The sequence below is a fragment of the Ursus americanus genome, chromosome 1, assembly GCF_024610735.1.
Source record: "Ursus americanus isolate L20-20 chromosome 1, mUrsAme1.1.p, whole genome shotgun sequence".
Lineage (NCBI taxonomy): Eukaryota > Metazoa > Chordata > Mammalia > Carnivora > Ursidae > Ursus > Ursus americanus.
Window position 1 is genome coordinate 70,779,369 of NC_142127.1, and position 485,437 is coordinate 71,264,805.

General features: G+C 39.7%; 3 protein-coding genes and 1 pseudogene across 4 annotated transcripts; 1 reads left to right on the top strand and 3 right to left on the bottom strand.

Annotated features, from left to right (window-relative positions):
* Positions 1 to 3,180: 3,180 nt before the first annotated feature.
* Positions 3,181 to 5,304, bottom strand: C1H2orf66 (chromosome 1 C2orf66 homolog). The gene is made up of 2 exons (XM_045806148.1): positions 5,185 to 5,304; positions 3,181 to 3,360 (listed from the first exon to the last, which is right to left on the bottom strand). The coding sequence occupies exons 1-2, from the start codon at positions 5,302 to 5,304 to the stop codon at positions 3,181 to 3,183; spliced, it is 300 nt and encodes a 99-aa protein (XP_045662104.1).
* A 19,669-nt stretch (positions 5,305 to 24,973) lies between these two features.
* PGAP1 (post-GPI attachment to proteins inositol deacylase 1) lies at positions 24,974 to 98,270 on the bottom strand. The gene is made up of 27 exons (XM_045806379.2): positions 98,050 to 98,270; positions 91,566 to 91,719; positions 84,925 to 85,100; positions 76,039 to 76,210; positions 72,736 to 72,893; positions 70,040 to 70,092; positions 69,137 to 69,203; positions 65,695 to 65,800; positions 64,976 to 65,031; positions 63,351 to 63,434; positions 59,585 to 59,631; positions 58,927 to 58,978; positions 55,307 to 55,384; positions 51,925 to 52,000; positions 49,943 to 50,016; positions 49,785 to 49,836; positions 49,238 to 49,304; positions 48,725 to 48,833; positions 47,031 to 47,069; positions 41,592 to 41,685; positions 39,747 to 39,837; positions 38,901 to 39,098; positions 37,547 to 37,682; positions 36,231 to 36,281; positions 35,032 to 35,219; positions 33,676 to 33,780; positions 24,974 to 32,645 (listed from the first exon to the last, which is right to left on the bottom strand). Exons 1-27 carry the CDS (start codon positions 98,194 to 98,196, stop codon positions 32,507 to 32,509), a joined length of 2,769 nt encoding a protein of 922 aa, XP_045662335.1. The 5' UTR covers positions 98,197 to 98,270; the 3' UTR covers positions 24,974 to 32,506.
* Positions 98,271 to 115,227: 16,957 nt separating this feature from the next.
* LOC123798317 (large ribosomal subunit protein uL23 pseudogene) lies at positions 115,228 to 115,694 on the top strand (annotated as a pseudogene).
* A 30,547-nt stretch (positions 115,695 to 146,241) lies between these two features.
* Positions 146,242 to 455,808, bottom strand: ANKRD44 (ankyrin repeat domain 44). Of its 2 annotated transcripts, none has more exons than XM_045806381.2 (28): positions 455,582 to 455,808; positions 345,119 to 345,202; positions 304,416 to 304,494; positions 290,999 to 291,069; positions 278,087 to 278,287; positions 277,677 to 277,764; positions 275,152 to 275,294; positions 267,920 to 268,132; positions 252,062 to 252,140; positions 244,563 to 244,677; positions 235,852 to 235,934; positions 234,658 to 234,721; positions 232,425 to 232,493; positions 230,315 to 230,455; positions 228,596 to 228,676; positions 225,988 to 226,099; positions 182,040 to 182,111; positions 173,070 to 173,271; positions 168,999 to 169,086; positions 167,850 to 167,967; positions 166,198 to 166,414; positions 164,806 to 164,893; positions 157,918 to 158,001; positions 156,877 to 157,022; positions 156,344 to 156,426; positions 153,911 to 153,993; positions 152,877 to 152,968; positions 146,242 to 150,525 (listed from the first exon to the last, which is right to left on the bottom strand). In XM_045806381.2, the coding sequence occupies exons 1-28, from the start codon at positions 455,606 to 455,608 to the stop codon at positions 150,278 to 150,280; spliced, it is 3,171 nt and encodes a 1,056-aa protein (XP_045662337.1). In that variant the 5' UTR covers positions 455,609 to 455,808; the 3' UTR covers positions 146,242 to 150,277. The 2 variants fall into 2 exon arrangements, with proteins under 2 accessions (XP_045662337.1, XP_045662338.1); XM_045806382.2 differs by having other exon boundaries at positions 146,242 to 149,198; positions 455,582 to 455,748.
* Positions 455,809 to 485,437: the final 29,629 nt, after the last annotated feature.

Sequence of the window (485,437 nt, forward strand, 5' to 3'; positions counted from 1 at the left end):
CCAGCGTTGGGCTCCCTGCTCAACGGGAGTTTGCTTCTCCCTCTCCCTGTGACTCTCCCCCTTGCTGGTGCATGCTGTCCCTCTCTCTCCCTCAAATGAATAAATAAAGTCTTAAAAAAAAAAACCAGAACAAATGAAACCAGATGCAGAAATCTATTTTTGCATAAATATTTTATTATTGATATTGAGTATCAATGATCCACAAAAAAGCCACAGAAGACTATTGTGGAATGTACAGACTAACATTACTAGGACACCGATGTTTGCATTCTAGTACAATGTTCTTTTTGTAGGAATCACAGAGAAAATGATGCAGCTCTCCATAATGATATAGGAACAGTAGCTATTCCAAATGAAAATATGAGAATCGAATAATTCAGCCTGAGCTGGTGGGGAGAGGAGAAGATTGGTCATAAAAGAAGGAAATTCCACCCATTTCTACTCTCCCTTCTAAAGGGCGTGTCTGGAGAAAAACCAGAGCTGGAGTGTGGCTAGGATATCTCATGTAGCACAATGTCCACGTCTGAATGTAGTGGCAGGGAATATCTCCTAGAGACCTTAACAACTCCTAGAATCCAAGTGGTTTTTTTCTTTCCATTTAGACTTAATTGTGGGTATTTATCACTTCTTCTCCCTTGGTATGAAACTGTGAGGTTTCTCAATAACATATGCTGAAAGTGGGAATGCATCTGCTTTTCAAGAAAAAGACAATGTTAACCCAAATCTCTATTACATATAATAAACTATAGTAAAAATGAGCACAGTCTCTTTCAAATAAAAACATTAATTAAAGGTAATTAGCATCAAGTTTTAAAGGGAAGCTTAAAAGAAATGTAATTTACAAGATCACCATCTCTTCTGACTCTGCGATGTTCGTGTCACTCTTACAAATAGGGGCAGTGCTCTAACAGTGTTTATGGTTTATAGAGTGGAAAAAAGACTCCAAAACTATGCACATAAGTTGCATATGTCCCAAAGGTCAATCTATATATATATATGTAAATCTGGAAATGTAGAATAAAATCATTGTAAATTGACAAGTAGGTAGAGGGGGGGAAAGCTTTAGCCATGCCCATGACTGAATTTTTCTAATGAGAAGCTTCATCTGTAGTTTTAAAATAGCCAGACACCTGAAAGAACAAGAAAATGTTATCATAAAGTAGAAAGTGAAGACTATGCAGGCAACACAACGACCCTTTATCTTTTTTTTAAAGATTTATTTATTTGAGAGAGAGAAAGAGAGTGCAGGGAGAGGGGCAAAGGAAGAGGGAGAGGAAGTCTTAAGCAGACTCTTTGCTGAGTGGAGAGCCCGACGTGGGGCTTGATTCCATGATGCTGAGATCACGACCTGAGCAGCTGCTCAACCGACTAAGCCCCCCAGGCGCCCCTGTTTTTCTTTTTGAATTAGAGATGTTAGGAAAGGAGTGCATGTAATTATGAAATATTCTCCAGATAGAAGCTTAGCTTCTCTCATAAAGTTGAACAACTCCTATTACATTACAATACTACCAGCTGAGTGCTTTCTCTGTTTCCTGCCCTTAAACATTACTGCATTATATGCTCATGTGATGTTATTTATTTGATATTTTCTCTGATACTTTCTGTGAGTTTGAGATCAGTTCTGCAATTTATAAATGAAGAAGCCAAGGCTTACAACCAACTTGTATGCAATTCTGTCTCATAACGAAGCGGGTACTGTGGTATTAACAACTATTCTGTTTTAGTGTCTAATAGCCTAGGGCCTAAGTGTGAAAAATAGTCAAGGGACCCTTCATTAACATCTTTCTATTTATTCTGTTTTATTTCTCATTGTAGGAGCTGTTAAGTGCATATGCCACATGGTGAATTGCATCTTCCTGTTAGAATAACAATCATTATTTTAAAAAATCATCCCATTTAAAAAGGAACTGATAATCAAAACCCTTTCATACGCACAGTAAAGTGTAACAGTGGTATACTTCCTCCCAATTTCATCCCTAGCTTGTGGAAGAGTGGGAGTAGATTTTATTATTTTTTAAATTTTTAAAATATTTATTTATTTGAGAGAGAGAGCAAGAAAGCACAAGCAGGGGGAACAGTAGGGGGAGAGGGAGAGATGCAGGTGCCCTGCTGAGCAGGGAGACCAATGCAGGACTCGATCCCAGCACCCTGGGATCATGACCTGAACCGAAGGTAGACGCTTCACCAGCTGAGCCACCCAGGTGCCCCTGGGAATAGATTTTAATTATGATTCAGTTCCCTTTATTATTCAGCCAAACAAAAAGCTAATAGACTAGAATCACTATGTATTTTCTTGGAATGCACCATACCTGTTTTTTTTTTTAATGGTAAATATTTATTTGATAGGCATGCTAAGGTAATAAGAACAATAAAACTCAAATCTTAAACATAAATAAATTTGTTTTTTTTTCCTATGAGGAAAATGCTATCTTTAATAGTATTTTACTTTTTTTTTTTTTGCTCCGGGTGAGGAAGTTCAAGTTCAAATATATGTTTATTACTTTTTTCCCAGTAGAACCATTTTTTAAAACTTTTCTTTCTATTAAGTTCCAACTGCATTATTTGATATTTCTCTTTACGTGTGATTTTCCACATAACTTAGCTATATGACCTGGTATGAAAAAAAGATAGGTAAAAGTGTGTAGTATTCCACTGTATTTACTGATCCTATTAAGAGTGATAATTTTAGGGCACCAGTTTGGCTCAGTTGGTAGAGCAGGTAACTCTTAACATTAGGATTGAGTTCAAGCCCCATGTTGAGCATAGAGATTCCTTTAAAGAAAAAAAGAGTGATAATTCTTTTAATATATCTCTTCCCAGAAAACTATGCTTCAAAAATCATAAGCTATCATTTCTTTTTTTTTTCTTAAGTCCCCATGTGGGGCTTGAACTCATGACCCTGAGATCAAGACCTGAGCTGAGATCATGAGTCAGACACCTAATCAACTGAGTCACCAGGGTGCCCCAACTATTATTTCTTTTTAAAACCAGACCATGAAATACATGAACCAAATCCAAATATTAATAGTGATGGGTATTATCAGAAGTGAGCACATATTTCTATGAGAAAATAAAATCATTTTTCAAATAAATACTTTCGAAATCTCTTTATGACTGAGCTGTATAACTGGACAGATCCTGGGAATAAAGGGGTATCTTACCTGTGTTCAGAGGAAACATTCAGCCTTTGAGGTAATTAGAAAAGGAGTTTTTCTGCTCTTCATAATCTGCAAATGCAGAAGCAAGAAGTTCTGATTGGAAAGAGAGAGGTCTAGGATTCTCATTCATGAAGAAAGTGTTCGGAAACCTTCCAAGATCAAGACCTCTTCCCTTAAAATATGCCTGAAGGGTTCTGAAAAACTGAAGAGAGAAAGAAAGTGTTCAATGCCATATGTAAATTAAACATCAAAAATACTCAAACACGGATATTTTCCCCCTCTCTTTTTTCCTGTGAATTGACTTGAGGGCTAATCTAGGAGACAGGATGTGGAAAACCCAGAAATAGTTTTCACTACTTCTCCTCCTTCCCCTCTGATGTGGGAATCAAAGGCAGAAGAAAAATTATTAAATTTCCTTACTACTTACAACCCATTAACAAGTCCTTGAAACAGGCAGAGTGACATTCCTCTAGGGACTTAGCTGCCTCAATGTTGATACTTTGCTAAGGGCAAAAGGCAATTTTAGCCCAACCCCCAGGATTCTGTAAATCTACTTTAACATATAAAAATTTCTTTGGAAACTTCCTTTATCTCAACCCCCCAAGATTCATGTTGGCAATCATCCCCCTAGCATTTGACCACCGATATACATCTAAAGGGTCTCATGACTCAGGTTTTATTAGACAGTAATAAATGACCTTTTCCCAACAATAGCTAGCCCCCTCAAGATCCTGGAAGGCTTGCTTCTAAAATTCCTTAGAGATTTACCCTACCCCTACCCGCCTCTCACCTTGAAAGTATATAATGGGGTACTCCTCATGACCCTGGTGCGGCTTTTCTCCCCATGGGTCCTGTTCCTGTGCTTTAAGAAAATCACCTTTTTGCACCAAAGACATCTCAAGAATTCTTGGCTGTTGGCTTCGAACCCTAACGTTCTTTCCTACATCACCCTCCACTGTCCTAAATTTACCTGCCTTCTTTTTGACATTTCAACCCTACACAAGATAATTCAACATTCTTGGTGGAGATTGAGAGAGAAATATCAATTATTTAACAGCATCACGGTCAGAGGGTTTGTTATAAACCACCTCTGAACCACTTAGGTGAGAGATTAAATTGAATTTCACAGTGATCAGAGCTCCTTGCCTCCTCTCTGACTGAAGGTGAGCTCCCAGGCATTGTTTTCTACACCTTACATGTGCATTTTTCAGCTTTCCTTCAGGAAATGGATACACAGAAGCTTGAAAGGGCTACTTAGTTGTTTTAACCGTATATTGTTATATTTCACGTTAGTTTCCTTATGGAAACTTATTTTGAAACAGTAATGTCAGCATGTTTATTGTATTTGGCATATTTTTAAAAGAGAATTTTTGCTGATGTTTTGAATTCTATTTCCTAGATAACATTATATTGAAAATAATGCCTGGGGTAGGGGGGCGCCTGGCTGGTTCAGTCAGTGGAAGGTGCAACTCTTGGTCTTGGGGTTGTGGGTTTGAGCCCCATGTTGGATGTCGAGATTACTTAAAAATAAATCTTAAAAAAGAGAAAGAAAGAAAGAAAGAAAGAAAGAAAGAAAGAAAGAGAGAAAATAATGCCTGATAAATTGATAAGGTCAATTTTCAGTTTTTGCAATTGAGCTTTGCATGTGCTGGTCATATGAGAATCTGTTTTATCATCAGTTCAATCTGAACAAAAATCAATTCCCTGCTATGCTCTTGATTTTGTATATTTATGAGAAATCTAGGCTATAAAGTCAATGTGTATGTAAGATCATTTACAAATGTAATGTATGTGTATAAAATCATCTCTAAATATAAATTTGTTTCTCCTTACAGAAACAGATGTAAATTGGCCAGAAGAACAGTAGGATCCCAGCCACTAGGCTAGCAAAGCCCTTGACCAGTCATGTTAAGGAATCTTCTTGGCACTTGGCAGCCTCCTCTCCACCTGCTCCACTAGCCCAGGGGAGTGTGCACAGGTCCAGAGAGAAGCCTGTAGCCCAGCATATCCCAGTGTATGCGCTTACCAGATCTCGGTTTCTGGGGTTGTTGAGTGACTTCCAGTTATCTTTGTTTCTCAGCGTGGCTCCATGCACAAGCCCAAATAGCACCAGGGCAACACACAGCAGCAGGAATGCTTTCGGCATGGTGGGATGAAACTGAGTAGAAGGAAGGATGGGGAGATGTCGATGGTTAGAGAGAGAAGAGAGAAAGAAAGAAAAGAAAAAGGAGGAAGGAGACAGAGAAGGTGAAAGTGGGGAAGGGAGGAGAGAAGGGAGGGCAAAAGTGGAAAAGAGAGGAAGTATTTTTAAAGAGAGACAAGCTGGAAGAAATAGTATATTGGTTCCCTTAAATTTTGCAGCCCTCTTTTTTTTCCACATTCATTTGCAAATGAAAACCCCCCAAATCCAGTTGATTACCTCAAAGGAGTCCATGATGATGAGAACATTATACAGTGATAAGCAAAGCAATTATGAATACCACCTAGAAAGTCCGAGGATGCCTTTTCATCTTTGAAAAAATGCACTTTGTTGTCACCAAAGAAAGCACAATTCTTAAGCAAAAAACCTTGAATTACTTAAGTGTTAAGAGAGCAGTCTTGATAAATGAAAAAGGACAATGAGGAGGAGGAGGTGGAGGAAAAGAAAGAAAAGAAAAAATATACCCCAAACTGAGAAATATACTGTACATACACGTCTGAGACAGACACACAACACACCAGCATAAGCATAGATTGTCTCCCACCCCAATGTGTGAAGTGGAAATGAAACACACAGGAAGGGCTAATAAAGCTTACCTGGAGTTGGGCTTTGGCTGGCCCTCCTTGGCTACCCTGTTTACAATCTGCAGGGCAATTCATGGTTACTTATAACCAGTGGACCGGCTGGAGGTGGGAGTCAATGACGTGAGCAGGGGGAGTCAAAAAATAATGATTCCATTTTCATGCATGGTACCAAAGACCCTTGAGAATCACGTCTTCAAGCTTCCTCGGGGGTGATAGTGAACTTATTTGTCTTATAAATACAGCAGCCGCTCGCTCCTCTAACCTTTGAACATTTTATGTGGTTTTTATGAAGCACATAAGGAAGGCACTTCTACACAGCAAAGTGGCTTTTTACTTTTTCACTCTTAAGAGAAGGGTATACACAGCAGCTGGCAATATGATGATGATTACCCACCTAATAGAACGCTCCTTTGGAGATATCAGCTTTTCAAATTAACATCATTTTTTTGAACAGGAAATTCTATTGCAAGAGATAAAATTGTTCTTTGTGACCTACACCTTATATTTCTTCTGAGAATCTCAAAAAGCTTTACAGGTTTTAAATAGCATTATGGTTTATCATAAAAACCCCTTCAAAATAGAGCAAAAAGATAGCATGTGTTTCTTGGAAAAAAGAAAAGTTGCTATAGCTATCGCATCTCCTTGCTGCATAAATGCCATCCAAAGAAAATGGTACTGTGGGGAAATGGGACTTGAGTTGTGAAGCTGCTTTGGTGGCAATAATTCAGAACAATTCAGGACAAGGACTTTGTGAGAAGGCTAGTAATCTGGACTAGAAATTAGCATACCTGGCTATGGTCTGTCTTGCCATATTGACCCTCGGCAAGTCACTATGACCTTCACTTGTTCATTCTTTTCTTCATTCATGCAGCAAACATTTTTTTAAAAGATTTATTTATTTATTAGAGCGAGAGAGTGTGAGGGTGGGGAGGGGGGAGGGGCAGAGAGAGAGGGAGAGAGAATCTCAAGCAGACTCCCCACTGAGCTGAGCGCAGAGCCTGAGGGGAGGCTTAACCTCAAGACCCTGAGATGATACATGGCCTGAGCTGAAATCAAGAGTTGGACGCTTAACCGAATAAGCCACCCAGGCTCCCCCATGCAACAAACTTATTGAGTGCCTACTATGTGCCATGCACTGCTTTGAGGATAAAATGGTAGGAATAATAGGTTCTGCCTTCATTAAACTAATAGATTAACGGGCAAGACAGAGATCAATCAAATCATTATACAACAAAATGTATAAATACAAATGATGAGAATATCTAAGAAGAGAAGCTGGTTGCTGTGAGCATGTAGAAGAGGGGGGTTGATTAGTCTCAGGAGTCAGGGAAGGCGTCTATGAAGAAGTGACCTTACCTCTGGTGGGTGAGTAGGAGTTACCTAGGCAACCTGGGGAGACAGAGGGCAAGAGTTTCAAACAAGGTTGACAACTGTGCTAAACTCTTTGGCTGAAAACAATATGGCACACTGGAACAACTGAAGATAAATTAGTATGCCAAGAAGAGCAAGGGAGTCTGCTGTGAGATGGGGCTGGAGAGGTAGTCAGATTATGATCTTTCCTCTGCAAGCAATGCTGATTGAAGGGTTTTAAGTATCCAAACAGCTTGATCAGACTTGCAGTTTTAAAAGATTTTTCTGGTTGCAGTAAGGACAGATTGAGCTAGAAAAGAGGGATGTAGGAGACCAGTTAGGTGCCTACTACAGTAATCCAGGCAGGAAGATGGTAAATTGAATTAGGATGGTAACACAGATGTAGAGATGTGGGTGGGTCTGAGAGGTATTTACAATGTATTGGCAACAGACTAAATGCTATGGAAGGCAGAGCTCAGGGGAAAAGAATTTCAAGGACAATCCCTAGGTGTTGGGTTTATGCATCTGAGTAGATGACAGGGCCATTTGCTGAGATTTCAAACATAGAGGGACAAAGAGCATGAGTTCCATTCTGGACATGTTGTGTTTGAAGAGTCTTTAAGATCTTCAAGAGGTGGAGAGGACACTGTTGGATATAGTTTCTGGAGCTCAGAGGGGAGGTCTGGGGCGGGGGGAGATGTAAATATGGGAGTTGTTATCATGGAAGTGGATGAGATTACCTCAGCAAAGATTAGAAAATGAGAAGAAAAGGTGGCCTAGGACTTGAGCTTTGAGAAGTTTTTACATGTAACAGCGAAATGCAGGAATCTGCCCTGAGGAGACCCTGGAGGTAAGGCAGAAACCAGGACAGCATTGAAGCGAGAGAAGAAAATGTTTCAAGAAGGGACAAATTGGGTAAAATGAGGACTGAAAAGGATCAATGGAGCGTCAGTGCTGTTTTGGTAGATGCAAGTGGAAGATTAGAAGTGAGTACATGAAGAGGAGAAATAGTACATCAAGCTCTTGAGAAGTTTAGCTGTGATCTAGAGGGGAAAAAAGTAACTGGAGAGGGAAGTGGACTGGAGGGAAGGGAAGGTGTTGTCATTGTTTCCAGGGTGAGAGACTTGAATTTGTCAGTGGCTAGGTGAGGGAATGAATGCCCTGGAATTTCATTATGTCATCTCTCCTTAAAATTCCTGGAGTTTGAAGTTAAAGCACCTAATGATACCAAAGCAAGAAATTGTTAATGAGATTACAGCAAAGTTACTACATTATAAACTCCTTAGACAGTGCTCACCCTTATATTCCCAGTGCTGAGCACACTGAGTCGAACACATAGATGATACACTTTCTACATTGGGAAAGATGGAGTAAATTAGAAGAGACTTTCACAGCCATTTATCTGTGAATATTTTCTAACTTTATCCCCATTTATATAAAAACACAGCTCATTTCCCCCCCACTTAAGAGCTCCCCATTTAAGAAATATTTATAGGCACACCTCAGAGATATTGTGGGTTAGGTTCCAGGCAACCACAATAAAGTGAATACCACAAAAAAAGAGTCAAATGAATTTTTCGGTTTTCCAGTGCATATAAAAGTTATGGTTACACTATACTACAGTATATTAAGTGTGGACGATCATTATGTCTAGAAAAACAACGTACATACCTTAATTTAGCTAACCTTATCCCTGAGCTTTCAGCAAATCATCTTTTTTTTTTTTAAGATTTTATTTATTTATTTGACAGAGAGAGAGACAGCCAGCGAGAGAGGGAACACAAGCAGGGGGAGTGGGAGAGGAAGAAGCAGGCTCATAGTGGAGGAGCCTGACGTGGGGCTCGATCCTGTAACGCCGGGATCACGCCCTGAGCCAAAGGCAGACGCTTAACCGCTGTGCCACCCAGGCGCCCCTGAATCATCATCTTTTTGCTGGTGGAAGGTCTTGCCCTGATGCTGATGGCTACTGACTGAGGAGAGTGGAGTTACTGAAGGTTGGGGTGGCGGTGGCAGTTTCTTAAAATAAGATAAAAGTGAAGTTTATCATATCAATTGACTCTTCCTCTCACGAACGATTTCTCTAAGCATGCGACACTGTATGATAGCATTTTGCCCCCTTCTCAAGTTTTGTCATGAGATCGCAGCAACTCAGTCCCATCTTCAGGCTCCACTGCTAATTCTGGTTCTCTTGCTATTTCCACCACATCTGCAGTAATTTCCCCCCTGAAGTTTTGAACCCCTTAAGGTCATCCATGAGAGTTGGAATCAGCTTCTTCCAAACTCCTGTGAATGTTGATATTTTGACCTCTTCCCATGAATCACGAATGTTCTTAACAGCATCTAGGATGGTGAATCCTTTCCAGAACATTTTCCATTTATTTTGCCCAGATCCATCAGAGGAATCACTATCTATGGCAGCTATAGCCTTACGAAATGTATTTTCTTGACCCATGGGCTGCAGAATGGATGTTGTGTCAGTAGGTATGAAAACAACATTAATCTCATTGTACATCTCCATCAGAGCTCTTGGGAGACCACGTACATTGCCAAGGAGCTGTAATATTTTGAAAGGAATCTTTTTTTCTGAGCAGGTCTCAACAGTGGGCTTAAAATATTCAGTAAGCCATGTTGTAAACAGATGTGCTGTCATCAGGCTTCGTTGTTCCATTTATAGAGCACAGGCAGAGTAGATTTAGCATAATTTTTAAAGGCCCTGGGATTTTCAGAATGGCCAATGAGCATTGGCTTCCATTTAAAGTCACCAGCTGCATTAGTCCCTAACAGGAGAGTCAGCCTGTCCTTTGAAACTTTGAAGCTGTTATCTAGTTATGAAAGTTTCAGATGGCATCTGCTTCCTATGGAAGGCTGTTTTGTCTATGTTGAAAATCTGTTGTTTAGCATAGCACCTTCATTAATTATCTTTGCTGGATTTTCTGGACAATTTGCAGTTTCTACATCAGCTGTTGCTGCTTTACCTTGCACTTAAATTTTTTTTTTTATTTATTTACTTGAGAGAGAGAGTGTGTGAGAGAGTGTGCAGGAGCTGGGGAAGGGGGATCAGAGGGAGAGGGACAAGCAGACTCCACAGTGACCTTGGAGCCAGATGTGGGGCTCGATCCCACGACCCTGAGATCATGACCAGAGCCGAAATCAAGAGTCAGACACTTACCGACTACATCACCTTTACCTTGCACTTTTAAGTATTAGAGATGGCTTCTTCCCTAAAACTTCATGAAATAACCTCTACTAGCTTCAAATTTCTTATTCAGCTTCCTCAGCCTTCATAGAACTGAAGAGAGTTAGGGCCTTGCTCTGGGTTAGGCTTTGGCTTAAGGGAGTGTTGTGGCTGGTTTGATCTTCTATCCAGACCACTAAAAGTTTCTCCACATCAGTTATAAGGCTATTTTGCTTTCTTATCATTTGTGTGTTCACTGGATAATAGTTTTAATTTCCTTCAGGAACTTTTCCTTCGCCTTCACAATGTGGCTAACTGGCACAGGAAACCTAGCTTTTGGCCTATCTCAGCTTTCGACATGCCTTCTTCACTAAGCTTAATCATTTTTAGCTTTTGATTTCTTTTCTTTCTTTTTCTTTCTTTCTTTCTTGAGAGATGGAGCAAGAGTGAGAGTGGGTAAAAAGAGGGGAGAGAGAGAATCTTAAGCAGGCTCCAAGTCCAGTGCAGAGCCTGATACAGAGCCCGATATGGGGCTTGATCTCACAACTCTTAGATCATGACCTGAGCTAAAATCAAGAGTAGGTCACCTGACTGAGCCACCCAGCCTTTTGATTTAAAGTGAGAGACATGCAACTCTTTCTTTCACTGAGCACTTAGAGGCCATTGTAGGTAATTAATTTCAATATAGTTGTGTCTCGGAATAGGGAGGCCTAAGGAAAAGGAGAGAGACAGGACAACAGCCAGTTGGTGGAGCAGTCAGAACACCTACGACATTGACTGAGTTTTCTGTCTTATGTGGGTGTGGTTCATGGTGCCCCGAAACAATTACACAGTAACATCAAAGGTCACTGATCACAGATCACCATAAAAATATAGTAATGATGAAAAAGTTTTGAAATATTGTGAAAATTACCAAAATGTGACTCAGAGACATGAAGTGAATAAATGTGTTGGGAAAATGGTGCCAATAGACTTGTTGCCCCACACCTTTAATTTCTAAAAAACGAAGTATCTGCTAAGTGCAATAAAGTGACGTACAGTAAAACAAAGTATGCCTGTTTCTCCAAAGAGCCATGGACTAACGGTAACACACATATTACCATCTTGTTCACTAAGACGGCAGTTCCCTGTTAAAAGTAATTACATATTTAAATAAAACAAGTGTTTTAAATTCTTTTAATTAATTAATTATTTATTTATTTTATTTATTTATTTTTTTAAAGATTTTATTTATTTATTTGACAGAGATAGAGACAGCCAGCGAGAGAGGGAACACAAGCAGGGGGAGCGGGAGAGGAAGAAGCAGGCTCATAGCGGAAGAGCCTGATGTGGGGCTCGATCCCATAACGCCGGGATCACGCCCTGAGCCGAAGGCAGGCGCTTAACCGCTGTGCCACCCAGGCGCCCCTATTTATTAATTTTAAATCTCTGTTTTGAAGAGCTGAATATATTGTTGATAAAGCAATGATGACATTTTCTTCAGAATGTATCAGCACAGCACGAATTAGTAAGTATTTTGCAAGTATTTGGTTAACGAATTCAACTGGGAGAAGAAGAAGAAAAAAAAAACCAGATAGTTTAGATTCCCAAACCATTAGTTTCAGGTTTAAATGATCCTGTTTGGGCTCTTCATTAAACAAAGCATTTGTTAAAGTAGCAGTCGGGATATTCTAGGCAAAAAGACTCTTTCACACTCCTGAATGAAGGTCTTTGCTGACATTCCTCAATTAGAAATTGAGAAGAAAATAGAGTACTCAACACAGGGCTACATACATAAAAGAAACCCAATAAACGTGCTAGTTGAATTATAAACTTAATTAGATAATAAATTCAGCGTGATGATAACAGTGAGGAAAGGATGCTAAATGAAGAGGTATTGTGAGAGGCAGAGAGAGGTTTTAAGACGATCTCTGTCAGACTATACACCCTTTTCAAGTCCTTCCTGTCTCTATTAGGCAGAAAAAGACAGAGCTGATGATAGCTATTTAGCTGTATCGTGAACAGGGACAAGAATTTAATCTCCTTTTTCTTTTTCCCTGCTCTGAATGAGGGAAAGGGAAAATTATTGTCTATTGACTGCTTCCTCAGTAACAACGAGAACTTCAAAACCAGTGGAAAGATGGCTCATATGATTAACAGAGTAAGCCAGGTAGCTTTCTGCTCATGGCAATCATGACTGCGGGCAGATTTCAGGTTGAAGATAGAATAAAGAGAAGAGGGAAGAAGAGGCATAGGCCTCTTGCCAGGCACAGAACAGAAGCCAAGAGCCATGGATCAGGGGACTTACAGTGACCATGATGCATGGGAGAGTAGAGGGTCACTCCTTGCGTCCTGGGGCCACATAGAGTTTCCGGATCCTGTGAAAACTTGGAGAGGTGCGGGAAGGCCCAGAAACCACTGAAACTGGATTCCTTTCCTCTCCCATTCAGATGGGGGCAACGAAACTAGTTAAAAAAAAAAAATCCATGACATTCTCGAACACCTCCACAATATGGTTTACCCTTTGTCACTTTTGGCAATACTGATTCCGCATAAAGTATCTCTGATTCTATGGAGTTGACCCTCAGAATTCTCTGGTCATTCACCATGCAGAAATCTCCTTAATTCTTTGCTGTCCTCTGTTTTGTTTTGAATGTTTTTAAAACGTTGAAGGGGTATATTAAAGAAGAAAAAAAGATCTTCCTCAGTTTAAAACATTTTACAGCTGTTTATACTGCTTAAGGGCCAGAGTATGAGCCAATTCTAGAAGCCTGAATCTATAAAGGAAGGAGGACAGAGGCCAAGTGGGCTGACCATCTTTCCTGAAGAGCATTTGTTCTCACTACCTGGCCTCAGGGCTTCCTTTCATCAGGTGTTCTTGGTCACCAGCTGGGGCCTCAGCAGCAGCCTTCCTTTCTCCAAGGGTCCCCCCTCTGGCCATCTTCCTCCTTACCACTAGCCTTCCTGAGAAACCAATGCTAGTCACACAGGGCCAGGCAGCACATACTTTTCAATACTGCCCTAAGTTCAAGCTTTTTCTCCTACAACTAAGATGAAGGAGGGGAGGCAAGGTAAAAATCATGATAATGATGCTTGATCTGAAGCCAGCTTGGAGAAACAGCAAGAAAACAGATCTCTCGGTCCACACAGTGACTGAGATAGAAGCCACACTCTCTCAACACGGATTTGAGAACCAGGTTCCCAGTTCCCTGTCATCCCAGGCCATCCCGGTATCCCCAAAGTCATAATAAAGGAGTAAAGGATTTTTCCTAATATATGGCAAGCTAAACAATTCCTTAGGGCTTTGCAAACAGCTTCTCTGTAGTCAGTCTGCTTTTGTAGCAGAGAGTCTGAGGTGGTTGGCAACACCTTTAGCTTTGCAACTGACCCTGGAGCAGAGGCAACAGAAAAATAAGGTCACACTGATGAAGAAAACCTTACAAGATCACGTCTACCTCTAGTGGCTTCTTGATGCCCATAAGAAAAAGTCTAGGCTCTTGAGCATGACACAAAGGCCCTCAATATAACCGGATCCTACCATTCCAGCCATTTGACCTCCCCAGTGAACATTGCCCATATTTCTACTTAGGTGCCTTTGCATTTGGTTGTTGCTTCTGCCTGGAATGCCTTCTCTAACCCTTGTGAGCCCTGTCCTTCAGGGCTCCCCTCAAATGTCACTTTTCAGAAAAAGAAACCATTTAGTCACTTCAATAGCTCTTACCTTGTCGAATTAGAATGAGTCCATTTGCTTCCACATGTCTTGTTGTTCCCAAGGTGAGCTCCTTGAGCACCATGCCCTTTTCAGTACTGCTTCTTTGGGCTTTCTTTTCTTTTCTTTTCTTTTCTTTCTTTCTTTCTTTCTTTCTTTCTTTCTTTCTTTCTTTTTTTTTTTTTAATCACTGGCATAATGCCTGGTATACAGTAGGCAAGCATATCACAAATATTTATGGAATTAATAATTCTTTAGGTAAAAGTTGAGCTTAGATTCTCATAATGCCCTTTTGAAATTTGAGCCTTGTTACATTACTATTTTATATTGTTAATCTAAAGATTTACATCCTGTTGGGGCACCTGGGAGGCTCAGTTGGTTAAGTGTCTGCCATTTGGCTCAGGTCATGATCCCGGGGTCCTGGGATTAAGCCCTGCATTGGGCTCCCTGTTGAGCGGGGGTCTGCTTCTCCCTCTCCCCCTGCCCCTGCCCCTGCTTTGCTCTCTCTCTCGCTCACTCTCTCTCAAATAAATAAAATCTTTAAAAAGATTTACATCCTGTCATATTTTAATAAAAAGAGAAGAGATAACTATAGGTGGCCAATAAAGATGTTGATTTGACTTGAATATTCAATGGACCAGTAAAGTGTAAATTACTATTCGCTCTAGCTGTTGCAAAAAGAAAAAGAAAAAGGAAATGGGCAGAGTGTGGCACTTTTATGACCACACACACCATTCTATTTAAGTTGTTCTGGAGTTCAGACCACAATCCAAGGAATGTGGGCAGCCGCCAGAAGCTCAAAGAAGAAAGGAACAGACTCTTCCCTAGAGTCTCCAGAGGAAGCGCAGTCTTGTCCACACATTGATTTTGGTTCAGTGATACTGATTTCCAAACTTCATGCCTCTAGAGCTGTGAGAGAAAAAATTTTGCTGTTTTAAGCCACCCACTTCTTGGCAATTTGTTGCAGAAGCCACAGGAAACGAACCTAAGAGGTGTTGAAATGTCAGCCCAATCATGAAGCAGGAAGCCCCAGAACTCTCTGTAACTGCTCTAGCTTCTACTGAATGTAATGAACCACAGACAGACCAAGAAGTGGGCTCCAAATTCTCTATTCCCTTTTGAGAAAGGGGGAGCTTCTTGTCATCCAATCCACAATACAAAATGGATTTGGGTTGAAAGGTCTATTAAGAACCTGAGGTTTTGTGTGAATAAAACTATACTTTAAAATGTTTTTTATTTTTTGATACAAAAGGGATGAAAAAAGTTTCCACTTTGGACTATTAAATTAGATAAGACCCTAATCCATGAGTCACATAATTTTGTAATGGACCACATATTTTAGTCCATTAATAAAATTATGTAAGTATCTGGAAGAAACGCCATTCTTAAAATATTACCTAAATTTCCAGGCATATATTTCATATGATAAAGGGAGTAGTTTCAGAGAAGGGAAAAATTGAGGATAATTCAGACAGGCATTTCTTTGGATGTTTTTGGGCATAATGGGCAAATGATTTTCTTTCTTGGTGTTATTCATCAATTGCGAGCTCTGAAATAGAACCAGTGAGCTTTTATTCTATCAAAAAAAAAAAAATCAACAAACTCCCCTCCCCCAAACAAAATCAAAACAGCTCCCCCAAAACAATGCTTAGTTCTTAGTATTCCAGAAGCTCTTTAGTACTCTAGATGCAGAAAATGTTATCCTATTATTTTAAACAAAATTGAATAGCAGACCTTTACCTTCATCCTTCAAAAGTACATTTGGTAAGTCTGGCCCTGGGAGAATCCACAAGAAATCCTGTCAGCAGAGATTTCACCTTAATCCTCCAACAATAATGTGCTCCCAAGTGGCAGAGGGGACATTTTAAGTTTCTGCTAAAAATATTACCTGCTGACCTTTAAAAAAATTCCACTTATAAAAATTGGGTTATTGAGGTTCCCTGATTGAGTTATAAAAGTATTTTACATATTCTGAAAACAAACCCATTGTCAAAAGTATGTTTCTGACATACTGGTTTGCCTGTATATTTTCTTAATGATGTCTTTGGATGAGCATTAATTGTAATGAAGTATAATTTACCAAATTTTAAATCATGGTGCTAAGCACCTTTGCTTACCATCATATCACAAAATATTCTCTTATATTTTCTTCTAGAAGATTTACAGTTTAGTTTTTATGTTAAGATTTATGATTCATCTCAGATTAGTTTTGTGTTTGATGTGAGGAAGGGTCCAGGTTTATTTTTCCCCCATGTGACTGTCCATTTATTCCAGTGCTATATGTTGAGAAGACTCCCCCCCCCATTGGAGTGTTTTGACACCTTTGTCAAAATCAATTGGCAATAAAAATGTTTCTTTTTGAACACTCTGTTCTATTCCATTGATGTACATATTTATCCTTTTGCCAGTGCCAAACTGCCTTGATTAGTGTAACTTTACACTAAGTCTTGAAATCCAGTAGTGTGAGGCTTTTTCAAAATTGTTTGTTTTTCCATGTAAATTTTAGAATCAGTTTGTAGATTAAAAACAACAACAACCCCAAACCCAAAAAATAGCCCGCTGGGATTTTGATTGAGATTGCATTTAATCTACAGATCATTTTGGAGAAAAAAATGATACCTTAAAAATAGCGAGTCTTCCCATCAATGAAAATTATATTTCTCTTTATATTAGGGCTTTAAAATTTTCTCTAAAGCAGCATTGTGTAGCTGTTGGTGTAGAGGTCTTTTACATATTTTAATTTATTCCTATTTATCTTATTTTTGTGATATATAAATGGCATTTTATAAAAATTATTTTATAATTGGTATTTAAAAAATTTTTTTTAAAGATTTTACTTTTTAAAGTACTCTCTACACCCAATGTGGGGCTTGAACTCACAACCCCAAGATCAAGAGTTGCGTGCTCTGCTGACTGAACCAGCCAGGCACCCCTGATGCTTTCAGAAATTTTTTTTGTATATTGACCTTGTATTCTGTGACCTTGCTATATTAAATTATTAGTCCTAGTAGTTGATTTGTACATTGCTGAGGACTTCTTATATATTTCTGGATTTGATTTGGTAGTATTATTTTTTTTAAAGATTTTATTTATTTGACAGAGAGAGAGACAGCCAGCGAGAGAGGGAACATAGGCAGGGGAATTGGGAGAGGAAGAAGCAGGCTCCCAGAGGAGGAACCTGATGTGGGGCTCGATCACAGGACTCTGGGATCACGCCCTGAGCCGAAGGCAGACGCTTAACGACTAAGCCACCCAGACACCCCTGATTTGGTAGTATTATGTTAAGAACTGTAACATCTATGTTAACAGGAATGCTGATCAGTAATTTCTTTGTCATGCTTTGGTATCAGGATATGATTGCCTCATAAAATGACTTGAAAAGTGGCCCCTTCTCTTTCATTTTCTGAAACAGCTGAACAACATTGGTGTTATTCAAAGTTCAATAGAATTGAAAGTTCAATATAATTTACCATTGAAATAATCTAGTCCTAGAGTTTTCTTTGTGGGAAGTTTTCATTTTTTTAGTCAGGTTTATTAATATGTAACTTAAATATCATTTTTAGTGAACAGTTCCATGAATTTTAACAAACGTTTATGGTTATGTAACCACCATCACAATTGAGATTTAGAACATTTCCATCTCTTCCCAAAATTCCCTCAAGCCCCTTTGGAGTGAGTCCCACTATAACCACTCATCTGTTTTCTGTTTCTACAGTTTTCCTTTTACTGACTGTCATAAAAGTGGAATCATACAGTATGGGATCTTTTACTTAGCATAATGTGTTTGAGATTCATCAACATTATTTCATGTGTCAGCTGTTTACTTACTCTTTTTTTTTGGCAAATAATATTCCATTTTAATGGACGTGCCACAATTTTTCTACCATGCACCAGTTGACAGATACCTTGGTTGCTCCCAGTCTGAGGAAATTATAACAAAGCTGCTATAAATATCTGCATACAGATCTTCACATGGACATGGATTTTCATTTCTTTTGAGCAAATAGATAGGAATGGTATTGCTGGTTCATATGGTAAATGCATGTTTAACTTTATAAGAAATCACCAAATTGGGGTGCCTGGGTGGCTCAGATGGTTAACTGTCTGCCTTCAGCTCAGGTCGAGCTGGGATTGAGCTCCACGTCAGACGCAATGCTCAGTGGGGAGCCTGCTTCTCCCTCTCCCTCTGCCTCTCCCCCCCACTCATGCTCTCTCTCTCAAATGAATAAAATATTAATAAATATATTAATAATATTATAATATTAATATAATAACTACATTACAATACTAATTATATTTATATATAATATATATTTATATTATATATATTTATATTACTATAATAAATAAAATTAATATAATATTTTAAAAAAGAAATTGCCAAATTGTTTTTCCAAAGTGGCATAACATTTTGCATTCCCACCAGCAATGTATAAGAATTCCAGTTGTTTCAAATCTTCACTAGCACTTGGTATTATCAGTTTTTGAAACTTTGTATTTTAGTTATTGTGATTATAACTTGCATTTTTCCCATGACTGTGTTGAGCATCTTTTCATATGCTTACTTTGCTATCCATATATCTTTCCTATGAAGTCTGCTTAAGTATTTTGCTAAGTTTAAATTGGTTTGTTTTCTTATTGTTGCATTTTGAGAGTTCTTTATGTATTTTGGATACAAGTTCTTTATCAGGGTATGTGTTTTTTTTTCTCACTTGTGAATTGTCTTTTCATTTCCTTAACATGGTATTTTGAGGAACAGAAATTATTATTGGGGCACCTGGGTAGCTCAGTCAGTTAAGTGTCTGCCTTCAGCTCAGGTCGTGATCCCAAAGTCCTGGGATTGAGCCCCATGTCAGTGCTCCCTGCTCAGTGGAGAGCCTGCTTCTCCCTCTTCCTCTGCCGCTCCCCCTGCTCGTGCACTCTCTGTCAAATAAATAAATAAAATCTTTTAAAAAAAGAAATAATAATTATTATTTTTATTTTTAGAGAGGAGAAAGGGGGGGTAGGGACAGAGAGGGGAGAGACAGAATCTTGAGCACATGTGGCTTGATCTCACAACCCTGAAATCATGACCTGAGCCAAAATCAAGAGAAGGACGCTTAACTGATCGAGCCACTGACTGGCAGCATCTTAAATTTTAATCGTGTTAATGATATCCTTCACATCATGGGAGTCAGGCAAGGTCCCATGTCAAATCTAACACAAAAAGAAGCTTGCCTACCACATCTAATTAGTTGCTAAGCCTTAAAAAAAGTCCACCACTTCAGGGTCATCTTCACATAGGTACCCTCCTTTCTGGCTCCCACCCTAGTTTAGACCACTATTCCTAGCATTCTAAATTTTAAACTTTTTAAAATATATATATTTTTATTAAGTAATCTCTACACCCAACTTAGGGCTTGAACTCACAACCCTAATATCAAGAGCGCGTGCCCTACCAACTGAGCCAGCCAGGTGCCCCACTAACATTCCAAATTTTATAGCAGCTTCATAAATGATCTCCCTCTCCTTGTCTCATCTACTTCCCTTTTATCCTGCACATATTACTATTAATCTTTTTTTTTTTTCTAAACAAAGATCTTTATAAACTTCAGTATTAGAAGAGCTCCTCAATGCTGGCTCTGCCAGTTTCTTTCATGCCTACCCTACCCAAGTGAGCACAACAATGTCATGACATTTAAGTTGCCCTACTCAATTCATCTGGTCATTAAATGTTCCTAAGAGTAATGCCAGGAGGGAGGGAGGCATTATTTCTGTACCCCATTAAGGCTATTGACACAACAATGCTTCATGAATATTTTCATGTTTCTGCATGATTTGTTTTCCTGAGCAAAGTAAAATAACATGCTATAATGTCTCCTTTTCCCAGAAACATGTATTCTTCAGTGCTCTATTTCCTCTTGCCTCCTATTAGTGGAGACACATCTTTACATTTTATGGGTAAATAAGACCTGGAGCCATCTGTTTACATTCCAAAGAATTATAAAACATTTGGGAGTAAAGGCTTCTCTCCCTCTCTCAGGAAGTGAAGAGGGCAGCATGTAGCTTATATAAACTCCCGGATTCATAATTTCAGGGCTCCTCTCCCATGGTTCAAAACAAAACAAAAAAACCCTTTTGCACATGCAGGGTGAACCTGGCTCTCCTCACACTGCCCTGATGGAGAACAAGCAGGGGGAGTGGGAGAGGAAGAAGCAGGTTCATAGTGGAGGAGCCTGATGTAGGGCTTGATCCCATAACGCCGGGATCACGCCCTGAGCCGAAGGCAGACGCGTAACCGCTGTGCCACCCAGGCACCCCTAAAAATACTTCTCATAAGAAACTACTACTTAGAACAAAAAGTTGAAAATAATACTAGTAATGTGAGCACAAACCAACAAAAGAAAATATCAATGCTAACACTTCTACCCTCTTAACAGGCTCATTAGGAATTAAACACAATAATTAAATAAGATTTGACAAGAAGTTACTCCTTTCTATGAAAGACACCAAATACTCAAGGCAATCTTGAAAAAGAAGAACAAAGCTGGAGTTACCATGCACCTGGATTTCAAACTATACTATAAAGCTATAGTAATCAAAATAGTATGGCACTGGCACAAAAACAAACACATAGATTAATAGAGCAGAATAGAGAGCCCAGAAATAAACCCATATTTATATGGTCAGTTAATCTATGACAAAGAGGGACAGGATATGCAATGGGGAAAATTATACAGCTACACGCAAAAGAATGAAACTGGACCATTTTCTTGCATGATATACAAAAATAAGCTGAAATGAATTGAAAACTTAAGACCTGAAAACCATAAAATTCCTAGAAGAAAACAGAGGCAGTAAGCTCTTTGACGTCAGTCTTAAAAATATTTTCTTGGATCTGTCTCCTCAGGCAAGGACCACAAAAGCAAAAATAAACAAATGGAACTACATCAAACTGAAAAGCTTTTGCACAGTGAAGTAAACTATCAACAAAATGAAAAGGCAAACTACTGAACAGAAAGAGATACTTGCAAATGATATAGTCATTCAATAAGAAGTTAACGTCCAAAATACTCAAAAACTTCATACAATTCAGTGTCAAAAAAAACCAAACAATCCATGGGGCGTCTGGGTAGCTCAGTCAGTTGAGCGTCTGACTCTTGGTTTCAGCTCAGGTCATGATTTCAGGGTCCTAAGATTGAGCCCTGCATCGGGCTCTATGATCAGGGGGGAATCTGCTTCTCTCCCCCCCCTCTGCCCTCTCCCTGCTTGTGTATTTCTCTCGGTCTCTAAAATAAATAAATAAGTCTTTAAAAAAAAATCCAACTAAAAAATAGGCAGAGGACTTGAATAGACATTTTCCCAAAGAAGATATACAGATTGCCAACAGGTACATGAGAAGATGGTCAACATTACTAACCATCAGGAAAATGCAAATTAAAACCACAGTGAGATATCACCTCACACCTGTCGGAACGGTTATTATCAAAAAGACAAGAAATAACAAGTGTTGGTAAGGATGTGGAGTAAAGGGAACCCTTGTGCTCTCTTGGTGGGAATGTAAATTGGTTCAACCATTATGTAAAGACAGTATGGAGGTTCTTTAAAAAACTAAAACTACCATATGATCCAGCAATTCTACTTCCAGATATTCAAAGAAAACAAAGACACAAATTCGAAAAGATATATGCACTCCTATGTTCATTACAGTATTATTCACAATAGCCAGGATATGGAAGCAGCCTAAATGTCTGATAGATGAATGGATAAAGGAGATGTGATAACCACACGCATGGAGCCTGTTTTGTGCAGCCTGTATTAGTATGAACATCCTTAAAGAACTGATACTGAAGGATAAGCTGGTATACATATATGAATATTCAAATGACCAAATAGCTCTACAAAACCAGATGCAATCATTTAGATAGTATACTATCATTTAAGCACACTTAGAAAGTTTATAAAACTTAACTCTTATTCTGAATATAGTCAAGAGAAGCAAATTAACTAGAAGCATTTCTAAAAGCTCAATTTGATTTTATAGAATTTTCCTTTAGTCTCAATACTCTTTACCCATACCCCATATAAAATTGTTATCTATTAAGTACAAGAAAATGTTCCTATTTATTTGATTATCTATTTTTCCTTAATCTCAGAGTCATAAGTTTAAGCTTCACGTTGGGTTCCATGCTGGGCATGGAGCCTGTTTTTAAAAAAGTAAAAATAAAAAACCATCTCTAAACTAATCAAAGTCTCTCTCACACACAAATTGTGTGTGTGTGCATGTGTGTGTGTGTGTGTGTGTGTATGCATGTGAAGTAACCCAGGGATGGGAGACTGCTCTCTTCTCTTTTAAAATTCAATCAGGGGCACCTGGGTGGCTCAATCGGTTAGTATTGGACTCGGTTTTGGCTCAGGTCAGGTCATGATCTAATGGGCCGTGAGATAAAGCTCAGTGTTGGGGCTCCATGCTCAGCAGGGAATCTGCTTGAAGATTCTCTCCCTCTGCCCCTCCCCCACTCATCCTGCAGGTGCTCTCGCTCTTGTAAATACACACATTTTTTAAAAAATATTCAATCAGGGTGCCTGGGTGGCTCAGTCAGTTAAGCATCCAACTCTTGAGTTCAGCTCAGGTCATGATCTCAGGGTCGTGAGATCAAGCCCCAAGTCCGGCTCTGTGCTCAACAGGGAGTCTGCTTGAAATTCTCTCTCCCTTTCCATCTAAAGTAAATAGCACAGGCATGAATGCTCTAAAATAAATTTTTTTCCCGATTTTTTTATTTATTTGTCTGAGAGAGAGAGAGAGAGAGAGAGTGAGGACAAGCAGGGGAGCTGCAGGCAGAAGAAGAAGCAGGCTCTCCACTGAGCAAGGAGCCTGATATGGGACTGATCCCAGGACCCTGGAATCATGACCTGAACCAAAGGCAGATGCTTAAACAACTGAGTCACCCAGGCGTCCCTCTAAAATAAATCTTAAAAAAAAAGTTCATTCAAATAACTGAGGGGCTTTACTTTCATTGAAACATTTTGTATTTATCAGCTCCTTCAATTAGAACTATGAAAAATATTACTTAAGTATAACAATTATGAAAAAGGCTTTAGTTCTGTGATACCCATGAAAGGTAGACTTCTAAAATGGCTGGAAGATTCTCACCCACTAGTGTACTCACCTTGTATCAAATTTGTATGACTGGAACATGATTATCTTATCTTATGTGGCAAATGGGATTCTGCAGATGTAATTAAAGTTGGCCTCTAGTTAATCAAAAGGGAGGCATCTCTTTCTGCCCATGGGTTTTGTCCCCATGTTTTAATTAAATGACCTTTTTTTGCACCAAAACAAAAACCAAACAACCCACAAAAAAACAAAACAAAACACACACACACCAAAAAAACACAAAAGGGAAATTACCTCAGTGGATCTGAGCTACTCACATGAGCCCTCTAAATCTGGGTCTTAAAAAAAAAGAATAAAAAAAAAATTCTGGGCCTGTCAGAGAAGAAATTTAAGATTCAAAATGTGAAAGTAATTCTGTTGAAGGAGCAGACTGCCATTTTGTGGAAGGCCACATAACAGGAGACTGGAGAGCTCAGAAAACAGTCCCATCAACAGTCAGCAAAAAAAGAGGAACGTTAGTCCCTAACGACCTGAATGTCTAGGATAGGACAGTACTCCCCGCTGATACCTTGATTTTAGAAATGTGCTTCTGAGCAGAAAACCCGGTTGGTCTATGCTCAGACTTCCAACCTACAAAACTGTGAGCAAATAAACAGGTGTTGTTTAAAGCTGTTAAATTTTTAATTTGCTATGCAGCAATTATATATATAAAATGGGAAGGGAGTGAATATGAAGTGGGAATTGAAAAAAGGAAGAAAAACTAGTGGGAATGATCTATGAAGCTTTCATTTTGTATACTGCAGTGGCCTCCATATTGGGGTGTTTTCAGGATAATCTTTTAAGTATCCAACAAAACTACTAAAATTCTAGCTGTATATTTCTCATTTTTAAAAATTTACTTCTGGGGTATATTCAGTAATAACATATACAATGTTAATACATGTAGATGATCTGTAAATGTTGCTATACTTAGAGATGCTGATTAAAATAGTTTAGAGGGACACTTGTCCCTCAAAAGATGTCCTGCCCCACTTTTACTCCTTTTACACATTCTAAATGAAGTCTAGTACTAAATTCTCCTCAAAAGATGTCCTGCCCCACTTTTACTCCTTTTACACATTCTAAATGAAGTCTAGATCTATACTAAATTCTCAAATTATGCAGTGTCTCTTTTGGCATCATGCAATCCTAAGGTCTTTCTGGATGCTTCTAAGGGCGCTAGCAAATTAATTTTATTGACTAAAGCAAAGTTTGAGAATTACTATTTGAGGCATTTGTCAAAACAGAATCCCATGTTTCTTCCCTACTGATCAAATTTAGTAGTTCTAGGGTGACCTGGATATCTGTTTACAAACTGTTTAAATTCTTCTCATTTTCATGTAATTTGAGAAACTGGGCACCTAAGAATATATACCAAGTTAGCATAAGAAAAGCGGGAAACATGATCTTTGGGAGAGACCTGTATTTGGGAAAGATAACTACAATTCCTTAAAAACAGAACCATGAGATGTCCATACATACGCTACAAAATACCAAGTTGGGAAATACTAGAGTTTATCTTGCTTCCAATATTTACACGAGATGTGTCATTTTATTATGTGCTATGCTTAGTAGGCATTCAAGTTTTTGAAATCCAGATGTGCTGTAAAGAAGTAATTTTGAAGGATTTTTTCCTGAGATGGTATTGTGAAATGGTAAGCAAGCAATCTCTGCACCACATGTTCTTGTTCACCAAATTTATTGTTGAACATTCAGAACACCAGATTACAACAGATCAAAAAGAAAGCACCAAAAATCGCTACACATTAATACCTGAGCAAAGACTGAAGGCAAATATTCATCTTTGAAACCCCACACCAAAACGCTGAAACCAATAAAAACATACACAACACTCTAGAGTATAATAGCACTTTCTGTGAATCACAACCAGTTAAACGTAATAATGTTACTTATATAAAAAATTCACACAAAATCACACATGTGTATTTCATACACTATATATTATACAAAGTACTGGAGAAAAATCATGCATATTTAAATGGAAAAATCTGCAAGGTGACAATCATTTTTCAGTATATGCTACAGGACAAGCTCCCTTGCACTAAGTATTGTTACTATGCACTGCATTTTCTGGATCTGAACAAAAATATCAATTTGCAAATAAAGGATTACTGAGTTTATTTCAGCATAATACATAGTTTGTCCTTTATAAACTTTTAACTATGAAAATGTGTGCAGGTTGACAGCATGTATTTTATTACATTTCCTTGCCTAAACTATTTCCATCTCAATTTTCACATGTTTTAAGGAAAGACATGTTTTCTTTCTACTTATTTTTAGAGAAACCAAGATTTTTGTCTTTGGGGGAAGGTAGTGGAGGTGAAATGGGAAGAAGAAATATGTTGGGTTTATGTTCAAAACTGAAAAATATACAACAAATTCTGAGTACACAGAGATGTGGGCACCTTTAGCAGAGACCATGATGTCCTATGAATTGAATAATTTGTCTTAAAAGAAATTATATTATTTTTAACTAAGCACAGTAAAAATACAAGTCTTTACATAAAAAAAAAAAAACCAATAACAACTGAAACCAGTTCTCTGCTATCTTAAAAATAATTATTGGGAAGGAAACAGAGAAAAGGGGGATAATAATGTTTAAAAATCTGAGTTTAATTACTGAAAAATCATTATTGGGTAAACTAACTTTGATATTCAAATATGAGCCTCAATAATCTGAGGAAAAATAAGTATAGGTCTTAGGGAAGAATTCATGTCTTTGACAGATTTATTAAAAGACAAAAAATGATATTTGAAGATTTTTCCATGTGTAAATAAGTGTAAAACAGAAGTGCCACCAACTTTTCCTAAAATATATTTTCAGAAACTTTAGCCAAACTTACTTTTCTACATCTACGAAGTAGAAGTCAATTTTAACTCAAAATGAGAACTCTGGAAATTAAGGGAAGTCTCTAGAGCAAAAAAAGAAATACTGGTCAACTTTAAAAATGTTACTTCATCAACCTCAGAGAAAAAAACTGGGGGCCAATTTGAGAAGACCACCCATATTAAAATATACAGTTATAAAACTGCAGGGCATTCCTTCATTTTAAGGCACAGTCTGTTTTATCCTAACAACTATTATAAATTCAAGGTCACAGTGATCATATGCATTCAATTTTGGTCTGGTTTCTCATGGGTATGTTGCTACATTTAGTCATAAGTTTAAGAAACTAATACAATCACTTCAAAATAATATATTTAAAGTCATTTTTACATTTTAAAAAATGTAAGTACACAATACAATTTCCTAAATCACATACACTAAAAATTGGGAGATATTTTTTCCCCTCTATAGTGGAGGAAGAGGTTATTTCTACCAACATTTCAACAAATACATATTTGATTATGTAGACAACATGGTTATATTAAAATACAGGTACCTCCTATGTAGGATAAAATTATTTAACACAAAGGAAAAACTCATTCCAAAAAACAATGTTAACTGACTTTTTAGGTCTTGTACATTATCTTTTCACTAATTTCCAGTCACTACTAGTTAACTGGATGGACTGTCACTAAATCAAGGCCAAACAGTTTAATATTTGGTTTTCTCTTGCCTCTTTATTTGCAAGGCTACTTTTGCAAACTGCATCAACTTTACTAGACAGAGAAACAATAAGTGACATTAACTGATGGGGAAAACTATATGAAGGACTGAAATTCCCTTTGAGAATTTCTATAAGGGTGAAATTAAAGAATTTCAATCAGATAAATGTGAGTCTATCATTTTTCTACTTCTCTATCATGAGTATACACCCATCAATGTTAACACTTCAGCATTAACACCATTGTTTATATTTTCTGTTAAAATATGCATTTTAAAATGTTTATTTCATTGTACTGTTAGGATCTAGTAGATATTTTTCCCCTTTGAAACATGTGATTTATAAAGGGACTGAATGGAAATACATAGAAAACAAAACAAATTCCATAGTAAACGAGAGACACCTGTACTAAAAATAATCTGTACAACAAAATTTAAAGTTTTACACAACAGAATGAATCTGTGATGAAAGATTACTTCAATTAACAAAAGATCATTATTGAGTAAATTAAGTTTTAAACTCAATAAAATCAGAGAACATTATTCCATAATTCAGATAAAATAGAATATACTATGGTATATTATATATATTCAAAGAAAAATTTGGGTATGGAATTTAAGTTTTGATGATTTATATATTTAATACTAAGCCCCAGATGAAAAATACTGAAAATATTTCTTACTTTAATCTCAATATGTTAAGAAAAATTCATTGGCACAAATATCTGGAGGTATTTTACAGTTTCATTTAGCTTTGGTGGCAAAGTGTGTTTTGCTAACCATATGAATACAGTTATAGTTTTCAATGCAGAGGTTTATGCTAAAAAAATTTAAATGTGTTTTTTTTCCCTGTAAAAGGGATGTAAAAAGTCCAATATGAAACAAGTGCAACATGAAATACAAAATATACCTATAATTTCGGCTTATGAACAGTTAACAGTTCTATGCTTTGTCTATAAATCTTTTACTAATAACATTACTTGAATACAAATACTAAAAACAAAAATAACATTAAAAAATAGTATATGAACTTTACAAAACTGGCTACTTTTTAGCCTTCCTAAATTAAGATTAAAATTCAAATATGCAAACAAATTTACACTAACCAAAATACAATAACAAATACAGTTTTTTACAAGTATTCAAAGTTACAATGTACAGAATCGGTACAGAATAATTTTGATTCATATATATCAAGTCCTATACAAAGTCATCAGAAATTGACTGGTTACTTGACATTTCAAACCATAGTCATTTTTGGCAGCATAACATGCCAAACACTTTTAGAAAGTCCTGTACTTGACTTAAAATTTTCAACCACAGACAATGTAATCAAGATGTAGCTTAGAATATCATTTAACTTTTGAAAGACATATATTATTGATTCAGGTGTACTGTTACATTTAAACTATTAATGAAATAAATTAGTCTATTCTATTTCCAAACTTTATTCTGTTCTTAAAACTGCTAATATACAAAATTCAGTCTTCTATATTCATAATATAATTTATCACAAAAATGCGAATTCTTAACCATTTACAGTACACATATTCAGATTGGGATTACTGACCTGACTTTTCTTTCCTATCATCCTTATTAAAAGTAAAGAACACAAGTAGCCTCACAGACTTCCTATTTCCTCAGGCTGTTGAAACTTATTGTGAAAGAATGCATGTGTATTATACATAAATAAAAGCTCATCACAGACATTGAAATGCTGTCCTTCGTTCAAAAAGAGATAAAATTTTAGCTCCTAATCATCTATTTCGTAAAAGTATCTTCTATATTTACCTTGTGTGGCAAGGAAGCTTTCTGTCTTTTCTTTTCTTTCCTTTTTTTTTTTTTTTTTTTAAGATTTTATTTTTGAGTAATCTCCACACCCAATGTGGGGCTTGAACTCACAACTCCAAGATCAAGAGTCACATGCTCCACCAACTGAGCCAGCCAGGTGCCCCACATAATACAAAGATACTTTTAATACTTCCTGGGAGTGCGTCATGTTCTCCAAATTGACTCCCCCCTGAAAAACCTCACAAGGTATCTAGTTTCCTATGATAGGTACACTGAGAAAACAAAAAGTGATGATGAAAAAATAACAGATGCCTAGTCATATAAAACATATTTAAAAAAAATTTCCCAACTGATTTTAATAATAGTTTACTAAATTTGTAAGTGCAGCACTGTAAAGATTTATACTAAACCTCCTAATAAAGAAGACATTACACTAATTTAGACCTAATGCCTAAAATGAAAATACATGTCAGTTAACTATCTGGTGATTCAGGAATCAAGTCCTAGTTTATCCCATAATCTTTGTGTTTCTTCCATTTTCCCTCCTTTTTTTCCCCTGGCCACTACGTGTAAGAGGAGCTACTAAGCAGTGAGGTAAAATAAATATACTATGCTATGAATGACAAGGCTGAAGCATTAGGAGAAGTGTAGCACTAGATAATGAACAAATCATATAATTTGCTTCATTTAAGTATGTGTGTGTGGTGGAAACGTGTACCGTCTGCACGAGTGATAGGATAATCAACAACAAACATTTACTAGGCCTAGTATAGTTCTTTATTTTTCTTTACTGTATAATCATGTAGATACCACAGTGTAGTTCAATCAAGAAAAGGTATTCCATTAGACACATGTGAACTTATCTGACCAAAATATGAAAAAAAATTAAAGATTAATCAATACATGATCAATATATACTGAAGAAACTCAAAATCAATGTGAACCAGGCAAGAATGGCTTTTTGAGACCACTATTTTAAATATTTTCATTGTGGTGACAACCAAGAAAGAGTTAGTAGAACCTGTTTAATTTCTGGCATGAAAAAGTTCCAGAAAAAAGAGGTTAATGTTTTCTACCATATTATCAGTTCCAAATTATACTAATAACTCCATCTGAGGTTTTAGAAACACTAAAAGTACTCAGTATTTTTTCTGTTTGATCTATATGTTTGGTTTAGTTATAGGGTCCAAGAGTAATTTTTGTAATTTTGATCTATATGTTTGATCTAGTTATAGGGTCCAAGAGTAACTTTTGTAACACAAAACTTATAAATTCAAATTCTAAATAAAAATGTTATAGCACTCAAGCTCAGAAGTTTCCTGAATTGAATAATCTGTAACTGCCAATAAACAATTTCATTTTTAGTAACATTTCTAATAAAGCTGTACTGTTTTACCAGCTAATAATATAAGTTGTAAGCATGGTAGAAACAACGTATAATTTAAAGATTTGTTCCCCAAGTGACAGAAACATCAATTTCCCTTATCTTCAGACAGAGCCCACTTATCTCTGTTAGTTATTTGGGCTTAACATGCATCAGGATTTGATAAACGCCCTGTCAAAGTGTGTGTGTGTGTGCGTGTGTGTGTGTGTGTGTGTGCGTGTGTGTGTCTGTGTGTGTAATGGCTAAAGACCCAACCTACTGTTGTTTATAAAAATGTTTAATTAGAATCCTTTTTATAGCCCTAAAATGAAATATTCTGTTGGAATAAATAAGACTTTAGCACTTGATAACTACACTCACATGAAAATTGTTTAGTGAGAATTAGTGTGCCTCGTCTGCTGTTTAAAAAGTTAATCTCCTACTCACAAATGAGAAATTTAACCTTCTTACATTTTATTCATGAGCAGTACTGACTGAACAAGGAGACTTTAGATCATATAATGACTCAATGACTGTGGCTGTCAACTGAAGATACAAATTTAATGAATTTTCTAAAGTTCTTTCTGTATATAAACATAAGTTTAAATTCAGAAATAAATGACACATTTAACCTGTAATGTAAAAATATGATAATATCAGAGAAAAAAATAAAGATACAAATGTATATAAAACTTATTTATGAATATATGAATAGATAAACATAAGCAGATATGTCCTTATTTAAATATACACGTGGTATGCCATGGGACAAGTGTATAATAAACTCTCTTTCCTTTCAGATACTGAACAAGCATTTTGTATTTTATCCTTGTGCTACCTCTCTCAAATGAGAGCCTGAAATGTCAGCCATGTCTACTATGAGGTTATGCTTCCCTTTAACGATCTCCATAAGTGAAATATAAATACTGAACAATAGGCATGAGGTTGGGAGAGACAAATGGAATCATACAAACTTATAACCCTCACAGAAGATACTGAGATCCTCTTCAACTGATGCCAAAACAGCAAGGACCTGAGGAATAACTGAGAAGTGAAGTGAGGTAACCCTCCACAGGCAGTAACAGCTGAGAGGTTGAAATGGAATCCAGATGCAATTGCTGACAAAATGAATTTGGTACTCTAGGACATTCCTAGGTACTAACAAGGACAAAAGTTCACAAGTATTACTGGGATTTAAGGGCTTACATGAACGGTTTTGGGTATATGGAACATACACATCTAAAGGAAGGGCTCCATGAGCCAAGTATACTTCAGCCTGAGTTTATTCTATCTTAAGGCAAAGATACCTAGCTCCATTACCTACTCTTCTGTAGCTAAAAGTGAGCTGAAGTCTGAAATGAAATAGAAGTATTACTCTTTTCTGTCAAACCAAGGTAATCACTTTGGCAAATTAAGATGCCATTGTTAAAACTAGTGGCTAAAACCTCCAATTTATTTAAATATACTGTTTATACTTATGGTATTAATGGGTAACGATTATTCCATTAATAGCATAATTTTACATATCAAATGTAGTACACTACTTGATCATGCTGACATTTTTTTCTACAGTAGACAAAAACTGTGCAAACCTAGAGTTTTTGCTGACCACTGGAATTTAGTTATTTTAAAAATCCATCATGATCTGAGGCACTTTTGGCAACCATGGGGTCAATGAATTAAATAAAATGGTATATATTGAACAACTGTACTTCTCCAACACCAGTAAGTAAATATCTGGGACAATTTTCTTTAAATTTAACAAGAGATTTAATAGTCTCCTGATATTCACCAAGAATAAAAATAAGATCTGTATTTGAAAAGTAGTGAGAAAATTTTGAGTTTTGAGTTTAAATTATGTTCAATTTTCCATTGGTTACCAAGAAAACATGTCTCCTTAAAATTAAAAGTTGTATTTTCATAGATGTAAAACAAAAGATCCGCCTTGTTCACTGTGGCTGCCAAAAACTGACCAAAGACTCTTTGAGATTATTTAATTTTTGAGAAACCAAACAGTTGTGAATTTCATTGATCTTTTTCTTTTTCATTCATCTTTTAAGACTGATTTCTCAATATGCATGCTGTAGCAAATACAAAGTAACTGACTTTTCAGAAGAAAGTTTGATGAAATGAGCAGAATGCTTGAGTTGAGATTACAAGCAATGCTACATTTACTGAGTATTTAGAAGATCTCCAGTATGGCCAATCTTAGCGGAACAGCTGATATGCAGAAGTCCTCAAAAACAGTGGCCACCAGACCCTTTTACTAATTTTTCAAAAATGACTAGTACATAGATGCCATACCACAAAACAAAACCATGCTTCAACTACTTTTCTCAAGCATTATAAAACTAATTTCTTATTTTCAATATTGTAAAAATAGACTGGTCTTCTCCAAAGGATCTCGCTGTCCACATTGACGAATCTGTGCATTCCCTCTTATTACTGACCCTAAAATGTATAAATTATTTTTATCATTCCTTAAATCCAGTCTTACATAAAGTTGCATAATGCATGGAGTAAAAGAGGAATGAAAACGAAGCATGGAACCCTGTATAAATGTGCTGACCCAAAAGCAATTACACCAACAGCCAGAGGAAGTGGAAATTGTGAAGTAATCTTCAACAATTTACTGTAAAGAAACAAAGAAATATACATTACTAAACTACACTGTAGGAAAACCAGAATATGCTGATCTTTTATACAGTTTTGAGAAACTGTTCTAAATGATGTTAGATGAAGTAATTTTTCATATAATGAATTTAACTGTCCCCAATTTTTAAAAACATCAATACAAGCCACATTTTAGCTAGAGAAAAATATTTCTATTAAGTAAATAACCAGTTTTGTTTAGTCAGAAATATCTTAACTTTACTTGTAATAGCAAAAAAGAAACTTATCCAAATAAAAAAGGAACCCTTAATTCCTAACAGGAACAATATTAAGACACTAAATCTTTCAAAAGAAAAATACTATCAGAAAAGACTATTACCTTTTTACTCAGAAAACAGAGAAACTGAGGATAAGAGGGGTTAAGAAATTTATCTAAGGACATAGAGGTATTAAATGGCCGAGCCAAGATTTAAACCTCAGGTCGGCTTCCATTCTAGAGTATCTGTAAACATCTGCCAAAATCAACTGAAAACAGTCTCCTAGAGCAAACAACCAAATCAATCAATGAAAAGTCAAATATTATTATAGAGAACTTTAAACATATATATAAGTGAACTAACAGTGTAATGAACTTCATGTACCCATCACCCAACTTCAAAAGGAATCAAGTCATGGCCAATCTTACTTCATCTATAATCCTATCCACATCACTCCTTCTGTACTTTTTGGAAACAAATCTTATTAGACATCATATCTTTTAAGAGCTAAATTAAAAAAAAAACATTATTATATCCTAATAAGTAAAACTCGTAATTAAGAAAACAAATAAAATATACTTACATATAAATGATACCTGCATACAAACCATAATTACTGTACGATGACAGCTTTAGCTTTAGGAATATATTTCAAAATATTTAGACATAATATTTAGTCAAATATTTAGATATAGCTAAAATATTGAGACATAAAGAACATATTTCAGACATAAAGGAAAGTGATTAAGACTAGGAAAAGATGTGAGAAAAAGAAAGATTAAACTATTATACCTGGATTTTATTGAAACAGTATGAGTATTTCCAAGAATTGCCATAGTTGGAATAAGGATAAATGCCAAAGGTTTACACGGATCAGGATTAAGTTTAAAGTAATACCTATATCAAAGAGAAAAAAAACCCCATAAATCAACAAAGCACACCCAATCATTTTAAATAATCAGAATCAAATAAATTAATTTCAAAATAGTCCATAGATATGATGAGAGCTCTAAACAGCTCATGAAATCTTTGATAAATAATTTTTGTTATATTATCTTTACACCTAAGGTTTTATATGGAGAATTATGTTCAGAAACTACTAAAGGAAGTGAAAATATCCAATATAGAAGCGCTTCCTTTTAATAAGTATATGCCTGAAAGCTCATATAGAAATGTTTTCATAAAACAAACTATTTAAAATATATTAAGTCTGCTCTAGGAAAAAAAAAAGATGAAGAAAATGAGGCTGATATAAAGCAATTGTCCCTATTTTTAAAAATCCAAGTTCTCATCTCTGGCATTTATGGTGAGGCATCTCTAGCCTTTCAGAATCATATATTCATGATCCTCAAATAATTTCTCCCCAAACCTGTGAACAAAAATCTGGATCTTGACTAAAATGAGGGACAAAGGAAGTATATTAACATCTCATAATCTGTTGATCTAATTTAATCAAACTTACTTGGCTTTTCAAAAAAAATACCTCCAGTATTTAGATAATTTGAAATTTTTATATTATTTCTGAAAACAATTATTGATAGGGGATCAATTATTATTTGGATGAGGTGGCCTATTTTTTTTTTTAATATTTAACAGTAACTAAATATTCTAGAAATTATCTTAGAGGGCATTTCCACACTCTGTTTAAACTAGAACAATTATCACGTGGCAAAGAAAAAATGGTTTTCAATAGTAAAACAGCTGGTCATTTATTTTAGTTCAATGTTTGATAATTAGAAAACTATACTTTTTTTTCCCTTATTTCTAATCTTTTTAAATGTAAGCATTTTCTTCCTTCCAAATTTAAGAAAACATAAAGTTGATCATGAATTGAAAAATACTTAAAGCAGTAGCATCATGAATACCTAAGTCAACAAAATAAAGCACATTTTCACATAATATCTAGACTCACAGAAGGTTAAAGGTAAAATAAATAAAATACACTTCCCTCTTTTGGGCAGATTTTGAGGAAGTTTATATTCTCATAGTAAGGGAAAAAATGTCAATGTATTAAAAATAAATTTCAGGTGATACATAGCTTCCTACTCTTGAAGAAGTTTTATGGATCATTAGGAATCTGGTAAGTCTCTACCTACAGATATTTAATGTTTGAAGCACAAAAGTTATAATTATATAAATAAAACACACCTGAGATTCTTTAACCAATAAATTAAAGACGGCATGCTGAGTAATACAATCCATGTTAATAAGTTAATCACAGTACTGTGCATGCGAAGACTATCTTCAGCATCACTGGCAGATAAACGAAGATGGTGTACTGTAGAGTCTTTATGGTGATTTGATTTTTTTTCACTTCTTCTAGAGTGTTTAGGATTCTTTAAAGCAATAAAATAAAAATACTAACATTAAAATTTGACTTTATTATTTTACTCAGAATCATACTCCATTATTTAATAGCTAAATAACCACATCTTTCTATTGCCAAATTGATATAAAATATTGAAACTACCTTGCTCAATGTAATTTAAAGCAGTTATTAGTTATAAAATTTTTATTCCTTGACTTGCTATTTCCATTGCTGAGACTATATCCTCTAAGTAATTACTTAAAATTTAAAAGATAATTTATAACAATAAAAATGACATAAGCACTGATAAAGATCAAATTAAAATTAGACAGGGGTGTCTGGGTGGCTTAGTCAGTTAAGTGTTCAACTATTTATTTTGGCTCAGGTCATGATCTCTGGTTGTGAAATCAAGCCCTGCATTGGGGGCTTGAGATTCTCTCTCCCTCTCTGGTCTGCACCTCCCTGTTACTCTCCACCCCTCCATGTGCATACTCTCTAACAATAAAATAAAATTAAAATAAAATAAAATAAAATAAAATAAAATAAAATAAAATAATAAAATAAAATATAAAATAAAATAAATAAAATAAAATATAAAAAATAAAATAAAATAAAATAACATAAGTTATTTTAAACATAAAACATAAACATAACAAATAAAATAAGACAATCTAAGTCTATTAGGTTCACTTTTCTTTTTTTTTTTTTTTTAATATTTTATTTATTTATTTGACAGAGAGAAAGACAGCTAGTGAGAGAGGGAAGGAACACAAGCAGGGGCAGTGGGAGAGGAAGAAGCAGGCTCATAGCGGAGGAGCCTGACGTGGGTCTCCATCCCAGAACGCTGGGATCACGCCCTGAGCCGAAGGCAGACGCTTAACGACTGCGCCACCCAGGTGCCCCTAGGTTCACTTTTCTTAAAGTTACTTAAATTCATGACACCTTTTTTAAACACTGTAAAATCCTAACTTAAAAAAATTTTTTCATTTCCATATTCTTTTATATTAAAGTGATGTAGAGTTTCAAAAATAAAACTTACCACAGTCTGGCTATTTTTGTAAGTTGTTAGGCTGGCTTGCAGATGAACAATCTAGAAAAAAAGAAAAAACTATTTAATTTCACTTTTATTTTGAAACAAAAAAAACCCACTTTTATTACAACTGAGAAACACTGTAATCTGAAATTTAAGGAAATCTAAATAACTAAAAGTACATTTAAACATTTATAAATATTCTTTCACAAAAGGTAAATAGTAACTACACATGCTTGCTATTATGGATTAAAAAACAGAAACAAAATAATACAAACTTCCAGACTATGATGGGGTCTAGGATATATTGCTATACCTTCTATATTCTGAGAATCTATGTTTGAATAATTCTTTGCTCTAGCAACTTAGTGTCCCGTAAAATATTTGATTATCTTCAGTACAGTATAAAGAATGTAACATGTCTTACCTATTCTCAATTTTTGAAAATCTGAACTCAATTATATATGGTAGTGAAATGTTTACAAGAACCTCAGAAAATCTGTAGGTTTAATTTGTTAGGTTTGCTTAAGCTAAGTATTTGAGAAAGTTTTACTTATTGAGTCAATTATTTGAAATATCCAATTTAAAAAGCTAAAAATATATTTATAAATCAAAGTAGTAAACAGATTTTTCTGATGGACATAAATTTCCCTTGGAAAATTGAAAATAATCTATAATGTGCATATATTAGTGTTAAAAGCAGATGTAAATAAACCTTTGTTTAAAAAAGAAAAAAATGATTATCCATTCTGGTATCAACTGTCTCTACCTAAGTTTAAGGTGGAGAGTATCCCGTTGTATAACCTAGATTTTCCTGCAAAGCTATCAGCCTTCTTGGAAGTGTTCTTTACTTCCTCAGTAAAATTATCAGCCTAATTATTTTTGTCTTCTGATTCTCCAGCAACATCTGTAACATTTTACATTATGTCAGCACAATTGATAGTTTGATCCCACTGACATAACTTTTTGTCTATTACCCATGTTCAAAGGGAGGTGTGAATAAAAACTGCTCTAGTAAAATGTTTTTTAAAAAGTTAACATTACTTGCAAGAGCAAGAAGCATTGTGAAACAGATTATATATTCTCCCCATCTTTTAATTTTTTTAAAAAATAAACTAACTGAACTCAAATTAGTAATTTTAGCTCTATAGTTTAACCATGTATTTTAAATAACTAAGATGTTAAAAAAAAAGCCTTCTACACTTAAACCTTAAATAACAGGTTACTGCAGCTATAATTAAAATTTTTGTTAAAAACACCTGCAGGAAATTCTATGTCTACCTGAAACAAAGCCCAGCCATTCTGACTTCAGCAATGTGACATACCTTAAACACATAATAAAGATAAGTAAGCAGTATGGCAAATGCTCCACAAGTTGTCCAACTAACGAGGATCAAAACAATTGTCAAAAAGGGCAAATCTACTGATATCATCTTGATATCTTTAGGAAGTTCAGAGGGCCTGGACAAAACAAGAATAAAGCTTTTAAAAGTATATTATCAGTTATTTACATAGTCACATTTAAAAAGAAAACAATACATTAAAAAAAAAGGAAGAAAACAATACAGTACTGTGCCAGGCCGTCCTGCTTATTAATATGCAAGTACCATAAGGTAAGCAGTAAAATATTTTTTCATAAATGCAAGGGATGACATATATTTGTATATTCTGTAATACACTGGGATAGCTCCTCTTCCATTTAGATACACTATGGCTGATATTTGCACACAGAAAAAATGTTGCTAAAAATAATCATTAATTATAGGCCCTGTGCCATATATTTCCAATCTTGATAGGAGGAAAAACAGTTTTCTATTTCTTAAAGTCTCGAGATCACTCAGACTTATGATGCTATTAGTGTCAGAAGCACCTCAGAAAGGTGAAGGAAAAAGCATCACACCATAATCCCCTCTGTGACAGTAAATCACATAACATGTCTGGTGAGGAGCAGAGGCAATAGAAACAAGGTCAGTGGTTTACCAGAAAAAGCCTACCAGTAACTTTAAACTTTGTCTTTTGGTCCAAAATAAAACTCTAGGCAATGTTTTTGGAATTTTTATGCATTTCATCTAATCTGATCTTAAGTATCTTCATTGGAATTCTCCTGCTCTCAGGTTTGACTGAAAGTCAACATATAAAAGCATTGCCAGAGAAACACTTCCTCCTTCAAAAGATTTACAATCATAAAAATTAAAAATACTTCTGTAATCTGTCACTTTTTAAAGTAATGTCTACTCCCAGTGCTGGGCTCGAACTCATGACCCTGAGTTCAATAGTCTCATGCTCTACCGACTGAGACAGTAAGGCAACCCTCTGTCAAACTTTTTTGATTAACTCTTGGCATTAAATTCAAATTCAAATGTAGCATTTAACTTGCAATAAATTATCTTTTTTTAAATAAAAGTTTTTATTTATTTCAGTAATCTCTACACCAATGTGGGGCTCAAACTCATGATCCCTGAGATCAAGAGTTGCACGCTCTTCTGACTGAGCCAGCCAGGTGCTCCTAAATGATTATCTTTAACAAAGACAAAACTTTGAACACTAACCCATATTTTTCTAGTTATACATCTTTCCTTAGAAATTAGAGTTTAGTGAAAGCCAATTAATTTTGAAGTTCCCTATCAAAATATAGTTTTTTCTTTAAGAACAGTAAGAAAGCTTTCAGTCATTCTTTACCTTTTCAAAGCTAGCCACAATGAAGAAAGGAGTCTCACAGATGTAGAAGAAAGTAGGCCACCCCAGTAGGCAGTACATGTTCCAAACAGAAAAAGAATCAAGGATACAAGGGGGAAACACATACTCTGACTAGTTAAAAGGATGGCATCTAATTCTGGTAACATTAACACATCCCATAATTCCTTAAACCAGTTATATCTGTGGATAAAAGAAAACATACAATAAAAGCAAAAAAAAAAAAATCAACAACTGACATTCAAGGATTTAATATCTGAGGTGTCTGACCATTCACTAGAGTCCCCAAAGTTCCATGATAACTCAATTCGTAATTATACCGAAAAACAAATTTCAATATCTTGTAGAGAACAAGTCATTTATCTTCCAAGTGAGGCTACTGATGAGTCCTGAGTCTTAAAGCAGTTCCATCGCTCTCTATTGATCCTTGCAATAAATAAGGCATCTTTTTTTTTTTTAAGTTAGAAAACCAACAGCTAGTTGTAACCGTTTCACCAATACCCTATAACAGTTTGCGCTCATGAATCTGGGATACTCAAAGATTATGGACCATATGCATCCCTTTGCAAATGTTAGAAGTTTGGTGTATTTACAGACTAAGTTTCTATAATTGATACATATATATATAATTTCTATAATTACTTTTGAAATGGTTATAGCATTAAAGTAAATGTTGATACACCTATTAGACCTCTGCCTAAGAGAAAAGTCCCATTTAATAAAACAAGACAATTGCCATATTTGTATAAATATTTATATTTCATTATGGGGCCAAACATGTTTCATATATGTAAAATAATTAAAATCATTATCACAGATAATAAAACTTACCCCAACAGAAACTTAATCATAATTACAAAAGGATCAACTTTGTATGGCTTGGCTTCTTTATCCAACATAATAGCATATTCTAAGCAATGACCTGGTGATTAAAAAAAATTATGTGTAGTAAAGAATTCATAGTAACTATGAGTCATATCATATACTGACTGCATTGTAAGAGCAACATATTTCATGTCAGAGAAAGCAAGGGTCATTATTATCATAAAGACTCTCTTCACAGATTAAAAATTACTGTAATTTAATAGATCTTACATAAGAGTACACAAATCACTTGTGAAACAACTTCAGGAAGCCAAAGCTGGGGTTTCACCATTTGTATTTTCACAAAGCTCCAAAGGTGATTTTTTAAAAAAACAACCTCACTGAGATATAATTCTCATACCACACAATTCATTCAAAGTATACACAATTCAGTGGTTTTAAGTATATTCACAATTATGCCTTCATCACCACAATCAATCTCAGAACATTGTCATTACTCCCAAAACAAACTTTGTTCCCCTTAACTGTCACGTGCAATGTCTCCCTATTCCCAGGCAACAACTAATCTACTTTCTGTTTCTACAGACTGGCCTATTCCAAACATTTTCTATAAACGAAATCATATAATATACAGTCCTTTGTGACTGGCTCCTTTCATTTGGCATGTTTCCAAGATTCATCCATGTTGTAGCATGTATCAGCATATTTTATTTATCTGTTTATCAGCTGATGGATACCTAGGTTGTTTCTGCTTTTTGGATATTATGAATAGTGCTTCTGTGAACATGTGTGCACAAGTTCAGTATGGGGGTATGTTTACATTTTTCTTGGATATCTGCCAGACTACTTTCCAAAGCATCTATACATACCATTTTACATTCCCAACAGCAGTATATGAAGGTTAAAATGAATACTAAAAGCAGATTTGAAATTGTAAGTCATGGAAAGGAAGTGAGTAGCTGCAGAAGCATTTGGCAAGATGGAACGGCAGAAGATATTTTCGGACTACTTTTATATATTTTGATCCACTGTCTTTTCCTATTTCTTGTCTCTCTTGATTACAACCCAAGCCCAACAAGTGTGTGTGAGGGCTTTATGAAGCAGGATCCTGGGAAACTATTTTCATTGCTATACTCTAGGGAAGGTTTTGTCCAATGCAGTGTATATTCTGTATTTGCCTCTCCAGATCCATTCTCCACCCTTACTTTGTTCTGAATTCTGAGAGGCTGACTTAGATGCAATGAATGATAGGCACTGATAAGAGGAAATAAGGTTAATGTATGTATTCGCTCCACCACCACCACCTTTCCACCCGGCTGAGCCACAGGCTGACAGTGGCTGCAGCTGTAGTAATGCTGCCCTCTACTATAGCTCTCTAGGCTTGCTCACTCCCTTGCCCTAGTACTGAGAAGCATCAGATGGCCCTACTGCTAATCTGGCACTTAATCATTTCTTGTTGGTTTCCCTTAACTCTATGCATATCTTTGAAGTAGTTCCTCCATTAAAATAAACTCTCAATTATTCCATTCAGTGTGCCAGGACCTAACTGATACAGTGGATACAGCCCAAACATTACACTGAATGCCTACTATGTGCTTGACACTATGTTAGGTACCAGGAATGGAATGGGGAACAAGATCACCATCAGGGAGACCCTACCTCTTAGGATATCCTTAGAGTAGAGGGGAAAAAACTTCAGGCACAAAAGTTTACAATGGAAAAGCCAAGCAGGAAACTTCTTGGGGATCTCCTAAAACCAGAGAATCTGAAACGCCTATGAACTTGAGAGAGTAATGAAGCACTGAGGAGGGAAGGGACGAAGAGAAAGAGAAGGAATAGAAACATTCTTACCTGTTGAGAAAAGAGAGTATAACTGTCCTCCATAAGCAAGAAGGATACTAGATGTAACATAAGCAGGAAGAGCTCCACCATGAAATCTAACTACCTAGAAAACAGGCAAATCAAAGGGCAACTTCTGAATATTCATGTTAATGAAATAAATGTACTTTCACATGAAATAAAAATGTCTTTCTTCACTTTATATCTTTCCTGACATGGCCATAGAGGTACTTCCAGTAATGGGTATCAAAACTCTAAGTAAAATAAAGATAAAGAATATACAATACATTAGAAACACGTAATCAAAATTTTTCATAAAGGCGCAACAAAAAAAATATACAATCGAGTAGCATATACTACAAACTTTTTTTACAAGGCACATTTACTGAGCATTTAATATGGTCCAGGCATGATATTAAACATTGTATATGAATTATCTCACGCTCTCCTCCCAAATATCCTTTGAGGTAATTCTTACCCCTATTTTACAGATGAAGAAATTCAGCCACAGGGAGCCCCAACTAACTTTCACAATTAAAAATCTAATAGACAGTAGGGGAGCCTGGGTGGCTCAGTTGGTTAAGCATCCAACTCTCGATTTTGACTCAGGTCATAATCTCTGGGTGGTACAATCAAGCCCCGTGTCAGGCTCTGCACTTGGCACGGAGTCTGCTTGAGATTCTCTCTTTCCCTTTCCCTTTGCCCCTTGCACATGTGCATACTCTCTAAAATAAATAAATAAAATCTTAAGAAAAAAAGTTAATAGACAAGCAGGTTACTTGTTAACTTTTACTGTCCTCATCAGTAAAATGGGGGCAATAACAGTACTTACCTTATAGATGGTTTTAAAGTTTAAGGATGTTCACTTGTGTAAAGCATTTAGAGTATTAACTCAAACATGATAAGCTATCAAAAAATACTAGCTGCTATTATAGACATGCATCGTTTTATTGTTTTGCTTCATTGCACTTTGCAGATAATTAAATATCTTACAAATTGAAGGTATGTGGCAACTGGCATTGGGCAAGTCTATTAGTGCCACTTTTCCAACGGCATTTGCTCACTTTGTGTCACATTTTGAGAATTCTCCCAATATTTCAAACGTTTTCATTATTGTATTTGCTATGATGATCTATGATGACTGATTATGACTCACAGAAAGCTCAAATAATGGTTAGCATTTTTTAGCAATGACGTTCTAAAAATTAAGGTATGCATTGTTTTTTTAGACATAATACCATTGCACACTTAAGAGACTACAGTATAGTGTAAACATAACTTTTATATGTACTTTTATATCATTTGACTTGCTTTACTACAATATTTGCTTTATTGTGGTGGTCTGAAACTAAACTCACAATTCCAAGGTATAACTGTGTCAATATTTCTTAAACAGGGCTAAGTTGTGTTTTTATGTAAATGGAACTAAAGTTAAAAAATTATTCATAGATGACTATGAAAATATAAATTTACTCCATCTTTCCCAATTTAGAAAAAGTATCATCTAGGGGCGCCTGGGTGGCACAGCGGTTAAGCGTCTGCCTTTGGCTCAGGGCGTGATCCCGGCGTTATGGGATCGAGCCCCACATCGGGCTCCTCTGCTATGAGCCTGCTTCTTCCTCTCCCACTCCCCCTGCTTGTGTTCCCTCTCTCGCTGGCTGTCTCTATCTCTGTCGAATAAATAAATAAAATCTTAAAAAAAAAAAAAAAAAAAAAGAAAAAGTATCATCTATTATTGGGCTCAATGTGCTCAGCACTGGGAATATAAGGGTGAGCACTGTCTAAGGAGTTTATAATGTAGTAACTTTGCTGTAATCTCATTAACAATTTCATACTTTGGTATCATTAGGTGCTTTAACTTCAAACTCCAGTTTTAAGGAGAGATGACATAATGAAATTCCAGGGCATTCATTTACTCACCTAGCCACTGACAAACAAATTCAAGTCTCTCACCCTGAAAACAATGACAACACCTTCCCTTCCCTCCACTCCACTTCCCTCTCTAGTTACCACTTTTTCCCCCTCTCTCTCAGAGCTAAACTCAAGGGCTGTACTATTTCTCCTCTTCTTGTACTTACTTCTAATCTTTCACTTGCATCTACCAAAACAGTACCAATGCTCTATGGACCCTTTTCCCAAGGTATGCCACTATTAAGCTTTTAAGTCCTTCACTGTCTTTGGAATCTTGTGGAATGGGATTTAACCCAGAGCCTAAATTTATAACCTTTATGTTATAGTGCCTTAAGTCATTCTATCAGCTGATCCAATTTCTTTTTTTAAAATTTATTTATTTGGGGGGGAGGGGCAGAGGAAGAGGGAGAGGAATCCCAAGCAGGGTTTGATCCCAAGACTCTGAGATCATAACCTGAGTCAAAACCAAGAGTCAGATGCTCAACTGACTGCGCAACCCAGGCACTTCTCAGCTGATCCAATTTGTATAAAAATGTATAACAAAAAGGTGTTAAACTCTTCCTTTAATGTTAAAATTTTAACAAAGGTTTATTTTGCTCTGTAATCAACTTTTAATGTTAAAATTTTAAAAGGAAATTTACTTTAAAACATGTTCTACATTCCACAGAATTTTTAAGAAAACATATAGACTCTCCTGGCAATCTGATTAAAGCAATGGAAATACATACTTACACAAAATGGTGTGTAAAATTTCAAGTCCAAAATCTCCCTGAAGCTCCTTCACTGATTTCTGGGTTAAAACTGATTAGAAAGACTCAAACTTATAGCCCATACTCATGGTTTAAAATTACAGTTTTGAGTGGAGGGAGAGGAGTTGAGTGAAAGGGAAATAGTCATTTTTCTACCTATTACTACATGATACTCAATGCCTGCTAATGACATGGTAGAAAATATAGCATACTTTAGTTATCAAGAGTACAGAAAGAGGGGCGCCTGGGTGCTGGCTCAGCTGGTTAAGCATCTGACTGATTTCAGCTCATGTCATGATCTCTTAGGTCGTGGGGTTGAGCCTGAGGTGAAGTCCCCATGGGGCTCTGCGCTCAGCGGTAGTCTGCTTGAGCTCTCTCCTATGCGTGTGTGTGTGCACGCACTCGCACTCTCTCTCAAATAAATAAATCTTAAAAAAAAAAAAAGTACAGAAGTTAAGTTAAGCAGCATGGCAGGCTTAGAGTCAGACTCCTGGATTTAGACTACAGATCTGCCTCTCCCCAGCTAGCTCTGTGTCCTTGGGCAAGTTACTCTCTACCATTCCTTCTCCCTGTGCCTTTATCTATAAAATGGAGATAAACAGCACTTATCTCACAGGAAGTTTAAGGCTTAAATGTGTTCAGTTATATAAAGCATTTGGAATAGTAACTGGCACAGGTAGGTGATCAGAAAATATTAGCTGTTATTATTAACCTTTAATGCTCTTCTTCACTGTCTTTGGAGATCTTCTAAGAGTTCCTATACAGTGTTCTGAACATGACAGTTCCTTGTAATGACTGTCATTGTTATGAGTATTAAGTATTCTACTGGGCCACAGATACAGCTTGTATAACATAGAACTAAATCAACAATCATAAACTGGCCACTACGGAACATACTCAAATTGTAGACATGCTTGATTTGGTTTAGTATTTGGCACAGTATTTCTTTATTTTTCAAATTAGATGCCAACATTAAAAAATTTAAACATTTTTATCTAAAAATCTAGACTTCCAGTTTCTCTTAAAATCTAAAGATCTGGCAATATTAGACTTCATTTCTACATAGAAAGAATTTACTAGTTTATATTATTCTCTTGAGAAAGTAACTTCTGGTTTATTCTTTGCCCTCTTCCATTAGAGTAGACTAAAGAATATGTAAATATTCTTTTCTTTTCTTTTTCTGAAAAAAAAAAAAAAAGAAAAAAAGAAAAACTAATTTGATGGAAAATTATCTAACCAAAGGTTAAAGATTCTCCGAAGTGGTTTCTCTTTATTCCTCTTCTCAGTCTTCTTTGACTGAATCATCAACATTAAAAATATGTATTATTTTTAAAAGATGAGTAATATATACAACTTCAATTCATTCTCCTGTTCTCAAGCTAAATTTTTAAACAAACATGAAGGAAGAGCATCATTTCTTTTCAGCAATTGGGAAGGACTTAATTACCACAAATTCTTTGAAATTTAAGGAAGTACCCACCTTTAATCCTATAACACCTACATATCTTGTTTTTTAGATAAATTTCCATGCCTAAACAAGAATATTAGTATGGCCTGCTTTGGTGGACATATAATTACGCTTGGCTATCAAGTATCAAGCTAACTTGACTTTTTTTGTCACTGATCTGAATTATGAGCCCCAGGGATGATACGGGTAAGTCATATCTTATATCTTCAGCCCATACCACTGTGTACAGTAACATGCCTTTTGGACATACTAAAAATACAAAGCATCAATTCTTCCCCTATATTCCAAGACATAATTTTTCTTTTTTTTTCACCTACCCCCTTGCAATTTTTCTTTAAAAAGGCCCTTAACAAGCTAGAGAATTTACTGTAACTACCCATGGTGCTACTTTTCCAATTTATACCAACATTTAATCTTCTCTTTCTAATGTAGCACATTTTACACATGAACTTAGAATTTCTTATGTTCACAAATTTAATAATAATCACAATCTAGTTCTCACCAGGTTGTTGTGAGAATCAAGTGAGATAATGCATATAAAACATTTCTGATTTAATTTTGATTTGTGCATTTTGTAATTACAAAATTAAAGGAATTTTAAAAATTCTGCTATGCAATGCCACAACAAAAATTTTAAATTAGTATAGTATAGAATTTTAAAACTAGTATATAATTTTTCTGACTAATCAATATTATTATTTATGCCCAGGTTATACAATTATGCAAATTATAATGATTTTGAGTAATACTTTAGTATTTCTACTACTTGATAAATTATTTTTGTAACACTATTTGCTTATGAACTACAGAAAGATACTCCCCAAAAGCATTTAAAGTATTTCAACTTCTTTATTTTTAATATAATTTACTTTATATTTTTACAAACTAAGCACATACAATATAAAAAGTTATTTGAAAATGTTCGTTTATATGACAGAGCCTACAAATTTTACTGGACTATGAATTATAGCATAGTATGAGCAACATGAAATCTTAATATGACATTCATTTAGCCAAAAATACTAACTTAAGAATCAGGAATCAGCTCTCATTTCTAGGAATGAAAGTATCACCTTAAAGCCAGGCATGGCCAACTATGATTTGTCTGCCAAGAATGGTTTTTGGATTTTATTAAAGTGGGAAAAAGAAGGAAAAGGAGAAAGTTGAAAAAGAAAGAAAAGCTGCAGCAGTAGCAGCAGCAAAAGACCATATGTGGTTTGTTAAAATATTTTATTAGCTGGCCCTTTCCAGAAAAAAGTTTGCAACTCTTGCTTTATAGTATCTATTCACAAGGCAACCAATAATCAATCAGGAATCACTTACCTGTCCAAGTATTTGTGAAAAGGAAGTCTTAACTGTCACCTAGTTTAAAATAATCATTAAAAAAAAAAAGGTTATTTCTCCTAAAGCCTTCTAGTTTACATTTTACTAAACAGAGCACTTCTGCAACATCTCTAAGCATAATCATTAATTTTTTAACAATGATCAACCTAAACGCATTTGTGGTCCTATAAGAATCCTCTGAACCACAAATTTTAATTTGTATTAAGTGTAGTTTTATTGTTCAGTATATTTTCCTGGATTCTAATTCTTTGACAACTGGATGAATGCTATGGTACATGTGGTAACCATTTACTAACTAGAATATTTGATTAACCAGAATATGTTAGTACCAGGTCACACAAGCTAAAGGAATTGATTGAATGACTGAGTTCAGAAGCAATACATATGTTTGCTGAACAATTAAAGGCAAATAAGCCTACTATATAACTAGTATCTTAAAATCTCAAACCTACAACTGTATAGCACTAAGTAGAGTTAAGCTAATGCACTTCTGAGTAAATTTCATAAAAACAAGTTTCAAAGGATATAAGACCAGGAACAAACAGAGCATATTTGGTAAAATTTAAGCCAAAACAACAGTTTAAAAAGAAATTTATCTTTAATTATCTTTAATATAAATACATCTTTTTTGATATTAGTAAGTCTAGGAAAAGGAAATACATATTTCATACAGAAATTATAAAATGACTATTCAAAATACTTTTTAAAAAACAGAAAGTACTTATAAAAACATGGACATTTTCGAGAGTGTGCATATTTGGAGCCAAGTTGTTAATGCAATTCTTGCTATCATTATTAGAAATATGAAGGCACATGTTAAAAACCATTTCAGCCCTACAAAGTCCTTCAGTGTTAGAAACAGAAAGCAAGATATCAAAGCATTAATAAATACAATGAAATCCAAAATAACTTATAATTTAGGTCCAACTAAAACTTGTTGCTAACGAACAGTCTGACCTACCAATTTTAGTCCACCCCAAGAAAGTTAGTTCTAATGAAGAATCCAAATATTTAAGGTTTTTAAAGGAATTGAATAGAAAGAAGGTATTTCACATAAATCAGAAACTGCCATTAAAATGTATAATCTCTTAAATTTGGAATCCTTAGAACCTGGGATGTTCTGATACAGAGGGGCTCTTGTAGTTCATGAATCCATAAGAATAAATGTTACCCAAGTCTATTTCCCTTCTCTTGGAACAGAGTTGTACTGTGATTGTAAAACAAACACAGCAGGCATACTACACTGCACATATTAATGACTAACAGAGATTTAAAAAGCTAGTGAAAAGGAAAGAAGATTCTTACGCTTATCCAGTGGAGCTGGAAACCAATATACATCATGTCAATTATTGCAATAAAGCCACGTCAGCTCATTGCATGATATTCTTCAATTTATAGAGAATTTTGGACTTTGGGCTTCCAAACTTAGAAGGTTAATCTATAGTCTCAATTTTATTTTCTATTACTTATTAAGATGTATACTTTCAATGGTCCTGCTGAGGAAATAATGATGTGGTACTAACAAGCAAAATGGAGAATATTTAAAGCATCATAAATGTCTATTTCATATATTTATTGGCCTCCACATTGCCATATATCTAAGCCTAATATAAAAATATATTTCCTGTTTATTCTATAACTAAATCTTAAAAATTAAGCAAACTGCAACTTACTTCATACTGACAGTCTGAAGATGTATACATTTTTAATAATGCTACATGGCTGTCATTTTCTGGTTGAGCAATATGGAGTTTCAGAGAAATTTCTGTGGAAGACGGTACCCTGAAAAGATAACTTAAATATTAATTCTCGAATACAAAATGTTGTTAAATAACGAATGCTAAGTCAATCCTCGCACAATACAATGAAATAATGGAGAGGAAGACAGACGCCAGAGACATATTATAGGTGGACACTTTTCCAATTGCATCACAGTTGCTGGAGGACAGTCTAGGAAGGGTTGATGCTCCAAGCAAGCAATGTTTAAGTTCTAGATCATTTAGGTAAGAATACACATTATCTTATAATATTATCTTATGAGCACAGTGCTACCTAAAAGATAGTTACATTTTATTAAGAGGTACTTAAATAGTTTCATTAAAATTTCACTATGATTTAAATAAACTAAATAGAATATATTTATTCAAAATGACCAAAGTTTAAGATAAATTTTTTCATATACTTACTGTGCAATAGTTAGTGAATCTTCGTAAGACCAAGGAATATGAAGTTTATAGATACTAGTTATTTCTTCTGTGGAAACATAAAGGCAATATGTGTTATTAACGTTACGTGACACTAAATGTTACATAATCTACTATAATACCTAACTAACTACACAATTACCCATTTCATAAAAAATAACCAGTAAGGGTAAGATCACATTAAAAATTAGAGAATTATTAAATAATAATGTTTAATTAGACTTACAAGAGATATTAGAGCACATGGAAAGTATTAAGAAATTGGTAAAACAGCTAAATCTGAATTACTACTATAATGAGATAAAAAATATAGAGAGTATTTTTTAAATGTGGATAAACTGATAACAGTTGAAGATGCTTAGTGTTAAGAAAGGGTCTATGTTAAATATCTTGGAAATACAGACAGCTTTTCTATTATCATATATTTAATTTTGATTCACATAAAATAAATAAGTATTATAGAAAATTCAAGTGAAGACCTATTGATTCTTCAAATGACAATACTATTCTTCTCAGAAAATACACTTACCTTTGACTCCTGAGCACTTGCTTACTACGTTGATTTTAAAAGCCTGGTATATCTAGTAAGAGTTTGACCACAAAAACAAACAAACAAGAAAACAAAAGTTTATTTGTTTGCTTAACTAAACAGTAAAATCAAATCCTTGTTATAATCATGATAATTACCTGTCCAAAGTTTAGAAGTTCTATATTATAAAACAGCCCACTTGTATTTAATATCACTTTCCTTGAAGACAGTCCTGTTGAATTGAAAGTACTGTATTACTTAGAATACCAAATGGTTTTTTAAGAATTACTAATTGCTTAACAATGTTTAACTAATGCTAATACATTTTAATATTAAAAAAGAATTTATAGGTTTTCATTTCTGGTATGGAAGAGTGAACTCCTAAAAATCCTATCCTCTTTCAATAAACTCTGGACAACATTTATAATGTATGTATTTTAAAAAGTCAAGTACATATTTTCAATTTCAAATAGGTATGCTTTCTTGGTAGATCTTTCACTTTATAAGTCTGCTATCTTTAATGAGATGGGTGATTCAGACATGTCATTTCTGTTTTGTTCTGAGTATCTTTCTTACCACCCCGCCCCCCAAAAAGTGGGGGAGGGATAAAAATCTAAAAGTTTCTGCTCTCAAGTAACAGATTCTTTTCACAAACAGAATATTAAAAAATACATATTTTAATGATAGGCCATGTCAAAAGGTCAAGGAGCCAACCTAAAATGAGCTCCCAATATCCAAAGCTGGAACAACTTAAGAAAAAAAGTGTAATGATATTGAATTATAATCCAATGAATAAAATAAATATCCATGAGTCATACTGACATAAATAAAAATTAAGTAAATAAATGGAGAAGGGACAACTTTCCTTTCACAAGAATTCCAATAAATATAGAATACCAGTAATAATTGCCTCAGACTAGAGGAACCAATGGATGATAACATTAGTGGGTTATTTTGAAGATAAAAGGATACTTAAACATTCTCAAAGTAGCTCTCCTAACACATTTATTAAATAGAAAAAGGAAACAAATAAATTTACAGTGGAAAAACCTAGAAGACACTACCTTAACCAAGTAATCAAGTTCACACTGGTAGTAATTAGACATAGTGATATCATGTGTCCAACCACAGGATACAATGAGAAGTACGCATAATTCTGGCAATATTCTTGCTAAAAATGTACAACATTAATCAAATCATAAGAAAGCATAAGACATATCCAGTATTTGATATTCTACAAAATAACTGACAAGTACTTTCCAAAGATGCCAAAGTTATGAAAGACAAGGAAAAACCGAGGAACTATCAATGATTAGAGGAGATGAACAGGACATGACAACTGAATGCAATGTGGGAACCCAGGGAACACTGGTGGAAAAACTGATGAAAACCAAATAAAGCCTGTAATTTACTTAATAGTGTTGTATGAATACTAATTTCTTAGTTTTGACAACTGCATTGTTTATGTTAAGGTGAGTGAAGGATATAGAAGCCTGTGCTCTTTCTGTAACTGTTCTCAGTGCTCAAAAATATTTCAAAATAAAATGTAAAGGCATATTTAGTTACATGTATTTTACCACAATAAAAAAATGGGAAAAATATTTAGAGAAATCTTGAAACTTCCATGGGGCAGACAGCAATTTATACCTTATAATAAACATTTTATTGAAAGGGCCAACATGTAGTATAAATTCATGGAAGAACACACACACACACACACACACAATTACTTGCAAATGTATATGACCAGGGAGAAAGTTAAAGTTCACTTCTCAGAAAGTGACGTCTGGCCCAGTATTAAATAATGATTAAACCACTGGACTACATTATATGGTTATTCAAAGAACTATACTTGAAATACACAATTTTTAATGTTATAGGCTTTTCATTATTGCAACTGACTGGCAAAATAAATAAGCACTCTATTAAAAATAAAAGCAATTCTTGGGATTCCTGGGTGGCTCTGTCAATTGACTGTCCGTCTGTTCATCTCAGCTCAGGTCTTAATTTCTGGGTCCTGAGTTCAAGCCCTGTTCTGGGCTCTGCACTTGGTGTGGAGCTTACTTTAAAATAAAAGAAAAGAAAGGAAAAAAAAAAAAAGAAAAGGAATTCTTAAGACTTCCAAAATCAAAGCACTTACCAAAGGAAAAAAGATGAGTTACAGGAAGCTGAATGGATCTTGTCTCTTTTTTAAAGAATTCACAATCTACAACAAACTAAAATATAAAACATTGATTTTTAGGAAAAAATAGAATAACATTTATAGTAAAATATCTTCACTTGATGTCTGAGTGGAAAATAAAAGTCTATAAATAAACTTGAGCCTTGCAGAAGTTATTACCTATCATATTCTAACTCTGGCTATACTTAGATGGCAATTACTCAAAGAGAGATGCTAAGCTAAGAAAATTTGGTGAAAGGGCTTAACCTAATAGACAAATTACTGGAGGATCATTTGTACAACAGCTGATGAACAGTCCAGTTTCCTTCCAGCTACTTTTAGGTGTTTGTAGAAGAGGAACGTTAAAGGATGGATCAAAGCATTAAGAATCAAAGTTAACTCAAGATTAGAGATTTAGATTAAAAATTTCTCGATACTTTGAGTCAAAAAGAAATACAATTTTGTTACATTTACTTTTAAAAATCCCATATTAATTATGTATCTCCAACACTCTAATTAGACTACAAAAGACTTGGAGATGGACATACTGCCATTCATCTACAGATGGCTAAATTTATTTGTATACAATTATTTCAAGCTGAACAGTGATTCGATTAAATGGAAAAAAAGGTTTACTATGTATGAAGCAAGAAAAAGAAATGCTATCTCAAAAAAAGTAAAACTAAAATGTGACATCTGTATAATTACAATGTTTTGTAACGACATTTCGTATGTAATAACATTTCTACAATGACATAAGAACTTTGCCCTAAGCTGTCTGCAATAAGAATGGTTTCATTAAAATAATCTCCACAAAGAAACCAAATTACTTTGATCTAAAGGATCTGAAGAACAAATTAATCTGATGCCTAATTGTAGCTAGCAAGTAGTTTGCTGTCTACAGGAAGCAGAAAGCCAGTGAGGTCTATCCTAGGCTTTTCTAAGAAGTACACCTTGGACTGTACTTGAAGCAATGTTATTTTGTTTGCCTCTTGGGTGGATCTTTTGTTTCTGAAAGTTAAAAATAGATGTGGGAAAATGCTATCTGACTACAGTACACATGTTAGGAATAAAAGGAAAAACTTGTTAAGAGGCTTTGCTTTTCCCCCCCTTCTTTACTTATAAGGCCAACTATACCATCAGACATTTTCCTTATAGAAAACAACTGTTACAAGGTTAGAACAATCATCTACTGAACAAGATTATTCATCATATTTTTACAAAGCACTTTTGGGTGAGACATTGCCTGAGACAGAATCAATTTTAAATCAGTTCGTACAGGTATTTAAAATAATACAATTTTTATTATTGCTTTAAAAATTTGGCTATTCCCTTTATGAAATAAACCCATACCCAAGAAAAGAATTCAAGGGCCTCTTTCTAATGGAATTATTTTGTTTTCTGGCATCAAAAAATGCATGTAATTCCACATTGGCATTTTGAAAACTATATTATCAGTTGACTGCAAAAAATTTTCAAGCTATTTAAATATATATATTCTGATGATGGGTTATAACAGATATGTAGAAATTATAAAAGGCCTAAATTAACATCCTTATGAGACTGGGTATGCAACAGAAGAGTCAGCAAGTGTTACTTTCCAAAGAGCATTAAGACATATTAAATATTCATTAGGCTGCTAAGGCTGGTTACTTGTGAAAGGCTCATTAATTTCTTGGAATAACCAGCCAGGGCCTTTCAAGTTTGGGAAAGATGTTTAAATTCATTCAAAACCAACTTACCTGACAGAAAAACCCCTAAAGAGAGCTTTTAGAATTGAAGATGTTGAATTACCTCTCACCTGAGCTAAGCAAAACAAAACAATGAATTCATTATAAGGTACTTGTGAGACTCAGTCTTTGAGTTAACTCCCAACTACATCCCCTTTTTTGTCTTTCAAATTTTCCTAATGATTTTGGCCTCAAATCTCAACAATTTTCTCATTAAAGAACTATTTTCTTGAGCATATATATGGTAGTGAGTTGCTAAAGGATAAGGATGCAAAGTAGGATAAAATCTATCTGATCTTACTCCCAAAGAATTCACGATATGGTGATGGTAATAGAGAGATAAACAAATAAATTATAATTCAGCATAATTTCTCAAAGAAGTTATAAACAAAGCGTCACAGAAGAAAGAAGTTATCTGGACGAGTCATGAAAAGGAGACTAGGAACACTTAGGATGGATACTGAAGGATAAGCTTATTGGGTGAAATGGGGAAGGGAAGCAGAGGGTCTTTTACCTCTATCTTCTTGCTTCCTCCTCCCCCAACTTCTTCAAAAATCATCATCCTTTTATTTCTACTCCCACTTCCCTAGTTCGAGCCCTCATAACCCCTTATGCAGCAGCTCGTCTGTTTCTAATCCATGCACACCATAAACAGATTCATCTTCCAAAATGGCTCTGATCCCATTTCTAGTACAGTGAAAATCTTTCAGCTGCCTACTAACTCCTGAATTCTATGAAGTCCTGAATTTTCCAATCAAGGTCCTCTAGAGTTTGGCCACAAACTACTTTCCCAGACTTTTCTTCCACTACTATCCTACCCATGGTGGCCATCTTTTCAAAATTACTACTTACGTATTCACTGTTTCCAAACACATCTCACACTTTCACACTTCCATGTTTGGATCTCATCGTTTCTTTGTCCCAGCAGTGCTGTTCATTTTAACTTTCTGCAATGATGTTACTATTGAGCATCTGGAATATGGCTAGTATAACCAAGGAACTGAATTTTTATTAGTTTTAATTGTTTTTAATTTAAATAGCCACCTGTGCCATACTGGACAGCACAGTTCTACAATGTTCATGCTACCCATAAAAACATTAACTATCCTTTAAGAAAATTTTATATATCACCTCATAATAAAGCCTTTCCTCATTCCATCATCAGAGATATCTCCCCTTCTTATACCTTTCATTTATTTGCTATATTCTGATTTGTATTATATTTTTGGGTACCTCTTCTATTCTCACTCTTCCCTCTGTTTCCAAATATTTCTCTCCCCCTATCCAACAGTATGTAGCTTTCTGAGAATTGGATTCATGTCTTCCTCATTTGTGTGCCTCCTATAATTCCTGGCACAGAGTCTTCCACATAAAAGGGTACCAATAATGAATAGATTTTGAAAGACTAATACATAAAGTACGTTCCCACTTTGAACACAGAGACTTGGGTTAATTCTGCTTAGTTCAAGTTAGAGTAGGTGATCCTAACGATTTAATAGTCTTAGGTGGATCACCAAACTGGCCATTGTTTTAGATAAGCACTATGCAGAAGAATTCATCAAAAAATAACTTAAATATTTAGCATGAGTATCCACTAAACATTCTCATAACAACCTTAATCCATTTGTTACCTTACTTCCATGAATAGATGGTACATATACAACAAGATGAGACAAAGATGGATAGTCTTGAAGTCTTAACATCAGAGACTAAAAAAAAAAAAAAAAACAAACAAACCAAACATAAAAAGCTGATTTTCTTTTTGAGGGTATACAGAACTTAAAACATGTTAAAAGAAATTATAAACACTTATTTCTTACTTAATTGGTTATAAAAAACTGATTCCAAACTTTACATCCAGTACCTCATAAAACACCCATGTTTACATTTTCAGGTCAATAATCCTGAACTCAAATTCCAAATATTTTGTAAATATGAACTGCCAAAAATATTACTTGAACTGTACCCCTTCATGTAAAACAAATGACATTTAATACTAAATGTAATTATTTTACATAATTATTTCCAGATTTGGTATCTTTTATAATTTGTCCATTTGTTTTTTATAACATTACAATACGATTTCTACATTTATTTTGGTAGCTAGCATATGACAAGAGCATTCAATAGCTGATAAATGAATGAATGCTAAAAATAATGGAAGAGTTGCAACTTAATCTCAAATGATTCTGATGTAGCCAAGAAGTAAAGAGTCTCTGCCTAATGATATATAGGAATATCATCCTCTGGAACTTATTCAGTAAATGACATGAAGACACAATAAGATGAATAATGCGCCTTATCACATGAACATCTATTTTCAAAATTAAGACCAGATCCTACAGCCTATATTTTGAGGAATAAATAGATAAGAGACTGGTCTACTTAATGAAAATCTACAGCACCAAATACAGTTTTTAAATCCAGGTTTTTTTCTGGAAGTATATGTGGTAACAATTCGTATGTATTAAGAAATTTCTGCAGACAGTTAACTTTCTCCAATTTTCTTCAGAAGCACTTATGTGGGCAAGTTGAACAGAGGCTCTGAAGCTGAAGAACTGTGAATAAGTGGCTCTCTAACAACCTGACCAGATTCACCTGTGAGTGTGTTTTTTAACCTCCTAGGCTTCACCTCAACTTACTTGCCAAAGTCTCAGCAATGGACTTAATCCATTCTAATGTAAATTAAAAGGCCTTAAAAGGGCCTCACAAACCATATTGACATACAATTGAGACCAACCAAACAGATGGTAGACAGTATGAAAGTTAATTAGAAAGAATCATGGTTATTCTGTGTGGCTATCCTTTGCTACTTATTCTCAAGAATAATTTTTTTCTCAAGAATTTTTTTTTTTTTTTGGGATCAGAATACTTCAAAAGGTAACAGTGTCAAAAAAAATTTCCTTATAAAGTTCCTATATAGTTATACTGTCAGTAGGAACTTGACAATATAATCATATTCATGAAATCGTTAGGTTGACAGGTAAGATTAATATGAAGTTGGGAAATTTTTCAGTGTTTTAAGGGTAAAATGCCCTTAATGGTGAAACAACACACACAGGAAATCAAACACCAGGGTTTGATGTGCAGAGCAAAGCTATGGTGCTAAAGTATGATTAAGGCAAAATGGCAACAAGGTAGTTTTCTCATACAAGTTAGTTATCTTTAGAAAGTTAGTTTTTTGTTTGTTTTGAACAATACATCCATTTTGGCTTACCAAATTCTTGGCCTGCTGTGCTTTTTGTTTTTAGAAACTTCTTCATTGTACCCATGACAGAAAAATTCCATATGACTGGTATTTAAAAACTGAATTTACAGGTGCTTTGCTGGAGTCTTCTATTTATTAACAGTTTAGTTAGCAGCAATGCTAAAAGTGATATGATTCTCATCTGACATTACTTATTGTTAAGATGATATAAATAGGAATAAAATTCATGAAATCTTTTCACTTTAATCTTTTATTTCTTTTCAACTTGATGGCAAATTGACTTTGTGTCCTTTTTAGAAGTGGCTAACATATAATTTTGATTTTCATTACAATGGAGAAGTTTATTTATGTTTAATAATTATAATCCTCTTCAACTGAGAACACCTAAAGTTGCAGAATACTGCAATCCTTATCTTCTAAACCTCTTTCTCCCATTTTCCCTCTCTAAATTTCAGTAGGCTTTTAATGCTATCTGGCAATCTCTTTCAGCATTCAACTATAAAAAGCAAGCAGCAGACTGGGGTGCCTGGGTGGCTCAGTCAGTTGAACGTCCAACTTTTGCTTTTGGCTCAGGTCATGAACTGAACATACGACTGTTGGTTTTGGCTCAGGTCATGATTGCAGGGTTGTGAGATCGAGCCCTGTATCAGGCTCCCACTCAGTGGGGAACCTACTTGAGACTCTCTCTCTGAAATAAATAAATCTTGAAAAAAAATAGCTTGTTCTCCTGCTCTTCTGCCCGCTGTTTCTTAAATTTAGAAGAAACAACACAGGGTCTAGAACTAGACGAATACATTGTTGAATCTTCGAGATTAAAAATATATATAAGGATTTTATTATTTTAAAAGTAACTTTTTAAAAATAGGAGCAAAGTAACATTCTTTCAGGATTTTAATCACTTATTTCTTCCTAACTCTTAAATTACAGGTTAGATAGGATATACTATCAAAATTGGAAATTCAAGGAAAGGTTTATGAATGATTATCATTAAGTATATCCTACTACTTTTGTTTGTTTTGCTCCTGCCTAAAAGGCTAGGATAGAACCAGTAAGAGACATTAAAAATGTTCATATGAGTCTATTCATTTTCCTACAATATTTAACTCTTGAATACAACACCATAGGAATGAATATACACAAAATAAGGATGACTGAGGTGACAGAAAAAAATAACTGCAACTGTTCCAAAGTCAAGTGTGAAGTAACTTGCAATTATTCATTCTATCATCATTCCTCTCTATTGGTATAGTACAGAGTTGACTATACAGATAAATAACAAATAACTGAACTGGACTGGGAGATGATTGGGACCGACGAGATGGCTTCACTTTCAAGTTTATGAGGCTAGTATTCATTATGAAAAAATACTTGAAGACTGAAAATTGTTATTCCTGGTATAAGATTATGAGTTATAATAAACACAATTTAGAAATTAGAAGAGGTATTTTCATCAAGTTTTAGAACTGTTTTATTCTTCTCAACAATATTAACCTTTTGTAAAAAGACTTGCTGACCTATCAGAGTTATTTAAGGAAATCACAAACAATTATTAAATAAATTCCATGGAGTACTACATAAAGTAGAGTTACCCAAGTGCTTGACCACAAAGTGATACTGAAGTAGATCTGGAAAATTACTTTGCATCTCTGAGATGCTCACTTTCCTACTGTAGGTCCTCTCCCAAAAACTCAAACTACTACTCAGCTTCCATTTTAAGATACACCATCCCAAACATAGCCTCAAATTAACTTTTAAAAATTTATCCAGCTCTTGGTATGATGCTATAATATATAGATTTAATTTTATTTAGAGGATTGTTAACTTACAGTTTTAATCTCTGCAAATTAAAAAAAAACATTGCATGTTATTCTCCATTAAAATGTATTTCCAGGGAAAATATTTCTAAACTGTATATTAGCAAATCTCAAGTTCATTTAATACTTAGATGAATTAATAAAAGACCATATTCTAAAATGCCTATAGACTGAAGAAATTTTTAGTATTTTTTCACCTGGATATTAAAATTTTAAAGTCATAATTTACCTTAATTGTTGGCAGTAGTTCAGCTTTCCATGATAAATCAATCCCCTGCCGGCTTTGAAATGAATATGAAAATATAATTAAAGGACAAATATATTAAAATATAATAAATTATAAATAAGCTTCAGAGGAAAAAGAAGCCAGTTACAGATCTATCAGAGAAAGTTCTAATGAAACAAGTCCAGTAAGTCTAATCCAATATACTCTTATCCATACACTCCTGTGGGTACAAAAAAATTGTATTTCCTAGCAACCATTTCAATGTTTGCAAATACTGCTGATATGTTAATTTCCTTTATTTTTCATTTTAAAATCAATACTACAATGTAATGTAGCAGCACAATACGCTTAAGAATGTATGAAGCTATTCTAAAAAGTTTGATGTGAGAGTGCCTGGGTGGCTCAGTCAGTTAAGCATATGAGTCTTGATTTTGGCTCAGGTCATGATCTCCGGGTCATGGGATCGAGCTTCACATCAGGTTCCACGCACAGCAAGGAGTCTGCTTGAGATTCTCTCCCTCTCCTTCTCTCTTTGCCCCTCCCCACTACCCCTGGCTCCCTCTTTCTCTCTCTAAAATAAATAAATCTTTAATAAGTATGATTTATATTATTTATATTGAGAAAAATGAACCATTGAGGCCCTTAGGTTCAAAAAACTTACCACATAGAAGTGCTGTTTATGCAGCCAAAAATCCAACTATTTGTATCCTGTTGATTAATAACACAAAGCACACTAAATATTATAGAATATAATTACATAAAATAGGCAGCTTAACATTTTACTATTATATGATAGGGTTAGTAGGCATGATAGAAACATAAAATAGCAACCTGTTATTTAGAAACATTTCCAAGCTGTTCTCAAAAGTCATATAGGTCAAGGGAAGGTAAAGAAGTCTAATATCAATATAGATAGCAAGTAACCTAGAGCACCAAGAGAAAGAGTGACGTCTCCACAGCATACTGCGTAAGCAATTTTAATTTCTGAACGAACGCTTTCAGAGTTCAGCAATGTCCATGCTTTAATTAGGTAGTTACATAATAAGTAACTACATTTTAAGTAAATATAGAAGAATGAATACTTAGAGGTCAACTTTTATACAAACAGAAAAAAAAATCTAGAGCGAAGTAATTAAAAATAGCAATTAATCTAAGTATAGCTTGTTAGTTTATCATTTGAGTTCTCATTTGATTATCAGGCAAAACTTCTGAGAATGTGTTTGGATTGAAGCACAATTGCAAGGGCTCAAGACAAAAGCTAGTTTTACTTTATCAGGGTACCACTGGAATGCCACAGAGATGGTAGGGATATTTTAACAATATTATGTATTTATCTCCAGTCATTTAGGAGCAGTATAACCAAAGACCTTCACTGCAACTTTTAAGGAAGTAGTAAAAGCGATGTTCCAAGATCTGATGATCCAACTACTAAAATCCTCCACCAATTTATAAGAGGGTAAGAAACACTGCTCAGATAGCTACATAAAAATTTCCTTAATAAACAGAGAAAATAATAAAAAAGAAATCAATCCTTTCATCCAACTAATATTTATAAAGTCTATTCTAGGGCCATGTAATTATGCTAAGCTTTCAAGGAAAAAATGATGAATGAGGCAGACATGGTCTTTGTCCTCATGGAGCTTAAATACAATTTGAAGACATTTTCCAAGAATACAGAAAAGAAAGCTGAAAGGAAACAAACAAAAATAATGTAGAATATGTCTGCTCTTTACTGCTGGCAAAATACTTATGTGACTTCTGTATCAGTTAACTGTGTTTCCAGAATAACATGACATTATAAAGCAAGGCAAAAGAAAAGATCTGCATAGCTTAGACAAGGAAAATCTACTGAGCTCTCAAGATTCACCCTACTTTTGTAATGGGTTTTTGCAGCTATTAAGGGAAGCTATTTTCAAAGATAGGCCTTAATATGAAAGTTGCCAATATTTTATACTACTTACACTTCTGTGTATAGGGAATTCTGACTTATTCATGAATAAACTGAAAAAATATTATTCAAGCCCACCCTAAAACACCACGTTGATATAATCTATAAGGTGTCAAAGGAACAATTTCAGGTCATCTAGCAAGCATCCCTAACTAATTATAAAAACTGTATTGAAAATCTTAGAAAAAGTCACTGAAGAATTGCGAACTAATTCCTAAAGTAAAAATAATAACAATAATTCCTAAAGTATACAGAAAAGAAAACGCTACTTGATCATGAAATTTATATAATAGATCTAAAGAGAAACCTATGTAGAGTAAAAAATGATGCTCTCAATGGCTGATAAAATTGTTAGGAACTGATTAGGAACTCTATATAGGATAGACCATGGTAATACCACCTGAGTCTACTGATAAGTCTTCATTTAGGTCACTAAAGTGGGACAACCAGATACTGTATATCTTCTGGTTAAGTACACAGTTCTACTTATAAAATATTCTTGCCGCAAAAAATTAATGGTAATTAATTTAATTAAAAATTAATCAAGATTCTAAATCTAACAACCAGTTTACAGAAAACATAAGGGAAATACATGTTAAGAGACACCACAAGAGGGGCATGTAGGTGGCTTAGTTGGTTAAGTATCTGCCTCTGGCTCAGGTCCTGAACCTGGGGTCCTGGGATAGAGTGCCCGTCAGGCCCCCTGCTCAGTGGGGAGCCTGCTTCTCCCTCTCCCTCTGCTCCTCCCCACCCCCATGCTCTCTCTTTCTCTCTGTCTCTCTCTCGCACATGCTCTAATAAATAAATCTTAAAAAAAACAAAAACAAAAACATGAGAATAGTCACCTAAACCTAGAATGTGGGAAATTCTGTAGAACATATAATCCAGTTGCTTGAACAAATAAACAGATGGGGGGAGGGAAGAGGGGGGGCCATTATAAAAGAAACTTAGGATCCATGAATCAAATATAACATGTATACTTTTTGGATTCTGATTCAAATAAACCAACTTAGAATTTGAATAAAGGCAACTGAACATTGATTGGATATCACATGATATTAAGGAATTAATAATTAATTTTGTTGGATGAAATAATGATATTATAGTTAAAATGCACAATTCTTATCTGCTAGAAAACATACTGAAGTATTTAAGGATGAAATGATAAAATGCCTAGGATTTGCTTTAAAAATGCTTCAGTCAAAAAAAAATGAAAAAGGGATAAATAAAAATGGCAGTGTTGATAACTGTTAAAGCTATATGATAATTATGTGAGATTTCATTATTATATTCTACTTTTATATGATCAAAAACTTCTATAATACAAATTGAAAAGCTTTTAAAAATTTACCTAACTTTATGCTAATTAATACCCATGGACCTTAATTACAGAAAAGGGATCCTCCAATAAGCCAAATGGAGAATTTGAACTTTGGCAAGGATTTTTCTCACTATAATACTGACATTCTGATTTGGAATTTAGTATTAAGTGAGTTTGAATATTTTAAGCCAGCAGTGTAGAGCCAGATTCTCTTGAGATAAACTGCCCAACCAGATTTTAAGCTGAGAGATGCTAGTCTCTGTGAGAGATGCAAAACTCTGGTCAGACCACTAAAATTAGTATTCATTAGCACCTAGCCCACAATGCCTGCCTATCATTTCTGAAGACTTTACTATATATCGAATGGCAGTATCTACCAACTAAGTGACATATTAGATTTCAGTTCTAAATACAAATAACCTAACAAAACGGAGAAGAGGAAAGAAATTATGAAAAATGCAAATATAAAGTGAAGAAGCTTGAGAAATGCAGGAAAAAAAAAATCCAAAAAGAGGGAAAAGAACCCAAATTGGGAAACAAGTTCCTGAAAGTAAGAAATAAGTGACAAATTATTAAATTATTAAATACTCCAACTATAACAAAGGCACACTATAGCATGTAACACATTTTTTGACAATGCCTGATAGTAGGTATTCATTAAAAAGAAATATGTAAAATCATCACTTTGGTAACTCTGAGTCTAGATAATATTGTAACAAAAAGTTACTATTTTAGAGAATGTTTGGCATAAAAAGCCCTGCAAATTTAGTATAGAAACCAACGGAAAAACAGTATTTACTTCATAAAATTCCTATAGAATAGCTTTGTTTAAATATATCTGTTCTTAAAAGTACTAACAATTTTAGAATTAAAGGATATTCGAACTAAATTCCTTCATCCTAAACACAGTGTAAACAAGGTAAAAAAAAACAGGGTGAAAGACCTGAACTAGAGCCAAAAGTATAATTTAATAGTAAATTATCAGTTATAGAAACATTTTGACTAATACTTTTCAATCAAAACTCTGTGTCAGACAAATATTTTTCAACTTATTAGATTTAATAGTTCATAGCTAAAGAAGAGACTTATTAGATATTAGTTGAATTTTAAAAATAAAGTAGACTTTTAGATTTATATAAAATGTACCAATTATCTTACCAGCATGGTGCTCTGACAATAGACATGAGTGTAGATTTTTCTATGATTTGCAAGAGGAAATGTAAAATACATCTTATCAGATTCCTAAAAAAAAAAAAGAGGGAAAACATAATAAAACAATTAAGAGAGTGGATAATTTCATCATTTAAATATCCAGATAAAGCAAAAATTATCCTAATTTTATCATTCTTGGTGTTGTTAAGAACCAATATTCTAGGAGTGGGAAGAAGATACAGATGTTAAGTCAGGGATATCAGGTACCCTACAGTCCCAAATATGTCTTAGAAACAGCATTATAAATGCATGTTTTTTGTTTGGGTTTGAGTTTTGGTCTAATGATCAACATAAAATACATTCCTTAGCTCTGTCCACTGAAAAGGCCTAGAAATGCTAACCCCCTAGCCATAAACACCTCTAGTGCCCAAATTATGCTTTTTAGACACCATTTCCCAAATAACAGGAAGAGTTTCTTAGAGAAAAAGCTGATTCAAGGTCTGCAGCAGGAAATGTACAAAATGAGCTCAAGCATCTTCTCATACTAGGTAGTAAAGAAACTATCAAAGAAAGACAACTGAAGAGTAGCTTTACCAAAAAGATTCAGGAGCCTAACTTGAAATGACTTCCACTGGTCAAAGACAGAAGAATTTTAATATTTTAGATAGAAATACAAATATGTTTAAAAGACGAGTTCATAATAATACTAGAAGAAAAATCCCCCAAAACCCCTTAGGATCACTGATGGAGGAGGTCCATGAGTCAACTCGCTATTTCTGAAAACCAGTAAATATAAGATCCAAAGATCTAAAGCAACTATAATTTTCTCCTTTTCTGATATGTTCCACTTTTGATAAATTTAGTAGATAAGAAATTTCCCAATACAGTGTTCCAGTTAATAAAGAAAAAAATAATTGAGTTATTTTTGCATCCCCCTAAATGAATTAATGACTCTAGGCATGCTTCAACAGCTGCTAACATCACAAACAGATAGTCTAGCCAAAACAAAAACTGAATCTGATCAACAACTGCATCTGATCCAAGTACTAAGTTACAGGAAAAGAGTAGATTAAGGAATATACTATATGGCACTGAAGGACTGCAATCAGCAAAATCAAGACTGTATGAAACTATAGGACAAATGACTTGTTTTTTCAACAAATAAGCTACAAGGAAAGAAAAGGGGTAGAGGAAGTATGAGAGATCAAAAGAGGAATAAGAGACATATCAACAAATATATGGACATTATTTGTATTCTCATTTAAATTGAGAAAGAAACAAAAAATTTAAGCTATGATAAAACAGGAAAATTGAATACTAACTAGATATTATTAAGGAATTATCATTAAATTGTTTTAATATGGGAAAATATACATAGTTATCTTTTTAAAAGCGTCTTTAACTTTTGTTTATTTTTATTTTATTTTTTTAAAGTAGGCTCTATGCCCAGTGTGGAGCCCAGTGCAGGGCTTGAACTCACAACCCCAAAATCAAAACCCGAGTTGAGATCAAAAGTCAGACGCTCAACCAACTGAGTTACCCAGGTGCCCCAAGAGTCTTTAACTTTTAAAGATAAATACCAAAATGCTTTTGAAAAAAAGTAAAAAAAAATCCATTGATGGTATACTTACATTGTAAGCCACATAGGTCCATTTGGACACTTTCACTGGAACCCACATAGATGTCCCTAAAGTACAGGAAATTAATTTGTTTGGCTTGCTTTTTAAATATGAAACCATTCCTTTTACTTAATGTTCACGAAATACTTCTCAATTACAACAGGATTTGAAAAAGAAGTGGTTTCCTGAACAATGGCTATTTAAAATAAGAAATCTAGTAAGATGCTATCTGTGCTCATCACCAACTAGCATTCGTATCAAGTAAAATATTTTAAATTTATTTGGTATCTTTACTCTAAAGAAGTATCAATAAAAAAGAAATGAATTATTTTATTTTCCAAACTGAGTATAACAGGTATTATATTAACAGCAAATGATATACTGTTAAACCAAAAGAAGACTGAAAAATGACTGATACTGAAAACTGAAGTAAAAAATAATTATAGTATTTGACGTGACTGTCAGGAAATAGACATTTAACTCTATCTTTAAAACTTTGTACTTCTCATGCTATTTTCAGAACAAAATTTTTATCAGCAACATCTTATAAACTGTTTTTCTCCTTTTTCCCTTCCTTAATCAAGAACATCATAAGAAACCATCACAGAGAAATTAATAAAACATAATAGGATTATAGTAGCTAAGTACCATAGTTTCAAAGACTTCGCTAATAACAAATTTACCTAAAAATAGAACTCAATTTAAAATAAAAACATGTTATTACCACCAACCTGTTAAGTCAGAAATTATTGCTGGATTTTCCTCAAAGTGTTTTGCTGGGTGTCTTATAAAGTGGTGATTCAAAACTGACAATTTCTTCTTGGGATTTTGAGTTATCTAGAAAGAATAATGATACATTTCATATCCTTTTATATCCATTGTGATAGTTCAATGAAACTTTGCATCAAGTAATAATGATAAGAGCCAACAGTTACTCTGGGCCAGGCACTGCTCTGAGTACTTAACATGTTATTAACCCATTTAAGCATCACAAGAGCTCTAGGAGATAATCATCCTTTCATCTGTATTTTTACTAAGAAACTAAAGAACAGAGAAATTAAGGAACTTGCCAAAGATCATACTCCTATTTACAGTCTGGGCCAGGATTCAAACTCAGGCAGTCTGGCTCCAGAGCCCATGCTTTTAATTATTATTCAACTAGTGCCTCTCAAGTAACAGTTAAGAATAAAACATACAAAGGTGTATAGAGTCAGATGAGAACTTAAGAGATCCTCCAGTCTAGTGATTCCAACACACTACTTTCCAAACTCAGACCAGTACCAATCCCACAACAAAGAATTCGCTGGTCGTTAGAGAAAATATGAATTGCCAACTGCCCTTCCTTGGAAACTACTTTGCTTTACCCTGTCTTACTTACTTGCATTGTGTCTAAACATCCTTTCTTTCATGAAATGAAAATGAGAGCAGACAATAGGATTTTTTGTTGTCTGTTTTAAAATACCCTAGCACAATAAATGTCTGCAACTTTATATCAGTTCCTCCCTTAAAGAAAAAAAAAGGACTTGGGTCTAAAATCCATTCAGAATCTACCACTATTCAACTCTCTAGTTTAAGCACTGAGGCCCTGACAGGTAAGTGATTTTCTCAACAACATAATGAGAGAATGACAAAGAAATGACAGTGAGGACCCAGGTCTAGTAAATCTTTTCAATTCCTTAGGAAGTCACCCAAAATTTGCTTGAACATTTATTTCTAACTTGCTATTGTGGAAGATAATACATTCCAGTTTTAACAATTCTTATGAGGAGAATGCCCTGCCATATTTAGAGCAAATACCTGACTCCCTGTTACTTTGATACATTAAGTTAGGGGCCAGCCCTTTAAGAAACTGAAGACTGTTACATCCTCCATCCAATAAAACATTTCTTTACAGTTTAAACAACTTCAAAAACATTCACTGTTTTTCATAGAACTGTTTCAAACCCTTTATCACCCTGACTGCCTTCCCTGGATAAACTCAAATTTGTTAATGTCCTCCTTATAATACAACATACGAAACAGAATATAGTTCCTTAGATATCGTGTAACTATAGTAGAAGGCAGCGGAAATTTTATCTTCATTGATGCAAACTCAATACTTCAATCAACTCAATCTGATATAAAACTATTTTTGACTTTTTTTTTTAAAAGCAGTCACATCTGTTCACAATCAATTAAAAGTCATAGGCCTTTCTGCCAAAAATTTTAGTTAACTCAGGACTCTCCCATCCTTACTCACTCTCTAGGGAATCCATCCACTCATAAGTTTCTCAGCTACGTCTTTTATGCTGATAACCATCAGAAATTATTCTCTAATTCTGATTCCTCTGTACCACATATTTGGGACTAATTATGCTTTGAGTTATAGTTTCCCTGTATACATGTTCGCTTCTCTTCCTAATATCTTCTTGAGGGATAGCAATCACATACTAACTTTTTATTGTCTAATATTTAGTCCAATTATATTAGTGAGTTTGTGAAACAGAACTCAGTTTCATATTTTGATTCTTAGCAATATTAGTTACCAAAATTTCTCATTTGTCCCTTAAAATGTGTCTATAAATTACTTATCTATCCAGAATTATAATTTATTACACACTAGTATTACAAATTTTCTCATCTCAGGATTTAATGGAAAACAAGATTTATTAAAATTAGCTTTATGTAGTGTGTCAACTATACCTCAATAAAGAAAATTAGCTTTCTGTACAATTTTTAAAGAATATACCTGTCTGTGATACTACTGTTCTTCATGGGTTGAAATGGGGTTTTTTCCTAAGCCTACCAAATGTCATTCCAAATACAAACTGGTCTTACAATTTTAATTGGTTCTACTCTTGTATCTAGTTGCACTCTCTCAAACTGACTAAAAAACATTTGCCATAGTTAAGACTCACAATTAAAACAAGGTTGAAAAACTGAAAAACGTTTGCATTCCATGACCAATTCATTAACTCTATAAAGCTGATTTACTTTAATAAATATACTAACTTAAAAATGGCATCTTGTGGCGTAAAGTGTGGTAAAACACAATTTGGATCTCTCTCTCTTTTTTGGGGGGTCTCTCTTTTATCTTATTCTTCAGTAGAGAGGTAAGTATCTATGATTCTAATAGTAGTTCTGCAGATTTCTGAAGGGTTAAGGAAAAAACATAAACACTAACCCACTTCCAAGAGTGAAAAGCCTTATAAGAGGCTTTTCTAAGTTCTAAGACAAAATAAGGAAAGCATTACCTAGAGATCTCTTGAGAAAGAGGCCACATATACTAGTCTCTCAAAGAATTGGGGCCTTCAAGAGAAAGAATCAAAAAATATCTAAGCTAAACACTTTGTCATAATGAAGAAAATTACCTAATACACAAGGAACTTTTTCTCCAAAAGGAGAAGCTACAGCCACAGTTCTCAAAACATGTTTCTATCAAACAGTGAAGGACTACAAGATGACCTGAGGTTAAAAAAAAAAAAAAGGGTACTTAAGATGAAAAATAGCAATCTGTTCCCAATTCACAGAAAAAAATGTAAGTTCATGGATAAAATGCCCTGAATTTTGCTGAAACCCTTGGTGCTCACTACTATATATCTGCTGGCAGACATGAAAGAAAGAGTAATATGATGTTCTATAAATGGCACTAGAATTTCCAGGTGTCCTGCTAATTGAATAACTTGGAAAATCACTAGTTTGTAGAGTTTGTAAGTGAAATCTCATTACAAAAAAACATTCAACTACTAAAAGTACATAATTTAAGTTTCTGGCAAGCTCGCGTTAGTCAATGAATGAAGACATTTCGATCCTACCAGAAAGATAAAGATGCTTTAAGCAAAAATGTCTATTAAGTTACATCATGAAGTTTACAACATATTACTAAAAAAAGAATAAAATAGCTTGTAGTATTTTCCTTAAGTTAAAAAAAATTAAAAGGATATATATCGAATTTTAAACAAGGGGAAGAATTGGGGGAAGATTAAAGCATCTTTTCACTTTTTCATTTTCATTGCATTCTATTAATTGTGATCAAAGTATTATCAGATAAAAATATATTTCTATTTTGAAACTAATTCCAGTTGATATAACATGTCTTCTACTTTCATGAAAGTAAAAAAAGTATAAAATCCATCCCTGCCATAACAAAAGCTTTTACTTTACTGAAGTAATTTTTAGCTTAAAAATACATACTTGTTTAGTATCAGCATCAATAAGATCAAAGAATGCTCGAATTGTAGTCAACTGCAATTGTTTACACCTAAAGAATAAAATGTTACAAATGAAACTTTATTTAAAATAACACTTTTGATATAAACATGCACAATTCTATTACTTAATGGAATATGTGAGTTTTCTTTACTGCTCTAAACTCTAAAAGTATTTAAGGAATCATTATTATTATTAATCATATATCTTAAAGTTGAAACATATAAAAATAAAGCAAATTAAATCTTCCTGGACGTTTAACAATGGAACTATCAGGGTCCTTCTGTTCTAAGTCTCCTTGTCCACCCCAGCTATAGACAACTGTCTGCCCCATCTTTATATGCCTAAACTTGTGCTTCTTGCAACCACTGACTGCATAGCTAGAGGAAAGTGAAAAAAGAATCTTTAAGCCAAAACATATAGCAATAAGATACAAGGTCTATGTATTTCTTGACCCTTATTTAATCTTATTAAGGGTAAATCTAACTCCTACTTGGTTTTTCATATGCTGTTCTACAATATTTAATGCTATATTAATCAAGTCCCTGAGTTCGGTGACTGGCCAAGAACTCAGAAGGTCCTATCACAAGTACCTTTGATTCTGCCTAACTATGACAAACTCTAAAATTTTGATATTTGACTCTAGCTTCATTTGAGACTCATGCTAGTGGTTCTTCAAGAGATGATTTTATAAGTTATCAAGGGAACCTTGGTCAAACTGAGACAAAAACCAAGGTTAGAGTTCTAAGCCCTTAAGTCAATCTTTCTCCCAAATCTTTATTCATTTATGGATAAAGTGCTAACAAAGCTAACAAACCAATCAATGCACTGATAAGAAAAGAGGACCACCACAAACCACCAAAATAAGCCTATTATATATTAACTTACCATACAATGGAAAGGTGGTCTGTTGAGACCCAGGTCTTAGGCACTGCAGAACTCTAAAAGGACAAGAAAAACAAAATCCAACTTAAGAAAAGCACATTTGTTATTCTCCCAAAGGTTTGAAATTCTCATAAGCTAATATTTAGAAACATGTAACTTTAGTTTCACTATTTTATGATACATAGACATATTTAAATGATGCATTCTTAGAAAGGTGATCCAAAAATATTAAGGTAGTTCCTGCAGAAAATCAGTATCATTACTGCTTAGTCAAGCTTAAATTACCCTTTGAAAATTATTAAAGCATCTACAGATTCCTTACTGAAGTTTAATATCTAACTCTTTATTACTCTTTTAAGAGGATGAGTTTATGATTCTTTAAATAAATCACAATTATTTAAATAATTTTAGTTTACCCTTTGATAAATTTTAAGATGTTACTTCTACAATCTGGTGCCCCTGAGAAACACCCAGCCTTAGGGATCTTTTTCAAAATAAATATGCCTGATCACAATTCCAAAGCTATCAAATCAGACTCTCTCTCTTTTTTTTTTTTTTTTTTAAGAGAGGGACAGAGAGAATCTTAAACAGGCCCCAACCTCAGCACAGAGTCCAATGCAGGGCTGAATCTCATGACCCTGAGATCATGACATGAGCCAAAATCAAGAGTAAGATGCTTGATCCACCCAGGTGCCCTCAAATCAGACTCTTACAAGTATGGTCCAGGGTTACTGATTTTGAAAAAATCCCTAGATTAGGATATAAACTACTAGTTAGAGACATAACAGCAAAGGCTCCTAAAAAATGTAAGTGTTTGAAGAAGGCTTCCTAACAACGGCACAGCACCCTGCAAGAACTAGAGACTCCTTTTCATACCAGGTAATGACTTTCCTGTGAATAGCATCTTACATACAACAGGAAATGTTAAGTAAACCTGATATTATTTTTCACAGCGTCTCTCTTTGCATTCAAGAAAGGGTTGCTTACTGTGAGCCTGGGTCCCTTAATGGGACTCCTTCAAAAACTACCCACCAATTTAAATACATACCTAGGGCAGGTATAGGAGCAAAATGTTTAAGTGCCATTATCTGTATGAGTATATATTACAGCAGTTCTGCCTACTTTACTAATACTAATACAACTGAGGTCTCTAACTTGATTTTTCTAGTCCGAATGTAACTAAATGTCAATTAATTATTCTTGAGAATCATCAAAAAATTTTTACTTCTTAATACTTTCTTAAAGTAAACATATGTAAATATATGAAAGGCAATAAGCTATTTGGGGGCTAAAATACTAAATAAAATTCAGACAATAACCAGCTTTGAGAAAATTCCATTAAGAGGTAAAATATTTTCATCAGAGATACAGAAATACAAGCTTCCTTGAAAGCAACAAATTATCAAATGGATTAGGAAAGAGGGACACAGACGTGTGTGCACAGGTTGAACACGCAGGCACGTGCGCACACGCACACGCACACGCACACACACACACACACACACACTTAAAGAAACCAAAGTTCTTTAAAAGATAAGCTGCAGGAAGGGGCATCAATATAGCAACAAGCTCCAGGCCAAGTCTAGAAATAATCACATCCAATTTTATATGACTAAAATATCTGTGTTTACTAAAGAATTGATCTTTAGTGTTTTGAGGACTTCCAACAAATATCTGCCCCAAATATTCAACATCAAATAAAATGATTCATACCAATAATGAGGTTTGAGAGATTTATCAATTTAGTTTCAAAGCTATTATGGTTATATCACAACTCCTCCAATAACAAGAAAATAGTGGGTAATAGCAGAATGGCTCAACAATTTTTGTTCTATGTGTGGCAAGCATTTAATAATACTTGTTTAATAAATGAATAGTAATCTAAGGTGGGGCAATAGATGAACTGAGCAAGGGAGTATTTAGGAAAAGAATAACCATGAAATAAAGCACTATCTCCTAAAAAGCAAAAGGAACTTCAGATTTTTTTTAGAAATTAAGTTATATTTAGAGATGATGTGCAGTATACACATGTATACATACTATAGGCAATATCTACATACTGTGTAGAGTTAAAAAGTTCAGATCTTAACTGAAGACTTCAAGGTTAAAAATATAAGAAATAATGTAAGACCTAAAAGGAAACACGAACTCACTTTACAGAGGCTATGTATCCCAGTTAAAGACCAAATACTTGATGTCCTAGCAGGGAAGAATAATTAGCAGATTAATCAATCAGGGTTTAGTTATACTATCAAAGCTAATTTTTAAATTTTAAAATTGGTAAACCTTTATTCAAGTTCAGAAATCAAGAGTTTGATATTCCATTTCTATTCTATATACCACTCAGATATAACAAGGGGCCCTTGGAGTTCAGTCCACACTTTCTTATAGTTAAAACTCTCATGAATGGGTAGGTACTTATTTTAAACAAGGAACAACTATTCATAAGAGTCACTTTCACAAATAAGTCATTTTCACAAAGTTTCTAAGATCCTTTTCACTTTCTGTGGACCCATGCCTCTGCCTTCCCAACATATTCATATTCATTCTTCCATAAAATCTCTTTCACACACGTGCACATACACACACAGTAGCACTACAACAACTCAGTAGTCATTTTCAAACAACTACATATTTCTCCTTTCATACCCTACTATATCCATTCTGTTAATATTTCAGTAGAATCTTAAAAAGATTACCACAACGGATAAGGTACTGGTATGATGGCTTAATTTTGGTAGAAAAGTCAGTCCTGAACGAACTTGGTAATCCCGGAATCCTCCAGCTACAGAAAGCGTGGTTAAATTTATGTGTCTAGCATTTAGAATCCAATAGTTGTTTACAGTCATATAAAAATCTGGTAGGAAATAAAGACACACATTAAAAATTAGTCATTCCCTGCAACAATATTAAATGGAATTTCTGTTTAAGCCATACTGAACTGTCTACAATGTTATTCACATTTCTCTATTCTGAGTAAAATCAACATCTTTACCGAGTCTGTTGTCCCATTAAATAAGACTACAAATACTAAGAGTTACTGAAGTTATCAATAAAGAAAAAATATATCCAAACTTGATTAGCTTTGACAAGTCCATACACAAACAGTTCTCTACATCCCACAGGATGCTGCTAGATCACGAGCCACACAGTGTAGCAAGTAGAAACCCCTAAAATTCTTCCAAAGATACACGTTCACTATGCTAAATAATTGTAGATCTTCCTAATCATGGCAGTGTGAGAGCTTAGCAGCTCTCTACTATGGCCAGCCACACCACACAAAGTACTATTTAAGTTCTTAAAATACAATTAGGACAACAATCACTTTAGTCTTGGGACTCAATGCTGTTGTGGAAAATCTTAAGATTAAGAAGATTCTACTCATTTAGAGTAATTAACAGGTAGCTCAATAAGAAGAATCTGTAATTTTTCTACTTCATCTATGGAAGATGAGAAAAAGAGTATCAAAGATTTGAGGAGAGGGCAGAGGAGTTCTCATTTCCTTTTCTGATTATCAAAACTTAATGTACTTTCATCCTGGCATTTGATCCCATTGAGGGCTTCAAACATTTTGGAACAGGAAACTCCTCCCACTGAAGATCTCAGCAGTATTTACTTAGAATGTGATTAAGGAGACCCAATCCTAACATCTGCAGGTCCTGAGACAAGAGTACCAATGGGGTACACATGGCCTTATGTCTAAATATTTAAAAGTAAAAATTCCAGCTAACGAACTGTTAAATCAAACATATTTTCTCTGCCTACCTTGACAAATATATCATTGAAATAACATGGAAGGCAAAGTTCAAATTACAAATTCCAGGATACCTCAGAGATGGACACTAGATTATGGCAGCACAGGAAGAGAAGATCTCTAACCCATCATTGAACTATCGTCTTTTCTTCCCATCCTAATTCCATCCTGCATTATAAGGATGCAGGATATCCAAGCTCTATGTGTACCTCATGCAGAGACATTCCTTAGCCACAACTCAACCTTACTTACAAACCTGCCCTCGGGACAGATTCAGGTAAGAAGCTCACACAGGCCATGGAAGAAAAGTCTGAAGTCCTGGTTACCTAGATCATCACCTGGAAGTAAAGGCACAGCCTGCAAGTGGGGAGGCTGCTTGGCCTATATACTCCTCACCTTGTGGAGAATGGCAGTGCCGGAGCAGAGCCCTCTACAGTGCGGAGCCCAGTGCACAGCTTCCTTCCCCCTATGTAAGGGCAGCATTTCCATCAAGTATAAACAGGGAATGTACTGCTGAAGGTCATATAGTTCTCCTAAAAACCTAAGATCTTCCACCCCTTGAACTTTTGTTTTTTTATTCTAATTCTGGCTTAATGAAATGTGAAATAAATACAGAATAAATAAGGGGGCGCCTGGGTAGCTCAGCCGTTAAGCATAAAGGCTCAGGTCATGATCCCAGAGTCCTGGGATCGAGCCCCACATCGGGCTCCCTGCTTGGTGGGAAGCCTGCTTCTCCCTCTCACACTCCCCTTGCTTGTGTTCCCTCTCTCACTGTCTCTTTCTCTGTCAAATAAATAAGTAAAAAATCTTAAAAAAAGAAAAAAAAGAGGCTTGCTAATTACTAGAAAGGCACCCGACCCTAAGAATTACTTTCAGCCCGAGCATTTTAGAGACAGACCATCACTACCCTTCAAAAACAATAAAATCAGACTCTTTTGAAAGCTCTTTTCTCAAAGAGTTCTTAACGATATATTCTGAGCAATTCTAATTTAACATACATGACTCATTCATATAAAATGTAATAAAAAAAAGTTCTTGATTATCATGACAAGTATTATGACTTGTCTATGCCTTTGATTTTTTTTCTAAACCTACAGGTCATTTGTAATTATTAGAATTAGTAAAGCAAATTTAAGCAACTTGACTAAAATTAAATTTTTACTGAAAAATTTCTACAGGCAAAGTTTTAAATGTAGTAAGGAAAAAAATTAAACTTCACTGTTGGTACTATTGTACCAGATATCCCAGCAAATAAACTACTCCTTGACAATGTTATGTAAAATGGGTGCTTTGGAGTCAATAAGGTATATTTCCCATTTTCATCAAAATTAAGATAATGCTAATTTTGATAGGTTAAGAAGTGGTGTAAATTTACTGATCGGGAAATAATTCTTTGTTTTCAAAGACCTTCTTCTATCATACAATATTTCAATGAACAGTGCAGGTAATACTTGACTTTCTTTAAAGATGCAAGTAATAATGGTACCTATCTCAAAAGACTGCTCTAAACATCAAGTGAAATAATAATACATCATGTAAAGTTTTTAATACAACACCCAAAATACAGTAGTAAATATTAGCAATTCTATCTCACCATAGAAAGTGTTAGCAGATCTATTTATTTTAAAACAAGGCATTTCTACCGCTTTACTTAAATATAAGCTTATTTTGAATAGATTACTGGAAGAGTTAACAAAACACAGAAGTTTAAACATACTTTAAGAGACAGAAAGTCATCCCAAGAGTAATTAAACTGATTCCCAAGTATGTAGGGATTATAAGACACACGTTCTCCATGGTAAGACGCTATGGACAGAGAAAACTAACAGCAGTTTCAGTTATTAGCCTAAGTTGAAAGTCACAAAGAAAGATGCTCAGAAATGGAGGTGTTAATTTGAAACTGAGCTGCTTCACACATGGTAAATCTGCAGCATATTCTTAAAGGAAGTAGATGCAAGGATCTGTTTAATCTTTTTTTTTTTTTTTTTTTTTTTTTAAAGATTTTATTTATTTAGTTGACAGAGATAGAGACAGCCAGCGAGAGAGGGAACACAAGCAGGGGGAGTGGGAGAGGAAGAAGCAGGCTCCCAGCAGAGGAGCCTGATGTGGGGCTCGATCCCAGAATGCCAGGATCACGCCCTGAGCCGAAGGCAGACGCTTAATGACTGCGCCACCCAGGCGCCCCAGGATCTGTTTAATCTTAAACAACAATGGGGAGGTCAGTTAGTGTTTATGTAATAGTACTTACCGGTTATGAAACGATCTAATGGCATCACAGGAGCAACATGAGGGGTGGCTTGTGTGATAAGAAGATTTATCAGATCTTGTTTAAAATTTTTCAATGTAAGCAATGCTCTTGCAACAAGGCCACCCATAGAATGACCAATTATTGCCACACTTTTTGGAGCAAATTCTTGACCCTATTAAAAAAAAAAAAGTCAACAGGCATAATGAAGTCTTGGTATCATAACAAAAATTCTAAACACTTCCCTCTATATAAGCAATTTTATAGGAAAAAGAAAATTTAACTATTTATATAACTCTGCATAAGATACAGAAATACATTTTCATTTACTTGTAATTAGTATATACATACTATTTTGTATTCTGCCAAATATTTTTAATAGCTACGCTTTGGTTTTCTAAACCCAAATCAGAACACTTGGTTTAGTATATCATGTCTTACCATTTGCTATATTGGATATTAGAGGTGTAATTATATTTGGTGTTTACCAGAATATTAGATTTTATAGGATATAAGTAAGATCATTTGAAATTGAAATCATCACAAAAACTCGGAACAATTACAGTTACCATAGCAATACAGTACCTCATCATATTGATATATCTTACCAAGTTACTTCTCTACTGTGCACCTGCATTTAGAAAGAAACCAGCATTCCATAACATTTATTCACTGACAATTACATATTCTTAAAATAAGCATTGCTTTTTAAAAAATCTTTTCTGTCTCCATGTAGTATCCTCAGTTCCACTACCAAACTTTTGCTTATTGTCCTCCACATTGATCCTTCATCTATGCTTTCTCTCCTGTTACTATGAATAAATTAGACCTTATGCAGAAAAGAGTTAACACAGTAAGCCTGAGACTGCTATCCTTATAATGGACTGCATATAATTTGGCTCAGGGCTGTAGTCTGGGACCTTAGATTCTGGGATACTCCCATCATTTCCTAAATGGTAAAAATAGCTCATTATGTTGAATCTGTTTTTGCAAACAATATGGTTTATGCTGAACACCTGCTGTCCTTCTGGTTGGGATTGTGATACATGCTAGGCACAGGGTGTCTATGTGACCTGCCCCCAATAAAAAATTTGGGCACTGAATTTCTCCTGAGCTTCTCTCATAGACAACACTTCACACATCACCATTCATTGCTATCAGAATTAAATGCATCTGGTGTGACTCCCCTGGAAGGACATTTAGAAGCTTGCACCTGGTTTCCTCTGGACTTCACCCATCTAGCTTTTCTTTTTTCTTTTTTAAAGATTTTATTTTTGAGTTATCTCTACACCCAATATGGAGCTTGAACTCACAACCTGAGATCAAGAGTCACATGCTCCACCAACCAAGTCAGCCAGGCACCCCGCCCCATGCACCTTTTCTTTGCTGATTTTGCTTTATAGCCTTTCACTGTAATAAATCATAACCATGAGTACAACTATATGCTGAGTCCTATGAGTCTCTCTGGACAATCATCAAGCCTGGGAATGGTCTTGGTGATTCCCAACACAGACCTGATTTTAGAAAAAGCCAAACTCTCCATGTGCTCTAAAACCCATCCCCTTTGGCCTTCTCAAGTATATCACTCCAGCAATTCTTCTTACTTTTTTCTTGCGTTGTTATTTCTCCCTCTACCAGATCATTCCTGCTAGTATATAAATATAATACCATTCTCACTTAAAAAAGAAACTCTACTCCCACTTTGTCCTTAGTGACCACATCTTTCTCTATATACCTATAGCATAACTCAACAAAAAAGCTGCATATACAGTACTTGCTGTCTCCAATTTCTCAACTTCCATACTCTTAAACTCATTCCAATCAGGCTTTCATCTCAACACTCCTTCGAAACTGTTATCAAGTCACCAATGGATCTAACTGCCAATTCTTAATCCTCATCTTATTTGAACTATCAGCAGGATTTGACATAGATTACTTCCTCCTCTTTGAAATTATTTATTTGGTTTCCTTAATTCTCCTGGTTCTCCTCTTACCTCACTGGCTGCTCCTTTTTAGTTTCTTGCTGTTTCCTTCTCATCTCTCCTCATCTCTTAATATGGGAATGACTCAAGCCTCAGTCCTTCGATCTCTTCTTTCATATCTTGACTCCATAATGATCACATCCAATCTCGTGGCTTTAAATATATCCATATCCTGTCAACCCTCATGTTATCATCTCCAGACTGGACCTCTTCTCTTAAACTCTTACCTTAAACTCCAACTGCATACCAACTACACCTGGGATGTCCAAAGTGCATCTCAAATCAAACCTGTCTAAAATAAAACTTTTTTTTTTTTTTTAAGTAGACTCCACACCCAACGTGGGGCTTGAATTCATAACCCTGAGATCTAGAGTGGCATGCTCTACCTACTGAGCCAGCCAGGCACCCCTAAAACAAAACTCTTAAACTCCTCCAAATCTGTTCCTCCTACATTTTCCCCCAACTTAGTTAATGGCATTTCAATCTTTCTAGTTGTTCAGCCAAAAACTCTGGGTCATCCTCAACTTTTTGTTTCACATTGTCTCTCCATATCTGATCTGCCAGCAAATCTTCTTGTCTTTAAGATTTATACCAATCTTATCATTTCTTAACACCTCCAATGCTACCAACTTGATCTAAACCACGATTATTTCTTTCCTGAATTACTGCAATAGCCTAACTGGTCTCTTTAAATTCCACTTTCACGTCCCTTCAGTTTATTCTCGAAACCAGCCAAAGAACAGTATCATTAAAACCTAAATCAGAACATGTCACCCATTTGCTCAAAAATCTCAGCAGTGGCTTTCCATATCATTTCAAATAAAAGGGAAAATTCTTAAAATTGCCTACAAGGCTCTATAATTTGCCCTCCCCAACTTTTCCTTTACTAACTTATTGTGTCTGCTTCAGCCATACTAGTCTCCTTGTTTTTTTTTTTCCAATACAGCACACGTGTGCTTGCTTCATATGTTTCCTCTGCTTGGAGTATTCTTTTCCTAGATACCCTCATGTCCTTTAATTTATATTAAATTGTCTGCTTCTCAAAAGAGGTCTTTGCTGGGCATCCTTATTTATAATTGTAATCTTCTACCCTTTGCTCCTTATGCCCTTTTCTTATTTTTTCTTCCTAGTATTTGTCACTATATAAAACAGTATATTTATTTATGCTGTTTATTCTCTGCCTCTCCCAACCAGAACATAAGGTCCACGAGGGCTTGGATTTCTGTTTTATTCACTGCTATAACTTCATGCAGATTCATGTGATGAATAAATGAGGTTTTTCTCCATCTATGTCCTCTCACTTTCCCATACTCAAATCCTGTCCATTCAACAAGATTCAAGTTGTCTTGAACTCCTACTCTACCTAGTTATAACAGGACTCTTACTTTCTAAAAGACTCAATTTAAGAGAAAGTTTATTAGTTCTATTATAAATTGAATATGTAGTCATTAGGGAAAACATGAAAACAAAAAATACAGAAGGGAAAAAACTACCCAGCATAACACATTAAAGACACGATTATTTACTGTGAATGACATTGATGGAGATAAATCTCACTTTGTAATCACATCATATTTATCTTATCCAATAAATATCAGATACATAAAAGGTCCTATACCTAATTTGGCTTGTCTCCTCCTATAATATTTAGTACACTTAAGCTCAAAAAATACTTGCTATTGAAATAACTTAAATGCTGGCTAATGCAAAGAATCGTGTCTAAATTTCATTTTCAAGATGCATAGGAATATCACACTCCCTGGATTACTATAGCTACACAGTTAAGTCTTCAAACCAGGCAGTGCAGGTCCTCCAATTTTGTTCTTTTTCAAGATAGTTTGGCTTTTTTAGGTGCCTTGCATTTCCACATAAGCTTGTCAACTTTTACAAAAACACCTGCTGGTATTTTGATTTGTAGTACATTAAATCTATTGGTCAATTTGGTGAGAATTTACATTTTAATTTTAAGTCTTCTAATCCATAAAGTTGGTCCATTATTTGGATTCCTTTCTCTCAGCAAGTTTTGAATTTTTCAGTATACAGATCTTGCACATCTTTCATTAAATTTATCCATAAGAATTGCATTTTTTATAATATTGTAAATACATTTTAAAATTTCACTTTCCATTTGTTCACTGATTTTTGAATATTGACCATTTTCCCTGTGATCTGGCTAAATTCACTCATGAATTCTAATAATTTTCTGTAAATTCCTTTAAATGTTTCTGTATATTTATGTCATTTGTAAATATAGACAGTTTTAATTCTTCCTTTTTGATCTTTATTAATTTTATTTCTTTTTCTGGCCTTATTGCACCAACTAGGACCCTCTGTCCTAGGGATGATAGAAATAGAAAGAAATTGAAAAATGGAGAAAGAAAAAAACTACCTGGTATAAAACATTAAAGGCATTTATTGTGAATAACATGGATATTTCACTTTATGATCACATCTATCTTATCCAGTAAGTATCTTATCAGATACAGAAATAGTTCTTTACCTTTGTTTCTATTGCTAACACACTGAGTTTTGTGCTGTTTTTATCTTAAATCATGAATGGGTGCTGAATGTAGCCGAATGAGTTTCCTTCATCCATTGATATGATCCTATAATGAATTACATTGAATGATACTTGAGTATTAAACCAACTTTCCATTCTTAGGATAGATTCTATCAGGTCATATTATACTTTAAAATATTGCTGGATTTGAGAGTCTAATTTTTTGTTGAGAATCTTACATCTATGTTTATGAGGAGTACTAGATCTCTGTTTTCTTTTCAAACAATGTCAACATCTGATTTTGATAATCTCGGTTTGCAGGTTTCTTAAAATGAACTATATGTATTGTCTTTTCCTCTATTTTCTGAGTTTGTATAAGATGGGTATTATTTCTTCCTTAAATGTGTCACAGAATTCACCACTGAAGTCATTTAGGTGTAGAGTTTTCCTGGCAGTAAGATTTTTAGTTACAAACTCAAAAAACTTTAATTTTAAACAGATATAGGAGTAGACATCATTTCTTCTTGTGTCTGTTTTGTAATTTATGTTTCAAGGGATTTGAGAATTTCATCTGAGTTGTCACATTTATTGGCATAATGTTGTTCATAATAATCCTTTAATAGCCTCTTAGTATCTGTAGGCTCTGTAGAGATGTCCCTTCTTTCATTCCTATTATTGCTAATTTATATTTCCCCCTTTTTTCTTAATCAATCTAGATATGGGTTTACCAATTTTTAGATCTCTAAGAGGAGTCAGTCATTGGTATCACTTTTTTCCCCTCTACTGTTTGTCTATCTTCTGTTTCCTTGATTTCCATTCTCATCTTTATTGTTTCCTACAGCTACTCTGAGTTTACTTTGTTCTTCTTTCTCTAAGCTTCTTATCTTTAAAGATTGGGATCAGGGGCGCTTGAGTGGTTCGGTTGGTTAAGCATCCGCCTTCAGCTTAGGTCATGATCCCAAGGTCCTGGGACTGAGTCCCTCATCGGGCTCCCTGATCAGGGGGGAGCCTGCTTCTCCCTCTCCTTCTGCCCCTCCCCCTGCTCATGCTCTCAAATAAATAAAATCTTAAAAAAAAAAAAAAAGAAAGGTTTGATCATTGTTTTTAAGTCTTGTTCTTTTCTAATGTAAGCATTTAAGATTATAGTATTTCTTCTAACCACTACTTTAATCTTACAAATTCTGATGATGTGTTATCTATTTCGTTTTTTTGTTTGTTTGTTTCAAGTTTTTATTTAAATTCTAGTTAACATACAGAACGATATTGGTTTCAGGAGTAGAATCTAGTGATTCATCACTTACATATAATACCCAATGCTCTTTTATTTCCCTCTACTAATGACAAAAATGAACTACTTGAATGTCATCAAGATAAAAAGCTTCTGCACAGCAAAGGAAACAACAAAACTAAAAGGCGACCTATGGAATAAGAGACGATATATGCAAATGACATATGTGATAAAGGGTTAGTATTCAAAATCTATAAAGAACTTAACAAACTCAATACCCAAAAAAATAATCCAGTTAAGAGTGGGCAGAAGACATGAACAGACATTTTTCCAAAGAAGACATACAGATGGCCGACAGACACATAAAAAGATGCTCAACATCACTCATCATAAGGGAAATACAAATCAAAACCACAATGAGCTACCACCTCACACCTGTGAGAATGGATAAAATTAACACCGTAAACAATGAATGTTGGCAAGGACACAGAGAAAGGGGAAACCTCTTACACAATGTTGGTAGGAATGCAAACTGGTGCAGCAACTCTGGAAAACAGTATGGAGGTTCCTGAAAAAGTTAAAAATAGAACTATCCTACGACCCAGCAATTGCACTATTAGGTATTTACCCAAAGGATACAAAAGTACTGATTTGAAGGGGCACGTGCACCCCAATGTTTACAGCAGCCTTATCAACAATAGCCAAACCACGGAAAGAGCCCAAATGTCCATTGACTGAATAAATGGATAAAGAGATGTGGTGTGTGTGTGTGTGTGTGTGTGTGTGTGTGTGTGTGTGGCATTTCTGTGGCATTATTGCAGCATGCCACAATAATGCCAAAGAAATTATGCTGCATCCTCAGTGCATCATGTCAAGGAGGTTTATGTCAATATGTCTTATTACTGGTAATGTTAATCTTCTTTAAGATGTTATCTGCCAAGTTTCTCTACTATAAAGTTACTCCTTTCCTTCACAGCTAATGAATATTTTAGAAAAGATACTTTGAGACCATATAAATATCCCTGTCCTCCTCAAACTTTCACCAACTAATTTCAGCATCCACAGATCAATCTTGCCTGCAGCAATTATTACTGTGCTGTTCACCTGGTAGTATTCTTCTATTTCCCTCTACTAATGACAAACCGCCAGTTTTTCTAACGCTGACAATATCTTTATTTCACCCTCATTTTGGAAGGGTATTTTTGCTGGATATGTAATTTTAGGTTGAGAGTACCCTTCCTAACCCCATCCCCGAGACCTTTAAGATGCTGTACTATTGTTTTTGGCTTTCACTATTTCTGATGTAAAAGCAGTGGTAATTTTTATTGTTTACCCTGTTATATAGGTAAAGGATCTTTTTCCTTTGGCTGCTTTAAGATTTTTCTGTTTACTTTGGTTTTCAACAACTCGACTATGATATACATAAGTGTGATTTTGTGTTTATCCTGGTTGACATTCACTGACCTTCTTGGATCTGTGGGTTGAAAATTTTGAATCAAAATTGGAAAATTGGGGGCCATTAGTTAAATATTTTTTTCTCCCCAATTTCTTTCTCTTCTCATAGTTCCAATTACATAAATGTTAGACTTCTTGGTTATCGAGGCTCTTTCCTTTTCATCCTTCTGTCCTATGTTTTATATCAAATAGTTCCTATTGTCCTATCTTCAAATTCACTGATCTCTTATTCTGTAGTATTCAATCTGCTTGAAGCCTATCTACCGAATTTTTTTATATTTTGGGGGGGAAAGGCAGAGAGAGAATCTTAAGCAGGCTCCACACCCAGCACCGATCCCGACACAGGGCTCTCTCTCACAACCCTGCTCACGACCTGAGCAGAAATCAAAAGTCGGATGCTTAACTGACGGAGCTACCTATGTACCCCCTGAATCTTTCATTTCTGATATATATTGTTTCAGTTCTAGATTTTTTTTTTTTGTTCTTTTACTAGTTCCCATGTCTCTGCTGGGATTCTCCATCTGTTCTCTTGTTATGCGCATCTTTTACTTTAAATCTATAACTTCAGTATTTTTGAGGCTTATAATTAAACATGAAGGTGGATCCCAGAAGAGCTCTTGAGAGCAAGAGTAATCTTATACCTAAATTGCATCCTTTCTGGGATCTCAAATAAATGTCCAATGTGTTTGGATAGGTCTTTCTGTTCTAGCTGATCAGAACTGCTATTTTCCAACACATGTGACCTCTAGAATCTCAATTCAGGTCATAATACCCCCATAGCTTTCTTTTGCCAGGAGTTTCACTGCAGCATATTGTGGGAGGCAGTAGCTCACCTCAGTAGGTAGTATAGTAGTATTTTATCCCTGATACTGCTTAGAATTGTTGGCATAGAATGATTTTTAGACTGTTTTGCCACTCTTTTAAATTTCTCTAAAGATATTTATTGCCCTTTATTCCTTGCACCTGAGGTGGATACACCCCATCACCTCTTCCCTGGTGAGCTATTGCCTTGTAGCTTCTTGCCCTGTGTATATGCAGCACTTCATTCAAAGTTGAAAGATGCAAATTTCTAGAGCTTCCATCTCTGCCTAGTTCTCCTTTTTCTCATATCCTGCCCACAAATCTAACCACTTCAGTTGCCCCAAATTCTGATCTCTGCCTTCTTCAGCTCAGTTATATCAATGTATTCTGCTTGACCTCCACCTACTTATCCTATGGACTGGGAAATGCTTTCAGGCAGAAAATCAGAACAATCATGAAGCTCATCTCACGTTTTCATTCTTTCAGGGATCATGGTCCTTTACTACTTGGTTGTCCAATACCTGAAAACATGTGCTTCAGATATTTTGACTAGTTTTATAGTTGCTTACATATGGAAGTAGTCTACCCTAATACCAGTTATTCATAACTAGAAGCAGAAATCCATACTAACGGTGTTTAAGAAATTCAATGCACTTCTAATTTTATAAAGTTAAAAAAAAATTTCCCCTAAATTCATGAGAGGTTTCTTGTAAATTCAATTTAAACTTAAAAAACCACTGAATTCAAAACAACAGACTCCCCCCCAAACACACAAAAAAACAAACAAAAAAAAACCCCCAAACCCTTTGTGCCATCTTCACTTCAACTTCCATATAAACAAATAAAATGATTTAAAATATGTTGAATCCCTTAAAAAAAATGCTAACAGGTGATCACTATTGATTTGCATGCCTATCCCTTACCTTATAGAGTTTGAGAATTGTTTTAATGCATTCATGTACAAACTTGGTCTGTTTCTGAAGACTTCCACCATACAGTGCGACCAGTTCTTCATTGAAATTCACACTAAAGAAGTCAAAGTGGTACTTGAAGTCAATGTCTTCTGCTTTTCTAAGTGCAATAGAACCAACAGAACGAACTGCAGAGGAAAAGTGCAAAGTGTACATTAAGCAAAATTTTTAAAAGTTGCAACTATTCTTGCTTCAAAGTCTCTTAACAAATAACTTTATCCCACACTCTGAATATAAACAACCTACTTCAGGATGACATACTTCAATAGTATCAATTTAGAAGAACAAACCATTGTTTGTATTGTATGTCTTGTGCCCTAAATGTTTTTTAAATTTAAATTAAATAAAAAGTAAACAGGTAAAATAAATAAATAAAAAGTAAACATTCTTTACCTGCTTCCACTTGACTAGGGAAAAATAGCTAAAGGGGGGAGAAATGTTAGCTATCTGTATGAATAAGTCCGCTTGAGGATTTTAAGAATGAGAAAATTCCTACAAGAAATGTATGCTCCTCACTTGGTTTAGATACTTATGCTTGATTTGTCTTTTTCTTACACATGACATCCAATCCATCAGTAAATCCTATCATCCTTTACTTTCTAAATATATCCCCGATCAACACTTCTCACCATTTCCACCACTGTCTTCCTAATCTAAGCACCATCATCTCTTGCCTTAACTACTCTAATAGTTTCTTCACTGGTCTACCTGCTTCCAGTTTTAGGTTTTGCTCTGTAAACCCTTCCACAGAATTTGTGAATTGATTGCATTAATTGGCATTAAAAGTCGCAGTGTATGGGTTAGCAAACAAAATACCTATTTGCCATTTCATTTTTTAACATACACAATTCACATACAACTGATGTAAAAAGTACAATTCAATGATTTTTAGAATATTCACAAAATTCTACTAATCTAACTTTAGGTATTTTTAAATTACCCCAAAAAGAAAACCCTGTACTCATGAGCAGTTATTTCTCATTCCTTTTCCCCTCCCAATCCTGATAAATACTAATTTGCGTTCTGTCCCTACGGATTTGCCTACTCTGGACATTTCTATAAATGAGATCATAAATACGGGTTTTTATGACTGGCTTCTTTCACTTAAAATGTTTTCAAGGTTTATCCACATTGTAACATGTAATTCATGTTATCAGTTAATTCCTTTTTATTATATAAGCTTCAGGCGTGCAGTTTTATATTCAACACCTGTATACACTACAAAGTGATCATCACCACAGATCTACTTACCATCCATCACCATACAACTGGCTCCCTTTACTCATTTTGCTCACTTCCAACCCCCCTTGCCTTCTGGTAATCACCAGTCTGTTTTCTTTATCTCTGAGTTTGTCTTGTTGATTTTTTATTTATTTATATATTTTAAATTCCACATTTCAGTGAAATCAAATGGTATGGTATTTGTCTTTTCCAGTCTGATTTATTTCATTTAGCATAATACCTTCAAGGTCCATCCATCTTATTGCAAATGGCAAGATTTCACTCCTGTTATTTCTTGTCTGATAGTAGCCATTCTGACAAGTATGAGATGACATGTAGTTTTGATTTGCATTTCCCTAATAGTGATATTGAGTATCTTTTCATGTGCCTGTTAGCAACCTGTATGTCTTCTTTGGAGCAATGTCTATTCAGATCCTACATCCATTTTTCAATCGGGTTGTTTTTTGTTGAGTTATATAGGTTCTTAATATATTTTGGATATTAACCTCCTATTTTATCTATGGTTTACAAGTATCTTCTTCCATTGAGTAAGCTACCTTTTCACTTTAATAGTTTCCTTTGTTGTGCAGAAGCTTTTTAGTTTGATGTAGTCCCATTTATTTATTTTTAGTTTTGTTTCCCTTACTTTGGAGCGAGATTCACAACGATGTTGCTAAGACTGAGGTCATGGAGCTTACTGCCAATATTTTCTTTCAGCAGTTTTAAGGACTCAGGTCTTATACACAAGTCTTTAATCCATCTTGTGTTAATTTTTGTGTATGGTGGAAGATAGTGGCCTAGTTTCATTCTTTTGCTTGTGACTGTCCAGTTTTCCCAACACCATTTACTGAAGAGACTCTCCTTTCACCACTGTATGTTCTTGACTCTTTTATCAGAGATAAATTGACCATATATGTGTGGATTTACTTCTGGGCTCTCAATTCTCTTCCACTGATCTATGTGTGGGTTTTTTTTTTTTCTTTTTTTTTTTTTAAACACTGTACTGTTTTGATTACTACAGCTCTGTAGCACAGTTTGAAATCAGGGAGTGTAATACTTCCAGCCTTGTTCTTTCTCAAGATTGCTCTGGCTATTTGGGATCTTCTGTGGTTCCATATAAATTTTAGAATTATTTGTTCTAGTTCTATGAAGTACACCATTGGAATTTCGATAGGTATTACACAGAATCTGTAGATTGCTTTTTGCAGTATGGACATTTTAACAATATTAATGCTTCCAATCCATAAGCACAGAATATCTTTCCATTTATGTTTTTTTTTTAATTTCTTTCATCAATGTCTTATAGTTTTCAGTGTAGAGCTCTTTCCCCCCTTTGTTAAATTCATTCCAAGCTATTTTACTCTTTTTCAATGCAAGTGTAAATGGGATTGTTTTCTTAATTTCTTGTTATTTAGTAGTATACAGAAACACCACAGATTTCTGTATATTGATTTTGTATCCTGCATTTTACTAAACTCATTTATTAATTCTAACGGCTTTTTGTGGAGTCTTAAGGGTTTTCTACATACGTCATCTGCAAATAGTGACTATTTACTTCTTCCTTTCCAATTTGGATGGCTTTTTAAAATTTTTCTTGCATTATTGCTGTGGCTAGGACTTCCAATACTATGTTGAATAAAAGTGGTGAGAGTGGGCATCCTTGTCTTGTTCCTGAAATGAGAGGAAAAGCTTCCAGCTTTTCACCATTCAGCATGATTTTAGCTGTAGGACTGTCATACATGGCCTTTATTATGTTGAGGTATATCCTCTCTATACCCACTTTGTTGAATTTTTATCATAAATACTGAATGTTTTTGAATGCTTTGCTACATCTATTGAGATGATCATATGACTTTTATCTTTCACTGTATTAATGCAATTGTATTGTGTTGATTGATTTGTGGATGCTGAACCTCTTTGCATCTCTGGAATAAATCCCACTTGATCATGTACTGTTGGATTTGGTTTGATAATACTTTGCTAAGGATTTCTGCATCTATGTTCATCAAGATATTGGCCTGTAATTTTCTTCTTTTATGGTTCATTCCTTTTTATTGCTGAATACTATTTCATTATATGGATATATTTTATTTATCCATTCTTTAGTTGATACTGGGTTGTTTCTACATTTTAGATATTCTTTTTTTTTTTTTTTTAAAGATTTTATTTATTTATTTGACAGAGATAGAGACAGCCAGCGAGAGAGGGAACACAAGCAGGGGGAGTGGGAGAGGAAGAAGCAGGCTCATAGCGGAAGAGCCTGATGTGGGGCTCGATCCCATAACGCCGGGATCATGCCCTGAGCCAAAGGCAGACGCTTAACCGCTGTGCCACCTAGGCACCCCTCTACATTTTAGATATTCTGAATAGTGTTGCTATGAACATTTGTAAACAAGTTTTCGTGTGAATGTTCATTTTCTTTTTTCTTGGGTAGATACCTATAGTGGAATTGCTAAGCATAAAACTGTGTTTAACATTCTGTAGAACTGCCAAACTGTTTTTCCAGAGTGGCTCTAACATTTTATATTCCTACCAGCAACGGATGAGGGTTTCAATTTCTTCACATCTTCAATGACGCTTGCTATTATCTTTTAGATTATAGCTACCCTAGTGGATATGAAATTACATCTATCCTTATGGTTTTGATTTGCATTTCCCTGATAATTAATGATTTTATCTTTCCTTCTTTCACTCTTGCCCCTTTACAGCATATTCTCTACACAGCAAAGCCAGAGTAATCATTTTTTAAACATAAATCACACCTACCATACTGTATAGAATTTAAAAACCTGACAATTCCAATGTTGTCAAGGATGTGGAGCAAAGGGAAGTATAACGTAGTATTTCTGGGAGTATAAGTTAGCACAACCAGTAAAAATAGAAGGATACATATAACCTGTGACATGGAATTATGTTATGGCATACATCTTACAGAAACATGGGCTTATGTGATCCAAGGTAAGAACAATGTTCTTTACTTGTAGTTGCCAATAAATATAAACAACACGAGGGTCCAAAGACAGAATGTTTAAACTATGGTATAGTCACATAATGGGATAATACAAAGTGAAGAAAATAAATGAATCACAGCGCATACAACAATTTGGATAATTTTTTTAGAAGACTTTATTTATTAGAGAGAGAAAAAGAACGAGCGGGGGAGGGGCAGAGGGAGAAGCAGACTCCCCGCTAAGCAGGAAGCCCTATGTGGGACTCAATCCCAGGACCCTGGTATCATGACCCGAGCTAAAGGCAGATGCTTAACCAACTGAGTCACCTAGGTGTTCCAGACTTTGATGAATTTTTTAAATATTGAGTGGAAGAAGCAGACACAAAAGAATACATACTGAATGATTATGTTTATGTTACAAAGTTTAAAAATAACCCCCCAGAAGTAGATTGTATTAGAGATTCATATTTAGATACTTAAACAATAAAAGTCAATGAAATTTACTACCTTTAAGTTAGGATTGTGGTTACATCTAGAAAGAGGGGAGAAAGTTTTATCAGGAAGGAGCACACAGGGCATTTCCACAGTACTGGCAATCTTCTACTTCTTGACTTAGATTTTGGTTCTATGGGTATTTGCTTTATAATAATTTTTAATTAATATCTATATTCTATACATCTCTCTGTATATGTTATATTTCAAACGATTAACAATTAACAAAAAGATTAGACTATATCATTTCCTACCTTAAACCCTCTAAAAGTTTCTCATCACACTTGGATCAAAATGCAGTCTTTTGGGGCGCCTGGGTGGCACAGCGGTTAAGCGTCTGCCTTCGGCTCAGGGCGTGATCCTGGCGTTATGGGATCGAGCCCCACATTAGGCTCTTCCGCTATGAGCCTGCTTCTTCCTCTCCCACTCCCCCTGCTTGTGTTCCCTCTCTCGTTGGCTGTCTATCTCTGTCAAATAAATAAATAAAATCTTAAAAAAAAAAATGCAGTCTTTTCCACGGCTTATATGATATAGCTTGTGGCTACATTTCCATCCTTATTTCTTGTCACTTTCTCTAGGTTTCATGGCCTTGAATGTACCAAGCATGTTCCTGCCTCAGGATCTTTCCTCAAATAGTCACATACCCAGTCTCTTGCTACATTCAAGCCTCTGCGCAAATGTTACCTCCTTATCCTGGCCTTTCCCGGCCACTTCAACTAAATTAGTCACTTCCTGACCCTATTGCTCCTCTATCCCTCTGTTTTCTTTTTCTTTTTTTTTTTTTTAAAGATTTTATTTATTTATTTGACAGAGACAGAGACAGCCAGCGAGAGAGGGAACACAAGCAGGGGGAGTGGGAGAGGAAGAAGCAAGCTCATAGTGGAGGAGCCTGATGTGGGGCTCGATCCCCTAACGCCGGGATCACACCCTGAGCCGAAGGCAGACGCTTAACCGCTGTGCCACCCAGGCGCCCCTCTGTTTTATTTTTCTAACTTTTAACATTACTGACATATTTATCTGATGACTGTCTTCCCAACAAGAATATAAGTTTAATGAGGGGGAGGGATTTTATCTATCTTGGTCTGTTTTGGATCCCTAATACCTAAAACACAAATATTCACTAGATAAATACATGATATGTAAATAATTACACTAAATGTTGAAATAATTTTTTTTTAAAGTTTATTTATTTGTCGAGAGAGAGGGAGCGTGCGTGCGCACAAGCGGGGGAGCAGCAGGCTGAGGGAGAAACAGGCTCCCCACTGAGCAAGGAGCCCGATGTGGGACTCGATCCCAGGACCCTGGGATCATGACCTGAGCCCAAGGCAGATGCTTAACTACTGAGCCACGCAGGTGTCCCTGAAAGAATTCTATTCTTATTTCATAAAAGAATATGTCAGTTAATAACCAAAAAGCACATCTGAAATGAAATTACTTCCAGATCACTTGACTGTTATGCCAGAAATAACTATTATCTCCAGCCCAACATTCAATTTGGAATCTATACATAAAGCTTCCCTACCTTCACCTTTGTGTTTCCATCAGTATTTCTAGATCTAATTTAAATAGCTCCAAAAGAAGGAAACCAGTCTTCTCTCTTGTTTAGCAAAACATACGCCAATTTACTTCTCTATCAGTATTCTAGATTATGTTTTCTACACATTCCATTTCCAACATAAATCTTTCTTCTGCTGATTCCTGAGTCCCTGTATCATTTATCCTACCTACACTATCCTGTTCTTTTTCTCCGTCTTCCTCTTTTCTAAGTGGTCTTCAATTATTCTTTGTACTCACATTGTTTTTCCTCTCAGACAAAAATGTCACATATTTGTGTCTTCTAGTATGCCTAGCACAGTATTTAACAGAGTATGTATCTGATAAATTCTTTGATTGAATTTTATAGCTTTCAAAACTTACTTCCAAGACTTACCTTGCTTATAACTTCCAGCATTCCCAGGAAGAAAGAGAACTGGGATACCAGTCAAAGGGAGAATTTTGTGTTCTTCAGCATAGGAGCCTTCTCCATAAAGATATAATTCATATGCAGGATAGCGTTTTGCCAGTTTCTTTGGAAGTTCTATTTTCTGCAGGAAAAAAAAAAAAAGGCAATTTCACTTTAATCAGTTGTAGTAATACAATTCAGTCCACTGTGCCCAATTCTGAATTACACACATTTGAAACAATATAAAAATATTACTGATGATAAAACTGCACTTAATGCCCAAAATAAGTTTTACTTTTAGTTTATTCATATGTAGAATTCATCTTGAATTGTGTGAGTTTTGAACCACGCAGTCTTCAGGAATGCATAAAATGGAACTACCTCAAATTCTAATGAATACAAATTACTCAAAATAGCCACTGACAAAAGAAAAACACTGGGGTATGTATGTCAGCAAATTACTTGTTAATATAATTGGAAATGTACTTAATATAGTATCAGTATCAATTATACTTAGAAATGATAAAGGCTTTCCATTATCAAATCAATTCTTTTTTGCTATTTTAAACTGTTTTGTAATGCCTCTCCTTTACTTAGGCCCAACTATATAGTCCAGTTGTTACATCATTCAAAGGAAAGTAAGCTTGTTTAATAATGCAGCTTTCTGACCTCTCAATATGCTTTGACCTTCAATGAGCTTCACAAGTTAATCTCAACCTTACAGTCATGTCTTGGGTCAAGACATGTACACTCTCCTCGCCGTAAACATTCCAATAAGTTAGCATCTGTTTTGGTTTCACGGACCAGGTGTATGGTTTGTCAGCAAGCCTCAGACTACTCTACAATTCATATTATTTTATAACAAATGAGCCAGTAATTCATATACACTTTTTTTCAACAAAATACAAATTAGGTCTTAATGTCATCCCCAAAAGGTAGGCATCTATAAAAGTTGTGGTATAAGTCCTTCTTCTGCTCCTTTTTAAACTATAAAAATCATTAAAAATGAAGCCAGTTACATTGAACAGATTTTATTTACATAGACATAAAAAGATTTAATGATCTAGCAGCGCTGTACATGGGCTTGATAAAAATTTTAAATACTGAATGAATTTTAAAGCCTATAAATGATAATAACACTGAAAAACCTCACTGCTCTAAAAAGCAGAATTCTGATCATTCATGCATATTCCTGAATATTCTTTTAAAAATATTACCATAAACAATCTGTGTTAATAACAACTGAAAACATCTTTAGAGGCTGTGAGCTTATTGTTTAATACATTAGCAATTTTGGGGCGCCTGGGTGGTGCAGTCATTAAGCGTCTGCCTTCGGCTCAGGGCGTGATCCCGGGGTTCTGGGATCGAGCCCCACATCAGGCTTCTCCACTAGGAGCCTGCTTCTTCCTCTCCCACTCCCCCTGCTTGTGTTCCTTCTCTCGCTGGCTGTCTCTGTCAAATAAATAAATAAAATCTTTAAAAATATATATATATATATATTAGCAATTTTATCTCCTCAAATATTCAAAATGCAGAAATATCAATCCCGCGATTTGTTATATATATGTATCACATATATGGACTTCAACTCAAATTTGTCCCAATATTGACTATGCACAATATATAATCAAAAATGAAAATTATGCAATATTTTAAGTACACATTAAGCAAAAAGAAAACATGCGAGAACAGGTAAACCATTACTCTTAATTCCTCCCAATTTAGTACACCTTTGGATATGATAGTACATGAGTATTAGATCATTCTTTTCAGTACATCAGCTAAACAAAGTTTTGAACTAGTTGAAAATTAACTCAGAAGACTAGGAAACTATTAGCAAATGGCAAAACTGCATCCCAGAATACAAGTTGGGAGTGGCAGGAAGAAACAGGAGGGTTTTGACCAGATTGAAGATAGAAAAAGTATAGGTGTATGAGAAGGATGATGAAGAAAAAGAACAGGGTCAAGGGATTTAAAAAGAAAACTTTTATAGCAACAAGATTCCCATATATTTTAAATTATCTATATAGATTATTTTAAATGAGCACCTCTCCCCAATATAGACCTTTAATCAAAATCAATTACCTTTATACTTAAATAATATCTCCAGTCCTGCCCCTGCTGCTCATCCTCTCTTGATTCTGCCTTAGTACAGGTCCTTCTAATCTCTAACCCACAGCCCTTTCAAAAGACAAAAATTCTAACAAGTTCCCAAGTGCTAGAAAAATACTGATTCAAGAAACTAATGTCTTTATTTTATGATATATATCTTCTACTTGTGATTTAAAACTGGAAAATTAAAATGTGAGCTCCATAATTAGTAAAAAAGAAGAAAAAATATTTTTATCAAAATGAATACAGTTTTAAAGATCTTACAAAGAGCTCTCAGCCCTTTGGCCATCCCACCCCTAAGGACTTCAGCTTAATAAAAAGACCTAGGGAAAGGTGAATCTTTCAGACTGGTCTTTCTTCCCTGCTCCAATCCATAGTCCATACTGCTGTCAAGAAATACCTTGTGGGGCACCTGGGTGGCTCAGTCAGTTAAGCATCTGACTCTGGGCAGGATCTCAGGGTCAGGAGAGCCCGAGCCCTGAGTCGGCCTCCAGGCTGGGTGTGGACCCTGCTTAAGCAAGATTCTCTCTCTCCCGACTATGGACTCTGAGAAACAAACTGAGGGCTTCAGAGGGGAGGGGGGTGGGGGAACGGGATAGGCTGGTGATGGGTAGTAAGGAGGGCACGTATTGCATGGTGCACTGGGTGTTATACGCAACTAATGAATCATCGAACTTTACATCAAAAACCAGGGGTGTACTGTATGGTGACTAACATAATATAATAAAAAAATATATTAAAAAAAAAAAAGATTCTCTCTCTCCCTTTCCCTCTTGTCCCTCCACCCCACCCTACCCCACGCCACCCCTAAAATAAAATAAGTTAAAATATAAAACAAGAAACACCATGTTAAAACATACACCTCCTGTGTTTCCTGATTACATTTATAGATGATAAAGGCCTGAAAGAGATCCTCTAAAACCTGTCTCTAATTATTCTTACCGTTCTTATAACTTATACATGCCATGTTTTAAATTTTTTAATATGCTTCAAAATTCAGGACTCGAAGGATATACAATGAAAAGGCTCTCTCCTACCCCTCGTCCTTTAGCCATCTAATTCCCTACCCAGAAGGCAACCAATATTAGCAGTTTATATACTATCCATACTGCTTATACAATGTGTCTTGGTGCCTTTCCCACCTTCACAAATGCTATTCTTTATTTCTGCAGTTTTCTTGTTTCTGCACTTCATGAACTATATATATACCCTCTAATTAGCCACAACTTGTCTACAACCTTTGACTAGTGAAGATGAACTTGAATGCTCTCTTCTGTGAAGAGCCTCATTTACAGTCTTATAGTGAAATTATCATTTAGCACATTATATTTTAACTGTCCATTACATTCCTGTCTCCCCCATTGTATTATAAAGGCATAAAAATTATAAAGACATAAAGGCACAAGGTCTGATTCATCTCTAATTCCCTCTCACCCATACCCCGTATCTAGAATATACCTGACAGAGTTATTCAATATATTATTTGCTAAGCAAACCTCACACATAATAACAAAAGTATGATTCGTATTTTCCAATACCAACATTTTCTTTCAGACAACTGTTATGTCACATATCTGAGGACAGCCAAATAAATTACTGTATGGGAGAAAACAACACAGTTCTTCTCCAATTATACAATTTGCCTAAAACAGTTGCTACCAAATAAAAGCTCTGTCTTGCTATCATAATAAAGCAAGAAGCTTTAAAGGATAATGTGTATTTTGCCTGGTAGGTTTGTGAGATGTTCACTTAACTCTGAATAAGCAAATTTTGGAAAACCAAACGTAGAAATTGAATACTCAATTTTTTCGTATTTTTTTAAGATTTATTTATTTGAGAGAGAAAGAAAGAGAGAGAACTCCCTGCTGAGCAGGAAGCCCAATGCAGGGGCTCTGATCCCAGGACCCGGGGATCACAACCTGAGGCGGAGGCAGACGCTTAACAGACTGAGCCACTCAAGGTGCCCCTGCTCAATTTTAAATTCAACACTTCATTTTTACAAATACGTTCAAATTCCTGTTCCACCTTTAATTTTTAAAATGGAGAATAAAGTTGAATGTGTTTCAACTACCTTTCATTTCCTCTAAAATTCGGCTAAAGAATATGAAAATTAGCAGTAAAAAAGAAAAATATGTCAAGAAGGAGAAAACCCAACGACTATGTCATCTCAAATGCTGGACATCAATCTGTGAACAATTAGAAAGCTTACTATAAAATATAACTAAAAATAAACAATAAATATAAAATGCATTTAGAATATATATTCACTAAAAACCACTAGTTCTTAATTACCTCAGTTACCCAGAAATCTCACTATATTTTAAAATGACTCATTTCTATAGACAGGTTTTAACTGTATTTCAAAAAATAACACGACCTGATGTGCAGAATAAAAGGTCTAAGCATCAAATATAAATTCTGTAGTGAATTAACACATCTTTTTACATCATAAAATAAAAATCTACTGAAAATGTGTATCAGAAACTCTGGGCACTGTAATTATTACTGTACTGACAAATTATTAACAGTAACGGAAGTATAAAACCTCAAAAAGAGAATCAAAGTCAAAATAAGTACAGACTACTTGACAAAAAAAAAAAAGCCAAATAGCTCTTTTGCACTAGCTAATTTTGTCCTTCCAGTTAACTTTATGAGGCAAGAAATAGATCTGTGAGTCCCTATGCTTTGTTTTCAACACTAAGCAATTCCCACAACTGCAGATATTAAAATAGCTTCAATAACTGTGGACAATCTCAAAGTAAATGGCTATTAGTTCTGTATTGTTCCAGATAATTTCGTTTTAATCAAACTCTTCATGCAATACAAAACTAAAGTGACCTACTTGAACCTATTGAGAGTTTCCCAATTATTAAACCACAGAAAAATTAAAGATTATAAGGGCTCTGTTTTCAGTTAAAAAAAAAAAAACTAAACTAAAAGCCCATATACTTAACTATGCATAGCTTCTGATAAACATAAACCAGCATATGTGCTTAGAAAGGGAGACAACAGTAACACGTTAAAATCTTCTCCTTCAACAGCATTTGATATCAAGTTCCACTCCCTCATAAGCACTGATGCAGAACCAAGATAAGGATCTCAAAACAAATGAAATCTTAACTAGAATTTTGCCCACGGGGAAAAGATGTTCTTCAGCAATCTAAACCTTAGGTACCTTAGGTAGTTTTAGAATCTAAATAATAGCATTGATAAAGTAATATGCTCCTCCATAATGACCTGTATACAGCGACAATCACGACCTGCATTCTTCACCTTAAAAAAAAAAAAATCTGCTACGGTTTTTAAAGTATACTTAAAATGCGTTTAATCAGTAATACAGTATATATACTTTTTATGGTAGGGAGTTACCATTTTAACATGTATTCTATAACTAGGAGATGTGTTTAGAAATAAAAGAATCATTCTGGAGAAATTTCTTTGGACAGTTGTGTAATTTATCACTACAGCTGGTCATGAATGAAATTCTAGATTCTACTGTGCTGACCTGATAAAGCAATTGTGATTGAAAATACTCAAAATGGAACTGAGAGGTGGGGGCAGCGCGCGACTGCGCGAGCCACGAAGGCCGGGTCTCTCTCAAATTGCAAACACAGTGAGAAAACAAAAACACTATGAAACAGATTTTGTATGCAACTGGTAAGAGACGACATGAATAAACACAGGCATGTATGCACACGCATGGACCAACAACCTACAAAACCGGAGGCTCCGCAAACTTTACAGGAAGGAAACTCAATAGTTTTCCATTTAATTACTTATCAGGTTAGCCTTTTACACAAGAGTAAAATCCTAGAGTCGCAAAGGCTGTCTTGGGATCCAGCCAACACATACTCTGCAGAAGCCAGTCCCCTTCTAGAAAGGCGAAAGCTGACGTACAAATCACTGCGCGGGTGGTGAGAATTTAGGCGCGCGGAAAGCAAAGAAGGTTCCAGGGGCACCTGTTAAGGCAGGGACGCAAGGAAAATGGGGTTTGGGTTTAGGGAGAGGGTCTGAGGTTGCGTCTCTAAGAATGGAGGGTGAGGGTGGGCCCGGGCAGTCAAAAGAATCTGTACCCGGGATTTGGGACCGGGAAGGGGCGGAGGGTCAGGGGAGCAACTACGAGGGGGGCCGGGAGGATGCTTCAGGTAATCATCTACCTGACACCCCAATGCTGAGAGGACACAAAGGGTAAGTGAGGGAAGCAAGGGGGGGGGGCTGTCTGCAGAGTCTTCCAGGGCGAAAAAAACAGAGAGACAAGGTTGGCATACGGGGACCAGAGGGGCGCGGGAGCCAAAGCAGGAGAAACCCGGCGGGAGGGGCCCGAATCCCGGAGCGCCCAGGTGAGACAGCCGAACCTCACCTGATACTCTGGGTACTCAAACATATAGCTCATACTGCACTTGTTTTCCTCGAAGCCGAAGAAGACGTCCCACAGCCCCAGGGTCGCCATGAAAACCATAAGGGCATAAAACGCCAGGTTCCAGAGACTGACCGACTGAAGAAACATGGTGCCGCCGTCGGCGCGCGGCCCCAAGTCCTGACTGAACAAGCCGAAGAACGCCTAGCGCCCAGCGCAGAAGCGAAGCCAGAGCAGCGCGCGCCTGCGCAGACGCCCAGCCTACCCGCGCGCCCGCCGCGCAGTGCGCCTGCGTGCAGTCGGCTTGCTGCGCCTCCCGCCCGGCGTCTCGTTGAGAGAGGAGGCGGTGTTTGCAGCGGGAGCGCGAGTCTTAGGGAAAAGAGAAGGGGAGAAAGCGAGGTGGGCTGCGCGCGAGACATAGGGGAGAAAAGGGAGGGGGCGAGGAAAAGGAAAAGGAGGAAGGGGGAGGGAAAGTCAATGAAAGGCAGGCGGAGGGAAAGAAGAGGGCGCGGGAGCCTTGGAAGCGAGGAGAGGGAAGGGCGGGGGGAGGGTGGGCGTGTGATGGGTTAACCTGGAGAGGGAGAGGCGATTACTGGTGGGGAGCTGACCCGGCGCGGGAGGGAGGCCGTCAGCGCTTGGGGCCATCAGCTGTCACGTCGCAAACATCTCTCCCTGCGCAGTTTAAAAACCCTTCCCGTTCATTTTTGAAACGCCTCAGGCCTCTGCAATTTCGGTTCTCCCAGCAGTAATAAAGCACATCCACAGCCCTCTGGACCAGTTTGAGGAGGGAACAAATGGGGTTTTCCGCCCTCTTTGACCGCAGAAGTTGGCCCAGTAGGTATCAGCGCTTAAAAGCACCGGCACATAAAAAATCACTAGGAGGTCGACAACATTCAGTTCTTCGTCTAGGATGAAAGCCTGAATAACAAAAAACATTGCTAGTCTTTACAAAACTATATTAAAATTTCCATTAACACTAAGGCTTCCAACAGTTATCTCGGTGACCAGATTGACGCTGTCCTGTCTTGCTCTCCAGACTACCTCTTCGGAAACTGGTTCCACATTAATGTGAGGACGCAATTTCGCTCGAGCTTCCACTCAGACTGTCAAGTGACTTAATACATTTAAAAGAATTTCGGTTTGGTATTGCACAAGGAGAGGAGAAAATAGCGACTTCAAAACACTGGAATGTTATGAGAAGAAAGTGTATCACTTTAAAGCTGACCCAAGAACAGATGGGGTGTGTGTTTGTGTGTAGCTAATTGCAAATTTTTCCTTAGAATTTCCGCCCTGACTAAATTTCATTTCACTTCATTTCAGTTTTACTGATTTTCATGTATTTTTTTCTGTGTAGAGGAGGTTTGGCTATGATAATATGAAAGAATTTTAAAACTGAAAGGAAGCTTATGGTTTCTTGTGCAATCCCATGATATCCAGATATAAGAGCACCTGGGGTGTGGAGTGGAATTAGGGACGACTTAGTGTACAGGATGACAAATCATTTGGAAAAGGATTTAAGTTATACATAAAAAGTAATAAATTCATTGAGTCTGCGAACTCAGTGTCTGCCCCTTGCTTCTCCTAGCATATCATGACCAGTACACATAAACCAAGGGTGAATCTATACTCTCTATCCCAGTGCTTCTTAAATTTAATGTGATAATCACTTTAAGATTCTCTTAAGAAGCAGATTCTGATTCAGTATTTCTGGAGTGGGGCTTCAGATTCTACATTTCTAACAAGCTCCTAGGTGATGCCAGTGATGTTGTTCAGTAGACTATACTGCTGCATGGAGAAAACCCTGAACTTGAAGATGACAGAACTTACTCTTCTGGTGGCCTTCATGAGTTGTGGCAACCTCAGAAAGGAGTGGGACAGAGTCAATGGACTTTTTATGTTTGTAATCTTCCTATTTCTACTTTTTTACCTTTTTTTTTTTTTTTTTTACCTATCCATCATTTTCCCCCTCCTGGCTTCACTTCCTTTCATATCTAACCTAACTCCAGTGAACATTACTTAACCACCCTCTGCCAGTGCTGTCAATGTCCTGAACTCTTGTCTTTCCATCCTAGTCTGTTTACAGACTATCAACCACGGATCAATATAATCTGTCTCTGAGCTCTGACACCAGTATATCTGAGCACTGCTGGAGAAAATGACACAATCATTTGAATTACTGTTCAAAAATACTTTTATATGTTTCTGGCCAACTTCCTCTCCTATTCTTCAAACCGCTACTTTTTAAGCTCCTTTCACCATCTCTTTTAGTAAATTATTAGTACATAATTTTAGCTTCATGTTCATAAAGATCATTTTGATTTTCAGATGAACATTCCTTCAACTCTGCATTCTCAAGTTCATTATCTTCATCCGGTTCAGTTAATACATCTAAAACGCTTGGAACAGGGACGCCTGGGTGGCTCAATTGGTTAAGCATCTGCCTTTGGCTCAGGTCATGATCCCAGGGTGCTGGGATCGAGCCCTGCATCAGGCTTCCTGTTCAGCAGGAAATCTGCTTCTCCCTCTCCCTCTGTCCCTTCCCCTACTCTCTCTCGCTCTCTTTCAAATAAATAAATAAATAAAATCTTCAATAAAATAAAATAAAATATACATAAAATGCTTGGAATAATACCTGGCACTAAGCAAGAATTATTATGGTACTTTGCTGTCCTTAGAAGATATCAAAAGCAAATCCCTTTAGTTGTGTTTTAGTTCCCATCCCCTGCTCCTTTCTCTTCAGGAAATTAGTTCTATCAAGTTAAAATCTCTGTCAGTCTTTCCCAGTCTATCCTCCCTTCCCCAAAGCATATAAATATGCTTACATCTCATTAATTTCAAAAAAGAAAATCCTCCCTGCAACTATCACCTGTAGCTCTTGCCTTCTTATTTCAGTCACAGTTCCTACTTATCTCCAATTCCTCACCTCGCATCCATGCCTCAACACACCATAATTTTTGTCTCCCTCACCATTATTCCAAGGCAACTGCTTTTGCAAAGGTAACCACTGACCTAATTACTAAATCCAAATGACGTTTTTCAGCCATACTTGATCTTTCTGTTATTTACTTAAAACATTGTTCTCTGTTGTCTTAACACTATTTTCCACTGGGTTTTCTCCAACTTCTCTGGCCTCTCAGTCTTTATTCTGTGTGATCTAGTTCGCCCAATTCATGGTCTTAAGTGTTTATTTATCCTATACACTGAGAAGTGTCTTATTTCAATTATTACGTTTCTTATGTCTAAAGTTTCTATTTTTTTAATTCAAATTAATCGGTCCTTTTCCTGGAGTTCATTTGTATTTTAAAAATCTCTTTAAACATATTTTAAACATCCTCATTCTAAAGACCATTTATGTGTCATCTAAAATCCCTCATTGTTATTTCTCCCATATTTAGTATATGCTGTCTCTCACGTCAGATTTCCTCAACTGCTTTGTAATTTTGGTTTGTAAACTCATCCTTCGCCTGAATTATATACTTTAGTGTCCTGTGCCTCTCCTAGGTTGTAGAGACATTTCTGAGGCTGGGCCCGCTTACATTAATTCTTGGCTTTTTTTTTTTTTTTCAGTTTCTGCATAATGAAAGCAGCATGAATAATTAGAATCACCCCCACAAATTATGTGGTCTGGGATGCTGTTTTTTTATAATTATTATTTTTAATCCTATTCAGTGATCACTATGAGCTACATACTGTTCTAGATCTCTTGCTATAGGATTTAAAGATTTTCATTTCTTTCTATAGGGTTCAATAATGTAGTAAAATATCTAGAATTTCTGTGTGTTTAGAATGAAGGCAGATAAAGGGTGTGGGTGACAAGTTTCTTTTAAATTAGTTTTTTGGGTAATTTTACCTAGCATTCCTTGTACAAATTTTAAATCATAAAGGAAAAGCCACTTCAAGAACGTTATTTCACTTGAGTAGTGAGGAGAAAAAGCAGATTAAAGTATTTTAAGAAAAAATTAGAAGAAAATGGAGACTGTAAATACAGGCAATTCTCCCTGCCTTTTCTTATATATATGAAAGTAGTTTAAGTAGTATGTTCACTAAAATTTTTTTAGGCTAGAAAGACACCAAAATATATATATATTTTTAAAAGATTTTATTTATTTATTCGACAGAGATAGAGACAGCCAGCGAGAGAAGGAACACAAGCAGGGGGAGTGGGAGAGGAAGAAGCAGGCTCATAGCAGAAGAGCCTGATGTGGGGCTCAATCCCATAATGCCAGGATCACGCCCTGAGCCGAAGGCAGATGCTTAACCGCTGTGCCACCCAGGCGCCCCCCAAAATATATTTTTAAGTGGATAAATAAGAGCTGGTAAAGAATGATCTTAGGGCACCTGGGTGGCTCATCCAGCTCTTGATTTTGGCTCAAGTTATGATCTCAGGTTTGTGAGATCAAGCCCCACGTTGGACTCCACAATGGGAATTGCTTAATACTTGCTCTCTCCCTCTGCCCTTTTCCCTCTCTGAAAAAAAAAAGAATAATCTTAAATGAAGAGGAGAAGGAGGAGAAATATGCCTTGAGAAGAAGAAAATATGAAGAAACATGAGAAGAAAGAAAATATTGAGATGGAGAGGGTTAAGATGAGGAAACTCTCACTGGATGATCTTAATCACACAGGTTATGTAAGAACAAAACCCATTGGATTGAAATAGGGGATTGGAGCGAGGTGATGCTTAAGGAGAGTGGAAATACTTGGGAATTACTGTTTTAAGAAATGAACGTGGCAGGGGGGCCTGGGTAGCCCATTCAGTTCTTGGTTTCAGCTCAGGTCATTGTCATGGGACCGGGCTCTGTGTGTTATCTCCTTGTCCCTGTCCCTCTGCTCCTCCCCCTCCTCTCTCTCTAACGTAAATAAATTTTAAAAATCTTAAAAAAAAAAAAAAAAAGAACTGAACTTGGCAGTCAGCAAGAGGTGATCAATAGTGAGGACCTAGTGTTTCAAACTCTTGCTCTTCCAATTTTTCTGGTCTTCTCAGCTAACATAGATCTCTTGCTTTCCTGTATCTCTCTCATCAAGGGAAAAATAAAAATAGATATTATATAGTGATTAGACATTAAATTGACTATTATGTGCCAAGCTCTACAACAGAGATTAGGAAACAGAGTTAAATGAGACCACCAAATCTGATTTTTAAGAGATAAATCAGTCACTAATACCAAGGAGTCTAAAAGTAAGTACATAATATAATTGTACTATAGTATGGTAAGTGTTACAGGGATATGAACATGGAGTATTGGAGGGCAAAGAGGAAATATTTAACTGTTTAGGGAGAAAGGGATCTCAGACAAAAATGATTTATATACATAATATTAGTGATTGAGTTAATAGATGACTAGATGCTGTGATTAGAAGAATTAAGAAGGTGGGATACCCACAATTCAAAGTAATAAGGTCATTCTGATAAAGTCTACTTCTGACACTTTCTGAAAAGCATATAGCTTCATAGTTCACTCAGAACTTAAATGTGGTTGTTGAGGTCACATTTGTTCGTTATTTCATTTGGTTATATGTTCATATAGTATTTTTATTTCTTATAGTGGGTTTTTAAACAATAGATGAGTTGCTAAGAATTGTGTAAAATTAAAATACTTGCAAAATGAAACCTCAATGAACTTTATTATTAATGGAGCACTAAAGAACACTGGTAATCAAGAAATCTCAGTTCTAGAACTTCCAGTTCTGCCACCCAGGTATGATTTAGGACAAGTGTCTCCATCTCCTCAGGCTTCAGTTTTTTCATATGTAAAATGAAGATATTTGACAAATGATTTCTGAAAGTTTATGGAATTTTAATTGAATTAAGGCTTTTAAAACTTAATACAAACTTTCATAAAGGAAAAGACCATATTATAATCATTTGATAGTCACCCCTCAACTGAATATTTAGTAAATTCATTAATATATCAGTTTCTCAGAGAGCATTTTAGGTTTATTTAAGTTCCCTTTAGTTTTTGTTTATTTCCTGGAAGCAAAAGCTGTTTTCTCAACACATAGTAACCACCCTCATGTTACCTAGCTTTTGTACACAGGAAGACAGAATCATGCTGTCTGGTGTGGGAATCTAGTTGTTTTCTAAAATTAATTTCACTAACTAGTCTCAGCGTATTACTCTAATATTATAGGGTTTTTAAAAATAAGGTCTATTTCCTCCCCCTTTTTCTTAAAACCAAACCAAACCAAAACCCAAATATATAATAATTGGCTCTAAGAAACTGTTTATTCCACTCAACTGGTTTAAAGCTCTTTCTCAAACTCGTTAGTTTTACCTCCTGTACCTTATATGTAGTAGGCATTCAATAAATATTTGTTTTTAATTTATTGAAATTAAGTCAGATTCTACAGATTATAGCCATAAAACCTCACCTTCCGTTGGATGTTTCAAAGCTTAAAAAGAAGAAAACATAATGCCAGCAATTCTGTGGCTGCCAGCTCTGTTTCCAAGGAAACAGAGAGTAGATCATCAAAAACAAAATAAGGATTTTCAACCTGATTACCCTTTTTTCACCAGCTCAGTCTCCATCTGCAAAATGAAAGGCAACATAAGCTTGGCCTTGCAATCCAGATTTTCAGTTCTGTTTGTGCTGTCTCTCACTATTAAAACCAGGCAAAAATCTTTTGGGTTATGTTGGTTTTCTTATAGAGAGAATTAAACTTATCCACAAGGATAAAGAATATCTTTTGACTATAAAGTACTATGTACATTTGCTGAATAACCTAGTATGTTTTAACCTTAGAACTGTCAAGTATTTAAATTACTGAATCTCAGATTTAACATTTCTTGGGAATAATAAAAGAAAGTAATGGGAATTTATAAGAAAAGGATAAAGACTTCTAGAATGAAATGTTTTATTTAAAGAAGTAAGGAAAGGGGACAGGATGAAAAAAGAGTAGGAGTCAAGGGGAAAATAATTGGATTACCATTCAAGAGAGCAAATACCATTATAACATTGTTGGTTTGTTCCACAGATTTATATCTACCATGAATAAAATCATTATCCTGATAAAAACAGCTACAGACAACAAAAGCTTGCTTTAGCATTATTATATTACCTAGTGATGTTATGTTTTATAAAAGCAGTATTCCTTTCAAATCAACATGCTGTACACCCTAAACTTACAAAATGTTATGTGTCAATTATATTTCAATAAAGCTGGGGAAAAAGCCAGTATTTCTATATTTTAAAAATGTAGTTAAAGCCAGAGGATTCTCTTCAGGGTGAAGTGCATACTAGTAATTTGCTTTAATGGAAGTACAGTTGAAGATTTAGATGGCATATTAATATGTTCAGATAATGAATACTGAAATTCAGATAAATCTAAATAATGTAATCATTATTTGGGGTCTTCCTTATATCAGTTTCCCACTTGTATGTCTGTTTTCCCCCAAAGGATTCTAGCTTTTCAAAGGCAAAAGCTGTAATGGGGTCTTAGTTATTTTTAATATGTAGGTCCTCTATAGGACCTTGTATTGGAGGTATTCAATCAGTGTTCTTAAATAAATGTTATTTCTTTAGTACAGGCATATCTTGTTTTATTATGCTTCACTTTATCTTGCTTCACAGACATTGTATTTTTTGGAAAGTAAAGGTTTTCGGCAACCCTGCATCGAGCGAGTCTATCAGCACTATTTTTCTAAACATTTGCTCACTTCATGCCTGTGTGTCACATTTCAGCAATTCTTGCAACATTTCAAATATTTTTCATTATTACTATATTTGTTATAGTGATCTGTGATGAGTAATGTTCGATGTTACTATTGCAATTGTTTTGGGGCACCACAAACTACACCCATATAAGGTGGCAAACTTAATAGGTAAATATGCATGTTCTGACTGCTTTATCAACCAGCAATTTCTGTCCCATTCCCTCTCAGGCCTCCTTATTCCCTGAGACACAACAATATTGAAATTAGGCCCACTAATAACACTACAGTGGCCTCTAACTGTTCAAGTGAAAGGAAGAGTCACACGTCATTCACTTTAAATCAAAAGCTAGAAATGATTAAGCTTAGTGAATAAGGCATGTTGAAAGCTGAGGGAGGCCAAAAGCTAAGTTTCATGTGCTGGTTAGCCAAATTGCAAACCCAAAGGAAAAGTTCTTGAAGGAAAATAAAAGTACTACTCCAGTGAACACATGAATGATAAGCAAAATAGACTTATTGCTGATACGGAGAAAGTTTTAGTGGTCTGGATAGAAGATAAAACCAGCCACAACATTCCCTTAAGCCAAAGCCTAATCTAGGACAAGACCCTAATTCTCTTCAATTTTATGAAGGCTGAGAGAGGTGAGGAAGCTGAATAAGAAATTTGAAGCTAGCAGAGATTACTTCACGAGGTTTTAGGGAAGAAGCCATCTCTAGTATCTAAAAGGACAAAGTGAAGCAGCAAGAACTGATGTAGAAACTGCACAAATTATCCAGAAGATCCAGCTAAAATAATTAATCAAGGTGGCCACACTAAACAACAGATTTTCAATGTAGACAAAACAGCCTTCCACAGGAAGAAGATGCCATCTGCGACTTCCATAACTAGATATTAGCTTCAAAGTTTCAAAGGACAGGCTGACTCTCCTGTTAGGGACTAATGCAGCTGGTGACTTTAAATGGAAGCCAATGCTCATTGGCCATTCTGAAAATCCCAGGGCCTTTAAAAATTATGCTAAATCTACTCTGCCTGTGCTCTATAAATGGAACAACAAAGCCCGAAGACAGCACATCTGTTTACAACATGGTTTACTGAATATTTTAAGCCCACTTTTGAGACCTACCATTCAGAAAAAAAGATTCCTTTCAAAATATTATTGCTCCTTGGCAATGTACTTGGTCTCCTAAGAGCTCTGAAAGAGATGTACAATAAGATTAACATTGTTTTCATACCTACTAATACATCTATTCTGGAGCCCATGGGTCAAGGAAATACATTTCGTAAGGCTATAGCTGCCATAGATAGTGATTCCTCTGATGGATCTGGGCAAAATAAATGGAAAACCTTCTGGAAAGGATTCACCATCCTAGATGTCATTAACAACATTCGTGATTCATGGGAAGAGGTCAAAATATCAACATTCACAGGAGTTTGGGAGAAGTTGATTCCAAACCTCATGGATGACCTTAAGGGGTTCAAAACTTAAGGGGGGAAATTACTACAGATGTGGTGGAAATAGCAAGAGAACAAGAATTAGCAGTGGAGCCTGAAGATGGTACTGATTTGCAATCTCATTAGAAAACTTGAGAAGTGGGTAAAATGCTATCAAATAGCATTGCATACTATAAGGAAATCGTTCATGAGAGGAAGAGTCAATTGATGTGATAAACTTCATTTTTGTCTTATTTTAAGAAACTGCCACTGCCACCCCAACCTTCAGCAACTACCACCCTGATCAGTCAGCAGCCATCAACATCAAGGCAAGGCCTTCCACCAGCAAAAAGATGATGACTTGCTGAAAGTTCAGATGATGCTCAGCATTTTTAACAATATCTTAAAATTAAGGTATGCACATTTTTTAGATATAATGTTATTGTACACTTAATATACTGCAGTATGTTGTAAACATAACTTTTATATGCACTGGGAAGCCAAAAAATTCATTTGACTTGCTTAATTGCAATATTTCCTTTACTGTGGTGGTTTGGAACTAAACCCTCAATATGTCTTTGAGATATGCCTGTAATATTCTTTACTTTAATTAAAGGTTTTAGCTACCTTTGGATCTTTTACTATGAAATGCAAAACTTGTGATATTTAAACATATTTCCATTGTAAACACTAATAGCCAAGATAGATTATTTATTGTAAAACAACTCTTATATTTGAAAAAGGTTTTGAAAAAGATGTGAGAATAAAATATTAATTCAGAAAATTAGCTAACACAAAAGACTTTCTGTTAAAAGAGAATACCAATACTATGTGCGACAAGTATGTACTTGTCTTGAGAATGGTAAGGCATGGAGGAAAAGACGGTGAGTTTTGGCTAAAGAACACATTCATATATTTAACAAAACATGACACTTATTAAGATCTATGAAAATATTGTCAAACGATCTGGAAATAGGTCCTTATTGGGCACCTGGGTGGCTCAGTCAGTTGAGCGCCCCACTCTTGATTTCAGCTCAGGTCATGATCTCAGGGTCCTAAGATCAAGCCCTGTGTGGGGGAGTCTGCTTGAAGATTCTCTCCCTCTGCCCTTCCCCGCACTCAGTCTCTGTCTCTCTCAAATAAATAAATCTAAAAAAAGAAGGAAAGAGAAAGAAAGAAAGAAAGAAAGAAAGAAAGAAAGAAAGAAAGAAAGAAAGAGGTGCTTATCTACATATTGAGAAGATTGACTAAATGAGGAGTTAACAAACTTTTTGTAAAAGACCAGATAATAAATAGTTCAGCCTTGTGAACCATAAGGTCTCTCTTATAACTACTCAACTCTGCTGCTGTAATATGAAAGGCACTATAGAAAATAGGTAAACAAATAAGTGCGGTTGTATTCCAATAAAACATTATTTATGTAAACAGATAGCAGGCCAGATTTGACCTGTTATTCATAGTCTGCTTACCCTGTACTAGTAGATCCCTTATTCAATACTCCAGACTCAAAATTTTATATATGTGAATGTTAACATTAGCCCACCTGGATTTTCTGCTTTTCCAAACTCAGACATTAGTCAAGAAATGTGATTAACATGGGCACCCGGGTAGCTCAGTCGGTTAAGCGTCTGCCTTCGGCTCAGGTCATGATCCCAGGGTCCATTTATAAAGCAGAACCGGAAAGCCAAGCCTGCACAATATTCTACAGTTACCTTTATTATCACATCGGTGCCTCCCCTACAAAATTATTAATGTGTGTCTTCCCTAATCCTGGTGCTAGGCCACCAAAAAAACAAAACAAAACAAAAAACCCAAAAAACAAATTATGTTTAAACTTTTTTAATGCTAAAAACAAGGTTAGCAGAGGGTTTCTATTGTATTAGAGGGACAAATGCATGTTTAAAACACAATCTCAGTAAAAGGGGGATAATGGTAAAAGCAAATTGACATTTCTAAAAAGAATTGTTATGGGCATCTTGTTTTCATTCATTAATTACCTTTTTAATGTTGAATTACTTATGACTTGGTAAAAAGCAGAGTGAGTTTCCAAGGAGTTCCAACTCCAAAATGAACTTTTCTCAACTAACAGCATAATATAAGAAGACCTGTTTCAGTTTTTACCTCTCACTATTTTTATGATTTGGGAAATTATTTAATTTCTTTGAGTCTTGGTTTCCTTATCTCCAAAATCGGAAGAATAATTCTACCCCAGGGATCGCTGGGAAGATTATCAATATCTGTGTAAAGTGTCTGATACGTAATAGGCCCTGAAAAAAAAGTAGCCATTATTACCAAGAGCTTCATAGCACTTGCCCCCTGTTGAAGAGCCTATCCTGGTACCAGAAGGGAAAGAAAAAGGAAAGATGAAAGTTTATTGAACACAAGGACCATCATCTTTCTATCTGTCAAAGAAGCGAACATGATTTATGGCCCCAAATTGTCATTCAGAAATACTGACTTAATGTAGGAAGCTCTTAAGCGGAGAGATTAGTACACTTACAGCCAGCAGAGAGATAGTGGAAGTTTTTGCTTGTTTTTGTTTTTTGTTTTTAGGAACTGAGGAATCCCTCCAAGGGAAGCACATTTCAGTGAAGACAAAGAGTTTCTGTGGACAGTTGATTTGAATCCCTGTCACACTTGCAGTCTGATGCAGCTGTTCAGCATGTTTCTGTTCTTCTGTTCAGTGGCTCTTCCTAAAGCTGTGTGACACTTCCCTCTGCTACCACAAGGCCTACTGCAAACCTCCAGCTGCTGTGATGCTTCTTAGGCCTCTCTTCTAGGCAGTTCATGCTGCTAAAGCACTGTTTCAAAGCCCCCAAGAAATGAAACAGATGGGAAGATTTCAGGGTCACTTGCTGGATGTTGCACAGGCCAATGTCAAGATGGGTACACAGAAAGGTCCCTGGCTCTGTCTCAAAACCCTCAATCTATTGAGTCACACTACAAAGGCTCTAGGAACTCCCTCTCCATTGAGAGGTTCTGCGTGACAATACACATTTGGTTCTTTGAGAGAGACAGAACCAGCAGAGTCTGTCTGAGAGGAGTTAGCCTGATTTTCAACCTATTATTTCTTTTCCTATGTCTTGTAGGGGGGTCACATGCCATGGGTATGTGCTGGTGCCCATGTCTGTTCAGTCTAACACAACAGCTCCTACCGTAGTGCTCCCGACTTGCCCTGATGCCTAGCGGGATGGAGGATGATGGATCTTCCTTCTTTCTCATAACTGGTGAGCAATCAGTGAAAAGAATCCAAAATGTAGTCACTAGATTGAAGTCAGAAACTGAAGAGGCGGGGCTCCTGGGTGGTTCAGTCGTTAAGCGTCTGCCTTTGGCTCAGGGCGTGATCCCAGAGTCCTGGGATCCAGCCCCGCATCAGGCTCCCTGCTCTGCTGGGAGCCTGCTTCTTCCTCTCCCACTCCTCCTGCTTGTGTTCCCTCTCTCGCTGGCTGTCTTTCTCTCTCTGTCAAATAAATAAATAAAATCTTAAAAAAAAAAAATGAGGAGGCGACAAGTTGCCAGAGTTTAGTCAATGAAAGCAGAATGAGGAGCAGAATAAAATCAGGAACTAAGACAACAACAGAGACTCTACGTCTGGGCAAAAGAAAAAGAGAGAACAAGAGTCTAAGGAACAAAATGAAGATGATTTCTAGTGAGTGCTGGCAGAGAGACAAGAACAAGGAAACTGAAAATACACTTGTAGTTAGGTCTGATAATAGAGCATTCCACTTATTAGTGTTGAATATTACTCAGCCTGAAAAAGGAAGGAAATTCTGACATGTGCTACAGCATAGATGAAACTTGAGGACATTAAGTGAAATAACCCAGTCACAAAAAGATATATACTACATGATTCCATTTACATGAGGTACCTAGAGTAGTCAAATTTGTAGAGACAGAAAATAGAATGGTGGGTGCCAGGGGCTGGAGGAAAGAGTAGGGAATTATTTTTTTAATGAGTACTAAGTTTCTGTTTTGCAGAAGGAAGCGTTCTGGAGATGAATGGTGGTGATGGTTGCACAACAATATGAATGTACTTAGTGCCACTGAACTGTGCACTAAAAAATGGTTAAAATGGTAAATTTTATGTTATATGTGTTTTACCACAATTTTAAAAAAGCGGATGTTTGCCCTGGGGACTGTCACTTTTCATGGCACAAGTCCTCTTCCCAAAACATTTTAATTTAGTGAGAAATCCAATGATTCTTCTCAGGAAAAGGAAGGTATACAAAAGTATTTTTATGAACTGCTTACAAGTAGAAGTGTCTTCCTTCTGACACCACTGAGAAGCCAGTACTCTTTTTTTTTTTTTAAGATTTTATTTATTTATTCGACAGAGATAGAGACAGCCAGCGAGAGAGGGAACACAAGCAGGGGGAGTGGGAGAAGAAGCAGCAGGCTCATAGTGGAAGAGCCTGATGTGGGGCTCGATTCCATAACGCCGGGATCACGCCCTGAGCCGAAGGCAGACACTTAACTGCTGTGCCACCCAGGCACCCCAAGAAACCAGTACTCTTGTGCCGAAATTATAGTTTCCTGGAGAGTAATTAATAGTCAGTCCCGCTATGAGAGGAAAAGGTGGTAGGTTGGGATAGTGTGTCATGCAAAGCACAGTGTACTCAGGAAAAATCTGGAAAGAAAAATGACAAAAGGGGGAAATGGAGATAACAGGAGTGAAAAGTAGAAAGCAACATAACATTGGAGGAAAAAGAAGAAAATGTAGCAATAGCTCTCTGCTAAAGTGAACCCCCAGCAAAGCATTAGCAACGAGGACTATCAAACAATAATCTGTCAGCTGAAGAGCTCAGTGGAGAAGACACTGTGGAACAAAACAGGATTAGAAAGAAAAACTGAAACACAGCCACCCTAGACCTGTGAGTTTATGTAATCCGTGGTAGGAGAAAGGAAGTCTAACCAACATACAGATACTCTCTCTAGAATAGTGCTTCAACTTGTGTGCATCAGAATGTTTCGTGGGCCATTTGTGTGTGTGTATGTGTGTGTGTGGCAATTTTTTTTTAAGATTTATTTATTTAGGGGTGCCTGGGTGGCTCAGTTGTTACGTGTCTGCCTTCAGCTCAGGGCATGATCCCGGTGTTCTGGGATCGAGCCCCACATCAGGCTCCTCTGCTAGGAGCCTGCTTCTTCCTCTCCCACTCCCCTGCTTGTGTTCCCTCTCTCGCTGGCTGTCTCTCTGTCAAATAAATAAATGAAATCTTAAAAAAAAAAGATTTATTTATTTATTTGAGGGAGAGATAGAATTCACAGGAGGAAGGGGCAGAGGGAGAAAGAATCTTTTTTTTTTTTTTTTTAAGATTTTATCTATTTATTCGACAGAGAGACAGCCAGGGAGAGAGCAAACACAAGCAAGGGGAGTGGGAGAGAAAGAAGCAGGCTCCTAGCAGAGCAGGGAGCCCAATGCGGGGCTCAATCCCAGGACCCTGGGATCACGCCCTGCGCTGAAGGCAGACGCTTAATGACTGAGCCACCCAGGCGTTCTGTGTGTGTGGCAATTTTAAAACAATCAGTAATTTTTAGTGGAAACAACTTGACCTAAAATCTTTCACAGAATTTTGAGATCCATTGAAACAAAGTTTAATAAGAAAAAAATTCTGTTATTCAGCCTGGTCTATTAGAAGCCTGATCAAAGAACAAAGGAACAACAGGAATCTTCTGAGTGATGGATAACTTAATTATTTTGATTATGGTAATGGTGCCATGGGTGTTCACATATGCTACAACTTGTCAAATTATATACTTTAAATATGCACAGTTGATTGTCTATCAACTATATCTCAAAGATAAATTTCTCTGGCTACGATGCAATTAAGTTAGAAATTTATAATAAAAAGAAAGGAAAAACCCATTAAAACATTTCTAAAAATTCATGAGTCAAAGAAAAAAACTGTGATAAAATTTTAAGATTCTTTAGAATTGAACAATGAAAACAGTATAAACTTTATCAGATGCAGCTAAAGTGTTACTGATTATTGTCTTAAGTGCTTACAAAAGAAAATGAGAATTTGATTTTAAAATCTAACTTAGAAAAAACAGAAATTAATGAAATGGAAAATATACATATAAAGGGAAAAATCAGGAAGCAAGAGTTGGTTCCTTAAAATGACTAATTAGACAAACCTCTGGCAAGTTTAATCAAGGGGAGAAAAGAGGAAAAAATAAAAGAATTGAAAAAGGAAACAAGATGCTGTAGATATTAAAAACATAAAAGGATATTATGATCCACTCCAGCCAAGATGGAGTAACAGGGACCAGATTTATGATCCTTCCTAAAACAAGCAAAAAACCAGACAAAACATATGAAAAAACAGTTTTCAAGACACTGGACATCAAAGAACAAAGGGCAGTGTTTCCTAAGAGAAAGAAAACAAGAGACAGAACAGAGATGACAAATACAGAAATGAGGAAGTCCTGTGATAGCCCCAACTTACTATCTTGAGAGTTTCCAGTCCATGATGCAGGGAGGGGGAATCAAGGTGGAGTCCAGCAGATTCCTCAAGTTGCTAAGTTGATTCTTCAAGAATAAAGAGCTGAGGGGTGCCTGGGTGGCTCAGTCAGTTAAGTGTCTGCCTTCAGCTTAGGTTATGATCCAAGGGTCCTGAGATTGAGCCCCGTATCAGGCACCCTGCTCAGTGGGGAGTCTGCTTTTCCCTCTGCCTCTCCCTAGGCGTGTGCTCTCTCTCTCGCTCACTCTCTCTCTCTCTCAAATAAATAAATAAAAATCTTAAAAAAAAAAAAAAAGAAAACAGAGCTGAGAGTCCTGGGAGACCAAAGAAGCTATAGTTTGCAGGACAGAGTGTCTGACTCAAGAGAGTTTCACAGAGAGAGCTTAGGATGTCTGCACATGCATGGAGGAAACCACCTGAGGCCAGAGAAAGGAACATCTGAAGGCGTTTAAGGAAAGAGTGCCTGGAGCTCACAAAGGCATAGTGCCTGTTACCACTAGCCAGTTCAGAAAAAAATCTCATAATTCACGGGCACTGGGTAGAATACTCTGAAAGGACTGCAAAGGAAAATGAGAAAACTTCTGGGGATAATGGGTAATGTTCACTCTCTTGATTGTGGTGATGGTCTCAGGGATGTTTGCAAATGTTAAAACTTATCAAATTGAAAAAAACACAAACTTAACACTTTTATATGTGCAGTTTATTGTCTGTTAATTATATCTCAAAAAACTGTTAAACTTTAAAAATGGAATCTAGAACATAAAAGTATAGTACATGTAATAGTTCATAATATATCCTCAATAAATATTTATTAGTTTTTTCATACAAATAACTTTATACAATAAATTTGAAAACTTATATGAAGTAGATGAATTCCTAGAGATATGTAACTTACAAAATCAACTCAAGAAAAAGGAGGAAAACTGTGATTATATCCTTTAAAGAAATTAAAGCAGAATTTAAGAACTGTTTCAAAAAGAAAAGTGCTGGGGTGCCTAGATGGCTCAGTCGGTTAAATGGCCGACTCTTGATTTCCGCTCAGGTCATGATTTCAGGTTGTGAGATTCAGCCCCAAATCTGGCTCCTGCTGGGTGTGGGGCCTGCTTGGGATCCTCTCCTTCTCCCTATGTCTCTCCCCACTCCCTCTCTATCTCTCTCTCAAAAAATAGTACTGTGCCTCCCAAATTTTTATAGCCATATTTTAGCAAATATTCAAAGTAGAATAAATAAAAAGCAAAATATAACAAACTAAGAATAAAGCCATATACTCAATACTCGCTATATATAAAAAACACACTAACTCAACAATTAAGAGGAAAAAATCCAATCTTAGTGGAAGAGTATCATAATTACCTCAATAATTGATAGATAAAGCAGAAAAAATCAATACGGATAATGATGACTTAAACAATAACTTCAATCCTTAAGACAACTATTTTCAGGTAATAGAAATAAAACTCTCACCTCATTTGATGATGCTAAAATACCTTGATAGGAGATCTGTCACAAAAAAGAAAAAATTCCAGATCAATCTCATCCACGGACATAGATGCAAAAATCCTGAACAACAATGAGTACAAACCTGTCAATGCATAAAAGTTATTAGGATTTTTTTTTTTCAGAAATAAAAGATTGAGGAGACTTGGCTCTATACACCCCTGGAAATAAACCTAGGAAATCCCTTTCATGAAGATGATGACTAAGGTAAAGAAGGAAGCCCCTGCCCCTCCCAAAGGTGAAGCCAAAGCAAAAGCTTTGAAGGCCAAGAAAGCAGTGCTGAAATGTGTCCACAGTCATACAAAAAACATCCAGATGTCACCTACATTCCGAGGGTCCAAGACACTGCATCTCCAAAGGCAACCCAAATATTCTCAAAAGAGTGTCCCCAGGAGCAACAAGTGTGACCACTATTCCATCATCAAGTTCCCCCTGACTATGGAGTCAGCTATGAAGAAAACAGAAGACAACAACACACTTGTTTTCATTGTGGATGTCAAGGCCAACAAGCACCAGATCAAACAGGCTGTGAAGAAGCTCTAATAACATTGATGTGACCAAAGTCAATACCCTGATCAGGCCTGATGGAGATAAAAAGGCATATGTTTGACTGGACCCTGACTATGATGCTTTGGATGCTGCCAACAAGATTGGGATCATCAAAACTGAGTCTAGCTGGCTAAATCTAAATCTAAATTTTTTCACCATAAAAAAAAGAAATAAAAGTTTGATCTAACATCGTCATATGTATTATAACATATTGTTTAGAGATACACACATATGCTATAATTAATGCCAAAATGTCAAACACAATCCCTGTAAGATCAGGAACAAGGATATCCACTACCATGACTTTTATTATATTCTCTATTTTATGACAAAGATATTCACTATCATGACTATTCAATATTGAACCAGAGATCATAACCAGTGTGGTAAGAATAAAACAGAGACATTTGTAATGATGTGAATGGAGCTAGAGAGTAATTTGCTAAGCGAAATAAGGCAGTCAGAGAAAGACAAATACCGTATGATTTTACTCATATGTGGAATTTAAGAAACAAAACAAATGAACATGGTGGGGGGCCAAGGGAGAGAGGAAAACCAAGAAACAGACTCTTAACTGTAGAGAACAAACTGATGGTTATCAGAGGGGAGGTGGGTATGGGGATGGATGAAATAGGTGACAGGGATTAAGGAGTGCACTTATGATGAGCACCCAGTGGTATATGGAAGTGTTGAATCACTAAATTCTACACCTGAAACTGATATTACACCATATGTTAACTGGGATTTAAATAAAAACTTGGAAGAAAATAAATAAATAAATAAATAAATAAATAAATAAATACCCTCTCCACCCCCCGAAAAAAGAATTAAATGAAAAAAGAAAAGAAATGGCATAAGCATTAAAAAGGAAAAAACAAAATTTTCACTTGAAGATAATACAATTTCCAACATGGAATAACTTAAAAGATCTCTAGACAAACTATTGGATTTAATTAATAAGGTTTCTGGATTAAAAAATCAACAAACAAAAGTGAATTGCATTTCTAAATATCAGAAACGAGTTAGAAAAAATAATTTTAAAAGTACCATTTACAATAGCAATAAGACAAAATACCTAAATACCTAGGAGTAAATCTTTTTTTTAGTTTTTATTTATTTTTTAAAATTCAATTTAATTAACATATAGTGTATTATTAGTTTCAGAGATAGAATTTAGTGATTCATCAGTTGCATATAACACCCAGTTTTCACTGCATCAAGTGCCCTCCTTAATGCCCATCACCCAGTTACCCCATCCCCCCACCTATCTCCCCTCCAGTAACCCTCAGTTTGTTTCTTAGAGTTGAGTCTCTTACTGTTCTCTACCTCTCTGTTTTTGTCTTGTTTCCTTCCTTTCCCCTATGTTCATCTGTTCTGTTTCTTAAATTCTACATATGAGTGAAATCATATGATATTTGTCTTTCTCTGACTGACTTATTTTGCTTAGCATAATACCCTCCAGTTCCATCCACATCACTGCAAATGGCAAGATTTCATTCTTTTTGATGGCTGAGTAATATTCCATTATATATGTACACCACATTCATCTGTTGATGGACATCTGGACTCTTTCGATATTTTGGCTATTGTGGACATTGCTGCTAGAAACATTGGGGTGCATGTGCCCCTTTGAATCACTATGTTTGTATCCTTTGGATAAATACCTAAAAGTACAATTGCTGGGTCATACAGTATCTCTATTTTTACCTTTTTGGCGAACCTCCATACTGTCTTCCAGAGTGGCTGCACCAGTTTGCATTTCCACCAACAGTGTAAGAGAGCTCCCCTTTCCCTAGGAGTAAATCTTGATAAAAGATGTCCAAGTCCTTCATGGGAAAATTAAGAAATTTTATTGAAAAACCTTAAGTAACATCTAAGTAAAATGGAATGATAATACATGATGCTCATGGATTTTAAAAAAACAATATAAGAAGTGAGAACACAAATGGAATGCAAATGTATCTAAAGATACTCAACTTTTTAGTAATTGGGAAATGTAAGATGAAATCACAATGAAACACCACTGAACATCTACCATATTCATAAACATGTGGCTGATGTCTGTGAGCAATATCAAACTCCAGAATTAGACTGACCACTCAGGCATGGACCACCACTGGTGGCCTACATGTAACACTGTGGTTTGGAGATATGGGTGCTTCCTGTGGCTGGCTGGCCCCTAAGAGGAAAAAAGGAGGAAGGCCAAGGCTCTGATTGCCCAGTTTCTGCTCCTAAGTTCATGATCAGGTAGGTCACTTCTCTTTCCCATGGTAGAGTATGGGGATAGAAAAGAGTCAGGAGGATTATGTTAATTGACCCTCCTTCAACTAGAAGAAAATTCCGGGCTAGGGAATAAATGCCACTACTAAAGATAGCCATGTTATTGTTAAGGCAAAACAAGTTTCCCCTGGGACACCTGGGTGGCTCTGTCGGTTAAGCGTCTGCCTTTGGCTCAGGTCATGATCCCAGAGTCCTGGGATTGAGCCCTCCATTGGGCTCTCTGCTCAGCGGGGAGCCTCCCTCTCCTTTCCCCTCTCCCTTTCCTCCTGCCTGCCGCTCTGCCTGCTTGTGATCTCTCCCTCTCTTCAAATAAATAAAATCTTTAAAAAACAAAAACAAAAAAACCCAAGTTACCACCACAATGGTATAGTTATTTTTACAGGGATGGGTAGCCAGCATGTACAGTAATTCTACAGCAACAGTTGATTACTTGAGGTTTATCAGCACCATAACCAAGTACCATCAAGTTCAAAAGACTAAGGAGACACCAGAATTTAAAGAAACAGTATATATTCCCTTGCACTTTAGAAAACCATTCTAAATATATAATTTGGCAGTTACTTTTAATAATTTTTTAATTAGAAAATCTTACTAGGGGAATAATTATCACAATGCATGTGGCACAAAATTCAAAGGGTATAAAGTGTGTACAGTGAAATCTTTCCCCTGCCCTGGCAATTATTCTTAAGAGTTGTTTTTCTAATTATATATCATCAGAGATGTGTTTTCTTTCATTTGCTCTTTCCTCTTGATTTGATGAACACAAAGTCCTCAATTTACAAATGAACTTTTGGAGCATAATTTGCTTTCAAGGCTTTTGGAATTCAGACTACATAGTAAATTTCTGTTTCTAGTTTCTTTAAGGACGCTCACTAGCTTTTAATTACACCTCAAATGTAGAACATGAAATACTGTAACACCTAATGCATTTAATCACATGGTTTCTATATGAAATTGTGTTCCGAGTTCTGAGACTTACTCCAAAATCCCAGCAGAGACCATCCTTCTTCTCTCCCAATCTCTATACCAGATAGAACTTTTGAGCTAATCCTCTGGAAAGTGGGGGGCAAAAGATGTATGTATGGTGGTGGACAGGGTAGTAATGCAACTTCTGGGCAGGTAACAATATACACCATGGGAACCACCTGCCAAATGAAGATTTGGTAATTGGACCACAGTGTCACTGATAGCACTGCAGGGGCAGGAGACACAGCACTCATGAGTCCCACAAGCTGTAATTTTGTTCTGGACTATCAGGTCAGAAGTAGCAACCACTGTCATGCATATAAGTATCTTAAAGAGACAATGGAAACTATTGACAATCTTTTAATCATACACAAACGGTTCCTTTCCTACTTCTTAATTTTAATGTACACAACTTGAAAAGGAAATATTTTTCATAGTCATTTTTTTTTACTTTACTTCAAAGTATGATTATTTCTTTTATAGTATGTTACAAAACCAACTGACCATCATGATGTAAGACAACTGTTTTGGTTAGGAAATCCAGAGTATACATATTTACAGTCTCTTACTCCAGAAATTGAGTTAGAACTGTCAAGTAATGAAGCCAAACATTTTCTTTTCTCACTCACTCAGTGCATTGACCAGATACATTAGGGCAGGGAATATGCTTAGAAAGCAGTCACATAGTCTGGTGGAATGAAGCCGACCTGGAAATGAGCAAGGTTCGCAAAGTGATACAAAGAAGGAAGTAGCAAATTCTATCTGGAGCTGGGAGTGGAGGTTGGAAAGAGGAGGGCACTCAGGAGACTTCAGTGAGTTGTGACACTTGAAAGGAAAACAACCTTCTATTTCCTGTAAAGAGCATGTCATGCACAGAGCAAAGGGACAGAGCTTTGCCAGGGAGCTACAATTAGGTAGAGCTTCACTGACATAAGGGATGTGTGATGGAATCTAGCATGAGGTGAGCCAGGAGGCTCCAGACCATCCAGATATATATGCAAATGCCTTGCATATTACCTTGTCCATCACACTCCTCTGAAATCTTAAAACACACAATCACACATTTTTAGTTATTGTTACTCCTATTACTAACTCCTATTACTAAAAAGCTTTATATACTTATTGTTAATAAATCAAACAGAAGATTATAAGATAAAAAGTCAAAAGTTGCTCTCTCCACCTTCATACCTAAACTGAGCCCTGTTCAACTTGTGGCATGTTTTTTTTTCATTGGTAGAATATATTATAAGATCTTAGCAATACCAAGATATATGGGTATTAACTATTTCTTTAAAATTTATTTGAGGGGCGCCTGGGTGGCACAGCGGTTAAGCGTCTGCCTTCGGCTCAGGGCGTGATCCCGGTGTTATGGGATCGAGCCCCACATCAGGCTCTTCCACTATGAGCCTGCTTCTTCCTCTCCCACTCCCCCTGCTTGTGTTCCCTCTCTCGCTGGCTGTCTCTATCTCTGTCGAATAAATAAATAAAAAAATCTTAAAAAAAAAATAAATAAAATTTATTTGAGATTTGTAAAATCAGAAACAGATATGTCTTATATCTTCAGGAATCTGGTAATTTTTTTCTGTGTACATATAATACATACAAGTAATTTATCAATTATGGACGGTGGAATTTTTCAAACCCATACAAAAGTGGAGATAATAATATAGTGAACTTCTAAATTCTAATCATCCAGCTACAATGACTAGTAATATTTTCCTTTCTTAATTCTACAATATACACCTCCCTTTTTTTGCTGGAGTTTTAAACACTGATTTCAATTTAAATCTTCAATTTACATCTTTTACAGATAAATAATAAGTACTAATAAGGACTTCAACTCATATCTTTCACAGATAAGTATTTTAAATACATTTACAATACCACTGTCATACATAACAAAATTAACACTTATTATCATGTAATATTTATTCTGTGTGCATTATTCTTACCACTAACTAAAAAATGTCTTTTACCTTGATTTGTTTGGATTAGGATCCAAATAATATCTACATATTGCATTGATTTGAGACACAACTTCTATCATTTATTAATTTTGTATCTTCACTTGCATCTATTTCTGGATTTGCTTCTCATTTCCATGGTCTTTCTATCTAATCATGTACCAATACAACATTGTTTCGATTATGCAGATTTATATGTTTTAATACTTAGTAGTACTTTTTCCACCCTCATTTCTTTTCTTGGGGCTTTTCTGACTATTCTTTTTACTTGTACTTTCAGATAAATTTTGTAATCAACTTGTCTAGATTTAGGAAAAAATCTGATGGTAATTTTATTAAATTTATAAATTAACTTAGGGAAAATATACATCTTTATGACATAAAGCTTCCTGTCCATGAATATAATGCATCTTTTTATTTTTCAAATCTATTTTTGTGTCACCAGGAGTGTTTCATCATTTTTCTTATATAGATTTTACCTATTTCTTATTAAATTTATGCCCCAGTATTATATATTTGCTCTTTGAAATAGGGTTGCTCTTCCATTATGTCTTCTGTTTATTGTTTATTTACACAAAGCTATTGACTTATTTATACTAATTTTATATGCTACTTCTTTACTAAATTCTCTTATAATTTCTATTAATTTTTCCATTTTTTTGTTTTCCAGATATATATTCAAGTTATCTGCAGAAAGAAGTTTTTTTTGTTTTTTGTTTTTGTCTTCCTTCCAATTCTTGTGCAATTAAATGCTTTCTCTTATCTAAGGGGGAATGAAACATGAGAGACTATGGACTATGAGAAACAAACTGAGGACTTCAGAGGGGACGGGGGTGGGGGAATGGGATAGACCGGTGATGGGTAGTAAGGAGGGCACGTATTGCATGGTGCACTGGGTGTTATACACAACTAATGAATCATCGAGCCTTACATCGGAAACCGGGGATGTACTGTATGGTGACTAACATAATATAATAAAAAATCATTAAAAAAAAGAAAAAAAATGCTTTCTCTTATCTAATTGCATTGGCTAATACCTCTGTTTCCAATGATAAATAGTAATGGACATGGTGGTCATCTTTGTCTTTCTACTTTTAGTAATGTTTTCCCATTCAATAAGAAGCTGGCTAATAGGCTGAATTATCCCTCAATTCCTAGTTAATTAAATAGTTTTAATATGAATGAATATTAAATTTTATTAAATGCCTTTTTTGGCATTTATGAAGGCAATAATCCGATTTTTCTCCCTACCTTTATTAATATGATAAGTCAGATTAACTGATGTCCTATTATGGAAAAACTCTTGTATCCTTGGAAATGCACTTTGTAAATATATATCATTTTTAAATATGCTGTTGGTTCTCTGTGCTAACATTTAAGATTTTTTTTTACATTCCATAAGTGGGATTGGTTTTCTTTCTTCTCTGGTGCTCTGAACTGGATTAAATAGCATTGGGATGATCTCATCTTCTATGGTTTGATAGAATTCCCCTGTGAATCTTTTTTTTTTTTTTTTAAATATCAGATTCCTCAGCTCCACCTTAGTTCTACAGAGTTTGGGACCCAGAGTGTGGGCCCTCTTCTCGTACACCTATTGCCAGTGATACTCACCCATGGATTTTGCATTTTGGAACCACCATAGGATTTGGGGATGATGAATCTTCCAAGAATTGAGTATAATATTAATACCAAACCTAACAAAGATCACACAAAAAGAAAATTATAGACCAATCTCATTTATTCTGTGAATATACTAAAAATCACTGAATTGTATACTTTAAATAGGTTATGTGAACTATATCTCAATAGAGCATTTTTTTTCCTTTTTAAGAAGAAAGATTACCATACAATGATTCCTAAATATCTCACTTAGGGGACTGAATGATGGTGCCACTTACTAATACTAGAAGTAGAGAAAGATGAATAGCTTTGGAAGGAAAGCTACTGAGTTCAGCTTCAGACAGGCTGTAAATTGTAACTGAAGCTATGGAAGGCGATAGAGTTACAGAAGACAGAGAGAAGCTCATAAAGTAGAATCAAGGGTATATTCATTTTCCTGCATATAATCCTGAAATTCTATATGGAAAGAACTTGAGTTTTCAAGTTTTTTAATACTAGCTGAAATGTCCCTTTGCTTTCCATTTTATTGTTAGAAGATACATAATTAGTTTACTACAACCAATATTCAATGGAATGTTAACTTGAATTCAATATAACGGTCATTACCAGATACTAAGAAAGTAACAAAGTTTAACTATTTTTAAAACATTTATCTGGAAATTAGTGTTAAAAGAGTCACCTTCTGACACCGGTGAGAGAAAAAAAAAAACATCTCCTCTGTGACTGTCTTTCCTTATGGGCTTATGGAAGTTTGACCTATTTGTAGGAGAACAGATGTGTTTGAATAAGGTGTCCATTAACTAAGATGAATGAGTTTAAAATTAAGTCAAATTAAAAACTTCAACCTCACAATGAGTCTGGCAAACAATGGAGGATAACTTACTTCATGGAGATGAAAATTTTGTTGTTTTTGGTGGTTAAGGCTTCAAACTGACTTCTCCCAAGGAAGGTGTAAGCAGATTCTCCAGCAAATTGGCATCCTGGGGAGAGCCAGGTTCTCTGAAAATCTCTAATTAGGAGAAGTTAAAGGTTATTTAAGCTCAGCTGGCAAATCGACTGCCTAACCTTGAAAGCCAAACAGATTTACCTTTCTTTCCTTCCTTCTCCTCCTTATCAGAGACCTGGTCTGGAAATAAATCTCAAAATGCAAACAGCAAGTTATGTGATAAATCAGGTCTGAGAATTAGAAGGGAGCTTGTTAGGGTTTAACAGATGCTGTGACTCATCCAAGACTTTATATCTAAGCCCTCATACTCACAAGTAGTCCTGAATTTGGCTTCGGTGTCAACGAATCCAGAGGGAGGACAAAAACATGCAGCACGCTATATTGTGTCCACAGAACTGTCGCTTAAGCATATTTACATTTCTGAAAGCAGGGTAATTTCAGTTTGGAGTCACAGATCCTACTGCCTATGAAAAAATCTAATCAGGACTACCATCATGGATACTGCCCAATTTTAGAAATGATATTATTCCTGGGGGGGGGGGAGAAGCCTATAATCATCTGTTTAATAAAAGTTATTTCAGCAGTTGTGGTTCAGAAAATATTCCTAACCCAATTTTCACCTGTCTTTACCAGCCTGGAGATCATACTATAGCTATTCATAAATTACAAAGGATCCAAATTCTATCCTTTTTAAACAGGAGCTCTGTTGTTCCAAAATGATCCTGGTTATTTCTAGAATTCCCCAAACAAGTGCCTTCCCCATACTCACAAATCATTCAGTTTTCATCACTATATGGTACAATTAATTAATTCATTCAGTTAATATGTACTGAGTGCTTACTGTGTGAGGGGATTTGGCAGAGTCTTACAGATACCTCAGTCCTGGCCCTCTTGGGAGATTCATAGTATTTTTCCTGGAAAGTTCCAGTTATCATTTGTCAACCTTTATTGCCGGCAAGCAGCTGGATGAAATTTTTATCACTGTCTCTGCTGAGGAAGTCTATGAAACACTTGAACAAGAATATACCAAGAATGTTATCTTTCAATGTTCCTGAAGTCTTCAATCTCACGTGCTGGAACAATGCTGGATTCCATGCAGAGGTGGAGAAAACGGGCCTCCTCAATTCTGTGCTCCTCTTTGATGTCTAGGTTCCAAATCAGGGCTGCTTCTTCATGAAAAAAATTTTCCGTAGCTCTTGGGGTTTAAAACCTGTCCTAGAGGCTCAGTGTCATGTTTTCATCTTCATCATCCCTCTTGCCTGCCCCAAACCCAGTTACTGAACTATGGCCCCCAGGCACATCAGTGAGAGCAAATATTTTCCAGGTGTTGGTGGTTGTGTTTATATTGGGAGTGTCTGGACCCCAGCTGAAATGGCCTGTTGCATTACGTAGCATAATTCCAATGCCTGGCCAGCAATCCAACATATAAAATGTAACCACTTAAAGATTTTGCCCAGAGCTACAGCAAAAAAGCACATGCCTTTTTTCAGTGAACTACTAATCTAGAGCTAGGTGTGTTATTAGGTTGAGAGTGGCAACCAATTCTTGTAGGAATTGACGAGAGTTTGGTATACTTACCTCCAGAAGATCCAAAGCAAAGTGGGTAATGTGGTCAGGAAAAGGATTCAGCCCTGAAATACTGAGAAATCATGTTGTCAGGGAGAATGCATGACAACCTCTAAGGACAAAAAACAAAAACAAAAACAAAACAAAAAAAAACCCAAAAAAACCCCCACCCACCAAAACACAACAAAATAAAACCAATCAACCCACCCACCTACCAACCAACCAACCAACCAACCAACCAACCAACCAACCAACCAACAAAAAACAGACACTAGACCAATCAAAACTGTTACTGAGGGGTCAGCCCTGGGACTACTAAGAATAAATTAAAATAAAATTCAATCAATACCAAGTCTGCCCTGCTTTGTGGGTGAGTATCTACTGTCACTTTGTATGTTTTAAGAATGGTCTTATTCAAAAGTTTCTAAACTAATCTAAAAAAGAATCCAACGTGGGGCTATGATGTAGCATGTATAACACCTGACACCAGATGTTCTTTAAACTGGAGTGTGGATCAGGTAGCTCAGATTTTCAAATTTCTGGTATTTTGCTTGGTGTTGTTCCTTCTACCATTTAAATTACCTCAAAAGGGAATTTTATAATTATTAAAGTTTTCTAGGACTCAAGAAAGGGTAAATTTTCAGCCTAGGACTTGAAAAAGCAGCAATTAATTATTGTTTTTACTTTAAAAATGTTTACATTAAAAGGTAATGTGTATTATTATAAATAATTTTTTAAAACACAGAAGTAAGTTTACAAAATTAAAAAAAAAAATGTGTCTTCCTCTCCTATAGCAATTCCCACTTACCAGAGGTAGGCATTGATAAATTTGGAGTATATCATTCTTGTCTTTCTCCTTTGCATATACATCTTCTTTCAGACTATGGATTCATACTACATAAACAGCTTTCATCACTAAATAATTTAAATTGGCTATCTTTGCATGTCAGTAAATAGAGGGCGATATCCTTTTTTTAAAGGATAAAAGTATATCACATCCCACTATATTGATGTAACATTATTTATTTATCCAATCCCCTTTTGATGGGCATTTGGATTATTTCCAATTTTTTATTATTATAAATAGTGCTGCAGTTAGCATCCTTATACATTCATATCTATGTACTTATGGAAGCATTTTGGGAGATAAATTCCTGGAAATAGAATTGCTTGGTCAGATGGTATCAGTATTTAGAATTTTGATAAATATCCCCAAATTACCTCTAAAATGTTTGCATCAGGGGCGCCTGAGTGGCTCAGTCAGTTAGGTGTCTGCCTTCAGCTCAGGTCATGATCCGGGAGTCCTGGGATTGAGCCCCGCGTCGGGCTCCCTGCTCAGTGAGAGCCTGCTTCTCCCTCTGCCTGCTGCTCCCCCTTGTGTCCTCTCTCTCTTTCTCACTCTCGCTCTATCTCAAATAAATAAATAAAATCTTTAAAAATAAATAAAATAAAATGTTTGCATCAATTTACTCTCCCACCAATGATGACTAAGTGTGCCCATTTCCCTACCTGCTCTCCATACTGGGTATCCAGGCATTGACTGGCGAACTAGAGAGTGTGTCTCTTGCTTCAAAAAGAAATGGTGATGAAGGTCTTGTCTCATGCTCTTCTTTTCTTTTATTTTCTTTTTACTTTTCATAACTGAGGTTTAGTCCTAAGACAGGAAAAAAAAGAATATGCCCGTTTGGTTTTCAGGGTGTTCCTCAAAGATCCAGGCATTCTCCAAATTACGAACACCTATCTTATAGGTACCTACATATTACAGATAAACTGCTCATCTAGATGCAAAAGGTAACCACCCTGAGCTGCAAGATGCTCCCTTTCAGACCCTAGAGATGGAAAATTACATTCCCCATGTCTCCTTATGAGCTGCTTGTTTGCTCATGCATGCACGAATCCATGCATTAGTTCCTACTTGCAAGCATGCATTCACCCAGTATTTACTCTAAGTCTTCTCAGTTCTGGGTACTATGCTAATCACTGTGGCTATGGGAATGAAATACAGTCTCTGCCTTCAAGAAGACCACACTCTAGCCTAATGAAAAAATAGAAAAGGAAACCAACAGGTGTAATCGAGTGAAAAAGTGCTGCTTTCACGTTAGTGCAAGGCGCCCCAGGAGGGATAGAGTGGGGTGGGTACACACCTGAAGGTAAGGGCTGCAGAAAAGACCAGGAATATGGTTCTGGGAGGGCCCAGGTAACTATCACAACTAACCCAGTCAGGGAGGAAGTCAGGAAAAGGCTGGCGACTGGGCACCCTGGAGGGTAATCTTTGACTAGCAGTTATGTTGGCTGCAGAAAGGTACATTTCATATATATACAGTTTTGCTTTACTCTTAGTTTTTTAATGAAAATTCTTGAGTGAAAAAAATCTCAACCTTGTCTTTGCTGAGTCGAGGGAAGCTGGGAAAGATAAGGAGATTATGATCTCATCTATCAAAATTGGCAAGAGACTCGGTGCCTCTGTCCCTGTGGGTTGGCAGCTGAAACGTTTCACCTTGTTGACCTCCATGAGCCCTGTGGAGATGGGGTGGGTATAGGAAGCCAGGAGGGTGAGTCGGAGTCAGCTCTAGAATTAACAGTAACGCCATTTTGTGGTATTTATCCTAAGTATGAAATTTATCCTAGGTCAGAGCTGTGAACAAATACATTTATTGATAATTCACAAGCATCAAATTTGGAAACAACCTAAACATCCTCACACAGGAGATAAATTACATAATACATGATGATAAGTCCATGAAATGGACTAATACACAACCATTACTGTAATAAATCATAATGTATCATCTTGTATTAAAATCTTATTTCCAAAAACTATATGGTAAGGTGGGAAAATATTTATAATAATACATTAAGTCAAAAAAGGAATATATAAAATAGATATATACTATAAACCCACCTTCATAGTAGCAAATGAATTTCATGTATTTTTGTATGTTTTTCTTTCTGCACGTGCACACACACACACACACACACACAGAGTTGTATTTACATACACACACATGCAGTTATCTATTTATCTTTTCTGTTAGTCAGGGTAAGCTAATTTATGCTGCATTAGCAATGTAAAAATCTCCAGAGCTTTGAGACTATAATATGACATAGACTAGATATGACATAGACTAAAAATTCAGAAATAATCAGAAAAGTGATCTGAACTGGAATACACCAGAATAGAGGAAAATACCAGTTGTGAACTAGCAAAGGAATGGAATTTAGATTTAGATGACAGGTTTTATAATTTAATATGTTATTTACATCCACTTACTTCCAAACGAGTTATAACAATTGCTTATAATGAAACCTCATATCAGTGGAAGAGTTAAAATAAAAACATTGGAGAAAGGCAGAATAGCATTTTTTAAAGTGTGTTTCACAGAAAGGGACTAGGTGTCATGTGAAAAATAAAGTTTTGTATTCGAATAAGCTTGAGAAATGCTTTAACAAAACGAAACAGTAATATCTCGTTTCAGAACTTTGCAGAGGCTTTGATGCTAATGACCATGGTGAATGAACAGGAGCAATAAGGTGTATGCAAGTCTCCCTGATTAGAGCATGCTTTCTGTGATGCTGAGAATGTTCTATAATCTGCTACCCACATTTGATTGTTGAGTCCCTAAAATGTAGCTAGTGCAGCTGAGGAACTGAAGTTTTAATTTTATTTAACATAAATTTAAGTAACCACATGTGGCTCCTGGCTACCATATTGGATATATTGGATAGCATAAAATTAGAGCATCCCAAAGGTCGGCCTTCCAAATGTACTCTAGGAAGCATGTATATAGAGCAACCATTTTCAAACTTTTGGTCTCAGGATCTCTTGACACTTTTTTTTAAAGATTTTATTTTGGGGGCACCTGAGTGGCTCAGTCAGTTAAGCGTCTGCCTTCAGCTTAGGTCATGATCCCAACGTCCTGGGATCGAGCCTCACATAAGGCTCCCTGCTAAGCTCTCCTCCCTCTCCTTCCCACTCACGCTCTCTCTTGCTATCTCTGTCTGTCTCTCTCTCAAATACATAAATAAAAATCTAAAAAAAAAGATTTTATTTTCAAGTAATCTCTACACCCCACGTGGGGCTCAAACTCACAACCCCAAGGTCAAGAGTCCCATGCTCCACTGACTGAGCCAGCCAGGCACCCAAGGATCTCTTAATACTCTTAAAAATCAGTGAGGACCCCAAAGAGCTTTTGTTTTATGGGTTATATCCATCCATATTAACCATATTGGAAATGAACTTTGAGAGATTTAAAAAACATTTATTCACTAATTCATTGAAAAATACCATCCATTAGGGCACCTGGCTGGCTCACTCAGTGGAGCAGGCAACTCTTGATCTTGGGGTTGTGAGTTTGAGCCCCACGCTGGATGTAGAGATTACTTAAAAATAAAATCTTTAAAAAAATACCATCGGTTGTTTTCCTTGAAGTGACAGGCTTACTTCATTTCTTTTCAAGAAAATCACTGCCGGATACGCAAGTCTGAGTAATCACAGTCATCTCATCAGCCGTATTTTCAAGTAAAAATGATATTCCACAAAAAAGCAGCTGACCCAGCTGGCAGCTCAATGCAACAGTGCTCTAACCATATTTCAGCACGCGGCACAAGTGCTCTCTGCCTATTTTCATACCTCTAAGGACTGAGGTTTAATAAAATGGATAATTTTTACTTCATCATAATTTTTTATTTACTGCAAGTGTATGTACAGTGCCAGCCAGTATGGTTCCAGCACACTGACATTCGTGCTACGGCAATGACAGTTTTACCAGCTATAAAACTTGCCTTTGCACCATCAGTGAAATAGGCAGGTAATCTTAGAATTATTATGAAAAAGTTTTTAACTCATGAAGTCCTCAAAAGGATGCCTGGGATGCCAAGGGTCTGTAGACCGTATGTTGAGAAAAGCTGGTATAGAGAAAAAATAAGGTGGGGGAGGATGGGCAGGAGAAGATAAAATCCCAGAACCTGGGTCTTTAACTGAGATTGATGAAAAAACTGGTGAGTGTCCTGTTTATCACACACACTTAGGTTGGAGGGACACAGAGAGGTCCAAATAGAATCCATCTTTGGGAGCAGGTAGTTGCAGCAATTAAAGGGGGGGTATCAATCATCATATCCCCACAACTGACTATTAGTTATTCACTTAAGAACAACTGAATAGTATAAATTAGTCCACATAGGAAGGTTCCTAGAGCTAATTCTTCATGGATGACATAAACTGGATAATGACACAAGAGAAAGCTAGAACACTATGTCCTTGGTATTGGTCTGCAAAGAGTGGTACTTTAATTTTGTACAGCCCAGAGCTCATTTCAAAATATGACTAAATTCTTTTCACATTCATTCCTGAGTTTCCACTTCCTGACTTCCTCCCTGTCTTATAACTCAGAACAGGATTTATTTTTCCTTCCCACATTAGTAGACTTCACTTCCATCAGGCATGTCTGTCTCCACAACACACACGGTTTCTCCCTTCCCTTTCAATGAGCACTTTGGGACTTACATTTAGGATGTTTTTTCCTACCTTTCCATCCACCCTCACCCCTCTCACTTTTGTCTAGCAGGCAATAGATCATAATATGTGATAGGAAGTGGGGGACAGTGGTAATTGATTCAGAGGCTGATTTTGCATGATTTTGACACCTCCCTCTTTGCACGGCAAAGTTCTCTTGGTACTTAGTGATTTACAGTATTGGGACTTTTAATTTTAAAAAAAGCTCCCTTTGGAGAGTTATTGGTGATACGAACTTAATTTAACAATAAAAGAAATAATTTGTGTTTTTATAACCTTTTCCCTGAAAGAATTCCAAGACCTCTAGAAATACTATCTAGTTCTCATTCCTACAGCAAGCACCCTTTTCTTCTATTTGTATGTGGAAGGGGAATTTCCAGTACCTTGCTCCCAGTAAGAAGATGTAGTGAAGCTCCCAAGCCAGGTAGGGTGAGGAAAACCTCTCCCTTCCACCACCGCTACCACTGCCGCCACCACCACCACAGCCCTTGTAGCTTCCAGCAGAAGACAACCCTTTGCATTCAGTGGCTGGGATAAAGCACGTTCTGATTCCTAACCACTGCGTCGGGGCTCTTGTGATGAAGCTGACCTATGTTCTTGGGTCCTGAAGGGTTAACAGCCTGGGTTGCTGTTTACAAAAAGAGAAAGAAAAGACAAAGAAAATGTGCAATTATGTTAATTTTCTCTAAGTGGGAGATGGAGAGTATTCTAGAAAAAAAAATTGCTGAAACATGTTACCAGTGCCTGATTTAAATTGGTAAAAATTAGATCTTTAAAAACTACAAAGATAATTATATGCAGTAAACAATGTAGGACTCAATTTTATGCAATGGCAACAAAAGCTGATCCTACAATAGAATTATCTATATTGAAAAAGAATTTAATGGATAATAAGTGCTGAGATTAAGGAATCTGAAAAATAATTCTCACAGTTTTATGTTGTTTCTTACATCACGTCAATAGCAGCTTAAAAGACTTATCCCAAGAGCAAAAATAACAATGGAAGAATAGAGAAGACCAAATGGAGAAATGGAGTTCGTTGACTGAGAACGTTTAATTTTCTTCAAGGTTCCCACTGAGATTGTTCCAGGAACTGGTCCCACAAAGGGTCAGTGGCTGGAAAAGTGGAAAACCAGGGAGCGTGTGTCTTCCTTCAGAGATAACTTACACACTTCTGCAAGTGTGTGACAGTGTAGAACTCAGTGACCACCGCACAATAGCAGGATACAGTCAACGTGATGCATCCTAGGGCACCAGCAGTGTTACCAACGATGTACTGTGGACCACACTGCTCAGTGTGGGAGGAGGAGTCTGAGGAGGGCGATGCCTCACGTGTTCCAGTGTCTTTAATTGTTTTTAAAGATTTTATTTATTTATTTGAGAGAGAGCATGGGGGGGGGGAGTGAGGGGCAGAGGGAGAGAGAGAGAAGTAGATTCCCCACTGAACAGGAAGCCCAACTTGGGGCTCTATTCCAGGACCCTGGGATCATGACCTGAGCCGAAGGCAGAGGCTTAAACGACTGAGCCAGCCAGGCGCCCCTCCAGTGTCTTTAAAGAGCTGCACCTGTCCCATCAAAGACACATTCTGACGAATTTCCCCTTCTCAGATCTCTGAACATATCTCATTCGTTTGGCACCTTGAATTGGATACCATCCTTTGGACTCTCCTGGCCACTGATCTCACAGCTCGTGTTACTCTTAAGCCTTTGTCTTGCTTCTCTCTTGGCGTCACATAAATAGCTATTCTCTTGACCGCTGCCACATTTCCCTCACTTTGGTTTGTCCTTCCATTTAGAGCACAGGCCCCTCTGCTTATGTTCCAACCTGTAGGCCCTCTTCTCAGCTGTTGGCCTGGCCTCGAGGACCACTAGTGTTTGAGCATAAGCAAAGTGACACCATATGGAAATGTTCATTAATGCTGGTTTGGAAAACTGGGACATTTTATTGGAAGGGGTCAAACACGACATACTCATACACATTCGTACATGCAGGTGCTCTCTGAGGTACTGGAGAAATAGACATGAAGTAGAAAAGGAGACAACAGATCCATGTGTAACCTAAATAAATCCCAGGGCTCTATGAGTCCTGTCTCCGTGTGGGAAACACAGTCTAATTTCCAAGAAGTAAACATATTTCGTATTTATTTATGTTTCTTGAAGATTACTAAAGGAGTCTCAATTCAGTTCCCCATATTTAGAGATTTTGATTACCCAGAGGCTCTCACATGCTAATCCTCCCAAGTCCTTTCCATGCCTGTTTTTAAACCACCTAGAAAAGATCCAGAATTAGGCCAATGCAAACTGTCCTCTGGCATGTGATGGGGAGGAGATGGGGATTAAGGAGCATAGACACAAGAATATTTCATCTTCATCACACATATAATCAAATAATTACAACGGTAAGTGATACAATCACTGTTGCTACTGGCATATGCATGGTGCCTTGGAAACAGAGAGGAAGAAACAATTGTTTCTGCCCTTTTTTTTTTTTAGGTAGAACTTCAGGAAACACTTGAGAAGAAGTGACATTTGACCTAGGTTTGGAGAGTTGAGTTCAACAGACATAAAAGGGGAGGAGGTGTGTTCCAGATTGGAGGACTGACATATCTAAAGGCAGTAATACATGTGAGGAGGGGGACGTCAGTCCTTTCTAAACTATCTATAGTTTAGGGTGGGTGAGTGGTACAAGTCATGGGAAATGAAGATGAAGAGATGGGCAGGTTTTTCAGGCCAAAGAGCTTGACTTTTAAAACATACAGGTTTTGGCACCGATTTTGAAAAAAGATTGAAGCAGTGCAAGACTGCAGGCAAGGAGATTATTAGCATGCTATAGCAGGAATCTAGACATCCTAAGATGAGGGTCTGAAATAGGAGTAGGGGATAAGGAAATGAGGTCATTGATCCAAAAGACATTTAAAAGACACAGAAGGAGGGGTACCTGGGTGGCTCCGTTTGTTAAGCATCTGACTTGATCTCTCCTCAGGTCTTGAGCTCAGCGTTGTGAATTCAAGCCCTACTTTGGGCTCCACATTGGCCTCCACACTGGGCATGGAGTCTACTTAAAAAGAAAGGAAAAAAAAAAAGGCACAGAAGAAACAGGACTTCATAACCTATTGGATAATTATAGCAAAGGAGAGGGAGCAACTGTGGAAATGTCTGTCTCATTTTTCAGCCTGGAGACACAGGATGAATTTTGATGCTATTGAATATAATAGCTACCACAGGTTGTTCAAGGGAGAGAAGAAATGTGTTAAGAGTAACTATGAAGCAACAAGCTGGTAGAGATAGCTGTATATGTAGCTCCTGAAAGAGTTCTGAGCTATGGAGCACACTGGCCAACTGACATCTCTTTAACACCATCCCCTAATGATGAGTGACTAACTTTAATTTTGAAAGTCTCCATTTAAGGGACTTTACAATCAGTCTTGTATCAACCACTTCTATATTAGCTCGACATTTTCTCCAGTAATTTTTCATGATGTTGGATTTGTCATGCTGCAGTTAAATCCCATTTATTTTCTTGCTCAGAAGAGGAAGAGCACATCTTAATCTCTTTGGGAGAAATTCTTCTGGTGGAAGGACTAACAGTGCAGTCAGCCTCCAACCATGTTTTTATTTCCTACATATGCAAATGCCTAGTTCTTCCCTTCGGATGCTTCAGGCACTTGGCAGTTACTCTGTTGACTAACAGATCTAGTCTAAGAACAAATTTGTTAGAGCTGGAAGGATATGAGAAATTCTTGACTCAAATCTCCCTATTTTACAGTTCAAGGAAACTTTAAGCTATTTAAGTTCAGTTCCTTTTACTCTTCCAAAAAGGATGTGTTCTTCAATTCGTTAATACATCTGTGGCTTTTTACCGGATCATCTCCAAGTTTTCCTCATTCCTCTCTAACTATGGAGTTTGGAGCTAGTTCTAATGAACAGTTTTAACTTACCACTAAACGGAATGACTGATTTACCTCCCAGCTCCTGTGTATGCATTCCAGACTCTTTTCTTTTTAAAAACCTTACTCCAAAAACAATAAACATAAACATGAACATAAATTCAGAACAAAAGTTGCCCACAATTCTGTTCCATAATTAAATCACTGTTTTAATGTACGTTACATTCCTGTCTTTATTCATAAACATATTAAATTTTTATCTACTTTTGTGATATAAAACAATTTTATATTCTACATTTTATATTTTCACTTAACGTTATGCCAGGCACATTTTCCCATTTAACTACAATTTCACCACTCCCCCACACCCTCCTCCTTTAATATCATAGGGTAAGTCCTGTCATATCTTTGTCCATGATCATGCAGCAGACAGATACCTATAAGCATATATATGGATTTTTTGTTGATGTTTGGGATTGTAATTATAAACATTTCGCTGAAATTTGCCCTTTTTTAACCATACTTAATATCACTGAACCACATTTATTATTTTTAATAGCTTCATACCATTCCATAGTAGGGATATAACAGAATGACATTTAAATTTTCTCCAGTTTTTTTCTTTCCCACTAACAAAAAATGCAATAAACAGGGGCGCCTGCCTGGCTCAATTAGCAGGACATGGGACTCTTGATCTCGGGGTTGTTAGTTTGAGCCCCACATCGGGTGCAGAAATTAGTTAAAAATGAAACCTTAAAAGAATGCAATAAACATTTTGGCATTCATGTCACTGCTTTTCTGAAGGACTAATATTCAACTTGTAGTTGCCAGGGAAGTATATGGGCCAGCAGTAATATCCTTAGACCTGTGTCTCATACCAGAAGGCAACTTCTCTGGTCCTCCTTCAGTTGTATTCCTCCCCATGGGGCAAGGAGTCTGTGGGCCAAAGAGGATGTGCCGAGTTGTAATCTATGACCCTCTATTTGACTATTTTGATATCCAAGATGCTGAAATTCCCTACTCAAAAGTCTTGATCCTAATAACAGGGCTACGTGGGTCATTTTCCTCAGTCCATCCTCTTGTGGGTAACTTATGCCACCACTGCAACACCCGTAGGCCTGAGGGGTAACCAAGGAGCTGAGGTTATAAACAGAGCTTGGTCATGCAGGCTAGCGTATCTATATGTGTATTCAAGACTCCCCCCAGTGAAGAATCAGGCTGTAGGTTGGAAGAAACTGTGGTGAGTCATGAGCCACAGGTTGACGATGGGAGGCTACCTTCCCTGTGCTACTATGGTCTGACTCAGAACTCCAAGGAGAGCAATAATTTTACATTAGGACCAGTTCTTCTAGATTGTCATGAAGGCATTTTTATTAAAGTATGGTGATAAAACATATTTTATTTACTGGTTTTTTAGCTTGATTTTTTTCACTTTTAAGTATTTAAACATCTGGTATAAAAACCCCCACTTATACTCTTGCTCAGGACCTGAGAATGTTAGAGGCAGGCCTATTTGTTGCTGTCTATTTTGATTAGCGTCTGTTCTGACTGGTATCTGTGCCATATTGGCTGTCAAATATTTTAAATATCACCCTTGCTTAACTGTAATTTTATCTCCATAGCATTGATTCCCCAAAGTAGGATTGCTTGGTGAAAGGGTATGTGTAATTCTAATTTTAATGGATATTATCATATGCCATATTTTATCATTCATATTTAATGTTCCTAAAGTTGAGATGCATCTTATAATCAAAGAGAAGAAAGTATTGTATTATTGTTTAATTGGCAGTTTTTTTCTTCGTTTGAGAAAATAATAGTACATCTTTGCTATAGACTGAATGTTTGTGTCTCCAAAATTCATATGTTGCAACCTAATCCCCAATGTGATGGTATTAGGAAATGGGGCTTTTGGTAGGTGATTAGGTCATGTGGTGGAGCCCTTATGAATGGGACTTGTGCCATTGTAGAAGAGACCCCAGAGAGCTCTCCCACCCTTCCCATCATGTGAGGATACAGGGAGAAGATGGCTGTCTATGAAACAGGAAACAGATCCATACCAGACACATAATCTATGGCACCTTATCTTGGAATTCCCAGCTCCACACTGAGAAATAAATGTTTGTTGTTCAAGCCACCCAGTCTATGGTATTTTTGCTATAGCAGCCTAAATGGACAAGACAATCTTACAGTCGCCATCTTAGATTTGATGAAATACAGTATTGTCCTATTGTAACAATTCCCATACCCACTCTCACTGTAGGAGAGTTTCTGTTTTTTGGCCAGCACTATGTGGTATCACTCTTTTTAAAAAAATTTTTGTCAATCTTCTGAGTAAAAAATAATATACCACTTGCTTTAATTTGGATTTCCCTAATTACTAGTGATGTTCAGATTTAAAAATATATATTTATTAAATATTTGACTTTTCTTTTTGTAAATTATAGATTTATATCCTTTTCCTATTTTTAAATTGTTTTCTGTGTTTTTATTATTAATTTATAAAAGTTCTTATTATATTATAGGTATTGAACTTTTATCTGTCCATTCTACTGTAAAAAGAAATTGTAGAGTTGAGAAATGAGATGCAAGCAAATGGCTGGTGATTCACTCCCAGATTTCTTTCAGCATGGGGTTGGCCTTGAAGCTCAAACCAGTCATTCTTTGATATCTTTCCTCCTGACTTCCCAGGAAAAATCAGGAATTCTACATACATTGCTGGGGATGTGATCTGGGAAACCCCAGTGACTAAGGAAACCTGAGGCCTTGGTTCCCCACCTCTTTTGACCCCTGCCAAGTTTAGACAGGGAGAAACAGAATCCAACAATATGTAAAAAGAATTATACACCATCACCAAGTGAGATTTATTCCAAGTATTCAAGTTGATTCAACATAAAAAAATTAATGTAATATATCATATCAATTGAATAAAGCACAAAGGACAAAACCACATGATCAGTCAATCTCAAAAGATGTAGAAAAGCATCTGGCAAAATCCAACCCCTTTTTGTAATTTAAAAAACTCAAAAAAATAGAAATAGAAGTAAAGAAACTTCCTCAAACTGATAAGAGGCACCTGTGAAAAACCCACAACTTACCTCATAATTAATAATGAAGACTGGATTCTTTTCCCCTAAGATCGGGAACAAAATAATAATGTTTGCTCTCACCACTTCTTTTTTTTTTTTTTAAAGATTTTATTTATTTATGTGACAGAGACAGCCAGCGAGAGAGGGAACACAAGCAGGGGGAGTGGGAGAGGAAGAAGCAGGCTCCGAGCAGAGGAGCCCGATGCGGGACTCGATCCTAGAACGCCGGGATGACTCCCTGAGCCAAAGGCAGACGCTTTAACGACTGCACTACCCAGGTGCCCCTGCTCTCACCACTTCCATTCAACATTATTCTGGAGCTTCTAGACAGGGCAATTAGGCAAGCAAGAAAAAGTTATAAAAAGTGTCCATATTGAAAAGGATGAAGTGAAATTATCTCCATTGTCAGATGACATGATGTTATATATAGAAAATCCTAAGGAATCCATTAAAAAACTATTAAAACTGATAAATGAGTTCAGCAAAGTTGTAGGATGCAAGATCAATTTTTAGAGATCACTTGTATTTCTGTATATTAGCAATGAAAAACCTGAAAATGAAATTCAGAAAGCAATTCCCTAAATAGTAGCTTCAAAAGGAATAAAATACTTCGGAATAAATTTAACAAAGGAATTGTAAAACCTGCACAGAGAAAACCACCAAGCACTGCCAAAAGAAAGACCTAAATAAATGGAAAGACGTTCCATGTTCATGGACCAGAAATTTAATATAGCAAATTTGGCAATACTCCTCAAATTGACTCTCAAATTCTAGATGTAAGAGCTATACCTACAAAACTTTTTAAAAAAAAGATTTATATATTAGACAGAGAAAGAAAGAGAGCATGAGTGTGAGAGGCAGAGGGAGAGAAGAAAGAATCTCAAGCAGACTCCATGCTGAGCATGGAGCCCATCACAGGGCTCTATCTCACGACCATAAGATCATGATCTGAGCCGAAACCAAGAGTCAGACACTCAATGGACTGTGCCACCCAGGCACCCCTATACCTATAAAATTCCTAAAAGAAAACATAAGAGTAAATCTTTATAACTTTGAATTAAGCAGTGGTTTCTAAAGATATGACACCAAAAGCACAACTTTGGTGTCTCAAAGGACACTACCAAGAAAGTAAAAAAACAACCAATAGAATGGCAGAAAATATTTGCAAATCCTATATCTGATAAGGGACTTGTATCCAGGATATGTAAAGAATTTTTACAACTCAACAATAAAAAAATAAATAATTCAACTTTAAAATGGGCAAAGGATTGAATAGACATTTCTCCAAAGAAGATTTACAAATAACCAATAAGCACAAGGAATAATGCTCGACATCATTAGTCACGAACCAGAAATGCAAATCAAAACCACAATGAGATACCACTTCACAACCACTAGGTGGGCCATAATAAAAATAAATGGGGAATAAGAAGTGTTGGCAAGGATGTGGAGAAATTGAAACTCTCATATATTGCTGATTGGAATGTTTGGCAATTGCTGTGAAACATTTTGGCAGTTCCTCAAAATATAAACCTAGAGTTACCCAGCAATTTCAGCAATTCCACTTCTAGGTAAATACATAAGAAAACTGAAACACAAGACCATACAAAAATCTGTACACAAATGTTCATAGCAGCATTATTCATAATAGCTCAAAAAAGAAACAACTTAAACATCATCAACTGATGAATGGATAAACAAAATATGGTATATCCATAAATCAAGTATTATTTGGCTGTAAAAAGGAATGAAGTAATGATACATACAAAAACATGGATAAACCTTAAGAACTTCATATTAAGAAGCCAGTCACAAAGACCATATATTATATTGTTTCATTTACACAGAACATCCAGAATAGACAAATTCATAAAGATGGGAAGTAGATAAGTGGTTGCAAGGGAAAGGGAGAAGGAAGGAAATGGGGAATGACTGTTAATGGATATGGGGTTTCTTTTTTGGGTGGTAGAAATTTACAGAAATTAAATAGTGGTGTTGGTTACGTAACTTTTTTTTGTTATTTGTTAAGTAGAAAGGTCTGTTTCTTTATTTCTTTTATTCTATTTTTTAAAATTTACATTCAATTAGCCAACCTATAGTACATCATTAGTTTTTGATATAATGTTCAATGATTCATTAGTTGTATATAATACTGAGTGCTCATTATATCACATGCCCTCCTTAATGCCCATGACCCAGTTACCCCATCCCCCCACCCAACTATCCCTATCCGCAACTCTCAGTTTGTTTCCTGGAGTCAAGAGTCTCCCATGGTTTGTCTCCCTCTCTGATTTCTTCCCATTCAGTTTTCCTTCCCTTCCGCTATTGTCCTCTGCACTATTCCTTATATTCCACATATGAATGAAACTATATGATAATTGTCTTTCTCTGATTGACTTATTTCACTTAGCATAATCCCCTCCAGTCCCATCCATGTTGCTGTAAATGGTAGGTATTCATCCTTTCTGATGGCTGAGTAATATTCCATCATATAGATGAACCATAACTTCTTTATCCATTCTTTTTGAAATCACTAAAAACTATTGAATTTTATACTTTAGAAGGGTGGATTTTATGGTATAGCAATTAAATTTCAATAAAGCTGCTATTGAAAAAAAAGTGGATCCTGGTTTTGGACCATGGACCATAGTTTATCAACCCTCTGTTCCATACCAGTATTTACTGCCACAGAAGACCGCAGAGTATCAAAAAAAAAAAAAAAAAAGTCTACCAGAAAAGAAAAGAAAAACTGACACCAAGCAGTTTGTTTTCCTCCCAATATAAATAGCATAGTAAGATTATGAACTCTAGAGTCACCTGACTAGGTTTGAATCCCAGATCTGCCACTGGTCCCTATGTATTTGGCAGGTAATGATAAATAGCATCTACCCTCTAGGGTTGTTGCAAGGATGAAATGGGTTGATACGTGGAAAGCACTCACAGCAGTGCCTGGCCCACAATAAGCTTTCAGTGAGTACAGGCTACTTTTAGTCTTCCCTTCAATTGGAAAGATAGCTGACTAATTCAATAAGATGATTTTTATTTGGTGTTCTGGTCACAACGAACAGCTTAATGAGAAGGTCCTCTCTTCCCCATCCAGGTCACTATCATATCCTGAGGCTGGCAGCAAGAAAAATACACCCTAGAAAATACGTTCTTATCTCTATGAAATATTGTAGAAAAATATGTTCTTATCTCTAGGAAATATTGTTAGCACCCTGAAAGGCATTTCTTTTTCCATATCTAAAATATATTATGGGAAATTAATTCATTTTCTCAACCTAATTTCTAGTGTCAGCTGTGACATCACAAAGCAAACTCCCAGATGGTACCCACTGAACCTTTATCAGCTTTGTTAGCACTGATGCCAAAATGAAACTGGCCCAGCAGCCTGATCAAAATTTACATGCTAATGGGTAGACCCTTGTGAATGAAGTTAAGCAGAAAATCAATTATTAAGTAACATTCCTCTAATAAAATTTTCATCGACTTTAAGTAATAATGAAATAGCAAGGAGTAAACTCAAGACTGAAAAAGAAAGTAAAATAGAAACACAGCATGGACTTAGAAAAAGGGAAATCATTTCTAAAAAAAGAAATTCAAAAGGGAATTATAAACCCAAATTAGCTTTCTATCCTTTTAGTTAAAAATCGAGATTTTCAGGAAAAGTTAATATTTTAAGGCGAATTTGCTTTTCATTTAAAAGGCAAGACAGAATTCCAATGATTTGAGTCTTTTGTCTTCCGTGGAAGGTCCACAGAAGTATTCAGTTTTTCACTGTTATCATCACTAAGATGTTTGTCTGACCTACACACTACTTTTGTTCATTCTGCAGCTCTTAACCATCTGTCATATTTTCTAGAGAGCCTCATAAACACATTTAGGTGAAACCATACGGTCATAAAAGCTGTCATTGTATTATAATCAAGGTCTGGATGGAGTTTTTCCTTGTTTTTTTGTTTGTTTGGTTGTTTGGTTGGTTGGTTTGAACAGAAACACACTTGATCATTCTTACTTCTTTAAAAGCTTCATTCTAATCCTGGAACCAAACTTCAGTCTGATAATAAATCAGCTCTGAATCTGCATCTACTTAGAGTAAACCACCTGAGTAAGAGATGTTTTGAAATGGCCAAATTTTCCCATCAGTTTTGCTCAAATGCTTTGTTAAACTTCCAGCCATTTGTTATGTTGGCCTCCTCAGTTTTTACCTCTTCATGCCAATGCTTTCTCCTTCGGTCATCCTCATCCACCCACTCCTTGGCTTTGTCAACATCAGAAGTGTCCCTCCTCTGAGAGCTTGACCTCAGGCACCCCAGGTTTAGCTTATCAACTCTGATGCGACAACTCAGCAGTTTTCCATCTTGCCAAGACCTTCAGTTCAGTAACTATACCACTTTTCCACTCTCCATCATCTCCTTCATGTCTTCAGTTCTTCCTTACCCAGTTTAGATTCATAATCTATATCATCCTGTCTGTTGAAAGCACCATAGTTCCATAGCTCCCCTTGGACTCACCTGGCAAAGCTATATCCCTGTTTAAATCCCACTGTCTACTTACTCTATGCCTGTACCCAAACACCTGATGAAACCAGGACGACTGGTGGTATTTAAATTAACGGTCATAAATCTCAGATGTACTAAGTCTTACCCAGCAACCCTCCTTTGCAGCTCTCTCGCAGACACTCCCTGATCATCAATACGATAAAGCATCTCCTATCTTAAAAAGCAAATACCCTCTCCGGTCTCCATAGCTTTCTTCAGCTACTGCCTTTTCTTTTTCCCTTCAGCTTCTCTGCTTTTTTTCCTCTCCTTATCCCATCTTCTGGATTGTTGCCCCCATCACTTTGGTGCATCTGCTCTTGCAAAGGTCACTAATAAATTGTGTGTAACTAAATCCAGTGCCACTCTGTCCTATCTTATTTGACCTCCCAGAAACGATTCAGACAGTAGATATGACTGAAACTCCTTTTTCCGTGACATTCTTTCCCAGGTTTCAGAGATACCTTGTTCTCTTATGTTCCCTCCTTCCTCACTGGCCATTCCTTCTTGGTAGTCTCTGCTAGGTCCTCTCCTCTTCCTGACCTCTAAATGTTCATGGGTCCATGATTCAGCAGTCTTCTATTACTCCCGAGGCAATCTCTCATGGTCATCTATAATTTCATATGACCACAGCCCCAGCCTCTCTGCCAAACTCTAGACTGTCTACTTGACATCAAACCATCAGCAAGTTCATCCAAGTCTACTTTCAAGAATACCCCAAGATTGTCACATTCTCTCCATTTCCCTTGTGGCCACACCAATCCAAGCTACCATGTTTACTTGTCTATACTATTGCAGAGGCCACTGAACTGGTCAATAGGCTTCCTCTCTTACCTCCCTATAGCAGCCAGGGTGATCTTTTAAAAATGAAATAGGACCACAGCCATTTTTCTGCTTAAAATTTCTCCAGTGGATTTTTATCAACATTCAGAATAAAATAGAAACTACTTCTTCTGGCTTGTAAAATCTAATAAGATCTGGCCTCAGATTGCTCTTGATCTCATCTCCTACCACCCTCCCCTACCCTACAAGTCTCCAGCCATTCTGGCCCCATTTCTGTTCCTGGAACATACCAAGCTCATTTCTGCCTTTGGGTGTTGGCACTGACTGTTCCCTTTCTTCTGATCTTTATATGGTTGGCAACTTCTTGTCATTAAGATCTGAGCTTAGATTTTGTAATTCTTAGGAAACTCAACTATAAGAAAGATGAGTTATTCAAGCTCTCAAACCTGCTGTGTGCTTTCAACTGAATGTGAACATGGGTAAGTTTTTTGTACTCTAAGTACTGCTACAACATTTTTACTTTTGAAAATTATAAAATTCTTCTAGAATTTAAGTTTACTCCATTAAATTGTCACTTGATCTATGTGGTGGCAGCCACAAAGTCACAAAAATAGTATTCTAGAAATTGTGTCTAGCAGTACCCAGAGAACCACGTGAGACAATAATGCTTTGTTGCCAGATCTTGCTATGTGCCTGTGGGCCAAGTGCCCCATCATTGTGAAGAGGGTTCCCCGCCTGTAAAGTAGACACAATCATCCCCTGGTTAAGACAAGGAATGTACATCTGTGTGTTTAATAACAAAAGAATTAAGTATTTGTCTCAAATCTGTGCAATACTTTTCCCTTTTCCACTCACCTGTGTGTGATCTTTTCTGGAAAAACACACAATCAGGGACTATTCTTGGTTATTGCTTCTGAAATTCTTTTTCTTAAGCTTGTAAGTGCTCTTTATCAGGGATACATATTAGAGCCTGCAATACCTGTGAAAATAGATGTAAAAATATGGCTGGATTCACAAATAATTAATCGATGAAAAAATGGTGGAGAAACAAGAGATGAGGAGCCAGATAAGCAGTGAGGTGGGGGAGCACGGGCATTGAGGGTGGGGTAGTCGTACGCTGGGCTTGGTGGGACATCAGGTATCTCTGGTCTAGTAAATGCTAGTACAGTAAATGCTAGTAGCAAACCCTTTCACCCACCAGTCACTGGGCCAGTGGCAAATGCTCACGTTTCCAATCACCCCCTGGAGTGCTTGAAAATAATGAATGGCACAGCCATTATCTTTGCTGCTTCATATTTTACAGCAAATGTATCTTTAGTATGAAATTTGCTACAGAATTCAAAAAGCACTTTTACCCACAATATTTTTATGTTATGTTAATAGCCTTTTAGCATAATGTCTTTGTGCCTTGCAAGCTAATTCTGGAATACATGAAGTGTGCGAGGGATAGAGGTATGGGGATCTAAACCTACTGAATGGAATTAGAGAGAAGGATCCTTTGAAATGCAGTTTGGAGACAAAGTGCCCACCTCAATGTTCAACAATAGAACTACTGCAGTGGAGGCCATTATCCCCTTTCTGCTTTCTTGTGAGAGCACAAGTGAAATTGGGGGATCCCTATGTTTTTTCTCGAATTTAGGAAGTAAACAAAAAGGTAAAGTAAAGAATTTCCTTAGCAAGGAAAGAAGCAAGCAAGGAGTTATCCTAGGAGGATGCTGTACTCTGGAAGGACACCATGATAGATTCAGAGTGATGAACTGCTTCCCAGATAGTTCCCAGTGATCCCTGCCTCCTGGTTGTCACATCCTGTGGTAATAACCCTTCCCTTCAATATAGAACAAATCTAGCGACTTGCTTCTTATGAATAAAATTCAGGAAAAATGATGGACTGTCACTTCAGTATTCAGTTTAAAAGCTGTCACATCTGTCTTGCGCTTTCTCTTTCTGGCTTTTCTCAGCTTGTTAGCTCTCATGAGGTAAGCTGCCATGTTGTGAGCTGCGCTTTTTTGGAATGGCCCATTTGGCATGGACGTGAAGGCAGCTAACAGCCATCAAGGAACTAGAGCTCTCAGTCCAACAACCCATGAAGAATCTGCCAACAACCATATGAGTGAGCTCAGAAATGGATCTTTCCCTGGTTAACACCGTGATTACAGCCCATGAGGGACCCTGTGGCAGAAGACCCAACTCAATCGTGCCTGGACTCTTGCCTCTCAGAAACTGTGACATAATAAACATTTGTTGTTTTAAGCCACTAAGTTTTGGGGTAATTTGTTACATGATATTAGATAACGAATGTAGCCACTTACCTCTGAACTACCAGAAGTATCCACCTGTGGTATGAGACATGCTTTACAGTCTTCAAGAATGAAAAGCACTCACATCTGTAACATTTGAATAAGGAGTGAGACATTGCAAAGTGAAAAACCTCTCTGAACATCTCTAGCAGGAAAACACCCCACCAACTGCAAAACATTATCGCCAGAATGGCATAAAAGAAAGAGCATATAGGCACAGGTTGAAATCATCATTTATACAAATCATCAATCATATACATTTGAGAAATTATATAATTTCTCTGGGATTCCTTCTCTTCACGAAGAAGATGGTGATGGGGTTGGGCTAGACTTAGCAAGAACTGCTAGCATTCTATGACACTGTGCTTTGAGGAACTCAGGAGGGCCCTTCTCACCAACTGGAAACAGTGTCACTAGGAATTTGTTCCTTAATGCTTCTAGGGACTGTCCCTTATTTTTTTTTTATTTTTTATTTTTTTAATGATTTTTTATTATATTATGTTAGTCACCATACAGTACATCCCTGGTTTCCGATGTAAGGCTCGATGAAGGGGGAGAAATTTTGAATGGTGAGACAGAGGAAATTCTACAGAAACTTCGAAGAAGAGCGCAGAGAGGTGGGGCCTTGGGTTGTTATGAAGCAGTTGAAGGGTTGTGGTGGTGGCCACAAAAAGAAGTGTGGTTGATTCCACCATTTTGAGGACCTGGTAGGCTTCTTCCTTTCTGATACGTGTGATCTACACCATCAGCCACATCTCCCCTCTCACCGTGATGACAAGGCAGCTGGAGCAAACTCACGTTCAGTCATAGCCACTGTATTAAATGTTATGGTTCCCATATTTATATTCTTTTTTCCCTGTCCTCATTTTTCTACATCTGGTTTATCATGTGCCCTTTGCTGCAGGCCAGCTCAAATCCTTTCCAAAAAAGATTGGAGGCATAAATAAATATAATACACACAAACAGACATGTTTGACTCCTCCACCCCCAATTGTGATGTTACAAACAGAAATAGCAAACCTGGAAATATTCTTCTATCTTGATTATTAACTTTCGAAATTTAAGGTCAGTTTGGCTTTGGTGGGGACAAAGATTTAAATGAGCGGGACAACTGATAAAACAGCATAAATAGGAAAAATGAAAGACAAACACAAACTGCAACAATATTTGTACCGTTTTTATTTGTAAAAATAACCATCTGAATGCATTTCCATAGTATATTACAGTTAAGTACTTCATTACATTGTTAGCATTCAGTAGTTGAAAAAGTATTAAACTGTGCTTGAAAAGATTCAGATTGGTTCCAAGTCAGTCACTGAACTAAAAGTCATTTTCCTCATTTTTACAGTCATGACATTTACCAGAGTCATTCAACTCCAATTTACATAAGGAAACATTACAGACAAAATCCCACTGAAAGCATCGGACAGTATTTTATGCTGTTACAAATATGTGATGCAAAATAGAACACTGGCACCAGATTTGTATCATCGTGCTTTGCAAAGATATATTGCACATGCTAAAGCATAACATATGTAGACGAAACTACCAAACGAAAGATATTTGCATTGAATTTTTAGATCACTGCATCAGAAACGCATAGAATTACATTTTTACACACACTCAGATTGTCACGATCTTAAAAAGCTTTTCCCCTATAGCATTGACCTATGGTTTACCGTTTTGTAAGAAGAAAGCATTTTAGCACTGCAAAATTAAACATCATTCCTATAGAAAACTTCGGCATTTTCATTTCAAAGCAGGTAAAGGGGAAAGTGGAAAAAAGACACTTTATACATTCAAAGAAAGGCTGAAACGAAAACGCACTGGTATTATATTGCTCTGATAACACTCAAATGAAAAAAATACAGAACATTTCACAGAACGTCTTCAGCATATACAAATATAAAAAGGCACTCTAACTTCATATTACAAGACAAAAAAAGGGATGAGTTCTTCAACCAACGCAACAGATAAGCAAACCAGGTTGCTCAACAGTACAGAGAATAGCTAGTGCAGCAAATCCATTTGATGTTCTTCTTCTAATTTCATAATAAAATTAAAAAAAAATCAAGCAGCTGTTTACTGCCTAAAGTACCAAAACATACTATGGTGCCCTTTTAGTAGTGATAAATAGAAATCCCCTGAGCTTTTTTACCATAGAATCAGAGCAGATTGTAGGCAATTTGGAGATAGTAATGTATTTACCAAGGATAGGCAGACACGGCGAGTTGGGAAGATGACGCGTGATCCCCGTGGCTATGCTTAAAATACAGTCTCAAAATCACACAGGTAAAAAGCACTAAACAACCAAGACTCAGTTAAAAGCACAATGTTTTTTGTTTTGCTTTGTTTTGTTTTTTGCTTAGAAAGCTACGTTGCAAATCTAGTTCTATTTCTAAGAGATGTACTTTAAACACACAGAACTCATGGTTTTTGAAGTCACTTCCTAAAGAAAAAAATTTGGTCTTGGGAAATGAAGAAACAGCGAGAGAGCGGGAGAGAGATTTGATTCCATGAACAATTCACAGCGAGCGTGATTTCTTTTTGTTCCTTTGTCCTCCTTCTTTCTATCGGCGAGAGGATAGAAAAGTCAAAATGCAGCCGCGTGGAGAGAAACGTCCCATGGCCGGCACGACTTTGCGGCCACCTTCCTCCTTCTCTGTGCTACTCTACAGGAAAAATGTGACCGCTGCTTCGCCATGACGAGCAGGCATTTCATGTCCTGCTTTAAACATCAATGGAGCAAGATTTCCATTCACTTCTCGAAAAAGACACCACAGTATATCGTGCTTCTTAAGCGTTGGGTCTCCCTTACTTTTCAGTGTTTTGGTAAAGATAAGGTTGTTATTGCTTATTAGCAATTTATCTACTTTTTAAAAATTCATCTTCTCTAAACAAACAAAAAGGACAGAGGAAGGAGCGGGAACACAACACCAAGAATTTAAAAAACAATGTTGGTGGTGTCGAAAATTTCCAGTGAAATTATTACCAATTCTGTAAGTCCTTTGAACAAGTTCTCATTTGTGAAGAACCCAACGTGAGTTTTTAATTAAATCAGGATATTAAAAGAGTAAGATTAAAGTCCTTTACAGTTAGATGAAAAATAGAATACAGCATGTGTATTTGATCCAGATATGCTAGAACACTGTTTTAAAAATATCTCACATACACTTTATAAAATAGGAATTTCCAGGGTTGAAAATGGAACGGATTATAAAACGTCAGAGTCCTGACAACATGTTTCTCTCCTGTTTCTTCCTCAAGTGGAAAACAGCACTTGAGCTGGTGATTTGTATTTTCCTCTCCTGGTACATGTGCTCACACACTGACATCACTTCCCATTAGGATACTGGGACCGTGTGGGATTTTCAGTGTGTTCAGAGTAATTTCCATACATTTCTTTGGGCCACCTTTGTGCATATGACCCACCACACGCCTCAGTTCTCATCCCTCGGAAGAGCACAAGGACGGCAGTGTCTCCTAAGCTGTCCAGGCTGGCTACAGACCGGGGCTGCGCCATGGACGCTGTACCCCTCTCCAGCCGACGTGGAAGAGCCTGCGGGTCAGCTGGAAACCTCAGCGGGGGAAATGCCGGGCTCGGCCCCAGGACAGCCGGCCAGCCAGCCCGGCGAGGGTCCTGCGCGCTTTTCTGCTTTTGTGTTAATCCAAGTAAGACACACAGCGATTAAAACAGAGGACAAACAACGGATGTTTCCTCGGCCTTTGTTTCATTTCAAATAAATATAAACACATTTACATCAAAAGTATATGAACATTTTCTCTAGTTTGGCAAAAAAATAAGCCTTGGTCAACACGTCATCAACTAGAAATCTGTGTCATAAGAAATATAAAACACAACAAAGACTGTTACACAAAAAGATTACATTTTCACTCCATAGAAAAGCTACTTCGGTTCTCACTTCCATTTTGAAGGAAAGCAATTTAAATTCTTCCATTTTAGACTGAAGCATTTTGGTCCTCATTATAGCTGGTTGATGAACTACAGACATACATACATACACATGTGTGCGCGTGTATGTGCATAATGTTTAAAGAGTCTCATTCTTCTTTTTGCACAGCTATTCCAGGTGCAGAACGGGGTCCATTTGACCTAGAAGCTTTGGCAGAGGGAGCAGACACAGTATTCACTATGTTGATTTGATCACCAAGCAACTATCAATTGGCTTTAATTTCCACATCACCCATTTCTACCTTCTGTTTCGCACCTTGTTTCCTTTTGTAGTCACTCTTCTACTCACTTGGCATGACCTTGACTGAGAAGCTCATTTAACACTTTACTACTAACGAACAATGCTGATGGTCCTGATGTTTTTAAAAAGTTAGCATTCTGATTTAAGGATGAATTAACAAATAGGTAAAGGGTAGTCTCATATTAAATTTGCATATGTCTCAAAGTTCTGGTGCAATAAAACTTTTCACCTGAAACGTTATTAGATAGATTTGGATTCAATCAGCTGGATGAAAATTAGTCACAGGCTTGTTACAGGGAGTATTGGGGGCCATACTTGTATTAAATGAAAAAAAGCAACTTCAATTTTCAGTGAATTTTTCCATTCATCTGGCAACTTTCATAAAAATCCTTGGAAAGAAGTTCTGGATATTTAAGTGCTTACTACAGAGAGGATATGAATAATTGGACTCCCTTAAAAAGATTATTACAGGCATCATTTCTGAAGATGAACACCTTTACCTTTGGCTTTTAGTGAGGAAGTAAACATCAAAGTGAGAAGAGGTTTGAGGCAATTCCTATCCACCTTCTCCCTCCCCTCCCAGGCGACATGAATGTCACATTGATATACTTCGGAGAACTCACTGCTGAGTGAGTAAACGAAAAAAAAAATTCTTTCTAGAGAACAGCTCCCTCTCTATTGCATCGTGCCAAAAGAAAAAGAATCGAATGCATTTTTTAACTTCTTACTTAAAATGAGAGGTAGACTTGCACAGAAGTTTCATAGATCCAAGGAAAACATGAAAACAAGCAAAAATCAGGGCCCATCGGTGTGAGTTCCTTGCCCTGCAGCCTAGCTGCCCTCCCTGGGTTTGATTATTTCCTTTTCTACTGGCTTCTGGAAGCCCAGGCCCATAATAATACTCGAACACAACATAAACCTAGAATTCACGTGTCTTTCCCTTCTTCCAATATGGGTGATCAAGGAAAAGCTTCTACAGTCCAAAATCAAAAGGTTTCGGAATCAGAGTCATTTTCATTGTACCCATCCTCTGAGCCTACGTTGTTACTGCACAGGCTAACCATGCCACCCAGACTGGAGAGGGTCGTCCTGCTCAAAGTGTCTTTTTTAAAACAAACCAAGTTGACAGCCGTCATTGTACTGGAAGGAGAAAAAGGCATCATGGTAGCCAAAATGAGGGCCAGGCAGTCAGCCACGTCTTTGTTAGGAGCGCAAGCCAGGGCCGGGGTATGACCTGGGCGTAAATGCAGACAAGGCCGTGGTTAGTCCAGGACATCCAAAGGCGGTGTGAGCATTCCACAGTACATCTCATACGACCTCGCACATGGAGATGTATGTCGAGTTAGAAATCATGCCAGGCCAAAAGGAGTTACTTCCCACAAGTCATGCTAGGGGTCAGGCTAGAGGGAACTGGGCGGGGGAAACATCTTATGAAGGGGTTTTGGTTTTTCAGTTTACACAACAACAAGCACTATGTTATCCAAAGTTAGGCAGAATTCTAGTCTTCATCTAAGGAACAGAAACACGAGGGGGCAGGGCTGGGACACAATTCCACACACACACACACACAAAAACCCCCAAAACAAAAACAAAAACAAAACAGGACAACCGCAAAGGTGTTTCCACTTGAGAGCACACGCACGCCATGCGCCTCAGGCTCGGGCACTCTCATTCTGAGAACAATGAGTTTCCATAGAAGGTAACTGTGCGTCAGGTTAGAAAAGACAGAGAAAATCAGACGTCCGTAAAAGCGACTAATGCAGTTTTGCTGCTTTACGTATGTTTATATAAGGTATATACCAACTAACTCATTCCAGGAAAATGGAATCATTTGAGCAGATCAGACAGGAAAGCACTGATTGTTTGTGATTTAAAATTCACTATCATTGAAGAGAAATTTAACAGAATTATTTAAAATAGCAACGCCAACCAACCAAAGTCCCAAAGCCCAACTGTGACAGGTGTGGGAAAACGACTGTAGAGTCATTGTCTACCGTTTAGACTCGATGGGTCCTATCCAGAAGAGAAAACTACCTTAACATATGAAGTTCATGCAGAGGGAGGTAGATACATTCTTTGACTTAATTACTACCTTTATCCAGCCTTTATTCTACTGACCTAAAAGGGTTAGCATATCTCCTCTGCTGGCAAAGTTCCTACTACCTCTCACTCATTTATTCAGAGGAAGTGGCTCAATAAAACTCAACATTTTGTCAAGTTTTATCAACCCTTGACCTAGTTTCTTCTCCTCCCCCACCCCCCCAACAGATCCTTCCTCTCTCTAGTACGAAAACAAATAAGAATCGACAGGTATCTGAACATTCCATTCCATGGAGGTCATTGACGAGTAAAGGATTTACGAGTGTAGTGCTGTACAAAACTGCCCCAAATTGTTCCCAGGCCTTTGGGGTGCAGCTGAGCTCTGAGAAAGGCCTCAGTTCCCCTGACCCAGGGCTCTCTTTCTCAAGGTTGCTATTGCAGCACAAGCCTTAGATGCAGGAGGCTTACAATGGAGAAAGACAAAACTAATTTATTTTGAGCTCTTTTGGTCATTTTGAAGAAAAATTGTGGACTTCTGCATGCCAACCCTAAGATATATAATAGCGATAAGAGAGTGAGGGGGAAGGGGGGGAGGGACAACCAAGGAGACGAGGTAAAGAGAGAACTTTCTGCGCCCCCTAGATGAGTCAGGTTGGGGACAGAGCGGGGTACATGCTAGGATAAACGGGGCTGCAAAACAAAAACTAATAGGAATTAGCTAATGATGTCATATGGCTAATGCTTACTTCTGAGAAACAGGCATGGGCTGCTAGTTCCAATACCTGTAATAAGCAGTTAATTGAGTTATGTTAATGATAATACTTTAATTAAATGCCACAATTAATGCCACATTTAAAAAACTACATCATTCATAAATATCCAGAAGTTCATCTTTTGCTCCCCACGGTTAACAGGCATTGTGAACAAATGGTAGTTTTGCACAATTCTGTTACTTAGCTTTCCAAATTTCTTAGGAAGCAGAGTAGAAAGCTTCTGTTGCGAGTTAGTTCACTTAGAAAAGGAATGTTACATAGATCAGGAGAAACTTTCAAGCCTAAAAAGTCATTAAAAAATTGTACTCATGTTTCCCAAATATCCATACTGAGAATATGAGTTTTGATCTGTTCTTTAAAAAAAAAAAAGTTTGCTCTCAGAATGAACTGAAATACAAAGACCTAGGTTTTCCTTTGAGCCCTTGACATGCAGTAATGACAAGTGCGGTCTCTAACTCTCCAGCGTCTGCAGTTAGAATTCCGAACGCCTATCTGCCGGCTTCTCAGTGCGTGGAAAGCCCCGGAGCCACCGCGCTGAGGAGTTAGAGACCAGCTGCTGGCGCCACATGCAGAATGGAAGGCACTGGTGGGCTACAGGCGGACTATGTGCTTTACAAAGACAGACAGGACAAACTATCCCCGTTTGATTTCTCACACACAGAAACTTCCAAGGGGGGAGAGAATTCTTACTGCCTTTTTAATGAGCTCCTATCATTCTCATTTTCCTCTGGCTTCACAGCATAGGGAAGGTACCCTTACTTTTCCCACTTACCATTTTCATCCACAGCGAGTACACAGGCCCCTTTGGCCAACAACTCCTCTACGACCACCTTCAAGCCATTTCGTGCAGCAACGTGGAGGGGTCTGAAAGGAGACAGCAGCCAGCGTCAACCGTGATACATATTTGTGTAAGAATGTGTCATTTTGGGGAGTGGCATTGCTAAAAGGAAGAACGTACTTAAGAATCTATAAGGAATACATGAATATTTTTACTTTTTTAAATAAAAATATGTGTCGACCAGTTTTCAGGTGCTAACGATCCAACATCCAACTGTTCTTCCATGTTGGCCCAGATTTCTCTGCAGATATGACAAATATTCTGCATCTCAAACAACCAGAAAAAGAATGTAAGCTCCAGTGTGCTTTCTAGAAGGTACTTTACCTCTTGCTTTCTACTCCAGCATTCAAATCACTGTTTCACACAGTCCATCAACATGATCGGTATTAATATCACCCATATATGTGTATCTTAAACCTCCTCGTTATTACTAAATGCACTAAATGATATTTTGTTGAATTTAGAATACCTTAAAGAATAATGTCAAACCCAGTATATTTATTTCTGCTATATACTTCTTAAGAAACTAAATGGAAAAAAAAATCCTAATATTCCTTTGCCCTTAATGCATAGGTAATTTCCTAAAATGGAAAACAAATCAGCTTTTAGGTTTTTCACGCTGAGGATTACACTGAATTATATTAAGATATAATTAAGACAAACTGCTTAGAAACTCTTCAAATGTATTCTGGGAATGTGGTTTATAAAACTGTCATTTTCCAGTAAGAATACATAATGTTAATATATTATATTACAAAATTCTATGAAGGCATAACAAAATAAAGATTCTAACTAAAAATGTCTGGCTTGGTCAGCATTTGTAGGTATGTGACTATACACCTTGTGAAGGAGAAGCCATGTCTGTGTCTTTCACCACTGTATTAGCCCGTACACAGCATACTCTTTATATCTGTTGAATAAATGACTATGAATCTGGGTCCAAATCAAACTTTAGAAGTCACACTTACGTCTGCAGTGCATTATTTTTTGCATTAATAAGGCTCTCGTCTTGTATCTTGTCAAGTATTAACAAGGCACATTTTTCATGACCCTAATAAAGAAAAAAAATGATAAGAAACACGGGACAGAAACAGAGAAAAGCTCCTGAAAAATCACTTCATTGTGCTTTAAATTTAAAATGAATGTCATCTGCCTAAAAACATTTTATAAGGCAGCTTTCTGAGTAATTCCCTTTTCTTCTAAACAGCAAATGGCTAAAGGACCCTAGACTCTCAAAGATTCTGGATAAGGTCTATTAGGACTTGACTAATGTAAACCTGATCTAAAATATTAATATTCTAAGGTAACTGCAGAAGTAATGTTCAGAGAGCTGAAGCAGACACTAGCTCAGCACGGTCGGCTGGCAAACAGAGAGTAGAATTAGGAGCATCCTTTAAATCCATCAACACTATTTTTTAAACATATGTCAAGTCCCATCTCCTTCCTCAAGTCTTCAATGACCACTTCAGTGATCCATCTACCCTGGAAATTTCCATTACATCTGTTATTAGTATCACTTATCATTATGTACTGCCTTGTGTTGTGAAGGGACTCTTTGAGGAAAGCTCATTCTTTTCTTTCTCAATCAGGGGAAGATATCCTTGAATATTAAAAGAGATGGTTGATAATTAAAAAAAAAAAAATCTACGGGAAAGTCAGAGACCCTATCACGATTTCAGGCCTATGCCCTGTTGAGGGGTCATGGTTTCCTAAACGCTTGCTCCTCAAAGTGTGGCCCGCAGACCAGCAACATCAGCTTAGCCTGGTGTTACATGTAACTCAGGAATCACTGAACTCTTCATCAAAAACTAATGATGTTCTATCCAGTGAATAACTGAACATAATAAAAGAAAAGACAAGAAAAGAAAAAAAAAAGAAAAAAGAAAAGAAAAGAGAAACGTTGAACCTCAGGCCCCACTTCAGACCTGCATTTTAACAAGAGCTTCTGGGGACTCATTTGCACGATAGAGTTTGAAGAACACTGCACTTCTCTTCATGAGAACACTACACCTTGGAATAAACTTCATGAAACGGAGCCCTTTCTGGGGTTTCCATGGGCTTCCCAGAGCAAGAAGTGAGAAAGTGAGACCACTGAAAGGAAAAGCCAAAGCATCTGGTATCACAGATGACATCTTTCATACCGTCACTCTGTGGAAATAAACCACCACCACCGGGGTTAGAGGGAATCACACGCTAGAACGCCTTAAAAGGGAGCCCCTGAAACATGATTTCAGAAGCGTCCACAGAATTTTCATTCCCACGCACGGCTGCTGGAGCGTAAACAGCTGTGATCTTATTAGACGCCCACTTGGGCTTAAAATTGTTCATAGCTTTACACCCAATAATTTTACATTTAGGGATGTATCTTAAAGGAATGAGTAAGAATTCTTTAAAAGAAAACTCTATAATTAGCACCACCTCTAGTTGCATGTATTTGAAAACAAGCAAATGTCTAACAACTGGGGATGGGTGGAATAAGGATGGCACATTTCTAAGGTAGAATACCATACATCTTCCAAACCATGATACGATTTGATACCTAAAAGAAAGATATTCATGGGGTGCCTCGGTGGCTCAGTCTATTAAGCATTGGACTCTTGATTTTGGCTCAGGTCATGACCTCATGGGTGGTGGGACTGAGCCCCACATCAGGCTCTGCGCTCAGTGGGGAGTCTGCTCAAAGATACTCTCTCTCTGCCCCTCCCCCTGTCTCTCTAAAATAAAGAAATAAATCTTTTAAAAAAGATTCATAAGATATGATTCAGTAACAAAAGCAGGTTTTAAAACATCATGATCTCACTTTTGTGAAATTGTATATTTATTTATATATCATTTATCTTTTACAGAAGCAGGAATCTTGAGCTACACATGAACATAATTCCATTAAAGAAACAAAAGTCAAAAAGCCTCGAACACATTCCTTGCATTTCCTGGTGCACATGCACCAGGAAAAAAAGGGCAGAGGGTAGAAATGCACATGAGAGCACTTATTTGCCTCAAAGGAGAATATTTTTTTAGCTGTGTTATTACAATGCCTTCAAATGAAACAAAATGAAAACAGTGGACCTGCTTATATTTCAGAAGCCATGTAACTATGGTCCTAACCTGTGTTTAAAACCAAGATGATGTGGAACTACGCCCCCTGGAGACAGATGCAGTGGCAGCCTCAGGACAGACCACGAAAGAATGGAGGTGGCAAATGCCGTGAAAAGCATATCTTCATCTGTCCCTCTGTGGGTCTGCCCTGTGCCTCCTCCCTTCCACTCTGCTTACAGCTGACAACACCCTGGGAAAATGTGCATCTTAATTAAGAGCCCTGATACACACTTCTGACGTAGCATTTAAGTGGTATGACTATGATTCCAACACTAAGTAACACTGTTTTAAATTCATTTACATACTTTGCTACTAGCCAAATGTAAGGGTGTATTCAAGTCTTTATCCTTTACAGTCAGATCAGCCTGGGCAGTGTTCACCAACACATCTATAGAAAAAGCCAAAAGAGAGTTACTTAGATGACATGCTTATTACAATAACACATTCAAATTAGTATGACCACATCATCATACGTAATGCTTTTCAAGGAAAAAGGAAACATTTACTGCCCTATTGTTCTATTGAAATCCAAGATCTATAGACATTAATTTTAATTGTCTTTGTAGTTCTGTTATTTCCAGGTAAAATAATTCTGTTGCTGTATCTGGTCTCTAAATGTGGAGACTTTTCACTGCATAAAGATTGGTTCACTTTGACAAGGTCCACCAATCATCGAATAACAGGGGACTGAAGACAATTAGCAAGTAGAATCAAGTGGCTTAAATACAATGGTGGCCTTTCTTACATGCATATACCAAGAGAATAACCGACTTCTCGGTGTTACGTTACTCCAGTTTGGGTTGGGCATGAATGCGAAGCCCACCAGTCAAGCACGTACCCACGGCGCCCGCCTGCCCGTTCTCAGCAGCCATCATCAGTGCTGTTTTCCCTGAATTGTCTGCTGCGTTCACTTCAGCATTGTGTCTCAGAAGAAGCTGCAAGCACTCCACGTGGTCAGCAAACGCTGCCGCATGAAGTGGCGTCCTAATGATTTAAAACAAATAGGATTTTAGCTTCCTTTCAAGGTAACACACTCTCTTTCTATATACGCCTGAGAAACATGGGCACAGTGTCGTCTTAGGGATTTAAAACTCCCCAGTTTACAGAGACAACAATTAGGCCCTCTCTAAAGTAGTTGATTTTTCTAGGAGCACAATTGGGTATTATTTATCAAAACTGAAAATTAAATCTAAAACTTCATCTCCTAGACATACTTGGTCATGTGAACAGATATACTAGACCGTTCACTGAACCACTCTTTGAAAAAGTAAAATATTAGAAACAACCTAAATGTTCTTCAATAGAACGTAGGCTGGTTAAATGTCTATCCATTCAATGAAGTAATATCCAGCTTTAAAAAGAATCTGGTAAATCTATATACTCTGGTATGAAAAGTTCTCCAAGATACACTAAAAGCAGAGCATTGCAATAGAATTCTCCCATTTGCATAAAAAGAACATAAGCATATATTTTCATATATGTTTGTAGCTACGTACAGAAAATATTGGGGAGAATATAAAAATTTGAAAAGAACAGTTTATGGTGGTTTTCTTGATGGAAGAGGCTGGGGCTTCTGGGCTAAGAATAATTTATCCTAATTATAGACTCTTTATTATATTCAATTTTTAAAAGCCATGCTTTTAGAGCTGCCTGGCTGGTTCAGGAGGTAGAGCAGGGTTGTGAGTTCAAGCCCCATGTTGGGTGTAGAGATTCCTTAAACAAAATCATTTAAAAAAATAAAAATAAAGAAAAAAATTAAAACCATGCTTTTATGTTACTTCTTCAATTAAAAAATAATAAACGTTTGGCTACTTTGCAAACACAAGGCAGAGCCTAAGATCGACCAAGACAAGAGGCATGTCATCTTAGGATCACTTACCGGCCTTTGTCATCTCTGCAATTGACAATACTGGAGTCTATGGCCCCAAGGAGCAATGATGCACAATTCTCATGATCATTTATTCTAAAATGAAAATAGATTTTACATTTAAAATTTTTACATTTTTAAAAAATTATATCTCCCCTCCTACTCCATCTTCCTATGCACTGTATATTTAATAATCTGACACATTTAAAAATGTCTGATGCAAAATTCTGTGGTTTTTGTTCTGTTCAAATGATCCAAGAAGACAATTTAGGTCATACAAATAAACTTTACTTAACCCTTCATGAGGCAGGCAGTCTTCAATCTCAAGAGTTTGAAGAACTGCTTGCTTCATGAAATGTTTATTTATAACACTTCACCTGAATTGTCTTCTTGAATCATTTGAACAGTTTTGATGATGAGAGTGGGATTCGATGCTGACTACTGACAGCCTGCAGGAGGAGACACACAGACAAGGCATCTGTTGAACCCTCTGGGTTCACTGTTCCTCTTGTTACCAAGGGCTGAGGGTGAGTCACTCTTGGATTCGACGTCTCCTCCCTTGTGTGCAACTCTCTAAGCCAAACAAACTTTATCCAAAACTTTTTAAGGGAAAGGGGTTTATTAAAGTTCCCAGAAAGATTCTGTGATGCAGGGAAGGCTCTGGGACAGCTATAGTGGGCGTTCACAGCAGGTGGCAGCTGCTAAAAGACTAACAGGGACCTTGAAGTAAGTTCACAACATAAATCTCTGAGAGACTTGGGGAAATAAATTAAGACAAAAAGGCAGACTGTTTTGACCAATGGCACATTAATATCTATGTAGGCACGAGCTGGACTATTAAAAGCCATTAGGGCCTCCACCATTGTAAAGAAAGCTTGTGAAGAGTAACAGACCTATTGTTAATGAGGCTCTTAGCCAAAGCCACAAAACTGATGGGCATGAGTTGAGCACTTAAAAGCTGTTAGAGTGATCACCACAGAAATCTCAGACTCTCATAATAGGATCAGTTGGTTATGGAACACGTTAGATTAACACTAGGTCACTCACCAACCTCAAGAAAACTTCCATGCAACAAGGTACACTGTAAAACACCAAACAAATCCCAAACCCAGTGGCACATCTCTCTTAGGTATGTTAATTTGGCTCCAAGAGGTTCAAGGCTTAGCTAAAGAGAGGAGATCCTCAAGTTTCAGAGAACTGAGCACTCTGCCTTCCAGCTTATTTTATGTCTACGAACTGTGGTCCTAGAGGCTATAGATACCTACAAAAATGGCAAACTCTTACGTAGACAACCCAGAATTGCAATGGTCAGCATGGGGAATGTTCCAGTTAGATAAGATCGTTCATTTAAGAAGTACACTTGAAAGCAAGGGTCCCCAAATCAACAAACAGAATGGGATACCTAATTTAATTGCTATGCAGAAGCTTCCAAAAAGCTTCAAGTTTCCAAAACAGCTTCACTGAAAGATTCACTGCCAAGGCTTATGAAAAATTAAAGACACAAGAGGTACCTAAAACAAAGACTGTAAGACTGATATGACTCCTCCTACTGCCCTCTAGCCTCCTTTACCTGAGTACTCACAGGTTACTAATCCTCTATCAGAATCACCTTTCCACTGTGAAGAGGTAACAGCATCAGAAACAAGTCTTTTCAAAGTTAGTGGCCTTATTGCTGTAACTGCTCCAAGGCCAGAAACCTAAAACAACACCTGGGCTTCCCCCATTGCACCATCAACAAAACACTGGCTCCGAAATTGGTGTCTCATTTGCAATCCACCAGGACACTGGAAAAAAGACTGACCTAGAAGGTTTTGTGCAAATCCTCTGATAGCAGCTCAAATGCCCCCCTCTATGGGTCCCTTTCAGTGTTCATAAGATGCCAAAGGACTTTCCAATCAACTGCCACCAGTTATTCTAACAGTCAAGGGGAAATAAAATTAAAATTGATGGAAAAATCTTGCCAAATTCTGGTAGATGCCAGGGCAATACCCTCTACTTTAAACCCTGTTCACTCCGGAGCCTACAGATAGGACCTGGGAAAACCAGCAGCAGAAGGCAAAGGGCGAGAATTCTTACCAGGTTCAGCTTTCCTGGTCTCCACAGTAGCTGGTCAAGGGGGAAAGGTATACTTTCATATTGTCCCTTCCTTTCCAAAATCAGACTCTTGTGACTTTGATTTTCAGGTACCCATTGGTTATTGATCCTTTTCTCTCCCAGGGACTGCTACTGCCTCCTAAATCCTTTTTTTTTTTTTTTTCCTATCTTGGGGAGGTAGCTCTGGATCTTGGGAAAGTAGTATCTTTTGCACCATCTTTGGGGGCATCTTGCATTCATGGTTGTTCAATATTGCCAGGAATAGTTACAGTTTGTCCTGGCCGAAACTTGACAAGATATCTGAAAGGCTTTTTTTTTTTTTTTTTTTAAAGTAGCTTTATGGTTGGTCAGAAGTTGGCCAAATAGGAAGCTGATATTCAGAGCTTAATAGTAACTTTTTTTAGGGCTTCCCAGTAAGCTAAAATGAAACTACGTACCTGGGGGTGAGGGGTAGGGAATGGGGGGCATTCCAAAACAAACAGCTCTAAATCTAGAACAAAGGAATCATTTGATTTCTACCTGAGTTGAAGGAAGATCTCCTTGATATAAAGAAGCAAATTAAAGATAATGTAGTGGGATGAGTGGGTCAGCCCCCCCTTTTTTTGAGGAATTAAAATCAACTCTCCTTGCCTTACAAATTGAGTTTTCAAAGAACAGAAAAAGCTCACCTACCCTTTTTTACCAATCCCCAAACCTCTCTTACTCATCTCAAAAGGCTTGTAGGTATCATAAAATCCTTCTTGGAGGATCTTGCATTCTTTCCCTGTGCCTTTGAGATGTACCCGGTCTTCTCTACGAACTAGGATCTAGGCCATCTCTTTGAAATGGGAGATAATTCTTACCAGAAAAAGAGACTATTTGGAAACTAGGAAAATAAAAAATCTTAAGTCTTGATGGGCACTGGGTGATGTACAGAATTGTTGAATCTCTATATTGTACACCTGAAATGAATATTAACACTATATGTTAACTGACTGTAATGATATAAATAAAAACTTTTAAAAAGCACTATAAATTAACTATACTGGAATTAAAAAAAATTTTTAAATCTTAAGTTTTCTCAATATTAGTAAAAAGTTTAAGCCATCTGAGCAGGTAACCTCAACTTATTCCATTTGCCAGAAACACAATTTGGATCTGTGGGTTTTAATTTTTTTTTTTTTTATAACAAACTAGTGAGTTTGCAATATCATACCTGTGTAAAGGCTAAATTTAAAAACAAAAGTTATTAGATCTCTGTTCGTGTCCATCTATATGTGTATGTTTATGTATATATGTTATGTTTTTTTCTATCTCCAGATGGTATTGCCAAAATTAATTTGTGAAGAGCTCTATTTAATTGGCTTAACGAACATTAAGCACTTGGGGAAGCTGGGTGGTTCAGTCAGTTAAGCATCCAACTCTTGGCTTCTGCTCAGGTCATGATCTCAGGGTGGTGAGACTGAGCCCCAGCACTGGGGCTCTGCTGAGTGTGGAACCTATTAAGATTCTCTCTCTCCCTCTCCTTGTGCACCCCCCAAATAAAAAAAAATAAAATGAGATAATAAAAAAAGAACATTAAGCACTTATATAAGTCAAGTATACTCTCAGAAATATAGAAACTAACCCAAATGTTTTTCAGGTTCACATGATCTAGGTTAATCTTTGGTAAACAAGGACTAGTTTTAAGTTAGTTGGTTTAATTAAAACAGGCACGTCTTCAGTGTTAACAGCATTTATAATGCAGACATAAAACTTTTATTCTACCTAGGTTTACTAAAAATCAAATAAGCTTTTGTTATCACTGTTACAGAATTTGTCAGCCAGAAAGATAATTTAAGATGATGGTTAGCTGTTTAATATCTCATGAAATTTTCATGAGTGATCTAAACATAATCATTAAGAATAAGTAAATTAAATAGATGTAAGTAAGATGAAAGTTTATAAATAAATTTTTCAACAATAATTATGCTTTATGGTATGTGTACTTAAAAATAGTTTCCAAAAATGTTTTTGGTAATGTGAAACCTTAGTTAAACTGAGATATATTAAATGATGGATATTATTGACTTCTAGATCATTTCCAATTAATATAAAACTCTGAAACATTATTACGAAACATAGATTTATCCACTTTTGGCTTCCTTTGAGAGAGGAACTACAGATATTTGGCCCCATTAGGAAACATGTTTTTGTACCACATTGAAAAATGTGCTATGAGGAAGAATATACTTGTAGAAATTATGAAATTTATTTATGAATTTGCCAATCTAATGTAACTGACAATCTACTATTGCTCACTTCTTAGTTTTCACTAGGAATTAAGGATTCTAGGAGTTAAGAATTTTAATCAATTAAAACTATTAAGAAATAATAGTGAGAGAAAACAACTGTGTCAGAAAAGAAGGTAATAAAAGCAGAATGTATTTTTTTGGATAAGGAAAGGTATGAAAGACATGGTCTTTGTTTATTTTTTTGGTAAGAAAAAAGAGGAAGTATTTTTGTCCTAAAGTAAAATGACTGTTTGTTTGTTTCTGGAATGAGAAAGAGAGGGAAGAGTCAGGACAATCTGAATGAATGTAAAACGTCTGTGGAAAAGGAATCTTAGAAAAGGAATTCTGTGTGGTCAAGCTGGCTGAGATTGGAATGGACTTATTTAAGTTTAAAAAATGAGTTTGAATATCAAAAGCACACTAGTGAAAAATTAGAATTTGCGTTTCTCTCTGTTAAAGGAACGAAGGGTTTTGTTTTGTTTTGTTTTAGATTAGTGATCTGCTCTTAATAAGAAACTGAAAGTAAAGGTTTTGGGGTTTTGTTTTTTTTTTTTTTAACCTTTTAAGTAATCCTACTGAAAAGCAAAGATTTTGTGTCTTACCAAAATAATTTACTGTGCTTTAGGCTATTTTATCAATTCTTTAATTACTTAAGAAAACCCAGTCTTCTTAATATTAAAAGAACTAAGGATGGTTTTTTGTTTGTTTGTTTTTCAGCCACTATGTAACTTTCTGTATTTATCTTTTTTTTAAATAATATTTATTTTGTTATATTAGTCACCATACAGTACATCCCCAGTTCTTGATGCAATGTTCCATGTGTATTTATCTTTAAAGTCTTCAGCTATCACTTTGGTTAAATGGCTAAGTAAGTACTGTTGCACGGAGACCTATGATCCTATTCGACCAAGTGTTTTAAAGCCTTTTGATATTTTTGACAAGTAAATAAATGCATAAGTAGGTCAATAGGCCAACTGGCTTAAAGAAGTATCCTCTCTTTGGGATTATTTCTTAACTTTTGTGTTTCTAGTTGGTTTGGTTCATGGGGACCCTGGTTTAGGAAATGTCGTGCAAACCTTAGGAATACTTTCACTATTAATAATTATCTTCCTGGTCTGTTGCTTCCTAGTTTGTTCTCTCAAGGGTTCTAGGATGAGTGTATGCAGCCATAAGCCAACTAACAAGTGGTCTCCCTCCATCTAAAATGTAAACCTGACAACATCTCCTGTGAAATAGAGATTGAGACCCAAAGAGACAACGGTAACTGAGACTAACTCTTGGTTGGCCAGAGGTTGATTGAAGTTGGGAGGAGGGAGAACTGCCAAACTGATCCCACATGAACCTTTTACTTGGTAGGCCAGGCACCACTGATCCTGGGGAACAACATCAGCCAAAAACACCCTGAACTTTTAGGTTTCGTGTTCTTGTAAATGTTCCGTCTTCCCAGAGGTCAGAGCATTCAGTTAACCAATTAATAATTACTAAGTTACGTAGGTGATTGCCCCATTCCTATGATACCTCAAATAAGGCCAGATATGTAACCCTTGCTAATTAGATATTTTTTATTCCTTCTCTTCCCTGTTTCTGATTCTTTATTTTGTGAAAGCTTCCTGCTTTCTGCCTCTCTCTGCAGTTCTCTGACCTCTTGCAAGTGGACAAGAGGTCTTCTTCATGAAGTGTAAAATAAAGTTTGTTTGTATCACTTCAAATGTCTTCTTTAATCATTTTAACAGTTCTAATGGCACACATCCTGGAGCCCCAGCATTTCTTCAGAACCCCTACATCCAGGAAGGAGTTTACTGTGCACTACTCAGGCAAGGTGTTATGTTAGGTTTTTGGGGGCTACCAAAGTGACAAAGACATTGTTCCTCCAGATTTAAAATCACTCCTACTCATTAGTCCTTACTCTCTTTACTCATCCACTTTTTGCCTCCAATATCTTTCAATCAAATGACCCAGCTGCATATGAAGCCCACAGACAATGCAAAGACAACGCAGGCCCCAGGTGGCCCCGTTCCCCCAGGCTGACCATGGAAGTCTGCCTTCAAGTCACTGTATTCTCCAAACAATGGTTCGTACTATGAGATGGCAGAGAAAATACATTTATCAAAAAAGAATTTACAACATATGAAGAATGGAGAATTACAACATATAAAAAGTTTTCCTGCCATAAAATGTCTTCCTAATCATCCACAGGCATATTGTTGTTAACCCTAACTTATTTTTAGAATTCAGTACACAAATGTGAGGTACATCTGGAGAGCTCTTCACCTGGGGTGTAATGTGCCTCTTAGTTACCCACGACCCTTCATGCAGTTTCCCTCAGGTGACCTGTGAGCCACCTTAGAACCGGGGCACTCCACAAAGAGCTCCTGGAAAATCATTAATGCTAGGGACCACACTTTGCTATCAGACCTATTTGCCATTAGCAGCAAAGTGGAATATATTGGTTTAACCTATAGTCTAAAAGCTTGTCCCTTCTCTAAAAGGCAATCTCTCTGTACATAGTTAAAAGAATTAAAGCAGCACCATTAACTCCCAGCATTTTACTTACATTGCACAGTGCAGCGGAGTAAAGGGATTACCGATAAATTTGCGAAAACATTTTTGCTCCAAAAGTACCTCTATACAGTTTTCATTACCTGCAAGGAATCAAAAGAATTTAGAGACTTTCCACAAAAGAAATTTTGTTCAACACAATCTTTTTTTTTATTGTTAAATATTGAATTCTGGCTTATGAATTTTCTTGAACTGGCTGAATGTTTATTCTCCATGGAATAAACAAAATGCCAAAATGTCATTAACTATGCTCACAGGTGATCTGAGACATAATGAAACAGTGAAGGTCATATGTTCTAGAGGAGAGAAAGAGATAAAGAAGGGACCTCATTTGTAAGAATCTAATATGAATAAATAATAAATTCTCATATACACACTCACACATGTGTACATCTATCCCGCTGCATGCTATAAAATATACAACTATTAAAAAGATCAATGTATACTGATATATATTGATTCGTAAGAATATCTGCAATAAACTTACATAAGCAGTAACAAAAAAAGAAAGTTATATAATATTTGTTATGTGATTCTAGTTTTCAAAAATAGATGCACGTACAATTTGTATTTACTTATTATTCTCAAGGGAAAATTATGAAAGATACATACCGAATTACACCAGAAAGTAAACTTGGAAATGGAGACAATTTTACTGTAAGCACTTCAGTATTTTTTTTTTAAAGATTTTATTTACTTATTCGACAGAGATAGAGACAGCCAGCGAGAGAGGGAACACAAGCAGGGGGAGTGGGAGAGGAAGAAGCAGGCTCATAGCAGAAGACCCTGATGTGGGGCTCGATCCCAGATCGCCAGGATCACGCCCTGAGCCGAAGGCAGACGCTTAACCGCTGTGCCACCCAGGCGCCCCAAAGCACTTCAGTATTTTTGCTATGTTACAATTAGTATGCATTTTCCTTTTTACTCAAATAAGTGAAACAAAAAATTTAAAATCTCCCAAATAACAAGGGCAACTAAATAAACAGGGGATATAGGACATAAAAAGAAATTCAAAAAAAAAATCATGCATCTACTAGTAGACAACTGTGACAGATTATCACATCATATTTCTTTGTTTTTAGCTGTATTATTTTGATTCCTTATAGGATCTCTGGTTTACTCAGGTAAACCAGAAACCCTGATTAAAATTAGTTATTTCAGTTCACCAAAGGTTCTGATTAGGAGTTACATGTTAGTGATTAACAAAAATAGGGCATCATGGTAGCCATGAAGGGAAAAGCTAAAAAAAAGGGGGGGGGCGTATCATAGATTCAGAAAGATTGGAAACCACGGTTTACGACGTTACACTATGTTCTCACCTCCACTGAGACCACAATGGTGCTGGGCAGGAAATCTACCGGAATCAGTCATATGACAATCAACTCACCATTGTAACAAGCCCAGTGCAGCGGTGTGTAGCCCTGGTTATCTTTGAAAGAACAATCCTCCTCGGAAAGTGCCATCTGGAGCAGCTCGCTCAGCCATGTGGCATGGCCACGAGCAGCCGCATAGTGCAGGGGGGTCCTCCCTCTGGAATCTTTACAGAGAATCGACACTTCTTGCTCCAGCAGCATTTGCACACATTCCTCATGGCCTGTCATAATCTGATGCATTGCAATTAAAAACACAAAACACTCTCAGAAGGTCAGAGATCCAGGAAGCAAGGTGGTGGCTAAGTGAGGCTAGGCTCGGAGAGAGTGGACAGACCCCTGGGCCTTACGGGAAGCAGACTCTGTCCTACATCAGAGGGCAGAGGGGGACAACCTCAGGGGGATTCATGACAGAGAAGTCTGTGAACACACCAGCATCTCAGAAACCTCTCTAGACTCTCCAAACATAAACTTGAAGGGTCTCATGACAGAGCAGAAAATACCGGCTTTTAGAATCAGGAAGGTGCAAGTGAAATCCTGGCTCCTGCTTGTAAAACGTGGACAAATCTATCTACCTCTCTGTGCCTCACTTTATCCACCTGTAAGTGGGAACAGTAATAATGATTCATAGATTGTCGTGAGGCCTAATGAGCCGTGTAAAGGCTCCCAGCCTGTGGCTCTGCCCACAGGAAATATTCAAAAAATAAGAACTATGATTATGATATTAATCGCTTAGCATTCTTTTTTCCATTTATCATAGTGTTCAGCACCATCCCCAAATAGCAATTTTATTTGCTTTTGTTTCATTTAGTTTGACATGTTTTTAAAAAATTTCAGCAGATGTGTATGAAGAATCATCCACAGGATACATATTTCAGCAGGATGCATACTTCAGGTGGGCAACTGTCACAGGATACGTATTTCAGGTGGCGAATGGGCCAACATTTGTAATAAAGAACAGTTAGAAATAGCATGGCTACTGAAAACTAGGTAATCATCAGAATAAATTATACCTCCTGCACACAATGGGAGATTAAAAGAAAGGGATGGAAAAATATTTAGTGACATGGAAAAAGGTCCTTGATCTACTTAGAGAAAAAAAAGCAGGTTCCAAATAGCATCTTCAGTATTCTCTCTTTTTAAAATTCAAAACAAATCCATATACAGCAAAAAAGACTGGTGATACATACACCAAAGAGTAGTTATCTCCAGGAGGTAAGATTACCGGTGATTGTGATTTTCTTCTTTGAGCCTTAGAATTTTTTTCTTTTTGCAAATTTTCTACGATGTGCGTATAATCACAAAACAGAACCAATTCTACCAACAGCAGGTGTTCATGAGTCTATTATCATAATCTAACATGAGATCTGAAAAGCAGAGCCTAAAAGTACGTGCCATTATTTTACCTTTGCAAAATAATTTCTTTCTTTCTTTTTTGTCATCTCCACTCGACATGGGGCTCCAACTCATGACCCTGAGATCAGGAGTGGCCTGTTCTACCGACTGAGCCAGCCAGGTGCCCCTGTAATTTCTTTTTGACTGACTGAGATTAATTACGTATCTTAGGAAACATTCTTTTTACTAAAACTTCATATGTGGGGGAAAAAAGGAGGAAACAAGCTCCCTACAAAATTGCTTCACTAGAGCGGAGGAAGACAGGTGCACATACCCCTCTGTGTAGAGCTGTGCAGCCCATGAGGTCAACGGCGTCTACATTGGCTTCTTTTTCAAGTAACAATGAAACAGCATCAATGTGTCCATACGCTACGGCAAGCATCAGTGGGGTTCTAGGTGGAAAAATAAATCAGGCTTTTAAAAAGAAGATCGGGGAAAACAAACAAAACCCATCACTGCCAGAGGGAGGACACCTCTCTCTTCCCTCTGTCTTTCCTCTTAACAATTGCTTAATATTTTCTGAGTGTCCCAGTCTGCTATATGCTGCACGGAACAAGCTATCTCCATCCCTGATCTCTGAAGGCCACCTGGAATGGTGTCAGTGGAATGATCAATACAGGTGTGACAGGGGAAGGCTCCTTCTCAAACTGTCCATGTTAATCCCATCATTTTCAAAACTGTGTGGCATTCACCAAATAATCACTGAGTAGGTAGTGTGTCTATGTAGGAGACCCTCTTGCTCCTATCAGTGCAGCTCTGCTTTCATAGTTTTCTATGTTGAACTTCTGCTCAGGATTTTATTTGATCAAAGCTTCATTGCTGTAAAGAAAAGTCTGACAAGTCTGGAGGAAAAAACAGTGTTGGGATCTGGGAGGTGAGGTTCTCGTTGGAACTCTGACACTAATTCATGTAGCTGGAGTGAGTCACTCGTGCTTTGTTTTCTGCACTGCATTTCCTATTGTAAGGGAAGATTAGGTGGGGGGATGGGCTAACAGAAAATACTTTGGAAAAACAAACTCAGAAATGATAAAAATACAAAGGATTTTTTTTTAATGATAGAGATAACCTCTTGAGGTCTGTCCTACTGTCATTATTAATTTTAAAAATGGGGATGTAGCAGCTGCAGAAGAGGGTAAAAATGGATACAAAGAAGAAACAAATGAAAGAAAGGCCAGGACTCTTGGCCACAGACAGAAAAAGTTGGCTCTTTGTCATCAAGATACGCCCCTTCCCATTCTTTTCTTGGATACGTCCTCTAGCACAAAGTCCCCTCATTATTCTAGGGCTCTCAACCATGACTTTCACCCAAATATATACCCCAAAGTAGAATTCAGCCTTCCACCCTCCTAGCTGTTTAACAAAATTAACCAGTTACCTGTTGTGGTTGAAATGCCAACCCCAGTCCCGGTTTAAGAACACTTACTGTCCTTTGGCATCTTTCACATCAATTGCTTCTGGGTTGTCTGCAATTTCTAGTAATAGCCGTAAACACAGCGTGTGACCATTAATTACTGAAAAAGAAAATAATGGACATTCTTTTAACAGACCAGCACTACACATATCCCTCCAAAGTGAAATCTATTTGGACTTTAAATCAGTCATTTTCAATTGCTGCTGACAGCGATCCCCAGGTTTCCAGTTCGTGCTAGCTGCTGGGCACATCATGCCCCAGTGTTTGTGTTATTAGTCAATTCTTCTTCCCCTTTCTACCCATCAGGGCACTTTGGTCCCCACCTAACTTCTTCCTGGTTCTTGTATCGAGAGATTGTTCCTGAAAAATGATGTTCTTTTTTACCTTCTCCTATGGGACTGATAACCTCTCCCGAACGCCCAGCTTAGTCTTTGTGCTCCTCTAAGAGAGTCACCCAATTCTGTATAATTCCGTGTCCGGCCTGCCTCCAGCCCTTCTTAAAAAGAAGGATGGGAGAAGAGGCGAAACGGGAGCAGAATAGGATGGGAGGAGAGGAGGGAAGAGGGGAGGAGAGGAGGGAGGCAGATGAGAACAGGTCTTGCCTTTTTTTTCTCTCCCAGTCACTTTACATTTGGAGGTAGACATTAGAGCAATGGTTCTGATTGATCAGCGGTGACTTGAAGCAAAACTTCACACCAGAAAGGTGTCGGCAGGCTCCCGGCTTACTGTTTCTTGACGGACCAGTGCCTCCCAGGAGACTCACAGATGCGCCCTCCGCGGCTGCAGGACAACTCTGCCCACGAGTTCCTCAAACTACAGCCCACGCACGGTTGGTTTCTCCGCCTTTGGGGTCTCAAGTGGCTGCCACCTCCCGTCCCCTCCAGCCCCTCCATTCTGTCCTTGACAGAGCTGTGACGGGGGTGCCTGCCTCACCCCTTCCCAGGGGCTGCCCCATCCTCCCCTTGCCCCTTCTTACCCTAGTGGGGGCTGCCCACAGGCAGAAAAGCTGGCCCTAACGTTGGCCTTGACCGGCTGGGGCCAAATACAAGCTCGTGCCCTAGTGCCCTCCAGGCAAGATGCTACTTCGGGGAGTGGTGGTGCCTCCAGGGCTGGGAAGCAAGCCTCCTGGGATGATAATCTGCTGGGCTAAGGTATTTTCCTCCAGCTTGTTGAATGGAACCCACAGCCTTACAAAAAACATGGCTTTCTACTGAGGGAACAGGATGAGAAAAAATATGTTTAAAATTCCAAATGTGACCTTCTCTCCTTTCCGAACAATGAGAACACCATAAAACACATTGCTTTTACCTCGTTACGGCTGTGGAGAGAGAGGGGAATAGATGCAGCTATGTTAGTTGATAAAGGTTCTTTTAAGAGCTGTGTTTTACAGTTCTTTTTATTGCATGCCAGTCGTGAGAGGTGCTAATTTAACAACGACATGTTTTCCAGGGACAACGCGTACTAGAATTAGCTCACATTCATCGACACAACTCAAATTAACTACAGGAATAATGCCCACATTGTGTAGACCATTGCATTCAGCTCATTCAGCAATGTTCCATTTATGTATCTCAGGAGGAAATTTTGTGGCCTTGAGTACAGGCAATATACTGCTGTTGCTGTTGTTTTGTTTTTTTGTTTTAAAAATTACATCAAATCTATTACCACTGGTAAAATATGCAAGAATTCAATGTATGCTTAAAAGGAAATGATTAGCAGAGGACTGACAGCTAAACACTACAGACAATGGAGTCATGAAAGTGCAGGTATAGTGTATTTTCATTGATTTCCTCTTTCTTTATCGATTTGATATTCCTTAAATACTCACAGTCATGATAGTTCCAAAGATGTCTGATTTTTGGCTACGCAGAAGAAGAATAAAATCATCTAAGTATGCTGGAGAACAAACCGATTTCTAAGGCAGCGTTTTGTTTTTGTTTGGTTTTGTTGGCAGGGTGTGGGGTGGCTTGCAGTAGCCTTTTGAACTTAGCTAATAGCCCTCAGGGAATTATAATTCCCCTCTGTTGTAAAAGTGTAGCAAAACTAGACTTCTCATTTGCTTCCCACACATGGCATTTTCCCCAGTTGCCTTTCAGCAAAAGGAGGCTAACATCTCCTTTAGCTGTGCCCTGCCAACTCCAGCTTTGTCTCAGACCAGCTCAGTCTCTCCCTGGCTGTGAGTGACAGCCATTTTTCATGTTGCTCAAAGGCCACAACTGTCATCGCAACTATCTGTGCCAAAACCTCTACTATCCATCCTGGCTCCTGCTCCTCACAGGACTCCCAGGATCTGAAACAAACAAACAAACAAACAAACAAACAAACAATTGCCCTCTCAAATCGGAAAAGATTCTGGAAACGCAAGCTAAAGCTTCTGCACAGCAGACATTTTGTGGAGAAGAGAGTCAAATGACAGCCTGCATCTCTAATGAATGACACGAGGGAAATCCAAAAGGAGTGAGTCATCTCGACCACCAGGGGGCTCCATTGGACCACAACCTATATCACAGCGGCCAATGAGCGACCATGATTATCCTTCATTGTTTACCTGTTTACAAGGACAATCTTCCACAAGCAAAATCGGCCTTTTGTAATTGTCAGGAAATACTCTACATGGTGACGAAAGCAGAATGCTTGCCATAATAATATACAACTAACCTCGAAGAAGGAGAACTAAATTTGAACTTTCTAATAAGACCAAGAATGCCTAGAATATCAAACTTTACAATGATACTTTGTAATAATATCAAGAATAACAAAAACACAAAGTGTGATGGGAAATGAGAACTTATAATTTAGCCATACCAACCATTAGTGACCTCATGGCTAAAGTTTTTTCCAGGAACAATCATTTCCAGATTATTAGGCAACACCATGTTTTTTCAACCTCTATATTGCTTTTCTTCAGTGGTTTGGAAATTCAAGGATATACATGGAAATAGTTTCACGAGACCTAACACTTTTTCCAAGTAACGAGAATCATAAAGTCTTTTTGAAAAACCATCTTTACTCCTTTGCTCCTCAATCCACCCATTATTTCATGGTCTGAATAAGATAGTTATTTCTCTTTATGAGACAATATCTACTCTCCCGATCAAAGGCTGATATCACTGAATTCCTGACCCCAAAGGGATTCATGCTTTAGCTGAGCTAGGGATTCTTCCACGTTACCTTACTATCTGTGTCTACACCCAGACATGTCTTGACAGAATTTTATCTTATGTATATTGGAGAAAAGTCCCAGAAAAGGCAAATCACTTACTTTTTGATATATACATATACTTTTTAAGGTCTTTATTTTTACACATGACACATCAAGAATCAGCATCACAGCAAAATTAAGAAGCATCATTTAGCCCGGCAGAATATGTACTGATTAGATTGCCGTCTAATGGTACTTTTGATGAAATAGCTGTGAAAAGTCATTAATTTTATGCTTTAAAATGCTGTGTGATTTTTTCTATGTAGCTCATTTGAAGATCACATTACGCCTTGCCTCCTTTTTAGAAAGTTTTGTGTTAGCCACTGGTCAAAGTTCTGAACTCTCTGCTGAGTTAGGAAGGCAAGATAGAGTGCAGAGGATTTTCAGGGCAGGATTTATAATATCTTTCTTTGCATGATACTATCATGCCAGATCCATGTCATCACACATTTGTCCAAATTCACAGAAGGCATAGCACCAAGAATGGACCCTAATGTAAACTATGGACTTTTGATGATTAGGATGGGTCAATGGAGGTTTCTCAATTGTAATAAATGAAACACTCTGGTGAGGGTTCCTGATACTGGGGAAGGCTACGCATGTGTTGGGGGATGGGGTGGAGGGAGACAGGAAGTACACAGAAAATCTCTGTACCTTCTTCTCAATTTTACTGTGAACCTAAAACTGTTCTAAAAGAAGGCCAGAGCCTTTCTGGCTACAGAACACTAATCCTCTTCAACTGGATAGTAGGCCAAAAGCATTTTGGAAGAGTGTAGACATATCTGATGTAGAAAGAAAACTGATACTTTAAAAGCTGGGATGAAAGAAAATGCTACCATCCTTTTCCTTAGACTTGTAACCAGACTCTTGACAAGACCCACCTGAGGCATGAAGTGGGGTTCTTTTGGTTACATTGTCTTTCACAAAGATGGATGCGCCCTGATTGATAAGTGCTTCCACACATTCCGTGTGTCCCTTAAAGGCAGCCAGGTCCAGAGCAGTGCGGCCTTTCTCGTCCCTGATGTCCAGGTCCACCAGCGACTGCAGAAGGACTTCCAAGGCCTGATGGTGCCCATTGTAGGCCTGCAAGGAAGAAACCAACCACTCAAATGCTCGCTCACCTCAAATCCCACAATAACCCACATGAGGGGCTAAGCCTCCAAGGTCACCGTTGGAGACCACTCCAAACAGCACATCAGAGAGATGCTGGGGATAATTATTGAACAGACAAACCAGAGAGTCAGACTGAAAAATTATAATGCACAAGCCTCACAGCTACATATGAATTTCTTCATGTTCTTTCTTGTCTGTCAAAGAATTTGCTCCAAAGGTACTAAATGTATTCTTATATTTATGTCTATCCATCGAATAATCTAATATAGATTAGCAGTTGAATGAATTAATATAATCTTCTATCTATCAGTTCAGTCCTAAACATACACAATTGGAATATTTTGGGGGAGACTTTTCTGTTAAACCTAGAGGGAAAAAAATTCCTAAAAACAATGTGGACTTGGTAATTCATCAGAAACATACAGACCTGTTACAGTGTAACATTTTAATTCCTAAGCATGGGACCCTGGGCAAGTTTCTTAATTTCACTTAAAATTTGTTTTCTCATCTATAAAATGAGAGCAACAAAAGCTGCCTCCCAGGAAAGATAAAAAGAGATAAATTCACACAGGCTTTCCATAATATCTTGTACACAGTGGATGCCTCCTCCTTTCTCCTTTACTTCTCCCATTGATTGTCACGAAAACACAGACACAATTATGGAAATATATTCTGTGTACCAGCAGCAAGTTCAGGCCTATTATGAGGCCCTAGCTATGTGAGGTTAAGAGGCTTCACGCTACTAAAACACAAAATCGAAAGACTGAGAGATAATTTTCATTAGGTCTATAAGGTAAAAAAATGCATATGCACACACAAAGCAAAGGACATTGGAAATAAAAGAGAGAAGAGGGATCAGGATAGGAGGGGGGACCTGAGGAGGGAGAAGGAAGTAGAGAAGGAGATAGAGAGAAGACCTGCCCCCAGTGTCCTCAGCAGCCAGGGCCCCCTCTTCTGTCAGCTGAACTTTTTGCTTTCCCCCCCAGCGATTACTCAAGGCACAACATATTTGAAAAAAAGCTTGGCACAGACAAAAGATCAATATCTCTCATACACAAAAAGCTCTTACAAGCCATTTTAAAACTTAGTAAAATGTACAAAGGGCATGAAAAGACAGCTCACAGAACAAGAAATATGGAAGGCCAATGAACATATGGAGAAAATATGTAATTTTTTAAGGTACTATTTTTCAACTACCAAATTGACAATGATTAAGTTTGGTCACGTCCAGTATTAGTTAAGACATGGTGAAAAAAGCAGGGACACCTGGGTGGCTCAGTTGATTAAGTGTCTGATTTGGGCTCAGGTCATGGTCTCAGGGTCCTGGGACTGAGCCACGTCTGACTCCCTGCTCAGCAGGGAGCCTGCTTCTCCCTCGGCCTCCCCCCCCACTCCCTGCTCATGCTTCCTCTCCCTGTCTCAAATAAATAAATAAAATCTTAAAAAAAAAAAAAAAGACATGGTGAAAAAAGCAATCTGTGCTCTGCTGCTGGGAGTATGGTGTGACATTTGTGGAGAGTGATTTGACAAAATCTATCAAAAACTTTTTGAAAAACTAAGCTGCAGACTGTACATATAACATGACCTCATTTATATAAAAAGAAAATATATCCAGATATATACCTATTTATATCTATGTATGTTTCTGTATTTATAGAAAATTTTGAATACAAAAGAAACGTAATGGTGGCTACCTCGAGAAATGTAAGTAAAGAAACGAGGATATGAACTGATTTCATCTTACCTTTTTAAAAATCATTTGAATTTTTTCCCTAAGTCTATGTTGTTAACAACAATAATATCCAAAACTAAATATAAAAGGATCCAAAGAATTTAAGAGTACTGATAGGAATTGTTTTAATACTTTACATTATTTTTGTGAATGATCATGGTTATTATATAGTATGTAGTAAACATATATATTATGTATAATATGCAGTATAATAATCCACATGCTGGTGAGTTTCAAATTTCGATCCCGTTTCTAACTTGCCCTTTTACTTCTAGACTTGTATATTCAACTGCCTATTGATATTTCACTTGAACAGATGCATCTCAAGTTCAACACTTCCCAAACCAAATTCTTAATTTCCTTCCTCAAACTCGCTCCATCTGCAGCCTCTTCCATCTCAGTAAGTGGCAAGGCTATCCTTCTCGTTCCTCAAGCCCAAAACGTTGGAGTCGTCTTCATCTTCCCTCTTAAGCCCAGGGTCTGTAGCCCTATACAAGGGCTCTGGGACACTAGGGCAAGAGGGTGTTGGAAAGTAGTCTCTGGCTCCCCATCCCAGCTTTGCCAGGCGCTGTACAGGGATGCGTCTGCTGAGAGGAAGGGACCCGTTTGGCTAACCACACGGAGGTGTCATCAGGTTCTCAGGCCCTGGCAGGAAATCATCTTCCCCCACATCTCTGTTGTAATTCACACAGGCGCAGTGTGGCCCGCAGCAGCCCTCAGCGCACCATCATCTCTGCCCTTTCTTTAAAATATACCCGGAATCGACCCAGCTCTCACTATCGTGCCATCCTCTTTTGCCAGGACTGTGGCAAAGGCCTTCCTTTCCACCCTCGCCCCACCGCGATCTATTACTGACGCGGCCTCCACAGGACATCTCTTAAAACCCAAGTTGGACATACCAGTTCCTGACGAAAACTAGTCAATGGCTTCTTCCCTCCTCAATAATAAAATCCAAACCCATTCAGGCCCTTAAGATTAGGCCTCCTTCTATCCTGATCATCAGCATGCCTCCTCCACACTCTGCTCAACCACACTAACCTAACCCCTCCTCCTACCCCATGCTTAAATATTCCTCTGGGCTACTGCATCTTTTTTTCTTTTCTTCCTCTTCCCTTCTCTTCTCTCCTTTCCCTTCCCTTTCTTCCTTTCTTTCTTAAAGTTTATTTATTAAGGTTTTTTTTTAGTAGTCTCTACACCGAACATGGCGAACATGGCGCCCCAACTCACGACCCAAAGATCAAGAGTCACGCGCTCCTCCGCCTGAGCCAGCCAGGTGCCCCTGCATCTGTACTTTCTATTTCCTGTCTGAAAAGCTCTTCCCCCTAAGGGCCACGTGGCTCTCCTGGTACTTCTGCTTCAGATATCACCTTATCTGGAGGCTTTTCAGAGCCAAAAAACAGCTCTCCACCCACTCAGCGTACTACCAGACACTCTCCACCCCACTTAATCCTGCTTTATTTTATCTTTATAGCACTTACTACCACTCGATATCTGTTACTTATCTGTTGGCTTGTTTATTATCTGAGGTTGAAGGCACTTCACACGTATTGCTCACTGCTGTTCCCTAAATCATGCCTGGTGCGTAGGAGACACTCAAACGATTATTTGGTGAATAAATGATGTAATATAATGGCTGTTAATTACCATTTATTAGTATCTGTAGTAGAAATATATATATATTTAGAAATATATTTTTTAAGTAGCAGCTATTTATCTGTGCAAACATTCTTTTTATTAATGAAAAAAACAAAACAAGCACCGTTAATTAATTTGTCCAAGATCACTTAGCTATTAGGTGACCAAGTTAGAATTTGAAGCCCAGAATCTGCGACCACTAAAATCTATGCTGTTAGGCAATGTCTTATAGTTTTTCTCAGTGATTCCACCTAATTGACTTTTAAACAAAATACTTTTGTCTCTACATGTTATGGCACAAACAGGTGAATAATAAAAATTGAATAAAAAACCCAGACCCCCCTCTCTAGAAGGCTTAAGACAGAGATAAAGTGACTTGAACAGAACTATGAGGCAAGAAGGTATACACTGCGGCTAACTTCTGGACTATTGTTCTTTCACTACACAAACTGCCTTCCTTGAGACAGGAAAATAAATTCTTCTACGTCCACCTTTCTGACCTGTACTTGCTGTGCAAACCATAACTGCGTAAGATTGTAAGCCTTTAGTTTGACCTGAATTTTGCAGCAATAGCTAAATTTACTGAGCCCTTGCTGTGAATTAGGCAGTACTGGACATGTAGCACCTCATTTCATTGCCACAACAACCCATGATTTGGATACTACTGTTATCCCCGTTTTCCTGACAAGGACACAGAAGGGCAGAGACGTTACCCAGCCTTTCCATGGTCACTCAGCCTTACATGGGGGAGCCGGCATTCAAAGACAGACCAATCAGACCCCGGAGCCTCAGCTGTGAGCGCTTCATGAGCTCCTACAGAAAGGGTGCAACAAGACCAAAAGGAACATGTTTCTTTACCTCTTGATTGTACGAAATTTCAAACTTTGTACGTACAAAGAGAAGAGGAGAGTGTAATGAATTCCTATATACCCACCACCTAGTTTCAGCCATTATCAACTGACTATGGGTGATTTTTAAGCCAACTTGGGAGGACCTATCCTCCAGTAAAAGGCTGTGGTACTAGGAGTGTCTACACCAGGGTGTAAATCAGCCTATCTCACTTTACTCTGGGCATATCTGTGACTTATTTGAAAACTGACTTTGCTTAACACTTCTTCTCATTATAAAGTGTAATGGTAGCAACTGATTCTGCTTATATGGAAATCCTGACTTCACACCAAAGGGAAATGAATCCCCCATGGAAACAGCAGGGTCCAGATGTCGTCTGCAAATGCTGGTTCCTTCAATGCCAGTTAACTATTATGAGAAAGATCGTAAACATTTTAATTTCCATCAGTATGACTTCGTCTAGGAAAATAGAATCAGCAACTTATAAATTGCATGCGTATCTACAAAACAGGATGGCTAACATATTTAGATTTAATAAAGAGAAGACACAGGGGAAAGAGAAATGTACGTAGGAAGGAAGCCAGTGTGAAGGAGTCAGCTCTGTTCAGAATAGCAGAGTCACATTACAAGGCACTTAAGTTAGGTGCTGAATTTATCCCCACACTTTCTCCTTTAATCCTCACCACAAAAAATAAATCCATCAGCCTGTGTTAAATTTAGAGGCTTAATAAAAAAAAAAAATAAAAAGATGGAATGACCCTGCTGGAAATTAGGAAAGCTTCAGAATTTCAGCTCATACTTTTTTCTACATCAGGCACTTTAAATTTTCCTAAAGACAGAATGGTTGAAAGGCCAGATTTACTCACAGAATTCCTTTCATGTTTTCCCCAGTCTACCTTGAATTTTAGCATGCAAAAGCATGACCCCATAGAATTGAAGACATAAAACTAGGTACACTCAAAGGGCAATTTATTTAAGGGGAATAATAAAGGTAACTTTGATCAGACAAGAACTTTCACTTATTTTCACACTTTGGAACTTAACCCTAGAAACAAATGACCATGTGATGTGGAATTCTATTTTAGAGTTAAATGCATGATTTTGTCTTTGGGCAGGTAGGTGGTTCCTGGAGCAAAAAAGAATACAATAAAGCTTTAAACTCTTTGAAGGAGGCTTGAGTAGGCAGGAAAGGAGACCCTTATCCCATCAGCAGTACATGATGGAAATCGCCCTATTTCTCTTTCTATTTCCGTCCTAAACTAGCTAATTAATGGGTAGTTTCAGCAATAATTTCTGAAATAACTAAATGAGGAGGTAATCACAGAAAAGAACAAATATGCCAGTTCAAAAACCATGGAATAGTCTGGCTTTCAATAGACAACCCAGCTCAAACCTTCACAGAGGTAGCAAATTTGCTTTCTGAAAAATCTTTATTAAAAATATATTGTTAGGTCACTTAAATATGTCTTAAACACAATTAACTTCTTTGAACTCTTTAGATAGGAACTGAGGCCAATGAGAAAGAATTTGGGATCTCAACAGAATCCACGAAACAACGGGTCCATCTGGAAATCTTGACAGTGGGAGCCTTTCATTTGCATAGCCTTGTTTCTTGATTTAATTTTTTCAAGTGGATGAAATGTTTATGAAATTCACTGGGTTGATAACCCCGGAGACTCGAATCATTCAGCCAGGAAATAGTAACTCAAGGCAGGTCAGGTTTGTTGTGGCAGTCAAGGTTTGGGGGCATCTGGTTCTATTTCACTGCTAGAAAGCATCCTCGGAAGAAATAATGTGTCTGGGGTTTTTATTAAGTTAATTGCCACCGAGGCCCCTGGGGAGGGTGATGGGTATACTTGCAGGGTTCTTAAAGCAAATTATAATTTTTTAAAAGATGTTAGCATTTAGAGGGCAAGAATAACATAGTTTTAGAATTAATCCACTGCTCTCACCCTGGTCAAAGTTGTCATCATCATCATCATCATCATCATCACTTCCTGGTTCTCTTGCTTCTATTTTTGTTCCCTTACAATGTAAACTCAACACAGAAGCTAAAGTGATTCTTTTCAAACAAAAGTCATATTGTATCATCTGTCTCTTCAAATTTCTCCAAATGGTTTTCTAATTCGCTCAGAGTAAAAGCTGAAGTTCTTACAATGGAGTAGGAGGCCCTTCCCTGACTCCCCGCCCCCTCCACGACATGTCACACCCCATCCCCTGCCACTCTCCCTTCCCCACTCTGATGTTCTGGGACCATGCCCAGCAAACCCTTACCCCAGAGACTGCACTTCTGCCCAGAACACTCTTCTGTCCGATATCCACATGGGTAGCTCTCAAGGTCTCTGTTCGAATGTGCGAGCGTGCTACGTCAAGTACAGCCTCATCTGCCACCTCCCAGGGCGTCTTCCTCACCATTTGTAGCACGGGCAGCACTTCTGACCATCTGTCATGTTATATATTTACTTGCCTACTTCTCTCCTAGACTAGAAACTCTACAAGGACAGAGGCTGGGTGGTGTTTCCTGCAACCTCTCCAGCTGCCAGAACCCGTGCTTAGCACACACACGGTCAGTGTAAGTCAAATGAAAGAATGGTACATTAGCATCAGTGAGGATGAAGCTAGCTGATTGCACCTGTGTGCCAGGCCCTGTCCTAACCGCTTGACGTGCATTAACTCATGTCATCCGCACAACGGTCCTCGGATAGAGGTACCATGTCTAGGTGGGTTGTTAGTGGGAGGACTGAGGGCTAGGATCTCCTCTCTGGGTGTACTTCCCAGGCACCTGCCCTCTTCAGAGGTGCCAAATGCCCAGTTCTCTCCAGTAATAACATGCTCTCCTGTCTTTACATGACCAGAAACCCACAGATCTTACCAGAGCAACTGGCACACAGTTAGCAATAATTTTTGGGAAAAAAAAATGAGAGATGACAGAATTTGGGGGAAGCTAAGAAAGTCTCTTCTCAGATTACTAGCAGGTGTGCAATGCAACCAACCCCACTTACAAAGGGCATGAGAATTCTACCTGAGATCACCTCAAATAGTCCTCTCTAGGGGCAGCTAATGCCGTTTGTGAACCCTCAGCTTTGGGGTACCTTCCCCAGGCGCAGCAGATGGTTGGGCAGAGATTCTAAGGAGCAACCTTCAGAGCAGCCTGCTCTGAGAGCCAAGTGGCATGAAGTTTACACATGCAAATATCCCACTACCCCTCCGGCTTTCCCACTCTAAGTCCAAATCCAGAACAAAGACTGATGCACATTTTAGCCTAATTTCACTGGACTCAAAATGTGTGTGTGTGTGGGTGTGTGTGGGTGTGTTGGTGGGTGCGGCAGAGAGCGGTGAATGGGATCAAGAGATGTGCTGGCGGCTCTGTGGGGAGACTGGCAATGAAGAAGGGGCTGCAGGCAGCGTGATCAGTTTCTCCCAGTCCTCACCGGACGGTGTCATACCCTCACCTTGCCTGACTACTTATGTACGCCCATCAACAAAACACGCCCCTCTGTTCTACAAAATCTCCACCTCAATTATTCATCAGAATTACATTGAGAAGTGCTTATACTGGATGGTATGAAGTGAATGTCCTAACAGTTAAACTCAGACACCCAGCCCCTTTGCGCTCTGCTTAGCATTCAGCCTCCAGGTGCACGCACACACCGTAGCTGTGGCTGGGGACTGAGGCCTCACGTCGCGGCAGCACCTTCTACAGGGGAGCTGCTCTTGCTGGGTGTGGCTGCCCGCCCCAGAGGCTCTTGGGAAGAGCTGATGACTACCAACTCCGAGCAGCACGCCAGCTGAGGCAGCGTGCTGGGTGAGTGTGCTGGCTCGCTCACCCCCACGGACAGTTTGGGGATCCTCCCTCTGAGCTGTTGCATTTCTCTTCAAATAGGGTGTGAAGAGGAGGCTTCACTGGTGACGGAGTAAGTCTTCCTCCCCGCCCTGAGCTCTCCCCAGTAAAGAGTCAGAGGCTCGCACCTCGTCGGAGACCCTGATTTCAAGTGCAGGCAGAAAAAGCGGAGTTGCGTTTATGCATGTGCTCATCTTGCTCCCACAGGTTTGTGTTTCAATAGCTCACAACTTCTTAATTGTGGTATTTGGTTGATTTTGTGGTAGGCTGTAGACTCATGTATTGTTAGCTACAATCAGATCTTTAAAATCAAAACGTGTTCTTCAAATTTCCTCAATTTTTTAAATTTAACTACTAGATAGTAATAATTTTAAAGATTGTTAAAATGTATAATAAACATTTATTAAGTGCACTGTGGAAAATCTCTTTTCTTTTGCCCTCATTTTACAGCTGAGGCAACTGAGGCCCAGATGGGGTAAGTAATGTGTCTGAGCTCACCAGTGGGTGAAGTTGGGATTGGAATTTGAGTCAGTCTCTCTGCAGCCTGTGCCTTTACCCATGTACTGTTTTCATTATTAGTTATTATTGTGTTACTATGCTTTCATTTGAAGAGCAGCCTTGTTCTAGGAACACTTAGGTTCTTTTTGTAACAGAGGAAGCCACCCCCGGCATCTCACTTACAGCTAAGTGGAGCGGACTCTTGGTAGCACCAGAGTCTGAGTCTTCAAAACCATTGTTGGTTCTTTCTAAAAGCTGTGAAGACAAAAAGAAAACATTTGTACGTGAGTAAAATCTGCAAAAGAAGTCCTCTTTTATGGATACTCATGTTGACGTAAATGCAAAAGAGGCTTCAGAAATGTAAAAAATGATGCAACTTAGCAATATGAGAAATCTGGTTCAGCACATCTGAAACAAATAAGAACTCGGACGTAGCATATCTAAAACAGATACTCTCACCGAATCATTCAACTTCTAGATCATCTCAGTCTTTGCTAATGAAAAAAAGGCTGTCATACTTAAAAGATGCTTAGTCTCACCAATCCAGGAAAATAATTCATGTTGAATCCACTTTTCACCCAGCAGGTCGTAATAACGAAAAATTATAATACCTAGTGTTTACTCCATTATCAAACACACATTTACTGGAGATAGTGTTGGAAAAGACATCTAAATCTCCGGTTCTCATGGAGCTTACATTCTAGGGAGGGAAATCATAGACAGACAAATAAATACAGCAATAAGAAAATATCTGCTAATGACACGCTGTAATGAAAATAAAATAGGGTGATTTGACACAGGATGACTGGCAAGTTACTTAACAGCTGATGATCACGGAAGTCCTCTCCAAGGAAGTGACAACTAAAGTTACGACCTAAATAATAAGAAGAATTAAACCAAGTAAAAGTGTGGCAGGAGCGTATTCTGGAGAGGAAGTTGTCGAGAAGGGAGTACAAATGCATCAAGGGGGGACAAACATGGTAAGCTGAAGGAACAGAAAGGATAGCGTGACCAGGGTATGATGTTGGTGAAGGTATCAGGAAAAAGACATTCTCGTGGACCCTTGGTGGGAACTAATTGTTAAAACCTTTCTGGGCAATTTGTGCATACCTTTGACCCTAGGAATTAATTCCCAATAAATAATCAGACAAGTGCATGATGATGCATGTATAAAGAAAATTCTTCGATGAGTAGTTGATGAATGATTACCAATGTGCCTAGACATTGAAGATTCAATAATAAATAATATATTAAAATATCCATTTGGGGGGGGGAACAGGGTAGACAACAACAAAAAAAGAAGTTATGCAGTTAATTAGAAAACGGTATGTGCTATGGAAAAAAATAAAACAGGGAAGGAGGGTTCAGAAGGCCGGAGGGGAGGTCAGCTCGCAACTTAATAGGATGATCGGGGAAGGGCTTACTGGATGAGAAAAGTCTTGAGGGTGATGAGAGACCCTTGTGGACATCTGGGGGAGGAACATTCCAAGCAGAGAGTCTTTGTCTTTCAGACTCCTGGGTACAGGCTCCTTGCTTAGTGAGGGTGGAGTAGCCAGACACAGGGATACAGGGCATCCACTTTGGGGCAGTGTGGGTCAAGCAGATGCTGTAGGGCTCTAGGACCAACGGTCGTGGCACTGACAAGTGTGCCCCCCGCCCACCCTCCAAGCCAGGATGATGTGTCCATGGAGCAGCCGTTCTGGTGGCTACTTTCTGATTCCCTGTCGCCCTGGTCATGGGGAAGAGGGAGCTGCCCCAAGTATTCCAAGCTCAGAGTTCATGCTTATTTCTGGAGTATCACCCTAGTGTCTCTTCTTCTAGACAGCCCAACAGGCTTGTAAATACCTATTTTAAAACGTCAAATCTTTTTCTGCTTAAAACAAAAGGGGGAATGAAACATGAGAGACTATAGACTCCGGGAAACAAACTGCGGGCTTCAGAGGGGAGGGGGGTGGGGAACTGGGATAGGCCGGTGATGGGTATTAAGGAGGACACATATTGCATGGAGCACTGAGTGTTATACATAAACAATGAATCATGGAACACTATATCAAAATCTAAGGATGCACTGTATGGTGACTAACATAACATAATAAGAAATTATTATAAAAAATAGCTAGCATTGTTTCTGTTTCCTTCCAATGAAACCTGACTGATTCAAAGAGTAATGGGGTTTATCATAGCAGTTTTCTTAATAGGGGAGGCGAAGGGGAAATTATACCCCTCAATGCGCCAGAAAGCAAAACTTCCTAAAATCCACTTTATCCACTTTTCTCCTGGAAAGTCCCAAACTTGTTAAGTGGAAAAACACATTTTAAAGCCATATGTGTGGAATGGTAGCATTTCCATTTAAAAAAAAAATCTGTATTAACGTGACGATAGCTATATGGCAGAAAAAAAGCCTAGAAATACCTACCCTAAAATGCTTAGTACAATAACCTAAGAGTGGGATTATGGATGAATTTTATTTTCTTCTTTCTCTTTCTTGATTTTTTTTTGCAGTAATTATGTATTGCTTTTGTAACTAGAAAAACACTAAAGCTATTTCTATTTGGGGGAAAAAAGCCATTAACCTTCCTTTTCATTCAAGGGAATGATGTCCACGGACCCCCCAGATAGATCCAGAACTTCTTTCTAGTCAATGCATGTGGAACAAAATGTCCGGATCCTCTGGTAGATCAAATAGCAGCGTACAATTTATCATCTAAGAGCGCATGTTTTTAAGTTTGCAAAGGATACAATGCAAATAATTATATGAGAAGTATAAGGCATTTTATGTTTGTTTTTATTAGTATGAGAATAGAATTTGGAACTTCAACAATCTAGGATAAATTAGACTAATGAGACTAAATTTAATTTTAACTTCAAAGCAAACAACTTTAAAACCAATCCACCATGCATAGTTGAAATACAAGTAGCCCTAACTGCTTGAAAAGGCTAGAAAGCAGCTGTTCTTTGCTTTGTTTTGCAACATTATCACCTGCAAGACTTCCTGGAATTGACAGCGTGTACCAACACCAAATCCTGCCCTAGAATGAACTTTTAATCAAAGGAACACAGGATCATTTCCATCATTATCACAAACATGATGAACAGAGACAAGAAGACAAAATACTGTTCACGGCCACAAATTAGGCATGTTTCCAGAAGATTTATTATGGAATAAGATTTTTCCACACACATACTTTGATCATTCTAACAGCATATGATATTTCACTTCTATCATTTACCAAATATTTGCAGAATCATCTCTATGCAGGACCCCGGGTTAGGCACCAGGTTTCAACTGTGCAGTGAGCAGATGTTGCTGCTGACCTGCGTGAATGTGGAGGCTAATGGGGAACCCACAGAAATTAACGGGTAGTGAACATAATGGGAGCTAGGATGCAGGATGCTGTGGGAGCACGAAGAGGTACTTGACATAACCTGGGGGATTAGAGAAGACTCCTCTGTCAAGGAAGGTCTAGCCTGAGACCTGAATGGTAGGAGTCAGCCAGGCACAGAGAGAGAGAGAGAGAGGGATTTCCAGGCAGAAGGAAGAGCATGTGAGAGGAGTGAGTACAACAAATTTGAAAAACTTTCAGTTCAATAAGGCCAGAGTAGTATGTAGGGGTGAGGAAAGGATGAGTAGCAGAATGGGAGGCTAGAAACATAAGCAGAAAACAGATTGGTACAGAATGATTATATCGTTATTGTCCAGTCCAGGACATTTTTGAGAGTGATGACTGTGCCAGGACAATAGCTGTAAACCAGGACATCAAATCAGGATGATTATTCAGAGTCATTGAAGTGCTTTAAGCAGAGAAGAGGCACGATCATGATAAGATTCTTGGGTATCATAAAAAAATATCTCTGGTCACAGTGTGGAAAATGAACTGCTTGTGGTGTTGGGGTGGGGATTACAACCCCAGAAGCAGGGAGATCCTATAGGATATTTTGACTCTGGAATCTCCACATCGTGAATTACTAAGTTGGTGAGACGTACTGGTGGCCTGGACTGCAGAAAAGGCAGTGGAAATGGAAGGAAGTGGGTCCATTCAAGAGTTTCATTCACTTCTTTATTTGTTCATTCCATAATTGTTTTTTAGCACTGTGCTAGGCACTGAAATTTTCAGTTTCAGAATGGTCCCTACCTACATGAAATTCATAGTTTAAAAGGTATAGTGGACACCATTCATTGAAGAGTGGAGGAAGGGGAAAAGGTGGAGTCAAGGGTGACCCCCAATTTTCTAGCTTTGGTAACTGGGTGAATGGTGATGCTTTCTCTAAGAAACAAAGAGAATAAGCAAGATCTAGGGAGAGAAAGGTGTCTCGTTGAGTTTTGGTTTGAAGAGCTTCTGGGACATTCAAGGGGAGATGTCTGGTGGACAGAGGGTATAATGTTCAAAGCTTGAAAGAGAGATCTGGGCTAGAATAATGGACCTGGGAATCACGAGCAGTGGCTGATACATGAACCCCTGCCTACAGATGAGACTGCCCAGGGAGAATGTGTAATGAGAGAAGGGAAAAGAGCATAGGACATAAGCCTCAGGAACCTCAAGGTTTGAAAGAGGCAGAGAGTCTGCAACGGAACAGGGGCTGAAGAATGGACAGAGGTAGAAAAAAAACGAGACTGAGACGATGATGATGGTGACGGTGGTGGTGGTGGTGGCAATGATTACCAGGATGTGAAGGTGGTGGTGGTGATAAATGATGATGAAGATTCTCACGGGTAACAGTCAAAAGTTATAAAGCATTTACTATGAGCCAAGCATTCTACCATGGGTCTTACATGGATCACCTCCATCTATCCTCAAGTAATCCATTATGACCTTCTCAAGTTCACACAGCCTGTAAAGGATAGACCATGGAATTAAACCCAGGTCTAACTCAAAACCTATGTTATATATGCCACAAAACAATGCCTTCCTATCAAATGATAAGCTGAAACTCTCCCCTGATATTTCACAAAGGAAGAAAAAAAAAACCCAGCAGGTATGAGTATAGGAGACAATGAGAGGTAGTTCTGTGGTTCCTTTTCTTCAAGTATGTGAGTCTTCTGAGGTCTCTAACTTCAACAATTTCCTTTATCTTTGTGATTTTCCTTTTTGTTTCCTAAGGAGCGGCGAGCACTCATCTCAGGTGCACAGCAACCACAGAAGACATCTATCGGAATCTAGCTCCTCTAAGTGTTCCTCCCTCTCTAGTGATTCTTCTTTGGTAAGAAGACAGTGTGAAAAAGAGGGGAAAAAAGTAATATGCAAGTAATTCAAAACTGGAACTTCTATTTATACTTAACTTTTCTCTCTAATTTAGAATTTGGTCCTAACATATCAAGTCCAAGGAATGAGGCAGATACACAGCCCTGCCACTATGGTGCATAAATGTCTCAGGGGAGGAACATGGCAGCCAGAGAGAGAGAAAGAGAGCTCATACAGTGACTCATTCTACAGACTCATAGGTCAGCCTGTGGTGTGCAATATTCCTGGAAGATAACATTGCTCTACAGAGATCAACCTACCTTGTCAAACTCAGAAATGGAATGGCTCTTTTGAAACACAGTTATAGCTAAGAACGCATACCAAAGAAGCAGCATCATAACAAGCAACGAGTTCTGCACATAAAGCTTGTAGTTATAAATCAAAGTATACAATCTTATATGTATAACATAAGAGCAGACTAATTATAACTTTCTCTTCTAAGACTATTTCCAATTAATATATCCTCATGCTTATCATCAACATTTACACAATCTATGCACCCATAAGCTAGTTTTCACATTGAATTACCTGCATAAATTCAACATACACATCCAATATGTTTCCATAGGCTTCTATTGGAAAGATAAAAATTTTGCATTTGTTCCAAAGATCGACTTGGTCCTCTGCCTAAACAATCCATTAAAATGGCTGCTTTAATAAAGCCTTTATCTGGACTACTTAATTTCATTCCTTGTCATGTCCAAAATCCAAGAAATACTTCTTTTCTCAAATGGTCAGTCATTTATGAAGTCTAGCACTGCCTGATCTCACTTCTTCCCCCAGGCTCCTCCTAGCACCTTGCATTTGCCCAGACTTCCCTGGGTAAATAAAACAGAAGATTTGGGATTAAAGCAACTTCTAAACCCCACTGACAAGTAAAGATAGGTGCTTAAGAACTAGGAAGAGAACAAGCAAACTTTTCAACTGTCTTACCTGTGAAATAAAAACTCTCTGTTTCGACTGGGATGTAGCTGGGATGGTCTAGAATTTTGTTGGGCCCAAGAAAAGTATTGTATTTGAGTTCAGCAATTTATAGGACATTTTCTGAATCTGGATGGGGTTTGCCAGGATTGCAAGGCTCACATAAAGAGCAGCTCCATGTCTTGGATTTAAAAGCCACAAAGGTAATAGAAGGCCAAGTTTAAGCCTTTTTCTATACAAAGTGAATCTGTGATAACAAAATCAAGAATAAATATGAACTTAATGGTAAGCCAACTGGCCGCTGGGTTAACAAAACAGTAATCTTATCATTCAAAATTGTGAGGGTACACATAAATATTACACTTGAGCTGGAAACCCAAGCTTTAGAAATAGTTTAGATTATCACTGGCTATTTGAAAACATGGCAGGAAAAACTTCAGGGATCCCAAGAGACCTCATGCTGATCTAAACCAGTTTTTAAATGTGTTTTTTAAGAAAGCAGAAAGCAAATATGGCTCAGACTGTAAAAACGGAAATGTGTAGCCAGTGGGTCTGTGGGCTAACCCTCTCTCTCGTTGGTTCTGGTTAGATTCTGACTACACAACTAGTTTCCACAAATAGGGGGGATAGGAGGAGTTAGAAAACCAATTAGAAAATATCTGCGGGGACCACGGAAAGGAGGTGCTCTGAGGAAAGTTTTAAAAATGGATTTATTTATCTTTCAGCAGTGAGGACTGAGAGGACATTAAGAGTCTTCAAGTCTGTGAAGGGTTGGAAGCAGGCCAAGGCCCCTGGAAAGTTGGCATCTCTGTCAGAAATTCTATTTCACATTCCACTTGTCTGTGCTTGAGAATGAAATGCTATTTGGGCAACCTCAGGGCCACTCCTGAGTCAACTGTGCGGCGACCTGGCTCTGGCTCAGTCCAGAATGGGGGCTGGGTCTGCAGAAGGTCCAGACCACCCAGCCTGTGTCCGTGCCCTCTATTCAGAGGATCCCAGGGGCCCAGGAAAGAGCTCAGGGATCCCACAGATCTTTCAGGCTCAGAACAAATATGATGTTCCAGGCCACGCTGGACCCCCGTGAACCCCAGGCCTTTGGGCCTCGCCCAAAACAAACTAGCTTCCCCATGATAGCACATCAGTAACAGCAGTGACTATCTGTTTCTCATGATTCTGCTCACGCCCCTTCACAAGCTATTAGAAAAAGCTCTGTTGCTTGAAATTGTTACTAACAACAATTATCGGAAACTCAGTGGATTCTAGAAATGTATGAATCTAATCTAATTTCTGCCTCCCCCCTCAGTTCTCTAAGTAAGGAACCATTAACTTTCTACACTTGGGTAAGTCAAGGTCTATGCAGCTTTAAAAGGAGATAACACAAATTATGGAGGGTGCTACTGGAAGCTTAGCTAGATTAAGTTTCCATTTTTTCTGTGGCGCTGATTTTGATTACTCTGCTTATCTCCTCCCTCCAGTGTGTATTCAGTTCCTGGTGATTTCCTTGCCAATTAAAAGGCAGAAGAGCCGTAGTATGTGTAAGGAAGGCTAATGAAACCTGCTGCGAAGGTCAAGTCAAATGCAAGATATAAAATGCATAGTGTTCAAACCGTCTTGCAAAAAGCCTTAAAAATGTTCATATATGTTTGCCTGTAAATCCACTTCAGAGATTTTATCCTGATTAAGTTTTAAGCCAAAGCCATTCAATAGTGAAATAGTGTAAGCAACCTAAATAGTAGAGGAAGGTCAAAGTTAGGGTTTATCCAATAATTGAATATTATTTAGATTTAAAAATGTTAAATGAGTTCTTAATAGTGTTGGGAAAGGATTATGTCACAATATTTCATGGAAAAAAATCAATGTACAAATTGTATATTTAATATTATCTCATATATGTAAAAAATAAAATATGTGAGGAGACTAAAATGAAATATAACTGATCCATGAACAACGTTGGTTTGAACCGCATGGGTTCACTTAGGAACGGATCTTTTACAATACTTGTAAATGTGTTTTGTCCTCCTTATGATTTTCTTTTTTTTTTTTTTTTAAGATTTTATTTATTTATTCGACAGAGATAGAGACAGCCAGCGAGAGAGGGAACACAAGCAGGGGGAGTGGGAGAGGAAGAAGCAGGCTCATAGCGGAAGAGCCTGATGTAGGGCTCGATCCCATAACGCCGGGATCACGCCCTGAGCCGAAGGCAGACGCTTAACCGCTGTGCCACCCAGGCGCCCCCCACCTTATGATTTTCTTACTAACATTTGCTTTTCTCTTACGTTACTGTAAGAATACAGTATATAATACATATAACATACAAAATATGTTTTGATGTTACCAGTAAGGCTTCTGATCAACAGTAGCTAGTCAAGTTTTGGGGGAGTCAAAACTTACACTTAGATTTTCACGAAACAAATTAGCAAAGGGGAAATGAGAGAGAGAGAGAGGCAAGTCGAAAAAACAGAGAACAAACTGAGGGTTACTAGAGGGGAGGTTGGTGGGGGATGGGTGAATTTGGTGATGGGGATTAAGGAGTACACTGTCTTGGTGAGCACCAGGTGATGCATGGAAGTGCTGAATCACTATATGACACCTGAAACTAATATAACACTGTATGTTAACTAACTGGAATTAAAGTAAAAGCTTCAAAAAAAGTTATACCCAGATTTTCAACTGTGCAGAGGGCCAGCATCCCTAACGCTCCCATAGTTCAAAACCCAACTGTGTACGAAAAGGTTAATAATGTTTTGGGGTGGTGAGACTTTGGGTGTTTGATTTCTTGTTTCCACTTTTCTACATATTCTAAACTTTCTATAACAGTATATATTACTCTAATAAAGAATAAAATAAATTTTTATTTAAAAATAAGATGGTTGAGCCAGATTATTTCCAAGGTCTCTATAGTTATACTCTGGATGGTATCCAGTCAAAATTTAAGGAGTCAATGTTTTCATGACCATGACTAGCATAGCTTATTAAAGAAATAGTACCATTCTGGCCAGTATCAATGTTGGTTGAGTGCATTCCTTTGTGGCCATTAAATTGCAAACTCCTTAGGGCCAGGGACCATCAATACCATGTAGTAGGCATTCAACAAACATTGGTTGAATTTAATTTAAATCTGATAAAAGAACAAGAGAGAATTATTGGAATTAATCACAGGGCCTGCTTGGACATTGCGAAACTATCAAAAACATTACTGGTATCTTATATTTTGGATGAATTTTTGCCTCTATAAAATAAGTTAAATGATATATTCATTGCTCCATTTATAAAACCAACAAACCAATCAGCAAAACAAAGAAACAAACTTGACCTTTCACAGAATAAGGTCTTGTAAATGAAAAATGCTCCAGGACAAGCGTGCCTTTCTATACCACGATGTCAGTTTACTGTTACCAGGTGGTGGTATAACTCATCATGAGGTGATCCTCTGTTCCTCTGTCATAAGGAACTAAAGAAAACGAATATCAGATGAAATTTTGATATGCTTGATGGACCAATACTATGAAGAAGAAGATGTAAGAGAATTCCAAACACATTTTCTGGTTGTAAATATCTAAATCAGTCTAGAAAAAGCCAAATAATATGCTTTTGAAATAACAAAGCGGTATGATACTTTTAATCTTGCCATAGGCATTCCAGAGGAGGAAAAGTATTATGATTAACTCATGAAAAAAAAAAAGTCTCTATCTTTAGGGAAAAGGGATCCTGCTTACTGAAAACACAAGGACTGATCAGAGGCTAGAAGCCAAAACTGATGACGAAGGGGACAGAGATTTTCACTCACTGCAAGAGTTGCAAAGAATCACTGCAGAAGCCATCCCAAAGGTAAAAAAAAAAATCCTCCAAGTACGCCTGCGTTATTTTGGAGGTTCCGTGGCAGCTTTGGTCTTAAATTGTTTAACTAATTCTCAGAACTCTTAAATTCAATTTTTTCTCGAGCAGAATAAAAATGTAAAATTACTACATCTGGGTTAAATAGAATCAGAAGGCATAATTCACCTTAATAAGGAAATTATTCTCTTTGGCGCCATAGTTTCCTATAACTGAATTTGGTTTCATTCTTTGTGTGGGTGTGAGCCAAAAGAGGGAAGGAATGTTTATGTCTTGGAGACAGAAAAGAGAGATAGCTGAAAAGGGTCCCTATAAAAACCTCTGGGGGAGCACAAGGAGGCTGCAGCCGCCAGCCAATTTCAGAAGCACCAACCTCAGACACAAAGTATATGTTTTGGTTGCTGCTGCCTTGGGGGCACCCTTAATAGATCTACTAGGATATGGGGCGCCTGGGTGGCTTAGTTGGTTAAGCATCTAATTCGTGATTTTGGCTTGCGTCATCATCCCAGGGTCATGGGATAATAATAAGCCCATATTGGGCTCCCTACTCGGCAAGAGTGTGCTTTTCCCTCTCCCTCTGCCTCTCCCCAACTCCCCCGCCCTGCTAGTGCTCTCCCTGTCTCTCAAATGAATAAAATCTTTAAAATATCTATCTATCTATCTATATTTACATCTATATCTATATCTATAATCTATCTATATCTATTAGGATGTGACTTTGGGTCCTCTAAGTCCTCTTGGATCTGCCAATAGTTGCTGCAAGGAAATTTTTGTACAACAAAAAACTTTGGCTATTCCCTTGGTATTCACAGTAAAGGAATTAATCTGTACCATACCTACTTGCTGCCTGAGTTTTGTAGAGTTATTCAAAAGTTAAGTTCACTCTTCTCTATCAGCAGTGAGTTTAACACATTGGTGTATTTCATCGGTGGAAGAATCACCTGATTCTTTTTTTCTCTTTGGATCCCTGCATCACATCTGGTGTGTGTGTGTGTGTGTGTGTGTGTGTGTGTGTGTGTGTGTGTGTCTATCTGTGTGTGCAGGGGAGAGGAAGACAAAAGCAAAAGGTCAGTGTTAATCAACCGCGGATGTTATCATATGTGGGTAACATGAGCCTGGGAAAAAGAGTAAGAGGGGTAAATATCTAGAGGGACTTGATAAATTCCCTACTGTTAAGAAAAATGATCCAAAACTTATAAACAAGGCAAAGAAGATTGCTCCTTTAAAAATCATACTAACACACTGTTTTAATAAGCCCATGCAAGGATTAACTTTTTAGTATAATGTTAATTAAGAGCCCAGTGTTTATGAAGTCACATGTGTTAATGTATAGATTTGTTTCCAGCAGAAATACACATTGCCTCTGTGTGGTAGAAAAGATAACTCCAGAGGTTATAGCCTATTGCTCTTTAGGACATTAACCAGTTTTGTACCTAACCTGCCAATCTTATTCTAACATTATTTCATTAAACTGCCTAAAAATGCTCTGTTCCTCAAATGATCCTTGAATAAGCTTTAGCATCTTACCACTTCCATCATTACTTAATGAGATTTAAAAAATCTTTAACACACATTCCTCCTTCCTTTTTATGAGAGTCTTGTTTTAAGTTTATTGAGAAGTAGACTTTGACACCACCCATCAGCTCCAATCTTTTTCTTTTTCTTTTTTTTTTTTTAAGATTTTTATTCATTTATTTGAGAGAGAGAGCGAGAGCACAAGCAGGGTTAGGGGCAGAGGGAGAAGCAGACTCCTCACTGAGCAGGGAGTCCGACGCAGGGCTTGATCCCAGGATCCTGAGATCATGACCCGAGCCGAAGGCAGATGCTTAACAAACTGAGCCACCCAGGCACCCCCATCAGCTCCAATCTCAATGCAAGACCTCAAAAGTCTTAATATCCTTTGGAAATGCCTGTAACAGTCTCCTCCCCTCCATATTGTTCCACAATGGACTATTCAGGAGAACACTAAAGAGAATGTGGGAAGGTGCCTTCCTCTCCTTCCAAAGGAACTCGTGGGCAGACAGAGCTATGTTGTCCCAAGGTCAGAAAATCAATTCTACTGCAGTTCCAATAAACTCTTTTCAGGCTCTGAGACTGAGGTATGTGCTCCTCTCCCCTCTTCCAGTGTCTACTGTACCCAGAGGATCATGGTAACGGCCAAGTCCTTTTCACGTGGGCTGAAGGCCTTATGGACTGTACTTGCTCACTTTTCTCCCAGGAACCAACAGGAGTTGCCAGGTACCGACACAGCCCTTCTTCTCGCTCCCATTCTAAAAGAGGAAGTTTGCCTTAGTGGACCAAGTTCACTCAGCGCCTTCAGGGGGAACTCACAGTACACCATCTCTTCTCTTCCTGGCCTCCTTCCCTGCTTAGAACACTAGGCAGGACTCAGCAACTCCTCAGCACGGAGCCTCACCTGGTCACACGCCTATGGGACTTAAACTCTCGGATCACCTACAGCCCAAGAGGCAGACCCGCCTCTCCTCCTCCATCTCACCTCTCTTCAGAAATAAATCTCACTGCAGAAGAAAATGAAATGCAAAAGAAAGCACAGAACATTTACGACTGAAAGCAAGAGCACACTAATTTCATTTTCATTTCATTTAAGTAAGATAATTCAAAGAATTGTTTCAAAGCTCATAGTTTCATTTCATTAAATCATCTTTTCATTTATGTAAAATGACTGTTATGCCACAGTTATTTTAGTGGTACAGAAATTAAGAAAATATGGTTGTAGATTTATATAAGATAAAACACACATAAAAATCGTAACAGAGTTCTAGTCTCTTTAGTATAAGGAAAATGTGATGCTCCAAAGGCTGATATTTTGTGTGTCAATTTAGAAAGTGGTTTCTTCTATGGGTGTTTTCCACTGTGGACCCACCTTAGCCACACACTCTACCCTTGATAATTAGCTCTCCTGCATTGAAGGGGTTGCTGGGACCCAGCGTGCAGGCTGCCATTTTGGCAAATATAGCCCTCCTAGATTCTCTCTCTGTGAGATGTTAGGCCATCCACCCAACTGAGTCTGAGTCCTGTTATCTTGTCCTTTGGCTATCATTGAACACACAATATTAACCCCTTCCTCCCAGGGCAGCCAGTGTTCTTGGGAGAGAAGGAAGGGCACTGTCTATAGGACTTGATTCCTATTCCTTCCCACTTCATCCTCCATTCCAAGACTTCTCCCTCCATTACCAAAACCAAAACCAAAACCAAAACCAAAACCAAAACCAAAACCAAAACCAAAACCCCTTTCCAGCCTCCAGGACACACATGTAAATAACTACCAGTCTGTTGGGGAGCACGTGCACCTTGATTCCTACGCACCACCACAATACAAAATATAACCCGCTGTCACAAACCAGACATCCCAGGGACAACGCGTGAATTTTAATGAGTTTTGAATTCAGGTCCTAAACTATTCTATCTCCCTTTAAGTTTCACAAGCTCAGCAATTCTAAAAGTCATGTTCAGCTGACGGCAAGAATGAAGCATCTTCAGCAAATGGTGTCCATCATTTAAAACCTACTACAATGTGTGAATTCAGACCACCAAATAGGACGCAAATGGAGCCATTTCCCTCATCATATTCAGAGACTCTTTTACCAATTTGGGAGCATCTATGCTTCCTTTCCCATCTGTTGTCTTTCTTTTTAGCTGTTAATTAGCTCTCTGAACAGAAGGTGCGAGAGGAGGGGTATTTAATGTGGCAAAGAATATCACAAAGGTTCCCAGAATTCTCAGAGTGACCAGTCTCACTGCTTGCCGATACCTTCAATAAAGAGTGTAAGAAGACAGATGAAATTATTGACTAAAATTAGGTTTTTGTATTACCATGTATTACCATTATCCTAGCACCTCATCCCTACTAATGAAAGAAAACCTTAAAATGTTGTGTAACTTTATGCCACTCAGAAGAGCAATTTAAAAGAAATCTATACTCTTGTGTAGTTTTTTTCCTTGCTGCCCTCAATCATGGATCAGAATGACTTTGCTCTTGTTTTAGCAAGGCTTTATTCAAAAAGAGCCACATTTAAAAAATGCTTTATGTGCACTCTCTAAAAACTATGGGAAAATCTAATTTGGATGCAGCCCTGTTTTAATATTGTGAATAACTCTGTATGGTAACAGATGGTAACTAGATTTATCATGGCAATCATTTCGTAATGTATATAAATGTCAAATCACGATGTTGTATACTTGAAACTAATACAATATTGCATGTTAATTTTGATTTTAAAAGCTTAAGAATAAGATAAAATGCTGTACTTCAAACATGTCTGATAGGTACCTGAAAAAAATTCAGAGTTCCATTAAAAAAAATGGCTTCTGACACCTTTAGCTTGACACATTTGAAACTAAGCTACCTTCATTTGTTCTAGAATAGTACCGTTGTCAAATCAGGACCCTGTATTTTTCCCCTTGAGGACACACACTGTATCATGAATTCTTTAATTGAGTATATGGATTAATTAGGAGCACATTTGAAACTAGAAGGACTAACTTCACTTCTCATCAGAAGTTCATAAATACATAAATTTCAGTTCCAATTTCAGTTCTAGGTTCCTAAATTAGATTGTTGAAAGTTAGATAAGAATGATCCATTTATAAAATCTAGTGCCAAAAACAAAAGAAATTGTAAAAGAAGTGTGATTTCGGTGTTTGTTTTAAGAGATTGGTGGTCAAAAGATTAAAATCATAAAGACATCTTAAAAGAACAAAATCACAGCTTGCAGGGTATCTTTTTTTTTGTTTACTCACCATAGCCCTTGGAATTTTACTTATCAACTAATAAAAATGGCAATGAACTTAACTGCATAAAAAATCTGGGGCGAATTCTTCATACGTTATCATGGTAGAAAGGTATTTTTTCTGATTTTCTCCTAATACCAAATTATTCTGAAATTGTCTAATGGTTAATAAATACAGAAAGTGCTAAACTGCACACCAACTCCTGCGGCTTCCAGTTGCATATTCTGGTTTTAAAGTCTGGCCCTTAATGAATGTTTTCCTCAGGAGGGTGCTTCGCATTTATTTATGATGATCAATTTTTAAATATATGCCTGAAAACTGACATGATCTTGAGAAATGCCCAAACATACCAAAGCACAGACTAAGATGTCACCTGGTTCTAAAATAATTAAAGTAAGCCATCAATCCATAAATAGTTTATACAAATTCCTAGCTATGCCATAAAGGAGGCATAAAAAAGAATTTTTATGTCTAAGCAAAAAATTTTAAACATAGCTTAATTTCAGCATATATTTGTTGAAACAGCTTTGAAGAAAGTTTCCAAGTTTGTGCTCAGGGAGAATGCTGGAGTGGAAAGACTAACTCAAAATTATTAAAATTAAATATTAATGGTGAATTTTATTAAAATGCCAAAAGAATTATCAAAGGTTCTGATAATTTCACAAATAGTTGTACAGCTTGAATCATAACTCGGCTTTGTTTTTCTTTTTCTTTCCTGCATTTCCACGGAGGCAATAGGAAGACAGAGCAACCTTGTCAGTGGGAGGTACAAATTTGTGTTACGTTGCTTTCACACAAATCTTCTCTTTGCTGAATAGATAGGAGCTCTTCTTTTTTTTATTTTTCCTTTCTAAATGCTGATTGATTCTGTCTTCATTTTACTTTCCTTCCTCAATTTCAGTAAAGAAGTTTACAATTGTGCTTTCTCTGCTACCATAACGGAGTCAGGTTACGGCAATCTAAGATACTCTGGAGGCATTTTATTTTTAACAGAACCGAACCATTAACAACAGAGACTTTAAAATCCTCCTCCATAACTCTGAGAGAAGCCCACCTGCAGTGTTGTGTTTATTTCCACCCCTGTTTTCGTTTTCCCTGGCAGGTGGCCTAAAAGCATCACCAGTAGGAGGCAGAAAGAGCTGGAACTTGAGGTCCTTGTCTTCCTCCTCCAAGGACAGGCTTGGAAGCTTACTCCTCTAAACACTGCTGGTTACTCTGAGAAGCTTAATTTTCCTTTAAAACAAACTTTCAAGTTTTGACAACTTTTTCTTCCCATGGACGTTTAAAATTATAATTTTTAAAAAAACTGAAGTATATTTGACATCCATTGACTTTAAAATATAATTTTAAAATAAGGTACACTCAGGAAAGCATGCATTATCGAACACGGTGCCTGACTCCTAAGACAGTATCTGGCCCACAGAAGGGCTTCAGTAAATTTGCTTTAATCCATGAATTTAAAAAAATGAAAGAACTATAGATGAATCTTTAAATCTAGCAAAAAACCCAAACAAACAAAAGGAAAAAAAAAAAAAAAGAAAGAAAGAAAGAACGTAATATCGTGGTCCCTAAACCTTAATGGCAAAAGCCAGAGGTAACCAGTTAATATTTTAGTATGTGTTAACCTAATCATACAACTGCCCATAACACACATAAACATGATGTATGTATTATCTTATAGCTCTTCTTTTTTGTGCTTAATATGTAGTGACTATTTCTGCATACATTAAATATTCTTTTGCAATGTCATTTTAATAGCTCTATTGAGTTCCAATAAATCAGTGCCATAATGTCTCAGTAATTTGACTTTCTCCCCTATTTTTGAACTTTCAGGTTGCCCCCTTTTTGGCTTCATTATTATTGATATTAACAGCTATGGACATTTGTGTGGCTGAATCTTGATGAATATTCATGAAGATTTCCTGATGATAAACAAAAAGCAGAATATTAATATCTGGATTTGTCAATGGCAGATTTTTTTGGTAATTTAAATCAATTCCAGGAGTAGCCTGAGATATGCTTGCCGGGTCCCAGTTTATTATTTCCAACACTATCACCCCATCTGACTTTATATTTTCAGGGCTCATCAAAACAGTTATTCTCCAAGAAGCTGGGTACTGACCCTGCATAGAGAGCAGGAAACTTGTTTCTCCTTCATTAAAAATAGCTCCATGGGTATTTCCAGCTGGAGTAGTATACATACCTCTTAATTCTCTTTCTAGTAGCAGGCACATTTTCTAAAATGAATCTTGCACTCTTACAACTTCTCAAATCTTTACTGTGCTCATTCTTAATAAGGGAAGTGAAATATGAATTGATTCATATTTAAACTAAAAGAAACAAAACTTTTCCACTAGTTAAAAAAAAATGGGGAATTTCAAGTTGCAAGAAAGAAATGAATAAAAAGATTACCTTTATTTTTTTTAAAAAAGTATTTATGGCTATCTATGAATAACTATCTCTAGAAGATTATTAAAATTTTCTTTAAATACTTTTTTCAGTTGGTAAATAAAGTATCTAGAATTGCTATTTTAAGATGATAACCAAAATGCAATCCTTTATAAATGTGAGTGGACACAAAATCATATGACATCTCACGATCTACTTGGATTTTAAAATTTAGCCTTAACTATTCTAGGGAATATATACATTGAGCTCAGAGTGATCACTTGAGTAATTAAATGGTTTTTTCACTTTACTTATAACCAGTATAAATTAATGGAAAAAAAACTTTCTTATCTCATAGGACTAGTGCCACAATGTTTCTAGTAACAACAGAGATACTCAGCATGCTTTACAGGAAATTAGTAGAGAAGGACTTGCAACCTTTTCCAAAAGAGTCCCTGAGGGTGGGGTAAAAGGATAAGAGGTAAAAATTTGAGAGCGACTTTAGTGATTTTTTGAATGCTTATAACAAATGCCCTCTGGAACTAAAAAATATCTGATTCTATGAGAAAACACACATACACACAATGTCTTTAGACACTTTTTGCTATTCCTTCAAAAACTCAAATCTTAAATCTTACTCACAGCTATATGAACAAATATTTTATATGGATTTCCTGCAAATTATGACATAATTTATTTAGTATATTGTACTTTTCTAAATACACTTATTTTCATGTATCCAATCATTAAAGATTTTTCATCCTCTAAAAATTTATGTGCAAAGTATTTTTCCAGAACCTTTATGAGTTCACAAGACACCACTATGGATGGTGAGTGGGGACTTCTAAATTGGTGCATGATTGCAAGAAAGCCTTGCTTTGCCCTGCTCCAGGAGCCACACAGCCACATGCTAATATTGAAGTTCCACGCTATTAAGGGAACATTCTCATTGCTTATTTAACTTTTTTATTTTCTTTTCAAATATGCCTCAAATTTTCAAGCTTTATATACACCTTAGGATAACCAGATGCTCTTCTGAATTACGACCTTAAGAATTTCACATTAGCAAAAAAAAAAAAAAAAAAAAGGAATTTCACCTTAGCAGTGATTTAATCAAGGAAAGAAAGAAGATTTCTGGGGTGATTTTTCTATTTTAACATGAACGACTCTTCCTCCTAAACTAATCCAGAAGCCTCTCTCTGTATCTTGGCCAGGATACTCCTTGACCACCAATAACAGAGCATTGTACTTCTCCTTCATTTCAAATCATTTGTTGCAATTAACACCCTTCTCCCCAAATACTTTGGGCCCATTAAATTTGAGCCTTCTTCTGTTGGCTAGCCACGAGGTTATTTTTTGAAATGTCTTGCCCATTGAAAGTTGTATAAATAAACTTTGGTTATTCCTAGCTGTGTTTGGGCTCTGCAAGAGCACAGCGCTCTGGGAGGCAGAGCTGAGCCCTGGGAAAAGCACCTCCACGTGTCAAGTTATCCAAATGCCTCCCTTTCTTGTCTTTAAAGTACCGATGTCTCATAAACAGTAGGACACAACCTTTTCAAAACTATAAGCTTCTACCAATCAAGCTACTAGGAGGTGCCAGTTTAGTTACATCAGAATATGTGTTCAACCCATTGCTCCCCAGAGGTGCGTTCTGAATTACTTAATAGTAACTTTGTTGAGATGAATGAATGAACAGTAGTAGCTTGGATTCCCAGCTAAATCTCACTAATAAACAAATACCTACTTTATCTTACTGTCACCTCGGAGATGGGAATGCTATTCTGTAGGCGAGACGTTCTCGACAAGGATGACTGGAACCTCCAGAGGACATTTGGAAATGACTGGAGGTATTTTTGATTGTCAAGACTTAGAGGGGGTGTTGGCTGCATAGTGAGTAGAGGCCAAGGATGCTACTAAACACCGTACATACACAAGATAGCCCCCCACAATAAAAAGTTATCATATTCAAAATGTTAATAGTGCCAAGGTTGAGAAATCCTGCTTTAAGAAAATGAAACAAAGTAGGTAAGAGAAAACTACTCCCTTTGAACCTTTGGAAAGGTTTACCACCCAGGCAGTATAGAGCTCTGATTTAGAACTTCATAACAGCAAGACAAATTGCCAAACAGAAGGCCCATGATGGCAGCACCCCAATATATTCTTACAAGGGAGTTTAGTAAACATGAATCCAGAGTATATAGACTAAATTCCAGAGAAAATAGCATCATCAACTTGGTAGTGTTCATAACTAGTGAGAAACCCATACTTCACATTTAATTTGACTGCATAGAAAATGTGTGAATTGAATGAAGAATAAAATAGAAAACAGATGCTAACCAAGCCATCTAAACTAGGTATAGCTTTTTTTGGATCCATTTTAAATCTTTTTTTGTTTTGGGAAGGGTTGAGCTTGGGGGATGGGGTACAAATAAATATCGTCAGTGTTGTGTCAGTGTTGTGACACATGAGAAAACCTCCAGCCATTCTCAGATTTTAATCATCTTACCCACATTACGGATGCAGGCTGTTTGGCAGATGCTCAGAGGAAAGAGCCTTATCAGTTCTCAGCATCTAATTACTTATCTTAGAGAAAATTAGGCAACATTCCAAGTCTACAGAAGACTCATGTTCTGTCGGGAGTTATTAATTACAAGCAGGCTTCAGAAGCATGAATTTGGTTTGGTAATCATGCCAGGGTGTGTGCGGCTCTGCCAAAAAGCACAGGAAGTGCAGATTAGGGAGAAGGTGAGCAGCTCGGCTCAGCTGGTAAAGGGGGGATTAAAACCAGATGGCCCCAATTTGTCTCTTTAAGCCAAGTTCCAAATAAGAGATTCCTTGCGCTGAAGTTTAAATTAAATTGATGCCTGATTGCCCCACTCCTGAGTAAGAATCTAAATTAATTCCTTTTTTATGACTTCCAGGTTTGCTGTTATTGTTGTTTTGAAGACCTTAAGATAGTTAAAGCAGACTCTGGCATACAAACACACATCCACACACATTTGCATACATGTGGGAATAAAGACGGGAAGGAAATAGACCAAAATTTAAACAGTGGTTATCTTTGTATGGTGGAATTATACGGGATTTCAATTTTCTTTTTATATTTCTATGATGTTTCTGAAACTTCTACAATTAAGCACGTATTATTTATAATCAGAAAACAACGTGGACTAGGGTAGTTAATTATACCTCTCCCATCTTTCTATTCTATTCCCTAACTATAATCTAGTTCTACCGATACCGCTATACTTTAAATATTGACATGAGTACTTATGTTGAAAAAGGGTGAATAATCATACATACTAATCAGATCAAAATCTTACCCAGTATTATTGACTTATACAACTGTCTATATAACATACTGTTAATGGGTAACATGTTAACATGTTACTCAAGAACTAGTTTAGCAAGGACTTCTCAAATTCTATCTTCCACAATACACGGATCTTCATATTCTGGCAATGTATAGGTAGAGGGAAAGGAGAAAAGATATGTCAGGTCACAACAGGGCCAGCTGTAGGACATACTGAATATATAAGACTCAAACCTTGAAATGGATGTGAAAACAATTATGTTGAAGCTCACTGTCTGAAGTTATATGCAATCTATACATTTAATGAAATTCCTTGACAAGTTGATAACATCAGGTACCTGAGGTGAAACACACACAAAAAAATCCTACAATACATGAAGTAACATAGGTTTACCTAAATTTCACGGCCAACAAAGATTTGAGAGAAAGTTTGTGTCTTGCTAAGATGCTAAGAAAACTCAATGACCGAACTTCCGAGTATGAGAGCAAGTGCTGACAACTCCACCTCAATGAAAAAAGTCATCAACCAATTCCGGTTCAAAGGCAGAACCACATCAAGCATTAATAGCTACTACCAGTGAAAAGAAACATATCCTCTTAAAATGAAAATCTAGATGGTTAAGCAAAAAGATAATGGAAGTCTTTTATGAGTAGAAAATGAAGAATATCCTTGTGCCTACCACTCAGGTAATGAGGCTGTTCTGATATAAATCAATAAGTGGGAAATAAATTATGCCCACAATGATCCTGGAAGCAGATACGTGATCTTGCCCACTAGCTACTTCCAGTTTCTCGTTGTTAACCACTGGGGAATTTCTGTTTGACATATGACAGTTTCCTGATGAGTATAAGGCCATATGGATATTTCCAGGGCTCTTCTAAAATACTAGTTCTAGTAACTCTTTGGTTAAAGCACCACTTACAGAATGCCTTCTGTACGGATGCTATAGTAGTAGATGTTCTGAGGCCACAGAATATGGAACAGATACAGTCCCAGGTAGTATCAACCTGAGGTAGAACTGGGAAAACCGGTAGTTCTCTGGACCAAGAATCCTTCACCCACTCAATACTCTGACGTTGGCCTTTGGCCACTCAAGTTCTCCCTCACAAATCTGTCCTATTTCTCATTCTCTTAAGCTTTTGCTCTCTCTGAGCTAAGATGCCAGCAGGTAGTAATATGTTTCCTCCAAGGAAAGTAATTTTTGGTTTAAGAGAAAAACAATACCTTGACCCAGAGGCACCACCTAATAGCAAGAATTTTATGTGACCAGCACACAAGTCAAGAAACACAACATTACTAGGAATTCAGAAGTCCTTCTCATGCCTCCTTATCATTAATCTCTTCCAAGAGTAACCACTATTCTGACTTCTAACACCAGAGTTGGGTTTTGCTCATTTTTGAGCTCTTTTTAAGTGGTATCATAAAGAATGTATCCTTTTCTGATTTCTTCTACTCAACATTATGTATGTGAGATTAATCCATGTTCATATACGTAGTTGTAAATCACTCATTCTCTACTTGCTTTATAGTATGTCACTGTAAATACACTATGATATATTTTACAGTTCTACTGCGGAATGGCACTGGGTAATTAGCAGTTTGGGGTTGTTACAAATAGCCCTTCAGGAACATTTTTTTGTGTGTCTTTTGGTAGTCAGATATACATATTTCCGTTGAGTGTATACATAGGTGTAGAGCTGTTGGGACATGGGAATGCATTGCTGTAGCTTTAACAGATCCTGCCAAACAGTTTTCTAAAGTGATTTTATAGTTCTGCTTCCACTTAGAATTTTGAAAGCTGCAAAAGGACATTGCTTCTATCCTAACAGTAAGAAAAAAGATGGTCTAAAAAAATCATAGCTTTTCCTGAGCTCATCAGAGAGCTGAGGTTGTGAGGCAACTAAGTAAACTGAATTACAAGGAGGAAGAAGACCATCCAAGGAGAGATGGAACACAGGAACTATTTCATCTATGGCAGAGCATGGGTGAAAGTTGTGACCTTCATAAAAAAGCAGATAAGAAGATACCAACTCAAATTGTTCATGAATTCTTAAAGGCCAAATCATCTTTCAGAACAGTAAGGAAACTTAGACAAAAAAGGAGTTTGTACTCAGCCTGAAAGGTCTTTACCATGAGTCTCCAGCGGTTCTTATGAACAAGACTACGCAAAGGGTGGCGGACCCAGGAGAACTCCCCTCAGTGGAGCAGGTATGGAGGAGGTGATTGGCTTCTGCTCCAAGACAAGCATGAAACACTGTCTATTTCCTTGGATCCTTCTCTCATAAAAAGCAAAAGCCTTAAGCCATTGGGATAGGGGCAGCAACACTTCCACACCTAGGACCCAGGCAATACACCATTATTTCTGGTGAAGAAACAGAAATATCTCCTTGTAAGAGTAGAGTAGAAGCAAAAATCCTCTGCTCCTGGGGAGGGCAGACAATCCCTTCAGGCCTACATCTTATTTATAAAAAGCAGAGTTCTGCTACCAGGCTAAGAAGGGTAGGATCTCTCTTCTACTCAAAAATCACCACAGATACAAGGCAGAGTTTGTCACAGAGTAGGGGAGCAGGAATGCTGAGAACGCCCACCCCCGAGACCCTGGTGCATAGGGATTGCTTAACACTGAGGCTGAACCTGAGCAACAGTGAGCCCCCACAAAAAGCCTAGTACCAAGTACCAAGCAATAGCAATGTAGTGCTGAGAAAGAGATGAGAGCATGGAAAAGGACCACTTTTGTGGAACCAGCATGCAGGGACATCGAAAGATGAGAGTGAGGCATGAACACTGAGCAAAACCTTTCGCACCCCAGGACAAGGTACAGGAATGTGAAGCCTTTGGTGGACTGAAGATAACCATGGCAACAACAGACTCAAACCCCCCTCAGCTCTGATATACACCCACACTAACACTGAGAAGAGGAGGGCTACCCATTTCCAGCTGTGAGTATTGTTTACTTCAGTCTCTACTGTTTTTCCACACAACACTCTAATTATTCATTCCAAAACTATGAGAGACATAAAAAAGCAAGACCCCCCCAACCTATTTTCAAGAGATAAAGCACTATAGTATAAGACTCAAAGATGGATGATAGTATAAGACTCAAAGATGGATGACCCAGATGGTGGAATCATCAGTCATGGACTGTAAAATACCTAAGATCAACATACGAAATGATTCAGTAAAAAAGGTAAAAAAAAAAATGCATGAACAAATGGGGAATTTCAGCAAAGAGATAAAAACTATAAAAAGAGTTAAATGGGAATACTAGGAAAAAATTCTATCAGAGGCAAAGAATTCCTTTGACAGGTTCACCTGCAGACTGAATACCATGGAAGAAAAAAAACCAGTGAACTTGAAAATAGGTCAATAGAAATGATCCAAATGGAAACACAGAGGATAAAAAGTAGTGAAAAAAAAAAAATAACAAAGCTGGGGGCATCACGTTGCCAGATTTCAAGCTATACTACAAAGCTGTGATCACAAAGACAGCATGGTACTGGCACAAAAACAGACACATAGACCAATGGAACAGAATAGAGAACCCAGAAATGGACCCTCAGCTCTTTGGGCTACTAATCTTTGACAAGCAGGAAAAAACATCCAGTGGAAAAAAGACAGTCTCTTCAATAAATGGTGCTGGGAAAATTGGACAGCTACATGCAAAAGAATGAAACTTGACCACTCTCTCCACCATACACAAAGATAAACTCCAAATGGTTGAAAGATCTCGATGTGAGACAGGAATCCATCAAAATCCTAGAGGAGAACATAGGCAGCAACCTCTTTGACATCGGCCACAGCAACCTTTTTCGTGACACATCTCCAAAGGCAAGAGAAACAAAAGAAAAAATGAACTTGTGGGACTTCATCAAGATAAAAAGCTTCTGCACAGCCAAGGAAACAGTCAAAAAAACTAAGAGGCAGCCCACAGAATGGGAGAAGATATTTGCAAATGACACTACAGATAAAAGACTGGTATCCAAGATCTACAAAGAACTTCTCAAACTCAATACACAAGAAACAAATAATCAAATCAAAAAATGGGCAGAAGATATGAACAGACACTTTTCCAATGAAGACATACAAATGGCTAACAGACACATGAAAAAAATGTTCAAAATCATTAGCCATCAGGGAAATTCAAATCAAAATCACCTTGAGATACCACCTTATGCCAGTTAGAATGATAAAAATTGACAAGGCAGGAAACAACAAATGTTGGAAAGGATGTGGAGAAAGGGGATCCCTCTTACACTGTTGGTGGGAATGCAAGTTGGTACAGCCACTTTGGAAAACAGTGTGGAGGTCCCTTAAAAAGTTAAAAATTGAGCTATCCTATGATCCAGCAATTGCACTACTGAGTATTTACCCCAAAGATACAGACATAGTGAAGAGAAAGGCCATATGCACCCCAATGTTCATAGCAGCATTGTCCACAATAGCTAAATCGTGGAAGGAGCCAATCCTTCAACAGACGAATGGATAAAGAAGATGTGGCCCATATATATGATGGAATATTACTCAGCCATTAGAAAGAACGATTATCCAACATTTGCAGCAACATGGACAGGACTGGAGGAGATAATGCTAAGCGAAATAAGTCAAGCAAAGAAAGACAATTATCATATGGTTTCACTCATTTATGGAACATAAGAAGTAGGAAGATCGGTAGGAGAAGGAAGGGAAGAAGAAGGGGGGGTAAACAGAAGGGGGAATGAACCATGAGAGACTATTGACTCTGGGAAACAAACTGAGGGCTTCAGAGGGGAGGGGGGTGGGGGAATGAGATAGGCTGGTGATGGGTATGAAGGAGAGCACATATTGCATGGTGCACTGGGTGTTATATGCAAGTAATGAATCATGGAACTTTACATCAAAAACTAGGGATGTACTGTATGGTGACTAACATAATATAATAAAAAATATTATTAAAAAAAAGAAATGAAGAAAAAATAACAAAGTATCAAGAGCTACTCAAACAGTGTAACATATGTAAGTAGAGTCCCAAAAGATGAAGAAAGAGCCAGCAAAATATCTGAATTTTCCAAAATTAAAAAGAAAAATATATCAAACCACACATCCAGGAAATCCAGGGAACTTCAAGCAGGATAAATGCCAAAGAGGAGGAAAGATATGCACATACATGCTAGCCAAACAGCTGAAACCCATAGTTAAAGAGAAAATCTTTCAGATAGCCAGAGGGAAAAAAAGAAACATTATATTCAGAGGAAGAAAGAATTACAGCAGATTTCTCATCAGAAATTATACAAACCAGAAGACCATGGAGTGACATTATTAAGGTACTAAAATAAAAAAGTTGTCAAAACAGCATTCTATAACCAGTGAAAATCTCTTTCAAAATGAAGGCCAAAATAGTCATAATAAATAAAATAATAATAATGATAATAATAAGATGACAAAGAAGCAGAAGGCAGTGACAGCAATGGCGACAAAGTGTCGTACTCTCAGCAGCAGTATATGAGAGTTATATTGTTCCACATCCTTACCAATATTTTCTTACCAGTATTCTCTTTTTCTTTGGCCATTTTGGTGGGTGTGAAGTTCAGGCATAATGTGGTAGACAGAAATATGGCTCCCCAAAATGTCCACACTCTATTCCCAGAACCTGTGGACATATTACCTTATTTGGCAAAAGAGAATTTACAGATGGGATCTTAAAATGGGGGGGGATTATTGTGGATTATCTGGGTAGACCTAATCTAATCACAGGAGTCATAAAAGTGGAGAACTTTCCCAGCTGTGGTCACTGACACATGTGACAACGGAGAAGTGTCAGAGAGATGCAATGTTGCTGGCTTTGAAAACAGAGGAAGAGGAGGAAAAAAACAAGGAGTTAGGGCAGCCCCTAGAAGCTAAAAAGAAAAGGAAATAGATTCTTCCCTGAGTTTCCAGAAAGTAACGCATGCTATCAACATCTTCATTTCAGTGCAAGGAGACCTGTGTTGGACTTCTAACCTACAGAACTGTAAAGTAATAGATTTATGTTGCTTTAAGTCACCAGATTTGGGGTAATTCGTTATAGCAGCAACAGAACACACATACATACATTTGTGGTTCTAATTTGCATTTCCTTAACAGCTAATAGCATTGAGCAACTTTTCATGTTTATTGGCTATCCTTTATTATGAAGTGCCTGTTCAGATTTTTTGTCCATTTTTCTATTGGTTGCTCATCTTTCTCTTATTGGTTTTTAAGGTTTCTTTATTTATTCTGTAAGAGTTATTTATATATTCTGTTTTTTCATGTGAACGTATTGCACACTGAAGCTTGCCTTTGCACTGTCTTAATGGTGTCTTTTAATGATGAAAAATTTTAATGTTAATATATTTTTATCTACCTTTGCTCCAGCATCATACTGTTTTCATTATGTTAGCTTTTATAATAAATTTTGATATCTGAAAGTGTAAGACCCCAGGCTTTTCCTTTTCCAAGATTGCCTTGTATATTCTTTGCCCTTTGCATTTCCACATAAAATTTTAAATCAGCTTTTCAATATACACACATATACAAAGCCCTACAGGGATTTTGATGAGTTGGAGAGAGTTGTTATCTTTATAGTACTGAGTCTTTTAATTAGTGAAGAAAATACGTTTTTCTGTTTATTGAAGCAGAGTTAATTTTTCTCCATGATATATTATAGCTTTACAGTATGGGCACTTAATATTTTTTGTTATTGAAAATTATGATTTTTTGTAAGTGGTATCATTTAAAATTTCATTTTCTATTTGTCATAAGTGGGATATAGAAAAACAACTGATTTTTAAAATATTAATCTTGTATATGGTAGGAGTGAGAGTACTTATTAGGTAGCTTCTCATTTTTCTCAATAATGTTTTGTAGTTTTTATGAAAAGAGCATTTTATATAATTTAGATGTCAATAGAAATGAAAGTATCTTTTGTAAATGGTGTATTTTTAAATTTTTATTTATTTGTTTTTGTTAGTGATATATAGAAATACAATTGTTTTTTGTATGTTGACCTTATACTCTTCACCAATCCCTCTCAACTTCTGTATATGGTGTGAGGTAGAAGAAAAATTCCTGTCTCCCTATATGCATATTCAACTAACCTACCACCTATCTTAATGTCTGTAGCATAATTATACCTGCAAAGTGGCTTTTGCCATGTGAGGTAAGATATTCACAGATCCCAGAAATTAGGGTGTGAACATCATTAGAAGGCCATGTGTCTACTACACTTTAATGTCTTTTTCTTCCCTTATTGCACCAGCTAGGAGTTCCAGCCCAATGTTGAATAGAAGGGGAGATAGCAGGTTTACTTGTCTTGTTCTCACTGTAAGGAAAACAACTTTCAATATTTCACTATTAAAATGATATTTGCCATAGATATTTTGCAGATAATCTGTATCAGATTAATGGAGTTGTTGTCTTAGTTTGCTAGGAATTTTTTTTTTTTAAATCACAATGGGCATTGAGCTTTACCAAATACTTTACTACACTGACTGAGATGTTTATCTGATGTTTTTCTCCTTTTTCTGTTAATGTGGTAAATTGCCCTGATCAATTTTCTAATGTTAAAATATTCTGCATTCCTAGAATACTCCCCTTCAATTGTGATATATTATCTTTTTCAGTATATTGTTGCACTTAATTTGCCAATATTTTGTTTAGAATCATCAGTACTTTTGGATGGAAGCTTTCAGTCTCAACACTGTCTTTTGTGCTATCTTGAGCAATATAAGAACTGTAGATAATACTGAAATAAGAGTAAATTCCTTTCCTCAAGCATTTTATAATCTGAAACTTGCCCACATTGGTCCAACCACGTAACAGTTGTTTTTTTTTTGTTTGTTTGTTTGTGTTTGGTTTTTTTTTTTTTTTTTGCTCCTGTCTAAAATTTTTGTGATTTCTTTATCTAAATGAAATGAAACATGTCTAGGGGTTGGGGTAAGAAAAAGAATCTTATAGGAACCACATATTTCCAACAGAGCAGTCCTTTCATTTATTTTCAGCGTTTTTGCCAGTTGGCAATCTATTCTGAGTCCATCAAGATGAAGCTGGGTCCACTTTAGGGAGTGCCTAGCTGCTACATTGTATGTGTTTAATAAATATACAGTGACATTAACAACAAAGCCACCAGGTGGTGTCACTGTAGGTAACAGTCTGCTTCTTCATTTCAATAGTAAAGAATGTTTTCTTTCTAAGTACTATCTGGAAAAATCTCTTGGGATCACATGCTAATAATTATCTACTCCTTCATTCCACCTCTGACATTGCAGGTCCCCAAAGTCACCAACTTTTTAACTCAGTATGGGCTCAAAGTGATCAGAGAAAAGCACTGGAGTTGAATTGGGGGGATTCTGAGAGGTGTTCTCTCTACATTTAGCCTGTGAGTCTTCTTAGCATTTTTCTGTGCTCAATTGTTATTGCCATGTGTTCTGCAAATTAAAGCCTTTTAAACAGAGAAAAGCTGCCACACAAGATGAGAAGAAATAGTGAATGATTTTAATGAAGGTCAGAAGCCCAGATTTGATGTCAGTTGGTTTAATTTTTTACCTCCCAGGACATTAGTTCATTGATAAAACGTGAATGACATCTACAAAGGCTTTGATTATAAAAGAGTCTTCATGTAAGTCTGGGGCGTAACCACCACTGTAAGTGGGCATCTAAAGCAAAAAGGCAGCACTGGTTGCCTGGATTTCATACTACGTAAAACGTATCCAGTCCCCTGTCCATTACCCACATATCTATCAACAAAAGTACTCAACTGAGAGCTAATTCAGTTGAAGTTCTGCACTCCAAAACACTTGATTGCTTTAAGTGACAGACATATTGAAATGGTGATAAGTAGCCAACCTGTGAAATACTCAGGGTCATGGGTATTATATTTGCTCAATTTCACTTACTGAGCATATACAGTTCTTTGTGTATTACCAGGAAAAACAACAATACTGGCCTCATGTTTCCATGGCGACTTCTGAGAGCAATTTTTAAATTTAAGAGTTACCTCTTTTAATCAACTATAATTTTCATCTGGATGATATTCCCAGGTTACCCTGACTTATATTATCGTATTAATTTACTTTCCGCCTCAGTGCAAGGTGAAATTTATTTGCCTAGGGCAAGAGAGGTTTTATTTAGGGGGTAGGGAGGTTGGAGAGGGATGTAGAAGCTGAGGGATATGGTAATCGTATGGTAATATGATTAAGAATTGCAGAAAAAGAGAACAAAGAACATAATAGATTTGAATATAAAACTTATTAATTTTTTAATAATTAAAGAATTGTGCAATGGGAAAGGTATTCTGCCTCAGAAAAGCACGTTGCTTACCTCCAAACTGTGCAAACCAATGTCATGTCCCTTTGTACACCATTTTTATGTCAAATTACAGTATAAATTTCCCACTGTAAGCATCAATGAACATTTTAGTGATTCTAACCCAATCAATCAAATATACACCTTTCAAGAAAATTTCTAATGATTCAATTAAAGCTAATCTTGGTGGGATTCTGAAACACTAGCTAACCACCACAGACTACTTCTAGCTAATGAACATTAAAAGAATTAGCACAGAGTCAAGTGAGTGGGTAAAGAAAGCTGTTATTATTTTTAGCAAAATTAAAACAGATGGGAGAGACTGACACATATGTACTTCAGATACGTGCCTGCCTCGCATTTAATCTTTTATGAATGGCTGATCCCAGATGGTGGTGGGATTCAGGAACACAATTTGAGATACAGCATCCGCTTTCCTACTCCAATGTATATATGAGTTATATCTTTTCTATCTAGTGGGTAACACAAATACCACCAAAAGGAAAGAAACCTTTTGAAAGCAGGTTCTCTGATATTTTGAGAATGAGGTGTTGATCAGTTAATCAAAGCAACTCTAAACATCTACCTGAATTCTCCATCATTTAATTCGTTTCAGGTTTGGTCTCCTATTCCCAATCACACACAAGGTGGGGCGCTGGAGGAAGAAAACTAGAGACAAACACAGCAAACACTCTGCTGACAAGTGTCAGTCACTCTCTCATTAACCCCCGAGCCCAGAAGGGGATGTGCCTTCCTCTGAACTCCCCCAGCAAGTCCACTGTACCTTTGCTGGAATGTCATATCTTATCTCAGATAAGGACAAGAATAGCAGAAACACGGAATTCTAATAGCAATTATAGTACTTTGTCACGTTATTTACATGCTGACTCCCGTTACTGAATACTAAACTCCCAGATACAGCAGCTTCTTCATCTTTTAGACTTGGCACACAGCACGGTGCCTGCCGGATGGGGGAAGTGATTAAGATATATTAAAGGAAAGAGACAATAATAGCTGCTACTTATACCCATCATATGCCAGGCACTGTGGTAGACACTTTACTTACATTATTCTATTTAATCCTCAGAGCACCCTAATCCCTATATGACAGATGAAGCCAGATATGGAGACTCATGGAAGTGAAGGAAAATGCTTAAAGACTTTGCAGGTAGGTAATGGCAGAGCTGGCATTCCCACCCAGACCTGTGTGACGCGCAAGTCCTCGAACTTCCAACTCTACCAATGGCCTCTCCACTGGCGCAGCTCCCATAGGCTCAGGCCATCAGTTGTAGGGTGGGAGGGCTAAAGAAATGATCAGTGGCACTGATGTGGGAAGTGGTTGAGGGCAGACTCTCCACAATGGGCATAGTGCTGGCAGCCTCTGCACCGACACTGGTGGATGGTGGTGGGAGCAGTGTCTTTCGTGGACATCTGTGTCCCAGTGGCTTTTTGGATGCTAATGGCAGATATCACCATAGCAGGCATGAACAGGAGGGAAGGAAAATAGTGGGTGTCCTGTAGTAGCCAAGAGAAGTGCATAGAGCTCATGGGAAACATTTCAAAGGCTTTTCAGAATGAATTGGAGCCAAAGGTTGGATAGAATGGGAGAAGATAGGGCCAGAGAAATAATTTGGAGATGGTTATTTTAATTCTATTATTACCATATGGAGAGCTAGGAAATGTGAGTGACATCTTGAGCCAATATTTATATAGTATATATTTTACCTCCCATATTCCCATACCCCCACAGATTACAATCTCCTTGAAAATAATATTCATGCCCAGTATATAGCTATGTCAGACATCGTTCTTAGCACATTGCCCTGTAATTTACTCTGTATCTCCAGAAAGCAACTATCCTAAACACAACTAGTATAAGAGAAGTCACACCTTGGAAGCTGTCCCAATGGACTATGAGATCGCTTTTCCTGGAATCCAGGAAAAATAGCACCGGTGGTAAGGGCTTCTCTAATTCCTGGACAGGTTACCGAGGGTATTCTGGTTGACAAGGCCCTGGGTCTGGAGTACTGGAGAATACGTGAGGTCACAAGAGTTTGGGCTCATTGACTTCTACTCAATTCCTTGATTTTAATTTTATACTCAGGAAGAAGACTGCTGATCTCTATTCGGTTTGTAAAAAACTGAATCTCCTATTTGGAAGGGAACATAGCTATAGCAAATGACATGAATCCCTTGGTCCTTTGGGCAGTTGGACTTTTCACTGTAAATTAATAAAGAATGTTCTTGCTTATCAGTCTCAGAGGACTGATAAGGAGGACTAATTGCATTTATGAACTTGTAAAAGCTGATACATTGACCCTGATCTCCAACCTCACGAACTGTTAGTACTACTATAAAGCCTTAAAAAGACCGGTGCACAGGAAATACTAATTATGTATCATTTTTACTGTAATATTTCTTACACTTTAAAAGATATTTTTAAAGAGAAAATGATACCAAAAACATGCTGCTTGTCCAAAATGATTGCTTTGGATTATTTCTTATATAGTTTGTCTCTTATCAATGTGAGGAATTTGAAATGCAAAGAGGATTGCTCTTAACTAAAAAAACTTTATGGAATAAAAAAAAATGACTTTTGTGGAAAATAATTATGTGTTTGGAAAACTACAAATTTTCGGGGCACCTGGGTGGCTAAGTCAGTTAAGTGTCTTCCTTTGGCTCAGGACATGATCCCGGGGTCCTGGGATGGAGCCCTGAATCGGGCCCCCTGCTTAGCGGGGAGTCTGCTTCTCCCTCTCCCCCCTGCCCCTCCCCGCTCATGCTCTCTCTCTCTCTGTTCACTCTCTCTCTCAAATAAATAAAAATTTTTAAAAACCTACAAATTTTCCCTAGAAAAAAATTCTATGAATTTGTGACTATATTAAATCACCTTCCCAGTGACCAAGTGAATTTTATTGTTTAGTATTAACAAAACTACTTCCCAAGTGCTGAATGGCACAGAATTTAAATCCAGTGATGTTACCACTTAGATTCTAAGTATCTGCTTACATAAGAAAATAAATCTCAGTTATTGCTCAGAGATTTGGTTTTTCCAAATATCCCTTTCAACTATTACAGATGGCTGAGCCCCTACGCCCTCCTTTGGAATCTTAGCAAGGCTCTTTGTTCTTTGTGACTATTATAACCCTATGACCTGGAAGGTGTCTATGTCAGCTCTTATCCTGACTACACAAGGCTCAGGCTTCTACATTTTCTGTTACTGAGTGAGGATCAAGAGGAGAAGTGATTACTAGAGGGACCTGATCTAGACTTCACAAATGACAAGTCTTTGGCAGCTGCTAAGGGTAAGGCGCCTTTGGAGAAATAACCTTGCTGGAAAGTCACTCCTCCCTCTGCCCCCACCACCCCCCAGGCTGGAAGGGGTCATCCCTGGCAGCTGTTCCTAAAAGGAGAGTGAGGCCAGGCTGACGGCAGCTGTTACCAGATACTGAACAGAGATTCCAGGAGGTAGGCTGGGTCCAAGTAAGAGTGCTTTTATGAAAATACGTCCCGGGGTCAGCACTGCAGTGAGATGTACCTGAAATCTATAGCTGGGGTCATTTTACTTCTCACTAGGTAGCTCTGCTCTCCTGATGGAAGAAGGAAAGGCACACTTGTAATGAAGACAAGGCTTTCCAAAGATGACACAGACACAAGCGTCACTGGTATTGTCCAAGCTTCTCCCGCTTTCCTTTGACAACACCGAAGACTGCGCATCTCAGTGATATCCTGGATGGATGTCCCTGCCTTGGTTGATGTGGAATTTAGATGGTCTGAGACAGCTTTATCTTGCAGAGTGTGGAATTTGCCAGTCTTCCAGAGAGTACCACATGGTGGTTAAAAGCTTGAAGCTGAGAATCAGATAAACATGGTTTGGGTCCTGGCTCTACTTCACACCAGCTGTATGACCCAGGGCAAGTTATTCAATTTCTTTGTACTTTAAGGTATGCACATGTGAAATATTGATAAAAATGGGGTTTCCTCCACAGTGTTGTTGTGAGAATCAAATGAGACAGTGCAGGCACAGGGCCTATGCCAGCATGCTTGCCATTAATGCTCATTATTATGAATTTATTAAAAATAGGCAGAGCTATTACATTTCTCCTCTATGAGAAAGGCTTTTTTTTTTTTTAAGAGAGGGAGGGGGAAGAGAGAGAGAGGTGGGAAGAGGGGCAGAGGGAGAGAAAGAATCTGAAGCAGACTCCCATGCCCAGCACAGAGTCTGACACAGGACTCAATGTCATGACCCTGAGATCATGACCTGAGCCGAAATCAAGAGTCGGATGCTTAATGGACTGAGCCACCCGGGTGCCCTGAAAGGCTTTGCAAGAGAAGTAGGGCTTTGTTTTGCTTGAGGGATTGGTTCTTTCAAGGAATGAAGGTCTAATGACTTTTTCTCATTGAGCAAAGCTCCATGAACTCTGGTGCCACAAAGTTAGAGCGTCTCTCCTTTTTCAGATCTGCCTCCGTTTCTTTCATCAGCATTTAGTACTTTTCAGCAGATGAGTCCCATATTTCATTTTTTTGGCAGTTGTAAATGATACTGTATCTTTAATTTGATGTCCACCTGCTCATTCCTCAAATACAACCACGCAACTGATTTTTATTATGTTTATTTTGTATCCTGTGACCTTGCTTACTATGAGTTCTAGGAGTTTTTTTCCTGATTCCTTGGGATTTCCTATATAGACAATCATGTTATCTGCAAATAGGGAGTTTTACTTTTCCCCTTCTGATATTTATGCCTTTTATTTCCTTTTCTTGCTTTTTTGCTCTGGCTAGCACTATCAGCATGATGTTGAATAAGAGTGGTGAAGGCAGACATCCATGCCTTGTTCCCGGGTTTAGGGGAGAGCATTCCGTCTTTTACCATTAAGTACAATGTTAGCTCTTCTTTATGAAGCTGTTAGATGCTTTTTATCAAACTGAGAAACCTCCCACTCTATTCCTATTTTTCTGAGTTTTTTTAAAGAATCTATTCAAGATGTTGAATCGATTCAAGGTGTTGAATTGTCATAAATTTCCATGTTGTTTGATATAATCATGTGATTTCTTCTTCTTTTTTGTGATTTTTCTTTAGCCTATTAATATGGTGAATTGCATTGATTTTCAATTATCAAAATAGGCTTTCCCTATAATGATCCCACTTGGTCATGATATGTAATTCTTTGTATATGTTATTGAATTCTATTTTTTTAATATTTTAAGGATTTTTGCATCTATATTTATTAGAGATATTGGTCTATATTTCTCTGTCTTTGGTTTTGGTGTCAGTGTATTAGCTTCATAAATGAACTGGATGGTATTCTCTTCTCTTCCCTTTTTTCAAAAAACATTTTGCAGAATTCGTATTAATTCTTGAAATATCGGGTCGAATTCTCCAATGAAATCATCTGGAAACGGATATTGTTTTTGGGAGAGTTTTAAAATCCAATTTTCTTTATTTCCTTTTTTTTTCTCTTTTAAGATTCTTTAATATATTTGTCAGAGAGGAAGAGAGCGCACAAGATGGGGGGCAGCAGGTAGAGGGAGAACCAGGCTCCCCACTGAGCAGGGAGCCTGATGCAGGACTCGATCCCAGGACCCTGGGATCATAATCTGAGCTGAAGGCAGACACTTAACTGACTGAGCTACCTGGCTGCCCCTAAAATCCAATTTTATAAGTAGTTATAGAGCTATTCAAATGATCTACTTTATATTGGGTAAGTTGTGGTAATTTGTGTTTTATGATTAATTGATCCATCTCACCTAAGTTGTCAAATTTATGTGTGTAGAGCTATCTGAAATGTTCCTTTATTATCCTTCTGATGTCTGAAAGGTCTCTAGGAACATTCTGTTTCATTCCTGATACTAGGAATTTGTGTCTTCTCTCATGCATGTGCTCTCTCTCTCTCTTTCTCTTTGGGTCAGTCTCAGTAGAGGTTTGTTATTAATCTTTTCAAAAGAAACAGATTTTTAAAAATTGATTTTCTCCATTATTTTTCAGTTTTCAATTTTATTTATTTCTGCTCCCGTCTCTATTATTTCCTGTTTCTGCTTATTTGGGCTTTATTTTGTTCTTCTTTTTCTAGATTGAGGTGAAAACTTAGATTGACTTAAGACCTTTCCTCTTTTCTACTGTAAACATTTAGAGCTATAAATTTCTTCTGTGCTAACTTAAATGTATCCCCAAATTTTGATTTGTTGCATTTTTCTTTTCATTCAATTCAATGTATTTTCTCAAATTCCTTTGAGATCATTTTCTTTGTCCTGTGGATTCTTTAGAAGTCTGTTATTTGATTACCAAGCATGGGAGATTTTTCCTGGTATGTTTCTGTTACCAATTTCTAGTTTTATTCCATTGTGGTAGGAGAACACCCTCTATATGATTTCAATTCTTTCACATTTGTTGAAGGCACTTACAAATATTCGTGCTGTTTTTGTTGGGTGGAGTGTTGTATAAATGTCAATTAGATCCTCTTATTTGATAGTATTATTGAGCTTTTCTATATGCTTGATGATTTTCTGTCTAGTTGTTCTATCAATTATTGAGAGAGAAGTGCTAGAGTCTCTAACTATGATTGTGGATTTCTCTTTTCAGTTCAATTGGTTTTGGTTTCACGTATATTACCATTCTGTTGTTTGGTGCATATACATTTAGGACACTCTCCTTCAGTGGGCTCCAGTCTTTACTGGGCTGCCTTCCCAACATCTTCTCCTTGGGCTCCAGCCAAATTAGACTACCTTTCTGCCTTATTCAGGCCTACCAAAAGAGTTTTTTAACTGAATAGGAAGGAAGGAAAGAAAGAAGGAAGGAAAAAAAGAGGGAGGGAGGAAAGGCCAGATTAAACTTTTTTAGGCTTTTAAACTATATTCTCTTTAAGAAATCTTCCCTTCTCCTATATCATTGAGTCCTTAGAAGCAGCCATTCCAACAGCAATAATTTTCCTTCTTTGCAGCCTCTAGTGCTATCCATCTGGAAGAAATTACAGAAAATGTGTGTGGGGGGATGGAGGGTGAGTGTATGTAATTTTAATTTGGTGAATATCTTCGTATTAGTTTGACACGTTAGTATAAGTTTTCAGATCTTGAGGAAGAAAATAACGGAGGGGATATTGTGATAAAATGAGCTGGTGCTGGGAAGTAATCAAATCGAAAGAAAAGGCCAAACCACAGAAAAGTAAATTTTCATTCTTCTCTCACTTGCGTCTCTTCTATAAAATACCTTCCTAACAGGACAGTCACCATAGTAGTTATAAACTAGAATTTAAGTTTTATTATTAAGTCAGGCTTAATCATTCATAAGTGTATTTCATTTGTTCAACAATTTGGGGTACCTGATAAGTGCCTGGCATTGCCAGAACCTCTGTCTTGTAAAGTAGGTATTTAAATCCATATATATATATATATAGGAGAATAGTTGATTCTTCCTTCCAGCTTGGAATTAATCTTTCCTAAAACAATGATTCTAAGTGTGTGACTTTGTATTGAGCCAATGAGTCATGGGGTATAATCACACACTAACTTTATTTTCCTTTTCCCAATACCGGGTCTAATCTCCTTTATGAGGCTACTTCTTTTCCTGTCACCTCAGATAAAATCTCCAGCTAATAATAATAAGTTCTCTGGGCCCTTTAGTTACAAGTATAACTTCATATCAGTAAGTAGTACGTCTACTCCAGTGAAGTAATCACAAACTCTGAATGCTCTTTAATGCTGAAGCTTCTCTCTGCCTCCCACAACGCCTGCAGTGGGGAAAGAAGGAGACAAGGCTGACTTCTCTGTCCCCAGCCTACAGCTTCTCCTCCTCCTTTCTCCTCCTTGTCTGCCTCTGCCTCTTCCAGGACTGGGAGAGACAGGAGGAAAAGAGGACACGGAAGGGGACATGGACAATGGTCTGACTGGCACCCTTCTGGCAGTGACATTCTCTGTCTATCTGGGATGCTGAGGTAAGTTCTGAGAGTTCCCTGTAAGATCTTATGTTTCTCTTTAACTAAATTAGAAGAAAAAACAAGACCAGCATTGTTAAGATTTCCTCTGCCTGTTGGAAGTCTGCCTGCTGGGAGGTCATTTACGCCTCCAGGTCCATCTCCGAGAAGCACCTCTGGGGACAGAAAAAAGTCTTCAGAGACTTGTTTGGGGCTGGGGTTCAAGTCTGCTGATTTTTCATCTTCTCATATTCAGATAACTGCTTAGAAATCCTACCCTTTTAAACTCTTCTTCTGTACCATGCTTTCTTAGTCTTGAGAAGCTTAATTAGACCTTGCCAATGTAAGTACATCTTCTCCAGAGCCACATGGTAACAGTTTCCTAAGGTCCTGTGATAAACACAAGAAACAACTCAAAACATTGAGTAGTTTATTTGAAAGCAGCATAATTTCAGTGTTCAGTTACCCAGATATAGTGATCTCCAGAGAATCCCAGAAACTCCTAGGATAGACAAGCAGGGCATTTGTCACCCCCATGGACTCTCACAGCTGAAGTTCAAGTTAGCTCATAACAGGGAAAGGAGGAGAAGGTCCCAGGGAAGCAGCCAAATTCCAAGTAATTTGGCATGGTATAATCTCGGACTGAACTTAATCACAGGCCTAGAGTTTTCAAACAATCTTTCTAAATTTCTGCAGGCAATTTACGTAATTATATTGGCACATACATTTTTCCATTGCAGTAACAAAGCCACAAAGATCTTTATGTTCACAGACCAATCTTTAATATTGTAAAAGAAAAAGAGCACGCCAATATAAACTCACAAATTCCAAATAGGGGCATGATTCTGTAATTTTCCCCTTCAGAGCCAGTAAGAATGCATTCCAGATAGAGGAAAGGGGAGGCATAGGGCTCTCCTTTGCCAACTCCCTTCCTCCACTCAGACATAAGTTTTATTCAGACACGAGATGCCTTATTAGTCAAGTCTCTTCCATTCTGCTTTGATATTTTGAGCCCAATTGAATATGACTTATCACAGCTCTCAGCATATATTTGTGGGGAGATTTTTGCTTGCACCCATAGTACACACGTTTTTGATCACAACCAGCTGAGAACACTGGCCTAAGTAGGCAGACTTGGCAGAATCCTGGACCTTGGCTAGTCTATCAAGGCCAAGGAGTTCATACTGGTTTCTGGAAGTTGTTTGCTCATGAAATGAATTCAATATAAATTTATATAAGGAAGTAGAGTGAAAACAACTAAAATAATTTCTGTTCCTTTTTGATGATAGCAAAATAGACTGAACACAAAGCATGGTTTATAAATTCTAAGCTCATGATCGCAGACAGGAGCCACAAACCATGAATGCCAAGTAAACCCATACCAAGGGAAATGTCAACGTCAAATAAAATCCACATCAAAATTAATGATACGTATTTAATGATATGCATAATCACAGTAATTGCTCAACTAGATGGGAAGAGAGGCAAAAGACAAATTTTATCAACCTTACAAATCAGCTGGCTCTGAAGGCCACCCGTCCTCCTCAATGCCACACCAACTCCCAAAGGACAAAGGCCCTGGTCTCGCAGGGAAGGCTCAAGGGCTACAAATACTCACGTATTCTATTCCTTTCACAGGCCAGAAACATAGGCAACGGAATGTGACATAAAGAAATGACTCCCTGCATAATTCCTGCTTGGAGTCTCCAGGAAGCTATTCAGAGCTACTAGAAACATGGCTTTCACTGGTATAATTCCAGCAGAGGCAGGACCAGTCTGTTAAAAGGATGAGCCCCCAGGAGGATAGGGGTGTTCGCGCGGTGAGACGAGGTAGCAGACTGGCATGGCTGTGGTGCGTCTGAGAAACGCACCTCCTGGTGCATACCGTCCAATTCGTTTGCTTTCCTAATGCCCAGCACCCAAAGAATGGGAGTTTTAAGGAATATGAGGGTATTATGGTATAAGAAAGGGAGAAAAGGAGTATAAATTAGAAAAGGTGTCCCTCAAAAACCCAACTTCTTGTATCAAGAACAAGCCCTATTCTCATCACAAGGGAAAAAAACCCACTTCCTTTTCTTTTTTTCCTTAAGATTTAATTTATTTATTTATTTATTTATTTATTTATTAATTTATTTGAGGGGGGGCAGAGGGAGAGAGAAAGAGAGAGAATCCCAAGCAGATTCCATGCTGAGCATGGAGCCTGACACAGGACTCAATCTCACGACCCTGAAATCACAACTTGAGCTGAAATTAAGAGTTGGATGCTTAACTGACTGAGCCATCCAGGTACCCCTCTTTTTCTTTTGTGTGTGTGTGTGTGTGTGTGTGTGTCCACATGAGGTAATGGATGTTCACTAAACTTATTGTGGTAACCATTTAACAATATATGTAAGTCAAGTCATTATGCTGTACACCTTTTTTTTCAAAAAATTTTAGAAGATTTTTATTTATTTTAGAGAGAGAAAGAGTGTTAGTGGGGGGAGGGGTAGAGGCCGAGGGAGAGAGAATCTCAAGTAGACTCCCTGCTGAGAACGGAGTCCAACGCAGGACTCCATCTCAAGATCCGAGATCACGACCTGAGCGGAAACCAAGAGTTGGATGCTCAACTGACTGAGCCACCCAGGCGCCCCCGTTATGCTGTACAGCTTAACTTTATATGTTGTATGCCAAGTATATCTCAATATAACTGAAAGAAAAAAATAATTAAATGGCATTTCTGGCATGTGATAAACACGTAGTAAATGCCATTAGGGGTGGTCTCCGCCACTCCCAAATCTATCTGCAGCCGTGTGCGCCAGCAGGACGGCTGAGACGGCTGCAGTGGTCTGGCTCTAGGACGCCAGTCCTACGGGAGAGTCCGACTGTGTCTTGTTTTGAGTGGGAGGGGGCAGGTACAAGAATGTTGATAGCTTGTTTAGGATCTCTGCTTAGTTGAACCACTCCCAAGAGGAATTTGAAGACGCATTCCAGAATGGAAATATACAGAACTTTCCATCCAACCACAATCATTCGGGGTAATGAGGAGTATTTTCATCCCATCTGTGTTATAAACCCACTCGGGTCCTTTCCTGAAAGCAAACGATGACATTTCTACCAATTTATATTGATAATCTGGCTTTTTTCAGCTGATGCTACAAATTAAGATCAGTGGATACCTCCCCTTCCTACTTTCAAATGTCTTAAAATTGCCAAGAATGATCATCTCTTTGTAAATCACACAGGGCAAGTTTTGATACAATCAAAGAGGTAATTTCATTATCAGACAGAACTCCAAAAACCTTCTTATGGACAGAAAACCTTTTCGTTGGATAACAGAAATAATGGCCCTGAAATGGCTTTCCTGAAAAATGAAAATAATATGCAATATATTATTTACAGAGAAAGAAAATGTTACAGGATAATCATTCTCAGAATTACTTATGCTATGGGATTAAAGATAACTCCTCATGGGGCGCCTGGGTGGCTCAGTCGTTAAGCGTCTGCCTTCAGCTCAGGGCGTGATCCCAGCATTCTGGGATCGAGCCCCCCATCAGGCTCCTCCGATGGGAGCCTGCTTCTTCCTGTCCCACTCCCCCTGCTTGTGTTCCTTCTCTCGCTGGCTGTCTCTCTCTAAGTCAAATAAATAAATAAAGATAACTCCTCAAAGTACTTTAAAACAGCAAAGTTATTAAGACTATAATAACTTTGTAATAAAAGTTCATATGTCCAATTATGACATGTGGTTTTCATAGAGAAAACCAATTAAAGACAGCTGTGTCTTAAGTACATTTTGGAATGTAGGCTCATAGTGGGTCATAACAATAGTAGTAAGCCTTCACACTGCCACTGATTACTAAACACAAACACACACGCACACACACACACACACAAACGTGCACGCACACACTTTGTGAGGAGCCTTTCTTATGTGGGATCTAAACACAGAGTCCTATCTGGTGATAGGTCTAGACCAACTTCCACAGCCATGCTGGTGTTAGAAGGCAGAAGTGATATTGTCTTATATCTTAACCCATTCCTACCAAGCTTTTGCTCTATGCTGAACAGCCTTGGGTGGTGGTGGAGCATGGCCCTGCACCGGAAGGCAGCATGGTGTAGTAAACATTTCTTGTTTTTAAAATCACGAATCCTGATTCATGATCCTGCTTCTTCCACTGACCAGAACTGTGTCTTTGATACAATCCAGTTACTGCCCTGTGGTTTGGTTTGCTCCTTCACAAGATAAGGGATTGCCCTTTGGCTCCTTGGGGTTCTCCATGGAAGTCCATCTTATAGAAGGATATGAAATCACTGGCTTTCTACATCTTCCTATGGAACTGGGTGGTTTTAAAATAACGTCCACAAATTCTTTGACACCCTTCTCTTTGAAAGGTGGAGTCAACTTTTCCTCCCTCAAGTGACCCTGTGGGACCTTCCAGGCTAGATCATTAAGAGTGACACTGTCTTTCTCTCACTTACTCTCATTCTGGCTCTCTTCCACTGGGTCCCAGAGCAGAATGCTTTTGGATCCCGGAGCCACCATGTAAGATATCCAACTACTCTGAAACTACCATGCTAAAGAAAACCACATAAAGAAGCCCCATAAAAGCTATTTAGATCTTACGACCCAGGTGACTGACATGGGAGTAAAGAAGCCTTTGGGATTAGGCCAGCCCCAGACATTGTCTGTAATCTCACAGGAGACCCTTAACTGGCACTCCTAAGCTCAGCCCTTCCTGAATTCCTGATCCACAGAAACAGCAAGAGATATTAAATAATTACTGTTGTTTGAAGCCACTAATTGTTGGGGTGATGGGTTATGCAGCCACACTAGCTGGAAGAGGAACTCTGATGGAATCAAAACTAGAGGGGGAAAAAATGCCACCCCAAGTTCAAACAATAAAATCTTCAGAATCCGTAAGAAGTTCAGGAAAAAAGACTTGGGGCATCTTCAAGAATGATGAACGTAGGTAAAATTCACCAATAAATGCCACACATAGCAGCACTAGAATAATCAGCTCTTTATTTCCAATCACCTCTTCATTTTCAAATGTCTATGAACATCTTTCCACATTCATGGTTAAGAGAAATACAGTAAGAATGACCTTAAGTGGGGGCGTCTGGGTGTCTCAGTTGGTTGGGCATGCAAATCTTGGTTTCAGCTCAGATCATGGTCTTGGGGTTGTGGAATTCGGCCCCAAGTTGGGCTCTGTGCTCAGCGGGGAGTCTGCTTGAAGATTCTCTCCCTCTGCCCCTCCTGCCGCTTGCACGCATACTCTCTCTCTCTCAAATAAATAAATCTTGAACAAAAAAAATGACCCTAAGTGGAACCACTTAAATCTACCAGCAAGGCCAAAGGTAAAGGAAACTAGCGGGACATCATTCAGTCACTTCTGTGCAGGCACCGACATGACTGCCTGCTGGCTTTCTGCCTCGTGCCTTCCGTAATAGACTGGGCCGTCGGTCAAGTGCGAGTGTTTTCAAAGTCTCCTTTTAAAAGGACAAGGAAAAGAGCCGGAGTCCATTTAAGAAGGCGGCACCTACCATTGGCCCAAAGTTAGAGAGTTTGGTACACCCCACGTATCCTGGTGAAGCGGACCCAAGCATGATGCTTAGGAGATGATGAACGGTGGCCTGTGGACAGGATTTAACCACAAACCCATGCTTTCCCTTCCTGGCCCATTCAGTGTTTTCAAAATAGGAAACTTCACGTAAAAAGTCTAGATTTCTAGTTTCTCTTGAAACACTGGACTTCAATCCTGAGTATGAATTACTACCTGATCTCCACCACTGGCGCTGACAAGCTCCTCTAAAGGGAGACCCTTTAGACACAGCACATCCTATTTGCCACAATCCCCCCACTCCCTATGGCTCTAGCCCGGGCTCACTTCACTTGTTCACTTTACGTTTCTGTCCCCATGGTCACTGAAGTTCATGTCTGGTGACCTACACCAAGAGAAGGGCATCTGACTCCAAACCCCCAGATGTTTTTTTTATAACTACAGGACTGAAATTTTTGGTGGTTCAGAAATTCCAATAAGTTCTGCTGTTGTGTCCTTGCCAATTTCTTTGCTGAAACTACAAATATGGGACCATGACAAACATATCCCTCACGGTTATGTAGGTCCTCTTACAACACTGTTAATGAATGTTAGGGTGATCAGTGTGACTTCGGAAAAATAGACTGAGCGTATCTGATGCATCCAAATTATCTTTAAAATACAAACTGTTCAGACAGCAGTCAAACATTCCTAGTCCAAGTTAACATGGAAAAGAAGCAACTGCCAGTCGGCTGTGAGATTAGGATGGACAGAAACGGAACAAGATCTACATACTGTAAAGTAAAATAACTGAATTACTTACCACAGAATATCTTCAAGGCAATTTCTAGTGGGGACTTAATTAGACAATGAGGGTGTGTGTGAGAGATTAAGACCAGCATTTGCAGGGTTGTGTGTGTGTGTGTGTGTTAGAGAAAACAAAACAAGACAGAACAACTCACCAATTCCAGACATTGTCTGTGGCCATAGGCAGCAGCATAATGTATGCTATTGTAACCTTCCTTGTCCCGGATAGATGGGTCTGCATCATTCTGAAGCAGAAACTCTAGACATCTGTAAGTATAAAAATGAGGTGTTATTTTAGAAAACATCTCTAGACCAAAAGCAGTAATTAATGTAAATATTTTCCTAGTATGAATGTTCCACAAAGCACTTCATGAATTTAAGTGTTTCTTTAAAAACTCCATGGCAATGAGGGTTTATGCACTGGAAGTTTGGGTTTTTTTTAAGATTTTATTTATTTATTCGAGAGAGAGAGTGAGAGTGCACGAGAGCGGGGTGAGGGACAGAGAGAGAGGCAGACTCCCCACTGAGCAGGGAGCCCAATGTGGGAGTCGATCCTGGGGCTCCACGATCATGACCTGAGCCGAAGGCAGCCGCTCAGGACCGACTGAGCCACCGAGGCGCCCTGTACTGGAAGTTTTATATGTGTGTGTGTGTTTCCATCTTTGTTTCAGCTTACAATAGCCATTCTAGAATTCAGGAAAGGCTTTAGGAACAAGAGGGTAGTTAAGTTTATTGAAAGGGGGGGAAGAAATTATTCATGACTATCCCCTCCCCGTTGAGTTGCTTTAATGTCATTATCAATATTGCATATTTATCCATACCCGGGTTCATGTCCGGACTGTGTTCTGTTACAATAATCCATTTGTCTCTTCCTGCATTGATCACAGAATGCTTTAGGTTTTGGTGTGTTTTTTTTTATAGTTGACGTACAATGTTATATTAGTGTCAGGTGTATAACACAGCGATTTCACAATTCTATACAAGATGCAATGCTCATGCTTTGGTAATCTGCACCTTAAAAGGAAGTCTTTTTTTTTTTTAATTTCGGTAATTAAATGCCCATGGACAGGATCCCAGGTATGACCCATTTTAAACAGAATTTGGCTCTTGAAATAAAATCATTCAATAGGACTAGCATTCCAGTGGACACACAATCCCCAGCTTCTGAAAGAATTACATTCTAAAAATCAGTTGGTGAATTTAGTACGTCATTTGGAAAACACTTGGAGTTGCTCCCAAAGAGTTATTTACCCCTGGATAGAGCTGAGCTATCCTACCAATAGCACTCTTAGGAAAAAACAATAGTACTGTAGAATTTGAATATTGTCTAGATTGTTTCTAAAGGGAAATAAATTCCATTTTTAACTGGGGATGCTTTTCTTGTCTCCTCCCAGGCCACGGCTAGCAATCTTGGGACCCAAGCTGCAAAAACAAGACATGCACTTTAAATCAGGAATGTATTTGGATGAGAGGTGTAGCCTCTCTGCATGAAAGCACTCTCAGGCAAGCTGATCCTTCCCCTGCTTGTCCTTTCCCCTCTCCATCAGCTGTTAAGAGGGCTGCTCTGGCTCAGGGCAAGCTGACATTTCTCTGGAGAAGGGGGGTTTTGCGAGGTGGCTTAAGATTCTACAGTCTTTGAATATCATGAAGTTTGGAATATCAGGGAAAAACCTTGGTCATTCTGCTTTACTCATGGCTATGTGTCCTGTCCTCACCCCAGTGACAGCCAAAGTTACGTCCCACAGCCTGTATCAGGGCCACACTCTCTAACTTCTCCCTTCCCCCATGATCCGGACGGATCTCCTCCATGGGAGGAGAGCCCAGTGGACCTCGGGAAGGCCCTAGGGGGGACACGAGCCTTCGGGTGACAGAGAGATTGGTTCCTCTGACAGCTGGAGAAGAGAATAAACAAGGTAAGAACTGTGTGCGTGCAGACTCTTAGAGCACGCCATCCACTAGGTCTCACAAAGCAGGACACAGAGTGTGGGCAGCGCGCATTCATTTGCTCCTTTATTTAACGAACAGTTACTGAACACCTGCAACCTGCTGGGCACGGCCCTGGGCAGAGCTCGACCTTCGCACGGTGCCTTGTCGCACAGGAAGGACTCTCGGAGCATGAGGCATTAGAGCTTCCTGTGCATCAGCACCCTGGGTGATGGCATCGACTCCCAGCTCTTGCCATAGTCCGGGCCGAGTCTCTACCAGAAGCCAGAGATAGGCAGGTGGATGCGGTGTGGCAGTGGCAGCTGTCAGCAGGAGCAGGGGCTGCTTGTGAGCTGGCGTGTGTGTGTGTGTGTGTGTGTGTGTGTGTGCGTGCTGGGGAAGGAGGGGAGAGCACAACAGGTGTATTTCACACTGGAATTTCAAAACATTTATTTCTAGAACCTACTAAATAGTTACCCCCAGGTCATTAAAGGAGAACCTAAGGCCCTTGGAGGAGGCTTAATATGTCCCTTAGGCGTATGACACACGGCAGAGTCAAAAATGATATTTAAGACACCTACTCCTAGAAACTGCTCTGACCCATCACAGTGATGGTCTCAGTAAAGGTTCCAATTTTAGGAAGAGTTCCTTGTGTGAAAATAGCATAACTGAAGGATATTTTAAAAGAATCATCTCTTCTTCACTGAAGGCAAGCCCATATCACTTCCTCAAGATCCCAAATAAAGCCCCCAAATAGCAAGGCTGGCCTATGTGACAACCCAGAAAAGCAGACAAGCAGCAGTAACCACCTCTCGAGCTTGAAGCTGAGCAGAAACTTACAATGCGGCTTCCTTTTCCTTCAGCTCTCTGGCTCTTTCAAGCTCTTCTGAATTTTCATGGGCGTTTCCTAAGATAGTCTTACTTCTCAGCATAAGGGAAAGAAAAAATATTACGATTATTTGCATTCAATAGTTGCTAATGATTTTGATACAACTTCTATCTCAATGATTTTCCTCGCAACCCAAAAGAAATAAGCACTACAGATGTTTTTACTGAGAACGTACGTGGTTCTCTTAAAGGCCATCCAGTAAATCTACTCTCTTCCACGGAACCCAACTGAGAACGTGACTTTCCTAGACCTTCCACCCCAGAATCAGCAAGTAAGACATCAAGTTGTCTATCCTTCCATAAACGTCCTAAACTCCCCAAGTAAATAGGAGGTGATGGAGCTTAAATTTCTTTGACTCCTACCACATTCCTTTCTGTCTCCTTGTCAGTTCAGCATCGCATTGATCCAGGAATGGGGTTCTAGTCACCCCTCAACTGCCAGAGCAATTCTTCATCACCCAAGATTCCTTTTTATAGCTCTTAACACACAAAGTATACTTGTTCCCCCTTCTATTCTAAGTGAACAGCAGAGCGCCTGCTACGGAGTAGAAGCTCAATAAGCATTTATTGACTTAACAACCTGCCTGGCTAGGAGATCCCGAGTGCAGTTACACCAGACTTGCCAATAGCACATGACAGGAACAGTGTTTTCCAAACTGGAAATACAGATCCTAATCCATTATGGAATTGTAAAGTCATTTTAGTAGGTTGCAGTATTTCATTGCTTTTTTTTTTTAAACAAAATAGAAGAGAAAATACCAGAACGCATCACACAGAATAAAGGTAAATATGATCTTAGGAAATTTTTGCTGCCTTTTTACATATATATTTAAAACATACATATTTGAGTGTGTATGCTGGGTCATGCTGTAAAATGTATTTCTTACTGTGGGTCACCGTAAAATAGTTGAAAGCCACTGCTGTATAAGAAAAGAATTTAGTGCTGACCCAGAATCAATTCCATAGCACGGTACAGCAAGTAAGTCAGTAGTTCTCCAAACAGGGTCACCAAAAAGCATTCCTATGAAGGAGGTCCCGGTCCTTGAGTCTTTGAGAATGATCTCATAAGCTGTAGGCAGGCACCTCTCCCTCCTTTTCCACCTGAACTGGTTCATTTATAAATGTTCTTCTTTCTATTCCTAGGCACCTAGAATCCAAACATGTCCAGGGCATCCAACTTCCTCTCCTCCAACTCCTGAAAGAGCTTTCATGCCCAGTTTGGAACAACAGTGCCAATTTTACACACACTGACGCTGCATCTGAAGACTACTGGGATTATACAAATACTTCCACCATGTGACGAATTTATTAGCAAATGTAAGTTTGAGGGCAAATGAAGCATTTCAGTGGTGATGAGAAAACTGTACGATATGACAAAATAAATTACAACTGATTTTGAATGAACTGAAAACCTGGGCTTGACAGCCACATTTGGCATTCAACCCAAAAACCAGAGAAGAGAAACAATGGGGCAGTGACACGTAATAATCAAACATAAAGAGAGCAGAATGGAAAAACCGGGGTAGGGATGAGGCAATTCTAACTCCTCTGGGTCTGCGTGAGAGAGATTCTTCATTCACTGTTTCCATAAGGCAGCATGTAGAAAACTTAGCAAACCCTCCCCCTCCCTAGTCATACCACCAAAGGAAATTTGAGCAAGGCTGTTTTTACTTTCTATCCATGTCTGATGCAGCAGCATAGTGCAAAGCTGTCCGTCCCCAGTCATCTGTTTCATTAACGTTGGCCCCTGTGGTCACTAATGTCTCAATACAGTGGAAATGACAATTTGCAGCTGCATAGTGCAAAGGCGTCCTGAAAAACAGACAGCAATTTATTACTTCCTTCATCTGAAAAACAGACCCCTTCCCATCATCATGAGCACTGACAGCAGTATTCCTAGGAGTGGGGAATGCTCTTCAGCTCTCAGAGTGTGGAGGCCAACGGACATGCCTTCCTTTGACTTTCTAAGTTGGAGCTGAGGCTACAAAGACAGTGGCCTCAGACAAAGACACCTACCTGGGGATCTATCCTTTCTTTCCATTCCGAGTGCCTATCCTGGTGCAGGTCTACACTAGTGCTTTTTGGACTATTGCAATACCATCCCTATTGGCCTCTTTAGCTCTAATCAAACTTCCATCTAATTTCTAGTTGGTATGAGTGAAGAACTGGATTTTCTAAGGTCTGATACCCACATTCAGCATCCTGTTCTAAAACCATAGGTCCTCCCTACTGAGCAAAGTCTTGATTCCTTAGTCTGGAATCAAAGACCTTTCCAAGCTGGGCCCAAACTACGTTCATAAAGTTTCTCTCTCCTCCCCTGTATGAACCCATCACTGCATCCAAGTGGGATCACCTGAAGTTTCCCCAATCGTGTCCACATCTCCCCTACCATTCCCCATGTTGTTTTCTTCCCTGGAATGTCCTCTCCTGAACTGCTTTCACCCATCAAAACCCCAAAGCTTCTAAAGTTCCAGAAGTTCTCTTTCCCTTTCGTCTGAGATTGTGCAGCTCCTGTCTGGGTCTCTCTTGAGCTCTCATCTCATATTGCCTTGATTTTAGCTCTTGGTATTGTCTCATCTTCTCCATTGAACTACAAGCCCCTTGAGGGTAGGGAAATAGATTAATGGGAAGAACAATATCCAAGGAATCAGAAGTCCTGGGTTCTAGTCCAGGCAGATCTGTAAGCTGCACCAAACCACAACCCCTCTCTGGGCCTGGACTTCCTCGTCCCTACCTCAATAATGACCCGTGAGAAGCTGCCCCCAACATCTAACCTAGGTCTAAAATTCCTGGAATTTTACATGTACACGTAAATTTATTACAGGTAAAACTCATTTAGTTTCTCCAAGCTCAATTTCTTTATCTATTAAAAAGGATAGGAAGCGTCTGCATTTATCTCATAGAGTTATTATGAAAAACCAAGTGGGTAACATGTAGGAAATACATGCACCTTGCCAAGAGTAAGACACTGCAGAAACAAGAATTCCCTAGCCAATAGTTAGGGAATAATAATCAAATGGAATACTAGAAATAAAATAACTTTATCTCAAGAACTATTTATTAGTTTCCAATTTTATTAATTATATTTTGCAGTCAATGTATGGGCTCTTTAACTCGTTGACTTTCTCCTCTTTCATCCAAAAAAACAGGTAAATTGTAAGCATTTTACATAGTGGACTGTTTGTGTTTTAATTAATTAGACTGAAAACTATTAGGTATCAACCACGTGGCAGAGCCCATAGGTAAAGAGAAAATGAGACCCAGTCCTGGTACTCAGGAGCCCCATGGTCAGGGAAGGGGAGAGACAGGGAAGCAAGAGTCCACTAGAACAGTGTGCTGTGTGCTCCTGCTGTGGAGTATGGAGGGTTCCAGGGGAGCAGAGAGGAGGGGCACCTGCATCAGAGGGGGCGGGAGGTGTTACTTGACATAAATCTGGGTGGGTGAGTAGGCGTTTGCCTAGGTAGGTTGGTAAGAGAAGAAATCTGTTGCAACGCCAAGAGCCAGGGTGCATGTGGAGGGGAGGGGTAGAGAGTTGCTATGGGAAAAAAACTGGAAGACAAGACACAATTGGCCCTTCTAACAGATGCTGTGAAAGTAGATGCCTGCCTTGGGGCTTGTGCCTGCTTGTTGGTGTTTTGCTACAAGAAGGGATTTTCTTCTGAGGATGGAATCTCCCCAGCTAGCTTCCCTATTTACCATTTCACTATAACATGATTTCCAGATGGACTGCTCCCCACCCCTTTTACTGAGGCACTTGAAGCAGAGTTCCCTGTTTACATACCTCCCACACTTGTCCTTTTTATGGAAATCTGCTCCGCTGCTCTGCAAGAGTTTTATACATTCCACATTACTAGAAAGACAGGGAAAACATCATTAAGATGGTAAAGGTCAATTGCTGGGCTATCTTCAGAAAGAACTGTTTTTGGTGAAGCGAAGGCCAAAATGAAATGACAGGTCCAGCTCTAAATTCTGCTAACGCACAACCAACCTGAACAGCTTAGAGGAATGCAATAGTGCCAGGGTCTAAAGTTCCTGAAATCCCTTTTTCCAACCTAATAAATCAATGCATTAAAGAGCTTGATGGAACATTTTCAATTCCATGACCAAGGTATTTAAGGATTATTACATGGTTAAACCTTTTAGTGATGGTTTCATCGCATTTCCTAAGATTCTCTTTCAAAACCATCAAGAGTTTAGGAAACAGAGTGGCTGTACCAACTTGCATTCCCACCAACAATGTAGGAGGGATCCCCTTTCTCCACATCCTCTCCAACAATTGTTGTTTCTTGCCTTGTCCATTTTTGCCATTCTAACTGGCGTAAGGTGGTACCTCAGTGTGGTTTTGATTTGAATTTCCCTGATGGCTAATGATTTTGAACATTTTTCCCCTTACACCTGTGATGGCTTCATGTCACCTCTAAACAATGAGCCAGAATGGAGAAGCATTACCTTTTATCACAGGAGAATGAATTCACCGTGATAACCATTTTCAACCCAGACTCTCCATGATGGGAAATAAAACAGCTGTATTTCCCTGTCTTTGTAATATAGGTAAGTAAATGTGCAAAAAATAAAAGGCCGAAAATGATGAAATGGAGCATAGTGATTTGCCAAAGCTTCTTTGTCATTCACAGAAGCAATAAATCATGTATAGTAGAGAAAAAGGACCCACTTAAGTGAATTTTCCTATTGAAGGGCATGTCGCTAAGTATTAATTGTAATAGGAGTTTCAGATATGAATCCAGAATGGTGTGTTGCCAAGGTCTGATACTTTTTTTAAATGTCGGCATAAAAAGAGACAATCATCCGTTATTGTTCTAAACTTGGAATGCTGAGAAGTAGTCTAGGATTTACTGTTTTATTATCATTTAAATATGAAAAATGATCTCATTAACGAGGAATCCAAGCAGGGCTCCCCGCACCCCCCCATCCAGTCTTTGTAGCCTCCTTTCTCAGAGAATCTGCTGTTTCAGTCATAAAATGGAAGAACTTTTTGAGACCAATATGTGTCGTTGCCACACGCCAGCTGATTGATAAAAGCACCTGTCTCTTACGGAACGAAGCCAAAGGATCAAAGGCAGAGGCATATCCAGTCGTGTGGCTTATGAAGCTCATTTGATGTGGGGAGAGGAGTTGGGGAGAAGGAGATTCATTTAAAAAATAATACATAATTCTGAATATAAAACTAAATTCAAGATTTTGGAAGGGACCCATGCAAATAAGGGCCTTAAAGCTTCACAGTCAACCCACCTCTGATAAAGAGGTAATGCCTTTGATAATGTACAGATGACAAATGGAGAATCACTGCTGTCCCTTGAGGACTCGCAAACCGATGAAGAACGAACACCTTACCCAAACAAGGTCATCCGAGAGAGGCCGTGTTTGGTCAATGTACAGTCATACATCAACAACATATTGATCAAAGCCTTACTCTCACCACTGATATGAAAAAGAGGGTCTGATGAATGATGCTCTTTATAAGTTTAAAAAAGAGGCAAGGATTAAATCGCTTCTTGCCTATCCCTTGGGTTTTCTTGACCTTTAGTCACATTTAACCATTTACATACTTAAAAAATCAGTTTTGAAATAAGGACAGAAATATCTGTAAATAAACAGGAACTAATTCAATCTTGGGTTCCCTTGATCATCACCCACCTACCAGTGACAAAAAAGAAAAACTTAGGAACAAATCTCAACTTATTTTCCTTTGGTAGAGTGCATATCAAGTAGATAACATATTCTATAGGCTGAAGACCTACAATTTAAAAAAAAAGGAAGAGGGAGAGAGAAGAAAACAAAAGAAAACTATTTTCTATATGAGATGGGCTAATGATTTTTCTTAGGAAGAATAAACATACAATTAATATGGAAATGCAAAAGTGATATTTGGAATTGGTAGAAATGACTCTTACCCACCTTACTAAGGAAATGGCTTTTGATTCGCAGACAACTGAAGTTGAGTAAGAGAAATGAGGAGTTAAGTCATGAAATAACTGAAATTGCTAACTACTCACCCTCCTGCAGCAGCGGCATGAAGGCACGTTCTTCCAAATTTATCTGGGGTGTCTATTTCAAAGCCTGCAGACAGCACGTGCTCATTACTAAACAAGGATACTATGCTATACTTTTGTCCTAGTTAAACCACAAGAAACATTGCAGAGACAGAAAAATCAGTTAGTAGGAAAACCAGAACGCAAGCAATTGTAGTCAGAAAGAGGTTGTCATGGAAACGAATGGTAACTGCTCAAGCTTGGCAATTTTATAGGAAGAACCGTGAAGTCTAGGAGAATTTATTTTCACATTCAGCCCTGGGTGAACCACAGCCCCATATTTCAATCCCAGGATAGAAATTTATGAAACCAATTTGAGATAAGTAGGGCAATAGACAGGCAGACAGAACACATGGAGAAAACATGGACAGCAAAGGAGTAATCTTCACATGCTGGAGTAGATATTTCCTTACGTGTATTATTAGCTTTCAGTTGGTTTAAGGTTTGGGAAACATGCTTTCATGCAGGGATTATTTTTAAACATGCCAAAAGCAGTGAAGGCAGAATCAACCATAGGTAAAGCACTTAAAAGGAAAAAAAATGCCTCTGGGATGTCTGTTGAATTAATTCATAAACAATCTTTGCCTTGCAGACCTCTATCACCTTTGAAAGCCAGGAACTTCTTAATACATGGAGGTTGGCAGAAGCAGTGATAAGAAAGATTAGCAAAGCTCCAAACCAGAAAGAATTTCTTGGTTCCAAACAGACTCACATTTAAAGACTAAATATTAAACCTAGTTGGAGGGGATCACGCTAGAGGGATTTATCAGAGCCCACAGAGGAGGAAGGTAACGTGACATTTCTACTGTTTGGCCTTTTTCCTTTGTTGAAAATATTAACTGTTAAATCCACCCTTTAAGCCCCAAAGATATTTTCCCTGATTCCAACAAACTTCCGGCAAGCTATGGCCACCCCTGCCTGTCTCTCACTCTGGATCACCCAAGCTTTAACTTGAAAAACAGGACAAGCCTCTCATTCCGGGGCAGGAATACTGACACTCGAACAGCAAAGACACCAAGGACTGCCGGGAACTGTCCCCGGATCAGGTCATGAATGACACAAAGCACAGGCAGCCACTTACTCCGACCAGACACCTAGAGCCACGTGGCTCATTTACAGGACACATTAAGCCTCATCTGTGGTAATGGGGTTACTTACCCGATGATAAGAGCTTTCTGCAGCAGTCAGAGTGAGCATTTAGGGCAGCTAAATGTAAGGGGAACATGCTATGGATTCCACACCTGACGAGAAAAAAAAAAAAAAAAACAGAGCAGCTCACCGTAACAGATCTCAAGATACATGCAGAAGGACAACTATCTTTCTAGAAGTTCTCTGATGAGAACCCAAACCCACAACACCTCGTTTTGGGACCCTTGCCTGAAATCATTTTATAATTCTTCCACTCAGGAAATAATTATGCAATCATTTTCTACTTTAACATAATAAAATCCTAAACCTACACCAGAATTAAAAACCCCTCACAAGAGGAATGTATCTTTTTAAGATTATGTTTCCTATAAAGGGTGACTCTACATTTAAGACTAATTTACCTTTTTTTTCTTTCAGCTGAGCAATTTTATGTCAGCAACCTGTTTTATTCAGCGACCTGTTCTATTCCTCGAATTGATAGAGAAATACTATTGACCTATTATGTGCCAAGTACTTTGCTAAGAGTTAATAATGACTGTATTATTGAAAACAAAATTTCGGATGAGAATAAAAACCAGTGTTTATCTTTTGCAGTTGCAACTTCATCTTCCTAATACTCTCATACTGCACATTAATCCACATCAGGACGCCGATCACATTATCTTGCGTACGTTTCGTAAATCGAGCATACTTTCCCTAACAGTATTACAGAAAGAATCTAGAAAAGGACTTTTTAGACTGATAGCCCATCATAACACAGTCCCCGGGATGATCCCTTAAGGGACAGGCAGCCTTCTGAGAGCAGTGCTTTTGACTTTCAAAATCAAATCCTCGTCTTTCCCCCCGCCTCCCCTCACACAAGGACCCAAAGTCGTAAGCTAAACTGCCGTTCCTAACAAACAGCATACCGGGAGGTTCCTGTGCTCTTCTAAGTGTTTATAATGTTAGTGCTCTCATTCCCCAGACTGGCTCACGATAGTCAAAGAATGTATTTCAAATTTTGCAAATGCTCCGTGTAACACAAGTAAGAACGCATATGAACACCTGCAGCATTAATGACCTAAGTTTCTTCTCTGGCACAAAGTGGCCCATTTTCAGATTCTATAATTCATTAAGAAACACATATGGTTTGAACTGGTTAGGTTTCAGATACATGACTTTTATCTGCTATCTCAAAAGTTACTATGCTGTGTGTGACTGTGTGAAAGTATTTACATATACACAGATAGTTCATGGCATTCAGCGTTCTGCCACATCGGAGCCTGCCAACAATTTACCACCTCTTTCTTTCCACGAAAACTTCTCTCTGTGTATCGGTGTTTTTGTTCAGTCTCCCCTCTGCTCGTGTTCTTTTCCCTATATGGAGATTTCCAACCCCGTGTATATAATAGCTGGCATCCATCAAGGGATGCAATTTGCTTGTCTTCCGGGCAGTGTCATGCAGAGGAAAACTGCTTGTAATTGCCTCTCTCATCATTTACAAAAAAAATTCTGAAAAGCAATTGCACCAGTGACAACCTTGACGCTCACGGAAAGGAAGCGGGCGTTGGGGGATGGGAGAGAAGATTTTCTATCCATGCTGCTATTTATATTACTCCCTCCTGATGCCAGAGAAACACAATAATTTTTAAAAATGTATAACACGTTTTAAAAACACCTTACTAAATGGAATTTTAAGCTAATAAGACTGTACCTAACCACTTTATTTGTTTAGGGCGAGTAAGGCAAAAATGTGATTATATTAATACCTCTGGACATTTGCAAGAGAAAAACAGTATTTTCTAGGACAGTTTTAAGTTCCTGAAAGAATGTGCCTGGAATTGGGTTGGTTTTCCAAAGATTTCTTTGAGCCTTCCTCATTCCTTAAATATATATAACTTTAATAAAAATATATATGTGTACAGATACATAACATGTAAAATATAAATATATCAAAATGCTATGTATTACATACATATTATATATACATGCATATATGTATATATACACAATATAATATATATTTTATAAAGATACAAAAAATACATATCTTTATATACAATAATACAAGCAAATGAATTAGAGAAGATAGCATAAAATTCTGTAAGAAATCAATAAGGAAAAACATAAAAAGTGCAAGTGATAGCATAACAGCAACAGCATTACAACATATTCCATAAACTTCATTATTAATATTTCTAATCAACTTTACCACTTAACATCATTGTCTTCAGATAACTCATCATACTCCACATTAGCGAATTCTTTTTCCTCTTGTTACTTATAAACTTGAGAAGATAAGGGAAGTAGAACTATTCTAAAAGGTCTAGCAAAAATTCTGTTCAATATATATATTTTATTCCATACTTAATAAAAAAATCACTACCTCAATGTACGTTTGAAAACATATTAATTCAGACAAGTCTAAATACCACTGACACTTGAACTTGAATATGATACTATGGTTCAAACAGGAAAACTAAATATCAGGCTGAGATTGGAAAGAAAATAAAAGTTGAATTCAGAATCTCTGAATCACTTCAGAAATGATTCACGCATTTCAAAATAAAATTACTCCTTTATTGTTATAAAGTAAGACTGCTTATCAAGGAAGAGTCATAAAACCTTTAGCAGGAAAATTAGGGTTTGGCTGTCTTAGGCAAATAAGCAGCATCACTTTTACTTCATCAGGTATACATCAAAGAAGATCAAGAAATAAAGATGTCAGATAATACTAAACTTAACAATGCATAAATTACAGGAAAGAGGAGACCAATTCCAGCTAAAATGCTACAGTTATTTGACCAGTCATAAAATTAATGGGACACATTTGTATTAGCTATTTCTAATTTAGCTGTTAGCTGGTGTCTCCAACCCAGTTATTTCAGAATAAATGAGGTCAGAATAAATTGTAGACAGCCATCAGAGGCAAGGAAAGGGCTGGTGCACTATTAGAATATCAGTTCTTTTAAGCTTTCCCCTTGGCATCAGAGAGCTACGGTTGTTCCTTCCCACCTCCAGGGCTTTCTAGAAGCCTTCCCTTAGGCTGTATGCTAAAAAAAAACACTGTAGTTAAGGTGATGGCGTCCGAAACCTTGGGTTTGAGTCCTAGTTTGGACACTTCTAGCTATTTGATCTTTGGCAAGTACGTACGTAATGGTTCCCTCATCCAGAAAATAAAGATCATAATAGTGTTAGTCTCACCGAGCAACTGTAAGGACTACTTAATAATGCATCCAAGTGCTAACAGAGGGTCTGGACCATGATAAGCCTTTACCATATAAGTTAGTATTACTATTGCCCTTGAAATTATTAGCTTAGTTGGATAATCAGCAGTCTGTGAGTTTTGAAGTTGTAATTAGCCTGTGATTCCTTAAAATCAGGTTTGCGATTCTTTAAAAGCCAAGAATAAATTGTGATCGGCTAGCATTTCTGTTATCTTTCTATATTTCAAAATTCTTTATAGTACTTATCTCACAAGTCTCCTAGGAAAGGTGGATTGGTTTAGTTTTGTCCAGTGGGCAGGTAAGATAAAAACACTTGATGATTTTGATCATCAAATGATTTTATGATTCTAACTTGACTGATCAACCGAAATCAAAAAATCAGTTTCCTATTAACTTATCCATGTCATTCCGAGTATTTATCATGCACCTCTAAGTTAGAGGCATTTGGGTTTAACTGGCAACAATGAGGCCTGGTCCTTGCTGTTTGCAACCTACTGACACTTTCAGTGGTTTCTTTTGAATCAAGACCAAACACTCTAATGTGGTTTCTAAGCCCCTTCTGGATCTAGCTGTTACTTAACCAACCAGTTTTCTAGAATCTCGGTGGACTTCTGTCCCTTCCTCCTGGAGGAGCCAAGGCTCTATCCTGCCCCAGGCTTTGTTTGGTGCAAGAAACTCCTCTTTCTGCCCAGCTTCTCTTAGCCTTTCTCAAACTAGTGAAGTGCATCTCTGGGGGCCGCTGGAAATACCTCTGGGCTTTCAAGAGCTATCTGTGGGACGTTTTAAACTGTCTTTTCTTTTTGGTGATAACCTAAAGAAAGTGGTATAAAAGCATATTTTGGCTCATCTCAACAACCACCTTCTCACGACAGACAACTGCTGTGTGTCAGCTCCCGTGTCTGTACTTGGGATCACACGGGTGCCCTGCGGAACTACTGTAACTGGCAGGGGCCAATGAGAACAGAAAAAAGGTGGACGTAATAGACAAATGAGAACAGAAGAAAGGTGGACGTAATAGACAAATGATGCCTGAAGCTGGGAAGGGCCGGTGACAGTGCAATATGCTTCGCCTTCCATATGCACAGGATTTGGCAGTAGTTGGCGTTTGTGCTGTGTGACGAGCCCACTGGCACTCTACTGCGTCCAAGCCACTGCAAAACTTCCAGTCCCACAGCGTGTGCTGACCTCAGCACCTTGGTCACCAGGACAATAACCCCACGAACATGGTGACTGAATTTTCTAAATGGTGCGCCATCACACCATCCACTACATAGAGAGGCAGCAAGCCTCCTGCCGGGGAACCTCGCCTCCAGATCCAGAGGGCTGAGGACAGAGTCTCATTTCCACCCCTCACAAGCTCTGTGACCTCAGGCAGGTAAGTGAACCTCTCTGTGCCTCATTAATTCACTTACAAGATGGCGATAATCATGTCACTTACCCCATGGGGCTGCTGTGACAATTAAATATAATTCCTGCGAGTTGGTGCCTAGCGTGGATGAGGACTTACGAGTGTTTGCTACTACTGTTAACCTAGTAACACTGGGTTCTGGTTGCATGGATGTTGCAAATTTTTTTTGGACTTACTGATATAGTAGATTCAAAGCCTAAGGAGTTTCTAACTAGTTTTACATTTATACATATTCAAGTAACACTATAATAAAAAATCATTTATTTCTATACCTGGGATCTGCAAGTCTCTCAACATCACAACCTAAATAATTGCTATTCACCCTGTAGTCTCCATTAAGCACTGCTCTTCCTGGAAGCCCCACCCTCAGCCCCACTAAGCCCCACATATGTTCTGTATCCAGTGCTACCCAGCGACTGCTCTGCTACCACACTTCGCATGGTTGATTGTAACTGCGTATTTAATTCTTGCCCCCAATGACTTAGAAATTCCTTGAGGGCAGGGACTCCTGTAACCCCAGAACCTGACGCAGCAGTGACACTCACAGACGTTCAGCAAACAGTTAGTGAATGAGCAGATGGCAGAACCGGTTACCTGCATAACTATAATACCCCTAATTTTGCTGCAGTTGAGGCAGAATCAATAAGGTAGGAGGCAAATTAAAATCCCAGAGACAAGCATCTCAAACCTAAAAAAGTTAAAGAAGAAAAACCAAAGGGCTCTGGCGCCACATAAAGTTGCATGAGCACAGAGTCAAGCTGCAGAAAGTGCTCTGACTTCAAGTTCAGACAAGGAAAAAGAGTATCAAAAACATTTCATCAGGCCCGAGGATGAGATTCAAACAAATCATAAGAAAGTAGTGACCGTAACACTTGTCATATAGAGATCTTTTAAAATACATTTGGTCATATCGTTTATGAATGAGGATGGGTTATTTTCATATACGCTATTTGCTTGTTTACTTATTAATAGAAGGAAAGCCCTACTTTTCTCCTCTTTCTTAAGCTACTCCACAGAGATCTACAAGGAACCCAGAGAACAGTGATTTTTCTGAGGGCTTTTAGCAAAGTTAATCATCTCCAACTTTCCTTCCCCCCATCTTGACATTTCCCCTCAGGTGATTTCCCGCCCCATGCACTACACACACACACACACACACACACACACACACACACACACACACACGACTGCAGCCTAATGAACCACTGTTTACTGCAGGAAGCATTCTTATCCCCAGATCCGCTGTGACATAACCAGATGTGGCTCCTTGAGGCTGGAACAATGTTTGCCTCGGCGGCATCCCCAGGACACAGCAGAGTCAGTGGAAGGAAAGGCTACCTGAACAACAGTACCATCTCTAAGGCACTTCTCCCACAAGGTGTTGTTTGCATAAATTGAAGGCAAAATAATTACAAACAAATGAACCTTGTGCTTATTGAGTAAATGTGTCTGGGGAAATTTTAAGTAAGTAGTGGGCCCCGTTTCTCCCTCAAGTGGATCCGAACCTGAAAGAAAATCAGAAATTCGTGGTTGTTTGGTTAAAACTCCCCAAGTAGCTCTGAGTTGAAAGAAAACTACCACTGAAAGTATTACTGTATCACAGGTGAAACAGGTGTGCCTAGATATTTGACTCCTGCTTAATGAACACAGCATTTATGATCTCTGGCGTTGGGTAGGAATTCAGAATCCAGTAAGAGCTCCCTGAATCTTAGGACAGTGCTCTTTCCACAAGCCTGAGGTGCTGCTTTTAACTTGCAATAGCCTGGTCAAAAAGGTTCTTTGAGGGGCGCCTGGGTAGCGCAGTCGTTAAAGCAGCTGCCTTCGGCTCAGGGCGTGATCCTGGCGTACCGGGATCGAGTCCCACATCGGGCTCCTCCGCTATGAGCCTGCTTCTTCCTCTCCCACTCCCCCTGCTGTGTTCCCTCTCTCACTGGCTGTCTCTCTGTCACATAAATAAATAAAATCTTAAAAAAAAAAAAAAAAGGTTCTTTGACTGTTAAGTGATCCCTTTCTTCTGAAAGGAGACAGCCCACCACTCTTACTGTTTGTCAGCGTGGCTCTCTCTTTCCGCCCTGCAGGCTTGTCGTGAGCCCAAGCCCTCATCTTCTCCTCCCTGGACTTCTGCAAAAGGCTGCCACATGTCTCTGGTCTGGACCACCTCCCACACGTCTGGGCTGTTGTGAGAGTGATCTTTCTCACTGACAAATGGGATCATGACACACAACCTTCCCTACATCCACTTAATTCTTTAACAGCTTCCGAATGCCTCAGAACAGAATTCACTCCTTAGCAGGACATGCAAGGTCTTTCAAGATGTGTCTTTTCTTGCTTCCCACCTCATTTCTTTCCATTTTTCCACACACATCAGATGATCCAGGCTTGGCAATCTGCTTTAACATATTCACATGTTGATGCGTTTGTAAATACTGTTCTCTCCTCCTGGAATGTCCTTCCTTGCTTTCCCTCTTTTTACCTCACACAATTTTGTTTACCTGGTGAACTCCTACCGGTCCTTCTTTTTGCCGAAATGTCACCTCTTTTGTGAAACCCACAAAGTCAGTGTCTCCCTGAATGTTCCCATAGCATAGTACAAACCTCACAATGCTTGAATCGTCTGCTCTGGATCTTGTTCCTGCCGCTAGACTGGGACCTCAGGAGGTTGCTGGAACCCACCAGTACCTTCCATGGACCATTGAAATTTTGGCTTATTCTCAAGCAAGACTTTCAATTCTGTTGCACAAAAACTTGGCAAATAAAATAGAATTCCTAAAGTTACACTGCCCTTATATGGTTCTCCTGAAAATTTAGATTTTGTTACCCATGGTCTCTGTGATCAAAGCTACACTCTTTATTCAGTTCTTTAAGGCTGTCTTGAATTTGGTTCTATACATATTATTAAATAATAAAATAATAGTTGTTGATAGTTTCCTACGTGCTAGGCATTCTTCAAAGAGCTTTTAACATGGATTATCTTGTTTAATAATGTTAGGCAATATATTTATATAACTCATACTCATATTGATCTCAACCTAGACCAGAGAGCTTTACTAGTAATTAAATCCTTTAATGCTCTTAACACACCTGTGGGCAAGTACTGTTATTACTTCCATTTTTGAAATGAGGAAACCGAAGCACAGAGAGGTTCAGCAGTAGGCTCCAGGTTACACAGCTCACAGGCATGGTAGCTTGGCTTGGAGCCCATGTAGTGCCCATGAAGCCTGGGCCCCCAAGCCACACATGTTACTACCCACCTCCGGGCAGAGGAATTGTACTCTTCCAACTCCTGCTCCTGCTTTTCTCCCTGCTCAGGATGTCTGCCACCACCTGCTCTACTCAAGTAATTGTCACTCTTCAAAGCCTGCCCAAAACTCACCTTCTGCTTAAAGGCTTTTCTGAAAACTTTGGCCACCGTTGCACTCTCTCCTACCTGTCTACACTCTACGGCATATACTGTCTACACTGAACACTCTGCCACTTAAGTCTTGCTTCATTTAGAACTTTATTACATACTATGTTGCATGGTTCTTTGTCTTAAGAGGGCCTTGGGCCTCTAACAAAATTATGAGCTCCTTGAAGGTACCAACCAGATGACTTATTACTGAAATTTCCCAAAGCACCCAGCACTATGACCGACTTGTACAGCTGCTTATATTCTTGTGGAACTGAAGTGTAAAATGAAGTCAGGTCCCCCTTCCCTATGTAGCACTTGTACTCAACGGTACCCCCTAATGATATCATCAAAACTGAGCAAGTACCCTGAATAAATTCTGAATTTGCCCAATTATGTCTGATTTTTCCTGCTTAAGCAACATTAAACACTGGAAAGAACAGAATATTAGAAAGTAGAGTTAGGAATAGAGTTCAAGTCTCCTTCATTAAAACCACTGGAATAGTCTTCTTTCTGATGCAGCTGAAAATAAAATTGGTTCTGCCTCGCATCTGTCATTAAAAGTCACTTAATTTAGTCCAAATTTAATTTGTATTTAGCATAATGGTACAGATCCAGCTTAACCTAGATAAATGGAAACGGTCTACTGCATGGCAGGTCCCTTTGGCAGTGTCCCCACATGTGCCAATTATTGCACCGTATTTCTGCAGTAACCTACTTGGCTGTGTCAGCTCCGCTGGTTATTAAGGTGTTAATCAAAAGCTCATGACCGTATCTTGCAGCCACATGGAGAGGAGTGTTGCCATCCTTATCCACACAGTCAATTTCACCGCCTGCAAGAGATGTTTTAATACAGGATAACATAAGGATTCAGGCTGACTCAGATACTACATTCTATGCCAGTCACTCATGTTGTCCAAATGTTGACTTCTTTTCCCCTCTGTGTACATCTCTGATCTGAAGTACAAGAATGCCTTTCCAGGGGATAGGTCACCACCTGAAGTAGTAGTAGTATTAAATCTGCATAGAGGGAAGTCTATTAGAAATGCTTTTGAAAAGTCTTTCCATATTGTCTTATTTAAGGATCTAAAAACTGGCGCGCCTGGGTGGCGCAGTCGTTAAGCGTCTGCCTTCGGCTCAGGGCGTGATCCCAGAGTCCTGGGATCGAGCCCCACATCAGGCTCCTCCACTGGGAGCCTGCTTCCTCCTCTCCCACTCCCCCTGCTTGTGTTCCCTCTCTCACTGGCTGTCTCTCTCTCTGTCAAATAAATAAATAAAAAATCTTCAAAAAAAAAAAAATAAGGATCTAAAATCTCGCAACTAAATTCCTGCTCTGAGGAACAAAGTAATCAAATTCCATAAAATGTAATTTTGAAGATACACCCAATTTTAATTTTACCTGCTCAATTAAAGACCTACATACACTTTATACTGAAGCACCAGAACCAAAGAGAATAGAAAGTTCAAGAAAATATTTTACGTCATTTGATGATTTGGCTTAAAATATGATGAGTAAAATGAGGAAATGTATAACTATGAACTGAAAATATCTATATTTATAAAAGCTATCACATTAATCATCAACAGTCCTTTTAATAATAAAGTATTTTCATCTTATTTTGTCTTATTTTGCCTTCCTTTTCCCCAACTTTTAATTTTACTACATTTCTTTCTCTCTTACCTTTTCACAAATCTATACGTAAATACAGTTGGTCTATTTAACGATTTAAAAATAAGTTAGACATCATGACATTTCACCCCTAAGAACAAAGACATTCTCCCACATAACTACAATTCTATTAGTATACTCAAGAAATTTAATGTTGGTATCATAATTTTATGTAATATACAACATATTCCAATTTCTCCAGTTATTCCCAAAATGTGCATCATAGCTGTTAGTTTTTTAATCCAGGATCCAACAAAATATTCTGCTGCCATTTAGTTGTCATGTCCCTTTAGTTTTCTTTAATCTAAAACAATCCTCCTGCCTTTTCTCTCTATATCTATCTATCTATCTATCTATCTATCTATCTATCTATCTATTCATCCATCTATCCATCCATGTCTCGTGTCATTGATATCTTTGGAGGTCAAGCCAGGAGTGGTGTGGAGTGTCCTGCATTCTAGAGTTATCTGCTTATTTCCTCTGTTAGATTCAGAACATTTTGGCAAGACTACCCCAGAGTCAATGTGCACTTCCCTCTGCATCTCCATAGCACACACGTAAGGGCAGGTTAGTCCACTGGATGATGCTAATTTTGATCACTTGCAATGCGTACAGTTTCAGTTTGGGAAGATGAAAAAGTTCTAGAAATGAACAGTGGTGTTGGTTACACAAAATAAGAATGTACTTAGTGCCACTGAACTGTACACTTAAGAATAGTTAAAACGGTAACTTTTTATGTTATATACATTTTACCACAATAAGAAAAGGGGCTTGATTATTTGGTTAAGGTGATACCTGCCAGCACTTGCCATTGCAAAATATCTTTTCCCTTTTGTAATTAACAAACAGTTTGTGGGCGGTACTTTGAGACTGTACAAATATCCTATTTCCCAACAAGATTTCCAGCAAGGATTTTAGCATAAACGGGGAGTATTTTGTTCAAAAGTTACCTGAATTCTTTATTCTGTATGCTTATATTATCAACTTGATACAGTTTAGATTCATTTGATTCTCTTTGTTTTCAAAATTTTTACCAGTTTTTGATTTAGCTTTATTTTATTAATATATAAAAAATTCATGTTTCAGAAATCAAATAATATTTTTTAAAGGCTCACTTTCATTTCCATCCCTTCTACTTCATTCTCCACCACATCCTAAAGGAATCATTTTCATTAGTTTTGGTTTATGCTTTCTGTGTTTCTTTTTGTAAAAATAAACACACAGCGGGGTGCCTGGGTGGCTCAGTCGGTTAAGCATCTGCCTTCAGCTCAGGTCATGATCCCAGGATCAAGTCCCACATCAGGTTCCTTGCTCAACAGGAAGCCTGCTTCTCCCTCTCCCTCTGCCTGCCACTCCCCCTGCTTGTGCTCGCTCGCTCTCTCTCTGACAAAAAAAGAAATAATCTTTAAAAAAAATAAATAAACAGACTATACATTGCTTTCTTTTTCTTTTTTTTACTGAACAATATATCCTGGAATTCACTCCTAAAAATCACTTCTTGGAGGTCTTCCTCATTTTTGTGCAGCTTTATTGTTTTCCATTGCATGGAGATACTAGTTAAGTACACCAGTCTGAGTGTATGGATAAGCATTTAGGAAGTAAATATCATTTTGCTATTATCAGGAATGCTGCAGTGAATATCCTCATGCACATATTGTTTCCTATCTGTTGGGTGTATCTTCAGGGTAAATCCCTGGAAAGGGGATTTCAAGGTCAAAGAAGTGAATATCTGGTTTTGCTCAATTTTGCCACATTTCCCCCTTTAGGTCCTGTGCCATTTTGCTACTCACATGAGCAATGAGAGTGCGTTTTCCCCACGGCCTAATCAAGCGTTTGAAAACCTGCCATGTGATGAGTGAGAAGTAATATCTCAGTGCAGTATTCATTTGCATTTCTCATATTAAGGAAATTGAGCATCCTTTCATATACTGAAGGACTATTTGTTTATCTTTTTCCATGAACTATTTGTTCATGACTTTTGACCATTTTTCTGTGTGCGTGTGTGCGTGCGTGCGTGCGTGGTCTTTTATTCCTTGATTTTCAAGGGCTCTTAAAATATTTAGGAGATTCATCATTTATCAGTAATACATATTACAAATATTTCCCCCCTAGATTTTCATTTTTATTTGTTATTTTATTCTGGAAAAAAAGAAACCCTATTTTTGGAATTCATGTCTTTTCTGTTATTATATTTAGATTTTGCATTGAGTTTAGAAAGGCTTCCCCCACATCCTGACAATAAAGAAACTGACGCATGTGAAACTATTTGCAATAATGTTTCCATGGATACTTCAGAACAATCCAGGGTCCACGTGTCCATCTAAGAACTGCCCACTGTGATTGGCCTGAACGGCCCACCCCCAGAACTGCTCCTGGGAGATGTGGGAGGCAGATCCCCAGACTGCAGAGAAACCTTTGCGCTGGACACACTGCAACACTCCACGTCCTTCCAGCCAAGAGGCATCAAACCTTCTACAGAAGTGTTAGAGCCTCCAAGTTTATCAGCCCCAAACATGCCAAAAATTGGGTAGGAAAAAGTGAAAAATGTTGGAAAGGGTAAGGGGCTGAGCTGATAAAGTTTCTTCTTGTTGTTACTACCATTTCATAAGTCAGTTTAACATTTTGTTTATTTATTTATTTCTCTATTTAATTTGGGGAGAGAGAGCACGTGCAAACAGGGAGAGGGATGGAGGAAGAGGGAGAGAGAGAATCTTAAGCAGGCTCCATGCCCAGTGCAGAGCCTGAAGCAGGGCTCCCCCAAAACAGGGGCTTGATCCCACGACCCTGAGATCATGACCTGAGCTGAAATCAAGAGTCAGACGCTCAACCGACTGAACCACCCAGGCGCCCCTCATAAGTCAGTTTAAAACTGTAAAAATATATGTAATTATCTTCCACATATGCTTTTGTTGTCATTTAACATATATTTCAGAAAAACATCATAACTAGTGGAAAAATAAAAGAGATCGTTATTCTGAAATATGTTTTATATTAAAGTAGGACATCTAGATAATGAATTTCTATTTTACAGTCATTCCCCAAACTTTTCCATTTTCACTTGAAAATCTTTAAGCTTTGCCTGGCATGCAATTAAATATCCTTACTACTCATTTGAAGCTTGCAAGTTAAATGTTGGTAATTGATTACTGACAATTAGTGAGGAAAATTAACATTTGTGAGTTTAGAAGTACGCAAAGCATGTCAGAAGGGATAATTTAGCAGCATTACCGAAGCATTCATCTGAAGTTATTTTTTCCTGCACAAACAAAAATGGTCATCTTATTAAATTGCCTCGGAAATACTGTGAGCCAAAAGGTCAAAAATCTCACAATGAATCATCCTAACCTATCACTGGACTCTTCCTTTTCAAACTCTATTTTTAAAGCTCCTGTGAAGAAAACATCAGTTTTGAACTCTTGTAACCTGCTGGACAGCATCTAGGCAGTGGCCTAGTACAAACGTCTGGATTAAACGCCTTCTGCCATCACACTGTTTCCTCAGTCCGTTCTTTCCCTCTCTGGCTGCGACAACACGGCTTCAGACAACACACAACGGGACTGGACAGTAGAAGTAGTGTTTGCTCACTATCTACAAAAATAAAAGAGGTGTGTGTGTGTGTGTGTGTGTGTGTGTGTGTGTGCGCGCTTGGGCTTTTTGTTTGTTTCTTTTTTTGTTCCTTTTTGGCAATTGTCTTACCAACGCTGAATGATTCTGGAAAAAGTTATTATGAAGAACTAATAACCCTGAATAGAGAACGGTCAGGGAAGCAGAGAAATGTCATACAAAGTCCAAACACAAGGGTGTTTCACAAAACAAACGCAAGGAATATCGCTCAGTAGCATGTTCTTTTGGGTTAGGGAGCCAATGGATGGTCCCACGTGGGACTGGCTTCCGAGTCCTGTTGTGCAGTGACCCACTCTGGAGGATAGACACCAGGTCCGGGGGTGCAAGCCTCTGGATTTTTCCCAGAAGGAATCCAACAAACAGGAGGAAAGAAAAGAGCTTCCTATTCTTCTCCCTAAGGGCATTTTTAAAAATGTCAGATGGAAGAACTCACAGTTCTCACATGTAATGAATGCAGAGAATTGTCAGCTGAGAAAAGAGAATGCCAAATCATCCTTCTACAGAGATGATGCTAGTCTAGATATAAGTGACCCCTAAAGTAAATAAAATTCCAGTTAAAAAACATTTTTTAGGGGCGCCTGGGTGGCTTAGTCGGTTAAACGTCTGCCTTTAGCTCAGGTCATGATCCCAGGGTCGTTGGATCAAGCCCCTGTTTTGGGGGAGCCCTGCATCAGGCTCTGCACTGGGCCTGGAGCCTGCTTAACATTCTCTCTCCCTGCTTCTCCCTCTGTCTGCCACTCCCCCTGCTTGTGCATGCTCTCTCTCTGACCAATAAATAAATGAAATCTTTTTAAAAATGTCTTCAAACATGCCATTATTTATCCAGAGAATGCATTGGTAAGTGTAGTGGTTGAAAGTTCAGTCTCTGATGTTAGACTGCCTGTGTTTCAATTCCTGTTCCTCAACATACCTGCCATGTATCCTGATGGAAGTGACAACCTCCCTGCCTTAGTTTCCCCATCTTTGACATGGAGATGACAATAGCACCTCTTTCTCATGGATTTATATGTGGAGTGCATACCCAAATGCCCGGCACAGTGTAAACACTCAATCTATGTTAGCTTTATCATTATATATAATGGGCTATATATTATAGCCACTATATCTCATCATTTTGGGCCCCTGTACCCCCCCCCCCGCCGCCCTCGATCCACAAGTAAGATGTCAGGTCAGCCAAGAATGAGGCTCTGGATTGAGCCTCTTGATCAGCGAGGACAAGAGATGGGTTCTCTTTCAGATCTCATCCCAACTCAGAGGTCTACAATGATGTCCACAGAGGGCACGGGAGTGTTTCAGGCCCACAGGAATGGGTTTTGGAGAGGTCACAGTAGCCAGCAGCATCCCCAGACTGTTGTCACACACTAGCATTATACAGGGAGATGGATCACGGCCTTGATTTGAAGGAGATGGCCAGGATGGTCTGCCCCCAGGGATGGACCTGGGGGAAGGCAGTGCTTACAAGGAGAAAACTTGCTCTCTCTTTGATCTGATCGCTGCAGCTCAAATGTGCCTTAGCAGGGAGCGGAGCTCTTATACCACAGAGGTAAGCGTGATTATAGTCACACTAAAATTTTAAAAATAGATACCAAATATCTCCCTAGTATGTATGTATATATTTATTTTTCAGCCAGTGGACACTGTTTCTAAAAACAAAAAAAAAGCAGTTGAGAAATACATGGGATGAGGAAAGTGTGCAAAGGAGAGACTCTAGGGTCACTCCCCATCTCCCTTTGTTTACTTCAAGCAAAACAAAACAATTAAAGTGGCCCTTTCAATAAAGTGAATGTCAAAGACATACCACATATTTCAAATTAGAATTAATGGGTGTTGTGCAGTTAATTTTCATTTTACCTTCCTTTGCTCAATGGAAATTTGTCAGGATTTATTGTCCCCTATAGTTACACTGAAATGCTTATAAATTTCCTTTGCTTTGTGGCAGATATTTTGCTTCCTAAGCATAATTTCCCCAAGCTGATCTTCCATCCAAATGTCAAGTAACTTTTTGGTTTTATGACTTGACTGCCGAGGCTATAACATAGTATCACTAACAATTCGTCCAAAATTCTTACAGATGAGAAAAAGACAGGTCCGAGAAATTGACTAATGCCAGAATTTTGAGAAGTACAAATATGGGTCAACTAAAGATAGTTTAGGAATTGCTGAACTTGGAATGTCAGCATAAAATCTGGACTAAACCTGTTGTTGTTTTTTTTAATTGTCTCTCTGATTTGCTAAGAAAGCAGTAGTTCTGTGGTCAAGGTCAGTCCACTCACAGATGCTGGCCATGACCCATAATAGCGTTAGGAACCATAATGTGAAGTGACACTCCCTAGTACTTTGGCTACAGAGACAAGCCAGTGGTTCGCGTACACCTTTGTTCTGCGCCTGGAAAATTACTAGATATGTGACTTTCCAAGGTCTCTATCAAGGCTGTGACTTTATCATCTTTTATATCATGCACTTAACTGCTTTTCCTCTGAGTCACCTCATTTTTCCTACCTTTGCTCAAGTAGCTTAAGGAGTTTTAACTTAGGAAACGATGGTAAATTCTAAAGCTTAAAGATAATTCAGATTTGCTGCTAGAAAATGTATGATAGTAATTTTTATTAGTTTCAGAGTGAAAAGTGCAGGACCTTGAGCCCATATAAGTACATCATTTCCAGTGTCAAAATAGTATGTTCTTTGACTGACTAGGAATTAAATGAGAAACAGTGGCTTTATGTTCTTGTTCCTAAGCTGGATGGTGATGATATGTCCGATAAAGAGCTTTTGGAAAAGTGCATCAAAGGATGGTGTAAATCTAATCTTAATAAAACAGACCATCATCTAAAACAGAGCATCATCTTTCGTGTTCAGATTACTGACAGCCACACTCAGGTCAGGACACTGTCCAAACAACAACACTGCAGAAGGATCTCTCTTACCATTCTGAATGAGGGTTTGTGATCGTGTGAACCTTCCATGGACAGCTGTCATGTGCAGTGGACTTTTGCCATCTTTACTCTAAAAAATGAGGGAGAGAGAAACAAAGGATCAGTGATGCCAATCTGAAACATCCCTACGGATACTACTGTCAATGCCCTGAAAATAAAATGTCAATTCAGGTTTTTTAAAAGGGATAATAAAAACTTACAAAAGGTAAAAGATAATTTTTGAAAGCAAAAGAAAAAGCATATATATAATATATCTCAAGTTACTGCATAACATCCCATTGTAAAGAAGCTTAGAGAAGTGAAAATTATTTTAGAGAAGAAATGTGAAATTTCTAGTTACACTGACAATTTTTAAACTATCCTGCTTCAAACTGAAGCAATCATCCAAAATGCTTTTTTCTCTCTTGTGATCTACTGATGAAGACGGTTTCAAGGCGTTTTTGTTTGGTTTGGTTTGGTTTTCAGCTTTTGTCTCAAGTACATGAGAAAAGACAAATGATGTGCTAACTGGCTTGGTCCTGTCCAACCTAAAGTTGACTGAGCTGCTATGAATGACTGCAGCTCTCAAAACTGACCTGGAACATTCCACCACTCCCTACATCCTAATTCCATAGAAAATGACACTTCTGGTTGTTCCAAACAAAAATGCTTGCTTCAATTAAGTCATTAGAAATCATAAGATTAAAACATACAATGGTTTAGCAAATTACCATTTTAATGATCACAGGGATGTGTGCTGAATTTATACATCTCTCTATTATTTAAGATATAAATGATGGCACTCCCTGATAGAGATTAAGCCAAAACATGAAAAATGTATAAAATCTATAGACTTGTCATCATTACACCAGATACCAAAGTCCCACACATTTATTAAGAAACAGTCATTTACAGAATTTCATCCAAAAATAGTAATACCTAAAAGAACATATTAAGTATCCCCAATAGACAGAATGTATCTTTTCATTCAGGTACTGTTAATAAAAGAAAAAAAAGAAATATCTGTTTCAGGAGAAACATTTTCCAAAGTCCAAGGTTAAATATGAGATCTCAAAAATGCAAGTTTATTTTTGTAATGAAACCCATATACCTGTGCTTTAAAATGCACTGTTGATGGGAATGCAAATTGGTGAAGCCACTGTGGAAAACAGTATGGAGTTTCCTCATAAACTTAAAAACAGAAATACCATATGATCTAGTAATTCCACTACCGGGTATCTACCTAAAGAAAATGAAAACACTAATTCGAAAACATATACACACCCCTATGTTTACGGCAGCGTTATTTCTAATAGCCCAGAAATGGAAGCAACCTACGTGTCCATCGACAGATGAATAGATAAGGAAGATGTAGTGCATACACACACACACACACACACACACACACACACACACAGAGGAATATAATGCAGCGATAAAAAGGATAAGTTCTTGCCATTTGTGACACCATGGATGGACCTAGAGGGTATTATGCTAAGTGAAATAAGTCAGACTGAGAAACACAAATGCCATATGATTTCACTCATATGTGGAATCTAAAAAATGAAACGAATAAACAAATAAAACAAAAAACAGAAACAGACTCATAAATACAGAGAACAAACTGATAGCTAAGGAAAGGGGTTAGGGAGATGGGCAGATAGGCGAAGGGGAGAGGGAGACACAAGCCTCCGGTCAGGGAATAAATGAGTCATGGGAATGAAAGGCACAGCATAGGGAATATAGTTAATGATACTGTAACAGCTTTGTATGGTGACAGATGGGAGCTACACTTGTGAGCACAGCATAACATCTAGAGAAAGTGAATCACTGTGTTGTACACCTGAGACTTATGTAACATTGTATGTCAACTATATTCAAATAAAAAAATTTTTTTAATTAAAAAAAAAAGAAAACATAGCAACCTACAAATACATTTAAAAAAATAACTCCTTGTTTTAAAAACTTCACAATGGGAAACAAATAATCATTTGAGTAAGTATTTCTCAGAGTGAACCAAGGACTAACTGCATCTAAGTCACCCAGGGCTCTTGTTAGAAATGTGAGTTCTGATTTTTCTAAGGTGTTCCAAGATGGCGGAGGAGCAGGAGACCTAAAGTTCATCTGGTCCCAGGAATTCAGCTAGAGAGCTACCAAACCATTCTGAATACCTATGAATGCAACTGGAGAACGAAGAAAAGAGTAGCAGAAACTCTATGAACAGAAAAGCGATCACTTTCTGCAAGGAGGAGAAAAGATGGCGGAGGAGCAGGAGACCCTTTCTCAGCTGGTCCCAAGTTGAGACGGATATCTACCAGACCATCCTGAAAACCCACGGAATCAGCCTGAGATGCAGGAAGATACATCTGGATCTCTACAAACGAACATCTCCATCACTGAATATTGAGGTACCAAATGGGGAGCCGTAAATCTGTGCACAGATATCGGAAGATAAACGGAAGGGGGAGGGAGCTGACAGGCTCGGGTGCCAGGAAGCAGTAGTCACCTGCACTGGGGAGCGGGCTGGACTTGTGGACTGGCACCCGCGAGAGAGCAGACTGAGACCGTGAGCCGGGGAACACATGCGACCAGACTGAAAATCCAAGCTCTGGAAGCGCTCACTGGAACCAGACTAAAACCGGGAGCTCGGGAGCGTGCATGTGTCCAAACCGAAAACCAGAGCTCTGGAGCATACACTTGAACTAGACTGAAACCAGAGTGCGGGAGCTCCAGAGCGCATGCGAACCACACTGAAACAGGGAGCTCGCGAGCGTGCAGGAACTGGGGCGGCTGGCGGTGTTAGAAGTGCAAAGGGCAGAGACGTGGGGCCCTGGAAGTGAGGGCTGGGACACCAGCTGTGGGGCGCACATCCTGGGACACTGCTGGGTTTTTAGCAGCACCGACAGAAACAGAGTTAAAGTGGCCAAGAGAGCTCAGTGGAGAGCGGACTGCGATCTCTCTGTTCTGAGACAGAGGCTAGGATACAGCCACTGCTGCTCTGACTCTCAGAAGAGCCACAGAAAACTGCCAGGGAAAACCACCAGAGAACAAAAGCCTGGAAATACTGGCTCACAGTGTGCCCATCCCCATCCCCCCTCTCAGGGGACGGGGCAACTCTACCCAAACAGGGTTGCCTGAATATCAGCGTGGCAGGCCCCTCCCCCAGAAAGCAGGCTGAAAAATCAAGAAGCCCACATCCCTAAGGTCCCTATAAAACAAGTACACACTGCCTGGGTCCTGGTCAATAATGTGGGCTCTGGGCATCCCCGAAACCTCTCCTCATCAGAATGACGAGGAGGAGAAATCCCCCCCAGGAAAGAAAAGATAATGAGTCTGTGGCCTCTGCCACAGAACTGATGGATATGGATATAACCAAATTGTCAGAAATGGAGTTCAGATTAACAATGGTCAAGATGACGTGTAGGCTTGAAAAAACTATTAATGAAAATATTAACAAGAATATAGAATCTCTAAGGGCAGAAATGAGAGCGAGTCTGGCAGAAATTAAAAATGTTATGAATCAAATGCAGTCTAAACTAGACACTGTGACAGCCAGGGTAAATGAGGCAGAAGAATGAATTAGTGAATTGGAGGATGGGATGGTAGAAGAGAAAGTTAAAACAGAAACTTGCCTCAAAAAAATCCAATCTCAAGAATACAGACTACGGGAGATTACTGACTCAATGAAACGTTCCAATGTCAGAATCATTGGCATCCCAGAGGGGGTGGAGAAAGAGAGAGGTCTAGAAGAGATATTTGAACAAACTGTAGCTGAGAACTTCCCTAATCTGGCAAAGGAAACAAGCATTCGTGTCCAAGAAGCAGAGAGGACCCCTCCCAAGGTCAGTGAGAACAGACCTACACCATGTCACGTCATAGTGCAGTTCGCAAATATTAGATCCAAGGATACAGTATTGAAAGCAGCCAGGGGGAAGAAAATCCTTACGTACAGAGGGAAGAATATCAGAATAACGTCAGACCTGTCTACAGAGACCTGGCAGGCTATGAAGGGTTGGCAGGGTATTTTCAAAGCTCTATCTGAGAAGAACATGCAGCCATGGATCCTTTTTTTTTTTTTTCTCTGTTAATGATTTTTTATTATATTATGTTAGTCACCATACAGTACATCCCCGGTTTCCGATGTAAGGCTCGATGATTCATTAGTTGTGTATAACACCCAGTGCACCATGCAATACGTGCCCTCCTTACTACCCATCAAGCAGTCTATCCCATTCCCCCACCTCCCTCCCCTCTAAGGCCCTCAGTTTGTTTCTCATAGTCCGTAGTCTCTCATGTTTCATTCCCCCTTATGATTACCCCCCCTTTCTTTATCCCTTTCTTCTCCTACCGATCTTCCTAGTTTTTATGTTCCATAGATGAGAGAAATCATAAGATAATTGTCTTTCTCTGCTTGACTTATTTCACTTAGCATTATCTCCTCCAGTGCCGTCCATGTTGTAGCAAATGCTGAGAACTCGTTCTTTCTGATAGCTGAGTAATATTCCATTGTATATATGGACCACAACTTCTTAATCCAGTCATCTGTTGAAGGGCATCTCGGCTCCTTCCACAATTTAGCTATTGTGGACATTGCTGCTATGAACATTGGGGTGCATATGGCCCTTCTCTTTACTACGTCTGTATCTTTGGGGTAAACACCCAGTAGTGCAATGGCTGGATCATAGGGTAGCTCAATTTTTAATTTTTTAAGGGACCTCCACACTGTTTTCCAGAGTGGCTGTACCAACTTGCATTCCCACCAACAATGTAGGAGGGATCCCCTTTCTCCACATCCTCTCCAACAATTGTTGTTTCTTGCCTTGTCTATTTTTGCCATTCTAACTGGCATAAGGTGCAGCCATGGATCCTTTATCCAGCAAGGCTGTTATTCAGAATTGATGGAGAGATAAGGACCTTCCAGGATTGGCAGAAACTGAAGGAATTTGTAACGATGAAATCAGCCCTACAGGAGATCTTAAGGGGGGTTCTATAAAAGTAAAAAGGCCCCAAAAGTGATACAGAACAGAAATTTACAATCTGTAGAAACAAAGACATCACAGGCAACACGACACCATTAAAATCATCTCTCTCAATAATCACTCTCAATGTGAATGGCTTAAATGCTCCCATAAAACGCCACAGGGTTGCAGATTGGATAAAAAGACATGACCCATCCATTTGCTGTCTACAAGAGACTCATTTTGAACCTAAAGATACATCCAGACTGAAAGTGAAGGGATGGAAAACCATTTTTCATACCGATGGACCTCAAAAGAAAGCTGGGGTAGCAATTCTCATATCAGACAGATTAGATTTTAAACTAAAGACTGTAGTTAGAGATACAGAAGGACACTATATTATTCTTAAAGGATGTATCCAACAAGTGGATATGACAATTATAAATATCTATGCCCCCAACAGGGGAGCAGCTAGATACACAAGCCAACTCTTAAGCAGAATAAAGAGACATATGGATAATAATACCTTAATAGTAGGGGACCTCAACACTCCACTCTCAGCAATAGACAGATCACCTAAGCAAAAAATCAACAAAGACACAAGGGCTTGAAATGACATACTGGATCAGATGGACCTCATAGATATATATAGAACACTATACCCCAGAACAACAGAATACTCATTATTTTTAATGCACATGTAACTTTCTCCAGAATAGACCATATACTGGGTCACAAAACAGGTCTCAACCGATACCAAAAGACTGAGATTATTCCCTGAATATTCTCAGACCACAATGCTTTGAAACTGGAACTTAATCACAAGGAAAAATTTGGAAGAAACTCAAACACTTGGAAACTAAGAACCATCCTGCTCAAGAATGATTGGGTAAACCAGGAAATTAAAAATCCATGTAAACAATTTCTGGAGACCAATGAGAATGAAAACACATTGGTCCAAAACCTATGGGACACTGCAAAGGCGGTCCTAAGGGGAAAATACATAGCCATCCAAGCCTCACTCAAAGAATAGAAAAATCTAAAATGCAGTTTTTATATTCTCACCTCAAGAAGCTGGAGCTGGAACAGAAGAACAGGCCTAACCCACGCATGAGAAGGCAGGTGATCAAGATTAGAGCAGAGATCAATTAATTAGAAACCAGGAGCACAGTAGAGCAGATCAACAGAACTAGAAGCTGGTTCTTTGAAAGAATAAATAAGATCAATAAGCCACTGGCAAGACTTATTCAAAAGAATAAGATAGGACCCAAATTAATAAAATTATGAATGAAAGAGGAGAGATCACGACCAACACCAATGAAATAGGAAGGATCATTAGAAACTTTTATCAACAGCTTTATGCCAATAAATTAAACAACCTGGAAGAAATGGATGCCTTCCTGGAAACATATAAACTACCAAGACTGAAACAGGAAGAAATTCATTTTTTAAACAGACCGATTAATTATGAAGAGATTGAAGCAGTGATCGGAAACCTCCCCAAAAACAAGAGTCCAGGGCCTGACGGATTCCCCGGGGAATTCTACCAAACGTTCAAAGAAGAAATAATACCTATTCTCCTGAAGCTGTTTCAAAAAATAGAAACAGAAGGAAAACTACCAAACTCATTCTATGAGGCCAGTATTACCTTGATCCCCAAACCAGGCAAAGACCCCATCAAAAAGGAGAATTACAGACTGATTTCCCTGATGAATATGGATGCCAAAATTCTCAACAAGATCCTAGCTAATAGGATCCAACAGTATATTAAAAGGATTATCCATCATGACCAAGTGGGATTCATCCTTGGGATGCAAGAGTGGTTCAACATTCGCAAATCAATCAGTGTGATAGATCATATCAACAAGAAAAGAGTCAAGAACCACATGATCCTTTCAATTGATGCAGAAAAAGCATTTGACAAAATACAGCATCCTGTCCTGATTAAAACCCTTCAGAGTGTAGGGATAGAGGGTACATTCCTCAATTTCATAAAAACCATCTATGAAAAGCCTAAAGCAAATATCGTTCTCAATGGGGAAAGGCTGAAAGCCTTTCCCTTAAGATCAGGAACACGACAAGGATGCCCACTCTTGCCACTATTATTCAACATAGTACTAGATGTCCTTGCAACAGCAATCAGACAACAAAAAGGGATAAAAGGTATCCAAATTGGCAAAGAAGAAGTCAAACTGTCTCTCTTCGCAGATGATATGATACTCTATATGGAAAACCCAAAAGACTCCACCCCAAACTACTAGAACTTATAGAGCAATTCAGTAATGTGGCGGGATATAAGATCAATGCTCAGAAATCAGTTGCATTTCTATACACAAACAATGAGACTGAAGAAAGAGAAATTAGGGAATCCATCCCATTTACAATAGCACCAAAAATCATACGTTATCTTGGAATTAACTTAACCAGAGACGTAAAGGATCTATATTCTAGAAACTACAAATCACTCTTGAAAGACATTGAGGAAGACACAAAAAGATGGAAAAATATTCCATGCTCATGGATCGGAGAATAAACATAGTTAAAATGTCTATGCTACCCAGAGCAATCTACAATTTCAATGCCATCCCAATCAAAATACCGATGACATTTTTCACAGAACTGGAACAAACAGCACTTAAATTTGTGTGGAACCAGAAAAGGCCCTGAATCGCCAAGAAATTGTTGAAAAGGAAAAACAAAGCTGGGGGCATCATGTTGCCGGATTTCAAGCTATACTACAAAGCTGCGATCACAAAAACAGCATGGTACTGGCACAAAAACAGACACATAGACCAATGGAACAGAATAGAGAACCCAGAAATGGACCCTCGGCTCTTTGGGCAACTAATCTTTGACAAAGCAGGAAAAAACATCCAGTGGAAAAAAGACAGTCTCTTCAATAAATGGTGCTGGGAAAATTGGACATCTATATGCAAAAGAATGAAACTTGACCACTCTCTCACACCATACACAAAGGTAAACTCCAAATGGTTGAAAGATCTCGATGTGAGACAGGAATCCATCAAAATCCTAGAGGAGAACATAGGCAGCAACCTCTTTGACATTGGCCACAGCACCTTTTTTCATGACACATCTCCAAAGGCAAGAGAAACAAAAGAAAAAATGAACTTGTGGGACTTCATCAAGATAAAAACCTTCTGCACAGCCAAGGAAACGGTCAAAAAAACTAAGAGGCAGCCCACGGAATGGGAGAAGATATTTGCAAATGACACTACAGATAAAAGACTGGTATCCAAGATCTACAAAAAACTTCTCAAACTCAATACACGAGAAACAAATAAATGAAAAAATGGGCAGAAGATATGAACAGACACTTTTCCAATGAAGACATACAAATGGCTAACAGACACATGAAAAAATGTTCAAAATCATTAGCCATCAGGGAAATTCAAATCAAAACCACCTTGAGATACCACCTTACACCAGTTAGAATGGCAAAAATTGACAAGGCAGGAAACAACAAATGTTGGAGAGGATGTGGAGAAAGGGGATCCCTCTTACACTGTTGGTGGGAATGCAAGTTGGTACAGCCACTTTGGAAAACAGTGTGGAGGTCCCTTAAAAAGTTAAAAATAGAGCTACCCTATGATCCAGCCATTGCACTACTGGGTATTTACCCCAAAGATATAGACGTAGTGAAGAGAAGGGCCATATGCACCCCAATGTTCATAGCAGCATTGTCCACAATAGCTAAATTGTGGAAGGAGCCAAGATGCCCTCCAACAGATGAATGGATTAAGAAGATGTGGTCCATATATACAATGGAATATTACTCAGCCATCAGAAAGAACGATTACACAACATTTGCAGCAACATGGATGGGACTGGAGGAGATTATGCTAAGTGAAATAAGTCAAGCAGAGAAAGACAATTATCATAGGGGTTCACTCATATGGAACATAAGAAATAAGAAGATCAGTAGGAGAAGGAAGGGAAGAATGAAGGGGGGTGGTGAACAGAAGGGGGAATGAACCATGAGAGACTATGGACTCTGGGAAACAAACTGAGGGCATCAGAGAGGAGGACGTGGGGGATTGGGATAGGCCGGTGATGGGTATTAAGGAGGGTACATATTGCATGGTGCACTGGGTGTTATATGCAAATAATGAATCATGGAACATTGCATCAAAAACTGAGGATGTACTGTATGGTGACTAATATAACAAAATAAAAATTATTTTAAGAAATGTGAGTTCTGTCCCCTAACCCAGGCCACTGAGTCAGAACTGGGTAAAGGGATCCCCATTTCTAACCTGTACTGCACGTTAAAGTTTGGGAGACACTGCTTTAGACTGAGGGGCTGGAATAGCTTATAAAACCAAAAGGGTTTAACAGAAGAATTTTTATTATATCCTGTAAGTCTATTTCTTAGAAAGGAAGAAAGGAGTTGTGCACAATCTTTGCCAAGGAAAGAGTTAATCAGAACGGTAAGTGCATCGATTGAAAAATAATCTTTCTAGTGAAAAGTCATCACGTAGATGGGGGAAGAATAGGATCTTTTCTCATCTAATATGATTATAACCAGAGTCAGAAAAGATTGAGAAAGGAAGATGGAAGTAAGCTTGAAGCTTTACTGAAATGGTAGTTTTAAAGGAAAAGGAGCAGCAACCAAGAGACTAGGGACACAATTACAGAAATCGCCGGCCTGACGTTAACCAGTCCCTAGGTGGTGCTATTTCTTTAAATTTTGCTCCAATATTGTCTCTTAAGTTTAATTGAAAACACAACTAATTAGCATTTAGTTAAATATATATAAAGCCATAAATATTTGAGTGCTTAGATAATATCTTTATAAATATTTAGCTAAGAACTTTTCCATGTCTAGAAAATAGCTTAAAGGCTTTACCGGGGAATAACCACCAACTTGGTAGTAACTACCTAAATTGCAGCCAGCCAGCCAAAGCAGAAGTAACCCGTTTCTGTGGCATGCAGTTTACAAAGCTGGTTCTATTTCAGGGAAGGCAAACAGCACGCCCTTTTGTCCCATGGAGTGCTTGTGCCTTTGGTAACAGGGCAAATAAATACAGACGACCAAATTTTGGTAAAATATAAAGCATAGCTATATGGGATCTATCTTTGCCTGGGTTCATCTACCACTGAGTCCAGTCCTGAGCTGGTTTTCCCCCCTGAGGGATATGGTGGCAGGAGGTGGGGGAGGGAGGACAGGAAGCATTGAGAATATCACGGAGCCATTTTGGAACAGTTGTGCTTACATGGTTTGGATGTAAAAGGAACTTGCTATTTCAAAAAGCCATTGGAAACTAATGAAGGTCAGAGGATAATACCTTTTGTTTAGTCTTTACAAGTTAGAACTCAGGATATTCAGGTTGAGACCAGGGATCCTACTGAGTTCCATTATCTGCCTGAGAAATTTATCACACGGGGGGACTTGCTGTTACTGCTGTTTTTGGAACTTCAGACAAGGACAAAACATTCCTTCCTTGCATTGTCAAAGTGAAGAATATATTCAATTCTTCCTCTTATTCAAAGCTTTGCTTTTATAAGACTTTTTTCTTAATTTCTAGTCTCTTTCCTATTTCTAGAGTGATTTTCCCATTAGTTGTTATTTTGAGATTTTGTCTTGGAAAATTTTGTTATTTTGAGATTTTAATTAAGCAAGAAGCCCTTCTATTGGTTTAGGCACGGCTTAGCCATGGTCACGAAGGAAAACCAAAAAAAGATTAAGAATATTTTACGATGGGGTGCCTGGGTGGCTCAATCGGTTAAGCATCTGCCTTCAGCTCAGGTTATGATTCTGCGGTCCTGGGATCAAGCCCTGAGTAGGGCTCCCTGTTCAGCGGAGAGTCTGCTTCTCCCTCTCCCTCTGCCTGCTGCTCCCCCTGCTTGTGCTCTCTCTCTGTGTGTCAAATAAATAAATAAAATCTTTAAAAAAAAGAATATTTTATGAATATTAGTACTCTTTCAGGGCAGAATTCAACATCCTTCAAGGAAGATTACCCTTGAACTAAATGGAGTATTTCAATTTCCTTGACCACCATTCTCCTCGGAAATCCATCCATGCCTTTCACACCAAATACCTTCTTTCCTCCTCCTCCAACATCCCCCAAACCTCCCCTAAACTCATAGACGTTGTTACCACCCAGGAACTTGAAGGCATTGTGCTGTCTGTGGCATGTGCTTCCTGGAGTCACACAGCTCAGAGGCCCTACTAGAAGGCAATAGAGCCTCTATAAGATAACATTAAGGCCAGCCTTGCAGGGGGTTAGGGGGAATGTGTCAGAAACCCAAGAGGCCTTCCTGATTCAAGGGAAGAGCAATCTAAAACCCTAATTTGCCAAAAGCCATATGTAGTCCAATTTTTTAAATGGTTCTAAAGGCCAGAGATGGTACATGGTTGATTCTCATTAATTCCTCTCCTTTTTCTTCACATCCTCTCCAAATATCCAAGCCTAATGCCCTTATCACTGCTTTCTCTCTCTTGCCTGTTCTAGTTTTCACCTTCGACCTCTGCAGTACAACTCATTCTATATTTTGGACCTGGTACCTATAAAGAAGGGAGCTGGTTCCCTTCAGAAGATGTGTGATGGACTTCAGCCGCAGTGTCTGAGGGCCACACAGCCTAAGGGCCCAGGGACAGGAAAGAATTCAGACCATGGGCAGTCTGAATGTTAGTGACCGGGAGGTAGGCAACCTGGCAGGGGTAATCTCTGATTCCATCTAAGTAGTATTTGGAGTAGCTATGTATTTAGTGCCTTCTTTAACATTTTGAATGCTCCTAGAAAGAGCTTTGGGATGTTACTGGAATTATGATGTAGTCTGTAATGGAGAAGAAAAATTATTTTGTATCTTCTCATGCTCTTCCTATTTGCAAAATACAAGTGAACCTTCAGTGGATTATTGTATAAAGTACTGTGTCATTACCACTTAGCACAATCAAACCAACATTACAAAGTCAGAGACAGGCCCATGGTCGATCTAAGCAAAATGAAGGGCTGTGAAATGTGCACAGGACACATATCCTTCCTTCTCTCTCCATCGTCTTGTAATTGCTCATGAAGACATCCCTTGTAGTACTTTGTGAGGAGAGAGGAAAACAAAGTGGACATGTGGGTGGGTACTGGCTACATTTCAATATGCTATTTCCCTTGGAAAATCTAAACAAATTGTCTTGGGATCTACAAACACTTTCAAAATCCAAGGAGCAATGTGGTACAGAGAGATAACAACTTCAATTAAAAAGCTACCTCCAGAGTCAGACAAAACGGCTCTACGGAAATGTTAGAAAATCCGTGCCTCCAGAGCGCATCTGGAATCGTGAAGGAGGAGGATTCGAGAGAAGGAAACTTGAGGACGTAAACAGAGGAGATGAAAGGAGACTGAGGGAGATGGCTAGACTTTCACCAAAGTCCCATTTATGCAGATCAGATACTAAAAAACCTAAGTCTCAGATTTTAAGAAAGGTATTTCTCACATTCTATTGATGATTAGCAGTCTATGGGGAAAAATTAATTATTAAAATTAAGTAGCATGCTTTCCGGGTCTAATTTATGGGGAAGAAGGCTGCCATAAACTCCATATAGTTGGCGTCCCTCAACCAATCTGAACTGAGCACTAGTCAGTTAACTGGGGGAAGTGGGTGGGTGTTCCAGAAAGTGGCCTTCTAGCCTTGCTGTCAGGCACACTGAGAGCATCAGGCGGCATGTTTTCAAAGGGGGAATGGAGAGCATCAGACAACCCCCTGAATTAATTAGGTGAAAGCTGATGAAGAGAGCTACTTTATTTAACTTCAGTAACAATTTTCTTTTCTTTGGAGAATTGAAGGATGTCCTTCATATACCAGCATGGCAATACAAGTGTCACAAGTTGGAGACACTGCCAGTTTGGCCACCTGTTAACCTCCTGCCCTCTCACCACCATCCTCTGTGACTTCAACACCATACGATGACACTTCTCACCTTGGGTTATAGTTCCTTGGTCTCTTGATGTCCCCGTAGACCTTCCCTTACCCCCATTTAGGACCCTGGATGGGCTCCACTTACAAGATATGAAACTCTGAAATTCTCTTTATCTATTCTACTTCTTCATTTCTACCTATTCTCTACCTCCATGAAGACATTATACTCCTCTCCACTTCCTTTCTATTTTCTCTAACTCTTCTTTTTTCATCCATTTCTGGCTCTTCCTCCTCCTCCCGATCTTAAGACTAAAGGGATCCTGGCACCCTCCATCCCTTTCTCCACTCATGCTATAACGTACTCTCTCCTTGGGTGACCTCATCCTTTTCCAGCCTCCAAGATCCATCACCTCTGTGTGAATGAGGCAGCCTAAGTTTTTTCTTCTCTTCTCTTCTGCTCTCCCACGCTGGAGGCTTGCATGTTCCCTTATTGGTTTTCTCAGACTGGCTGTACCAAAGGCTCAAAATCACCTTCTCAAAAACTAAACTTATCAGTTTTACCTCCTAAGCCTATTCTTTCTCCTGACATCCCTCCTCATAACAACAATCATTTACTGAGTGCTTGCCACGTGGCAGACACCGTTCTAAGTAATTTATGTGAGATGACTTGTTTAATCCTCACAGTGGTTCCATGAAGATGTTACTGTTTCCCCAATTTTACAGATAAACAGACACCCAGAGAGGTTGTTTCTGATTATATAATTACTGAAAGTCAAGGCTAGGATTGGAGTCGAGGCAGCCTAGCCTCAGAACTGAACACTTAACCCCTATGCTCTGTCACCTCTGAACCAGATGTCAGTTCTTACACTTGTCTTCAACTCCTCCACCTCCTATCCAACCAAATTTCATTGATTTTCTTTCTGCAAAGCCTCTCTCTTCTGTTGGCTGCCATCCCCTCTGTCCTCAGTACCTCTTATCTAGATGAGTTTTACTGACTTCCAGTTATTTTCTAATTGTCCTCTGTCTAGGTCCACTACACCTGAGCTTTGTTTTTATAAAAATAAAAATGGGTTCTTTTTTTCACCTGGATATAAAAATAACATGCTGATGTATCACAATCAGAAAATAAAACAAATATATAAAGATGAAACTACAAATCCAAATCATAATTTTGCCTCTCTGCAGTGATAATATACTGGTATACATTCCAAGTCTTTTTCTCTTTCTATGCATATACCCAGATATAACTTTTTTAAAATTAAAAAATTAGATATTTACTTATTGCATATTAATTCTTTCACTGATAACACTAGGTATTACCAGTCTTTTTCATATTTGCCAATCACAAAGGCAAATATACTTGTGCATTAGTTTGCATTTTTCTAATTACTAATAATACTGAATATTTTTCATAGGTTTAATGGATATTGTTTTCTCTCTCTTGTGACTTGCTTTTACACATATTTTCTAGTAGGTTATCAGACTTTTTCTTATTGGTTTATATGAGCTCTTTATATATTAAATATAGTAAATCTTGGCTTATCATGTATAATGTAGAAAAATTTCTCTTAGTTGTTCCTCTTTCAATTTTGTATATGTTAGGGTTTGTTGTTTTTTGTGGTTTTGTTTTGCCATATAAACATTTTAAATGTTTATGTCATCATATATGCAATTTTTTTTCCTACCTATTTTCTGTCTCTGCTGTTCTGTGACTGGATTACTATTTCTAATGCTCAGTTTGGATCACATGACCTCTATAATGACTAGTGGTCCCTGCAGCTTATAGAAGCCCCAACTCCTCAGCCAGTTGATAAGACTTCTTCCTTGGTCCTGTCAAATTTCAGCTTGTTCCTGGCTTCTTCCTTTCATACAATTTCTGCTCCCTTCAAGGTCAATAAATTGCTATTCTGAAAATTTGTCTCATATTTCCCCACTATTGAAAATTATAAGAAAAAATGTAAAAAGATTTTAATGGTGAATAGGGAAGGTCATTAAAATGGATTGATCCAATATTCTTAAAATTAAATCTCAGAAAGAATCATTTTTCAAAGGCAGAGGGAGAATACACCGGGGCCTTGCGTTAGGATCCCTGTGTGCCAGGGAGAAGGGAAGCTGGGGATGAGGACAAGGTCCCTTGTGCAGGGAAGGATATTCCATTACCTCTTGGTTCTCTGTCACGGTGAGCTAACTACTAGCCTAGAGTCTCCCCAGAGCTTTTCCTATTTGGAACTCCCAAAGCGATTGTTCATGCAGTTCTCTCTATCTGGAATGCCCTCTCTCAGAGTCTCTCTATCTCTCTTCATCTCAAAAGCAAGCTTCATTTTTGATCCCCAAGCAGGAAGCAAGTGTTGACTTGCTTCTTATACTTTGCAATGCTCTATTACTCTCTCATGCCACTCATCACATTCTCTCGTCTCGTGAGAATCTGTGCACACTATTTCCTTACTGTTCTGTAAATTCCTTGAGAGCAGAGTTCACATCTCATCTTGGAGTACTCCCTCAGAACCAAACAGAGGGCACCAGATAGACTTCAGTAAGTTTGCTGAATAAAGACTGTTAGGCCCAGTTGACCACTATTAGGTCAAGGATACATTACTACAGTCACTACCTAGGATTTACTATTGGAAAGTGTCTGAGAAACTCCTTGGTGGGCCATGCCAGGGTTAGGAACAGGCCTGAGATCACCGGATTAGGCTTTCCTTTGATGCTCAGCAGCTCTGCCATATCAGCTCAACATTCACCTCAGTGTTAGAAACTAGGCCACGTCAACATCCCTGAGACGCAGTATGTGCTCTAGAACATTCACTAAGCCACCAAAAGCATGTGGCTAGAACCTCAGTGCCTTCCAGCTGGTCCTACCACTTCTGCAGTAACGACACAGCTACATTTCTACAGCATGCCAATACAGGACAAGGCTGTGGGAGGCAAGGGACTCAGAGTTCTGATTCTAAAACATCATTTACAAGAGTTGATTTTGCTCCAACGGACGCTCAATGCAAAGGTATGTAGCACAGAGAGAGACAAAGAGTGTCGTACCTGGATATTAACATCTGCCCCGTTGTTTACTAATAGTTCAAGACACAAAGCACCATGTGTGGAGGCAGCAGCAAAATGCAGAGGGGTGAACCCGCTGTTGTTGGGCTGGTTCACATTAGCACCGTAGTCAGTCAGCTCGTTAACTACAGCATCCTGCCCGTTGTAGCAGGCCAGGTGAAGGGCTGTGTTTCCATAGATGTTGATTTCGTCGATCTGCAAATGAGTCCAACACAGGGCAGGTAAAATCACTGGAGTCTCTTTACTGCACTTGTTGTTGGGGTGGGGGAGGGGCAGAGGGAGAGAGAGAATCTTAGGCAGACTCCATGTTCAGCAAGGAGCCCAATGCAAGGCTCGATCCCAGGACCCCGAAATCAAGCCAAAATCAAGAGTCAGACACTTAACTGACTAAGTCACCCAGGCGCCCATACACCACAATTTAGAAGGCTAAATGCTGAAGGTAGGATGAAGAACCCTAGCTTGTCTAAAAAATGACTAATATGTATTACATGCAATATATACATTTAAATATTTCTCTATGTTGATACAGAAACTTAGCCTGTTTCTGGTTTTTCATTACTTGCTGTATGCCTACATTGCCCTTCGCCAGTTGCCCCCAGAAACTCAAAAAGATAGGATGCTAGAAAATAAGGTGGTTTTTACCCTCTTGAATTAAAATGCAAACAGGATTTAATTTAAAAACAACAGAGGAGGAGGAGTTAAGATGGCAGAGGAGTAGGAGACACCGTTTTCAGCCGGTCCCCCGAGTCGAGCTGGATAGGTACCAGACCAGCCTAAACAACCACGGAACCAGCCTGAGACGCAGGAAGACGCATCTGGATCTCTACAAATGAACATCTCCAGGGCTGAGTATTGAGGTACGAAGCGGGGAGCCATGAAACTGTGCACAGATATCGGAAGATAAACGGAAGGGGGAGGGAGCCGCCGCATTCGGGCGCCGGGAAGCGGTAGCCACTTGCACGGGAGAGCAGGCGGGCGCGCGGACGGCACCCGCAAAACAGCAGACTGAGACCGTGAGCTGGGTGCGCGCGCCACCAGGCATCTCGCGGAACACCGGAATCCCGGTGCGCTCACCGGATCCAGACTGAGACCGGGAGCTTCCGGAGCGCGCGGGGCGGCTGGCGGCTGGCGGCATTAGAAACACAAAGGACAGAGACGCGCCGGCCCTGGAAGTGAGGGCAGGGACGCCGGGTGTGGGGCGCACATCCCGGGACGCTGCAGGGTTGAGCAGCACCAACAGTAACAGAGTTAAAGTGGCCAGAACTTTAGTAGAGAACGGGCCACAATCCTTCTGTTCTGTGACAGAGGCTGAAATTCGGCCTCTGCTGCTCTGACTCTCAGAAGAGGCACAGCAAACCGCCAGGGAAAGCCGCCAGAGAACAAAAGCCTGGAAAAACCGGCTCAGAGAGTGCCCATCCCCATCCCCCCTCGCAGGGGACACGGAGACTCTACCCAAACAGGGTTGCCTGAGTATCGGCACGGCAGGCCCCTCCCCCAGAACACAGAAGGCAGGCTGAAAAATCAAGAAGCCCACAACCCGGGCGCCTGGGTGGCACAGTCATTGAGTGCCTGTCTCCGGCTTAGGGCGTGATCCCGGCGTTCCGGAAAGGAGTCCCTCATCGGGCTCCTCCGCTGGGAGCCTGCTTCTTCCTCTCCCACTCCCCTGCTTCTGTTCCCTCTCTCGCTGGTTGGCTGCCACATAAATAAATAAATAAAATCTTTAAAGAAGAAGCCCACATCCCTAAGATCCCTATAAAACAAGGGGCACGGCCTGGGACCCAGTCAATAATTTGGGCTCTGGACAACCCTGCAACCTCTCCTCATCAGAACGACAAGAAGGAAAAGCCCCCCCAGCAAAGAAAAGACAGTGAGTCTGTGGCCTCTGCCACAGAAATAATGGATATGGATGTAACCAAAGTATCAGAAATGGAATTCAGAGTAACGATGGTCAAAATGATGAGTAGAACTGAAAAAACTATTAACGAAAAGGTTACTGAGAATATAGAATCCCTAAGGACAGAAATGAGAGCGAATCTGACAGAAATTAAAAATTCTATGAGCCAAATGCAGGCAAAACTAGAGGCTCTGACGGCCAGGGTCACAGAAGCAGAGGAATGGGTTAGTGAATTGGAGGATGGGTTAATAGAGGAAAAAACCAAAATAGAAGCTGCTCTTAAAAAAATCCAAGCCCACGAATGTAGGTTACAGGAGATTACTGACTCAATGAAACGATCCAATATTAGAATCATCGGCATCCCCGAAGGGATGGAGAAAAACAGAGGTCTAGAAGAGATATTTGAACAAATTGTAGCTGAAAACTTCCCTAATCTAGCGAGGGAAACAAACATTTGTGTCCAAGAGGCAGAGAAGCTCAACCACGACAAACCTACGCCACATCACGTCATAGTGCATTTCGCAAATATTAGATCCAAGGATACAGTATTGAAAGCGGCCAGGGCAAAGAAATTTCTCACGTACCAAGGCAAAGGCATCAGAATTACGTCAGACCTGTCTACACAGACCTGGAATGAGAGAAAGGGTTGGGGGGCATTTTTAAAGCTCTTTCAGAGAAAAACATGCAGCCAAGGATCTTTTATCCAGCAAGGCTGTCATTCAGAATTGATGGAGAAATAAAGACATTCAGAATCGCCAGTCATTAACCAATTTCGTAACCACGAAACCAGCCCTACAGGAGATATTAAGGGGGGTTCTACAAAGGTAAAAAGGCCCCAAGAGTGATACAGAACAGAAAGTCACAGCCAATACAAAGACTTTACTGGCAACATGGCATCATTAAAATTATATCTCTCAGTTCTTAGCACTAATGTGAATGGTTTGAATGCTCCCATAAACACCACAGGGTTGCAGATTGGATAAAAAGAAATGACCCATCCATTTGCTGTCTACAAGAGACTCATTTCGAACCCAAAGATGCATTCAGACTGAGAGTAAGGGGATGGAGTACCATCTTTCATGCAAATGGACCTCAAAAGAAAGCTGGGGTAGCAATTCTCATATCAGATAAATTGGATTTTAAACTACAGACTATAGTTAGAGACGCAGAAGGGCACTATATTATTCTTAAAGGAAGTATTCAACAAGTGGATATGACAATTATAAATATATATGCCCCCAACAGGGGAGCAGCAAGATACACAAGCCAACTCTTAACCAGAATAAAGAGACATATAAATAAAAATACATTAATAGTAGGGGACCTCAACACTCCACTCTCAGAAATAGACAGAACACCCTGGCAAAAACTAAGCAAAGAATCAAAGGCTTTGAATGCCATACTCGACGAGTTGGACCTCATAGATATATATAGAACACTACACCCCAGAACCAAAGAATACTCATTCTATTCTATTGCCCATGGAACATTCTCAAGAATAGACCATGTTCTGGGACAAAAAACAGGTCTCAACCGATACCAAAAGATTGAAATTATCCCCTGCATATTCTCAGACCACAATGCTCTGAAATTGGAACTCAACCACAAGGAAAAATTTGGAAGAAACTCAAACACTTGGAGACTAAGAACCATCCTGCTCAGGAATGACTCGATAAACCAGGAAATCAAAAATCAAATTAAACAATTTATGGAGACCAATGAGAATGAAAATACAACAGTCCAAAACCTATGGGATACTGCAAAGGCAGTCCTAAGGGGGAAATACGTAGCCATCCAAGCCTCACTCAAAAGAATAGAAAAATCTAAAACGCAGTTTTTATATTCTCACCTCAAGAAGCTGGAACAGCAACAGAGGGACAGGCCTAATCCACGCACGAGGAAGCAGTTGACCAAAATTAGAGCTGAAATCAATCAAGCAGAAACCAGAAGTACAGTAGAGCAGATCAACAGGACTAGAAGCTGGTTCTTTGAGAGAATCAATAAAATTGACAGACCACTGGCAACACTTATCCAAAAGAAAGGAGAAAGGACCCAGATTATTAAAATTATGAATGAAAAAGGAGAGGTCACGACGAGCACCATTGAAATTGGAAGGATTATTAGAAATTTTTATCAACAGCTATATGCCAATAAACTAAGCAATCTGGAAGAGATGGAATCCTTCCTGGAAACCTATAAACTACCAAGATTGAAACCGGAAGAAATTGATTTCTTAAACAGGCCAATTAATTATGAAGAAATTGAGTCAGTGATAAACAACCTTCCAAATAATAAAACTCCAGGCCCGGATGGTTTTCCTGGGGAATTCTACCAAACATTCAAAGAAGAAATAATACCTATTCTCCTAAAGCTATTTCAAAAAATAGAAACAGAAGGAAAGCTACCAAACTCATTCTATGAGGCCAATATTACCTTGATCCCCAAACCAGGCAAAGACCCCCTCAAAAAGGAGAATTACAGGCCGATCTTCCTAATGAATATGGACGCCAAAATCCTCAACAAGATACTTGCTAATAGAATCCAACAGTACATTAAAAGGATTATCCATCACGATCAAGTGGGATTCATACCTGGGATGCAAGCGTGGTTCAATATTCGCAAATCAATCAGCGTGATACATCGTATCAACAAGAAAAGACTCAGGAACCATATGATCCTCTCAATCGATGCCGAAAAAGCATTTGACAAAATACAGCATCCTTTCCTGATTAAAACCCTTCAGAGTGTAGGAATAGAAGGTACATTTCTCAATCTCATAAAAGCCATCTATGAAAAGCCTACTGCAAATATTATTCTCAATGGGGAAAAGCTGGAAGCCTTTCCCTTAAGATCAGGAACATGACAAGGATGCCCACTCTCACCACTATTATTCAACATAGTACTAGAAGTCCTTGCAACAGCAATCAGACAACAAAAAGGGATCAAAGGTATTCAAATCGGCAAAGAAGAAGTCAAAATGTCTCTCTTCACAGATGACATGATACTCTATAGGGAAAACCCAAAAGAAGCCACTCCCAAACTATTAGAAGTTATAGAGCAATTCAGTAACGTGGCGGGATACAAAATCAATGCTCAGAAATTAGTTGCATTTCTATACACGAATAACGAGACCGAAGAAAGAGAAATTAGGGAATCCATCCCATTTACAATAGCACCAAAAACCATATGTTACCTTGGAATTAACTTAACCAGAGACGTAAAGGACCTATATTCTAGATACTATAAATCACTCTTGAAAGACATTGAGGAAGACATAAAAAGATGGAAAGATATTCCATGTTCATGGATTGGAAGAATTAACATAGTTAAAATGTCCATGCTACCCAGAGCAATCTACACTTTCAATGCTATCCCGATCAAAATACCGAGGACATTTTTCAAAGAACTGAAACAGATAGTCCTTAAATTTGTATGGAAACAGAAAAGGCCCCGAATCTCCAAGGAACTGTTGAAAAGGAAAAACAATGCTGGGGGTATCACAATGCCGGATTTCGAGCTGTACTACAAAGCTGTGATCACAAAGACAGCATGGTACTGGCACAAAAACAGACACATAGACCAATGGAACAGAATAGAGAACCCAGAAATGGACCCTCGGCTCTTTGGGCAACTAATATTTGATAAAGCAGGAAAAAACATCCAGTGGGAAAAAGACAGTCTCTTCAATAAATGGTGCTGGGAAAACTGGACAGCTACATGCAAAAGAATGAAACTTGACCACTATCTCACACCATACACAAAAATAAACTGCAAATGGATGAAAGACCTCGATGTGAGACAGGAATCCATCAAAATTCTAGAGGAGATCATAGGCAGCAACCTCTACGACATCGGCCAAAGCAACCTTTTTCATGACACATCCCCAAAGGCAAGAGAAACAAAAGATAAAATGAATTTATGGGACTTCATCAAGATTAAGTTTCTGCACAGCCAAGGAAACAGTCAGAAAAACTAAGAGGCAGCCCATGGAATGGGAGAATATATTTGCAAATGACACTACAGATAAAGGACTGGTATCCAAGATCTACAAAGAACTTCTCAAACTTAATACACGAGAAACAAATAAACAAATAAAAAAATGGGCAGAAGATATGAACAGACATACAAATGGCTAATAGACACATGAAAAAATGTTCAAAATCATTAGCCATCAAGGAAATTCAAATCAAAACCACACTGAGATACCACCTTACGCCAGTTAGAATGGCAAAAATAGACAAGGCAAGAAACAACAATTGTTGGAGAGGATGTGGAGAAAGGGGATCCCTCCTACATTGTTGGTGGGAATGCAAGTTGGTACAGCCAATCTGGAAAACAGTGTGGAGGTCCCTTAAAAAGTTAAAAATTGAGCTACCCTATGATCCAGCCATTGCACTACTGGGTGTTTACCCCAAAGATACAGACGTAGTGAAGAGAAGGGCCATATGCACCCCAAGGTTCATAGCAGCAATGTCCACAATAGCTAAATCGTGGAAGGAGCCGAGATGCCCTTCAACAGATGACTGGATTAAGAATTTGTGGTCCATATATACAATGGAATATTACTAAGCTATCAGAAAAAACGAGTTCTCAACATTTGCTGCAACATGGACGGCACTGGAGGATATAATGCTAAGTGAAATAAGTCAAGCAGAGAAAGACAACTATCATATGATTTCTCTCATCTATGGAACATAAGAACTAGGATGATCGGTAGGGGAAGAAAGGGATAAAGAAAGGGGGGTAATCAGAAGGGGGAATGAACCATGAGAGACTATGGACTCTGAGAAACAAACTGAGGGCTTCAGAGGGGAGGGGAGTGGGGGAATGGGATAGGTCGGTGATGGGTAGTAAGGAGGGCACATATTGCATGGTGCACTGGGTGTTATACACAACTAATGAATCATCGAGCCTTACATCGGAAACCGGGGATGTACTGTACGGTGACTAACATAATATAATAAAAAATCATTTAAAAAAATAATAAAAAAAAATAAAATATATTAGAGCAATAAATAAATAAATAAATAAATAAATAAATAAATAAAAATAAAATAAAAACAACAGAAAAACCACAGAGGCCCATGGGTGGCTCAGTCGGTTAAGCGTCTGCCTTTAGCTCAGGTCATGATCCCAGGGTCCTGGGATGGAGCCCTGCACTGGGCTCCCTGCTCAGCGGGGAGTCTGCCGTTCCCCCTGCTTGTGTGCTTTCTCTCTCGTGCTCTCTTTCAAATAAATAAATAAAATCTTTAAAAAAAAACCAAAACCCCAAAACCCAACATTAGAAAACCCACGAGTTGGTGCATTGATCACAGCTCACCTCCACCCCCAGATTCAGGAGGTGTTTGACAACGTTGATCTGTCCGTTGGAGGCGGCGGCGTGCAGGGGCGTGTAACCCTTCTTGTCCTTACAAGTCACTTCCGCGCCGTGGTTGATGAGCAGCGCCACGACGTCCAGGTGGCCTTCATGAACAAAGCAGCAGAAAACGTGGGTAACCTTTTCAGGATAAGTGGACGATTTACTCCACCTACATTATCGCCATTAGCTTTCACTACCACCAACATTTTAAACAAGAAGAAGGTCCTGACAATATGTTAGTACCACAGCCTAAAAAAGAATGACAGTAAAATGAAAGCAATGCTTTTAAAAGCAGTTGTCATTCCTTACTGTAAAGTCCAACAATGACAATTTGGTTTGGAAAAAATTAATGAAAGAAAAAAATTAATTAATCAGAATAAGTCCACATTATTGTTAAAGCATCTGAAATTGCTGCTGCGTTTTTTTTTTTTTTTTTTGGACCTCAAAAATGACAATTTCATATGGTTCAACTTAAAAGTATTTTTGTGATTACTGGCTAAACAGAAACCCTTCCAGTTTCAACTCCTGTTGGCATATTTTCTAGAATATTTTCCTTTGTACTCTATCTTACTGTATAGAGTACAATAAATGTATTTGTCCTCTATATTGTGATTAAAGATTGTTTTGGGTCAATGTTGTAAATGTGGTTGATAATTGAGGGGTAGACGATAAGTACTGATTCTAAGGGTCTAAGATGTGTACGGGGGTGGGTCTAAGTGTGTGTGTGTGTGTGTGTGTGTGTGTGTGTGTGTGAAAGAGAGAGATGGAGAGAGAGGTGTGTTCAGTGGGGGGAGAGAGTTGGATGTGTATGTGAGATAGAGAGAGAGAGGGGGCTTGGTCATGGCTTGTTTTATTAAAATTTAACATTCCCCCCCAAACTCGTATGTAGAAAAATTATTTTCAATTACTAGTGGTGCTATCTTAAGTGGTGCTACCTTTTGTCTTTTGTCCTGGTTTTGTCCTTTATTCCTTAAAGATAGTCATCTATATATTTTTTTCCTATTTGTATCCTGATGACACACAAAATAATGACTTTACTTCTTTAAAGCAATTCTATGCAAATGTTTTAACTGCACATCAGCAAAGAACAAACTTGAAACCCCAGGTTCTTTGAGTCCCATCACACACTAGTCTAGTGTGTGCTCTGCATAAACAACAGTCTGGCCAATGTCCCCTGACTCCAGTCCTGCAGGTACCATGCAGACGTCCAATGTGCTTTCATCAGCTCCAAAGTCCACATTGTCTTTAAACAAAAATGATCATGCTTGCAAAATCTTACGGTTCTGGTTTTTTAAGCCCAAATATCCATCAGACTCATCCACAGCCACATCATTTATTTCCTCCCTACCCAACCCATTCTTTTTTTCTCCTCACCATTAATGTTATTGCTATTTATGATAATAAAAGGCCTGTATGCTTGTAAAAATGGATTCGGAAAAGGCAAAAAGGTGTTAAAAGGAAACCAAAACCATCCATAATCGCTAATCCCTTGAGATACTCAGCTAACATTTCAGCATATAATATATCCCAGATTGTCTATATTGCAGTTTTATTTTTTTACAAAAATGAGGATCATATTACCCATACTGTGTTATGATCTGTTTTTACTTAACATATCACAGAACCTTTCTATGTTAATAAATACTAATGACATCATCACTGTAGTTCCTGCACAGTGTCCCATTGGGCAGCTCTTTACCATTCACCAACACAATCTCTGGCCGATGGGCTTTCAGGTGGTTTATAACTTGGGGCTGATAGGATCCCACCTGCTTTTCCAATTGCAGGACGTTCTCCGGTTAGAAACACAAAGGAAGGATCTCAGTTCTTCATTTCTCTCAAGTCTACGCTGAGATTAAACTCGATGAGGCCTATCATTTGTTGGTGGGATTTGTGCCAACAAAAGTGAAAAAGAAGAACACAGCACTGCAACCCCTTCGTTCACCTCTCCCAGCCTGGCCGGCAGAAGCGAGACCTGCAAGGCCAGCTTCGCAGGCAGGAGAGTAGCAGGATGATCCACGTTCTCTCGTCACTTCAACCTACACATCAGCCGGGGGTGGGCCTTCCTTCCTCTTTGTTTCTTTCAAAACTATTTATAAACTAAAGGACAAATGGAATTTATGTCCTGGCTTTGCTAGCCAGTCCTCATTCTTTTTAAAACACTTTATGTTGCTGCCATAACAAGTTAAAAGACACACCATTTGTGCTGCTTTCCAGTCTGTATTGAAACATATTCAATGAGGTCCAGGCCATGACTCATCCCCGCCGCCCCAGTCTGTGGGGTAAATCAGTCTCTGACAGAGCCACCGTCTAACCAGAGTGCTCTACGCATGCCAGGAAAGTGGACCAAATCTTAACTCAGTGGGGTCCTGAGCCGGGAAAGAAGTCAGGCTCACCCAAGAGAAAACCTGCGTGCTCAGCGACAGGCCCACGGCTTCTTTGGTCACAAGTGTCTGCACCCTTCTCTCCGCGAAGGGAACCCTTACCCATGTAGGCCGCCCAATGCAGAGCACGCCGGTCCTTCTTGTCAAATGCGTTGATGTTTGCTCCTTTGGCCAAGAGTAAATTGACCATCTGAAAGAAAACCAACATGCAGATAATCTGAGTCAAATTAACATCAAAGCCAAAGGCAGGTCAGTGACCTGGAGTTCAAGCACAGTAGGAAGCCGATGTCACAGACAACGCTGTGGCATGTATATCAGAGCAGAAGACCCAGGTGGCAGCTACTTTTTCAACCTGCAGGCTGTACATTTAAAAATAGCTGTCATTGCCTAAGGTTTGGCGTGCAGATAGTAGCATCACACTCTCTAAACGCCTCAGTGGGAAGCTTAGGTTCCACCCGGGGCTAAGAGAGTCTCTACGGAGATTTCTCGTTCCCAGTCTGGACGGCACTCACCTCCACGTGGCCATTCAGAGCAGCGTGGTGCAAGGCCGTGCGCCCCCCTCGGTCGGAGACGTTGACGCTGCTCAGCAGGGGAATGATCACTTCTGCACACTTGACCGCCTTGTTGGCAGCCGCCACGTGCAGCGGGGTCTGCCAGTTCTTGTCCCTCGCGTTGACATCAGCCGAGTGCTTGATCAGTACTTGCACTGCTTCCTGCAACAGAGTGGAGTTTGCAGGGGTCACTGACAAATGGGTGATCAATGCTTACTGGGTAGAAGACGCTTTACCAGACCCTGGAAGTACAGGAGGGGAAGGCTCCGTGCCCTCACAGGCTGGCTCAAGATGTATATTCTGAGAAAAGCAAGGCAGAATGTGATAAAGATCAAGAGAGTGGCACAGATGAAAACGATTCGCTTTCTTTCTTTGTTAGGCCGAGAGCCCGGGCACATCTCCAAAACCAAATAAACCTTCTAAGCATAAGGTTTCTTAACAGGGTGTAAAGTACCCTTAGGGCAAATGAGAGCACTCGTGTGCAAGTGCACACGCCAGGGTAAAATAGCCATAGGTCAAAAGGCCCCCAAAGATCATCTAAACTTGAAGGTGTTTGTCAATGAGCCTCCATCCTCCAGAGCCACAGGCCTCAAAGCCCTTTAGACATTCTTGGATCAGTTTATAAATCTTTGGTTCTCACAGCCAACATCTTAACCCTCACTGCGTGATCAAGAGCAGTCAAGGGAAGATGTCTATTCCCACCTCAACCCGAAGCTATAAAACTGTTCCATCTTACCCAACTTTTTCCATGTTATAGTGGGGTAACTTCTTTTCTACTGTTGAGTCCCTTCACCTTTACTGAGACTTACACTTTTTGTTTTCCTTCTATTGACCTAATCAGCTTATTCACCTCTTGAACTATTACTCTCAACCTTGGCTGGGCAATGGAATCACCTGGGGAGCTCTTAAAAATACAGATGGCTGGGGCATCTGTGTGGCTCAGTCGGTTAAGTGTCTGAGTCTTGATCTCAGCTCAGGTCTTGATCTCAGGGTCATGAGTTTGAGTCCTCTGTTGGGCTCCACACTTGGGCGTGGAGCCTACTTTAAAAAAAAAAATACAGATGGCTGTTGCCACACGAGATTCTAACTGGCCTCAGAATTTCTGTAAAGCCCCCATGGGACTTTGTTGTACAGCTAGGGTTGAGGACACCCTTCTGTTCCATCAAGAAAATGATAGAACTTCTCTCAAGATGGGAATGACTGTTGGTTGTTTCTCTTTACTTCTAGAGACATCCCTGGAACCAGTTAGTGGAACTCCTTTATGAACATCTTCTCAATGTGGCCTCAATAAACCAATGAAAGGCAATGAAAGGTGCCACACTTCTGCCACCCTTCTTGGACCAAGAACTTACCCCTGTCCACATTCCTCCTTACAGGCCTGAACTGTCCAATCTACTTTATCATGCAGGTCCATAAAAGTGCTCAGATAGTAGACTATTTGAACTCTTAAAATTAATGTTTTTATCAGGGACATAAACAACGAAGGAAAAAAATGTTCTATGAATTAGTAGTAGCAATGCATATTGAGATGAATGGTTAACATGGACAGTAGAATGAGAGCAAAAAAATGCAGTTTTGTAAATTAGAGAATACAGTTTAAATATACAGTATGGCTCCATTTAGATGCTCTAAACAAGAAACTCATAGGACCCAAGCAATTTGTTGAAACTACCAAAAAGGAAAATAAAGATACATGCCACCCATCCTCAGCAAGACAATAAAGTAATGACTACTAAACATTCCTGGAGCTCATTTTAGAGTGAAATATGTACGTGTATTCTTAACGCTCACCTACTACGTGCAAAACACTATGGAAGACTGAAAGAAACATGAGCCAGACTGTTCTAAAAGCTAACTGGGTGAACGAAGAACAAACAAAAGAAAAGCAAAGCCACAATATAAAGTTAAGATTTAAATAAGAAAAAAACTGATATTTTTGTCAACTTTGGTCTCAAAAATTGTGAGGTTTATGTAGACACCTACATACAATCTATTGTGATATGGGAAGAAACTATTGGAACCTCCATTTATATTCATTTTCTTTACAAAGGAAAGCACCGTAGCTGGTATTTAACTCTGGGTTGGCACTGTGCCCTCAGTCAGCCCCACAGAGGATCTTGCCTCAGGATCCGAGACACCCTCCAGGAAGAGTGGGGCTTCCACACGCAGAGAGGGTGAGGCTTGTCCTCTCTGTTCATCCACTCTGAGAGCACAGAAATACACAGTGATGGGCCTGCCAGATCCATCTACAGATTGTGATGCGTACCCTCAGACTACAAACACCCCACGATGGGCAAGTGTATGCAGGAAATGCAGATTAAAGATGATAATACAAATGCCAGTGTAAATAACGTGGAGTCACAGAGCTGCGCTTCTACTCCGAGTAAAAGCTTTCTAACTGCGGGCTTCAGAGGGGAGGGGGTTGGGGGAATGGGATAGGCTGGTGATGGGTAGTAAGGAGGGCACGTATTGCATGGTGCACTGGGTGTTATACGCAACTAATGAATCATCGAACTTTACATCAAAAACCAGGGATGTACTGTATGGTGACTAACATAATATAATTTAAAAAATATTTAAATAAATAAATAAATAAACTGCAAAAAAAAAAAAGCTTTCTATACATTACAAGGTAAAAATAATGACAAATTTAATCAGATTTGGCAAGAGCTTGGCCAAAACGGAGGAAAATCAACAGTGAGTCTATTAGTGACGTGGTTACATAAGACTATGATAAATGAAAAGCCTCACCCTAAGTATATTGTGATCTACTTGAAATAGTAGCTAATAACAGTAGTTCCTATGTATAATTCATAAATAAATGAGATGCATATTTTGAAGATGCACGCTGAAAAAGTTTTGCAGAGCTAGAGCCAAAAAGGCTGGAGATAACCATCATAAAGCAATACTATAAAAAGGGATATTAAAAAAGTGGTATAAAATCCTTTTCATATATTCATAGCAAATGACAATATATACCATCATTTTTAATATCTTCGCCTTGTGTATTATTTTACCATACTTATATAGATTCTTGCTTGGCATTGCATATTATGTAAATTCAGAATAGACTAGCAAAACCAAAATACGCAGGAACATTTCACAAATTTATACCACTTGGACGTAAGACCAGGGAATTCATGAAAAGCTTTTTTTTAAAAGATGACAAAATATGATTCCTTTTAGAGGAACTCAGACCAGGTGAATCAGATATTTCCTGGGAGAGGCCTCACTTTTAAATGAATATTTAAGGATGACTTGCATTTCACACAAACTAACAAGTTAAACAAAGAAAAAACATATTTACATGCCAGTTATAGTTTATATAGAAATAAGTAATATCAGAGTTTGCGCGGGAGAAAATCTGTATTCTTCAATGTGCAATACTTCTAAAAATAGTTTAATCACAGATAAATTTTTGTATGTTTTTGTAAATAAAGCTTTACTGGAACACAGCTTCATTTACTTGTTTACCTATTATCTATGGCTGTGTCCGAATTATAACAGCAGAGTCAAGAATTTGTGACAGATACCATACACAGCCATCAAAACCTAAAATATTTACTATCTGGCCCTTGATGGAAAAAGTTTGCAGACCCCCCTGGTCTAGGTCCTTGTTTGAATTACCACAAACTGCCAATGATCAAATCTGGTTAAAATAAAATTTTGTTATTTACCAGCAAGAAAAAATACTGTTTTAAGTCCAAATAGTCTTCAAGGAGGGCAGGTCCTGTTAAAAGAATCAGAGGCCTCTGTGTTCAGCCCTTGCTACGCAGCGGTGGGTCTACAGTGAACTTGGGAGGGGATTACTAAGCTGCATTTTTCAGCATAATAGAGTGAGCAGCATCTGGAGCTCAACAGGAAGGATGGGGTGAGGACAGAGAGGTGAGTGACCAGGGTCCTCCACCCCAGGGCAAAGGTGTACATCTGAGGGGGAAGACAGTCAGCTCGCCACGAGGGGAGAAGGGAAAGCTGATTCATCAACACAACAAAGAGCAGGAGCAGGCTTGTGGAGCCAGGCAACCGAACACTCGAGTCTCCGGGAATTCTTTGGAATCGTTGGGAGAACTAGACTTTGCACATAGTTTCCAGCCAGTTATATCTGTTTAGAAGGCAAGGTGCCCCTGACCAACATCTGAGGTACACCTAAAAAATTAGAAAAGGAAAGGTTCAAGTTCATTGATCAGAAGGGGACAAAAAGAAGTGGATAGGTCTCTAATAAATCTCTTTTCATGTGAACTTGAAGCAAGTCCCGATGTGAGTGCCAACTTCACCACCTTTGTTTTGTCTCTCATACCAACACTCCCTGGCGTTGCTCACGGATGCCTAGAATAACCACTACGCCTACTTACCTACTTCTATAAAATGTTGTAGCTTTGGCATTCCTCATTTTTATTTCTATATCTGCTTAGGAAATGAATTGCATAGTTTTCACCTTACTTGACAAGGACTATATCAAGAAATAGTATACAAAGAAGGGTATCTTAATTTCCAAAAATTAACTTTTTTAATGAAAATACGAGTAATCTAAAATGATTATGGAATTAACTTCACAGACATATGGGATATTAGAAGTAAAGAAGGCCTCAGGGGTCATCTGGTCTGACCCCTTCATTTGACAGGCAGCTTCACGTTATAGGCAAGGTGATGGAGTCAAGGGCAGTGATCGGTCAGCGGGGCTCATTAAGAGGCGGTCTCGTGTGTTTTCTACTAGGCCACCGCTTACTCAATGGACAGTATCGGCCAAGGACACTGACATCAATATTTTTAAATGTTAACTCTCCTTATTTAAATTTTTTAACTCTGAAGTTTTACCCTGCCAAACCTGCTTAATACATTAATAGAAATTTAATATAATACTTCAGGAAAAACAAAGCTTTGCTTTAAAAAGATAATTTCCTTTTCTAAAATTGCATTTCTCTTTCAAAAATTTGAATCTTGGAAGCACTTTGACTTGGTTTCAAGAGAAAGTAATTTTATGGCTATTTAGGAAATTAATGGTTTTTGTAATCAGAAGAAGTCGCTCTATTCCACTATCACACAATGGCTAAAAATTTAAAGCCTAGGGGCCTGCTCTGACTGAAATTTACAAGATAAAGAGAAAACTAACATGAGGGAAGGGAAGCTAAACACTTTCTGAATCAAGAAAAGATACTTGAGGTGCGCCTGGGTGGCGCAGTCCTTAAGCGTCTGCCTTCAGCTCAGGGCGTGATCCCGGGGTTCTGGGATCGAGCCCCACATCAGGCTCCTCCACTAGGAGCCTGTTTCTTCCTCTCCCACTCCCTCTGCTGTGTTCCCTCTCTCGCTGGCTGTCTCCCTCTCTCTCTGTCAAATAAGTAAATAAAATCTTAAAAAAAAAAAAAAGAAAAGATACTTGAATAATGATTCCCAAGCTACCTGTGATGAAGGACAAGTTTTTAAAAAATTATTATTTCAAGTCTATCATGAGTCAATACTTTTGTAAAATATAATAAAAAGTGGGGCCCCTGGGTGGCTCAGTCAGTTAAGCGTCCATCTCTTGGTTTCGGCTCAGGCCGTGATCTCAGGGTCTTGAGATCAAGCCCTGCCTCCGGCTCCAGGCTCAAGGTGGAATCTGCTTGAGATTCTCTCTCTCCCTCTCCCCGTGTACCTCTCACTTGTGTTCTCTCTCTCTCTCTCTCAAATAGATAAATAAATAAATCTTTAAAAAAAACAATAAAAAGTAATTAGTAGAATAATAAAATGAAAAAAGACAAAGAGAAATCATGAACTCGATTCGTCTATTATTAATTAAATTTAGCAGGTATGAAATGACTCTATCAAAGTGCTCTAAAAGTTTCTGAACGCTTACTCTTTTCACAACAGTCTTAAGACAAAAGCTCACAGGCTGAGATCGGTACACAAGGCACACAGTAAGAAATGCTCCCTCAAAGCCTTTGTTTCTTTCTTAATGAGTAAACACGTGTGAGGATTCCAGCGTTGCTCCCGAATGGGCAGCAGTCAGTTTCAGGGCTGCACACCTTCTTGGATTACACTCTCCAAGAGTCGGTGCTGTATCAGTCACAGAAATAACAGGAGGACGAACTGTCATGGGATGTCACACAGAAGGGAAATGGACATGGCATATGCAGTCACTTTATTTCTACTTTTTATGACTCTCTCTTTTCACAAAAGGCCACTCCAACCCTGTAATAAGTAGAAACATACACTGTGGCACATGGAAAAGAGAAGAAACAGGGTGCATGTGTCTTAAAAACTGTTGCCGTTAATATTTGTTTTTTCCCCTCTCAAATGTGCATTGCATTCAAGTGGTCATAAATTACTCATGGAAAAGTAATTGTTTGTGACTATGCAGAGTCCTTGCAGGCATAAACCATGTCAAATTGTATAAACTGTAAGTTGCTTTAGACCGGAGTCTGAGTCTTACACAACTTTCTGTAGTCTCCCCAAAGCCTGGCAGGTGCCTTGCACATACTGTATACTCAATACATTTGGATAAAATAAATATGTTGGTATAATCATTAGCTAACTCTCTTAAGTAAGAATATGCAAGTATTAACAAGACATTTACCATGGGCTGATGTCCCTGAGGTTGCACTGAAGTCCTGAAGGCATTTACTCTATTACTGAAATCATTTGGGGTTTTTATCCTCTATTGATTAGAGCAATTTCATATTCTGTAAGAACTGCATAAATCAGTACCCAACTAATTCATCCAATTAATCGAAAATTCCTCCAAAAGTAGTCATTATTAAATTAAACTCTCCCTTTATTATTAGGATTATTATTAGAGTACAATTATTCTAAGAACTAGTCGTACGAAGGGGACTCACTGGAGACTTTGGGATATGAAAGAACTCAAAGGAAACTATTCAAGAAGTGCTGGCTTTTGGAGGAAAAAATGAAATAAGATGAAACCAGAGAGGGAGACAAACCATAAGACTCGTAATCATAGGAAACAAACTGAGGGTTACTGGAGGAGAGGGGGGTGGAGGGATGGGGTAACTGGGTGAGGGATACTGGGGAGGGTATGTGTTGTAACGAGCACTGGGTATTATGTAAGACTGATGAATCACAGACCTGTACCCCTGAAACAAATAATACATTATGTTAATTAATTGAATTTAAACGTAAAAATCAATCAATCTTTTTTTTTTTTTTAAGTGCTGGCTTTCAACACTGGGAAGGCCAAATACTAAAGTATTCCCTCTCAGCTCTCAGAGTGTGGTATATAGACCACATGCGTCAGATTCTTCTTTTTAAAATGCAGATTTCTGGGCACAACCCTAGGCGTCATGAAAATCTCTGGAGATGAGAGGTTCTAGAACAAGCACTTGTGACAAGCGTCCCAGATGACTGGAACCCACAGTAAATCTGAATATCACTCATCTACATTCTAACTAATAGGTCATAAAATGCTTACTTTCTTCCCATTCCAGGTACTATGTTCTATATGCAATCATCTTTTTATAATCTTAAAGATAATTTAGGGAAAGCAATAACATTCTAGTCTCCCATATAATTTCTCCAATCCTCCTGTCTACTAGCATTTAGCTCACAATGACAATGTGTTCAGAGAAAGGGGGAAACATGAGTTTTAAAATTTGAACTATAAGATAAAATGCTTATCATGTTCAGCTCTGGGAACCATTTTTATACGGGTCAGGACTTCTGTCTGCACAGACACAAAAGTAGATCCATTTTATTGGTTGGCACAATATCTGTCAGGGTGCTCATGGGATCTGAGGGAAGCAGACGAGCATGGTGGTTAAGAGAGACTATGGACTCTGGGAAACAAACGGAGGGCTTCAGAGGGGAGGGGGGTGGGGGACTGGGATAGGCCGGTGATGGGTAGTAAGGAGGGCACGTATTGCATGGAGCACTGGGTGTTATACGCAAACAATGAATCATGGAACATTGCATCAAAAACTAAGGATGTACTGTATGGTAACTAACATAACATAATTTAAAAAAAAAGAGAGAAAGCAAGTTCTGGAGTTACACGCTCCTCCACTTACTGGCTGGGGCGTGTTAGGCTCATTCCCTAACTTCTCTGAGATTACGTTTCCTAATTTAGTATTAAGGGCACTATCGGTCTCAAAGACTGGCTCAGAGGTTAAAATGGAACAGTGCTCAGCATACTGCACACTAAGTCCTCAATAAATGTTCATTGTGACAGTATATATTTGGACACAACATCCTCAATTCTATAGCCTAAAGACAGGACGCAATCATTTTTAACTCTGCTAGCCAAAAGGCAGCCTCCAGAACAGGAAAGTGAAAAGTTCAGCAATTCTCCTTTGGTGCTACTTTCTGTTCATTCTAAAAGAAAAAGCATGTGTGAAAGGCTGGCTGCATTTGGACGCAGGCCACGGTAGGCTGTGTGCCTGGTTGTCTGCCCTAAATACCCTGTCCTAGAAGACACACTTTGCACCCTTTCAAGGCTCCTCTAGCACACATAACAGTGCCTTCCACTGAGTGGGCTTCGATAAACATGTATTAAACTGGCCAGGTTCATATGGATTTAATTCCTGTCCCCTAGGGCTGCTCTTTTCCAAGAAAAGAAAAAAAAAGCAGCAAGAATAAGCTAAACAGGAGAAACAATATGAAATAATTCACAATGCTTCAGAAAGCTCTCGATGGAGGCCCCAAATCTTGCTCATCTATGTTACCGAGAATTGCAAAATATGTTTGCCTAATATTCTGGCAAGAGACTATCTTCATGTCTTCTCAGCAGTGGGAGTAGTCAGAGAGAGGGGGCCATGAGTGAAGCCCCTGGGGGACAAGGCTGCTTGGCTCCAATCACTGGTTTGGCCATCTCCTCCCTAGGAACCCCAGACGTGGGGAAGGACGCAGGTAGGAGGAGGACATGGGACCGGATCAGAAGAAAATACACACGGACCAGCCTGTCAGTACCAAGAAAAGTCTTGAAGGTTTATCTCCAGAACCCAATGCATGTTGGACGATTTTCAGAGGGTATGACCCTGTCTTGATCTACTTTCCTGTCTGTGTAGGAGTTTTTCTGTCAGGCATGGGTGGATGTTTAATCAATAGGATGATCTGATACTCCTATTGCTATTGCAGGCTCAGGAAATAAATTTAGCAACGAACATTATTTTTCCAGGCATAGAAATCAGAACATAAAATTTGCCTAGATGGAAAGAAAGCTCAGAAGTCTTGACTTATACTGATTTCTCTGACATACGGATACCTGTGTTGCATACGGTTTTGAAACTCAATCCTGATTTTGCAGGTTCCCGGGGTTTGAATGGCTTCCAGTGCCACAGTCCCAGAAACAAGCTTCAAATCGGTGTACCTTGCATGCATGCAAGATGATTCCCACCCGCCGTCTCTGTGGTGCAGACTAGTTCTACGTTAGCAGTTAGACAAGAATCCTGTCGGCATAGCTTACGTGAGAAACCCAATCTTTAGTGAATCGCCCAAAAAACAATTGTTTAGGGGCACCTGGGTGGCTTAGTTGGTTAAGCGGCTGCCTTTGGCTCAGGTCAGGATCCCAGGGTCCTGGGATCGAGTCCCGCATCTGGGTCCCTGCTCAGTGGGGAGTCTGCTTCCCCCTCTCCCTCTGCAGCTCCTCCTGCTTGTGCTCTCTCTCTCATTTTCTCTCTCTGTCAAATAAATAAAATCTTTTTTAAAAATTAAAAAAAAAGCACACTTAGAAAAAACAATTGTTTACGGAGCAGGAAAGATGCTAGAAATACAATGACAAGTAATAGGTACGGCACTCATTTCAAGGAACTTACTATCTAGAAGGTCTTTGTAATTAGAATAGAATAACAATTTCAGGGGCAGATTTATACTGTGCCAACTTAGCCTACATTCGAACTACATTTCTCAGGACCCCCTCCCCAGCCCTGTTTGTCACAAGAGAAATCTTCATGGGCAGTGAAAGGTGCAGGTGAAAGCCCAGGCTGATTGGTGTGCTGGGCACGTCGCCGACCAGCTGGAGCCACGAGCTGGCACAGGGCAGAGCGGGTGCCTCTTCAGAACCCGCGGCATCTCCCTCAGTTCCTCCCATCCTCGGGCGAGGTGCCTGCGAGCTCTAAGGTGAAGCCCACAGCTCCTTCTGCAAGTCGCCCAAGTCCACATGTTGAGGCAGTGAGAGACAGGCAGGGCTTCCACTGTGTCCTTGTTCTCTCCCGTTTCACATCCAGCCTCCCCCCTGCCCCACGGTAGACCCACCTGCCAACAGTGACTTCATGGCCACACGCAACCCAGGGTGACAGCCGGACACAAACTTCTCCAGCAGCTCACACAATTGTGGAAGGTCTAACTACTGAAATAAACACCTTATCCTATATCTCTCATGGTGGTTCTGGTTCCCCGAGTGAACCCGTAACCATCCATTACCTACAGTTTGGAAGCAAAAGGCTTTGAGGACAGTACAGAGTTTATAAGCCTTTTGATGAAGAAATGGTTTTTAATTCATGTTCATATAAGTAATACCGGTGTTTGCCAATCTAAGCAATGGACAGACGTGCCAGCTCTCACGCTGAGCGCACAGATCCCTTTGGCAGCCATGTTTCAAAATACCAGTCCAAACCTTCTCTGCTGTTTCCCCCATCAAGCCTGCTTCTCTTGTGTCGGCTATTATTTAGGGGAGGCACAAGGTAATGGCAATAGCATCAAATTCAAAGGAAGCAAGAAATCTGAATTTAGGACTTCTCAGCACAGTGAAGTGCTGGAGTGAAGATGTTCACAGTCAGTTCCAACAATTGTTACAAAGACTCCAATTTTCATAAGAAACTCTTCAAGTTGTTACGACAGATATTAATATGAAGACATCCTCTTTCGCAAGTTTATATATGACCCTGAATATTTACAACGCAGGCTCTTTTTGCATTTAACTCCTTCCTGGCAAGAGACACCTGCAAGGGATTTTTTTTCCCCCAGCAAACCTGCAGAGGGAGCTGGTTCCTTAGAGAAGCAACTATGCCTTCTTCAGGCACAAAGATTGATCAATCGTTGGGTTGACTGAACTCAAACACACTGAAGACCCGTAAAGAAGGCAAGCTGATGCTTGCTGCAAATGGGTGTTGGAGGACTGAAGCAAGTAGCTGAGCTAACAAAGGGGGCGATCACTTGGGAAAGATCACATAGTTGTGAAATCATCTGGCCTTATGTCTTTCTGTCCCACCAGACTACATGCCTCCCAAACACAATGCCTGGCATATAGGAGTGCTTAGTGAATTTTTTTTTTTAACTTAAAAGACCTGGTTCTTGTTAAAAGAGGAAACAAACCAATATTTTTCAAAAGATACTTAAAAAGAAATTTACTGAAGATCATATGGTCTTAAAAGACCAGGAAACACTCCTCTGTAAAGGAGCTGGTCTCATGAAGCTAGTCATACAAACTCAAGCAACCCACTGTACCTGCTTTCCCAGGTAAAACAGAAATGAAATATGGGACCATAAGAAGATTCTGGATTCCCCAGGGTAGGAGCCGGGCAACTTAGGATCATTTGCCTCCCTCACTCCATGAAGGCTGCTAGGAAAGAGAACACAACCACACCTTAAAAAACTCCTCAAATCACACAGCACAGCACGGAAGATTATGAGCACTGAGATAACTGTCATCTACCAAGTGTACTGTGAAATTTCCAGATAGTTGCCGAAGAGGAAAAGCTGACACTGATGACAGCCATCGACACCTGCGGCATTCGGAGGCACCCTCAGCAACACCACTTGCTCCTAGATATACCTGGAGAATAGCACCGTCTCTGGTAGCAGAGGAGACTCATTTGGTAAAATCAGCGACAAAGCCTAGTCATCCAATGACAAGTGCCTTCTAGGTAAGAGCCTCTTGTCTCCCTGAATGGTGAGCATCCCCTCTGCCCAGGTTTCAAAGCTCACAGTCACCAGCACTCCCCGCCACCCTTCACCCACACTGGTTTTCTCTTCTTATCACTTGTACTTTCCCTGAACCAGCTGACCCATTTCCGTAGTTTCAATGACCACCCTATCAGTTCCGAAGTGCTACACCTGTATGAATAATGATCATCTATTACCATCTTCACCTGCATTTCCAGAATGCAAAGTAAATTCTTTCTGGAGCACCTACAACGGACCAGGCTTGGGATACATCCGGGAACAAAACACAGATCCCTGCCCTTTTGAGCGTACATTCTGGTGACATGACTGACAAATTCAGCATGCTCATACGGAACTGATTAGCTTCCTTCCCCTGCTCCTCCACCTCTGCCTTCTCAGTTCACGGCCCCACCATTCACCCAGTGGCCTCTCTTCCACCTCACCCTCACAAGGTCCCAAATGCTGTGAGGTTCATACTTCTCTCTGTGACCACACCCCACTGCTCAGACGACCCCCAGCCCTCTGCCACGGGACCCAGCCTCGGCTATCAGACTTACCTCCACTACACCTTCCTTGTTCCATTGACATCCAACTGAACCTGCCATTCATTCATTTCCATGTCCCTTGTCCTCTAGCACGTTTATTCTCCTGTCTCCACCCTCCCTCCTTCCCCCGGCCTGGTAAGTGCCTACGCATCCTCTAATGACCAGCTCAGGTGACATCCCTTCTTGGAAGACTTCTGTGTTCAAGCAGTTGTTTGCTCCCTCTTCCAACCAAGTTATGATATTGTACTTATCTGCTTACGTGTTTGCCACCCCCTCTGGACTGAAAACTCACCGAAGTCAAGGATCACACTGTCCACCTTGGATGACTCCAGTCACCCCCAACGCCAGCACCATGCCTGGCATGCAGGAGGTGCTCCAAAAACCCAACTGTTCAATTTCGGTAACCCTCTTGCATTAGAAATAAAAGGCTTTGTTCACAAGCAAGAATCCCTAGTTCAGCAGAAAGCATTTTTCTCTCTCTAGGGCCTGGAGTACTAGATTACATAAGATAATCACTCACTTCACTTCTGGAGGCAACAGCCCGGTGCAGTGGGGTCAGCCACATGTTGTCCTTGGCATTTACACGAGCTCCTGGAAGCAAAAGCACAAGTTAGAGGCATAATGCAGTCAGGGGAGATTCTGCTCATGTTAAGTCAAATGTGATATCTTGTGCTCTCATTGGCCTGGTACAACCACCATATTTTGTTCTGTTTTTTCTTTGTATCAGTCATGCACTTTCTAGCCACCAGACAGGATGAGAGACCCAGTACAGTAGAAAAAGTGAAATCAGGAGCTGAAAATGGCACAAGAATTGGGTAAAGATTAGTTGAGAAGTGCAGTGTCTCGTTGGGTAGGAGACACAGTTGTAAGAAGGCTGAGATTCTCCAGGAGCAGGGAAATGCAGATCTGAAGAATGAAGAATTTTGCAGGTATGTACGAATGTAAATACATATATACATACATGCCTATAAGATATATAATTATATATAAATATAAAATTTTATATATAAAATATATAGTCATATATATTATTTTTAGTCAGTAGGTATACCTATCTCACAGGGCACACAGTACCCTTCTTGGCAAACTGTCAAAGATGAGCAGCCTTCCAACAAAGGTATACTAGAGGTCAGCTGGATTTCAAACAACTCTTGTAAAGCTGAGTTTGATGAGACTTGATCTGGGCTGAGGGGATTAGCAGAAATCTGTTCCATCCAAGAATCTCGACTATCTCTTTGGGACTAGCCAGATATCTTGGTAGGAAGCAGCTGGCTTCCATGAAGCTTTTGGACAGAGATAACATGAAGCCTCTACAAGTTGCTCACAGCTCCTTCCACTACGGGGCGGGCAGACAGGTTCACACAAGAGCCAGAATGAGCTCACACTCAGGGATGCCCTCATGCTCAACTATCTGGCAGCCACGTCACCAATCAGGGAACAGAAGCTCCATGGGGACAGATTCCCAGAGAGTAGAGTACGACCTCCTTCCACGATAGCCTCTCAATTCTCAATGAATGCAAGCCCATCAAATCTACAACTGAATCGCAGAAACACCCAATATCAGCTTCCCTTTTTGGGGTTCAGGGTTTTTTTTTAAAAAGATTTTATTTATTTGAGAGAGAGAGTGTGAGAGCATGACCGGGGGGAGGGGCTCCCCACTGAACACGGACCCTGAAGCGGCTCTATCCCAGGACCCTGAAATCATGACCTGAGCTGAAGGCAGATGCTTAACTGACTGAGCCACACAGGTGCCCCCAGGTTCAGGGTTTTGATCAGTCATGTGCTGAGATGGCAAATATTGTGAAATAAAAGAGAAAGATAAGATAAATACATGTGTTATCTTTGTGGATGCAATAAGAGAAGCCTATGTTAGCCTCAAGACAACATGGAAGCAAGCTCCTGAGGAAGAGGAGTGGAGGGACGAATCAAAGAATGAGAAAGTAAGGCAGAGGAGGGGAAGCGCAGAGTGGATGCCTCTGGAACAAGGGCCAAGAAAATGAGTCAAGTGGAAGCAGGGATTGACTCTTCTCTGTGAGGCCAAGGACAGCTGAGAGCTGAAAAATAGAAACCTAGTTTTAAAAAGGAAAAAAGAAAAAGGCGACGGGCAATTTGTGTGGGTCAAAGTGAGCTAGAGGCGCCTGGGTGGCTCAGTCGGCTAAGCGTCTGAGTCTTGGTTTCCGCTCAGGTCGTGAATTCAGGGTCATGAGATCCAGCCCTGCACTGGGCTCCGTGCTGGGCATGGAGTCTGCGTAATATTCTTTCTCTCCCTCTCCCTCTGTGCCTCCCCCCACTCTCTCTCTCTCTCAAAAAAAAAAAAAAGTGAGCTAGAAATTTAGTTTAAGCCACCAGCTAAAAAAGAAATAACAAATCATAGAACTTACACTATTTTTTCTCTTTAACTGAAGAAGAGCAAATACCATCAACAATATTAATTCTAGAAAACAAGAACATAATAATCCCTAAAACAGAGAATGTCTCTCCTTCCCTTCCCCCATTCTGATTTCATTGGGTTGAGATGCGGCCAGGCATAGTTTTTAAAAGCTCCCCAAGAGCCAAGGTTATTTTAATATGCTGTCAATGTTGAAAGCCACTGATAAATTGTTGCTTAGTTCATCAAGCTTCGAATCCCACTTCTACTAACTCCATCCGGGCAGGTTACCCGAGGAGTCTCAAGCCCCTTACCTCAATAGGATCAAATAAAATCAGCTTGGGCACGCTAAGAATCAAAGGCAGTAGGTATCTCCCTCCCCTGCAGCAGGAAGCCCTGGGTTAGCTGCTCGGGAGCGCACATCCTAAAGGGCTGGATGCAAGTGTCCTCCCCGGGGGAAGCCTGCCTCAAGCTGGCCCTTCTGCGTGCCTTGTCCATGTTGAAGGAACTTCATGTCCCAAAGTCGAACCAGTCATCTGAGAGGGAGAACACCTGGCCACAGCACACTCTGGGTCTGAGTTGTCACCTAGTCGTCTGCGTGATGTCCCTTTCCCCACTCCAGTCGCCCCTTCCTTCAGCACGTTTGGAGGAAGGAACGCTGCGTGTGTCAGATGCGATACCTGCTACGGGTACCACATCAGCTCAGACTCAGAGCCTCAAAGTCAGCGCTGTCCCATGGAAACGTGATGTGAGCCAACGACGCAATTTTAAGTTTTCTAGTAGCCACAGTAAAAAGGGGATAAAAAAACAAGTAAAATTAATTTTAGTAATCTATTTTATTTAACGCAATATATCCAAAACATATAATTGAGTTTCAAAATTATTAAGGTAATTTATATTCTGTTTTTTTTTTCATGCAAAAGCTTCAAAGTCCAATGTGTATTTTATACTTACAGCACATCTGCACTGAAACTGGCCACACATCACGTGCTCAGTAGCCACAGCTGGTTTGTGACTACTGTGTTGGACAGCGCCGATAGAAATGCTAAGCGGTAGAGCCCAGACTTGGAGACTCACTTGCTTAGGAGCTCCCTTTAGTTCTAAAGAGCTACAATTCTATTATTACAGCTGCGCAATTGCTAAGAACCTTGTTAAAAATCACCAACATAAGCCCACAGAATGGGAGAAGATATTTGCAAATGGCACTACAGATAAAGGACTGGTATCCAAGATCTACAAAGAACTTCTCAAACTCAATACACGAGAAACAAATAAACAAATAAAAAAATGGGCAGAAGATATGAACAGACACTTTTCCAATGATGACATACAAATGGCTAACAGACACATGAAAAAATGTTCAAAATCATTAGCCATCAAGGAAATTCAAATCAAAACCACACTGAGATACCACCTTACGCCAGTTAGAATGGCAAAAATGGACAAGGCAAGAAACAACAATTGTTGGAGAGGATGTGGAGAAAGGGGATCCCTCCTACATTGTTGGTGGGAATGCAAGTTGGTACAGCCAATCTGGAAAACAGTGTGGAGGTCCCTTAAAAAGTTAAAAATTGAGCTACCCTATGATCCAGCCATTGCACTACTGGGTGTTTACCCCAAAGATACAGACGTAGTGAAGAGAAGGGCCATATGCACCCCAATGTTCATAGCAGCAATGTCCACAATAGCTAAATCGTGGAAGGAGCCGAGATGCCCTTCAACAGATGACTGGATTAAGAAGTTGTGGTCCATATATACAATGGAATATTACTCAGCTATCAGAAAGAATGAGTTCTCAACATTTGCTGCAACATGGACGGCACTGGAGGAGATAATGCTAAGTGAAATAAGTCAAGCAGAGAAAGACAACTATCATATGATTTCTCTCATCTATGGAACATAAGAACTAGGATGATTGGTAGGGGAAGAAAGGGATAAAGAAAGGGGGGGTAATCAGAAGGGGGAATGAAACATGAGAGACTATGGACTCTGAGAAACAAACTGAGGGCCTCAGAGGGGAGGGGGGTGGGGGAATGGGATAGACCGGTGATGGGTAGTAAGGAGAGCACGTATTGCATGGTGCACTGGGTGTTATACATAACTAATGAATCATCGAGCCTTACATCGGAAACCGGGGATATACTGTATGGTGACTAACAGAATATAATAAAAAATCATTTAAAAAAAATCACCAACATAATCTGAGCTCTTACTCTGTACACCAACGTACGTGTGGTCCATTGAATAGGGAGATGCCGTTATGATGCCAATTTTGTAGATGCAGGAACTAAGGCCATGAGAATTAATATGCTCCAGGTACGCAGCTAGGAAGGGGCAGATTTGAACCCAGGCAGTCTGACTTCAAAGCCCAGGCCCTTAGGCACGGTGCCTCACTTCATCACTAGCCATTCAACTAAACACTGATTAAGCTTCCCTCCCACTGTCCCCTCTTTCTCTCCATTCCTTACATTCATTCCTCTCTCTTTCTCCATTTTCATATATCTATTTTCAAATATACATGTGTATATATTCCTCCTTGAATTCATTTCCTTTCTTCCCACCTTTCTCCCTTTAGCTCCAAACACTGGTTATAACAATATGAAACAGAAATACATGCTTTATTATTCATAGTCTTTGACCGAGTAAATTTTGCATTGCATGTGCATAAACTTCAAAAGCTAATGCAAGAAGAACCCCAAATAGCAAGACACCTATGAAAATATACTTCTCAAAATTCATCAGGGAGAGGCAAATGCAAGCAACATTAACATACCATGTCACACCCATCGAATTGGTGAAAATTATAAAGTAGGACAATGCCAAGAAGTAGCAAGGGTATGGAGTAATATGCAGACTTCCACACCGCCGGTGGGAGCGTGAATTGGTACAAGCACCTTTGGGAAGCAATTTGGTGCTTGACAACGTGTGTGTCCTATTACCCAGCCACCCCCCAATTGTATAGCCAGGACAAACTCTCACATGTGTGTGAGAATGTTCACTGCAGCATGTTTGTAACAGCAAGAAACTGGAATCTTAAATGCTGGTCAAGAGGAAAACGGACAAATACATTGTGGTGTATTTGTACAGTGGAATGCCACACTGTCACAGAAATGAAGGGACTGAAGTTCTGTGTATGCATACGCAGAGGCACTTCAAAACCACAACATGAATGAATGAAAGAAGTTGCAAAGTAATACCTCGGGCATAATGCCAGTTATATAAAGCTTTTAAATTTACAAAAACAATTCTACACATTGTTTGTGGATGCAGAGGCATGAAATAAAAATAATACATGTGGCTAAAGAAAACAGACAGCAATTGTGGACAGTTGTTGCTTCGGGGGGGGGTGGCAGAAAGAATGAAGTAAGTATGTCAAATGGGCTGGAAGTGTGTCTTCAATATTTTATTTAGAAAAAAGATATGAGGGGCGCCTGGGTGGCTCAGTCAGTTAAGCGTCTGCCTTCAACTGAGGTCATGATCCCGGAGTACCAGGATTGAACCCCGTGCCAGGCTCTCCTCTCAGTGGGGAGTCTGCTTCTCCCTCTCCCTCCACCCCTCCCCCTGCTCATGCTCTCTTTCTCTCTCTGACTCTCTCAAATAAATAAATAAAATCTAAAAAAAAAAAGATATGATACAAACATGGAAAAAATGTTAAGATTTCTTAAAGCTTGGTGTACCCGAGTATTATTTATTCTCCATATTTTCTGTATGTTTGAAATATTTACTATTACATATTTTTAAGAAAGCTAGTGCCTTTGAAGTTTTGTATTTCTTCATAAAAATGGGGAGGAGTAAGATGCTTTTTCTTACACCATTTTTTTCTCAGTTAGTGGCCCTTCTCCTTGGTAAAAATAAAATGACATTTCTATGTATAAAGAGTCTCTTCCAGGATGTCCCTAAGGCTCACCCCAGGTGAGTGAGTGATTAGGAGCCACAACTGCTGTTGGACTGGTAGATAACCTTGGTTGAACAGTCCAACCTGAAAAGAAATTTTCAAATAACAAAGTGTTCCTTGCTGGTCTCCTTGTTACTTCTTTCTCGTGCTCTCTTCCTTCCACAGTCAGTATAGCTGACCCCACAGGAAGACCCCCAGCTGTAGAACAGAGGCAAGGTCAGCTCACCCAGGAGAGGTGGGACCACGGAAGTCCATGACCACACAAAGGTGAGAGAGCTCTAGAATCTGATGGAATCTTTTGCTGTCTTTCCAAATGCCATTTTGTCACCACATTTTGAATCTAAGCATCTCAACCCAGTAGCTCCTCACCAGGCAGACCACCAGGATACCAAGGAGGGGCACAGCGCATGTGTGTGGTACCTGCCCAGACCTGTCTCCACCTGCTTTTGCGACTGTGTGTTGGAATCTTACCTTTAGTCTCCCTCTACCTTCTCCCTCCCTCCTCCCTCTCTCTTTCTCGCCCTCCCTCCCTCTCTCCCCCTTACACACAACCTCTTTCTGTCTTTGTGTATGAGTGCACTACAATGCTCTGTAACATGTTTCTAAAGGAAATAACAATGGGTTAATGTTAAGACTAATCCTCACGAATGTATTATAAAAGGTTAGTCATAAAAGTAAAATACTAGAAACTTTGGGGTTAGACAAAGAGGAGTTGGTTAAATAAATTACTATATAGCCACATGAGGTGGCTTTGTAAGAATTCTTAGCAATGTGGAGAGATGTCCATAAACTACTGTTAGGTGAAAAAAAAGCAAGTACTGAAATATTACATATGGAATGAGCCCACTTTTGTAGAAACACAAACAGTCAAGAAGGATGAACCACAAAAGCCCCGAGATCACTTTCTGGCACATGGTAAGCACTATATCATTGCTTGCTCACTATTAGCAGATGAGAGTAAGGGACACAGGGATAGAAACCAGGGGCATCTGCCATGAGCACAATGCGCCAAGTTAGGTCTAAGGCCAGGGCAGACCTAAATTAATAGTTGCTCATTGAAGGATGCTTTCTGGTTAAAAGAGAGATTCCTCAATGTCTCTTCCACTGAGCCAGTTGGAACAGCAGCTATGAAAATCTGCCTATCACAATGAAAAGCAAGTCCTATTTTATTTCATATTTCGATCATACGAATGATGCCCAAATGCATTCTTTTTTTAAAAATGAATTTACAGATGTGGGTAAATTCATCTCGAGTATCATCCTCAAGGCTGGACTTTTCCCACTTCCTAAAAAAACAAAAACAAAAACAAAAACAAAAACCACCACTGCTCTGAGCCTGGTACATAAGCTTCCAGTTTCTTTTATCCCTTCACATGCCAATCTGTGTACCAGGGAAAACTGAGAGAATTAAGCTGAGTGGTCAGTACAATATTCTTTTTGTGTATTTAAAACATTACACAATAATTTTTTAAAAACCTACAGTGTTTTGTAAGTATGCTTTTACATGTCATAACAACCTTCTGAATCTTGTCTCCTGTCACAATAGCATTCTGAATTCCTGAATTGTTTCTGAATTGACACTCTGAATCGTTCCGCCCAACAATGTTTTTTTCATATCTGTCTCTGTTGACATTTACAGTCTGAGTCCCTTCTTTTTAATTATCACATATATGGCCACACAGAAACGCACTATATTTTTTAGACATTCTCTCCATTGATGAGTATTTCATTTGTTTCCAATATTTCTTTATTCAAACAATGTTGCCATGAACACCCATAAAATGATTCCTCATGCAAACATGCAAGTATTTGTCAAGGACAGATCATTAGAAATGGACTTCCTGTGTCATGGGTCATGCATACTTTCGGTTTTAATCCTTAGCCCCAACCTTCCAAAGAGAGCTACTGCATGAGACTGCTTAGTTTCTCACATCCTCATCAATCCTTGGTATTACCAGTTACTTAAAATATTGCAAATCTGATGGGGAGAAAATCGCATCACATTTTTCAGTTTTCCTGTTTAAAAGTGAGATTGGGCATCTACTAAAATGTGTGTTTACTGGCCATTTACAATTCATTCTCTGAGAACTGCTTGTTCATATTCTTGGCCCATTTCCTCTATTTTTCCATTATATTGTTACAATATATATTATATTACATAAAATATATTCTATTCTATTGTTTTTCTTATAATTTATACATTTACATTGTATTCTTATTACTATTATTATTCATATATTCTGAAAACTTCCAGTTTTATGTAGATCCAAACGTGGCTTTTAATATTAAAATTCTTTCAAGGAGAGAAACGATGCCGAGCTTGCTAGGTGTCATAAAGCAACACACGCCCGGCGTGTCACAAACCAGCCGCCCCAGCGTTGTTCCCGTGCAGCTTCAGAGTCACTCGAGGAATTGAAAAATAATTAGGAATCTAGGAAGTGGCTTCCTTCAGTCTCCATCCCTCCACGCATCCTGCTCCAGAAGGGTAAACAGGCAGCTGCCAGGAAAATCTCCTCTCCCTGAACAACAAAATTATTATGACAAAAGCAGAGTTATGTGAACGGGGACCAAGGACTATTTCACCAGTGTCATCCCCTGCCACCGGCTTTCCTCATCCTCTTCCGTCGAACACGTCCAAGAGTCTTGTTTACATGTCAGAGGGGGACGTCGGATGGTTTTGAGTTGAATATTTATAACTGATTTTTCTAAAGGAAGCTTCATGTTATTTACCTGCCTGTCAGGCGCCATTGTGCGCTGAAGGACACAGAGTCTGCATGTCTAATGATTTAAAGGCAAACGCTTTTTACCCAAGGACATTTTAAAGCTTAAACATTAAAAAAAAAAAAAGTGCTAGGCTATAACTGATTCTTCAGAAACTAAGATCCAACTCAAAGTTGTCAGGCATATACGCTAATTATAAATGAAGTATCCTTTCATCGTATCCCTATTACCACTTGATTTTTTTTTTCATAGAGATCAAGAGTAAAGGAAACTAAGTCTCTTTCCCAGAGGCAATATTTCTGTTCTCTTAGCTTTGTCATCTAGGAAGAAGTAAAACAAAGGAAAAAGGTAGACTAAGTGACTGAAAAACCTTACAGGCCAGAGAGAATGACTGAGTCTTAAGGCTGGTTTATCCAAAGTTTGACTTTTAATTGTAGAAATAAACAAATATGAAAGAAGGATCATATGAAATGTGATTATGATACAGTGAGGTCAGCTTGCTATTGATTTTGCTTTTAAACAAATAGACCAAGTGTTATTACAGCCCAGGAGCACTATCCTTCAAAGCAACGACCTTGGAAGAGTGTATGATAATTCAGCATATGTGGCAATTGCTTAAAACATTTTTCAAACTCCCTTTGGACTTGCCTTTAGAACTAGTTTACACACCCACCAGAAAATGTCTTATTACTATACAATCACACCACACTGAGGGCGCCAAAACCAGCATTACTTGGTTTAATCCCCCCTTCCACCAGACCAAACAAACAAACAAAACAAAACAAAACAAAAAATCAAATCCAACCTCAAAGGATGAATATTTGTTATGCATAAAAGAATCAAAAGAATGACTTGCCACCAGCTCTGTTGACAATTTGCCCTGAGAATGATAATCACCTTTTGACAAATCACGGGAAATAATTTTATAGGGATACCACTTGTTTTGTGGCCTATGTTCTAACAAATACCATTTTCAATTAGTAGTTACACCTCACAAACACTCGCACGTTAGAAGGTGGGTACTTCCAGTCTCTTCAATAAATGGTGCTGGGAAAATTGGACAGCTACATGCAGAAGAATGAAACTTGACCACTCTCTCACACCATACACAAAGATAAACTGCAAATGGATGAAAGACCTCAATGTGAGACAGGAATCCATCAAAATCCTAGAGGAGAACATAGGCAGCAACCTCTACGACATCGGCCAAAGCAACTTTTTTCATGACACATCTCCAAAGGCAAGAGAAACAAAAGAAAAAATGAACTTGTGGGACTTCATCAAGATAAAAAGCTTCTGCACAGCCAAGGAAACAGTCAGAAAAACTAAGAGGCAGCCCATGGAATGGGAGAATATATTTGCAAATGATGCTACAGATAAAAGACTGGTATCCAAGATCTACAAAGAACTTCTCAAACTCAATACACGAGAAACAAATAAATAAATCATAAAATGGGCAGAAGATATGAACAGACACTTTTCCAATGATGACATACAAATGGCTAACAGACACATGAAAAAATGTTCAAAATCATTAGCCATCAGGGAAATTCAAATCAAAACCACACTAAGATACCACCTTACGCCAGTTAGAATGGCAAAAATAGACAAGGCAAGAAACAATAATTGCTGGAGAGGATGTGGAGAAAGGGGATCCCTCCTACATTGTTGGTGGGAATGCAAGTTGGTACAGCCACTCTGGAAAACAGTGTGGAGGTCCCTTAAAAAGTTAAAAATTGAGCTACCCTATGATCCAGCCATTGCACTACTGGGTATTTACCCCAAAGATACAGACGTAGTGAAGAGAAGGGCCATATGCACCCCAATGTTCATAGCAGCAATGTCCACAATAGCTAAATCGTGGAAGGAGCTGAAATGCCCTTCAACAGATGACTGGATTAAGAAGTTGTGGTCCATATATACAATGGAATATTACTCAGCTATCAGAAAGAATGATTTCTCAACATTTGCTGCAACATGGACGGCACTGGAGGAGATAATGCTAAGTGAAATAAGTCAAGCAGAGAAAGACAATTATCATATGATTTCTCTCATCTATGGAACATAAGAACTCGGAAGATCAGTAGGGGAAGAAAGGGATAAAGAAAGGGGGGTAATCAGAAGGGGGAATGAAGCATGAGAGACTATGGACTCTGAGAAACAAACTGAGGGCCTCAGAGGGGAGGGGGGTGGGGGAATGGGATAGACCGGTGATGGGTAGTAAGGAGGGCACGTATTGCATGGTGCACTGGGTGTTATACACAACTAATGAATCATCGAGCCTTACATCAGAAACCAGGGATGTACCGTATGGTGACTAACATAATAAAAATAACATTAAAAAAAAAAAAGAAGAAGAAGCAAAAAATTAAAAAAAAAAAAAAGAAGATGGGTACTTCCAGTTTCCTTCCTTCAGCCCAGCACTTGAACCCCTGTGCACCCCAAGTTTCTCTATATATAGGGTGCTGTCGCTGAGCTCATTGTTCCATGTGCTCTGCTTCCTGGAGCTCAACCCTAGTCTCTTAACTCAGCCACGATTGGTTCACCTGATCTCATTCATACATCTCCAGCAAATGATTTAGCAAGCTCTTAACCTTCTCTTCGCCTTAATCCTGGCTCGGCTAGTTCCCAAACAGAAGCCAGAGGCAGGGGCGGGGAAATCAAGCCAGAATTTGAACTGGCAGTTAGAAAAAGAGGAAAGTTTCAAAGCCTGAATTCCTCCCTTTCTACTCCGAGGCATTCAGGGTTCCACCCACCTGGCTACTAGGAGATAGTCAGTAGGAATTTAGTGGGCTTGGGTTACACCACGCTCTGTAAGTTAATACAACAATGGAGTACACAGCTGTAATGGGCTATTCTGGCAAGGCCAAATTATTTGTCCAACATGGGAATCATTAGCACCCCATTCATTATTAAATTGGAAAACAGTTTGGTTGGATTCCCTGAAGGGTCAGCTGCCAGATGTAAGCTCAGAAATGAAATCATCATGCTCTTGTGATAATATTTCTTTAGGAATTTAATATACAAATTGAATAAAGGACCTTTCAGGGAAATTAAAGCCATGTGAATTCCAAGAGTTTGTCTACGCTTCCACAATTGAGTAAAATTTCTAAAGCACTTCCCCCAATGCTGTCCCATGCCCTAAGCCTTCCTAATTTGATATGGGGAGGAGGACAAATTCCATAGCATGTGCCATCCAAAATTATAGCAGTGAGGCTAACGGCTCAGTAATTCCGAGACCAAACAGCTGTGCCGATCCAGATCTATGGAACAATTTCTCCAGGCTCTACGGGACGAACTCCAGGTAAGAGAGGCTGGTGACTCCATCTCACATGAAGGTGATGGGAAACCACATTACTCAAAAGTCACCAGCCCACAGATGCCTGAGGAAAACAGATGGTTAACTTCATGCCGCAGGATGAAATCTTCCTTCAGAAGTGGAAAAATAAACAAACAAAACCAAAGCTGGGCGTCAAAGACAAAGTTTTGAATTTGCACATTCATGAGCTAAGCATTCCTCTGAGACTCTGAGATGTCTCTTAATACGTTTGGATGGCTGGGACCACTTTGGTGTCATCCCACAATATTCTTTATTTTACATCCCCACCGATTGTGCCTACAATCTTCCATGGACCAAATTTCCACTGCCAGGGCCACCGGCCAGGTGTGTACTGGCTCTTAGCCATGGTCTGGGCCAGCACCAAACAATACATGTTTGGAACACAGCCCCGGAACATCTTTAAAACTGTCAGGAGGAAGGCCTGTTCCTGAAAGCATAGGAATGCAACACAAAATCTAACTTCGGCTCCGTGCAATTGTCAGGAGCACGGGGCACAGGCGTTGTATGGCACAGAATACTCGTTTCCTGGGAAAATCCACCTCCAGAACATGAACACAACAAAATAAGGGCAATGTGAGTCATCCCGGTGTATCACAGCACAATTCTCGAATTTTTTTCTACAGTGTCCCTATCTGTGTAAATACATGCATAGCTCCTACCTTGCATAGTTTACTTTGGAATTCTACAGTTTCCCTTAACTACTGCAAACAAAGGCAAAACCTTAGTATAGGCCTTTGGCATAGTCTGTGGGCAGAAGTATTTCCTCCAGATTTTAATCTCCCTAAACAAAAAGGAGGAAAGGAATAGCCAGCCGGTCTGCAATCCACACCAAGACACGTGCATGCGCTCAGATTCGTTCTGGGGATTTGTCTAGCAAATACTCAAGGGAGAAAGCATATATTAGTTTTGGAAACCAGTTTGGTGAGATGTACCAAGCACACAGCTTTCCAAAAATGAAAGCATTGACATTTCTAAATCCGATGAGATATTTAAAATACATTTAAAAAATGAAGAGAATAATAGCACAAAACCACGTTTGCCATATTTGCTTCCAATCTTTTTTAAATAAAATATTTTACAGAGTTATAGTCTCTTTTTTACCCTTCCCTGAAAATTTCTCTCATACAACCAGCCCCCTCAGACGTAACCACTACCTGGAAATTGATGTTTCCCTTCCTTCCATGTTTTATTACATAGTCATAGTCATGTATCCATAGACAAAACATAGTATTGTTTTGCCACATAATTTAAATGTACGTAAATACATACATACATTTGGTATTTGTTCATGTAGGCTTTAAGGAATCAGTTTTGTTTATTTTTTTAACAATAAAAAAATGAAAAGATATTCAAATCTACTGAATTCATCTATAATACTGGGCCTGATTAGTCAGAAACCAGACTTTCAAGGCAATATAAATGTTTTACTAAAGACGTCATTTTTCATGAAGAACACCCTCTTGCATTGCTGTCTACTGATAAAATCGCTGATCAAATTCACTTCCATGAGCACAATAAAGAAATCTGTTTGGGTTCATTGTAATAGTCGACCTAGTGATTTGGTCATTTAAATTTTTATCTGCAACTGACTTTTAAGTACAGCTGGTATTTACCTGACAGAATCAGGAGTTCGATGATCTCTGCATCTCCCAGAAACGCAGCCACGTGAAGCGGGGTTCGCTTCTCAGAATCCTGAAACAATGGCAAAGAGAAACAACAAGTCAGTGGAGGCTGGAGGTGCCTTCTGTAGACAAAGTAAGACATGTCATGCGCTCTGAGGTTTATGCTTGTGGGAGAGACTGAAGGCCAAAACCTACTCAGGTAAGCTCTGGGTACACATTTCTCTCAGCATCTCCCACAGTCACATGTACAAAAGATTCTGTTCTGTGTCTGTGTGTTGTATTTGTCTCCCTGCAACTTTCGTTGGAGCCCAGCTCAGGTCAGGGACGGACTGCCATGCAACGGGTGACGAAATGCAATTTATTTTCAGACCTTCCTTATGGTAAAAAAACAAAAAACAAAAGCAAAAACTCAAACCCTTCTACCTACCTTAATAGCAGTGCTCAAAGCATGCAATGATTTGTTTTCTTTCTAAAGGAACATAATGGAATTGTTCACAAGGACATTAACCATTAAGTACAGTCACCTTCTCCTTTCTATCTCTATTAACTGTTGCCTAGTTCACTGCCCATTCATGTAATACTTACTGAATGCCTACTATGTGCCAGGAACCAGATTTGGGGTTCAGCCCTTGCCCTCACGAAATTTACATTCAAGTGGGGAGGCTGCCAGTAGTCATGGAAACCAATGGCATATGACATCATTTCAGATGGTGATAAAGGCTATCCCAAAACTAAAACGGTAATGGGATCCAGTGACCGGGGAGATGGGAACAAGATTCCTTAGGATGGTGGAATAAGGCTTTTCTGAGAATATTGACATGGAAGCTGAGAGCTGAGGTAGATATTACTATCTCTGTTTTACAGATGAGAAAACTGTGGCTCAAAAAAATTAAGAAATTTCCTCCAGACCCCATAGGTGTATAGCAGAGCCAAGATTGGACTTTTGCCTACCAGTCCTCAGTCTAAGTCCTTGGCAAAGCACTTAACATATTGTGTTGTTAACACGATAAAATGCAGGGGAAAAAATATTGCTTCTCCATCTGTGAACTGGAATATCTGATGAGAGAATTCAAGATAATGTCAGTAAATAAAGCCGTAGGCAGGCATGAAGCTTGGCCCGTGCACACCAAGTGCTCCAGGCAAAGCTGTTTTGTCATGAGCGTAGATAGCTGTGTGGTATCTTCCCTCCAAGACCAAGAACTCACAGGGTGGAGAACGGGGCTTACTCCCATCTACCCTACAGGAGCAGCAAGCTAGATGCTTGGCCTAAATCGGCCTAATTGAACTGGTCTGTGTGCACGGCTCCTTCCACAAACTTCCACCAACTGTTCCACAACGGTAACCAAGGTTTACATGCTATGTCTTTGAGGTTTCTCCTAAATCGAGCATGCATTTTAGTTTTAAGATTTGTGAAGTGGTTGTTGATTTTAATCATCATTCCTGTTATCACTTGATTATACAACCTACCCAACCGCCCTCGGATTTGCCTAAGGACATGATTCTGTTTTCTGACAGTTCAGGCCCTCTGCTCTTTCTCAGTCTCTTTCAGACCGCTGAGGCAGTTTGTGACTTATTAATACCTAAAACAGATGGCAGACAGGAGATAAGACAAGAACCGATCTTCAAATCAGTCTATTTGTTCGGAGGTCTGGTAAACAGGTTTCAGGAAGGGTTGGACTAACTCTTAAGTGCATAAAAAAGAGAAGTCTGAATTAGCTGGGAATTTATGTCATCTATGTATGTGGCAGGCAATTATCACAGCTAAGTGGAAATAGGGCAGTTGTGTAAGTATTCCATATAAAGTAAAGGTATGCCATAGAAAATTCTGAAAGATATACAACATCATTAACCCTCTTGTAAGTATGTCACACTTTCCATGAAAATAGAGATTCAGTATTTGAAAACTTGAAAAATATTTCAAGTGTCTTAATTGGCATAAAGAACTATACAAAGAACGGACACTAGACTTTCACAAATGTTTTCTGTTTCCATTTCTTCTACTGCCATCTGTATAAGCACTTTCCATCTTAGCCTCGTATTCTCTTTGAATCCCCACTATATCTATGAAACATTTCTCTTGAGTCCTGTGACAAAAGTTATATAATTATATGTTGTTCTGGCAACTGAACTGGTTCCAGGGTTTGGTTCAACAAATTAAACCTTACCTAAGTGATTTAAACAAGGACTAACCCAGCCCAAATTATGACGTCATTTGACCCGAAGCGAAGTCAATGCTCTTGTTTGAGAGCTTGGCTTCAAATAAAAAGCCAAGAAAACCCCAATATCTAAAACTGGTTGGCCTGTCATTATAAGACTGGCTTTGCTGATTCTGTGGCCCCTTTTATGACCTGGCTTGTTCAAACCGAAGTTTTTATAACATATAATGGGTGTGTTACGTGAGCTCATATAGTAAAAATTCTTGATTGTAACTACCAGTGTTCCTCTTGACATGCATTTAAAGATTTGCTGTAGCTTCCAGAACAACTATACCCATTGATACCCTCCTTCAGTGGCATGCCATAGACAGGTAACTACGAAGACCTGTATTCAGGCAGCAGTTCCATGGTTCTCCAAAGTATCAAAACTATATAAACAATTTCATGTGCTACTAAGACCTCAACTAAAAAACCAATGCACTTAACTAAAATAATAATAACTACTGCCCAAGGGTTACCAACACCAACACTCTAGCAAGGAACCGAGTGATATGCAGAGTCAGGAGTGGAGAGGTAAATAACAGAGCCACAGTAATCATCATCCTCAATAAGGTCCAATCAGCCGGGAGGTTGCAGTTCATCCTCTGCCTAAGTGGAAGGCCACCCTACTTGGCCACAAACTCGACAAATGGTCGAGGAGATGTAATGGTAGAAGAAGGAAGGAAAAGGGGCGCCTGGGTGGCGCAGTCGTTAAGCGTCTGCCTTCGGCTCAGGGCGTGATCCTGGCGTTCTGGGATCGAGCCCCGCATCAGGCTCCTCTGCTGGGAGCCTGCTTCTTCCTCTCCCACTCCCCCTGCTTGTGCTCCCTCTCTCGCTGGCTGTCTCTGTGTCAAATAAATAAAATCTTAAAAAAAAAAAAAAGAAGGAAAAGAGTCTGCGGGAAAGAGTATACTAGTAATAATACTAGCAAAAATTCATTCTAGGCCAATGATACCCCTAGGGTATCTAGAAGAAGAAACAAAACCTAATTACAGAGTGCTTTAATTTTTTTTTTCCAAAATGCCTTTTATCTCTTCTACTAGTCGAATCTCGTAACATCCCTATCCAGGGAGACACATCTCTCAGAACCTTGTTGTTAAGTCTTATTATCATCATTTGAAAGGTAATGATTTTTTAGATTGAAAAGCTAGGGAATCTGAGCATTTGGAGAGACTGTATGATTTGCCCAGCACTCGGGGATGGGAGATGAGGTGAAGAACTAGAACTGACACCCTCACATAGAGAGAAATCCTTGAAGTGGTCTTGAAGAAAGATTCTTGAAATGAATTGATGTTGACAAAAAAGCCAAACACTCTCACAGGTAGATGGAAAGGCAATGCCTTGGCCTAGATTCCTGATGGGGGAATAAATGTGTCCCCGCTGAGCATTTGCATTCCCAGAATCTGTCCTCATGTGGGGTTTTGAATTCATAATACCTGCACGGTCCAGGAACTTTCAAGCTGAAAAATAGGCATAAAATTGGTTCTAGGCCAAGGATGTCCGTAGGGTGTCAAGAAGAAGAAACAAAACCTGTCTGAAGAGATGTGTCTTTAATACAAGCAACTTAGGACACCCACAGTTAAACCACCACTGGAGAGGAGCTCACAAACCCAAGCCACAAGCCCCATGTGGAAGCAATTAACTGTAAGTAGGAGTCAGCAGGCGTAACAACCAGAAAGAACCTGAGAGAGCAGAAGCATCAGATAGAGATACGAAGAATGTTTAAAATCATTTAAGATACGAAAGACAAAGCCCAAGAAGAAAAAAAGATTTATTTTTTTAAAGGAACAAAATTTGAGGAAGAAGTGTGCAGGAAGAGTTTCAGAAAGCAGTGCATGATGCTGGCAATCATCTAAGACTTTGGTCTAAAAGAGATGAAAACAAGAAGAGTAAACAAGGAGGACAGGAGAAGAGAAAAAAGGACAGTGACCTTAGGATATGTTTTACAGCCATTTATTCAGCCATATGTTCTAGACATAGACCTTTATTGAGAAGTAATTACACCCTAGACATTGTGGTGGATGTTAGGAATACAAAATTAAAAACGTCCCATCCTCACCCTAAAGAAGCTTACAGTCCAGTTACCAGTTTCCAAATCCAGGGCATCCGAATAAAAAGAATAACAGGGAAGTGGCAATTAGTGATATCTGTGATGTTAAGTGATTTATGAAAATTACCAAAAGCGACGAGACAAATGTCTTCATGAATACTGTCCTGAAACCCATCCAGTTCTGAACTGTCCTGCGCAGGAAATCTAAACTGACAAGAAAATATCACTTCTGAATTGGGAAATAAGCACATCTTGCCCAGGGCTCCCTAGAAACCCCATTGGCTCCAGCTTATCTTGAAACTTTGGCCACCCAGGGCGGGACTTCCAGGTCAGTCTCAGAGACCCACCTATATCTTATGGGCTGACTTAGGGATTGTTTCTGGATCAAAATTAGTATCGAGGACCAGGCCAGGACCAGAGTAGCACTCGGACAGATGTAGTGGCTGAGCTAAGTGTTCTGCTCCGTCTGCGTTCCCTGCCACCTGGTACTCCCGCGGATGCTTCATGATAACCAGCAGAGGATGGATGGTCATGGCTTTACAACACCCGTGAATGCAAGAGGAGAAAATCATTCAAAAGTAAGCACGGTACGGCCAACACACATGAGAAATGATTCATCAGTGTATTTTTTATTTTTTATTTTTTTTATTTTTAAAGATTTTATTTATTTATTTGACAGAGATAGAGACAGCCAGTGAGAGAGGGAACACAAGCGGGGGAGTGGGAGAGGAAGAAGCAGGCTCATAGTGGAGGAGCCTGATGTGGGGCTCAATCCCATGACGCCGGGATCACGCCCTGAGCCGAAGGCAGACGCTTAACCGCTGTGCCACCCAGGTGCCCCCATTAGTGTATTTTTTAAAAGATTATTCAAGTATTACAAAAAAGAACTTTTCCCATTACCTAGTAGCTCCGATTCCAAATAGCCCTTTGAAAATAGATTCGGACCCATGAAAAGTCACAGATTTCTCCAGAAGGAAGGAAGGTAAACCCTATCTTTCTATGAATAGCCAGAGACACACAGCCAGCTGGCGTCTGAGCTAAATTTGCAGTATGTCACAGAGAGATCAGGCAGAGGAAGTTTCTGTCGTCCGTTTACCAAAGAGGCAGATGAAAGAAAATAGGGAACTTGAAGTATGTACACATAAAGTGAGCTTGACATGGGCAGAGAGACCATTGTGGCAGCCAAAAATACTGTGTAGGGGGCACCCCAAGCCTCTGTTCTGAAGACTCAGAATTGTTTATGATATGCTTTGGAAATTCTCAGCTAGGAGTGCATGACCTAATCTTCATTCTAAGTATCTATCATACACTAAAACAAATATCCCTCCCTACATATAAATATCTTACATACCAAGACAGGCAGATGAAGCAAGGTTAAGAAAAGAAGCCCTGCAACGCCGTCATGAAATGCACAAGTGAAGTGCCAATCTTAATCCAAACCCCTGCGAACAGCAAAGACGCAAGCTCACGAGGTGCAACGAGCTTAATACGATAATGAACAGAGATCAGTAGAAGCCAGGAGATGTCTAAAACAGTTCTGAACGCAAAATAGTTACCGTGGAGATATTTCAAGTCATGGGAAGAAAAGAGCTGAAGATGGCTGATAGATCTAAATCAAACAAGATGCACAATGGGAAAGATGCTTGGTCTTCAGGTGAGGAATTACAAGTCATTTGTAAAGAGGAAAAGAAAGCAGAGAAACAAATGTCATGATTCTTTTTAAAATTTCCATGCTTACTTTCAAGTTTTAACATCTCACGGATACAGAGAGGTACTGAAAATAACAGATCTGTGTGTTCCCACCAGCAAAACCAAACAAGTTGACATTTTTCTTTTTTTTTTTTTTAAAGATTTTATTTATTTATGTGACAGAGAGACAGCCAGCGAGAGAGGGAACACAGCAGGGGAGAGGGAGAGGAAGAAGCAGGCTCCCAGCGGAGGAGCCCGATGTGGGGCTCGATCCCACAACGCCGGAATCACGCCCTGAGCCAAAGGCAGACACCTAACGACTGCGCTACCCAGGCGCCCCAACATTTTTCTATATTTGCTTCAGAACTCTGTTTTAAAAAATAGCTTTAGGGGTAAAGTGCCGTGAGTACTGTGACTTGCAATGGTTTAGAAAATAACTTGAGGGGTGTGTATGTGTGTGTGAGAGAGAGAGTGGCAGAGAGACAGAGAAACAGAGGGAGAGAGGAGACAGACTATTTTCAATTCTTCACTATTACAAATGATGTTGCAATGCATATCTTTGTACATGTCTCTCTGTGCATATGGATGAAAATTTCTCTGGGGCAGGTACCAAGAAAAGGAAGTGCTAGATCTCAGTGTATATACACACTCAACTTTATTATGTATTTTTAAATAGCTTTCAAAAGTAGTCTTACAATTTATACTCCCTAGCCATAAATGTGTTCCTTTCCCCAACATCCCTCCCAATACTTGATGTTATCAACCTTATTACTTTTTCCCCATATGATGTGCCTGACATGACATTTCATTGTTGCTCTCATTTGCATTTCACTACATACAAGTGAAAATAAGGCTCTTTTCATATGTTTATGAAAACTTTTGGCTTCTTCAACTGCGAATCCTTTATCCACTTCTACTCAGTTTTAGTCTTTTTCTTATGATGTGTAGGGTTTTTAATATATTAATTCAACTTTCAATGAAAACTCAAGTTATGCCTTCACCTAGACACAGCAGAGATGGATCAATGTCTACCCCAAGTTAGCATAAGAGAAGAATGTAGATTTATATTCATTATTCATCTTCCACGCATGCACTATCCTATGGAGCTGGATTTTCCTTAGCTAGAATTTTCTATGACTCAAAGGTGACAGCAAATCTCTGTCCCTATATACCTCCAGCATCAAACAACTTAATTCAATCATCACTCTGTTGGTATTTTAACCCATCCATTTGAACGTAACATGGATGTATGAGAAACACTAGTACATTTTGCTGTATCTACACATGTTCAAATTATAAGTCCAAACCTCAAAATTATCTCTAATTCTTAAAACTAAACAAGAATCACTCAAAAATCACTTCAAATGAAAATAAAATAAGAGAAATGGAAGGCCAAAGATGTTCCTTAGGTAACTAAATACTGGATTTTTATTATGCTAATTTTTTAAACTAAAAATAATGCATATTAAGTAAAAATTATATCAGAGATTATATATTTTCTTTATTTTTTAAGATTTTATTTATTTATTCGACAGAGATAGAGACAGCCAGTGAGAGAGGGAACACAAGCAGGGGGAGTGGGAGAGGAAGTAGCAGGCTCATAGCGGAAGAGCCTGATGTGGGGCTCGATCCCAGAACGCCGGGATCACGCCCTGAGCCAAAGGCAGACGCTTAACCGCTGTGCCACCCAGGCACCCCGGAGGTTATATATTTTCTAATTCGATCCTTAAAACACTGCTGTAAGGTACATATTATCATCCCCATTTTACAGTAGAGGAACCTGCTATTTTGAGATGATAAGCAAATTGACCAGAGTTCCACAGCTAGTAATGGTAGAACTGGGATTCAGAACCAGATCTGATTCCATTGTTCATGCTCTTGTTACCTCTCTGAATAGTAACAAGCCTTGGTAAACAAAATGAAAGTTATTTTTCATTATAATTAACACACTTGACCTAGTACCGTAGACCTAAGGACAAACTACTCGTAAGTAAAAGCACAAGCAGGCAAGAAGAATAGAGTTGGAGAATAAGCACTACTTGATTTTAAGATTTATCATAAAGCTACAGTAATCAAGACAATTGGGTATCGGTACAAAGACACATATATGAACAACATACAGGATTTTCAAAAATGGTAAAAAGGCAATTCACTAGTGAAAGGATAGCTTTGTCAACAAATAACATTGAAACAATTAGATATCCACATGCAAATAAAATGAACTTTGATCCATACCTTGCACCCTAGACAAAATTAAATCAAGATGGATCACAAAACTAAATGTTAAATTAAAAAAAAAAACTAAATGTAAACTCATAAAATGTCTGAAGGAAACACAGGAGAAATCCCTCATGACCTGGGGTTGGACATGCATTTCTTAGATATAACACCAAAACATAACCCATAAAAGAACAAACTGATAAATTGTATTCCATCAAAATTAATAACTCTGCTTTTTGAAACATACTGTTAGGAGAATGAAAAGATAAGCCACAGAGTGGAAGAAAATATTTTTTAAAGCATATAGTAGATAAAAGATTTCTAAAAAGCTCTCAAAATCCACTAATAGGAAAGCAAACAATCCATTTAAAAAGTAGGGAAAAGATTTGAACAGATATTTCACCAAGGAAGATATATGGATAGCAAATAAGCACATGAAATAATGCTCAATATCATTAATCATCGGGAAGTGCAAATTAAAATTAAATAGTTATTAAATTGGCTAAAATTAAAAGGACTGATGACATCAAGTGTTGAAGAGAATGCAGAGAAACTGGAACATTCATACACTGCTGGGAGGAACATAAAATGGTACAACCACTAGAGAAAACAGTTTGACAACTTTAAAAAAGTTAAACATAGACTACTATATGATCCAGATTCTTAGGAATTTACCCTAGAGAAATGAAAGCCTATGTCCAAACAAAGATTTGCACATAAATGTTCACAACAGTTTTATGTGTGATAGCCAAAAACAGGAAACAATCCAAGTTTCCATCAACAGATGAATGAATAAACTAGAGTATGCCCATATAATGGAACACTACTCAGCAATCAAAAGGAATGAACTATTGCTGTTATGTGACAATGTGGATGAAACCAAATAATTATGCTGAATGAAAGAAGATAGCAAAAAAAAAAAAAAATGCAAAAAAACTGAAAGCAGATCAGCTGTTGCCCAAGGAGGCTGGAGGAGAGACTGAAAGGGGTAGAGATTAAGGATTATAAAGGGGCACAAGGAAGCTTTTGGGGGCAATGGTATGTTCATTATCTCGATTGTGGTAATGCTTTCATGGGTGTAAATATGCCAAAACTCTGCAAATGATACACTTTAAGTATGTCTAGTATATTATATGTCAATTATACCTCAATAAAGCAGAAAACACATACGCAGGCAAATAAAACATTCTGTCGCGGGGCACCTGGCTGGCTCAGTCAATACAGCAGGTAACTTTTGATCTTGGGGTTGTGAATTCCACACTGGATGTGGAGATTGCCTAAATAAAACTTTTTAAAAATTCTGCTGCTTGGAAACATAAAGAAGGGCATATTTATGGATTAAAAAAATACATGTAGGCAACAAGGTAAATTCAGAGGAGAAAATAGCAGAATCTAATCAACCAGTTATGTCTTAATTTTTGAGGCAACTCATGTCCTGCTTGTGTGTAGACATAAAAGTGAAGTCCTTGCAAAAGAATAGGGTCTTGGATTAAAGTCTATATGCTTGAAAAGTTGACACAAGCAAGAGTTCTCTTCAAAATCCCTTGGAACACTTATATTTCCTAAATAAAACCTTTGAAAAAATGTGTATCAAGTAAGGATATAGGAAATAAGTCCAGGGGCGCCTGGGTGGCTCAGTCGTTAAGCGTTTGCCTTCGGCTCAGGGCGTGATCCCGGCGTTCTGGGATCGAGCCCCACATCAGGCTCCTCTGCTATGAGCCTGCTTCTTCCTCTCCCACTCCCCCTTCTTGTGTTCCCCCTCTCGCTGGCTGTCTCTCTCTCTCTCTCAAATGAATAAACAAAATCTTAAAAAAAAAAAAAAAGAAATGAAAAGAAGTCCAGAAAATCAAGTACACGTGGGAAGGTAGATGGTCTATGCCTTACCTGGGGGCACAGTGCAACATGTCAGCAGTAGATAATCAGGGGACTTTGGGGATCTTACCACAGTACCCAGAGATTCCCAAATGACAGAAGCTCTTTTAGATCAATTTCAGCCTGGGAAAGTAGATGGAGTGCCAATTATTTGTTCTGTTGCCTTGATATCATTTGGCCAGGAACACAACTTGAGAGTAGAAACAGAACATGAGAAAGATTCTAGTCCTCTAGTCCTACAGAATGGAAAACCGGCCAAGATGCTTGCACTTTGTTGCCAGTGAAACAGTAATAGACATCGAGCCACTGCAAAGACATTCTGAGGAGTGTCTGATGAAAACCAAGGCAGGTCCTCAGAGCACCACCGCCCCTTGCATCCTGAACGCTAATAAAGTTCACAGCTGTTCTGTGCGGCATCCCAGACATATTAAGAAGCAGTGTCTTTCAATTTAATGCATTTGTTAAATAGTTTTTTATGAAGAAATCATAATTCTTACACATGTGGGAATGCTTTACTGCTAAGGGTATTTAAGGAAACTCATAGATTAGAACTGCTTTTGGTTCCAATGAGCTAAGCAATGAGGCAAGAAGTCTAGTTTCGGTTAAGGCCCCCACCTTAGGCTCACTGCCTCTTCTAATTACTTCGTCAACCAACTTATTCAACAAAACATAGGTGCTTAAGATGAAAGGCAGATAACTAAGAAAATAATTAGAAAATTATCTCCTATTGATGAACGAGTAAAGAGAAAGCAGCTGTTAGCTTTTCACACCTATAAAGGGCTAGTAAGGGTGAAAATTTTTCATCAGGTAAATGAGCCACAGTGCCAGAATCAAAATCTCAGGAGAGGAAGCCTAGAATTACAAAATATTATAACTGGAAACTATTAGAGACATCCAGAGAGTTTAATTGATTGGCCCAAGGTCACATGGCAGTGGGGGAACACTTCTTTCATACAAATGACAAAATATTTACTAGGGCCTTCTTTGTGCCAGGCACCATGCTCAGTCCTAGCCTCAAAGAATCCCACTCTCTTGTTGATGGGTGATGGGCTCTTCACTACAGTAGACTTAGATTAGATTAATCACATCAGTTGGCAAAGAGCAGACACACAAACAGCACAGTGTTAGAAAACGTCAGAGAGAGAAAGAAAGAGGGTGGTATGAAAGGAGACAATGCTCAAAGGCATCTGCTCTGGATACAACAATAACTTAGTGATTGGGTCTGTTTCTCTCTCTCTCTGTTTCATACGCATTTGGGTGGGGGAGGAGAAGTAAAAGCAAAAGCCTATAAAAATAGTTTCTGCAGTCATAGAAAATCATCCTAACTGAAATGATTACAAGGTTTTTTTCAGCCTCCAGGTGGATATTTTAGAAACAGAGTTCATATGTAATACTGATAATAAAAATCACCAACGCAGTTATCTGGACATGTCAGGTCGGCTCAGTGTACCAGTGTATCAGTGTACCAAGATGGTTACAATGGTGAATAATTTTATGGGTGTTCTTCACTTTCTTGCTTCTTTGCCTGTATTTCAAGACTTGTACATAATGCAGTTCACAAACAACAAAACACAATTCCTTTTGTAAAGAAGAAAAGGCTTTCCTATTTAAAGAACAAAAAACCCGTCTGCTCTAACAAGAGCTAGTTTTAACTAATTACCTATAAATTTAAAGCACTGGACATTATTTATTGTCCAAAGCCTTCATTATCTTGTAGTAGGTTTTAATATCTTTAATATCATCTTTGCAAATGACAAAACATTATGTCTGTGACTAAACATGGGAAAGTTGTAATTTGCATAATGCTCCATAGACATGCCAGAGTGCTGTCCTACCAGTCATCTATTTCACAAGAAAACCCAGAGACATTAATCAAGTAGGTATTGGTACCCCATTCTATAGGACAGGAATCAAGGCTGATTCCGAGAGTTAAATGACGTGCCCAGAGTCATTTGTATTCTCTCACAATACAATTCTCTCACAATACACAATATAAAGCCCTACTAATCAGTAACATTCCTCTCCAAGGAAAAACCTATTTCCACCCTACTCACAGTCTTTGGAGGCCTTTGGTTCTACTATGGTTGTTTCTGTCAAGTGTGCTATAGGATAGGGACACACACACACACACACACACACACACACACACACACTTTCATTGGAGGCAGCTTCCTGTGGCCAAAAGGTGTAGACTCTGGAGTCAGAATGACCTAACTTCGAACCCCTCCTCCACAACTTACGAGCTGCGTGACGTTGGGCAAACAAAGCAACCTCTGAGACTCATCTTTCTTTTCTGTAAAATGAAAATAAGATCACCTCTCTTGGAGGCACGAAGTGCATATCTGATAAATGTTAGCCATCCTATTATCATCAGTATTTACTGGCATCTTTGAAGCTTATCCTGGTTACTTCATTCCTCTTGGGACTTAGACAAAACAAGAAGGAGATTCAGAACCATTTCTGGAGAAACAATTTTATTGTCAAGAAATGATATTTGTTTACCAGTAGAAGGGTGGAGGTTGCTTACTCAAAGCTGGCCAATAGCAGTGCTCTGCCTGCCTCCTCTCCTGCCTGAAGCAAAGGCTTGGCCACTGTATCCTGTCCAACCTCAACCAAAGGTCAACAAAGCCTCTCCCAGATTCCAGAGCTGGGTCTTGCAGGATTCATCCTTTATCTCGCAGAACTCACAGTGGAGTCTTTTCCTCTCATACAACCACCCAAAACATCCACACGTCAGCAGCTCTAAATCCTTGCTCAGAAACTATCCCTGCTGCCCTAAAGGCCTCCTTCCTCATGCGTTCCTGGTAGTTCAGCAGAGTCAGATCCGGTTGCAAACTGGACAAATGGGAGCTGCCCTGGGGGTTTGGATGCTACGCCCTTTCTTCCCTCCTCCAAAGCTGAAACCCTTTGAACCAGGTATCCCTAAGCTAAAACACGCTCGCCAAACCTTTCTGACACTTCATAAGAAAGTTTTGCCACCTAAGATACCTATGCTATCAATACAAGTTCTCCTTGTATTACTAGAAAGCAACCACAGACTCATTAAAGGTCTTCAGGTAGATAACCTGGGGGCCACCTTCAACATCAATAAGCAAGGAAGCATTCATCTATGCCCTTTCCAAACTGAGACAATGGGATAGAAAGCCAAGCACACAGTAAAGATTCCATACAGAACATTCTGCTTAGTGAGGGTAGATTGTAAAATGGCAGGCATCTTAAGCCCCTTAGTTAGAGACTGATAGTAGTGGTCCCAGAACTTGGAGAAGATTACGTAACAGTGCTTCTTGAAGACAAGGGATATGGGAGATGTACCTCTCCATTTCCAGGCAATCCCAAATAAACCTACCCCACTTGAGAACAACCATCAGAGAAAATGATGACTGGGGAGGCACTTGGCCTTCATAAACTTGTGCTGAAGGGATATTTTCCCCCAAACCAACTTTAAATCATTGTATTTCCCAGCTAACTAGTACTTTTTCACGTGGGTTAAGACCCCCTTAGGATCCTCACTCAACAGCCTGGATTCTGACAGCGTAGAGAAGACAAGAATGGGATCTTCTTTTAGAAGACTTCAAACACCCATGTAGTCAACACCAAAGAAGACACAGGGATATGGCATTCCATTGATGGATTAAACACTAATATACATTTGGACGGTTTGCTTGCTTGTAATTATCATCTTTTCTCTATTGAACTTATGTATTTATGGGAGGGAGTGATTTTTAATTTAAATGTATCTTGCTTTTCATACCATATGTATTTCGGAACATGGTCTAAACATTAAATTGTGACAAATTGATTATTTTTCCCATTGAATTATAAAATAATGACTAGAATACAAAAGATATGGAGTTTAATCAGATGAGGGTCCTGGGCATTACTTCTTGGATGCTCTAGACTTGAGGTCTTTGTGTCCCTCTCTGGGCAATCTGACCTCAAGATGGACTAGACCCAGGCATATCTCACTAGCACATCAGCCTTCTATTTCCTATAGACAGAGAAACTGGGCAGCTCACACACTGCCATGATCTCATGACTTGGAAGGACTACTCCTCCATCACCCACCTCCTATCTACTAGTCCCATAATCATGGATATGCTTCATGCTCAGCGCTGTAATCCCCCAGAGGATCCCATCACCATTAGTGATCCACATGGCTAAATGGCTTAGCCCACAGTATGTTCTGGTATGTGATATTTTCCTCCCTATAATCCTTAAATCAATGCTAATCTTAGATCACTCCCCAACTCACCCTTAAGAAGATATGCTTGGGTTTTAAGCATTACTGGCCTGACATGTTCTCTTCCCATTCTAAATGTGACAAGATGTTTAGGCTTCCACTCCCTGAGTACCACTGGAGAAAACATAGAGCTCTATGACCACCGGCCTACTTGTTACACACCATTTTGTCTAAGAATCTGTATCACCTGCTGCTGTGACCCTGATGAGCTTCCTCTACCTTTTCCTCAGCAAAGCCGAGACTGCTGACTGTGGTGACCCCATGGCCAAAAGGCAAGCTTCAGATAGATGCAAATGTGGAAGCATGGTGCTTTGAGAAAACACCAAACAGTTCCCTCTTGAGAAGAAGCAGGGACATTTGACATAAGGACTTTTTTAAATTAGTGAATTGATTTTTTAAAATTCAAGTGTAATTAAGAACATTTTATTTTAAAGTCACAGAACAGGGAGCCACTGATTTAGGGTTTGGGAGTCACCGGGAAGAGTGTCACTTCACTCAAGTGTCAGCTCAAGTGTCCATTCCTCTGAAACCTTGTCTAATTCTCTACCCCACACCCCTCCTCTTCTCTACAGTCTCTATCATGGCACCGTCACATCTAATTGTCTACCCTTGTTTTCCCCTGCCTCCCACTAACCAGGCTGTGGACTCATGGAAGAGATAGTCTTATCCATCTCTGTATCAACCTAGCACTACATCAGGCATTCAGTAGGTGCTAGACATATGTGTCTTGAAGAAACAAAAAGGAGTAATGTCTTGATTTATCTTAGTTTCTTTATCAAGACCTATACCCCAATAAGAAAAGGTCAGATGAAGATGGCCTGAAGGTTTCTGTGGCGAGACAGAGACGTGGTTGTCTACAAGGGGTTAGGGATGCCAAAGAATCTGGGTGGGTTGGTGTCATGGTTGTGTGTGTGGCTCTCATTCACCTCTAACCTTGACTTAAAATAGAAACCCCCCTCAGTCCATTACAGGTAGGACTTGGCCTTGTTTCAAAGCTGTTTGTGATGACAAGTACAGCACAGGGAATATAGTCAATAATATTGTAATAATGTTGTATGGTGACATGGCAGCTATACTTACCGTGGGGAGCACTGTGTAATGTATAGAACTGTTGAACCACTATGTTGTTCACCTGAAGCCAATGTAACATTGTTTATCAATTATACTTCAATAATAAAAAAAATTTTTTTAAGCTGTTTGACCATCCCAGAACCTTCAGCCCTTCAGACTTCCTATCAGTTCTGTTGTTCTCAAGTGGGGCCTCGGTCTTGCACCTTACCCAGTATGTAGGAAGGCTTGCTAAGAACCTGGTAAGAAGCAGCTACGAGGCTCAGCTAACATTCCTTATCAGTTCAGCTCACCTGTGCCCCCTCTAATGGGCGGCTGCCTGCTTTATAGTTCTAGTTTCTGTGAGACCTCACTTACAATAAGACATTAATGTCCATGGCCAGGTCACAAATACCAGTTCCTGGAAACCTAGTGACTTGTGGAACTAGGGGAGAATCCACTGAATTTTTTTAAAATGTGGAACATTTATTTCCTTGTCTCTGGCTAGCCCAAACCTGTGTATGAAATGATTAGAGGCTCCTATTAAAATCAAACTGCTCGTTTGTTTCCAGGCATGGGAAATCTGGATGCTGGAACAGAGTCATAGAAAGTAGAAGGCGTGGGTGGGTAGCTTTATTAACAGGCCAGTGCAGGCCCAGTGCTGGGGAAGGGTGCTGGGAATGGAGACACTAACACGATTTCTTGCAAGGAGAGGGTTGACGAGAGTACAGTGGGGGGAGGGGCTCCACCAAAATGCTTTATAAAGGACAAGAAAAGGAAGCAGGGTCACAGAGGGTACCTAACTCTTTTACATTCTTCAAGAATTCCCCAGAAGGATGAACTTTCCAGAGGCTGAGTTGTGCTGGGAGACCCACATCCCAGACCAGCCATGTCACTCAGCCAGGACCAGAGTTTCTAGAGAAATTTTATTCAGAGGGTGAGAAATGACTTGAGTCGTTCAACCTGCTTGAGTGGGGGCTTTGTACATTCCTCAGGTCCCTGGAATCTGCCCTGCGTCTGGGGAGCAGGACCGTCTCTGGCAGCACAAGGTCAAGAGTGTGGGGAAGACACGGCTGAAGTGGAAGGGAGGGAAGCGCAGCTGTGTGTTCCTGGAGTTCCCAGAAGCGCCTGACACAGGAAGCCTTTTTCCTCTGTTCTCTTGGGCCACTGCACGGTCAGGCGGGTCATGCACTTCCCCCAGCTGAAGAGCAGCCCTCAGGAGAGCCCTTCCCCACAGCACTGTCTCTCTGTGGAAGAAGGGCAACCTTTGCCTCCACACTGAGCAAGTGCCATGATGAAGCCCATCGTCCTCCATCTACACACACGGTCCACTTTCTATGCGAGGGATTCTCGCACCTTCCACTGCTCTCCTCCCTGCAGCCTTCGCCTACCGCCATGTCTCTCGCCCCCACCCCTGCCCCAGAGCACTGGCTTTCCTGGCCCCAGACTCTGCTCAGTCGGCCTGCTTCCTCCTCATGTTCTCCACGCCTAAGACGGCTTACTCGTTTAGCCCTCAACCTTCCCCAGGCCCTCCTGGCAATGCTTTCCCAGCAATAGCTCTCCGAAGTAGTCGTCCCTTCCTCTGTGGTCCCCAGGCTTGTTTACACTTAGTTGATTCTGCCTTGGATTTTAGCCACCTCTGAGGATGGTCCAGTACAACCTGGTGGGTTCTACAGGTAGAAGGACCCTGTTCAAGGACTGACCCTGCCAACTAGAGCGACATGACCTCGGGCAAGTCACTGGACCCTCCTCTGCATCTCCATTTCTTTGCCTGTAAAGTGGGAATAAGAACAGAATTCGAGATGGAACGAAACGCTGCTAGTAAAGCCCTTAGCGCAGTTCCCAGTAGAGGGTGACCAATCAACAAACATGGCACAGTATTATTTAATCCACGTTTTCCCTCCTTCTCCAACATGCTGCTTCTGGCTGGCTGACGGAAGGAGGGAGAGAAGACAGGCTCAGGTGTCCAGCCGATTCTCAACTAAATTCCAGAGTAATCAAGATGCCATCATCCAAATAGGAGGAGAGAAAATATGTCCAAGGGCCACATAAACATCCCCTCTAGCAGGTCCTATGACAAGAGATGCATAAGATCAGAGGAACAAAATCAAAATATGCTCGACATTGTGGGAAATGACACCTGCCAGAAGAGCTGACCAGACAAGCCTTTCATCTTTGGTGAACAAATTCTAATTGCTGCCACAGTTGCTTGTAATTACTGGGGTGACGGAAAGGTGGAGTGAGCCCCAACTACAGTGACTGGGTCACAAGATACGTCTCATTTCCTGTGGGCAAGCACCTGTGAGCAGCTAGGAAAAGAGATTGGTAAGAAGAGCCCCTGAACTCTAGAGAAGCTCAGAAAATGCTGTTCTGTGTCTAAAAGACAATGGACAGATAAGCCAAATGTTTGAGTTTTCCTGGGAGTAACTCACCTTTAAATACAATCTGCAAAAGCATTACTGATGAGAGAAGGTGCTGGCATCAGGAAACATTCACCCTAAAACTTGCCCAGTGAGAGAAACGTTTAGTAGGAAGTATGAGCCCTTATTTATATGCAGTAGCATTTAAACTTGGACTTATTTTCGATACTGTGCTTAACATATTGATTATGTAAATGATTTGATGCCTTTTATGAAATGAGAAGGACTTTCAAATAATTTTTACAATGGGCCCGGAGAGAGAGGTTTCACACAAAGAGAAATGACACTGTTCTAGTCCTTAAATTCATACAGTAGTAGAGGCAGTAAAACATATTTGTACGTTTTTATCTAGACCTATTTTAATCTCCATCAGAGCTCAAAAACTGGACCCCAAATCTGCTCAGAGATCTTGCTTGGCCTACACAGAAGTTTTTAAAATCTAAATCTGGATGTCTTTATTGGGGCACAAATGCCTTAGGTCAGCACCGCTCTCCCCTCCCCCCGCCAGCGCCTTCTTCACACACCTGAACCACCTGCTTGACTCCGAAGCTTTTGAGTTGGCGACTAGGATCTATACTCATCTTTCTAAGTCTGCTCGTGCCTTTGGCCAAAAGCAATACCATTTGGACCAAATGAACTGCAATCCAAAGACCTGCTCTGAGGCACATGTAAAGCCGTGAACTGTTAAGGGCAGTGTTTCAGAGCTAGGCATCATGATAGGTTCTGGGGATACAAAAAGAATCCCGGTACCATAAGGGATTCAGATACTGACATAACAAAGGCACCAAACGAAATTGAGGAATAGTGAGAAGAGGATGTTAAGTGATAAGACTATGCCTCCAGGAGTTGCTGATTCTAGACAAAAATGAAATTCTTTAGAAAGAAATGGGCTTAGAAGAAGAATCACCAACATTGATTGGGTTCTTAGCCTGTGCCAGGCCCTGATCTAAGCATTTTCCGTGGGTGATGCTCAAAGTGAGCAGGAACTATTACAGATGGACAAAGAGGCACAGAGAGGTTCCTTACTTAGCCCCAGGTCACACCACAGCTGGTAGGCAGCACAGTCCCAGCTGGAACACAGAACCAGAATTCACACGGTTAGCCACTATTCTAGCCCAAGAATAACCTACTACTATGCTGCATTGGGTTCTTGCAAACAGCCTTTAGGAACCCCAAATTTTCTTTCTACTTTAAGGTTCATCGAGCCTTTTGTCTGATATTTAATATTCTCGGAGAAATTGCTTTGTCCAAGAAAAAAGTCTAACATGTATAAATGATAAGTCCAGTTTTCAAGCTATCAGAAAATGATAAATTTGGCATTTTGGTTTATAAATCAGTCTCCTGTGAGCTTAGATAGTGTGTATCAATTCCCCAAATTCTAATCACTCTTGCACTGAGCAGAGAAAAATCAAGTTTCTCCAGGTGATTTGTATTCTTAATAAAGTTTCAATACTATTAGCTAAAAGGTATAAATGCCCCATCAATGAAAAAAGCAACTTTTTGAGCACAAACAAAATTACTTACTTAACTGGTCATTCATAAATTTTGTAAACTCACTACTGTATTATTATATTTAATATCCTATAAGATGAGCATAAAAATATATATTGAAGATTTTTTAAGAGGCAGAAGCAGGTATTCAAGGGCGCCTGGGTAGCTCAGTCAGTTCAGCGTCTGACTCTTGATCTCAAGTCTAGGGCTCAGGTTTAACACTCAGCATTTAAAAAAAAAAAAAAAAAAGAAAGTAATAGGTATTCTCCTGCCCCCCGTGAATTATCTTGCACACTTCTGGGATGCCTTTACTTCCCTTTTTGGAATCTGCTGCCTTCGATCGGGATCTTATCTTAGGGCGAGAGCATCTAACTTAGATTGGTGTGTTACAATTACCGAAGGCTACCCAAAACCCAAATCCAGAATAATTTCCAAACGTTGCGGCACTGTGCTTTGCTAGCTGATGGATGAAGCCCGTCAAAATGGACCTAAGAGTAGACATCTTGGGAAATCTGTGTCCGTGTAATGTTATAATCACTCAAACCTGTTCTTATAGGCCCTAGTTTATAAACATGCTTTTATTATCCAGTAAGCATGAACGCTGCTTGGTTGCTTCACCTCTCAGGGCTGGGCAAGTGGAAGAGGACGGAAAAATGCTTGTTTACCACATGACTGGCTCACAGCCAAAGTAAGAATATCCTTGTCATCTGGCTTAATGCGAAACATCCAGCATTTCCCTTTTACCAGGCTCCTCTTCCCCGGGTCAGATTATCCCCGAGGCAGCATGCTGAGCACAGCAATCCCTTTCTGATCTAGCATTCTATTAAGCAGCACGTGGATTCAGCTACCTGTCCTGTATAATTCAGAGATTCAAGATCTTTGCAGCGATGACTCGCCTTTGGAGCCCTGGGCTGTCACGTCAGAAGTTAACCGCCCTGTCGGCACCCTGCTCTGAAGATGGGACTGCACCCCGTGGAGAGGCCACGTGTAGGTGCCCAGGCTGACAGCCAGCATCACCTGCCAGACATGGGAGTGAAGACATCTCCAGATGACTCCAGCCCCCATCTGTCAAGTCCCCCCAGTGGACAAGTTTTTCCAGCTGAGCCCAGACATCATGGAACACAGGAGACCTATCCTGCTAGGCCCTGTCTTAATTCCTAACCCACAAAAGCCATGAGCATAATAAAATGGCTGTTTCCGCAGTAAATTGTGGTGTGGTTTGTTACAGAGCAACACTAACGGTCTCTGTGAGATTCTGAAGTGCTCTCTGAATTATTAGAGAAAGACAACATTATGTTTAGTGTTAAATGGCCTTATTTGTTTTCTAATTCAGGGCAACCAGGCAGCCATTGATTTGTGATATATAGGGCAACTCTCTGGTAAGAATGTTTCTTAAACCCCATCATTTCTTTTGTGTTCCAGCAAAAGGCCATTTACTGTTTGCAGAATAACAGTGGCCAAGGGCATCTCAAAGTCTCCTGAAAAGTAACTCTTTTGTTCTGTCCCTCTCTCTGAAATGAACTGGCACCTCCTCCTTCTCCTCCAGCTCCTCCTCCTCTTCTCTGTTGCTAAAGCCAGGAGCCCAGGAGTCATTCTTGGCACCTCTCTCTTTGTTGAGCCCCACCATCAAGTCCTGTATGCTACCTCCAAAATATGGAAGCCATACAGGTCTCTCCGCCTCTAGTAGATACAAGCAATGCGTGTGAGTGGCGCCCCCTAGAGCCCACGAGTACACAGCGGCTCTGACCACAGCCGCAGCCCCATTTCTACCCTGACTCCAGCCATCGTCCTTCTGCTGCTCTCACAGTCTGCTCGTCCCCTCACACCCCTTCCTTCACACGACACAATTTTAAATATTCACCTGAGCCTTTTGCACTTAAGATGAAACCCAAATTCCATCACTCAGCTCTGCTGACCTGGCCCTTCCTTGTCTCCTCTCCAACCTCTCTTTCTTGCACTTTCTTTCTTGCTAACTGCCCTTCTTTCTGTTCTGGGAACTTGCCACTCTCCCCCACCCCATCAGCACCTTCACACATGTCTTTATCCTGGCTAACACATTAACCTCATCGTCTCAGGGCCCCCAGGTTTTCACGGCCTGTCTCAGCTTCAATGTCACTGCCACCTCCCAGAGATCTTTTCAGACCACCTCTTGTTCAGGATCAAAGCACACTGTTGGCTTCCTTCGCAGGGGTCTTCCCAATTTATCTGGACCCACTGACTCATGTCCTGTGCCTGCCTGCCTTTCCACTACCCGGGAAGCTCCTGAAGGCAAAGACCAGGCCTGTGTCCGCCCCCCACGCATGCACCCCCAGCAGCTCGCACGGTGCCTGGGATAGCACAGCCTCAGTCAGTCTACACTACAGGAGCACACGAACTTGCACGCTGTCTAGTGGCACCCCTGTGGCACCACTGCCCCTCCCTGGAACTTTTGTTTTCCTTCCAGCTTGACCACAGACGAGCTGTTCTCCAAGTGTGGGCCCGACCAGCAGCAGCAGCGTCACCTGGGATCTTACTACAAATACAGAGTCTCAGCCCACCCTGGACTTCTCAGATCAGACACTCTACGGGTAAGACCCAGCAACCTGTGTTTTAACAAGCCCTACAGGATTCTGATGCACACTCACGTTCAAGAACCACTGCCCTACACTAGTCCAGAGATTCTCATTCTACAACAAAGTACAAGTGTGTTCCACTGGTTCTGATGGTCAGTTCCAGGTGATCGATTAAAATTAAGGAAAAAAAAGTAGGCATTTGTAGCAAAATGACTTTGCAAAACACCGTGTTTAGGAACATTAAATAGGGGTGCCTGGGTGACGTAGTTGGTTAGGCATCTGACTCTTGATACTGGCTTGGGTTGTGATCTTGAGGTCATGAGATCGAGCCCCATGCTGAGCCCAGCCCTGAGCTCTGGCTTAGCACAGTCTGCTTGAGATTCTCCCTCCATCTCCCTCTTCCTCTGCCCCCCACCGCATGCTCGCGCTCTCTCTCTCTCTCTCTCTCTTTAATAAATAAATAAATCTTTTTTAAAAAGTCAAACAAATTTCCTTATGGCAGAAATTCTCACAGCCTTTAATATGGCAATATGCACTGTAAATCACTAAAACACCAGGAATTTTGCAGGAAGAGTACTTCCCAATTTTATTTGGCCACAAAACCTCTTTTTTCCCCTTCTAAACACTTGCCAGATTTGTTTGAAACTCTGAGAAACACACTTTGGAAAATAGTGTCTAACGTATTCTTCCCCAGAGAAAACCTTTCTACCACCACTCCAGTTCATTACACCTGTAACAATTTTAATAACGTCTGAGTCACTGTCAGCAACTGTTTTAAGCTTTGTGCATCTTTATCTTTTGCTCTTTCCCAGGTCTGAAAATACATGCTTAATATTAAGCACATAGTCATACACATATGAATGTGTAATGTCATTAAGAAAAGCTCTGATCTTTGTTAAAGCCAAAAAAGTTTATAAAGGCAAATGTGGAAGGATGGAAAATGGTGGCAATCTCAAGGTGAATTAGAAAAAGACGCAGAATTTAGTCTCTCGCCCTGTATGGGAGCAGGCAACAATGAGATTCACTATTTAGACTGCAAGAGAAAGTCCTCTAATGAGCAGTAGAGGCCCAGCTTCATGGCTGGGGCTCAGGAGAGCCTTGGTTTTCCTCCCCAGCTGAATGGGGATGAGGGAGTGGGCAGTCTGTGATGGTAGAGCGGAAAACTGCACAGGTGACTGAAAAATTATTGGTCCCAGCTGACAATCAGTAACCGCGAGAAGGCTGAGCCAACTTGGAAATAGGAAGTTAACATATTCATGCCAAACATCCAGTGTTTACTTAATCAGGGCTAATGATTAGCTTCTTAATGAAATTTTACAAGCTCAGTTGAATGCAGAAAACATTTGCTTCCCTAAAAGCAAATAGGTCTGTTTGTATTGTAATCAGACATCTGGAGCACAGAAAACCCCCAACCCTCAGGAGTACAGAGGTGGTTCTGTCTGGGGACTTCCAACTTTTCTGTAAAGACGAATGTGGTCAAGGAGGGAGGGAGGATGGTGATCAAAAACTTGGCCATGAGCACATCCACCCCACTCCTTGGTTTAACATGCAGGATTTAATGCCACAGATCCTGACATCAACGTTGGGCGTTTGTGCTAAATACAGCAGCTCTCAAACAGAAGCATGGATGACCAAAGGGGCTAACACGTCAGCGGTAATTTCGGAGTGTGTTTGGAGGGCTCTGGTGTGATAGTCAAGTTGGAGCTGCTTTTTACTTCAGGCAAACTCTTCTTGCTTAGGTTATACGTAAAAACCAATAAAACAGGAGAGGAAGGGGTGAATAGGCAGAGCATAGAGGGCTTTTAGGACAGTGAAACTATTCTACGTGGTACTGTGATGGTGGTTACATGTCCTTGCACATTTGTTGTAACCCATTGAATGTACAACACCAAGAGTACATCCTAATATAAATGATGGACTTTGGGTGGAGATGGCGTGTAGATGTGAAAATGCAGGTTCAGGGACTGTAACATGTCCCACTGTGTTGGGGAATGTTGGTAACAGGGGAGGGCTATGCATGTGTGGGGGCGGGGGATAGAAGGGTGCCTTCCTCTCAATTTTGCTGTGAACCTAAAACTACTCTAAAAAATAAAGTCTGTTTCTTAATTCAATAAAATTAAAAGTTTCTAAATATCTTTTTAGTCATACTTTGTGTAAGATTGAGAAAATATCAATTGCCCAAGTAATAAATTACCATCATTATCGTTACCGGCGGTAAGAGTAGGTTGGAGAAGGAAGTTGTTAAAGACGGTAGGTGGGCTCAAAAGTTCTCCCACCATCCCCTCCCCGACACCTATCCCTGCACTTCCTGACACTGTTGTCAAGGGTTGGTCAATCCATTGCACTAAGTCTTGGCCACACGGGGAGCGTGCAGTGACAGACGTTTTTACTTCTATTGTAGCGCTGATCATTTCCTTTGACAACTCGATTAAATATCTATCTCAACCACCTGATTCTACACCCCAGAAGGACAGGAACCCTGTCCTATTCCTCTGATAGTCCAGCCCCCCACACAATGCCAGGAATGTGGTAGGTGCTCAGTAAATGCTGATTAAATAGAAGAAGAGAGAAAACTTGTGCATTAAATATTGTCTTTAAATATTCAAGTTTAACGGGGCTCAAGGAAATTACTGACCAAATTTAGGAAATGCATAACAAGACCTATTTTGAAATTGCTAAATAGCTAACTAAAGTCTGACTACATCTCTAGAAACAAGATACTCATTCACAGTCCTGATGGATTTTTATGAGCAAAATACAAAACAGGGTCAATCATGTGATCTTTCTAGAACAATTTCACATTTAGCCAAGGACTACTGAATCATTATTCAAAATTACAGATGGTAAGATCTTTCCTAACTTTTTCAATTATATCTACAAAATCTACAAAATGCTTTTTAAATAAAACCTTGTCTTCTAACAAGTATTCTTTTAATAGGAAGCTCAGAAGGAGAATACTTACATGTGTACTAAAGAAAACCTAGGCACTGAAGTTATTCTGTACCTGTGTCTAGAGTCAAATTGTCATGTTATAGCAAAAACAGACTTCTTTGACTTTTAGAATCTTGTTGAAAACCAAGAGTTCTAAATACTACTCTCAAGCAACTTGACATATTTGTTCTCTAGTTTTGCCTCCTTGAAAGAAAAACCATTAAAGCTTTCCTAATATGGGGGGACTATATATTGAAATATGTGATTTATCTGAGGGAATTCTATTTTCTTTCTATTTTCTTTTTTCCCCCTGACAAATTGTTAAGATATTTTAAGTGTACAACATGCTGATTTGATAGTTACATACACTGTGAAAAGATTTTCCCCCTGGACTTAACACATCTATCACCTCACATATTTTCATTCATTCATTCATTCATTCATTCATTCATGCATTCATTCATTCATTCATTCATTTTTAGATTCCACATATAAGTGATACCATGCAGAGTTTGTCTTTCTCAGTCTATTTATTTTTTCATTTAGCATAAAATCCCGCAGGTTCATCAATGTTGTTGCAAATGACAGAACTTCCCTCTTCTTTAACTGAATGATATTTAGCTGAATAATATTCCTGTGTGTGTGTGTGTGTGTATATCATGTTTTCTTTATCCATTCATCCATCCACAGACACCTAGCTTGTTTCCACATCTTGGCTCCTGTTAATAATGCTGCTATGAACACAGGAATGCAGATATCTCTTCAAGATAATGATTTCATTTCTTTTGGAAATATGCCCAAAGGTGGGATTGCTGGATCATAGCATAGTTCTGAATTTAACTTTTTGAGGATTTTAACTGTTTTCCACAGTGGTTGTACCAACTTGTCTTTTTAATATTAGCCATTCTAACAGGTGTGAGGTGATACTCCTTGTTTTCATTTGTATTCCCCAGATGATGAGTGATGTTGAGCACCTTTTCATGTACTTGTTGGCCATCTCTATGTCTTCTTTGAGGGAAATCTATTTTCTAAAGTACCAAGATTGAGGGGCGCCTGGGTGGCTCAGTTGGTTAAGCATACGACTCTTGATTTTGGCTCAGGTCTTGATCTCAGGGTCATGAGATCAAGCTTTACACCTGGCTCCATGCTCAGCTTGGGATTCTCTCTCTCCCTCTCTCTCTGCCCCTCCCCATCTCTCTCTCTCTCTCTCAAAAAAAAAAAAATAGTACCAAGAACGAAATCATAATTCCTTGAAAAAAGAGAATTTTATAAGTAAACCTATACAATGGTGCTAATTAAAATTCACTCTCTAAAAATACCATTTACAGTGATTTTATTTTTATGAAGAGTACAATTCTTATCGAACACACTTACTTGCTTCCCCTTCTAACTTATTTTTTTCCCCAAGTATACAATTCGGTAAGTTTTTTAATATTTTAATTACGGTAAAATACATATAACATAAAATTTACCACATTAACCATTTTCTAACCCATTTCTAGAATTGGTACAATTGTTACCACAGGTCAAACTCAGAGAGTCCCTGACAAAAGAAAGGTAATATCCTGGTATTAAAAGGCTCTGGCCATGGGGCGCCTGGGTGGCACAGCGGTTAAGCGTCTGCCTTCAGCTCAGGGCGTGATCCCGGCGATCTGGGATCGAGCCCCACATCAGGCTCTTCTGCTATGAGCCTGCTTCTTCCTCTCCCACTCCCCCTGCTTGTGTTCCCTCTCTCGCTGGCTGTCTCTATCTCTGTCGAATAAATAAATAAAATCTTTAAAAAAAATAAAAAATAAAAAAAAAAATAAAAGGCTCTGGCCAAGGGGCTTGTGGGTGGCTCAGTCAGTTGGGCAACCAACTCTTGGTTTCAGCTTGGGTCAAGATCTCAGGGTTGTGGGATCCAGCCCTGAGTCGGGCTCCGTGCTCTATGCAGTCTGCTTGTCCCTCTCCCTTCCTCTCTGCCCTCAGGTACTCTCTCTCTCTTTCTCTAAAATAAATAAATAAAATCTTTAAAAACAACTGAAAAACAAAAGGCTCTGGACAAAAATAGACCCACTGGGATAAAATCCTAAAAGGAAGACTGTAGGAATATGAAATATATGAAGTAAATGTTTGTGCAGCCACACAGATAAATCTCAAACACATAATGTTGAGTGAGAAAAAGCAAGTGACAGAGGCTATAAATAGTTTGCATGTGTAATATTTTTAAAGATGCACAATACCCTCTATTGTTCTGGAGTTGTATACACTATGCACACACATAGATGTAAATGAAATTAGATTATATAAAGACAAGGATGGGGAAGATTATATAAAACTTCACATGCCAGTGGCTCCTCCTGGGAAGAGAGACAGGAAGGGAGGTGATGGGTCAGGAATCCTAAAAGAGGCTTCCGCTCTGTTCACTGGCTCCTTGCTTTTGCGCCAGCCCCGCTGGAGACGCAGGTGACCATCAGGGACAAAGCCACATCCCACTCTCGCCCAGCTGACGTGCCAGTGGAGGGAGACAGACAGAAGACAAATAAATACACTATGTCTGTCAAGCAGTGAAAACGGCTAGCAAGAAGAGGTTAGGGGCTGGTGGAGGGGGTGGTTTTACACAGAAAGATTGGGGACGGTGTCCCAGATAAGGCAGGATTTATGCAAGACAGGAATGACACAAGGATCATGTATTTCTGTGGGAGAAAAGCTCTACATCTACAAAATTTCATTTCTATTTTTTTAAGTAAATACAGCGATGTGTTAATGTTGTTCCATCTCAGTGGTTGTGGCTTTGTGGCTGTTTTCTGACTCTTTGAACATTTTCATAATAAAACAAGATTAAAAAAAAAGAAAGCCCACTACCACCAATCCCTGAAAGATTAGGATGAAGGATATTAGACATCTCTGAATTCCTTCCAAATGGAGTATCTTGAGCCTGTTGTCTGTAGATCCTACTTTCTTAGGGGTCTTGCACGTTCTGGGGCCCCCTGAGAAAGAGCCAGTAAAGGACACTGCTGCCTGATGATTAGGTTATGCATGCTCGCTGGCTTATCTATATTTATCCATCTATCCAGCCACCCACCCACTGATCGATCCCTACCCATCTATTTCTATCTTTGCTTCCCAAATAAAAGACATGCCTGTTCAAACACAGTGTTCCCTCTGTGAAAGGAAGAGGGCAAGAGGATGACGAGCTGAGCCAGCACACGTGCTTTAAAGAGGGAAAAGGGCATATATCCAAAGTAAGTGAGGACACAGATGTAAATCGACATGAAGCACTGATGACAAAAGCCAGGACCTCTACGAGCCGGAGGGAGAAACACGCAGTCCATGCTGCTGAGCTAGAGGGCTGCCATGTACGACGTGCTCCCGTGGCACCTTCTCCTTCCCTCCTCCCAAAGAAAGGGATATAGCATGTTCAGTTCCACATGCTCGGCAAAGTGGGGGAAATCACAGCTACACCAACTCCGCAAACCCTTTTCTCTGGAGACAACATAAATTGACTAAGAAATACATGAGGAAGTGTATGGGGCACCGGTCCTCGGGCCACGTCTCCAGTAAGCAGTTAATAAACACTTGGCGAATGGGATAATGTATGTGAGATTGTCTCATGGAGATTTACATAAATTTGTTTTGTACTTGAAGCATTTCCTAGGTCACAAAAGTCTTTCATATACCATGGCAAAAACTGCTGATTTGCCCCCACATCTTTCTTTCATGATAAATGCTGCTTTTGAGCTGAGTACGTGGCCATCTGATGTGGTTCTGTACACTATGTAAGCAATCCTTAGTGGAAGGATCCTTAAAGAAAGGGGGCGCACCCCTCTTCCACTGCCCTCCTTCCTTCTAGCTGGAATTTGGACGTGATGGCTGGAACTCAAGTGATCATTGTGGGCAATGAGATAGAAGCCTCCCGCCAAGAATGGCAGCACAACAGGAGATAAAGACTGGCTCCTATAACCACAAAGTACAATGCTAGCCCTGGAGAGCCTGTCTCCGGACTTGTACATAGGAAATAAATGAACTTCTATTTCATAGTAAAATAAACTTCTATTTTATTAAAAACTACTATTTTACTATTACTGGTTTTTTTGTCAAATGCAGCCAAATCTAACCCTAACAGATAAATATACATCATTTCATCTCCCTAGCTATAACCATATAAAAAGTGTGTTATGGTGGCCATTGTACAGACAGGGAAGTGAGGTCAGAGTAGATGAAGAGGTTTCTGCCTCTGAGGTTAGCCCAGTGTTCCTTTCCCTCCATCGTAGTTGCATTTTGGTGTGACGGATACAGATTAAGTCAACAAATAAAATATATGAAGCAGGGACATACCAGGTTTGGTTGTGAAGAGGTGATATCAGAAAGCGTATCTGTGCATGTGTGGGTAGGGAAAGCCAGGGAGGAGTTGAGGAAGGGAGACTGAAGGAGAAGGAGAAGGTAGCCTGTACTACCTCCCGATGACTTGAGAAAGTACAGAGCAAGTACCCATAACTGTCCTAGACCGACTGCCAGGAACATCCTTCTAAGCAGAAAGTTGGCCAGCGACATGACTATAACCAGCCATGCAACCTCCCGGAGGAAAAGTCCCACCCCCTCCCCTAGGCTTCCACCCTCACTGAGTAACATCTACATTTAAGCTTTCTGTATTTCTTTCTTTCTTTTAAAGTCAGTTGTAATAATAATATGTCTGTAACTACAATTGGAAAGTCCTCTGGCTGTCATAATTATATGGTTATTTAACGTTTGAAACAGAACGTAATGTATCCTTGGTAAAAATCAGGGCCAGCACAACTAATCAAACTAAAATATATCTTATATCCTTTTAATTTAAGCATGTCTTTTAGGAATAATCTAAGTATACGATCATCTCCGCCCAATTCATTTTTAAAATATGTTATCTCTTTTCCACAAAGCTTTAAAAAAATTTTCTGATTACAAGTATATTCTCAATGTAAAAGAAATTAGAAAATAAAGAAAACCAAGAAGCATCTGGGAGCGTGTACTCAATTTTTATCCTAACTGAAACTAATGATCAAAAATTATTTTTTGAGCCCAAATAGCCAACACAATCTCAAGAAAGAAGAACAAAGTTGGAGGTTTCACATTCCCTGATTTCAAATTATATTAAATATCTGTCTTATTCAAAACAGTATGGTATTGGCCTAAAACAGGCATATAGATCAACGGAACAGAAGACAGAGTCCAGAAATAAACCCACATGTACATGGTCAATTAATTTACAATCAAGAAGCCAAGAATATACAATGGGGAAAGGACAGTCTCTTCAATAAATGTGTTGGGAAAACTGGATGGGAGCATGCAAAAAATGAACACTTATCTTGCACCGCACACAGAATGAACCCAAATAGATTAAAGACTTAAATGTAAGACCTGAGCCATACAAATCCTAGAAGGAAATGTAAGTGGTAAGCTCCTTGACATCGGCTTTGGCAATGATTTTTTGAAACGGACACCAAACACAACAAAAGCAAAAATAAACAAGGAGGTCTATGTCAAACCACAGAGCTTCTGCACAACAAAAGAAATTATCAAAAAGAAAAGAAAAAGAAAAAAGAAAAGGCAACCCACTGAATGGGAGAAAATACTTGCAAATCATATATCTCTTAAGGGTTTAATATACAAAATATATAAAGAACCCCTAAAATCCAGCAGCAAAAAACCCCAATCTAATTTAAAAATGGGCAGGGGATCTGAATAGGTATTTTTCCAAAGACATACAGATGGCCAACAGGAACATGAAAAGGGGTTCAACATCACTAATCATCAGGGAAATGTAAATCAAAACCACCTCACACCTGTCGGAATGGTTATTATCAAAAAATATAAGAAACAGCAAGAGTTGGCGAGGATGTGGAGAAAAGGGAATCCTCTGCACTCTTGGTAGGAATGTAAATTGTTACAGCCACTATGGAAAATAGTTCATAAGTTCCTCAAAAAAATAAAAATAGAACTACCGTATGATTCAGCAATTTTACTTCTGGGTATTTATCCCATGAAAACACAAACACTAACTCAAAAAGACATATGCACCCCGTGTTCATTGCAGCATTATTTACAATAGCCAGGGTAGGAAAACAACAACCCAAATGTCCATTGATGGATGGGTGAATACAGAAAATGTTGTGTATATATATACAATGGAAAATTATTTAGCCATAATAAAAGAATGAAATCTTGCCATTTGCAGTAACATGGATAGACCTTAAGAGCATTACAGTAAGTGAAATGAGTCAGACAGAGAAAGACAAATACTGTATGATCTCACTTACATGTGGAATCAAAAAAAAACTAAACTAAACCAAGTTCATAGATAAAGAGAACAGACTGGTGGTTGCCAGAGGTGGGGGTGGGGGGTGGGGAGGGTAGGTGAAATAGGTGGGGGGTCAAAAAATACAAATTCCAGTTGTAAAATAAATAAATCATGGAGACATAATATACAGTGTGGTGACTATAGTTAATAATACTGTTTTGCATATTTGAATGTTGCTAAGAAAGTAGATCTTAAAAGTTCTCATAGTTAGGGAAAAAAATATTTTGTTACTATGTATGGTGATAGATGTTTATCAGACTTACCGTGGTGATCATTTTGCAATGTATACAAATATTGAATCATTTATGTTGCATACGTTAAACTAATACAATGTTATATGTCAATTATATTTCAATTTTAAAAATTATTTTTCCAGAACTTATGAAATGAAATGTTGTTCATGTAACTAAATAAAAAGATATGCAGTTTTACAATACGGACATCTAGAATCTCATACATTTTCCATCTTCAATATCAAAATGGGGGTCCTCCCTGAAATTCCTCCAAAAGGGGGAAACACGATGGTAGAAGAAAAGAACCCTACTGAAGGGACAACAGCTCCTACCACCATTCCTCAGGTTCCAGCTAATACCACAGGAAAGGCCCTTGTAATGGAACGTGAGATGGGAACAGCCCTTGGCCTGTCACTATGGGTCATGAGCACCACCGAGGTACGCTCTACACTTCCACAAACAGACAAATAGGATGGGCGCATTTAAAAAGTCATGCCCTTATACGAAATATGAGCAAGTTTGGAAGCTAGTTTGTTGGCTTTCGTGTGTGTGTGTGCGTGTGTGTGCGTGTGTGTGCGTGTTATATAAATGTATTTATTTTTCCATTTATCAACATAATACATGGCGAGTGCAAAAAAATATCAGTAACACATGAAGGAATAAACAAAAAAGCAAAAATCCTACTACCCAGGTTTGACTATAATTAAACTTTTGGAGAATACTCTTCTAGACCCCTTCTTATATTTACATATATGTATGATATATTCTGTTTAACTAGCTATTTCATTCATAAAGATATCCTGAAGATCTTACTTATCGATAAATATACATGATGAGTAAAAATCGACATAAACCACCCTTTTTAAAGATAGCATAATATTGCCACATATCTATGTACTGAAGTATAGTTAAGAAATAAAGTACTGGTAATTTCCAATTTCTTGTTATTATAAACCACAAAGCAACAAATACATATATATTTGCCATATATATATAGATATATATATATATAAAACATTTATATAGATTTAACTATTTTATTTTCTGTTTTTTGTTTTTTTGTTTTTCCTGTCCAGTGATCTCCCTTAGGGTATAGTCCCAGGAGTTGTGCTGCTGTGTCAAAGGGTGTATACAGCTGAATGTGGATACAGACTGCCAAACCCACCAAAGGTGAGTATAAATTAAACTTTCTCCAAAAAGGCCTCAGAATGTTCCTTCAACGACACCCTCCTTGAGATCGTTTTCTCCTTTGCTGCTCTGCCGGGCTGTTTTATTTCAACTCTTCGGTTTCGGGTGAAGCTGTGACTGCACACCCTTTCATATATGTTTTGACTACCTGCATTTTTTCTTTGGTGAGTGCCGTCTGTACGTCCTTTGCCCATTTCTCTAGCGGGGTGTTAATCTTTCTCTAAATAATTTGCAAGAGTTTTTTATATATTAGGAATATTAATGCTTTTCACAGATAGTCTACCTATCTTCGATTTATCCTTTAATCTTGTTTTGGTGAGGATTTCATATTCAGAAGCTCACAGTTTTTACATATTCAAAGTACCCACATTTTCCATCTTGGTTTGTATCTTTGCTATTCTACTTAGAATGCCCTTCCCCACACCAAGACTGAAAAAAATATTTCCCCCTTCTTTTATTCCACTACGTTCATCTTTTTATTTTCTACCTCTAGATTTATCTTGGTACAAGAAATTAGGGAAGGGTTCAGCTTTTTATCAGCCATTCATCTCAACGCCCTTTATTAAGTAATCCATGTCATCCCTGTCGTTCCAAGGTTTCCTTTGTTTTATACCGAGTGTCCATATACGCTTGGGTCTAATTCTGAAGTCTCCGCTCCACTAATTTAGTTGTCTGTTCCTGTGCCAGTAACACACTGTTTTAATTGCTACACTTTTATAATTTGTTTTAATAGATCTTGTGAAACTCTCTCTTCATTGATTTTCTTTTTTAAGAGTCTTCTCACATGTCTATTCCTCCAGACACTAAAGTTTAGAAGATCTCAAGTTTCCCAAACCAAAGTCCTCCCCCTGCAAATTCAACTGCACTGAATTTATACACTAATTTCAAACCATTGAGCCTTCTCGATCTAAGAAAAATATAGCTCATTTATTCATATTTACATCCTCCCCTCAAATGTAATATCTAAAATGGGGGGGAGCCATAACCCTTTATCCTAGAGATGTTCACATTCTCAAGCTATTTACAATGGACATCTTTTAATTGCAAGATTTTTCTTTGTGCTGTAACAATGTTTAGCAAAGGAATATTAATGGCATTATACTTGGAGTGTTTCCAGAGTTCCAAACAACTATCTCTATTATCTGGATGGTACAAATCATATACCCTTGTAAGCTGTGTCATCCACGGAGGATGGCTCTTGTACCTCCAAGGCCAGTGCTAGAGAAACGGGGCATCCCCTGGAGGATAATTAGCAGTGATGCTAACCAGACCTGCCTTCACACATTTCACACGGCCGTGAAGCCACATCGCTAGGGCCCGCTCAGTGCCGTCTGGAGTTCATGAGTCATTCTCTGCAGGACACAGGTCATGGCTTCCAAACCACAGCCCCACATCCCGGGCAGTGGTCCAACAAGGAGCAGGAGATGGGACAGTATTGCCAGGCGCGTGCTGAGCGAGAGGCACCTTCCTCCTGCAGCTAGGAAGGGACCACCAGCGTCCCCACAGGCTAGTGAGCCAGAAGTACCGTCAGTGTCGGAAGAACACAGGCCACTGCTCTCTCCAGAACACCAGGCCGTTGGCTTCACACTTCAGATTTCCAGATCCAGGTGGCCGGAGAAACCTTAACTGCCGAAGGTTTGCTGACCTCATCCACGGTTAGCAAAACGGTGGCCTGCAGGCCAGATTTGGCCCACAGATGGGTTTTCTTTGGCCTCAACGATGTTGGATCACTTTTTGGAACCAACCTTTAACAATTTAGCGATTTCCTGTATTTTCTCTTAAAAATGTAGGAAGTCTGGGCCACACCGAGCCTGCGTTCCTGCCGTAGCAACACTCAGTGAGCTCTGGGTCGGCGCGTCTGTCGGTTACGGGACCGGGGTCGCAGCTCCTGCCTGCAGCTTCCTTGTTCCCAGCACTTTCTGATTTCGGTCTCATTAAGAAAGTGCTCAGATCTCTAGACTAACAAAACATCTCAGGTTTTTATCCCCATTATCAATTCTTTCTTAAAAAGGTTTTTAAAAATCAAGTAAGATATATGTAAGTGAGGGGAAACACACAAACATCTAGAAGCTTAAATGGCTGTGCTAGGGGCGCCTGGGTGGCTCAGTCAGTTAAGCGTCTGCCTTCAGCTCAGGTCATGACCCCAGTGTCCTGGGATGGAGCTCCTGCTCAGCGGGGAGTCTGCTTCTCCCTCTCCCCTGTCCCTCCCCCTGCTCATGCTCTCTCTCTCTCTCTCAAATAAATAAATTACAAAAAAAATTTTTTTAAAGATTTTATTTATTTATTTGATAGAGAGATAGAGAGCACAAGTAGGCAGAGTGGCAGGCAGAGGCAGAGGGAGAAGGCAGTTCCCTGCTCAGCCTGACGTGGGGCTCGATCCCAGGACTCTGGGATCATGACCTGAGCCGAAGGCAGCCACTTAACTGATTGAGCCACCCAGGCGCCCTGACAAAAAATTTTTTTAAATGCTGTGCTATATAGTCTGTATTCCTACTGTTCTAGGGAATTTGACACGATAGAATCAAGCTGAGAAAAATTTAAAGAAGGTATTAAATTTATCACTCAAGCATCTTTAGGTAGAGCCATATTGCACCCTTCTGCACGGATTCAAAAAATACTTCTACTTTTAAAAGAAATAGTGCAAACTTCCAGTTATAAAATAAGTGATGGGGATATAGTATCCAGCATGGGGACTGTAGTTCATAATACCGTGGTGCATATTTGACAGTTGCCAAGAGAATAGATCTTAAAAGTTCTCATGGTAAGAAAAAAGATTTTTGTAACTACGTGAGGTGATAGGTGTCAACTAGACTTGTGGTCATTTTGATATAAAGAAATAGTACAACACCCCTACACAAACACACACAGAGTACAAATTACAAGTTTACTATTGGTAATTTGTCTTATTTATTTTTAGAAAACGCTTATCATACATTGTTGGTCCAGTTCTTTTTTCCCACTTGGATCGTGAGAGTAGCAGGCGAATACCACCCAATCGATGCTTATCGTTAAAAACTAAAGCTTTAATGGTTGTCTCCCCTTTTTTCACTATAAATTGTTTGCCAGTGTAAGCTTAGCTTTCACCTCAAGAGTTATGCTATTATACTCACACGTCATCCCTTCCTATCCTGGAATTGGAGAGTGCAAGCAAAATGCACCCATATACTTGGGCCAAATCCTATTAGGGAAAATAATAAACATTAACAGCTTGACAAAATCATTTTGTTGTATAAATTAAATGGACTAAAATAATCAACTTGGGGACAGCCCAACTGTAAAAAAACAAATAAACAAACAAACAAAAAAAACAACAAAAAAAACTGTTTTGAAGCTATTGGGACCAAAAAAAAAAAAAATTGAATACGCACTGGGTATTAGAAGATACCAAGGAATTATTGTTGATTTTCTTTGGTATGATAATGGTTGTGTGTGTGTGTGTGTGTGTGTGTGTGTGTGTGTGTGTGTGTTAACAATTGTTAATGATACTGTAAAAAAGAAATAAATACCATGGGTATGCTATCACGTGGGACTTACACATCTTGGAATTGTAGTCCTTCACGGTTGTTAAAAGACTTTAAACATCACCTAGTCCAGGCATGGGAAGGCGGTTTCTATTTAAAGGCCAACTCCAATTTAATAGTGCTGTCCCAAGAAGAAATTTTGGTCTTTAAGACTCAAAGAAAAAAAACTGTCATAAACCATTAGCAATGTCGGGTAAGGGCGCAAGGTAGGAGAGTAGCCCATGTGCTGTACAATTGGTCTCCTTTAGACCATCAGTCTCATGGTCTTCTAAGGAGTTTACTACTTGTCAAGTCAGCTCATTACTTCTTTATACAGCTCTGTTATTTCTTTTATTTTGAGCTGGAAATATTTTCTGTAGTTTACAACCACTGACATAATGCTAAGTCTAGTTGCATTTTAACTTGACAACATTTGAACTATTTGAGGTAGTTCTCTTGTCCTTCACAGGTCTAAAACATCACCAGTTTCTTCAACCCCTTCTCACATGGAATGGTTCCCTCCCTGTCTTCACCACTCACCAATGACAGGCACTAATTAATAATTATTAATTTTTAAATTATTAATAATATGTGTTAATAATTTAACAATATATTATATTATATTATTTTATATTATATCATATATAAAATTATATAATTTAATAATATAATAATTATCGATATTATTAGCAGTATTAATAATATTAATAAAAACAGGCACTGATTAATCATCTCTGTCCCCATTCCACTATGGCACTGTAGAACTGTCTGTTGGTGTCATGTTGTCATAGCGTAATCCCCAAAATGACTTCATCGACTTCAAATTTTGGTTTTCAGGATCTGTGCTTTCATTTTGAATCCGGACGCCCCACCTCGAGCTCAATTTGTTGGTCTGATAAAGCCTCTTCTAAAACCTTCAGTTATCAACCACATGTAGGTCAGTGTAAATGGATTTCTCAGAGTGTACAACTGTCTTCCCACATTTCAGGCCCTGGCATGCCACTAGCCAGAGGAGCCACAGGAAGACTCAGAGTACCCTCCTGATTCTTCAGGGGCTCCTCAAATCTGTCCATAGATTTTCAATTGTACAAAGAGAACTTGCAGTCTTACAACTGAGACCTGAGGGACAGTAACAAAGCCAGACAGTCTTGGACAATGTGTCCTCATTGGAAGAAATGAAAAACAGGCTCAACATAAGTAATAGAACAAGGTTTAGTCATTCACTCAACATGTGCTGCAAGGACTGAACTGGGCCATTGAGCAAAAGAGAATGAATGACATAGCCTCCATGTCATTAAGCACATAGTGTCTCAAAAGTAAATAGCTCAAGTAAAGTGGTCAGTGAGATACAAGGAGCTATGGGAGGTGAGAGCAGACATAGGTTTCCTTGTCTGGGTAGGAAGGTGGCAGAAGCAGCAGAAAGGAAGTGAGAAGTAGGACAACTCAATGGAGGAAACAATAGGTCTGAAAGGGCAGACAGGATGGGAACAGTGGAGAAGTGAGAAAAAAATAAATATCAACGGATTGAATAACTTCGTTCGGTTGACACATAGAGGCCATGAATCCTGCCAGCAGGAAATGAAGTTTGGAAAAACACAGAGAGGCAAAGCTGAATGAGATCGCTTCCCATATCAGGATCACCTAATCGAAGGATAATTATACCAAAGAAGGGGCAACTCATCAAAAGACACAGGAAGGTGGGAAAGAAAAAAGAAAGCAAAAAAAAAAAAAAAAAATCAGAACCTAGGACAAAGAAGAAAAATAAATATGGGTAAAGAAAGAAAAACAAAGGGTGAGAAGGGAAGAAGACGAGTATTGTCCTCCCGTTAACAGGAGGCCCCTCCATTGTTTACTTCCCTTCCTTGACATTTAAATGTACTGGTTAGTGGCCTCTCCGCCCTCCTGAAGTGAAGCTCCAGACTTAGATTGCTAATCTGTATTCGTCTTCCATCTCCATATGCCCTTCGTTAACAATCACTTTCCCTAAACTGCCTAAGCCACCGCCAACAAGACAGTCAATAGGATTGAGCCAAAGAAGTGTTGACAAAGGAAAAGCATGACATTGAGAGAACAGCGCACTGTCTCCAACATATCTGCTAAGAGAGTAGGGAATCAAATGAGGTTCTTTACCCTCACCTGAGGGAAGGAAAACAGGGATATGAAGAGGGGGTTCTACAGAGGAGAGAGTGGAGGAAGGCACTGGGACCCCGTGGAGCCACGTCATCACAGGATGGAAGTCAGGCATTCCTTCACGCATTGCTTTTCCTCCCTCTATCCCACCCCTCCCTGCTGCGTGCATCCAAAAGCCCACACATCCAAACTCCACAACAGCACCCCTTAGGTGTCAGTTTGCACACTGCTTCATCAGTCCCTCATGATTCACCTGGGCCCCTAACAGTGTCTTGTATTTTCCCTTTCAAAATGGCTGTCAGTATGAAGAGTGATCTTCTCACTGCTGCATCTCTAGCACCCAGCACTGGGTCGAACTCAGTAAATTACTCTAAAGTGAGAAAGACACTACACAGACAAATAAGTGTTATCACTTGAATTCCCTAAAATTCTGTAGTACCAAAAACTGGTGAGGCCAAGATTGCTAACTACTCATGTTCTCCAATCTTTGGGGACACAGCTACGTGGTATTTCGCAACCTCCCTTGTAGTTAGGTGTGGCATGGGACTGAGTTCTGGTCAATGGGTCATGTGTGCAAGCGATTATGCCACTTCCAAGATCATCCATAAACATCCTCCTGTGCTCTCCTTCCATGCTCCTTTTTCCCTTCTGGCTGGCTGGACCGAAGAAGAACCCCTTGGGTGACCTTGGAAGCTACATGTAGATACCTGGACCCTATGTGGAAAAAAGCCACCTCTCTAATCTGTTCACAAGAGAACTAAGCTTCTCCCATGTTTGAGCAATTATGCATTTGGGGTCTATGTGTCACTCTACTTAACCTATCTGATTCAGTAATACAGTGAGGTTACAACTAAAGTTAAGCTTTCCTAACCTTTACCAGCCACCAACCATTTGCCACTTTCCTAAGGAGAAAAAAAGGCCATTCAGAGGACAGTGCAATCTTTCTCGGTACGTAGGATGAACAAAAGTTCTGTTTGCTCATAATCATCAGGAAAAGAATAGTAACTAACTTTGCCTTGGGCTTGCCTGGGCTTGGGCCCCAGCCACAAAATAGGCTAGGCCAATTCCAGTGACAGCAGGACACCCGGACAGTCAGCTTACTTGCCTTGGCTCCTCTCAGAAGTCCGGGTCACACACACAGGCTCTGGACAAATGCCCAACTGCCTTCTCGAGGAGTCTGGCCCTGGCCTCATTTGTGCTTACCTTGCAGAAATGTCATAAAACACCACCCCGTTGTTTTCAGTGCCCGCTGGGGAGAAGCTGCCAAAAGCTTTTTCAAAAAGCCACACCAACCTGCACTCTGCCACAGAACAAGGGCCGCACATCAGGAAACGGCTCTCCTAAATAAAGCATTCAGCCGACCGGAGAGAGACCCCACCTCAGACATCACTTCCCTGTGGCAAAGCTCTTCTGCTGCAGACGCGTTTGACTCTCGCTGTTGTTTCCACCTGACACTAGGCTCCAAAGCCCACTCCTCTCCCCGACGACTACAGCAGTTAGGTAACTAACTTCCACTGAGAGAATTAGTAGCGTGTACTGCATATAACTGCTTGTGCAATCTAGGTCTAGGAAACTATTAAAAGGGTAAATTATTGACTAACTCTTCTCACGTTTCTTTATCGCAGGTTTGTTTATTTCAAGAACTTCCTGATCTAGGGGTTCTTAAGCTTCGGGGGGCCATACGTCCCCTTAAGAATATGATGAAATGCCTTTACTCGTTCACAGAAAATACACATGACACACGTCCACAAGCACACACATGTATTACCTACGACTTCAGGGTACACACAGGATGCCGAGTTCACCCATTAGTCCCAGGTTCATGGAGCCTCTAGGGCAGAAGTCAGCAAACTTTCCCTCTAAAGGGGCCAGACTGTAAACGTCTTCGTCTCTCTGGGCCACACATAATCTCTGTCATTAATCACCACCCAACTCTGCTGCTGCAGTGGAAAAGTAGCCATGGCCGAGGGCCAACGGAATTTCATTTATTGACACTGAAATCGGAATGTCATATAATTTTCATGTGTCACAAAATATTACTCTTCTTCTCGTTTTTTCCCCCCAGCCATTTAAAAAAATGAGAACCATTCTTAGCTGGTAGCCGGCACAAAAATAGGTAACAGACCACAGTTGGTCAACCCCTGCTGTAGGCCAGAGGTTCTAGGCGCAAAAATAGCACATCTTTATTTTTACTAACTTCCGATGGAAATTTCACATTTCTTTCCATTATGAAAGTAGGCAGCCAATCTCAGTAGCATCACCAGTAACTGTCACTTGGTCACCAGCAGAAATCACAGGTATGTTCACACCACGCTAGTGTGGTCACAGATACCACAAAATATCAATCATGCTCATCACTATTCCTCAGTTACGCTCATTATTAGGTCTTCTGCTGTATCTTGCTGTTTAAACGTGCTAATAGAGACGCACGTATATTATTATATCACAAATTTGCTATTTACTATTTTGATAACTGTATTTATGTATGATCGATTTCCATTCTAACCAGATGTATTTTATCTTGTGGATTAACAAACAGCATTCTGAGAAGCATTCCAGAGCTTTCACCAGACGCCGGAGGGGACCGCGGAACAGAGAAGAGGGCCTGCGCGGCGCCTACCAGAGCATTCACGTCTTCGGTTTTGTGGATGAGTACCCGTATCTCCTCCGGATCTCCGCTGAAGATCGCCTGGACCAGAGGTGGCTGTGAACACAGGAGACTTTGAATTAGAACTATAATTAAATCCATGCGATCGTATTCAGATGCAGGTGACTACAAGATTCGTTCCCCAAAAGTTGACACAACAATTATCAACTGGCAGACAAAGATGAATATGGCTCAGACTCACCCTCACTAGAGGTCTAGTGGGGGAAACAGTTGCCTCAAGAAATAACTGTAACACAATTTGAAGGCCATAACAGAGAGTCATGGCTAGCCTGGGACTATGAGTATGACATAAAAATCACCCATAATTGAAGACATACTTGAAGCACCCTTAAATTTCCCATCAAGGAAATTACCAAATCTGCAGTTTTGAGCATACAGGCCCCATTGTTCCCGACCTCTCATTAGACAACGTACCCTGGTACCTCCAGAAATTCCACTTCTAGAGGATGTTAAAAGCCAAGTTTCTGGCCTCCAGAACACTTCTTTGTCAATGTTTGGAAAGCCCTTGAAATCATTCTCAAATGCTTCCCGTAGCTTTAGCCAACGCTAAAGGCACTGAGTGTTTCCGATGTGATTACATCCCATTGTCTATACAAAGTAAGTGGTATAATGGTGGGGTGGGGATCACGAAGGGGGATACTAGTGAGCAATTATTATTGAACTCACCTATATTACCCAAGACCCAAAAGAGAGTAAAAAGATTTATAAAGCATGATGGAAACAAAGCTGAAAGAGAAACTAGCTCTGCTTGGAGGGTAGGTAGGGTGAGGAGAAGAGTGTATCTAGAGAAGCTTCATGACTGAGTATGAGTTTGCAAACAGGGTAGGAAAGGCATTCTAGGCACAGGGATCAGGGTGTGCAAAGGTGTGGACATGCAAAAAACCTGGTATCTCAGAAATGTTGCCATTAACCTGATGACCAGAGTGTGGGGTAAAAGAGGAAAAGTAGTGGGCTGTGGGTTTGATGTTGGGCTTGCCCCACGTGGTGAAGAAGCCCGTTCAAAGCCAGTTCCACCACTTGACAGCTACGTGCTGAGCCCATTTCCATGCGTAATCTGGGGGTGAACATGATTTTTGCTGTTCAAGCCCTCATAGGATTGCTATTAGGAACAAATGCGATAATACATGGGAAAACCCTCTGTAAGCATACAACCCGACACAAATAATAGAAATTTTTATTAAGAAATGCTTAACGCCGCTAATGTAGAATTTGATTTTTTTCAAACATTAAAAGCTTTGACAATTACACACACAACACACACTCACACCTTCTAGAAATATTTTATGGTAGTTCTTTTTTTTTTTTGTAGAGATAGAGTGCAATTCTCTCTAGCGAATCTTAAGTAGGCTCCACACCTAGCGTGGAGCCCGATGTGGAGCCTGATGCAGGGCTCGATCTCATGATCCTGAGATCATGACCTGATCTAAGACAAAATCAAGAGTCTGACGCTCACCGACCGAGCCACACTGGCACCCCCTTTATGGTAGTTCTAGTCAGCAATTAGATGACAGCAGTTTCCCAGACATGTCTGACTGTGAGAACGACCTGAGATGCTTGTTAAAACAATATTCCAACATCCCTTCCTTGGAGATTCAGAGTAAGTCTATCTGGGGTGGGGACTTGTGAATCTGTTTTTAATAAATGCTAACTTCACTTAGAACACTGGCCTAAGGTAAAACCATCAGCATCACCGGCCTCAGTGTGTCCCTGTGCTATCTACATGAAAATCCCAGTCCTCACTATGCCTATAAATCTTCTTTTCTCTTTTTTACCCTCCTGCTGCCTTTCTTACAGGTTCTGATGGTGTTTCTTGTTATTTGCAGGTACCAATATAAGTATTGTCAGTAGAATATGGTAAGACTCCCTGAGGAAACACTGTATTAAAAATGTTAAGTTTTAGGGGTGCCTGGGGGGCTCAGTCGGTTAGGCATCTGACTCTTAATTTTGGCTCAGGTCATGATCTCAGGGTCGTGAGATGGAGCCCTGTATTGGGCTCCACGCTAAGCATCGAACCTGCTAAAGGTGCTCCCTCTCCCTCTGTGCCCCCACCCCCACTCTCTCTCTAAGACAAATAAATGAAATAAAAATAAAAATGTTAAGTTGCAGACAAATATTTCAACATGCCAGGAATTTTTCCGCAGTCTTCCCCCTGCCACAAAAGTTTCTAGCAAGTGGACAGATAGATATATCTTTCTTTTGCCCCAAATACTCTCAATTTTACCTTCTTGCCAAGGGGTATGATTCAAAGATAGTTTCTCCAATTGCCAACAGTTAAATAGCTGGAAAGAAGTCTTGAAAAGAAAGTAAGTTTTCTACTAGTTTGGGGTCAGCAGGTTGATCTGCCTAAAGACAAGAAGATCCTTCCACATGCTTCTGACTACCTCCTAAAACCAAGTCTCTGGGTTAGCTGCCCCCCTGGCAAGGGCCATGTTTCATTAAAACAAAACAAAACAAAACAAAAAAACAGAATCAGACACAAACTCAGGATTTTAACAATATGAAAACTTGTTTATCTGTTCCATAATCCTCCATCTGCTTTGCTCATGACCACATGCTTGCGTGTACTTTTCTGCCTTTTGAACCTGAAGAGAAAACAACAAACCCAATAGCTATAGGACTTCGATGACAAGCAGGGGCAGAGTCTGACAAGACTTTAGTGTTAAATCAACAATGATCAATTAACAGTTGAGAACAAACCCATCCCAATAGTTCATGTGTCACTAGTTGGTCAGGAAACACAGCGAGTTAAGCAAAGCCTCTCGTCACTCATGAGTGTAAGGAATGCATACAGATATTCTAGTGCTTTAGTCCTCACGCTTCTCAAGAAAGACAAGGGTTCTAAGCTACAGTTGGAATGTTCCCAAGGAGAGCCACCCTGACAAAGCTGCCAGACAAGGATGCCAGCACAGTCCTTCCGCAGGGAGCTTCCCAAATACCTCCCAGCCCAGTCACTGAGACTGTTTTGAAGGGTATCGTCGACACACAGAATGGCGCACACACGTGCCCAACTCTGCTAAAAGCCAGCTTTACAGAGTACTGTCAATGCACAGAATTTCCAGCATCCACTGGGAAGAAGCAACTCTTCCAATCCTGCAGTCTCAGCTACACATGCATATCCCCGCCTGTACGTGCATTTTCACATACACATACATAACAGTATCGACACCCATGCAAGTATACGCAGAGATATGCATTGTTTCACATAAAAATCCCTCACACTCCCTGGGGAAGAGAAAAGTGCCTGTTCTCCAGAGCCCAGAGTCTTGCTAGATGGAGATCTCTAGCCCCAGCGGGGACAGGTCCCCACTGTGGCAACATCACTGTCTCACAACTGTGAATCCAAGCATCATGGGATTCTAAATCAGAACTTCCTAGATACATGTTTGCTAGACAGACCCTGTGTGTTTGCTTAGATGTAAGTCTTGAACTAAATTACTGTAACTCTTTAGCAAGTAATATTAAAAAACAAACAAACCACATTATGGGTGTTTCTTTTTTTTCTCCACCCTCACAAATAAAACACACATAAAGAGCACTTTGGCATTCCTTTTTGTTGGGATTTTAATCCAATCTTGCTGTTTTATTTTTCCCTAAATGACTACTTACCCTGAGAATAAATATTTGGGGGAAAAATACATCTAAATATTGCCTCCCTTACATGATTCTAAGAAAGGGGTAAAATTCTAATTATGATATTCTTGTTCCTAAGTGTCAAGTACTTATACTCTGTTGACCATTAATTTGGCAACCACTGTGTCTATCACAGTGTTTGCCTTGACCTTGATAAGGTTCAGAAGCAAAGTCTCACCTGCAAAAGAACAGAGTCCTACGCCTTGGTAGGTACAGGTATTTCTTTTTGAAGCTTCACACATGTCAACACTAGCATATACAAAATATTAGTGCTCTGTGTGCATTAGGGTACAAGATCGAATAAATACAAACTCACAACAAGGGTCAAAGTTGGGAAAGACGAATTCTGGCAGGGAAAAAAACAGGGATTACAATACCATGAAACCACTCGTTATCATAACCTAAGGAAACTGAAATTCTTAAGAGAGGTATGCAATAAGTTCAGCATCAATTTCTAAAGTTTCTTCAGCATGCTTAGCAAGTATAAACTGGAAATGATTGCCATGTGCTGTGGATATTGGCACAGTTCCTCAAACAGATCCAGAGGGCAGAACATACTTCCTGGACCTACTTGACCAATGGCACAAGTGGGGTTCATTGTTCCATGGGACCTGTCCTTGTCTTCCAACATCACCAACTATTAGTACCCCACCGTCTCTTCCAGGAGTGTTGACAGCTGCCTTCTAGAGGTGACCCTCTGCCAGACTGATGACATTGGATCCCTCTAACACAGAAGTGCAGAGCAGAAAGGCCCCTTGAATTTAGCAGCCATAAATCATGCAGCTAATCTTGCCAACACTAGAAACTGAAAATTCATCACCAAAGCCACTTTCTCTACCCACATCCCCTATCAGCCCATCCAACGCAATATTTTTTTATGACATTGTCAGTCTTTGAAAATAAGTTGGGAAAATATCTGATTTCCAAAAATAAGACACTGCATCAAATGTGTATTGATTCCAAAGTTTTCCTGAACTTTGAAGTAGAGTTGCAACTCCACTAGGGGGAGCAAGATGGTTAATTTGTTACCTGGGAGATAAGAGTAACTGTTCAGGTTGTATAATTAAGACAAGGAAGCTGGAAGATCCACTTTGTCAAGACCTAAAAGAACTCAAGCTTCTTAAAGAGTTCTTGGTAATAAGTATGTACGTACCCCCCTCCCAAATAAAGCTTTTCTATTGATCCCCAAGGGTCCAGGTTTTTAGGAAATAATAATGCAATCTAAAACTCAGGTGTTAAAGTATTATTTTCATCACTTACAAAACTCAATTCAACTAATCCTTTCATTCCACTTTTTAAAAAGTGCTACTGGCAGCATCAGGCAAGCCATTAGTTTAAGAGTAAAGCCCATCATGGGTTTAATGGAGCAAGTACAGCTAGAGTCCCTACTCCATCTTGCAATGAGGCTGTGGTCCCACAGGACCCCCTCCAAATCCCCTAATGAAACCACCAATTTGATTTTTGCTAAAACCTTGTATAGTGCACTTCACATTCCTTCTTGGAGCTGCATGTTCTTTATTCATACACTGGCTTTGGAAGATAAGCCGAGCGACTGTGTCCTACAGTCAACGGTAAGAAGTCTGAGCAGACGATGCTCCAGCATTTCGATACAAATTCCTGGCATGCTGCTTGTCTTTTTTTTTTTTTTTTTTTTGGTTAGATTAAGTAATTAAAGCTTCCACATCTGAAAGAAAATACCTTGCATTCTAATCAGAAGTGGGTGTTGGGAATTAATCAATAGCCAAGAAGAAAAAATAATATTCTTAAACATCTGTCCATACTTGAGTATTCTGAGTACAGAATGCCATTAAAGCAAGACGGGAGCATGTTATTAGAAGCTAATAGTTGATGCAGTAATAATCTAGCCATATGAGGCCATCAACTTATAAGAACTTGCTGAAACACTTCATTGGGGAACAACTGGGTTTTATATGAGGCAGTGCTTGCATTTGTACAAAAGGATAATAAAAATTTGTTCGAGTCACTAGATTTGATGGATACAACTTGTTAGCTCTATTCATGTGGGTCGTGCTGTATGACCTGCTGAAAGGATGCCAGTAAGTGCTTCCTGAATAGAGATGACTCTTTATTTGGGAAGAAATTCACTCGATCACAGAAAGATAATGATGATCATAAAGTCAAAATCTGTCTTCCTTAAGAACAAAATATACTGAGTACCCATAACACTTTTTTTTAATGCAGGACTATATACCTGCTGAGTAAAATGTCTGAAACATTTCCAATGATTTGCAATTATTAAAAACAAAAGCAAAAATTCCAAGTATCAGTAATAGCCTCTATGTAGCTATCTATTAACTCTATACTTATGAGAAAAGAACAGCTATTTTTAGTCAGAAAGTGAAAGACTTATCTAACCTTTTCCAAAGTGAAAATAGGATATGGAAATGAAATGAAATAGCAGTAGGTATGGACTATGAGATAGTTATTCAGGGACCAATGATCCAGTCTTTAAAACATCCATCCAGGGGCGCCTGGGTGGCTCCGTCAGTTAGCGTCTGCCTTTGGCTCAAGTCATGATCCCAGGACCCTGGGATCGAGCTCTGTGCCAGGCTCCCTGCCCAGTGGGAAGCCTGCTTCTCCATCTCCCTCTGCAGCTCCCCCTGCTGTGCGCTGTCTCTGTCTTTCTCTGTCAAATAAATAAATAAAATCTTTTTAAAAAAAATCCATCCTTTGTTGCACCTTTCCTTCCTATTATCCTCCGAGGCTATTTCTCTACCTTTCAATACTGTTGATTAGTACCTTCCCTACAGGAGAGCTTGCCCAAGGCAAACAGAAACCCAGGCATGCCAACTTCACTACTAGTCACTAGTCAGTGGCAAAAAGTTAAGTAAAAGGAAATGATGAAACAACAGTACCAGTTAAATTGAAATCTGAAGGCAACGTTGATTTTTACAGACCTGAGATCTCACCCTCTTTTTCTTCCACAGCAGGGAAATTAACATACGATAGCAGACTGACCTGGAATTAAATCCCATTTCACAGGATGTGTTTAAGAAACGGCCTAATAGGGGCGCCTGGGTGGCACAGCGGTTAAGCGTCTGCCTTCAGCTCAGGGCGTGATCCCGGCGATCTGGGATCGAGCCCCACATCGGGCTCCTCTGCTATGAGCCTGCTTCTTCCTCTCCCACTCCCCCTGCTTGTGTTCCCTCTCTCGCTGGCTGTCTCTATCTCTGTCAAATGAATAAATAAAATCTTAAAAAAAAAAAAAAAAAAGAAAGAAACGGCCTAATATACGCAGGCACCTAGTGTGCACTCAATAAAATCAGTAATTGTGTTGACTTTGAATCAACATGCTTAAAGACCTCCACAGACAAGCATATTTATGCTCATCCTACAAAAGGAAAAATAAGGGATCTGGAGTGATTTTTTCAAAAAATTACAGAGCAGGTAAACTGGGTGAGGATCATAAGCCATCAAACACCACCTCCAAAGCAGAGAGTCCCATCATGCTGGGAGAGAAGATTTCACAGGCAGGAGAGCAAAAATCAAGGTGAGCCTGACTTGGTCTTTGTTATACTGGGCAACCTTAAAAATGTCGCACAACCTCTCTGTACTCAGGGGTCTAATCTATTGTACCAAAATAACAGCAAATCACCTGAAAAATGTATCATCTCTCTTGGACTGAACAAAGGGTGCCACAGACTCTTGTCCACTGGATGGGACATGAAATCATAATTTTACTATTTACAGTTACCATAAACGCTTCCAATTATACTTTTCCTTTATGACATCTTGATGGTCATAAAGGAGATTGATCCCCCAGTGGGAATTGTGAGGAGGGGGTGGAATGATTTACCTGCTGGTGGCAAAGTTGAGACTAGAATTTAGTTTTCCTGATTCTCCCGGTTCATTACTTTCTTTCGCATGTCATCTTAATAAACTATAATAGGATACAATACAATATAATATAATGAATAGATAGTAAATATATGTAATCCAGGATTAGAAATTCAGCCTCAGTTTCAACGTACTTCCTGTGGAGAAATATTCTATACTTTATGACTCACTAAGGAAAGATAATCACTATATATAAATTTTTTTCTATATTTGTGTGTATATTTACACCTTATATATGTGCATACATAGTGAGTATATATGGGTATTTCTAGATATAGTTACTCTCAACAAAGTAACTAACAATAAAACAATCTTACCAAAAGATACAAAACAAAGAGGTACAAAATATTTTAAAGTAGGGGCTCAGTGCTGGTTGGAGTTAGAAATATGGAGAAGGTAGGTGTTAACCTAGATTTTGAAGAGTAGGACTGGAATAAATCTTTCATGTTGAGGAACAGCCAGTGAAGAGGTTAGAAAAGTACATAACTGGGTGGAGGGAGTGTCTTGCCAGCAGAAGGAGTTTTAACCCAATCTTGTGGGCAAACAGGAACTGGGGTTTTGAGCAAGAGAACGGCACAGAGTTTTTGCAAACACTGAATCCGTCCACGATGTGTGCCAAGCAGCGGAGAAGAGAAGGGAGCTAGAGAACCTCGTCAGAAGACAATTGCCACAGTCCAAGGCAGCACAGGAAAGAACTTTCCAATCTTCCCATATTTCAGGCTCTCTGATTGCTACTTACAGGGTCATGGTGGAAACAACGGTACTGTTGTCAGCGCTTTGATGCCGCTCTATTCCTGGATGCCGGTTTGGCTCTGCATCTTGGCCACTTTCCTTCACTCTTTATATATAACCCAAATCTCCTGCCCCCGAGACACTAATGTTTCCAGGTGAAACTGAGGTTACTTCCTTTAGTTCCTGGAACACTTCCATTTTTCCCCCACAGAACCTCTGCTGAAGTCAGTTCTGTTTTGTCAGACTTGTCACTTGATCCCTGAATTTAAATCATAGCATTTCAAAAATAGGCCACATCCATAAAGAGAAAAGCAAAGCAAAACAAGGCAGACATACTCTGCCAAATGCCATATTTTTATTGGGATCTGCTGCCAACTACCCGCATCTTTTTTCACTCTGTCTAGTTTCCAATGACTTGAAATCAAATCGAAACTTTAGCTAAGTTAATTAAATAGTGTTCGGGAGTTAACTTTTAAAGAAAGTTAATTTAAACAAGAGCACAATGGATGCAAGAGATGAGTTAATAGAGAATATTTAAATCAGTGTAATTTTAGTTAAAAAAAAAAAGAACAATACATTTCTACGAGAGTTTCCTGTTTTGAAAAATTGTTACTGAGGTTTTTATTTCCTATCTTAATTTTGGTTACATTATTTGTATAACTGTATCTTATAGTATGTTGAATTCATACAGTTTCAAATAGGAAAGGTGATTTGATAATGTTAATGAATATAAGCCATTTTACTGATCCCCCTGGGAAAAAATTATACAGCCAGATGATTTTCAGGGTACTAAGTGTATTAAGTGTAATTTCTTTGTTCAGATGCAGAAAATGGTTCTCAGTTTAGGATACATCATACAACACAACTTTTTATTAATATCTGGTATGTATCTCCCTTGCCATAATACAGGCAACAATAAAATAATATTCCTAAAGAAAAAAATATAATAGAAAAGGATTTATTTCTACAGTAATATTTTATTATGATATAGACTAATAATACTTTTTGAGGAGTATTAGAAATTGGAACCTAAGCAAAGCAATTTAAAAAATAACAACAACAAAATCAGTGTGTAGAAATAAAAGGCATTCACCAGGAAAGTGGCAATTTCTTGCTATATTTGAGAGGGATGGACTTACCATATATGAGATACATAGATTAACTCAATCACATGAAGTCATTCATGATTCAGGCAAACTCCAAGTTGGGTCTGTCTGAAATTTGTTAGATCCTGGATTCTTTCAAAAGCCACTTTTTGCCCAAACAAGTCATTCCAAAGCCCATGAGAACTTCCCCTTAAACTTTCTCCTTCCTCTCTGTAGTGCTTTTTCTTTGAATCCCATATGCATTCCTTAGAAAGGGAGAAAGCAGTCACACTCCACCACCTTTCCAGAGGGAGCCAGGTGGGGGATTAGGGAAATGTGTGAAACTGAGTCACCTTCTTGGCTCTGGCTGTTCAAACCAGGGTGTTGACCAGGACCTCTATTAGTCTCTGCCTGAGATGACTGGAGGGTCCCCCTCCACCTACAAAACCAGGAAGGTCACAAGGAATGCAAATCTATTAAGGATTCTCTCCGTTTCCCCATCCAATGTCCTGGCAAGGGCATTCAGTAACAGATGTCAAAGGGAAATGATAAGACAACAGGAAGAGAGGAGTCCATAAGACTGAAAAACATTAGATAATTGAAAATGGGAAATGTTGCCAAAAAAAAAAAAAAAAGGATGGTCACATATTTCCTTGCAGAAACACCAACACAGTCCATATTTCCTTTACTTCTCTACATAGCACCCTGCCAACAAGAGATGAAAGATGTTTTTTTTTTAAGATTAATCTGGTGTATTTCAGATAACAGCCATATTCAATTCAATCCAATAAAGATTGATTAAGCCTAAGAAATCTAAGCTTAAGAAATTCAGACACCGAGGTGATACAGTCAGTCTCTCTGTTGATGGCGTTACCAAGGTGTAGGAGGGAACATAAAAGCATACACAACTTGGATGTAACGTAAAGAGCACAGAGGTACGTGTAGAAGGGAGAGCGATCACATCTGGTCTCCTGGAAGATGTAAACTTTGAAAGGAATATTGAACATCAGAGAGGATTTTAACAGGTAGAAATGGACAGAATGGGAAGCGGGTGGTCCTACCTCAGAAGAATGTGAACAGTTGCTGGGAAGACGGAGCGTGCCCAGGAACAGTTTCATTCGGCTGCAGCATGAGACAAGTGAGGTAAGCTGAACAGCAGACATGGGTCATATTACAGAAGGCTTTGAATGCTGGGCTAAGAAATTGGGACCCTCTTCTACAGCACAGGGGAATCAGGCATGATTTTTGAGCAGGAGAGTGACCTACATGGTGTGCTTTGGAACTATCTCTGGAAATGAATGATGAACTAGAAGAAAAGACTAGAATGAAACAATAAGTTAGGCGATTTCAACAACAGTCTAGGCGAGAGGTCTGGGGATGGAGTGCCCTCCCTGGTGAGAGAAGCATTCTGCTGGTGGCCAGGATGTGGATCTAGAAGGTCAAGGAACCGTCCCCACCGTGAAGGCAGTAAGAGCTAGCCCCTCAGGCCTGGCTGCCTCCATCCAGAAGACTCTCACCAGCTTCCTCTGCGGGATGCAGGGCTCTGTGGAGCACAGCCGCCCCAACCATCCGCTGGGGAGCACCGGAAGTTCTGCAGTGTTTGCTCTCTTGACTTTTCCACTTACGCAAGCCCCTTCAGTAGCTTGGGCGGTTCTGTTCAACCCTGGGACAGGAAGCTCCCAGGGCTCTGAAGTCAGTTAGCATCTTGCATCTGCACCAGCTGCCGTGCTCTCCCCGCTCCACCACGGAAACCAGAGCATCACGGCTTTCGGTTTGGGTGCTACCTTCATTGTCTAGGTTTGGGTAAAAAGCAAACTTATCTTCATGTCATGAGTGAAGACAAAAATTAACCCAAGTGTCAAGCTATCTTTATTTCCTAATTCTAAAATTTAGTCAAAGGATAAAATTCACTTTTTCTTTTTCAATCATACCAAGTTTGAGAAGTAGGAAGAAGTATTGGGGGAAAGGGACTTTCTAACGCACAAAAACCTCTACCCATTTTCTCTTTCTCTTCTGTTTGCTGGGTTTTAATCTTAGTAGTTGTCCCATGGTAGTAATATAAAGACAAGGTAAAGAAAAAACTTAATAACCTTTCCTACCACCAATGTTCACAGCCTAATGTATATCCTTTCACATCTTTCCCCATGTCCCTGATGATACATAAAAATATAGATTTAGACGGAGGAGGTTACAATGTTATCACAAAAGTGGGATTTACTCTTTCCTTTTCTTGCTCTTTGTAAAAACAATAACATATTGAGGACATCCCCCAGGTCAATAGTTATGGGATTAACACATTTCTTTTAATAGCCATATAATATTCCATAACATGGATATATCACAATATATTTAATTATGCCCCCTTGGATGAACATTCAGGTTGTTTCTAGTTTGTGCTGCAATAAACAAGCTTCTGCCAGGATCTATCCTGGCCAGTGCATTTCACAGAAAAGTGCTACCAGAGCTGAAGCCATTTTCTGAATCCTACTATATGCTATTTTTATAAAATATACAAAAGAAATGTGTGACATAGTCCCTTCCTCAGAGAGTGCCAAATATAGCTGGGGAAATAAGCCTAACCCACACAAAACAATTAAACTGTGTAACACAGGACTGAACCGCATCCCATACACTTCACGCAAATGGACGCCAAGTTACCCGAGGCCCAGTGACAGACCAGAGACATAGCTCTGAGGTCCTGGGAGCCTTAACATTCTAAGGCCTTCTCTGATTCAGGAAAAGGGGAAACTAGAAGAGCTAAGAAGTCAGTGGTGTCTGTGGAGCAGCAAGGACTTGAACAAGGCCCGAGAATGGTTTAGATCAATGGACAAAAAAATTGTCTTTTGGAGTGACCAGTGAGCCCTATATGTGACTCTAGACACATAGATGCTCAGGAGAATGACAACAAGCAGTCCCTTCTCCAAGTCACTGCGTTGCCAAACAGCTTCTCCCATTTCTTCCGATCCCCACCCAGCCTCCTCCGGAAGATGGAAAAGAATCCCAAGCTTAACTGCCTCTGAGCACTACACTAAATGCTGATTTAAATGCCCCACTCCCAGCCAGCACAAACCGAAACATACTCTCCAAGTCTCTTCCCTCCCTGTCCTTCCCAAGCCCTACCCGACCCCTCCCAACACACGCGCGCGTGCACACACACACACACACACACACCCCACCTTGTTCTTTGCCCTTTAAACAATAGCAGTCATTTACACTGTTCCTGTCCATCTGGAAAATAACATGAACAACATGGAAGAAAGAAATAATGAAGTTTAAGTGATTGTAATCCAACCAAAACTTGAGTTCTTTTGAGAATCAAAAGTTCTTAAAAGCACTGGTATTGATAAACCAGCCACTACAGCATGGGTCTTCCACTCTATGTTGCAATGTTATGTTTGCAACTCACCAAGTCCATTTAAATATAAACCATATTTAATAACATGTTTTAAATTTCATCATACCGGTAAATAAGATTTGAGAGCTCAGTGTTTATGCCAGATATGTATAATACCTTGATACTATATCTAAGTAGCTCTATGAGAAAGTTCTGGAAATGAATTAGGCATAAGAAAAGTAATGTGCTTTTATCTCAAAGACTTGAGATCTAAAAGTTGCATGTCATTTTTAACCGAGGCAGCGCCGCAAGGAAGTCTATGGTTCTCTTTTTTTTCACCAGATTTTATCAGGAAAAACCCACTGATGGGTCCAGGTGATGGTTAAGCTCACTCTGTGAGATCAGCAGGGCCACCAAGCATGTTTCCGGTCTAAAATTAGCTTTCCATGTATTTTTTAAACTTTAGGAAAACAAGATTTACTCCCAGGATGTTAACTTGAATGCCAAGTTCAAAGACATAATCTTGACAGTCATATTGAAGAAAATAAGGGTTTTTAATAAGTAGAGGAAATTAGCGATTTTCAATAAAACCTAATTTGCTGTGTTTTTATTTAGAAATAGGAAAAAAAAAAAAAAAGCCCTCAACCTCTGTTGCACCAGTCCAACCACAAAGGAAACTGAGGTCTGAGACTGGGTACCAAGGAGGTAGCCAGGGTCCTGATGCCTCCTATCGCCTGACTGAGCATAACTGAGGGGGCTCCTCCCTTGGTGGCTCCACACTCCCTTCTCCTCACCAACCTCCTGGTGACACCAGCTCTAAACGGTAAGGAGACGCCACTAGTACCTCTGCAGGTCAAATCTAGATTTGGGAATCTGCAACACACACCTAACATCAAAGCACTTAGCAACCGGTACCCTGTCAACACACAACATTCCAGCGGTTTAAAATGCAGAATAAGATCATGGTTCCTTTGAGATCATGGTCCCATTTTCCTGACTAAGGGGAACTTTTGGCTGCCCTTCCTCCTCTCAGGGATAGAACTGGGGGCTTGGCCAAAGGCAGTAAAACCAGGGCCTCGTGGGACAGAAACGGCCTAACCGGACGTGTCGAGACCTGTTCTCTCTTCTAGAGTGCTCAGAGTTCAACTGGCATGCGCAACTACGTTTCTCCTCTTGAGTCATGACCAATCAAAAACGTCAAAACAAGTCCCATGAGGGAAGGAGAGAGAAATGATGTGAGGAGCTAAAGACTTGGGTTTACTCTAGCCTTAATGAGTTAGTATTAGATAGCTAGGGCAAGTAACAAAGCTAGCAGAAACCTGTTTCCTCATCACAAAAGATGAGTGCAACACTATCAACTCCCCGAGGTCAAGAAGGGAAAGACCAGATTTAATGAGGAAAAAACCCACCAATGGGTCCAGGTGACGGTGAGCTCAAGCTGTGAGAGCAGCAGGGCCACCAAGCATGTTGCCCACAGGAGGGGAAGGAGCAGGACCAATCCACTGGAAACTGGTCAGAATACTGAGATAATCACTAGTTTGCAGTTCTAAAGTACCTTTTTTTTTTTTTTTTTGGAAGGCCTGCCTGGGTGCAAAAGAAATTTGGCTAATGGTTCACAGCTGGGTTTCAGAGTAGACTCTCCTGGGAAATTGGGTCCCATCCTAATAAGTCTGATGCAGTAGGTCAGAGATCGCAATCCAAGTACAGGCACCTTGAAGGCTTTCCACGCAACTTGTGTATGCTCCCCAGATATGCCATACGGAATCTGATCCTTCATATCAACACCTTAGAAATATTACACTTTGGGAACACCTAGGTGACTCAATCGGGTAAGCATCTGCCTTTGTCTCAGGTCACGATCCCAGGGTCCTGGGATTGAGCCCCACATCGGGCTCCCTGATGAGCGGGGAGTCTGCTTCTCCCTTTCCCTCTGCCCCTTCCCCCTGCTCATGCTCATGCTCTCTCTCTCTCTCTCTAATAAATAAATAAAATCTTAAAAAAAAAAAAGAAAGAAATATTACCCTTTGACCCCACAATCCCATTTCAAGGAAGCTATCTCACAGAAATAACTAGATATGCAAGCAACTTTTATATAGAGATAGTCACAGTAACAATATTTATGATAGTAAAAATTAGAAAGGCATCCATATCAAAGCTAAGTACATTATTACATTATTTAAATCCAAAAAAGATATAAAATGGCTCACTGGCACATGAAAAGATGCTCAACATCATTAATCATTAGAGAAATGCAAATCAAACCCATGAAGATACTCCATATTCATGGATTAGAAGAATTAATACTGTCAAAATGTCCATATTACCTCAAGCAATCTACAGATTCAATGCATCCCTATCAAAATCCCAAAACCACAATGAGCTAGGACATTTAATAAGACGTAGAAAATGTGGAAAAAAGGAGTGTGTGAAACTACTTATGGTGTCATCCCAGCTTCATAGTAAATAAATATGCACAGAAAAACAAGGAGTGAAAGGAAATGAGTAAAAACGCTAAACAGAGTTACTGGCAGATACATTTTCTGTTTCATGTTTTTCTGTATTTTCCCAAATTGTCTATAATACTGTTTTTATTGTTAAATACTACATTATTTTTCAATATTGTTTTTATCATTATAAAAATAAACAACTTTTTCTAAAGATGAGATCAGGTGACACTTTGGAGCACAGACAGGAAAAGATAACAAGAATAACGTAAGGCCTAAAAAACGTGACGTCATGATGTAGGTGTCAGGAGCTGATTAAGACTGCAACATTTGGGAGAATTTATGTCCCATCCAAAGCTAGAACTGTGGCTCCAGACCTTTCGAGCTTTCAAGAGATGCCAGAGCTCCAGACGTTTCAGTGAAATGCCCTGATTTTTAAGCCTTGGCAACTTATTCAATATTTTTCAAACCACAAGCCAAACAAAACACATCTGTGGACCGGATGTAGCCTACAGGCACCAGTTAACAAACTCAAGTTTATAGGAACAGGAATGTTTAGCCTGGAAAAGAAAAACCTTCGAAGGGACATAGTAACTTCAAATATCTAAAGAAAGGCTGTGTGGAAGATGGTGTGCACGTAAATCTATTTGTCTCTAGAAGGCAGAGCCAACCTATGTTGTGGGGAAGCACAACTGTGCCCAGTAAACGAGGGAGTGCTTCCTATTAGAACAGCTGTCCAACAATAAACAGGGACTTCAAAATGTGTCGACGTGCCCATTCCTGAGGGGTTCCAGCAAAGGCTACATAAGCAGGATTCCTGCTTTTGGTCAGAAGTTGGGACTAGGTCAAAGGCTCCCCATCATGGCTGAGCATCAGAAACTTAAAAAAAAAAACAAACCCACAGATTCCTGGACCCCATCCCAGAACCGTGGGATGAGGCCCAGGAGCGTGTATTTTTTAGAACTGTCTCAGCTGCCTGGCAGGTGACTTAGAAACACTGCACTGAACCTCTGAATCGGGTGCTGGAATTCCATCATTCTAATCCAGGTTTTACCTAGCTGGCAGGGAAGGGAAGGAGAGACTGAAAAAAGAGAGCTATTTCCTGGAACTCATTACAGAGCAGGCTCTGTGCTAAAGGCTTTCTTTATCTCATCTCACTGCATTTTCACAACAACCACATGAAGTCTGAAGCAATGTCTTCCATCCCATTTCCCGGGGAGAGAAACTAAACTTGGGGAGTTTGAGTATGGCCCAAGGTGATGGCCAGCCACTGAGAAGATCCTTCCGGTTCCAGATCACATGCTAGTTCAACTATACCACACTGCCCTCCTCTGACCCATTCAGTAAATATTTCTCGAGTGCCCCTCATGAGCCAGGCATTCCACTAGGTGGAGGGGATTCAGCAATGATTAAGACATAGTCCCCAGCCTCGAGAATCTTTGGAATCTAGTGAGGAAAGCAGAGAAGGAAGCAATGATATTACAGTGAGAATGAGTGGGGGGTCACACAGGTCACACACCCAATCTAGCCTGTGTTATCAGGGAAGGCTTTCCGGGAGGAGAGAACATCAAAGCCAGGACCCTAAGGTGACAAGGGCAAAGGGACTCCAGGCTGAGGGCGCAACATCTACAGACCCGGAGGCCAGAGGGAGCCTAGCGCGTGTGAGGAAACATGAGAAACTCAGGGCGGCTGAAGCGTGGAAAGCAAGACAGGGGGCTGGCAAGGTGGGCAGGACAGAGCCCCACGCACTTGTGTGTCGCACTGAGACTCTGTCGCTTATCTGAAGAGAAACAGGAAGAGTTGAGACTTAACGCGAAGGAGTGACTCTCTAGAATCCTATTTTACGAGGATCACACTGGCTGAGGCGTGGAAATGGATTGGCAGGGCAGGATCCACTGGATGCCGGGAGACCATACGGAAGGCTGTGGCAGCTAATTTCAGCTAAGAGGTGATGGTCACCCGCACAAAAATGGTGGCAGGAAGATGCTGTGAAGCAGAGAGGATGTATCTCCCTTCCCTTCCCACCCACCTACCTACCTACCTTCCTTCCTTCCTTCTCTCCTCCTCCCCCCCCCTTTCTTTCTCACAGTAAATGACACTACAGAGCCCTTGCTATCTACTGGCCACTCTGCTAGATCTAGCAGTACAAAGATGGGCAAAAAGAAACATAGTCCCTGCTGTCATGGAGTTTGCCCTCTGCTAGGCAATAGATGTTTGTGGAAAGTACTTTAGAAAGTGTTAAATAATATAGAAAAAGCACACTGGTTGGTTAGGTTATCAATGATAACACAGGTGGTAAAGGACATTAGGGGGCCGGCTTCTCTTTCCTCCATCAATTCTGAAAGAATCATTCAGTGTAAGAGCTCCATAAAATAAATCTGCACAGTTATATCCTAATAAAGCAAGTACTCCTCAGAACTGCATTCCTAATATTCATCCATGAGAAAGTAAATCAGACTGCCTGCTTTCGGTGTATTTCATTCATGGAAAGTAAGAAGAATTTACCTACATTTTAATTCATCAGTCCTCAAACAAAAATGAGTGGCTGACTTAAAAAGAAATGGGGATGGGATATCAAATTAATAATCTAGACGAATTACTAAAACCTTACTAAATGTGACCTCACGCTAAATGAAATGAAAACTCTTTTTGCTGCACTTGGGATAGTTGCTAGGTGCTTTGGGAACGAGTTTGGATTTACCCAAAAACTGACCACAGAACAAGCAACAAGAGAATCATGACTAGGAGAGAAGGCAGCAGGTGTCTGAAGGCTCTTCGTGCTCCGAGCCTTGCAACAGGTGGGGAGGGGGCTCCCTGGGCCCTGACCTTCAACCTCCACTCCTAAATAACTCCGTTCAGTCTCAGTCCCAGGTCACTGGCGAGGCCAGGACATTCTTACCAGAGCCCTCGTCATATAAGTCCTCGCACAACATTCTTTTCATTCCCTTACTTGATCCTAGTGTAACAATCACCCTCAACTAAACAGCTGTGCCCGTGGATGGCACATTATACTGCTTCTCTTTTAGAGCTGATTTTTATTTTTTGTGACCTCTCAGATGACTCCTCTGATCTTTATCATTCCAGTATCTCAATGGTCAGCAAGGAGATAAAGTGCATCAGAAAATGAACTGTTCCTACCCCTTTCCATTTGAAATACGGCTCTTACAATACTAGCTCAGGTAATCACCACCGATCACTGACGGGGATCTTTCATGAGTGTGCATTTACCTTTTCCTGGTCCACCAGCCAAGGGGAGCATACCCATGGGCTGGGAGTATGGAGTCAAAATCTGCTTTCCCCAAAATGTTACAGAAAGAAAGAAATCAGATCCCATATGGTTGAATAATCCTAACTTTGACATTTGGCAAATTAGAGAAAAATGAACGAGGTAGAGGCACACATGCCCTGGGGACTTTGAGCCAGTCTCCAAACGAATCAGCTTACACAAAGTTTATCAGATTCTTACAAGTCAAGTTTGAAAGTCCCCCCCCCTTTATAAATCATACAGCAAGGAAAGAAGAGAAGATGCCAAATGGTGGTGGGGGCTTTTGTTGCCATTCTTAGGTTATGGTTTTATGGTAATCTCGGATAGTACTGAAAAAGTCTAAAAAATTGTTTTCCTCAGACTTTCTAAATGTATATTTTACTCTGGATCCTCAAAGAGATATTTAAGATTTGTTAAGCATTTTAGATTGTTTTCTCTCCGGCTCCCCAGAAGACTGTCAAAAGCCAGATGTGACCTAAACCCATTTACAGGTGCTCTAGTGGAGAATGCTCAGGGCCGATAACCGCCCCATACCCGCCAGCAGGGCCAGGACCAAATGGAGGGCAGAGAGAACGCTGGCGACTTCTCCTTAGCTCTCAGCAAAACTCATTCTATCAACCCCACTCGCCCTTCCCCTGCCCCCCAGGGAAAGAGTGCAGGGAAAACAAAACTTCAGGCAAGAGCTGTTAGCTCCTTCAACTTTCAGTATTCAAACGCTAGCTCATTTTCCCAGGGAGAGATGAGTGGGCAAAGCTCAGCCATGCCACACACCAGGTGTCTAGTTTTTAAGAACAGCTTTCATTGTAATGCTTTCAAATGGGTTCTAACGTAACCTTGGAGAAGAATAACCCAAAACCCCATGTAAGTGACCCATTTCCCCCCAAGGCTGTTTGTCTCCCTCTCTCCGAACATAGTGTGATTCATCCATTAGGTATCTGAGAAATAGGCATATAGAAAAAGGCAAAGTGGATACAACAGCCAATACTGTCAGAGGTAGCTCTTTGCTTTGTGTCGCTCAAGTGATTCATGAATGTAATTCATTTCCGTGCCTGTGGTTCACATGCTCGCAGCTCTTCAGCAATGAAAAGGCAAGATGTTCTGAGCAGTTTCTTTGAATGAACCCAATTCTGACACTGTTTATGGGCCTTGGGATCCAAGACCCTGACTTCATAACAACTCTTAATTATTCATGTGAATGGACACCAATAACAGGATAAAGATGAAATCTATAGAAAACAAATTTTAGTTGGCATCAGGCTTTCTACCTGATAAATCATTTACTAGAGTAAACCTGGCTTGAAAACACCTTGACTCCTGACTGCTCTCAAGTGGGAAAGCAAATGAAGAGAGAAATGATGGAATGACTAGTGGCTGCAGTCGGAGACAGGCATGACAAATACGCAGTCAGAGCTGCCGCTTCCACTCCCACGTCTCTGCAGACATCACAAATCAAGCATGACTCTTTTCTATCTCACAGATACAACCTCAGAAGCTTTCTCAACCCATCTCAATCCATCAGTCATGTACAAAGATACACCACTGATGGTCTTTTATTTAACTATTTTTTTCCTCTACAATGGAAGAGTTTATGGAAATCACTACTAAAAGCTTTCAGCAAGGGTTAAGTGCTAAAATGACAGCTGCTGATTTCTGTAAGACGGACAGATAAGCGTTCTGCCTCTGCACACAGCACAAGGTTGCCTTATGAGTCAGGAGAATGAAGAATCGGGGCATGAGTCTGGTCTCAGAGGGAGGGAGAACACAACTGAGGCTAGAAGGTGAGGGCTGCCGGGGGTGAGGCTACTTTGGGCCTCACTTGAAGGAACGGGAGCAAAGCACAGTCTGCTCAGAAACCGTGGGAACTGACTCCTGCCACCTAAAAGACTTAGTAACAAAAACCCCCTTGAGTTAAAGTTTCCCCTTTAGGCTGAAATAACCTGAGTGAGTTAGAAGATTATCATCAGTCACATCTTACAGAGAATTCGTTTATTTAATAGTTTCTCGTTATTTTTTTTTTCTTGACTCCTAAATAGAGATCAGTAGCAAGGGGAGGATAGGTGTTTCCACTGGGCTCAGGGATGCAGCCAGGAGGAGCATTTATTGGGTTGCTACTATATGCCAAGCACTTCTCATACATTATTTTGCTTCCTCCTCCCCACTAACAGCGAGTTCTTATTCACGTCATCCTCTTACAGATGAGGAAAATGAGGCTCGGTAATGTAAGTAACCTGACCAACATTATAAAGCTAGTGAGGGACTGGGGTTGCATCCAAATCAAGATCTGTCTGATTCCAAAGCCTGTGCCCCTCCCATTCCACTGAGCTGGCTCCATTGGGAAGGCATCAAAGACAGACTTGGCACACTCAGGAATTTTCCGTAAGGCAGATGCCTATCTTATTCTATAGCCTTCTTCCAGAGATTAGGAAGGAAGCAAATTCTCCTCTTGCAAGGGAGACTTTAAGAGAGAAGGATCACCCCACCTGTTGGAACTTCTTGCCTTGGAGAGATTAGGGGGCCAGGGGCTATGACCTGGAATGGCAAGTGTTAGCTTCCTTGGACTCAGATTTCATTCCTCCCTTATGGAGAGCTGCAGCTTCAAAGGAGGTCAGAAACAGAAGCTGAGCATGGCCTCAGCTCCACACAGAGGAAAAGTGAAAGGTTAGAGGGACAGATGTCCTCCTACGGTCTTTGATGGAGCCTGATGGAGTAGAAAGTGTCCAGGGCAAAATCTGCTCTGATCAGTGTTGTAGCCTGTAAGCTACTCCTGTCCTGCTTCATCAGTAGCGTTCCTCGAGGGACTACAGACACCCTCTCCCGCAGACTCCATGTTGCACCTGTGGGCCGTGAGAGGGTAATGGACCAGATGGACCCCGTGCCCATTCTCTAAGCACATACCTCCCACTCTGATGCCATGAAGCCAGGCTGCAGCCACTCTCCACTCTCCTGCACTACTCACCCTCAATTTTGAGGGATCACGGGGCCTACACTTTGGGCAGGTCCAGGGAAACCCAGGAGCAACACCAGCAGCACTTGTGGAGGAGGCAGGCGTGAAGAAGTGTGATGTGCAGAGCTGAGCAGTGGATAACTCGGGGGAGTGGGAAGCATGGAGGGAAGGCAACCAACACACCTTGAGTTCTTCCTACATATCTCAAATAAGTTAACCAAGGAGCCAGGACTCAACCAGCTCTGTTTAAACTCTTCCTCCAAAGTACTTGTAACAGAATACGAGTGAATTATTCCCCTGGATGTCTGACTCAAAAATAATTTTTTAACTTAAAATTCCTGTAAATTTTACAGTTTATGCCTTAAAAGATCCATGTTTGCTTCAATGTAAGAATAATGTTTTTTAGTCAACTGATGACAAAAAATCAACCATCTGGGAAGACACATCATGTTAATCCTGTGAATTATGCAAACCCTGCCATACTTTGGGTGCACCATTTTGAAGGGCACAAGAATCTTGGACCAAGTCAGGGTCAAAGAGTCCTGCTGCTCCATCTCACCATGAGATTCTCCTTCTTTTGCCAACTTTGGAGGTTCCAAGTGTTCACTTAAGAAGGCAGGTTGTAAATCATAGCTCAGTTAAGAGGAAGAGTGAGACAGCAAGCAGGAGAGAACAGAACACAAGGAAGCCCCATGAAAGGTCAATAGATCGAGACCAAAAGAGCCAAAGGAACATAAGCAACTGGGGACCCAATCCCTTTGTCCTCTTCTCCAGTTTTGTGACCAACACTCTAGTGATGAAGGATTAGTAACCAAAGTAAACTCATGCACAGGAATTTACTTTGTTGAATCTCCCTCTCTCTCTCATACACGTACCCACACACACCCTGCCACCACTATTTTAGAGGAAGGAGAGGAGCTATGGCAGGCATACAGATCCTGAGAATGAGGACTGGAGCAAGGAGGTGCTGGCGACAGCGGATAAAGAAGATGCCAGAGATCAGGCAGGACTAGAGCCAAGAGTTTGAAACCAGATAGACAGTGATCCAGTGAGAGGACACGGACATGAGATAAGATGGTCATTTGGCCTCTGAGGCTGGTTTCTATATGCCAGTAGGTATGTGAATTTAGATAATGGATAGTTCTCAAAGAAACTGTTTTCACCAAACAGTCCCAAATCGAGAACCCAAAATAAGCATTTTGTGCACCAAGCACTTGAATCTATAGATTTAATGACTCTCCAGTCAGTCCACTGTTGCCTGGGCAATGGCAAATTCTCAGGAAACTACCAAGAGCATAGTTTCCAGAAGGGTGGGTATTGAGTCTACAGGGTCACCACTGTGTCTCTAACTTCTAGCACATAGTAGGTCCTCAGTAAATCTATGCTCACTGAATGGAGAGAAGGGAACATTATAGTATCATTATAGGATAGTTTTGAAATAACACGTTCACTCACCCTGCCTCTTCCACTCTACTTTTATGATGTGTGTTAGCCAATAAGGTCTCACAGAAGAACTTCTATGTGGGTAAAAATTCTGCATCACAGCAACTGCTGTGGTGTCACATAACACATGCTTTTACTCAAAAGAATCCAATGACACCCGCTGTGGGGGAGGGAGGCAGGGACACGCATGCACGCACGCATGCACACACACCATCCCGCTCAGTGAGCTCATACCCTAGAGTGAGAGAGAGAGAGAGAAGGAAACACAATTCCAGGGCTCCCTCAGTCTCACTGCAACGAGCTTCTCACAGTGTGAACATCTCAGAGAGCTGAGTGGGATTGTAGTGTTTAAGGAAACATATTTTTCATACAGTTTGGCCCCTAAATACAAGCCAACTGCTTATCTGGTGCTCAGAGAAACGACAATCCATTCCAACTCTGCAGGCACAACGGGCTGTGCTGGCCTCAGTGAGATAGTGTAGGACTCTAAGGGGGAGCTTCCAAAGGGATTCTTAAGGATAATTTTGACTCTACATGACTTCTGCCTCATAAACAGACTTAAAAATAGTCACTCAGTAAGCTGTACCCCCTCGAACAAAGTCTGCTACATCACTCAAAACAAGATCAGCTTGAGTAAGGAGTACTTTCCAAAGGAGAAAACTGGACATCTGCTTATACAACTGCTCTATAAAAAAAGTGTCTCTAGTATAGACAACATTATTTTTGGCATTGTCTCTTCCAACCAGCTTTCTAGTTTTTCTAAGATGAACCCGAATAATATCTGCAAGGTGATTATTCCACAGAAAGTCTGCCTGAAATTTTTCTGCATTTCTTCTCATTGACTTCAACACGTGTTATTTCAAGACCTCTATTAAATATATTAAACACATTTAACCTTAGCTAAAATAAATCCAGCTAATTAAATGATATAAAGAACAGCTCATTAGCAGAGCACTGGTAAATATTTCTCTACTCCAGCTAAGCAAGGCTTATTATACACTTGAGCGCTGTGCAGTCTCATCACACCTCAATTATGTGCCTTATATGCTAAGCCTCAGCATAAAGCTGTTATTGAGCAAATAATGGCATTGGACCTGCACATTGCCAAGCTTTTGGCGACTGATTCACACCATCTTTAAAGGCCCAAGTTAAACCAACTGCGAGTTTTCACAAACAAGACAGTTCTAACACATTTAATGATCTGGTTTACTAGACAATCTGAGCAAACAAGCTTAGAACTCTTGCGTTCCTTATTAGAAAGATACATATCTCAACCACAGTTACCTTAAGAGGTCAAGCATTTGTATCTTCAAGAGTATAGAATCTTTCCCAAAATATGTTTTAGGTTTCCTTACTGCTATGTGGATTTTAGGATCACTTTAAGGCAATGAAGTCACTTTAAAGGACAAAGAATCAAAGAACAAGATGGAGTCGGCAGCTGAAGGGTACAGTCAAATGAGTTACACCTATATTCACCTTCTTTATCCCTGTAACTGCTATGGGAAATTACCCTAAGGAAACAAGCAGGGATGCACACAAAGATTCATGTTTAAGATGTTCATCAGGGTGTTGTTTAGTATAGAAAATAATTAGAAACTTCTTAATTATCTAACCTTAGGGATGTAATGAAACAAAATAGAACTCATCCATATGGCAGAATACTATGCAGCTGTCAAAAAATGAAGAAATATTTGTTTGCAATAGAGTGGGAAAACAAGTAAACAAAAGCATATCCAAGATAGCCAAGCCTGACACACAGACAGACATGCAAACATGCAAAAAGAATTTGGTTGCATAAAGAAAAATATACAAAAAGAAAGCAAGTGTATACTTTGAAGTACATATACACATACATACATAAGCAAGCATCAGGAGAAGAGTGAGAGGAAAAATATCAACAAGTCCGTAGTATTTATCTCTCAGTGATTACATTACAGGTAAGTTATTTTCTCCTTTTTTTATTTTTCGTGTATACATTCCAAATTTCACAGCTAATATCAATCTCTGATATAGTTGGGAGAGAAAAAAATTATAAAAACTAAATGTGAAAACAGATATCTAAATGAAATTGCATTTTTTAAAGGTTTATTTCAAAGAGAGAGAGTTGAGCATGCGCGAGGGGCAGAGGGAGAGGGAGAAGCTGACTCCCCGCTGAGCCGGGAGCCCAACGTGGGCCTCAATGCAGGACTCTGAGAGCATGACCTGAGCCAAATATCAAGAGTCAGGTGCCTCACCAACTAAGCCATGGAACTGCATTTTTAATAGAATCTTTAAAGAAGAACTAGAACACAGAAGCCAAATGATATCAATGGCTACAGCAGAAGCAAAGCCTCAGCCCAGCAGGTCACAAATGCTCCTTCCTGGATGGATGCTCAAGGTCAGGCCAAACCAGAACTCAGGGACTAAAAGAACCAACAGCTGTGTTTAAAAAGCAAATTTATAGTTCATCTTAAGTTCCTCATCAAAATTTTCCATGTTGGGTTGATAACAGTAAATCTAAGCAAAATACGCTAGTATATTTTACTCTGTTCGCTGAAAAATACTAAGAAGTAAATATCCAGCCCCAATTTTTCACCTGAATCTCTTTCTTGCTGCTGGTAGAAAAAAGGCTGTTTTGTGTGGCATTGGCTGGGATACAGAAACCCAAGGTTCTGGCAGCTTAAGCTCCTCTCAATGCAGGGGGTTAGCCAGCACTGGCTAGTCAGTTTAACACTCAAAATGGGAAAGTGTGAAAAAGGAAATCCACAGCTTCCCATTTAACCCATCCCTATAAATTAGAGAAACATCTCCCAATTTTTGATGGCTTCAATTAACTGAAATAAACATCTCTATGTATTGTTAGTAAGGAAGACATGCATCCACATTCGTGGTTGACCAGCTATCTGAAAGAACATATATATCTGGTACTTTAAAAGATATATGTTAAGCATGTCATTAAGTAGCCATTTAATTCAAGTAAATGTCTCAACATAAATCCTACTGGCACAGGGGCATGCAGTTTTGGAAATCAACCTGCAATTAAGACTTTGGGCCTGATTATGCAGCAACAAACAGAGATCCTAAGAGCCATGACATACTGAAGGCCTTTAAAAGACTTTAAACTCTTGTGTCAGGATTTATGACACTGTTTCCTCCTCATTTCCTTCTCAATTTGTATTCAACTTCACAACCTTGATTAACAGCAGCATCTGCCAGTTCTCTCCCAAGCAGCTGTGGTATCGAAGAGAGAACACAAAAATCACCCAGACCTGGGTTCAAGGATTTGCTCTGCCCTCCACCGGCTCTGAACCTTCACCCCTCGGGGCCCGTCCCCTTATCTGTAAAATGGAAAGGAAATCACCTGCCTCTTCTGGCTGCTGTGAAGATTTAAGAGAGCATCTCAGGTGAAGGTACAGAGTACAAAACTGTCATTTAAAATATAGTGTGTCTGGTGTGGTCTTCAAAAAGTTTTGTCCCAATCTGTAAGCAATATACAAGAATGGTACTTTTATTCAACCGAGGAAATGAGTGGATATTTCACCCTAAAAGTCTCTCCCTTCGGGAGAACAGCAATATTTACTCCATGGCTCATCCTGTCAGTGATCCAACAAATTTCTTTGGAGTACCTACTGTGGACTAATCCATGCACTCCAAAGGGTCAATGTTGCTGCAGGAAAAAATCTTGACTTTTCGGTCTGTCCTCCCTCCCTCCATTGTAGGAACTGACCCTCCTAAATCCTGGTGATTCAGATGAAACTATTCATTAGAAAATTTTCTGCTTGCTGTCCTCACCAACAGGGCAGGCACATGACCCAGGCTAACCAGTCAGAGTTCTTTTCTAGGAATTGATTTGGTTCTTGGGAGAGCAGCAAGGGTGACCTCTCTCCAAGACACTGGATAAAGGTACACTTCAGTATCTTCCTCTTCCTATCCTATGGCTGAGAAAGAGTACACTTTCCTTTCTGCACTAACATCATCCCATACACAACTACCTTTTCTGGCCTTTTTTCCAGCAGAAAAGTACTTCTGCCCTCACAAGCGTCAACTTCCAGGAAACACTATCTTACTGCCCTGCAATGGCATATGAAACCCAAGGCAGCCAGAGGCTGGCTTCTAAGCCAGCACACTAATGGCAAAACAAACAACCAAAATCACTCCTTTGGCCAAAAAAAAAAGAAAAAGAAAAAGTTCAACCACCATCACAAATAAGAAGGCAGAGCTGGCTGATGTATAAAATCACCAGCCCATGAAAGGAGCAAGAGGATGAAGAAAGAGTTTAACTATTTTCTCATCTGTTTGCCAAGTAAGCCTGTTGTGGTGCTGACGAATAGAGATCATTTCATTTACTTTTCACTTTTTTCATGACCCAATTATCTTCCACATTACTAGGTTATCTAAATAATCACAATTACCTCCTGTTTCCTGACTGATTCATGTGTTTTTCAGTCAGTCAAAACAAAGAAAGATCCAGGGTGTCGGATATGATGAAAACACCATGAAGGCTTTATTCAAAGGCTCTAAAACCGTCCAGAGAATCAGACCTCACTAAGGCTGGAATGCTCCCAAAATGGATTTCAGTGGGGGAACATATTAGTGTTCCTTAACATAGAAAATGTTGGTGTCATCACAGCCCACCAAAATTCAAGTGACTCAACCAGAGAAAGACTAGTATGTGCCTCAACGACATAATAGACTCTCTGGGAGGGAGAGAGCAAAAATAGCACACTCTACTCTGTATCTGAAAGACACTTGAAATTGTTGTGTAAAACAACTGAGAAATTAAGCAATGGGAAAATGGCTGGGTAACAAATCCAGAAGAGGCTATTTTCCACTTCTGAGCAAAGCAATAATGGTTCTGAATCACTCGTTTCCTCTTCCTCAAGGTGCACCCTTGAGATTTTTATCCTTTGAAGTAATAAAAGGATGACAGAGTTATTTAACAACTGTGGGATCTAGTTTTCCCATCTGTTAAATGAGTGGGTTGGATGGCATGTTTTTTGTTGTTTTTATTTTTATTTTTTATTTTTTTTGTCCTCTCCAGATCTAAAAAGTCTGCAGTTCAGCTCAGAATACACAACTCCCACAGAATTTCCAGAAAAACATTTGTGTAATTGGCCCCAGAGGAAAAGATATGTAGCAACAAAGCCCTTCACTCTTGGATGAAAATGTTCCCTCTGCTTCCTACTGATGGATTGAATAAGATTGGCAATAGCATGAGGGCTTAGGTTATAAATAAGAAAATTCATAGGCAGCATTTAAACACTAGAATGAGATAGAAGGAAAGAGTAACTCTTGAGATCAGAACACCAGAACAAGATGGATTCTTGTTTGCTTGGGATACTTTAGGAGAGGTCCTGTAAAATGGCAGAGAGATGGGAAGATCATCCTATAAATGAAAAGATGAAAAGACATTCAAATAGAAGGAGTGGATAATGTTTACTGAGATGATCCTTCTCCAACACTCCTTTCACTTCAAGTTCCCCAGAGTAGTAGTCTCTGTCTTCTTTATGAGGCCCCACTATCCTCTTGTCTCCCCATTCATTCTCCAGGGATGTCTTAAATACCAGTGGGACTCCCTGCTATTCCCAGCCACCTATGCTGAACTTCGCTATACCATTCCCCTTTGCTTTGCACACATCATACAGGGCATTCTTGAGAGCTAAAGTCAACTATTTACCTAGGTTTTCCCATCTTCACACCTTTGCTCGAGCTGATCACTTTACTTTGAGAACTCTTTTTTTTTTTAATTGCTCCCAAGCCAATAACCACAGTTCAAGGGCCAGCTTCTCCATGAAGCCGCCTGTGACCCACACCACAGTCCACTCCCCACCCCCCACATATCTCTGTCACATACTGAAAGAAAGGGATGAGGAGGAGTTAGATATTGAATCTCCAAGAGATAGAGAAGAAAAGAGAGTTTCCTGAGCCCTTTAAAGATTTTATTTATTTATTTATTTATTTATTTATTTATTTATTTAAGAAAGAGCATGCAAGTGCTTGGAGAGGGAGAATGCCAGGCAGACTCTCCACTGAGTGCAGAGCCCGATGTGGGGCTCCATCTCATGACCCTGAGATCACGACCTGAGCCAAAATCAAGAGTTGGACCTTAACGGACTGAGCCACCCAGGTGCCCCATCCTGAAGCTCCTTTAGGCTTCCCTGAATTGGGGGGGGGGGGCGCTAATAAACTCACGTTTTTTAAGTGTACAGTTCTGTGGCATTAAGTCCATCACACAACATCCGTCTCCAGAACATAATGTCACTTTAGTTTAAACTAGTCTGAGTGGGCTTTCCATCACTGGCATAAAATCCTGACAAATAAATGTATAGCATAGATAGATAAATACAAGAAATTCAAGAAGGATGGGAGGGCTATCTTAAAAACAATGGACACAGTAAAATTTTATGATCGTATGAAAACAAATGGAACCTTGATTTGAGGTATTTGAGGATAATGAAGGTCCGAGAAAACTAGAAGATAATTAACCAAATGGATTGTGTAGTGTAAATCACCTGGAAAAGGATTCTTTGTTTTTATGTTTGTAATAGGAGAAAGCACTAATATTCGAAAGGAGTTTGCATCTCATCTCCCAAGGCGAGAAGACACCCTACAGAGGAAATTAAAATCAGGCCACACAGACAAATCTCCTAAGGCAGGGAGAAGCCCGAGAGCATACGGAAGGAAGGAACGCAAGAGAGTGAGAGCTTCAGCCGAAGATGCCCTTTATTTTAACAAGTTTTAGAAAGCTTCTCTTCATATTTTCCTTATATATACAAATAATTTATTCAACGTGTAACAGAGGAACATATTCTAGGATCACCTTTTTTTGTGTCAGAAAAGCCTACAGTATAAATTAATTTGAAATCAATCTGGAAAAGTGACATAAGAATGAAAGTATAGAGTATTTCTAAATGTAGAAAAAACAAAGAAAGCAAGCCGTCACCACATAATCCTTTTTTTTTTATAGCTGGCCTTAATTCCCTCACAGCATTCATTTCTTCTTTACCACATACTTAAATTTGAATAACGTATATTCCTATTTCCTCCAGGAATAAAATTTGCTGCCATTAACATGCCTAAAGATTTTATTATAAATCCTACAGTATTAGGATCCAACGAGGAATTAGATGAGGCACTATTATGTTCTTGGGTATCATGCTTCTTAGCCTAGAAAATGGGTTCTCTATAATAATGGGTTTTTCTTATTTCTCTGCCTTTTTCTCCACTCATCAAAGTACTTTCAGCATGTATTTTGAGACAAGGAATATGCCCTAGAGAGAAGAACGTGATGAAGAATTGTCACGGGTGGACATTGGCAATTTCCTTGGTGGCCAGACTCAATCACAAACACCCTTCGCTTTGGCCAAGAGGCTCCACAGCTGCAAGATGGATGCTTCAATTAATTGCTGTGTCAGGCAGATATTTCTGGGGAAAGGAAAAAAGGGATTACAAGCACAGCTCCCAGCTAACGTATTTAGTTCGCCCACAGCAATCAGTCTCAGAGAATCCTGCCTTACAAATTCACCTGTTAATATAAAGCAGTGTTAAAACCTCTGAGACACGTAACAGCCTTTATTAAATGGACGTTCAGGAGCTCCCTTTCTTTTGATTCACAGGTAGGCATACAATTGATCGTCTGCTTTTGAGATATATGATGTGAAAATTATTTTTACCAAAAAAACCTGGAAGAACGTATCCTTCTCCTGAATTTACATACTTTGAGTTATCTTAAAACATAACTGCTAGACGAGGAAACCTTTTTAAGGCCATAGTTCAGTTATTCTTTGACTAGCAGGCCTGACCTCAAACTCTTGCTTTCTTAGCCTTTACTACAGAGGAAAGTTATTCCTAAGGAGGAAAGCGTAGCTCAGATCGCCTCAACTCTTATCCCTTCACATCCCTAAGGACACGAAGCATAGTGTGAGGGGCTCAGGAGACATGCATTTATCTTCACCTCCCTCAGTGACTTCTTTCACTCACTTTGAAAGTCGTTAGCAAAAGGACAACATAATATATCTCTTTTCACTGGAGATAACCTGGAAAAGTCCTAGAGTTAGAGATGGAAACACAGGGGAAACGTTAAGTCAGCCAATGGTAAGGACCAGAAGTCAAGATGGGCTTGAGGGGCGCCTGGGTGGCTCAGTCGTTAAGCGTCTGCCTTCGGCTCAGGGTGTGATCCCGGTGTTGTGGGATCGAGCCCCACATCAGGCTCCTCTGCTGGGAGCCTGCTTCTTCCTCTCCCACTCCCCCTGCTTGTGTTCCCTCTCTCACTGGCTGTCTTTCTCTCTGTCAAATAAACAAATAAAATCTTAAAAAAAAAAAAAAAGATGGGCTTGGAGAGACAGGGAGCTCTTTGCATGAAGGGCAGGAGAGGATGCCCCAGGCTGGCTCTACCACCTCCTGGGTCGGCCTGCTTGCCATTATCAGAATCTCACTTTTGCTATCTGTAAAATGAGAACACTGCGCCGAATATCTACCACCACCTCCTATACTAAAATCCCAGTATTAAAATACTTCCTGATTGGGACACCTGGGTGGCTCAGTGGGTTAAGCATCTGTCTTCAGCTCAGGTCATGATCCCAGGGTCCTGGAATCGAGTCCCGCATCGGGCTCCCTGATCAGCACAGAGCCTGCTTCTCCGTCTCCCTCGGCCGGCTGCTCCCCTTCCTTGTGCTCTCTCTCTCTCTCTCTCTCTGGCAAATAAATAAATAAAATCTTTAAAAAGAAATACTTCCCGGACTCAACCCTTTATGGTTCAGCTCTAGCTAAGAACGGCACCTAGAAGACAGAATAAATACAGATTTCTGGAATGTGAGACTGGTTTTCTAAGGTGGACAATGTAGGCTGTCAAGCCTAACACTGTGTGCTGTTTGCCACTTTTCTTTCTCTCTCTTCCCTGAAAGCACCTACGACTGCCTGACGGCAGACACAGGAAGAGGAGGATGGGGGGAAAGGAGCCTCCTGCACGTCTACCGAAGCTGAAAGCTCTAAAGCAGGAGACAAGACAAACGCCCTACCAAGAATGGTGAGTCCCAAATATCGGCTTTAGGATCAGAAACCTTCATGAAGATTAAATTTTATTTAAGCCTTGAGATGCGCATCGCCTGTGGGTTGTGTATCTTCAAAAAACCTTTCATGCTCCTCGTCTTCTGAAAGCTTCAGATCCCTCTTCTGGCTCAAGAACACATCCTTTTTCCTTCACTTTCTCCTCCTTGGTCTTTCACTAGGTTACGGAAGTCACGGAATAAGAGATCAGGAGAAGTTTAAAGAAAGGGCATCATCCCTCCCATCTTGTGCTGTGCTCATTCTTTGTGTTTACTTTCAACAGGTTTCCTTAAGCAAAGCGGTCATGTCATATCACTCCATCGGATTTCCTTCCCTTAGTCCTGATTCGTTTTGCTTTGTTATTTTGATAAAATTACAACAGCGTTTCAAGACAGTTGCTTTCTTTTCTATTATTCAACTGCAAAATATTTGAAGCATGAAACAGTTCAGACAAGTACATTAGAGACGCTCAGGTGACTAGCACCCAGTTGAAGAAACAAAACATTACAGAATGCAAGGAAAGCCCCAGATCTATTACTCATCCTTCTGCTTCGCAGTAAACCACCGTCCTGAGACCGGTAATTATCAATCCCATACGTGTTTTTAGATATTTACTGGGTGTGTTTATAACTATAAACAATGCAGTGTTTTTTTTTTTTAAAGATTTTATTTATTTATTTGACAGAGATAGAGACAGCCAGCGAGAGAGGGAACACAAGCAGGGGGAGTGGGAGAGGAAGAAGCAGGCTCATAGAGGAGGAGCCTGATGTGGGGCTCGATCCTAGAACGCTGGGATCACACCCTGAGCCGAAGGCAGACGCTTAACCACTGTGCCACCCAGGCGCCCCACAATGCAGTGTTTTAAAGGCTTGTATAAATGGAATCGTAGTGTATCAAGTTCCTTCTGGCACTTGCCTTTCCCACTCAACATTATGTTTTGGGGATTTATTTATGGTTGTAATTGTAGTTAATTCATTTTCATACCCATGTGGTATTTACATTATGTGAAAAATACCTCAATTTATTTCTCCATTTCAGTTAGGTTTGTTTCCAGTCTGTCTGTCTTTTTTCACTACAGACATGTTGCAGTGAACCCTCTTGCCCTTGTTTTCTTATATCGTGATGCAAGGGCATCACAAGGGTGTAAACCCAGGAGCGGAATCACTGGGTTGTGGGGTGTACACATTTTCAACCTGTCTCCAAATTACTCCCCAAAAGGTTGTAACAATCTATGCTCCTGGAAGTAGTGTGGGAGCATTCCTGTGTACCTACATCTTCTCCACCATTCGTCATTTTCAGATTTTACTTCTTGTAAATCTGAGGGTTAGATCTACTTGGGTACTTTCCCTTCCTACTTATGCAACAAGTAAGTTCTTTAAAAAAAAAGAAAAAGTTCTTAAATGGCAAAAAAATTCTGAAGAAAAAAGTCTGACAAATGAATGAATACAGGATTCCACCAACGTGTGAGCAAGCCCCCGGCAGTGGGAGATGCATGTCTAACAGAATGCATTTAGGAAAAGAATTTTACAACTATAGCTATAAAATGTTGGCTTCTAAGGTGTTGATTACAACTAGAGAAGGATCTTGGTCCCTTCAACTGTTCCCTGAAGTCATTCTGCATTCTAGAAGGCAAATCAAGCCCAAGGCTTCATCCGGCAGCGTACAAGAGACACTACCACCATTATCGTTGCTCTGATGGAAATGGCACCCCATGGTTTAGCTCTTGACCATAGTTTGAAGACCCTCAGAAAGAAAAATAATTAAATAATTGAAAAATAAAGAAGAGCCAGCAGGGAAATCAATTTTAACAAACTGAGGCCACACTCAGCGCTTTCCCCTCTGCAAACATAATAATGTTCATCTAAGCATATAAAATTGCATAATCTTTCAGGTATCATTGTTAAACCAAATTCTGCTTTTCTGATCTGATCCCAAAGGGTAGGTCTGAATAAGGAGTATAAGGAGATGGCCTTAAGGTATGTTCTTAAAAACCTAAGACGGTCGTTTTCGGTGTCCATAGCAAACGAATGTACTTAGCAAGGGTACGTACAACTTTCTATAGTTTAACTCCCAAACATTCAAGCAGCACAGAGAAATGACTTATGTGGGGCGCCTGGGTGGCTCAGTCGGTTAAGTGTCTACCTTCGGCTCAGGTCATGATCCCAGGGTCCTGGGATGGAGTCCCATGTCGTGCTCCCTGCTCAGCGGGGAACCTGCTTCTCCCTCTGCCTCTGCCCCTCCCCCCACTTGTGTGCATGCTCTCTCTCTTTCTCTTGTTCTCTCCCTCAAATAAATAAATAAAATCTTCAAAAACAAATGGCTTATGAGCTGGGCTTTGGAAGCCAGACTGAGTTCAATCCCAGCTCTCCTGCATATTATTAACCATGACCCTAGGCAAATAAATTACTCAGCATCTTTTCTCATCTATAAAGTGAGGACAACAACAATAGTTACCTTAAAATGGTTGTGTTGGATTGAAAGTTAGAACAGGAACCCATAATAAGTGGTCAAAAATATTAGTTATTATATTCTAGCCTCATTTTAGAAATAAATAAAGGTCTCTGCTAAAAGTAGATATCTAGGGAGTAGTCTTTTGTGTCCTTTTTCCACATTTGAGATCTAAGGTTTACTGGATTACTAGGTGATGAATTTGGGTCAGTTTTGTTTTCTTCACCATGCTTTTCTGTAGCAAGTACCAGTATTTGTTTAAAGCCTCACATAATTTTTCAATACAAACTCCATTTTTTCCCTTTTCAAAAAAAAAACAGTAATATGTAAAAAGATTGACTGTTTCGAAAGCACCTCTCATCTAATTAGACCCACTTGCTCGTACCCGGGGCAGCATGAGCTCATTACTGCCCACTCTCCTGGTACACGATTGTTACAGAGCATAGGCTCTCGATTCAAAATAAATGTGAAGTTTATCATGGAAATGGATGGTGGCTTCCTGTAAGAAGAAACAGGAGTTTAGTTTAGAGTCTTCGGACACAAAAGAGGATTACATCGGCAAAGCTTTTTATGTGTGTGGTGGGGAGGGAGAGAGGGAAGGGGGATGACCTTGGGCTTTGGATTTACTCTGACCTGCTTTTGTGTTGGAGGATAACTGTCTCTGGGAATCTGATGAGCCACAGACATGAACAGGAAGTACTTGTGAGGAAAGCTTGGGCATCAAATTTTCTGCCACACATCTGAAGTGTTCCTTTGATATCCACGTGTAAGCTATAAAGTAGTTCAGCTCAAGTCTTACGTGGTTATAATTTGAAACTAAACACCTAAAAAGAACATTTGATTAATCTTATGTTTTCTAGGGCGTTACATTTAAAAACAAATCTGGTTTGGAGGAATTTGCTTCTCAAGGAAGGGTCATTTGCTTTAGCAAGGACTGGTTTGACTCAAAAACAGGCCTAATAATTTGGCCTTTATAAAAATATTATTTTCTCCCTTTGGACTTAAAAAGTAGTATGGGGGCCGAAAAAAAAGAAGGAGGAGGAGGAGGGAAAGAAGGAGGAGGAGGAGGAGGAGAGAGAGGAGGAGGAGAAGGAGAAGAAGGAGGAGGAGGAAGAGAAGACAGAAGGAGGAGAAGGAAGAGAAGAAAGAAAAGTAGTACTTTGGCTAGAAATTACTGTGTTTACCTTAAAAATAGTTTGCAACCCAAAATTCTCTTCTCAGACTATGAACAAATTTTTCTAGCATAAACCTCTAAAGAAAAAAACTCAGTTATCCAAAAACCAACAATTCCTCCTTCCCAGCTGTATTAAAGTCTGTGACTTTCTCCCCTCTTCAATGTCTCAGAGAAGAAACCTTCTATGGCTTCCCCCGGAGAATTGTCTTACGAGTCAATAACATCAGTTCAATAACTCTTCAATAACTTTTCTGGGTTTTCCAAGAAAAAAATGATCAATGTTCTTCATTACATTAAACCCATTTGTTAGCTACTTCGTAGTTTATAAATCCTTTGGTAGGAGACCAACTAGATATATTTTGAAATAGACTGTTGGAGCTAGAGGGGATTTTAGAGTCCATCTCAACAGGCTGCACATTTGAATCCCCTGGAGTACCTTTAAAAATACGGATGTCAAGTGCACCGTATGCCAATTAAATCAGACTCTCTATGGAAGGGGCCCCGGCACGTGTATTTTTCAGAAGGCCCCCTTGGGGATTCCGATAAATAGTGAAGGTCGGACACCACAGATCTGGTCCTACCACCTCTTCCCACAGGTAAGGAAACAGAGATCCAGAGCTGTTAAGGGCCATTCCTAAAGTCACACAGGTAATTAAGTCACATGGCTGGGCCTAGAACCCATGTCTTCAGATTCTTTCTTCTCTATTATATTATCTTCTTGCACAACTCCATTGCTCATACGGAAATTAGATCTCAGAATCTGAGCCTAAAAGGGACCACACTTTGGACCTACTTGAGACCAGCCGTCCAATAATCGGTCTACCTGCTGCCTTTCTGCCTAGCAGTTGGCTGCTGTTCTGGCAACCACATCATCCTGTGAGATGGAAAACACCCTTCCTTGCCATCTTCACTAGAAAGTACCATCTAATTCTCCACCTTGTATTGATGGTTTTCTTTATTGCTTCTACCAACCCTGTCCTCTGATTTTTTTCTTTAAAAGGAAAAATAACAACTTCTTCTAAAAAAAAAAACACCTCATTCGGTGATAAATTGAAGTTCTAGCATAGGGACGAGCTAAAAGCTTTCACATGAAGAAATGGCTTCAGGGTAACGTCTTTAAAAAGGAATCATTTGCAGACGGGTGGTCTGAAGCTTTGCTTTCAGGGAGAGCTGAATGTGGAACTGCAGAAACAGTGCAGGGGCTGGAAAGGAGCCAAGGGCCTCAAGTACCGGGTATCCAACTGCATCACTGGCCCCCTTCCAAGATTCTGCAAAGAGCAAGCACAGTTGGCCCACCTGGAGTTTAGTGAACACCTGAAGACAGAACTGAAGGTATGAAAACTCCTGGTGGGCCATGTCCTCTGCTTGTCCTGCCCAATCCCACATGCGTGTCTGCTAAACTATTAAAAATAACCAAGAAATTGTTTTTGTTCTAATAAAAAGCAATCCTCTTGGGGCAGGAAGAAAAAGATGGCTGACCTATGAGAAAGACATGTCAGAACCAAGCAGAGTTGAACAAGAACTGGGCCAGGGGCCAGAAGACCTCAGGGGCCACTACCTGGCCACATATGTTGAGGCAAGTCTATTTCTCGGGGTTCCATTTTCCTTATAGGCAAAGCTCGGATAACACTTGTCCTGACTGCCCCATGGGCTGGTTATGAAGACCAAATAAAGAGATAATTAAATAGAGATAAATTTTTATAAAAACATCCTTTAAAAAATGTTCATGCGGGCACCTGGGTGGCTCATTTGGTTGAGCCTCCAGCTCTCGATTTTGGTTCAGGTCATGATATCAGTCAGGGTCATGAGATAGAGCCCCTACTAGGGCTCTGTGCTGGGCGTGGAGCCTGCTTAAGATCCTCTTTCCCTCGCTCTCTGCCCCTCCCCCACCGCTCTCTCTCTCTCTCTCTCTCTCTCTTAAAAAAAAAAGGTGCATAAATGTAGGTATTACTAGGAAGAAAAAAGAAATGAAAAGAAATTTATTATCACCACATGAAAACTTAAGACGTTCAGGAGTATTAAATTCCTAAAAAGATTTGACGATCGAACAATTCAGCAATATAATGTCCTGATGAACAGCTGTGCCTGTGGAGTCACACAGACTCAAAGTTAAATCTTAGCTCTGTCAAGTAACTTCTCTGAGTTCAGTGTTCTCATCTATACAGTGGGGATCACAGTGGCAAGTCCTCTGGGAGGTTTGACGAGATTGACTGAGATCATCGTGTGAACAGGGATACCTGGGTGGCTCAGTCCTTAGGCGTCTGCCTTCAGCTCAGGTCATGATCCTATGGTCCTGGGATCGAGTCCTACATCAGGCTCCCTGCTCAGCTGGAAGCCTGCTTCTCCCTCTGCCTGCTGTTCCCCCTGCTTGTGCTCTCTCTTTCGCTCTCCCTCTGACAAATAAATAAATTCTTAAAAAAAAAAAAAGATAATTGTGTAAAGAGATGGTAAGTGCTTCAGAAATGGTAACTGTTGGTTGTCAAGTAATTATTGTTACTGTCACTGCTTCTGTATTACCTCCCAGGGTTGTGGCGAATGGTAGGGATCAAATGTGTCAAGTAAGAAGCTGTCCATAGAGAGTCACCATTACTCCACTTGAGTCCCAGCTCTCCCTCCTGACAGAACCAGAGGTATTGCTAAGGGTCACGTTTTCCCTTTCTCACCAAGAGATTCCTTTTGACCTGGTCCAATTCTTTATGGGCTTCGAGTAATATCAGGTAGACTGTGAGGATTCTGGTTAATCACCCTCCCATTTCAGACACTGATATAGTCACATTCCTCTCTAGGGGCCAAACGGTTAAGTATGATTTTTCAAGGTAAAAGCCGGAAGCAGTCCCCTTAGTACGAGCTCCACATCCTGTAACTATTTGATCCTATAGCTGAATCGGGGTGATTGGCACAAACCAGCTGACTACGAGGATTATCAAACGTAAGGGGCAAAGGAAACAAACAAAGGAAAAAAGCTACTTACAAAGAAGTTACGTGGAATGTGCAACTACGTTCTAGAAGTCTCTATGAGTGGCAGTTTGAATCACTGATCCTACCAATGCTTTTATTCAAATGCAGAAAACATAGGGGGAATATAATAAAAACTTAAGGCAAAAAATACTCACTTAATGTGAAATTTTATATAAGTCACATGTAAATACAATACAAATAACATTCTCTTTGGAAATGTCAAAAATATTAGTTAAGTTCTTGGGTCTGTTAAAACAAAATTCTACAAGCAATATAGGCTCATGTGTAGAGACTTGCCAAACGCAAATGAGAAAATTTTAAGTGAATTAAGATCATCTATAATCAAACCTCCCAGAGATGACGCTATTAACACTTCGTTATATATTATTTCATACTTTTTTCTGTCTGTGTATATATAAAAATAGAAAATTTCCCCCAAAATGAATTTTAAAACTCTAGCTAAGTAAGTCCTTAAAAAGCACAGAGGGGTCTTAAAGACCTAATGAATTAAATAATGATAGCTGCTTTCTCCTTTTGATCACCATGTAATTAAAGTCTATAAAAACACAGAGCTTGGCATTTAGTGAATACTGACGGGTAATACTTACGAAGCACTCACACATTGTGCCAGGCACGCACCTAATGTCCAAATACAAATTAACCCTTTTGGTTCTCACAACGGCTTTATGAAGTTCATACAATTACTGTTCCTGAAAACAAGGCACAGGGATGTTAGGCAACTTGCCCCAAGGTCACACAGTAGGTGAAACGCTTAGACTGGGATTAGAACCCAGGCAGTAGGGCTCCAGAGCCCAAGTGCTTCACTACCTTGCCTCCTTGAATTGGGAAAGAGAAACTCCCTTATGCTTACCCATAGCTTGGCAGCAAATGTTACATAGTACAGTGACTGCTGAGCTAGTCATAAAACTGTCTAATACACTGAAAATCACAACACACCCAAAAAACGTAGGAAACGGATACTGATTAAAATAAACAGAACTTGCATTTCACAAGCAATGTTGGAAGGAATATTCTTGGAAGGTAGGCTATCGGTGTCAGATGTAGCCAGCCAACAAGCTTTCTTCAAGGTTGCGCTGTCTGTGTTTAGGTTTATGACTTAAAGGTTAGACTGCCAAGAATTGTTTAAAAGGTTGATCCATCTGGGGCTGCATTTCCCCAGAGCACCATAACCCACAGGCTTGCCAAAATTAAATAAAAGGCTTGACTGTCCTCTTTCTTCCTCTGCCTTAAGAATGTCACCATCTGAACTCTGTGGGGAATAAAGCTACTATGAACTCAGCATTCAGGAGGAATTTTCTGCTTGGATTGCAATCAAACCTCCTTATTCCATGACCGGGTCCTAGTAGTCTCAAAGGGCAGGAAGCTAGAGGAGGATCCAAACACTCCTCCCCTCCAAAGAAGATGTGAAAAGGAAAACCATGTGAGCGAGAAAGGTATATAATGATTTGTGTCATAGGTACTGTTAACATAGGGGTACATCCTGGGTCGTGACATGTGTAGGTCACCGGAGTAATCAAAGAGAAGTAACGTTAAGTAGTTTTAAGACATGTGAGAGGTTTCCAATAGAGGAGGGGGTATATCAGTCAGAAAAGCTAACTACGATACCAAACATCCCCTACGGCTCAGTGGTAGAGCTCACGTTCCGGTCCAGTGCAGGTCAGGAGAGGGCTGGGCTCCGTGCAGCTAGCAGGGGCTCCATCGTCTTCCAGGGCCCCAGGCTCCTCTTCTGCCTCCTGTGCTAACAGTTAACAAACCAGGAGAGGGGACAGGTGAATGAGTTCTGGCTACTTTCTGGCCTCATCCCTATAAAACCCCCCACAGGCTCCTTCACTTTGTCTCGCCTGGTTTGCTGACTGTAAACACAGGATCCAAAGGAGAATGCTGAAGCCCTAGAAGGTGTCTCCACCCAACTGAGAGAAAGGCTAGCCAATGGTCCCAAAAGGAAAAGAATGCACAGTTTAATAAAATATAGCATTACCTCTGCCACGAGGAGGAAGGAAATCCACCCAGATTTTGACAGAAAGAGACAGATGCGCTTTACCTAAGTCATTGGCAGCAGTCATGCTTCTTAGAGATAAATTTACCTGAGCCTGAATTATCAGTTTTGTTCTCAAGTCTTCCCATTCTGAAAACCTAACAAAACAACAAGAAGTAATAATCCAGGCTATCCTTAAGAAACCCGACGCTCAAAGGAGCACATTAGAGACTGGAAATGAAGCACGACACTTCGCCTTCATAACCTCAGGCAGATCCAAAGATATAGGACGTTGTTGGTTTGTGGCAGCTGCATGGTAAATTCCATTTGATCTGAGCCCTATATATGCATCTACTAGCCCAGCTCCAGTGACATGGTGTGCGGGGCTGGGCACAGTCCTAAAAAATGGTTGTCATACAGAATCTGTCCACAGAGGAGAAGAGGGGCCCCTTAATGTCTGGAATAAGGCCCAGTCCCTCTTAGAAAGAAGCTCCTCTTAAAGGCAGTGAGTCCATCTGATCCAAATGGAAGTGGGTTCTCAAGATTCCTTCCCTGGCTCTGTTCCCTGCTCACCTCTCCCCTTCCTCTGCATCAGCTTTCCCACGTAAAGGCGAGGAGAGCTCTCTGGCACTTCTCAAAGCATGCCAAGAAGTGATGGAACATGTTGTCACACCAGTGATAACAGAAACACGACATCACATTTGTAAAAGGTTTTTCAAGAAAGTGCTTTCATATTTGTTATTTTATTTGACCCTCAGCTTTTCCCTTCAAGCCAAATATTCTTGCACAACACTTTTCAATGGCTTGAGGATTCACTGGCACAAAATATGGTCCCAGTACATTCTACCCTGAACAAGTTTGCTATGGCGCACATCCACGTGCTGGGAAGAAAGAGAACATAATCTGAAACTGGAGAGCCTGGCTCCATCCAATTCCTGACCCCGTCGCTTACTAGCTCTAGGACTCCATTTATGTCCCTCGTTTTCCCTGGGACTGTTTCCTCCTAAGTTAAGCAGAGCCAAGGGTGCCGGACGGACTTCACCCACTGCTCTGAAAAGGATCCAATGGGATAAAATATGCAAGAGCATTTGGTCATGAGGTGTCATAGCTTCTTCCTGGAAACGATCAGTGCGCCTCTCAGACACTGAACGTCTCTAAACAAGCTAGAACTGCTAGAAAATACAAATTTGATTTCATAAATGGTAGTATTAAACTAATTGTTCCACTTTTTTTCAACCAGCATCTGATGACTTCTAAATTGACTTCACAACGGGAATAAAGAGAAGTTGCTTATATTCTTTCATATCACAGTTTCTCATTGTTTAGCAATAACTCAAGTTCAACCATACTCCTCCTTGGCCCAAAATAATAATGCAATTAAACAATTCAAAACTGCACACTGTTCATTTGTTCTTTCAGCTTTCTCTCATTGGACACCACAAAGCGGAAACCACAGGGGAAACATCTATGGACCATTAGCTGTATTTTTTTTCTTCCTATGTTTTCATAATCAAATAATATATAAATATATTCTCAATCTAAAAGTTTCAAGCAGTACAAAAATACACAGAGCAAACCAAAAACCCTGCCCGCCTTTACTTCTCCGAGGTAATTACCTCAAATCTTTGTGCATCCTGCCAGACTGTTTTCTGCAAACTGACTTTATGTGCATATATACAAAAATCTCGTGTTATATTTTGTTATATAATTGGGATCATACTTTACACATTGTTCTATAACTTGCTTTTTTGACTTTTGGTAGATTATTCCCATGTTGTGCATGCCTGTCTACCTCTTTTTTTAATAGCATCTGATTTCTGTTAGGTAAACACCCCAAACTTTACTTGACCCTATTGATGGAAATTTGGTGGTTCCCAATTTCCAAAATTACAAAGCTTTGCTAAACTTTTAAAGTTAAATTGTTCATGGGCTCCATTTTATTGCCTCTCTCCAAATTTCACTTGAAACCCACTTGCAGTCAAGTTCTTTCTAATATCCTCTTCCTCCCACTGATAAGAAGTAGAAGACTCTTTTGAAAATAGTGAACTCCACTCCGAGCCCTTTAAAGAAGAGGCTAAAGAGAGCATTAGCCCTTTAGACTCAAGGCTCTATCTTTCACACTGCATTCCTTATTCATTGTTAAGAGCAATTGTTCAATTAGTCCTGTGTTTTTTTGGGGTGCCTGGGTGGCTCAGTTGGTTAAGCATCTGCCTTCAGCTCAGGTCATGATCACAGGGTCCTGGGATCGAGCCTTCACATCGGGCTCCCTGCTCAGCAGGGAGCCTGCTTCTCCCTCTGCTGCTCCCCGCTTGTGCTCTCACACGCTCTCTCTCAGTCAAATAAATAAATAAACTCTTAAAAAAAAATCAGTCCTGTGTTTTACTTGCAGAGAGAATGGACCTCTACCTATGGGCTTTCTGTGTGAAACATTACAAACTTCAGCCTCCATACATTCAGACACTCAAAATGCTAAGAACAAAGAAAGAGGCACATGTGTAAAAATCTTAGTACACTATAAGGAATTATCTACCCAGTTAAGCATGGTCTTGGGTTCTATTAAAGAACTAACTAGCATGATATCGTTAGAATCTTCTACAAGAGCAAAACTGTCTTCCCTTGGAATTTCCAAATTTTAATATTTGTTGATGGCCTACTATGTGTTAAGAGGGGATCAAAAGTAAGATCCAACCTCTGTCTTCCAGAAGCTATAAAACAGCTGGGCAGATGAGGATTACATGACTAAAACAATTAACTAGCAATGTAAAGTGGACTAGCCAAGCAGAATGACGGGTGAGCAGATGAATGGTCCAGGCAGTCGGTGCTCCAGGACGGGCTCTCAGTGGCAGGAACATCGAGCAAGTCACTCTGAACAAGGGCCTGGGAACTGCAGCGGGGGCTTAAAACACAGAGCCAACTCATCGGGGCTATTTGTCATAGGACCATGAAATGTACGCGATATCTGGACAAAGGAACCTGAGTGTTTGGTGTGCAGAGGAAACAATGCTTTCTAAGAGGTGAAAACCTGAAAGATGCCAGAGAGCGGCTCAATACAGACTCTACATGATGTCGGGAATCCCCCAACCCCTACCCTTTCTGCGGGCCAAACAGGCTGCAAAGCCTTGTCGGGCAGATCAGAATTTAAGTTTTAGGTACGATTCCCCTCCTGATGCCTAACTGTATATATATACATTACAAAACCATCGCTAGCATCTACTATGTGCCAGTTACCTAAATTAAGACCAGATACGTGATCCTCACCTTGAAAGCATTCACAAGTGTCTGAACTACCTACTCCAACTCAACAGTGCCCTGCACCCACCTCCCCAGCTAGTCAGTGGCAGAGCCTGAACTCCTAAAAAAAGAAGCAACGGAACATATGAAAGGTATGTGTGGGGGCCAATAAAGTGAAGGATATTATAGAAGACTTCTTTAACTTATTCCTATAATGTCGGGGCTTGGTTGGTCTACACAGCCTTGCAGTCTCCCTTAACTCCATGATTAAAGGAGTTGCTTATGTATCCCTTTTATGGCGTTTCTTCAAAAGTTTCAATTTTCTTTCTCCATTTATCACAAAGAGCGTCTCAATGGAAGCCTCAAACTGCCAAAAAGAAGGGGAAGGAAGGAAAGAAGGAAGGAAGGAAGGAAGGAAGGAAGGAAGGAAGGAAGGAAGGAAGGAAGGAAGGAAGGAAAAAAAAAGAAAGAGGGGAGAAGAAAGAAAGAAAGAAAGAAAGAAAGAAAGAAAGAAAGAAAGAAAGAAAGAAAGAGGAAGGAAGGAAGGAAGGAAGGAAGGAAGGAAAGAAAGAAAGAAAGAAAGAAAGAAAGAAAGAAAGAAAGAAAGAAAGAAAGAAAAGAAAGAAAGAGGAAAGAAAGAAAGAAAGAAAGAAAGAAAGAAAGAAAGAAAGAAAGAAAGAAAGAAAGAAAGAAAAACTTTACAGTAGCTACTGAGAAAGAGAGACTCACGCCCACTCCAGGCCCAAATCTGCAGAGAGGACACAGTGACACAGTGACGGGGAAGGCCTGGAGACTGCTCTGCATTTGACCCTCCCAGAAGCAGCATTCAGAACCATGAGAGGGGAAATGGGGAGAAGCGAGACATTGCTGTCTGTCTTTCACTAGAAGGCAAGACAGTCAAGGGAACAAAGCGTTCTTTGAAGGCCTGGCAGCGGCCGTGGGGTAGCACGGAGCTGATGAGAGGGAGCATAGACTCATTTTTAGAGCAAACGTGACTCCTTTAAGTTGCTTGCCATCAACTGTGGGTCTTGAATAATAGCTGACTGTATTATTTTTTTCCCCAAGAATAGACCTTTGTTCTCACACAGTACTGTGCTCTCGAATGTTTCAGTACTAGTTACTATGCTTAAAAGAAAGGCACAAAATACCATATTTGTTCCAAACAAAGAAGGAATCAATTATTAAATCATCTTTTCTAAGAACTCACCAATCTATAAATAAAACATGTTTGGAAAACAAACATTTTCCTGCCTCTGCTGTTCCTTTCACTGGCATTAACTTAACAGGTACCATTTCAGCAATGCCTTTCTCAAAAAACGAGACTCACGGACTCACTTGTGTTCAATCTACTTTGTTCTCCTCAAGGAAGCACGTGCTCCTTAAAAATACTTGACGGCACTAACGTTCTTCCTAGAGGCTTCCGTTTGGCCGTGTCTTTAATGCTGGTTCCACTGGTGCCCCCTGTCCACCTGCACGAGCGTGTAAACGACAGCTGACACACAACTCATAAACAGCCACAAAGGAGAGCCGCATCACAAGAAACCCGGCGCTTGCTTACGCGTCCTAGAGCATCATTCCCAAAGATGGAAAACGTCTGATTGTTTTCTCTATTTTGTGACAGATTTAGAATTAAATGATCAGATTCTCTAAAAATAATTTCATAATAAAAGATAACACTTAATACTTGACCAAAGTGTCATCCTTGCCAAGTAAGCGGAGTTTAGTCCCACAGCCTTCCCATGTTTGCTGGGCAGCAGTAATGCAAGGGGATGCACTGCCTCCCTCCTCAGAGCTTCTGCACACACCATGCCCTCTCCCTCAAACATTCTCCACACCCTTCCTCCCCTACTTACGTCCAATTCACCTTTCAGATCTGAATCCAAAAGCCCCTTGTCCGGGAGAGCCTTCCCATCTCGTCCTCCCATCCCCCTGCCTGGATGACATTCCCTGTCATATAGGTCCTTGTAGCTGCCTGTGCTTTTCCCACAGAGCACTTATCATGATTCGTAGACAAATTACCTAACTATGGTCCATCTTCCATCCCAGACTACAAGCCCTGTGAGGACAGAGGCTATGGCTGTTGTGCTCTCACTGGATTCTCAGAGTCTAACACAGTGCCTGGCATGGAGTAGGCACTCTATTATTTGCTGAATGAATATATCCTGACACCCTGCCCTAGTAAATGGGGAAGAAGACAAAGAATCTATTCTGAAAACTACCTGGTCAAATGCCTCAACGTAGTCCTAGTAAGTTGACCCTTCTCAGTGAATTTGGTTTGTTGTGGTCTGTGCTGTGATCGTGGCCCTGACAAAGAATTGGTTGAGCCCTAAGGATCTAGTAGAATATGATAGAAAGATTAGGTTTCTTGGTATAGTACAGAAAACCCCAAATAGCAATGACTTAAACAAGATAGATGCACATTTCTCCCTCATAAACAAGGGTCTATAAGAAGTTACCCAGGACTGGTATAGTACTTTACAGTAATAAGGACCCAGGTTCCATTTACCTTCCTGCAAAATTCTCCTCAGCATCTCCTTCATGCTTCTACTTCATGACCCATAATAGCTGCTCAAGTCCAGCCATCTCATCCAATTCCAGGCATGAGGAAAAAAGAACAGATTAAAGAAGAGTGATGTTTCCCCTTTCTGAAAATGTCATACTTAAGACCTTTAGTGGTGACTAGGTGACTAGGTACCAGCTGTACCTAGTGGCAAGGGAAGCTAAAAAAGATAGTCCTTATTCCAGGAGAAGCATATATTACTTTTAAAGACAGGAAGGCTAGATAATGGGGGACAATCAGCAGTCTCTGCCACAGACTGCAAAAATATTTAGGGGACCCAGTTTACTGTTACTGGTAATAGCAAGTCTCTCCTCAAGTGGACATGATCTAAGCAGTCAAGACTGGCCGAAATGGAAAAGGAAACCTGTCTGTTCAACAAGAAGTAATTCGAGGCTTGACATGAGCAAACAAATTAGTATCCATATAAGATAACCAAGTGGTCATCATTGTGTGAGTTCGGAAATGCTTTTCATTCTGCTTTGACTTCATTTTCTTTTTTTTTTTTTTAAGATTTTATTTATTAATTTGACATAGAGACACAGCCAGCGAGAGAGGGAACACAAGCAGGGGGAGTGGGAGAGGAAGAAGCAGGCTCCTAGCGGAGGAACGCTGGGATCACACCCTGAGCCGAAGGCAGACGCTTAACGACTGCGCCACCCAGGCGCCCCTTGACTTCATTTTCTAAATTCATAAAACTTTTGCAACATTTACACTATCCCAGAAGGCAAAATTTCATTTTATGCATCCACCCAATTCAACGGCCTACCTTCCTTGCTTTAGTAACCTGTCTTTGGAAGTTTCAGTATCTGGATGGATTTCAGGCCCTGAACAAGAAGAGGGGGAAATGTGACCAGGTGACTACTTGTATAAAAACCAAAAGCAGTGCCTGGGAGGCTCAGTTGGTTAAGCGTCCCACTTGATTTCAGCTCAGGTCATGATCTCAGGGTCGTGGGATCGAGCCCCATATTGGGCTCCACGCTCAGCAGGGAATCCGCTTGAGATTCTTTCTCTCCCTCTCCTTCTTCCCCACCCCTCTCCCCATGTGTGCTTGGGCGCTCTATCGCGTTCTCTCTCTCTCTCAAATAAATAAATGTTTTTTAAAAATGCAACTGGTCTGATTCTTCTCAAATGGCTTCAATGTGGGTTTTCAGTCAGATGAAGGGCCTTTCATTTTTCTCCACATCTCTCAAACCACACTCCCTTATATGCATTTCGGGTGATAGGATTTCTACATTTCCTAAAATACCATTAGTTGAATTGTTGGTTATAGAAGAAAACTTACGTAGAAACATATATTCCAGAGGTAGGTCGAACCGTGTTGACACCTTCTTTAAAAGGAAGAGTTGTTCAGACTTCAACCACTAAGCTCCTGGCATTTCAGGAACCCAGAGGAAGAGCTGGGTAAGAAGCAAAATGGAAATCCCTAACACTGTCCTACACACAGCAGCCTAGTGACACCAGTGACAGTTGCTGGGAGCTCAGAGGAAACCTCCACAAACTGCTGGAGATGCTACCCCCTTGTTTCTAGCAAGTCTTTAGCGGAGGGTGACAGTGCCTTATGCCCAGTTTAGATTTAGTGTGGCTCCAGGACTCCTGAAGTAAGCTTTTCTGATTAACCACAGCAGCATGTGGTAATGTTTTACTGTGGATAAGAGTCATCTCAGAAAGATCCAAGGGCATGGTATACTACATAATAACCATATCGCACAATTTTATGGCCCGTTCTCCACCCACCCCACCCCCACTGAAACACACCCATCCTCTCTTAAAAGTAATTGTCTGCGCTTTGCAGTCAGGAAATTCTACAACAAGCTAAACTGTGATCAAAGGCCTCCCCACCTAGCTTTCTCCAGATATATAATCCACAGCTGGCAAAGACTCAGAAGCATTCTATTGACCATGAATAAATTTAATTTTTGGACTAGAGGTACAAAAAATTTTATTATGCAGCCCACAATGATCACGCATTTCAAGATTATTCCTCTTTTCCAGGGCAAATTTTCTTTCTGAATCACAGTCCTCTATCTGAAGTGTACCAAGAGATCAGGCCTGAAAAATTAAAGGGGAATTTCCCATAGCCAGAGCAGACGCTCAGAAAATCAAAGAAGAAAAGGAAAAAGAATTAAATTTGTCAAAGTGTAAGGATGCTAATAGGCATTACACTAACACACAGGCACATATACATATACACACACAAAGGGCTTAGTAGTCATATAAGCTTGGGAAACACTGATTAAAAAATGAAAAAGGTCTCTTTCTTGCGGACCTTCTCAGAGCCTTTAATATTGCCAATATGTGTCATGGATCTACAAGAGGGGCACAGTAGACAGATTTTCTACTTGAATTCTTGTTTACCAGAGTATCTTCCATGGCAAGTGCTCTGTAGAGTATACATAACAAAATGTGGACTGGAAAGAAATACATCAAAATTAAATAGAGCTATCTCTGCGTACTGAAGTTATGAGTAATTTTAATTCTGTGTATTTCCAAATCCTCTATAATGAATTTATATTGCTTTTATCATCTGAAAGAAGTTACGGATGATAAAAGAAAAATAATATTTGTATCTATATTATTTTAATATTTTTAAGAATCAGAAGTAACCGAAGGTAAGATTTTTCTTTCTCATAAAAAATAGACGTGTTCATTGTTTTTAAAGATTTACTGTATGCCTCCTGTACGCCAGGTTCTGATATTAATATGAGTAATAAAAAGGAAGATTTTGATGATTTACTACAAAGTGTCAGTGGCCTAAAAGAGGAAAAGAAGCTCATTAGAGATTCTCCCACTACTAATATATAAACTAAAGCCTGCAAACATTATAAAAATACTGTACAAAAATAAATAAATAAAAATACACGTACAATATTAACCTCAAAAATATATATTTGAACTATTGTGCTTTTCCCCCTCTAATCATTTAAAAGGTCTTGTTTTAGGTTTAACTTCTTGATTTATCCTTTAATAGTGCCCTATATATAAAAACTTGCTGGGGTGCATTGTAAACAAAACTTTATGAATAGATCTTTAAACGCTATCATTCATCTTCTTATCAATTTATTGAATGCCTATTATATGCCAGGAAATGCGTGAATGTTCTTGGAGAATTCCGTAAAAGAAGAATTTTCTTCACGGCCAGTTATTTTAGTAGCTAACTATTATAATTATATATATATATATCATATATATATAATTATAATATAACTAATTTATAATATAATTATAATATAACTAACTCAATACTATTTACAAAATAATAAAGAAAACAATCAGCATAGAGAAACTAAAGTTTTAACAGATCAATGTAGCCAATTATTTTATGATACGATATGATGTGTTGCTTTGTCTTACTTGATCTCAGCTTGAAAATCATCCTACTTGGACTATCCAGAAAAGTAAAAGCAATATAATCCTGGCCAAAAGAAAAAAATTTTCAGTATGCTTGATCCTAAGGCGTCCTACATTTCCAGTTATACCAGGTTTCTCAAAAGAAGACAGGAGGAGCCAAGCATCAAAGCCCATCTTTAGCAATTCTACAAAGCCCTTGCGTGCTAAGGCATTTCTGTCCCCAGTTACGACCACAGTGATGAGACTGAACTGGCAAGGCCACCTCTCCGGATTCTCCAGGAACAAAAGAGCTCTTCTTCTAACCCCGGCAGGCGGTTCTCCCCACTGAATATGCTCAGACACTTCTGGGAATGGCCCCTTCCTTTCAGCTGGGGGGAAGGTCGAGAACCGTCGACGGGATCCTCTAATTCAGGCAGAGTTTGCGATTTGATTCACTTATCAAGAGAGGCAAAGGAAGCTTCTATTTACCTCATCACCCAAAATGAGACCAGAACATCTCAGAGTAGTCCCCGCAACTCAAAGGGGAGAAACCCAGGGAAATCATGTCAGCCGAAAGCCCCACTGTCAGACTTCTCAATCTACCAGGCTAACCCACAGCCAGATGTGAGGGCCACAAATAGGTACAGGTTCCTTTGCTCCCAGACCTGAGTAAAGAGGCCTAAATTTTGTGATGAGCCAAATAAGCAGCTAACTTACTTGCTTAGGAAAATTGTATTGCCCTGCTCTAATTACAGCTCTGATTTTCTAGAAAGTGTTGAGATGTGTCAATTTCACTGAGCAAGTATTCTAATGACTAAAGTGGGCCCATAAAACTATATTACAAGGGCTCTTTATTTAGAGGAAGAAATTTCCACAAATCAAACCAAAGCAAAACAAAAATAAATGAAGTCTACTGTTTTTTAGTATTTACTGTACACATATGTTCACCAAATATGCAATATGTTTCTAGCTCTCACTGCTGAATTTGTCTTCGGATGTCACCATTCCAGCCAATAAACGCAAGGAAGACTGTGAGCCTAGCTCAAAAGAGCCCCTAGGGAGCCTAAGAAATAAGAAGCCCAGTGCCACAGAAAGACAGCTTTAAGACAAGAAATAATCATAATTCATTTCATAAGTAAGACAAACTTGGGTCTGAACTTCAAGCTTTGCGTTAATTGAATCAGTGTTAGTAAGCTTGAGTTAGTTGGGCCTTCCAAAAACTAGTATTTCGAAACGTAAGTGAAGGCCGAGGAAACATACAAAGGAAACATAGGAGAAATGTGTGGGCCCAAAACCAGGGAGTTAAGAAATCGACAGCATCGGGGCGCCTGGCTGGCTCAGTCAGTAGAGCACGCAACTCCTGATCTCAGTTGTAAACTTAAGCTCCATGTTGGGTGCACAGATTACTTAAAAATAAAATCTTTTTTTAAAAAATTGACAGGGCGCCTGGGTGGCTCAGTCGGTTAAGCGTCTGCTTTCGGCTCAGGTCATGATTCCAGGGTCCTCGGATCGAGCCTCACGGCAGGCTCCCTGCTCAGCGGGAAGCCTGCTTCTCCCTCTGCCATTTCCCACAAGCTCCCGCTCTCACGCGCTCGCTCTCTCTCTCTCACTCTCACGTGCACGAGTAGCACACGTGCAAAAATAAAAATAAATAAAATCTTTAAAATAAATAAATAAATAAAAATTGACAGCATTCCTAATAAACACAGAACTACCATTATGTCCCCCATGCACACAGACATGAAACAACCTAGGTATGAGAGTTAGCAGTCATCGCCATCATGTTCCAAGGCAGAAATGCCAACACAGCCAAATCCTCAAAAGCGCATAGAAATTCAAGCCAACTCAGGTGGCTCTCAACGACAGACGAAGCAGCTGCTGTTAAATTTTCAAGTTTCCTAATAGCTCATGTCAACAGTCACACAAAAATAATCATTTTTTCAAAGCTCGGACAAGACTGTCTTAAGCCCCTACCCACGGTGTGATGGGCAAACGGAGATAAATCTATACGTCACAGAATACGACAGCGTTAGAAGAAAATCGCTGCCCACTCTCTTACTCATTTAGCAAACAGGAAGAATGTATCAGCCTCGGGACCGGCGACTACCCAAGCGGCAGGCGGTAATTTTTGTCTCCTCTCCTATCTTTCTGAAGGATTTAGAATGTTTGCAATGTTTTCTGCCAGTAATCATTTCTATTCGTTGTCACCCAGCAGATGTGAGGAGACAGTTGGGACAGAGTACCACGTGTGTCTCGTATGTCAGGTGAAACCTGCTGGAGAGAGAGGGAGACGGAAGATGGGGAAAATTACATCTACAAAAATGATTTGTTGTTCACTTCCTACCCTCAACAAATCTAATGCCACGCGTTGATTGGATGATTTTTTTTAAAGAGAGCCAACTCCACACCTCGAGCAGCGATGCTAATCGACTCTTTAGCTCCCCCGGGCCCCATCGAGATAAGCTACCACTCCACTCATGGCAGAAGCACGTGGATAAGTGGGTGGTTCTGCGGGTGGCCAGTCTTGAAGGTATACACATGCTGCTTGTTTCAAGAAAATACATGAACATTTCAATTAATGAAGCATATGAACTTGAGGGTGCTCATTTACCTTATAAAATAAAAAGGCCATTTGCTACAGTTTTATCAGGTCAAGGAGAAGGGGGGGGTACTTGAGGGCAAAGCTGTTTTTAGGTTCTTTTTCCTAAAAATGGTAGAAACTGCCAGACAGCCACACGAGAATCACCCTGAGGCTGCAACTCCTTATCTGTCTGTATTCCTCCAGGTCAGCAGGCGTCTGGAACCGTCACGGCTGACGTCATTCCACAGCACTGGAGTATCTTTATAGTCCAAGAAAATTAGAAGGACAGGAAAGTGAACAGAGGCAAATCAAATCAAAGGTGTTCCTAAATTCCTCCAGAAACATTTTAAAAACAAAGAAGGAAAGTTAAAATAAACTACATTCCCTAATACAGTGCTCAGATATCACGCAACCTCTTTCAACTCACCAAAATCAAAGTAGAAAACAGATGAGGAAAAGAGCAGGGACAGGGAAGGGTGAGTGTTTTGGATTCCCCACCCCCCGCAATGCTCCATTCGTAATGTTCTGCTCTGTCCCCAAACCAGAAAATGACACCAGGAACGTGGGCACAATACGGCCACACGGGCCCTGATAAGGCCAGGCTTTGAGGAAGGAACTGGAAGAGATGGGGCCTAAGACGCGAGTCCAGCTATAAGCCCACAAATAACTATGCCCTGCTACACATAACGCCCACATTTGCAAAGGATTCTGCCCAGACATCCCTGCAAAGCGGGCTTCAATTCCCAGGCCCTGGCTTATACTGCACTAGTCTCCCCAACCACTGTCCTTGTCAGCCCTCCCCTGCTGTAGCCACATTCCTCTTGCGTCCCTGCCAGGTGTTTCCCGACATACATAAGTTCCACAGCTCAAACACCTACAGCGCTTGCCGGGGTCAGGGGTTACTCCATTCCATCCTCACTGCAATGCTAGGACTCATGTACAACATTGTCATTCTTCCCATTTCACAGATGAAGAAGCTGAGGCACAGAGTGGTCTAGTAATTTACCCAAGATTACACAGCTGGGACATAGCAGGGCCAGAACTGGAACCTACATGGTCCAACTCCAAACCCAATGCTTGCAAACCCCATGTTTCACATCAACAGAATGAAATCCAAACTCTCCAGCCCAGCTGAGTATGTCTGCATCTTTTCAGTCTTCTTTCCCTCCCTTCCCCTCTGCTCCTTCCTTACTACCTGGCACAGCACCGTTCACAACACAGTCCTTGTGAAGAATAGCTGTTGACTGAATGAGTGTCCACGCTAACGAATGAACAGTCAGTTTTTATTCCATTCAAGCATGGTCCTTATTTTCAGTGCCATAGCGGAAAAAATGGTTTCAGCTTCTGCTTAGGAAGTCTAATCTCTGAACATGACACCAGGCAACAAAGAAATCACACAAGAACTTGTTAGGTTAATGATTCATCCCCTTACTGTCAGCAAGGGCTTCCAAGGCCCTGACATATCTGCATCCCAGATGTGTTACAATCATATGGCCAGGGGTGGGATGAGGGTGAGGGGTGTTGAAATATGGCTCCCCAATCCAGGAAACAAATTCCTTACAATACGCCATTTTGTTCCTTGCAAGAAAATTTGGCAAACCTATCGCTGGGCAAGCATATTGGCAGAGGTCCTGGGTACCTAGAGCGAAATCAATTTCTTTACATAAATTTAGGTTTTGTCTGGTGGCAACAAGTGGGATAGAGTAAAAACCCACGCTTAATTCATCTAGTGCTTTACAGGGTACAAATCACTTACACATAACCTCTGACCTAACCGCCACAGCAATGTTCTGAGGTCTTATCATTAGCCCCATTTGGCTGATGGGGGAACTGACGTGCAAAGATGATGAGTAACTTACCTAAAACCACGCAACAGAGTGAAGACAAGAGCCCAAGTCTCCTCTCCTCAGGTCCAGCCCAAGGGTCCTAGCTGTAAGAACAATTATTTTTTCACGGACTTTTCCCCCCACACACAGCCTCTTCCATGGTAAAGAAAGTTCTGCCCAACTCAGACCAAGAGCACCAGCCAAGGAATGGAGATGCCCAAGGAGAACTGAAAAGTGGCTAGCCACAGGGCCCTCTGTTGAGGTTTCTGTGGGCTTGAGACATTCCCTCTGTCAACTGTGCACAATAAGTAATGGTTCTGGACATGGCCCTTCCCTCCTTATCATGCTCCTTCCCACTTCCCCACTCCCCAAATACCGGAACAACCCAGAAGTAGAGGAGAAAGAAGTAGCTATATTCATACTTGTCCCCCTGGCTTCCTGCCCAATGTTGCTACAGTGACAGAGAGCAGAGCCTAATTACCTTTAATCCTGAGGGGACTTGATTTCAAGTGTCAACTTGTAGGGCATTTTGGGGTGTGATTAACATTTAAATGGGTGAACTTTGGGTAAAACATGTCCTCCATAGCATCAGTGGACCTCATCCAATCAGTCGGAAGGCCTAAATAGAACAAAAAGACCAGCAGCCTCCCCGAACAAGGAGGAATTCTCCAGCAGACTACCTTGGGACTGGACCTATACCTGTTCCAGTGAGAGTTGCATCAGCTCTCCTGGGCCTCCAACCTGTCAGCCCACACTGCAGATTTTGGACTTCCCAGCTGCCACAATCATGTGAACCAGTTCCACAGAATAATTATTTCATACACACACACACACACACACACACACACACATATGTGTATATTTACATACATATATATGTAATCTACTACTGGTTTTGTTTCTCTGAAGACCCCTAATACAAGGACAAATTTGCAATGGTAGAGTAGTGTGGGAGCAAATCTTTCCTACAGAGGAAGAAGGATCTCTGGGGAGATGACAAGGAGGGACTCAGAGCAGAGGTAGCATGTGGTGCCCATGTGGGGGGATATACTGAAGTATATGGACTTTGGGGAATGATGGCAGGGTTGCTGCAGTCGAGTAAAAATTTGCTTAGGGAGAACTAACATTCTTAGCTACACAGAGAGGAAGAATTTGTTGTTCTTGAAAATTCTATAATATGTAAGAAAAATGTGGTCTAGAGCTCACTTTGGTTATGCAAATCCCACTAGAAAACACATTTGACAAGTACTTTCTATCAATTTAACCTTCTTTTCTTTAAAAAAAAAAAAGATTTTATTTATTTATTTGACAGAGAGAGACAGCCAGCAAGAGAGGGAACACAAGCAGGGGGAGTGGGAGAGGAAGAAGCAGGCTCCCAGCAGAGGAGCCTGATGTGGGGCTCAATCCCAGAACGCTGGGATCACACCCTGAGCCGAAGGCAGACGCTTAGACTGAGCCACCCAGGCACCCCGAATTTAACCTTCTTGAAATAGGGCAAGATTCACATCATAAAAGAGCAAGAACTGGGGCCCCTGGGTGGCTCAGACAGTTGAGCATTTGCCTTCAATTCAGGTCATGGTCCCACAGTCCTGGTATCGAGCCCCGAGTCATCGGGCTCCCTGCTCAGTGGGGAGCTTGCTTCTCCCTCTCCCTCTGCCCTCCACTCGTGCTCTCTCACTCTATCTCAAATAAATAAAATATTTTAAGAAAAAGAGCAAGAACTTCCCCATTTTGCTGTACATGTGGGAGAATCTGGTGGCTACCAGTGTGCTTTTATTGAGACAGTACTCTGGATGGGAGAAAGCTTTTATGACAGTGCAAAGGAAAAATACAACTTCCTATTTATTTTAGATATGTAATTTCAGCAAACACATCCATTAAAACACATAATCTCTTCATCAGCTGCACTAAAGTTTATTTTTAAACAGATATTCAAAATATTTGAGCCATAATCCTACCACAGCTGCAGCTAGGACATCAGTTGTGGATTTCCAGATTTATATTCACTCGCACCAAAATGTCTACACGGCTACAATATTTATTTGGGGAATATTTTTCACGTTGATAATTAAAAGCATACGGGTCCATCTACATTTCACTTTTGTGATCAAAGTTCTCAAAAAAGTTTCTAGGCTCAAAATATACAAGACAATTATTAACTAAGGTTAAATTTTGAAAGTATTATTTCTATAATGAAAATCTCACATCTAAAGTGAAATACTAATAGGAGAGAGCTGACTTATTCCAGAAATTTTAATCAACTCATGAGAAACAGTATCTTTTGAGGATATAATTTTTTAAGTTAGTACATTAGACAATGACAATTAGTTTTAACTTATCTATCAGTGTGGATGTCTTCAGCTGCAAATAGCAGAATAGACAATTAAAATTTGCCTAAGCAATTTGGACACTTTCTTACAATCTCTTGAGGTAGGTGATTCTAGGCTGAGTAGTTCAGCAACTAGGTAATTAATTCAGTGGCTCAGTGAAGTCATCTCACAACCAGGCTCTTCCCATCTCTTTGCTCTGGCATCCTTGGTTACTGGCGACCACCCCCTTATGACTGCAAAATGGCTGTCATGGTTCTAAAGAACATATCATCACACAAGAATGTCCAAAGCAGGAAAGGTAGAGCAAGGAGAGGTGAGGGGTGCATACATCTCTGTACTTCTCTTTTCTCTATAAAGGAGGAATATCTTTCCCAGAAGCCCCTTGTTGACCTGACAATTAGTCACCTGCACCAGAACTAAGTCACATGACCACTTCTAAACCAATCTGCGCCAAATGGGAATAAGATTGCCATGATTAGAAAAGAAGTCTTCCTTCAGCCCCTAAGCCTGAACATATTGCATCTGGATGCCTGGACAAAACTGGATTCTGTGAAGGAGGAAGATAGTAGGGTGGGCAATCAAGACTGCCTCCCAAATACGGACAAAGAATAACAGCTCATATTGTTGAGTACTTTTAGTACCAGGCACCTCATTATGTACTTTAAAAAAATTTTTTTTATCTGACTATAGTCGATGCACAATGTTAGTTTCGGGTGTGCAACATAGTGACTTGACAATGTTAAACATTATGCTATGCTCACCACAATGTAGCTACCTACCATCTGTCATCATACACTATTGCTATATCATTGACTATATTCCTTATACTGTGCCTTTTATTCCCATGACTTATTCACTCCATAACTGGAAGTCTGTATCTCCCTCTCCTTTCACCCATTTTGCCTGTTCCCCCACTCCTCTCCCCTCTGGCAACCATCAGTTTGTTCTCTGGGTTTTCCAGTCTAATTCTGCTTTTTGTTTGTTTATTCATTTGGGGGTTTCTTTAGACTCCACTTATAAGTGAAATCATATTGGATTTGGTCTTTTTCAGTCTGTCTTACTTCACTTATCATAATACTCTTTAGGTCCATCAGTGTTGTTGCAAATGGAATGATCTCATCCCTTTTTACGGCTGCATGATATTCCATTTTACACACACACACACACACACACACACACACACACACACAATCTTCCTTATCCATTCATCTATCAAAGGACTCTTAGGTTGCTTCCACATAGTAAATAACTTTCAGATGGTAGCCTTAACTTATCTATCAGTTTGGATGTCTTCAGCTGCAAATAGCAGAATAGACTTCCATAAACATAGGGGTGCATAAATCCTTTCAAATTTATGTTCTCATTTTCTTTGGGTAAATAAATGGAATTATTGGATCATATGGTATTTCTATTTTTAAGTTTTTAAGGAACCCCCCACACACTGTCTCCCACATGCATTATTTCTATTTTTCAGATGAGGAAACCGAAGGCCAGAGTGGTCATATGGTTTCTCCAGGGTCCACACCTGGTTAGTGGTAGAAATAGGATTTAAATCCAGACAGTCTGATGCCAAAGTCAGCAAAGGCTTGGCTTGGATGGCTACAAAAATTTAAAAGCAGAAGAGATAACTAAGGTGTCTAGAAAATTCATTTTAGGAGGTAAGCTAGTAAAAGGAGAAAAGTTGTAAAGTCCTTCATATTTCAAATGAAAAACATTTTATTTCACTCATCTCAGCATTATGTTAAGAAGGAAGGAAAATTACTCCAGGTATAACAAACTTTATAATGCTCCTTTAAAAATATATTTTATTTATTCCTAAAATATTGTTTAGTGTTTTAAAATTCACATATATTGCCAACACCATAATAAAATTGTTTATTTCTTGATGATCTTTTCACAGATTTCATTATAATATACGTATATACATTTCACTATGCTTTCTAAGTATCATTCCAGATAGCTAAAAAATATTCCAATTTTATTTGCCCATCGTTGGCCACCTACATTCTTTCTAATTTTTCACTACCAGAAATAACAACACAATAAATGTCTTTTTTTTTTCTTACAGCTTTTTTTTTTCTTTAGAATAATTCCACGGAGCTGGGTGACTGAGTCAAAAGGTCTGATTTTTTGCATTTACTACCAAAGTGCTTCCCAAAGAACCAAGCTATTAACATTGCTGCCAGAAATGTAAGAATATACCCATTTTCTGAGGTCATATCAGCTTTGGTTTGCTTATATTTATATTAATTTAATAGCCATAAAATGGTTTCTCGTTATTTTTTTGACCTTCATTTCTTTGATTTGGAGCGAAGCGTCTCTCTACTGGCATGTTTGCAAGTATTTCCTCCTGTGAAAAATCTGTTCCTATTCTTTGCCCATTAATCTTTCTGGGTCTTAGTGCTGTTGTGATTCACATATTTCAAAACAAAGTTGGCTTAATTTCATTTCTGCAAACTGCGTGCAGACTAACCGACTAGTTCGTCTAGACTTACAGTGGGGCGGACCCAAATTCCAGCCCGTTTCCCAAACCTCCTAGATTCCAACAACTGGGGCATAAATGTCAATCTTCGCTATAAAAATGTGAACAAGAATGTTTCCACCGATTAATTTTTTCCTCAAAATACACATTCAGATCCCTATACTCAAAATTCTAAGAGCAATGTTAACATTTATACATTGGTCCTTGTTTTCATGGTCAACTACACTCTGAAGACAAAGGATTATTCTTTCAGGATGGGATAATAGCTACTATAAGATTTCTTTTGTATTTTTATCCTGAAATTACTAGGTAGGTACAAAATCAGAGGGGAAAAAGAATATCTTCAAAATTTGTTTTCTTTAAGTAGAAAAAAAAAGCTCCTCAAAACAACATACACAATAAAACTGTTCGATCTTCCAGCAAAAAAGAAAAGGTACAAGGCACATGGTTAGACACACTTTTTCTAGATTCTGCCACGCTGCCTCTCATCTCCTCTGTTCCCCAAATGTTTAGTCACAAACCAGAATCCCTAAGAGGACCTTCTAAAAATATAGATTCCTTCCTCCCTCCCGCCCCAGGTCTAACAAATCAAAATCTTTGGGGTTACAGCCTAGTATCTACACTTTTAACATATTCCCCAAGTTTTCAAGTATTTTAGCTGCAAAATTCTCATTTTATACTAAATCTTGGTGTGCCTGGTTGGCTCAGTCAGTTAAGTGTCTGCCTTCGACTCAGGTCTTGATCCCAGAGTCCTGGCATCGAGTCCCACGTCGGGCTCCCTACTCAGCAGGGGAGTCTGCTTCTTCCTCCCCCAGCTTGTGCTCTCTCTCAAATAAATAAATACATAAAATCTTTTTTAAAATTTAAAAATAAAATAAAATGTTTAAAAAATAAATAAATAGTACAGTACATCCCTGGTTTTTGATGTAAAGTTCCATGAGTCATTACGGTGACTAACATAATATAATAAAAAAATATTATTATAAAAAACAAAAACAAAAAACAAGCACCTTGAAAAGCTTATGATACATACTTTCAAATGTCCCCAATAAAGGTTGCCCCATCTCTCACCTTGAAAATAAATAAATAAACTAAATCTTAACAAGAAGCTTAAGGCTTTGTATTGATTTTTAAACCCTGGTAAGCAAAAGATTTGTATTTACTTCCGTAGTGCTTTGAAAAGAGCTCCTGAAAGACCATTTGCTTTCTTACTGAATCCTTTACCTAAGAGAGAGCAGAAGCCAGAGACAAACATTTTTTACTTTTAGCTCTGCGGCGGAAAGGTAAGATAGATCACGGCCTCCAGGATCAATGCCATACCCCTCACTTACCCGTACGGTGTTCCCTGAAGACAAGGATTCAGGACTCTTTAGTCCTATGCCGAAGAGGTTTTTTGTATTGTTGTTATGCCCTTGCTTAGAAATGACCAAAAGCCCTTGTCTGAGGTGGTGCAACCAGGAGTAATTCCATTGTTTCAAACTGCTCCTTAATGTTTTAGAGAAGTTATTTTTATCCTTCAGGAAAAATTGAAAGGGGACTCTTAAAAGCTCAGGTAGCATTCCCCATTTATCCACTGGTGGCTTTTGAATTCTCACCACTGTCAGGCATCATTAGAATCTTATTCTGAGACGCCAGAAAGCACAATAGATCACTTATTAATGTATCCAGTAATGTCAAGATGCACATTATTCCATTACTATATTATATTATCTACACACATCCACACACACTCTGTATACGTCAATAGACATAGTGAGTAGTTTAATAATGTCTTCAACAATGTTGATTTCTGCATTATTCTATTAATATGAGTTATTCTATATATATCTATTCCATAAATGTGTGGAATACACATAGAGAGAGACAGTTGGATAAACTTGAAAATCAGAAGGATATTAACACAGAAGCCCCTATATCAATTCTTTATTAACTCGCCAGGTATTTCCATGTGGGTATTTAAATCACAGAAAAACACTTCAGCTGCGGCCTCAACTGGGGGGAGAGAAGGCCCTATGCTTAGAGTTTTCTCTTCTTTCTGTAGCCGAGAAAAAGAAAGTCACACTATGTGAAGTGGGCTCTGGGGAGACTTGGGCGCCTCTATGTGGTCTCACACAATGAGAAGAAGAGTTAACTAAGCACACGGTGACCTCCAGAACCTCCAGCCAGCCTTATTCTTGACCACCACCAGGAATCAGTCAAGGGTTCCCTGAAAGATTACATTAACGTTTCTTAGCTCAGCCACCCACAGTGGGAGCATCCCGTGCCCAATTCTATAATATTCAGGCAGCAAATCTTCCAGCCTCATTGAACAAAATAAGCAAAAGCACTCCATATCTCACTATATAGTTTCATATTAATCTTCCAAGTCCAGCCTGTAATTGGTCAGAAATGTCGGTGCCCCCTAAGCTATCCCACCGAAGTATCCTAACAGCAGAGGAGTATATCCCAAATACAAAATTCAACTCTTTTCCCTCACGGTTATCTTAAAAATTCTTGCATATATTCCGCCTCAGTTCTGGTTACATTTATGCATTTGCTTTAATATCAAAACAATGTTTCTCCTAAAACTATAGGACAAATGGATACTCCAGGAGGAGGTACCAAGTATAGGATAGTATTTCACATACCCAATGGGGTGCACCTGTATCAGACTGTCTGCCTTATTCAAAATGCTTCCCTTCCCAACTGCAAAATAATCCACAAAGCAAGTTCCTAAGAGATGTTTGTGCCCTGTTCTGCCCCCAGGCCCTCACCATAGTAAACTGAACCAGGGAAGGCCCTGGCCAGCTCAGGGGGACCAAAGAGATCTTCTCTCCAGGGAATGTGACGAGATGGAGAGTGAAATGCATGGACCGATAGCCATGTGTTGCAGTACACACGTGGTCCAAAGAGTCAAGAAAGGTGGTCTTCACCAAGGGAAGGAATGAGGAAGATACTCAGAAGCAGAGGCAAGAGCTAGAATGAAATGCTGCCTGGCTCCCCGCAAGACGTCCAGTCTGGAGGCCACCCTACCTGGGCTGGACTCCAACAGTTTGGAAGCTCAGCCCCCCAGTAGTCCACCCAGGCATACCACAGAGAACTCCAATTTAAGAAACATGAGCTAAACGATGAAAAGGCACAATAAAGCAACCCAAGACCCCAGTCATCATAAGGTGAATCACTTTTGCTGTGGGCACAACCTTGCCCCCAAGAACTCTTGAGATTTAAAAAAACAAAACAAACAAACAAACAAACAAAAAAAAAAAACGCCGCAAGGGACGGCAAAATCTAACAACCATTCAGGCTCCTCCTAGGATATAAACTAAGTATTACTTCTTACAAGAAGGAACCATTCTAACGTGCCTTCCCTTAAACTGTCGGAGTTTTGGAATTGAGAATCTGTAAATTAAAAGTGATGCTTCCCTCCCCACCCCCTGCCCAACTGCCGGTGTGGAAAGAGGCAGTCAGCGCTCTGAGTCTTCCCAGGCGCCTGCCTCGCCACAGGCAACTCCACATCCACCAGGTCAAGGAGGCCAGAGAAAGTCGTGCTGGAATGCCATCGAAGGGTAACAACACACCTCGTCACATCATGGAAACCAGAGCAGGACACTGCATGCAGTATAAGGATTTCGACCAAATAAATGTTGAATCTGTGCTATACGTTGCACGAGATCTTTCAAAAGGGTAATTGTAAGTGCAGTTTAAAAATAAAAAGGAATCTTGATCGATCTGATCTAAATCTAGAAAAATGATTGAGGGGATTCCTATAAAATTCTGAACTTATATGTTTTTATGGAAGCTGTCTGAGGTTTGAAAGAAAATGTTCGGATGGCCTATAATTTGAACCCATTTTCAAAGCTAAGATGTTGTATCACTGAATTCATACCATTTTCACTTAGTACTCTGGATAGCAGAAAATAAATGGGGAAAGAAATGTAAAAAAAGAGATTTCAGATGCAGAATGAGTTTCTAGCAAACGTCCAACAGTAGACCAGGCTGGCTTCTGAATCACTAGATGTGTGAACTTGAAAACAGTCAGGGCTAGACCCCCAACTGTCAGGAGCAGGAGTAAAAAAGAGTCCTGCTTTCTATTATGTGTCTTTGACTGTGTGCCTTTAAAACATCATCTCCTAAGGCTCCAAAATTCAGATATTCTCCATACACTGACATAATGATGGCTTTACAAAAAGCACTTGTAAGTCAGCAGAGCAAAAAGATATGACAATTTGAACACAAATATCTACAACAAAGTAACAAAATCAAAGTCCATATAGTGATATAGTCATTACAGCAGGAAATAAATCAACCTGGGGAAGAGGAAAAGGAAATATAAATATATATCTTTAAGTTAAATAACTATTTTCAGGCTCAAGTTTTTAAAAAATACCTTTGAAGATTCATTCTAGAGAAAACATCATGTATCTATTTTAAGATTAAAAACACTATATGCTAATTAATTGAGTGTAAATAAAATTAAATTAAAGCAAAAACACAAACAAAGACCTAGGTGTTTCAGAAAATGGCATAGGAGAAGCAGCGGGTGTAAGGGTCCGCTAAACGTAACGGAAGTCAAGAAGCTTGTATCCTAAGCAATTCCCTCCTATGAAGTGTGAGCCAGACACATGACCCTAGTCGCAGGCTTCCATGAATCCCCAATAAATAGTAAACTGTGCTGTGAGCGACTTAACCTCCTCACAGATCACAGATTGAAGACAGTCTGTACAAAGGAAGGAAGGAGGGAAAAATTAGATTCACGCCCTGGGTGCCTCAGGAGGTGCAGAAAAGAGAGAACTCAGGAGATTCTCCAAACTTCTAAAAACAACCCATCTTCATAACGATGGAGGAATAGATGAAAACACGAATTCAGCCCTAAGAAGCAAGCACACTGTTGGCCCAGGTTTGGGGGGTTTAAAATGCAGGTGCCTGAGCTCAAGCGGATTCCAGGACTCCTTGGAGGCAGCCGCCATGACTCTACGGCTTTTCTTCAAGTCAAAGGGATTAGCTCTCTTTTAGGTCATCTTGCAAAGGAAGTCAGCTAGCCAAATGTGAGTACCATGTAAACTCACCTAGGAAAGCTGGATATTTGCCAGGTGGGTATGATTTGACAATAGTTTTAAGAAGTATTCTTTAAAAAACAAAGGCACACAGATTTTTTTTACTTGATAAAACTTAGAAGCAACACACTAGTCAGCGTTTTACTAATTATTATAAATCTTTGGGAACAAACAGCCAGGACTCCCTTCAGTTCCATTTCCCTTCTCTTTTTTTGAGTATCTTAAAACCATATTTCTTGCACAAATCTTTTTTTATTGTGGTAAAATATACTGACATAAAATTTGCCATTTTAACCATTTTCAAGTATATGGTCTGGTGGCATCAAATACATTCACGCTGTTATGCAAACATCACCACCGTCCATCTTCAAGACTCTTTCACCATCTTATATGGAAAACGTGTACATATTGAACAATAACTCTCTCTTGCCTCCTTCCCTTAGCCCCAACCACCACTTCCCTACTTTCTGTTTCTATTAATTTGACTGCTCCAGGTACCTCATATAAGTGGTATGGTACCTCATATTTGTCCTTTTGTGCCTGGCTTATTTCACTTAACAATGCCTTCAAGATTCATCCATCCTGTAGCATATACCAGAAATTCGTTCCTTTTTAAGACTGAACAATATTCTATAGTATGCGTATGCCACATTCTGTTTATCCACTCAGCTGCTGGTAGACATCTGGGTTGTTTCCATCTTCGGCTATTGTAAATAATACTGCCATGATCATTGGTGTGCGACTAGCTGTTCAAGCCTCTGCTTTCAGGGCACCTGGATGGCTCAGTCGGATCAATGTCCGACTCTTGATTTCAGCTCAGGTCATGATCTCAGGGTTGTGAGATCAAGCCCCACTTAGGGCCCAGCGTGGAGTCTGCTGAAGATTCTCTCTCTCACTTTGCCTCCTTTCTCCCCGTCTCAAAAAAAAAAAAAAAGTCTCTGCTTTCTCTTTTTTTTGGATACATATCCAAAAGTGGATTTGTGGAATTGATGGCTCAGTGGTAATACTATGTCTGATTTTTGAGGAGCCACCATACTGTTTTCCACAGCAGCTGCACCATTTTACTTTTCCACCATAAATTTCTAAATTCCTATAAATAATCTCTCTTGACCTTCAGCTAATCCAATCCTCCTTGGGCTGCCTGAGAAAATTTCTCTTTCAAATCTTTTCATTTTTCTTTGTTAAACTATCCTCCAATTCATAGTTATTAATTCAACAGGTAACAAGCATATGCTGCAGACCCCTTCGTGCTAGGAGCTGACCTTGCTGCTGGAGACACCACAATGTCATGATGAAGGACTCACCACAGACGAAGTCTGCCTTCTCTGGGTTCTTACTTTATCTAAGATCCTGAAGTATCTCCTGGGATTTGTAACTACACTTTGCTCATCTATAAACAGAGGCTTGCTTGCTATAATTCATTAAAAATAATGTGGTGCAATAAAGAGAGGAGGCCATCCTAACCTGCCTTATTTGACCTTGAGCAAAAAAGCTCATCTCAGTGGCCTCATCTCAAAAATGGTAATGACACCTTTCCTGGAAGCAGAGACTTGAACCAAACAATTTTTTAAAAGGAAATCCAAATAAGGCTTTCTTGATAAAAACAACAGCTACAACAGAATACAACCTTTTCTAAAAACCTTCACCCTAAGACTTCATGCCAAAGGTAAAGCTTTGACGGCAGGTGACACCTGTCTCTTCCGTAGTAGCCGTCAGTACTGCTGAGTCCTGAAGAAAGTTTCAGGTTGAGTGACAACAAGGCACCCTAGGGAATCTGAGACTTTTTGTTGCCAAACAAAGAATCAGAACAGTCCTGGAGATAATACTAAGCGAACAAGAACACTGCCTCACACTAAAGGAGAGACAGGGCCTCCTAACTCTTCAGAGACGGTCAGAAGAGAGAACCTGCAGGTCTAGTTCACCTTTTGAGGAAAAGAGGATCTGAAAAGGCTCACATGTCAGAATCGCCTTTGCCACGTGTGATGGAATAAGAGAAAAACCTAGGGCAAAATGCAAACACACTAATTAGATGCCACCGCCAAAATGTATGGTGGGCACTAGGCTTTAGAACAAGAATCTGAGTAAGACTCTGACTATCGGCAGCTCACTTCCTACCAACCAGAACAAAATAATCACATACTTTGATACAAACAAAGCTTCCTGGCCATACAGTAGTTCCCTCTGATAGAGTGCTCTGGGAAGAGAGCAGTAAACAAAATCCAGACGGGAAGTAGTCAGAAAGAATAAATGGCAGAGCTTTCTGGCACTATCTCCTTGTAGAGAAACAAGAGACATTGCTCCATTTTAATAAAATTATTTTAGAACACAGACCCTAAAATTACTTATTAATACGGTTACCCTCAGGGGGTGGGAGTAGTTCTAAGTGAGTTTGTAACATTTGGCTCCATTCCTAGAATCGACATCAGAAAGTCAACCCTAATTATCAACCACTGACAACTCCAGAGTCAGATTCCCATCCGGAATGACATAGTTTGCCCTACTCCCTGGAGGCTGCCCTTTCTGAAGCCTTTTCTCCTTTCGACGAATACAGATTTGTGCTTACAGAAATTCTACGTGAAAATTCCAACTTGCCAAAACAGGTGCCTTCTTCCCACAAAAGAATATTTAAAAGAGTGTGCAATCACTTTTAACTATGAATGACACTACATTCGAAATGAACTTCCCTAACATGGCATCTGAGCAATACACTAAGACATATCCATTGCACGATATGTGCTGGTGCTGCTCGTGATTAGAACTATGCCTCTTTACAAGTTATAGCGTCAAGTCTGAATTTGCCTAGAAGCCACAGTAATGGAGCAACTCTGAGGAACACACTCCTGCTACTCTTCTCGTGTGGCAGAGGCTCCTGGTTTGCTCCCCAATGCCCATTCCCCCTTTCCCCTGTAGAAATAGAAAGCTTAGCTGGGCACATGGCTGACTACCTCAAATTATATTTCCTAGCCTCCCTTGTGGGTAAGTTGTCATGTGACTGGTTCTGGGCAATGGATATAAGCCACATGGATAACTGCAACTTCTAGGTCATGCTTTTAAAAGGAAAGGAGGCTGCCTTCCCCTTTCTAGCTCCCTTTTGCCACAGTGACAGAAAGTGGAGCAGCCATCTTAGCCGGAAGACAGAAGATGTGTGGTAGCGATGGCAGAGTAGTAAGGGAGAAAGAACCTTTGTCCCCAACATCATGGAGCCATCTTCTCAGCCTTGGTCTGCTTATCCTCAGACTGGTATAGATGAGAATAAAATAAACTTCTGTGCTGTTATTTGAAGCACTTTGAATTCAACAGCTATCTTTTGATATCTGTTCCTTAAACAGAAAGCACCCTGGATTTCTTGAAGGAAATTTCCCACCATTTTTTTTGCATCCATTGTCAGTGTTTGATGTTAGTTTGATGTTAAAACCAATATTTTTCTGTTATCAGTATCAATTTTCACAATCCCCCAAATCAAGATGTGCAATAAGTAACCCAGAACAAGAACTGGATTTCCTACCCCTCAGTTGGGCATCTCACAGAAGAAAGGCTTTTCTTCTGGCCTAGCGTCCATCTCATCCAACAAAGATCTCATCTTGCCCTCATCGTGCCTCCATCAAAAGGTAGGACATAATGAAAGACTGTGGACTCTGGGAAACAAACTGAGGGTTTTGGGGGGGGAGGGGATGGGGTAGCTGGGTGATGGGTACTGAGGAGGACACATGTTATGATGAGCACTGGGTGTTATACACCACTAATGAATCATTGAACACTACATCAAAAACTAATGATGTTCTATACAGTGGCTAACTAAACAGAATTTAAAAATTAATTAATTAATTTAAAAAATTTTTTAAAGCTTATATGTGGAATATAAAAAATAAAACTTTAAATTCAAACGCATAGAAAAAGAGATGAGATTTGTGATTATCAGAGGCAGGGGGTGGGCAAAGGGGAATTTGATGACTGTGGTCAAAAAGTATCAGCTTCCAGGTACAAGATAAATAAGTACTAAAAATATAAAGCATGATTAATATGGTTTACAGTGCTGTAAGATATATATTAAAGTTGTTAAGAAAGTAAATCCTCAGAGTTCTCATTATGGGGGGGGGGAAGGATAGGACATATCTGGGCCATGGAATACTTCACATCGTCTATAAAATGGGGACCTTATCTTAACCTCTTGCAGACCCCTGAGGGTGAAGAGAAAAATCACATCTTTATAGCTCAGGAAACTGAAATCCATAACTGCAGGTAACTGGACAAAATACTTAGGATTAAGTTACTAGGTCAGATTTCACAGAACCTTTTCTTAAAAATTACATTATAATATGACAATGTGGGGGCACCTGGCTGGCGCAGTCAGGAGAGCATGCAACTCTTGATCTCAGGGTCATAAGTTTGAGACCCATGTTGGGTGTAGAGATTAAATAAATAAAACTTCAAAAAATAATAATAATGTATCAGTGTGGTTTCATCAATTGTAACAAATGTATGATTCCACTGGGGACATCGGGGATGTTGCTAACGGGGGACGCTGTGCCCATGTGGGGACAGGTGTTGTATGGGAAATCTCTACCTTCCTCTCAAGTTTTGCTGTGTACCTACAACTACTCTTTAAAAAGGAAGTTCTATTCATTTATTTACTTAGATTTTATTTATTATTTGAGAGAGGGATAGAGAGCGCACGAGAGGGGGGAGGGGCAGAGGGAGAAGAATAAGCAGACTCCCTGCTGAGTGCGGAGCCCCACATGGGGCTGGATCCCAAGACTTGACCTGAGCCTGACCTGATCAGGTCATGACCTGAGCCAAAAGTCAGAGGCTTAACAGACTGAGCCAACCAGGTGTCCCCCCCAAAAAAAGAAAGCCTTTTTAAAAATAGAATTACACAATTTGCTTTAAAAGACACGAAACTTTCTCAATTTTTTAATAGTCATTACCACTTACAGAATGAAAATGACGGTTGGCAGGACGACAAAAATGGTAAAAGAGTCAGCAGCCAAACACTGAGAAAACCCAGTGAGCCTCCCACAGAGCAGTCCTCATAGAAGGGCTCTGGCCAATAGCAACCCGAGCCTCACTCTAGCCAAAACCCCAAGTAAGGGTAAACACACCATTAACCCATTCCACACGCCAGGTACTTTTTTCTTATTTTAGTCACAGAAACACTAATGCACTTCCTTAAGTAAAAGCTTTTTTTAAATGAAAGCTTGGCCTCTCTCTCTCTCTCTCTCTCTCCCTCTCTTCTTTACTGCCTCTGCTTTGTCTAATGAAAATATGACTGAGTGTTTTGTTTTGTGAGTCAACTCCTGAGTGTAGATTTCTCATATGCAGAAAGTGCTGTAATTGAAACCATTTATGAACAGAGCATAAATGCTGCCATGAGGATACCACAAACCAATGGGTACCACCTTAACGCTTGAAGGAGCCCATAATTCCATGATATTAGAAAGAGGCAAAAAAGAAACATTTTTTTTATAATATTTCAAACCCTTGGCTTTATTAGCAGTATAACCTAAGTGTTCTATCCCAACCATCTATGTTTTCACAAATTGAACTCCAGGAATAAAAGTATTTTATCACATCTTCCAAGGGCTAACATTTAAAGCATATTTGGTTTGAGGTAATTAAAAATCAGTCTAGAATGCAAAGCATATGGATAGGTAACATCCCTATACAGAAATTACCTTCAGTAACAAACAATAAATCAAATGCTTTGTGCACTAATAGCAAAGTGATTGCTCAGGTGAGTGGGACCTGTGTGAGCCATGACAACTGCCCAGCCAAGACCACCTCACAGTCTTTCAGGGGACAAACCAGAGGTGACCGTCTAAAGAATTCTCCACCAAACATGACCATTTTTCAGTCCTTTCTGATTAGGGACCAAAATAAAAGCTGCAGGAGCCATTTCAATTTTGATAATTTAGAAAGCCTCAAAGAACGACTAAGAGCTTTCTATAAGCACGCCAGGGGGAACGGGGGAAGAAAAGAAAATTACAGTTGAAATTACATCCTGAAGAGAGCCAGTTAAGCCACTAATAGACAAGAAAATCTCAAGTCTGCTATCTGACCTAGAAGCCATGGGTGAGGAATTCATTTTAAGATTGATTATACAAATAAATCACTCCATTTTGTTTTTCATCTGTCATATTTAAAATGCAGACCTTTCCTTCCCCTTTTCTTTGTACAAACTGAAGGATGGTCCCAAACCAGGGACTTGAACTTGGGAGTGGGAAATCTTCCATTCTGGGAACCGACAAGTGTCCCTGGCCCTGTAAAACCTCAGGCAAGTCATTACACTTCTCCATTCTACCACTTCCCCACCTGCAAAAAAACAAGCCACACCTCCTTCTTCCTATTGTGATGAAAAACGAAATAACTAGGGTGGGTCAAGCTCCAAAGAGACTTTCAACATGGTATGTGACAGCCACAGAGCCAATTTTGAAAGTTTTGAAATAACCTCTTCCATTTAATCTATTTACAACATAGAAAAACTCCCTATATAATCTATTAAAAATGATAAAGAAAAAAAGCTTGATCCTCTCAGGTCATGGAAAATTACTTGTTCTGGATACCTAGTCTTCTAGATTAATTTCCAAGAGGGCAGGAATTCTGTGTTTTGCTTTGTAAGATAGCTTCAGCACCTAGAACAGTGCCTGGCACATAATAGGTGCTCATTAAATATTATATGGATGAAAGAATAGTGATTTAGCCCTTATAAATGTGGGAATGCTTCTTATTTAAGCCATTTCAGGTGGAAATTTTCTTAAAGTATATAGGAGCACCCTTTCTTACCTTCTTGAGAAGATTATAAGGATTATAATAGCATATTTTGCCAATAGCAAAGGGTACCACTCTGCATATCCTTTATTTCTTTTTTTTAAAGATTTTATCTATTTACTTATTTGACAGAAAGAGAGAGCACAAGCAGGGGGAGCAGCAGGCAGAGGGAGAAGCAGGCTCCCCATGGAGCAGGGAGCCCAATGCAGGGCTCGATGCAGGGCTTGATCCCAGGACCCTGAGATCATGATCTGAGCTGAAGGCAGACGCTTAACCAACTGAGCTACCCAGGCGCCCCTGTATATCCTACATTTCAAAGATGCTCTTAGTATGCTTCAAAATACTAAATCACCTTAGAATATTTTATGTAATTTTTCAGCTCTTTCATGCTTTCATCATTTTTCCCACCCTTCCCTTTCTGCTGGGTTGTCATTCCTCCCTGTTGTAAACAGCCTACAATTGGCTGTTTCTAATTTATTGTTCACTTAAAAGCCAGAGAGTCACAACTTACAGCAGTTTGTCTAAGGTAAGAGTGCAAAGCTCCAAGTGGGGGCCTGAGGCCTTCTGCTAGGAGTAAAGAATGTAATCCTTAGACCTTGTGACATCTCAGATTGGCTGATTACAAGTTCTGTTTTTCAGACTGCTTCCTGATTCTCCACCTAGTTCTGGATAGGTAACAGGCCAGATAGCCAAGATCCAAATAGGGGATACTAAATGAACTCACGCTATTTCAGTGGGGCATCTCCAAGGGCTAACAGGCAATTGTTCCATCAGGCAGGGTATCTGGGAATTATGGCCCCAGACAACTGGTGGTTATCTAAGTGAGCAGCTGGTGTAGGAGTAGAGTGGGGATATCTACAACAAAACACCAGGAGTACAGAGAAGTCTGTAGGGACTGGAAACCCTGTTCTCAGCACTAGGATTCCTAGGGAGGAAGTCATTCCAGAGGAGCTGGGGTAAAGTCACCAAGGGAGGAACTGAGAAGGAGTCAACAGAATTAGGTACAAGATAGAAATTATAACTTGGGAACAAAAACCAAAGCTCAGTTTTCCAACATGGAACACAAAGGCAGAACTAGACTTGACTTTACACAGAGTCCCAGAGTTAAGAGAGCCCCTTAAATCCTCAAAGCCAAAATGGTACAAGACCTCCAGGTGGCTGTCATATATCTCAGGTTGTGGTAAGGCTGAGGAACCCAGCAGATTATGACAGGAAAAGAGGGGCACAGGGCTGCCAGCTATCCCCTTCTCTACAGCACAAGGGCATTATGTTCTCCATGGCCAAAGGGCAAAGTGGCCTCTGTGTCTGAAATGCCCGAACAGCTGACCAACGAGAGGACACTGCCACTGGGTGAGTACAATGGCAGGAAAACCTAAGGCTCACCAAAGAGACAACTGACTGGGCTGGAGGAGGCTATCTATGTCTCTCAAACACTTCTCTACATGCGTTACCGTGTGGTCAACGCATTTCTTCCCTGAAATAACACGGTTCTCCAGATGGCAGTTATAGGTGATAAGCCAGAGGCTCTGGAGACCACCTCTGAAGTCCTTCTATGCCAGGCTGTAGCACACATGCCATGAAAATGTGTCTTAGGACGCCTGGGTGGCTCAGCCGGTTAAGCGTCCAACTCTTGATTTCAGCTCAGGTCATGATCTCAGAGTTGTGAGATTGAGCCCCATGTTGGGCCCAATGCTGGGTGTGGAGCCTGCTTAGGATTCTCTCTCCCTCGCCCTCTGTGCCTCCTCCTCCCTAAAAAAAAAAAAAGAAATAGGAGAATGCATGAGAGGAAATGTCTGTATGTCTGTATGTCTGTATGGCAAAAATGTGATTCTTAGTTAAAATACAAAATGCAGGGCGCCTGGGTGGCTCAGTCGGTTGGGCGGTTGCCTTCGGCTCAGGTCATGATCCTAGGGGCCTGGGATCGAGTCCCAAATTGGGCTCCCTGCTTAGCGAGGAGTCTGCTTCTCCATCTACCCTTCTCCCCAGCTCATGATCTCTCTCTCACTCTCTCTCTCAAATAAATAAACAAAATCTTTAAAAATAAATAAAAAATAAAATACAAAATGCACATTAGAAAAAAATATTCAAGATTTCCATGAAAAACCATTAAATTTGGGGGTGTTGACCTGGGTACTATTTACATGAGTGTGTTCACAACGTTACATATTATTATATGTGCTCTCTCCTATATGTGAAGCATGCTTCCATCAAAAGTTTCAAAACTTCCAGAGCAGAGTAATATTTTATCCCTGCCCTAGTCTCATGTAAACTGGTCTTTGATAAGCAATAAAGCAGGGAAAGTTTGAATATGGAGATACAAGCCCTAAAACTCCCCTCTCCTAATGGAGATCCACTCAGAAATGCACTCGACTCATAACCAGAAGGCTGTTGCCTTGGCAACAGGAGCTGTAACTACTGCAATCACACCTCCGGAGCAAAGATGGCCAAGATCTATTTCAATTCTGAGATGCCTTGAGGAACCACAGATGACTGTAAGCATGGGCGAGAGCCAATCTGTAGTAATGAAGAAGCACATGCCAGAGTTAGAAAGGCTGCAACTGAGAAAGGGAAGGAAAAAAAAAAAAGAGGTGGGGGAGGAAGAAGACAAAATTCATGTGTAAGAAGGAAAGCCCAATCCGAGCAGCGCACACCTGCAAGCGAAGGTTTCTCTTGCCTCGGCCGCTCCGCCCTCTTTCGCTGATTGCACACCCGCGGCCTGCTGGCATCGGGCTGGGTGCCGGGAGTACAACGTGGGAGACCCGCCTTCCTGCGAGGACAGACACGCTCAAAGCAGTGCTCCACGGGAGGTACAAGCAGCCAGGAACCGGGTGTGCGAACCGACTGACGTCGCTGCGGAAAGGGGCACAGGAGGCTTCAGAGAGTAGGTGGCATTATGGAACTGGGACTCAAAGAGAACGCAGGAGCTCCCCAGGCAGAGGTCGAGGAGGAGCACGTCGGGCCAAGGGAAAGGCAGCTACAAAGGACCGAGGCATGAAACGGCACCATTCTGTCTCTCAACGGGGTGGCTACCCGCAATTCTGGGCGGGACACTTCCCCATCTCAGAGACTGTCCCACACACAGCAGGTTATTTGCCTTCCCTAACCCCACCCCCTGGTAGGGGTGGTAGCACCCCAGTCATCATGATCACTAATGCAATGCCCTGCGCATTTCCAAACGTACCAGGGAGTGGAGGGGAGGCTATTGCTCACGACCGAGAAGCCCGAGAACTTAGAGGAACAGATTTGTGGCTGGAGCAGGGGTAGGAGCTGAGGATGGCAGGCAGGTGAGGGCCAGGGTGAAGGGCCTTGTATGCCCTGCCCAGGAGTCAGACTCTCTGCTAGACTCGGAGGAGAGAAAACAGACTCAAAGCAGTTATGTAGGAGGCCAAGCCGACGAGACTTGGCAGCTGATGGGATGTGAGGAGGTGGAGAACAAGGAAGAATGAGAGAATAAAGAATAACCCCCACAGTTTTAAGCTTGGCCAACTGAGTAAACAGTAGTGGCACTAACCACAGCAATGAACATAGGAGTAAGAGCAGGTCTGGAGGGGGATGGGAAGGTGAGGTGGAAAGTGAGTCTGAGCTCATCAGGGACATCCGGGTATAACTTCTAAGAAGCAATAAATAGACTAATTCTGAGGAGAGACATCTGGGTTGGAAGTAAGAGAAACCTTAGCATTTGATTGTACGCGGTGTCCAAGCCATTCCCCAGAGGCCCCCAGGAGGGGTGCTCCCCAGACTTGCTAACCAATCCAGGGAGAGGGACAACTAAAGGAGAGAAAGATGGGATACTGGTGCCAGACATGACCAACGGGGCACTGATACAGCAGAAACAGGGCCCAGGTAGGCGGGAACAAAGAAGGCTGCAAGCCAGAGGGGAGCAGATCAGGCGAGGAGTACCTGAACGCAAACAGTCGGAACCAGCTGCTCCACACTGGGGATCCACAGCTGCCCTTTCGTGCGAATCCTGTCACATGTTAGAATCAGTGGCTTTCAAACTTATTTGCCTGTGACCCACAGTAAGGAAATAATTTTACATCTGAACCCAGTTCATATACACCCTTCATGGGTGTGCAAGCTGTGCAGCTGCCCTGGGCCCCACGCTCAGAATGGCCCCACTCATCGTTCAGTGCTTTCCTGTCGCCATCTTGAAATTCCTCATAATTCCAACTGCCCAATTACGAAGCCAGTTCTGACACACACAAATACACATTTTTAACAAAAGTTTCACAAAACAATATCTTACTACACATGATATAAAACTATATTTTCTGTTCTATTTTATTTTTTTGAAAATGCAATCATAGCCCATTACATTCACAACCCAGTAATGGGTTGCAAATCACAGTTTTAAAACACTCCCTAGAGTTTAGAAGGTTTGTTTTGTTTAGTTGGTGGTGGTGGGAGGGGTGTGCAGATTCTTTTGAAAATTTATATATATATATTTTTCCTCTACAAAGGATTGGAGGCAGTATATAGCAAACAGGGTATTTGAGGACAAAGGGATTGCTGAAATTAGCTAAGGATGAAGAGTCAGGGAAGGATTTGTGAGGAACCAACATTGAGTTCAGAGGTGGGGGATTGAGGAGAAAGGGTCAGAAAGGGAGAAGGAAAACTAAGAGAAAATGGGCAAAGAGCTTCCAGAAGGAAGTAATCAGTGAGGTCAACCATCCCAGAGAATTCCAGGCTAAGATGAGAGCTGGGTCACAGAGCCATCAGAGCATGAGCTAGATCAGCCTAGTGGCACGGTGGGAGAAGCCCCAGTGCAGACCTCCTAGTGACCAGGAGGCAATAATGCAGAGAAACTAAAGACAGAACACAGAAAAGGAGAAATCAAGGAACCCGAGAGATAAGCAGAAGAGAGAATGTTTTCTTTTTAAGAATTCGGGGGAGGGGAAGAATTTGGGGAGATCTGAGGGTGACTTAAAATCTCTGAGGCCACAGACCATTTCCTCATTTAGAAGTCCTGTCCCACACCAAATTAAAAATGTGAAAATATACCCACCCCCTTCACTAAATATACAGTACTTTTATTTAAAGATTTATTTATTTATTTCAGGGGGAGAGGGGAGCAGAGAGAGAGGGAGAATTTCAAGCAGACTCCCGCTGAGCATGGAGCCTGATGTGGGGCTCCATCTCACGACCCTGAGATCACAACCTGAGCTGAAATCAAGAGTCTGACACCCAACCGACTGAGCCACCCAAGCGCCCCCAAAATTACTTTTATTTGAGTTAAAAATAACTATACAGTGAGTTGAGTTGTAAATGACTAGTTAACATAAAGTTACGTTCTATAGGCATTTGCTTAAGTATCTATTACCTTCGATTTTAGTTTTCTTTTAGTATTCAAGAAGCCAATAAAAACTGTTTTTTTTTTCCTGATTTCAGACATGTTTTTAGGCCTCTGAAAAGCTCATAGGCCAAAGGCCTTAGGGCCATAATCCCTAAGGATTAATTAATGAGGACTGAGTCTCTCTGAGGCTGAAGGAAAGAAGTCTCAGAAGCAGTAAGATGAAAAGGCAATAAGTCAGGACATGTGAGGCTCTGACAGACAAAGAGCACCTACACGTCGGTCAGAAGAAGCTAGAAAACCCAAGTTCTTGTAACGGCAAAGGACTGAATAAGCAACGAATAAGTCAATGAATAAGCAACTGAACGAAGAGAAACGTGAAAGGGTCAATGAACACAGAAAAAGCTGTCTAGCTTCCTTAGCACTGAGGGAAATGTCCATTTTTCACGTACAGGATTGGCAAAATTTTGAAAAACTACCAGCACCCAAAGCTGAGGAAGGTGTGGGGGAACTGGCCTCGGGGACACACTGCTGGGTGGAGGGCGAAGGTTGTCTGGCAACCCGCACTAATGACCAACCCCAGGACAGGAAAATAACCTCGCTCACCTGGGCTGCTCTCACAGCAGGTGTCCAAAGGGCTGTGTCTTGATCTCAGCTTCCACTGACCTCCTGAAAGAGGCCCTTCCTCCAACACAGCATCTGACTTTGTTCTTCTCAGATCCCTTAGTTCTAACTGCTACTTCCTATTTTATGTATTGTTTTACCTGTTTATACCCAGCCCCCCCCACTACAATGGTCACCTTCTAGAATGCAGGGAGCATATTTGTCTTGTTGAGCCCCCATTCCCAGCTTCAGGGTACCTGTAGAAGCCCTGTTAAAACTAATGATATTTCTTGCAGCATTGTTTTTAAATAATGAAAACTGGAAACCAGCTGAATGTCCATCGATAGGGAAAATGGTTAATAAATCACAATACATCCACACTATGGAATATGATGAAGCTATGCACTGACCGGGGGAAGGGGGTGTCCGTAATATACAGTTTTGGGGATAAAGAAATTTATAAAACATTTAGAATCTTTTTTTTTAAAGAAGGGGGGAAAAACATGTGGGTGCATATATTTGTCCACGTTTGAACAAGCACAGCAAAAGGTAAGGAAGGAAACGCACACAACTGTTAATATTGATGCCCTTAAGGGTATGACAACAATGGAGGGGACAGGAGATTTCATTGTGACAGTGAGTATATCTTTTGTAATTTTTAAAAATTAAATTATTTTAAAAGAATTCTTGCCTCAAAAACATTAAACAATCCTACTAAGAACGATGTTCCTGTTGTGTTTATTTCCTCTGTCAGAGTTAATAAGGCTTACAGTCCACTGGACTCGCCTATAGCCAACCTCATACCTAGTAGTCATTCCCATTTGATTTGTTAAAAAGCCAAAATTATTCCAACACATAGTAGCAGAAATGCCTTGCCTTTGATTAAAGACAGTAGTTCTCCCCGGGAGACCTGGAAATGATTTGAAAGCCTTTTCAACGGGCCACTGAGAGCCCCAGCAGCAGCCGGTGAGAGAGAGGAAAAGGGCGTGGGGCGAGGAACCAGGCCAGTGTGCCTGGCGGGCACGGGCTTCCCGCAGCGAGCCTCAGGTTCCCCAGGCAGCCGCCAGCCAGAGGCTTGCCCACACACTCCAGTTGGCTGGGGCCTGGAAAGCGATATCTTGAAGGCCAGGGCACTCTTTCCAAGAGCCCCTAAATCAAATGTCCTTGTCCATGCCAGAAACAACCTGGAAGGAAAATCTTATCACAAAACAAGCAGCCATCAGGCATGTCAAGGATTTTTTAAATTAATTCCTTAAGCTGATCAAGTGATAAAGCTGGGAATTTAAAAGGACTCAGCTATTTCTACCTCACTGTGCTAATCTACCTGTAAGCTACTCAACCAACCACAAAAGAAACAATATGAATGAGACAGGCTTTAGCAGCTCAGGTGCCCCACTCCAGGACGGGCTACAGCCGGTCACTGCAGCCCCATGAATGGGAAGGAAGGAAGGGAGGGAAGAGAACTGTCAAGCCCATATGAACATCACTGAGGGAACCTGGCACTTGGAAGGCCTGTCACCCAGGCCTCACTGAGACACCAGTTAGGTACTTAAACCAGGCAAGTGAGTGAAAATTCTCTAAGCCTCAGTTTCCTCATCTATGAAATGGGAATGATCATCGTGCCTATCTCCTAGGGTTACTGGGAGGCCCAAGTGAGGATACACATAAACCCTCTCTCTCACCCAGAGGTGAGCTGCCCACATCCCTGTTTGTGTAAGGACTTGTCAGTGGGTGTAGGGGGTGCAGGCAGCACGCTGCCCTCAGCCCCCAGCTCCCTCAGGGTTTGCCTCAGCCACAAAGAGTAGCCTCCCTGAGACCACCCTGTCCTGCCTGTGTGCGTGTGACAATCCCCATCCGGTGCGGGAGGCCAGCAATTCTGGCAGAAGCAGGGCCCCAGACTGCAAATAGTCACTGCAGGGCTTCCCGCTAGGCTGGCGAGGCCTTTGCAACCCCTTCCTCTACCCAACCCTGCTTCCTTCCCTTCCTAGATATTGCTCCCCAATGAGCATCTTGCACCCCAAATCCCATGTCGGTATCTGCTTCCAGAGAACCTAAGGTGTAATGAAGTTGTCTTGCAGTTTTAAGTACCCCAGGGTTCCTATAACGTGACAAAGAGCAAAAGCCAATTCTGGTCTAGAAAAAAAATACCTTACGCCCATAAATTTTGTGGTCTGTTTTTGTTTTTGTTTTTTAACATACATGCCATCTATTTTAAGTATTCAAAGTCTGGTAATTAATTCATATTCACCAAATACATGCAGAATACAATGTCCTAGGGGCAAACTGCTGGAGGTCCCAGGGCTCCTGTCCACTGATGATAGTTTAGGTTTTTCTATCACTGGGGCTGTGACTCTCAGTGGGGTCACTGTCCCTCCAGGCTTTGGGTAACTGGGTAAGGGGCTTTTGGTTGTTACAATGATTGCTGGACTCTGCTGGCATTTGGGGAGCAGGGAGCAAGAATGCTAGACTCCTACCATACTCCAGAAAGTCCCTCTTGATGGATGGATTGTCCCAGGTCCCACACAACTCTCATAAAAGAGAAAAGACAAAGTTTATATAATTGTCTGAGTCTAGATCTTAACTCTGCATCTCATAAAAATATGTTGTCCAGTTTTAAATACACTCAATTTGCTAGGAATTTGATTACCCTATGAATCGAGAAAAGGGTGTGCTTTCTTCTACTCAGAATTTTACCAAGAATTTTTTACCATCTCCAAAAGTCATGACAGTTTCAGGAATGTCACTCATGATTAATGAGCCACCACTGTAACACATCTGAATTGGCCTACATTTACAGTTGTCTTATTCTTAGTGATACATAAAGGCTTATTATTCTAATTTCTAAGGCTTCATATATATAATTATTGATAATATCCAGTTCAATATTTCTTAAACCTAATTTATCTGATTATTTCATTGTGCCTTCTGACGTAGCTATGCATATTTTGAAATACAAGGTATAAATTAGTTTAATATTTCTTCTCCTTTATATTACAGTTGGAGTCTTATGTTTTTCTTTTTAATATTGTGTGTAAGTGAAGTCTATTATCTATGAGTTTTTATTTCAGGAAAAAAAGAGGATGTTGCAAAATATATAAAAGGGGATGTTGAATTTGACAGAGGTAGAAACGACTGCCTTGCAAAACTGATTCTAAAACTGGGGTCTGAGGCCCACCTGCAGCAGAAGCATCTGTGGTAGTCATTTAAAAAAATCTAGGTTCCTAGAGGGAGCCTGACGGGCTCAGTCAGTAGAGCATGTGACTCTTGATCTCCGGGGGTCATGAGTTGAGGCTCATGTTGGGCAAAGAGATTACTTAATAAATAAGTACATTTTTAAAAAAAATCTTGGTTTCTAAATTCCAACGCACGGGAATGTTCTCTGGGGCTAGAACCCAGGAATCTGGATTTTTTTCAAAGCTCCCCAGGTGAATGAGATGCTCGTCAGGCTTGGTAACCACAGCTATGGAGGAGAGAGGATGCACCAAGCTATCGCCTAGCCTGGAGGTGCTCACAGTCTAAAAGGAGAGTGTAAAATTATATCTATAACACCAGGCACATAATTTCAAGTGCCAGAAAAAGAAACCAACAAAGTGCTATGGAAGGTCAAGAAAAGGAGACACTAGCCTAGGAGAGGGGTCTGGAAGAGGGGGTACTGGAGTGGGAGGGTCTGAAAAACAGTCAGAGAGGGACCCTCATGGGTGGGGAGCATTACTGCAAAAGCCCTTTACGTACATTATCTCCATCAAAACCCCCTCCTGCCCTCTGGAGTAAATACCCTTCCTGCCCAGGTTTTCAAAAGAAGCTACTGAGGCCTAGAAAATCAAGTAATTTAACCTAAGGTTTCAAACTCAGGCCTTGCAGCCCAGAGCACAGGGCTTAAGCATCCCACTAATACTCAGGACCTGGCCCCAAAAAGAGGTGGGAGGGGGGTGAGTATGGGAGAAGGCCCAGGGAGTTTCAACAAGTGTGACTTCCATCCACAAGCTGCATTTTCATTTTGCTATTCGCCTGTCACCAGCATTCCGGACAGTAACAAGAAACCACCATTATTAGGGATTCTGAGCATACATTACTCACATATGGCTGGCAAGACTCTAGGATGAGAATAGGCAATCAGGAGTCACCGATGCTAATGGGCCACGAATCACAGAAAAGCAACCTAATTGAGGCAACAGCAAAGTGGAAGGAGGCTTGGAATGAGGAGTTTTCTCACTGCTTCCACTGATCTAACAACAGAATAAAGGAGCTTCTGCTTAATCAATTCCCACCTAATCAGAGAGTCATCTTAACACTGTCTCCCAGAGCAGCAAATTAGCCTAATAGTGAGTGACTGCACAAATCAGGACGGTATTGGTGGGGAAGGTGGGGATGGAAACATGCTTGGAGGAAAAGCAATTGGCTAGTGCTAAGGGGTTAAGTGGTGTTTAACTAGCTGTTAAATTGCAAAGTGCTAAGCTTCCCCATTTTAATACAGAAATTGTCAACAATGAATAGAAATGAAGATGAAATGCATCAGATTCTGTTTTTATTCTACAACTTGGATGTACACCCAGATCGATACAAAACTTATTTTCATCACTAGCAAAGGGAAAGAGCAAGGCTCTTCATAAGCCATTGGTTGTTGACAAGTATTTCTTAAATTCCAACACCTAGAATTTAGCACGCACCAGAATCACCTGAGCGGCTTATTAAAACACACGAGGGCCCACATCTTCCAATGCTGTAGATCCCGGGTGGGGCCCTGAAATTTCCATTTTGAACAATCTGCCTGGGTGCTGATTCTGCTGACGTGGGGACCACACTTTGAGAACTACTGCTTAGAATGTCTGCAGAACCATGTAGAAGGGTAAGGGTGGGGGGCAGAAAGATGAAGGTGAGCAGAGAGTGAACTGGGAGTGGGGCAATCACAGCAAGGGAAGGTTCCACGCATTCTGTAAGTCAGTGATTTGTCATTTCACTTAAGGACAAAGAGTCTGGGGGCACCTGGGTGGCTTAGTCAGTTAAGCGTCTGCCTTCATCTCAGGTCCATGATCCCAGGGTCCTGGGATCGAGCCCTGCATCGAGCTCCCTGCTCCACAGGAAGCCTGCTTCTCCCTCTGTCTGACGCTCCCCTGCTTGTGCTCTCTCTTTCTCTCTGTCAAACAAATAAATAAATAAAATCTTTAAAAAACAAAGAGTCTGTAAGCCATCATGTAATGGCTACTACATATCCGTGGAAAATGGGAATGAAATGACAAGGAAAACAGAGGACTTTCATTTTTTCATTTTTCATGAATATGAAATGAGACTGGTGAATCAAAGGGGAAGCCAGACTATGTCACAAGGGATAAGAGGTCCCAGGTCAGAGACAACTGAATGGCTACTTCCCTCTCTACAAGACCCTATGGAAATTCACTGTTTCTACGTTGCTCCTTCCCTCTGTCCACTTCTGTTCTCACTATGACTGATAACCCCAGGTGCACAGTTGAAGAGGACCTGGCTTCTGCAATGAAAGAAATCTTGGTTTGACCAGACACATTCAGCACCCAGTGGTAACCAGTCAAAATCAAACTTCAGGTTTCTTTTGGCCCAGCCTTATACCGGCAGGGCAAAGGAAATGCAGGTAAAGCAAGAGCAACTATCTCATGCATTACTGTGGGCGAAGGGAGTTTCTTCTACTGAGCTGGAGCAAGATGAATACCAGCGCATTACACCCCTTCCCTCAGCTCCCCCACCTTTCAGCTACATTTCCAGGAGACCAGATGCTTCTGGATGAAGATTTCCAATCAAGGCACTGCTTTGTGGCCCTAGCTTTCATTAACCAGAAAGACCAAAAGCCCCCTTTGCCCATCTTCTCTTCCCCTCCATCCTTTTCCGTTCCCTCAAGGATGACATGTGGGTCAGCAGCAAGCAAGTGCTTCAAATCTCTGAGGCAGAGACCTTTGGCCTTGGAAACATTTGGAGCAGAAACAGGTGGTGTGGTCTGGAGCAAACATTCAAGAGAGGAAAATACCAAAAATTCTGAGAGAAGAATCTCTACACATGGAACTCTCGTTTGCATTTCGTGCAGTCAGTGGTTCTCCAGTTTTTCCATGTCCCTTCAAAGGTTAGGTTCTCATATGGTGTGTTACGAGCAGGTCAGACGAAGAGGGCTTTTTTCTTATGGTTTCAGGCTGGGTAATATTTCATAACCACATGATTGCAGGGCTGAGCTTAGCAGCGCTGTATTTAACAGACAACTGCATAGCCATCATTCAGCCCACATTTCAAAGACTGATAACATATTGTTCCTGTGGATTTAAGAGACGGCGATAAAGCATTTCCCTCTCCTAACGAACAAGACTGCAAGGGTCGCTTCCTAATACAATGCCAGGGGCCCTGCCTGAGCCTGGTAAAAATGCATTCCTAACTGAAAATGGCTGAGAAACAATACTGCCCAGTCCAGGCCATAAATAAGGCATTGGTTCTCTACGTCATGCATGGTTGGATTATTTGTCCTAAAACACAACTTTGCACATGTCCTACCCCTGATCAAGTCTTCCATGGCTCTGCCCAGAATCCAAAGCCACCAGTGGTCTTCCAAGGGCCTGCACGCACTGGCACAGCCCATTCTCTCCAATCCACCCCCTGCAGCTCCTGTGCAAACCCTCCACTCCAGTCAACTTGCTCCTGGAGACCCCGCACAGAGATTCCTCCTTCTCTCTTGCTTTGCTGATCTCCACCCCAATTACCCCCTCCACCTTCTTCCCAGCATGTCAATCTCCTACCTCGAGGCATTTAAAAACCAGCTCAAATCGCATATCCTCCACCAAGTTGCTCTTCAGGAAACATCCTTCCCTGGGTGCTCTCCCCCCACCCTACCCCCCCAACTGCCATGAGAGTGGCCAGCTGGCCCGGTACGTGGGCTGCCCTGCATTGTGGCTTCTCTACTTCCATGTACCCCCACCTGCCACAGTTGGACCGTGAGCCCTCCCCCGCCCCTCCCCCTGCTTCCCTAGCACCTCCCCTGCCCCCTTGCGTGGTGGATGCTCAGAAAAGTTCTGTGGCCATCACTTCAGCAACCACACCGTCAGAATTTGGTCCTCCCTAGGACTTACGGTTTATGGAATACTTCTGTCTTTAAACCACCTTATTTCTCTTGCTGTCCAATCACTGTCCTCTCTTTCAGCCTGAGCTGTGACAGCTCTGCAATTCACTCTGTCCCTAGGGCTGTCGAACAGCTTAATGAGTGTTTAACAGAAGAATCATAAGAGGCGATTTCTAGGTTGGAAAATCACCCTGGGTCCCACGGGGCCATGTGCAGTCTACAGACAGGAAACCGGCAACGGCAACGGGAGAAAAAGATTAGCATGGAGAGAAAGGGGGCTGGGCTCCCCTCCACCTCAGTCAGCAATCCCTCCAAGAAACAAAAAGGAAAGCATCTGGCCAGAACGTGAGCCGAGATTGCTGAGATGGGAAAACTGCGCATACAACAAAAGCACAAAGGTTTGCAAAAGGCACATTTTGCTCCCCACCCCCCATCACCAAGAGCTCAACGTGAACACCAGCACATCTGTTTCCAGTTACCTGTGCCTGAATCACAAACTCAAGAGAGAAAGGGAGAGATTTCGAGCTGACTCCACAGTTTAAGGTCTGTGGGGGCAGCTTATGCAGGGATGGAGGGAGGGGTGTGGAAGCCTCGAGCCACTGCTGTGCCCTGTTCGTGGTCTTGACAGGCTGTACCGAGGACATTTCAGGGGGCTAGGAATTGTTCTTTCACTGGCTTGGTTGCTGAAACAGTAAGAGCTGCCAAGGAGGATCACTCTCACTTGATAAACACAGCTACCCATGTCAACCACTAATTCACCGGTTAACTTACCAATTAACAGTTGCATGTTACCAATCCATGCCCAACATATTTATTCTTTCTTCTTCCCATCCTTCTATCTTGTTACTATCTTTCTAAACCTCTCCTGCTAAGAATTTGTTTTTTCTTTATTGAAAAAGTCTTTCACTAGTAGAATCTTCTTTGTATTAATTCTTAAGCCCTGGTTCTGTTCACAACGTTGTCTCTCCAGGTTCATAAAAATACTTCCAGGAAGAACATCCCCTTCCTTTCAGTGAATTGGGGAGACAGTCTATCGTCCACAGATAGACATGGCAGAGCGGGAAAGACAGTCATTAACCATGTTCTTCCTTCCACAGAACCTGCCACATTTGGCACCAGCTTAAGTCATACAATACTGATATCCCTGAGTTACTCTTTGAAATAGTGCAATATTGGAAATCTCTCCGTACCAAAATCATAATTCCTCCCTTATCAGACATTGCCCTGACCTACATAAGCCTGGTACAGTTCCCAGGCTTTACCTCCCCCCCTTATTGTTCCTTTATTGCTGTAAACACAGTTGCAAGAGAGAAATATAATTTTAAAAATCCACTTTGGTAACAAGGATCCCAATGACTTTGTTGCTACTTTAAACTTTTTTCGAGAAATCGTTGCCATAAATTATTAAAATAAAGATTTTCTTAATAAGTATTGTCACCCAAGTACTTAATTTCTTGCACTTTCAATAGTTGAGTTTCTATTAAGAACACAATTCTTTTGTAGGGAAACAAATATTCACTGTAATTAAAAAGGCACATCATGTTAGGAACTGTTTCACTACTAATTTTTACTTGAATTGCTTTTTACAGAAACATGAAGATTAATACTGAAATTTCAATAGAACAGGTATTGAAAGATTGTATCTAGGGGCTCTGCCCAGAGACTGACATGAAATTTTACAGGACTCAATAAATATTTATTGGTGGAAAAATGAATTGTATGCCATCTTGCTTGTTCCTAGGGGAATTCATCATAACGGGCTTTTTAAATTTATTAGGCCTCACTGTAAGGAAATTTAACCAGTACAGTTTGGTGTCACCTGGGCTGTGTCAGAGAAGGACAACCAAGTTCTGAGACAGAGGACACCAACCCCTGGCACCAGTCTCCATGTGCTGGCAGGAGAAATGAACTTATCCCGTGGGTGAGGGGTAATCTCAGTGAAGCTTAGAAGCTTACACAAAAATACTCTTATCTATAAGAGTATTCCTGTGATGTTTCCTTCTCTTTAAAAAAATCTACAAGGGACTCTTCTAAGAGAATTATAAAATAAAAGTTTCTAAACAGGTATAGAACACCCTTAGTTGACTTGCCAAACAATAACCTGGAAGCTGCTATATTTTTAATTCATAAAAGCAGACGCCCATAGTGTGCTCTCTGCCTAGAAAAGTAGGGGCTCCTCTCACTCGGAGAGCTCACCCACTTCCACTGTTTAACTACTATCTTAATTACTGCTCATTCCACTCTGACCGTTTCACCTTCACCCTCCCTAAATGTAAAAGGAAGGTAAAAAGCTGGGCTCAATCCCTCTCAGACCAACCCGTTAAAATTCCCAACGTCATGCCTCTCAACTTCCCAGGGTGGCCCCTGGGTCTGCCATACACACCCAGGCTTCATCATGCCCCATCAAAGCCACCCCAACAGCCCCGCCTGGAGCTCTGTGAACTGAGTGAGCGACCTCTATCCAATCCCACACATGACAAAAATAAATAGGTGGATAGATAATAACAGTAAACTACCTCTATCCAAGTGCCAGACTCATCCTCAAACTCTTACACACACAGCCGCCTACCTGCCACCCGCCTATTACGAGCCACTGCTCAGTTCAGCATTCGAACTACACACACACCAGCAGCACTGTCCCTCACCAAGTCTCTTCAGTCTTTCTCTAATGTCTAAGTAAAACAGTCCCCTGGAAAACATGGGCAACAGTACAGTTTCCACATTTGTATCAGAATCATTTTGTATGATTTTTAGACAGAACACGGATTTGGAATTAGCACCGACCAACGAGTCTCACGCTGTAGAAAGTTTACTGAGGATTTAAACAAGATTTAAACTTCCTTTCCAACGGCTGGGAAGAAAATGAGGGAAAGTTATAAGCAAGCAAGTAGCAGTCTCAAATTCCCAGGAGGCTTTTAGAGTAATATATACATTTTAAATTCCAAGGAAAAGAGTTTGCCTGTGTTTCTTTAATAGAGGAAATACCAGTCAAACTACACCCCATCACATTATCCCTCAAAATACAGTTATCGAGTTAGCAACACCATTCCCTCACTTTACAAACACATCTGTTGCTGGACTCAGCAAAAGACACACTTTACATCCTATTGCTGGTTTGGGAAATTACAAGCCTCAAAAGAAATTAGATGTGAATTACCCAGGGGCTGGTACCTTATACAAGGGCTGACAATGGTTATCTAGTTTTAATTAAGCGAGGTAACTCGCATTTCGCCAAGGGGAAGAAAATGAATAGACAGTCTGACAATTAACTCCAAAAGAGGTCCAGGACATTGTTTCCTTGCTGGATTGAAGGGTACAGGCAAACTAAAACTAAGATGTTTTCATAATTTAAAATATTGAAATATCTACATTTTTCTGGAGAAAATAAAGTACCTCATATGAATAATGTGTAACATGTTCGTTTGGTATAAGATCAACTCCCAAAGTACCTCCAAACATGGACAGACATCTCTACCTTGTGACATTAAGAGATGAACTCACTTTAGGGAAATGCATTTGCAAGCAACATGAAAGAACCACAGGAGGAGAATGAACAAGGGTCCCTTAGGCCTTTGGCAGGCTATCACGATTTCTCTGAGTTTTCCCTGCAATCTGGTCTAGCAGTGCCCAACTATCATCCCTTAACACATCCATATTCTTTTTTTTTTTTAAGATTTTTTTTTTAAATTTATTTGAAGAGGTAGAGACAGCCAGCGAGAGAGGGAACACAAGCACGGGGAGTGGGAGAGGAAGAAGCAGGCTCCCAGCGGAGGAGCCTGATGTGGGGCTCGATCTCATAACGCCGGGATCACGCCCTGAGCCGAAGGCAGACGCTTAACGACTGTGCCACCCAGGCGCCCCAACACATCCATATTCTATGACCAGGTCCAAGTTGCCTCACCATGAAAATCAAACAGTGGTGTTCTTTTCCCAATTCTCAAAAGGAAAAATATAATAACAATAACCTAATAATAATAATAAAATGATATGGGACATTTGCTCTTTTCTAAACTCTCCCATTAGTTCCTCTAAAACCTTAGCACCCACCCACCACATGATCTAACAAGAAATTAAGGCAACAGGTAGTCAAAAACTACGCGTGTGTGTTGAAACAAAATCCTAGAAATGATTCCTTACACAATTTTAAGTTGTTAAATTTTAAGATCCATAGGCCAGCGACATTCACAATAGAAATCTATTGTCTGCTCTTAAGCGGGGCTTTTCTCCTCAGGCAGAAGTGGTGGTCTTCCAGGTTCATGGTACCCCAAGCAATGTGCATCTCAACGCCTACCCAGGGGCTTCCCCTGCTGGGCGAGTTTGAGTGTCGCCCACTAGTCTCTAGTCAAACCCCTCAATCCATCTACGACACATTCCGCAGGAAGTGACGAAAAGTTAGAGAGTTTGTTACATAAGGCCTGTGGCCCCTGATTGCAAAACGTCCACCAAGTTCCACAAACCCTCCTGCTACGGGAATGGGGCTGGGACCATGGTGGCCAAGAGTTAATCTATGAAGCAGGTCCAATGCCATAAAATGCTATTTGTGGCACGGAGCCCCCACCTGTTCCTCTCCGGGGTTACGATCCGTACACAGCAGCCTGCCGGAGATGGAGCAACCGGAGAAAACGGGTTCAAAGTGTGGGAAGCCATGGGTTAAAGTGACTTGCCAAACTATCGGAAATATTCTAACTGGATGTGGGAGCTTTAATGCTTGGCTCTAATGGGGTAATGACTCTCACTCCTCTCTCATAAACACGCTAAGTAGATTTTTACTTTCTCAAGAACCTACATCCTTCTGTGGCTTTATGACTTACTTCCACGACCAAGAGTCTCTTACGCTATTAACAGCCTAGTGTCACAGCCTTGGCCTGTTAGTCTCGGGCATGCCCCGCATCACAAGTTCCTGCAAAATAAACCCTGGTTACATGCATCACAGGAAAACGAAAAGGAAAGAAAACACAAAACCCCATATATGGCAGACATAGAACCTGTATAGAGCTTCAAGAAATCAGTAAGATGATATAGTGTCAAATTCTGATACAAAAAAGGGACTTCAGTGTAGTCACTTCTGGGAACCCTCTGCCAGCTTTATCACTGAGCGACAGTGCGTGTCACTCAACCATTCCCTCTCCCATGTCACACGCCCGACCCACCGCTAACTCTGGGGCATCTGAGAGCGCTACCATCGTAATCTATAAAGTACAATGGTGAGCTGACCAATTCTGCACAAAGAAGAGAGCACTCCCGTTGGGCCACTGCAGCTGGTCTGCATTCACCGCTCCACAAGAGCTCTCCCATGATACTATTAAAGAACGATATCCTTCCAAACATCTTTTGCCTCAATAGATTCCAACTCCACCTTGCAATAAAAGTGAGCATATTTCTATTTAATACCAGTTCTCTCAATTTGAAAGCAATTTCCTTATATTTAATCCAAGATCTCCCTAAATGCTATCAAAATGGCAACCAAAGTCAACTTAAAGAAATCTGTAAGGAATTCCTAAGGACAGAAAGAATTTCCTTCTACTTCCTCCACCTTGATTTTTTTTTTTGAATGCTTCTCTTTACTTCTCCCAGAAATATTTAACTTAATTTTAAACAGTGCAAAGTACTCTTTTGCTTGTGACACTGAACAAGTTGGAAAATATTCAAACTGTTGGAAAATATCTAACTTTGATAAGCATGAAAAGGCCACATAATAGAAACTCTCTAAGACTCCTTAAAGTTCCAAAATTTTCTTATCCTATTATATCCCTTGTAAAAAGAATCTATCCAACTACATGACATTCTGGAAAAGGCAAAACTACGGAGACAATGGAAAGATCAGTGGTTGCCAGGAATCAGGGGGGACAGAGGGTGAATAGGCAGAGCACAGAGGGTTCTTAGGGCAGTGAAACTACTCTGTATGATACTTTAATGGTGGATACAGGTCATTAAATATTTGTCAAAACCCACAGAATGTACAACACCAAGAGGGAACCCTAATGTACCTTATGGACTTTGGATGATAATGATGTGTCAATGCAGGTGCATGGATGTAACAAATGCACCACTCTGGTTTTGGACGTAGATAGTGGCGGTGGCTGGGGGTGGGGGGCAGGAAGTATGAGGGAACTTTTTACCTTCTGCTCAATTTTGCTGTGAACCTAAAACTGCTCTAAAAATTAAAATCAATTTTTAAAAGGATTTTATACTACTAGGTGTCCTATATAATATAATAGATACCCTCCAACTGATAAACAGGGGTAACATGGTCAAGAAAGAGGATAAATCTCCGGCAGCCAGAAAAGGAAAAGAAAAAGCCACGGTGCTGTAGGGCCTGCCTCGTGACGTCACAGAATGCTTGGCAGAGAATGCATGTTTCTGTTTGGTCTAGAGCTGAGCGAGAGAGGAACCAGCAACGCTAGTCATCAGATCCCAGCATTCTCTGTGAAGAACCACTTGTAACGCTGGTGAAGCACTGCGCAGCAAAGCCAAACAAGTCCATTCAACATTCACATGCAAACATACATCAGTTTGAATTTTATATCTAGACATTTCACCTCATTTTTTTGTAAAGTAACTGCCCAGAAACAATATCAATTTTCAATTTACAAAATCGGGGGACTTGTTAGCTAATTCAGGAATTAACAAACGGGCGCAGCTGGGTGGCTCAGCTGGTTAAGCGGCTAGTCTGCCTTTGGCTCAGGTTATGATCTCAGGGTCCTGGGATCGAGTCCCACATCTGGCTCCCTGCTCAGCAGGGAGTCTGCTTCTCCCTCTTCCCCTGCTACTTCCCCTGCTAATTTTCTCTCTCTCTGTCGAATAAATAAACAATATCTTTTTTAAAAAAAGGAATTAATGAACAAACCAAAGGAGCTGTCAGACGTACTCCCTCAAGCAACTGCTTTACCAAAAATCAGTTATAAAGCAGGATCTGGTCTTTAAACATAAGAAATTAGCTTCTGAATACATCAAATTCTAATTAAATTTTAAAATCTAACAAGGAACAGCATTACTAACATCCTTCTAGTATTCAATCAGTTGCACAGAGTGGAATGTAAGGAGGGGACACAGAAACCAGATTCGGCATGCCTTCGAGGAGGTCTTCACGAACACCAAATAAAGCTTCAAATGTTGGAGAAGTAAGCTGCCCAAACATTCATACACACAAAACCAACTTTCCATCAGACTAGAATCGTCCTACAGAAACACAGAGATCACAAAAGAAATGTTAATGAATTACTTAATTAATGGTTAATTTACAACATGTTTTAGGTGAGAATATATATAAAGACCTATTACATATCCCTCTACCTTACCTCTAAAAGTTAAAGTTTTAACACATATTAGCCTAGTTTTTCAAAATTGCAAGCACACGCTTTCAAAGGCAACCCGTACTGCCTATGAGACTGGACTAATGTGTCTGCCGTGCACACCTGTGGCGACCCAACCACCCATACTTGGCCTACTGATGGGACTACGAGGGCCCGGGAACGAGTTGCCTCTCTCGAAGAGTGGGCTCCACACAGGCAGCCTTGGAGCCCTGGAGTCCATGGAGACTTTGTGAGGGGTCTGCAGGCACGGTGGTTCTGTGGGATCACATTGCAGACCCTCAGCTTCCAGAGGCACACGTTGCCAAAAGGCACGTGCCTGTGGTTGAGAAGTCATGCTGCTGTTTGTTCACAGTTTCCCCTTCATGATTTTCCCTCAAAAGGTAGATTAACTTCTCACCCCTTCTGACCAAGGGAATTGCCCAAATGTCCTAGTAACAAAGAGAGTGTTCAAAATACTTGAGTCAGGAGAACTTCCTTGAATTCACACCTCCCCTCCGAAGCTACCCTGTGCAGTGTCTCAGCCAGGAAAGCAACAAAACTGATACACACAGGCACAGAGAGGGTAGGGTGGTCCACCGCTGAAAGTGGAGCCCCGGGACTTCACCCCCAGGAGACACCGGCCAGAACCAAAAGCGCCTTCTTCAATTAATTTCCTTTACTCATTCCAGCAGTAAGTTAGGATATCCATAAATACATAAACTAATTTAAGACAAGAAAGCAAGCCTCATCAAGAGATCAAGAAACACACTTCAAATGAGAATGTCTTACTTTGCATGATTTATTGATAATTTATCAGTCTTCGCCAATATATTTGTTTTGATAAGTCGTACTGTAATAATTATGACAAAAATAAACTCAATCCAGAAATTTATCTAACTCTTAGCACCTTAGGATCATATTCTTATTGCAAAGTATCACAGGATAATTGGGGGGTGTTTTCAATGTATTGTATCTGGATAAAATTCTGTATGAAGAAGTAGAACGGAAGTATGAGTTCGAGGAGAAAAGGGAACAATGTAAAGTATCCAACTATCAACGAAGCGCTCGCCCAAGTGTTTTGTTAAGTGATGATGGGGCACATCGAATCACAATTGTGTTTAAATTCCATTCAATACAATTCAAACCGCGATACAACTTTTTCATTTTAAAAAGTCAATATTCACATTATGCCAGGGATTATATCCTTTATACCTTTCTAACTTTATGATGGAAAACTTCAGATGTCCCCTAAAAACTGTGCGAGGCGATGCATCGTTTGCAAAAAGCTTTTGGAGGTGGAAGTTGGGGTAAAAGTGTGCAAATCCGCGCTTAAGTATCAGTAGATGGCCGGGAGGCCCTCCCTTCCCATGCACCCAGGATCAGTGCTGGGAATCATATTCGGCCTCCCTCGGGCTCAGGAAGCTAGAGACTTAACCCAAGAACCCACGTGAACAGTCACTTCCTATGCAAGTCTTTAAACAGCTGTCCCAGTTAGAGCCAGTCTAAACTCTTACAATTACAAAAGAATAAAATAAAAAGCAAGCATTTCTTTTTGTACTATTTTCTTGACTGGAGACAGGGAGGGAGCTGTTTCAGGTCTGTTCCTGTCATAACACGCTGAGCTATCAGTCACACAATTCTTGATTGTACATATTTAACAAGAAAAAAAATGCACCAAAAACAAAAACAACTTGGCAATATTTTCCACCACCAATCCTTGCATTCAGGCTACTTATATAACAAAAAAAATTAATCATGTCCTATCTGTCCTGTCTTCACGGTGAAGACTGCAGGATGGAGACAGAAGGTGAAGAGCAAGGAACTGAGAATGGCGGCCGGGAAGGAAGAGACCCAGCAGCAGAAAATGGCACTGGATCATTCATTTGTTCAATGGTCACCGCTAACCTAAACTCAGGGGAACCACAGGCTTGTGTCCTAAAAAGTAGGGGTGCACACATTTCCCCCCTGAAGTGAAGAGCAAATAAATGGCTTAGCTCCAACCTTCCCAAGCCACACACGCATCAAGGAGCTAAAAACAGATTAAAACCAGAAGTGAGAGGCTCAACAGAGAAACTCGCCCCCTTCCATGTAAGAAGGAAAATGAAAGTGCTCATTAGATACATCTGCATTTAGACCCATCTAAAGATTAGGCAGTTCTGTGACAAGCATTCTCTTCAGATGGCAATTCCGGATACTTCTCATGAAACTCTAAAAAAGAAAACAGAACACATTGTGAAGGTATTTGGGGGGTGAGGGCGTGGGAAAGCCTTAGTTTTTCAACACAGTTGCCAGTTACAAGTGTTTTCAAACAAGAACGAAAGCTCCACGGCCTTCTGCATATCAAAAAGTTCTTCAGCCAAAGGGGAACCATGAGGCAACACTCTTTTGGCCCTGTACACAATGGGCTCACTCTTCTAGACCAACTTTGAAGTGGGTGATACATTCTAATCTAGATAATGCAAATGATAGAATACTAGACCCACATAATAATTACCCAGGCAGCCGACTTCAGTATTCTATCACAGGGTGTTTACATAGTATTTCAGGCTATATCCTAAATATAACTGTAGAAATGACATGTGATTTTACTGTTTAAGAATAGGATAGGCAAATGAAACTCACCTCAGACTGAGGCTGGAAAAAACAAGATCTCTACCCCCACTAATAGTCAGCAAGCCAAATAACAACCACCGGCCTCAGTTTATCCCTCTGAAAAATGGGAATTTTACCATTGTGTTCACCTCCAGATAATTTATGATATTGTTCAGAAAATGTTGGAGGTCTTCAGAGGGCTTAGGTACTGAGTCACTGTCAACGTTTTCTAAAGTTACACACTATGTGAATTTCTTCACAAATCTTCTTTATCAACAAGTGTCTTCAGTCTTAACTCTTTCTCTCTAGAGAATCAAAAGAGAAAAATGAAGCTAACTTTTAGATGAAAGATCACATGTGTTGACTGACCTCCCTTCTGCCCCTCACTAACCAGTTCAAGGTGCCCATCTTCTTCCAAGATCAAAAGGAACTCCAGGGCTAGAAGGAGTTTTAGAATAACTCAAGTGACTTTGGAAGTACAAGAGTAGGAGGAAGACGTGAACACTGGAAACACACACACATACACACACACACTCACTCACCCAAACCCATAACTCATACGGAAATACCAGACTTAGCTTTAGAGAGAACTTTCTAGAATAGTGAGAAATATTAGATAAGTAGACATTATTGATATTTACCTTTTAATTTTATAATTTCCATTTGTAATAATTGAGTATATCTTCAAAATATATTCATTCAATTGCTCTAATTGGCGTTCCATAAAATTAAAGCCATTTTGATCCCCCATATTAATCTAGACTGTCTACTCAAAGAAACTAAAAACAGCATTTTTAGCACACGATGGGAAAGAGAAAATATTAAGATTTCTGTTTCACTCTCAAATACAAAAGGTAAAGCTCTCCTCCCCCATCGTGGCTCTTGGAAAACATCAAAAGTACATTTTAACTGTTCTTGAGTCCACATCTGGAGCTTAAAAATCCAGTTTAAAAGGCGAATGATTTAAAATACAAACATATGGCTTCCTTCTCTACAGTGATTCCTAAAGGGAGGGAAAAAAAAGTCTCAGTACAAACAAACTATTGTTTTAAAGGGGATTTTTCTTTTTAATTAAAAACATACCAAGAAAGCTAACTAAGCTTCTACTTTCTCCTGGAGAAAATAATAGAAGCGCGAATTACCATATTAATCTAATTAAATCTAGCTCGAAGTACAGCATTGGTAATACAAAGACAACACTCACTTTCTGAGCAGTGCGGTCCCTGTGCTTGGGTTCGAGCGGGGGCTGGCACATTTTTTTCTGCAAAGAGCCAGATAGTAAATGTTTCCAGTTTTGCCAGCCATGCGGGCTCTAGCAACCACCTAACATAACGCCACTCGCGGGGCCCCAAAGCAGCCACAGAGAACTCCTACACAAATGAGGGAGGCTGTGTTCCATACAATGTTATTTATGGACTCTGAAATTTGAATTTCACGTAATTTTCATGTGTCTCAAAATATTATTCTTTTGATCTTTTGCAACCATTTAAAAATGTGAAAACGTGATTTTCATGTGTCTCAAAATATTATTCTTTTGATCTTTTTCAACCATTTAAAAATGTGAAAACTATTCTTGGCTGACAGGCCGTCTAACAGCAGGCCCGGAGCTGGATCCCGCGGGCGCACGGACAGTGGTCTGCCAGCCTCCGGGTGACAGCCGTCAGAGAGCGGCGCAGCTGCTGGCTGTTCTAACCAACGTCCGCATGCCTTAGAGGAAACTGAGGCCCAGGGCGCTGTAATGCCTGCCAGGGTCTCAGCCAATTCTGGCAGAAAGGGAGGTAAGAACTGGATCTCTGGGAAAGCTCACCGAAGCAGTGATAAGGAAACGTCCTTCTTGAGTTCCGCTCACAAGGACAGGCAGTAGGCACTAGAAGTTCCTGTCACAGGAACGTAGTGACTAGTCCCGGGAGCCTCCAACACCTGCCTTCCCACGTGTAAAATAACGTCTCACTGCCGTTCGCTACGCGGGTCCTAAAGGCGCAGCATCAGCAGCAAGGCCCCACAGGAAGCGCCACGCAGCCATCAGCCCCACGCCGTCCAGCCTTCTGGGTGCACAGCTCTGGTCATTTCTGTTGTAGCTTAACTAACAACCTCCACTTTGGTTATTCCAATCCTAGAACTCCAAGAAATAAGTGCCAATGTGGTTGAAGAGCAGTGCTCAATGTTAAAAATTACGTTTAAAAGCAGAGTATGTAGGGACGCCTGGGTGGCACAATGGTTAAGCGTCTGCCTTCGGCTCAGGGCGTGATCCCGGCGTTACCGGATCGAGCCCCACATCAGGCTCCTCCGCTATGAGCCTACTTCTTCCTCTCCCACTCCCCCTGCTGTGTTCCCTCTCTCGCTGGCTATCTCTATGTCTGTTAAATAAATAAATAAAATCTTTAAAAAAAAAAAAAAGCAGAGTATGTAGCAAATGACCAATTTAGTTTAAAGTAAGAGCATCTCTAACATTCGCCTTGGAAAGTAACCTGGTCAGTCTCCCTCCATTCTCAGTTCCTTCCTCATTTCTTTTTAACATTTATTTATTTATTTGAGAGAGAGAGTGCACGGTGGGAGGGAGGGGGCAGAGGGAGAGGGAGAGAGAAACTCAAGCAGACTCCACGCTGAGCACAGAGCCTGATGAGGGCCTTGATCACATAACCCGAAGATCGTGATCTGATCCGAAACCAAGAATCTGACACTTAACCAACTCTGCCAACCAGACACCCCTCCCTCTTTTTTTAAATATGTATTTCTCTCCTATTTTTCTATCTTTAGTTTACTCTTTTTTTTTTAGTACTACTCTCATTTTATTTTCCTGTGACCCTTTTTATTTTGTCCTACACTTTAACCAGATATACCTCAAAATGAAATACATTAGAATTAAAACATATATTGGGTGCCTGGCTGGCTCAGTCAGTGGAGCGTGTGACTCTTGATCTTGGGGTTGTGAATTCAAGTCTTACATTGGGTGTAGAAATGACTTTAAAAAAATAAAATCTTTTAAAATAAAAGAATTAAAACATACACATGTACCCAATGGTGTCTCACCTCCTTTTTAAATCACATTCTGTAGTTTTAAAAGAAAAAGAAAGACTCCAAATTAAAGTGACTTTTTACAAAGAATCCTTCTTCTGACTTTTTTAATCACATTTTTTTCAGAAATATATGGCTTTCTATCCTATGTTCATTCTAGACTTGAAACTTTAATGTTTCTCAGAAATTCTTCCATGATGATTTTTTACGAAGATTGCCCTACCAACTACTTTGTTCTTACACACTTCCTCAAAAAGACATGGTTTTATACTTCTGTGAAGAGGAAGTGGCATTCTTAAAAGTAATTTTCAGTTATTTTTGACAACTTAAATCAAGAATGACTGCAAACTCCTCAGAATTTTTTCAACACACATTTATTCTCCTAGTTCTCTCTAAACATAAAATTCTTCAGTCAAGTAAGTCAATTCCTTCATTAAAACCAAAATGAACAAAAAATGCACTTATAAAGGTGTAGGAACCAAACGCTACAATTCAAATCTAAGTATGGAGATTTCACACAAAAATAAAGCAAACATTTTTTACCAATGCTGTTTAAGTTAGAAATTTTTTTTTAAAAGACCAGATAAATGGTCATAAATTTAAAACAAAAAATAATTAAAATCATACTCCCGTAGAACTGAAATTGGCCCTAGAGAATTAGACTTTAATTTGATAAATGAAGAACCAACCAGAAATTCAAGGACTAACTGTATGGTGACTAACATAATTTAAAAAAAAATTTTTTTTAATTCAAGGACTATTTATTGAGTGCCCATAGGCCACTTGCTGTACAAAGACTTTTCCCACTTGTCACAACTTCCCCCATAAAGTATTATTATAACCATTTTATAATCAAGGAAAGTTCTGTCACAGTTGTGTCTGAGACACTTAGGAGCAGAGATGTGCCTATAGTCTAGACCTTCAGACATCAAATTTGGTATTAGCTTAACTATGCCACTCCCATGTAATATTTTTGGAAATTGTAAAGAAAGATGTCACAACATTTTAAAATATTGTATACACAGTAAAAGAGTACCCTGGGACCTTGATATGAGATTCTTTGCTAAAGAGCAGAGCTCCTCAAAATAAGATTGTTTTTTCTTGGCTGCTGAGAAAAGTAGCATGAGCAACTAAACGTTACATTCACCTCACGGGCCCCAAGACTTAATTATACTGAGGCTCCAAAGCATCGAAAACCCTAGTCGACCAGCTTCTGAATTACACATGATGGTATTATTCACTCAAGTTGCAACTGGCCATCTCTCAAGCCCACAATCTATTCTCAAATCTGGGCTCCATTAAGGATATGGAAGGGGGCACCTGGGTGGCTAAGCAGGTTAAGTAATAGACTCTTGGTTTTGGCTCAGGTCATGATCTCAGGATGGTGAGATCAAGCCCCACATAGGGCTCTGAGCTCAGCACAGAGTCTGCTTGGGGTTCTCTCTCCTTCTCCCTCAACCCCTACCATTTGTGCTCACGCACTCTCACTTTCTCTAAAATAAATAAGTAAATCTTAAAAGAAAAAAGGATATGGAAGGATTTTCACACTTGTAGAAATAAAGATATGTCAGCTTTGAGGGCAACAACCAACACCTCCTTCCTGTTCAGGTAAGAAAAGAGGCGTGGCAACAAGGGTCATTAAAACTGAGACCTTATAACTGCTTGCTCTCTGTTAAAACCACCCAGTTTAGGGATGCCTGAGTCGGTTAAGCCTCAGATTCTTTTTTTTAATTTTTTTTAATTTATTTATTTGACAGAGAGATAGCAGGAGAGCACAAGCAGGGGGAGCAGCAGAGGGAGAGGGAGAAACAGGTTCTTTGTGGAGCAGGGAGCCCAATGTGGGGCTCATCCTAGGACCCTGGGATCATGACCTGAGCTGAAGGCAGATGCTTAACCGACTGAGCCACCCAGGTGCCCCAAGCCTCAGATTCTTAATTGCAGCTCATGAGGTCATAATCTCAGAGTCATGGGATCAAGCCCCACGTGGGGCTCTGTGCTCAGTGGTGAGTCTGCTTCTCTCCTTCTCCCTCTTTCTCTGCCCCTCCCCCTGCTCATACGCAAGCACACTCTTTTTCTCTCTTTCTCTAAAATAAATGAAATAAATCTTAAAAATATACATAAATAAATAAAACTACCCAGTTTAAACAGAAACATGGTTTAAAAGTAACGTAATATCAGGGCACCTGGGTGGCTCAGTCAGTTAAGCGCCTGACTTTGGCTCAGGTCATGATCTCAGGGTCCTGGGAAGGAGCCCCGCTTTGGGCCCGCTGCTCAGTGGGGAGTCTGCTTCCCCCTCTCCCACTCCCCCTCCCCCTGCTTGTGCATGCACGCGCACTCTCTCTCTCTCTCAAATAAAAAGTAAATAAAATCTTAAAAAAAAAAAAGTAATGTAACATCATGGTAAGCACCAGGTGATTCTGGAACTGTTAAATCACTAGATGGTACACCTGAAACTAATATAACACTGTATGTTAACTAACTGGAATTTAAAAAAGAAAAAGTGATATAACAAAGTGACTCCGGGCAACTCTAATATCTAAATTCACCTGGAAATCCCTTACCCTGAAATAACTGTACAGGACAGCCAAATCTAGGTCTTCTAAAGGCACCCAAGATGTGGATTTTAAGGTAGATGCTCAAATATCTACCTTGAGTTATGAGGGCCACTCAAACTAAGTCCACCGATGGGTCACAACCTACTCAGAGTTAGCTGCCTATTTCTGTAGGCAACGAAACTAGCAGAACTGTGTGCTTTTCTGACAATCAAAAAGGATTCTAACAACTCCACTGAAGACATTCTATCAGGGCGACAGCAGAAAGCTTAGAAGGGGCACAAAGAGAACAGGAAGAAATAAACTGAAAGAAAGAAAAAAAAAGCTTCCAAAAAGAGTGAGTCACTAAAATATTTAGGTGCCCTGGGCGAATGCTCAGGTTTTGTGGTTTTGTTTTCTTGTTTTGTAAGATAAAGACTTTCTTTTTAAACATAACCACAATACCATATTCATACTTTAAAGCATCAAATAACCAGGCAGTATTCAAATTTCCCCAATGTCTCACAGAAATGTGTTTAAATTTGTTGGAATCAGAATCCAAATCTATTCGCTGCAATTAGTTTATATGTGCCTTATTTCTCATTGATCTATATATATCCCCACCTCCCTTTTTAATCTCACAATTGATTTTCTTTATTAGTTTCAGAGGTAGAATTTAGTGATTCATCAGTTGCATATAACACCCAGTGCTCATTACATCCTGTCCCCTCCTTAATGCCCATCACGCAGTTATCCCATCCCCCCACCACCTCCCCTCCAGCAACCCTCAGTTTGTTTTCTAGAGTTTAGCATCTCTTATGGTTTGCCTGCCTCTCAATTTTTGTCTTATTTTATTCTTTCTTCCTTTCCCCTATGTTCATCTGTTTTGTTTCTTAAATTCCACATATGAATGAAATCATATAGTATTTGTCTTTCTCTGACTTATTTTGCTTAGCATAATGCCCTCTAGATCTATCTATGTGGTTGCATATGGCAAGATTTCATTCTTTTTGATGGCTAAGTAGTATTCTATTGTGTGTGTGTGTGTGTGTGTGTGTGTATACATACACACATCTTCTTTATCCATTCATCTGTCAATGGACACCGGGGCTCTTTCCATATTTTGGGTATTGTGGACTTTGCTGCTATAAACATTGGGGTGCAGGTGTCCCTTCAAATCACAATGTTTGTATCCTTTGAATAAATACCTAGTAGTGCAATTTGCAATTGATTTTTTTAAAGAAATGAAGTCATTCTTTCCTGTATACTCCCCATAGTCTGGATTTTTTAAAATTTACTATGTGCCTACATTAATCTGTCAGTGTCGTGAACCATGAAGACCATCCATCCAGCCTCTTTCAATGAAGTTCAATATTCCAGGATACATGTTTATCCACAAAATGCTGCCATAACAAGAATGTGTACAATATTCAAGTAGGGGGTAGAGACAGAAGTACCCATAAGGTAACACCTCACCTTATGCTTCAATACCTTTTATAACAAGATGGGATACAAATTCATTTTTTAAAGATCATGCCTATACAACACATGGAAACAATGAGTTTTGTCCAGACACAATTTTTGTCTCCAGGAGATGACACATAGTACCTATCAGAAAAACTCAAGGGACACCTGGGTGGCTCAGTCAGTTAAGCATCTGCCTTCGACTCAGGTCATGATCCCAGGATCCTGGGATCGAGTCCCGTATCAGGCTCCCTGCTCAGTGGGGAGCCTGCTTCTCCCTCTGCCTGCTACTCTCCCCGCCTGTGCTCTCTCTCTGACAAATAAATAAAATCTAGGAAGAAAGAAAGAGAAAGAGAGGGAGGCAGGGTGGGAGGGAGGAAGACTCAAGTAAGAAAGATTTGATAAAACACAAATACCCCTCCTACCAAGTATGCATGTTGAATATTTCTTTCCTTTCCTCTTCTGCTTTCCTAGTAGGAACCCTCTGCTTCGGTAAATTCTGTCTTCGGGTTAGCTGATGGGTACTGGCACATCACTCACCTGGGATGCCTTCCACCCTCGTCTGCTGTCTAGATCATTCCCTTCCTCAAGGATCATTAGACTCTCTCCGGCTCCCTGATGCCTTTCTTAGTAACCATGCCCTGGACTTCTGTCGTCCCTAATAAGTACCCCCAGAATGTAGTCTAAACCTGCACTGCACCTGGTTTGACAGCTGTTTCATCTGCCATGTGCATCCGGTCAACATCTGATGAGGGCCTTCCTGGCACAAGGCACGCGATACCATCTCTAACAACACCACTGGCTCCGTGAGGAAAAGAGCCTCTTGTGATACTACGCCGGTCTCAAGAGGCCAGAAGCACAACAGCTCAGAATGCGCACCTTGGAGACAAGTTTGCACAGATGTGAACCCCAGAGTCATGTGACCCTAAAGAGACTACTTAATCTCTCAGTTCTCATTTTCCTCATCTCTACAGTGGAATGATGATAGTCGCTCCTTTGCAGAGATGTTGTCAGGCTTAAATAACGTAAGGCATGATTATTGTCTTACCTCCTCCTTCCCAAGTCTCTCTCTGGTTTCTAACCATTTTATTGAACCTGTTCTTGTCCTTTGTGGAAAGGGGGAGCAGAAGACTCCACCAGAGTCACTGCCTTGGAAATGGAGCTTATTAAACAGACTTCGATTGCTTGGATACATAAAAGATGGTCCACTTTGCCATGGGTCAGAGTATCCTTTCCCATAATATTTGGGGTCCACATCTCCCTTTCCCTAGAGTCACTCTGGTACCTACCCTATAAAAGAAATGGAACCCACTGAGAACCAAGTATGGTGCTAACCCAGCCCCACCACCGAAAGCTCAATTTAAAACGAGAAGAAATATAACCAGAAAAGAAGACAACATGTGATGGGGCAGAAAGATTACTCCAAATTTCATTTGAACAGAAATCCACTACCCCAGTATACAGATGGAAGCTCTGTTTATATAAGTATTTTTAAGTTTTTTTGGTTGAACCCCTAATGAGTCAAAACATTTGAACACATAGATACACACACACACATACATTTTTATATCATTCAATTAACAACTATTTATTGGGCATTTACCATGTGCCTTATACTGTTTCTAAGTCCTGACATTACAGCAGTGAGTGAACCAAGCTAACAAAACAACAAAAAACTCTGCCCTGTTATTTGTATCTCTTCTACATGGAAGTTTTTATTTTTATAAAAAAGATAAAATATATGGTATGAGGGATATGTACTACGGAGAGGAAATACAGAAAGGGGACAGGAAATGTGGTGTAGGCAGTTGATACAGCGAGGTCAGGCAAGGACTCACTGGGAAGGTACCATGTGAGGAAAGATCTGAAAGGGGTGAGGCCGGGCATGTGGACTTCTGCGGAAGAGATCCGCAGGCAGCAGGAACGTCAAGGGATCCCAGGCAGCAGGGTGCCTGGCGTGTTCAATCAACGGTGAGGAGGCCGGTGCTGGAGCCCAGGAGCCAGGGAGAGAGACGAGGAGACATGGCTGGATGGGTGAGTGGAGGGGGCCTGGTGGGCCACTCCATTTCAGCTTTTCCTCTGTGTGAGGTGGGAGGGGCTGAGTGGAGAAAAGACATGATCTGAGCGTCAGAGTTCATCACTCTGACGGCCACACTGAGAGCAGAGCGTCAAGGCTGGATGAGCAAGTCCCGTCAGAAGGCTGCTACAACAGTCCGAGTGGTGGTTCGGCCAGGTGGTCAGAAGTGGGAAGTAGAACAAAGAGGATTTTTATAGTACTGGGGTATAACATATATTCAAAATATACAAAAATGAACATTTTAAAGGGTTCTAAAAGAACTGCGAATTCTGATCTTTTCTTTCCCAAACTCAGCAAGCCATCTTGCTCAGCCCTGGGGTAGAGGCACCGCTGGCTTTTGGAGGCCATTGTTTAACAATAACAGGTTGGTTGATTTGTCCCAGCTTACCTAAATTTCTACCTCCTATCTTACTCTTCATCTTGACAGTCTTAGATAGCAAAACAAGCTTCTTCTACAGACCGAGTATAACTACACACACAGAGGCTGTGGATTGCAAGTAGGAATTCCCTCCTGGAGAAAGTCTGTGGTCACTGTGTCAATTGCACCCAATCTCTGGGTCCGACACTGGGAAAACAGACTTGTTAGACCCAGATGTTATTATGGAGTTCAATAAAATACAATTATGGGCAGAACCCAGGCCATTTGCTAAAGCAGCATCTCTGAGGAAGGCTAAAGTGGGCACCAGCTCAGCACAGCTCACAACAGACAAACACGAGGTCTGCAAGTCTTGCTCCCCTTGTCCTGCAAGAAGCACCAGGGAATTCTCACAGGACCACACTGAAAGCAGCTCCAGGGGTTCTGTGTCCCTTCCTGAAACTCAGCTGTTGGAGATGCCAGAAGATGACATTCCTGGGGAAAGGACCCCTGACCTTCAGGCACAGCGTGGGGTGTGTTTCTCAGACCTGGTCAAGCCTAGCTGCAACCACCACCCTGGGAGGGTGGGGGTGCGGGGGGAGAGGTGGGGAAGAGAACAGAGGTTCGTGGAAGGCAGATACTTTTCAAACCAGATTCCAGGAGTTGAAACAAGATATCTGGGGCATTCTCTTAGACTGTTAGAACTTGAAATTTTGTAGAGGATGCTCTACCCATCCACTCCCATTTTACAGACAAAGAAACTAAGGCCAGGGCTTGCCCAAAGCCATACAACTATTAGAAAAAGAACCATGAGTAGAATCCCAGTCTTCTGATTCCCATCTAGTATTATTTTGAAAATGAGCAACAGCAATTTAGCATTGAAACCTTTTTTCAACACTGAAACCTTTCAGACAGACTGGGAACTGTGAGGCAGTTTTGCATGTCTAGGCCTCAGATGTTCCTACAAATCCCTCTAGTTTTACCAAGAGCTCTGGAGGCTCCCCTGGGGCAAAATGATCTCCTGGTATTAAAGATACCTTAGAAAGTTCCACAGGGATGCTTATGACTCACAGGGTAGGAGTGAGGGAATTACAGACACAGGAAGACCAAGAAATACAAGCAAGCATTGCTGGCTTAGCGAAGCCTGAAAAAGCCCAAAGGCAGACTATATACTTCCCATTTGCTTGGTCCAATTAATAGAGCGCTAACGGAATTTTCAGTTTCAAAAGGGGAGACAAATAAAAAGGTTCTTAAAAATTATGAATATCATAATGAAAAACTAGAGTCGTGATCATTAATTTCAACCTCTTGGGCTACCGACTTTTTTACAGACTAAAACACTGATAAGAGAAGATACCTGCTCTCTCAACCTCTGAAGTCAAGCAGAAGGCAAATATGATGTTGGTAAAAGGGTCCTAAAGGAATAATCAATAAAACTGATGCTTTATAAAACAAATAACCTCGCATGAGCTATCAAATGGGGGAGGGGCGCATAGGACAGAAATCAGTTCCTAAATCATTGACATTGGTTAAAACCTTCTTCTGGAATCTGAACGCAACTGTTTGACTTTATTCCCTAGAAAATTAAACTGGAGCTCATCTGCAAGAACGCCCTCCATGGCCACACCTGTGCAGAAGACTACAGCACAAACTGTCCACAGAGGGACTGAGTCACAGAGGGAGCGGGAGGAGCCAAGGCACCTGAAAGGCATCCGGTCCAACCTCTTCATTCTACAAAGAAGGACACGAGGCCGGCGGAGGCTAATGACCCGCCAAGGGCTGGCTAACGCACAACACAGGCCACCTCTCCCTTACCTCATCCCCTAGCAAACACTGATCACTGATCATTACGTGTCCCCCCATCCTCAGCTGCAAGCCAGAACGCTCCTACAACACCTCACCCAACTGCTCAGAACTGATGCACGAAACGGAAGCCATTTTCCAACTCCGGGCTTGCGTAAGGTGACAAAGCAATCTTTGTAATACGTGCTCCAGTGTAACCCTGCCTCGAAAGTCCTGACCAGTCTACTAGTCACTAGCTCACTTACTGTCGAGCCTGGGGTGAGCAAACACAGTCTATGTAGTGGGACCAAGTGTGCAGGTTTACCTGGGACACGCCTGTTTCACACCTGTTTTCCCACCTTAATATTCAACAGTACTCCCACAGTCTCAAAGTTGTCCCAGGATGAATAAAAATAAAAATGATGGTCATCCAAATCCTATGTAACTCCTAATCGTCTACGAACATTTATAAATGTTTGTTTTTTGAGTACATGATATGTCAGGAAAAAAATCACTGAATCAGTCACCAGTAGTTTTCTCATCTAAGGGGGCTTTCAAATAATACTAAACCCAAATAATCTTTGTGTTTCTTTCATTCAAATTCAATTTGCCAACATACAGTACATCATTAGTTTCAGACGTAGAGTTCAATAATTTATCAGTTGCATATAACACCCAGTGCTCATCATACCACGTGCCCTCCTTAATGCCCAATAATCTTTGAAAGGGCCTCAGGGATCACTACTGCCACCGATCTCTTATACATTGAGCTTCAATATGGAATCTTCTTTGAGGAAAACAAACGGAGAGCCATAGGGGGTGTCTGGCTGGCTAAGTCAGTAGAGCATGTGACTCTCGATCTCAGGGTGGCGAGTTCAAAGAGCTTACTTTAAAAAAGAAAGAAAGAAAAGGAAAAAAAAAAAAAAGGACAGCCAAAGCTTACCAAGTTTGAAAACCACAGGATTATATCTCTCCAGCTCCTCATTTTTTAAATTATTTCATGTTATACTTCAGCCTATAGAAACTCCTATTATATTATTGAAATAGAAATCTTTTTAAGGAATGTTTCAGTCCTGTTTCTGGCACAAACAATTGTGCTTTTTGGAGTTTATATTTACTCTCTACTTAGAGGAAAAGAGGAAGTAAAAGTTGAAATCTTAAAAAAAAAAAAAAGCCTGTGCTGCTGGGTTTCCACTAGAGCAGCCAGTCATTTATTTAAGAGATGCATAAATTCAGTTTATTTGGAAAAATCACTGGTCTAGAAAGCATAGTTGTTAGCTCTGTGGTCAAGAGAAAGATACTGATATCATCATGTGGAATGCTGAAAAGTTTTACCTAACTACTTAGACTGAAGACTAGAAGTTTCCTTCTCTGTCAAGATGTCAGGAGTAGTTCTGAGTACAGAGACTGCAAATGGTTTTAACTGTTTCTTTTTGCGTATCTAGCTTTCTGACTTTTCTACAGTGATCATGGTTTACTTTTAATGACCAAGGAAAAAACCCCCCACCTACCAACCAACAGGTCTTTCAGCACAGTGGGGAGGTGGAGAAGCGAGCAGGACAAGCCAGGCCCAAGTCTGGTACTAGCAGAGGCCTCAGAGCAGCTCCTAACTTGGACAGGACTGGGTCTGGCCCCAAGAGCAAGAGCCAGGAGAGTGGGGGTGCACTCGCCCAATGGCTTCCCGGTAAATAAGAGCAGGCACCCATGGGTCCTACAACTGCACTGACCTTTCAACTATTGAAAGTATAGCCTTGTGGTTAGAGCCCCACCTGTGCAATCAGACTGCCAGGGTAGGACACAGCGCTCGCTTAGTGGGTGTATGACCTTGAACAAGTCAATTAGCCTCCCTATTCCTGTTTTCTCATCTATAAAATAGGAATCACACTGCCACCTACCTCCTAGTGAGGCTGTGAGGATTAAGAGAGATGATTCACGGCAAGGGCCCGACATACAAGAAGATCACAACAAATGTAAGCCATTATTAGGTCTCTGCCAGGAAACACCGGCCCTGAAGTGCACTCCCCAAATCATGTGACTGGATCCCAAAACAACTAAAGAAGGGTCCAAAGAATAAACCCTTTCTTTTCCCTTCTTCTTTGCTGAAGGCAGGACCGCAGCATTGAGTTTGCTGTAAACCCAGTGCTCTTGGGAGCAATGGTAGGATGAAGGCAGCCCTATAAAATACACAACATGTCCCAAGGCCCCACACTGTGAGCTAGAAATCCTGCTTTCAAAGCTACAGGATTTCTAGCTTCTTGCCTCTGCCACAGCTGCCAGCCACTGCCTTTGGCAAGGAGATGGGTGACTCAAGTGTGAGCTAGGACTTGGCAAGGGGACACCTAGCCAGAAGGCCTCCAGGCAGGAAGCTCCAAAAAGGGCCACCTGCTGAAACAGTTTGTCTACAGGCAGCCCTTGAGATGGAGGTGACATTCGGCTGTCATTAGCAAATTCAGCTAAGAACAGGGAACATTTCAAAGATCCAAAAGACCTTACCATTCTGGCTTCATAACCCTGAAAAACTTTTTTGGGGGGTGAGGAGGGCAGGCTGAAGATATGACCAGACACTTAAAATCACTGGAGTACCTTAACTAGACATAAAAAGCAGCCCCAAAAGGTCAATTGCAAATCAAATTGCAAAGAGTTTCAGGGCTATCTTGAGCTAGAACGCATTACATTTGCATGAAATAGAACTTTCTTTCCCAAATTTAAAATCACCTCACTTTATCAAAGACATAAAGAAACCTCCTAATGTCCATTTAGGAGCAAAATAATTACAATATTAATTACATAGGTGAGTATGTTCTATGCTGCACAGGGTGACCAACTCATCGTGGTTTGCCTAGAATTTTCCCACCTTTAGCACCGAAAGTACCACATCTTGGGAAACCCCTTTGTTCTAGGCAAACCAAGATGACTGGTCCCCGAAACACTGCAAGAAAAATGATGTGCGCTGTGTGAAGAGGAAAACAGAAGAGACACGGTTACAAATGCAGAAGTGCTAAATGCTAAGTTTGTCTGTAGCAACAGCTCCCAGTTCCTTCTCATAGTAAGAAAAAAAAAAACTTAATTAAAAAAAAAAAGAAAAACCACATGTGCCTCTCCCTTTTTAAATTATCCCAAAACAGATTTCAGAAGAGAAGGTCCCTTCCTGTGCATGACCAACAAGCCCGTGCGGGACTGACTGTAGGCGCAGTGACTGCCATCAACCCAGCAAGCCCAGCAGGACAGGAAATGTCATCTTCTTAGAGTCTTTCCTTCAGGCGTGTTTAAAAACAAACCAAGACAGTTTGTGATTCAGGTTATCAACAATAAGAATGTGTAAGGGAAATCAGGATATCGAGCTAAACATCCAAGAGCCATGGGGAAAAATCAAGAATCACCTCACAAACAGGGCATTAAAGAGGACGGAGGAACCGAGAAGGGACTCGCACCAGCCGCTGAATGGAGAGTCAGGCGCTCGGCTACAAACTCTATGGCAGAGGCAGTGACTCCAAGCAGGCAGCCCCCTACCCACAATGATGGAGCAAAACGCTTGTAGCAGCAACTGAAGCAGAGGGTTTTTAACCCTCTGGTGAGGGTATGAACCAGCATCTAAGAATTTAGTTTCAAACCGAAAGGTAAGACTATATAAGGCAAGAAAGACCACACACTTCCTGGACCTAAAGCCACACAGAACCCTCCGTTCCTCACGACTCCACCCAGCCCAGACCACCTCCTCATCCAGCGTCTGTCTGGCCCCGTCCCAAGATAGGTTGGCAATTCCTAGATGCTGCTGAACCTCGGAACTCCTTAGATCCCTTTTATGGATCTGGAGATGGGATCAAATCCAGGTTATATGACTCTTTTTCTCCATAGCGATACTAGTTTCTTTAGGGAAGGGAGGAGATAAAGTCAGAAACATTTTAAAAGACTAACATCTTTGAAAGTCCTACTCTGGTAAGTCCCGAAGAATAACTTCCTTTCTTTCTAAGACCAAGAAATACACTTTTCCCTAGTGTTGATCTTGATTTAGGAGAGGATGCCTTCTTGTAACCCTTTCAACACACCCAGTGAGAAGATGGAGGTGTCTTATAACCTCCAGCAAAAAGCACAGAAGTCTGGAAGGCAGGAGACAGAAGCTAGTTTCAGCAGCAATACAGGCCAACCGTTGCGGTCATTGAGGACCACGTGCATCGCTCCCTCAGATCTCAGATTCTTCATTTAAAAAAATAAAGGATTTGGGCTAAGATTGTCTTTAGCATCTCTTCCAGCACTAAAATTCTATGTGAAATTCTGTCGTGTATGTGATTATAACAATAATGCCCATTAGATTCATGTTTTGTACTCTGAAGATTCAGGAATTAAGAAACAAGTATAGTAACTTGGACCAGCAAGGATGGCATGACCAGAGCAGACTAAAACTGGAAGGTTAAAAAAAAAAAAAAAAAAAAAAGCAAATGTCTAACAGTTGTCAAAGTATGTGACCAAAAAAGGTGGGGAGAATACTAACATCAACTTACAAACACTTTTAAGTGCTCTGGAACCAATGGTAACAAGCAGATTCCTCACAATTACCAGCTGTTCTTACTGCTAAATTTAAGGATAAGATGAATGTTAATTCAGTGATCTCTTCTCCACAGAAAGAAAAAAAAAAGCCTGTAAATACTTAGAGAAAACGAAGCAAAATTTTGACTCTAAGCTATATGAGAGCAAATCATTCTGGTGATTGCGTCTAAATCGCAGGATGCTCTGGCTGGATTCTACTTGGGGACAGCAAGGCAACAAATGCAACCCACTGGAGATGTAGGAGATGTTTCATACCAAGGAATGGCATGTTTGACAGGGTGTCAAAGTCAAGACTGCCTCTGCGCCTACCCGGACCCCCAAACAGTGCTCATTTCACTATCCATGAATAAAATGGCAGGAGAAAAAAAGCAAGCTTTTTCCTTTTTTCTTTTTCGTGAAAGAAGCTGCAGAGTTTGGTCAGGCAACTTGGTTGGCGCCCGTGAGTGTCAATATCCTAAGAGCAGCAAAGTCCGCAAAGATGGGGTGTTTCCATTCCACAGACCTGCAGCAAGGACTGTCAACCGAGTCAGCAAACAACCTCACTTCTCCAAACCAGGACTCCGAAGCTACCCTGTCTCAGCCAGGAAAGCAACAAAACTGATACACACGGGCACAGAAGAGGGTAGGGTGGTCCACCGCTGAAAGTGGAGCCCCGGGACTTCACCTCCCGGGAGAGACCGGCCAGAACCAAAAGCGCCTTCTCCAAGGGTCCCCATCGCGCACCACGCACCCACCAGCCTCTGGGCGACTAAAGAGGAAGTCAGGATGTCATGTCAAACGGATAAAGACAGCTCGACCACACAAGAGCCACGGTCTGGGCCGGTCTCCGGCTTGGCTCGGGGTAGGGTCCCAGGCGGCGATCCTTTCTCCCTCTCCATCCACCGTCCTCCTTCCGGCGGCGCGGACCAGCCTCCCCGTGGCCGGCACCCGCTGGCGGAGCCCACGCTGCGCAGCACGGTAGGAGCCGGAGGAGCACCTCGAGCCTCCCCTCCCCCTGCCCAGCCCGGGCCCGCGGACAACGCACACCCGCGCTCAGCTGCGCACACCCGCACCCGGGCTGTGCCTGGCTCCCGCCGGCCCCTTCCCCAGCCCTCGGGCGCGCCGCGGGCAGCGAGCGGAGCGCGCAGTTCCGACGGCCCAGGGCGGGGACCGCGCAGGGGAGGAGAGCCGCAGCCGCCGGCTTTCGGAGCAGCCGGCGGCCGCACACACTCCTCCCCTTCGCCGCGAGTAAACAGCTCGCGGGCGCGCTCCGCGCCGCGCCCCCATCCCCCCGCCGGGGCTCCGCGCCGCCCCGCGCCCGCGCGTCCCGCCCGCCGGCGCCGCCGCCCCCTACCTGGTCGGTGAGTTTGAGCACTGCCATTCTTCCGCTCCTTCGCGCGCACACACATACAGGTCCCCGGTCCGCAGATGTCACGCCAGGAGCCGGGGAAGCGGAAGGGATTGCCAGGGGAAGGGAAAAAAATCTGGCTCCCGAATTTGACAGCCCTCCCCCTGCTCCTCCTCCGCCGCCTCCTCCTCCCGCCGAGAGGCTGACACTGGCTAGTGGGGTTTGCAGCCGAGCCCGCCCGCCTTTATACAGGAAGTACCGGCTGCTGCCAGCCGGGCCGCCACTGACATCACCGCGCGCTGGCTCGCTCGCGGCCGCGCCGCCTGGGCCGACGCTGCCTCCTGCCGCCCGCAGCCGGGCCTCGCAGCCCGCGGCCCCGCGAGCTCGCCTGCGCCCGCGCCCGACGCGCGGTGGGACCAGACTGCCGCCTGCTTTCGGCGCCTGCACACTGCGCGCAGGCGAACCGGCCCCGCCGCCCTGCGGCCCCAAAGGCGTTCGCGGTGAGAGACGCCCCACCCCCGCCCCGGGACTGAGCGTGGCCCTCCCGAGCCCCATCTCACACACGGGACACAACCTGATGAGCAAGCCCTTGCACACACGAGCCTTGGGGTGTCACTCACAGGTCACCAACTTTAACCCGAGCTTGCTTTCACCTGAGAGATTCCGACAGTCACACTTCTAAACCTCTCCCCCTAATCTGGAACCAGATTGCCCGGCACTCCAAATTATTCCCATCTAGGTCAGGCATTGTAATTCTGGGGCTTTGTTTAATGCGGGGAGGCCTTGGACACACTGTAATTCTTTAGCGAGTGTTCGTCAAACACTGAGGAGGTGGGGGACAGGGGCTCTAGCCCTTCCACCCTGTTCTCCAGCTACCTTCCAGCTAGACACACCCAAAACTCCATCGTTAAATTCAAACACTGGGTTTCGAGTTGGGGAGATGGAGGTGGAGCAGAGTTACTAGAGAAGAAAAGAAGTCCTGAATTAGAAGTCCTAAATTAATGGGGCTTTTGAGTGTTGTTACCAGTCCTGACTCATTTCTACAAAATCCAGTTATCATGCTCTTCAACAAATAGAAGAGTCAGCTATCAAATAGCATGGGATACAGGTACAGTGGTAACATGCATCAACTGTAGTAAGTGTTGATACTTCGGGAATTTGGAGCAAACATTTATTCATTCAACAACTATGTACTGAGTGCCTACTTTGTACCAGATACCAGCTAGGCACAGTCTGAAAGGCAGGAAGCATAAACAGGGAAGATACCCAGTCTTAGTGGGTGTCCTACATAGACCACAAGGTCACAACTAATGAATGTAATCACAAACTGATAAGGGAGGGGAGGAGGGGGGGGCTGGGGATGCTTCTGAAGGAAATCCGTCACAAAGCAATCAGACCCAGACTGGTGGGTGAGAGCAGGCTTCCCTGGGAAAGTGACAAGAGGTGAGATTCTAGAGGAGGAAGAGTTAAGTAGGCAAGTGGGTGGGGTACTGCTCCCAGGTAGCCCCATGTGGCCCTGGCATGCCACAAAGCAAACCCGCCTTGAACAGGAAACCGGAGCTGGAGTTCTGGGTTGAGACCAAATACCTACCCTTCACTCATTCACAGACCAAATGTAGACTTTTCCTCCCGCCTTGCAGAGCCTCTCCAAAGATTCCATGTGGGAAAGGCAGAAGGGAGTGGTACATGTGCTTAGCATCCTCCTCTTCTAATGAAGTTCCTAACCATGGAACTGTGACTCAGATCAAGCAGACAAGGGAGCTAAGAAAGCACGCTCCTGGCTTCCACTCTCTATCTTCAGTAATGCTCAGAGACAGAACATTTTTTTCCTCAAGGCCTCCTTCAAACACAAAATAGATCGCATTTGTTGTGTATGGGAGGCAGTTCCTCACCACTGTTGTTGGTATTTGTAGTTACTAATATCACCCCGCATGGCTCTGTAAGTAAACTGAATAGGACACAGAATTCTCTACTGAAACAAAGCCATCTTTTGGAAGAGTGATAAAGATGATTTAATCTGCAAATGCACTCAAGACCCACTTTGGTTCATCATGGCCATGCCTATACATAATTTCTTTGGGCCCCATTTAGAAGGAGGAGAGAGGTGTTCTCAACCCTATCAAACCCCTCACCTCCTTTTTGTGACTAGTATTTTTAACATTCCCTTTACTATGCTGAAATGAAATTCATACTTAATATTAACTACCTATGCAAGTTTCCCAAGAAATCAATATAATCGCCTAATTGTATAATAAAGGAAAATAATTTGTAATTAACTTTGTATTAGAAGACTAAATAGTAAGATGCTTACACCTGTATGTAGAACCACTGTGAATGAGAGAACTCTAAGTATAGACCAATATAAATGTGTTGTATTACCAACTCAGATATCAGCATTGGTGTTGTCAGGGGTGACATGATTTTGTGAAAGGCTGAACAGCTTTTGATCAAGTTCCAAACAAAATAAAGAGCAAAGGATTGGGCTAAATTTATTGATATGAGTGCATTTACCATAAAGCCTGGATTTAATGTGTTCATACACTGCAAGTGACTCTAATGGTTTGTTTAATTGGTTAGCTAAAACTCAGACCCATTGGTGGTCTATATTCAATAAGACTGAGATGCCCGAATGTCCCTGGTATAATGTAGAGGAAGAAATCCAGAGGTTCATGGAGATGGCAATGTTGCAGTGATTTTATGTATAATGTGTATACCCAGCCCTGAACTGTATACCCTTAGAGGCCCAGATGACTATCTCTACACTAAGTCATTGAAAAATACTTTAATAAGGGGAACACCAGAAAAGCTCTGTAGTAGCTGGATTTGATGGTGGAAGATGCTTCCATTGAAATTGCTCCTTAATTTTCATCACAGTGGGATTCCCAAGTGACAGCATTTAACTGGCAGGAACAGAGTAGACACATTTACAGCAGTGGGCAGCAGGGGCAACGTAGGACTCAAAGGTCTTGATATACAGGGATATTTAGTAATGCCCTGGGTGGCTCTAGGAATGATATAGATGGACAGACTTCTGAAATATTCCTTGATCTCTATAACAGGCAAAACTAGGTCTGCTGCCTGAAACCTGACTTGAGCCATCAAAATGAAAAGTCATCCTTCTCAACCAGTTTTCATACCTCAGCCAGTTCACAGACCCCTTGATTGAAAGGGAGGCTGATCCCCTTAAGGAGAGAAAACCAAAAGCAATACCAAATCCCTGGAGACATGTAAAAATCAGTACCAGCATGAAAGATGTAGATGACGCAGCTGTCATGATCCTATCATTTTCCCCCATTCAACTCACCTGCTGGGCCTATGCAGAAGCAGAGGAATCGGAGAGAATTATTATGAATTGGTATAAACTTAATCAGATAGTAAAGCCAGTTGCAACTGCAGTTCTATATGTGCTATCTTTACTGCAGCAAATCAGCGCAATCCTAGGTACCTGGTATATACAGCTACTGATACGGCAAATGCTTTTTTATTCCAATTTGCACCAAAAGCTGCTCTCTTTTCCATGACAAGGCCAACAGTTCACCTTCACAGTCTTTATGGGATGTAAACTCTCTTGCTCTCTCCCATAATCCAGTCTGCAGAGAATTTGATCACTATATTAAAGACATCAAGGGGCAATCCTGAGAACCACTGTACTATAGTGATAATAGCCTATGATTTCAAAAAATCTGCCCAATTTACTTTATCACATTTCACTGTGGTTTTATCTACTTGATTTATGCTTTTAAAATTTTCTTAAGTATAAATACACATGAAATGTATGTGTATGTCTATATATTCGTGTGTGTGTGTGTGTGTATGTGAATATACCTGCATATATACGTATGTGTATATGTGCACCCTAACATGTAAACATATGATGCTGTGGTGTCCCACCTGGTTCCCACCTTCGGGACCAAAGCCCTTATTCCCCCAACTGCTGGAAGTTGTTGCCTGCTGACAGCTTGAAGCTGAGTCTTCCCCTAGGAATTGCCCTCAGCCAAAAAGAACCACCTCGACCAAGGTGACAACCCCTCCCTGGAGATTATACATACCCAGTGAGTGCAAGAACGCAAAGGCGTTTTAGATGTTCCTAAAAGCATGCCCCAGTAAGTCTCAGCCTGCAAATCTCCATGTTGGAGGCCAGTTCCTGAGGAACCCCACCCAATATAATCATGTGTTTTGACTTTACATTGGTGGTTTACATAGTTCATACCCTGTTTGTAAATAATTCAGAACCACCTTCCTGGCCCAGCTGAAAACCACAGGCAGAGCTATGGAAATGATTGCTGAATGAGGCAAAATTTTGGATGAGGTTACCTCACTATCTCAACATGGAGACTTCTGTTTTGAAACTAGTGTGGCCTTTAACTGAATGGTTAAGGTACAGGGGATCCATGGGTGTCTTGGGGCTAGCAAGTGATCTTCACAAAGCAAAACCAAGGGCCTGGCAATCTAGCTAAGGAGATAAGAACATCTCATCAATGTAATTTTTATATTTTTTAAATATATATATAAGCACTATTTATCTCCACACATACCACACATTTATCTCCTGGACCCTAAAAAGCCATAGAATTTCAGTTTGTGCCAATTGTTTAACAGAACCTAGTGGGGAGAAGATGAAATATTCCCACCCCACTACATGATCGATATTCAACATGTCAACACATTTAAAGCACTTTATAACAGCACCTGGTACAAAGTTGAAGGTTAGCTATTATACCTATTGTATTAAAATATGAAAAGATGCCATCCTAGAAATGAAGAAATATGGCAGGTTTTTAAAAAAATATTATAAAGTTATTTTTGGTGTTGATTTGTTTAAAGTTATATACTTTATTTCTTTAATTTTTTATTTAAATTCAATTTAGTTAACATACAGTGTATTATTAGTTTCAGGGGTAGAATTTAGTGATAAATTTATGTGCTTTAAAACAGGAAATGCCTTTTTTCACTCTTGGTCTTTACTACCCTTGACTGTAACATATATATATATGTCTATATATCTATAGATATATAGATATAGATATATATAATCAATAGCATTCAGTTAAGTATTTCATACTTTTATTTGCTATTATTCATCTATTATATTTAATTTAATGAAGGATAGTCAGAAGAAAGGCAGGCAGGGACAAGGGCCCCCCTTCCTAAGAGGAACACTACCCTTAAAAGGAAAGAGACCCCCATCCTGGTAATCTAGGTTTTACTCAGTGCCCCAGCTTTAAGTCTTCCTACTGGGAGGACTTACTACTTGTATGTGACAGAAAGAAAGGGAATGGCCTTAGGCGTCCTAACCCATGCCTGGGGGGGGCCAGCTCAGCAGCCAGGGTAATATCTAAACAAAGCTTGACCTGGTGGCCTGCAGCTGGCCGACATGCCTTAGGGCAGCGGTGGGGGCAGCCCCCTTGGTCCCTGAGGCTACAAAACACCAGCCTGGAAGGAGCCTTCCACCCTTTCCCACATGAACAATTACCTGATAGGTAGATGAGCACGTGGACAAAAACCTGATTGGGTAACAGGTGCATAGGGTTAATCAGATTAGAATAGCCCACCAACAAGCCCATAAAAACCCCCAGACTTAGCAACCCTCTCAGGTCCCCTCCTTTGGGAGTTTTGTACTATGGCTCAATAAACTTTGCTGCCCACCACTCTTCCTGTGCTCTACCTCTTCATTCTTCAAAGCAGCATGACCAAGAATCTCAGGCACCGAAGGAAAAGAAATCCTGCAGGGTATTGTCTTTTAAGTATCAGTCTTCTAGAACCTATTATATTTTATTTTGCATATGTGTTGTTTCCTTCATATTAGAAACTTCTAGTGGGTACTAGGCATGCCTTATCCTTCTCTGGTGTCCCATATAGTGTTGGCTACTAAGTATAAATTCAGTAAATAATGGCAAACTATCTGATTTTAAAAGCATGCAAATGGAGAGAGTATTAGCTGGCAACATAGTAATTCTACTCAATATATACTAAGATTTTTTTTCTTTAAATTCTTACTCAAAATCCTACTTTCCTACCCAAAGTGTAAAATTCACCAACACAAAAAAATTTCCAGAAGTAGAACAAGTAGAAAGAGCTAAGTTATTACAATAATTTGGCAATAAAGTATTTAAATTTTTCCTGTGAGGGATTACTATAACGAATATTGAATTTGCTGTGGATTAAAAGTTCCATTGTTTACTGTGGTTTTAAAAATTCTATCCCATTTGGGGCGCCTGGGTGGCACAGCGGTTAAGCGTCTGCCTTCAGCTCGGGGCGTGATCCCGGCGTTATGGGATCGAGCCCCGCATCAGGCTCCTCCGCTATGAGCCTGCTTCTTCCTCTCCCACTCCCCCTGCTTGTGTTCCCTCTCTCTCTCGCTGGCTGTCTCTATCTCTGTAGAATAAATAAATAAAATCTTAAAAAAAAATTCTATCCCATTTGCTTTCAACTTTTTAAGAAGCTTTCTTGGAAAAACAAATCAAGAGGGTTGAGAAGGTAAGATTCATATGAGAAGATGAAAGGATGAGGGATAGAGAAGAGAAGAGAAGCTGCTTAGAAAAGTTGAAGAGGTGAAGTCAGTAGAAGCCTCAGGCTCCACTAAGAGAGAAAGACCCCCACATGGGGGCATTTTAACGTGCAATGGTGGTCCTTCTCCTTCAGTGGGACACTAGAATGGGAGGCACAATTCTCAACCTTCTTCCAGAAAAATGATCATGCAAATTCACAAAATTTGCTAACTGCCCCTCTCTCTTCTCCTTCGCAGCCAAACTTGTCCAAAAAAAAAAAAAAAAAAAAAAAAAAAAAAAGATGTCTCTTTTTTTCTAATCTCCACTTTATTACCTCCTCAGCCCTCTCCAACTCTGCTGAGCCCACTACCCTGAAAACACGAACACTCTGAACAACTCCACTCCAGTACAACCTGACAACATTCTGGTTTGGGCCCAAAATGCATTTCTGTGTCTTAGGCCAACCATATTTCTCCTGATCTCCAGACCCACTCAACTGCCTACTTCTCATTCAGATAATTCAAAATCACCTCACACTCAGCATGTCCAGAAAGGAAGTAACAATCTTACCCTAAATTCAGCCCTCCTCCTGGTTTCCTTATATCAGTAAATGACCCCACCATGGACCTAGTTTGGTCTAAGAACTAAAACTGAAGCCTATCCAAGTCTGATCAATTCTGTTTTCATCATTTCTCCTATGGCTTTTTCTGATCCCAATTTCCAGGACCTCGCTTCAAACCATTCTCAGTGTTTAACCTGCCTTATTGGAACAGCCTCCTAGTTGGTTTCCTAGGATTCATTCTCCACCCCAGTGGCAGTACAGTCTTTCTAAAATGCAAGCCTGATCAAGTCACTGCCCTTCAATGGCTTTCCATTGCCTTCAGGCTATTTACAAACATTTTAGCATGCTTGGTTTTCCAAGACCTCCTTTCTTCCTACCTATCATTCTTCTCACAGGGAAACCACTTTGCTCAACTTGGGAAGGTGCTATTCACATCCTAGTCTATGTGAATGGGGACTGCTGGGGTAGTGCAGTACACAACCTGTGAGACTAAACTTGGCAGCCTTGCCTCTTTATCACACTTTATACACTGCTAACAGCAGCTTTTCTGATGTATCATATTTCTTCTCACTCTGAGCCTTTGCATATTTCTGTTTCCTGCCTATAATTTCATCCACCCCAATGTCATCTTCATCTAGCTAATTCAACCTATCCTTCAGATCTCAGTTTAGATATCACTTATCCCATGAAGCCCTCCCTTACTCTACCTCCTAGGTTTGGATTAAGAGTTTCCCTAAAGTTTCATAAATTCTGGTGTCCTCTGCTTAACCTCTATTATTGTACTTATCCCTTGATCCTTTAATTACCTGTTTACTTTCCTGACTCTTCCTTTAGACTGTTGTTTTAATCACCTTTCTGTCTCTACTTCATAGTATAATGTCTGGCACATGGTAGATGCAAAGTAAATACTTTTGAAGGAAGGCAACTTTGAGTAAATCATTGAACCTGGCTAAGTTTTAGGTATCACTAGTCAAATAAGGCTAAGGGTTTGTGGGTCTGTCCTCAATAACTTACAGAATGATATGACAAAATGTATATAAAATTGCATTGAAAAGTAGACAAAATAAATAGATGAGAAAGAGAACAATTGGTATGGCATCTCATAAAGAAAAAGTGACAAGGATGGGATGATGTTAAGGAAAGTCATGAGAGATACCTTTCTACTCCATCTAAGACCTTAATGCTTGTGCTGTTGAAGTGAGTGCAGATTCCGTGTCTCGTCTGTGAGTGAGCAACTAGAACGTTTTAAAAGATAGGACAAGTTAGAAATGAGAAGTGTAGCAATGAAACATGCTTTCAATTCATTAACTGGCCACACAATCTGTGCTTTAAGATACATGTATATTATTTCCTTCTTTGAGACCCAGTTTTTCAAAATGGTGTACTGGTATACCAAGGGCTCAGGAATTCACAGGATAAACACAGCTTTTCTTTCTGGAACATCAATTTCGCTTGGTGATTGAGGGAGTTAAATCATTTAACTTGGTAAGTAACTCGAAGCAGTATTTTCACAACTACATAAACAAACAGATATAGTTTGGACTGTAGCATTGCATACATCTTTTTTTTTTTTTTAAGATTTTGTTTATTTATTTGACAGAGAGAGACACAGCCAGCGAGAGAGGGAACACAAGCAGGGGGAGTGGGAGAGGAAGAAGCAGGCTCCCAGCGGAGGAGCCTGATGTGGGGCTCGATTCCAGAACGCTGGGATCACGCCCTGAGCCGAAGGCATATGCTTAACAACTGAGTCACCCAGGCGCCCCAGCATTGCATACATCTTTTAAATAAATCCGAGACTTCAAACATTTTGTGTTTGCAGTGGATTACTCCACACTATCCGCCTTTATGCCGCCTACCAAACCTTCACACTCCCAAGCCCTAGGAGTAAGTTTTTACCCACGTATGCACTTGCGATACCTAGGAAAAGTGTAGTAAGTCCTGCTTTTAGAAGTTTGGTAGGCTTCCGTGCTGCTGAAATGAAACAAGACGAAGGACCTTCAGCAGACGTGGCTGGTACACTAACGTCAGGGCCAAGTTTGTAGCTGAGTATCGATTTGTGGGTCTGTTCTTCGTTCCTAGCTTGCCCACTGCATTAGTAAGCAGTTTTGTAAAACTGGTTACTAGTCCCCAGAAGAATCAAAAATATTTTCATGGGGGGAGTCAATACTCATTTATCATTCCACAAGGAAAAATATCTAAATCCATATCCCCATATTTGGCCAGTGGCATCATAATCTTTGCATACAGAGGTCAGCACATTAGATCTGAGGGAAGAGGAGAGGGGAACTAACATTTGTTAGTTGTAGAGGTTCTTACTATGGGACATGACACTTTAAATATTGAGGATTTGTTTTTCTGCCACTCTACTATAAACTCCTTGAGGGCAGGGCCCATTTCAAATTCATCTTTGTGTCCCAGCCACTCTCAGTGCCTGGTCACATCATACATCCTCAGTTAAATTTTTATTAACTGAAATAAAATGATCTCTTCTAATGATTAGGAAACTTAAGAAATAATGCCTTCATACACCAAAAATTCTTTGTCTAAATCATCTTGCACAGTTTCATCATCCACTGAAGAAATATACAGCATAGCAGTGGTGTCACTTTTTTGTTATGTGTTCAGGTCCTGGAATGTTTCCAAGTTTCCCTCCTGACCCCCAACCCATTCCCCTGCCAAAAAGATAGGATCAGTATCTATAACATATACCATATACACTTGTTGATTACCTTTGGCAAAGCACTCTTTTCAATAATAGATTAAATAGTCTATGAACTATATCTTTAAAATGAATCACTAAGTATAAACGTCCCCATTTCGGTGACTTTAACAAGTGACAAACAGGACCAGAGTCACACTGCTCACGGAGGATCAAATATGCATTCTGAATTTCCAAGTCTATAGCCTCAGGGTTGTTTTTCTTCCCTCCACAAATCCAGTATGATCAAAATACAGAAATTTCTTCTTCTCATCACTTCACCTTAAAATGCATACGAAGTAGGCACTGTGTAAACACACACACACACACACACACACACACACGAAGAGGAAAAATAATTAGAGACTAGAGGACTCATCAATGCCCTGAGTTAGAACTAGGCCAAATTTATGAATTCAAAGTTTTAAACCTAATCCAACTTCTCTCAAGTTCAAATTCACTTGACATTTATTACGTTGTGACTTCCTGTTTTTGTAGAAGAGCAGTTTCAAAAATGGTTCAGTAAGCTCTGTGGACAACATCTAACTCCTGCAATGCAAGTTTTGGAACATTTAGTGGTAAATGAATAGAGAACACATGCAATACACTTCTTAAGATGTGCATATTTTCAAAAACTCGGGGGAAAAAGTGGTTGGCCAAGTCTATCTGTGGTTTCATTGAATACTTAAAAATTAGTTAATGACATTGAGAGACACAAAGATACAGTTGGGTTTTCCCATCCAGTCTGCAGAACACATAGCTGTCAACCAGCGATGATAGAACCCATAGGAAAGTACCCTCAATTTTTGTAGAAACAGGAAAGAATTAAGATTTAGTGTCTGGACCTGTGGTAGTTGGATGCAGCATTAACAAGAAAATCAGGAAAAAAGCAAAAGAATCTAAAAATATTCTTGCGTGTTTTACATTTACTATTTCTCTGTGTAATTGCTAGTGCATGGTACATGGTGAAAAATACGCTGGCAAATATCAAATCACCAAAGAGCTCCCTGGCAAGTCTTTTTTTTTTTTAATTATTTTTTAAGTAAGCTCTATGCCCAATATGGGGTTTGAACTCACAACTCTGAGATCAAGAGTCACATGCTCTACTGACTGAGCCAGTTAGGTGCCCTTCACTGGCAAGTCTTTAAGAGACTTGGTGAAAGTCTAGCTCTTCTTGACAAACAAAAACTTTTATCCCCTACTTCCACTCCAGACCCTCAGTCACTCTGGGAACTCAACCAGTGTGTCTCTCAAGTGTTCAGGAGTAAATCAACACACACAACATGCTGTTATTCTCTCTCAGGGCTTTGCTGGGTCCCCACTAAATCTGAGCTTCTATAATGTTCTGCCAGCCCTATGGCTTTGCTAATACTCTGCTGAAGCTCAGAGAAAAAATATCCTGCCCAAGTTTCCACTCTGTTCCTACAAACCTCCAATGTGGCAAGTGCCATGCTTCTTCTTGAGGCCACACTGTGCCAACAGCACGCTCTTTTCCATGCCAAAATGCAGATACCATGCCTCTTTCCAGACAGTTCACAGCCACTGCATAGGCATGAGGGGAAGAGGGAACGGACGACAAGCAGCGGGCTGTCCTTTCACTCCCTCTACCCCCACCTTCATATCTGGTTCTAGGAAACCACTTACAGAATTTCCTGTGGTGGAATGTGAACTGACACCACTTAACCAATCTCCGCTCAGATACAGCCAGAAGCATCCACTCTAGTTGTTGCCAAGAGGTTCATTTTAATTTGGTAACTTTGTGTGTTGAACAGAATGGAGGCCTCGTTGTTGAAGACTGTATGGAAAAGGAAATTAGAAAACATGAAGAAAAATACAAATAAATTGTATTTGTTCTAATGATTCCTCAGACTATAACACACAATGGTCAAATAATCAAAAGAAAAGCACACGATCAATAGGTACTTGATAGATATAGAAAAAGCATTTGGTAAACTCAGTGTCCAATGATGATTACAAAACAACTCTTAAAGCTAAAAATAGAAAAGCAGAAGAAAACTTCCTTAATGTGATATTTGGTATTTACCAAAAAAATGAAAGCAAACCTGTTTAATCAATGGTAAAGGATTAGACACATCTTCTTTAACATCAGGAACAAAGCCAGGAAGCTAGCTATCGCTGCTTCTATTCAACAGTTTTCAAGAGAACCAAAAGGAAAAAAACAAAATTATCATTCATAATAGATAATATGGCAGTTTACAAAAACAATCTAAGAGAATTAACACAAAAATAATTAGAATAGGAGAGTTCAGCTATGTTGTAGGATATAAAATACACACAAAATCAACAGTGTTCCTATACATTTTTTCTATAAAACGCCAATAGTAAACATTTTCAATTTTAAAGGCTATGTGGTCTCCATCCTAACTGATCAAATCCGCCTCTGTAGTTCAAAAGCAGCCATAGACAGTATGTAAACAGACAGACACAGCCGCGTTCTTCTTTACAAAAGAAGATTACAGGCTGGATTTGGCTCACAGGCGATAGTTTACAACTCCTGTCAGACACCATTGATGAAGTTAGAAAACTTTACTTAAAAAGAAAAAATACCAGGGGCACCTAGCCGGCCCAGTCAAGTACAGCATGTGACTCTTGATCTCTGGGTTCTAAGTTTGAGCCCCATGTTGGGTGTAGAGATTACTTTAAAAATAAATAAATAAAATCTTAAAAAAAAAAAAAGAAAGAAAGAAAGAGAGAGAGAAAGAAAGAAAGAAAAAAATACCATTTACTATAGCAACTAAACTGGAAGGTACATATGAATAAATCTAACAAAATTTGTACAAAACCTATTTGGAAAAAATTATGAAACTTTATTGAAAGACCATAAAGAAGATTTCAATAAATAGAGGGGTACACCATCTTAATGGATGAGAAAAGTCAATGTTTCAAACATTTCAATATTTGCAAATTAATCTATTAATTCAATGTAATTCCAACCAAAATACCAACAAGGCTTTCCATGACATCTGATGAACTGACTCCAAAATTTATATAGAAGAACAAAAAACCAAGACAATTATGAAGAACAAGGTAGGAAGACATGACTTAACAGATGTCAAGATTTATTATAAAATAACAGTAACTAAGGCGATATAGTATTGGTAGAGACAGATATGATAAAAAAGAATAAAATAAGGACCCCAGAAGCAAACCCACTGTTATGTGAAACACGATATTTAACAGAGGTACCATTGCAGATCATGGGGTAAAGACTGAGTATCCAATAAACAGTCTGGAATGATCATTTATTGTACGGTAAAAACTGAAGTTATATCCTTACCTCCATCATACACAAAAATCAGTTCCAGCTTGATTAAATATCTAAGTAGACAGTCAAAGCTTTAAAACAAATTAGATGGGATGCCTGGGTGGCCCAGTCTGTTAATCTAAGCATCTGCCTTCGGCTCAGGTCATGATCCCGGGTCCTGGGATCGAGTCCCACATCCAGCTCCTGCTCAGCAGAGAGCCTGCTTCTCCCTCTGCCTGCCGCTCCCCCTGCTTGTGCGCGCACATTCTCTCTCTCTCTGACAAATAAATAAAATCTTTTTTTAAAAAATAAAATAAATGTACATATATATATATATATACACACACACATATATATATAAAACAAATTAGAAAGCAATATAGAAGAATTTCTTTAATACTGGGAGGAAAAGAAAGATTTCTTTCTTTTTTTTTTTTTTTTGAAAGACTTTACCTATTTATTTTTGCGAGAGAGAGAGAAAGAAAGAGAGAGAGAGGGCACGAGCAGAGAGAAGGGGCAGAGGGAGAAGCAGACTCCCCACTGACCAGAGAGCCTGATGTGGGGCTCGATCCCAGGACTCTGGGATCATGACCTGAGCCAAAGGCAGACGCTTGACTGACACAGCCACCCAGGTGCCCCAAAAATGAAAGATTTCTAAAACAAGACACAAAAAGCCCAAAACATAAGGGAAAAAAATTAAAATATTTAGCTACATTAAAAAAGAAAATTTCAGTACATCAAAATATGAATAATATTAAAAGACAAGCTATACTGGTACAAGTATTTGCAAAGCATAAAACTAAAAAAGGCTTAGTATCCAAAATAAAATAGAAAAATAATCCAATAAAATAGTGTGTATTGGACCCATTAGTGGATCCTGAAATCCATTTTGTGGGTTGTAGACTAGTATTTAATAATATAAAATAGATTAGAATAGAGAACATCTGAGTACATACCACACATTAAAGATAAATAGTACTTTGGGAAATTTTTGTTTCAGTTATATATCTATATGAGTATATGCACGTGAACATACTGGATCACAATATAAAATAAAGTTCTAAAAGTGGGGGATGGTTTTAAGCACACTAAAATAGAAAATTAATAAACTATATGGGTTGTACAACAGTGTGAATGTGCTTAATGCTACTAAATAGTACTTAAAAATGGTTTAAATGGTAACATTTTGTTATGTATATTTTACAACAATAAAAAAAATATATATATATATACACACACACACATACACACAGGTAATTCACAAAATAGGAAACCTTGAATGGCCAATAAACAAATTAAAAAGATGCTTGATCTCAGTAGTCAACAGAGAAATCTCAATGAGTCATCAGACGAACAAATAATTTAAAAGTCTGACAATGCCTCTGAGAGCAGACAAATGAATAAGGAATATGTGGTATGTGCACATGTACACACACACACACACACACACACACACACACACACACGAATATTATGCAGCCATAAAAAAGGATGAGCTCATACCATTTGAGACAACATAGATGGACCTAGAGGGTATTATGCTAAATGAAATAAGTCAGAATGAGAAAGACAAATACCATATAAAATTCCTCTCATATAAAAATGAATAAAGAAACAAAAAGCAGAATCAGGCCTATAAATACAGAGAACAAACTGATGGTTGCCAGAAGGGATAGGGGTTAAGGGATGGGCAAAATGGGAGAGGAAAACCCGGGCTTCTAGTTATGAAATGAATAAGTCATGGGTATAAAAGGCATAGTATAGGGAATATAGTCAATAATATTGTAATAGCAATGTATTGAGACAGATGTTTACTTGTGGTAGATAAACTTAGCATAATGTATCAACTTGTCAAATCACTAAGTTGTACACCTGAAACTAATGTAACATTGTGTGTCAACTACACTCATATATAAACAAAAAACAAAGTCTGACAATGCAAATGTTGGTAAGAATGTAAAGCAACAAGAATTGTCCTATCTGCACCTGGGATTATAAACATTTACAATTTGGTAACATCTAGTAAACTCACCAGCAAATCCACTTCCACATGTGAATAAGGAGAAATGCTTATTGTAGCATGTTTATAATAGTGAAAAAAAATGAACACAATCTACATGTTCACCAACAAGAGAACGGATAAACAATTAAATACTGTACAACAGTGATAGTAAATGAACTAGCCTCATGCATCAACACGGATAAATCCTCAAAACATACATTATGGCAACAGAGCTGTAAAAGTATAACAGTATGATACATTTCACTGAAGTCTGCAATATTTAAAAGAAAACTCCACAGTAGTAGAAATATAAATGTATTCATTGGGGTGCCTTGGTGGCTCAGTCGGTTAAGCATCTACCTTTGGCTCAGGTCATGATCCCAGGGTCCTGGGATGGAGCCCCAAGTTGGGCTCCTTGCTCAGCAGGGAGCCTGCTTCTCCCTCTCCCTCTGCCTGCCGCTCCCCCTCCTTATGCTCTCTTCCTCTCTGTCAAATAAATAAATAAAAATTTTTTAAAAAATAAGTATATTCATTAGAATGGTATATATCAGGGGCACCTGGGTGGTTAGGTCGGTTAGGCATCCAGCTCTTGATTTTGGCTCAGCTCATGATCTCAGCGTTGTTAGATTGAGCCCTGAGCCGGACTCCGTGCTGGGTGTATAGCCTGCTTAAGATTCTCTCTCTCCCTCTTCCTCTGCCTGCCCCTCGCCTCCCCTCTCTCTCCCTCCGTCTCTAAAAAACAAAAACTAAAACTAAATCAGAATGGTAAATATCAAATTGAGGGCAATGATTGCCTTTGGGGAAGGAAAGGAAGGGAGAGAGATGGGGTCATGGAGAGTATACAGAGGCTTGCATTTTATCTCTAAAATTTTACTTCTTGAGATGGGTGGTTGGTACACAGATCATTATTTATTCTTTAATCTTTTTTTGCTTGCGTGCTTGAAATATTTCATTAATTAAAAAAGAAGAATTAGTCAACAAGAGATCTTTGACAGTTAATCTATGCCCAGCACTGTGCTAGGCAATGAGACATATAATTCCAAGATAATAGAATGCCCAACCACAGGCACTCAATAAACATTCAATTCATTCATGAAATGAATGGCTGTGAGATAAGACACAGTCAATTCCTAATGGCAGAAACTAGAATAATAGGCATGAGCCAAATAGAGAAATGTGCCTGACTCTCAATTGTCACTAAGAGAGCAGTTCAGAAAAAGAGGCAGGTTTTGGGAATGGAGATAATGAGCTCAGTTAAGACTGAGGTACCCTTGGGAATCCAAGTCAGGAGATAGGTAGCTAGCATTGGATAGGTGGGAGGAGATTCATACTGGAGATTTGTCAGCATATGGTTGATAATGAAAGCCATAGAAGCAAATGAGATAATAAAGGGGAAAAGCAAAGAATGACAAGAAAGGAGGCCCTGAGGACAACTAACACTAAGAATGGGGAACAAGGTGGAAAAAAGAGGCTTTCATATACCAACTCCTTGAAAAAGAATACTAAGGAATTATCCTAAATGATGCCAAAGGACACAACTTTTTATATTTTTTAACTTTTTGTTATAAGTGAATTTAAAACAAATACTAAAATAGAGGGAATAGCAAAATGAACTCCCATTTACCCATCACCTGGTTTCAACAACTGTCAACTCATGGCTACTTTTATTTCTTCCATACTCCCATCCACTACATCACCCCTTCTTCTGAAGCAACCCCAGACATCCTCTCATTCCCTCCACAGACATTTCAGTATGGTTCCTTAAAAGGTAATAACTCTTTCTAAACATACTCACAATATCATTATCATAACTTAAAAAATCAACAGTAATTGTTTAATATCATCAAATATTCAGTAGTTAAAATTTCCAACCATTTCATAAGGGTCATAAATTTATTTTACAGTTTGTTTGATTAAAGCTTACATACCCCTATTGGGGGATAACGACTTTGAAAACTGCAAGTCCCCCATCTTCCACCTCATCATCTTTTTTTTTTTCTTGCTACTTTAAATGACAATTTTAAAGTCCAACTGAAACAGGTCAGGACAATAAAGAGGTCACCCCCATATTCCCTAGAGAGTCATTTTGGTGGGAGATGCTTGAATAGGGTGGCCATGCTCATTTTTGAACTGAAACGGGAACTCAGATTTACTTAGACTATGGTTTCACAGAGCACCATCGTCCACTAAATCAAAAGCTTTAATTTTGTTAGACTGTCATGAACAATCCGAAAGTCCTGTAGGATAACTTTTACTACTACAGTTATTTCTTCTGACAAATTAAGGACCAATCATTAAGCCCTTCTTCAAAGAACAGAAGAAATTGGCTTCGGAGGTATCCCTTTTATACTGACAGATTTTCTGAGGACTTATATTTCCTAAATGAAGCAACCACAAGTTGATTTGACTTCAGTGCAGACAGTTGTGCTCAGTAAAAACCATAGACCTAACAATAAACTCAGAATCATTTTGAATTATTTACTAAAACTATAGTTAGCAATCTAGCCCCACATAGTAGTTCTTAACATATACTTGATAGTCTTGGCTTTTAAGGAAATAATGGAATTTTACTTTTAGTATTTTGTAGCTTTTTAAAAAATATGCTTAAACATATGTTCATTTTAGCAAGTTTCCATGAGTACTTAGAAATGCTTACCACACAACTACCATGGGGTTCCTCACTGATTCTAAATTCTGGTTTTCCATATAAGAAGTCAGTATCTTTAAAATTCTTATCATTTAAAATTGAATTTCTGTGTAATGCAGTGTTCTGGGAATGAAATGTGAATTTTTTTTCTTGTGGCTGAGTTTTCAATGCTGTTACACACTGAACCCATTTTACCTTCTCATCCATGGCAGTTACTTTGCATTTGTAATGGTATCTAAACTGAGATGATACAATAGAGTGGTCAGTCTTTGTTCAGATCCCTGGTAGCTTGGACAGTGGTGACTTATGAGCAGAAGAAATCACCTAGAGACTGGAGCTGAAGAATGTGATCGACCTTGTCAGGAGCGTATATACATGAGGCACTGAGAGAAATAACTGAGAGGCCCTGAGGTGGGGACACAGATGGAGCCAAGGTCCTATGATTAGGAGATGGATGTAATAAGCTATCAGTACCCAAAAGTCATTGAGGCCCGGACCTTGAATTTACAGGTGCTCTAGTGAACAGGACTTCCTTGGTTGCAAGTCCAAGTGACAAGAACCAAACTCATCCAAAATCTATAAAGAACTTATAAAACACAACACCCAAAAAACAAACAATCCAGTTAAGAAATGGGCAGGACACATGAATAGATATGTTTCCAAAGAAGACATACAGATGGCCAACAGGGACATGAAAAGATGCTCAACATCACTCATCATCAGGGAAATGCAAGTCAAAACCAGGATGAGATACCACCTCACCCCTATCAGGGTGGCTAAAATTAACAACGTGGGAAACAACAGATGTTGGCGAGGATGCAGAGAAAGGGGAACCCTCCTACACTGTTGTGGGAATGCAAACTGGTGCATTTCCATTCTGGAAAACAGTATGGAAGTTTCTCAAAAAGTTAAAAATAGAACTACCCTATGATCCATCAATTACACTACTAGGTATTTACCCAAAGGATACAAAATACAGATTCAAAGGGGGTACATGCATCCTGATGTTTACAGCAGCATTATCAACAATGGACAAACTATGGAAAGAGCCCAAATGTCCAACTACTGATGAATGGTTAAAGAAGACGTGGTATATATATATACAATGGAATACTACTCAGCCATTAAAAATGATGCAATCTTGGGATGCATGGGTGGCTCAGTCACTTAAGCATCTGCCTTTGGCTCAGGTCATGATCCCAGAGTCCTGGGATTGAGTCCTACATCGGACTCCTTGCTCAGCAGGAAACCTGCCTTTCCCTCTGCACGCTGCTCCCCCTGCTTGTGCTCTCTCTCTTTCTCTGACAAATGAATAAATAAAATCTTTAAAAAAAAATGAAATCCTGCCATTTGCAATGACATGGATGGAGCTAGAGTGTATTATGCTAAGTGAAATAAGTCAGTCAGAGAAAGACAAATACCAGATGATTTCACTCATATGTGGAATTTAAGACACAAAACGGATGGAAACAAACCATAAGAGGCTCTTATCAATAGAGAACAAGCTGAGGGTTGATGGAGGGAGGTGGGTAGAGGATGAGCTAAATGGCTGATGGGGATTAAGGAGGGCACTTATTTTTTTTTTTAAGATTTTATTTATTTATTTGACAGAGATAGAGACAGCCAGCGAGAGAGGGAACACAAGCAGGGGGAGTGGGAGAGGAAGAAGCAGGCTCATAGCAGAGGAGCCTGATGTGGGGCTCGGTCCCAGAACGCTGGGATCACGCCCTGAGCCGAAGGCAGACGCTTAACCGCTGTGCCACCCAGGCGCCCCAAGGAGGGCACTTATTGTGATGAACTGGGTGTTATATGTAAGTGATGAATTACTAAACTCTAGTCCTGAAACCAGTATTACACTATATGTTAACTAAGTAGAATTTAAATAAAAATCTGAAGAAAATTGAAAAAAAAAAAAAAAAGGAACCAAACTCAAACTGGTCCAAGCAAAAAAAAAAGAAAAAGAAATCATTGGTCACTTGAAGAAAAGTCCAGGGGCTCAAACAATGTCATCAGGCCTGGTTTTTTCTCTCTCTCCTTTTCCTGCTTGGTATTTTTCTGCTTTGACTTCTCCTTAGCCCAACTTTCTACAGGCCCCAGAAGCTCCAGGCTCATATCAACTCGACTCTGGCAATCTCAGCAAAAAGCATAAATTTCTTTCCTCTTAGTTAAAATAAAGCTCCCAGGATTGGAGGTCACTGACTCAAACTGTGTCCCCACTCCGGCATGAACCAATCAATGGTGGTTAGAAGAATGGAAGAGCAGCCAAGTCAGGACACAAAGGATGGTATCTACCTTATTCATATGACATGAACCGAAAGTAAAGGAGAGGCAGCTCCTGGGAAATCAAGACACACCTGCCAGGAAGAGGGGAGTGTAAATGATGAGCAGACAAAACAGCACAGGCGCAAAATAGCCACGATGTGTGAAAACTGTGTTGTTTTTAAGCTCTTAACAAGTAGCATACGGAGTGAGAGTGGAGGACAGTCTCCACCCAGGGGCAGGTGGGGCCAGTGTAATCATGGTTCCTAGTGCAATAGGGAGGGTTTAAATGTAGAAGGAGGAACGAATGGGAGAGCAGAGAGCTAAAAATGGAGAGATCTGGAGATACTGACTAGGTTGCCCAGACATTGTAAGTGGAAGGACTGTCAATTAGAAATGGGTTGTGTGGTGCAGAGCTGAAAGAGGAGAAGGCAGATTCAGAAAATATATCGGTTAATATGCTTTGGTTACATGTGACAGGAAGAACGAATGGTAACATTCTATTATGCCGTTAGACAATCCCAGAGTTGGTTGACGCAGTGACATGATGATGTCAGGTCTCTGGGATGGCTTTGGTGGGATTCTCCTCACTTTCCCCTCAAGGTTGCAAGATGACTGCCACAGCACCAAACGCTGCGGTCTCACGCATCAGTGTTCAAGGATAGGAAGAAAGTGAGGGCATGGGCTCTCTTCCTGTTTGTCTCTCTTTTATCAAACACTCACACATACACACATCTTTCCTAGATACTCAGCAGGTTTCCTTTTATATTCTAATGGCAAGTTGGAATCTATGTCCAGGTTCTTATTGCAAGGGAGGCTGAAAAGTAAAATAGCATTTAGCTCTTTTGGTGGGGAGAAGGCCATGCCAACAAGGAGAAGATCAACTGAACAAACACGAGGGTCGGGGCCCATGGATCAGCTGGGCACACGCTGCCGAGTAGAGGAGGCAGGACTCCATCTGACCAGGAGATGTTGCCACAGCTGTTCTTTACCTCCCTCCAGCTTCTGTGGTCCTCACACCCTGGATCATTCATGAGAGTAACTGGCTCTGTAGTCCTAAATCATCACATAATTGCTTGTAAATGGCATATACATTCTCACAAACTATGAAATACCTAGGAATAGGTATTTTTATTAAAAACTTGCATGGTATAATTTTTAATGCAAATCCAAGTTGAAAAGACACACATTTGCATAATTGCAGGAACATATTATGTTTTGAGATTTAAAAATGAATGCTGTACATATGTCTCCTGAGGCAAGGGAAACAACAGCAAAAATAAACTATTGGGACTACATTAAAATAAAAACCTTCTGCACAGCAAAGGAAACAACCAATAAAACTAAAAGACAATCCCCTGAAAGGGAGAGGATATTTATAAATGATATATCCAATAAAGGGTTAGAATCCAAAATATATAAAGAAATTATAGAACTCAACACCAAAAAAAAAAAAACCCAAATAATCCAATTTAAAAATCAGCAGAAGACACAAACAGACATTTCTCTGAAGAATCCATACAGATGGCCAATAGATACATAAAAAAAGATGTTTAACATCACTTATCATCAGGCAAATGCAAATCAAAACCACAATGAGATATCACCTCACACCTGTCAGAATGGCTAAAATCAAAAACTAAAGGAACAACAAGTGTTGGTGAGGATGTGGAAAAAAGGAACTCTTGTGCACTGTTGGTGGGAATGCAAACTGGTGCAGCCACTGCAGAAAACAGTATGGAGGTTCCTCAAAAAATTAAAAATAGGGTGCCTGGGTGGCACAGTTGGTCGAGTGTCCAACTCTTGGTTTTGGCTCAGGTGGTGATCTCAGGGTTTTGGGATGGAGCCCTGCGTTTTTTAAAAATTTAAGAAAATTAAAAATAGAGCTACCTTATGATCCAGTAATCTCACTACTAGGTATTTACACAAAGAATACAAAAACACTAATTTGAAGGGATATATACCCTTAAGTTTACTGCAGCATCACTTACAATAGCCGAACTATGGAAGCAGCCCAAGTGTCTATCAATAGATGAATGGATAAAGAAGATGTTGTATTTATACAATGGAATATTATCCAGCCATAAAAAAAGAATGAAATGTTGCCTTTTTCACAACATGGATGAATCTAGAGAGTATAATGTTAAGTGAAATAAACCACTCAGAGAAAAATAAATACCATATGATTTCATTCATATGTGGAATTTAAGAAACAAAACAAATGAACAAAGGGGGAAAAAGAGAGAGATAAACCAAAAAAAGGACTCTTTACTACAGAGATCAAACTGATGGTTACCAGAGGGGAGGTGGGTGGGGGGATGGGTGAAATACATGAAGGGGATTAAGGAGTGCACTTATCTTGATGAGCACTGAGGAATATACAGAATTGTTGGATCACTAAATTGTACACTTGAAACTAATAAAAAATAAAAAAATTAAACAAGGAGGCCATTAGACTGAAATGACTCTAATGCGTGGCAGCCCGGTAAGCAAACCAAAATCTAAACCTATAAATGCTCAAGGTTAAGAAATGGAAACCTAGGGACAACCAATCGCAAACCGCCAACTAGGCTTTCAGCTACAGGCAAACAAGTAATCTCCCTGCTCTGCATCCACATCTTCTCTATAAACACCTTCCCCTAGTGCCTGGTGGCAGAACGCTCCTAACCCCGTCTGCTTTCGTGCTGCCTAACTGTATGTTAAAAAATAAAAATAAATAAAAATGAATAGTGTAAGAATATCAATCTTTCACAAATTTACAGGTTTAATATACTTCCATTTTTTAAATCTCATGGAATTTTTCAGGGTTAATGACAGGACTCAAAATTTCATCTAGAAAAATGAAAATGTCAAAGAAAATGCATTAAGTAATTTTTTTAAAACTTTAAAATCTTAGTCAGCCTACTGGAAAACTTTGGTGTTAAGAAATCTTTTTATGCGGTTCAGAAATCCCTTAGGTTTTACCAAAGCATTTCCTTCTGATAAATTCAGATAAAACTAAACTCAATATTCTTTTTTTAGTGGGAAAAAATACACTTCCGTCCCATTTTTAGAGAACTGTGTGATTTGTCCATTCGTTGAACAAGTGTGTCAGCACCCTGCTGTGTGCTGGACACTGTTCTAGATGTGCAGATAAGCAGTGAACAGAACAAACATAAATCCTTGCCCCATCTCTCCCGCCAGCCAGCTACTGAACTACCTTATGTCTACTTATGGGCTAACGGATGTGTTCAAATGGTACAATGTAGTTTGATGTGTTCTCTCTCGGTTGTATCTCTGAACTGCTTTATTATTTAATACTAACTGTCATTTGTGTTCTCCAGGAAGCAGATGTCAAAATGAAGATAAAGGTGCCAGAGGTTTGGGGCACCTGGGTGGCTCAGTCAGTTAAGCGTCTGCCTTCGGCTCAGGTTATGATCTCAGGGTCCTGGGATTGAGTCTGGCATTGGGCTCCCTGCTCAGCGGGGAGTCTGCTTCTCCCTCTCCCTCTGACCCTCCTCCCCACTTGTGCTCTCTCTCTCTCTGTCTCAAATAAATAAATAAAATCTTTAAAAAAACATTTTAAAGGGGGCCAGTGTTTTGTTGTGGGTAATGCCTATGAAAAGCAAAAGGGAGAGGGAGCAGGAGTAGGCAGGGAAAACCTACAGACCTCAATGTCAGTCTGACACCTGTGGGAGAGAGGAAGGAAGGAAGAGAGGGAGAAAGAGCTCCAGACTGCGGTAAGCTCTGAGGACATGTCCCTTAGCACAAAGACTGCTCATAGAGCGTCCCATGTTGGGCACAAATGGCCAGGCCTAGTCGCCCTGCCATGCGCAGTCATTGGCTGGTTGCTGCCTGGAAGGAGAACGGTCTCCACTCAAATGCTGTGGCAGATCCTGAGGGCGTTGCTGCTAGAAAGCCAGCTCATGGAAAGCCATTTCTTCAAAATAGCTTTTGTAGCCAACTTATAAAGACAAATGGCAGAGCAGCCTTATTGCCTGCTAAATTTAAGAGCTGTGAAAGAAAACACAAACTCAAGTGCATATCGTGTTATAATTTCTGTATGTCCAAAAGCACAATAAACAGAGTTAAGAGCAAGCAACCAAGCTGGGGAAAATAGCTGAAATAAATATGACAGGCAAATTAATAGTCTTTCGTTAGAGAAAATTCATACAAACTGATTTTTAAAAGTTGATTTGATTCCAATAAAGATAATAGGTAAAAGACATAACTGGAAAATTTACAAAAAAGAAGATATAAAACAGGGGTGCCTGGGTTGCTCAGTCGGTTGAGTGTCTGATTCTTGATCTCAGCTCAGGTCCTGATCTCAGGGTTGTGAGTTCAGGCCCCGTGTTAGGCTCCATGTGGAGCCTACTTTAAAAAAGAAGAAGAAGAAGAAGAAGAAGATATAAAACAAGTAGAATTGGAATATTTTCAACCTTACCAGTAATTAAAAATAAGTAATTTTATTTTATTTTAAATTTTATTTATTTATTTGAGAGACAAGAGACAGAGAAACAGAGCACAAGCAGGTGGAGGGGCAAAGGGAGAAGCAGACTCCCCACTGAGCAGGGAGCCCGAAGCTGGGCTCGATCCCAGGACCCCAGGATCATGACCCGAGCTGAAGGCAGATGCTTAACTGACTAAGCCACCCAGGTGCCCCAAAATAAGTAATTTTAAACAATATTTTTTTTTAAGCTAAGAAACTAACAAAGGTTTAAAAAATTGTATTACTCAGTACTTGTAAGAGTATGGTAAGTTATTCTTACACGTTTCTGGGGATGGTGTAAATTGGTGATAATTTTGGACCTATTATTTTCCCTTAAAAGAATATGTATTGAAAAAATAAAGTAGGGGGCGCCTGGGTGGCACAGCGGTTAAGCGTCTGCCTTCGGCTCAGGGCGTGATCCCGGCGTTATGGGATCGAGCCCCACATCAGGCTCCTCTGCTATGAGCCTGCTTCTTTCTCTCCCACTCCCCCTGCTTGTGTTCCCTCTCTCGCTGGCTGTCTCTATCTCTGTCGAATAAATAAATAAAATCTTTAAAAAAAAAATAAAATAAAGTAGGAAAAAAGCTTTAGGCACAAAGATGTTATTTTAGTTAAGACTCTTGTGAGAAACTCAAGTGGTTTAAGCCAAAAAGGGGAAATTACATGTTCATATAAACAAACCATCAAGCCATGGAAAGTAGGGTTTAAAACAGCCCTCAGAGTAGACTAGATACAGGAACTGCATAGCATCAAGTCATTCTCTCTCTCTCTCTCTCTCTCTCAGTTTCTCTCTCAGTCTCTCTCTCTTTCACACACACACACACACACACACACACACACACACCCTACCCCTTGTTCTCCAAGCTCTGAAAGAAAAACAAAATGAAAACAATGGTGTACATTACCAGTTAGGTATTGAAAGATTGTTTCTCCCAGCAATAATCAAAGTGTTTAAAAGGACCCCATGTACAGTCTCTCCACATGGTGGAGAACAAGGGAGGCACTCACTTTGGGATCACATCTTTACAGCTTGTGTTTCAAAGAGAAGGAGCCTCTGCTCTACTCAGCCTGGGTCACACGCCCATCCCTGAACCAGTTCATGGCCAGGTGTCCTTGTTCCCTCTCTTTCAATAACCCCTATCTGCCACAGTCTTATTTTAGATCTTCATATTCTCTCGCCTAGACTGTCTGTGTTATCTCCTAAAAGGTCTCACGATTTCTGTAACAACCACTACCCTTCCCCTCACATGCTACACTTACCCCATTAATCCATCCTTTACACTACAACTGGTATTGTTTGCTCCTTTTCCTAAAACACAAATCTGATTGGGTTCACACTTTTGCATTAACTTTTCACTGGCTCCCTATTGCTTTCAGATGAAGTCCATATGCTACCCAATCTCACTTGACATTCTTTTGTCCCTCTGTTCTCCTTGACATACACCATCCAGGCAGACACACTGCCATTTCCCAGGAATCTCTGCTCTTCGGCGTGCTCTGTTTTACTCGCCAGTGTCAGGGCAACCCGCCCTGAGCAAGTACGGCCCAAGGCCATCTTGCTTCTGTTCCACACCAGGAGCCTTTTGCTTTATGCCTTGTGGCTGCTCTAACCTCACAAGGTAGGACATCCATGAGAACCTGCTGTTAAGTTAATTAAACAAGGAGGCCATTAGACTGAAATGACTCTGATGTGTGGCAGCCCGGTAAGCAAACCAAAATCTAAGCCTATAAATGCTCAAGGTTAAGAAATGGAAACCTAGGGACAACCAATCGCAAACCGCCAACTAGGCTTTCAGCTACAGGCAAACAAGTAATCTCCCTGCTCTGCGTCCACATCTTCTCTATAAACACCTTCCCCTAGTGCCTGGTGGCAGAACGCTCCTAACCCCGTCTGCTTTCGTGCTGCCTAACTGGAATCAACTCTTGCTCAAATAAACTCTTAAAAGTTTTAATATGCCTCACTTTATCTTTTAACACTGCTTAACTGTCAGATGAACACAAGCCAAAAAGCCCAGAACAATGAAAGCCTCTGAGGCCACCCCTGACCCACTAGAAGATTGGAACCAATGAATTAATGCTTTCCCTTTTTGTTCCCTAAGAGGATAATTTTGAGAAAGATTTCATAAAGCTCCTCAGAAGCTTCCACAGGATCAAACACCAGTCACTCATACCAGCACCAGCCTCAGTGGCCACAGCCATGGACGGGCTAATTCTTCCCTGCTTCACTTCCTCTGGAAGCACGATCCCCCATAATCTACCTGAACTCAAATTCTTTGCCTCAGGATCTGCTTTGGGAGAACCCAGGCTAACACACTAAGCTACTTCCAGGCCAACAACTTCCTGGAAGATCATAATCTGACCAATCAGGATGGAAGCCCCGAAGCCTGAGGCAAGAAGAAGGACTGTGGGGAGACAACTGCCTTGTTCCCATATCACACTCATGCTCAGAACTGAGGTCCCAACAGCCCAATCTCAGAGCAGTCTGGCACTCAAAGAAACAGGTCAGCACACAAACTGATGTAAATAAAAACATTACTATTATATCTCTCAAAAAAGCATCAAGGATACGAAAGTATATTTCTGATACAAAACAAAACACTATTGGGCACCTGGCTGGCTCAGTCAGTTAAGCGTCTGCCTTTGGCTCAGCTCATGATCCCAGGTCCTAGGATAGAGACACGCGTCAGGCTCCCTGCTCAGCGGGGAATCTATTTCTCCCTCTCCCTCTGCCCCTGCTCCTGCTGCCTCTCTCTAATAAATAAATAAAATCTTTTTTTAAAAAAAAACAACAAAACACTCTTTTTAAAAATTTTCTCTCAGAGCCACACTTTCTGTGGCCTCCCCAGAAAAGATCTGCCCCTCCAGGCCATATTCTCTCGCCTGACCTTCAGCTCTCACTTACAAAACTCTTTAGTAGGACATGACTTAGTTCTGGAGTTCCCTTTCTCCTCCTGCCCCTTTGCTCCTCCCTCTTTCTCCTCACCAGTCAATAAATCTTGCCCTTTTTCCATGAAATAACCCCACCCCATCTCCTCTTCTCCGTTCCATCTATTTTCTACCATTGTCTCAGTTCTGCATCACAAGGCCCAGAAACCAACCTAGCAAAGACAGACTCTCCCTTAGCACTCAGGGGGAAAGGACAGGTAGAGATTGCTAGACTCAGAATTCTCCTTTGTGGGCAAAAGAGGCTGCAAACACTCGACTTTGATACATTTGTTCCTAGTCACCCAATATATTAGCTAAACACAAAGTGCATCCCAAGGTTCCTTATTCCTCTACAAGGAAAAGAATAAATATGAGTGAAGCAAACAGTCTTTAAAGATTGAAGTTAACAGAGGAATCATCATGGTCCATGTGCAATCTACCTACCTAAACTTTTGGGTTATGTGTTAAGTACTTTTTATATTCATTAAATCCCTTAATAAATCTTTGTGACTGAAAAACTGGTAATTCAGATATTCCCAGAATTGCTGGACGTAGGGACTATCTTATGCCGCAGTATTCCCGTAACACTAAAGGGGAGGTGGGGGCTTAATAGGAGATGACCTGCATCGCCGTGCTGCCAACACTAGAAGTCAGATTGTAATCACACGCTGTCTGGAGAGCTCAAACTCAGAGCACGTGAGCATCACGGAGCTATGATCGCCAGACACTTCCAACTCAACTCTAGGGTTGACCTGCCCTACAGGGGGGATGGCTGTCCCAGGTCAGGGTGTATGCTGTGCAGGAGAGAACTTGCCGGGGTCTACCTCTCTATTTCTCTTTTTCAAAGGCTAGTAAATCTCTTTCTACTAGGCTCTTTCTTGGGATAGATGAGTACCTTTAGTCAGGCCTTGTCCTACAAGGGGTGGTGGTAGCCAGGAGGGGCTATGGCTTAGGCATCGCTTTCACAAAGGGCCTCAAGTGGAGAGGCTATTCAGACAGCCAATACTGGGGCTGAAGAAGGACATCTATTATATGCCTTTATGCTTGAACCCCAATCCCGTTTCACACTGCCTGAGTGCACCATGGAAGAATAATTTAATAAATCCTATAATTATCTTGTGAGTAGCAAATTATATTGTATTATGTGCTGAAGTGTTAATTGTCTCAATGTAAACATTTAAAATAGCACTATTTTTCTATGTCTGTTTTGCATATCTTTGTTTCTTTTAATGAGCGGGAGTAACTTAAGCCTCTCAAATTCTAAGCAGTTCTGGGTCAAGTAGCTCTTGTCTGGACATTATGTCTTTAAAGATGGACTTTGGGGGCGCCTGGGTGGCTCAGTCAGTTAAGCGTCAGTTTTCGGCTCAGGTCATAATCCCAGAGTCCCAGGATCCAGCCCCACGTCAGGCTCCCTGCTCAGCAGGGAGTCTGCTTCCCCCTGAGTCTCTCCTCCTGCTTGCATTCTTTCTTTCTCTCTCTCAAATAAAAAAATAAAATCTTAAAAAAAGAAGTAAAGATGGACTTTGTAGATCTCTATACTGTTCAGCTATATGTTAACTAATTAGCAAATGAGAGAAATTAAACAATTATTAACTGAGTGCCTACTCTTTGTAAGATGGTAGGCAAAAATGAGAAAGTAAAGGATGTAGTTCCTGTCCTCAAAAAGTTTACATTCCAGAGAAAGAGATAGACATTAATCATGGAATCATGTAATCAATGTAAAATTACATTCATGGTAAGTTACAATAGGGTAATTTGACTTTCGGTGGGAATCAGAAAATTATTCATGACGAAAGGACAGATACCTAAGAGAAGAATAGAAATTAAGCAGGAAAAGTGGCAAGGATAAACAGCATCCTGGGGTAGGGAGGAACATGTTCAAAGGCCCTGAGGTAAGAAAGAGCAGCACAGATTTGAGTTACTGAAAGATGGTCTGAGCCACTGGAGCAGAGAGTCAGAGAGAACAGGGTCTAGATGAAGCTGGCTGAGGGATATTACTTTGAATCTCCGGGTTTTTGATAGGGGTGAGTCATCTCACTGCTGTCCACAAAGGCTGCCTCAAAGCCCTACCCAGAAAACCACTGCTCTGAACCCCATATCCAAATCCTCATCATCTTTCAGAGCTCAACTTGAGCCTGAGCTTTCCAGAATAAACCAAACTAATCACTTGAGAGTCCTGAAGCAGGATTTTATCCCTGTGTTTCAGGCTTTGAACAGCAATAAAACTGAGAAGTAATGTAATTGGGGAAAGTGTTGTCCAAAGGAAGAGAATTCAAACAACAATATTAAATGAGTTTACAGAAGCAGACAGAAAATAAGGAAATACACCCACACAGGAAATTTTTTAAAGTTTTTCCAGATAAGGGGACTTTTCATTCATTCAGAGCAAAAGTTTTGAATTAAGAGGGGAGTTTTCACATATAAATATTGCAATGCATGCCAAGGGATGTGGTGTAAAGATGGATTATTAAAAAAGCTTAAGTAGAGAATCAACAAAACCAAAATTTGTCTCTTTTAGAAAACATTTTAAAAAATAGACACAACTCTG

What these genes read in the sequence shown, in the direction of transcription:
- C1H2orf66 (XM_045806148.1), bottom strand. Translation starts at nt 5,304, where the DNA reads ATGCCGAAAGCATTCCTGCTGCTGTGTGTTGCCCTGGTGCTATTTGGG. An exon ending in ACCCCAGAAACCGAGATCTG is followed by an intron (nt 3,361 to 5,184) that starts GTAAGCGCATAC and finishes TTCTCTCTTCAG; the next exon opens with TTTTTCAGAACCCTTCAGGC.
- PGAP1 (XM_045806379.2), bottom strand. Translation starts at nt 98,196, where the DNA reads ATGTTTCTTCAGTCGGTCAGTCTCTGGAACCTGGCGTTTTATGCCCTT. An exon ending in GACCACCTTTCCATTGTATG is followed by an intron (nt 69,204 to 70,039) that starts GTAAGTTAATAT and finishes TTTATTCTTTAG; the next exon opens with GTGTAAACAATTGCAGTTGA. An exon ending in AATAATTTCTGACTTAACAG is followed by an intron (nt 65,032 to 65,694) that starts GTTGGTGGTAAT and finishes CCTGTACTTTAG; the next exon opens with GGACATCTATGTGGGTTCCA.
- ANKRD44 (XM_045806381.2), bottom strand. Translation starts at nt 455,608, where the DNA reads ATGGCAGTGCTCAAACTCACCGACCAG. An exon ending in GGGCAGATGTTAATATCCAG is followed by an intron (nt 252,141 to 267,919) that starts GTACGACACTCT and finishes CTCATTTTTTAG; the next exon opens with AGTAAAGATGGCAAAAGTCC. An exon ending in TACATTTGGCTAGTAGCAAA is followed by an intron (nt 153,994 to 156,343) that starts GTATGTAAATGA and finishes TTTCTTTATTAG; the next exon opens with GGTCATGAAAAATGTGCCTT.